The sequence below is a fragment of the Pseudophryne corroboree genome, chromosome 1 (assembly GCF_028390025.1).
Source record: "Pseudophryne corroboree isolate aPseCor3 chromosome 1, aPseCor3.hap2, whole genome shotgun sequence".
NCBI lineage: Eukaryota > Metazoa > Chordata > Amphibia > Anura > Myobatrachidae > Pseudophryne > Pseudophryne corroboree.
The window spans coordinates 451,966,835-452,543,550 of NC_086444.1; the positions used below are offsets into that span (position 1 = coordinate 451,966,835).

General features: G+C 47.4%; 1 protein-coding gene, 2 long non-coding RNA genes and 5 pseudogenes across 6 annotated transcripts; 3 read left to right on the forward strand and 5 right to left on the reverse strand.

Annotated features, from left to right (window-relative positions):
* The first annotated feature begins 601 nt into the window (after positions 1–601).
* Positions 602–23,054, forward strand: LOC134901091 (uncharacterized). Its single transcript, XR_010174636.1, has 3 exons — positions 602–684; positions 17,146–17,269; positions 22,245–23,054. It is a non-coding gene; the product is annotated as an uncharacterized LOC134901091 (long non-coding RNA).
* LOC134932752 (5S ribosomal RNA) lies at positions 19,317–19,435 on the reverse strand (annotated as a pseudogene).
* A 68,914-nt stretch (positions 23,055–91,968) lies between the features above and the next one.
* RNF212B (ring finger protein 212B) lies at positions 91,969–460,557 on the reverse strand. Of its 3 annotated transcripts, XM_063913629.1 has the most exons (16): positions 460,472–460,557; positions 434,150–434,251; positions 375,772–375,824; positions 364,451–364,525; positions 256,666–256,781; positions 256,467–256,527; positions 244,185–244,216; positions 243,930–243,976; positions 242,514–242,556; positions 239,974–240,025; positions 177,867–177,924; positions 175,107–175,140; positions 143,699–143,814; positions 124,857–124,918; positions 99,857–99,904; positions 91,969–92,258 (listed from the first exon to the last, which is right to left on the reverse strand). In XM_063913629.1, exons 2-15 carry the CDS (start codon positions 434,247–434,249, stop codon positions 99,857–99,859), a joined length of 897 nt encoding a protein of 298 aa, XP_063769699.1. In that variant the 5' UTR covers positions 434,250–434,251; positions 460,472–460,557; the 3' UTR covers positions 91,969–92,258. The 3 variants fall into 3 exon arrangements, 2 of the variants coding, with proteins under 2 accessions (XP_063769699.1, XP_063769700.1); XR_010171594.1 differs by lacking the exon at positions 143,699–143,814; XM_063913630.1 differs by lacking the exon at positions 364,451–364,525.
* On the reverse strand, positions 277,055–277,173 carry LOC134950455 (5S ribosomal RNA; annotated as a pseudogene).
* On the forward strand, positions 285,317–285,435 carry LOC134950466 (5S ribosomal RNA; annotated as a pseudogene).
* LOC134938260 (5S ribosomal RNA) lies at positions 313,292–313,409 on the reverse strand (annotated as a pseudogene).
* On the reverse strand, positions 313,557–313,674 carry LOC134936098 (5S ribosomal RNA; annotated as a pseudogene).
* Positions 460,558–460,562: 5 nt separating the features above from the next.
* Positions 460,563–478,850, forward strand: LOC134892706 (uncharacterized). 2 transcript variants are annotated; one of them, XR_010171596.1, is made up of 4 exons: positions 460,563–460,745; positions 469,846–469,913; positions 474,344–474,697; positions 478,602–478,850. It is a non-coding gene; the product is annotated as an uncharacterized LOC134892706 (long non-coding RNA). The 2 variants fall into 2 exon arrangements; XR_010171597.1 differs by having other exon boundaries at positions 474,475–474,697.
* Positions 478,851–576,716: the final 97,866 nt, after the last annotated feature.

Consider the following 576,716-nt stretch of genomic DNA (forward strand, 5'->3'; position numbering starts at 1 on the left):
TGTTTTGCCGCTACTGAGGCCTTGGAATGATCAATATTGGTAGGTTTAGTGGTTGCAGAGCCAGTTCTAATTTTGGGCCCGGGCATTGTTGGGCTCTTCTGGCTTTCTCAGATGTGGCTCAGGTGCAGGGCCAGCAACAAAAATCTTGGGGCCCAGTACACTGATCTCTGGGGCCCCCTCAACCCCCCTTAACTTGGCAGAGGGGAGCTTTAAAACAAAATAGTATATTTCTCTCACTCTCTGTCATCCTTAGTTTCAGTTATATGGTAGGGCAAAGCCGGCGCTACCCGCTCAGCAGAGTCTGCAAAGCAGGGAGTTGCTGGGCAAGAGAGGCGCTCTCCCTGATCTGCGACCCTGTTGCTGTGAGCTGCTGCTGGCTCCGCTGCACCTGTCAGACTCTGTGACAGGTAGCGCTTCAGCGGCACCAGCAGAATGAAGCTCCAGTCCAGACCACCCACTGATCTCCTCTCCGTTCCTTCCTCCCAGTAGAGTAGAGCACGCAGTGGCAGGAGTTACATAACAGTCTGAAACTCCTTCTGTCCACAGGGGCTGTCTAGTTTCAGTTTCTGTTCCTGCTGCTGGTGATTTAAGCAAGGATCAGTTCTCCCTGCACTCGGCTTTTTGAGCCGTTCCCCCTCTACATGCTGATGCACTTGTCTGCGTTTAGGGCAGCCCAACAAAACAGTGAGTTTAACTCCTTGAAAACCTTGTTCTCTACAGAAATTTTATGAATCCTTCTGTTGCAAGTGTGTGCTTCCAATTTTGTCTAAATATTTTTTTAAGCGGCATTGCTACCGTGGGCATGTATATAAGTGGCATTGCTACCGTGGGTATGTGTATAAGTGGCACTGCTACCGTGGGCATATGTATAAGTGGCACTGCTACCGTGGGCATGTATATAAGCAGTACAGATACCGTGGGTATGTGTATAAGTGGCACTGCTGCCGTGGGAATGTGTATAAGTGGCACTGCTACCGTGGGCATGTACATAAGCGGCACAGATACCGTGGGTATGAGTATGAGTGGCATTGCTACTGTGGGCATGTGTATAAGTGGCACTGCTACCGTGGGCATGTACATAAGTGGCACTATTACCATGGGTATGTGTATAAGTGGCACTGCTACCGTGGGCATGTATATAAGTGGCACAGTTACCGTGGGTATGAGTATAAGTGGCACTGCTACCATGAGCATGTATATAAGCAGCACTGCTATCATGGGCATGTATATAAGTCGCACTGCTATCATGGGCATGTATATAAGCAGCACAGATAAAGTGACACTGCTACCGTGGGCATGTGTATAAGTGGCACTGCTACAGTGGGCATGTGTGTAAGTGGCACTGCTACCGTGAGCATATGTGTAAGGAGCACTTCTACCGTGGGCATGTGTATAAGCGGCACTGCTACTGTGGGCATGTATATAAGCGACACTGCTACCGTGGCATGTGTATAAGTGGCACTGCTACCATAGGCATGTGTATAAGTGGCACTGCTACCATGGGCATGTGTATAAGTGGCACTGCTACCGTGGACATGTATATAAGCGGCACTGCTACTGTTGGCATTATTATGTGTGTAAGCGGCACTGATATGGTGGGCATGTGTATAAAGGGTACATCTACTGTGAGCATTATTATTATTACTACATGCGGTGTAATGAGAATAAGATTGTGCTTCTGTGTGGCGTACTTTGAATTGGGTTTCTATTGTGTGGCCATGCCCCTTCCTTGTGATACCACACCTTCTTTTTGAAGACGCGCGCTGTCCCTTTATTAAGTATTGGAGAGAGGGCACAAATGTATAGTTTGCAGGGAGGCGCAAAACACCCTAGCACTGGCACTATGGTAGGGGATAGGATTTGCTTCTGTTTGTGTACATATGTTATGATTGCCAGCCACCAGCACTGGTTTTGCCTATAACACTATAAATATTTTGAATTGGTCCTGGACCACCAATCCAAGGCACCCCTGCAAGTGTTCTGAGGCACTCCAGGGTACAGTTTGAGAACCACTGGACTAGTGTGTACCCAGCATAATTATTGCAGCTGGTCTGTGGGTTACAGCTCCAAGCTCCACTTCTGGAAAAAATGTAACAATGTCATTTGTGTGACAAACTGCAGAGATTAACCCTTTCTGTGACTGCTGCACAGGGATCAGACAACATCTATTCATAGGGCTTAATTCACTTAGGGGAGATGTTCTCGCTCCACAAAGAAGTGCAAGTATATACCGCACTTACGGTACCATTGGATTTGCAGATCATTTTTGCAATACACTATATACATAGAAACATCGATTTTTACTGCAGCCATTAGGGTTAGTTTAGGGGTATGGCTTAGGGTCAGGGCCAGCAAAATAAATCTTGGGGCCCAGTACACTGATATCTCTGGGGCCCCCTAAACCTCCCTTAACTTGGCAGAGGGGATCTTTAAAAAAAAAAATAGAGCCTTTGACTGTCAGTGAGCCCAGCAGGTGGTTTTCAAACTGGGCTACCCGGCTCTTCGGTGGTGGTGGCAAGGACATACAGAAAAGCCCAAGCGCAGCGACATGCATAATGATGGCAATACAGTATGGACCACAGGGACTGGACAAAGGGATGGGGTAAAAGGAGTGGGGAGGGTTTAGGTGGCCTGTTAACTGTTTTCCTGCTTAAACTGAGCAGCTGGAGCATACACTTTAAAAAGCAATATTGGCACTGTGGCCCCCTTTATTTCTGTCCTTAATACTTGGGGCCCCCCTGAACCTCACGGCCCTGCACAAGTGCCCCCTTTGTCCCTCCCTGTTGCCATACCTGTTCAGACATTACCTATGGAGAAGCTGCGACATAACATCCTAGGACACGCACCTGCACCATGCATCACCATTATATTTGAGTGTGCCTTTGCAATATTTAAATCTTGTTCAGTGCACTGCAAGTTGTAAAAGGTTGAAAATCTCTGTGCTACAGTGTCATCACCATGTTGTTAGAAAAACACCCCAAAAACTCAGAAAGATGTGCATTGGGGGAGGGGCCCAGTAGGGGCCCCAGTTTGCTACCCCTCCCCAGTATGCCCTTGCTGTAGCCAATGGAAGGGGTGCCATCTTCCCAGTGATCTCTTTGGGAAGATGGCACCGCACATACAAAGCAAAGACTCTTGCACAGCTCCTGATTGGCTGCCGGTCCACGATCTCTGATTGGCTCAAGAACTGGCGCCTGATTTAAGATATCCGCGCCTCCGCTGGAGACCGGACTGAGGAGCAGGATAAGCGTGTGCTGCACTCTCCTGCTTTTGCTGCAAGCAAGGTGGTCGGGCCGCTAAACGACTCCTGCCCGATCCCTGCCCGTGGGCCGCATAAGAATGCGGTAGGGGAGTCATGCGGGCCGCGTGTGTGACACCCCTGCACTAGAGTATCAGAATTAGCTTCACGGCACCCCTAGGCCAAAGTTTCTTATTGAGAAATTCAGAAAAAAATATAAAATGAAGTCAGTTGTGTTTATGATTAGAGATGTGCACCGTAAATTTTTCGGGTTTTGTGTTTTGGTTTTGGATTCGGTTCCGCGTCCGTGTTTTGGATTCGGACGCGTTTTTGGCAAAACCTCTCTGATATTTTTTTGTTGGATTCCGGTGTGTTTTGGATTTGGGTGTCTTTTTTTAAAACCCCCTCAAAAACAGCTTAAATCATAGAATTTGGGGGTCATTTTGATCCTATAGTATTATTAACCTCAATAACCATAATTACCACTCATTTCCAGTCTATTCTGAACACCTCACAATACTATTTTTAGTCCTAAAATTTGCACCAAGGTCGCTGGATGACTAAACTAAGCGACCCAAGAGGGCGGCACAAACACCTGGCCCATCTAGGAGTGGCACTGCAGTGTCAGACAGGATGGCACTTAATAAATTGGCCCCAAACAGCACATGATGCAAAGAAAAGAGAAAAAGAGGTGCACTGTGGTCGCTGGACGGCTTAGCTAAGCGACACAAACACCTCAATATCACAGGAATTATTGTTCTAATCAATGGTATTATTGGTCCAAATCACTGGAAGAAAATGACAAAATCACAGGAATTATTCGTTCTAATCAATGGTATTATTGGTCCATATCACTGGAAGAAAATGACAAAATCACAGGAATTATTCGTTCTAATCAATGGTATTATTGGTCCAAATCACTGGAAGAAAATGACAAAATCACTGGAAACATTTGTCAAGATAACTGTAATTAATAATTAAATATAAAATAAGAATTTACTTACCGATAATTCTATTTCTCATAGTCCGTAGTGGATGCTGGGACTCCGTAAGGACCATGGGGAATAGCGGCTCCGCAGGAGACTGGGCACAAAAGTAAAAGCTTGAACTAGCTGGTGTGCACTGGCTCCTCCCCCTATGACCCTCCTCCAAGCCTCAGTTAGGATACTGTGCCCGGACGAGCGTACATAATAAGGAAGGATATTGAATCCCGGGTAAGACTCATACCAGCCACACCAATCACACCGTACAACCTGTGATCTGAACCCAGTTAACAGTATGATAAACGAAGGAGCCTCTGAAAAGATGGCTCACAACAATAATAACCCGAATTTTGTAACAATAACTATATACAAGTATTGCAGACAATCCGCACTTGGGATGGGCGCCCAGCATCCACTACGGACTATGAGAAATAGAATTATCGGTAAGTAAATTCTTATTTTCTCTAACGTCCTAAGTGGATGCTGGGACTCCGTAAGGACCATGGGGATTATACCAAAGCTCCCAAACGGGCGGGAGAGTGCGGATGACTCTGCAGCACCGAATGAGAGAACTCCAGGTCCTCCTCAGCCAGGGTATCAAATTTGTAGAATTTAGCAAACGTGTTTGCCCCTGACCAAGTAGCTGCTCGGCAAAGTTGTAAAGCCGAGACCCCTCGGGCAGCCGCCCAAGATGAGCCCACCTTCCTTGTGGAATGGGCTTTTACAGATTTTGGCTGTGGCAGGCCTGCCACAGAATGCGCAAGCTGAATTGTACTACAAATCCAACGAGCAATCGTCTGCTTAGAAGCAGGAGCACCCAGCTTGTTGGGTGCATACAGGATAAACAGCGAGTCAGATTTCCTGACTCCAGCCGTCCTGGAAATATATATTTTGAGGGCCCTGACTACGTCCAGTAACTTGGAGTCCTGCAAGTCCCTAGTAGCCGCAGGCACCACAATAGGCTGGTTCACGTGAAACGCTGAAACCACCTTTGGGAGAAATTGAGGACGAGTCCTCAATTCTGCCCTATCCGTGTGAAAAATCAGGTAAGGGCTTTTATAAGATAAAGCCGCCAATTCTGAGACACGCCTGGCTGAAGCCAGGGCTAACAGCATTACCACCTTCCATGTGAGATATTTTAATTCCACAGTGGTGAGTGGTTCAAACCAATGTGATTTTAGGAACCCCAAAACCACATTGAGATCCCAAGGTGCCACCGGGGGCACAAAAGGAGGCTGTATATGCAGTACCCCTTTGACAAACGTCTGGACTTCAGGCACTGAAGCCAGTTCTTTTTGGAAGAAAATCGACAGGGCCGAAATTTGAACTTTAATGGACCCTAATTTTAGGCCCATAGACAGTCATGTTTGCAGGAAATGTAGGAAGCGACCCAGTTGAAATTCCTCTGTAGGGGCCTCATTGGCCTCACACCACGCAACATATTTTCGCCAAATGCGGTGATAATGTTTTGCGGTTACATCCTTCCTGGCCTTTATCAGGGTAGGGATGACTTCTTCTGGAATGCCTTTTTCCTTCAGGATCCGGCGTTCAACCGCCATGCCGTCAAACGCAGCGGCGGTAAGTCTTGGAACAGACAAGGTCCCTGCTGGAGCAGGTCCTTTCTTAGAGGTAGAGGCCACGGGTCCTCCGTGAGCATCTCTTGAAGTTCCGGGTACCAAGTCCTTCTTGGCCAATCCGGAACCACGAGTATAGTTCTTACTCCTCTCCTTTTTATGATTCTCAGTACTTTTGGTATGAGAGGCAGAGGAGGGAACACATACACTGACTGGTACACCCATGGTGTTACCAGAGCGTCCACCGCTATTGCCTGAGGGTCCCTTGACCTGGCGCAATATCTGTCCAGTTTTTTGTTGAGACGGGACGCCATCATGTCCACCTTTGGTTTTTCCCAACGGTTTACCAGCTCTTGGAAGACTTCTGGATGAAGTCCCCACTCCCCCGGGTGAAGGTCGTGTCTGCTGAGGAAGTCCGCTTCCCAGTTGTCCACTCCCGGAATGAACACTGCTGACAGTGCTATCACATGATTCTCCGCCCAGCGAAGAATCCTTGCAGCTTCTGCCATCGCCCTCCTGCTTCTCGTGCCGCCCTGTCTGTTTACGTGGGCGACTGACGTGATGTTGTCCGATTGGATCAATACCGCCTGACCCTGAAGCAGGGGTTTTGCTTGACTTAGGGCATTGTAAATGGCCCTTAGTTCCAGAATGTTTATATGAAGAGATGTTTCCATGCTTGACCACAAGCCCTGGAAATTTTGTCCCTGTGTGACTGCTCCCCAGCCTCTCAGGCTGGCATCTGTGGTCACCAGGATCCAATCCTGAATGCCGAATCTGCGGCCCTCTAGTAGATGAGCACTCTGCAGCCACCACAGAAGAGACACCCTTGTCCTTGGCGACAGGGTTATCCGCTGATGCATCTGAAGATGCGATCCGGACCATTTGTCCAGAAGATCCCACTGAAACGTTCTTGCATGGAATCTTTCAAATGGAATCGCTTCGTAAGAAGCCACCATTTTTCCCAGGACCCTCGTGCACTGATGCACTGACACCTGACCTGGTTTTAGGAGATTCCTGACTAGCTCGGATAACTCCCTGGCCTTCTCCTCTGGGAGAAACACCTTTTTCTGGACTGTGTCCAGAATCATTCCTAGGAACAGGAGACGTGTCGTTGGAATCAGCTGCGATTTTGAAATATTTAGGATCCACCCGTGCTGACGTAACACTAACTGAGATAGTGCTACTCCGACTTCTAACTGTTTCCTGGACCTTGCCCTTATCAGGAGATCGTCCAAGTAAGGGATAATTAAAACGCCATTTCTTCGAAGAAGAATCATCATTTCGGCCATTACCTTGGTAAAGATCCGAGGTGCCGTGGACAACCCAAACGGCAGCGTCTGAAACTGATAATGACAGTTTTGTACTACAAACCTGAGGTACCCTTGGTGAGAAGGGTAGATTGGGACGTGGCGATAAGCATCTTTGATGTCCAGAGACACCATATAGTCCCCTTCTTCCAGGTTTGCTATCACTGCTCTGAGTGACTCCATCTTGAATTTGAACCTCTTTATGTAAGTGTTCAAGGATTTTAGATTTAAAATTGGTCTCACCGAGCCGTCCGGCTTCGGTACCACAAACAGCGTGGAATAATACCCCTTTCCCTGTTGTAGGAGAGGTACCTTGATTATCACCTGCTGGGAATACAGCTTGTGAATGGCTTCCAAAACTGCCTCCCTGTCGGAGGGAGACTTTGGTAGAGCAGACTTCAGGAACCGGCGAGGGGGAGACGTCTCGAATTCCAGTTTGTACCCCTGTGATACTACCTGCAGAATCCAGGGGTCCACTTGCGAGTGAGCCCACTGCGCGTTGAAATTTTTGAGACGGGCCCCCACCGTGTCCGAGTCCGCTTGTAAAGCCCCAGCGTCATGCTGAAGACTTGGCAGAAGCAGAGGAGGGCTTCTGCTCCTGGGAAGAGGCTGCCTGGTGCAGTCTTTTTCCTCTTCCTCTGCCCCGGGGCAGAAATGAGTGGCCTTTTGCCCGCCTGTACTTATGGGAACGAAAGGACTGAGTTTGAAAAGACGGTGTCTTTTTCTGCTGAGAGGTGACCTGGGGTAAAAAGGTGGACTTTCCGGCCGTTGCCGTGGCCACCAGGTCCGATAGACCGGCCCCAAATAACTCCTCTCCTTTAAACGGCAATACTTCCATATGTCGTTTGGAATCCGCATCCCCTGACCACTGTCGCGTCCATAACGCTCTTCTGGCAGAAATGGACATAGCACTCACTCTTGATGCCAGGGTGCAAATATCCCTCTGTGCATCACGCATATATAGTAATGCATCCTTCAAATGCTCTATAGTTAGTAATATACTGTCCCTATCCAGGGTATCAATATTTTCAGTCAGGGAATCCGACCACGCCACTCCAGCACTGCACATCCAGGCTGATGCGATTGCTGGTCGCAGTATAACACCAGTATGTGTGTATATACCCTTCAGGATATTTTCCAGCCTTCTATCCGCTGGTTCTTTGAGGGCGGCCGTATCAGGAGACGGTAACGCTACTTGTTTAGATAAACGTGTGAGCGCTTTATCTACTTTAGGGGGTGTTTCCCAACGCGCCCTAACCTCTGGCGGGAAAGGGTATAGTGCCAATAATTTATTAGAGATTAGCACTTTTTTATCGGGGGAAACCCACGCTTTATCACACACCTCATTTAATTCATCTGACTCAGGAAAAGCTACTGGTAGTTTTTTCACTCCCCACATAATACCCTTCTTTGTGGTACTTGTAGTGTCAGAAATGTTCAATGCCTCCTTCATTGCCGTGATCATGTAACGTGTGGCCCTACTGGACATTACGTTTGTCTCCTCACCGTCGACACTGGACTCAGTATCCGTGTCTGGGTCTGTGTCGACCCACTGAGGTAACGGGCGTTTTATCGCCCCTGACGGTGTCTGAGACGCCTGGACAGGCACTAATTGATTTGTCGGCTGTCTCATGTCGTCAACAGTTTTTTGTAAAGTGCTGACATTGTCACGTAGTTCTTTAAATACAACCATCCAGTCAGGTGTCGACTCCCTAGGGGGTGACATCACTAATACAGGCAATTGCTCTGCTTCCACATCATTTTCCTCCTCATACATGTCGACACAATCGTACCGACACCCAGCACACACACAGGGAATGCTCTGATAGAGGACAGGACTCCACTAGCCCTTTGGGGAGACAGAGGGAGAGTTTGCCAGCACACACCAGAGCGCTATATATATATATATATATATAGGGATAACCTTATATAAGTGTTACTCCCTTTTATAGCTGCTGTTTATAATTTAGCTGCCAATAGTGCCCCCCCTCTCTCGTTTTTACCCTGATTCTGTAGGGACTGCAGGGGAGAGTCAGGGAGCCGTCCTTCCAGCGGAACTGTGAGGGAAAATGGCGCTTGTGTGCTGAGGAGATAGGCTCCGCCCCTTCACGACGGCCTTATCTCCCGCTTTTTTCTGGAAAACTGGCAGGGGTTAAATACATCCATATAGCCCAGGAGCTATATGTGATGTATTTCTTTTGCCATCCTAAGGTATTTCTGTTTTTTATTGCGTCTCAGGGCGCTCCCCCCCAGCGCCCTGCACCCTCAGTGACCGGAGTGTGAAGTGTGCTGAGAGCAATGGCGCACAGCTGCAGTGCTGTGCGCTACCTTAGTTGAAGACAGGAACGTCTTCTGCCGCCAATTTCACCGGACCTCTTCGTTCTTCTGGCTCTGTAAGGGGGCCGGCGGCGCGGCTCCGGGACCCATCCAGGCTGAACCTGTGATCGTCCCTCTGGAGCTAATGTCCAGTAGCCTAAGAAACCCAATCCACTCTGCACGCAGGTGAGTTCGTTTCTTCTCCCCTTAGTCCCACGATGCAGTGAGCCTGTTGCCAGCAGGACTCACTGAAAATAAAAAACCTAAAATAAACTTTTACTCTAAGCAGCTCAGGAGAGCCACCTAGCATGCACCCTTCTCGTTCGGGCACAAAAATCTAACTGAGGCTTGGAGGAGGGTCATAGGGGGAGGAGCCAGTGCACACCAGCTAGTTCAAGCTTTTACTTTTGTGCCCAGTCTCCTGCAGAGCCGCTATTCCCCATGGTCCTTACGGAGTCCCAGCATCCACTTAGGACGTTAGAGAAATCACTGATATTAATTGGTAAAATCTCGCTATCGCCTGCCTAGTGAAGTGGAATCTAGATGGGATTTTGTACCGGGGACACATTAACTTCATCAATTATCTAAATCCCAATGCACTAATGGCAGAAAACGGGCGCACGTCTAACAGCGCACTGATTATACTGAGAACTTATTATACTGATCAATCACTGATTATACTGAGCACTGATTTTACTGAGCACTGATGATACTACGGAGAACTGACACTGAGCAGCGAGAACAGCACTGGACTATTGTACTGTAGTATACTGGTCACCACAATGCTGCACTGTACTACTATATAGTGCTCACAACAATGCAGCACAGATATATATACTTGGAGTGACACCGCGGATCTGCAAGATACAGCAATGGCCTACTGTACTGTACAACTATATACTGTTAGTCACCAAAATGCTGCACTGTACTACTATATATACTGCTCACAAAAATGCAGCACAGATATGGAATGGATACTTGCAGTGACACTGAGCTGCAAGATACAGCAATGGCGTACTGTACTGTACAACTATATATTGTTGGTCACCAAAATGCTGCACTGTACTACTATATATACTGCTCACAAAAATGCAGCACAGATATGGAATGGATACTTGCAGTGACACGGAGCTGCAAGATACAGCAATGGCGTACTGTACTGTACAACTATATACTGTTGGTCACCAAAATGCTGCACTGTACTACTATATATACTGCTCACAAAAATGCAGCACAGATATGGAATGGATACTTGCAGTGACACGGAGCTGCAAGATACAGCAATGGCCTATTGTACTGTACAACTATATACTGTTGGTCAGAGCCGGCCCTAGCCAATTTGATGCCCTAGGCAAAATTTTGTCTGGTGCCCCCTAGCACCGCCGCTGCTTCTGCATCTGACCCGCCACACTTAGGCAGTGGGGCCCACTGGGGGGGGGGGTGTACACTGTGGGCCAGATCAACCCTACATAATGGCACACAGTGATGCCCATAATACACATAATGCCACACAGTAATGCACCTTACACATATGCCACACATTAGTAGCACTAGTAGCTTTTTTATATAACTTACTTTTGCTTGCTGGTGTGCTTGCAGTCAGTGTGTGCGCCCATGCAGCTCCCTGGATCCATGACTGCATTTATATAACTTACTTTTGCTTGCTGGTGTGCTTGCAGTCAGTGTGTGCGCCCATGCAGCTCCCTGGATCCATGACTGCATTTTGTGAGATGGGGGTGGCAGGATGGGTGAGTGCTTGCGCTCACACCCGTTAAAGGGGCACACATACAAGGGATGTGACCTCACAGGGTATGCCATAATGGAAGGGAAATTTTACAGCATGGACTGACTAGGAAATAAAGTGTGGGGAGAACACTGCCCATGTTATGTCTCTGCAGACACCTGGGGTTTGCACAGGGATAAGGGACACACAGGATGGCAGGGTCCCCCTCCCCCATGTGCACAAGCAGTATAGGTGATGTCAGGTTTCTGTGAAGCATTCTTCCAAAATACACATGTGTTATCATAAGGAGCCATTTAGTAATAACCTTATATAGTCAGTGAAAATGTCACAGGTCCAGGAATTGCAGTTACTGGGCTTCTGCTGTCTGTCTGAGGTCTCACAAGTCAGGGGCATTCAAGCATGTCGGAGGGAGTTTTAAGAACTTTAAGGGAGAGTGTGCATTTTTTTTGACAAATGTAAACAGCAGTGTATACAAGTACTGATTGAATACATTTGGAAAGTAACAGTTAGTTTGCGGACTGTCCCTCCAAGCATGAGATATTGCAGGGACATGCTTGGATGCCCCTAGACATGCTTGGATGCCCTAGGCAAATGCCTAGCCTGCCTATAGCTAAGGCCGGCTCTGCTGTTGGTCACCAAAATGCAGCACTATACTACTATATATACTGGTCACAAAAATGCAGCACAGATATGGAATGGATACTTGCAGTGACACGGAGCTGCAAGATACAGCAATGGCGTACTGTACTGTACAACTATATACTGTTGGTCACCAAAATACTGCACTGTACTACTATATATACTGCTCACAAAAATGCAGCACAGGTATGGAATGGATACTTGCAGTGACACGGAGCTGCAAAATACAGCAATGGCCTACTGTACTGTACAACTATATACTGTTGGTCACCAAAATGCTGCACTGTACTACTATATATACTGCTCACAAAAATGCAGCACAGATATGGAATGGATACTTGCAGTGACACGGAGCTGCAAGATACAGCAATGGCCTACTGTACTGTACAACTATATACTGTTGGTCACCAAAATGCAGCACTGTACTACTATATATACTGTTCACAAAAATGCAGCACAGATATGGAATGGATACTTGCAGTGACACGGAGCTGCAAGATACAGCAATGGCCTACTGTACTGTACAACTATATACTGTTGGTCACCAAAATGCTGCACTGTACTACTATATATACTGCTCACAAAAATGCAGCACAGATATGGAATGGATACTTGCAGTGACACGGAGCTGCAAGATACAGCAATGGCCTACTGTACTGTACAACTATATACTGTTGGTCACCAAAATGCTGCACTGTACTACTATATATACTGCTCACAAAAATGCAGCACAGGTATTGAATGGATACTTGCAGTGACACGGAGCTGCAAGATACAGCAATGGCCTACTGTACTGTACAACTATATACTGTTGGTCACCAAAATGCTGCACTGTACTACTATATATATGCTCACAAAAATGCAGCACAGATATGGAATGGATACTTGCAGTGACACAGAGCTGCAAGAAACAGCAATGGCCTACTGTACTGTACAACTATATACTGTTGGTCACCAAAATGCTGCACTGTACTACTATATATACTGCTCACAAAAATTCAGCACAGGTATGGAATGGATACTTGCAGTGACACGGAGCTGCAAGACACAGCAATGGCCTACTGTACTGTACAACTATATACTGTTGGTCACCAAAATGCTGCACTGTACTACTACGGTATATATAATATATATAGTATATACTGGTCACATAACAATGCAGCAGATATTGAGCACTGATAATCAGGATGCTGTTTAGAACTGAGTCTGACACGGAGCTGCAATATACAGCAATGGCCTCCTGTACTGTACTACTATAATTATATACTGGTGGTCCCCACAATGCAGCACACTGAGCACAGATATGGAGCTTTTCAGGCATTGAATGTAGATATTTGCAGCACACTGAGCACAGATATGGATCTTTTCAGGCAGAGAAAGTAGATATTTGCAGCACACTGAGCACAGATATTTGCAGCACACTGAGCACAGATATTTGCAGCACACTAAGCACAGATATGGAGCTTTTCAGGCAGAGAACGAAGCCACGTCCTCTACGTTCAATCTCCAATGCATGAGTGAAAATGGCGACGACGCACGGCTCTTTATATAGAATACGAATCTTGCGAGAATCCGACAGCGGGATGATGACGTTCGGCCTCGTTCGGGTTAACCGAGAAAGGCGGGAAGATCCGAGGCTGCCTCAGAACCGTGTACAATAGGTGAAGTTCGGGGGGGTTCGGATCTCGACGAACCGAACCCGCTCATCTCTATTTATGATATGTCATCCTTAGGTTTAGTTATGTAGTTAGATACTGGTTTTGCCAATTTAATTAAGTATAAATAATTTGAATTGATCCTGGACCACCAAACTATGGCTAGGGTGTCACGGCCCCCAGTTTGGAAACTACTGCCATAAAATAAACTTTTTTTTTTTTAACTACATGTAATACACCTTAAATCTCAGTTCCTATAAGGTTTTAATCCTTGCATACAGTATGCAGTACACATATTTGAAAATCCTACACCAGGCACAAGTAGTCATTCATGTGCGTTGGGTATGGTTGACCGGCAGCCGGGATCCTGGTGGTCAGCATACCAATGTCGGGATCCCTGGCTGCCAGAATGTCAGCAGGGGGGCGAGCGAAACGAAGCTCCTTGCGAGCTCGCAGCGTTCTCCACATTGTGGGCTCGATGGCTTGCTGTGCTCGCCACAGGTTCTATTCACACTCAATGGGTGTTATGGACACCCACGAGTGAGAATAGTCCTCGGTCCCCTGCCAGCATTCTGGTGGCCAGGATCCCAGCGGCAGTATGCTGACCTCCGGGATGGGGACTACATTCCATTTAGAAGACTATGTGGGAGTTTTATCATTATTATCCTATTTGTATGTAAAAAGTATTGAAAGGGGAGAGCACTACTGTGCATATTCCATACTGTTCCTTCAGGGAGGCTTCACTCCCTGTACCAAGATGGCTGCTGACCAGGGCCGGTGCTAGGGTGTCCGGCGCCTCCCTGCAAACAATAAATTTGCGCCCTCCCTCCCATATGTAAAAAAGGGACAGGGCTCGTCAAAGGGGCGTGGTCTCACATGGAAGGGGCGTGGCCACATAATAGTATCCCCAATTAAAATTACGCCACACAGTATCACAATCGCATTCACATTATACCACATGTAGTGCCCCTGATTCATATTGCACCAGTTAGTTGTGTACCTAATTCACATTACGATACACAGTAGTGCTCCTTATACACAATACCCACAGCAGTAGTGCCACACAAAATGCCCACAATGATAGCGTGCCTAATACATAATGCTCACAGTAGTCGTGCCACACAGAGCGTCCACAGTAGTCGTGCCACACAGCGCCCACAGTAGTCGTGCCACACAGAACGCACACAGTAGTCATGCCACACAGAGCGCCCACAGTAGTCGTGCCACACAGAACGCCCACAGTAGTCGTGCCACACAGAACACGCACAGTAGTCGTGCCACACAGAACACGCACAGTAGTCGTGCCACACAGAGCGTCCACAGTAGTCATGCCACACAGAACGCCCACAGTGGTCATGCCACACAGAGCGCCCACAGTAGTCGTGCCACACAGAACGCCCACAGTAGTCGTGCCACACAGAGCGTCCACAGTAGTCATGCCACACAGAACGCCCACAGTGGTCGTGCCACACAGAGCGCCCACAGTAGTCGTGCCACACAGAACGCCCACAGTAGTCGTGCCACACAGAGCGCCCACAGTAGTCGTGCCACACAGAGCGCCCACAGCAGTAGTGATCCACAGAGCGCCCACAGTACTAGTGCCACACAGTATATATACATACACACACACACACACACACACACACACACACACATATATATACACACAGACACAACACACAGATAGATATATATATATATAGATATATATATATATATATATATATACACATATATATATATATATATATATATATATATATATAAATGTAATTGGCGGCACTCCTGGGACTAATTCAAATGAATAAACGAGACCACCCCCGTCTATTCCAGCTTAACGTTTCGGTCTTTATTGACCGTCTTCAGAAGCAACAATAATCGAAATACAAAACTTCTTACCTTAAATAACAGTTACAGATCACCACATGTGCAAACGCTCACGGAGCCCCGTGTAGCTACATCCGGTTACGTCATCAACCGCGGACCAAAAAGTCCCGTCTCTGGCGCATACCGGTGTGTGTGCTCCCATCACCATGGAAACTTCAACATAAACAGAATAGGCAGCCCATTAATGAATGACATACATAGTCATAATGGTAAACAATGTCCAGTAATGATCTGAACGCAACAGTACTTGATAAAACCATATTCACACATAGCCTACATATAAAAAGAGACTTAAACACCGAAAGTGCATAAAATTGGTTAAAAAAGTTAATAAAACATTCATTATACAAAACATCATGTCATGCAACCACATCTAGCGCAGACTCCAATGGAGCCCTAAACGAGTCTTGCTCGAGATCGTGCTCTCTGTTAATAATCCAACATAACACCTTTTAAAGTGCATAATTAAGTGTACATATAGAAAAACATCTGCAATAATTTATACAACAGAACACATGTAAACTCCACACCATTGTAAGCAGCAACTCTTTCATGACCAACATATCACCCTATATATTGCTTTTTCAACTTCTTGGCTTAACCCACATCTCACTCGCCGGGTTAAAGGCCTACATCACTTAAAACAATACTCTGACCTCATGTACACAGATTCCTATCTTCTTGAGTCAGTTGATCAAAGGAAATTACTCAACCCTGATGACTCGTTTAACCCTTTTGGTCTAATGGTGTCCAATCTGAAAATCCACCGGGATTCCAACTGGAGCAGTTTTAATGCTCTGTTGCCCCCCCTGATGGATTCTGGTACCTGGTCAATAATCCGGTACTTCAAGGTCGCCATACCATGTTTAAATTTTGCGAAGTGACGTGCCACCGGCTGGTCACTATTCCCAGAGACCATTGTAAGTTGCTGCTTACAATGGTGTGGAGTTTACATGTGTTCTGTTGTATAAATTATTGCAGATGTTTTTCTATATGTACACTTAATTATGCACTTTAAAAGGGGTGGTCTTCTGTTTGCCGGCGGTCGGGCTCCCGGCGCTCAGTATACCGGCGCCGGGAGCCCGACAGCCGGCATACCGACACTTATTTTCCCTCGTGGGGGTCCACGACCCCCATAGAGGGAGAATAAAATAGTGTGGCGCGCGTAGCGCGCCACCGTGCCCGTAGCGTGGCGAGCGCAGCGAGCCCGCAAGGGGCTCATTTGCGCTCGCCAAGCTGTCGGTAAGCCGGCGGTCGGGCTCCCGGCGCCGGGATGCTGGTCGCCGGGAGCCCGACCGCCGGCCAGCCGTAGTGAACCCCTTTAAAAGGTGTTATGTTGGATTATTAACAGAGAGCACGATCTCGAGCAAGACCCGTTTAGGGCTCCATTGGAGTCTGCGCTAGATGTGGTTGCATGACATGATGTTTTGTATAATGAATGTTTTATTAACTTTTTTAACCAATTTTATGCACTTTAGGTAGTCTTTTATTGCAGTGTATATGTGGACACGAGAGATAAGCATGTACATTTTTTACACGTTTTTGCATACCATTTTGCACATGGGCACTGTTAACACAGTATTTATATACAAAGGAGGATGTCACTTATAAGGATTTGACACTGCGGGCGACGGGGTTTCCCGGCCAGCATGGTTAGTTGTTTACCAATAATCACCATTTGCATTCAGCACTTTATGTATATAAGAGAGAACAGTCATGCTATCCGGCGTAGCTTTAGTGAAGCAGATACGGGCTGTGACAGATCGGAGCGCTCATATGTATGGTATGTTATGGTTTCTTAGGTTGCCGCGGCAACGTGACCGGGACCCGCTACGTCACTTCCGGCGGAAGTGCTCTGCTCGTGGGGACGGACGCTGGGCCTGGGACACGATGACGGCGGCAGCCAGTGGGGGACAGCAATGAGGGGTGAGTGCACCTATAAATGTTCGTTTATTTGCAGTGTGGGGTTATCCTGATGAAGGGGCTACACGCCCCGAAACGTTGATGTTGTAACTTTGCAGTGTTTTCACTAAAGAACCTGGTGTGATTTACAAAGTCTCTGAGTGCCGCCTTTCTTTTGGGATATGGATGGAGGTGATTCCTCATAGGATGGCACCTGAGCCAGATAGCCCTTGGAGGCCTTCTGAGTGCCGGCTACTACATGGACTTTTATATATATATATGTATATATATTTGGCTGAGATCATAAAATTCGTACTTAATTGATAACAGTAGAAAATAAAAGTTTCAATACAGCCTATCTTACTTTTGCAGACAGACAGGCTGTAACACACTCCACAGCTCTCTTGCACATTTCACTCTACTGCATGTGTCTCTCTCTCTCTCCCCGAGTCCCCCGTGGCCCCATCCTTAATCCGGCTCTGAGTGGGGGGGAAGAAGGGGGTGGGGAAAGGCTTTGGTAACTTGTCCCCTGCCTCTGCCCCCTCAATCTTGTTAAACGGATTACTGTAAAAATGAAACTGAAAGTAAATTACAGCTCCCGGCAGCAAGGGCTGCTCGGAGATGTAGTTTATGTTCAGTTTCATCTCGACGGCTGCTGCACAGGGAGGGGAGCATTAGGGGGGATCGGCGCCCAGGTGACATGCCTTCCTAGCCACGACCATGAGGAGGTCAGAGGTGGTGGAAACAGGAGGGAGGGAGCCGGAGCCACGCTTCACGTTGCCTGCGTCTGTCATACAGTGTGACAGACGCAGCGGCAACCATTAGCCATCAGCAACAGCAGAGCAGGGAGAGCGCCTCTTCCGACCAGCGCCTCCCTGCTTTGCAGGAGCTGCTGAGCGGGTAGCGCCGGCTCTGCTGCTGACCCAAAATACTGCACATAAGTGCGGCGCCATCTTGTCAATGTCTTAGAGCATCACAGTGGGAGACAGTAGTTTTTCACTTAAATCCTCAGAGACCTGAGATTATCAGAGATCCACAACACTTCCAGTGATCCTGCACTGTTATCTGTTGCATACATTCATCAGCTGGGGAGCCGAATGATACCCCTCTCGTCTCAACCTCCGCTCAGTGAGAACCAGTTTGTAACAGTGATTATGTGGGATTCATATAAATATTTTATGCAATTCACAATATGAGCTTACCATCTTCGGAGTGTTGGAGAATTATTATACATTTTTATTTTTTGGTCAGATATAGTTTTTTTTTATTATTATTATTTCAAAATGTGACTGGACTGTCATTTTCACCTCAGCGCACTTTAAAATTTTTATAAAAGAGAAAATTATCTAAAAGCAATTATAGAGTAAGACCATTTTCCTTACTGTGTAAGCTGCAGAACTAGGTGTCCTGTTAGTTGCTTTTTATTTTACCCTTGTATGCCTTACTGCCATGTTTTGCTTATCACACAGTGTAACCTAAGTAGTGCACCTAACATGGCTGCCTCGCCTGGTACTCTCTTGTGTAGAATAAACAATCTTGTGGGGGTTTTTTTGCGTAGAGGCAAAAAAAGGGACTGTTTTGGTGTCTCTCTGGGGCACACTTTTGATAAATTAACTTGTAAATGAAGATAGAATGGTGTGAAGTATGATCATAGAGATAAAACGTAACTTTTATTTCATATCAGACGATAAAAAAGGGGGAGACTAACAAAATAGACAAATAATGCTGTATATATCAGCAAGGTGAATAAAAAAGTATTAAATCACAATGTGACGATATGTGACTCACTTGGTGTAAAGTAGGTGGCAGATGGTTTGTCCGCACACCCACTGGGAATAAGCAAGTATTGATGTTTGAATTTAATCAGAGCGAAAATTTGGTAAATCCTGTATTCTCTATAGATTTATGAATTTTTATACCTAAGTATATTCATGTGAGAGAAACAGGAAAAACCGGCTTTGACGACTCCGAACTCCTTCTAGTAAGTAACACAGATAATAGTGCTGCAAAGACTCATAGTGGTAAAATTACTGGTGAGTAAAGGATATATACACGGAAGGTGTATTCCTTGATACTACAGTACCCAGTATTCCCAGAGGGTCACCCTTTCTGGTACTGACCAGGCCCAATGCTGCTTGGCTTCCAAGATCAGACGAGATCGGGCATGTCCAGCATGGTATGACTGTAGATAGTCAAGTACATACCTATCTGCGTATGGAGAAACCAATTGCTTAATAGGTTTGGGCTGGTCTGGAAAAGTATGGGGAAAATTTAACCCAGTTACTTCAAAGTATCTGGGTACTGTGTCCCAGTGATTTGGGTGAAAGAATGATGAAGCCGGGAGCAAAGGGATTTATTCACATATATACAATATCGGAATTATGCATAGGGCAGCCCGTATTCTGATATTAACACTGGTGCCAGGTGTATTGTCGTTGTCAGATACCCAATTGTTTGCCCAAAGTGTAGCGTTTAAATACAGCTATATTAGTAATGTGAGTTTTATAAGGAACCATGAGAGAAACATGAAAAAAGAATCCTCAAGAAGGGCAAAACAATTTATACATACTCACTGTCTCCCACAACTTAGTTGTGGTGATATCTGTGAATATATGACAGTTTCCCTACTGGCAGAGTGAAGTGTGCCACTAGAGCAAAAAGGTATATATATGTATATATGCGCATCCAGGTAATTCAAACAATATATCAGTCTGCATTAGACAATTACAAGGTAGATATAAATATCTGCATAATCCAAGCAAAATGCTTGGTGGATTAATATTCTGGTAATTGAAATAATAGGTCAGTCTGAATTTAGATAAATTCAAGGTTTAGGTAGATAAATGAATTACTAAATAATTTGCAGGAATACCATATGTTGTCACATGAAAAGCATAATGTTTAACTAAATTCAGCACAAAAACACAAAACCACAGTGTGATCATTGGTCTATCTGTTGCAGAGAAAAATTATTTTACACATATAAGACCTTATTTGTCAAAATTTGTTCACAACAGACTAAATGTATAGATCCTCTATAGATTTGTTCAGATTCTCCTGAACAATGTCCTGACTTGGCTATTTAATCAGAGGGTTATAAGAATGGTGCACAAATTGCCATCTGATTAGATTAATGGTTTCTCTGTCTAGGTTAAATACCTGGTCTATATAAGGAAAACTAGAGACAGCCAACAATTGCTGTTAGGTCAGGGCTTGTTGCTATGGCAACCTCTCCTGTCCGTGCCGTATGCACGGAGTGGAGAATGCTCATCCCCTGTGATTTGGAAGGCACAGAGGGATGATGTGCCTGTCGGAGAGCCGGCCACAAACTACAGGGGGTGGTGTGTGGTACTTGCGGTGTGCTGTGGAGGAGTCCGCCCGCCGGAGCTCCGTGGCGGAGATCCCGGAAGTCGAGCGCCGGACCGGAAGTGTCTTTAACATTTTTATAAAAGAGAAAATTATCTAAAAGCAATTATAGAGTAAGACCATTTTCCTTACTGTGTAAGCTGCAGAACTAGGTGTCCTGTTAGTTGCTTTTTATTTTACCTTTGTATGCCTTACTGCCATGTTTTGCTTATCGCACAGTGTAACCTAAGTAGTGCACCTAACATGGCTGCCTCGCCTGGTACTCTCTTGTGTAGAATAAACAATGCATGGTTCTGAACTCTCCTAATATATTTGTCTCCCCAAATATGTGTCATTTCTTCACCTTTTGAGAGAATTTATTAATAAAGACAACTTCAAGCAAAATATATTTAAAAAATAAATGTCTATTTTTATTTGAAGTAAAATTTAGCCACTTCTTCTTCTTCTTATGATGGTTATTATTATTTTGTAATTATTGATATTATTATTTACTCTGCATTCTAAAATAGGTAATTTTGGACTAAGATTGGTCCAGTAATCTTACAAACTTGTCCTATAAGAGGAACAAGATGGCGGGAGCCTCATGATTCATGAAGAGTCACCCTTCAGCACTCAGGAGAGGAAAAAACCCCTTGTGGAGGAAACCTCTGGGGACCCATGGCTGAAGGACTGTCCATCCCTCTAGGCATTAAGAGACTATGCAGAGTTTGGCCAGACCACCCGCCCACCCACTAACCTTGCCTAACCCAGTCATCCCTTCTGTCACTCCAAATCTGCTTATTTGACCTATTTAACCCGCCGGAGAAAAACGCATCTACATGTCAATGGTGAGAGAGTGAAGAAAAAGAGCAAGAGATGAATGGGAGTGAGGGGGTACACAGTCATAACCACCATAGCATTTATTTCTGATGCTAACAGGGATTACAACTGTAAAAATGTAGCCATTCTCGTTGTGTCTACATCATACCGCAATTGCGCCTTGTTAGGCGTGACCGCACCGCGGATGTCTGGATGTTTAAGATGAGTGTGCCCCATTCACATGGATGGTAGCGGCAAATGCCGCAGCTCGGCATAGCTAGGCACAGGTGCGCATAGCTGTGCCGAGGGTGCACGTTTACCTCAGATGTAGCCATGATCAGCATGGCTACACCTCTGTGGCATGCGGTGAGGTCAGTGGCTGGTGAAGCACTACAGCCATAATGTCCGCCGAATCCTGCCGATGACCCCTACCGCCGCTGAGCCAATGCCCGCTACTGCCCCTGAGCCGATGCCCGCTGCCACTGCCAATGAATGCAATTTAGCCATAAGTATTTCAAACAAATGAATATTGTTTTTTGTTGTGGAACTACAAGGCCCAGCAAGCCTCCCCTGCTTGCTGGTACTTGGAGAACCTCAAGTACCAGCATGCGGGGAAATAACGGGCTCGCTGGTACCTGTAGCTCTACAACAAAAATAATAGCCAAATAAAAACACAACACACATCGTGAAAGTAAAAATTTATTAAAACACACTTACACACTCAGACATACTTACCTACATCCCACGCCGATCACGTCCACTTGTCCATGTAGAATCCAATAGGGGTACCTGTTAAAATGAAAAATATATTTACAAACTTCGTTCTAATCCACAGGAGGGGAAAACGAGAGAGAGAGAGACCTGGTTATGCTGCTGCCTGGGAGGAAGGAGCCGGCAGGAGTCCCCGACCTGGTTATGCTGCTGCCTAGGAGGAAGGAGCCGGCGGAACACGAAGGAGAGGGGAGAGCCACAGAGAGTTAAGCTGCTGCCTGGGAGAAAGGAGCTGGCAGAACACGAAGGAGAGGGGAGAGCTGCAGAGAGAGAGAGAGAGAGAGAGAGAGAGAGAGAGAGAGAGAGAGAGAGAGTGTCCCTGACCTGGTTATGCTGCTGCTTGGGAGGACGGAGCCGGCGGAAGACGAAGGAGAGGGGAGAGCCGCATTCAGATGCTGCCACTGCTATGCACGTCCTTTGCCCCGTACAGCACTGCCAATGACAGCCAGATGCAGTCACTGTCAGTGCTGCAGCTGCTACCCAGTGACCAATCACAGTGACAGGGGCGTGCTTTCAGATAAGCTGAAAGCACTTCCCTGCTGTTCTGCGGCACTTGGGCAGGTGCCGCTTCTATTACTTGTTTCAATGGGCTTTTACAGCCCTTTGCTTGGCCCCGCCCCCTTTCTTCCGTCCGATTACAATGCACAGCGGGAAGCACCATTCTCGGTGCCGCACAAATGTATTTTAACAGCCATTTACAATCTTAAAAAATTAACATAATATAAAAATATACTTATGACACAGAATATATGTCATAAGTATCTTCTTTGTATTATTTTAATTAGGAATGACAGGGGAGGCACTGCCTCCCCTGACTGCACGTCCCTGCTACACCTGTATATAGTATTGGATTAAAACAAAAGTAATGATTAAAGCACAATATAATTCTTTTACATCGCTTTACATTAATAGAAATGGATCAGCCTGCAATACTGGCACACTGGGATTTAAGCAGGCAGAGAGAGAATAAAGGATTTAATTTGCAACATTATAGGCTCACCAAACAACTCCAAGGAGATGTCATGGGTGCAGCGCACATAAAGGATTTAATTAGGAACATTATAGACCCATCTAGACAGCGCTCTTCAAATATCTCCAATGGCCCATTTGCAGCAGCTTGTGGTTAAGTAACGGTACTGTCCCAGCAGGTGTGAGATTTTGTTTATATCCAATACTATGCTATCCCCAAGGCCATAAGTCATATAATAAGAATTTACTTACCGATAATTCTATTTCTCATAGTCCGTAGTGGATGCTGGGACTCCGTAAGGACCATGGGGAATAGCGGCTCCGCAGGAGACTGGGCACAAAAGTAAAAGCTTGAACTAGCTGGTGTGCACTGGCTCCTCCCCCTATGACCCTCCTCCAAGCCTCAGTTAGGATACTGTGCCCGGACGAGCGTACATAATAAGGAAGGATATTGAATCCCGGGTAAGACTCATACCAGCCACACCAATCACACCGTACAACCTGTGATCTGAACCCAGTTAACAGTATGATAAACGAAGGAGCCTCTGAAAAGATGGCTCACAACAATAATAACCCGAATTTTGTAACAATAACTATATACAAGTATTGCAGACAATCCGCACTTGGGATGGGCGCCCAGCATCCACTACGGACTATGAGAAATAGAATTATCGGTAAGTAAATTCTTATTTTCTCTAACGTCCTAAGTGGATGCTGGGACTCCGTAAAAACCATGGGGATTATACCAAAGCTCCCAAACGGGCGGGAGAGTGCGGATGACTCTGCAGCACCGAATGAGAGAACTCCAGGTCCTCCTCAGCCAGGGTATCAAATTTGTAGAATTTAGCAAACGTGTTTGCCCCTGACCAAGTAGCTGCTCGGCAAAGTTGTAAAGCCGAGACCCCTCGGGCAGCCGCCCAAGATGAGCCCACCTTCCTTGTGGAATGGGCTTTTACAGATTTTGGCTGTGGCAGGCCTGCCACAGAATGCGCAAGCTGAATTGTTCTACAAATCCAACGAGCAATCGTCTGCTTAGAAGCAGGAGCACCCAGCTTGTTGGGTGCATACAGGATAAACAGCGAGTCAGATTTCCTGACTCCAGCCGTCCTGGAAATATATATTTTGAGGGCCCTGACTACGTCCAGTAACTTGGAGTCCTCCAAGTCCCTAGTAGCCGCAGGCACCACAATAGGCTGGTTCACGTGAAACGCTGAAACCACCTTTGGGAGAAATTGAGGACGAGTCCTCAATTCTGCCCTATCCGTGTGAAAAATCAGGTAAGGGCTTTTATAAGATAAAGCCGCCAATTCTGAGACACGCCTGGCTGAAGCCAGGGCTAACAGCATTACCACCTTCCATGTGAGATATTTTAATTCCACAGTGGTGAGTGGTTCAAACCAATGTGATTTTAGGAACCCCAAAACCACATTGAGATCCCAAGGTGCCACCGGGGGCACAAAAGGAGGCTGTATATGCAGTACCCCTTTGACAAACGTCTGGACTTCAGGCACTGAAGCCAGTTCTTTTTGGAAGAAAATCGACAGGGCCGAAATTTGAACTTTAATGGACCCTAATTTTAGGCCCATAGACAGTCCTGTTTGCAGGAAATGTAGGAAGCGACCCAGTTGAAATTCCTCTGTAGGGGCCTCTTTGGCCTCACACCACGCAACATATTTTCGCCAAATGCGGTGATAATGTTTTGCGGTTACATCCTTCCTGGCCTTTATCAGGGTAGGGATGACTTCTTCTGGAATGCCTTTTTCCTTCAGGATCCGGCGTTCAACCGCCATGCCGTCAAACGCAGCCGCGGTAAGTCTTGGAACAGACAAGGTCCCTGCTGGAGCAGGTCCTTTCTTAGAGGTAGAGGCCACGGGTCCTCCGTGAGCATATCTTGAAGTTCCGGGTACCAAGTCCTTCTTGGCCAATCCGGAACCACGAGTATAGTTCTTACTCCTCTCCTTTTTATGATTCTCAGTACTTTTGGTATGAGAGGCAGAGGAGGGAACACATACACTGACTGGTACACCCATGGTGTTACCAGAGCGTCCACCGCTATTGCCTGAGGGTCCCTTGACCTGGCGCAATATCTGTCCAGTTTTTTGTTGAGACGGGACGCCATCATGTCCACCTTTGGTTTTCCCAACGGTTTACCATCTCTTGGAAGACTTCTGGATGAAGTCCCCACTCCCCCGGGTGAAGGTCGTGTCTGCTGAGGAAGTCCGCTTCCCAGTTGTCCACTCCCGGAATGAACACTGCTGACAGTGCTATCACATGATTCTCCGCCCAGCAATGAATCCTTGCAGCTTCTGCCATCGCCCTCCTGCTTCTCGTGCCGCCCTGTCTGTTTACGTGGGCGACTGACGTGATGTTGTCCGATTGGATCAATACCGCCTGACCCTGAAGCAGGGGTTTTGCTTGACTTAGGGCATTGTAAATGGCCCTTAGTTCCAGAATGTTTATATGAAGAGATGTTTCCATGCTTGACCACAAGCCCTGGAAATTTTGTCCCTGTGTGACTGCTCCCCAGCCTCTCAGGCTGGCATCTGTGGTCACCAGGATCCAATCCTGAATGCCGAATCTGCGGCCCTCTAGTAGATGAGCACTCTGCAGCCACCACAGAAGAGACACCCTTGTCCTTGGCGACAGGGTTATCCGCTGATGCATCTGAAGATGCGATCCGGACCATTTGTCCAGAAGATCCCACTGAAACGTTCTTGCATGAATTCTTCCAAATGGAATCGCTTCGTAAGAAGCCACCATTTTTCCCAGGACCCTCGTGCACTGATGCACTGACACCTGGCCTGGTTTTAGGAGATTCCTGACTAGCTCGGATAACTCCCTGGCCTTCTCCTCTGGGAGAAACACCTTTTTCTGGACTGTGTCCAGAATCAATCCTAGGAACAGGAGACTGTTGGAATCAGCTGCGATTTTGGAATATTTAGGATCCACCCGTGCTGACGTAACACTAACTGAGATAGTGCTACTCCGACTTCTAACTGTTCCCTGGACCTTGCCCTTATCAGGAGATCGTCCAAGTAAGGGATAATTAAAACGCCTTTTCTTCGAAGAAGAATCATCATTTCGGCCATTACCTTGGTAAAGACCCGAGGTGCCGTGGACAACCCAAACGGCAGCGTCTGAAACTGATAATGACAGTTTTGTACTACAAACCTGAGGTACCCTTGGTGAGAAGGGTAGATTGGGACGTGGAGATAAGCATCTTTGATGTCCAGAGACACCATATAGTCCCCTTCTTCCAGTTTGCTATCACTGCTCTAAGTGACTCCATCTTGAATTTGAACCTCTTTATGTAAGTGTTCAAGGATTTTAGATTTAAAATTGGTCTCACCGAGTCGTCCGGCTTCGGTACCACAAACAGCGTGGAATAATACCCCTTTCCCTGTTGTAGGAGAGGTACCTTGATTATCACCTGCTGGGAATACAGCTTGTGAATGGCTTCCAAAACTGCCTCCCTGTCGGAGGGAGACTTTGGTAGAGCAGACTTCAGGAACCGGCGAGGGGGAGACGTCTCGAATTCCAGTTTGTACCCCTGTGATACTACCTGCAGAATCCAGGGGTCCACTTGCGAGTGAGCCCACTGCGCGTTGAAATTTTTGAGACGGGCCCCCACCGTGTCCGAGTCCGCTTGTAAAGCCCCAGCGTCATGCTGAAGACTTGGCAGAAGCAGAGGAGGGCTTCTGCTCCTGGGAAGAGGCTGCCTGGTGCAGTCTTTTTCCTCTTCTTCTGCCCCGGGGCAGAAATGAGTGGCCTTTTACCCGCCTGTACTTATGGGAACGAAAGGACTGAGTTTGAAAAGACGGTGTCTTTTTCTGCTGAGAGGTGACCTGGGGTAAAAAGGTGGACTTTCCGGCCGTTGCCGTGGCCACCAGGTCCGATAGACCGGCCCCAAATAACTCCTCTCCTTTAAACGGCAATACTTCCATATGTCGTTTGGAATCCGCATCCCCTGACCACTGTCGCGTCCATAACGCTCTTCTGGCAGAAATGGACATAGCACTCACTCTTGATGCCAGGGTGCAAATATCCCTCTGTGCATCACGCATATATAGTAATGCATCCTTCAAATGCTCTATAGTTAGTAATATACTGTCCCTATCCAGGGTATCAATATTTTCAGTCAGGGAATCCGACCACGCCACTCCAGCACTGCACATCCAGGCTGATGCGATTGCTGGTCGCAGTATAACACCAGTATGTGTGTATATACCCTTCAGGATATTTTCCAGCCTTCTATCCGCTGGCTCTTTGAGGGCGGCCGTATCAGGAGACGGTAACGCTACTTGTTTAGATAAACGTGTGAGCGCTTTATCTACTTTAGGGGGTGTTTCCCAACGCGCCCTAACCTCTGGCGGGAAAGGGTATAGTGCCAATAATTTATTAGAGATTAGCACTTTTTTATCGGGGGAAACCCACGCTTTATCACACACCTCATTTAATTCATCTGACTCAGGAAAAGCTACTGGTAGTTTTTTCACTCCCCACATAATACCCTTCTTTGTGGTACTTGTAGTGTCAGAAATGTTCAATGCCTCCTTCATTGCCGTGATCATGTAACGTGTGGCCCTACTGGACATTACGTTTGTCTCCTCACCGTCGACACTGGACTCAGTATCAGTGTCTGGGTCTGTGTCGACCCACTGAGGTAACGGGCGTTTTATCGCCCCTGACGGTGTCTGAGACGCCTGGACAGGCACTAATTATTTTGTCGGCTGTCTCATGTCGTCAACAGTTTTTTGTAAAGTGCTGACATTGTCACGTAGTTCTTTAAATACAACCATCCAGTCAGGTGTCGACTCCCTAGGGGGTGACATCACTAATACAGGCAATTGCTCTGCTTCCACATCATTTTCCTCCTCATACATGTCGACACAATCGTACCGACACCCAGCACACACACAGGGAATGCTCTGATAGAGGACAGGACCCCACTAGCCCTTTGGGGAGACAGAGGGAGAGTTTGCCAGCACACACCAGAGCGCTATATATATATAGGGATAACCTTATATAAGTGTTACTCCCTTTTATAGCTGCTGTTTATAATTTAGCTGCCAATAGTGCCCCCCCTCTCTCGTATTTACCCTGATTCTGTAGGGACTGCAGGGGAGAGTCAGGGAGCCGTCCTTCCAGCGGAACTGTGAGGGAAAATGGCGCTTGTGTGCTGAGGAGATAGGCTCCGCCCCTTCACGACGGCCTTATCTCCCGCTTTTTTCTGGAAAACTGGCAGGGGTTAAATACATCCATATAGCCCAGGAGCTATATGTGATGTATTTCTTTTGCCATCCTAAGGTATTTCTGTTTTTTTTATTGCGTCTCAGGGCGCTCCCCCCCAGCGCCCTGCACCCTCAGTGACCGGAGTGTGAAGTGTGCTGAGAGCAATGGCGCACAGCTGCAGTGCTGTGCGCTACCTTAGTTGAAGACAGGAACGTCTTCTGCCGCCGATTTCACCGGACCTCTTCGTTCTTCTGGCTCTGTAAGGGGGCCGGCGGCGCGGCTCCGGGACCCATCCAGGCTGAACCTGTGATCGTCCCTCTGGAGCTAATGTCCAGTAGCCTAAGAAACCCAATCCACTCTGCACGCAGGTGAGTTCGTTTCTTCTCCCCTTAGTCCCACGATGCAGTGAGCCTGTTGCCAGCAGGACTCACTGAAAATAAAAAACCTAAAATAAACTTTTACTCTAAGCAGCTCAGGAGAGCCACCTAGCATGCACCCTTCTCATTCGGGCACAAAAATCTAACTGAGGCTTGGAGGAGGGTCATAGGGGGAGGAGCCAGTGCACACCAGCTAGTTCAAGCTTTTACTTTTGTGCCCAGTCTCCTGCGGAGCCGCTATTCCCCATGGTCCTTACGGAGTCCCAGCATCCACTTAGGACGTTAGAGAAATTATAATAGTCATGCTAAAAGTCTGCCGACAATTCGAGTTAAGCTGCTCTTATCTTTGTCCAGTCACTAACCTTCTACCAGTGTGCTATGCCGTGCCAGGCCTCTGAGGCATATGCAAGAGACAGCAACAGCAGAGCCCTGTATAGGCAGTTGCCATTATGACATCACAGCATGACCTCACACACCCCACCAGACCGGCTAAGACTGGTTATTTCTGGTTTAGGCCCTTGTTGTCTATTATGGAAAAAAGTTTACAGGAAAAAGCGCATAATTCTGTTCCAATCAAAATGAGGGAATACTTTAGTCCATTAAATACAAGGCTGTAACCCAATTTTCTTTTTATCGATTTCTCATTCATATATGGAATCCATCGTCCGTCAAAACGAAGATCCTCAAAAGTAAAACCAGAAAATATAGTATACAGGTTGAGTATCCATTATCCAAAATGCTTGGGACCAGAGGTATTTTGGATATCGGATTTTTCCGTATTTTGGAATAATTGCATACCATAATGAGATATCATGGCAATGGGACCTAAATTTAAGCACAGAATGCATTTTTGTTTTATATGCACCTTATACACACAGCCTGAAGGTCATTTTAGCCAATATTTTTTATAACTTTGTGCATTAAACAAAGTGTGTCTACGTTCACACAATTCATTTATGTTTCATATACACCTTATATACAGTCTGAAGGTCATTTAATACAATATTTTTAATAACTGTGTGTATTAAACAAAGTTTGTGTACATTGAGCCATCAGAAAACAAAAGTTTCACTATCTAAGTCTCGCTCAAAAAAGTCCGTATTTCGGAATATTCCGTATTTCGGATATTTGGATATGGGATACTCAACCTGTAGTATATTTGATATTTCTGGAGACACCCTCCACCAAAGAGTATAGCGATGATTATGCTGAATCCATATAACAGGTATAGCGTACCTAAACTCACATAGTGATGAGGTCACTTAGGCTCAAGGTATCTTTAGCTTTAACACCCAGTGTGAACCGACAAAATCAGATACTTCAACTTCGTCTTTCCCAAACTTCAACTTCGTCTTTCCCATTCACACAGGATGAAGTGGTTCAAAACATGTAGCAGTTTCTTTAGTCTTTGATACTTGTATAAGTTCCCACTTTATGATGCGGTTAAACTCAGAAAAAAAAGATAAAAGATATATGGTGTAGTACGTTTACAAAACAGCGAGATTACACTCAAAAGGAGCACAGGATATCAATATGCATAGGTACAGACTTATGCATAAGTTAGACTTATCAAGGTATCTTTAAAACAAAGCCACCATATGTAAAAGCTAGAGATGAGCGGGTTCGGTTCGACGAGATCCGTACCCCCCCCCCCCCCCCCCCCCCCCGAACTTCACGTGGTTTTCACGGGTCCGAGACAGCCTCTGTACTTTCCGCCTTGCTCGGTTAACCCGAACGAGGCCGAACCTCATAATCCTGCTGTCGGATTCTTGCGAGATTCGTATTCCATATAAAGAACCACGCGTTGCCGCCATTTTCACTTGTGCATTGTAGATTGAGCGGAGAAGACGTGGCTACGTTCTCTGCCTGAAAAGCTCAATATCTTTGCTCAGTGTGCTGCATTGTGGTGACCACCAGTATATAGTAGTACAGTGCTGCATTGTGGTGACCACCAGTATATAGTAGTACAGTACAGTAGGCAATTGCTGTATCTTGCAGCTCCGTGTCAGACTCAGTTCTAGTATCCTGATCAGTGCTCAATATCTGTGCTGCATTGTTGTGACCAGTATATAGTAGTACAGTGCTGCATTGTGGTGACCACCAGTATACAGTAGTACAGTACAGTAGGCCATTGCTGTATCTTGCTGCTCTGTGTCACTTCTAGTATCCTGATCAGTGCTCAATATCTGTGCTGCATTGTGGTGACCACCACTATATAGTAGTACAGTGCTGCATTGTGGTGACCACCAGTATATAGTAGTACAATACAGTAGTCCATTGCTGTATCTTGCAGCTCCGTGTCAGACTCAGTTCTAGTATCCTGATCAGTGCTCAATATCTGTGCTGCATTGTGGTGACCAGTATATAGTAGTACAGTGCTGCATTGTGGTGACCACCAGTATATAGTAGTACAGTACAGTAGGCCATAGCGTTATCTTGCTGCACCGTGTCACTTCTAGTATGCTGATCAGTGCTTAATATCTGTGCTCAGTGTCAGTGCTGCATTGTGGTGACCAGTATACTACAGTGCAACAGTCCAGTGCTGTTCTCGCTGCTCAGTGTCAGTTCTCCGTAGTATCATCAGTGATCAGCATAATTAGTGCTCAGTAAAATCAATGATCAGTATAATCAGTGCTCAGTAAAATCAGTGCTCAGTATAATCAGTGCTCAGTAAAATCAGTGCTCAGTATAATCAGTGCTCAGTATAATCAGTGATCAGTATAATCAATTCTCAGTATAATCAGTGCGCTGTTAGACGTGCACCCGTTTTCCGCCATTAGTGCATTGGGATTTAGACAATTGATGAAGTTATTGTATCCCCGGTACAAACTCCCATCTAGATTCCACTTCACTAGGAAGTCTATAGCGAGATTTTACCAATTAATATCAGTGATTTATAATTATTAATTACAGTGATCTTGCCAAATAATTCCAGTGATTTTGTCATTTTCTTCCAGTGATTTGGACCAATAATACCATTGATTAAAACGAATAATTCCTGTGATTTTGTCATATTCTTCCAGTGATTTGGACCAATAATACCATTGATTAGAACAAATAATTCCTGTGATATTGAGGTGTTTGTGTCGCTTAGCTTAGCCATCCAGCAAACACAGTGCACCTCTTTTTCTCTTTTCTTTGCATCATGTGCTGTTTGGGGACTATTTTTTTAAGTGCCATCCTGTCTGACACTGCAGTGCCACTCCTAGATGGGCCAGGTGTTTGTGCCGTCCACTTGGGTCGCTTAGCTTAGTCATCCAGCGACCTCGGTGCAAATTTTAGGTCAAAAAATAATATTGTGAGGTGTTCAGAATAGACTGGAAATGAGTGGAAATTATGGTTATTAAGGTTAATAATACTATAGGATCAAAATGATCCCCAAATTCTATGATTTAAGCTGTTTTTTAGGTTTTGTTTTTTTTAAAACACCCGAATCCATCAAAAAAATTTAAGGGAGGTTTTGCCAAAATGCGTCCGAATCCAAGACTCGAGCGCGGAACCGAATCCAAAACCAAAACACAAAACCCGAAAAATGTCCAGTGCACATCTCTAGTAAAAACCAGCAGTGGTGAATGGACATACATAAAAAATAGAAAAAGCTCTCTGCCTTTATTTTTTATGTATGTCCATTCACTGCTGCTGGTTTTTACATATAATGCCTTTGTTTTGTATGTAATCGGACGATATTCCATCACACAGGCCATTAATACATTAATTCCGGAATTTTGGTGAATTTTTCATTTTTTAATAAAACATCCGTTTTAGAGTAAGCAAGTCCATTCCCTTCCTTACAATATACGGAAATAGGGATCTGTAAGGAACACAGAAACTGCTACGGGATTACAGCTACATATTGTTATGTTAGTAAGGTACGTCTGTGCATCATGATGTTTTAAATGAAGGCCATCCGTGTATTTATGCGGTGACTTATCTTAAAGATACATATTGGCATGCATGTATAAACGAGCCAGTACCAACGATGAACGAGCGCGGGGGTCGCGCATCGTTCATCATTGGTGCCTACACACTGAAAGATATGAACTATATCTCATTAACGAGATCGTTCATATCTTTCAGTGTTATCGCGTAGTGTGTAGGGCCTATTACCGTTTTGTTATACGTATAGATTTTTATTGTAGGGTTTCCCTATTTATCTTTGCCTATGTAAGGCTTGGTATGAACCCAATTTCCACTGTAGTTATGTTGTTTATTACTGTTACAGTGTTTTAGTGATAACCTCATTTAAGGACAAAACGATGAAAAAATCGGAGTAAATCTGTGAAAAGCACAAACATAATCCAATTGGTATGATTCTGCATATGCTACAGCAGTGTTTTTTAACCACTGTGCCGTGGAGCAGTCTCCAGGTGTGCCGTCATAGAAGCAGAGCCAGGCCCGTCAGTGTTTTGCCGCTACTGAGTCCATGGAATGATCAGTACTGGTGGGTTTAGTGGTTGCAGAGCCAGTTCTAATTTTGACCCCGGGCATTGTTGGGCTCTTCTGGCTTTCTCAGATGTGGCTCAGGTGCAGGGCCAGCAACAGAAATCTTGGGGCCCAGTACACTGATATCTCTGGGGCCCCCTCAACCCCCTTAACTTGGCAGAGGGGAGCTTTTAAACCAAAATAGTATATTTATCTCTCTCTGTCAGTTATATGGTAGGGCAAAGCTGGCGCTAACCGCTCAGCAGAGTCTGCAAAGCAGGGAGGCGCTGGGCAAGAGAGCCGCTCTCCCTGATCTGCGACCCTGTTGCTGTGAGCTGCTGCTGGCTCCGCTGCACCTCTCAGACTCTGTGACAGGCAGCACTTCAGCGGCGCCAGCAGAATGAAGCTCCAGTCAAGACCACCCACTGATCTCCTCTCCGTTCCTCCCTCCCAGTAAAGTAGAGCACGCAGTGGCAGGAGGAGTTACATAACAGTCTGAAACTCCTTCTGTCCGCAGGGGCTGTCTAGTTTCAGTTTCTGTTCCTGCTGCTGGTGATTTAAGCAAGGAACAGTTCTCCCTGCACTCGGGTTTCTGAGCCGTTCCCCCTCTACATGCTGATGCACTTGTTTAGGTTTAGGGCAGCCCAACAAAACAGTGAGTTTAACTCCTTGAAAACCTTGTTCTCTACAGAAATTTTATGAATCCTTCTGTTGCAAGTGTGTGCTTCCAATTTTGTCTGAATATTTTTTTAAGCGGCACTGCTACCGTTGGCATGTATACAAGTGGCATTGCTACCGTGGGTACGTGTATAAGTGACACTGCTACCGTGGGCATGTGTATAAGTGGCACTGCTACCGTGAGCATGTACATAAGCGGCACAGATACCGTGGGTATGAGTATGAGTGGCATTGCTACTGTGAGCATGTGTATAAGTGGCACTGCTACCGTGGGCATGTACATAAGTGGCACTATTACCATGGGTATGTGTATAAGTGGCACTGCTACCGTGGGCTTGTATATAAGCGGCAGTTACTGTGGGTTTGCGTATAAGTGGCACTGCTACCATGAGCATGTATATAAGCAGCACTGCTATCGTGAGCATGTATATAAGTCGCACTGCTATCATAGGCATGTATATAAGAAGCACAGATAAAGTGACACTGCTACCGTGGGCATGTGTATTAGCGGCACTGCTACCGCGGGCATGTGTGTAAGTGGCACTGCTACCATGAGCATATGTGTAAGGAGCACTTCTACCATGGGCATGTGTGACAGGACGGTCTCGTACGAAAGCACTCACCGCTTTCGCGTCCCATCTCCTGTGCACAGAATGGAGGGTTAGGTCACACGGGACCTGAACACATAGGGGATTCCCGCTTACCATCAGTAACCGCCTGTTACTGACTCCACCCACTGCGCAGTGGGCGGGTTTATGCTGCCACCACCAAACTCCTAACCTGCCGTGGCGTTTGGAACCACGGTTCTGCTCTGTATGTGCCGACACACCGCGTGGTGTTGACGAATCCTTGCTAGGCCTCTACCGGTAGCTGGCGGAAGGCGGAACTTGGAGACGTTAGGTGCTTCCCTGAACAGCCGGAGGACGGGGCTATGTTTGGCATAACCCTGTAGGTCACAAGATGAAGCAATCTTCTTGAGGCAGATATTTATTTGCTCAATAATAGCCTTAAAAAAGACTCATCCCTATTGCTAGGGGCCACAGCTTAACAACAAGATGTTCCAGCAGAATAAAGATGGTACAATACAATACAAATTCATGGGGCAACTGCCCTCCTTTTATCCTACTCCAATACACATTACCACAGGGGGTAAGCCCGCCTTGTGGTGTACAACCAATCAATGTTTACCCATGGGCTGTGCATGCCTTGGTCACATGCACAGCTAACATTGTTCTCTATGGACAGTGGGGAGTGGTCGTTCTCCTTTGACTGTCCCATCCTGGAGGATCAGGATACGCCCCGGTGCCATTCAGTCTAGGCTGGGGGAAGTTTTCCAGCCTAAACTGACTTCCAGAAACCTGCCCGGGACCTAGCCCACTGCCTGCAGCCTGGATTTGGGCTCCAGAGCTGGGCAGCCTAGCTCCCCGGTCCAGGTTTCCTGGCCACTACGGGTGATCCCTATGGAGCTCCAGAAAACCACTCAGCTTGTTTTAAAGCTGAGCTTCTTCTCTCTCTACCAATGCCCCTTTCAAGTGTGAGGCTGGAAGGGAAAGTATTCCGTTTTTGGGGAAAAGGTCTGGGAGAATCCATCAGCCTGCACAGTCATGGATTCCCCCCTCCTGGGACACACAACCAAGTAAGTGCAATTTACCCTTAAATACACCTCAGTTAAATACATGTGTTTCCCTTTAAATATAGACAAACAATTTGGAAGCTGCTCAATCATACCTGGAGATAATTATATATCAGGTGCTGGAAGGGGGAGGGGTCACAGACAAACAAACAAGGAGGAAGGGGGGTGCAAATCCCCACCCCCAAATTCCCTTCCGCACACTGAAAATTACCTGTAACCATCCCTGAATCTATCTGGTAATAAAATTCAGAGAATTCGTCACAAATGTTTGCAAACACATGTTTAGCTGCTGGCCACTTCACGGCTTCTCTGATACAGCAGTCCTAACTACTTGATAGCAGTGCCCACATTGGGCCATGTAATTTGTCACAGTATGCCTCATAATAAAGGCCATTACTAAAACAGTTCCAGACTGAGAGCTAACTTACCAGGGAACCACCCCCAGGATCTCCCATTGGCACTACAAGGAACAGCATGCCTTCCAAATGCTGCTCCCATTCAATGCCTCATGCACACAAGCAGACAAACAATTTGGAAGCTGCTCAATCATACCTGGAGATAATTATATATCAGGTGCTGGAAGGGGGAGGGGTCACAGACAAACAAACAAGGAGGAAGGGGGGTGCAAATCCCCACCCCCAAATTCCCTTCCGCACACTGAAAATTACCTGTAACCATCCCTGAATCTATCTGGTAATAAAATTCAGAGAATTCGTCACAAATGTTTGCAAACACATGTTTACCTGCTGGCCACTTCACGGCTTCTCTGATACAGCAGTCCTAACTACTTGATAGCAGTGCCCACATTGGGCCATGTAATTTGTCACAGTATGCCTCATAATAAAGGCCATTACTAAAACAGTTCCAGACTGAGAGCTAACTTACCAGGGAACCACCCCCAGGATCTCCCATTGGCACTACAAGGAACAGCATGCCTTCCAAATGCTGCTCCCATTCAATGCCTCATGCACACAAGCAGACAAACAATTTGGAAGCTGCTCAATCATACCTGGAGATAATTATATATCAGGTGCTGGAAGGGGGAGGGGTCACAGACAAACAAACAAGGAGGAAGGGGGGTGCAAATCCCCACCCCCAAATTCCCTTCCGCACACTGAAAATTACCTGTAACCATCCCTGAATCTATCTGGTAATAAAATTCAGAGAATTCGTCACAAATGTTTGCAAACACATGTTTAGCTGCTGGCCACTTCACGGCTTCTCTGATACAGCAGTCCTAACTACTTGATAGCAGTGCCCACATTGGGCCATGTAATTTGTCACAGTATGCCTCATAATAAAGGCCATTACTAAAACAGTTCCAGACTGAGAGCTAACTTACCAGGGAACCACCCCCAGGATCTCCCATTGGCACTACAAGGAACAGCATGCCTTCCAAATGCTGCTCCCATTCAATGCCTCATGCACACAAGCAGACAAACAATTTGGAAGCTGCTCAATCATACCTGGAGATAATTATATATCAGGTGCTGGAAGGGGGAGGGGTCACAGACAAACAAACAAGGAGGAAGGGGGGTGCAAATCCCCACCCCCAAATTCCCTTCCGCACACTGAAAATTACCTGTAACCATCCCTGAATCTATCTGGTAATAAAATTCAGAGAATTCGTCACAAATGTTTGCAAACACATGTTTAGCTGCTGGCCACTTCACGGCTTCTCTGATACAGCAGTCCTAACTACTTGATAGCAGTGCCCACATTGGGCCATGTAATTTGTCACAGTATGCCTCATAATAAAGGCCATTACTAAAACAGTTCCAGACTGAGAGCTAACTTACCAGGGAACCACCCCCAGGATCTCCCATTGGCACTACAAGGAACAGCATGCCTTCCAAATGCTGCTCCCATTCAATGCCTCATGCACACAAGCAGACAAACAATTTGGAAGCTGCTCAATCATACCTGGAGATAATTATATATCAGGTGCTGGAAGGGGGAGGGGTCACAGACAAACAAACAAGGAGGAAGGGGGGTGCAAATCCCCACCCCCAAATTCCCTTCCGCACACTGAAAATTACCTGTAACCATCCCTGAATCTATCTGGTAATAAAATTCAGAGAATTCGTCACAAATGTTTGCAAACACATGTTTAGCTGCTGGCCACTTCACGGCTTCTCTGATACAGCAGTCCTAACTACTTGATAGCAGTGCCCACATTGGGCCATGTAATTTGTCACAGTATGCCTCATAATAAAGGCCATTACTAAAACAGTTCCAGACTGAGAGCTAACTTACCAGGGAACCACCCCCAGGATCTCCCATTGGCACTACAAGGAACAGCATGCCTTCCAAATGCTGCTCCCATTCAATGCCTCATGCACACAAGCAGACAAACAATTTGGAAGCTGCTCAATCATACCTGGAGATAATTATATATCAGGTGCTGGAAGGGGGAGGGGTCACAGACAAACAAACAAGGAGGAAGGGGGGTGCAAATCCCCACCCCCAAATTCCCTTCCGCACACTGAAAATTACCTGTAACCATCCCTGAATCTATCTGGTAATAAAATTCAGAGAATTCGTCACAAATGTTTGCAAACACATGTTTACCTGCTGGCCACTTCACGGCTTCTCTGATACAGCAGTCCTAACTACTTGATAGCAGTGCCCACATTGGGCCATGTAATTTGTCACAGTATGCCTCATAATAAAGGCCATTACTAAAACAGTTCCAGACTGAGAGCTAACTTACCAGGGAACCACCCCCAGGATCTCCCATTGGCACTACAAGGAACAGCATGCCTTCCAAATGCTGCTCCCATTCAATGCCTCATGCACACAAGCAGACAAACAATTTGGAAGCTGCTCAATCATACCTGGAGATAATTATATATCAGGTGCTGGAAGGGGGAGGGGTCACAGACAAACAAACAAGGAGGAAGGGGGGTGCAAATCCCCACCCCCAAATTCCCTTCCGCACACTGAAAATTACCTGTAACCATCCCTGAATCTATCTGGTAATAAAATTCAGAGAATTCGTCACAAATGTTTGCAAACACATGTTTAGCTGCTGGCCACTTCACGGCTTCTCTGATACAGCAGTCCTAACTACTTGATAGCAGTGCCCACATTGGGCCATGTAATTTGTCACAGTATGCCTCATAATAAAGGCCATTACTAAAACAGTTCCAGACTGAGAGCTAACTTACCAGGGAACCACCCCCAGGATCTCCCATTGGCACTACAAGGAACAGCATGCCTTCCAAATGCTGCTCCCATTCAATGCCTCATGCACACAAGCAGACAAACAATTTGGAAGCTGCTCAATCATACCTGGAGATAATTATATATCAGGTGCTGGAAGGGGGAGGGGTCACAGACAAACAAACAAGGAGGAAGGGGGGTGCAAATCCCCACCCCCAAATTCCCTTCCGCACACTGAAAATTACCTGTAACCATCCCTGAATCTATCTGGTAATAAAATTCAGAGAATTCGTCACAAATGTTTGCAAACACATGTTTAGCTGCTGGCCACTTCACGGCTTCTCTGATACAGCAGTCCTAACTACTTGATAGCAGTGCCCACATTGGGCCATGTAATTTGTCACAGTATGCCTCATAATAAAGGCCATTACTAAAACAGTTCCAGACTGAGAGCTAACTTACCAGGGAACCACCCCCAGGATCTCCCATTGGCACTACAAGGAACAGCATGCCTTCCAAATGCTGCTCCCATTCAATGCCTCATGCACACAAGCAGACAAACAATTTGGAAGCTGCTCAATCATACCTGGAGATAATTATATATGAGGTGCTGGAAGGGGGAGGGGTCACAGACAAACAAGGAGGAAGGGGGGTGCAAATCCCCACCCCCAAATTCCCTTCCGCACACTGAAAATTACCTGTAACCATCCCTGAATCTATCTGGTAATAAAATTCAGAGAATTCGTCACAAATGTTTGCAAACACATGTTTAGCTGCTGGCCACTTCACGGCTTCTCTGATACAGCAGTCCTAACTACTTGATAGCAGTGCCCACATTGGGCCATGTAATTTGTCACAGTATGCCTCATAATAAAGGCCATTACTAAAACAGTTCCAGACTGAGAGCTAACTTACCAGGGAACCACCCCCAGGATCTCCCATTGGCACTACAAGGAACAGCATGCCTTCCAAATGCTGCTCCCATTCAATGCCTCATGCACACAAGCAGACAAACAATTTGGAAGCTGCTCAATCATACCTGGAGATAATTATATATCAGGTGCTGGAAGGGGGAGGGGTCACAGACAAACAAACAAGGAGGAAGGGGGGTGCAAATCCCCACCCCCAAATTCCCTTCCGCACACTGAAAATTACCTGTAACCATCCCTGAATCTATCTGGTAATAAAATTCAGAGAATTTGTCACAAATGTTTGCAAACACATGTTTAGCTGCTGGCCACTTCACGGCTTCTCTGATACAGCAGTCCTAACTACTTGATAGCAGTGCCCACATTGGGCCATGTAATTTGTCACAGTATGCCTCATAATAAAGGCCATTACTAAAACAGTTCCAGACTGAGAGCTAACTTACCAGGGAACCACCCCCAGGATCTCCCATTGGCACTACAAGGAACAGCATGCCTTCCAAATGCTGCTCCCATTCAATGCCTCATGCACACAAGCAGACAAACAATTTGGAAGCTGCTCAATCATACCTGGAGATAATTATATATCAGGTGCTGGAAGGGGGAGGGGTCACAGACAAACAAACAAGGAGGAAGGGGGGTGCAAATCCCCACCCCCAAATTCCCTTCCGCACACTGAAAATTACCTGTAACCATCCCTGAATCTATCTGGTAATAAAATTCAGAGAATTCGTCACAAATGTTTGCAAACACATGTTTAGCTGCTGGCCACTTCACGGCTTCTCTGATACAGCAGTCCTAACTACTTGATAGCAGTGCCCACATTGGGCCATGTAATTTGTCACAGTATGCCTCATAATAAAGGCCATTACTAAAACAGTTCCAGACTGAGAGCTAACTTACCAGGGAACCACCCCCAGGATCTCCCATTGGCACTACAAGGAACAGCATGCCTTCCAAATGCTGCTCCCATTCAATGCCTCATGCACACAAGCAGACAAACAATTTGGAAGCTGCTCAATCATACCTGGAGATAATTATATATCAGGTGCTGGAAGGGGGAGGGGTCACAGACAAACAAACAAGGAGGAAGGGGGGTGCAAATCCCCACCCCCAAATTCCCTTCCGCACACTGAAAATTACCTGTAACCATCCCTGAATCTATCTGGTAATAAAATTCAGAGAATTCGTCACAAATGTTTGCAAACACATGTTTAGCTGCTGGCCACTTCACGGCTTCTCTGATACAGCAGTCCTAACTACTTGATAGCAGTGCCCACATTGGGCCATGTAATTTGTCACAGTATGCCTCATAATAAAGGCCATTACTAAAACAGTTCCAGACTGAGAGCTAACTTACCAGGGAACCACCCCCAGGATCTCCCATTGGCACTACAAGGAACAGCATGCCTTCCAAATGCTGCTCCCATTCAATGCCTCATGCACACAAGCAGACAAACAATTTGGAAGCTGCTCAATCATACCTGGAGATAATTATATATCAGGTGCTGGAAGGGGGAGGGGTCACAGACAAACAAACAAGGAGGAAGGGGGGTGCAAATCCCCACCCCCAAATTCCCTTCCGCACACTGAAAATTACCTGTAACCATCCCTGAATCTATCTGGTAATAAAATTCAGAGAATTCGTCACAAATGTTTGCAAACACATGTTTAGCTGCTGGCCACTTCACGGCTTCTCTGATACAGCAGTCCTAACTACTTGATAGCAGTGCCCACATTGGGCCATGTAATTTGTCACAGTATGCCTCATAATAAAGGCCATTACTAAAACAGTTCCAGACTGAGAGCTAACTTACCAGGGAACCACCCCCAGGATCTCCCATTGGCACTACAAGGAACAGCATGCCTTCCAAATGCAGCTCCCATTCAATGCCTCATGCACACAAGCAGACAAACAATTTGGAAGCTGCTCAATCATACCTGGAGATAATTATATATCAGGTGCTGGAAGGGGGAGGGGTCACAGACAAACAAACAAGGAGGAAGGGGGGTGCAAATCCCCACCCCCAAATTCCCTTCCGCACACTGAAAATTACCTGTAACCATCCCTGAATCTATCTGGTAATAAAATTCAGAGAATTCGTCACAAATGTTTGCAAACACATGTTTAGCTGCTGGCCACTTCACGGCTTCTCTGATACAGCAGTCCTAACTACTTGATAGCAGTGCCCACATTGGGCCATGTAATTTGTCACAGTATGCCTCATAATAAAGGCCATTACTAAAACAGTTCCAGACTGAGAGCTAACTTACCAGGGAACCACCCCCAGGATCTCCCATTGGCACTACAAGGAACAGAATGCCTTCCAAATGCTGCTCCCATTCAATGCCTCATGCACACAAGCAGACAAACAATTTGGAAGCTGCTCAATCATACCTGGAGATAATTATATATCAGGTGCTGGAAGGGGGAGGGGTCACAGACAAACAAACAAGGAGGAAGGGGGGTGCAAATCCCCACCCCCAAATTCCCTTCCGCACACTGAAAATTACCTGTAACCATCCCTGAATCTATCTGGTAATAAAATTCAGAGAATTCGTCACAAATGTTTGCAAACACATGTTTAGCTGCTGGCCACTTCACGGCTTCTCTGATACAGCAGTCCTAACTACTTGATAGCAGTGCCCACATTGGGCCATGTAATTTGTCACAGTATGCCTCATAATAAAGGCCATTACTAAAACAGTTCCAGACTGAGAGCTAACTTACCAGGGAACCACCCCCAGGATCTCCCATTGGCACTACAAGGAACAGCATGCCTTCCAAATGCTGCTCCCATTCAATGCCTCATGCACACAAGCAGACAAACAATTTGGAAGCTGCTCAATCATACCTGGAGATAATTATATATCAGGTGCTGGAAGGGGGAGGGGTCACAGACAAACAAACAAGGAGGAAGGGGGGTGCAAATCCCCACCCCCAAATTCCCTTCCGCACACTGAAAATTACCTGTAACCATCCCTGAATCTATCTGGTAATAAAATTCAGAGAATTCGTCACAAATGTTTGCAAACACATGTTTAGCTGCTGGCCACTTCACGGCTTCTCTGATACAGCAGTCCTAACTACTTGATAGCAGTGCCCACATTGGGCCATGTAATTTGTCACAGTATGCCTCATAATAAAGGCCATTACTAAAACAGTTCCAGACTGAGAGCTAACTTACCAGGGAACCACCCCCAGGATCTCCCATTGGCACTACAAGGAACAGCATGCCTTCCAAATGCTGCTCCCATTCAATGCCTCATGCACACAAGCAGACAAACAATTTGGAAGCTGCTCAATCATACCTGGAGATAATTATATATCAGGTGCTGGAAGGGGGAGGGGTCACAGACAAACAAACAAGGAGGAAGGGGGGTGCAAATCCCCACCCCCAAATTCCCTTCCGCACACTGAAAATTACCTGTAACCATCCCTGAATCTATCTGGTAATAAAATTCAGAGAATTCGTCACAAATGTTTGCAAACACATGTTTAGCTGCTGGCCACTTCACGGCTTCTCTGATACAGCAGTCCTAACTACTTGATAGCAGTGCCCACATTGGGCCATGTAATTTGTCACAGTATGCCTCATAATAAAGGCCATTACTAAAACAGTTCCAGACTGAGAGCTAACTTACCAGGGAACCACCCCCAGGATCTCCCATTGGCACTACAAGGAACAGCATGCCTTCCAAATGCTGCTCCCATTCAATGCCTCATGCACACAAGCAGACAAACAATTTGGAAGCTGCTCAATCATACCTGGAGATAATTATATATCAGGTGCTGGAAGGGGGAGGGGTCATAGACAAACAAACAAGGAGGAAGGGGGGTGCAAATCCCCACCCCCAAATTCCCTTCCGCACACTGAAAATTACCTGTAACCATCCCTGAATCTATCTGGTAATAAAATTCAGGGAATTCGTCACAAATGTTTGCAAACACATGTTTAGCTGCTGGCCACTTCACGGCTTCTCTGATACAGCAGTCCTAACTACTTGATAGCAGTGCCCACATTGGGCCATGTAATTTGTCACAGTATGCCTCATAATAAAGGCCATTACTAAAACAGTTCCAGACTGAGAGCTAACTTACCAGGGAACCACCCCCAGGATCTCCCATTGGCACTACAAGGAACAGCATGCCTTCCAAATGCTGCTCCCATTCAATGCCTCATGCACACAAGCAGACAAACAATTTGGAAGCTGCTCAATCATACCTGGAGATAATTATATATCAGGTGCTGGAAGGGGGAGGGGTCACAGACAAACAAACAAGGAGGAAGGGGGGTGCAAATCCCCACCCCCAAATTCCCTTCCGCACACTGAAAATTACCTGTAACCATCCCTGAATCTATCTGGTAATAAAATTCAGAGAATTCGTCACAAATGTTTGCAAACACATGTTTAGCTGCTGGCCACTTCACGGCTTCTCTGATACAGCAGTCCTAACTACTTGATAGCAGTGCCCACATTGGGCCATGTAATTTGTCACAGTATGCCTCATAATAAAGGCCATTACTAAAACAGTTCCAGACTGAGAGCTAACTTACCAGGGAACCACCCCCAGGATCTCCCATTGGCACTACAAGGAACAGCATGCCTTCCAAATGCTGCTCCCATTCAATGCCTCATGCACACAAGCAGACAAATAATTTGGAAGCTGCTCAATCATACCTGGAGATAATTATATATCAGGTGCTGGAAGGGGGAGGGGTCACAGACAAACAAACAAGGAGGAAGGGGGGTGCAAATCCCCACCCCCAAATTCCCTTCCGCACACTGAAAATTACCTGTAACCATCCCTGAATCTATCTGGTAATAAAATTCAGAGAATTCGTCACAAATGTTTGCAAACACATGTTTAGCTGCTGGCCACTTCACGGCTTCTCTGATACAGCAGTCCTAACTACTTGATAGCAGTGCCCACATTGGGCCATGTAATTTGTCACAGTATGCCTCATAATAAAGGCCATTACTAAAACAGTTCCAGACTGAGAGCTAACTTACCAGGGAACCACCCCCAGGATCTCCCATTGGCACTACAAGGAACAGCATGCCTTCCAAATGCTGCTCCCATTCAATGCCTCATGCACACAAGCAGACAAACAATTTGGAAGCTGCTCAATCATACCTGGAGATAATTATATATCAGGTGCTGGAAGGGGGAGGGGTCACAGACAAACAAACAAGGAGGAAGGGGGGTGCAAATCCCCACCCCCAAATTCCCTTCCGCACACTGAAAATTACCTGTAACCATCCCTGAATCTATCTGGTAATAAAATTCAGAGAATTCGTCACAAATGTTTGCAAACACATGTTTAGCTGCTGGCCACTTCACGGCTTCTCTGATACAGCAGTCCTAACTACTTGATAGCAGTGCCCACATTGGGCCATGTAATTTGTCACAGTATGCCTCATAATAAAGGCCATTACTAAAACAGTTCCAGACTGAGAGCTAACTTACCAGGGAACCACCCCCAGGATCTCCCATTGGCACTACAAGGAACAGCATGCCTTCCAAATGCTGCTCCCATTCAATGCCTCATGCACACAAGCAGACAAACAATTTGGAAGCTGCTCAATCATACCTGGAGATAATTATATATCAGGTGCTGGAAGGGGGAGGGGTCACAGACAAACAAACAAGGAGGAAGGGGGGTGCAAATCCCCCCTTCCTCCTTGTTTTAGTAATGGCCTTTATTATGAGGCATACTGTGACAAATTACATGGCCCAATGTGGGCACTGCTATCAAGTAGTTAGGACTGCTGTATCAGAGAAGCCGTGAAGTGGCCAGCAGCTAAACATGTGTTTGCAAACATTTGTGACGAATTCTCTGAATTTTATTACCAGATAGATTCAGGGATGGTTACAGGTAATTTTCAGTGTGCGGAAGGGAATTTGGGGGTGGGGATTTGCACCCCCCTTCCTCCTTGTTTGTTTGTCTGTGACCCCTCCCCCTTCCAGCACCTGATATATAATTATCTCCAGGTATGATTGAGCAGCTTCCAAATTGTTTGTCTGCTTGTGTGCATGAGGCATTGAATGGGAGCAGCATTTGGAAGGCATGCTGTTCCTTGTAGTGCCAATGGGAGATCCTGGGGGTGGTTCCCTGGTAAGTTAGCTCTCAGTCTGGAACTGTTTTAGTAATGGCCTTTATTATGAGGCATACTGTGACAAATTACATGGCCCAATGTGGGCACTGCTATCAAGTAGTTAGGACTGCTGTATCAGAGAAGCCGTGAAGTGGCCAGCAGCTAAACATGTGTTTGCAAACATTTGTGACGAATTCTCTGAATTTTATTACCAGATAGATTCAGGGATGGTTACAGGTAATTTTCAGTGTGCGGAAGGGAATTTGGGGGTGGGGATTTGCACCCCCCTTCCTCCTTGTTTGTTTGTCTGTGACCCCTCCCCCTTCCAGCACCTGATATATAATTATCTCCAGGTATGATTGAGCAGCTTCCAAATTGTTTGTCTGCTTGTGTGCATGAGGCATTGAATGGGAGCAGCATTTGGAAGGCATGCTGTTCCTTGTAGTGCCAATGGGAGATCCTGGGGGTGGTTCCCTGGTAAGTTAGCTCTCAGTCTGGAACTGTTTTAGTAATGGCCTTTATTATGAGGCATACTGTGACAAATTACATGGCCCAATGTGGGCACTGCTATCAAGTAGTTAGGACTGCTGTATCAGAGAAGCCGTGAAGTGGCCAGCAGCTAAACATGTGTTTGCAAACATTTGTGACGAATTCTCTGAATTTTATTACCAGATAGATTCAGGGATGGTTACAGGTAATTTTCAGTGTGCGGAAGGGAATTTGGGGGTGGGGATTTGCACCCCCCTTCCTCCTTGTTTGTTTGTCTGTGACCCCTCCCCCTTCCAGCACCTGATATATAATTATCTCCAGGTATGATTGAGCAGCTTCCAAATTGTTTGTCTGCTTGTGTGCATGAGGCATTGAATGGGAGCAGCATTTGGAAGGCATGCTGTTCCTTGTAGTGCCAATGGGAGATCCTGGGGGTGGTTCCCTGGTAAGTTAGCTCTCAGTCTGGAACTGTTTTAGTAATGGCCTTTATTATGAGGCATACTGTGACAAATTACATGGCCCAATGTGGGCACTGCTATCAAGTAGTTAGGACTGCTGTATCAGAGAAGCCGTGAAGTGGCCAGCAGCTAAACATGTGTTTGCAAACATTTGTGACGAATTCTCTGAATTTTATTACCAGATAGATTCAGGGATGGTTACAGGTAATTTTCAGTGTGCGGAAGGGAATTTGGGGGTGGGGATTTGCACCCCCCTTCCTCCTTGTTTGTTTGTCTGTGACCCCTCCCCCTTCCAGCACCTGATATATAATTATCTCCAGGTATGATTGAGCAGCTTCCAAATTGTTTGTCTGCTTGTGTGCATGAGGCATTGAATGGGAGCAGCATTTGGAAGGCATGCTGTTCCTTGTAGTGCCAATGGGAGATCCTGGGGGTGGTTCCCTGGTAAGTTAGCTCTCAGTCTGGAACTGTTTTAGTAATGGCCTTTATTATGAGGCATACTGTGACAAATTACATGGCCCAATGTGGGCACTGCTATCAAGTAGTTAGGACTGCTGTATCAGAGAAGCCGTGAAGTGGCCAGCAGCTAAACATGTGTTTGCAAACATTTGTGACGAATTCTCTGAATTTTATTACCAGATAGATTCAGGGATGGTTACAGGTAATTTTCAGTGTGCGGAAGGGAATTTGGGGGTGGGGATTTGCACCCCCCTTCCTCCTTGTTTGTTTGTCTGTGACCCCTCCCCCTTCCAGCACCTGATATATAATTATCTCCAGGTATGATTGAGCAGCTTCCAAATTGTTTGTCTGCTTGTGTGCATGAGGCATTGAATGGGAGCAGCATTTGGAAGGCATGCTGTTCCTTGTAGTGCCAATGGGAGATCCTGGGGGTGGTTCCCTGGTAAGTTAGCTCTCAGTCTGGAACTGTTTTAGTAATGGCCTTTATTATGAGGCATACTGTGACAAATTACATGGCCCAATGTGGGCACTGCTATCAAGTAGTTAGGACTGCTGTATCAGAGAAGCCGTGGTGGCCAGCAGCTAAACATGTGTTTGCAAACATTTGTGACGAATTCTCTGAATTTTATTACCAGATAGATTCAGGGATGGTTACAGGTAATTTTCAGTGTGCAGAAGGGAATTTGGGGGTGGGGATTTGCACCCCCCTTCCTCCTTGTTTGTTTGTCTGTGACCCCTCCCCCTTCCAGCACCTGATATATAATTATCTCCAGGTATGATTGAGCAGCTTCCAAATTGTTTGTCTGCTTGTGTGCATGAGGCATTGAATGGGAGCAGCATTTGGAAGGCATGCTGTTCCTTGTAGTGCCAATGGGAGATCCTGGGGGTGGTTCCCTGGTAAGTTAGCTCTCAGTCTGGAACTGTTTTAGTAATGGCCTTTATTATGAGGCATACTGTGACAAATTACATGGCCCAATGTGGGCACTGCTATCAAGTAGTTAGGACTGCTGTATCAGAGAAGCCGTGAAGTGGCCAGCAGCTAAACATGTGTTTGCAAACATTTGTGACGAATTCTCTGAATTTTATTACCAGATAGATTCAGGGATGGTTACAGGTAATTTTCAGTGTGCGGAAGGGAATTTGGGGGTGGGGATTTGCACCCCCCTTCCTCCTTGTTTGTTTGTCTGTGACCCCTCCCCCTTCCAGCACCTGATATATAATTATCTCCAGGTATGATTGAGCAGCTTCCAAATTGTTTGTCTGCTTGTGTGCATGAGGCATTGAATGGGAGCAGCATTTGGAAGGCATGCTGTTCCTTGTAGTGCCAATGGGAGATCCTGGGGGTGGTTCCCTGGTAAGTTAGCTCTCAGTCTGGAACTGTTTTAGTAATGGCCTTTATTATGAGGCATACTGTGACAAATTACATGGCCCAATGTGGGCACTGCTATCAAGTAGTTAGGACTGCTGTATCAGAGAAGCCGTGAAGTGGCCAGCAGCTAAACATGTGTTTGCAAACATTTGTGACGAATTCTCTGAATTTTATTACCAGATAGATTCAGGGATGGTTACAGGTAATTTTCAGTGTGCGGAAGGGAATTTGGGGGTGGGGATTTGCACCCCCCTTCCTCCTTGTTTGTTTCCCTTTAAATATACTCTGAGCCTGTGCCCTGCACAGGCTCCACATACCTAGGCACTGCAATGCCTTACAACACACTATATATGTGATTACATTTAAAACAATGTTTTTGTTTCTCTAAATCCTGTCCCCTAGCCCTGCAGCCTGGCTGCTAGGACTCTGTGTGTGCTGGAGGTATGGGGCTGGCTTCCCCCATCCTCCAGCCTGCCTGTAATGCCCGCCACTGGGGTCCAGGGAGTTGGCTCTCCCTGTCCCCCCAGTGTGGCACTCACTCAGTGGCCTCCTCTCCCCCGGCGTGCACACACAGATCAGCGCGCCGGGGAGCTCCCTCACTGCCGCGGTCGCCGGAGAGTCCGGGACCGCGGCACACAATTTAAAAATACATTTTTAAATCACTCTCTACACACAGCGCCTAGCGCCCACAATATTTTAAACCTGGCGCCATTGTCCTTATAATGGCGCCGGGCACTAGGGGTTAACCCCTTCAGTGCCGCGGCGGCCATTGTCCACGTGGGTGGGGGTCTCTCCGGCCACACTCCTCCCCAACCCATTCAAGCGGGTCAACCAGGGACCCATGTCCCAACGATTTGGTCCCTGGTCCCGCAGTCTGTTGGGTTGAAGGTGACGCTACCTGGGGGGCGTAGGCTCCGGCCTAGACAGTTCATCCATAGTGTAGTGGGCCTCTCTTCGTGGGAGCACAATGTTCAAATAGTCCACCTGATGTCCAAGTTCAAGGCTCCACCACAAATGTTTGTCCAATTTCCCCAAGGTAGGTTGCAGCCACCTAACAGGTGGGTGGTAAGTCACCACGGTGGGGGGCCAGTTACACACAAGTGCCACCCACAGTGTCCCAATTGTGGCATACCCCACCTCCCACAATAGCAGTATACTGCTCAAGCAGGCCACAGGGTGCTCCTGCCCATATGGCTCTTTCTGGCTCGGTACTGCTCCCAGTCCGTGCAGTGGCGCAGTAGTTCGTAACACACAGTCCTGGTCAAGAATGTGCGCCATCAGCACTGGAGCGGGTACCAGAGCCTCCTTCAATGACTGGAATGCCAACTCGCAAGCGGGTGCAAAGTCCACTGACTTGGGAATGCCCTTCCTAGCCATCTCGGTAAGGGGGTTCACTACAGGACTAAAGTCAATGACAACGTGTCCGTAGGGTCTTACAGGTTCTAAGGTCAGTACCGGTCTTGGTGATGTGGGCCGGGGACAGCCTCTGGTTGCCTCCACCCCCTCTGGTTTGGGCCTACCCCTGTCTCCTCCCACATGGTACCCCAGGCACTGCACCTCCGTCATACCTATCTGGCAACTGTCTGCCCTAACTGTCAGACCTGCCCTCCAATCCTCCTCCGTCGACCTATGACTCGGGAAACCTACCCTGTCACCTAGGTCTACCCCTTCCTCCTCATCCGCTACCTGTGCCACAGTGATGGCGGCCAGACCACCAACCTCTGGATCCTGTGTGGCATCCACTACAGGGAGGCTGCGTGTCTTCCCCGATCTACTGCGCACAGGCAGGGGACCTGCTATGTCTACAGCAACTTGCTGCAAGGGTTCCCCTATGGGCAGAGGCCCAGAGACAACACAACCGCTGGAGTGCCCCAGCTGCCAATGCATGGCACCAGCCTTACAGTTGGTCTGGGCGTCATCCGACATTCCAGACCAGGGTAAGCACTGTGTATGGCACTTCAGGGTACGGTCTATCTCAGGGTTACTGTCCAAAGGGGTTTCGCTGGCAACCGACACCGGTTGCGCAGGAAAGTTCCCTGGGGGGACCAGTTGGACACATTCCCTATCTGGTCTATCCCCTCCCACTTTCCTGTCTACCCTGTACCTTAACCCTTCCAGCCAGGTCAAACTTCCTGCCCCAACCCTGTCAAGGCCGCTGCCAGAGTGGTGCCTCATGCCTTTCGGGGATGGGTCAGAGAGTTGAGCCTCCCTAAACTCCTGCCTGTGGCCCTCAATCTCTCCTAAATTGGGACACTCTACAGGGGGATTTAGGTGGGGACTACTAGGGTCAGTCTGGTAGGGGTCAGTCATGGAAAAGTCAGTGTGGTTTCTCATACTCACCGCCGGAGTTGGCAAACCACTTGGGTCAGGAGCATCATTGGGTACCCCCACAGGATCAAACGAGTTGGAACCAACATCCTCTGCGTTGCTAGGGGACGTAGGCATACCAAAGGCAAAAGGCATGCGGGGTCGATGGGCCGATCTAGCCGCTGTAATCTCTTCCTCTGGGCTGGTTGATGCTGTGGTTGGCTGTGCTGGCAATTGTCTAGCAGCTGTAGTCTTTTCCTCTCGGCTGGGCTGTGCTGGAGTAGCTGATGTCAACGGTGGTTGTGGAACTTGACTCCGGGGAATGGCGCCAGCAAACGTGGTGACGATCCCACCACCCAGATCATTTCCTAGGACCACATCAGTTGGGAGACCATCCATGACGGCAACTTCTCGCAACTCTGGTCCAGCTCCCCAGTCCAGGTAGACTCTTGCCATGGGAACCTCTTTCTCTATTCCATCTGCCAGGGTGACCTTGGCAGTGCGACCCTGCAATACTGCAGCAGGATCTATAAGGTGGGGGCTCACCACAGTGATTGAGGCCCCAGAGTCTCTTAGGCCTTCCCCCTGCGGGGGTCCCACGTGGACCGGCTGCAGGTGCCTCCACATGTTGTGTAGGGGCTGTTTGGCCATGCAGGTGACTCTCTCCGCAGAGTGCACCTGTCTCTCGCCACACTCCATCGGACTGACTGGAGGGGGAACAGTCTCTGTAGGCTCATCTCCTCTCGTCAAACAAGCGATCCGGGCTCCAGCACTCGGATTTGGGGCACGAGGTGCTTGGGATGCAGGACAGTTCATCCTCAGATGTCCGATTTTCCCACAGCCATAGCACTTCTTCTCCAGTCGTGGCACCGATGATCTCTGATCAGTTGCAAGGACACTGCGGTGCGGTTGCTGGCCAAGAAAACCCGGGTTGGAAGATGCTTGTCTTTGGGGGTGATGAGCTGAAGAGGGGGGTTCCCTTGGTGGTACAGTCTTTTGGAGCTGGCTGCTGGCTGGGCGCTTCTGGCCCTGTGGCCGAATTGCCACATACTTGTCTGCTAACTGGGCAGCCATCTTTAAGCTGGGTGGCTCCCGGTCTAGCACCCACTCCTTCACTTCTGGGGCGCACCTGCAGTAGAACTGCTCCCTGCAGATCAGGTCAATCAGTGCGTCCCATGTAGTGGCTTCAGAATCCTTCACCCACTTCACCACGTACTGCCGCAGCTGGGTGGCAAACTGCCCATGGGTGCTGCTAGGATTCTTGGGCAAGTCTCTGAACTTCTTCCGGTAAGACTCTGGAGTGATGAAGAGTCGCTGTAGGAGGGCCTTCGCGACTTCGTCGTAATCCCCACAGTCCTCCGTGGCCACTCCTCGATAGGCCTCCAATGCCTCTCCATGCAGAGTGGGCACAAGGTGTCTCACCCACTCCGACTTGAGTAAATCGTGTAGTTTACAAGTCCTTTCAAAAACTTGTAAATGTCCATCAATGTCCCCATTACTGTCTGCAAACTTGGCAAACTGAATGCGTCCAGATCTGTGTACAGCAGCTGACAACGGCTCCCGGTGTACCACGGCCTGTGGTGCCCGCTCATCACGCCACATCTGGATGATGATCAAGCGCTCTTGCTCCGTTGCCCTTTCCCCCAATTCCGCTAGCCGATCTGCTAGGGTATCCGGGCTGCCCCCCCTGGGACGTTGGGATCCTGGCCCTGCTAGGGATTGCTGGGAAACATTGCTGCTGTGAGAGAGGGCGGGGCTTGTGGGTCTCACCGGTTCCTTACGAAGGTCCACTGTTGGGCCGTCCTCTGCGATGCTGACGCCGTCAGTGCTTTCCACCAACGCCCGAGGGGACTCCTCCACGCTCAGGAGCGCCGCCCTCATGATGCTCTTGGACGCGTTGGAAGGGATATCCACACCCTTCTCCTGGCACACGATCTCCAGATCGCCCTTAGATGTTCCACTGAAGTCTGCCATCTTGTGCGTTCTCCTGCGCTGCAGTTACTCCTCTCCTGAGTAACTCGGCTTCTCCAATCGGGTGACCGAAAAGCCGCCTGGGATTATCCCACCGCTATGCCACCAATTTCTGTGACAGGACGGTCTCGTACGAAAGCACTCACCGCTTTCGCGTCCCGTCTCCTGTGCACAGAATGGAGGGTTAGGTCACACGGGACCTGAACACATAGGGGATTCCCGCTTATCGTCAGTAACCGCCTGTTACTGACTCCACCCACTGCTCTGTGGGCGGGTTTATGCTGCCACCACCAAACTCCTAACCTGCCGTGGCGTTTGGAACCACGGTTCTGCTCTGTATGTGCCGACACACCGCGTTACCACACCTGTGTGGTGTTGACGAATCCTTGCTAGGCCTCTACCGGTAGCTGGCGGAAGGCGGAACTTGGAGACGTTAGGTGCTTCCCTGGACAGCCGGAGGACGGGGCTATGTTTGGCATAACCCTGTAGGTCACAATATGAAGCAATCTTCTTGAGGCAGATGTTTATTTGCTCAATAATAGCCTTAAAAAAGATTCATCCCTATTGCTAGGGGCAACAGCATACAACACAATGTTCCAGCAGAATAAAGATGGTACAATACAATACAAATTCATGGGGCAACTGCCCTCCTTTTATCCTACTCCAATACACATTACCACAGGGGGTAAGCCCGCCCTGTGGTGTACAACCAATCACTGTTTACCCATGGGCTGTGCATGCCTTGGTCACATGCACAGCTAACATTGTTCTCTATGGACAGTGGGGAGTGGTCGTTCTCCTTTGACTGTCCCATCCTGGAGGATCAGGATACGCCCCGGTGCCGTTCAGTCTAGGCTGGGGGAAGTTTTCCAGCCTAAACTGACTTCCAGAAACCTGCCCGGGACCTAGCCCACTGCCTGCAGCCTGGATTTGGGCTCCAGAGCTGGGCAGCCTAGCTCCCCGGTCCAGGTTTCCTGGCCACTATGGGTGATCCCTATGGAGCTCCAGAAAACCACTCAGCTTGTTTCAAAGCTGAGCTTCTTCTCTCTCTACCAATGCCCCTTTCAAGTGTGAGGCTGGAAGGGAAAGTATTCCGTTTTTGGGGGAAAGGTCTGGGAGAATCCATCAGCCTGCACAGCCATGGATTCCCCCCTCCTGGGACACACAACCAAGTAAGTGCAATTTACCCTTAAATACACCTCAGTTAAATACATGTGTTTCCCTTTAAATATACTCTGAGCCTGTGCCCTGCACAGGCTCCACATACCTAGGCACTGCAGTGCCTTACAACACACTATATATGTGATTACTTTTTTTTTTTTTTTGAAATACTTTATTTATGCGTGGTCAGGTAGGTACAGAGAACATACTGAAAATACATGGGACAGGCGGCCAACATAGCCAGTGTCCGGGGTAGACCACATTTTCAAGTATATAACAAGATTAATCAATGAGGGAGAGACAATCAACTTCAAACATGGGGTTTGGGGGGGGAGGGGGAAGGACCACATTTGTGTCTATATATGATGTATACCATGAGAACAAGTAAAGTCAGATTAAGAGGGGGGAGGAGATTCAGAAGGGAGTGTGGACGAAGAGAGCAGCAGGGAGGAAGGGAAGTTAGAGCGGGGGGGGGGGTGGGTGGGTTAGAGAGAATTGTCGGAGGGGGAGAGCAGTAGGGGCCCATGGGTCCCTGGGGGGGAGGGGGGTGTTCTAAAGGAGGGGAGGCTAGTTTCTGCGTTCGGCGGCGAGCCAAGGAGCCCAAACCTGCTCGAAGACGTGGCCCCGGTCGTGGAGATAGTATGTGATCTTTTCCATTGAGGCGATGTGCCAAATTTTAGCTTTAAGGGAGAGTAGGGAAGGTGGGGAGGGGTTCTTCCAGTTGAGGGCAATCAATGATTTTGCTGCTGCTAAGATATGTGAGGTTAGCTTTTGGGAGAATTTATTGAGGAGTGGGGGGGGATAACATAGCAGGGAGGTCCAGGGGTCTTTCCGGACAGGAGGGTCTAGAAGTGAGTTAAGGAGGGAGTAGACCAAGTCCCAGAAGGGCACAATTACTGGGCAGGTCCACCATGTGTGGAGCATAGTGCCTCTAGCTCCGCAGTTTCTCCAACAGGACGGGGAGGAGGATGGGAAAATTTTGTTAAGTCGGTCGGGGGTGTAGTACCAGCGGTAGTAGATTTTGTAGGCCGTTTCCTTAAAGGCAGTGGCAATGGAGCTTTTAGCGATCCCCAGCCTCATATCCTCCCAGTCCTCTGTTTCTGGAGGAGGTCCGAGGTCTTGTTCCCACGCGAGTTCATGGGGCCGGGAAGAAGGGAGGGAGGAGTCTAGTAGGAGAGAGTAGAGTTGGGAGATTATACCTTTGGAGGAATGGGAGTTGACGCATAGGGATTCAAAGGGAGTAAGGGCGCGGAGTAAGGCGGAAGAGGGGAAGGAGGCCAGAAAATGGCGTATTTGTAGGTATTGGAAGGGGTTAAGTGGTTGTGAGGGAGTTTTCCGCTGGAGGTCGGGCAGGGACAACCATTGGCCTCGATCGGCAAAGTCCGTTGGAAATTTAAGGCCCAGTGTTGTCCACATTCGGGATCTCGTAACAGAGAGTCCGGAGGAAAACTTGGGGTTTTGCCAGATGGGGGTCAAGGGTGAGGGTATGGTAGTGAGACCCCAGTTCAAAGAGAGAGCGTCCCAAGTTTTGAGATTGAATTTGATGGTAGGGAGATGCTTAGAGGCTGGGGATCGAGAGGTGGGGGAGAGGCCCCATAGGGGGGACAGGTCTGGAATGCCCATGAAGGCTGCTTCGATGTCCAGCCAGGACACCGATCCTGGAGGAGCGTATGAGGCGACAATGTGGGATAGGTGGGAAGCAAGGTAGTATAGTTTGACGTCGGGAAGGCCTCTACCACCCGCGAAGGTTGGTCTTTTCAGAGTATTGGCGGCTATGCGGGGAGGTCTGTGGTTCCAAATAAAGCGTGTGAGGGCTCGTTGAATAGTGCGGAGGAAGGTGGTCGGGACTGTCACGGGAAGGGTCTGGAAAAGATAGAGCCATTTGGGGAGAATGGTCATTTTAACCGCTATGATCCTGCCCAGCCACGAGATGAAAAGACTATTCCAAGAGGTCAAGTCAGCTAGTGTTTTGGTAAGGAGGGGTGGAAAGTTTTCTCGGAAGAGGCAGTCGTATCGAGGGGTTAGGTATATCCCTAAGTATTTGATCTTCGTGGGTTGCCATTTAAAATTGAAGTTGGTACGGAGGGACTCGGCCTCACGCTGGGGGGTATGAAGCATCATGGCCTCAGATTTGGAATAGTTGATTTTATATCCTGATATAAGACTGTAGGCTTGTAGTAGCGAGAATAGATTTGGGAGTGAGATGAGGGGTTGGGACAGGGAGAGTAGGATGTCGTCTGCAAAGAGAGAAATTTTGGGATTTGTGGGGCCCACCTGTATACCGTGTATGTCCGGGTGTGCTCTAATTTGAGAAGCAAGTGGTTCTATAATGAGGGCAAATATTAGAGGGGAGAGAGGGCAGCCCTGACGTGTGCCGTTGGCAATACTAAGTGGGGCGGATGGGATACCATTGATAAGGACGGTGGCAGTGGGAGTGGAGTATAATGCTAGGATGATATGTGATTACTTTTAAAACAACGTTTTTGTTTCTCTAAATACTGTCCCCTAGCCCTGCAGCCTGGCTGCTAGGACTCTGTCTGTGCTGGAGGTATGGGGCTGGCTTCCCCCATCCTCCAGCCTGCCTGTAATGCCCGCCACTGGGGTCCAGGGAGCTGGCTCTCCCTGTCCCCCCAGTGTGGCGCTCACTCAGTGGCCTCCTCTCCCCCGGCGCGCACACACAGATCAGCGCGCCGGGGAGCTCCCTCACTGCCGCGGTCGCCGGAGAGGTCCGGGACCGCGGCACACAATTTAAAAATAAGATTTTACTCACCGGTAAATCTATTTCTCGTAGTCCGTAGTGGATGCTGGGAACTCCGAAAGGACCATGGGGAATAGCGGCTCCACAGGAGACTGGGCACAACTAAAGAAAGCTTTTAGGTCACCTGGTGTGCACTGGCTCCTCCCACTATGACCCTCCTCCAAGCCTCAGTTAGGACACTGTGCCCGGACGAGCTGACATAATAAGGAAGGATTTTGAATCCCGGGTAAGACTCCTACCAGCCACACCAATCACACCGTATAACTCGTGATACTATACCCAGTTTAACAGTATGAAAACAACTGAGCCTCTCAACAGATGGCTCAACAATAACCCTTTAGTTAACAATAACTATGTACAAGTATTGCAGACAATCCGCACTTGGGATGGGCGCCCAGCATCCACTACGGACTACGAGAAATAGATTTACCGGTGAGTAAAATCTTATTTTCTCTGACGTCCTAGTGGATGCTGGGAACTCCGAAAGGACCATGGGGATTATACCAAAGCTCCCAAACGGGCGGGAGAGTGCGGATGACTCTGCAGCACCGAATGAAAGAACTCAAGGTCCTCCTCAGCCAGGGTATCAAATTTGTAGAATTTTGCAAACGTGTTTGCCCCTGACCAAGTAGCAGCTCGGCAAAGTTGTAAAGCCGAGACCCCTCGGGCAGCCGCCCAAGATGAGCCCACCTTCCTTGTGGAATGGGCTTTTACTGATTTAGGATGCGGCAGTCCAGCCGCAGAATGCGCCAGCTGAATTGTGCTACAAATCCAGCGAGCAATAGTCTGCTTAGAAACAGGAGCACCCAGTTTGTTGGGTGCATACAGGATAAATAGCGAGTCAGTTTTCCTGACTCTAGCCGTCCTGGAAACATAAATTTTCAAGGCCCTGACTACGTCCAGTAACTTGGAATCCTCCAAGTCCCTAGTAGCCGCAGGCACCACAACAGGTTGGTTCAAGTGAAAAGCTGATACCACCTTAGGGAGAAACTGGGGACGAGTCCTCAATTCCGCCCTATCCATATGGAAAATCAGATAAGGGCTTTTACATGACAAATCTGCCAATTCTGACACACGCCTAGCTGAAGCCAAGGCCAATAACATGACCACTTTCCACGTGAGATATTTTAGATCCACGGTTTTAAGTGGCTCAAACCAATGTGATTTTAAGAAACTCAACACCACGTTGAGATCCCAAGGTGCCACTGGAGGCACAAACGGGGGCTGAATATGCAGCACTCCTTTCACAAACGTCTGAACTTCAGGTTTTGAAGCTAGTTCTTTCTGGAAGAAAATCGACAGAGCCGAGATCTGTACCTTAATGGAGCCTAATTTCAGACCCATAGTCACTCCTGCTTGTAGGAAATGCAGAAATCGACCTAGTTGAAATTCCTCTGTTGGGGCCTTTTTGGCCTCACACCAAGCAACATATTTCCGCCATATGCAGTGATAATGCTTTGCAGTTACATCTTTCCTGGCTTTAATCAGCGTAGGAATGACTTCCTCCAGAATGCCAATCCGGCGTTCAACCGCCATGCCGTCAAACGCAGCCGCGGTAAGTCTTGGAACAGACAGGGCCCCTGCTGCAGCAGGTCCTGTCTGAGCGGCAGAGGCCATGGGTCCTCTGAGATCATTTCTTGAAGTTCCGGGTACCACGCTCGTCTTGGTCAATCCGGAACCACGAGTATTGTTCTTACTCCTCGTTTTCTTATTATTCTCAGTACCCTTGGTATGAGAGGCAGAGGAGGGAACACATAAACTGACTGGTACACCCACGGTGTCACTAGAGCGTCCACAGCTATCGCCTGAGGGTCCCTTGACCTGGCGCAATATCTCTCTAGTTTTTTGTTTAGGCGGGACGCCATCATGTCCACCTGTGGCCGTTCCCATCGATTTACAGTCAGCGTGAAGACTTCTGGATGAAGTCCCCACTCTCCCGGGTGGAGGTCGTGCCTGCTGAGAAAGTCTGCTTCCCAGTTGTCCACTCCCGGAATGAACACTGCTGACAGTGCTAGTACGTGATTTTCCGCCCATCGGAGAATCCTTGTGGCTTCTGCCATTGCCATCCTGCTTCTTGTGCCGCCCTGTCGATTTACATGGGCGACTGCCGTGATGTTGTCTGACTGGATCAGTACCGGCTGGTGTAGAAGCAGGGATTTTGTAGGGAAGTCTCCTGACTCGACCATAGTCCTTGGAAGTTTCTTCCCTGTGTGACTGCCCCCCAGCCTCGAAGGCTGGCATCCGTGGTCACCAGGACCCAGTCCTGAATGCCGAATCTGCGGCCCTCTAGAAGATGAGCACTCTGCAGCCACCACAGCAGAGACACCCTGGTTCTTGGAGACAGGGTTATTAGGCGATGCATCTGAAGATGCGATCCGGACCATTGGTCCAACAGGTCCCACTGAAAGATTCTGGCATGGAACCTGCCGAAAGGAATTGCTTCGTAAGAAGCCACCATCTTTCCCAGGACCCGCGTGCAGTGATGCACCGATACCTGTTTTGGTTTCAGGAGGTCTCTGACTAGAGATGACAGCTCCTTGGCTTTCTCCTCCGGGAGAAACACTTTTTTCTGGACTGTATCCAGAATCATACCCAGGAACAGTAGACGTGTCGTCGGAACCAGCTGTGATTTTGGAATATTCAGAATCCAACCGTGCTGGTGTAGCACCTCCTGAGATAGTGCTACTCCCACCAACCACTGCTCCTTGGACCTCGCCTTTATTAGGAGATCGTCCAAGTACGGGATAATTAAAACTCCCTTTCTTCGAAGGAGTATCATCATTTCCGCCATTACCTTGGTAAACACCCTCGGTGCCGTGGAGAGTCCAAACGGCAGCGTCTGGAATTGGTAATGGCAATCCTGTACCACAAATCTGAGGTACTCCTGGTGAGGATAGTAAATGGGGACATGCAGGTAAGCATCCTTGATGTCCAGGAATACCATGTAATCCCCCTCGTCCAGGCTTGCAATAACCGCCCTGAGCGATTCCATCTTGAACTTGAATTTTTTTATGTATGTGTTCAAGGATTTCAAATTTAAAATGGGTCTCACCGAACCGTCCGGTTTCGGTACCACAAACAGTGTGGAATAGTAACCCCGTCGTTGTTGAAGTAGGGGCACCTTGATTATCACCTGCTGGGAATACAGCTTGTGAATTGCCGCTAGCACAGCCTCCCTGTCTGAAGGAGTAATCGGCAAGGCAGATTTTAGGAACTGGTGGGGTGGAGACGCCTCGAATTCCAGTTTGTACCCTTGAGATACTATTTGCAGGATCCAGGGATCCACCTGTGAGCGAGCCCACTGATCGCTGAAATTTTTGAGGCGGCCCCCTCACCGTACCTGGCTCCGCCTGTGGAGCCCCACCGTCATGCGGCGGACTTGGAAGAAGCTGGGGAGGACTTTTGCTCCTGGGAACCTGCTGTTTGTTGCAGCCTTTTTCCCCTACCTCTGCCTCTGGACAGAAAGGACCCGCCTTTTCCACGCCTGTTTTTCTGAGTCCGAAAGGACTGTACCTGATAAAACGGCGCCTTTTTAGGCTGTGAGGGAACATGGGGTAAAAATGCTGACTTCCCAGCAGTTGCTGTGGAAACTAGGTCCGAGAGACCATCCCCAAATAACTCCTCACCCTTATAAGGCAAAACTTCCATGTGCCTTTTTGAATCTGCATCCCCTGTCCACTGGCGAGTCCATAAGCCTCTCCTAGCAGAAATGGACAATGCACTTATTTTAGATGCCAGCCGGCAGATCTCCCTCTGTGCATCTCTCATGTATAAGACTGAGTCTTTTATATGCTCTATGGTTAGCAGAATAGTGTCCCTGTCTAGGGTGTCAGTATTTTCTGACAGGGAATCTGACCACGCAGCGGCAGCACTGCACATCCATGCTGACGCAATAGCTGGTCTAAGTATAATGCCTGAGTGTGTATATACAGACTTCAGGATCGCCTCCTGCTTTCTATCAGCAGGTTCCTTGAGGGCGGCCCTATCCGGAGACGGTAGTGCCACCTTTTTAGACAAACGTGTGAGCGCTTTATCCACCCTAGGGGGTGTCTCCCAACGTGACCTATCCTCTGGCGGGAAAGGGAACGCCATTAGTAACTTCTTAGAGATGACCAATCTTTTATCAGGGAAAGCCCACGCTTCTTCACACACTTCATTTAATTCTTCTGATGGGGGAAAAACTACGGGTAGTTTTTTCTCCCCAAACATAATACCCTTTTTAGTGGTACCTGGGTTTATATCAGAAATTTGTAACACCTCTTTCATTGCTTCAATCATGCAACGAATGGCCTTAGTGGACATTAGACTAGACTCATCGTCGTCGACACTGGTGTCAGTATCCGTGTCGACATCCGCGTCTGCCATCTGAGGTAGCGGGCGTTTTAGAGCCCCCGATGGCCTTTGAGACGCCTGGACAGGCACGAGCTGAGAAGCCGGCTGTCCCGCATTTGGCATGTCGTCAAATTTTTTGTGTAAGGAGTCGACACGTGCACGCAATTCCTTCCATAAGTCCATCCACTCAGGTGTCTGCCCCGCAGGGGGTGACATCCCTTCTATAGGCATCTGCTCCGCCTCCACATCATTATCCTCATCAAACATGTCGACACAGCTGTACCGACACACCGCACACACACAGGGAATGCTCTAACAGAGGACAGGACCCACAAAAGCACTTTGGGGAGACAGAGTGAGAGTATGCCAGCATACACCAGAGCGCTATATAATGCAGGGACTAACTGAATTATGTCCCCTATAGCTGCTGTTATATATACTGCGCCTAAATTTAGTGCCCCCCCTCTCTTTTTTACCCTTTTCTGTAGTGTAGACTGCAGGGGAGAGCCAGGGAGCTTCCTTCCAGCGGAGCTGTGAGGGAGAAATGGCGCCAGTGTGCTGAAGGAGATAGCTCCGCCCCTTTTTCGCAGACTATTCTCCCGCTTTTTTATGGATTCTGGCAGGGGTAATTATCACATATATAGCCTCTGGGGCTATATATTGTGGTATTTTTGCCAGCCAAGGTGTTTTTATTGCTGCTCAGGGCGCCCCCCCCCCTAGCGCCCTGCACCCTCAGTGACCGGAGTGTGAAGTGTGTATGAGGAGCAATGGCGCACAGCTGCAGTGCTGTGCGCTACCTTGGTGTAGACTGATGTCTTCTGCCGCCGATTTTCCGGACCTCTTCTTGCTTCTGGCTCTGTAAGGGGGATGGCGGCGCGGCTCCGGGACCGAACACCAAGGCCAGTTCCATGCGGTCGATCCCTCTGGAGCTAATGGTGTCCAGTAGCCTAAGAAGCCCAAGCTAGCTGCAAGCAGGTAGGTGCGCTTCTTCTCCCCTTAGTCCCTCGCTGCAGTGAGCCTGTTGCCAGCAGGTCTCACTGTAAAATAAAAAACCTAATTATATACTTTCTTTTTAGAAGCTCAGGAGAGCCCCTAGTGTGCATCCAACCTCGGCCGGGCACAAAATCTAACTGAGGCTTGGAGGAGGGTCATAGTGGGAGGAGCCAGTGCACACCAGGTGACCTAAAAGCTTTCTTTAGTTGTGCCCAGTCTCCTGCGGAGCCGCTATTCCCCATGGTCCTTTCGGAGTTCCCAGCATCCACTAGGACGTCAGAGAAAATACATTTTTAAATCACTCTCTACACACGGCGCCTAGCGCCCACAATATTTTAAACCTGGCGCCTAGCGCCCATTGTCCTTATAATGGCGCCGGGCACTAGGGGTTAACCCCTTCATGTTTATAAGCGGCACTGCTACTGTGGGCATGTATATAAGCGACACTGCTACCGTGGCATGTGTATAAGTGGCACTGCTACCATGGGCATGTGTATAAGTAGCACTGCTACTGTGGGCATGTGTATAAGTGGCACTGCTAACGTGGGCATGTATTGATAAAGCTAATTATTTATCTTATAACATTCACTATATATTGGTAAGAGACTCAGTACGCAATGGGCGTACGGGGTACCGTAATGGTACGCACTTAGCGTAGCAGACGCTAGGCCGTGGTCGAGACGCACGAGCGGCACGTTCGCTCACGGCTTACGCTGGGTATCAAGCACGCTATAGGCGGCCCGAGCACCGTAATGCTACGCTACTAGCGTAGCGGACGCTGTGCCCACGAGAGGAACAAGAGCGGCGCAGACGCTCACAGGATGACACAGTAAACCTTGTATGCAACACACTGAAAGGCTAAGCTTATACTGTAAACCTTGGTCTTGTAATGTTAACACAATGTAACGCTGATTAACCTCTATTACATAAAAGCTGCTTGAGCGATTGAGATGCTCAGAAACCCTCTATACTAGCTAGTGAAACACAGACACCTTGCTGAGGTTCCAACACCTTTACTAACGAGATTTAGCTATGTAAAAAGGGGAAAACAGTTAACAGCTTATACACTACAGCACTAACATAAAACACCTAAACAGAATAACTGAAAATATACAACAGCGTCTTAATCCTAAACAATAACAGTGAGAGAGAGAGAGAGTATGGCAAATACAAACAGAGATTAAGTTGGTCACAGAGAACTTACACACGTGGGGAATGATCGCTAGTGCAGTCCTGGAACCAGCTCTCTAGTTAGTCAATGATGAAAACCGTTGTGGAGAGTAGACTGAGCTGGCCCTGGCTGGCTGTTCTTATATACACTACATACAGTACACTACAAAGGGCCCTACAATCTCATTGTTCATTGGACACAGGAATCTGTCTTCACATTATAACAAAAGGTCATAGGTTGATTCGAACAGGTGGGCTGTGACTATTTCAAACTGCTCAGGTGGGAGGAAATATCAGATTTCCCGCCGTATGGATAATGAACTGCAAATACAGTAAATGTCCATAAACTTCTTATGAACATAACTATACGCAGGAGCGATTAATCTCTTTTAAACCAACACCGGAATGTTACTAATAATATACTCTTCCGTTGCATACTAAACACCACTGCTCAAAACCTGTCTGACCCTTCGTATCATGTAAAGAGGGATCTCTCTGTCCATGAACCAGTTACACTAAACAAACTCACTGATATTATTAAGGGGACCATAACCTATAAAATACACTATTTAGATTAACTATGTAACGATCGAGTCGCCCGCCAGACGCACACAAACTCTACCGTCACGCAACTGCGAATATGCGCACGCACGGGAGAGAATGTGCACGTGCAGCGGGCAAGCGCATGGGGTTAGTACAAGGCATCATAGGTCGCTATATTTTTCGACTTTGACAGTATATAAGCAGCACTGCTACTGTTGGCATTATTATGTGTATAAGCGGCACTGATATGGTGGGCATGTGTATAAAGGGTACTTCTACTGTGGGCATTATTATTATTACTGCATGCGGTGTAATGACAATAAGATTGTGCTACTGTGTGGCGTACTTTGAATTGGGTTTCTATTGTGTGGACATGCCCCTTCCTTGTGATACCACACCTTCTGTTTGAAGGTGCGCGCTGAAACTTTATTAAGCATTGGAGATAGGGCGCAAATTTATAGTTTGCAGGGAGGTGTCAAACACCCTAGCACTGGCACTATGGTAGGGGATAGGATTTGCTTCTGTTTGTGTACATATGTTATGATTGCCAGCCACCAGCACTGGTTTTGCCTATAACACTAACTATAAATATTTTGAATTGGTCCTGGACCACCAATCCAAGGCAACCCTGCAAGTGTCCTGAGGCACCCCAGGGTACAGTTTGAGAACCACTGGTCTAGTGTGTACCCAGCATAATTATTGCAACTGGTCTGTGGTTACAGCTCCGAGCTCCACTTCTGGAAAATATGCAACAATGTAATTTGTGTGAAAAACTACAGAGATTAACCATTTCTGTGACTACTGCACAGGGATCAGACAACCTCTATTCATAGGGCTGAATTCACTTAGGGGAGATGTTCTCGCCCCACAAAGAAGTGCAAGTATATACCGCACTTACGGTACCATTGGATTCGCAGATCATTTTTGCAATACACTATATACATAGAAACATTGATTTTTACTGCAGCCATTAGGGTTAGTTTAGGAGTATGGGTTAGTGTCAGGGCCAGCAAAAGAAATCTTGGGGCCCAGTACACTGATATCTCTGGGGCCCCCTCAACCTCCCTTAACTTGACAAAGGGGATCTTTTAAAAAAAATAGAGCCTTTGACTCAGCCTGTCAGTGAGCCCGGCAGGTGGTTTTCATACTGGGCTACCCGGCTCTTCGTTGGTGGTGGTGGCAAGGACATACAGAAAAACCCGAGCGCAGCGACATGCATAATGATGGCAATACAGTATGGACCACAGGGACTGGACAAAGGGATGGGGTAAAAGGAGTGGGGAGGGTTTAGGTGGCCTGTTAATTGTTTCCCTGGTTAAACTGAGCAGCTGGAGCATACACTTTAAAAAGCAATATTGGCACTGTGGCCCCCTTTATTTCTGTCCTTAATACTTGGGGTCCCCCTGAACCTTGGGACCCTGCACAAGTGTCCCCTTTGTCCCTCCCTGTCGCCATGCCTGTTCAGACATTACCTATGGAGAAGCTGCGACATAACATCCTAGGACACGCAACTGCACCATGCATCACCATTATATTTGAGTGTGCCTTGGCAATATTTAAAACTTGTTCAGTGTACTGCGAGTTGTAAAAGGTTGAAAATCTCTGTGCTACAGTGTCATCACCATGTTGTTATAAAAACACCCCAAAAACTCAGAAAGACGTGCATTTGGGGGAGGGGCCCAGTAGGGGCCCCAGTTTGCTACCCCTCCCCAGTATGCCCTTGCTGTAGCCAGTGGAAGGGGCGCCATCTTCCCAGTGATCTCTTCGGGAAGATGGCGCCGCACATACAAAGCAAAGACTCTTGCACAGCTCCTGATTGGCTGCTAGTCCACGATCTCTGATTGGCTCAAGAGCTGGCGCCTGATTTAAGATACCTGCGCCTCCGCTGGAGACTGGACTGAGGAGCAGGATAAGGGCGTGCTGCACTCTCCTGCCCTCGCTGCAAGCAAGGTGGTCGGGCCGCTAAAGAACCCCTGCCCGATCCCTGCCCGTGAGCCGCAAAAGGATGCGGTAGGGGAGTCATGCGGGCCGCGGGTGTGACACCCCTGCACTAGAGTATCAGAATTAGCTTCACGGCACCCCTAGGCCAAAGTTTCTTATTGAGAAATTCAGAAAAAAATATAAAATGAAGTCAATTGTGTTTATGGTATATCATCCTTAGGTTTAGTTATGTGGTGAGTTACTGGTTTTGCTAATTTAATTAAGTATAAATAATTTGAATTGGTCCTGGACCACCAAACTATGGCTAGGATGTCACGGCCCCCAGTTTGCAAACTACTGCCATAAAATAAACTTTTTTTTTAACTACATGTAATACACCTTAAATCTCAGTTCCTATAAGGTTTTAAATCCTTGCATACAGTAAAGTAAACTACACATATTTGAAAATCCTACACCAGGCACAAGTAGTCATTCAGGTGCGTTGGGTATGGTTGACCGGCAGCCTGGATCCTGGTGGTCAGCATACCAACGTCGGGATCCCTGGCTGCCAGAATGACGGCAGGGGGGCGAGCGAAACGAAGCTCCTTGTGAGCTCGCAGCGTTCTCCACATTGTGGGCTCAATGGCTTGCTGCGCTCGCCACAGGTTCTATTCCCACTCAATGGGTGTTATGGACTCCCACGAGTGGGAATAGTCCTCGGTCCCCTGCCAGCATTTTGGTGGCCGGGATTCTGGCGGCAGTATGCTGACCTCCGGGATGGTGACTACATTCCATTTAGATGACTATGTGGGAGTTTTATCATTATTATCCTATTTGTATGTAAAAAGTGTTGAAAGGGGAGAGCACTACTGTGCATATTCCATACTGTTCCTTCAGGGAGGCTTCACTCCCTGTACCAAGATGGCTGCTGACCCAAAATACTGCACATAATTGCGGCGCCATCTTGTCAATGTCTTAGAGCATCACAGTGGGAGACCGTACTTTTTCACTTAACTCCTCAGAGACCTGAGATTATCAGAGATCCACAACACTTCCAGTGATCCTGCACTGCTATCTGTTGCATACATTCATCAGCTGGGGAGCCGAATGACACCGCTCTCGTCTCAACCTCCGCTCAGTGAGAACCAGTGTGTAACAGTGATTATGTGGGATTCATATAAATATTTTACGCAATTCACAATATGAGCTTACCATCTTCGGAGTGTTGGAGAATTATTATTCATTTTTATTTTTTGGTCAGATATAGTTTTTATTATTATTATTATTTCAAAATGTGACAGGACCCTCTTTTGTCATTTTCACCTCAGCACACTTTAACATTTTTATAAAAGAGAAAATTATCTAAAAGCAATTATAGAGTAAGACCATTTTCCTTACTGTGTAAGCTGCAGAACTAGGGGTCCTGTTAGTTGCTTTTTATTTTACCTTTGTATGCCTTACTGCCATGTTTTGCTTATCACACAGTGTAACCTATGTAGTGCACCCAACATGGCTGCCTCGCCTGGTACTCTCTTGTGTAGAATAAACAATGCATGGTTTTGAACTCTCCTAATATATTTGTCTCCCCAAATATGTGTCATTTCTTCACCTTTTGAGAGAAGTTTTTAAAGACAACTTCAAGCAAAATATATTTAAAAAATAAATGTCTATTTTTATTTTAAGTAAAATTTAGCCACTTCTTCTTCTTCTTCGTGTTATGATGATGATTATTATTATTTTGTAATTATTCATATTATTATTTACTCTGCATTCTAAAATTGGTAATTTTAGATTAAGATTGGTCCAGTAATCTTACAAACTTGTCCTATAAGAGGAACAAGATGGCGGGAGCCTCATGACTCATGAAGAGTCATCCTTCAGCACTCAGGAGAGGAAAAAACCCCTTGTGGAGGAAACCTCTGGGGACCCATGGCTGAAGGACTGCCCGTCCCTCTAGGTATTAAGAGACTATGAAGAGTTTGCCCAGACCACCCGCCCACCCACTAACCTTGCCTAACCCAGTCATCCCTTCTGTCGCCTCAAATCTGGTATTTTGACCTATTTACCCAGCCGGAGAAAAACGCATCTACACATCAATGATGAGAGAAAGAAGAAAAAGAGCAAGAGTTAAATGCGAGTGAGGTGGGGGGTGGGTGGGGAAAGACAGGACAGTCATAACCACCATAGCATTCATTTCTGATGCTAACAGGGACTACAACTGTATAAATGTAGCCATTCTCGTCGTGGCTAAATCTTACCGCAATTGCGCCTTGTTAGGCATGACCGCACCGCGTATGCCTGGATGTCTAAGACGTGTGTGCCCCATTCACATGGATGGGAGCGGCATAGCTGTGCCGAGGGTGCAAGTTTACCTCAGATGTAGCCATGATCAGCATGGCTACACCTCCGTGGCATGCGGTGAGGTCAGTGGCTGGTGAGGCACTACAGCCATAATGTCAGTTGAATCCTGCCGATGACCCCTACCGCTGCTGTGCCAATGCCCGCTACTGCCCCTGAACCGATGCCCGCTGCCACTGCCAATGAATGCAATTTAGCCATAAGTGTGTCAAACAAATGAAGTTTTTTGTTATGTAACTACAAGGCCCAGCAAAGCCTCCCCTGCTTGCTGGTACTTGGAGAACCTCAAGTACCAGCATGCGGGGAAATAATGGGCTCGCTGGTACCTGTAGTTCTACAACAAAAATAATACCCAACTAAAAACACAACACACACACCGTGAAAGTAAAAATGTATTAAAACACACTTACACACTCACACATACTTACCTACACTCCACTCCGATCACGCCTACTTGTCCATGTAGAATCCAATAGGGGTACCTGTAAAATGAAAATTATATTTACAAACTTCGTTCTAATCCACAGTAGGGGAAAAGGAGAGAGAGAGAGAGACCTAGTTATGCTGCTGCCTGGGAGGAAGGAGCCGGCGGGAGTCCCCGACCTGGTTATACTGCTGCCTGGGAGGAAGGAGCCTGCAGAACACGAAGGAGAGGGGAGAGCCGCAGAGAGTTATGCTGCTGCCTGGGAGGAAGGAGCCGGCGGTACGAGAAGTAGAGGGGAGAGCTGCAGAGAGAGAGAGAGAGAGAGAGAGAGTGTCCCTGACCTGGTTATGCTGCTGCCTGGGAGGACGGAGCCGGCGGAAGATGGAGGGGGAGAGCCGCATTCAGACGCTGCCACTGCTACGTCCTTTGCCCCGTACAGCACTGCCAATGACAGCCAGATGCAGTCAATGTCAGTGCTGCAGCTGCTACCCAGTGACCAATCACAGTGACAGGGGCGTGCTTTCAGATGGGCAGATGCCGCTTCTATTACTTGTTTCAATGGGCTTTTACAGCCCTTTGCTTGGCCCTGCCCCCTGCTTCCGGCCGATTACAATGCACAGTGGGAAGCACCGTTCTCGGTGCCACACAAATGTATTTAAACAGCCATTTACAATCTAAAAAAATTAACATAATATAAAAAATATACTTATGACACAGAATATATGTCATAAGTATCTTCTTTGTATTAATTTAATCAGGAATGACAGGGGAGGCACTGCCTCCCCTGACTGCACATCCCTGCTAGTACACCTGTATATAGTATTGGATAAAAGCAAAAGTAATGATTAAAGCACAATATAATTCTTTTACATCTCTTTACATGAATAGAAATGGATCAGCCTGCAATACTGGCACACTGGGATTTAAGCAGGCAGAGAGAGAGTAAAGGATTTAATATGCAACATTATAGGCTCACCAAACAACTCCAAGGAGATGTCATGGGTGCAGCCGCCCATAAAGGATTTAATTAGGAACATTATAGGCCCATCTAGACAGCGCTCTTCAAATATCTCCAATGGCCCATTTGCAGCCGCTTGTGGTTGTTAGGTAACGGTACTGTTCCAGCAGGTGTGAGATTTTGTTTATATCCAATACTATGCTATCCCCAAGGTCATAAGTCATATATTATAATAGTCATGCTAAAAGTCTGACGACGATTCGGATTAAGCTGCTCTTACCTTTGTCCAGTCACTAACCTTCTACCAGTGTGCTATGCCGTGCCAGGCCTCTGAGGCATATGCAAGAGACAGCAACAGCAGAGCCCTGTATAGGCAGTTGCCATTATAACATCACAGCATGACCTCACACACCCCACCAGACCGGCTAAGACTGGTTATTTCTGGTTTGAGGCCCTTGTTGTCTATTATGGAAAAAAGTTTACAGGAAATAGCGCATAATTCTGTTCCAATCAAAATGAGGGAATACTTAGTCCTTTAGTCCATTAAATACAAGGATGTAACCCAATTTACTTTTAATCGGTTTCTCATTCATATATAGAATCCATCGTCTGTGAAAACGAAGATCCTCAAAAGTAAAACCAGAAAACAGAAAATATAGTATAGTATATTTGATATTTCTGGAGACACCCTCCACCAAAGAGTATAGTGATGGTTATGCTGAATCCATATAACAGGTATAGCGTACCTAAACTCACATAGTGATGAGGTCACTTAGGCTCATAAAGGTATCTTTAGCTTTAACACCCAGTGTGAACCGTCAACTTCATCTTTCCCAAAACGAAAGACGTACCGTACTCACACAGGATGAAGTGGTTCAAAACACGTAGCAGTTTCTTTAGTCTTTGATACTTGTATAAGTTCCCACTTTATGATGCGGTTAAACTCAGAAAAAAAAAGAGAAAAGATATATGGTGTAGTACGTTTACAATACAGCAAGATTACACTCAAAAGGTGCACAGGATATCAATATGCATAGGTACAGCGTACCGAAACTCACAGTGCAGTGGGGTACTTTAGACGTATCAAGGTATCTTTAAAACAAAGCCACCATATGTAAAAACCAGCAGTGGTGAATGGACATACATAAAAAATAGAAAAAGCTCTCTGCCCTTATTTTTTTTTTTTTATTCATTAATTTTTTTATTGATAGTGTTATACATATATAAACAAAAAAACATACAGCAGCTAAACCTAGCTCAACAAACAGGTCAAGTACAAAATAGTATATCAAAAACATCAATGACATTGGATTTACAATATATCTGTTAAACAAGATATGACATGTAACAGGCAGCATATCGCATACATATATAGTCAATACAACAATGAGTCATTTCTAAAACCTCCATGCTTCCTGCACCGCCCCAGAGCAAACAGGCATAATATCACATTCCGTATTAGCTACAATATACATTACACAGGATACCTTCCCCTTTCCATCACGTCCCACCCACTCCAAGGGCTGACGTATTCCATCTATCCCATTTATTAGAGTATTTAACCAGCATGTCACTAGATCTAAACATTGCTCGTTCATGGCTAGAAACCTCGTTGACCAGAGCCCGCCAATGAGATATATTTGGTAATTCAGGGGAGAACCATTTTCTGGCTATTAAGACTTTTGCCAGAGTGGTTAAGCATAGTACATAACGATATATGACCAGAGAATGCGTCTATTCAAGGTCTATCCCGAATAGACACAATCTAGAGTTCATTACTGGCAATGATGGCTCTGTAAGGACAATATAATTCCAAACTGCAGCCCAAAATGGTGCCAACCTTGGGCATGACCCTAATAGGTGCCAGAAGTCAGCACCCTCCCCATTGCACTTCGGACAGCAGGTATCAGAGCGGAGATGTGCACTATACAACATTACTGGGGTACGATATGTTCTATGTAAGGTATAAAAATATACCTGCTGATACCGAACACACGGGGTAGTATAACAAATGGATCCCAAAATCTGTATCCATTGTTCATTGGAGAGATCGCCAATATTACCTTCCCATTTAAGTTTCAAGGGGTCAAACAGATGAGAATTAACCTGCACATTCAATGCGGCATAAATCAGAGATATATGTCCCCTGGACCCCAACGAAAGGAGCAGTTTCCTGACTGGAGACACCGATATAGTTAAGGGGGCCGTACCCAGCTGTGCCTGCAGTGCATGACGCAGCTGGAGGTAGTGAAAAAAAGCAGTATTAGCAACAGCATAGTCGCCACGTAGCTGATCAAATGATTTAAGAATACCATTATCATAAAGCTGAGCAAATGTTGTAACTCCCATCCGCCGCCATAAAGTATTCAAAGATAGGGCAGTAGCTCCCTATAAGAGGCATTAAACCACAGGGGTGTATCAGTACCAATGTCTTGCCAGTCAAAAAAGGTGTGCGCCAATCGCCAGACCAGAAGAGCCTGTCTAAGAATAGGGGGAAGACCAGAGAGAGTAGAGCCAGTATAGCCAGATAGAACCCCAACAATGTTTCCCCACCTGCATCCAGGAGCCAACAAGAAAGGTAAACCAGCTGAGAGGCCAAGTAGTATAGTCTCAAATTAGAGAGGCCAAGACCTCCATCTAACTTGGACTTAACCAGGGCCTTCATAGCCACCCCGCCTCCCCAAACAAAAGAGTTCAATAAGCTGTCAATAGAGGAAAAAACTTTTTTTAGGTATGTACACAGGAGAATGTTGCAGCACATACAGATACCTGGGTTGGATAGACATTTTAAATACATTAATACGGTCCATCACAGTGAGAGGAAGCTTCTTCCACAGGTGAGTCTTCTTTTTAAAATTACGTGTCACAGGCTCCACATTTAACGCTACATAGTCCTGCGGACAAGGAGAGATCCAAATCCCCAAATATTTAAACTGGAGGGTCCACTGCAGCGGGCAAGAGGAGTCCGTCATATCAGGGAGAAGACCAGATATGGGGTAGATATTGGACTTGTTCCAATTTATCTGTAAACCAGAATAAGTTCCAAAATGATTAACTAACTGCAACATAGTGAGTAACGAATTCTCAGAATCATTAAATAAAAGCATATCGTCAGCATATAGGCCCTTATTCCGAGTTGTTCGCTCGCTAGCTGCTTTTAGCAGCATTGCACACGCTAGGCCGCCGCCCTCTGGGAGTGTATCTTAGCTTAGCAGAAATGCGAACTAAAGATTAGCAGAACTGCTACTAACTAATTCTTTGCAGTTTCTGAGTAACTCCGGACCTACTCACAGATTGCGATCAGCTCAGTCCGTTTAGTTCCTGGTTTGACGTCACAAACACGCCCTGCGTTCGGCCAGCCACTCCCCCGTTTCTCCAGACACTCCCGCGTTTTTCCCTGACACGCCTGCGTTTTTTTGCAAACACCGGGAAAACGCTGAGTTACCACCCAGAAACGCCCCTTTCCTGTCAATCATTTACCGAACAGCAGTGCGACTGAAAAGCGCCGCAGAATCCACAGCAAATCTGCTACGTTTTTAGGTAAATAACTAAGCGCATGCGCCCTGTGTGCCTTGCGCATGCGCAGTTTGCAAAAAATCGCAGCATAGCGAAAAACGGCAACGAGCGAACAACTCGGAATGACCACCATAGTGCGATAGTATCAACATGGCTCCCAACCTTAATGCCTACAATGTCCGGGGACATACGTATGCAACTAGCTAGCGGTTCAATGGCAAGGGCAAATAGGGCCGGAGAGAGTGGGCAGCCCTGCCTCGTACCACTCTCCAGTGAAAAGGGTCGTGACACATGACCATTGACTGAAACACGAGGAGCCGGGGAAGAATAGAGCAACTGGACCCACCGAACAAATTTAGGACCGAACGCAAATTTATGAAGCATTTCCCACAGGTACCCCCATTCTACCGAGTCAAAGGCCTTGGCAGCATCCAGGGACACCACAACTGCCCCCGACTCGGACCGGTGCCCTCTCTGCAGATGGCAAAAGAGTCTTTGGAGGTTCTCTACCGTAGACTTCCCTGGCATAAAACCCGTTTGGTCACAGTGGACAATAGATGAAACAACTTTATTTAAACAAACAGCTAAAATTTTAGCCAAAATTTTTACATCTGTAGATAATAGGGAGATAGGGCAATAGGAGCCCGGGGAGGTGGGGTCCTTACCTGGCTTAAGAATTACTATTATTATAGCCTCAGCCATCGAGGGGGGCAAAGAACCGTATTCAAACAAAGTGTTAAATAGCTCAACCAAATAAGGGGTATAGAATTCTTTAAAGCGTTTGTACAATTCAATGGGTATTCCGTCACACCCGGGAGCCTTATTATTGGGGAACGATACTATAGCAGCATCTAATTCCTCAGTGGTGAACGGGGAATCCCAATATTCAACAGATTCCGGAGACAGGGGCAATTGTATATGGGAGAGATAGTCTCTCAGTTGATCCATTGTATAAGACACTTTAGACCCGTTCAGCGAAGAGTGGTAATCAAAAAATACTTCAGTAATATCAGGTCACGAGTACTTCATAACACCCTGGGGATCACACACCTGTTGGACAGAAATACTACCCCTCTCTTCCCTAGATAGGAAGGTGAGATAACTACCCCCAATCTCCGCCTGTGAGTATAGAGAACAATAACCGACGCTTGGATTTATCTAAAAGAAACGTTGTCCACTCCCGTCTGGCCGTCTCCCAGCTAGCATGCAAGGAGGGGGACTGATGCAAAATATAGTCGGCTTCTAATTGACAACAGATTTTTTCAAGGCGGGATTCCTCTTCCCTACTAGACCTTTTAATAACAGCCACACTTTTAATAAGGGAGCCACGGATAGAGGCTTTAAATGCATCATGCTTAACAGTAGGGGTAGGGCAGGAGGCGTTAAAATCCTGGAAGTCTCACCAGTCAGCAAGCAAATCAGCTCCATCACCCATTAAGGACAGCCAGAATGGGTTAAGTTTCCAAAACAAGACCCCCTGGGGAGACAAAGGATCTAAGACCAACAAGACAGGTGAACGGTCGGAAATCCCTCTGGGTAATTATTTAATCTGAGTTACCTTAGGGGTCAAATCCGGTGATATGAGGGCCAGATCAATACGGGAGAATGTATTCAAAGTAGCCGAATAGCAAGAGTATTGGCTCTCATGGGGAAACCGGACCCTCCAAATTTCAATTAATCCCAATTCAGTAGTTAAATTAGAGAAGGGGGTAGGAGAAGGAGATGATAGATCAGTATGGGGCTCTCTCTCCACCTATCTAAAGATAAGTCCATTACAATATTATAGTCACCAATACAGATGGTGGGAGTAGACGGTGACAATGCAACAAACGACATAGCTTGTCGCAAAACATCATTATTGTAAGGGGGAGAACATATACTGCAAGAATATGTAGAAGGGTGGAGTTAAGGAAGGCTCTAAGAAAAACAAAGCGACCATACTGATCCACCTGACTATGATCTAAATGAAAATTTACAGATTTTCTGATAAGTACAGACACCCCCCTGGCATTTTGTGAAAAGGTAGAATGAAACAGCCATCCCACCCACGTTTTTTTCAGGGCCATCGTCTTACCACCAACCAAATGAGTCTCCGAAAAGCAAATAATATCCGCCTTATATTTTTTAGCTTGCGACAGGACCAATGCTCTCTTTATTTTATTGTTAAGGACCCTCACATTCCAGCCGAGTAGGTGAAGCCCCTCAGATGCTACCAACATTGAAAGACGTTAGACTGGAAAACAGGAGAAAAGAAAAGAAAAGGAGAAAAAGGTGATATGACACAATAACAGAGAATACCTCATCAGAGCACATGTAGATCAGAGCAGCAGTCGTACAAATACGCAAAAGAGAGGAAGAGAAAAAGTTTGGAGCAGTCGAGAAACAAGGTCGCCAGAACACATCCACCATGACTTTGAAGATACATTGCAGCCTTAAATCACCAGCAGTACTTGACCATAACAAAAAATACCAATAATTAAGCAAAAAAAAAACCAATAAAACAGCAACAACCCAACCCCCCCCCCCCCCACCCTGTACATCCATCAGGAACCTAGATATACCTATATCCCCAACCAAACTTCCCGTGACCTAAACTAAAAAAAAAAAAAAACTAAATAGTAAAGGTCGTAAAAAGGGAACAGTTAGGAGTAGACACCCCCAACTACTATATCACAGCAAGGACTCCCTGTAAAGGAGAGTGGCCCCCGTTAAAAAGACATACAAATAAACCTTCACATACAATAGTCAACCATATGAACTCTCACATAATTAAAAAAATAAAAACATGAGAGAGAAAAAACCACAGAATAAACTGGCGGTGCAATAGGAGCTCCATTCAGCAATGTGCACGGGGGCTCCAGCCATGCCTCAGCCTCTCTCGGAGAGTTGAAGAAATGGGCAGAGCCCTCATATATCACCCGCAGTCTGGCAGGGAACAGCACTGAATACTGAATCTGCCTGTCCCTTAGCTTTCGTTTGACCTGAAGAAATTGGGACCTGGATTTCTGTACGTCCATAGCAAAGTCAGGGAAAACAGACACAGAGTGGTTATCGAACTGCAACGGACCGTGCAACCTGGCCAGGCGGAGAATGGCATCCCGATCCTTGAAGTGGAGCATGCGGGCAATAAAGGTGCACGCTGGGGCACCAGGAGGGGGGGCCTGAAAGGGTAAACGATGTGCGCGCACCACCGCGAATTGCGCACTAAAATAATTTTTTTTAAACACACTGAGTAGCCAGTCCTCCAGTGATTTTTCTGGATGTGTACCCTCAGCTCGCTCAGGCAGCCCCACAAAGCGTACGTTATTTCTTCGTAAGCGGCCCTCCATATCCGACAACTTGGTTTTAATAGCAGCCATCTGGGATGAAAGGTCAGCGACACTATCCTTGAGTGGTGCAGTCACATCTTCAATGTCAGAGACACATTGCTCTACACCCCCCACACGCTCATGCAGCCTTTGCATGTCATGACGAATAATTGAGATATCAGCCTGAACCTGGCCAGTCTTGTCCATCACCCTCATCTCAGACGTATTGATGGCTTGCCGAATTTGCTGTGAGGATTGCATAACATCAGTAACAGAGGGTTCCTCCAAAGCGTGCTGCGGTGAGGGAGGCGGTGTAGCCTGGGTACGCGGGGGTGTCGGCCTGCGTGGATTTCTAGCAAATCTTTCCAAGCGCGCAGCAGTGGCAGCAGCATTGCTGGTTTTTCCCATAGCACTGCAGGAGGAATAATCGCTTCAGGAAAAAAAGAGAGTAAATAAGCACTAAGAGAGTGGCAAAGTCTTATATAGTGAAGCTTGGAGTACAGCAGCTGCTTCAGGGAATTAAGAAACACAAAATGCACCTCTGAGTGTGATCAAACAGGATCCAAGATAAAACAGGGCACAGTCAGTATTCATAGAAGGCAGTGCAGCACATCAGAATTGTAATCCAAATATGTTGAGAGAGACTCAGGCAACCAGCCCAATGCAGGGCCCAGGCATAAACATATATACTGCAGCACACTGGGTGGGAAGCAGCGGGCCTCTGTAATTGCCAGCAGCAGTTAATAATGGAGCATGTGTCCCAGCACCACAGAGAGGGGAGAGGAGAGTACCTTGTGCAAGGAGAGGTCACAAGCAGGGCAGAAGGCGCTGCTGCGGGCCAGGCAGGTCCCTCCACAATGTCCAAATCTCCGCAAGTACAAGGTGCACAGCGACGCCAAATGTCTCAGGGGGTGCAGGAGAGGTTCACACAGCAGCAGATGAGTGTGAATTCCAAAAACACCGGGGTTAAGGATGGGTTCTAGGATGAATAGGGAGCTACAGCAGCCTGCTGCCTACTCCATGCTGTGCCAAACCACGCCCTCCCTGCCTTTATTTTTTATGTATGTCCATTCACCGCTGCTGGTTTTTACATATAGTGGCTTTGTTTTGTATGTAATCGGACGATATTCCATCACACAGGCCATTAATGCATTCATTCCGGCATTTTGGTGGATTTTTCATGTTTTAATAAAACATCCATTTTAGAGTAAGCAAGTCCATTCCCTTCCTTACAATGGGGGTCATTCCGAGTTGTTCGCTCGCAAGCCGTTTTTAGCCGCTTTGCACACGCTAAGCCTACGCCTACTGGGAGTGAATCTTAGCATAGTAAAATTGCGAACGAAAGATTCGCAATATTGCGATAAGACATCTCTGTGCAGTTTCTGAGTAGCTCGAGACTTACTCTGCCAGTGCGATCAGTTCAGTGCTTGTCGTTCCTGGTTTGACGTCACAAACACACCCAGCGTTCGCCCAGCCACTCCTCCGTTTCTCCAGCCACTCCCGCGTTTATCCCAGAAATGGTAGCGGTTTTTCCCACACGCCCATAAAACGGCCAGTTTCCGCCCAGAAACACCCACTTCCTGTCAATCACATTACGATCGCCTGAACGAAGAAAAAGCCGTGAGTAAAATACCTAACTTCATAGCAAATTTACTTGGCGCAGTCGCAATGCGAACATTGCGCATGCGCACTAAGCGGAAAATCGCTGCGATGCGATGAAATTTACCAAGCGAACAACTCGGAATGACCCCCCAATATACGGAAATAGGGATCTGTAAGGAACAAAGAAACTGCTACGTGATTACAGCTACATATTGTTATGTAAGTAAGGTACGTATGTGCATCATGATGTTTTAAATGAAGGCCATCCGTGTATTTATGCGGTGACTTATTTTAAAGATACATATTGGCATGCATACATAAACGAGCCAACACCAACGATGAACGAGCGCGGGGGTCGCGCATCGTTCATCATTGGTGCCTACACACTGAAAGATATGAACGATATCTCGTTCATTAATGAATGAGATCATTCATATCTTTCAGTGTTATCGCGTAGTGTGTAGTGCTTATTACCAGCACTGGTTTTGCCTATGACACTAACTGTAAATATTTTGAATTGGTCCTGGACCACCAATCCAAGACACCCCTGCAAGTGTTCTGTGGCACCCCAGGGTACAGTTTGAGAACCACTGGTCTAGTGTGTACACAGCATAATTATTGCAACTGGTCTGTGGTTACAGCTCCGAGCTCCACTTCTGGAAAATATGCAACAATGTAATTTGTGTGACAAACTACAGAGATTAACCCTTACTGTGACTGCTGCACAGGGATCAAACAACATCTATTCATAGGGCTGAATTTACTTAGGGGAGACGTTATCGCCCCACAAAGAAGTGCAAGTATATACCGCACTTACGGTACCATTGGATTCGCAGATAATTTTTGCAATACACTATATACATAGAAACATGGATTTTTACTGCAGCCATTAGGGTTAGTTTAGGGGTATGGGTTAGGGTCAGAGCCAGCAAAAGAAATCTTGGGGCCCAGTACACTGATATCTCTGGGGCCCCCTCAACCTCCCTTAACTTGGCAGAGGGGTTCTTTTAAAAAAAAATAGAGCCTTTGACTCAGCCTGTCAGGGAGCCCGGCAGGTGGTTTTCATACTGGGCTACCCGGCTACTGGTGGCAAGGACATACAGAAAAGCCCAAGCGCAACGACATGCATAATGATGGCAATACAGTATGGACCACAGGGACTGGACAAAGGGATGGGGTAAAAGGAGTGGGGAGGGTTTAGGTGGCCTGTTAATTGTTTTCCGGTTTAAATTGAGCAGCTGGAGCATACACTTTAAAAATCAATATTGGCACTGTGGCCCCCTTTATTTCTGTCCTTAATATTTGGGGCCCCCCTGATCCTCAGGGCCCTGCACAAGTGTCCCCTTTGTCCCTCCCTGTCGCCATGTCTGTTCAGGCATTACCTATGGAGAAGCTGCGACATAACATCCTAGGACGCGCAACTGCACCATGCATCACCATTATATTTGAGTGTGCCTTGGCAATATTTAAATCTTGTTCAGTGCACTGCGAGTTGTAAAAGGTTGAAAATCTCTGTGCTACAGTGTCATCACCATGTTGTTATAAAAACACCCCCAAAACTCAGAAAGATGTGCATTGGGGGAGGGGCTGCTGGAGGGGCCCAGAAGGGGCCCCAGTTTGCTACCCCTCCCCAGTATGCCCTTGATGTAGTCAGTGGAAGGGGCGCCATCTTCCCAGTGATCTCTTCGGGAAGATGGCGCCGCACATACAAAGCAAAGACTCTGGCACAGCACCTGATTGGCTGCCGGTCCACGATCTCTGATTGGCTCTCAAACTGGTGCCTGATTTAAGATACCCGCGCCTCCGCTGGAGACTAGACTGAGGAGCAGGATAAGCACGTGCTGCACTCTCCTGCCCTCGCTGCAAGCAAGGTGGTCGGGCCGCTAAAGGACCCCTGCCCATGGGCCGCAAAAGGATGCGGTAGGGGAGTCATGCGGGCCGCGGGTGTGACACCCCTGCACTAGAGTATCAGAATTAGCTTCACGGCACCCCTAGGCCAAAGTTTCTTATTGAGAAATTCAGAAAAAAATATAAAATGAAGTCAATTGTGTTTATGATATGTCATCCTTAGGTTTAGTTATGTGGTGAGATACTGGTTTTGCCAATTTAATTAAGTATAAATAATTTGAATTGGTCCTGGACCACCAAACTATGGCTAGGTTGTCACGGCCCCCAGTTTGGAAACTACTGCCATAAAATAAACTTCTTTTTTTTAACTACATGTAATACACCTTAAATCTCAGTTCCTATATGGTTTTAAATCCTTGCATACAGTAAACTACACATATTTGAAAATCCTACACCAGGCACAAGTAGTCATTCAGGTGCGTTGGGTATGGTTGACCGGCAGCCGGGATCCTGGTGGTCAGCATACCAATGTCGGGATCCCTGGCTGCCAGAATGTCAGCAGGGGGGCGAGCGAAACAAAGCTCCGTGCGAGCTCGCAGCGTTCTATACATTGTGGGCTCGATGGCTTGCTGCGCTCGCCACTGGTTCTATTCCCACTCAATGGGGTAAATTTAGTAAAGCTTCTAAAAATGAGAAGTAGTGATATTGCCCATAGCAACCAATCAGATTCTGTCTATCATTTCTCTATTGCATCCTAGAAAATGATAGACAGAATCTGATTGGTTGCTAAGGGCAACACCACCACTTTTCATTTTTAAAAGCTTTAGTAAATTTACCCCAATGGGTGTTATGGACACCCACGAGTGGGAATAGTCCTCGGTCCCCTGCCAGCATTCTGGTGGCCGGGATCCTGGGGGCAGTATGCTGACCTCCGGGATGGTGTCTACATTCCATTTAGATGATTATGTGGGAGTTTTATCATTATTATCCTATTTGTATGTAAAAAGTGTTGAAAGGGGAGAGTGCTACTGTGCATATTCCATATTGTTCCTTCAGGGAGGCTTCACTCCCTGTACCAAGATGGCTGCTGACCCTAAATACTGCACATAAGTGCTGAGCCATCTTGTCAATGTCTTAGAGCATCACAGTGGGAGACAGTAGTTTTTCACTTGATTCCTCAGAGACCTGAGATTATCAGAGCTCCACAAAGCTTCCAGTGATCCTGCACTGCTATCTGTTCCATACATTCATCAGCTGGGGAGCTGAATGACACCCCTCTCGTCTCAATCTCCGCTCAGTGAGAACCAGTGTGTAACAGTGATTATGTGGGATTCATATAAATATTTTACGCAATTCACAATATGAGCTTACCATCTTCGGAGTGTTGGAGAATTATTATACATTTTTATTTTTTGGTCAGATATAGTTTTTTTTTATTATTATTATTTCAAAATGTGACTGGACCCTCTTTTGTCATTTTCACCTCAGCACACTTTAACATTTTTATAAAAGAGAAAATTATCTAAAAGCAATTATAGCGTAAGACCATTTTCCTTACTGTGTAAGCTGCAGAACTAGGTGTCCTGTTAGTTGCTTTTTATTTTACCCTTGTATGCCTTACTGCCATGTTTTGCTTATCACACATGTTTTGCTTATCGCACAGTGTAACCTAAGTAGTGCACCTAACATGGCTGCCTCGCCTGGTACTCTCTTGTGTAGAATAAACAATACATGGGGGGTAATTCCAAGTTCATCGCAGCAGGAAATTTTTTAGCAGTTGGGCAAAACCATGTGCACTGCAGGGGGGGCAGATATAACATGTGCAGAGAGAGATAGATTTGGGTGTGAAAACCTACATCCCACGCCGATCACGTCCACTTGTCCATGTAGAATCCAATAGTAAAAATGAAAATTATATAAACAAACTTCGTCCTAATCCACAGGAAAGTAAAAGGAGAGAGAGAGAGACCTGGTTATGCTGCTGCCTGTGAGGAAGGAGCCGGCGGGAGTCCCCGACCTGGTTATGCTGCTGCCTGGGAGGAAGGAGCCGGCGGAACACGAAGGAGAGGGGAGAGCCGCAGAGAGAGAGAGTGTCCCTGACCTGGTAATGCTGCAGCCTGGGAGGACCGAGCAGGCAGAAGACGAAAGAGAGTGGAGAGGCGCACTCAGACGCTGCCACTGCTACGCATGTCCTTTGCCCCGTACAGAACTACCAGTGACAGCCAGATGCAGTCAATGTCAGTGCTGCAGCTGCTGCCCAGTGACCAATCACAGTAACAGGGGCGTGCTTTCAGATAGGCTGAAAGCACATCTCTGCTGTTCTGCGGCACGTGGGCAGGTGCCGCTTCCATTACTTCAATGGGTTTTTACAGCCCTTTGCTTGGCCCCGCCCCGTGCCCGCCCATTACAATGCACAGCGGGAGGCACCGTTCTCGGTGCCGCACAAATGTATTTAAACAGCCATTTACAATCTAAAAAAATTAACATAATATAAAAAATATACTTATGACACAGAATATGTGTCATAAGTATATTCTTTGTATTATTTTAATCAGAAATGACAGGGGAGGCACTGCCTCACCTGCCTCCCCTGACTGCACGCCCTGGTACACAGTACCCAAACTGGCAAACACAGCTTTAAAATGGTTCTGCTCCATTTTAAGAACAGAAATGACTTCACCTAGCATAAAAAAAGCGAGAAGACCGCGCGCCATTAAAGGGGTGGGGCTTCACTGTGAGAGGATCCAGCAGCTCACCAGCGCTATTTTCCCTCTGCAGTGGACACAGATGCTGACTGACAGGGGCACACAGCTCCTCCGGTGTGACCCCACACTACCTCAGCGGTACCAGGGGGTCATAGCAGGGGGGGAGCGACTATTAGTGTACTAGGTCCCTTACCAGGGTACTTGGTCTGCGACCCAGCTAAGCTTGGCATTAGGAGTAAGGGCGCCGTGGGGGTGGCTCCAAAAAACTCTGTGTCTTCCTGAAGGGCTCTGTGTGGGTTCCTTGCGCTTAACCTTTTCCTGTGTGTGTGTGTGTGTGTGTGTGTGTTGTCACATTTACATTATGTCAGGCAAAGAGTGTGTTTCTTTTACAGCGCAGTTTTCCTCTTCACCAGGGGGCTCACTACTGGGTACTCAGGGTTCACAGAATAGCGGGGCTGAACCGGAGTGGGTTAATTCTCTTAAAGGAATGATCTCCACTCTTTCTACAAAATTGTCCCGCATTGAGAAATAGACGCAATACTTAAAACAGACTGTGGATGAGTTTATGGACTCAGTCCCCAAAACAGCGTCTCAATCCCCTCCCATTTGTCCGCAAAAGTGATCTATGGCCCATATCCTGCAATCTGCCTCTGACGCTGATGGGTCAGACTTGGAGGAGGGTGAGGTAAACTTGGAGGGGGATGCGGCTCTGTCACAGGGAATAAAGGCTCTTATAGATGCTATCAGAGATGTTTTGCATATTCCTGATTAGGTGTCAGGAGTGTAAGGAATCTTATTTTAATGTTAAAAAAAAAGTCCTCAGTCACTTTTCCTGTGTCAAAGGAATTGAATACCCTGTTTGAAGAACCATGGGTTAATCCTGATAAGAAATTTCAGATCCCTAAAAGGTAACATCTCACTTTTGTCTGGCTGATAGAAAAAAATGGGAAAATCCACCGATAGTGGACGCATCAGTCTCTAGGCTGTCCTGAAAAATTGTGTTGCCTGTTCCTGGTGCAGCCTCCCTAAAAGACACGGCTGATCGTAAAATTGAGACTACACTCAAATTATTGTACACAGCTGCTGGGATGGCCCAAAGACCAACTATTGCATGTGTGTGGATCACAAAAGCCATTGCAAAATGGTCAGGTGACTTAACTAAGGGATTAGATTCCTTGTCTAGGGGGGGATGTTGTTTCACTCCTGCAGCATATACAGGACTCGGCGAACTTTATGGTGGAAGCCATAAAAGAGATAGGCTTGCTTAACGCACACACCACCGCTATGGCAGTGTCAGCACGCAGGGGCTTGTGGCTACGCCAGTGGACTGCTGACGCGGACTCCAGGAAAGGGGTGGAAGGCCTACCATTTACAGGAGAGGTCTTGTTTGGAGATGAACTAGACAAATGGATCTCCACAGCTACTGCGGGTAAGTCTGCGTATCTTCCTTCCACAGCCCCCCCCTACCAAGAAGACTTATTCAGCTTCGGACGGTCAAGTTCAAGGGCAAATCGAGAGATGCTTCTACATCCTCCAGTGGCGCAAGAGGTAAATCATGCAAACCACCAACTGCAGGTGCTCAGGGACAGAGCTCAGGCTCTGCTTCCTCAAAAACTTCAGCATGACGGTGGACCGCAATGCCTGGAACGCTGTCAGGTGGGAGCCAGGAAGGGGGTAACGTCTAAGCATTAGCATCGTATTTGGAAGAAAGTCGTCTCTTGGTGTGAGAGCAAAAATTATTCTACGGAGGAATTTCATCTGGGACGTTTCCTGCTTTTTCTGCAGGTGTGGATGTGGGCCTGCATCTTGGCTCCATTAAAGTCCAAATTTTGGCCTTGTCCATTTTCTTTCAGAAACAATTGGCTTCTCTCCCTGAGGTCCAGACGTTCTTGAAAGGTGTTCTGCACATCCAACCTCCCTTTGTGCCTCCCACAGCACCTTGGGATCTCAGGGGCAGATGTAGTAACCTGGAGAAGGCTTAAGGAAGTGATAAACCAGTGTTAAGTGCAAGGTGATAAACGCACCAGCCAATCAGCTCCTAACTGTTAATTTACATATTGGAGCTGAATGGCTGGTGCGTTTATCACCTTGCACTTAACACTGGTTTATCACTTCCTTATGCCTTCTCCAGGTTAATACATCTGCCCCTCAATGTGGTGCTGCAGTTCCTCCAATCGGACTGGTTTGAACCCTTACAGGAGGTGGACGTAAAATATCTTACGTGAAAGACCGTCACACTGTTGGCTTGGCTTCAGCAAGACGTGTGTCGGAGCTGGGGGCTTTGTCTCAGGAAAGTCCCTATTTAATTTTCCATGAGGACAGAGCTGAACTCGGAACTCGTCAGCAATTTCTTCCGAAAGTGGTGTCCGCATTTCACATCAACCAACCTATTGCGGTTCCGGTGGTCACCGCCACATCTGCTACTTCAAAATCTTTGGATGTTGTGAGGGCTTTGAGGGTGTATGTAAAGCGAACAACTCGTCACAGAAAATCTGACTCGCTGTTTGTTCTTTAAGATCCCAATAAAATTGAATGTCCTGCTTCAAAGCAGTTCATTGCACACTGGATCAGGCTTACTATTCAGCATGCTTATTCCATGGCAGGTTTGCGGTGTCCAAAATATGTACAGGCCCACTCTACTAGGTCGGTGGGTTCTTCCTGGGAGGCTGCCCGGGGTGTCTCGGCTTTACAGCTCTGCCGAGCAGCTACTTGGTCAGGTTCGAACACGTTTGCTAAATTCTACAAGTTCGATACTTTGGCCTCTGAGGACCTTCAGTTTGGTCAGTCAGTTCTGTGGGATCCTCAGCACTCTCCCACCCGGTTTGGGAGCTTTGGTTCATCCCCATGGAACTAAATGGACCCCAGTATCCTCTAGGACGTAAGATAAAATAGGATTTTAATTACCTACCGGTAAATCCTTTTCTCTTAGTCCGTAGAGGATACTGGGCGCCCGCCCGGTGCTTCGTTCTTCCTGCACTGTTACTTGGTTAAGTAATGTTGGTACAGCCGTTGCTGTTCCTGATTAAAGTTTGGTTAGCTTGGCTTTCCTCTTGTTGTGTGTGCTGGTTCAGAATCTCACCACTTTCCTTATCTATCCTTCTCTCAAAGTATGTCCATCTCCACGGGCACATTTTCTAAACTGAGTCTGGTAGGATTGGAGGGGTATAGAGGGAGGAGCCAGCCCACACTATCAAATTCTTAAAGTGCCCATGGCTCCTAGTGGACTCGTCTATACCCCATGGTACCAAATGGACCCCAAAATCCTCTACGGACTACGAGAAAAGGATTTACTGGTTAAAATCCTTTTTTTTCCAAAATAATTTTTTTTGAATCCCTCTATAATACAGCAAGTATAATCTTTCTTCTCATGTATGAATGAAAGTACCAATAAAGTAATTTTAAATACAAAATCAGAAAATAATAGGCTTTTAATACCTACCGGTAAATCCTTTTCTCTTGGTCCGTAGAGGATGCTGGGGACTCCAAAAGGATCATGGGGTATAGACGGGATCCGCAGGAGACATGGGCACTTTAAGACTTTAAATGGGTGTGAACTGGCTCCTCCCTCTATGCCCCTCCTCCAGACCTCAGTTATAGGAACTGTGCCCAGGGAGACGGACATTTCGAGGAAAAGGATTTTTGTTAACCAAGGGTGAGATACATACCATAACACACCATACAACATGGCATTTAACTAAAACCAGTTAACAGCATGAACCAAAAAATCAGCAACAGGCTGATCGAAACCAAAAACACAATCTTTGTGTAACAAAAGCAATAACTATGAACAAGTACTGCAGATAGAGTCCGCTTTGGGACGGGCGCCCAGCATCCTCTACGGACTAAGAGAAAAGGATTTACCGGTAGGTATTAAAATCCTATTTTCTCCTTCGTCCTAGAGGATGCTGGGGACTCCAAAAGGACCATGGGGTTTATACCAAAGCTGCAGACCGGGCGGGAGAGTGCGGATGACTCTGCAGCACCGATTGAGCAAACATGAGGTCCTCATCAGCCAGGGTATCAAACTTGTAGAATTTTGCAAAAGTGTTTGAACCCGACCAAGCAGCTGCTTGGCAAAGACTCCTCGGGCAGCCGCCCAAGATGAGCCCCCACCTTCCTGGTAGAATGGGCCTTCACTGATTTCGGTAACGGCAATCCAGCCGTAGAATGAGCATGCTGAATCGCATTACAGATCCAGCGTGTAATAGTCTGCTTAGAAGCAGGAGCCCCAATCTTGTTGGAAGCATACAGGACAAACAGAGCCTCAGTTTTCCTAATACGAGCCGTTCTGGCTACATAAATTTTCAAAGCTCTGACCACATCGAGAGACTTTGAATCAGCCAAGGCTTCAGTAGCCACAGGAACCACAATAGGTTGGTTCATGTGAAACGAAGAAACCACCTTTGGTAGAAATTGTTGATGAGTTCTCAACTCCGCTCTATCCTCGTGGAAAATCAAATAGGGGCTTTTGTGAGACAAAGCCGCCAATTCCGACACCCGCCTTGCGGACGCCAAGGCCAATAGCATGACCACTTTCCAAGTGAGAAATTTCAACTGTAACACCACGTTAAGGTCCCATGGTGCCACTGGGGGCACAAATGGAGGTTGGATGTGCAGCACGCCTTTCACAAAAGTCTGTACCTCTGGAAGCGAGGCCAATTCCCTTTGAAAAAAAAATTGATAAGGCCGAAATCTGCACCTTAATGGCGCCTAACCCGCATCCACATCTGCTTGTAAAAAATGGAGAAACCGACCCAGCTGAAAATCTTCCATAGGAGGCTTCTTGGATTCACACCAAGACACATATTTTCTCCAAATACGGTGGTAATGCTTCGCCGTTACCTCCTTTCTAGCTTTTAGTAGAGTGGGGATGACCTCATCGGGAATACCCTTTCGCACTAGGATTTTGCGTTCAACCGCCACGCCATCAAACGCAACCGCGGTAAGTCTTGGAACACGCACGCACGGCCCCTGCTGTAACAGATCCTCTCTTAGAGGAAGAGGCAAGGGATCTCCTATGAGTAATTCCTGAAGATCCGGATACCAGGCCCTCCGTGGCCAATCTGGAACAACGAGTATCGCCTGAACCCTTGTTCTTCTTATGATCCGTATCACCTTTGGGATGAGTGGAAGCGGAGGGAACACATAGACCGACTGAAAACACCCACAGTGTCACAAGGGCGTCCACTGCTACTGCTTGAGGGTCCCTCGACCTGGAACAATATGTCTGAAGTTTCTTGTTGAGGCGAGACGCCATCATGTCTATTTGAGGAATTCCCCAACGACTTGTCACTTCTGCAAAGACCTCTTGATGAAGACCCCACTCTCCTGGATGGAGATCGTGTCTGCTGAGGAAGTCTGCTTCCCAGTTGTCCACGCCTGGAATGAAGGCCGCCGACAGAGCGCTTGCATGTTTTTCCGCCCCGCGAATAACTTTTGTGGCCTCCGCCATCGCCGCTCTGCTTCTTGTTCTGCCCTGGCGGTTTATGTGCGCCACTGCTGTTATGTTGTCCGACTGAATCAGGACAGGCAGGCCGCGAAGAAGATGTTCTGCTTGTAGAAGGCCGTTGTAGATGGCCCTTAATTCCAGAATGTTTACGTGCAGACAAGCTTCCTGGCTTGACCATTTTCCCTGGAAATTTTGTCCCTGTGTGACTGCTCTCCAACCTCGGAGACTCGCATCCGTGGTTACTAGGATCCAATCTTGGATCCCGAACCTGCGTCCCTCTGGAAGGTGAGAACTTTAGAGCCACCACAGGAGAGAAATCCTGGCCCTGGGAGATAGGCTTATCTTCCGGTGCATGTGTAGGTGAGACCCGGACCACTGAAAAACCCTGGCATGGAACCTGCCAAACGGGATGGCCTCGTAGGCCGCCACCATCTTCCCCAGCACCCGAGTGCATTGATGAAACGACACTCTTGCCGGTTTCAGAATCCCCTTGACCATGTTCTGTATTTCCAGAGCTTTTTCCATTGGGAGAATAATTCTCTGCAGTTCCGTGTCCAGAATCATGCCCAAGAACAACAGCCGTGTTGTCTGAAATTGGTAATGACAATCCTGAACCGCAAACCTCAGGTAAGCTGTGATGTGGAGGATATATGGGGACATGTAGGTAAGCATCCTTTATGTCGACTGACACCATAAAATCCCCCCCTTCCAGACTGGAGATCACTGCTCAGAGAGATTCCATCTTGAATTTGAATCTTTTCAAATATAGATTGAGGGATTTTAAGTTCAGATTCGGTCTGATCGAGCCATCCGGCTTCGGCACCACGAACAGGCTTGAATGAAACCCTTCTCCCTGTTGTGACGGAGGTACCATGACAATGACTTGCTGTTGACATAATTTTTGTATTGCAGCGCACACTACTTCGCTTTCCGGAAGAGAAGCTGGCAAGGCCGATTTGAAAAATCGGTGGGGGGGCACGTCTTGAAACTCCAGTTTGTATCCTTGGGCCACAATTTCCAGCACCCAAGGATCCAAGTCTGAGTGAGCCCAGACCCGACTGAAGAGCTGAAGACGTGCCCCCACCGCTGCGGACTCCCGCAGCGGAGCCCCAGCGTCATGCGGTGGACTTGGTAGAAGCCGGGGAGGACTTCTGCTCCTGCGAGCTTGCCACAGCCGGCGATCTTTTTTCCCTTCCCTTACCTCTAGCAGCAAGGAAGGAGGACCCTCGTCCTTTTTTGAATTTATTAGACCGAAAGGACTGCATCTGATACTGAGGCGTTTTCTTTTGCTGTGGAGGGACAAAAGGTAGAAAAGATGACTTACCCGTGGTAGCTGTAGATACCAGGTCCGCGAGGCCTTCACCAAACAAAACGCCACCTTTGTAGGGCAGAGCCTCCATAGCCTTCTTAGAGTCAGCATCACCATTCCATTGATGAGTCCACAACGCTCTACTAGCCGAGATTGCCATGGCATTGGCCCTTGATCCCAAGAGGTCAATATCTCTCGCAGCCTCCTTTAGATAGAATGCAGCGTCCCTGATATGACCCAGCGTCAAAAGCACGCTATCTTTATCCAGGGTGTCAATTTCAGATGACAAGTTATCTGCCCACTTTTTAATAGCGCTACTCACCCATGCCGCTGCCACGGCAGGTCTGAGCAGCGTACCTGTAGTGACATAAATAGATATCAAGGTAGTTTCCTGCTTACGATCCGCAGGATCCTTTAGGGCTGCCTAGTCAGGGGACGGAAGTGCCACCTTCTTTGACAACCGCGCTAAAGCTTTGTCCACCGTGGGCGTCGACTCCCACTTTACCCTATCCTCAGAGGGAAACGGATATGCCATAGAAATTCTCTTGGGAATCAGCAACCTCTTGTCAGGAGTATCCCAAGCCTTTTCAAAAAGAGTATTCAGTTCATGAGAGGGAGGAAACGTTACCATAGGTTTCTTTCCCTTATACATACAGACCCTTGTCTCAGGAACAGCAGGGTCTGCCGTGATATGTAACACGTCCTTAATTGCCACAATCATGTACTGAATGCTCTTAGCCAGTTTAGGATTCAATTTGGCATCACTATAGTCGACACTGGAGTCCGAATCCGTGTCGGTATCTGTGTCTGCTATCTGGGTAAACGAAAGTTTCTGTGACAAAACATCTTCCATGGATTGTCTCCATGCTTGGTTCTGACTCAGATTTGTCTAATCTCTTATGCAACGCAGCCACACTTGCATTTAAGACACTCCACATATCTACCCATTCAGCAGTCGGCGGTGCCGACAGAGTCACTCCCACAGTCTGTTCTGCCCCCACACCAGGCTCCTCCTGGGGAGAACATTCAGCCTCAGTCGACACACGCATACCGACACCCACTATCACACTGGGCTATAGGGAACAGACCCACAGTAAGGCCCGACAGAGAGGGAGTTTGCCAGCTCACACCCAGCGCCTCAGACCAGACCTTGCAGCGCTTTTATATATATATATATATATATATATATATATATTCAACACCAAATATGCTGTGCCCCCCCTGTTTTTGCACCCTGTTACTTGTGACAGAAGTGAAGGGCCAGGACCAGCGTCTCTGCAGCTTGCTGCGAAGAGAAAAGATGGCGCTGATAAAAGCTGGAAGGACGAAGCCCCGCCCCCATAAATGGCACGCTTGTGTCCCGCTTATTTTTTATACTGGCGGGGGTCTGTATACAGTGCCTGCGCACTGTATACCTCTGTGCCAGATCTTAAAAGAGGTTTTATTGCTGCCCAGGGCACCCCCCCTGCGCCCTGCACCCATGTAGTGCCGTTTGTGAGCGGGAGCAATGGCGCGCAGCGCGACCGCTGCGCGGTACCTCTGAGACTGATGTCTTCTGCCGCCTTCACTAAAGTCTTCTTTGCTTCGGTTACTCACCCGGCTTCTCTCTTCTGGCTCTGTGAGGGAGACGGCGGCGCGGTTCCGGGAACGAGCAGCTAGGCTATACCAAGTGATCAGACCCTCTGGAGCTAATGGTGTCCAGTAGCCTAAGAAGCAGAGCCTTTAACTCACAGAAGTAGGTCTGCTTCTCTCCCCTCAGTCCCACGAAGCAGGGAGCCTGTTGCCAGCAGTGCTCCCTGAAAACAATAAACCTAACAGAAAGTGTTTTCTAGAGAAACTCAGTAGAGCTCCCCTAGTGTGTGTCCAGTCTCTCTGGGCACAGAGTCTAACTGAGGTCTGTAGGAGGGGCATAGAGGGAGGAGCCAGTTCACACCCATTCAAAGTCTTATAATGTGCCCATGTCTCCTGCGGATCCCGTCTATACCCCATGGTCCTTACGGAGTCCCCAGTATCCTCTAGGACGTAGGAGAAATACAGTATGCATGGCAAGCAAAGAAAGCACTATCAGTCAGGGCTGTAAGAAGGGTTGTGCGGCCGATGCCATCACACAGGGTGGTGTGCACTGGGCGCTGCATTGTCGTTGCCCCTCAGTCCCAGCATCTTGCTAGCATGGTGACTAAAACGGAACACTGCAGTGCCGGCAAGGGCGACTTTCAGCCTGTACAGGCAATCTGAGTGTCCTTAATACGCCCTGAGTGGTGCAGTAGTGTGCTGGTGACCGCGATTCCGCCCGTCCACCCCGACGGAAGCAGCTTTGTGCTCATAGGACTGCACATGGCACACTACCACCCTGTTACCGGGCTGCTATTAGTGTCAGAAGTGATCAGAAATGGTTAGCTACTGCTGACCACTGGCATTATCATCCGTGTGTACTTGTACTAGCCACCTGACACACACAAGTGATACAGTTAATCTCTATTCAGATCTGCTCTATTTACAATTACCCAAAAATGCTCTAACTGTACTAGGTTTGCAGTTGCACTCCCCAACGCTCCACCACTGAACCTCTACAAGTGTAAGGATGCCCAAGTACCAAATCTCTATCAGAACTAAAGGCTAACCCTTTTTTTTGTCTGGGAATAAGCAATACAAAATTTCCATATTTTTCAACTGCCCAACTTTGCAGAAAACCCTTTGCTACAACATTTTTGAGAGGGGAAATATCTAGTAAAAGGTGAGACTATTTGTGTGCTTTTTATAAAACCATATTTTACTATTTAAAAAAAATAAAAAAATTTTTAAAATAAATCTGTACAGGTTGCTATACAGCTGCACATGTTTACTTAACTCTATTCACCATGCAGTCGTAAAAAAACATGCTGTTTAATATTTATTTTATAAATGTAACATAAACATACAATTTACACTTCCAAAACAATATATAAGAATAAATAAAATAGCTGTAAAAACTTCAGAAACAACATATGAACCTACTGTATTTTTAACTTCCGAAACCATATATAAAAAACAGTTACACGTAACACTGCATAAATCCACCTGTTTCTTTAGATGCAAGTCACTGTGTACTGGAATTTCTCTGAGCAATGACGATTATTGCTGGGGTTTCTAGTAGATGGAAAGGGGCAGTCTGATGCAAGAACATTCAGCTGGAACAAATAATAAGATTTTAAACCTACCGGTAAATCTATTTCTCCTAGTCCGTAGAGGATGCTGGTGACTCCGTAAGGACCATGGGGTATAGACGGGCTCCGCAGGAGATAGGGCACCTAAAAAGAACTTTGACTATGGGTGTGCACTGGCTCCTCCCTCTATGCCCCTCCTCCAGACCTCAGTTAGAGAACTGTGCCCAGAGGAGATGGACAATACAAGGCAGGATTTAGCAATCCAAGGGCAAGATTCATACCAGCCCACACCAATCATACCATGTAACCTGGAACATACATAACCAGTTAACAGTATGAACAAAACAACAGTAACGGTCCAAGACCGATGTCAACTGTAACATAACCCTTATGTAAGCAACAACTATATACAAGTCTTGCAGAGTTTCCGCACTGGGACGGGCGCCCAGCATCCTCTACGGACTAGGAGAAATAGATTTACCGGTAGGTTTAAAATCTTATTTTCTCTTACGTCCTAGAGGATGCTGGGGACTCCGTAAGGACCATGGGGTTTATACCAAAGCAACCAATCGGGCGGGAGAGTGCGTATGACTCTGCAGCACCGACTGAGCAAACGCTAGGTCCTCATCAGCCAGGGTATCAAACTTGTAGAATTTAGCAAAAGTGTTTGACCCCGACCAAGTCGCCGCTCGGCAAAGCTGTAATGCCGAGACGCCTCGGGCAGCCGCCCAAGAAGAGCCCACCTTCCTAGTGGAATGGGCCTTAACCTGAATTTGGTACCGGCAATCCAGCCGTAGAGTGAGCCTGGTGAATCGTATTACAGATCCAGCGAGCAATAGTCTGCTTCGAAGCAGGAGCGCCAATCTTATCGGCCGCATACAGGACAAACAGAGCCTCTGTTTTCCTAATTCTAGCCGTCCTGGCTACATAAATTCTTAAAGCCCTGACTACGTCCAGGGATCTGGAATCCTCCAGGTCACTTGTAGCCACAGGCACCACAATAGGTTGATTCATATGGAACGAAGAAACCACTTTAGGCAAAAATTGCGGACATGTCCTCAATTCAGCTCGATCCACATGAAAAATCAAGTAGGGGCTCTTGTGTGACAAAGCCGCCAACTCTGACACTCGCCTTGGTGATGCTAAGGCCAACAACATGACCACCTTCCAGGTAAGAAATTTCAACTCAACCTTGTTAAGCGGTTCAAACCAGTGCGATTTTAGGAACTGCAACACCACGTTCAGATCCCATGGTGCCACTGGAGGCACAAAAGGGGGCTGGATGTGCAGCACTCCCTTTACAAACGTCTGGACTTCTGGAAGAGAAGCCAATTCCTTCTGAAAGAAAATCGAGAGGGCCGAAATCTGTACCTTAACAGAGCCTAATTTCAGGCCCATATCCACTCCTGTCTGTAGGAAGTGGAGAAGACGACCCAGATGAAAATCTTCCGTAGGTGCATTCTTGGTCTCACACCAAGACACATACTTTCGCCAGATACGGTGATAATGTTTTATCGTCACCTCCTTCCTAGCCTTTATTAACGTAGGGATGACCTCTTCCAGAATCCCCTTTTTTGCTAGGATTCGGCGTTCAACCGCCATGCCGTCAAACGTAACCGCGTTAAGTCTTGAAATACACAGGGCCCCTGTTGCAACAGGTCTTCCCTCAGAGGAAGAGGCCAGGGGTCTCCTGTGAGCATCTCTTGTAGATCCGAGTACCAAGCCCTTCGAGGCCAGTCTGGGACAACGAGTATCGTCTGTACTCTTCTTCGTCTTATGATCCTCAACACCTTCGTGATGAGAGGAAGAGGAGGAAACACATAGACCGATTTGAACACCCACGGTGTTACCAGAGCGTCCACTGCTATTGCCTGAGGGTCCCGAGACCTGGCGCAGTACCTCTGAAGTTTTTTGTTGAGACGTGACGCCATCATGTCTATTTGAGGAGTTCCCCAGAGACGTGTTACGTCTGCAAAGACTACTTGATGAAGTCCCCACTCTCCTGGATGGAGATCGTGTCTGCTGAGGAAGTCTGCTTCCCAGTTGTCCACTCCCGGAATGAAGACAGCTGACAGAGCGCTTACATGATTTTCCACCCAGCGAAGAATCCTTGTGGCTTCCGCCATCGCGACTTTGCTTTTTGTCCCGCCTTGGCGGTTCACATGAGCCACTGCTGTGACATTGTCTGATTGAATCAGAACCGGTAGGTTTCGAAGAAAATTCTCCGCTTGTCGAAGGCCGTTGTAAATGGCCCTGAGTTCCAACACATTGATGTGTAGACAGGACTCCTGGTCTGACCACAGGCCCTCCTCGGAGGCTCGCGTCCGTGGTAACCAGGATCCAATCCTGAATTCCGAACCTGCGACCCTCCAGGAGGTGAGCACTTTGCAACCAGCACAGGAGGGACACTCTGGTCCCTGAGGACAGAGTTATTTTCCGATGTAAGTGCAGATGGGACCCGGACCACTTGTCAAGAAGGTCCCATTGAAGAGTCCTTGCATGGAACCTGTCGAAGGGAATGGCCTCGTAGGCCGCCACCATTTCCCCCAGAACTCGAGTGCATTGGTGAACTGACATCCTTTTCGGTTTTAGCAGTTCTCTGACCATGTTCTGGATGTCTTGGGCTTTCTCTATTGGGAGGAAGACCTTCATTTGTTCCGTATCCAATATCATACCTAGGAACGGCAGTCGAGTTGTCGGAATCAACTGTGACTTTGGTAGATTTAGAATCCAACCGTGTTGCTGGAGCACTCTCAGAGAGAGCGCCACACTGCAATTTCTCTCTTGATCTTGCTTTTATCAGGAGATCGTCCAAGTATGGGATAATTGTGACCCCATGCTTGCAGGACCACCATCATTTCCGCCATTATCTTGGTGAAAATCCTCGGGGCCGTGGAAAGTCCAAACGGCAACGTCTGAAATTGGTAATGACAATCCTGTACGGGGAATCACAGGTATTCCTGATGGGGGGCATATATGGGGACATGAAGGTACGCATCCTTTATGTCCAGAGATACCATAAACTCCCCCTCCTCCATGTTGGCTATTATCGCTCTGAGTGATTCCATTTTGAATTTGAATCTTTTTATGTACAGGTTTAGGGATTTCAGATTCAAAATCGGTCTGACCGAACCATCCGGTTTCGGGGACCACAAATAGGGTTGAGTAGTAACCTCTTCCCTGCTGGTGCAGGGGAACCTTGATTATCACTTGCTGTATACACAGCGTTTGAATTGCAGCTAACACTACATCCCTTTCCGATGTGGAAGCTGGTAGGGCCGATTTGAAAAATCGGCGCAGGGGCACCTCCTCGAATTCCAGTTTGTAACCCTGGGAAACTATTTCCAGCACCCAGGGATTCAGGTCCGAACTGACCCAGGCCTGACTGAAAAGTCGAAGACGTGCCCCCACCGGTGCGGACTCCCTCAGGGGTGCCCCAGCGTCATGCTGTGGGTTTTGAAGCAGCCGTGGGAGGACTTTTGTTCCTGGGCACCTGCCGCAGCAGGTGCTCTCTTGCCTCTGCCCTTACCTCTGGCGAGGAAAGAGGATCCCCGACCTCTTTTAGACTTATGCGACCGAAAGGACTGCATCTGATAGGGTGTTACTTTCTTTTGCTGTTGGGGAATATATGGTAAAAAAATTTGATTTACCTGCTGTAGCTGTGGAAACCAGGTCCGTCAGCCCATCCTCAAACAATACATCCCCCTTAAAGGGTAGTACTTCCATATGTTTCTTGGAATCCGCATCACCCGTCCATTGGCGAGTCCATAAGGATCTTCTCGCTGAGATAGCCATGGCATTGGCCCTAGAAGCTAGCAATCACATGTCCCTTTGAGCATCCCTCATAAATAAGACTGCATCTTTTATATGGGCTAGAGTTAGGAATATAGTGTCCTTATCCATAGTCTCAAATTGATCTGTCAGCTCATCTGTGCAAGCTGCAATTGCGCTATACACCCATGCCGACGCAATCGTCGGTCTTAGCACAGAACCCGTATGAGAATAAATACCCTTTAAGGTAGTTTCTTGCCTGCGATCTGCTGGGTCTTTAAGGGCTGCTGTGTCAGGAGACGGTAGCGCCACTTTCTTGGATAAGCGCGACAGGGCCTTGTCCACAGTGGGGGGTAATTCCCAAATCTCCCTGTCCTGCTTAGGGAAAGGGTATGCCATAAAAATTCTTTTGGGGATCTGCGGTCTCTTATCCGGAGTCTCCCAAGCTTTTCCAAAGAACTCATTTAATTCATGAGATGTGGGAAAATTTATAATCTGTTTCTTTTCCTTAAACATGTGTACCCTTGTGTCGGGGACCGAGGGTTCATCCACAATATGCAAGACATCCCTTATTGCCACAATCATACCCTGAATAGTTTTAGTCACCCTAGGGTGCAATTTTACTTCGTCATAGTCGACACTGGAATCAGAATCCGTGTCGGTAGTAGTGGCTTGTGTTAAGGGACGCTTTTGAGACCCCGACGGGCCCTGTGAGTCGGTCCAATCTGAGGATTGACCGCCTGATGTCCCCCCTAAACCAGCCTTATCAAGCCTCTTATGTAAAGATGCCACACTTGCATGCAATGTATGCCACATGTCCATCCAATCAGGAGTCGGCACAACTGACGGGGACACACCACTCATTTGCTCCACCTCCTCCTTGGAGAAGCCTTCCGCCTCAGACATGTACGACACACACGTACCGACACCCCACACACACAGGGATTTACCTATAAGGGGACAAAACCCCAACCAGGCCCTTAGGAGAGACAGAGAGATTAGAGTATGCCAGCACACACCCAGCGCTTAAAACACTGGAATATACAACCAGATAGCGCTTTTATATGTTTATAATCGTAATCTCCACTCACTGCATCGCCAAAGTGCCCCCCTCCTTCTTTTTCCAACCTGTGAAGCTCAGCAGGGGAGAGAACAGGGAGCCAGCGTTTTCCTCATGCAGCCTCTGTGGAGAAAATGGCGCTGGTTAGTGCTGAGGATCAAGCCCCGCCCACCCGACGGCGGGCTTCGGTCCCTTCATCAAATATTAATAAAATGGCGGGGGTCCGCGGATTTACTGTCCCCCAGCCTAATCGACCTTATATATGGCCAAAACGAGGTTTATTGCTGCCTAGGGCGCCCCCCCCCCCCTGCGCCCTGCACCCTTCAGTGCCTGCATTGTGTGTGTGACAGGGAGCAATGGCGCGCAGCTTACCGCTGCGCGCTTACCTCATGAAGATCTGATGTCTTCTGCCGCCTGAAGTCTTTTCCTCAATACTCACCCGGCTTCTATCTTCGGCATCTGTGAGGAGGACGGTGGCGGCGTGGCTCCGGGACGAACCCCAGGTGAGACCTGTGTTCCGACTCCCTCTGGAGCTAATGGTGTCCAGTAGCCTAGAAGCAGTGCCCAACTTCACAAGCCAGCCCTGCTTCTCTCTCCTCAGTCCCACGATGCAGGGAGCCTGTTGCCAACAGGACTCCCTGAAAATAAAAAACCTAACAAAATTCTTTTTCCACAGAAAACTCTGGAGAGCTCTCTGCAGTGCATCCATTCTCCTCTGGGCACAGAATCTAACTGAGGTCTGGAGGAGGGGCATAGAGGGAGGAGCCAGTGCACACCCATAGTCAAAGTTCTTTTTAGGTGCCCTATCTCCTGCGGAGCCCGTCTATACCCCATGGTCCTTACGGAGTCCCCAGCATCCTCTAGGACGTAAGAGAGAACATGTTTACAGTATTTGTATATACTCTGCCTTCAACATCACTCCACTCATCCAGTCCCTTGCATGTTTTTTCCTCCTTTAAAACATTGACTGAATTCACCCTTTTCTTACTCCGCATGTTAACAAAACCCCTAACCATTCTCACAACTAAAACCTCCAATTTGGCCTTCACCATACCTATATATCCTGATTACAAGCCACCCTAATGACTGATCATCTTTTTGCAGTTTCACATCTGCTGGTTAATTCTAAAGATCCCCACACACACACAGGCTCCTCATAAACTCCAGAATCCACTTCAAGCTACTCACTCTCACCTTCAGTGCCCTCGCTAACACCACCTCCTACTACATCTCTGACAGTGGTCATATTCACCCTCTCATACTCTGCCTCTGATTTGAACCTTATCTCCTATCTCTTTATCTACTGCCTCCAGGACTTCTCATGGATTTCTTCCATCTTATGAAACTAAGTACCTCTTGCCAACCTTCTTTCTTTCAAGCTCTCTTGTCAAACCACATCTTCACTATAGACTATTCTGCCCCTCCTGTGTACTACCAGCTACCAACTTGTCCCTCTAGTTTCTCATCTCATTATAACAAGAGCCACCAAGGGGTTTTCATGATCCATTGTGCAGCTGCATTTCATGGGCCCACCTTCTGCACCAGCTATGTGTGCATCAAATAGTGCCCCACCCCCTAATATGTGTAGGTAACTTTGGTAAAAGTAGTTGTTGCGTGTGTAGTATTTACTCATAGAACAATAAAAAGCTATTGCTTTGCACAGTCACTCTCCACTGCACATAACAATCTGCCACCTTTCACAGCCGGCCAGCAGGAGGTTCAGTTCCTATGTACCTGGCTCTCTTTGTCTTATTTCTGTACCGTCTCTGTAACCTTTTATACCCTTGTCCTGTTTTAATGTATAATTAGCTGTTTGTATGATTTGTTACACTAACTGCCCAGCCAGGGGTGCCTCAGACATTGTGGAGCCCAGTAAAAATTCAGCTAGCAGTGTAACAAATCATAAAAAAAAAAAAAAAAGAAAAAAAAGAAATTCATAAATAACACAGAACAATGACCTATAATTGTTAATGGTTGCATTTTATATAAATGTAGGGCTATAGGGACCAATCCCTTTCTTGAATGACACCAAGCACAGGGATGTGGTTTTCTAGATTTAAAGCCCTACCCAAGTTCTGTTAAAGTGAGTTTCTGCCTAACCCATTTGGTTGTATACCTGGTAGAATGAAAGGAAGAATAGTGGCTAGCAAGTGAATATGATGCTTATTTAACTATGCCACTGTAGGCTTAATACAGTTGGGTGAGAGGTGTTACTCAGGCCATCAGCTCACCAGAGGTCATCCAGAATTTGGTTTAGTTACCCCTCATTTGGTTGTGTCCTAAGTATACGTATTACTTCTCAGAGGGATCGGCATGTGATCCCGCAGCACAGGATGCCAAATGTCAGTATACCAACATGGGCATCCCGGGCGCTAGAATGCCGGCAAGGGGGGGGGGGGGGGGGGGGCAGTGTAACAAAGCCACCATGGATGTTGTGGACACACATAGAGGGGGAATCCCCTACCTCGCCGGTATACCAGCGGCAGTATAAAGCCCCTGTCGGGATCCCCATGTCAGTATTGAGACAGCCGGGATCGTGACGGTCGGTATGTTAACCACATACCTTCTGCAACATCTACCATTGTTTGCACATTCCTGTATTTGAACAAGTGACATCTGCAAGTTTACCCAATCAGTTAAGTGTCAGCAACCCTAAACAAATCTCTAGTAAATAGAACACAGGAACCCAGAGTTGGGAGGAGAATGGTTTATAGGCCCCTGAACATAAACTTGATACATACAATATGGAATAACATGAAGTTACTATACACAGTAATGGAAAAACACTTACTTATGTTCTTGATCTTTGTGATCCTGGCATTTTAGGGGTAAATGTTAGCTGTAGAAACAACCATCCTTACTCTTGGTGCAATTATTACAATTTTACATTTATTATACAAATACATTACACCACATTTAGGCCATGATTCTGAGTCAGATGCAATGCTGATATTCACAAAAATGGTCAATATTTTCAACTGTGCATGTATCTAAAGTAGCTATCATTGGAGGCCATTCTTATGTAGATTCTGCACCTAGCATGGGGCAGGAGCAAGTTTCGATGGTAAGTGAAATGGTAGCACCTAAAGGTGCACCAGGTGGGATTGTTGCATCTAATGATGCACTAGGCAAGATTGTTGCCTCTAAAGATTCAGAAAGTGGGTGTCCAGCTCCTGGCATATTCAGACATAGTACACTTATACGCTAGAGGAAGGGCATGTTCTAGCATTAGCATAATGGCACAGACGTAACTATGGCAAAAGACACTGAAGTGGCTGTAGCAGCATGTGACTCAGAATCAGCTCCTTTATGCATAGGCTAAAAAAAATGGGAAAATATTTATGTAAAACATATCATACTTGGAAAGCTACAGAATTGTTATGTATATTATGTTAATTTATTTTATACTTCTATTTGTCAAATATGGCAAAAACATTTTTTTTTTATTTAACATAATACAGGTTGAGTATCCCATATCCAAATTTTCCGAAATACGGAATATTCCGAAATATGGAATTTTTTGAGCGAGAGTGAGATAGTGAAACCTTTGTTTTCTGATTACTCAATGTACACAAACTTTGTTTAATACACAAAGTTATTAAAAATATTGGCTAAAATGACCTTAAGGCTGTGTGTATAAGGAGTATATGAAACATAAATGTATTCTGTGTTTAGACTTAGGTCCCATTGCCATGATATCTCATTATGCTATGCAATTATTCCAAAATACAGAAAAATCCGGTATCCAAAATACTTCTGGTCCCAAGCATTTTGGATAAGGGATACTCAACCTGAATATGCTTTTTCTTTCTGGATAATTAGAGCATGATGCTGAATATCCTCCTCCAGCAAATAGCAGTGTGGTGTCTATACAATACTTCCTCCTAGTCATACTAGCATATGTACAGCACAAGAGAGGAAAATAAAAGACAACATAATAGGAGTCTAAAGGTCAAGTCATCTGAGGAAACAAAGACAACATATGGTACCGGTATGACGAAGACAATCCTATATTTATGTGTCCCACAGCTTCCATTCCTTAACTGATTTTAGCTGTTCTTTTTGATTAAAATATACTTAATATAAATCAATCCTTTGTGAGGATGACATTAATGTACACTTTGATTAATACCTTACTCTATTTTTATTAATTTTATACATTACAAAATGTTGTTATCAATATATAACCGTTAATGTGGTACATTTTTGGTGATATTTGAAAACAAACAAAAAAAAATGTGTATGTTGATGTACGTTTGGTGGGCGAGCGCAACGAAGTCCCTTGCGGGTTTGCTGCACTCGCCACGCAGCGGGCTCGGTGACTCACCACAGGTTTTGTTCCCACTCTATGGGTGTCGTGGACACCCAGGAGTGGGAATAGTCCCTGTTGGTTGGCATGCTGACTGGCGGCCTTGTGATTGTTCGGGATTCCGGCGCCTTTATTTTAACTGTCACATAACCCTAATCCTCCCTGGTGGTTCCTAACCCTAAACTACCCACTTCTACCAGCCTAAACCTAACTTTCCCTCCCCCCTTCCCCTACAGCCTAACCCCCCCCCCCCCCCCTCCGCAGTCTAACCCTGACCTTCCTCCCACAGTCTACATCTAACGCGTGGTTTACCAGTGTGTAGTCCCTGCAGTTCTTCGTTCGGGATTCTGGCATATGGGGTCCCGGCGTCGGTATTCCGAGCAATGAGCCTTATTCAGTATCAGTTGTAAAACTTTTCGCCCATTTATGATCACACTTTATGATCACATCCCAGAAGTATGCGTCAGGCGTTCGGGGGCGGCGATGCTGCATTGACGAGGGTGGTCCAGGACACGCAGGTGTATCATGGCCATTTTTAGGGCGGGCAGATGACGTCACCTGCGTTTCCTGCAACAGAAAACATGACAGTGCGCCTGCATACGCACCTGGGCTACCACTAATTGCCAATTACTGCGATGTGACCACAATTGAAATGTAAATTGCATCGCTTGTCCTGTGCTAGGCGGCCCCCAGCATGCGATTGTTAGCAGTAGCAGTTTCGCTTTTTCAGCACACCTGCTACTGAATCTGAATGAGGTCTTGTGCCGGGATTCCGGCGTTGGTATTCTGACTGCCAGGATCCCGTTAAAATGTAATCATATATTGTTTTGGTGTTTTAAACATTTTCTATTGAAGTAATAAAAACTGTAAATACTTTTAACAATGTAATTTCCTTTAAAAGATAAATAGCAGTATTATTAGAGTATTATTTACATCGTTATTTCATTATTTCCGACAAAACGTTTATGAACACACTTCTGGAAGACCACCTATTTTACGTTTCATTAACATGAATAGGAATAATTTCCAGGTATTGGCTCCCATAGGGACGTGGATATGCCTCTCTACATGATTTAAAGGGCCAGGTGCGCCACAAACGGAACTTCACTTTGGCGCTCAAATTCAACTCCATTAGATTTTGCTAAAGCCTTTGACACAGTGCCTCACATAAGGTTGATTTTTAAATTAAGAGAGCTTGGCCTAGGAAGCAACGTTTGTAATTGGGTCAAAAATTGGTTGGAAAATAGGGAACAGAGTGGTGGTCAATGGAACAAAGTTGGACTAAAGTATTAAGTGGTATACCTCACAGTGTCTGTACTAAGCCCACTTCTGTTTAACATATTTATAAATGACATAGGAGACAGTCTTGAGAGCAAAGTGTCCATATTTGCAGATGACACTAAACTGTGTAAGATAATTAAATCAGATCAGGATTTAGACTATCTACAAAACTACTTAATTAAACTGGAGGTTTGAGCTGCAAAGTGGAGTATGAGGTTTAATATAGAGGAAAGTTACGCATTTTGGGACCAAAAACAAACATACAATCTATACATTAAATGGGGTAAATCGATAATGGTATAGGATTTGGGGGTGCTGATTGGCAGTAGACTTAGCAGCAGCAAAGGCCAATAAGGTATTAGCATGCATAAAACGGGGAATAGAGACAAGGGAACACAGGGGGTCATTCCGAGTTGTTCGCTCGCTGCCATTTTTCACAGCGCAGCGAACAGGTTACCATTCCGCATGCGTATACACCGCAATGCACAGGCGCATTGTACGGGTACAAAATGGATCGTTGCTGGGCGATGGATTTAACGAAGAATCCATTCGCACAGCTGATCGCAAGGAGATTGACAGGAAGAGGGCGTTTGTGGGTGGCAACTGACCGTTTTCAGGAAGTGTTTGGAAAAACGCAGGCGTGTCCAAGCGTTTGCAGGGCGGGTGTCTGACGTCAATTTTGGGACTGGACAGGCTGAAGTGATTGCAAGGGCTGAGTAAGTCCAGAGCTACTCAGAAACTGCAAAAATCTTTTTCGCCCCGCTCGGCTGCACATGCGTTTGCACACTTGCAAAGCGAAAATACACTCCCCCATGGGTGGCGACTATGCGTTTGCACGGCTGCTAAAAGTAGCTAGCGAGCGATCAACTCGGAATGATCCCCACAGTGTTATCCTGTATAAATGATTGGTATGGCCGCATCTAGAATACAGTGTACAGTTCTGGCGCCACATTACAAAAAAGACATCCTGGAACTTGAAAAAGTTCAGAGAAGAGCTACAAAATTGATTAAGGGCTTATGGGTAAATTTACTAAGATGGAAGTTCTATTTAAGATGGGATGTTGCCCTTAGCAACCAATAAGATTTAAGGTTAGACAATAGAAAAAGAAGAAGAGGAGTGATCGGGCGCCAAGACAGATAGGCAGTAACCTTCTGGTCAAAAGGTATTCCCAATACCAAAATGAAATAGAAATATCTGCGAGTAAGACCAGATGGGGTGCGCCAATCTTTTATCGTAAAAGTGGTACTTCCCTTAAAATTATTCTGTCATAGAACTTATGTAGGCTTCAAATGATAGGCTCCATATAAGGAAGAAAAAGATTTTTCGAAAATGGTGCAATACGTTCATAACAATTTATTACGTCACATTATGATAAAAACATAAAATAAATTCTTTAGAGAGATAAAATCTCATTATATCCATATAGAACACAAGCAATGGTAAGGGTGGAGGTTTACCAGATTTTCGTATGGTAAGGGCCTTTAAGATGTAAAAAGAGGAGTAGCTGGCTCCGGAACCTGTCTCCACAGTCCAAACTCTACGTCCGTCTGGTCAGACTTCCACCAAGAGATAGCACTCCTGTCATACAATTCTGACGCGTTTCGGGACCTCTCCCTTCCCCAAGCCAGTATAAGGTATTTAAGGTATTATTTTCTAGAAGGCGCTAGATAAATGAGAAGTAGAATCTGATTGGTTGCTATGGGCAACATCCCATCTTAAATAGAACTCCCATCTTAGTAAACGTACCCATTAGAGTCAACGGATTATGAGGAAAGGCTAACTTGGTTAGATATGTTTACAGTAGAAAAGAGGCGTCTAAGAAGAGACATGATCATATTTACAAATACATTACGGGTCAATATATGGAACTAGCAGGCGACTTGCTTATCAAGAGATCTGTACACGGGACACGCGATCACCCCCTTGGGTTAGAGGGGAGGAGGTTTCATATGCAGCTAAGAAAGGGTTTCTTCACATTAAGGGCAGTAAAGATATGGAATTCTCTGCCAGAGCAAGCTGTAATGACTGACTCAATTGATTATACTGTAGGTTGAACTCGATGGTCAATAGTCTTTTTTTAACCTCAGCAGATGTTACTATCTATAAAAAGGAAGTCCCTGGGAGTCCTCCTGTGCTAGAGTATAGGCACCCAAACCTTGCTCCAGCGTCAGCCTTATGCTGGTGTGTTTCCTTGTGAAAACTACGTTCCTGTTTCCCTGTGGTCATTGGCATTTCTATAATGGGTGCAGGGTGGGCCCATACCGCACCCATATTTTAATACCTTTCCGGAAGTCCCATGTTGGGCGCTGCAGCTGATGTGAAAACACCCAAAATGGCTGCTGCACATGCGCAGTAGTGAAATGCACCATACAGAGGAGGGGGCCCACTCGGAGTCTACACAGGGGCCCCTCCTCTGTTAAAATGCCCCTGCATGTGGTGTTCCAGGTTCCAGCCTACTGTACTGCATTACAGTTCCTGCTCCATTCCTGACATCCGCGTTTCTGTGTTCCATGTTCCAGATGACCAGCTTGCTGCTCCAGTGCCAGCACACCTTTCTGCGTACTCTTTTGTTCACTCCTCCTCAGGAGCGCTTGTACCTGGGAACCCAGATTGAAGGCACAGCTAAGTCCAAACCTTACTGCTGATGAATACCACCGGCACTTTAAGACTCCACGCGTCAGTTCTAGGTCTCCGCCAATCCCACAGTACGGGTTCACATCCACAATCCATCCGTGACTTTGTGACACCCAGTTCCACTTGCCGCATCTTATTTATTTTCTACAACCAGGATTGGCTAAAGATCTCCGTCTCTCTTCCTTGCGAGGTCACGTTTCAACCTTGTCTGTACGTTTTCAGAGGCACTTTGAGTCTCTTCCATATGATAAATCATCTATGCACCATATGATAAATCATCTATGCAAGGGGTGTTGCATGTCCAGTCACCATATGTTCCTCCTATTACACTTTGGGACCTCAATCTGGTCTTGGTGGCCCTTCAATGGGCTCCAATTGGTGGAGATACGCTGGCTTTCTTGGAAGGTAGTATTTCTCAGATCTGATTGTAGATGTACTAAAATTAGCACATCTACGATCAGTTTCACAGACATGCGGGGAGACACCCAGCACAGGGCTAGTCTGCCTCGCATGTCAGCCCCCCCCCCCCCCCCTGCAAGGGAGTAAAAGCACCGGCGATGCTTTTGCACCCCGAGTAGCTCCTTGCCAGCGCAGCTCCTGGGGGCTAACTTCCATGTCCCTGCTTGTGACATCACGCAGCTGCAGCCCGCCCCTCAATGGTCCGGACATCTGCGTTGTCCGGACCGCGACCCCTCCCGCCTCTGCCTGTCAATCAGGCAGAGGTGATCACAGCCCTGAGATGCTTTCAGCATCTCACTGGGCTCCTAGGATGTACACGCGCACAAAGGAATTCAGACTGCGATCGCTGCCGCAGTCCAGTACCTATAGTACTTTCTTTTTCATTTGGCTTTGTTACACACACAACTAAGGAGCTGGAGGAGGTTGAGGGTTTTAAGGAAGTGGGGAGGGTCAGCTTCTTTAGTTAATTATTTAATGCCTACTCCTCAGCATCTCCCTCAAACACTAGTGTCAGTGTTCCCCAGATGGACTCAGAGGAATTGATTTTACAGTGAGTACAAAAATCCTCTTTTTTTCTTCTTCTTATAGTTGCCCCCATTATAACTTAGCAGTACCTACTGCACATTCTGTAGAATTGTGGTATTTTGATTTACTTACTTTTTCTTGAGTCAATGTAATCCATGGGTAAAATTAAACCACTGTACTGACATGGACCACTCAATAGAGCTCCCATACAAGAAATGTTTCTAAAAATCCAGAATCAAATTAAAGGGTCTATGTACATAATTCTGTATACTTTTTAAATACTAGCCAGAGACTTTGACAAAGCAGACCACTTCCACTCTCACTACCAGTACATTTCCATATCCGAGCAAGTGGGCAGTGACCTGTGAAACATGTTATATTGATGGAAACCATTATTTATACTAATTTATGAACTATTATATGCTCACAAACTTCTTAATAAAATCAGATGTTTGTAAAAATTGTCCCAGGTGTGGTATGATTTGTCTTAGCATGTCAACAGGGACCATGTCAAAATTCATTGTGATACATGGATGATATGTTAACCTAGTGAACTGTCAACAAACCATCCCTGGTGTTCTAGTGGTCTCTTATCTTCTCTTCGTGGCTGCAACTGCTCTAGCGTCATCTTCTGTGTCCTGGTGGTCTCATGCGGTTCAGTTCCAGTTCAGCATTCCAGTGAGTATTAAACTCTTTTCCCCTAATTGTAATACCTCCCACATCCTAATCATAACCTCTCCTCCACAGCTTAACCCTAACCCTCCAGGCAACACCTAACCGTAACCATCGGTATCCTGAGAATGTCAACATTTGAGATGTTAACGCTAACATACCAACATTCAAAAGTTGACATTGTTACTGTTGACCATCTGACCGGATACCATTGTCCCATGTTGGAGCAATCTTTTTCATATTTTTGACATACAAGTCTTACCAAAAAACAATATGACACAACTTGGAGGCCTCCAAATCAATATAATCTGGGACTACTAATATTTGAACATCCCAGTTGTCTACTAAACGTTAACCCTTCATCTCTACATATTCAAGAGAGGTTCTAGTTTTCCTTTCATCTCTAAGTATCTTCAACACTCACTAAAACCTTCTATCCAGTGGAGTGATACGGACATTGCACCCTATTAAAAGTAACTACAACAGAGTTTTGACTACTTTTGTGCAAATGCAACTATTTTTATAGTGAAGCAAATTGCTATTTCAAGAGTTGGCAGGTGTGATTTACACTGCCACCCTTTCGCCAAGTTATCTTTGTTTTTTCCAGTTGTCATTTAGTCCTTTTAACCATCAGTAACTTGCTGTTATAATCCACTGTTACTGGTGGCACTCAGCCATCAGAACCCGACTGCAAGTGCCGACTGTGTGCTACTTGTAGAAGAGCAGTTGCTGTTGCCACCATCACCAGGCTTCTCACCACCAGGAACTGCTTACTTCTTGATAGTAGTATGTAGATGCTGCAGCACCTCTTTGCCAGTGATTTGCAGCTGGTCCCTTCTGACAGCTTACTTCTGATCAGTACTCCTGTGTATCAGGAACATTGTTGACATTGGATACTGGTTTCAACACAGGGCAGCAGGGGAATGGATAAATGTAGCACTTCAGGAATATTTCAGATAATTTACTTCTCACAGGATCTTATAAACAGAATGGTGTTTATTGCTCATGAATAGTTTTGACAAGGCATTACAGTCTGTGGTACTGATGAGCATCCAGAAGCACAAAACTGTACATGGGGGGTAATTCAGACCTGATTGCTAGGCTGTGTTTTTGCACAGCGGGCGATCAGGTCTAAACTGCGCATGCGTATGCACTGCAATGCGCAGATGAGTCGCACGAGTACGAAGAATCCATTCGCACAGGCGATCGCAAGGAGATTGACAGGAAGAGGACGTTTGTGGGTGTCAACTGACCGTTTTCTGGGAGTGTTTGGAAAAATGCAGGCGTGTCCAAGCGTTTGCAGGGCGGGTGTCTGACATCAATTCTGGTCCTGGACAGGCTGATGTTATCGCAGCGGCTGAGTAAGTCCTGGGCCGCGCAGACACTGCACAAAATCTGTTTGTACAGCTCTGCTGCACATGCGATCGCACACTTACACAGCTAAAATACACTCCCCCTGTAGGCGGCGACTATCTGTTTGCAGCAAAGCAAAGCAAAAATCGTCAGCTAACGATCAGGTCTGAATTAGCCCCATAATTCACATGGATTTCTACAACACATTGGTAGGTGGTAATCTAGCCCCCTCTCCATCCTGGCATCTCTGTGTATGGGCTAGAATATTATATTTAATGTTCAGCATAAGGGTAGTTCGAGCAACAATAAGCAAAAAAAATAATGGTAGAGTATTTGGCTGCTGACAAAACGGAGTGCATGCATGTGTGTTAAGAGAATGTAGCATTTAAGCTCCATGCCAACAGGATTGATGTGAATATTTAGTTAGTTAGTTATGCGTGTGCACCAAAAATAGGATTTTAATTACCTGCCAGTAAATCCTTTTCTCGTAGTCCATAAGGGATATTGGGGAGACTTAGTACGATGGGTATATACGGGGTCCAAAGGAGTTAAATTTCTTCAACTGTGTGTACTGGCTCCTCCCCTCTATGCCCCCTCCCCCAGGCAGTTATAGGTAAAACAGTGCCCAAAGGAGAAAGGACATACTTGAGAGAAGGAACATAATAACAATGAGTGGTGAGATTTACACACCAGCACACCACAAACATAAAACGACAAGCAATGGCTGGCAACAAAACAGCAACAGCTGAACAGGTAACTATATAAAGAGAATCTGCAGAAAAGTCGAGGCACTGAGGCGGGCGCCCAATATCTGTTATGGACTACGAGAAAAGGATTTACCAGTAGGTAATTAAAATCCTATTTTCTCTAGCATCCATAAGGGATATTGGGGAGATCTGTACGATGGGGACTTCCAAAAGCTTCCAGGACGTGCGGGAACATGCAGAGACTTCTGCAGCACCGCCTGCCCAAACTGGGTATCCTCTTTGGCCAGGGTATAAAACCTGTAGAACTTCACAAAGATATTCTTCCCCGACCAGGTAGCAGCTCAGCATAGTTGCAAGACCGAGACTCCATGGGCAGCCGCCCAGGAAGACCCCACCGATCTTGTAGAGTGGGCCTTCAGAGACTGTGGAACTGCCAACATAGGCCTGTTGGATAGTAAACCTAATCCAATGAGCAATGGACTACTTTGAAGCAGGACAACCCTTTTTCTGCGCATCATAGAGCACGGACAGGGAATCCATCTTTCTGATCCAAGCCGTTCGCTTGACATAAATCTTCAAGGATCGCACAGCATCCAATGCCTCCGGAGAAGCAGAAGTGCCAGAACTTGACGGAACCATACTAGGTTGATTCAAGGAGAACATAGAGAGAACCTTCGGCAGGAACTGTTGCCTAGTCCTGAGCTCCACTATATCCTCATAAAAAGACCAAGTAAGGGCTTTTACACGATAAGGCCCCCAAATCTGAGACACACTTGGCAGAACACTATATTCAAATTCCAGGGTGCCGTGGGCGGCACAAAAGGAGTTTGAATGTGAAGGTCTGAACTTCTGGCAATACAGCCACTTTCTCCTGGAAGAAAATTGAGAGGGCTGAAACTGGACCTTAATGGAACCCATACGTAATCCCTTATCCACACCAGCCTCGAGAACATGGAGGAAACGTCCTAAGTGGAACTCTGCAGGCGGATACGTGCGACAAGAGACATATCTCCTCCAGAAATTATGATAGTGTTTTGACGTGACAGGTTTTCTGGCCTGAACCATGGTTGCAATAACCTTTTTGGAAAGGCTCTTGTGAGCTAGGATGTTCCGCTCAACCTCCAGGCTGTCATACGAAGCTGCCGAAAGTCCGGGTAGACGAACGGTCCTTGTTGAAGAAGATCTCTTCTCAGTGGCAGAGGCCAAGGGTCTTCGACGGACATGTCCAGAAGATTTGTGTACCATGCCCTCCGAGTCCAATCCAGGGCAATCAGAATTGCCTGGCCTCTTTGATTCCTGATTCGCTTGAGCACAAATGGGAGCAACAGAATCGGAGGAAACAGGTAGACCAGCCGACTGCACCGTGGAGTTGTCCGACTGTACTTGGATCACGTGATCCCTGAACCAGAGCATTATAGATCGCCCGAAGTTCCAGAATGTTGATCGGAAAGAGGGCTTCGTGGACTGACCACCTGCCCTGGAACTGAGCCCCCTGGGTGACAGCTCCCCATTCTCACAGACTCGCATCCGTTGTGAGAAGTATCCAATCCTGAATCCCAAAACTTCGGCCTTCCAATAGGTTGGAGGACTGCAGCCACCACAGAAGAGAAATCCTGGCCTGAGGTGACAGACAAATTACCTGGTGCATCTGAAGATGTGATCCGGACCACTTGCTCAGGAGGTCCAGCTGAAAAGTCCTGGCATGAAACCTTCCACACTAGATTGCCTCGTACGAGGCAACCCTTTTCCCCAACAATCTTATGCAAAGATAGATGGATACCCGAGTAGGCCTGAGAACCATGCGGACCATCTCCTGAAGTGATCTCACCTTGTCCTCTGGGAGAAACATCCGTTGGGCCACAGTATCCAGCAACATTCCCAGGAACAGGAGCCTCTGAGTTGGCTCCAGGTGGGACTTTTGTAAATTGAGGATCCACCCATGGTGTGACAGAAGTTGGATAGTGTGGTCTATATGAAGCAATAAAAGCTCCCTGGATCTTGCTTTTATCAGAAGATCGTCCAGGTAAGGGACCACATTGACCCCCTGGACTCGGAGCTAGAACAACATCTCTGCCATCACCTTTGTGAACACCCTCAGAGCCGTTGACAGGCCAAAGGGTAGCGCCTGGAACTGGTAGTGATGATTCAGCAGGGCAAACCTCAGGTAGGCCTGATGAGGCGGCCAAATTGGGATATGGAGATAGGCGTCTTTTATATCCAGGGAAACCATGAACTCCCATTTTTCCAGGCCCGCAATCACCGCTCACAAGGATTCCATCTTGAACTTGAAAACCTTTATGTAAGGGTTCAAGGATTTTAGATTCAAAATGGGCTGTACCAAACCGTCCGGTTTCGGTACCACGAACAGGTTGGAGTAGGAATCCTTTCCCTGTTGCCTTTCCCTGTTGTTGCAGTGGCACTGGAACAATGACTCGGGAATGGACCAATTTTAGGATGGCCTGTTGCAGCGTAACACGCGTATTCTCCAAAGCCGGTAAGCTTGATTTGAAAAATCGTTTGGGAGGAGCACTGTCGAACTCCAGCTTGTTGTCCTGAGAAATTAGGTCCTTGACCCAGGTATCCTGGCAAGAACTTTCCCAGATGCGACTGAAGTGAGGCAGCCGAGCTCCCACCTCGAGATTCTCTCGGGGTGGGTGGGCACCATCATGCTGAGACCTTAGTGGAAGCTGTACCGGTGCTCTCCTGAGAACTGGCGATCATTGGTTTTCTTGTCTTACCTCTGGTGCCTTTAGCCGCGTTGGAGGCACCGCTGGCCCTAGATCTAAACCTGTTAGACTGAAAAGACTGGGTAGATGGCCCTGGGTAGGAACGCCTAGCCGGCGGGGCCCCAGAGGGGAGAAACATGGATTTCCCTGCAGTAACTTTAAAGATCCACATATCCAATTCCACCCCGAAGAGCCATTCCCCCAAAAAGGGGAGTGACTCGACACTGCACTTGGATTTTGTGTCCGCTATCCATTGACGCAACCTCAAAGCCCTGCATGCCGACACTGCCATAGCAGTGGTCCTAGCATTAATATTGCCTATCTCCTTAAGAGAGTCACACAGGACACGTGCAGTGTCTGGAATGTGCTTCAGGAGAGTCACTGTAGTGACCAGTGACATATACCCCGAGAGGCCCTCCTGAATCTGAGTAGCCCAGGAATGAATAGCATGAGTCATCCAGCAACCTGCTATGACCGGCTTTTGAGACAGACCCGCTGCTGTGTAGATAGATTTTAGTGTAGTCTATCTTTCTATCCCCAGGGTCCTTCATAGTGAAGGAGCCCGGGGCCAGCAGTACCGCCTTCTTGGATAGGCACGAGACTGATATGTCCACAGCCAGTGGTTGTTCCCAGAATTTTCTGCCTTCAGGAGCAAATGGGAAAGTGTGCAAAAACCGTTTTGACACTTGGTATTTTTTATCTGGATTTTTCCAGGTTAACTTAAATCATCTAACTGCAGAATCAGGGAAAGTGACACTGGGTTTGTTCTGTGTGAAGAAAAATGACTGCTGTGATGCAGCGTCCTCTATAGGGAGTTTTAACACATCCCAATAGCCAAAATGAGGGGTTCAATATCCTGTGTAGAAGGGGAATCCCCAGTAATAGGTTCCAATTTCTCCCCCTCCTCCAGTATTTCCTCATCTGAATAAGAGAGTAATGCAGGTAACCTACGTTATTGTGGTCCTGAATTAGAGAGGAGGTGCTGCTCTGCCCCTGCAGCCAGATCTGCAACAGCTTGCTGCAATTGTTGCATTTTTTGAGCATTTGCAGTGAGCTGAGATGACATATCAGACATCATGTTTTTTATGGCACCTAGCCCTGACTCTACCACCCTGTCCCCTCACTGAGCTGTGAGGACTGACTACATTGTTCACATGATAATGAACCAGACGCAGAAAGAGAATCTGGTGTGACATACACTGCATAATTGGTGTTGTACCATGTTCACAGTAATAACACTTACATACACATACACACAGACAAGTAATATGTGTCACAGGGCGGGTACTCACCGCCGCGGGTCCCGGGATTTAACCCCTGCCGGTGCGGCTAGCGGTGGTGCTCAGTGGCCGCATGGGGGTGCGGCGCGGTCAGCAGCGGGAGTGGCAGCTTCCTGGAGACTAGAGGGATGACCTAGTGGCCGCAGCCTCCCTGTGTGTCTGCAGTACAGGGGGCGGCCATGTTGGAGACCAAGTGCAGCACCAATGAGCATATGGGTGTGTGTCAGCCAATCCTGGTTTTCTGTTGCCTATAAATAGGATGGGATTTTTGCATTCTGTGCCAGTGCTTTGTTGCCTTCCTGAGGAGCCGCCGATGATCGCAGACAGGTGGAGAAACGCGTTTTATTACCCTGCGGACATCAGGAGAGACCTGTACACATCCAATATTCCTTACACGCTGTGGAACCGGATTCGGACCTCCAGATATGACCCAATGAAGGAATTTTCTACCAGGGTCGGGAGTGAACGGACCAGTGTTCCTTATAAGTTCAGGAAGGACGGATGTGGTAATATTGACTTTCTAAATCACTAAACATGGCCATGTTTTAATCACAATGAGTGGTGCTTGCCACTTTAAGAGTTATATTCCTAATTGACTGCCGGCACACAAAAGCGATCGAAGAAACACTTTGAGCACAACTGTGTTTAATAGATTGCTGTCTATGGATTAAGACTCTCAGTGGCTTAGCAAACAAGACTTTTATGGTATGGTGTTTTAAATCTACGGCCGTGGTTAATTTCCCCTGAAGTGTATCAGGGACACAACATATCTTTTTATGAAGTGGGTAACAGTATCTCTTTTAGATGTGGATGTTTGGTTAGGACATAAGTTGCATTATGTGTCATTATTTGTCCAGGCTCAGCAGTGGCTGTTAGTATAACTGAATTCATCTGATCTAAATTGATCTCTGGAGCTTGGAGGAATAAAATAAGAGTGCATGTTTTATATAACAACTACTGCATATGATGTGCTAAAATCTTATTGGAGTTTATGTGTGAAATTATAGAAATCCTTATTTTAGGATGTTATAGAAAGAAATATTAACTAAAAAAAGCCTTTTTAAGACACGGTTTGCCAGTGCTTTCTATTGCTTTTTTGTTTTGTTGTGGTTACTCTGTATCCTAGCTCTGTGCTCCCGCAGATTACTCTGTGCGTCTCTAGGTAATTTGGTCCCATCTTGCTCTCCGAGTTGTCAGCCGGCTCTCGTTGCACTACGTCCACCAGCTTCCCCGTGCGCGGTCATGGTCGACCACTCTCCCGCCGGTGTCTTCGAGTTCTCCAGGTTTCCTGTGGTGGTTTGTCAGCCTCAGTCTGTGTCCTTCGGTCACGTCTCCGCATCATCCAGTGGATGATCCTCGCCGCTTCAGCTAGATAACCCGTCTTCACAGTTCTCCTTCCACGTCTTCGCATCATCCTGCAACCGGTCTCCACGGTTCTTCAGCCATGTCTTCGCATCATACAGTAACTTAACTTCACAGTTCTTCAGCCATGTCTTCGCATCATACAGGAACTTAACTTCACAGGTCTTCAGCCACGTCTTCACATCATACAACTTAACTACACAGTTCTTCAGCCACATCTTCCCATCATACAGCAACTTAACTACACAGTTCGTCAGCCACGTCTTCGTATCATCTAAAGCAAACTCTTATCAGTTCTTCAGTCTCGACTTTGTATCATTCATCGGAAATTCTTACAATTTTCACTCACGTTATCATCCCATCCAGAAACCTACTCTCCGCAGTTCATCTCACGCCCCACGTCACCCTGCAAACCTCGTCATAGTTCCACAGTCACGCCCCTTCTTCAAACCATCTCTCTCTGCAAGCACCAGCCTCTTCCTTCAGGAGTTCAGAGACTTCATTCTCTACAGTTTATCAGTCCCGAGCCAGTTTGACTTCCTACCGCTTTTCTCTGTTTGTGCCGTTAATAAATATATGAAAAGGAATTATCTTCGTCCTCCTTGTTTCCTGCACTCCGGAGCATCTGCTCCTTCGGTTGGTCTGAGTCCAACGGATTCACAAAAACAGCCTGCCCTGATAATATGATAACAAGCCTGCCCTTACTGTATGTGAGAGGGAGACAGAGAAAGAAAGGAGACCAGCACACCCAAGCTAAACAGCCCCAGTGAGGCTGCAAGCTGATATATCACAGTATAACACTGGTATTTTGTCCTGTTTAGGACACAGATTGTGTACAATAGCTGATCTCCCTCTTTGCTACACCCCTGTACCAGTTTTCCAGCGTTATCCTGAGTGTCTGGAGGAGCTGTGTGCGCCTGCTGCTGCAGCTGTAAGCAGAAGGCGCCAAAATGCCGCTAGTCCTGCTCTGAGGAAGCTCCGCCCCCCTTAATGGCGCCGGAGCTTCAGCTATATTTATACTGCCAAAATCTCCCAAACAGCTTAAAAACATCACACAAGTGTTAGTTTAAGCCAGTGGTTCTCAACCGCGGTCCTCAAGTACCCCCAACAGTTCATGTTTTCCAGGTCTCCTCACATGATTGCAAGTGAAATAATTTGCTCTACCCGTGGGTCTTTTAAAATGTGTCAGTGATTAATGAATACACCTGTGCACCTGCTAGATGACCTGGAAAACATGAACTGTTGGAGGTACTTGAGTACCGAGGTTGAGAACCACTGGTTTAAGCCACCGCTTGCCAGTGTACACAGGTGGCTATAGCGGGTCCCCCCCAGGAGGGTCCCGTATGCCTCCCCTGTGTGTCAGCCGCACCTTGAACCGGGGGACCCCCCTAGCGGGGCCCCCATTTTATACTCACCACTGTCATCACCTTCAGGCTATTGTTAGAGGTATGCGATGTGCTGCGATTGTGACCGCAAAGGCGCGGTCCCCGCGGTGCAACAACCTTTCAGGATGGTGGTCCTGCAGCGGGGAAGCGGCTCTGACACCTTGCAAGGCCGGTGACCGCCCCCCCTCCCCTAACTCCCACGGTGCAGGTATGCTGTTGACCAAACAGCAAAGTAAAAATAATAAAAGTTTTAAAAGAAACTCTCTGGAGCTCCCAGAGTGTGCATCCTCTCCTGAGGGCACTTTTTTCTAAACTGCATGTGGGAGGGGGCATAGAGGGGAGGAGCCAACACACCAAGCTGAAGAAATTTAAAGTGCACCGGCTCCTTTGGACCCCGTCTATACCCATCGTACTAAGGCCCTCATTCCGAGTTGTTCGCTCGCTAGCTGCTTTTAGCAGCATTGCACACGCTAGGCCACCGCCCTCTGGGAGTGTATCTTAGCTTAGCAAAAGTGCGAACGACAGATTAGCAGAACTGCTACTAAATATTTTCCTGCAGTTTCTGAGTAGCTCCAGACCTACTCACAGATTGCGATCAGCTCAGTCCGTTCAGTTACTGGTTTGACGTCACAAACACGCCCTGCGTTCGGCCAGCCACTCCCCCGTTTCTCCAGACACTCCCGCGTTTTTCCCTGACACGCCTGCGTTTTTTAGCACACTCCCGGAAAATGCTCAGTTACCTCCCAGAAACGGCCCTTTCCTGTCAATCATTTACCAATCAGCAGTGCGACTGAAAAGCGTCGTATGAACACCAGCAAAACTACTAAATTTTTAGTTAAATAAATTAGCGCATGCGCGCTGCGTACCATGCGCATGCGCATTTAGCAGTAAATCGCAGCATAGCGAAAATCGGCAACGAGCGAACAACTCGGAATGACCACCTAAGTCTCCCCAATATCCCTTATGGATGATAGAGAACTATATTCTATATTAGGGAGCAAAAACCTTAATTATGTGCTGTAATTACTACATCAAAGCTCAGGGCCTTATTCAGGTTTGTGAGCAAACCAAAAAAGTAAGAAATTGGGCAAAACCATGTGCACTGCAGGTGGGGCAGATATAACATGTGCAGAGAGAATTAGATTTGGGTGGGGTGTGTTCAAACTGAAACCTAAATTGCAGTGTAAAAATAAAGCAGCCAGTACTTACCCTGCACAGAAACAATATAACCCACAAATCTAAATCTAAAATTCTCTGCACGTTACATATGGTCCACCTGCAGTGCACATGGTTTTGCCCAATTGCTTACTTTTTAGGGTTGCTAACAAACATGAATAACCCCCTCAATACCGCACTCAACAAAACAGTAGCATAATAAAACACAAACTGTAATTTGGGGTGGACTACAGCTGTTTTGCTTCCTTTTGTTGTATTGTACAAGTTGTGTATCCCATATCCAAATATTTCGAAATACAGAATTTTTTGAGTGAGACTAATGGGCCCTACACACTGGCAGATAACAGTGAACGCGCTTGTTCATCGTTGGTGCCGGGTCGCTTATGCATGCAGGCCAATATGGACAATCCTGTCCATATTAGCATGCACTGCAATGGAGCCGGGTGACGGGGGGAGTGTCCCCCGCCTGCTGGGTCGCCTGCCGCCATAAAATAGTGAAACCTTTGTTTTCTGATGGCTCAATGTACACAAACTTTGTTTAAATCAAAAAGTTATTACAAATATTGTATTAAATGACCTTCAGGCTGTGTGTATAAGGTGTATATGAAACATATGCAGAGTTTAAATGATTGCTAAATTTAAAGGTCACTTTTATATTCCAATCCCCCTTGTTTTCTCTGGTCCTTTGGATACCGTTGACCAGTTGTTGCTGTTTTTTCTTCAAGTCTACACCCTACAGGCATTCAAGATACAGCAGCTGCATGGAATTCTTATTTATCAGGCTGCTCATTTTCTGGGCCTGATAACTGATGATCATCTTTCCCTTAGGCCCTGGCTCTGCTTGTAAACTTTCTCTATGTGACCTAATTTATTCACTATAATCTGCTTACAGAAGTTACTGTATATTTCCTACACTACAAATGACTAAATGGCAGCAGATAAATATATCAAACTATCTTATAGCAACTTCAAATGGATAGCCCAGAATTTTATATTTTAGCATAAGTGTGTCCAATCACAAAATCATATGATCACTGTTAACAGAAGAGAGATAATACCTATAACAGGCATTCCCAACCTCAGTCCTCAATGCACACTAACAGTCCAGGTTTTAGTAATATCCATGCTTGAGCACAGGTGACTTAGAGCCCTAATTCATGTTTGTACTCTAAAGCATACGTAGCAGCATTTTTCTAGGTCAAGGAACTGCTATCGCAAGTGAAGCTGCTGCCCAGGAAAGATAATAAACGCTCACCGGAGCTATCGCAAAGTCCTCCACAATTCTAAACTCATACGTATGCAGCACCAACGCAATAGCAAGGAACATCGGGGCAGATGTATTAACCTGGAGAAGGCATAAGGAAGTGATAAACCAGTGATACGTGCAAGGTGATAAAGGCAGCAGCCAATCAGATCCTAACTGTTAATTAACATATTGGAGCTGATTGGCTGGTGCCTTTATCACCTTGCACATATCACTGATTTATCACTTCCTTATGCCTTCTCCAGGTTAATACATTTTCCCCATCAAGTCCTAGGGCAGACCTATGGCTAAGCAAACTGGCCGTGGCGGTAGCGATGCTGGCACCATGTTTCTCTCCGTACATGATCGCAGCTGAAGGCAGAGAAACGCCTTGGAAACACCTGTGTTTTTGAAGCCACTCCCATGTTAACTCCCCCAAAAGGTTCCTTCCTGTCAATCACTCTGCATATGAAAAGTCAGTGAAAATAGGATTTTGGTACTTACCAGGTAAATCCTTTTCTTTGAATCCATAGGGGGCACTGGAGTACTCTTGGGATATGAACGGCTTAGCAGAAACAAAGGCACTGAATATTTAAATTTAGAACTCTCCACCCCTCCATATCCCCGAGTACCTCAGTGTTTTTCACTGAGCCGAACAGGAACTATAGAGAGGTTGACAATGGAGAATTACCTATAACATAACGGACAACAACAAAGTTGACACATAGCGTTACTGACAACGAAACAGTTGACACCATAACCAATAGAACCTTATAATTTGAACCAGTCGGTGAAAATGTGTTACCATAAGATCCCCTGAGCTTAATACAACCCAGGTAAAACTGCTCTGGGTGGGCGTCCAGTGCCCCCTATGGATTCAAAGAAAAGGATTTACCTGGTAAGTACCAAAATCCTATTTTCTTTTTCATCCACTAGGGGTCACTGGAGTACTCTTGGGACGTACCAAAGCTTCCCCTGTCGGCGGGAGAGCTGTTTGACACCTGTAACACTAGGCAGCCAAAGCTAGATGCTGATGCCGCAAACGTATCAAACTTCTAAAAGCGCACAAACATGTGCACTGAAGACCATGTAGCCGCACGGTCAAGCTGCGTCGTAGAAGCTCCACGACCAGCTGCCCATGACGTTCCCACAGAACCTGTGGCATGAGCTATTACTGATGTAGGCGACTGTAACCTAGCCTTAAGGTAAGCCTGACGTATAGTCAGTTTTATCCATCTGAATAAGGTCTGCTGAGAAGCTGGCCTCCACTTGGCAGCATCATAGAGAACAAACAACGTATCCGTATTACGAACTGTAGACGTTCGGGACACAAACGCGTAATGCGCTTACCACATTCAGAGTTCCAGAATGTGCTGTCAACACAGGAACTACTATTGGTCGATTGATGTGAAAAAGATGACACTAGCTTTGGTAAGAAATCGGGTTTCGTCCGAAGTTCCTCTCTGTCATCATGAAACACCAAATACGGTGGCTTGCATGACAAGGCACCCAAATCTGAAACACGCCTTGCCGAAGCTAAGGCTACAAGAAAAATTGTTTTCCAAGTGAGAAACTTTATATCCACTTGCTGTAAGTGTTCAAAATATGAAGACTGTAAGAAATCTAAAACCAGATTCAAGTCCTATGGCGCTGTAGGTGGAATGAATGGAGGCTGAACTCTTAGGACACCTTGGAGAAAGGTGTGTATAGACGGCAATAGAGCCAATCGTCTTTGAAAGTAAATTGACAAAGCAGATACCTGCACCTTTAGTGTAGATAAACGCAGTCCTCCATTTAAACCCGTCTGTAGAAATAACAGAAGACGGAATAACTGGAAAGATGATGTCGGAAACTTCCGAGCTTCACACCAACCTATATAGGCACGCCAAATTCTGTAATAATGAGCTGCCGTAAACGGCTTCCTAGCTCGTAACATGGTTGGTATAACCGATACTGTAATGCCCTCTCTTCTTAAGAGGGCGGTCTCAACAACCACCCCGTCAAATGTAGCCGCGCTAAATAGGGGTGGACACAGGTGGACATGATGGCGTCCCGCCTAAACAAAAAGCTAGAAAAATATTGCGCCAGGTCGAGAGACCCGCAGGCGATAGCTGTGGACGCTCTAGTAACACCGTGGGTGTACCGATCGGTTTATGTGTTCCCTCCTCTGCCTCTCATACCAAAGGTACTGAGGATAATAAGGAGAAGAGGAGTAAGAACTATACTCATTGTTCCGGATTGGCCAAGAAGAGCGTGGTACCCGGAACTTCAAGAAATGATGTCAGAGGACCCATGGCCTCTACCGCTCAGACAAGACCTGCTGCAGCAGGGGCCCTGTCTGTTCCAAGACTTACCGCGGCTGCGTTTGACGGCATGGCGGTTGAACACCGGATCCTGAAGGAAAAGGGCATTCCGGAGGAAGTCATTCCTACGCTGATTAAAGCTAGGAAAGAAGTAACCGCAAACCATTATCACCGCATATGGCGAAAATATGTTGCGTGGTGTGAGGCCAGGAAGGCCCCAACGGAAGAATTTCAGCTGGGCCGTTTCCTGCACTTCCTACAGTCAGGGGTGACTATGGGCCTTAAATTGGGTTCCATTAAGGTCCAGATTTCAGCTCTTTCGATTTTCTTCCAGAGAGAACTGGCTTCACTACCTGAAGTTCAGACTTTTGTTAAGGGAGTGCTGCATATTCAGCCCCCTTTTGTGCCTCCAGTGGCACCTTGGGATCTCAACGTGGTGTTGGATTTCCTAACGTCACATTGGTTTGAGCCACTGAAAACCGTGGATTTGAAATATCTCACGTGGAAAGTGGTCATGTTGTTGGCCTTGGCTTCGGCCAGGCGTGTATCAGAATTGGCGGCTTTGTCATGTAAAAGCCCTTATCTGATTTTCCATATGGATAGGGCAGAATTGAGGACTCGTCCCCAGTTTCTCCCTAAAGTGGTATCAGCTTTTCATCTGAACCAACCTATCGTGGTGCCTGCGGCTACAAATGACTTGGAGGCTTCCAAGTTGTTGGATGTAGTCAGGGCCCTAAAAATCTATGTTTCCAGGACAGCTGGAGTCAGAAAGACTGACTCGCTCTTTATCCTGTATGCGCCCAACAAGTTGGGTGCACCTGCTTCAAAGCAGACTATTGCTCGCTGGATCTGTAGTACGATTCAGCTTGCACATTCTGCGGCTGGACTGCCACATCCTAAATCAGTAAAAGCCCATTCCACGAGGAAAGGTGGGCTCTTCTTTGGCGGCTGCCCGAGGGGTCTCGGCTCTTCAACTTTGCCGAGCAGCTACTTGGTCGGGGTCAAACACGTTTGCTAAATTCTACAAGTTTGACACCCTGGCTGAGGAGGACCTTGAGTTTGCTCATTCGGTGCTGCAGAGTCATCCGCACTCTCCCGCCCGTTTGGGAGCTTTGGTATAATCCCCATGGTCCTTACGGAGTCCCCAGCATCCACTTAGGACGTTAGAGAAAATAAGAATTTACTCACCGGTAATTCTATTTCTCATAGTCCGTAGTGGATGCTGGGCGCTTATCCCAAGTGCGGATTGTCTGCAATACTTGTATATAGTTATTGCTTAACTAAAGGGTTATTGTTGAGCCATCTGTTGAGAGGCTCAGTTGTTATCATGCTGTTAACTGGGTATTGTATCACGAGTTATACGGTGTGATTGGTGTGGCTGGTATGAGTCTTACCCGGGATTCAAAATCCTTCCTTATTGTGTCAGCTCTTCCGGGCACAGTATCCTAACTGAAGTCTGGAGGAGGGTCTTAGTGGGAGGAGCCAGTGCACACCAGTAGTCTAAAAGCTTTCTTTATAGTTGTGCCCAGTCTCCTGCGGAGCCGCTAATCCCCATGGTCCTTACGGAGTCCCCAGCATCCACTACGGACTATGAGAAATAGAATTACCGGTGAGTAAATTCTTATTTTAAGTTATGTCCACAAAAGCTTATCCCTGAGCAGCATACATCAGATACACCAAACCACCACGTCATCAAGACTTGATGAAGTCTGTTAGCCGAAATGCATTGGCCAATCTGTACTGACCTCTAATCCAGATAAGATACTTACCTCTATTTAAAAATATCCTGCACTTTACTTGTATATTTATTTATTTATTGTGTATGTGCTTTTTATCCCATTTTTTTTTTTAAGAGAATTGTATATCAATGTGATATTTTATAATATTGTAATACATTGTTATTTTATACTTTTACACTGGGTATATCATTTTATTAGAGACACCATTGGTTGCTTGTACCCCCCATCCTTTCTTCGGTAGACCCCTTTATAATAATTTGCTAAGATCTGTCGCTTTTCCAACATGCGTGTATACTAACAGCTCCCACTGCTAGGGAGATGTGACAGACCTTAGCCTATCAGGACAGGAAGGAGGTACACGCCGCAACCAACAAGGTAAGTATACAGAGGTGAGAGCAAGCTGGAAGATGTGTCCCTTTGTTATGAGCCACGGGAGTGGCTCATTCCTGTTTTAATTTTGCTCATGTATTTTATGTTTGCATGCCAGGGTTCTTATATACTTGTTTAGAGTACTGTTGCAGCCCGCCCTTGTGAGTCTGTGTAACTACAGCTTGTTTCCTGTGCTGGCTCACCTGTCAGTAATTAGGCCATTACCTTGTGCCTGGCTTCCAGCATCCTGATTGGGGCATGTTTCCTATATTACCCAGGTTGCCGGTCACCTGGGTGCTGGTGATAGCTTCATGTCCAGTATTGTACCTGTATGTTCCTGGTTAGCTTCCTGCAAACCTGTTCCTGGTCCTTGTCTGTAATTCCTGGTTCCATTCTGAACTCCTGGTGCCCTGGTCCTGGTTTCTGTTTGGATCGTGTCCAGTCAAGAGTCCTGTTCGGTTTCCAGGTCTGTCTGCCGGTCCTTGGAACTCCCCCGTGTCGTTCCCTTGTGGTATCGTGAGTCTGCAGCTCTGCCGCATTCTGTGTCAGAGGCCGCATCGTTATTACCTTTCTATTGTGTTGCTTTTGCGGTAGTTTCTACACAGTCCTTCGTCAAGTTGCGACGGAGTCGCTTTAGGCGGCTAGTCCGCTATACTTTGTTTTACTGGTCTGGTAACGACGGTGTCGTATTTGTGGGTCTTCCCGCTAGCCCTAGTTCTTGTGTTTTGGTACTGGCGGCAGCGCCGCATATACTCATTTATTTATTTCCCGTTGGTAGTCTTGCAGGGTTTAGCTAGTTTCTCCCCTTACTCACTCGCAGTCTCGGGTGGTGCCTTGTCACCTTATAAGACCGAGACGCATCGGAGTTTGGGCGGACCTAATTCGCCCATTCAAATGTGAACTCTAGCACCGCAGGCACCATCCGACCACTAAGAGGAGTAACGGAGTTAGGGTTAGAATAGGTCTTGCTGCGGTCATCCATACTGGCCGCAGCTTCACTCATGAGTACTGGAACAACCCAGTTGTCACACATTCCGCAGAGTTCCAGGTACTCAATTTGTAACATTATACTCAGTTCGTAACACCCTTTACTAATATTTTATAATACAGCAGGTATATTGTCCCTTCTTGTGCACAAATGACAATAGTGGAGAATTAATTCTAGAATGTGTCCCAAAATCATCAGAATGCACCTGTCATTTCCAGAGGTGTACTCACAATCAGCCAATCACAACCAATCAGAAGCAATAAACAAATGTTGGCATCCATCATAATTATCAGGATGTAGTTGCACCAGTCCTCAGGTAGAAATTGGCACAGTTTATGCTAAACAAACAGCATATTCCTCACACAGCATATGTCCCAAATTGTACAATTTATGAAAGGAACATCATTTTTCATAGCACCATTTCTTTATCAGCTACATATCCTATCACTGTGGCACTGTTGCCCCTTTACCTTGTACAAAGTTTTCCCTTGCGCTTCATTTAGGTGTGGATGGTGTGGGCTTAGCTAAGTGGACAATGGCAATTATTTCTGTAACTGGAATTACATGCTTCTGCAACGGGTGTAGCATGGTATGCCGGCGGCCGGGCTCCCAGCGGCCAGCATACTGGCGCCAGGATCCCGACCGCCGGCATACCGACAGCTGGGTGTGCGCAAATGTGCCCCTTGCGGGCGTGCTGCGCTCGCCCTCCAGTGAGGTCGTGGACTCCCAAGAGGGAGAAAAGTTGTCGGTATACTGTGCGCCGGGATCCCAACAGCCGGCAAACTTTATTACCAGTGGACTGAATGGTCTCATATAGACATGAACATAACAAGATTTCAAACTCTGGTGATCCATAGTCACTCTCTCATTTATAGGTTGTGTAGATCATACATTTTGCTTTGGAGGATAGGGAAAATACCAGCGCCTGAAAAAGGAATTTATCAGCCACTTCTGTATTATATTGTATGTGATATGAAACCGCAAAACCAGGGCCCATTCTTTTAGTGCCTACACTTAACCACAATATTTCTTTACATGCATGAATTGTATCATAATGGCAAACATCAGACCTAGTGTAAATGGATATGCTTTGTAAACTCTTAGGTCATGTTTTCCTGCAGTCCTTGTTTGGACATACGATGGACTGAGGACGGTATTAATTGTATTATTTATTTAACAGTTTCTTATATAGTGCAGCATATTTCGTTGTGCTTTACAAATGTAGGCATGATATGAATTCACAAGCTACATGCAAGCATTTGCTGTAAAATATACAGACCTGGATAGCCCTGAGGCGGTCAATGTTGGTACTTGGGGTAATGCAGGTTTCCCTGGTTACAGCTGAAAAAAAGAAATAAAAATGTGACACGTTTGCTATTGTTGCAAATTACAATGGGCTGATACAAAGCAGGATGCAACTGCGCCTCATTTGCATCCATATAATGCACTCACTAATAAAGCTGCAATTGCAGGCATATGCACAAGGTGTGCGCCGGTCTGTACTATTAGCACAGCTGCCCAGTTTACTTCAGGCATTACGTTTCATATACTTATAATAATAATAATAATAATAATAATAATAATAATTTTATTTATATAGCGCTCTTTCTCCAATAGGACTCAAGGCGCTGAACAGATACACAGCATAATATAGTACAGAAAATAAATGAAGTACATTTTCATAAAATACAGAAGCATGAAGATACTAAAGCAACACTATGGAAATGCTTGAGTAAACAGGAAAGTCTTGAGTGTACTTTTGAAGGATTCTATAGTTGGGGCCTCTCGCACTGTGCGGGGAAGCGAGTTCCATAGAGTCGGAGCCGCATGACTAAAAGCTCGACCCCCAGATGAATTACGGTAGATTCTAGGTACTGCTAAAAGTCCTTCATCTATAGATCGCAGTAATCGAGTGGGGCAGTATAGGGTCAGAAGCTGTTTCAGGTACCTTGGGCCCTGGTCATGTAATGCTTTGAAACTCAGTAAGCCAATCTTGAAGGTGATTCGCCATCTTACAGGCAGCCAGTGAAGGGAGTAGAGGATGGGTGTTACGTGGCTAGAACAGGGCTGGTTGGTTAACAGCCTGGCAGCTGTGTTTTGTACCATTTTTAACCCATATTTTTAACCATTTGTTCTGTTTGTGTACTACACACTGGCTATTAGTCTTCAGTAATACTTCAAAAACCTCTATAATACATCAGGTATAACTCATGTTATGTTTGGAGAAACCATTATAAGCTCTAGCGGTGAAGAAAGCACCTGTCGATGTGAAGACTGTCATTGTCATCATCTTCCCTGGCTCACCTACCTGGCACATATGTGTTTCTGATTGTGCAGACATGTCCTTACTACGTTCTCCCTATGCTAGAACACTCCCTTCCTTACCCGATCTGTCCATGTGCAAGCATACACAAATGCCAGGTTCAGGCAAATCTGCATAGCTGTACATGCCTGTGGCTGCTGTTACAGAATGATTTTACAATGTCATGCTATGAGGATTGATGTAGGGCTTGCGGGCTCGCTGCACTCCCCACATGTTCTATTCCCACTCTATGGGTGTCGTGGACACCCACGAGTGGGAATAGCCCCTGTGACCCAGGATTCTGGCTGGCAGCATTGTCAGCAGTCGGTATCCTGAGTGCCGGGATCCAGACTGCCGGCAATGTAACTGCATCCCCAGCAATCATATCACCTCCAAACTTATTATAATTTTCTTTTCTCTTACGTCCTAGAGCAGGGGTTCTCAAACTCGGTCCTCAGGACCCCACACAGTGCATGTTTTGCATGTAACCCAGCAGGTGCACAGGTGTATTAATTACTCACTGACACATTTTAAAAGGTCCACAGCTGGAGCAAATTATTTCACTTGTGATTCTGTGAGACCTGCAAAACATGCACTGTGTAGGGTCCTGAGGACCGAGTTTGAGAACCTGTGTCCTAGAGGATGCTGGGGTCCACATTAGTACCATGGGGTATAGACGGGTCCACTAGGAGCCATTGGCACTTTAAGAGTTTGAGAGTGTGGGCTGGCTCCTCCCTCTATGCCCCTCCTACCAGACTCAGTTTAGAAAATGTGCCCGGAGGAGCCGGTCACAGCTAGGGGAGCTATCCAGAGTTTCTCTAGTAAAGTTTTTTTTTTTAGAGTTTATTATTTTACAGGGAGGCTGCTGGCAACAGCCTCCCTGCTTCGTGGGACTAAGTGGGGGAGTAGTCTCCGCCCTGCGGGGTCTGAGCCACTATCTTTGCTGACAGGACACTGAGTTCCTGAGGGGATCGAACGTTCCCCGCCACAGGGGATCGCTCACCCCGGCAGCATGCCGCCACCCCCTTACAGAGCCAGAAGATCAGTGGCGAGTTAGTCACTGGCCCCCCTAACAAGCAGGGAGCCGGTGTGAAGATGGCGGCAACAGGGTATGGGCTCCTGGGCTCAGCGGTACATAGTGCGGCGCTGTGAGGGGCGCCCTGAGCCAGTGCCTACACCCTATACTGACCTCCAAGCCTGTCAGGGTCCCAGGATCGCTGCCAGCAAAATTCCTCAGGCCAGTATAATCTTCAGAAGAGCGGGAAGACAGCACCATGTAAGGGGGCGGAGCTTCTCCTCAGAGCTGATCCAGCAGCGTTCAGCGCCATTTTCCTGCCTGCAGAAGCGCTGTCAGTGAGAGCTGTCCCTCCAATTCAACTCCAGCTATCTCTTACGGTACCAGGGGGTTGTAGAAACTGTGTCCAGGGACTCTGTGTCATATGCTGCAGAGGATATGTCCTCTCAGGATGATCCCATTCCATGTAATCAGGATTGCACTGTCTTAGCGCAGATACCAGCAAGGGAGCCTGAATGGTTATCCTCTATTAAAAATATGATTTCTCAGATTTCTACTAGGGTTGCACAGAATGAATCTGCAACTCAGGTTTTACAGAACTCTATGGCAGTTTGGTCCGGTTCTGTTACCTCAGGACCCCCTACTGTATGTTCCCACAAACGTGCTCTTGCCCAAATTATGCAAGATGACACGGATACAGATTCTGACATAGCAGACGGTGAGGGGGATGTGCTGCGGGGGGCGGCATCTCTTGCAAAAGGGGTGCAGTTGATGATTGAGGCCATTAGAGATGTGTTGAACATTGCTGACACAACACCTGAGCAGGTTGAGGAGGCTTACTTTACTGACAATAAGAAAGCCTCGCTAACCTTCCCTGCATCTAAAGAATTAAATGCTATATTTGAGAAAGCATGGGAAAACTCGGAGAAAAAATTCCAGATCCCTAGAAGGGTTCTGGTTGCTTTCCCCTTCCCTGAGGAGGATAGGAAAAAATGGGAAAACCCACCCATAGTTGACACGTCTGTATCCAGACTCTCAAAAAAGGTGGTTTTACCTGTTCCAGGATCTACCGCCTTAAAAGAGCCTTCTCATCGCAAAATTGACACTACGCTCCAATCCATATACACGGCTTCAGGGGCGATACTACGTCCTACTATTGCCTGTGCATGGATTTCCAAAGCTATAGTAAGGTGATCAGGCACTTTACTTGAGGATTTGGATACAATGGATAAAAGTGATGTTGAATTGTTTTTACGTAACATTCAGGATTCCGCAGGATTTATGATGGAATCCATGAAAGACCTGGGTTCCATGACTGCAGGGATATCTTCCATGTCTGTCTCAACTCGTAGGGGACTTTGGCTGCGCAAGTGGTCTGCCGACGCAGAATCCAGGAGAGGTGTGGAGACCCTACCCTACACAGGTCAGGCTCTCTTTGGGGAAGCGTTGGATGCGTGGATTTCCACGGCTACAGCGGGCAAGTCTCCTTTTCTTCCCTCAGCTGCACCTGCTATGAAGAAACCCTTTTTTTCAGCTGCATCTCAGTCCTTTCAGACTGCCAAAGCAAGAAAGGCCAAGCTGTCCAACACCTTCTTTAGAGGAGGTCGGCCAAAATCCAAGAAACCTGCTGCGGCGGGTTCCCAGGAACAGAAACCTACTTCAGGTACGCCAAAGTCCTCAGCATGACGGTGGACCATGCGGCCTGGAGGTGGGGACAGTGGGGGCGAGACTCAGGCATTTCAGTTATGTCTGGGTGTCGTCTGGCCTGGATCCCTGGGTGCAAGATATTGTGTCCCAGGGGTACAGGCTGGAATTTCAAGATCTCCCTTCTCACCGGTTCTTCAAATCAGGCTTGCCAGCTTTGCTGGAAGACAGGGCTATCCTACAGGAAGCCATCCAGAAGTTGGTGGAGGCACAGATTATTGTACCAGTTCCACCTCATATGCAAAACAAAGGTTACTATTCAAACCTTTTCGTGGTACCGAAACCGGATGGTTCGGTCAGGTCCATTCTGAACTTAAAATCGCTAAACCCCTTCCTGAGGGTGTTCAGGTTCAAAATGGAGTCTCTAAGGGCTGTGATATCAGGTCTGGAGGAGGGGGAATTCCTGGTATCCCTGGATATCAAGGATGCGTACCTCCACATTCCGATTTGGCCACCGCATCAAACTTATCTCCTATTCGGAAATATGGAAAATAAGGTGTAAAAGAATCCCACTGAGCGACTGTCACCACAATTGTATGATAAACAGAATATATACAATACGCTCCTTAATCGTTATTTCCTCCTCAGACGGTATCACATCAGTGTCAATCAGCACATGAGGAAAAAGAGCAGAGCAAATCATGTGCAGAAACATACATTTAATTCCACACAAAACACATAGAACAAATTAAAAAAAAACTCCAATTGATCTGTGAGTGCTGAAGTACAGAACAATTACCAGACGTAGTGTGAACCGGCCTAAGTCAGTTCAAACAAAGATTTTAAATATCACCAGTTTTCCTCCCGGGTAGGTAATCTGGGAATGTCTCACTCCGGCAAGATGTCAGCTCCAACAGTCCACAGACTCAGTAGATGTCCAGAGATAGGTCAACAGTAGCCAAGTATTGGCGGTGATCCCCCATCTCTTTCTTAGTGAAGAAGAATCCAGCGCCGGGTGGAGAGGTGGAAGGTGGATGAAACCCTTTCCAGGTTTTCTGCTGCCAGACACAGCAATGGCTTCTCTCTGCTCCTGCTGCCCTGCTGGATTCTGCTTCACTAAGAAAGAGATGGGGGATCACCACCAATACTTGGCTACTATTGACCTATCTCTGGACCTCTACTGAATCTGTGGACTGTTGGAGCCGACCAGGGGTGTTTGTAGGGGTCCGAGCGCCCCTGGCAAAGTCAGGGGCAGTCGCCACCCCATCCCCTACACACATTTGAAGTAAGGTGTGAGTACTGGACATGGGACAAGCTTATCTCCTATTCGCACTGTTGGACTGTCATTTTCAATTCCAGGCCCTGCCATTCGGCCTCTCCACAGCACCGAGGGTATTCACCAAGGTGATGGCGGAAATTATGGTTCTCCTCCGCAGACAGGGGCTGAACATAATTCCATATCTGGACGATCTGCTGATAAAGGCATCGTCCAAGGAGAAGCTGTTACAGTCCATAGCTCTCACAACCCATCTACTCAGGGAACACAGTTGGATCCTGAATCTTCCAAAATCACATTTGGAACCAACCAGGAGGTTGTCCTTTCTGGGAATGATCCTCGACACGGAAGTGCAGAGGGTGCTTCTTCCCGAGGAAAAAGCGTTGGTGAAACAAACAATGGTCCGGGATGTCCTGAAGCCAGCCTGGGTGTCGATTCATCAGTGCATTCGCCAGGGGCAGATCCAGAAGAAAATGATAGGGGGGGGGCACCATGGAAGGGGCAAGTACATTTGCGTGCGGCTTCGGTGCATGTGAGGTGGCGCTTCTTATACAATGCCCACAGTTGTAGCGCTCATTATGCAATGTCCACTGTACTGGTAGTGCCCCTCATATAGACCCCATAGTAGTGGTGCCCCTTTTGCAATGCCCGTACTGCCCCCAGTAGTAATGTTGCCTGTAGTAATGCCCCCAGTCATTATGCCCCCAGTGGTAATTCCCCTGCAGTTATGACACCAGTAATTTACCCCCCCCCCCCCCTTTAGTTTAGCCTCCCAGTGGTAATGCCCCCAGTAGTTTAGCCACCAGTAGTAATGCCCTACTGTAGTTTGCCCCATGGTAGTTTAGCCCCTGTAGTTATGCCCCCTTGTAGCTTAGCCTTCAGTAGTAATGCTCCCAGTAGTTTGGCCCCTGTAGTTACCCCCCAGTAGTTTGGCCCCTGTAGTTAAGCCCCCAGTAGTTTGGCCCCCCTGTAGTTTAGCCCCCAAGTAGTAATGCCCCTGTAGTTAAGCCGCCAGTAGTAATGCCCCTGTAGTTACGCCGCCAGTAGTTAGCACCTTTGTAGTTGGCCCCCAGTAATAGTCCCCCAGTAGTTTGCCCCCAGTAGATGCCACCCAGTAATAATGTCCCCCAGCAGTTTGCCCCCAATAGATGTCCCCCAGTAGTTTGCCCCAGTAGATGCCCCCCAGTAATAATGTCCCCCAGCAGTTTGCCCCCCAGTAATAATGTCCCCCAGCAGTTTGCCCCCTGTAGGTGCCCCCCAGTAATAATGTCCTCCAGTAGTTTGCCCCCAGTAGTAATGCCCCCTAGGAGTTTGCCCCCAATAGATGACCCCCCAGTAGTAATGCCCCCAGTAGATGCCCCCCAGTAATAATGCCCCCAGTAGATGGCCCCCAGTAAAAATGTCCCCCAGTAGCTGCCCCAATAGATGACCCCCCAGTAGTAACACCCCCAGTAGATGCCCCCCAGTAATAATGCCCCCAATAGATGACCCCCCAGTAATAATGCCCCCTACGAGTTTGCCCCAATAGATGACCCCCCTGTAGTAATGCCCCCAGTAGATGGCCCCCAGTAAAAATGTCCCCCAGTAGCTGCCCCCAATAGATGACCCCTCAGTAGTGATGCCCCCCAGTTATAATGCCCCCCCCAGTAGTAATGCCCCTTGTTGATGTCCCCCGTAGTTTGCCCCCAGTAGATGCCCCCGCTGCATTAAGGAAGAAAAAAACATACTTACCGAGCCCCGTTCCCGCTTCCAGGCCGCTGCAGTCCTCCTCCTCCCTGGGCGTCCGCTCCTCAGTCAGCACTATGAGAGAGACGTCATGACTGACGTCTCTCCCATAGCGCACGGCGCACAGTGACAGCGCCGGAAGGTGGCCTCTTACGAGGCTCTGCAGTATGGGAGGTTTTATGCTCAGTCCTTCCAACTGGATCTCCTGGACAAGTGGTCGGGATATCATCTACACATGCCTGTCGCCAAGGGCCAGGATTTCACTCCTCTGGTGGCTACAATTACCTCACTTTCTGGAGGGCCGCAGGTTTGGGATTCAGGACTGGATCCTTCTAAACACGGATGCAAGTCTCCGGCGCTGGGGCGCAGTCACTCAAGGGGAAACCTTCCAAGGAAGGTGGGCAAGTCTGGAAGCTGGCCTACCGATAAACATTCTGGAACTAAGAGCCGTCTACAACGGTCTTCTCCAAGCGGCCCATCTTCTGAGAAATCAGGCCATTCAAGTGCAGTCGGACAATGTAACGACAGTGGCTTACATAAACCGATAGGCCAGAACGAAGAGCAGAGCTGCAATGTCAGAGGTAACAAGAATCATCCTCTGGGCAGAAAAACATGCGTTGGCGCTGTTAGCAATCTTCATTCCGGCAGTAGACAACTGGGAAGCAGACTTCCTCAGTAGACACGATCTCCATCCAGGGGAGTGGGGTCTCCATCCGGAGGTGTTCAAGGAGGTAAAAGATCTTTGGGGTGTACCCCAAAAAGACATGATGGCCTCTTTTCTCAACAAGAAGCTTCGGTGATATTGTTCCAGGTCGAGGGACTCGCAAGCAGTGGCGGTGGATGCCCTAGTTACTCCGTGGGTATTCCAGTCGGTGTACATGTTTCCACCACTCCCACTCATTCCAAGAGTGCTAAAGCTCATAAGGAGAACAAGGGTTCAAGCGATCTTCATTGCTCCAGACTGGCCAAGAAGGTCTTGGTACGCAGATCTTCTGGATCTACTGCTAGAAAAGCCGAGGCCTCTTCCTCTTCGGGAGGACCTGCTGCAGCAGGGGCCGTCCGCCTATCAAGACTTACCACGGCTACGTTTGACGGCATGGAGGTTGAACGCCAAATACTAGCTCGGAAGGGCATTCCGAACAATGTTATTCCTACCCTGATACAGGCTAGGAAAGGAGTAACGTCTAAACATTACCATCGTATTTGGAAAAAATAGGTATCTTGGTGTGAGTCCAAGAAGTTTTCTACGGTGGAGTGTCAACTGGGACGATTTCTCCTCTTCCTGCAAGCAGGTGTGGAATGGGCCTGTAAGGGCCTGGATATAGGATCCGTAAAGGTCCAGATTTCGGCCCTATCCATTTTCTTCCAGAAACAGTTAGCTGCCCTGAGGTTCAGACTTTTTTGAAGGGAGTTCTGCACATACAACCTCCCTTTGTACCGCCTACGGCACCCTGGGATCTTAACGTGGTGTTGCAGTTCTAACTGTCAGACTGGTTTGAGCCTTTACAGGAGGTTGAGGTCAAGTTTCTCACGTGGAAGGCTGTCACTTTGTTGGCCTTAGCTTCTGCTAGACGTGTGTCGGAGTTGGGGGCTTTGTCATGTAAAAGCCCATACTTGATCTATCATGTTATAGAGCCGAGCTTCGGACACGTCAGCAGTTTCTTCTGAAGGTTGTGTCGGCTTTTCATATCAACCAACCTATTGTGGTGCCAGTTGCGAATGACTCCTCAATTTCATCAAAGTCCTTAGATGTTGCAAGGGCTCTAAGAAAATTGAACTCTCTGTTTGTCCTGAATGATCCCAAGAAAATTGGGTGTCCTGCTTCTAAGCAAAGGATCTCTCGCTGGATCAGGTTCACTATCCAGCATGCGTATTCTACGGCAGGCTTGCCGTGTCCTACGTCTGTCAAGGCCCACCCTACTCGTAAGGTGGGTTCTTCCTGGGCGGCTGCCCGGGGTGTCTCGGCTTTACAACTCTGCTAAGTGGCTACTTGGTCGGGGTCGAACACGTTCGCAAAGTTCTTCAAGTTCAATACTTTGGCCTAAAGTTTGGTCAATCAGTTCTGCAGGAGCCTCCGTGCTCTCCCTCCCATTCTGGGAGCTTTGGTATATCCCCATGGTACTAATGTGGACCCCAGCATCCTCTAGGATGTAAGAGAAAATAGTATTTTAATTGCCTACCGGTAAATCCTTTTCTCGTAGTCCGTACAGGATGCTGGGCGCCCGCCCAGCTCTTTGTTTTCCTGCAGTGGTTATCTGGTTCAGTACAACTTTGGTTTTTAGTTAAGTACTGCATTGTTACTTGGTAAGTAATGTTTCAGCAGTTGCTGACCTTCAAGCTGGTTAGCTTGTTTTACCTTGAATGTGTGAGCTGATATGAATCTCGCCACTATCTGTGTATAATCCTTCTCTCTCCTCGGGCACAGTTTCTAGACTGAGTCTGGTAGGAGGGGCATAGAGGGAGGAGCCAGCCCACACGCTCACACTCTTAAAGTGCCAATGGCTCCTGGTGGACCCGTCTATACCCCATGGTACTAATGTGGACCCCAGCATTTTTCACAAAACCTCTTTTGGCCTGTTACAGTAGAAAGTAGAAAGAGGTAAATTACAAATATGCAATAAATGTGCTACTATAGCGGATATGCTGGTTTGTGATGCCCAGGGCCGGAGCTTCCACTAGGCAGCTTTAGGCAGCTGCCTAGGGGCGCCGGGACCTGAGGGGGCAGCCTGCTACAGCTACCTGAAAAAATTTGCGTGGTCCTACCTCTCACAGCCGTGGCAATCCCCCCAGCATGCTTATCTTACAGTAGCTGCGACTGCCAAGCTCCCGTATTGCAGCCTCCAGCTCCGCCTCCACTCGCCACAGGCAGTAACTTTGACAGCTCCTGGAGTCTTGGCCAGGGGTGACATGCGGTCCTGCTCTTCAGTCCAGGCTCTTTCAAAGACTACTCAGTCCCTACTCTGCAACACCGCCTGCTGGTAAGGTGGCTGCATAGTGCACTCTCTGCATTTGAAAGGAAGGAGGGGAAGAGCAGCAGTCTGGAGGGGTAGATGAGCAGAAGCATGCACACAGATGGTGGGGGAGGATAGAACAGCAGACATTTAACAGAGTGGGGAGGGTGTGAGAGCAGCAGGCACCCACAGAGACTGGGAAGATGGGGAAAAGAGAGCAGCTATGCAACAGACTGGGGGTGGGGGAGAGCAGCAACATGCCTTTCACTTGAAGGGCGTGTAGGGGGAAGGGGCTGTAGGCAGAAGTTTTGCCTAGGGTGCTGAAAAACCTTGCACCGGCCCTGGTGATGCCATGTGTACAGTTTTGCCCCTTCTTAAACAGGAAGTGCACGGATCTGCATTTCAAAATGGTGCAAAACGTTTCCGCTTTTTAGTGGAATAGTTCAGTGGATTGTAATTTTTCTAGCCACAAAATGTGGTACAAGTAAACTCATTTGTCTTGTCTCACACAATGATGCAAATTTTATTTGTGGGGGCAGGATATGTAAATTACATTCAAGGTAAGGAAACAGTGCATTTAGGATGATCCAGTAATCGCTGCCCATACTTGGGGACGGATTAAGGCTAGTGGGGGCCCCCGGGCAACAAAAGGTGTGGGGGCCACCACCAATAAAATTGACTCTGCACCCCTGCCGCTGTCACTACTTTGCCCTTTAGCGGAGTAGGAGAGAGAGTGAGGGGAGTGAGTGTTATGCACACCAGTGCCAGCAGGAATGTACTGGTGTCTGAACGGTGAGGGATGCAAAACAAATGAACTCACAGACAGACTGGGGAATATGACATTACATACACAGAAGGTGATAGGGTAACAAAATAAACACAAAGTGAACAGAGAAGCCCAAAGGCTAAGAAACTGGGTGTCTCCCTAGTATTAGAAATGCTCAGATGGAAAGAAGCGAGATGTAGTTATTTAATACGTAGAGAACCCGAAATGCTGTTGCTAAGGGCAACAGCAAAACCCTAAAGGGTTATCAACGGGTGTGGCAGTAAACTCCTTGGTCAGAGATGGAATAATAGACACAAGGAGAGTCTCCACAATCCTAGTCCTCACTTGCAGTGCACAGGTTCAGCTTACTGCCACTAAACTGACACCTGAACACCTTGCACAGTGAGAAAAGGATTTTGGCAGGCAAGTCTGAGAATACAGCCGCAAACTTGCTAGGTTCACAGAGTAGCAAAAGAACCCCAGCAGGTTAAACGACTGACTCCAGTCTTACTGCTAGGTCTGGATTGGCAGAGTGTAATACCAAATCCCCAAGGCCTATTTGCAGTAAGCAACAAACAAATACAAAGTTTACACAGTACTAGCTAGCTTTCAGGAACTGACTAACCAACAAAGATTCAGCAGCATCTGCCTAACCTGAGAAGAGGGTTTATATAGCAGGTGCTGTCCACGCCTCACTCAGACCTCACAGACTGTGAGCACAAAAACCAGCACCGGATCCCCTGCCGTGCACAGAGCCTGTAACCACTGCACAGCAAAAGACCCGAACCGGAGTATCAGCTACGCTCAGGTTACTCCGCTAGCACTTGTCTCCCGATTGCCATGACGACGTGGCAGCACAGAGCAGGAGACCCTAACAGTACCCCCCCTCTGACGAGGGGTCAAAGAACCCCTACCACCGGGTTTATCGGGGAACTGCGAGAAGAAAGAGCGTAACAGTCTGGGGGCATGAAGATCACAACTGCGCACCCACGATCGCTCCTCCGGGCCATACCCCTTCCAGTGCACCAAAAATGACAGCCGACCCCGAACCATCTTGGAGTCAAGAATCCTTTCAACAACAAACTCCCTCTGGCCACGTATCAGAAGAGGGGAAGGTCTTCCACTGGAAGAAGGATTACTAATCGCCCGTTTTAAAAGGGAACAATGAAATGTTTTATTGATACCCAAAGAACGGGGTAGACCTAACTGAAATGCCACCGGATTGATAACCCTAGTGATCTTATAAGGACCGATGAACCGGGGGCCTAACTTATGAGATGGCTGTCTCAACTTCAAATTCTTGGTAGACAACCAGACGAAGTCTCCTAATTTGAAGCTGTCAAAAACCCTTTTGGTCACTAATGACACAGACACAAGGGCTTTCTTCACTTTCCTCCAAATACCTCTAAGGACCGAAACCACAGAGGAACCACCAGGCGTGGAGTCCAGGGGGTCAAAAGAATTGGCCTTAGGATGATGCCCATACACACAAAGGAAGGGAGAGATCCCTGTAGCAGAGTGAGCCGCGTTGTTATAGGCAAACTCCGCCATGGACAGATGAGCCACCTAGTCAGTCTGACACTTGGAGACATAACACCTGAGGAACTGCTCCAAGGACTGGTTCACCCTTTCAGTCTGCCCATTAGACTGCGGATGGTAGCCTGACAACAAGCTGACAGAAATCTGGAGATCGGAACAAAATGCCCTCCAGAATTTGGCCACAAACTGGGATCCGCGGTCAGAGACCACATCAAGTGGCAACCCGTGGAGGCGCACAACATGCAGCATAAATAATTCAGACAGGCATCTGGCCGATGGCAGCCCAACCAACGGAACGAAGTGCGCCATCTTCGAAAACCTGTCAACGACAACCCAGATGGCTGTCATCCCCGAGGATTTGGGCAAGTCCACCACAAAATCCATTGAAATGTGGGTCCATGGCTTAGATGGAATAGAGAGTGGATGTAATGGGCCAACAGGAACCCCTCTAGGAGTCTTAATTCGGGCACAGGTGTCACATGCCCGAACCCACTGATCCACATCCCTATCCACCGAGGGCCACCACACCGCCCTAGATAGCAACTCCCGAGTTCTGGCAATACCCGGGTGACCTGCCGACTTCTTGGCATGGAATTCCAGGAACACTCGCTGTCTTAACCTAGGAGGCACAAACAAAAGACCTACCGGAAGGTCTGGAGGAGCCTGCTCCTGTGCTCTAAGGACTAAAGACAAGAGGTCCTGGGTAATGCCCACTTTAATACATGATGGGGACACAATGGGCAATGGCTCCTCGGTGGTCTCCTGGATTGGAGCAAAACTCCGCGAGAGCGCATCAGCCTTGATGTTTTTTGACCCAGGGCGATATGTTATCAAAAAATTAAAGCGAGCAAAAAACAAAGCCCATCGTGCCTGCCTGGCATTGAGGCGCTTCGCTGACTCTAAATATGCCAAATTCTTATGGTCGGTGAGAATTGAGACCACAAACTTAGCCCCCTCAAGCCAGTGTCTCCACTCCTCGAGTGCATCCTTAATAGCCAACAATTCCCGGTTACCCACATCATAATTCATCTCGGCAGGCGAAAATTTACGGGAAAAGTAAGCACAGGGATGAAGGCGATTATCAGACACCCCCATCTGAGAGAGCACTGCCCCAATATCCATCTCCGAGGCATCCACCTCCACCACAAAAGGACGCTCTGGATCTGGGTGTCGCAGCACCTTGGCCGAGACAAATGCCCTTTTGAGACGGGCAAAAGCCGCTTTGGCCTCACAAGACCAGTGAGCAACATCCGCCCCTTTCTTACTGAGTGCCACCAAGGGCGCCACTATAGACGAAAATCCAGCGATAAATCGTCTATAAAAATTCGCAAAGCCCAGAAAACGCTGAAGCGCCTTCAAACTAGTGGGCTGCACCCAATCCAGGACTGCCTGTACCTTGGAACCCTCCATTTGGAAACCTTCTGGGGAGATGATATATCCTAGAAATGCGATTTGCTGAACTTCAAATTCGCACTTCTCCAGCTTCGCCCCAAGCCGGTGGTCTCTGAGTTTCTGGAGGACTAAGCGTACATGCTTCCGATGTTCCTCCAGGGAATGGGAGAAGATTAGGATGTCATCTAAGTATACAACTAAGAATCTATCCAAATATTCCCTGAGCACATCGTTCATGAAGTCCTGGAAGACTGCCGGGGCATTACAGAGCCTAAAAGGCATCACCAAATATTCATAATGCCCTGAGTGAGTATTAAAGGCAGTCTTCCATTCATCCCCCTCTTATTCGGATTAGATTGTACGCACCGCGTAGGTCAATCTTAGAAAAAATGGTGGCAGTACGAAGCTGGTCAAACAAGACCGAAATGAGAGGCAGTGGGTATGAGTTTTTAATCGTGATACGGTTCAATTCCCTGAAGTCGATGCAGGGTCGCAACGAACCGTCCTTTTTACCCACGAAGAAGAACCCCGACCCAACTGGAGACTGTGAAGGTCTGATAAATCCCTTAGCCTAGTTCTCCTGAATGTACTCTGCCATAGCCTGAGTCTCAGGACGTGACAGGGAGTACAACCTGCTCTTGGGAAGCTTAGCATTCGGCAACAAATCAATGGCACAGTCATAGGGGCGATGGGGAGGTAGTACCTCTGCAACTCTTTTGGAGAACACGTCCGCAAAATCTGCATAACATCCTGGCAATCCTGGCAAACTTAGCTGCGAAAGCCTGACTGGAAGGCTCAAGCAACTCCTGAAACAATCAGTACCCCAACTAAGAATCTCCCCAGAGACCCAGTCAAATTGAGGATTGTGGGCCCTTAACCAGGGTAACCCCAACACCAATGGGGCAAAAGTACAGACAGTCACATAAAAGGACAATTTTTCAGAGTGTGTGGCTCCAATAAACAAAGAAATCTGGCTAGTGCAAGAGGTAATTTTACCCTGGGATAATGGTTCCCCGTTTAACCCACAAATCTCAATTTCCGATGCCAAGGGTACTAAGGGAACAGAGTGTTTCAGGGCGAATTGGCGGTCCATAAAAACCCCGTCGGCCGCACTGTCCACAAAGGCCTCAGTCTTGACAGTTTGACCGAGGATCTTCAAGGTCACCGGAATGATAAAAGTCTTCTTGGGAAATTCCGACTTCTGACCTGACAGGATATTTCCCATCACCCTCAGGCCCTGAAGTTTTCCGGCTTTTCTGGGCATGATACTACCACATGACCTTTATTCCCACAGTACAAACACAACCCCTGCTGTCTCCTCCGCGTCTTCTCACGCGAGGAGAGGCGGGTAGCCCCAATCTGCATAGGCTCCTCGGAAAATTCCTCAGAGTCTGAGGTTCCCTTGGGAAAGAAGGAAACCTCGGTCTCCCTTTCAAGCCTGCGCTCTCTCAGCCGTCTATCCACCCGAATGGATAACTGCATGAGCTGATCCAAGCTATCAGGCAAGGGATATTGTACCAGTTGGTCTTTTAACTGGTTATAAAGACCTCTTCGGTACTGGTGTCTCAGGGCTGGGTCATTCCACTGGGTATCATGGGCCAACCTCCGAAACTCCGTACAATAAACCTAAACTGGCCTTCGCCCTTGCTTAAGGATCGAAATCTGAGCCTCGGCTGAGGCCGTCTTGTCAGGGTCATCATACAACATGCCCAGTGCCGTAAAAAAAGCATCAACACTTTTAAGCGATGGACAGTCAGGCTGCAACCCATATGCCCAGACCTGTCGGTCTCCTTGTAGCAAGGAAATCACTATGCCCACCCGCTGAATCTCCGACCCAGAAGACTGAGGCCTAAGGTGGAAATATAGCTTGCAGCTCTCCTTGAAACAAAAGAACTGCGAGCGATCTCCAGAAAAACGATCCGGAAGATTTACTTTCGGCTCCTTAATCCCTGAAGGTACTGCTGCTGCGGGAGCTCCGCCAGCGGCCTGCGAGGTGTGCATTTTAATGGACAAATCATTAAATTGTCGAGTCAGGACCTGCACCTGATCGACCACCTGTTGCAAAGTATTTTGAGGGGTATGCTCCATATTCCCACAAAATTTCAACAGGAGTATTAGGCTGCTGAATATGTTATGCACACCAGTGCCAGCAGGAATGTACTGGTGTCTGAACGGTGAGGGATGCAAAACAAATGAACTCACAGACAGACTGGGGAATATGACATTACATACACAGAAGGTGATAGGGTAACAAAATAAACACAAAGTGAACAGAGAAGCCCAAAGGCTAAGAAACTGGGTGTCTCCCTAGTATTAGAAATGCTCAGATGGAAAGAAGCGAGATGTAGTGATTTAATACGTAGAGAACCCGAAATGCTGTTGCTAAGGGCAACAGCAAAACCCTAAAGGGTTACCAACGGGTGTGGCAGTAAACTCCTTGGTCAGAGATGGAATAATAGACACAAGGAGAGTCTCCACAATCCTAGTCCTCACTTGCAGTGCACAGGTTCAGCTTACTGCCACTAAACTGACACCTGAACACCTTGCACAGTGAGAAAAGGATTTTGGCAGGCAAGTCTGAGAATACAGCCGCAAACTTGCTAGGTTCACAGAGTAGCAAAAGAACCCCAGCAGGTTAAACGACTGACTCCAGTCTTACTGCTAGGTCTGGATTGGCAGAGTGTAATACCAAATCCCCAAGGCCTATTTGCAGTAAGCAACAAACAAATACAAAGTTTACACAGTACTAGCTAGCTTTCAGGAACTGACTAACCAACAAAGATTCAGCAGCATCTGCCTAACCTGAGAAGAGGGTTTATATAGCAGGTGCTGTCCACGCCTCACTCAGACCTCACAGACTGTGAGCACAAAAACCAGCACCGGATCCCCTGCCGTGCACAGAGCCTGTAACCACTGCACAGCAAAAGACCCGAACCGGAGTATCAGCTACGCTCAGGTTACTCCGCTAGCACTTGTCTCCCGATTGCCATGACGACGTGGCAGCACAGAGCAGGAGACCCTAACAGTGAGAGACAAAGAGGGTGTCAGGGAGAGAGATAGAGAGAGGAGGGAGTGAGGAAGACGAGGGGCAGAATGAGAGGGGGTAGTGAGAGAGAGAGGGTGTCAAGGAAAGAGAAGGAATGAGAGAATAAGAGGGTGTCAGGGAAAAAGAGGGTTGGAGAGGGCGAGAGATAAAAAGGCGTCAGGGAGAGCGAGAGAGAGAAGAACAAGAGGGAGGAGTAGAGAGAAAGACAGAGATAGAAAGTGGGAGCAAGAGAGAGGGAAAGAGTCAGGAAGACAGAGGGGAGAGAGAGAGGGATGGGGAGCGAGCAGGAGAGAGTCAGGGAGGGAGAGAGACAGAGCGAGAGGGGGAAACAAGAGTAGAGAGGGAAATATAAAGAAGGATGTCGGGGAGGGAGAGAGACCGAGAGGAGCAAGAGAGAGAGAGGGAGAGATTCTGGAAGACAGAGAGGGTAAGAGAGAGAGAGGCAGAGAGTCAGGAAGATGGGGGGACCAAGCATGAGAGAGAGAGGGTGTCAGTGAAGGGGAGAGACAGAGGGAGAGGGAAGAATGAAGCAGGAGAAATGCTACAGCAGCATCAGGTCACTGAGGGGGGCAGATACTTCACAATGTTAGGCCCCGGCTTACTGCAGAGATGGAGACAAACCTTCTGTGCTGCCAGGACTCGGAGCCGGACAGGAAGAGTGCAGGGGGGCTGGACTGGGATCAGTGGTTGCCGGAGTGTGGGGGCCCTTGGATGACCGCGCCATCCGCCCCGCCTATAATCCGGCTCTGCCCATACTCTTAGTGGTACTTCTTTTTTGTACCAAGAAGAAACATTTCATGCTGGTGTATTCAACTGTTCACGTACAGTGATTAAATAAAACAGTTAAAGTGTTGTAAATGTACTCTTATGATTAACATATACAGCAATATTTTAAGGGACAATAAAAATGACTTTTCAGTGATTTTTTTTTTTTTACACTTTTTACTATGTACTTTTACTTCAGCACCAGCGATCCTATAAGTGCATCTCCATTATATGGGTCAATTCTCAGAATCAGACTTTTGCACTCTGCAATAATGTAGCCGGTTGACAAGGTTATGCATATTTTGTGGCTTGTACATTACCTTTTGCAAATAAATGTATGTTAAATTGCATTTGTTTGTAAATCACATTCTGCATATAGGGCCTGATTCCTGTTTGTACAAAAACGCAATGATTTTGGATCTGTGCATGCATAAGATGCCTGCAATCAGTTCTGTGCATGTGCAGAACAGGTCCTGTGAGATCGCTTGCAGCCCCCTCTTAGCCGTAGCATGATCGACATGCTACGTTATTTGGTGGCAGAGTGGGGGCAAGTCGCCCCCGTTTTATAGGTGTGCCAGACCCAGGGCCTGCATCATTGGATGCAGACATCCCGGACCCGGCAGAGGGGTTCCAACAGCCAGTCTGAGTAACCTTCGGCTTATGCAAACTGACCAAGAGCTGCTACCATTGTGAGTCGCGACCGACAGTCACGATGGTGATTCTATGATGCATACTCGGAAGCAGCATTCGGATCTCACAGATGCAGGAGGTGTCTATCTCCTACAGATTCCTCCTGCTGCATTTGCATTTTATTTGTATGTTATTGCTAAGCCGCTTTCCTGCCCATAGTCTACAGCAGGGGTGGCCAACTAGTCCGAGTCAAAGAGCCCAGAATTGTCTCCAAGAAAGCTGAAGAGCCGGTATCATGCGCGCGCTGTAGGCGGGCGTGCAAAAATGGGTGTGGCCTAGTAAAAATGGGTGTGATCTAGCTGACACAAGGTCACGCCCCATCCCCAGCTCTCAGAAAACTCCTCTCTCCTCTCCTTCCCCCCAGTTCTCATATAGCACCTCTCTCTTCCCCCCCATCCCCAGCTCTCAGGCAGCACCTCTCTCCTCTCCCCCCAGCTCTCAGGCAGCATCTCTCTCTTCTCCCCCTAGCTCTGACAGCACCTCTCTCCCCTTCCCCTCCCGGCTCTCAGACAGTACCTCTCCTCTCCCCCCCCCCCCCACTCTTAATCAGCTCCCCTGTACTCCCCCCGCTCTTAGACAGCGCCTCTGACCTCTCCCCCCCCCAACAGCTCTTAGACAGCGCCCCTCCAGATCAAAACAACGAGACCCCCCTCCACCTCTTGTTGGTCACATAATAGGGCAGAGCACCACAGACTCAATTACCATGCCTTGTTGATCGTTCTCCCTTCTCTGGGCGCCCGCTGTCTGCAGTATTCCCGCTCCTGGGATCCGTCCACCTTGCGGCTCCGCCTCTCAAGCACTGTGCGGCTGTGACATCATGAAGTCACTTTGCACGCACAGAGCGGAGATGAGCTGAGATACACATGAAGCCTCCTCTGAACTGCTGAACGTCAGTCATGTGTGTAATGGTGAGCAGTGGCAGCCAGGGAGCCGCATTAACACAAAGAAAGAGCCGCATGCGGCTCGAGAGCCACGGGTTTGCCACCCCTGGTCTTCAGCTTTCCTTTTACCTGAGCTTCCTCTTAAAGTGTTGCTATCAGTACGAGCTTGTGTCTGGCTTCCAGAAATGGTAGACCTTACGCCAGCGTAAGAAAAATTTTGGTTGGATGTTGGTTGTGATGGTAGGCTGTGAAAAGAATACAATAAGATTGTACACTGCTAAATGCTCAGAAAACTACATTTCATTGAGCTAAATAAATAAATTACAAAATAAATAAAACGTGCCTACGTAGCACTATCAGTCATTGCTTAAAGACTATCAATGTAGCCATCAGCTGCATTATTACAACTTCCAACTGTATAGTAACTACCCACTTGGTAAGTGAAGACTAGCTAGTTTTTGTTTTTTACAATATACAATAATAATTGCATTGCCTACTTTGTATCCAAGGTTATCTTTTATCTAATATGGTCATCTAGCTAAAGCTTTAGACCCCCTTTTTTTACAGTATACCTATATTCACTGTCCCACGTCCAAATTCCAGATCCTGTCCATAAAGACAATTTACAATAATTTTACAGGAGTGAGAGTCTGACTGGAAATGCACAGAATAGAGAAAGTTCACTTCCATATCCTGTTTGCTATGTGTAAGTGTGTTTGCAAAGCAAAGAAGCATCCCTTTGGAAGTAGGACTGCTCATGAGTTCCCGTAAAATGTATTATATGGAGAGAGAAAAAAATGAGGGAATGCTCTAAGCTTTGCAGTGAGATAAAGTACAAGCCAATCAGCTTCTAACTGCCATGTTACGGGCTGTGTTTGAAAAATGGCAGCTAGTAGCTGATAGGTTGCTACCTTATCCCTCTCCACTTTATCACTCTCCAAGGCTTAGTACATCTGCCCCTTAATCTCTTAACCTTGTTTTGAGAGTATAAGTATGTGTATTTATGCTGACTGCACACACTCGTCAAGTAATGCCCCCAATCTGCAAGTTCATTAACTTCAATAAAATACAGTAAGTGCATTTGTGAAAAAACTGTAATGTGATGTCACAAAATAACACACAACAAAAGCATACACAACATGACAATAGTTGACTATTCAGAAAGAGTTACACATATACAGCTGGCGTTAGGAGGCGCTTTGGTCCTATTTTCACAGAAATAGAGAAATCTTTGGTGCCCCCGCACCTGTTCTGCAGCTCTGCATTGCCTCCCAGCACATTTGATCCCAGAACCAACTTCTATGATCAGCTGAGCTGCTCTGAACTTTCTATCATAGTCCTGCTGCTCTAATTTCCCCGACCTCCCAGCACAACTGATCCAGGAGCCGATGTCTATCTATAATAGGATGAGCTGTACTGAACTTTCTGTATGAAAGACATACAGAAAGTTCAGTGCAGCTCAGCTGATCCTAAACGTTGACTCCGAGATAATTTGTGCTGGGAGGACAGGCAGAGCGGCAGAACGGGGTACAGGTTAAAATTATTTTACTTCCCTTACAGTGCATGCATGGAGTCAAAGTAACGCATGTGCAGACTGACCCCAAATGAAGACATTAAAGATATGGTAAGCCATCCGCTTCTTGCTTACTGGGACAGAGGTAACTCGCAAGCTTTCTCCTGGCACATCACAATCACATTTCAAATGTGAACTGTGACAAATAGGGGCTACTAGACCTGATTCAGAGATTGACGCTATTTGCAAGACGCAGCAGCAATGCAAACATATGCTAATGTCGCAGGAGGCGTCTGAAGAAAAACGGCGCCTTCTGCCAGTATCGCCTCCAAAACGGAGATGACACAACCTCATTTTGAAAAATGATCCATATTGCCATCTCTGCTCTGGCCCCCAAATAGCTGATTTGGGACACTGCACTGATCAGTACACATTGGAGTTGTGTGTAAACCATCAGCTTTATGTACAACTCTGAATCAGGCCTTATGTGAAAGCATTTATGTCTCTGTTACTTGCCTGCACTGTGTGAAGGTATAACACTTCCACCGTGTGGTATAAATTTCTACATTCTCACTTTTCCTAATGTATGTATATGTGCCTTGTTAGTTTTAGGTAGTGGGTAACATATTGTTTTTGTTGGTTCTTGCCACCTGCTCTTTTGGTATGTGATTGCTGTAACATTCATGGGCGCATTCATACTCTCGCTTTTCTTTACCATGTTTATACTTATGTTGTCTCTTTGCTGATATTTATATAATATTAATCTTCTTCTGAGCTTTGGGATATTAATTATTGTTTCTCCGCATCATTGTTTGTAATATGTGCAATAGCACTTTAGCGCCATTCACTTCTCTACGGGCATATGAGCTTTTCTCAATACTGCAGGCTACACTCCCTATCTAACTGTCCTAAAGCACTGAGGTGTAAGTGCCTCTTTTCTGGTTTTTAGTCCTTGATATGGACTTCCCGTCATTCAACACTAGAATGGGTACACAATACCCATCTACTCAGAAAGGATAATAACAGAAACCTGGATGTGTTCAGAAGTCTGGAGAAGGGAGTGGCTGAAATCAATGTGGTGAACAGACCTTCATACAGTACCTCCCAACTGTACCAATTGTCGTGGGACAGTCCCATTTTTTTGGGACTGTCCCTCTGTTCCACCCGCAGGCTGCAGTGTCCCGCAGTGGGGGAAGTAGTTGGGAGGCTCCTGTGACTCGCTGCTCAGCGGTGAATAGACGCTATGTGAATGCGCACAGCATCTATTCAGGGAAGACAGAGGGCTGGAGGCATGCCAGTAGCTCACAGAGTGCTGGACATGCCCCCTCAGTGCCGAAAAATGGGGGAGTGGCCCTCAAACAGCACTCCTGTGAAGACACGCCCATTTCTATAGGTTACACCACCTTACGGCAGCGGCGCCAGGGAGTCCCGCTTCCCCGTCTCCCAATGTTGGGAAGTATGCACTTTGAATGTGGAACTAAACCCAAGAAGCAATGAGAGTTCAGTGAAACAGCACCATTCTTGAACACAGGTGAATACAGATAGGCAGGGTTTATTGCAGGTCAGCATATCAGGATGGCAAAGAGAAGGATCAGCAGATAACTATCCACAATAGCAGAACTTGTAGTAATGGCATGTAATACTTTTACATACAATTAGTATAAGGCTATGAACTGATGCAGGGTAGTTTCTTGCATTAGCAGGAGAAGAGCAGAGATGGTATTTACCGAGTAGCAAGACACATATATACTGTAGCTTGTGGCTGGTAATTGCCATTTGTAAATATACTGTGTAGATGATAGTACTTGCAGTTTAGTAGAATAATAACAAAGTCCAAAATGACACACACAAACTGGAAGCAGGAACAATTAAGATAGTCCAGAACTGGAGACAGAGCTAAGGTTCACAGATACAGACAAGGCTGCTGTCCTCAAAAGTTGAGACTCAGGGAATGGATCATCCAGGTAGTTCAGGAAGGAAGTAATCCAGATAATGTAGGTAATGTTCTCCAGACAAGTTAACACAAGGCATCTGAGTTATATAACCGGCATAGAGAGCAGGGCTGGCTGGCTTATAACAGAAACACTGACCAATAAAGGAAGCCAGCCTGGGAGTGTTTAAACTAATTGCAAAACTTTGTGCAGCTGCAGCCCTGCACGTACACACAGAACCAATGGAAACAAGGAAGCATGAGAGACTCTGATACATTGTTCAGCTGACACCAGGTGCATTCTGAATAGAGGGAATGCATCAGCTGACATGCACTAACAGCATCATAACAATCAGTTTGGAAGCCAGGAACAAGGACTGAACCAGATAACTGGAGCGGAAGAGCTGGATATTGGAAGCGGGATAAAACTGGATCGTCTGGAAGCTGAAAAACGGGATTTAACTGGAGAACTGGACTGGAACCGACAATGCAGCTTAGCTGATAACTGCACTGGTATTCATAAGATATTGAGTGTAGTGCTGTGGAAAACAGGTGTTACCGGACACAGAGGGTGCACCGTGGGGACTGAAAGATTGAATTACTTTCAAGTGGAAGCCTCATTGAGACTGAATTTGAATATAGCCTCTTTTTATGTGCAAATAAGCATTAAGTGCATGAGCATTTTTATTTTTTATTTTTAGTTTAATAATATTTTGGTTGCTTATTGCTATTAGCTCATTTTTAATATGATGTTTGTGCATATTTCTCTGACGTCCTAGTGGATGCTGGGTACTCCGTAAGGACCATGGGGAATAGACGGGCTCCGCAGGAGACTGGGCACTCTAAAAGAAAGATTAGGTACTATCTGGTGTGCACTGGCTCCTCCCTCTATGCCCCTCCTCCAGACCTCAGTTAGAATCTGTGCCCGGCCCGAGCTGGTTGCACACTAGGGGCTCTCCTGAGCTTCTAGAAAAAGAAAGTATTTGTTAGGTTTTTTATTTTCAGTGAGATCTGCTGGCAACAGACTCACTGCTACGAGGGACTGAGGGGAGAGAAGCGAACCTACCTGCTTGCAGCTAGCTTGGGCTTCTAAGGCTACTGGACACCATTAGCTCCAGAGGGATCGAACACAGGGCCCGACCTCGATCGTCCGGTCCCGGAGCCGCGCCTCCGTCCCCCTTGCAGAGCCAGAAGACAGAAGAGAATCTTGAAAATCGGCGGCTGAAGACTTCGGTCTTCATTAAGGTAGCGCACAGCACTGCAGCTGTGCGCCATTGCTCCCTATGCACACCACACACTCCGGTCACTGATGGGTGCAGGGCGCAGGGGGGGGGGGGGGGCGCCCTGGGCAGCAATTAGAGTACCTTACATGGCTAATTGACACATAATACAGCTTTTAAGCTGTATATGTGCATAATCCCCCGCCATTATACAGATAAAAAAGCGGGAGAAGTCCGCCGAGAAGGGGGCGGGGCTATCTTCCTCAGCACACCGGCGCCATTTTCTCTTCACAGCTCCGCTGGAAGACAGCTCCCCAGGCTCTCCCCTGCAGTTTCCAGGCATCAAGGGTAAAAAAGAGAGGGGGGGCACTAAATTTAGGAGCAAACTATATATAAAAGCAGCTATAGGGAAAATCGCTTTTGTTAGTGTAAATCCCTGATTATAAAGCGCTGTGGTGTGTGCTGGCATACTCTCTCTCTGTCTCCCCAAAGGACTTTGTGGGGTCCTGTCCTCAGTCAGAGCATTCCCTGTGTGTGTGCGGTGTGTCGGTACGGCTGTGTCGACATGTTTGATGAGGAGGGTTACGTGGAGGTGGAGCAGGAGCCGATAAGTGTGATGTCGCTCCCTGCGGGGCCGACACCGGAGTTGATGGATATGTGGAAGGTTTTAACCGACAGTGTCAACTCCTTACATAAAAGGTTTGACGACGTGACAGCCATGGGACAGTCGGCATCTCAGCCCGCACCTGCCCAGGCGTCTCAGAGGCCATCAGGGGCTCAAAAACGCCCGCTGACTCAGATGGCAGACACAGATGTCGACACGGAGTCTGACTCCAGTGTCGACGAGGATGAGATAAATGTACAGTCCACAAGGGCCATCCGATGTATGATTACGGCTATGAAAGATGTTTTGCACATTGCTGACATAAACCCGGTTACCACAAAAAAGGGTATTATGTTTGGGGAGAAAAAGCAGCCAGTGACTTTTCCCCCATCTGATGAGTTAGATGAATTGTGTGAAGAAGCGTGGGGTTCCCCAGATAAGAAACTAGTAATTTCTAAGCGGTTACTAATGGCGTACCCTTTCCCGCCAACGGATAGGTTACGCTGGGAGACATCCCCTAAGGTGGACAAGGCGCTCACACGCTTATCAAAAAAGGTGGCACTGCCGTCTCAGTATACGGCCGCCTTAAAGGAGCCTGCAGATAGAAAGCAGGAGGCTATCCTGAAGTCTGTGTATAGTATACACACTCAGGTACTATACTGAGACCTGCTATTGCTTCAGCATGGATGTGTAGTGCTGCAGCAGCGTGGTCTGATTCCCTGTCTGATAACATTGATTCCCTTGACAGGGACACTATATTGCTAACCATAGAGCATATTAAAGACGTAGTCTTATATATGAGAGATGCACAGAGGGACATTTGCCGGCTGGCATCTAGAATTAATGCGATGTCCATTTCTGCCAGGAGAGTATTATGGACTCGGCAGTGGACAGGTGATGCTGATTCTAAAAGGCACATGGAAATTTTGCCTTATAAGGGTGAGGAATTGTTTGGGGACGGTCTTTCGGACCTCGTATCCACAGCAACAGCTGGGAAGTCGACCTTTTTACCTCAGGTTCCCTCACAGCCTAAGAAAGCACCGTATTATCAAGTACAGTCCTTTTGGCCTCAGAAAGGCAAGCGGGTTAGAGGCGCGTCCTTTCTGCCCAGAGGCAGGGGTAGAGGGAAAAAGCTGCACCATACAGCCAGTTCCCAAGAACAAAAATCCTCCCCTGCTTCCACTAAATCCACCGCATGACGCTGGGGCTCCACATGTGGAGCCAGGTGCGGTGGGGGCCCGTCTCCGGAACTTCAGCGACCAGTGGGTTCGCTCACAGGTGGATCTCTGGGTTCTACAAGTGGTATCTCAGGGATACAAGGTGGAATTCGAAACGTCTCCCCCTCGCCGTTACCTCAAATCAGCCTTGCCAGCTACTCCCCAGGACAGGGAGGTAGTACTGGCGGCAATTCACAAGCTGTACCTCCAGCAGGTGATAATTAAAGTTCCCCTCCTTCAACAGGGACGGGGTTACTATTCCACAATGTTTGTGGTACCGAAACCAGACGGTTCGGTGATACCCATTCTAAATTTGAAATCCTTGAACACTTATATAAGGAAGTTCAAGTTCAAAATGGAATCGCTCAGGGCGGTTATTGCAAGCCTGGAAGAGGGGGATTACATGGTATCACTGGACATCAAGGATGCTTACCTACATGTCCCCATTTACCCACCTCACCAGGTGTACCTCCGTTTTGTGGTACAGGACTGCCATTACCAATTCCAGACGTTGCCGTTTGGTCTGTCCACGGCACCGAGGGTATTTACCAAAGTAATGGCCGAAATGATGATACTCCTTCGAAAGAAGGGAGTTATAATTATCCCGTACTTGGACGATCTCCTTAAAAAGGCGAGGTCCAGGGAGCAGTTGTTGGTCGGAGTAGCACTATCTCAGGAAGTGCTACAACAGCACGGCTGGATTCTGAATATCCCGAAGTCGCAGCTGGTTCCTACGATGCGTCTGCTGTTCCTGGGTATGATTCTGGACACAGAACAGAAGAAGGTGTTTCTCCCGGAGGAGAAGGCCAAGGAGTTGTCATCTCTGGTCAGAGACCTCCTAAAACCAAAACAGGTGTCGGTGCATCACTGCACGCGAGTCCTGGGAAAGATGGTAGCTTCTTACGAGGCAATTCTATTCGGCAGATTCCATGCACGGATCTTTCAGTGGGATCTGTTAGACAAGTGGTCCGGATCGCATCTTCAGATGCATCGGCTGATCACCCTGTCCCCGGGGCCAGGGTGTCTCTGCTGTGGTGGCTGCAGAGTGCTCATCTACTCGAGGGCCGCAGATTCGGCATACAGGACTGGGTCCTGGTGACCACGGATGCAAGCCTCCGAGGTTGGGGGGCAGTCACTCAGGGAAGAAACTTCCAAGGACAATGGTCGAGTCAGGAAGCTTCCCTACACATAAATATTCTGGAATAAGGGCCATTTACAATGCCCTAAGTCAAGCAAAACCCCTGCTTCAAAACCAGCCGGTGCTGATTCAGTCAGACAACATCATGGCGGTCGCCCATGTAAACCGACAGGGCGGCACAAGAAGCAGGATGGCGATGGCAGAAGCCACAAGGATTCTCCGATGGGCGGAAAATCACGTGATAGCACTGTCAGCAGTGTTCATTCCGGGAGTGGACAACTGGGAAGCAGACTTCCTCAGCAGGCACGACCTCCACCCGGGAGAGTGGGGACTTCATCCAGAAGTCTTCCAGCTGATTGTAAATCGTTGGGAAAGGCCACAGGTGGACATGATGGCGTCCCGCCTCAACAAAAAGCTAAAAAGATATTGCGCCAGGTCAAGGGACCCTCAGGCGATAGCTGTGGACGCTCTAGTGACACCGTGGGTGTACCAGTCGGTTTATGTGTTCCCTCCTCTTCCTCTCATACCAAAGGTACTGAGGATAATAAGAAAGAGAGGAGTAAGAACTATACTCATCGTTCCGGATTGGCCAAGAAGGACTTGGTACCCGGAACTACAAGAAATGATCTCAGAGGACCCTTGGCCTCTGCCGCTCCGACAGGACCTGCTAGAGCAGGGGCCCTGTCTGTTCCAAGACTTACCGTGGCTGCGTTTGACGGCATGGCGGTTGAACGCCGGATCCTGATGGAGAAGGGCATTCCGGTTGAAGTCATTCCTACGCTGATAAAAGCTAGGAAGGATGTGACAGCAAAACATTATCACTGCATATGGCGAAAATATGTTGCTTGGTGTGAGGCTATGAAGGCCCTAACAGAAGAATTTCAGCTGGGTCGATTTCTGCACTTCCTACAGTCAGGAGTGACTATGGGCCTAAAATTGGGATCCATTAAAGTCCAGATTTCGGCCCTGTCTATTTTCTTTCAAAAAGAACTGGCTTCACTGCCCTAAGTTCAGACGTTTGTTAAGGGAGTGCTGCATATTCAGCCCCCTTTTGTGCCTCCAGCATAGGCGTGCGCAGGGGGGGTGCCTGGTGCGCACAGGCACCCCCTAATGTCTGTCACCCCCTCAAACACACCTGCTGTGGCTACAGTATCGGCAATCGCAGAGTGTGCTCATTTATGTCCTCCCGCCCATTGCTCCCGCCACCCCCTCCGCTCAGTCTGGCTATCATTCATTTGTATGGTGCAGCATCACTGACGTAATCCTACTCCCAGTTCTTCTAACCTGTGGGATGTGTCGTGATGATGTCATGCCGCGTGCATGCCCACTCATGCTCCCACCCACGCTCTCTCTCTCCTCATCATGTGCCAACGCCACAGAATACAGCGTTCCTCTTGGAGGAGGACAAGTTCAAATTCAATATCAATATATATTTCGACAGATTAGGATATAATCTATGGTAATAAAATATACAAATTTAACATATATTAAACAGATTTTATATATATATATATATATATATCTGTGCATCAATTCTCTATATTATTTAGTTTGCATTGAGTGCCAATATGTGGTGGTAGACACGCCTGATAGGTGGTGCTAGACATGCCCATTTGGTGGTGTTAGACATGCCCAATAGGCGGTGCTAAACACGCCCTTCTAATCGTGCACCCCCTAATAAAATGTCCTGCGCACGCCTATGGCCTCCAGTGGCACCTTGGGATCTCAACGTTGTGTTGGATTTCCTAAAATCACATTGGTTTGAGCCACTTCAGACCGTGGAGTTGTATGTATCTCACTTGGAAAGTGGTCATGCTTTTGGCCTTGGCTTCGGCTAGGCGTGTGTCAGAATTGGCGGCTTTGTCATGTAAAAGCCCTTATCTGATCTTCCATATGGACAGGGCAGAATTGAGGATTCGTCCCCAATTTCTCCCTAAGGTGGTATCAGCGTTTCATTTGAACCAACCTATTGTGGTGCCTGCGGCTACTCGGGACTTGGAGGCCTCCAAGTTGCTGGATGTAGTCCGGGCCCTAAAAATCTATGTTTCCAGGACGGCTAGAGTCAGAAATACTGACTCGCTGTTTATCCTGCATGGACCCAACAAGCTGGGTGCTCCTGCTTCTAAGCAGACTATTGCTCGCTGGATCTGTAGCACGATTCAACTTGCACATTCTGCGGCTGGACTGCCGCATCCTAAATCAGTAAAAGCCCATTCCACGAGGAAGGGGTCTCTTCTTGGGCGGCTGCCCAAGGGGTCTCGGCATTACAACTTTGCCGAGCTGCTACCTGGTCGGGGTCAAACACGTTTGCAAAATTCTACAAGTTTGATACCCTGGCTGAGGAGGACCTTGAGTTTGCTCATGCGGTGCTGCAGAGTCATCCGCACTCTCCCGCCCGTTTGGGAGCTTAGGTATAATCCCCATGGTCCTTACGGAGTACCCAGCATCCACTAGGACGTCAGAGAAAATAAGAATTTACTCACCGGTAATTCTATTTCTCGTAGTCCGTAGTGGATGCTGGGAGCCCGTCCCAAGTGCGGATTTTCTGCAATACTTGTATATAGTTATTGCTTAACAAAAGGGTTATTGTTATGAGCCATCTGTTCAGTGAGGCTCAGTTGTTATTCATACTGTTAACTGGGTATAGTTATCACGAGTTGTACGGTGTGATTGGTGTGGCTGGTATGAGTCTTACCCTGGATTCCAAATCCTTTCCTTGTAGTGTCAGCTCTTCCGGACACAGTTTCCCTAACTGAGGTCTGGAGGAGGGGCATAGAGGGAGGAGCCAGTGCACACCAGATAGTACCTAATCTTTCTTTTAGAGTGCCCAGTCTCCTGCGGAGCCCGTCTATTCCCCATGGTCCTTACGGAGTACCCAGCATCCACTACGGACTACGAGAAATAGAATTACCGGTGAGTAAATTCTTATTTTGTCTTTAATTGTGTGATACTGGCCAGTATCTATATTTTTGTATATTAATTAATGTTATATAAAAATATATCAAAGTGAGAAGCGTAGTCTCATTGTGTTTATTTGGTTTTATTTTGAGGAGATTGGGATCAGTTCCTTGAGGTTAGCTGCTCTCACTTTGATGAATGACAGCGCCAGGTGTATCTTTGTGGTATAGTCTATCGGGGGTGTAGAGTGGATCTTGATCCAGAGGCACCAACAGGCTAAAGCTTTAGGCTGTCCCAGGATGCATTGGGGTGTCCTCTATAACCCCGCCTCCAGGCACTGAGAGCTCAGTTTCATTTACCAGTCCAATGCAGGAGCAGGCAAGAGAGAAGGCAGATTGTCACGGACCCCGGCTGCCTCACTCTCCGGATACACCAATCCGAGAGTTGCGCCAGCGCCGTGCAAATCTCCGCTGCCACCAGCAAATACTTTTCAACGTATTGCGGAAGTTGCAGATGTCTTTAGCTTCACCTGTGATCACCAATCTCAATATCTCATGAAAACCATAGGTAACGTACTTCACTTGGCTTGACTTGGGTTCAAGAACACAGCAGTCAGATCTAATTATATGTTTATTATAATCAAGAAATATCTTCGGGTTTACAATGGTAAAAAGATTACAAAGAATATAAGGAGTTTAGAAAAGATATACAGGTTACTAGCAGTCTCAATAAACAAAAAGAGAATAATTTAAGAAGCCTTACTTACTCAACCTGTTAGCCTTCTGTGTGGAGGGATCTCACAATGTAAGATATATGGTGCATTCCCAGCTCCTGGCTGCTTCCCTCAGAGAATGAACAAAACAGTGTGTGTGTGTGTGAGGGGCAGGTATAGCCCCCTCATAGCTGCAGGCCCCCCACCCTTTCTTTAACTCTCTCAATGCTGTGTACCTGGGCAGTAACAACCAGACTTCATTTGGTTTCACTTTCAACAACTGTCTTTCTTTTAAGTTTCAAGAGGTCAGGTTTCTTGGCCTGGCCTGGCTTTTGTAATGTCGTTTTATAGCTTGTTAGATAAGGTAAGAGCCATAAACTAACCTCTGACTCCCCCACTATACACATCAGTGTCCTCTACTCCCATATCTATGTAACTATGGGTTCATTTAAAGGACAGGTTGGAAACCATTTTGTGTCACAGACGTAGACATTACATACAATTCTAATATCGCTGGATACAAATTAATGTCCCATTTGCCACACAGATGTTAGTCACATAGAACCACATTCTCACGACAGGAGAAGGGACCAGCGGCTAATGCCATACAAACCCATAGAAGCTAGGTGCGTCAGGGTGGGCGCCCTTTGGAACCCAATGTACCTCGCAGAAAGAGTGTTAACCACAGTAAGTCTACCACTCCTTTTCTGCATCAGGGCACATTGGTTTCCACAGGGAAAACATTGGGGATCTCTTAAAGCAGTTCCCTAAGGAAGGGGACGCGCCTTGGCAGATACAGTATGAGAATCCAGAGTCCAAAGGAAGCATCCTGGGAGGCGAAAGTATCAAAGGCATATAACCTAAGAAACGTGTTCACTGGGAAACCACGCAGCCGCCTTGCACAATAGTTCTGCGGACGCGCTACGGCGAGCCGCCCAAAAAGGTCCAACAGACTGAGTAGAATGGGCTTTAATAGCAGCAGGAGTTGGTAGTCCAGCCTGTGCATAAGCTTGTGCATCACCATTCTAATCCATCTGGCCATGGTTTGCTTATTCGCAGGCCAGCCACGTTTGTGGAAACCAAACAGGACAAAAAGGGCATCTGACCTCCTGATAGAGGCAATCCTCTCCACATAGATATGGAGAGCCCTTACCACATTCAAAGACCGCTCTTTGGAAGACAAGTCCGAAGCGATAAAGGCCAGAATCACAATCTCTTGGTTAAGATGAAAAGATGACACCACCTTAGGTAAATAACCCAGACGAGTTCTTAGAACTACCCGGTCACGGTGAAATATCAGAAAGGGTGAACGACAGGACAAAGCGCCTAAGCCCGACACCCGTCTTGAAGAGGCATTGGCCCGCAAGAACAGGACCTTGGCCGTTAGCCATTTAAGGTCCACCGACTCAAGAGGTACAAATGGAGACTCTTGCAGGGCGTTCAGTACAATAGACAGAGTCCATGCAATCACAGGAGGGACAAAGGGAGGCTGAATCCGAAGGACACCCTGAGTGAAAGTATGAACGTCAGGTATAGACGCAATTTTCCTATGAAACCATACCGACAAGGTAGATAAGTGAACCTTGAGGGAGGCCAGACGAAGAGGGTGAGAGATAATGCATTGAACCCCGCCCTCAACTCCAGAATGTTTATTGGGAGGAGTGATTGCTCCTTGGTCCAGTAACCCTGAAAAGAGTGTTGCTCCAACACTGTGCCCCATCCCCTCAGACAGGCGTCCGTTGTCAGCAGGACCCAGTCGGGGATCCAGAAGGTACAACCCCTGTTCAATTGCTGGGTCTGGAGCTACCAGGTCAGCGACAGACGAACCTCCGGAGTCAAAGAAATCATGTGAGATCTGAGCCGATGAGGTAGGCCATCCCACTTGGAAATGTTTAACCTCTGTAGTGGACGGGAATGAAATGGAGTGTACTCTACCATGTCGAAGGCCAACACCATCATGCCAAGCACTTGCATCACCGAGTGTATCTAAAAAGGGTCTTAAAATTCCAAACCAATGTGGATTAATAAAAAGATTAAGGATGTGGCGATGGAGGAAGCATTGTATCCTGTCCTGAAGCTTCAGGACTTTTTCTGGAGACAGAACCAGTCTCTGACTGTGAATGTCCAGGAGTGCCCCCAGGTGCACCATGCTCTGAGCTGGGACCAGCGAGGACTTCCAATTGATAAGCCACCCGTGGGCTTGCAGGAAAGTTACCGTCAGTTGCAGATTACTGAGGAGGACTTGGTGGGAATTTGCCGAAATCAGCAGGTCGTCCAAATATGACAGGATTCTGACTCCCTGGCGACGGAGGTGGGCCATCATCATGGCCATGACCCTGGTGAAGATCCGAGGAGCCGAAGCCAGTCCAAATAGAAGAGCCTAAAATTGGTTGTGAAGGTTGCCAATAGCAAACTTCAGAAACTGCTGATGCGACACGGCAATAGGAATATGCAGGTATGCATACTGTATATCCAGGGATACCATATAGTCTCTGGGCTCCATAGCCAGTACACTTGAGCACAGTGTTTCCATATGGAACCTGGGTACTCTCACAAACTTGTCCAAAGATTTGAGATTTAGTATAGGCCGGAAGGACCCATTGAGTTTTGGGGCCAGAAACAGGGTCAGGTAATAACCTCTGCCTCTCTGGGACTGAGGTACTGGCACAATCACTCCTGTACTCAGGAGGGAACTCACCACAGTTTGTAGAGTTTGCATTTTCAAAGGATCCGAAAGGAGGACCATAGTGCAAAACTGGCGAGGAGGACGTCTTTTGACCGAGACAGCGTACCCGTGAGAGACAACTTCCAGCACCCATGCGTCTGAAGTGGTCTTTAACCAGATCTGGGCAATTGTAGAAGTCGGCCTCCCACCCTGGGGTCCCCCAGGGGGAGGCCTGCCCTGTCATGCAACAGGCATGTCAAGTTTTGAAGCAGGCTGAGGGGCCACCTAGAATTGTTTTGCCTTGGGCTTTGTGGTTTTGGAAGCACGATATTGTCTCGGGTATGCCTGATCTTTTCCTTTCCCTTGAGGCCGAAAGGAACGAAAAGTGGTACCTTTTGCCTTACTTATTTATTATTTTTTTTAATTAGCAGTTTTTTATATAGCGCAGCATATTCCGTTGCGCTTTACAATTAGAACAACAGTTATAGAACAAAACAGGGCAAAGACAGACAGACATAGAGGTAGGAGGGCCCTGCTCGCAAGCTTACAATCTATAGGGAAATAGGCATTGATACACAAGGATAGATGCTACCTGTTGCATAATGGTCCACCAGATTGCTAGGTTCTTAATGGGTTGTATGATATGATCACCCAGCAATGTTGGAAGACAAAATATGTGAGGTTATGTGGACTGTACAGAGAGGATTTAATTGGATAGGGAAGCATTGAAGGTTATGTGGGTAGGTCTGGAATTTGGTAGGCTTGTCTGAAGAGATGAGTTTTCAGGGAACGTTAAAAGGTTTGGAGACTAAAGGAGAGTCTTATTGTTCGTGGGAGGGCATTCCACAGAGTGCCTTCTGTTCAAAAGGACTACTAGTGGGGATAAAAGCTGTCGTAGCAGCTGCAATTCAGACACTATTTTATTTAGGTCTTCCCCAAACAAATCTCCCCAGTGAAGGGGAGTACCTCCAAGGTTTATTTGGAGTCCAGGTCCACTTTCCATGACCCCAGCCACAGTATTTGGCGAGCCAGGACAGGCGTGGCCGACACCTTGGCTGCCATTACACCCATTTCAGGCAACGCCTCCCGAACGTAATAGGAGGTGGTGGTAATGTGAGACAGGTACTGTCTGGCAATGACAAATATATCCTCAGGCAGCTCTTCCTCTAGTGCCTGAACCCACGCTCTATTTACAGCCCAGGAGGCAATTATAGTGGGTCTATGATTAGCCCCCTGTAAGGGGGTGTATATATATATATTTCAGGTATTCCTTCACACACTTATCTGTCGGTTCTTTCAGTGAACCGACAGTGGTGACGAGAAGAGTGAACGACCACCAGGTGGGTGACTTAAGAATCCACCGGTGGTGGATTCCACCATTTGTTACACAACTCTGCAGGGAGAGGATAGTGAGCCAAGGCTCATTTATGCAGAGGAAATATCTTTCCTGGATAAGACCAGGGTTCCCACCTGATGTCCGTGGTCAGATTTGGGTATTACAGTTTTAACCACCTTCTGCTGTTTAAACTTAATCAGTTTTCTTTGCCACAGTAGTGGAATCCACATCATAAGTGATTTGTAGTATATGCTTAAGAGCAAGCAATAAGGCAGGGAAATCAATCTGCAAGGGAGAATCCTCATCAGTAACACAGGATTCAGTGTCTGACAGGACCGTGTGCTTCCCCCCCCCCCCTTCTGATGAAACATCAGAGAGGATTGTGTACTGTGAGGAGGAAGCAACCCACTTAAAGGACCCAGGAACACAGGAATAACCTGGGGCCAATTTTTGTTTTACCAATGACTGATTTTTCTGCCGCTGGTTAGTAGATTTTCCGCTCAAAGCGGATTAACCATGGGGACAATTTGTGACTGTAGTTACACAGGTGGTCCTATAGGGGGCGCTAAGCGTTCCACCAGAGTACCCAGTAGGTAGGTGAACGCAGCCCAGGTAGGCTCCAGTGTAAATGCCGGAGCTGCGGACTAACTGGGAGATGTATGACAAATAGTACACAGACCATTGTACACACTTCCTCCTCTGGTAAATCCTTGGAGCATGCTCTGTATGATGCTGGAGCTTCCACTGATTTACTGCCCTTTCTGTTAGACATTATGGGGGTAATTCCAAGTTGATCGCAGCAGGACATTTTTTAGCAGTTGGGCAAAACCATGTGCACTGCAGGGGAGGCAGATATAACATGTGCAGAGAGAGAGAGATTTGGGTGTGGTGTGTTCAATCTGCAATCTAAATTGCAGTGTAAAAATAAAGCAGCCAGTATTTACCCTGCACAGAAACAAAATAACCCACCCAAATCTAACTCTCTCTGCACATGTTATATCTGCCCCCCCCCCCCTGCAGTGCACATGGTTTTGCCCAACTGCTAAAAAATTTCCTGCTGTGATCAACTTGGAATTACCCCCTATGTGAGAATGCAACAACAGAGCGACTTAGTACAATAAAGCCAGACAGAGTACAATACCTGCGAATAAATCCGGTATTATGTGACTGAGTACATAGTAGATTATACGTATTGGATAAATACTGTGTCACACTATACTGTATAATCGGACCCAGACGCACCTAACCCTTAAGGTACAGAATATAGTGACAGTTATATCTGGGAAACACTGAGAGTGAAACCACACAGCAGATACAGGTACACAGTCATAGGCAATGCAGAAATAATTATCACAATAAAGCTGCACTGCCTTTATTATATATATATATATATATATATATATATATATCACAGTGCAGTCCATGACCAGAGGCTATATCAGAATACGCGTACATTATATTCTGTTAAAAGCACACTTTTTCTCAACTAACGCTGTCTGTGTCAAGACATGTAGGATACTCAAGTGAATGTAAAGTCACGGCTCTGTATACAGGCAGCTTTACATGGGAGACTTTGCCCTGCAATCCCAGAGACCAGCTAATGCTGCTATGCTGTAAGATGGCGCCCAGTGTCTCTGTGAGGGAATGAGGGAGAGTGTGAGGCAGCTCCAGGGCGGGAAATCTGTGAGGGTATGGCGCTCTGGGCCGGGGGAGTGGCTACCGGTCAGGTGTCGACTCCCCTACGCTGGACTTCCACCACAGGTACTAGCGACCTATCCTCAGACGCCCCGGTGGTCTAGTGGGGTCCCTGCTCGGTGACAGTGTCCACGCCAGAGCCGCGACCCGTATCCCTAGGTCCCGGTCAGAACGCAACATAATGGAGGATTCCACCTAAGGGGCACATTTTACCTCCTCTTCGTAGCAGCCACGCGAACCAGGAGAGCAGTCTGCGACTCTTTGCCTAAGCCGGGACGTCTCCGCCGGAAGTACCCGGGAACTGAGCCGCAGGAGTATGCAACGCCACTTGGGAGGTGATGAAGCTGCAGCGCTGAAGTGTCACCCTGACATACAGCGCTGACAGCCCAGAGAAGAAATCTTTTTAGAAAAGCTTTTTCAGGGCTGACCAGTGCAGCCCTCCTTTAAGGTGACCTGCTGCTGCAGGCACCAACTCGAAACTGAGCTCTCAGTGCGTGGAGGCGGGGTTATAGAGGAGGCCCCAATGCATCCTGGGACAGCCTAATGCTTTAGCCTGTTGGTGCCTCTGGATCAAGATCCACTCTACACCCCCTGATGTTTTCCCTGTGGAAACCAATGTACCCTGCAGCAGAAATAGAGGTATGAGCACACAGAAACATATGCTTGCTGGATTATGAATCAGGGGTTAATAGCACCTCAGAATTTCAGAATCTCTTCAGCAGTTTGGAGAAAGCACTGTAACAGCACTTGCTAGTAGATCTGTGATAACACTGCAACGAGGAACCTACATTCTGCAAACACAGATGAACACTCTGGTAGATAAGTAACCTGCAATTGGTAACAGTCTATTGCTCAAACTGAAGGTGCTGCAGCTTGAACACTTTGTATGCTCAGCAGGTTACTGGAGTCAGATAACAATGGCAAACGTCTGTATAGCAATGCTGAAACCAAAGTGGAGTGGAACTCAACAATGCAGGATTCTATTGTAACCAGGAAACTGAAGTACTACACTCTGGAGACAGGAATAGTCGAATAGCTTGCTGCAAGCAAGAGCTTAGCAAGCAGGATATCACACAGGGATGAGACTTGTTGCTCTTGCCCTGAACTAATGGCCAGAAAAGTTGCAGGTCTGCGATTGGTTGCCAGTGTGAGCTGCGGTAAGAAGTACTCTAACAGGAGGAATGCAGTCAGCTGACATGCTTTAAGATGGTGACAATTGTGCATCTGTTCTCGAACAAGGACAAGCAGAAAACCTGACCTGCCGGACAGGTGGCAAAGGTAAGTCACATGGTAAATACTCAGAATATGAGGGCTGGAAGTCAGACTACAACTAGGATAGTGACTTTGGAACAGCATGCTAGCGACACTGAAGACTCAGTACATGCTTTCCAAGGACCTATCACTAGCCAATCCATGTCAGCCAAAATGGATGATCTAAAAAATAGACAAAGAAGCATTAATCTACTATTTACAGGCATCCCTGAGTCTGTGAAGGGTCCTCAGTTAATTGAATTCATAAGTTTGCAAATCCACCATGCCTTGGGTATCCATGATGAAGGATGCTTAGAGTAGGTCATGACTGTCCAGACAGGGATGTTAGACAGTGGCCTGCTATTGTAAAATTCCAAGATTTCAGGGCTAAAGGAAAGGTATTGACTGCTAATCTCTAATGATTAATGGTCAGAGAATTGCAGTATTTCAGGATTTCTTTGTGACTGTATCTCAAAAGAGAAGGGAATTTTGTGAAGTCAGAAGGATGCGGATTGTATCAGAAGTAGTACAGCTGAGTGGCAGGTAATATACCTGAATTGTCAGAAGCACCGGAGATAATACAGCTGAATCTTAGGTAACGTACCCGATTGATCTGAGACACTATACATCGTAGATAATACTGTTCAATGGCGTAGTGTCAGAGAATCCCTATATGAAAACACAGGTATCCAAAGAAACCAAGAAGGATCTGACTGCAAGCAGCAAAGACAAAGTTACGCCATTGAGGAGGAAACCAGACCAGTTTTAAATAGGAGAATTAATTAGAACCGGACAGACCAAAATCAAACATCACCTGACTGTGGTTTTAAAAAACAGCTGCATACATGCAGGTTGCACTACAATGAGCCCATTTTCCAGAAGAAGAAACTGGGCGAAGGGTGGAGCCAGCGACCCCTTGGAGGATGCCACGGTCAAAAAGGAACTCCCTGGAGCACAGAGTCTGTGACCACCAGGAACAAGACAGCACACCAGACGTCGGATTTGATGACACCTGACATTTGATTCTGCCGTGTGACAGTAACATGCAATAAAATTCTATGTCTACCTCTACCACCTGTTTGCCTATAGACTAGAATTGACTGATGATAAAACAACTTTGACCTTAAAGTCATCCGCTTTAATCTTTAAATTGAGGCCATTCTATAATAGGTCTCTTAACCACTTAACTGGCATGGTCGCTTGTGATGCAACCAAAGCGAGGAGTTTGTTACCTGGCATGGTCACATCACCTGCAACCAGCTGTCCACCAGCGTCTACAGCCCCTGGCGGTCCCCAGTCCCCTTTAATTACCTACGGTAAATCCTTTCTCTGACGTCCTAGTGGATGCTGGGACTTCCGTAAGGACCATGGGGAATAGCGGCTCCGCAGGAGACTGGGCACAAAAAGTAAAAGCTTTAGACTAGCTGGTGTGCACTGGCTTCTCCCCCTATGACCCTCCTCCAAGCCTCAGTTAGATTTTTGTGCCCGAACGAGAAGGGTGCATGCTAGGTGGCTCTCCTGAGCTACTTAGAAGTAAAAGTTTAAATAGGTTTTTTATTTTCAGTGAGTCCTGCTGGCAACAGGCTCACTGCATCGTGGGACTAAGGGGAGAAGAAGCGAACTCACCTGCGTGCAGAGTGGATTGGGCTTCTTGGCTACTGGACATTGGCTCCAGAGGGACGATCACAGGTTCAGCCTGGATGGGTCCCGGAGCCGCGCCGCCGGCCCCCTTACAGAGCCAGAAGAGCGAAGAGGTCCGGAGAAATCGGCGGCAGAAGACGTTCCTGTCTTCAGATAAGGTAGCGCACAGCACTGCAGCTGTGCGCCATTGCTCTCAGCACACTTCACACTCCGGTCACTGAGGGTGCAGGGCGCTGGGGGGGAGCGCCCTGAGACGCAATAAAACATGTTTAAACCTTATATGGCTAAAGAAATACATCACATATAGCTCCTGGGCTATATGGATGCATTTCACCCCTGCCAGTTTTCCTAAAAAAAGCGGGAGAAAAGGCCGCCGTGAAGGGGGCGGAGCCTATCTCCTCAGCACACAAGCGCCATTTTCCCTCACAGTTCCGCTGGAAGGAAGGCTCCCAGACTCTCCCCTGCAGTCCTGCTACAGAATCAGGGTAAAACAAGAGAGGGGGGGCACTATTGGCAGCTAATATAAAACAGCAGCTATAAAGGGAGTAACACTTACATAAGGTTATCCCTGTATATATATAGCGCTCTGGTGTGTGCTGGCAAACTCTCCCTCTGTCTCCCCAAAGGGCTCGTGGGGTCCTGTCCTCTTTCAGAGCATTCCCTGTGTGTGTGCTGGGTGTCGGTACGATTGTGTCGACAGGTATGAGGAGGAAAATGATGTGGAAGCAGAGCAATTGCCTGTGTTAGTGATGTCACCCCCTAGGGAGTCGACACCTGACTGGATGGTCGTATTTAAAGAATTACGTGACAGTGTCAGCACTTTGCAAAAAACTGTTGACGACATGAGACAGCCGACAAATCAATTAGTGCCTGTTCAGGCGTCTCAGACACCGTCGGGGGCGCTAAAACGCCCGTTACCTCAGATGGTCGACACAGACCCAGACACGGATGCTGAATCCAGTGTCGACGGTGAGGAGACAAACGTAATGTCCAGTAGGGCCACACGTTACATGATCACGGCAATGAAGGAGGCATTGAATATTTCTGACACTACAAGTACCACAAAAAAGGGTATTATGTGGGGTGTGAAAAAACTACCAGTAGTTTTTCCTGAATCAGATGAATTAAATGAGGTGTGTGATAAAGCGTGGTTTTCCCCCCGATAAAAAACTGCTGATTTCTAATAAATTATTGGCACTATACCCTTTCCCGCCAGAGGTTAGGGCGCGTTGGGAAACACCCCCTAGGGTAGATAAGGCGCTCACACGCTTATCAAAACAAGTGGCGTTACCGTCTCCCGATACGGCCGCCCTTAAGGAACCAGCTGATAGAAGGCTGGAAAATATCCTAAAAGGTATATACACACATACTGGTGTTATACTGCGACCAGCAATCGCATCAGCCTGGATGTGCAGTGCTGGGGTGGCTTGGTCGGATTCCCTGACTGAAAATATTGATACCCTGGATAGGGACAGTATATTATTAACTATAGAGCATTTAAAGGATGCATTACTATATATGCGAGATGCACAGAGGGATATTTGCACCCTGGCATCTAGAGTGAGTGCGATGTCCATTTCTGCCAGAAGAGCGTTATGGACGCGACAGTGGTCAGGTGATGCGGATTCCAAACGACATATGGAAGTATTGCCGTATAAAGGGGAGGAGTTATTTGGGGTCGGTCTATCGGACCTGGTGGCCACAGCAACGGCTGGAAAATCCACCTTTTTACCCCAGGTCACCTCTCAGCAGAAAAAGACACCGTCTTTTCAAACTCAGTCCTTTCGTTCCCATAAGGGCAAGCGGGCAAAAGGCCACTCATTTCTGCCCCGGGGCAGAGGAAGAGGAAGAAGACTGCACCAGGCAGCCTCTTCCCAGGAGCAGAAGCCCTCCCCCGCTTCTGCCAAGTCTTCAGCATGACGCTGGGGCCTTACAAGCGGACTCAGGCACGGTGGGGGGCCGTCTCAAGAATTTCAGCGCGCAGTGGGCTCACTCGCAAGTGGACCCCTGGATCCTGCAGGTAGTATCACAGGGGTACAAATTGGAATTCGAGACGTCTCCCCCTCGCCGGTTCCTGAAGTCTGCTCTACCAACGTCTCCCTCCGACAGGGAGGCGGTAGTGGAAGCTATTCACAAGCTGTATTCCCAGCAGGTGATAATCAAGGTACCCCTCCTACAACAGGGAAAGGGGTATTATTCCACGCTGTTTGTGGTATTGAAGCCGGACGGCTCGGTGAGACCAATTTTAAATCTAAAATCCTTGAACACTTACATAAAAAGGTTCAAATTCAAGATGGAGTCACTCAGAGCAGTGATAGCGAACCTGGAAGAAGGGGACTATATGGTGTCTCTGGACATCAAAGATGCTTATCTCCATGTCCCAATCTACCCTTCTCACCAAGGGTACCTCAGGTTTGTGGTACAAAACTGTCATTATCAGTTTCAGACGCTGCCGTTTGGATTGTCCACGGCACCACGGGTCTTTACCAAGGTAATGGCCGAAATGATGATTCTTCTTCGAAGAAAAGGCGTCTTAATTATCCCTTACTTGGACGATCTCCTGATAAGGGCAAGGTCCAGGGAACAGTTAGAGGTCGGAGTAGCACTATCTCAGGTAGTGCTACGTCAGCACGGGTGGATCCTAAATATCCCAAAATCACAGCTGATTCCAACAACACGTCTACTGTTCCTGGGGATGATTCTGGACACAGTCCAGAAAAAGGTGTTTCTCCCGGAGGAGAAGGCCAGGGAGTTATCCGAGCTAGTCAGGAAACTCCTAAAACCAGGCCAAGTGTCAGTGCATCAATGCACGAGAGTCCTGAGAAAAATGGTGGCTTCTTACGAAGCGATTCCATTCGGAAGATTCCATGCAAGAACTTTTCAGTGGGATCTGCTGGACAAATGGTCCGGATCGCATCTTCAGATGCATCAGCGGATAACCCTATCTCCAAGGACAAGGGTGTCTCTCCTGTGGTGGTTACAGAGTGCTCATCTTCTAGAGGGCCGCAGATTCGGCATTCAGGATTGGATGCTGGTGACCACCGATGCCAGCCTGAGAGGCTGGGGAGCAGTCACACAGGGAAGAAATTTCCAGGGCTTGTGGTCAAGCATGGAAACGTCTCTTCACATAAATATCCTGGAACTAAGGGCCATTTACAATGCCCTAAGTCAAGCAAGGCCTCTGCTTCAGGGTCAGTCGGTATTGATCCAATCGGACAACATCACGGCAGTCGCCCACGTCAACAGACAGGGCGGCACAAGAAGCAGGAGGGCAATGGCAGAAGCTGCAAGGATTCTTCGCTGGGCGGAAAATCATGTGGTGGCACTGTCAGCAGTGTTCATTCCGGGAGTGGACAACTGGGAAGCAGGCTTCCTCAGCAGACACGACCTCCACCCGGGGGAGTGGGGACTTCACCCAGAAGTCTTTCAAGTGATTGTAAACCGTTGGGAAAAACCAAAGGTGGACATGATGGCGTCCCGTCTCAACAAAAAACTGGACAGATATTGCGCCAGGTCAAGGGACCCTCAGGCAATAGCGGTGGACGCTCTGGTAACACCGTGGGTGTACCAGTCGGTGTATGTGTTCCCTCCTCTGCCTCTCATTCCAAAAGTACTGAGAATCATAAGAAGGAGAGGAGTGAAGACTATACTCGTGGCTCCGGATTGGCCAAGAAGAACTTGGTACCCGGAACTGCAAGAGATGCTCACGGAGGACCCGTGGCCTCTACCTCTAAGAAAGGACCTGCTCCAGCAGGGACCTTGTCTGTTCCAAGACTTACCGCGGCTGCGTTTGACGGCATGGCGGTTGAACGCCGGATCCTGATGGAAAAAGGCATTCCAGATGAAGTCATCCCTACCCTGATCAAAGCCAGGAAAGATGTAACTGCGAAACATTATCACCGCATTTGGCGAAAATATGTTTCCTGGTGTGAGGCTAAGAAGGCCCCCACAGAGGAATTTCAACTGGGTCGTTTCCTGCATTTCCTGCAAGCAGGACTGTCTATGGGCCTAAAATTAGGATCCATTAAGGTTCAAATTTCGGCCCTGTCGATCTTCTTCCAGAAAGAACTGGCTTCATTGCCTGAAGTTCAGACGTTTGTCAAGGGGGTACTGCATATACAACCTCCTTTTGTGCCACCAGTGGCACCTTGGGATCTCAATGTAGTTTTAGGGTTCCTAAAATCACATTGGTTTGAACCACTCACCACTGTGGAATTAAAATATCTCACATGGAAGGTGGTCATGCTGTTAGCTCTGGCGTCAGCCAGGCGTGTCTCAGAAATGGCGGCTTTGTCATATAAAAGCCCTTACCTAATTTTTCATTCAGACAGGGCAGAATTGAGGACTCGTCCTCAATTTCTCCCTAAGGTGGTTTCAGCGTTTCACATGATCCAACCTATTGTGGTGCCTGCGGCTACTAGGGACTTGGAGGACTCCAAGTTGTTGGACGTAGTCAGGGCCCTGAAAATATATGTTTCCAGGACGGCTGGAGTCAAAAAATCTGACTCGCTGTTTATCCTGTATGCACCCAACAAGCTGGGTGCTCCTGCTTCTAAGCAGACGATTGCTCGTTGGATTTGTAGTACAATTCAGCTTGCACATTCTGTGGCAGGACTGCCACAGCCAAAATCTGTTAAAGCCCATTCCACAAGAAAAGTGGGCTCATCTTGGGCGGCTGCCCGAGGGGTCTCGGCTTTACAACTTTGCCGAGCAGCTACTTGGTCAGGGGCAAACACGTTTGCAAAATTTTACAAATTCGATACCCTGGCTGAGGAGGACCTGGAGTTCTCTCATTCGGTGCTGCAGAGTCATCCGCACTCTCCCGCCCGTTTGGGAGCTTTGGTATAATCCCCATGGTCCTTACGGAAGTCCCAGCATCCACTAGGACGTCAGAGAAAATAAGAATTTACTTACCGATAATTCTATTTCTCATAGTCCGTAGTGGATGCTGGGCGCCCATCCCAAGTGCGGATTGTCTGCAATACTTGTATATAGTTATTGTTACAAAAAAATCGGGTTGTTTATTGTTGTGAGCCATCTTTTCAGAGGCTCCTACGTTTATCATACTGTTAACTGGGTTTAGATCACAGGTTGTACAGTGTGATTGGTGTGGCTGGTATGAGTCTTACCCGGGATTCAAAATCCTTCCTTATTATGTACGCTCGTCCGGGCACAGTATCCTAACTGAGGCTTGGAGGAGGGTCATAGGGGGAGGAGCCAGTGCGCACCAGCTAGTCTAAAGCTTTTACTTTTTGTGCCCAGTCTCCTGCGGAGCCGCTATTCCCCATGGTCCTTACGGAAGTCCCAGCATCCACTACGGACTATGAGAAATAGAATTATCGGTAAGTAAATTCTTATTTTTCTCATAGTCCGTAGAGGATGCTGGGGTCCACATTAGTACCATGGGTATAGATGTGGGTCCCTTGGGAGCCATGGGCACTTTAGGAGTTTAATAGTGTGGGTTGGCTCCTCCCTCTATGCCCCTCCTACCAGACTCAGTCTAGAAACTGTGCCCGAAGAGACGGACATACTTTTGAGAAAGGAAATACACAGATAGTGGTGAGATTCACACCAGCTCACACATACAAGGCAAATCAAGCGAAACAGTACTTAAACAATTAACAATGTAGTACGTAACCAAGGAACAAGGCAATACTGAACCAAGTAACTACTGCAGGAGAACTAAGCGCTGGGCGGGTACCCAGCATCCTCTACGGACTACGAGAAAAGGATTTACCGGAAGGTAATTAAAATCCTATTTTCGGATGCTGGGGTCCACATTAGTTCCATGGGGATGTACCAAAGCTCCCAGTACGGGAGGGAGAGCGTGGAGACTCCAGCAGAACTGATTGACCAAACTTTAGGTCCTCAGAGGCCAAAGTATTGAACTTGTAGAACTTAGCAAACGTGCTTGACCCTGACCAAGTAGACGCTCGGCAAAGTTGTAAAGCCGAGACACCCCGGGCAGCCGCCTAGGAAGACCCCACTTTACGAGTAGAGTGGGCCTTAACAGATTTTGTACACAGCAATCCTGCCGTAGAATAAGATTGCTGCATAGTGAACCTGATCCAGCGAGAAATCGTCTGCTTAGAAGCAGGACACCCAATCTTGTTGGGATCATAACTGACAGAGAGTCCGACTTTCTGTGACGAGCAGACCTCTTCACAGGTATCTTCAAAGCCCTTACAACATTCAAGGACTCTGAGGTAATTGAGGAGTCAGTAGCCACTGGCACCACAATAGGTTGGTTGATATGAAAAGCCGACACAAACTTTGGAAGAAATTGCTGACGCGTCCTGAGCTCAGCTCTATCTTCATGGAAAATTAAGTAAGGCCTCTTGCAGGACAAAGCCCCCAATTCAGACATACGTCTAGCAGATGCTAACGCCAACAGTGTGACCGCCTTCCAAGTGAGAAACTTGACCTCAACCTCCTGCAAAGGCTCAAACCAATCCGATTGCAGGAACCACGTAAAGATCCCAAGGTGCCATAGGAGGCACAAAGGGAGGCAGGATGTGCAGGACCCATGAACCTCAGGGAGGGAAGCCAATAGTTTCTGGAAGAAAATGGACAAGGCCGAGATCTGGACTTTTATGGAAACCCAAGCACAGGCCCACATCCACACCTGCTTGCAGAAAGAGGAGAAAACGCCCCAGTTGAAACTCCACCGTAGGAAACTTCTTGGATTCACACCAAGACACGTAATTTTTCCAAATACAATGGTAATGTTTTGACGTTACTCCTTTCCTAGCTTGTATCAGGGTAGGATTAACCTTGTTCGGAATGCCCTTGCGAGCTAAGATCTGGCGTTCAACCGCCATGCCGTCAAACGTAGCAATGTTAAGTCTTGATAGGCAAACGGCCCCTGTTGAAGAAGGTCCTTTCGAAGAGGAAGAGGCCTCGGATCTTCCAGCAGTAACTCCAGAAGATCCACGTACAAAGCCCTTCTTGGCCAGTCAGGAGCAATGAGGATCGCCTGAACTCTTGTTCTCTTTATGAGTTTTAGAATTCTTGGAATGAATGGAAGTGGAGGGAACACATACACTGACTTGAACACCCACGGAGTTACCAGAGCGTTCACCGCCACTGCTTGTGGGTCTCTCGACCTGGAACAGTGCCTCCGAAGCTTCTTGTTGAGACAAGAAGCCATCATGTCTATTTGAGGTACGCCTCAAAGACTTGTCACCTCTTTGAACACCTCTGGATGGAGGCCCCACTCTCCCGGATGGAGATCGTGTCTGCTGAGGAAGTCCGCTTCCCAGTTGTCCACTCCCGGAATGAAGATCGCTGACAGCGCCACCGTGTGCTTTTCTGCCCGGAGGAGGATTCTTGTTACCTCTGACATTGCCGCTCTGCTCTTCGTTCCACCCTGTCGGTTTATGTAGGCCACCTTCGTTACATTGTCCGACTGCACCTGAATGGCTTGATCATGCAAAAGACGTGCCGCTTGTAGAAGGCCGTTGTACACGGCTCTTAGTTCCAGAATGTTTATCGGAAGGATGGATTCCAGACTTGACCACCTTCCTTGGAAGTTTTCCCCTTGGGTGACCACGCCCCAACCACTGAGACTTGCATCCGTGGTTAGAAGGATCCAGTTCTGAATCCCGAACCTGTGGCCGTTGAGAAGGTGAGGCATTTGTAGCCACTATAGGAGCGAAATCCTGGCTTTCGGTGACAGGCGTACCCTCTGGTGCATGTGCAGGTGAGATTCTGACCACTTGTCCAGGAGATCCAGTTGGAAGGACCGTGCATGAAATCTTCCATACTGTAGAGCCTTGTAGGAGGCAACCATCTTCCCCAGAAGGTGAATGCACTGATGAACCGATACCCGGGTAGGCTTCAAGACATCCTGGACCATTGATTGTATCACCAATGCTTTCTCCACCGGTAGAAACACTCTCTGCACTTCCATGTCTAGGATCATCCCCAGGAAAGACAATCTCCTTGTCGGCTCCAAATGTGACTTTGGAAGATTCAGGATCCACCCATGATCCCTGAGCAGTCGAGTCGTGAGAGCAATGCTCTGCAACAACCTCTCCCTGGAGGACGCTTTTATCAGCATGTCGTCCAGATACGGAATTATGTTCACTCCCTGCTTGCGGAGGAGTAGCATCACCTCTGCCATTACCTTGGTGAACTCCCTCGGTGCCGTGGATAGGCCGAATGGCAGTGCCAGGAACTGATAGTGACAGTCCAACAGTGCAAATCTGAGATAAGCCTGGTGTGGCGGCCAAATCAGAATGTGGAGGTACGCATCCTTGATATCTAGGGATACCAGGAATTCCCTCTCCTCCAGACCTGAGATCACCGCTCTCAGAGACTCCATTTTGAATTTGAATTCCCTCAAATAAGGGTTTAACGATTTCAGGTTCAAAATTGGTCTGACTGAACCGTCCGGTTTTGGCACCACAAATAGGTTTGAATAGAAACCCTTGTTTTCCAGATGAGGTGGAACTGGAACAATTACATTTGCCCTTTCCAAATTTTGAATGGCTTCCTGTAGGATAGCCCTTTCTGTCAGCAAAGCTGGTAAGCCTGATTTGAAAAATCTGTGAGGTGGGAGTTCTTGAAACTCCAGTCTGTACCCCTGGGACACTATATCCTGTACCCAGGGATCCAGGCCAGATGGACGCCCAGACGTGACTAAAATTTCTGAGTCTCGCTCCCACCTGCCCGATCTCCAGGCTGGGAGGTCCACCGTCATGCTGAGGATTTGGAGGAAACAGAACCAGGCTTCTGTTCCTGGGAACCTGCAGGTGCAGGTTTTTGGGATTTTCCCCGACCACCTCTGAAGAAAGTGGTAGGGGACCTGGACTTTTTAACCTTCGCGAAAGGACTGCATTGTAGACGTAGAAAAGGATTTTTTTTGGTGTCTGAGTGGCTGAGGGAAGAAACGTTGACTTACCCGCAGTTGCCGTGGAGATCCACGCATCCAATGCTTCCCCAAATAGAGCCTGACTTGTGAAGGGTATGTTCTCCACACTTTTCTTGGATTCCGCATCTGCTGACCATTGGCGCAGCCAGAGTCCCCTGCGTGCCGAGACAGCCATGGAAAATGTCCTCGCGTTCAGATGACCCAGGTCCTTCATGGCCTCCACCATGAAGCCTGCAGAATCCTGTATGTGACGTAAAAACATTTCAATGTCACTTCTATCCATGGAATCTAAATCCTCTAGTAATGTGCTTGACCACTTTACTATGGCTTTAGAAATCCATGCACAGGCAATAGTGGATCTTAGCGCCACGCCTGAAGCAGTGTATATGGATTTAAGTGTAGTCTCAATCTTGCGGTCTGCCGGCTCTTTCAAAGCGGTAGACCCAGGACAGGTAAAACCACCTTTTTTTCGACAATCTAGGTACAGAAGCGTCTACTATGGGGGGGGGGGGGTTCCCACTTTTGCCTATCCTCTGCAGGGAAAGGAAAAGAAATGAGAACCCTTTTTGGGATCTGGAATTTTTTCTCTGGGTTTTCCAGAGATTTTTCAAACAATGCATTTAATTCTTTAGACGCAGGGAAGGTAAGGGTGGGTTTCTTATTGTCTGTAAACTAAGCCTCCTCAACCGGGTGTGGTATGGTATGCCGGCGACCGGGCTCCCAGCGACCAGCATACCGGCGCTGGAAGCCCGACCGCCGGCATACCGACAGCGTGGCGAGCGCAAATGAGCCCCTTGCGGGCTCGCTGCGCTCACCACGCTGCGGGCACGGTTATTTATTCTCCCTCCAGGGGGGTCGTGGACCCCCACGAGGGAGAAAAACTGTTGGTATGCCAGCTGTCGGGATTCCGGCGCCGGTATACTGTGTGCCGGGATCCCGACAGTCGGCAATCTGAAGACCACCCTCCTCAACCTGCTCAGGTACTTTGTCAGTAATGTGTAAAACATCCCTAATGGCTTTAATCATGAGCTGCACCCCCTTAGCAAGGGATGCCTCACCCCCCGTATATCCCCATCACCGTCCCTCGTATCAGAGTCGGTATCAATGTCGACTTGCATTATCTGGGCAAGAGCACGTTTTTGCGGGCATATACCAGGGGATTTTGAGGAGGTATTGGGAACAGAACACAACAAAACCTCTACAGATTTTCTCAAAACCTGTGTTTCAGTCTCATTATGAGCTATCCTTGATGAAATCTGGGCTATCATTCCCTTAATTGAAGCCACCCACAATGGTTCGGATTCAACAGGCTGAGACAGTATATTACATTCCTAAGTACACAGAACGGATTCCTCTGGAGAAGATACATACTCTGCAGCACAAGACACCGAGTCCCTGGACATGGCAATGATATATAACAACACACACACACACACACACACACACACACACACACACACACACACACACACACACACACGAAAATGTCAGACAGTTTTCCCCAAGTACCTTTAGAGAGACACAGAGTTAAGGAGCCTGCACACACAGCGCCCAGTAGGCAGTTATAATAATAAAAGCCTGGTGCTGACTGAGAAACCTTAATGGACCTCCCAGTTGATAATGTGACTAAAACACTCTACCCCCCCCCCCCCTTCTATAACCCCCTGGTACCACACAGGATAGCTGGAGCTATGTGGAGGGTCAGCGCTCCCTGTCAGCGTCTCTGTATGTGATCTGCAGGGTGAAAATGGCGCTCCGCCCCCTGTAATGGCGCGTCTTCCCACACTTTGAGATATTATACTGGCCTGAGGTATTACATTGCTGGCAGTAGACAGAGTCTGACCAGTTTGTAGGGTTTGCGCTGGCCCAGGGCGCCCCTCACAGCCTGCCTCTGAGCCCTCCGGAGCGCAGTGTCAGCACTGCGCTCCTACCCTGATGCCGCCATTCTCACCGGTTCCCTGCTTGTCGGGTTGCCGGTGGCCAACTCCCTACCGACGTCTTCTGGCTCTGTTAGGGGGTGGCGGCAGTGCTGCGGGAGCGAGCGGTCACGTGGGGGCTTGTGATCATCGCCCTCAGGAGCTCAGTGTCCTGTCAGCAGAGACAGTGACCATTAATCCTAGGGTTGGACACTACTCCCCCCCTAAGTCCCACGAAGCAGGGTGGCTGTTGCCAGCAGCCTCCCTGTGCCTAAACTCTTTTAAAAAAAACAAGAAAACTAAAAGAACTCTAGGAGCTCCCCTAGCTGTGACCGGCTCCTCCAGGCACATTTTTGAAACTGAGTCTGGTAGGAGGGGCATAGAGGGAGGAGCCAGCCCACACTATTATACTCTTAATGTGCCCATGGCTCCCAAGGGACCCGTCTATACCCCATGGTGCTAATGTGGACCCTAGCATCCTCTAGGACGTAAGAGAAAAGGGATAACAATAAAAAAAATACCCTGGTCACAAGGTATTGTGGTGGTAGGGACTTTTAAAGAGTGTGTGTGTGTGGGGGGGGGGGGGTCGGGTTAATAAAACATGTTGTTTGTTTGTTTGTTTGTTTTTTTTGCTACTAATGGGCTGTGGGGGGAATTTATGACCATTGGGCTGTCTATTGAAAATGGGGGGTGGGAATTTATTTTACAATGGGGGCCTATGGACGTGGGAGAGAGGGGACTGAGGGAGGATGCAAAACACCACCTAGATATATATTTTTTCAATAAAATATTTAAATATTTTATTAAAAATATTTTCTAAACTTTAATAAGTAATCCAAAAACCCGACAATTTCGGAGTGGTTTTCTTGAGAAAAAAATTGTCCGTTAAGTGGTTAATATGGTATGTTGAATAAGTAGTCACTTACCGATAGGATACGCTTTGTCCAGATAAGGGCGAACCTGAAAATACATTCCAGTAAAAAAGAATATAAATACTTTCAAGATATTGACTGCTAGGGGGTTTATCCTGCATCTAAGTGCCGGCAAAAATCTCTGCGGCGTGGGGAAAGGCTATATAATTAAATAGCCCTTTACCCACACATAAAAATTGTGATTTAGGCACAAAAAAAAACCACTGATTCCGCGTAAACTGTGGAATCAATGGGGTCTTTTCCGCAGCCGATTTTGCTGGTATTACGCGGACTTCAGGGATTCACCACTAATTGGATTGGCAATTAGCCACAGGGTTACTGTTTAACCCCGTAAATGTTTAAATGTGTCAATTCAAGATGATACTATGTTTTTCACTTAACTTTGTTTAAAGGTCCTTAGAGCTATAACAGGGGGGATATAACTCGTTTCCAATACATGTTACCTATTCTTTAATGGCCTGTAGTCTTATCTAATAGTAAGAAAATCATTGTTCTTCACTATTTGCCTAGCATTGTCACGTGATGCGACCGGAGCCAGGTGTACATTACCTGGCCAAGTTGCATCACATGTGACGCGCAGACTGCCGTGTCCCCTGTTGCTTCGATAAGGAGATCCGTTCTGCACAAGTGTAGAATGGATCTCCTCCTCTGGCTCCCTGGATGCCCGGAGTGATAAGGCAGTCTCTGACCACCGACATCACTTCTGGAATCGCGCCTCTGAATGCCATGCATCCGTCATTCTGGAGCGCATGCTCCAGGAAGTACAGTGTGGGGAGGGGAACTTGTCGCCACTGCCAGCACACTTTGACTGTTTTCTTTGTGTGTGCAGAGATCAGCTGCAGCAAGGGGAATTCATAATCCGTTTCCCCTGACACATGCTTTGCTGCGCTCTGCCTGGGGGCGGGGTAGTCTCCATGGGGGATCTATAACCAGTGGGGGTGGAAGAGGAGAAAAAAAAGTTAAATAATGCTGGAGGATGGTTAACATAATAGAAAAAACAATACATTGACCACAGGGTAGGCACAAAAATGTTTAATAGGGGAGGGGGTGGTTTATAAAACATGTTTTGTTTTTACTATTAAAGGGGTATGGGGGGTACTATTATATATTATTTTATGATGGGGGCCTATGGACACGGGGGAATGGGGTGCAAAAAAAACATATATATATATTTTATTTTATTTTATAAAATATTTTATTATATAATTAAAAATACGTTTTAAACTTAGATAAGTGTAAAAAAACAAAACAATTTCTGAGCAGTTTTGTGGGGGAAAAAAATCAGTTAAGTGGTTAATTGGTTGTTTCAATGTGTACAATTGCATCATGTACTTTATTCACTCATTTTCCAATACTATTGTATGGCTGTTTAAACGGGATGAAGTTAATATCCTAGCGGTCAGAATACAGACGCCAGATCCCAATCGCAGAGAATGCTGACAGCTGCACCAGGGCTATTGCCGACAGCTGCACCAGGGCTATTCCCACTCGTGGGTGTCCACAACACCCATAGGGGTATATTCAATTAGCAGCGATAACGGACTTTTCCTGCGAAACGCAATTACAGCCTATTCATTTTTCCTGGAAAATTTATCGGTGATCATTTTTTCACTAATTTCACTTCACTTACTCTGAAGCAGGTGAAAAGTTGGGAAAAGTCACTATTTTAAGGTAAAAATGTTTGGATATGGTACAGAACTCCTGGGACACCCCCCTTAATGACTAATGAGGCACGTTGAGGTTTTTAATTTTTTTTAATTGGGGTGAAAAAGTACAAAGTGATGGAAATTGGGGTTCAAGGTATGGGACAGGTATATTGAGGTGCTTTATGAGTGGGACAGGTGTTTTTTAGGCTTGCAGATGGGAGTAATCGGTCTGTTTCCACTTTTTTTTTTAAAGTACCCTAAAATGACCCAAATATATACTTATACCCATTTTCATGTACCCCAAATTTAATGAGAGCATTTATTTTGCTCAAAAAAACTTGCTTTCTATCATTTTTTTGCATTTTTTAAAAAAATGCATATAACAGCCATTTCACACAATTTAAGTCCCCAAAAACGCTCTAATGTGATCTCTAACACACTTCTCTTCTGTTTTCCTATGTTAGTTTAGCATTTTTTGGGGTACAGGCTGATTTCCCCATTTTCACCTGCACTTTTCACTGCAAGAATTTTCACGTGAAACCAGTTTGGAATTAAATAGGTCGAAAAACAGAGCATTTTCGCGGCAATTTTCGCCCGATTGCCGCGAAAAATTGCCGCGAATTTGCGGATAATTGAATACCCTAGATAGAGTGGGAACAGAACCTGTGGCGAGCACAGCGAGCCACCGAGTCTACAGCGTGGTGAGCGCAGCGGGGCCGCAAGGGGCTTTCTAGCGATCGCCCCGCTGCCGGCATTCTGACCTCCAGGATTCCAGGCCGCTGGGATTCCATCCCTAACCTGTTTAAACACTTTTTCTTGATTTCCCATCAAAACTCCATTTTATCATGTTCTCAGCCTCTCAGTTTGTATCTGAAGGGACTCCTTAGCTGTGCATGAAACATTGCCATTGTCTTATCAAAGTACAGAAAATGCCATCTTCTTTAAAGTTGATGTTATTTTGTGTTAGCAGTTCACAGTATACACAAGCATAATATGTGATGCCAAAATATTTATGCCCTACTATGTTCAACAAACTTAATATATCCGAAAAATACTTTGATGTATTTTTCTAAGGACCATCCCACACCAAAATCTGTGATATTCCTACCTTGGCTGGAACTTAGTGGAGTGTTCCTATCCTGTAGTCGGTTTACTGATGTTGGTTGCTACAGATAAGTAAATTCCATGAATTAGCATTTAAAAGCAAGAAACTATTTAATGTCCAACATTATGCTTAAAATGATCAAATACTGTTAGCAGTATTCTGCTTATAGAGGGTGCAAACTGTTTTCTAAACCAGGAAACAATTGGGATTTAAAATGGATGTGTCAACTCCAAATACTATTCATACTTGTCCAATCTACTGGAATGGGCGGGGCCGCGGGGGCACTCCTGAAAATTAGGTGGCGCTCCCAGCTGGCCAGAAGTCTCCCAGAGCCGGCTGCCACCTGCCTGCTGCCACCTACTTACAGGGTGAAAGTGGGCGGTCCAAAAGGCTGATGACCCGATCATGTCATCACGTACACCGGGAGCCTACTTTCCCGTGAGTCCGGAATTGGTAAGTATGATACACGTATGCGCAATTCCAGTGATATAACTGATAGATTTAAAGCAGTAATTTATTTTATGCCAAAACAAGGTTGTTTTTACCTTAAAAATTATTGCTGTTTTAAATCTAGCAGCTATATCACCAGATTTATACCAGGACCAGCAAATTGGACCCTATAACATTTTGGCTCTTGTCTTTATAATATTAGGGAATTGTATAGCTAACAGTGAACTTAAAATCTACAAAGAATGTTTCTAATTAATACATTAAATTTTTTCTGTCAAGGGCAAGACTGGTGAATCTAGCTCTTATTTATACCCCTTTTACACTGCACGAATAACCTGGTATATTGCCAGGTCGACGCAGGTCGATGTGTGAAAGGGGTAAGTCCCGAATTCCCGAGTCACCTGACCCCGTATTTCAACCTGGGGATAAAGCAGGGTTATCCCCAAGTCAGGTGCAGTGTGAACGGGTTGCCGGGTAGATGTGACCCGGGACCTGTTCACAGTATAGAGAGAGGGAAAGTTAGAGGGACAGGCAGCACTTGGAGATTATCTGATCTCAAGGCACCGCCTCCGCACAAGTCACCGCTGACGTCACCACCCGGCAATTTGCCGGGTTGATGCCACCAGTCTGAAAGGGGTCTCAACCAGGTTGCGTTATAAGGGGTGACGATGTGAAAGTGGTATTACTTTCCATAGAATACAAATGGTGTTAAAGACCAACTGTCACAGAAAAGGGTTGGGTATGAGTGACTGGCGGTCAGGAGACCACTGGTCACCATACCAAAGACGGGATACTGGCTTTTAGATGCCCAATGGGGGAGACAAACGCAATTGCGAGCTAGGTGGCGAGCTGCACTTGCCACAGGTTATATTCCCACTCTATGGGTGTCGTGGACACCCATGAGTGGGAATAGTCCCTGTTAGTCGGCATGCCGACTGTTAGGGGGCGGGATACCGGCGTTGGTATTGTGACTGTTGGTCTCCTGACTGCCGGTCACATAACTACCTCACATAGAAAAACAGGACATCAGTCGTGATAAGGGGCTAGATGCATCATCGCTTGGAAAGTGATAAAATGGAGAGTGAAAAAGTACCAGCCAATCAGCTCCTAACTGACATTTTTCAAACACATCCTGTGACATGGCAGTTAAGACCTGATTGGCTGGTACTTTTTCACTCTCCATTTTATCACTTTCCAAGCAATGATGCATCTAGCCCAAAAGCTCATTGGACAGTTTTTTAGGCACAAGGAGTCAAAATCCTCTTACAGTCCATAGAAATATAAATACTGAATTTTCCAGACAAGCTCTACCACTACCAAAAATTTCAAACTGGGGTTTGTTTTTCAATAAGAGAAAACAGATGAGAACATTTCCTTGTTTGGTGGGAAGAGGGTGCAATTTTTAAATGTCTCCAACAATGGGCCTAATTCAGACCTGGTCGCTGCAGGCTGAAGCCCAGTGAGGTGTGCACACGCGCTGCAGCCGCACTGCGTGTGCGCACACGGTGATATGCGAAGGCATCTCACTGGTGCGATCGCCTCTTCCTGACTGACAGGCACAGGCGATCACAGGGCATGTCGACGGGGTTACGGCTGCGTTTTCAGGGTGCGGTCCGGTCAACGCAGGCCTGTCCGGACCGTTTGCGGGGTGGGCCGTGGCGGCTACGTGACGTCACATGCAGCCGCTACAGCCAATTACGTGGCAGGTAGCCACCTGCCTTCACAGCTAGACTGGCAGGGAGCTACTCTTCAGGTCTGGGGAAGAGGGGGGGGGGGCTGGCATGCAGGGCTGACTAGCCCTGTGCTGGGCGTCCCCCCGCATGGCAGAGATTTTGATCATAGATCTACGATCAGGTCTGAATTAGGCCCTATGTTTGGTGGTTTCTCTAATGGGCAAAACCATATGCACTGCAGGTGGGGCAGATATAACATGTACAGAGAGAGTTAAGGTCCATACACACGGAGCGATATAGCTGAGAGATTTTGACTATATAGTCAAAATCGCTCATAAAGTTAGTGCATATCGCTCTGTGTGTACACAGCCAGCGATAGCGATGCGCGTCCCCGCCAGGTCGCTATTGCTGCTAAAAATAGACTGTGCAGGCAAGTCAATTTTGGCTAGGTCGCTGGAAAAGAAAAAGTATCCCCTTGCTTAAATGAGTTAGCCAAAATCGCCCATAGCCAAAATCGCTGGTAAAGTTAGTCAAAATCGCTGGAAAAGTTAGTCAAAATCGCTGGAAAAGTTAGTCAAAATCTCCTACTGCCAGTTCAAGGGAAATCGCTCAGTCAAAATCTCTCATAGTCAAAATCTCTCCGTCTGTATGCACCTTTAGATTTGGGTTGGGTGTGTTCAAACTGAAATCTAAATTGCAGTGTAAAAATAAAGCAGGCAGTATTTACCCTGCACAGAAACAAAATAACCCACCAAAATCTAACTGTCTCTGCACATGTTATACAGTATCTGCCCCCCTGCAATGCACATGGTTTTGCCCATTAGAGAAAGATTATGCTGCTGCGATTAGGTCTGCATTAGTCTCTCCATCTCCTTCAATATGCAGATGTGTCCTTTGTCATCTTACCAGGGGCAGCTGAGGGGGGCTAAAAACTAAAACTGTCACTGTGCCAGAAATTTCAAACTGGGGTTTGTTTTTCAACAGGACAATAATTTAACGCACACTGCAAATGCAAAACCGGGGAGACTTAAATAATAAAAATCGGTGGGAAAATGTCCTTATTGGGGGGGATGCAGGGGGTTTTGAAATATTCCCAACCAAAGGCTTATTCAAGTTTGTTAGAAAACTAAAAAAGCAAGCAACTGGGCAAAACCATGATGCACTGTATGTAGGGCAGATGTAGCATGTCCAGAGAGATTTAGGGGGTAATTCAGACCTGACCGCACCTCTGCAAATTTGTAGAGGTTTGTGATCAGATAGTTGCCACCCAGAAAGAGTGAAAATCCACTCTGTGCAAGTCTGTATAATGCCGGTCAGCTGCAAATCCTACTTACTCCTACACTGTGAAGAATCAGGCTGATCGGGGCCGGAGCTGACGTCACACACCCTCCCTGAAAACAATTGGGCATGCCTGCATTTTTCCTCACACTCCCAGAAAATGGCCAGTTACCACCCCCAAACGCCGGTTTCCTGTCAATCAACTTGCGTACGCCTAGCGATAAAAAAAGACTGTATTGTTTTTGCAGTTTGGCCTCATGCATGCGCATTACAATATGTATGCATGTGCAGTCGATCGATAATCATCAGCCTTGCGAAATCGCACAACAGCGATCAGGTCTGAATCGGACCCTTAGATTTGGGTGGGTTATATTGTTTCTGTGCATGGTAGATTTCTGTACAATTTAAATTTCAGTTTGAATACACCGCACCCAAATCTAACTCTCTCTGCACACCTGTAGTGCAACATGGTTTGCCCAGTTGCTTGCTTTTTTTAGTTTGTTAACAAACCTGAATAACCCCCCCATGCTTGGTGGTTTCAAAATCCGTAAACAATGCCGTATAGGCAGAGCCGGATTAAGGGGGGGTCACAGTGGGTGAGTACCCCACGCCCTCCTCCCTAAAGGGGCCCCCCAGCTGGAGCTGCTTAGATCCATTTGCCCCTGCTGCCTGCACAGCGTAAACAGTCACGGCCACGCTGCACGAAGGGTTACACTGACAGCTAGCTACAGTAGTAGCAGCTGTCTGGATTGAGGGACCACGCCTCTTCCCAGCGAGGAGAGAGGGACCCGGGACCTGGACAGGAGACTGAACAGACCTCTGCACTGATAAGGAGTGCGGTCGAGCAAGCAAGGTAGTCCAGAGGTGAACGCCCACCCCACACAGTAGCGAGTTCATTGTTACAATCTGCAGCAGTGCAGAAAATAACATCCCCCCCCCATTGGCAATAGACCCCACAGTGGACTTAAACCCGTTACAATAGTAACCCCATACCCCCTTAGAAGCAATAAAAAAAGTTTAATGAACCACCCAATCCCCCCCAGTAAAAAAACCAACACTTTTTTTGTGCACATACCCCACCCTGCAACCAATGTATTTTTTTTTTATTATTACTTTAACTGTACATTATTCCTCCCCCACCCCCAATTGTTATTGTATTGACCCCCCCCCCCCCTCCCCCCCAGAAGTCACCCCCATAGGCATACATGACCCTCCCACACATGCAGGGGCCCCCCTTTTTTAAGTTCCCCGGGCCTCCCAAAGGCTTAATCCGGCCCTGCGTATAGGGAAAATAGCAATTAACACTGTAAATATCAAGAAACTCCCTCCTCTTCAATATATTGGGGGTCCTCTGAAGGGAGCTTGAGTTTGTTCAAGTCCCATACCAAGAGATGACCTATTCAATGCTAAGTAGCATTGGGTCCCTTCTGGTACATGCCAGGGAAATAAAATAAACCTTGTGCCCCATTTATATTATTTAATAACTTGTTGTGCCTCCTTTATAATATATAATAACCAGGGCTGTGGAGTCAGTACACCAAACCTTCAACTCTGACTCCTCTATTTTACTACTGTCCAACTCATATATTGCAATATATTTTAATGTACCTTATTTAGAGTTAACAAATGTACTGTAGTAAAATGGTAGCATAAGGCATATTTATCACAACCTAAATTAGATTTAATTATCCAGAGGTTAATTGGACAAATGATTCATGTGATACTAGGCTAATAATAAGAATTTACTTACCGATAATTCTATTTCTCGGAGTCCGTAGTGGATGCTGGGGTTCCTGAAAGGACCATGGGGAATAGCGGCTCCGCAGGAGACAGGGCACAAAAGTAAAGCTTTCCGATCAGGTGGTGTGCACTGGCTCCTCCCCCTATGACCCTCCTCCAAGCCAGTTAGGTACTGTGCCCGGACGAGCGTACACAATAAGGGAGGAATTTTGAATCCCGGGTAAGACTCATACCAGCCACACCAATCACACCGTACAACTTGTGATCTAAACCCAGTTAACAGTATGATAACAGCGGAGCCTCTGAAAAGATGGCTCACAACAATAATAACCCGATTTTTGTAACTATGTACAAGTATTGCAGATAATCCGCACTTGGGATGGGCGCCCAGCATCCACTACGGACTCCGAGAAATAGAATTATCGGTAAGTAAATTCTTATTTTCTCTATCGTCCTAGTGGATGCTGGGGTTCCTGAAAGGACCATGGGGATTATACCAAAGCTCCCAAACGGGCGGGAGAGTGCGGATGACTCTGCAGCACCGAATGAGAGAACTCCAGGTCCTCCTTAGCCAGGGTATCAAATTTGTAGAATTTAGCAAACGTGTTTGCCCCTGACCAAGTAGCTGCTCGGCAAAGTTGTAAAGCCGAGACCCCTCGGGCAGCCGCCCAAGATGAGCCCACCTTCCTTGTGGAATGGGCATTTACATATTTTGGCTGTGGCAGGCCTGCCACAGAATGTGCAAGCTGAATTGTATTACACATCCAACTAGCAATAGTCTGCTTAGAAGCAAGAGCACCCAGTTTGTTGGGTGCATACAGGATAACAGCAAGTCAGTTTTCCTGACTCCAGCCGTCCTGGAACATATTTTCAGGGCCCTGACAACATCTAGCAACTTGGAGTCCTCCAAGTCCCTAGTAGGTGCAAGGCACCACAATAAGCTGGTTCAGGTAAAACACTGACACCACCTTAGGGAGAGAACTGGGGACGAGTCCGCAGCTCTGCCCTGTCCGAATGGACAAACAGATATGGGCTTTTTTGAGAAAAAACCACCAATTTGACACTCGCCTGGTCCAGGCCAGGGCCAAGAGCATGGTCACTTTTCCTGTGAGATGCTTCAAATCCACAGATTTGACTGGTTTTAAACCAATGTGATTTGAGGAATCCCAGAACTACGTTGAGATCCCACAGTGCCACTGGAGGCACAAAAGGGGGTTGTATATGCAATACTCCCTTGACAACTTCTGGACTTCAGGAACTGAAGCCAATTCTTTCTGGAAGAAAATCGACAGGGCCGAAATTTGAACCTTAATGGACCCCAATTTGAGGCCCATAGACACTCCTGTTTGCAGGAAATGCAGGAAACGACCGAGTTGAAATTTCTTTGTGGGGCCTTCCTGGCCTCACACCACGCAACATATTTTCGCCACATGTGGTGATAATGTTGTGCGGTCACCTCCTTTCTGGCTTTGACCAGGGTAGGAATGACCTCTTCCGGAATGCCTTTTTCTCTTAGGATCCGGCTTTCCACCGCCATGCCGACAAACGCAGCTGCGGTAAGTCTTGGAACAGACATGGTACTTGCTGAAGCAAGTCCCTTCTTAGCGGCAGAGGCCATAAGACCTCTGTAAGCATCTCTTGAAGTTCCGGGTACCAAGTCCTTCTTGGCCAATCCGGAGCCATGAGTATAGTTCTTACTCCTCTACGTCTTATAATTCTCAGCACCTTAGGTATGAGAAGCAGAGGAGGGAACACATACACCGACTGGTACACCCACGGTGTTACCAGAACGTCCACAGCTATTGCCTGAGGGTCTCTTGACCTGGCGCAATACCTGTCCCGTTTTTTGTTCAGACGGGACGCCATCATGTCCACCTTTGGTATTTCCCAACGGTTTACAATCATGTGGAAAAAACTTCCCGATGAAGTTTCCACTCTCCCGGGTGGAGGTCGTGCCTGCTGAGGAAGTCTGCTTCCCAGTTTCCATTCCCGGGATGAAACACTGCTGACAGTGCTATCACATGATTTTCCGCCCAGCGAAAAGTCCTTGCAGTTTTTGCCATTGCCCTCCTGCTTCTTGTGTCGCCCTGTCTGTTTACGTGGGCGACTGCCGTGATGTTTTTCCCACTGGATAAATACCGGCTGACCCTGAAGCAGAGGTCTTGCTAAGCTTAGAGCATTATAAATTTACCCTTAGCTCCAGTATATTTATGTGGAGAAAAGTCTCCAGACTTGATCACACTCCCTGGAAATTTTTTCCCTGTGTGACTGCTCCCCAGCCTCTCGGGCTGGGCTCCGTGGTCACCAGCATCCAATCCTGAATGCCGAATCTGCGGCCCTCTAGAAGATGAGCACTCTATAACCACCACAGGAGAGACACCCTTGTCCTTGGATATAGGGTTATCCGCTGATGCATCTGAAGATGCGATCCGGGCCATTTGTCCAGCAGATCCCACTGAAAAGTTCTTGCGTGAAATCTGCCGAATGGAATTGCTTCGTAGGAAGCCACCATTTTTACCAGGACCCTTGTGCAATGATGCACTGTTTTTAGGAGGTTCCTGACTAACTCGGATAACTCCCTGGCTTTCTCTTCCGGGAGAAACACCTTTTTCTGGACTGTGTCCAGAATCATCCCTAGGCACAGCAGACGTGTCGTCGGATCAGCTGCGATTTTGGAATATTTAGAATCCACCCGTGCTGTTGTAGCAGTATCCGAGATAGTGCTACTCCGACCTCCAACTGTTCCCTGGACTATGCCCTTATCAGGAAATCGTCCAAGTAAGGGATACTTAAGACGCCTTTTCTTCGAAGAAGAATCATCATTTCGGCCATTACCTTGGTAAAGACCCGGGGTGCCGTGGACAATCCAAACGGCAGCGTCTGAAACTGATAGTGACAGTTCTGCACCACGAACCTGAGGTACCCTTAGTGAGAAGGGCAAATTTGGGACATAGAGGTAAGCATCCCTGATGTCCCGGGACACTATATAGTCCTCTTCTTCCTGGTTCGTTATCACTGCTCTGAGTGACTCCATCTTGATTTGAACCTTTGTAAGTGTTCAAAAAAATTTTTAGAATAAGTCTCACCTAGCCTTCTGGCTTCAGTACCACAATATAGTGTGGAATAATACCCCTTTTCTTGTAGTAGGAGGGGTAATTTAGTTATCACCTGCTGGGAATACAGCTTGTGAATTTTTTTCCATACTGCCTCCTTGTCGGAGGGAGACCTTGGTAAAGCAGACTTCAGGAGCCTGCGAAGGGGAAACGTCTCGACCTTCCAATCTGTACCCCTGGGATACTACTTGTAGGATCCAGGGGTCCTGTACGGTCTCAGCGCCATGCTGAGAACTTGTCAGAAACGGAAATGGGCTGCCTGCTGCAGTCTTCTTCCCTTTCCTCTATCCCTGGGCAGATATGATCTTATAGGGACGAGAGGACTGAGGCTGAAAAGACGGTGTCTTTTTCTGCAGAGATGTGACTTAGGGTAAAAAACGGTGGATTTTCCAGCAGTTGCCGTGGCCACCAGGTCCGATGGACCGACCCCAAATAACTCCTCTTCCTTTATACGGCAATACACCTTTGTGCCGTTTGGAATCTGCATCACCTGACCACTGTCGCGTCCATAACATCTTTTGGCAGTTATGGACATCGCATTTACTCATGATGCCAGAGTGCAAATATCCCTCTGTGCATCTCGCATATATAGAAATGCATCCTTTAAATGCTCTATAGTCAATAAAATACTGTCCCTGTCAAGGGTATCAATATTTTTAGTCAGGGAATCCGACCAAGCCACCCCAGCTCTGCACATCCAGGCTGAGGCGATCGCTGGTCGCAGTATAACACCAGTATGTGTGTATATACTTTTTATGATATTTTTCCAGCCTCCTGTCAGCTGGTCCTTGAGGACGGCCCTATCTATAGACGGTACCGCCACTTGTTTTGATAAGCGTGTGAGCGCCTTATCCACCTTAAGGGGTGTTTCCCAACGCGCCCTAACTTCTGGCGGGAAAGGGTATACCGCCCATAATTTTCTATCGGGGGGAACCCACGCATCATCACACACTTTATTTAATTTATCTGATTCAGGAAAAACTATGGTAGTTTTTTCACATCCCACATAATACCCTCTTTTGTGGTACTTGTAGTATCAGAAATATGTAACACCTCCTTCATTGCCTTTAACGTGTGGCCCTAATAAGGAATACGTTTGTTTATTCACCGTCGACACTGGATTCAGTGTCCCTGTCTGTGTCTGTGTCGACCGACTAAAGTAAACGGGCGTTTTAAAACCCCTGACGGTGTTTTTGAGACGTCTGGACCGGTACTAATTGTTTGTCGGCCGTCTCATGTCGTCAACCGACCTTGCAGCGTGTTGACATTATCACGTAATTTCCTAAATAAGCCATCCATTCCGGTGTCGACTCCCTAGAGAGTGACATCACCATTACAGGCAATTGCTCCGCCTCCTCACCAACATCGTCCTCCTACATGTCGACACACACGTACCGACACACAGCACACACACAGGGAATGCTCTGATAGAGGACAGGACCCACTAGCCCTTTGGAGAGACAGAGGGAGAGTTTGCCAGCACACACCAAAAACGCTATAATTATATAGGGACAACCTTATATAAGTGTTTTCCCTTATAGCATCTTAATATATAAGCATATCGCCAAATTAGTGCCCCCCCTCTCTGTTTTAACCCTGTTTCTGTAGTGCAGTGCAGGGGAGAGCCTGGGAGCCTTCCCTCCAGCCTTTCTGTGAGGGAAAATGGCGCTGTGTGCTGAGGAGATAGGCCCCGCCCCTTTTTCGGCGGCCTCGTCTCCCGCTCTTAACGGATTCTGGCAGGGGTTAAATATCTCCATATAGCCTCCGGAGGCTATATGTGAGGTATTTTTAGCCAAAATAGGTATTCATTTGCCTCCCAGGGCGCCCCCCTCCCAGCGCCCTGCACCCTCAGTGACTGCCGTGTGAAGTGTGCTGAGAGGAAAATGGCGCACAGCTGCAGTGCTGTGCGCTACCTTTAGAAGACTGAGGAGTCTTCTGCCGCCGATTCTGGACCTCTTCTTACTTCAGCATCTGCAAGGGGGCCGGCGGCAAGGCTCCGGTGACCATCCAGGCTGTACCTGTGATCGTCCCTCTGGAGCTGATGTCCAGTAGCCAAGAAGCCAATCCATCCTGCACGCAGGTGAGTTCACTTCTTCTCCCCTAAGTCCCTCGATGCAGTGATCCTGTTGCCAGCAGGACTCACTGTAAAGTAAAAAACCTAAGCTAAACTTTCTCTAAGCAGCTCTTTAGGAGAGCCACCTAGAATTGCACCCTTCTCGGCCGGGCACAAAAATCTAACTGGCTTGGAGGAGGGTCATAGGGGGAGGAGCCAGTGCACACCACCTGATCGGAAAGCTTTACTTTTGTGCCCTGTCTCCTGCGGAGCCGCTATTCCCCATGGTCCTTTCAGGAACCCCAGCATCCACTAGGACGATAGAGAAAGGTTTTTAAACACACTAAATGATCACTACTTACTTCAACTAATCGAGGAACCAACTAGGTACATTGCAATCTTAGACCTCTTACTAACAAAAAATGTGGAATTGATATCAAATATTACAGTAGGGGAGCCCATGGGAAACAGCGACCACAGTTTTCACAAACAGCCCTAAAAAGGCTCAACTAAGACTCTAAACTTTAGCAAAGCCAACTTTGCCATGATGAGGGAAGCTTTAAAGGGACATTGGGGTATATTTACTAAAATTCGTATTTTTCCGAATGAGGTTAAAGTTCAATCACGAATGACATCGAAAGTGTAAAATTGCAACTTTTTGAATTTATTACGACTAATTTACTAAGCTGTCGTATTCTGCATTTTCGTATTTACCGATGTCGATGTCATTCGTATTTTTTGGCAGTGTTTTACGGGAGTGAATTGTAAAACACTGCCGACTTTAACACAATGAATCTCGGCCGGATCTGTGAGATCCGTGCTGGCCTTCATTGTGCACCTTTCGTAAAAAATAAAACATTGTAAAAAATTTTTTTTCAAAATGCGTGGGGTCCCCCCTCCTAAGCAAAACCAGCCCCGTGCTCATTGAGCCGGTCCTGGTTGAAAAAAATAAGAATTTACTTACCGATAATTCTATTTCTCGTAGTCCGTAGTGGATGCTGGAGACTCCGTCAGGACCATGGGGAATAGCGGCTCCGCAGGAGACAGGGCACAAAAATAAAGCTTTAGGATTAGGTGGTGTGTACTGGCTCCTCCCCCTATGACCCTCCTCCAAGCCTCAGTTAGGATACTGTGCCCGGACGAGCGTACACAATAAGGAAGGATATTGAATCCCGGGTAAGACTCATACCAGCCACACCAATCACACCGTATAACTTGTGATCTGAACCCAGTTAACAGTATGACAAACGTAGGAGCCTCTGAACAGACGGCTCACAACAATAACAACCCGAATTTGTTTGTAACAATAACTATGTACAAGTATTGCAGACAATCCGCACTTGGGATGGGCGCCCAGCATCCACTACGGACTACGAGAAATAGAATTATCGGTAAGTAAATTCTTATTTTCTCTAACGTCCTAAGTGGATGCTGGGGACTCCGTCAGGACCATGGGGATTATACCAAAGCTCCCAAACGGGCGGGAGAGTGCGGATGACTCTGCAGCACCGAATGAGAGAACTCAAGGTCCTCCTCAGCCAGGGTATCAAATTTGTAGAATTTTGCAAACGTGTTTGCCCCTGACCAAGTAGCAGCTCGGCAGAGTTGTAATGCCGAGACCCCCCGGGCAGCCGCCCAGGATGAGCCCACTTTCCTTGTGGAATGGGCCTTGACAGATTTAGGTTGTGGCAAGCCTGCCACAGAATGTGCAAGTTGAATTGTGCTACAAATCCAACGAGCAATCGTCTGCTTAGAAGCAGGAGCACCCATCTTGTTGGGTGCATACAATATAAACAGTGAGTCAGACTTTCTGAATCCCGCCGTTCTTGAAATATATATTTTCAATGCCCGGACCACGTCCAACAACTTGGAATCCTCCAAATCGTTAGTAGCCGCAGGCACCACAATAGGCTGGTTCAGGTGAAACGCTGACACCACCTTAGGCAGAAAATGAGGACGCGTCCGCAGTTCTGCCCTGTCCGTATGGAAAATCAGATATGGGCTCTTATATGATAAAGCCGCCAATTCTGATACTCTCCTGGCTGAAGCCAGGGCCAGTAGCATGGTTACTTTCCATGTAAGATACTTCAACTCCACCGATTTGAGCGGCTCAAACCAATGGGATTTGAGAAAATCCAAGATTACATTAAGATCCCACGGTGCCACTGGGGGCACAACCGGGGGCTGTATATGTAGTACTCCTTTTACAAAAGTCTGGACTTCAGGAACTGAAGCCAATTCTTTCAGGAAGAAAATCGACAGGGCCGAAATTTGAACCTTAATGGACCCCAATTTGAGGCCCATAGACAATCCTGTTTGCAGGAAATGTAGGAATCGACCCAGTTGAAATTCCTCCGTGGGGGCCTTCCTGGCCTCACACCACGCAACATATTTCCTCCAAATGCGGTGATAATGTTGTGCAGTCACCTCCTTCCTGGCTTTTACCAGTGTAGGAATGACCTCTTCCGGAATGCCTTTTTCCCTTAGAATTCGGCGTTCAACCGCCATGCCGTCAAACGCAGCCGCGGTAAGTCTTGGAATAGACACGGTCCCTGCTGAAGCAGGTCCCGTCTTAGAGGTAGAGGCCACGGATCCTCCGTGAGCATCTCTTGAAGTTCCGGGTACCAAGTTCTTCTTGGCCAATCCGGAGCCACTAGTATCGTTCTTACTCCCTTTTGCCGTATAATTCTCAGTACTTTTGGTATGAGAGGCAGAGGAGGGAACACATACACTGACTGGAACACCCACGGTGTTACCAGAGCGTCCACAGCTATTGCCTGAGGGTCTCTTGACCTGGCGCAATACCTGTCCAGTTTCTTGTTGAGGCGGGACGCCATCATATCCACCATTGGTTTTTCCCAACGGTTCACAATCATGTGGAAGACTTCTGGATGAAGTCCCCACTCTCCCGGGTGTAGATCGTGTCTGCTGAGGAAGTCTGCTTCCCAGTTGTCCACTCCCGGAATGAATACTGCTGACAGTGCTATCACATGATCTTCCGCCCAGCGAAGAATCCTTGCAGCTTCTGCCATTGCTGTCCTGCTTCTTGTGCCGCCCTGTCTGTTTACGTGGGCGACTGCCGTGATGTTGTCCGACTGGATCAACACCGGCTGACCCTGAAGCAGGGGTTTTGCCAGACTTAGAGCATTGTAAATCGCTCTTAGCTCCAGTATATTTATGTGAAGAGACATCTCCAGGCTTGACCATACTCCCTGGAAGTTTCTTCCCTGTGTGACCGCTCCCCAGCCTCTCAGACTGGCATCCGTGGTTACCAGGACCCAGTCCTGTATGCCGAATCTGCGGCCCTCTAACAGATGAGCACTCTGCAACCACCACAGAAGAGACACCCTTGTCCGTGGCGATAAGGTTATCCGCTGATGCATCTGCAGATGTGATCCGGACCATTTGTCCAGCAGATCCCACTGAAAAGTTCGTGCGTGGAATCTGCCGAATGGAATCGCTTCGTAAGAAGCCACCATCTTTCCCAGGACTCTTGTGCATTGATGCACAGACACTTTCCCTGGTTTTAGGAGGTTCCTGACAAGTTCGGATAACTCCCTGGCTTTCTCCTCCGGAAGAAACACCTTTTTCTGAACCGTGTCCAGAATCATTCCCAGGAACAGCAGTCGTGTCGTCGGGGTCAACTGAGATTTTGGAAAATTCAGAATCCACCCGTGTTGTTGCAGCACTAGTCGGGTTAGTGCTACTCCGTCCTCCAGCTGTTCTCTGGACCTTGCCCTTATCAGGAGATCGTCCAAGTAAGGGATAATTAATACGCCTCTTCTTCGCAGAAGAATCATCATTTCGGCCATTACCTTGGTAAAGACCCGAGGTGCCGTGGACAATCCAAACGGCAGCGTCTGAAACTGATAATGACAGTTTTGCACCACGAACCTGAGGTACCCTTGATGTGAAGGGCAAATTGGGACATGCAGGTAAGCATCCTTTATGTCCAGGGACACCATAAAGTCCCCTTCTTCCAGATTCGCTATCACTGCTCTGAGTGACTCCATCTTGAACTTGAATTTTTGTATGTACAGGTTCAAAGATTTCAGATTTAGAATAGGTCTTACCGAGCCGCCCGGCTTCGGTACCACAAATAGCGTGGAGTAATACCCCTTTCCCTGTTGTAGGAGGGGTACCTTGACTATCACCTGCTGAGAAAACAGCTTGTGAATGGCTTCCAATACCGTCGCCCTGTCTGAGGGAGACGTTGGCAAAGCAGACTTTAGGAACCTGCGAGGGGGAGACTTCTCGAATTCCAACCTGTAACCCTGAGATGCTACCTGCAGGATCCAGGGGTCCACCTGTGAGCAAGCCCACTGTGCGCTGAAATTCTTGAGTCGACCCCCCACCGCTCCTGAGTCCGCTTGTAAGGCCCCAGCGTCATGCTGAGGGCTTTGCAGAACCCTGAGAGGGCTTCTGTTCCTGGGCAGGGGCTGCTTGCTGCCCTCTCTTACCCCTTCCTCTGCCCCGAGGCAGATATGACTGTCCTTTTGTCCGCTTGTTCTTATAGGACCGAAAGGACTGCGGCTGAAAAGACGGTGTCTTTTTCTGTTGGGAGGGGGTCTGAGGTAAAAAGGTGGATTTTCCGGCAGTTGCCGTGGCCACCAGATCCGATAGACCGATGCCAAATAATTCCTCCCCTTTATACGGCAATACTTCCATATGTCGTTTGGAATCCGCATCACCTGACCACTGTCGCGTCCATAAACTCCTTCTGGCAGATATGGACATCGCATTTACTCTCGATGCCAGAGTGCAAATATCTCTCTGAGCATCTCGCATATAAAGGAAAGCATCCTTTAATTGCTCTATAGTCAATAAAATACTGTCCCTATCCAGGGTATCAATATTTTCAGTCAGGGAATCCAACCAGACGACCCCAGCACTGCACATCCAGGCTGAGGCGATGGCTGGTCGCAGTATAACACCAGTATGTGTGTATATACTTTTTAGGGTAGTTTCCAGTCTCCTATCAGCTGGATCCCTGAGGGCGGCCGTATCAGGAGACGGTAACGCCACTTGTTTTGATAAGCGTGTGAGCGCCTTATCCACCCTAGGGGGTGTTTCCCAGCGCGCCCTAACCTCTGGCGGGAAAGGGTATAATGCTAATAACTTTTTTGAAATTAGCACTTTTCTATCTGGGTTAACCCACGCTTCATCACATACATCATTTAATTCCTCTGATTCAGGAAAAACTACAGGTAGTTTTTTCACCCCCACATAATACCCCTTTTTGTGGTACTTGCAGTATCAGAGATATGCAAAGCCTCCTTCATTGCCGTGATCATATAACGTGTGGCCCTACTTGAAAATACGTTTGTTTCATCACCGTCGACACTAGATTCAGTGTCTGTGTCTGGGTCTGTGTCGACCGACTGAGGTAAAGGGCGCTTTACAGCCCCTGACGGTGTCTGAGACGCCTGGGCAGGTACTAACTGGTTTGCCGGCCGTCTCATGTCGTCAACTGATTTTTGTAATGTGCTGACATTATCACGTAATTCCATAAACAAAGCCATCCATTCCGGTGTCGACTCCCTGGGGGGTGACATCACCATTATCGGCAATTGCTCTGCCTCCACACCAACATCGTCCTCATACATGTCGACACACACGTACCGACACACAGCAGACACACAGGGAATGCTCTTATCGAAGACAGGACCCCACTAGCCCTTTGGGGAGACAGAGGGAGAGTTTGCCAGCACACACCCAAGCGCTATAATATATATGGGAACAACCTTATATAAGTGTTGTTCCTTATAGCAGCTTAAATATATCAAAATATCGCCAAAAAATGCCCCCCCTCTCTGTTTTACCCTGTTTCTGTAGTGCAGTGCAGGGGAGAGTCCTGGGAGCCTTCCTCACAGCGGAGCTGAGCAGGAAAATGGCGCTGTGTGCTGAGGAGAATAAGCCCCGCCCCCTATTTCGGCGGGCTTTTCTCCCGGAGTTTTAGATATCTGGCATGGGTTAAATACATACATATAGCCTCAATGGCTATATGTGATGTATTCTTTTGCCATAAAGGTATTAAATATTGCTGCCCAGGGCGCCCCCAGCAGCGCCCTGCACCCTCCGTGACCGCTTGGTGTGAAGTGTGTGACAACAATGGCGCACAGCTGCAGTGCTGTGCGCTACCTTCATGAAGACTGAAGAGCCTTCTGCCGCCTGTTTCCGGACCTTCAATCTTCAGCATCTGTAAGGGGGGTCGGCGGCGCGGCTCCGGGACGAACCCCAGGGTGAGACCTGTGTTCCGACTCCCTCTGGAGCTAATGGTGTCCAGTAGCCTAAGAATCCAATCCATCCTGCACGCAAGTGAGTTGAAATTCTCTCCCCTAAGTCCCTCGATGCAGTGAGCCTGTTGCCAGCAGGACTCACTGAAAATAAAAAACCTAAAAACTTTTTCTAAGCAGCTCTTTAGGAGAGCCACCTAGATTGCACCCTGCTCGGACGGGCACAAAAACCTAACTGAGGCTTGGAGGAGGGTCATAGGGGGAGGAGCCAGTACACACCACCTAATCCTAAAGCTTTATTTTTGTGCCCTGTCTCCTGCGGAGCCGCTCTTCCCCATGGTCCTGACGGAGTCCCCAGCATCCACTTAGGACGTTAGAGAAATATGGGAAAAAAATTGATCGGGGTTCCCCCACATTTAATCAACCAGCACCGGGCTCTGCGCCTGGTCCTGGTTCCAAAAATACGGGGGACAAAAAGCGTAGGGGTCCCCCGTATTTCTGAAACCAGCACCGGGCTCCACTAGCCAGATACATAATGCCACAGCCGGGGGACACTTTTATATTGGTCCCTGCGGCCCTGGCATTACATACCCAACTAGTCAACCCTGGCCGGGGTACCGTGGAGGAGTGGGGGCCCCTTCAATCAAGGGCCCCCCCCTCCAGCCACCCAAGGGCCAGGGGTGAAGCCCGAGGCTGTCCCCCCATCAGAGGGCGGCGGATGGGGGGCTGATAGCCTTTTTGACAAAATTTGAATATTGTTTTTAGTAGCAGTACTACAAGTCCCAGCAAGCCTCCCCCGCAAGCTGGTACTTGGAGAACCACAAGTACCAGCATGCGGTTGAAAACCGGGCCCGCTGGTACCTGTAGTACTACTACTAAAAAAATACACCAATAAAAACAGAAGACACACACCTTGAAAGTAAAAGTTTAATTCATACATCCACACCTCCAAACATACATACTTACCTATGTTCACACGAGGGTCAGTCCTCTTCTCCATGTAGAATCCATGGGGTACCTGTTGGAAAAATTATACTCACATAATCCAGTGTAGCTCGGTCCTCTTCTGTTCTATTTGTAATCCACGTACTTTGCAAAATAAAAAAACGGACACCCGACCACGCACTGAAAGGGGCCCCATGTTTTCACATGGGACCCCTTTCCCCGACTGCCAGGAACCCCCCCTGACTTCTGTCTAAGAGGGTTCCTTCAGCCAATCAGGGAGCGCCACGTCGTGGCACCCTCCTGATTGGATGTGTGCTCCTGTAGTGTCTGTCAGGCAGCACACGGCAGTGATACAATGTAGCGCCTATGCGCTCCATTGTAACCAATGGTGGGAACTTGGTGGTCAGCGGTGAGGTTACTTTCGGTCAACCGCTGACCACAAAGTTCCCACCATTGGTTACAATGGAGCACATAGGCGCTACATTGTATCACTGCCGTGTGCTGCCTGACATACACTACAGGAGCACACAGCCAATCAGGAGGGTGCCACGACGTGGCGCTCCCTGATTGGCTGAAGGAACCCTCTTAGACAGAAGTCAGGGGGGGTTCCTGGCAGTCGGGGAAAGGGGTCCCATGTGAAAACATGGGGCCCCTTTCAGTGCGTGGTCGGGTGTCCGTTTTTTTATTTTGCAAAGTACGTGGATTACAAATAGAACAGAAGAGGACCGATCTACACTGGATTATGTGAGTATAATTTTCCAACAGGTACCCCATGGATTCTACATGGAGAAGAGGACCGACCCTCGTGTGAACATAGGTAAGTATGTATGTTTGGAGGTGTGGATGTATGAATTAAACTTTTACTTTCAAGGTGTGTGTCTTCTGTTTTTATTGGTATTTTTTCAGTAGTAGTACTACAGGTACCAGCGGGCCCGGTTTTCAACCGCATGCTGGTACTTGTGGTTCTCCAAGTACCAGCTTGCGGGGGAGGCTTGCTGCGACTTGTAGTACTGCTACTAAAAACAATATTCAAATTTTGTCAAAAAGGCTATCAGCCCCCCATCCGCCGCCCTTGGATGGGGGGGACAGCCTCGGGCTTCACCCCTGGCCCTTGGGTGGCTGGAGGGGGGGGGACCCCTTGATTGAAGGGGCCCCCACTCCTCCAGGGTACCCCGGCCAGGGGTGACTAGTTGGGTATGTAATGCCAGGGCCGCAGGGACCAATATAAAAGTGTCCCCCGGCTGTGGCATTATGTATCTGGCTAGTGGAGCCCGATGCTGGTTTCAGAAATACGGGGGACCCCTACGCTTTTTGTCCCCCGTATTTTTGGAACCAGGACCAGGCGCAGAGCCCGGTGCTGGTTGATTAAATATGGGGGAACCCCTGTCACTTTTTCCCCCATATTTTTACAACCAGGACCGGCTCAATGAGCCCGAGGCTGGTTTTGCTTAGGAGGGGGGACCCTACGCATTTTTTTTTTTAAATTAACACTTTCCCACCCCTTCCCACTGATAAACATGCACGGATCTCATGGATCCGTGCATGCCTATCAGAACACGGTAAAAAAAAACAGGTCTGTTTTTTTTTAGCACTTTTTTACGATTTGTATTTTTTCATGGCAGTGTTTGGCTATTGCCGGCAGTGTTTGTGAATTACACTTTTTAGTAAATGACCGAGTTCTACCAAATTTCAGGCGTATTTGACCGATGGTGTATTCATTCGTATTTCTTTTCTTGGACTTCCAAAAAAATACGAATGCCCTCATCACTGCCGTGATTTGAGTTTAGTAAATTCCCGAGATGACACTTTGAAGAAAAAACACCATCTCGGTCAAAATCGGGACCTTAGTAAATATACCCCATTGACTGGGATATTTTGTTTCAAGGCAAGAATACCACAGAGAAATGGGATGTATTAAAAATGTTGCTCGCTAGTTATACTGGTAAGTTCATTCCAATGGGCAGCAAATGAAGGAGTAATAATTCCAAACCAATGTGGCTTAACAAAAAGATTAAGGAACTAATGGGCAAAAAGAGGCGAGCATTCAAAAAGTACAAATCGGACGGGAAGGCGGAGTTTTTCCAGTACTATAAGGATTGTAACAAAATATGCAAAAAAAGAAATTAGAGCATCTAAAATAGAAACGGAAAAGCTAATAGCAAAGTAAAGTAAATCAAACCCCAAAAAGTTTTTTAAATACATCAACAGCAAAAGACTAAAGAGAGTATAGGACCTTTAAAAGGCAAGTTGGGCGTCCTAATCAAATACAACAATGACATAGCAGAAAAATTAAACAAGTTTTTATCGTCCGTATTCACAAGAGAGGACCTGATGGTGGGACTGATGTATAATTTTATCAATGAGAATATTCCACTGCCAAGTGCTTATTTACGTAGTCTGTGACCGATTAAAAAAACTTAAGATTAATACGTCACCTGGGCCCGACGGAATTCACCCAAGGGTTCACTCCGAATTAGCAAGACCCCTATATTTGATTTTCATTGACTTACTTACATCAGGCATGGTTCCCAAAGACTGGCATATAGCGGAAGTAGTGCCAATATTTAAAAAGGGAAGTAAATCTGAACCGGGTAATTATAGACCAGTAAGTCTTACATCTATAGTGGGGAAAGGACTGGAAGGTATTTTAAGGGATAGAATACAGGAGTTCTGTGAAACCAGTAAGGTTATTGATAGGAACCAACATGGATTTGTGAAAGACAGATCATGTCATACTAACTTAATAGGATTTTATGAAAGTTATTGCAAACCTAGATCAGGGTAAAGAGGTGGATGTAATCTTTTTAGACTTTGCTAAAGCTTTCAATACAGTACCTCACATGAGACGTATCTACAAGTTAAGACTTGGGCTAGGGAGCACATTAGGCACTTGGGTGAGTAATTGGTTGAATAAAATGGAGCAGCGAGTGGTGGTAAATGGAACTTTTTCTAAATGGACTGAGGTACTCAGTGGTGTGCCACAGGGGTCTGTACTTGGACCACTATTGTTCAACATTTTCATAAATGATCTAGAAGTAGGTCTAGAGAGCAGTGTCAATTTTTGCAGACGATACCAAACTGTGTAAGGTTGTAAATTCAGTGGAGGATGCTGAGTCTCTTCAGAACGACTTATTTAAACTGGAAGCATGGGCTTCAAAATGGAGAATGAGGTTCAATATAGACAAATGTAAGGTAATGCACTTCGGTAGCAAGAACAAGAACACTACCTACGTACTAAATGGGGAGAAACTAGGGAACTCTGTGCTGGAAAAAGATTTAGGTGTTCACATAGATAACACACTTAACAGTAGTACCCAAAGCAGGAATGCAGCAAAAATAAGAATTTACTTACCGATAATTCTATTTCTCGGAGTCCGTAGTGGATGCTGGGGTTCCTGAAAGGACCATGGGGAATAGCGGCTCCGCAGGAGACAGGGCACAAAAAAGTAAAGCTTTACTAGGTCAGGTGGTGTGCACTGGCTCCTCCCCCTATGACCCTCCTCCAGACTCCAGTTAGGTACTGTGCCCGGACGAGCATACACAATAAGGGAGGCATTTTGAATCCCGGGTAAGACTCATACCAGCCACACCAATCACACCGTACAACTTGTGATCTAAACCCAGTTAACAGTATGACAACAGAAAGGGCCTCTTAAAGATGGCTCCTTAACAATAACCCGAATTAGTTAACAATAACTATGTACAAGTATTGCAGATAATCCGCACTTGGGATGGGCGCCCAGCATCCACTACGGACTCCGAGAAATAGAATTATCGGTAAGTAAATTCTTATTTTCTCTATCGTCCTAAGTGGATGCTGGGGTTCCTGAAAGGACCATGGGGATTATACCAAAGCTCCCAAACGGGCGGGAGAGTGCGGATGACTCTGCAGCACCGAATGAGAGAACTCCAGGTCCTCCTTTGCCAGGGTATCAAATTTGTAAAATTTTACAAACGTGTTCTCCCCCGACCACGTAGCTGCTCGGCAGAGTTGTAATGCCGAGACCCCTCGGGCAGCCGCCCAAGATGAGCCCACCTTCCTTGTGGAGTGGGCTTTTACAGTTTTAGGCTGTGGCAGGCCTGCCACAGAATGTGCAAGTTGAATTGTGTTACAAATCCAACGAGCAATCGACTGCTTAGAAGCAGGTGCGCCCAACTTGTTGGGTGCATACAATATAAACAGCGAGTCAGATTTTCTGACTCCAGCCGTCCTTGCAATGTATATTTTTAAGGCTCTGACAACGTCCAACAACTTGGAGTCCTCCAAGTCGCTAGTGGCCGCAGGCACCACAATAGGTTGGTTCAGAGGAAATGCTGATACCACTTTAGGGAGAAAATGCGGACGAGTCCGCAGTTCTGCCCTATCCGAATGGAAGATTAGATAAGGACTTTTATAAGATAAAGCCGCCAATTCAGATACTCTCCTGGCAGAGGCCAGGGCTAGTAACATAGTCACTTTCAATGTGAGATATTTCAAATCCACCTTTTTCAATGGTTCAAACCAATGGGATTTGAGGAAATCTAAAACTACATTTAGATCCCACGGTGCCACCGGAGGCACCACAGGAGGCTGTATATGCAGTACTCCCTTGACAAAAGTCTGGACCTCAGGGACAGAGGCCAATTCTTTTTGGAAGAATATTGACAGGGCCGAAATTTGAACCTTAATGGATCCCAATTTGAGACCCATAGATAATCCTGATTGCAGGAAATGTAGGAAACGACCCAGTTGGAATTCCTCCGTCGGAACCCTCCGATCCTCGCACCACGCTACATATTTTCGCCAAATGCGGTGATAATGTTTCACGGTGACTTCCTTCCGTGCCTTAATCAAGGTAGGAATGACTTCTTCTGGAATGCCTTTCCCTTTTAGGATCTGGCGTTCAACCGCCATGCCGTCAAACGCAGCCGCGGTAAGTCTTGAAAAAGACAGGGACCCTGCTGTAGCAGGTCCCTTCTCAGAGGTAGAGGCCACGGTTCGTCCGTGAGCATCTCTTGAAGTTCCGGATACCAAGTCCTTCTCGGCCAATCCGGAACCACTAGTATTGTTCTTACTCTTCTTTGCCGTATGATCTTCAATACCTTTGGTATGAGCGGCAGAGGAGGAAACACATACACTGACTGGTACACCCAAGGAGTTACCAGTGCGTCCACAGCTATTGCCTGTGGATCTCTTGACCTGGCGCAATATTTGTCCAGTTTCTTGTTGAGGCGAGACGCCATCATGTCTACAATTGGTCTTTCCCAACGGTCTATTAACATGTTGAAGACTTCTGGATGTAGACCCCACTCTCCCGGATGAAGATCGTGTCTGCTGAGGAAGTCTGCTTCCCAGTTGTCCACGCCCGGGATGAACACTGCTGACAGTGCTATCACGTGATTCTCCGCCCAGCGAAGAATCTTGGCAGCTTCTGCCATTGCACTCCTGCTTCTTGTGCCGCCCTGCCTGTTTACATGGGCGACCGCCGTGATGTTGTCCGACTGAATCAACACCGGCTTTCCTTGCAGGAGAAGTTCCGCCTGGCTTAGAGCATTGTAGATTGCTCTTAGTTCCAGAATGTTTATGTGAAGAGACTTTTCCAGACTCGTCCATACTCCCTGGAAGTTTCTTCCTTGTGTGACTGCTCCCCAGCCTCTCAGGCTGGCGTCCGTGGTCACCAGGATCCAATCCTGAATGCCGAATCTGCGGCCTTCTAATAGGTGAGCCTTCTGCAACCACCACAGAAGTGACACCCTTGTCTTTGGTGACAGGGTTATTCGCAGGTGCATCTGCAGATGCGACCCTGACCATTTGTCCAACAGATCCCTTTGGAATATTCTTGCATGGAATCTGCCGAATGGAATTGCTTCGTAAGAAGCCACCATTTTTCCCAGGACTCTTGTGCATTGATGTACTGACACTTTTCCTGGTTTTAGGAGGTTCCTGACCAGATCGGATAACTCCTTGGCTTTTTCCTCTGGAAGGAAAACCTTTTTCTGAACCGTGTCCAGAATCATTCCTAGGAACAGCAGACGAGTTGTCGGGATTAAATGGGATTTTGGAATATTCAGAATCCACTCGTGTTGTCTTAGCACCTCTTGAGATAGTGCTAAAGCTGTCTCCAGCTGTTCTCTGGACCTTGCCCTTATTAGGAGATCGTCCAAGTATGGGATAACTAATACGCCTTTTCTTCGAAGAAGAATCATCATCTCGGCCATTACCTTGGTAAAGACCCGAGGCGCCGTGGACAATCCGAACGGCAGCGTCTGAAACTGATAGTGACAGTTTTGAACAATGAACCTGAGGTACCCCTGGTGTGCGGGGTAAATCGGAACGTGTAGATACGCATCCTTGATGTCCAAGGATACCATAAAGTCCCCTTCTTCCAGGTTCGCTATCACTGCTCTGAGTGACTCCATCTTGAACTTGAACTTTTTTATGTAGAGGTTCAAGGACTTCAGATTTAGAATAGGCCTTACCGAGCCATCCGGCTTCGGTACCACAAATAGAGTGGAATAATACCCCTTTCCTTGTTGTAATAGGGGTACTTTGACTATCACCTGCTGAGCGTACAGCTTGTGAATGGCTTCCAACACCCTCTCCCTTTCGGAAGAGACGGTTGGTAAGGCAGACTTCAGGAAACGATGAGGAGGATCCGTCTCTAATTCCAACCTGTACCCCTGAGATATTATCTGCAGGATCCAGGGGTCTACCTGCGAGTGAGCCCACTGCGCGCTGTAATTTTTGAGACGGCCCCCCACTGTCCCCGAGTCCGCTTGAGAGGCCCCAGCGTCATGCTGAGGTTTTTGCAGGAGCCGGGGAGGGCTTCTGTTCCTGGGAAGGAGCTGCCTGTTGGTGTCTCTTCCCTCTTCCTCTGCCTCGTGGCAGGTACGACAAGCCCTTTGCTCTCTTATTTTTGTAGGAGCGAAAAGGCTGCGGTTGAAAGGTCGGTGCCTTTCTCTGTTGGGGAGTGACTTGAGGTAAAAAAGTGGATTTCCCGGCAGTAGCCGTGGCCACCAAGTCTGATAGACCAACTCCAAATAACTCCTCCCCTTTATACGGCAAAACCTCCATGTGACGTTTTGAATCCGCATCGCCTGTCCACTGTCGTGTCCATAAGGCTCTTCTGGCTGAAATGGACATAGCACTCACCCGAGATGCCAGTGTGCAAATATCCCTCTGTGCATCACGCATATAGATAAATGCATCCTTTATTTGTTCTAACGACAGTAAAACATTGTCCCTATCTAGGGTATCAATATTTTCAATCAGGGATTCTGACCAAACTACTCCAGCACTGCACATCCAGGCAGTTGCTATAGCTGGTCGTAGTATAACACCTGCATGTGTGTATATATTCTTTTGAATAACTTCCATCTTTCTATCTGATGGATCCTTAAGTGCGGCCGTCTCAGGAGAGGGTAACGCCACTTGTTTGGATAAGCGTGTGAGCGCCTTGTCCACCTTAGGGGGTGTTTCCCAGCGCGCCCTAACCTCTGGCGGGAAAGGGTATAATGCCAATAACTTTTTTGAAATTATCAACTTTTTATCAGGAGCAACCCACGCTTCATCACACACGTCATTTAATTCTTCTGATTCAGGAAAAACTGTTTGTAGTTTTTTCACACCATACATAATACCCTGTTTTACGGTATCTGTAGTATCAGCTAAATGTAACGTCTCCTTCATTGCCAAAATCATATAACGTGTGGCCCTACTGGAAAATACGTTTGAATTTCTACCGTCGTCACTGGAATCAGTGCCCGTGTCTGGGTCTGTGTCGACCGACTGAGGCAAAGGGCGTTTTACAGCCCCTGACGGTGTTTGAGGCGCCTGGACAGGCATTAATTGATTGTCCGGCCGCCTCATGTCCTCAACTGACTGTTTAAGGGAAGATAAACCATCACGTAATTCCACAAATAAAGGCATCCATTCTGGTGTCGACCCCCTGGGGGGTGACATCTGCATATTTGGCAATTGCTCCGCCTCCACACCAATATCGTCCTCATACATGTCGACACCACGTACCGACACACACCGCAAACTCACAGGGAATGCTCTAATGAAGACAGGACCCACTAGCCCTTTTGGGGAGACAGAGGGAGAGTCTGCCAGCACACACCACAAAGCGCTATATATACAAGGGATATCCTTATATTAAGTGCTCCCTTATAGCTGCTTTAATATATATATATATATAGCCATTAATGTGCCCCCCCTCTCTGTTTTACCCTGTTTCTGTAGTGCAGTGCAGGGGAGAGACCTGGGAGCCGTTCTGACCAGCGGAGCTGTGACAGAAAATGGCGCCGTGTGCTGAGGAGATAGGCCCCGCCCCTTTTTCGGCGGGTTCTTCTCCCGCTATTTTTCCAGTCAGGCAGGGGTTAAATATCTCCATATAGCCCCTATGGGCTATATGTGAGGTATTTTTAGCCTTGTATAAGGTTTATATTTGCCTCTCAGAGCGCCCCCCCCCAGCGCTCTGCACCCTCAGTGACTGCCCAGTGAAGTGTGCTGAGAGGAAAATGGCGCACAGCTGCAGTGCTGTGCGCTACCTTATGAAGACTGAGGAGTCTTCAGCCGCCGGTTTCCGGACCTCTTCACGCTTCAGCATCTGCAAGGGGGTCGGCGGCGCGGCTCCGGGACCGGACTCCACGGCTGGGCCTGTGTTCGATCCCTCTGGAGCTAATGGTGTCCAGTAGCCAAGCAGCAAATCCACTCTGCATGCAGGTGAGTTTACTACTTTCCCCCTAAGTCCCACGTTGCAGTGATCCTGTTGCCAGCAGGACTCACTGTAAAGAAAAAAACCTAAACTAAACTTTCTCTAAGCAGCTCTTTAGGAGAGCCACCTAGATTGCACCCTTCTCGTTCGGGCACAAAATCTAACTGGAGTCTGGAGGAGGGTCATAGGGGGAGGAGCCAGTGCACACCACCTGACCTAGTAAAGCTTTACTTTTTTGTGCCCTGTCTCCTGCGGAGCCGCTATTCCCCATGGTCCTTTCAGGAACCCCAGCATCCACTTAGGACGATAGAGAAAAAGGCATGCATTAAGCGGGGAATTGATGCAAGGGATGAGAGTGTTATACTCCCATTATATAAATCACTAGTGAGGCCACATCTCAATTACTGTGCACAATTATGGGCACCATACTACAAAAAGGATATCCTGGAACTAGAAAAGGTTCAGAGATGGGCGATCAAATTGATTAAGGGAATGGAGAAGCTAAAATATGAGGAAAGGCTTGCTATGCTAGGCATGTTTACACTGAAAAAAACGAGATTAAGAGGGGACATGATTAACATTTACAAATATATAAGGGGTCAATACACAGAGCTAGCGGGCAATTTGTTTCTGGTAAGATCATCAAAAAGGACACGTGGACACCCGCTTAGGTTAGAAGAGAGATTTCGCACACAGAGATGGAAAGGTTTCTTCACAGTAAGGACAATATGTATTTGGAATTCCCTGCCAGAGAGAGTAGAAATGGCGGACTCGGTCCTTACTTTTAAGAATGGGCTAGATAAATTCCTAATGGATAAGGATAAACAGGGTTATGGTGAGTAAATCATGTACTATAGTAATAAAAAAAACAAAAAAATAAAAAAACAAAGGAGTTTTTTAATTTGTGGCTAAACATTTACCACAGTTAAAATTAGTCTTAGAAATATTTCAGTGTAGGAGATCACTAACAGGTTGAACTCAATGGACAAATTGTCTTTTTCAACCACAGAAACTATGTTACTCTGTACAGTAAATCATCAGGCTACTTTAATTGACTGAACATAAAATATATTTATTTTATAAAAGTCTCTGAACAAGAAAACTATGAAGTAAAAAAATATGTAGCAAATGATGTATAAGTCAGTCATTATGCTTCCCTGCTCCAACCCATCCCGCCACCACCCTCTGTCCCACTCCAAGCCTTCCCTCCCAACTGTGACTCCACTTCATCTCATTCCCAGCATCCAGCTGGTTCTCCTCCTCTCCTAGACCTGTCCCAACTCCCTAGCAGAGGGTCAGCAAGCATCCTGGATCTCACTGCGCATACATGTTGGAGATGAGGCAGACTGTACAGAATTATTATTTTGATATCCAGTAAGCCTGGCTTATTAATAAACGGGCCGCCAATCAGGAGTGGTTTCTCAATCTGATGCATGTTTAGTAGCACAGCATGTTACTAAAGGGATTGAGATTTGTTTTTTCTACTTTTGCATTTGTTAATTTTTTATGAATTATAGAGATGCAAGATGGCTCAAACCACATGCTATCTCTCCTCTTACAACCATATCTTTCTACACCAGTTGGACAAACTGCAAATTGAAAAATGAAGCAGAGATTTTGAAACTGGTACTTTGTAAACTATTTTTTTTTTTTTCAATGGACATATTCTGCAAACTACAATTTGGTAAACTGCCCCCTAGATATCATTGAGTAACATAGTAAAAGTCCTGACTCTAACTCATTCTGAAACAAAATAAGAACACTGATTAAGTGACATGATGTTTCCAATTGACAGCTGTCTCTCCGTGTCTTTTTCTGCTGAGGCGCCCGGTGTCGGCTGATCCCAGCTGAGACTCCCCTGGCTTGCCTCTGCACAGCACATAACTGATTGCTAGGAGCTACTACTGTCCATGTAGCTGCAATAGTGGTGAGTTCCTGGGGCCGGAGAGTGTAGTTATAATGTGCCCTTAGCTTCTCGACTCTGGTCCCCATTTACCTACCCACACTTAGCAGGCTGTTGTGTGCTCCGCGCACTAAATTGCTGACTTGCTTTTGGTGGAAAAAAGATTATTGTAGGCCGCTTTACTATTATTTCATGTTATTGTCATTTATCGTTACCCTGTAGAGGGCTCTTGGTATTGTCTCATATACTGCCTCACTCAGGTGGGATTATAAATTTACAGGCTTTGTGCCCATATTTGTGAGGCTACAGCTTCCTCTTGTGGCCAGACTAAATACCTGCAGCCTTTGTAATTTGTCAGCCTTCATCATTTTTCACCTTTTAACTCACCTCATTTCTGTTTATTTCACATTTACTGAATGCTGTTGCTAACATGCCCTGAGTTGACGGGGCCCATAATCTCCTCCACAATGAGCTTGGCTTCATTGAGGCCCATGGCTGACTAGGCCTTTTTATCCGAGGTATGTGACCAGCGACAGTACAAGATGTCATGTATGCACTTACAGTCTATGCTCTCATATGATTACTCAGGACTCTCTCACTATTGGTGATGCTCTACCATCACTGAACCTAAGGGTAAGTACAGGAAGAGCTCCTCAAAGGCAAATACCCTCAAACCATCAGGATTCTCACTCCATCCTGACCTACACCAATTTTTGAGGATGCGGGTTCATCTCTACTAGTCCCAGAAGCCACCTCTCAACCTTCTTCACCGGTAAGTCCTCTTCATCAGGTTCATCTCAGATTGGCGATACAGTAGACAAGGCCCCAGCAGGATCTTCTGACCTTGCTGCCATAATGCTACTGCTTAAATCTTTACCAACTAAACTGGAGCGTCCATCTCCTTGAGGTCCACCTCCAAGACACAGTTTTTACGGCAGTGTCGGCTCTTCAGACTGACATATCCCAGCTGACAACCAGATTGGTGTTTATGGAAGAAAGTGGGTAATCTATGAGAATCTACAGAAGTTGAGGGATACTGTGCATATACAGGCCAAAGGTATGCTCCTTCTACAACAGGGGTGTCAAACTCATGGCCCTCCAGCTTTTGTGGAACTACACATCCCAGCATGCCCCTGCCACAGTTGCAGCAGTCCCTTATACAAAATTTATGGCAAGGCATGTGTAGTTCCACAACAGCTGGAGGGCTGCAAGTTTGACACCCTTGTTCTCCCAACAACTGGATGACCTGGACAACAGAACAACTTGCGGGTCCGAGGTATCCCCGAAGATACACCCACACAGGGTTTGATAGATGTGCTGACCAAAATTTTTAATGAACTCTTGCGAAAATTACTCTAGTGCACTCATACCTTTGAAAGGGCGCATAGAGCTCTGAAACCTCGTGGGGGCCCTGCCGATAAGCCAAGGGATATTATCTGCAGATTGCATTATTACACATATAAGGAGGACATTCTGTGGAAACTGCGCAACACAGATGGTGTGGACTTTAAGGGCAATCGGGTCCAGATCTTTCTTGGCATATGCTCCAGCAATGATGCTAACTAAGGACCTTAACTGAAGCACTATGATCTAATGAAGAGAGATACAAGAGGCTCTTACCATTTGGCCTACAATCATCACATAATGGCAAGACTGCTACATTTTGAGCTCTCTCTGACCTAGATACCTTCTGCTTGGGAATACCTGCCTCCACGTTACCAGCTTGGAAAGACACCTATATTGTTCCTCAGCCTTCAGAAGGATGAGTCACGGGAAGGGGCCTTCTAATCAGTGAGAGGCTCCAGACGTCAGTATAGGAAGAAACAACTAGTAGTCCTACCTAATGTTACCTGACTGTCCTAGTGGTATTCTACTTCTCTAAACTTCCCCTCCAGTGAGGTTGATATTCTAGGTACTTAGTTAACATACCTCCCTGCTCCTCTGTGGTGATTGTACTTTGTCCTGCTGAATCACCTTCTAGGTGGTATTAGTTTCTTATATTTGAGCAAATATTTTGCATGTCTTATATTGCTACAATGTAGACTGTTTACACCTGCTGCACACTGCACTTAATGATCCTTGTTTCATGCTTCATGATATATGTATGTGTAGGCAAACCAGAAAACCATTTTTTTCTGTTTATTTCTTGTTGCTGGCACTGATTCTTTCATGTTTCTTAGGGGCATTATGTATTTTGTTGGTCATACTATTTTGACAGATGTCTTTGCACATGTTTTTTCCTGAATTTTTGTTGTCTCTCTCTTTTCTTCCCATTTGTCTTCTTACCCTCCCCTTCCTCTCCATCCACAGGGGCCTAGATTCATGGTCTGGACTTTTTGACTAATGTTACATCTGTTTTCCACCTCAGCATCCTGGGTTGTATCATGTGTTCGCCTCTGTCATCCATGATGACCCTTCAACTTAAAATAATTTTGATTAACTCTCAGGAATTGACTATTCCAGGAAAGAGAACCAGAGAACACAGGGCGAACAGAGCGGATGTGGCCTTCATCCAGGAAACTCACTTTCAGGAGTGTAAAGTCCCGTCTCTCCGCAACCGTCATTATCCTCAGGCTTACTTTAGCAACAAGAATATGGGTAAGACATTGGGCGAGGTGATCCTTTTCCATCGCTGTCTCCCCTTGTCTAACATTGAAACTCATGTCCTTGCTGAAGATAAAGGACTGCTGCTCAATGTGTGATTCACAGCCAGACTTTTAAATTTGCTAGCATTCATGCCCCGAATCATAAACCAACATTTTTATGCAATGTATGTCACTTGCTACACGAGCATCAGTTAGTGGACACTTGGAGACTGCAGAATCCTGTGGTTTTGGATTATACCTTTTTATCCCAACCCCATGTTTATTCCAGGATTGACTATCTGATTTTAGAACAAAAGCACCTTAACATGATTAAGGATGCAGGAATAGGGCACCTAACTTGGTCCCTCCATACGCCTATATCTCTCACACTTAACCCTTGCCTACTGTCCGTTTATGGAGTCTCTATGAGCTCCTGATTCAGGATTCGTACTGTAGGGATCAGCTGAAACAGTGTATTGATTATGTGTCTCTTAATGAGAGCCCAGATGTATCAGCCATTATGCTATGGGAGGCGCACAAATGTGTCTTGAAAGGGAAACTGATTCAGCTTGGTTCCTATATGAAGAGACGGAAGGAGGGGCAAAAGTTGAAGCTCTTACAGAGGATTCAGGGTCTAGAGACTCTTCATAAATTGGCCCTGTTTCGGTATGCTCTTGCAGAGCTCACTGAGGCTAGGCATTTTATGAACAAGCTCATGTCAGATAAGATTAAACTGGACTATCATACGTGCAAAAGTCGTTTTTTTCAATGGGGCAATAAGCCTACTAAGATGTTGGCGAGAGTGTTGTGTGCACGACAAACTTCCATGCATATTCAATCCATAGTGGATGATACTGGCTGGAAAATCCCACTTGACCTCTGATATTGTGAAGGCTTTCCAGTCTTATTATTCTGGGCTATACAACTTGGCAGAGGGTTTTCGTGGAACACTAATCGAGGAGATTCCGAGGTGATCAAGGCTTATCTTAACAATAATAAGAATTTACTTACCGATAATTCTATTTCTCGGAGTCCGTAGTGGATGCTGGGGTTCCTGAAAGGACCATGGGGAATAGCGGCTCCGCAGGAGACAGGGCACAAAAAGTAAAGCTTTAGGATCAGGTGGTGTGCACTGGCTCCTCCCCCTATGACCCTCCTCCAAGCCTCAGTTAGGATACTGTGCCCGGACGAGCGTACACAATAAGGAAGGATTTATGAATCCCGGGTAAGACTCATACCAGCCACACCAATCACACTGTACAACCTGTGATCTGAACCCAGTTAACAGTATGATAACAGCGGAGCCTCTGAAAGATGGCTCACAACAATAATAACCCGATTTTTGTAACTATGTACAAGTATTGCAGATAATCCGCACTTGGGATGGGCGCCCAGCATCCACTACGGACTCCGAGAAATAGAATTATCGGTAAGTAAATTCTTATTTTCTCTATCGTCCTAGTGGATGCTGGGGTTCCTGAAAGGACCATGGGGATTATACCAAAGCTCCCAAACGGGCGGGAGAGTGCGGATGACTCTGCAGCACCGAATGAGAGAACTCCAGGTCCTCCTTAGCCAGGTTATCAAATTTGTAGGATTTTACAAACGTGTTTGCCCCTGACTAAATAGCCGCTCGGCAAAGTTGTAAAGCCGAGACCCCTCGGGCAGCCGCCCAAGATGAGCCCACCTTCCTTGTGGAATGGGCATTTACATATTTTGGCTGTGGCAGGCCTGCCACAGAATGTGCAAGCTGAATTGTATTACACATCCAACTAGCAAAAGTCTGCTTAGAAGCAAGAGCACCCAGTTTGTTGGGTGCATACAGGATAACAGCAAGTCAGTTTTCCTGACTCCAGCCGTCCTGGAACCTATATTTTCAGGGCCCTGACCACATCTAGCAACTTGGAGTCCTCCAAGTCCCTAGTAGGCGCAAGACACCACAATAAGCTGGTTCAGGTGAAACACTGACACCACCTTAGGGAGAGAACTGGGGACGAGTCCGCAGCTCTGCCCTGTCCGAATGGACAAACAGATATGGGCTTTTTTGAGAAAAAAACCACCAATTTGACACTCGCCTGGTCCAGGCCAGGTCCAAGAGCATGTTCACTTTTCATGTGAGATGCTTCAAATCCACAGATTTGACTGGTTTTAAACCAATGTGTTTTGAGGAATCCCAGAACTACGTTGAGATCCCACAGTGCCACTGGAGGCACAAAAGGGGGTTGTATATGCAATACTCCCTTGACAAACTTCTGGACTTCAGGAACTGAAGCCAATTCTTTCTGGAAGAAAAATCGACAGGGCCGAAATTTGAACCTTAATGGACCCCAATTTGAGGCCCATAGACACTCCTGTTTGCAGGAAATGCAGGAATCGACCGAGTTGAAATTTCTTCGTGGGGCCTTCCTGGCCTCACACCACGCAACATATTTTCGCCACATGTGGTGATAATGTTGTGCGGTCACCTCCTTTCTGGCTTTGACCAGGGTAGGAATGACCTCTTCCTGAATGCCTTTTCCCTTAGGATCCGGCGTTCCACCGCCATGCCGTCAAACGCAGCTGCGGTAAGTCTTGGAACAGACATGGTACTTGCTGAAACAAGTCCCTTCTTAGCGGCAGAGGCCATAAGTCCTCTGTGAGCATCTCTTGAAGTTCCGGGTACCAAGTCCTTCTTGGCCAATCCGGAGCCATGAGTATAGTTCTTACTCCTCTACGTCTTATAATTCTCAGTACCTTAGGTATGAAAAGCAGAGGATGGAACACATACACCGACTGGTACACCCACGGTGTTACCAGAACGTCCACAGCTATTGCCTGAGGGTCTCTTAACCTGGCGCAATACCTGTCCCGTTTTTTGTTCAGACGGGACGCCATCATGTCCACCTTTGGTAATTCCCAACGGTTTACAATCATGTGGAAAACTTCCCCATGAAGTTCCCACTCTGCCGGGTGGAGGTCGTGCCTACTGAGGAAGTCTGCTTCCCAGTTTCCATTCCCGGAAAGAAACACCGCTGACAGTGCTATCACATGATTTTCCGCCCAGCGAAAAGTCCTTGCAGTTTTTGCCACTGCCCTCCTGCTTCTTGTGCCGCCCTGTCTATTTACGTGGGCGACTGCCGTGATGTTTTATCCCACTGGATCAATACCGGCTGACCTTGAAGCAGAGGTCTTGCTAAGCTTAGAGCATTATAAATTTACCCTTAGCTATATTTATGTGGAGAAAAGTCTCCAGACTTGATCACACTCCCTGGAAATTTTTTCCTTGTGTGACTGCTCCCCAGCCTCTCGGGCTGGCCTCCGTGGTCACCAACATCCAAAACTGAATGCCGAATCTGCGGCCCTCTAGAAGATGAGCACTCTGTAACCACCACAGGAGAGACACCCTTGTCCTTGGATATAGGGTTATCCGCTGATGCATCTGAAGATGCGATCCGGACCATTTGTCCAGCAGATCCCACTGAAAAGTTCTTGCATGAAATCTGCCGACTGGAATTGCTTCGAAGGAAGTCACCATTTTTTTACCATGGCCCTTGTGCAATGATGCACTGATTTTAGGAGGTTCCTGACTAGCTCGGATAACTCCCTGGCTTTCTCTTCCGGGAGAAACACCTTTTTCTGGACTGTGTCCAGAATCATCCCTAAGCACAGGAGACTTGTTGTCGGGATCAGCTGCGATTTTGGAATATTTAGAATCCACCCCTGCTGTTGTAACAGTATCCGAGATAGTGCTACTCCGACCTCCAACTGTTCCCTGGACTTTGCCCTTATCAGGAGATCGTCCAAGTAAGGGATAATTAAGACGCCTTTTCTTCGAAGAAGAACCATCATTTCGGCCATTACCTTGGTAAAGACCCGGGGTGCCGTGGACAATCCAAACGGCAGCGTCTGAAACTGATAGTGACAGTTCTGTACCACGAACCTGAGGTACCCTTAGTGATAAGGGCAAATTTGGGACATGGAGGTAAGCATCCCTGATGTCTCGGGACACCATATAGTCCCTTTCTTCCCGGTTCGTTATCACTGCTCTGAGTGACTCCATCTTGATTTGAACCTTTGTAAGTGTTCAAATTTTTTTAGATTTAGAATAGGTCTCACCTAGCCTTCTGGCTTCAGTACCACAATATAGTGTGGAATAATACCCCTTTTCTTGTTGTAGGAGGGGTAATTTAATTATCACCTGCTGGGAATACAGCTCGTGAATTGTTTCCCATACTGCCTCCTTGTCGGAGGGAGACCTTGGTAAAGCAGACTTCAGGAGCCTGCGCAGGGGAAACGTCTCGACATTCCAATCTGTACCCCTGGGATACTACTTGTAGGATCCAGGGGTCCTGTACGGTCTCAGCGTCATGCTGAGAGCTTGTCAGAAGCGGTGGAACGCTTCTGTTCCTGGGAATGGGCTGCCTGCTGCAGTTTTCTTCCCTTTCCTCTATCCCTGGGCAGATATGACTCTTATAGGGACGAAAGGACTGAAGCTGAAAAGACGGTGTCTTTTTCTGCAGAGATGTGACTTAGGGTAAAAACGGTGGATTTTCCAGCAGTTGCCGTGGCCACCAGGTCCGATGGACCGACCCCAAATAACTCCTCTTCCTTTATACGGCAATACACCTTTGTGCCGTTTGGAATCTGCATCACCTGACCACTGTCGTGTCCATAAACATCTTCTGGCAGATATGGACATCGCACTTACTCTTGATGCCAGAGTGCAAATATCCCTCTGTGCATCTCGCATATATAGAAATGCATCCCTTAAATGCTCTATAGTCAATAAAATACTGTCCCTGTCAAGGGTATCAATATTTTTAGTCAGGGAATCCGACCAAGCCACCCCAGCTCTGCACATCCAGGCTGAGGCGATCGCTGGTCGCAGTATAACACCAGTATGTGTGTATATACTTTTTATGATATTTTCCAGCCTCCTGTCAGCTGGCTCCTTGAGGACGGCCCTATCTATAGACGGTACCGCCACTTGTTCTGATAAGCGTGTGAGCGCCTTATCCACCCTAAGGGGTGTTTCCCAACGCGCCCTAACTTCTGGCGGGAAAGGGTACACCGCCCATATTTTCTATCGGGGGGAACCCACGCATCATCACACACTTCATTTAATTTATCTGATTCAGGAAAAACTACGGTAGTTTTTTCACATCCCACATAATACCCTCTTTTGTGGTACTTGTAGTATCAGAAATATGTAACACCTCCTTCATTGCCCTTAACGTGTGGCCCTAATAAGGAATACGTTTGTTTATTCACCGTCGACACTGGATTCAGTGTCCCTGTCTGTGTCTGTGTCGACCGACTAAAGTAAACGGGCGTTTTAAAACCCCTGACGGTGTTTTTGAGACGTCTGGACCGGTACTAATTGTTTGTCGGCCGTCTCATGTCGTCAACCGACCTTGCCGCGTGTTGACATTATCACGTAATTCCCTAAATAAGCCATCCATTCCGGTGTCGACTCCCTAGAGAGTGACATCACCATTACAGGCAATTGCTCCGCCTCCTCACCAACATCGTCCTCATACATGTCGACACACACGTACCGACACACAGCACACACACAGGGAATGCTCTGATAGAGGACAGGACCTACTAGCCCTTTGGAGAGACAGAGGGAGAGTTTGCCAGCACACACCAAAAACGCTATAATTATATAGGGACAACCTTATATAAGTGTTTTCCCTTATAGCATCTTTTTTATATATTTTTAACGCCAAATTAGTGCCCACCCTCTCTGTTTTAACCCTGTTTCTGTAGTGCAGTGCAGGGGAGAGCCTGGGAGCCTTCCCTCCAGCCTTTCTGTGAGGGAAAATGGCGCTGTGTGCTGAGGAGATAGGCCCCGCCCCTTTTTCGGCGGCCTCGTCTCCCGCTCTTAACGGATTCTGGCAGGGGTTAAATATCTCCATATAGCCCCCGGAGGCTATATGTGAGGTATTTTTAGCCAAAAATAGGTTTTCATTGCCTCCCAGGGCGCCCCCCTCCCAGCGCCCTGCACCCTCAGTGACTGCCGTGTGAAGTGTGCTGAGAGGAAATGGCGCACAGCTGCAGTGCTGTGCGCTACCTTAAGAAGACTGAGGAGTCTTCATGCCGCCGATTCTGGACCTTCTTCTTGTTTCAGCATCTGCAAGGGGGCCGGCGGCGAGGCTCCGGTGACCATCCAGGCTGTACCTGTGATCGTCCCTCTGGAGCTAATGTCCAGTAGCCAAAGAAGCCAATCCATCCTGCACGCAGGTGAGTTCACTTCTTCTCCCCTAAGTCCCTCGTTGCAGTGATCCTGTTGCCAGCAGGACTCACTGTAAAATAAAAAACCTAAGCTAAACTTTTCTAAGCAGCTCTTTAGGAGAGCCACCTAGATTGCACCCTTCTCGGCCGGGCACAAAAATCTAACTGAGGCTTGGAGGAGGGTCATAGGGGGAGGAGCCAGTGCACACCACCTGATCCTAAAGCTTTACTTTTTGTGCCCTGTCTCCTGCGGAGCCGCTATTCCCCATGGTCCTTTCAGGAACCCCAGCATCCACTAGGACGATAGAGAAATTGACTTTCCTAAACTAAATAAGGAGGCAGTGTCTGAGCTAGACAAGCCTTTCACTCAGGAAGAATTAACTAAATCAATCAAGGCTTCTCTATCTGTGAAAATCACTGGGCTGGATGGCTTTCCTATTTCCTATTATAAAGTGTTTAGTGATTCCCTGTTGTCTTTCTTTAAAATAAATTACTCTAAATCAGTGGCTCTCAATCTTACTGTTCCTCCTGACACCACTGGATTACGACAGACGTTTACCTACAAAGCCACAACATACATCTAAAATACCTCGGAGTGTACCTTCCTAGAGATCACTCTACGGTGCACCCGCTCAACTTTACTCCTGTTCTTGCAACTATCCGACATGAGCTTACCTCTTGGTCAAGCAGGGGCATATCCTGGGTTGGGAGGGTAAATGTATTAAAAATAATATCCTTCCTCGCATAATCTACCTATTGCAAGCATTGCCGACGCTGAATCCCCACGGTTGGTTTGTGGAACTGCATCATACGGTTAGGAATTATGTGTTGAGTGGGAAAAATTCCCCAATTTAAATATATTTGTTTAGGAGATGACGACTCCCTCCCTACAACTCCCTCATTTTGGTATCTATTATTATGCTGTTATGGTTACCAGAATTTATAAGTGGCCTAGGCCTAGTTCCATGAAACAATGGGTGACTATTGAGGGGTCCTTTCCTTTGACTCCACCTCCTCTTCACTACCTCTATCAGTTGGAGTACCATAAGGCTCAGTCTTAGGTCCTCTGCTTTTCTCAATCTATACCACATCTCTTGGTAAACTAATCAGTTCCTTCGGCTTTTAGTATCATCTGTATGCAGATGATACTCAAATCTACCTATCATCCCCTGATTTGTCACCATCTGCCTTTCTGCCATTTCATCTTGGATGACATCTCGCCACCCCAAACTTAATATTTCCAAAACAGAATAATATTTCTACCGGCTAAGAATAGTTACCAACCTGATATCTCTATCACTGTTGACAACTCAACAAGCAACCCTACACCACAAGCTCGCTGCCTAGATGTCATTCTTGACTCTGAACTGTCCTTTGTTCCTCACATTCAATCTGTCTCAAAAATCATGTTACATACATCTAAGAAAAATATCCAAAATACGACCATATCTTACACAAGTCACAGCAAAAACTGTAATCCATGCACTTATTATCTCCCACATTGATTACTGCAATAGTCTTCTGACTGGTCTTCCCAAAAATAGAGTCTCACCACTACAATCCATTTTGAATGTAGCTGCAAGGCTGATTTTCCTCGCTAGATGTTCATTGTCTGTGGATCCACTTTGTCAGTCCCTTCATTGGTTACCAGTATTCCACCATATTCAATATAAAATAATTTTGTTTACATACAAGGCTATTAACCAAACTACACCAACATACATCTCTTCACTCATCTCAAAATATTTCCCTTCCCAACGTCTCCACTCTGCACAAGATCTGCGTCTCTCATACACACGCATCACTTGCTCTCACTCAAAATTACAGGATTTTATCCGGGCTTCACCCACTCTGTGGAATACCCTCCCACGCACAATAAGACTCACCTCTAGTCTCCAAACCTTTAAATGTTTCCTGAAAACTCAACTCTTCAGGCAAGCTTGTCAAATTCCGGACCCACACACATAACCTTCAATGCCTCCCTATCTAATTACATCCCCTCTGTACAGTCCACACATAAATTCACATATTTTATCTTTCTTCACTTTCCTGACCCTTGGCCAACATTGCTGGGTGACCATATAATACAGCCCATTAAGATCCTTTGCAATCTTGTGGACCATTATCCTGGTGTATCAATGCCTATTTCCCTATACATTGTATGCTTGTGAGCAGGGCCTTCCTACCTCTATGTCTGTCTGTTTTTACCCAGTTTTGTTCTATTACTGTTGTTCCAATTGTAAAGCGCAACAGAATATGCTGCACTATATAAGAAACTGTTAATAAATAAATAATGCTTTACCTTGGCTCTCGCATTTACCTGGTCTTTTGCATCCAACCAAAGGTCCATCTTAGGGACAAGAAATATATTTCCTCACCTTTTTCCTCTTTAACTCCGTTACTCAATATTTCTGCATTCCCTCTTGGGGTCGGTCTCGAAACAGGCCTTTAAACTGTAGTTCCAGATGGGACAGTTATAGAAACAGAGAATTTGACGGTAGATAAGAACCACTTGGCCTATCTAGTCTACCCCTTTTTTTTTTTACCAATTTTTGACCTCAAACCTTATTTGATCCTTATTTCTTTGTAAGGATATCCTTATGTCTATCCCATGCATGTTTAAACTGCTCTACTGTCTTAGCCTCTACCACCTCTGAAGGGAGGCTATTCCACTTGTCTACTACCCTTTCTGTGAAATAATTTTTCCTCAGATGTCCTCCTCTGTCCAGTATCAGCGCATGTCCTCATGTTCTAATACTTCTCTTCATTTGAAGAATGTTTCCCTTCTGAACTTTGTTAAAAAACCCTTGATATATTTGAAAGTTTCTATCATGTCCCCCCTTTCCCTTATCTGCTCCAAACTATACATATTGAGATTTATTTAGTCTTTCTGGGTATGTTTTGTGATGTAGGCCATGCACTCATCCGTTATATGACTCATCCGGAGTGCTCCCTTTTCCTGATATCCATGACAACTGAGCCCTCCTGACAACACTTACTTTCGTCCAGAGATCTTCGCAATGCGGGAACCTGACATCTTTTGAGTGACTAGTGATGTCTCAGAATTCATCTTCCTATTTATTATGGACTTTATACAGATTTCGAAATTGAGAACCATTTCTCTACACTGCCAAATTTCACTCAAAGCTGGGAGAGGGACCTTGGTATGGATATCAGTATCCCTAAATGGAGGTCTAGATTTGAAAACTCCTGGAGTAGCTCCACCAGTGTACTTACTCGAGTCTTATTTTAAGGTCATATCTCGATGATACCGATGTCCGTCCACTTTATCTAAGATGTACCCTGGTGTACCTGCGGGTAGCTGGGGGTGTGGTACATATTTGGGGTCCTTTCTTCATATATGGTGGTCTTGTGGACTTTCTGGGACAAGGTGATTTTGGTTGCATGCAAAATATTAGGCTCTGAGGTGCCAGACGACCCTGAATTCTGGCTGTTAAATCTCCATACTTCACATTTATCCATATACGAAAACTAACTGTTGAAATACTTAAACAGTGCAGCTAAGGCCATTATATACCTGTACCCTGATAATCTGCCTCCCCCAGACCCTTATTGACTGGTTTAAAAAAACAGAATTATATAGATCTATGGATGATATCATAATGTTTTCTCTGGATAAGTATCTCACTTATTTGGCGTTATAGTTCCCATGAATGGAATTCAGTGATTCTGTCAGATTCAAGTCTCTTATTGGTGTACCTTAGTTATTCCCTTATCGCCAGTTGCCAGGAAATAGCCTGGATTGTTTATTTTTTATTTTTTTTGTACCCCAATGGTGATCTTCTTCCCTTTCCTTATCTAAATCCCCTCCCTCTTATTCTAGTTGTTCTTGTTTCTTCATTTCCCTCTCTCTTTTCTCTACTCTGTTATTTTACAACATATGTTCTTCCGTGCTTTGTTCTTGTTGCTACACTATGGTCATTTATATGCTCTACAATATTTTTTTTGTTGCATTTTGGTACTTACCATAGTATTACATGTGTATTACTATATAATTTGTATTCTACATACATGCCATGATTCATATTGCAGTTATTTTCTTTTGCCCAACAATACAAAATTCTTCAATAAATATTATTTGCATTAAGAAAATGTAAAAAAAATGAAATCAGGGCCCAATTTAGATTGTAAGTAAATCTAATGGTTTATGCACACATCCAATATCTAGAGGTCTACGCAGGCACAAGACCCATTTTGTGCATGTGCAGAATGGAATATATGGGGGAGAGGGGGGGGGCAGATTGCACACCCTAACGTGTACATAATGTGAGTTGTTACCATACTGAGACTTGTAGTGCCACACATGTCCATGTCCAACAGACGCCTCCCGCTGCATTTGCATTTTATTTGTACGGAAATACACACCCGCTTCCACTCAAGTGAAATACACACCCGCTTCCACTCAAGTGGCCATGTGTATAATTTCTTAAGTTTTATAGTTTAAAACACACTAAAACATTTTGTGAAGACTAATAAATATGTATTTAAAAAAAAATCTTGCATTAGATTATCATAAATTATACATGAAAGTGTTAATGTTATTTGTATTTTTTTCCAGTTGGGAAAGTTATCCTCATTTATTTTTAAAATACTGGAAATGAAACCACTAGATGGTGCAAGTGAGACATTGACAGTTTCCTCAACAGAAGAATGCCAAATAAATCACATGCACAGTATAATGTTGAAGTATGCTGAAGTAAAAGCATTGCAGTAATGTAGTAGAAATCCCCCGTCGTACAGTAGTAGTTCAAATCTTTCTGCTGCATCTTCAGTTTTTTCAACAGAGATTTTATTATAGGGTTATGCATACAAAATTACACTACATACTGGCAGGAGTGCAAAGGGTAGAGGACCAGAAAAAAAAAACACCTCTCTCCTCTGAATGAGAGAAACAGTGGAGCTCGCGGTCACAATTTACGTCAGTTTAGGGCTGCCAGCATTGGCATGCTGAGCACAATTCATTAGGGTGCACTCAGGGAAATATAGGGGGTAATTCCAAGTTGATCGCAGCAGGAATTTTTTTAGCAGTTGGGCAAAACCATGTGCACTGCAGGGAAGGCAGATGTGCAGAGAGAGTAATAGGCCCTACACACTGGCCGATTTTCTGAAAGATATGAACGATCTCGTTCATAAATGAACGAGAACTCGTTCATATCTTTCAGTGTGGAGACTCCAGCGATGAACGATGCGCGTCCCCGCGCTCGTTCATCGCTGGTCTCCCGTCGGCTGTGCATGCAGGCCAATATGGACGATCTCGTCCATATTTGCCTGCACTTCAATGCAGCCGCGTGACGGGGGGAGTGAAGAAACTTCACTCCCCCCGTCACTGCCCCCCCGCCGCCGGGTCGCTTGTCGGCCGTATCGGCCGCCGGGCACCTCGGCGGCGCATCGAGATATGTGTAGGGCCCTTTAGATTTGGGTGTGGTGTGTTCAATCTGCAATCTAATTTGCAGTGTAAAAATAAAGCAGCCAGTATTTACCCTGCACAGAAACAATATAACCCACCCAAATCTAACTCTCTCTGCACATGTTATATCTGCCTCCCCTGCAGTGCACATGGTTTTGCCCAATTGCTAAAAAAAATCCTGCTGCGATCAACTTGACATTACCCACCATGTGCACTGCAGGGGAGGCAGATATAACATGTGCAGAGAGAGAGAGATTTGGGTGTGGTGAGTTCAATCTGCAATCTAAATTGCAGTGTAAAAATAAAGCAGCCAGTATTTACCCTGCACAGAAACAAAATAACCCACCCAAATCTAACTCTCTCTGCAAATGTTATATCTGCCCCCCCCTGCAGTGCATATGGTTTTGCCCAACTGCTATAAAATCTCCTGCTGCGATCAACTTGGAATTACTCCCATAGAGAGGTACATTTTGTCCAGATGGACATGTCTAGCACCATCCAGAAGAATGGCTACCACTCTTCATGTCACCAATCCACCTGTCATCATCATGTCCCCCTAATCTCAACTCCCCACAATGTTGGCTAAAGGCACACTAGGGACTGCAGTGGTATGGCCTATGCTTAGGGGCAGTGTCGGACTGGGACATGAAGGGCCCACCGGGGGAATGCAGTGGTAGGGCCCCATCTGGCCAGCCACCATTAGAGAGTGCATTGCTCGGGAGCCTTTATTAATATAGATAGATAGATAGATAGATAAATAGATATTAGGATTTAATTACCTACCGGTAAATCCTTTTCTCGTAGTCTGTAGAGGATACTGGGGTCCACATTAGTACCATGGGGTATAGACGGGTCCACTAGGAGCCTTGGGCACTTTAAGAATCTCCTGGCTCCTCCCTCTATGCCCTTCCTACCAGACTTAGTCTAGAATCTGTGCCCGAGGAGAAGGACATACTTCGAGAAAAGGAATTACACAGATAGTGGTGGTGAGAATCACACCAGCTCACACATAACAAAAAGGAAAGACAAACTAACCAACTTGGAACGAATCAGCAACGGCTAAACCAATAAACTGAACCAAGTAACAATGCAGGAATAGGAATCACTGGACGGGCGCCCAGAATTCTCTACGGACTACGAGAAAAGGATTTAAAGGACAGTGGTGAGATTTGAACCAGCACACACAACCAAAAGGTTGGTTGGTTGATATGAAATGCAGACACCACCTTTGGAAGAAATTGCTGACGAGTTCTGAGTTCAACTCGATCCTCATGAAAAATCAAATAGGGGCTCTTGTGAGACAATGCCCCCAGTTCCGACATCCGCCTGGCTGAAGCTAGGGCCAACAGTGTAACAGTCTTCCACGTAAGAAACTTTACGTCCACCTCCTGTAAGGGCTCAAACCATTCCGATTGGAGGACCTGCAACACCATGTTGAGATCCCAAGGTGCCGTGGGAGGCCCAAAGGGCGGTTGAATGTGCAGAACACCCTTCAAGAAAGTCTGAACCTCAGGGAGGGAAGCCAGTTGTTTCTGGAAGAAAATGGACAAGGCCGAAATCTGAACTTTTATGGAGCCAAGGCGTAGGCCCACATCCACACCAGTAGAAAATGTCCCAGTTGAAATTCCACCATAGGAAATTTCCTGTTCTCACACCAAGAGACGTATGTCTTCCAAATACGGTGGTAATGCTTAGACGTTGCCCCTTTCCTGGCTTGGATCAAAGTCGGAATAACCTTAGCCGGAATTTCTTTCCAAGCTAGAATTTGACGCTCAACTTCCATGCCGTGAAACGTAGCCGTGGTAAGTCTTGGTAGATGAACGGCCCCTGCTGCAGGAGATCCTCTCGAAGAGGAAGAGGCCGCATGTCCAGTAGATCCTCGTACCAAGCCCGTCTTGGCCAGTCCGGAGCAATGAGAAATGCTTGAACCCTTTCCCTTTTTATTCTTTTGAGAATCTTTGGGATCAGTGGCAGTGGCGGAAACACATACACCATCTGGTAGATCCATGAGGACGCCAGAGCATCCACCGCCACTGTCTGTCGGTCCCTCGACCTGGAACAATACAGCTGGAGCTTCTTATTTAAACCAGAGGCCATCATGTTGATTTGTGGAATGCCCCACCGACGTGTCAAGCATCCGAACACCTTCCGGGCGGAGGCCCCACTCTCCTGGGTGGAGGTTGTGTCTGCTGAGGAAGTCTGCTTCCCAGTTGTCTACTCCTAGAACAAAGATGCCGACAACGCCATCGCATGTCTTTCTGCCCAGAGGAGAATTCTTGTCACCTCTGACATTGCTGCTCTGCTCTTCGTTCCGCCTTGTCGGTTTATGTACATTACTGCCGTCACATTGTCCGACTGAGCTTGAATGGTTTGATCTTGAAGAAGATGTGATGCCTGTATAAGGGCGTTGTATATGGCCCTTAGTTCCAGAATGTTGCTCGGAAGAATGGCTTCCTGACTTTACCATTTTCCTTGGAACTGTTCCCCCTGGGTGACTGCTCCCCAACCTCTGAGGCTTGAGTCTGTGGTTAGCAGAATCCAATTTTGAATCCCGAACCTTTGGCCCTCGGTCAGGTGAGAAGTCTGAAGCCACCATAGAAGAGAAACCCTGGCTATTGGCGACAGACGTATCCTCTGGTGCATGTGGAGATGCGATCTGGACCATTTGTCCAGCAGATCCAGCTGGAAGGGCCTTGCGTGAAACCTTCCATACTGTAGCCCCTCATAGGCGGCTACCATCTTCTCCAGAAGCCGAATGCAGAGATGCACCGACATCCGGGTTGGTTTCAAGACATCCTGCACCATCGATTGGATTACCAATGCCTTTTCCAATGGAAGGAATACCTTCTGTGCCTCTGTATCCAGTATCATCCCCAGAAATGGAAACCTCCGTGTTAGTTTCAGGTGAGATTTTGGTAGGTTCAGAATCCACCTGTGATGCCGTAGTAGTCGAGTTGAGAGGGCAATGCTGTCCAACAACCTCTCCCTGGATGGTGCCTTGATCAGCAGGTCATCCAGGTATGAAATTATGTTCACTCTCTGTTTGCGGAGAAGAAACATCATCTCTGCCATTACCTTGGTGAACACCCTCGGTGCTGTGGAGAGGCCAAATGGCAATGCCTGGAACTGGTAGTGACAGTCCTGTAATGCAAACCTTAGATAATCCTGATGAGGCGGCCAGATTGGAATATGAAGGTACGCATCCTTGATATCCAGAGGCACCAAGAATTCCCCTTCCTCCAGACCTGAGATCACCGCTCTCAGAGATTCCATCTTGAATTCGAACACCCGTAAATACGGGTTCAATGATTTCAGGTTTAAAATGTGTCTCACCAAACCGTCCGGCTTCGGTACCACAAACAGGTTGGAATAATAACCATTTTTCTGCAGCTGAGATGGAACTGGAACAATGTACCAGTTTTTGGATTGCATCCTGTAAAATAATACCTGCCTCTGGAGAAGCTGGTAAATCTGATTTGAAGAATCTGTGAATTGGGAGTCCCTGAAACTCTAGTCTGTAAACCTGGGTGATAAACTCCATGACCCAGGGGGATCCTGGCATGATGTCGCCCAGACGTGACTGAAATCTCTTAAACGGGCTCCCACCTGCCTGTCTTCCAAGCAGTGCGGTCCACCGTCATGCTGAAGGCTTACAGGAAGCAGAATCTGAGTGTTGTTCCTGTGAACCTGCAGTCGCTGGTTTCTTGGGTTTACTTCTATAACCTTTGAAGGTTGTAGAAGAACCTTTGGTCTTATTTTTAAATTTTGCTGTCTGAAAGGACTGCAGAGTAGGAGCTGAGCAGGTCTTCCTAGGTGGAGGAGCTGCGGAAGAAAGGTATGTAGACTTACCTGCTGTAGCCTTGGATATCCACGTATCCAGTTCATCTCCAAACAGGGCCTCACCTGTGAATGGTAGGCTTTCCACACCTTTTCTGGAATCCGCATCCGCAGTCCACTGACGTAGCCATAAGCCCCTGTGTGCTGACATTGCCATGGCCGTGGTGCGTGCATTTAGCAAGCCTATCTCTTTTATGGCCTCAACCATAAAACTTGCAGAGTCATGTATATAGTGTAAGAGTAAAAGAATCTCCCCTTTGGGTAAGGAATTTAAACCCTCCAGTAATTTACCTGACCATTTTGCAATGGCTCTTGTGATCCAAGCACAAGCTATAGTAGGTCTCTGGGCTACTCCCGCAGCTGTGTACATAGATTTGAGAGTGGTCTCAATCTTGCGGTCAGTCACATCTTTTAAGGAGGCTGCCCCTGGGACACGCAAGACTATCTTGCGTGACAATCTAGATACCGATGCATCAACAATCGGTGGGTTTTCCCATTTTTTCCTATCATCCTGAGAAAAAGGAAAGGATGTAATTAACCTTTTAGGGATCTGAAACTTCTTGTCAGGATTAACCCAAGTTTCTTCAAATAGGGAATTTAATTCCTGAGATGCAGGGAAAGTAACAGAGGATTTCTTTTTCACATTAAAATAAGATTCCTCATCCTCTCCTGTCACTGTGTCATCCTTGATGTGCAGGACCTCCCTAATAGCTTCTATCAGGGCCTGTATTCCCTGTGACAGGCTGCATCCCCCCCACCTAAATCCACCTAACCCTCCTCTGGGTCTGATACATCATCATCATCAGTGTCAGCCTGCAGGATTTGGGCCAGAGTACGCTTTTGTGGACCAATGGCAGGGGTATGAGATGCTGGCATGGGACTTGAATCCCTATTCATCAGGTCATCCATAGACTGTCTTATCTGTTGCGTCTCTTTCTCAGTATGGGACAATTTATTAGAACTAACGGAGAACATCCCTTTTAGAGAATTCAACCATGCTGGTTCGGATCCACTAGTCAGAGAATGTGTACTACCCTGAGTACATTGTAGTGATCCCCCTGAAGAAGAAAAACACTCTGCAGTGCATGAAACACACTCCCTGCCATTGTAATGTGAAAGTACACACACACACACACACACACACACACACACACACACACACACACACACACACACACACACACGAAAAGTTAAGCCCAGTTAACCAAAACAGAGCCCTTCTAGGGGGACACATAGTATGATGGAGCCAGCCACACAGCGCCCCTTCTTGCTAAAGATGAGATTAGCTGGTTCACAGACTAAATACCCATAATAGGGTATTAGTATTCCTATACTGCTCCACCCCCTTGCTATGACCCCCCTGGTACCGCTGATGTAATTCTGGAGTCCTTGTGGAGGAGCTGCGTGTCCCCGTCAGGCTGTTTATTGAGAGCTGCAGAGAGAAAATAGCGCTGGTGAACCGCTGGATCCGCTCAAAGTGAAGCCCCACCCCCGTTATTGCGCGCGGTCTTCCCGTTTTTTTTATATTGGCTGAGGTTATATGTGTGCTTTACAGTGGGTTAGAACCCCTGTAAACTTAGTGCCAGTGTGGGTATAGTTGTGGCTTCAGCGCGCCCCTCACAGCGGAACATGTTATGTCTCTGTCAGCGCTGCGCTTCTACCCTCATGCCGCCATTACCGACGGCGACCCGCTAACCAGGACGCCTACCATCTACTCGCCACTCTTCTTACTTCTGGCTCTGTTAGGGGTGGCAGCGTGCTGCGGGACTGTACGGTTGCCGCACCCAGAGTAAGGTGGGTTAGGGTAGGGGTAAAATAATTACCCCGTCCCCTGTCTGCATTATCAATGTCTGTGTCGGACATGTGACTGCCGGCATCCCGACAGCCGGGATGCAATACCAAACCCGTCCTGTGCAGTATAATGTAACATATGTACAATGTATAATTCAAGTGCACAGTCTCTAACCTGATTCCTAGAGGAAGGGGTTGGGCCCTCAGGCAGTGGGACCCACCGGGGTTTTCCCCTGTAGCCCTGTGGGCCAGTCCGACCCTGTTAGAGGGTGTGGCCAGCCACAACAGAGGCTTGACTAACCATTAGAGTGTGTGGTCTTATAAAAATAAATAAATAAATACATGATAATGTACCAGACTGATAACTGCAACGCAATATAGTGAACACACCATAGTAATGGGAAGGATTGGGTACAAAATCCTGGCAGTCAGAAGACTGACAGCAGAATCCCGACGGATCCCAGTAATTATATTAACTCTTAACCCTACCCCTAATCCAACACTCCCTCAGCCTAATCCTAAACTCCCCCTCTCGCAGCCAAACCCTAACCGCCCACTCCCACAGTCTATTTATGCCCCCCTCCCTACCTAACTCTAATCTCCCCCACCGCAGTCTAATCCAAAACCCTCTCGCTAATGCCTAACCCATACCCCGGTATTTATCTCAGGATTCTGACCGTCGGACTGCCGCGTTTGCACTTCTGACTGTCGGAATCCCTGCTGCCGGGATTTTGACTGTGGGAATGCAGTATAACGTAACATGTATAATTAAGCACATGATGATTATCCTATATAGCACTCAACCTACTTTTTGCAGTGCAAGTGGTATGTGGCCACACCATTTAAGAAAAAACATATGATACAGATATGCGGTTAACATACCGCCTGTCAGGATCCCGGCTGTCTCAATACCGACGCTGGGATCCCAACGGGGGTACTATACCGCCGCCATACAGGGAGAATAGAACCTGTGGCGAGAGAAGCTTTGTTGCGCTAGCCCACCTGCTGGCATTCTGCTTAACGGGATACTGATGTCGGTATCCTGACATTCGGCATCCCATGCAGCAGTATCCCAACGCTCTGTTTCCTAGGTGGAGACGGAGCGTTGCAAAGACGTGGCTTGGAAACGGAGGGCATGCCGACGTAAATGGGGGCGTGATTGCAGCTGTTGCATGATGTCACACGCAGCCGCTGCGATCGGAAAGATGGCGGCGGGTCTCCTGCAAGCGCCGGCAGGAGGCAACCTTAATTTCTGCTAACAAGCAGAAATTGCGATGCGAACGCATTTCTGCTTGTTGAAGGGGGGGAAGCTGCGGTCAGCAGAATTAGCAATCCTTACTGAATTAGGCCCATATATCGTAGTATAGAAGTATTTTTGAAAAAATAAAACGTAAAAAGATAGGCACAAAATCTACTAAGACCAAGTGTCCAATATTCAGCCAGAATACCTTCAGTTTCTGTTATTACAGTTTGAGTAACCCATATCCAAATATTCCGAAATACGGACTTGTTTGAGTGAAAGTGAGATAGTGAAACCTTTGTTTTCTGATGGCTCAATGTACACAAACTTTGTTTAATACACAAGTTATTAAAAAAATTGTATTAAATGACCTTCAGGCTGTGTGTATAAGGTGTATATGAAACATAAATGATTTGTGTGAATGTACACACACTTTGTTTAATGCACAGTTATTAAAAATATTGGCTAAAATTACCTTCAGGTTGTGTGTATAAGGTGTATATGAAACACAAATGCATTCTGTGCTTAGACTTGGGTCCCATCACCATGATCTCTCATTATGGTATGCAAATATTCCAAATTATTGAAAAATCTGATATCCAAAATACTTCTGGCCCCAAGCATTTTGGATAAGGGATACTCAATCTGTACTTGAATTACTGAATCAGCCAGTGACTCACTATTTTCTCAGCGTTACAACCATAGACATGAATGCATATGCAGGTATCTTATTTTAAAAACGATTATATATTTATTTTAAAACATAGAAAGAGTAGAGCTGGGTAAACACTAGGCAATATGTAGTCCGGTCCAGCAGACTGGACCAACATATATCAGGCACATCGTTTAGTGCATGGGTCTTCAACCTAGGGCCCTCTAGCTGATGTGGAACTACACATTCCAGCATGCCCTGCCACAGTCTTGCCATTAAGGTATGCTAAAACTGAGTCAGGGAATGCTGGGATGTGTAGTTCCACAGCAGCTGGAGGGCCGCAGGTTGAAGATCCATGGCCTAGTGTGTACCCATGATTGCTCGCTCCTGCCGGTCATTTACCAGGTTTTCCTGTCGGGCAATGACCAGATGCCGAGGAATGTGGCCGTGAACAATATATTGCGCATGTGGAACTGTGTCACTGCCATTGGTGCGCCTTCTGGCCACCAGAGGCATCCCTGAGCTTCATGCTTGCCAACCAGCTGGATGGTTAGCATCCATCCGGAAGTCATCTCCTGCGCTGTCTGAGTATGGACAACGCCATCTCAACCAATATCACCTACACACATGGTCTGCTCAGCCTATCTGGGACAAGAGTACCCTATTTAAACCAGCTCTGGCAGTGAACTTATTGTCAGAACTACTTCTTGATTGAGTTGATAGGTTTCACTGGGACATGAAGGGAAAGTAACAGTGGGGGGAGACAGGCAGAAAAAAAAAGCGAGCTAAGGAAAAACAATACTAGTGGAACAATTTGGTAAGGATAGAAGATGAATTATGTCAGGGTAGAGAAAATAAATTGAAGGGAGGTAGGAAGAGAGAGAAAGATGAAGAAAGGAGAGAGGTGTAGGGGAAGGGAGTGAGAGAGAGAGAGAGGGCGGAGGGAGAGAAGGAGGGGAAGGGGAAGAGAGAGGGGGAGACGGAGGGAGAAAGAAATAGGGGAGAGGAGAGAGAGCGGAGATGGAGGAAGAGAGGTGGATACAGAGAGAGGGGAGACGGGGAGAGAGAGAGACTGAGAGACGGAAAGAGAGAAAGGGGGGGGGGGGCATGGAGAGAGAGATGGAAGACGGAGGGTGGGGATATGGAAAGAGAGAGAAAGGGGAAGACGGAGAGTGAGAGAGGAGGGGGGAGATTGAAAGAGAGAGGGGTGAGACAGAGAACGAGTGGGGTAGACAGAGAGAGAGAGGGGGGGAAGAATGAGAAAGGGAGATGGGAGAAATTGAAAGAGGGGAGACAGGGAGAGACAGAGGGATAGAAGGGTGATATGGAGAGAGAAAGACAAAAGGGGGAGATGGATAGAGGGGGAGATAGGGAGAGAAAGGTGGGCGATGGAGGGGGGGGAGATGGAGAGAGAAGGGGGCAGAGGGAGGGAGAGAGAGAGAGAGAGAAGAGGCAGAGAGAGATAAAGAGGCTGATCATCACTTGCAACTTGTACTAATGTCGTTTTGATTTTTCCTACCTGGCCTGGTGTCAGTGGTGTTTACAATCAGGGGCTGCTACTGTGATGAAGATGGCTGCCAGTGCCTCTGCGCAATCAGTGACATGCGGTGGGGTGAGGCAGAGCCTTTCCTGTCATACTAACGTTTGCAGCAGAGTTTTGACTTTATAAAGTATATGAAAAATACAAAGAATATGTTTGAAATATCTTCTTTGCATTATTCTAATTAGTTTTATAGCCAAAACTCTGGAGTAAAAAGTCTATGGCAGGTAGTGCCTCACCTGAATATCTTTTCAGCACATTTCTGATCAAACCTCACCAAATTTCCAGGAGTTTATACTGCTGCACCTGTGTATGAATGCCCACATGTACCCTTTGGTTTATATATTGCATGTAAATCTGGATCTGGTGCTAGACAGTGCCTCCTGAGCCATTTAGCTCACCGCACATCCCTGCTGAGCATCCCTCCCATGGGCTTTTGGTGCCAGGGACGGCCAGGAGAGGGGTGTAATAGAAGCAGCAAAGGGGAGGGCCCTGAGAGTGCGGCCCCTCCTCCCCCTCCAGCCTGGCATCCGTGTCAGCAGCAATAGAAGGGGAGCTTAGAATAGAAAAAAATGTTGGGCACAGGCAGCATTTGAATCTGGGGGGGAGGAGTTGAGAGGAGAGCGACCCCTCCTCCCCGTCCGGCCGGGAGTCGGGACCCGACCACTCACTGTGCACTGGCCGTCTTAATGTAGAGGCTCTGGGGAACTGGTGGCAGGCAGGCGTACGGGTGCATCGCTGGTGGTAGCATTTAATGAGTCAGTGAGACTCATTGTAATGCCGGCGGCTTGGCCTCTTTCACTGTGCTGGGCCCCGGGGCAAAGCACTGGCTGCCCTGGCACTAGTTCCGCCTCTGGTTCTTAGTGCTTAAGAGTGTGCACTAGCATTTTTTTTATGTGGCACTACAAGTCTCAGCAAGGTAACAGCTCTTATGTTTAAAATTAGGGTGTGCAGTCCAGCCCTCCCCTCCTATTTACTTTTTAATTGTGTATGTATGTACACTTGAAGGTAGAGATGCCTTCTGCTTGGACTAGCACACCAAACACTTAGGTGTTTTTAATTAGCATGGGTCCTTGCATTTGCTGTCTACATATTAGAAGGGGTGCTATGATAGGTAAGACCTGGATAAATGCATATAATATTTCAGTATTACTGATGTTAGGGACCTACTGTCACGATCCGGGTATCTGGACGCCATTTCTTACCCATCAGATGCCTCCTAAGGCTGGCTCAGCGCTCCAGGACCGGATCCCATCTGTTATCCTGATGTGTACATTCCTGTATCCTCTCCTGTCACTCTGGGACGCTGTCACAGTAAACGCCATATTACACCTGGCATGGCGTCTCCCGCGGCCTCCGCCGCCGTCCCTGAACTTCTGCATGCAGAGTGTCTGAGTGGCGATTACGTCAGCCGCGGCCTCCGCTGTGTCCGCGTGGTTGGATGTGCATCTGTCAGCCTGGCGCCTCCTGTCTCCGGTGGCCGGCGCCGCCATTACTGTTTTCATTACCACATGGATTACAAACCAAACTTCCCTCCAAGTGTCTGCATGGGCGCAGCCATCTTGGATTCTGTCAGCTGATCATTTCCACCAATCTGTTCTCAGTATTGATAATCTGCATAATTGCCTAGCCAATCCCTTCCTTGCTGCAGGTATAAATACACTGTGCCTGAGCAAGGAAGGCGTCAGTGCTTTGGTTGTCAAACCTAGTTCCTGTTTGTCTCTCTCCTGTGATTGTCTTCCAGGTTCCAGCTCCTGTCTCAAGACTTCCACCATAGAGACCCGCACCAGCATTCCACCTGCGGTGTAGCCTGACTCTCCAATCCATTGTGGATTCATCTGTTTCCAGCTACAACATTACCTGCTTCCAGCTCAGCTTCCAGCAGAGTACAGCTTCCCTTAAAGGGCCGGTGTCCTTTCTACACTTTACCACTCTCCACCGGTATTATTATTTCTCCGCTCTCAAGTTCTACATTTCAGTTCATATTTCATCGCTCCCAAGTTCATTTATTATTTAACTGGTTCCAGCCAGTATCCACTCCGTGCTAACAACAGTCTGGTTCCAGCCAGTATCCACAGCAGCTGTTTTATCTTCAGCAACCCAGCTTTTCCTGGAACACCAGCTGGCACAATCCTGGGTTATCTCCATTGCTACAGTCGGGCCTGGTAAGGACTTTCCATCTAGAAGATCATAAGAACTATCTCACACTACCAGTGCCCTGTGGCTCCTGCCATCCTGTAGTACCCAGGAACTGTATTTATTCTTTGCTGACTTTTACGTTTTCTTTTACTGCTGCTGTGTTGCGGAGTTGTCATAATAAACATCATTGACTTTTATCCAAGTTGTCGTGGTCACGCCTTCGGGCAGTTATTATTCATGTTACTTACATGTCCAGGGGTCTGATACAATCTCCCAGGTTCCGGTACATCTCAGCCCCTACAACTGAGGCTGCCTCCCGTCAGCTCAGGCCCTCAGTTGTGACAGTAAGCACTGACCTAATGAATCCAGCCGGAGACCAGGATCAAGCGGCCAGGCCGATGCAAGAACTGGCAGCCCGACTAGAACATCAGGAGGCTGCACAGGGCCACATCATCCGCTGTCTCCAGGATCTCTCTACTCGGCTGGATGGGATTCAGACAACTCTCCGTGGATCAGGCGCGTCTGGTGCGTCAACCACAGTGACTCCAGCTATAACCCCACCCACCTTACCCATTTCTGCTCCACGTCTTCATCTTCCAACGCCAGCAAAATTTGACGGATCTCCAAGATTCTGCAGGGGATTTCTCAACCAGTGTGAGATTCAGTTTGAGCTACAACCTGGCAATTTTCCCAGTGACCGTACAAAAATTGCCTACATTATTTCTCTTCTCAGTGGCTCAGCCCTTGATTGGGCATCACCGTTATGGGAGAGGTCCGACACCCTGCTATCTTCCTACACTGCCTTCGTGTCAACATTCAGGCGCATCTTCGACGAGCCAGGCCGGGTAACCTCAGCTTCATCCGAGATTCTCCGTTTACGCCAGGGGTCACGTACTGTAGGACAATATCGGATACAGTTCCAGATCCTGGCATCCGAACTGGCATGGAACGACGAGGCCCTGTATGCTGCATTCTGGCATGGCTTATCTGAGCGTATTAAAGATGAGTTAGCTACCAGAGACTTACCTTCTAAGTTAGATGAGCTAATCTCACTCTGCACGAAAGTTGATTTACGTTTCAGAGAGAGAGCAACTGAGCGTGGAAGATCATCTGCTCCAAAATCTTCTGCTCCTCCTCCTCGTCAACTGTCACCATCTAAAGATGAGCCCATGCAACTTGGCCGTTCCCGTTTAACTCCTGCTGAGCGCCGAAGACGTCTCTCTGAGTCTCTTTGCCTTTACTGTGCAGCTCCGTCTCACACCATCAATGCCTGTCCCGAACGTCCGGGAAAACTCCAAACCCTAGCTCGCCCAGGAGAGGGCCGGCTAGGAATAATGATCTCCTCTCCATCTCCTCATGATTGTAATCTCCCAGTGTCGCTCCAAATTGCTCAACGTTATCGGAACGTCATTGCCCTCCTTGATTCCGGAGCAGCTGGGAACTTTATTACCGAAGCCTATGTTAAACGGTGGTCCCTACCCACCGAGAGACTTCCTTCGTCCATCTCCTTAACTGCCGTGGATGGCAGTAAAATTTTTGATACAGTTATTGCTCTAAGGACTCTACCAGTTCGTCTGAGAGTGGGAGTTCTTCATTCCGAACTTATTTCACTTTTAGTGATTCCAAGAGCCACACATCCTGTGGTCCTGGGCCTTCCATGGCTCCGTCTTCACAATCCTACAATTGATTGGACGACTACGCAAATCCTGGCATGGGGTCCCTCCTGTGCTGAGACATGTTTGTTTAAAGTATTGCCTGTCTGTTCTTCCTCCCCCAGGTCGTCTGATGTTCCACCTCCTCCATATCAAGATTTCACGGATGTGTTCAGTAAAGCTTCTGCTGATATGCTTCCTCCTCATAGAGAATGGGACTGTCCGATTGATCTCGTTCCAGGGAAGGTTCCACCTCGAGGCCGAACTTATCCGTTGTCTCTGCCTGAGACGCATTCTATGGAGGAATATATTAAAGAGAACCTAGCAAAGGGGTTCATTCGACCTTCTTCTTCTCCAGCCGGCGCAGGCTTCTTTTTTGTAAAAAAGAAAGATGGTGGTCTGCGGCCGTGCATCGACTACAGAGGTTTGAACGACATTACCATCAAGAACCGTTATCCTTTACCCCTGATTACTGAGCTCTTTGACAGAGTTAGCGGAGCTACCATCTTTACAAAGCTGGACTTGCGAGGTGCATACAATCTCATCCGGATCCGTGAGGGTGACGAGTGGAAGACCGCCTTTAACACCCGTGACGGACATTATGAGTACCTCGTCATGCCCTTCGGATTGAGCAATGCTCCAGCTGTCTTCCAGCATTTTGTCAATGAGATCTTCAGAGACATTCTATACCGTCATGTCGTGGTCTATCTAGACGATATCCTCATTTTTGCCAACGATTTAGAGGAACATCGTTTTTGGGTTAAAGAGGTTCTGTCCCGTCTCCGTGTCAATCATCTCTATTGCAAATTAGAAAAATGCGTCTTTGAAGTCAAGTCCATTCCGTTTCTAGGGTACATTGTGTCCGGTTCCGGACTAGAGATGGATCCTGAGAAACTACAAGCAATCCAAAATTGGCCGGTACCCTTAACCCTCAAAGGGGTCCAGAGGTTCTTAGGGTTCGCCAACTATTACCGAAAGTTTATACGAGACTTTTCCACCATTGTGGCGCCTATTACTGCTTTCACTAAGAAGGGTGCTAACCCGTCCAAGTGGTCTGAAGAAGCCATGCAAGCATTTCATCTTTTAAAACAAAGGTTCATCTCTGCGCCTGTTCTGAAACAGCCTGACATCGACTCTCCTTTCATCTTAGAGGTGGATGCCTCCTCCGTTGGAGTAGGAGCGGTGTTATCTCAGAGGGCTAAAGATGGCCATTTACACCCTTGCAGTTTCTTCTCCCGGAAGTTCTCCCCAGCTGAGCGCAACTATGCCATTGGCGACCAGGAGTTGCTAGCCATCAAGCTCGCTCTAGAAGAGTGGAGGTATCTGTTGGAGGGAGCTTCTCATTCAATCACCATACTTACAGACCACAAGAACCTTTTATACCTGAAGGGCGCACAATGTCTCAACCCTCGTCAGGCCAGATGGGCACTTTTCTTTTCCAGGTTCGACTTTAAACTCCAGTTCTGTCCGGGCTCTCAGAATCGCAAGGCCGATGCCCTTTCCCGCTCATGGGAGCAAGAAAATGAGTCAGAGTCTTCAGACAAGCATCCTATTGTAAATCCGTTGGCATTCTCCACGGTAGGGATGGACTCTACGCCCCCATCAGGGAAAAGTTTTGTGAAGCCGATGCTAAGGAAGAAGCTCATGCATTGGGCCCATGCTTCCCGTTTTGCCAGACATACAGGTATCCAAAAAACCCTGGAGTTTATCTCTAGGTCCTATTGGTGGCCAACTCTGAAAAAGGACGTCTTGGAGTTTATTGCATCTTGCCCAAAGTGTGCCCAACATAAAGTATCCCGCCAGTCGCCTGCGGGGCAACTGGTTCCACTATCCGTTCCCCGTCGACCATGGACCCACTTGTCGATGGATTTCATTACAGACTTACCCATGTGCAACAAGTTCAATACCATCTGGGTGGTAGTTGACCGGTTCACCAAGATGGCACACTTCATTCCTCTCACCGGTCTTCCGTCAGCTTCCAAGTTGGCTCAAGTATTCATACAAGAGATCTTCCGACTCCACGGTCTTCCTGAAGAAATTATCTCAGATCGAGGAGTTCAATTCACAGCCAAATTCTGGCGAAGTTTATGTCAAGTCCTCCAAGTCAAGCTAAAGTTTTCCACGGCTTACCATCCTCAGACCAATGGTCAAACCGAGAGGGTGAATCAGGACTTGGAGTCCTTCCTCCGCATCTATGTGTCCTCCTCTCAAGATGACTGGGTTCAATTACTTCCCTGGGCCGAGTTCTGTCATAACAACCAGTATCATTCTTCATCTGCTTCAACACCATTCTTCACTAACTTTGGATTCCACCCTAAAGTCCCTGAGTTCCAACCGCTTCCAGCAACTTCTGTTCCCGCAGTGGATATCACCTTGCATCAGTTTGCCAATATCTGGAAGAGCGTACGATCAGCTCTGCTCAAGGCATCGTTCAGGTACAAGAAGTTTGCGGATAAGAAGCGTCGAGCAGTTCCTGCTCTCAAGGTGGGTGATCGGGTATGGTTATCCACGAAGAATTTGAGGTTAAGAGTTCCCAGTATGAAGTTTGCACCTCGCTATATCGGTCCTTTCAAGATTGAACAAGTCATCAATCCTGTTGCTTACAGACTCCAGTTGCCTCCCTTCTTAAAAATACCCAGGACATTCCATGTTTCCCTGTTGAAACCGCTGATCTTGAATCGGTTTCATTCCTCACTTCCTCCAACTCCGAAAGTCCAAACTCAACAAGGCGTTGAGTATGAAGTGGCCAAGATCCTGGACTCACGTCACCGTTACGGTCAACTACAATATCTTATTGACTGGAAGGGTTATGGTCCTGAGGAACGTTCATGGACCAATGCTTCTGATGTCCATGCTCCTGCCTTGGTCCGGAGATTCCATTCCAAGTTTCCTCAAAAGCCAAAGAAGTGTCCTGGGGCCACTCCTAAAGGGGGGGGGGGTGCTGTCACGATCCGGGTATCTGGACGCCATTTCTTACCCATCAGATGCCTCCTAAGGCTGGCTCAGCGCTCCAGGACCGGATCCCATCTGTTATCCTGATGTGTACATTCCTGTATCCTCTCCTGTCACTCTGGGACGCTGTCACAGTAAACGCCATATTACACCTGGCATGGCGTCTCCCGCGGCCTCCGCCGCCGTCCCTGAACTTCTGCATGCAGAGTGTCTGAGTGGCGATTACGTCAGCCGCGGCCTCCGCTGTGTCCGCGTGGTTGGATGTGCATCTGTCAGCCTGGCGCCTCCTGTCTCCGGTGGCCGGCGCCGCCATTACTGTTTTCATTACCACATGGATTACAAACCAAACTTCCCTCCAAGTGTCTGCATGGGCGCAGCCATCTTGGATTCTGTCAGCTGATCATTTCCACCAATCTGTTCTCAGTATTGATAATCTGCATAATTGCCTAGCCAATCCCTTCCTTGCTGCAGGTATAAATACACTGTGCCTGAGCAAGGAAGGCGTCAGTGCTTTGGTTGTCAAACCTAGTTCCTGTTTGTCTCTCTCCTGTGATTGTCTTCCAGGTTCCAGCTCCTGTCTCAAGACTTTCACCATAGAGACCCGCACCAGCATTCCACCTGCGGTGTAGCCTGACTCTCCAATCCATTGTGGATTCATCTGTTTCCAGCTACAACATTACCTGCTTCCAGCTCAGCTTCCAGCAGAGTACAGCTTCCCTTAAAGGGCCGGTGTCCTTTCTACACTTTACCACTCTCCACCGGTATTATTATTTCTCCGCTCTCAAGTTCTACATTTCAGTTCATATTTCATCGCTCCCAAGTTCATTTATTATTTAACTGGTTCCAGCCAGTATCCACTCCGTGCTAACAACAGTCTGGTTCCAGCCAGTATCCACAGCAGCTGTTTTATCTTCAGCAACCCAGCTTTTCCTGGAACACCAGCTGGCACAATCCTGGGTTATCTCCATTGCTACAGTCGGGCCTGGTAAGGACTTTCCATCTAGAAGATCATAAGAACTATCTCACACTACCAGTGCCCTGTGGCTCCTGCCATCCTGTAGTACCCAGGAACTGTATTTATTCTTTGCTGACTTTTACGTTTTCTTTTACTGCTGCTGTGTTGCGGAGTTGTCATAATAAACATCATTGACTTTTATCCAAGTTGTCGTGGTCACGCCTTCGGGCAGTTATTATTCATGTTACTTACATGTCCAGGGGTCTGATACAACCTCCCAGGTTCCGGTACATCTCAGCCCCTACAACTGAGGCTGCCTCCCGTCAGCTCAGGCCCTCAGTTGTGACACCTACCTGATGAGGTCACCTGGCTGTGGTAGGTGGGCCCACATTTTTGGCTGAAAATTGATTTCACTACATGTTAAATTGTACAGTTTATTATAACTGTTCTGATTACCAGTGTTCTTAATACTTAGAGTGTGCACCTACATTTTCTTTTTTCTGTGTACCAGACACAGCAAGCTCCACCATCAAACCCAGGTTGTGCGCCACACACAGCAAGCACACACGCTCTAGGCTGTGCACCACACAAAGCAAGCTCAACCAACATCTCTTTGCATGTTCTTTGCATTTACAATTAAAAAATGTTGTTTCTTTAAAATTGGTTGCTGAATTGTTTTGCATGTCTGGTCTCATACATGGGTAGGGTTCAACTATGCAATGTTCTGCAATTTTTTCACTGTAGCAATGCACTGTTGCTTACGAGTTCTGGTGGGATATAATGGATTATATGGCGCATGCCAGACAGCCGACGGCCATCTCAGCCCAGGCAGAGGCGGTCGCTGAGCGGGAGGGGGTGGGACGGCGGCGTTTGGCCGCCCTTTTAGGGGCACGGGCCAGGCGTGCCCGGACCATGCGGGGGGCGGGCCGCGGCGGCTGCGTGATGTCACACGCAGCCGCTGCGACCCTCACAGCGATGAGTAGCTCCCTGCTAGCGTGCAGGAGCTGTACTGGTAGGGAGCTACTCTTCAAGTACAAAAGCATCACCGCTGTGCGATGCTTTTGTACTTATATGGCGGGGTAAGGCCTGACATGCAGGACGGACTAGCCCTGTGCTGGGCGTCCCCCCCGCATGTCTGGGAAGCTGATCGTAGATGTGCTAAATTTAGCACATCTACGATCAGGTCTGAATTAGGCCCATAAATCCTTAGTATCATGGGATAGTAGTGGGAAGTGGTTTCTGCACACACAACCTGTCAGGAACATAACACTGGGAAACCACATGCAACACACAGTACCACACACAATATAATGTGATAGGGGAGCTTGCCACAATTCCCTCACTTACACACATCCTCTCAGGGACATAACACCAGGATACCACAAGTTTTACACAGTACCTGACACACTATAATGTGATAGGGTCTGTAACATTTCCCCTCATACAAACACATCCTCTTAGGGACATAACAGAATACCACAAATAACACATACTGTAGTACCTCACACACAATAATGCAAAAGAGGGCTGTGACCCTTCCCCTCATACGCACAAATCCGCTCAGGGGCATGACACCTGGACACCACAAGTAACACACAGTGCCTCGCACCCTAAAATGTACTAGGAATGCTGTGACACTTCCCCTCATACACACACACACACACACACACACACACACACACACACACACACACCCTCTTAGCTGTATAACACAGGGACAACACAAGTAACACACATTACCTCACACACTATAATGTCATAGAGCTGTGACATTTTCCCTTATTCACACACATTGTCTCAAGGACATAAAACCGGACACTGCAAATAACACACTAGTATCTCACACACTATAATATGATAGGGAGGCTGTGACACTTCCCCTCAGGGCTGCCATCAAGGCGGACTGCTGTATTGGGTTTTTTGTGTGTTATTTGCTCCATACAGTGACCGGAAACCCCAATTAGTGCACCGTGTCCACCTTGCTTTGGGCAAGGTTACTATTCCCAATTATAGTCTGCGTGGATCGTTAAGTATGAAAAAGTAAAAAAAAAAGAAAAAAATTTGTGAAAAACTCATGTCGACCTTTTGACCTGTCGACCTAGAGACCCTGTCGACCAATAGTGGTCGACCTAATTACTGTTGACCAGATCCCCTTCATTCAGGTCCGGTTGTTATTGCTATATAAGCTTCCCGATTATCGTTACTTTGCACACGTGCACCACCCATTCTGCGCATGTGTGAATGGGTCCAGTGATGAGGGAAGCAGGATGGCCGCAGACTGTAATTGACTGACATTCTGCTGCCGTTTGGGGCCCGGGAGCGGGCGGCGGAATCCTCTGTTTCCCAAAACGGAGGCGTGTCGCCGCCGTCACTTAGGAAAAGAAACCAGGGATGTCTGTGATTGCACAGACATTTCCTGACCTCTGCGACGGGTAGACGTGCCTCCATGGGTGCCGCAAGCCACCCGTTGGTGAGTGGGTGATCCGAAGCCTACGTCCTAGGATCACTACTTCAGCAGGAGGCAGCTACTTGTAATATACGCCTCCTTCTGCATTTCCATACAGAGATATCACCTCCATTACCATACAGAGCTGCTTCCAAGAAAGCAGCAATGATAGCAACTCCAACCACATCTGAATTAGCCCTACTGTGCCACCCAATAAGACCAGTCATGACATTACAAAATGTTCCCTTCTTATTAAGGGGTTAAATAAATGTAGGTTATTTGAAATTATCATCTGTTTGCATATATTACCCACAGTGAATGTACTTGGCAGAGAACCAGTCTTATCAAAGAAGATGGGTAGCATAAAGGCATGTGCCCAATGAGTATTGCCAAAATACTGCTCCAAACACTGCATTGAAATATACGCACAAAAAGGATATGAAGATACCAGCGGAATTTGCAATACCCCTTTCTGCAAAGTAGCAGCTATTTGCCCATATAAATAAAATCTAAGCAAGCATAGTATCTGCATACTGCACTATAATACCAAGGATTTCCAGTGTAATAATCCTTTCTGTGCTACTTACACTGCCTGTTCCTGAATGAGACCGCACGTATGACTCCCCAGAGGATGGAAGGCTGGGTAAAGAAAACATACAAATTTATGCATGTATATAGCTAAGCTGGATCATCATGACAAGAATAGAAATACTGTAGATTTGTAAAGGAAGGATTCCAGAATGTAATTAACTAGTCCTAACAAATATGGCAAAATGTTTTGCTCATACTTCCACTGATAGATCAGGTTATCTGCAAGTATTAGTTGAGGAGACAAATTTATTTATATGAGTTTTATGAAGTGGAAAGAGAAGAGGGGGTCACACAGAGGTGAATGACTAAATCCACTGCTGGACATCATTTTATCAAGTGTATTAATTGAAAGATTAAACATTTTATATACTGTATATATAATATATACAGTAAATACACGATAAGGACAAAAGTATAACCAAACTTCTACTGGCACTAATGTAAGAAAAAAAACTGTGCGTTGGAAGCTTAATGGAATGGGTTTCCATGGCCGAGCAGCTGCATGCAAGCCTCACATCACCAAGTCCAATGCCAAGTGTCGAACGGAGTGGTCTAAAGCAAACTGGCACTAGACTGTGGAGCAGTGGAAACGTGTTCTGTATAAGGACAAATCACGCTTCTCTGTTTGGCAGTCAGATGGGTGAGTCCGGGTGATGCTGGGAAAATGTTACCTGTCTGACTACATTGCGCCAACTGTGAAGTTTGGCCGAGCAGAGATAATGTTATGCGGCTATTTTTCAAGGTTTGGGCTAGGCCCCTTATCTCCAGTGAAGGGCATTCTTAATGCTTCAGCATACCAGGACATTTTGGACAATGCTATACTTCCAACTTTGTGGCAACAGTTTGGGGAAGGCCATTTTCTATTCCAACATGACTGTGCCCCAGTGCACAAAGCAAGGACTATAAAGACATTGGGGATAATTCAGATCTGATCGCTGGCCTGCGATCAGATAGTTGCTGCCTGCAGGGGGAGGGGAAAATCGCTGTGCAAGTGTGCGTTCGCTTCGGTAGCAGAGCTGCCAAATATCAGTTTGCGCAGTCTCTGCGCATCCCAGGACTTATTCAGCTGCTGCGATGGAATCCTGCTGATCAGGGCCGTGGCTGATGTCAGACACCCTCCCTTTAAACGCTCGGTCCTGCGTTTTTCCGGACACTCCTGGAAAACGGTCAGTTGCCACCCACAAACGGCCTCTTCCTGTCAATTTCCTTGCGAACGCCCGTGCGTTCAGATTTTTCGCACCTTCCCGTTGCTAGGCACCGATGCCTGTTTCTAGTGTGTGATGCACCGGTGCAGTGCGGCTCTGACGCATGCGCAGTTCAGATCTGATCGCCCACTGTGCGAAAACGCACAGCTGCGATCAGATCTGAATTACCCCCATGGTATGATGGGTTCGGTGTGGAAGAACTTGACTGGCCCACACAGAGCCCTGACCTCAGCCCCATCGAGCACTTTGGGATGAACTGGAACGGAGATTGTGAACCAGGCCTTCTCATCACACATCAGTGGCTGACCTCATAAATGCTCTACAGAATGAATGGGCACAAATTCCCATAGAAACACTACAAAATCTTATTAAACGAATAGCTATACATTTAACCAGTATTTTAACATCAGTGGACAACAAGGAAATAAGACAATAAGAATCCAGATAAACCTAATCCTTAAAAGGCTTGGAAAGCACAACTATCAAGGCGTCTGAAAAAGAACAAGGCAAAGAGCCAGCAGCAGACAAATCATTAACAGATGATTTTTTTTTTTTCATCCTTTACAAAACTATGGGGGTAATTCCAAGTTGATCGCAGCAGGAATTTTTTTAGCAGTTGGGCAAAACCATGTGCACTGCAGGGGAGGCAAATATAAAATGTGCAGAGAGAGTTAGATTTGGGTGGGGTGTGTTCAATCTGCAATCTAATTTGCAGTGTAAAAATAAAGCAGCCAGTATTTACCCTGCACAGAAACAAAATAACCCACCCAAATCTAACTGTCTCTGCAAATGTTGTATCTGTCCCCCCTGCAGTGCACATGGTTTTGCCCAATTGCTAAAAAAATTCCTGCTGCGATCAACTTGTAATTACCCCCTATGTCAAAAACCATCTGTTAGTAAATGTGGGATTTAGGGGTATATTCACTAAAAGTCGATCTGGGTTGATTTTTGGTCGACTTTGTATTTCAGGGTCCAAATTCCACATTACTAACAGATTTTTTTTTTTTTAAATGATGTAGAAAATCATCTGTTTGTTAATGTGTGATTTAGACCCTTAAACACCAATTAGTTCACAAATCAATCAAAATTTACTTTCAGTAAATATACCCCCAGGAGCCTTACCACCAGGGAAAGATTTAATGGTACCCAAAATCTCTTCTAAAGAGACAGGGGGAGTCCAAAAATTCACAACTGACAGTCGATAAAGACAGAGGCGTGTTCTGGTATAAATAAAAGGCCAATTCCCCTTAAGAGTATTAGTACAGTATTCATTTTTAAATAATTCTCTTTCCCTTAGAGAAAGGTATTTATTGGTCCTCCACTTAACTTACCTAACAACCTGTCCGCAGAAATGAGAGTTGGGCCAAGGAGTAACTGGACAAAAGAACAATGATGGTGCAAATAGGTCAGTATTCAATAACTACAGTTATCATATACTATTATTTCTACCCAAAACATGTATAATGCATTGCAATAAACCAGACTTTTCCCCATTTGTCTAACTGCCCTCACTACTGCGAACGGGACCGGTCATGTGACCGGCACTCAGGATACCGGCGGTCACCATGCCAACGCTGGGATCCCGTCCGCTTATCAGCCCGACAGTCGGCATGTTGACTGACAGGGACTATTTCCACTTGTGGGTGTCCATGACACCCTTTGAGTGGGAACTGAACTTGTGACAAGCCCGCAAGGGGCTTTGTTGCACTCAAACCCCCCCTCGGCATTCTACTGCTGGGATCCCGTGGTCGCTATGCTTTCCGCCGGTCTCCCAGCCCCAACCCCAGTGAACATATGATACAACTTTCTACCTATACACGCTCTATGTATAACCAACTGTGAAACACTTTTCTTTTACCTCTGCAGAGAGAGACGCTTAAGGCCAGTACTCACCCGCAGATCAGGGGAGAGATGTGTGCTGAGCGAACCGCTCAGGACCGCTCAGCACAGCGCGGGCCAATCTAGCAGCAGAGATAGCAACGCGCGGGGCTGCGCATCGCTACCACTGTGGGGGGTACACACGGAGAGATCTTGCTGAAAATCTAAGCAATCTAGTCAGATTGCTTAGATTATTGCTCCGTGAGTACTCCCTTTAGGCATACCTCCCAACTGTCCCGATTTTCGCGGGAAAGTCCCGTTTTTTGGGGACTGTCCCGCTGTCCCACCTGCGGGCCGCAGTGTCCCGCGGTGGGGGGTGCAGTTGGGAGTCTCTGTCTCTCGCTGCCCTGCTTAGCAGAGCAGCAGTGAATAGACGCTGTGCGCACAGCGTCTATTCACTGGAGTCCGAGGGAGAGGGGGCATGCCAGCGGCTCACAGAGAGGGGGCATGCCAGCGGCCCCCTTTTCATTGACCACACCCTTTTTCGGGAGCGCGCGGCGAAGCCGCGCGTGTGTCCCGCTTGGACCAAGTTCAAAGTTGGGAGGTATGCTTTAGGATCAGTTTTATGATCTGAGAACTACAAGTGACAATGTAATGACAGCTCATCCCTCAATCACTACACCTCTTGAAGCCTCACTGAAGTGTCTGGATATCATATACTGTGCTTAATCTCAATGGTTAGAGAGCAAAAGAAAATAAAACATTGGGAAAGGAATGTGCAAGACTAATGTAAACATGTATAGAATAATATAATAAAAACTGCACATTTTCAATGCCAAATAATTGTATTCAAAATACTGGAATATTTCTCTGTATTTTCTTATGATAGTTCATTACCCATGTACTCAACAAGAAGAAGCACTTTTTACCTGTCTGAGATGGAGACGTGATGGCAACTGGTCGAGGTGTGCACGACCTAACAAGAGACAAGTACTGAATTAACAATGGGTCTTTAACTGGTCAGTACATTAAATTCAATTATGTAAAAACTAGGATATGCAGCCCACTGATTAGGTGTCCCACCAGATGTAGCTTTGGTTGTCTCACAAAGGAACACTCTGGCACTATTAAAGGTCACTTCCCCAGGATGCAGGAAATATAATAGACACTAATAAGGATCTCACCTGCTGCTACTTTGTGACCTGCTCAGAGAACCCTGAAGAGAAACAAAGCAACTATTTTGAGACAACGGAGAGACAGTGACAAATATAGAATATCAGCTGAAACATTCATACTCTAGACCAGAGCACCAGGAGGAAATCCACAGAAACGAGGAGAACATACATACAAACCGAGAGAACATACAAACTTTCCACAGATAGCTCCCTTATTAGAATGGAACCCATGGCCTAATGTTATAATACAGCAATATGTAATGCCCTAGGATGGGGCAAAAATAAGAATTTACACACCGGTAATTCTATTTCTCGTAGTCCGTAGTGGATGCTGGGGACTCCGTAAGGACCATGGGGAATAGCGGGCTCCGCAGGAGACTGGGCACTCTAAAGAAAGATTTAGTACTATCTGGTGTGCACTGGCTCCTCCCTCTATGCCCCTCCTCCAGACCTCAGTTAAGGAAACTGTGCCCGGAAGAGCTGACATTACAAGGAAAGGATTTCGGAATCCAGGGTAAGACTCATACCAGCCACACCAATCACACTGTATAACTTGTGATAAACTTACCCAGTTAACAGTATGAACAGTAGTTAACAGAGCATCAACCAATGGATGCCAACATAACATAACCCTTTATTAAGCAATAACTATATACACGTATTGCAGAAAGTCCGCACTAGGGACGGGCGCCCAACATCCACTACGGACTACGAGAAAATAAGAATTTACTTACCGATAATTCTATTTCTCGTAGTCCGTAGTGGATGCTGGGACTCCGTCAGGACCATGGGGATTAGCGGCTCCGCAGGAGACAGGGCACAAAAGTAAAAGCTTTAGGATCAGGTGGTGTGCACTGGCTCCTCCCCCTATGACCCTCCTCCAAGCCTCAGTTAGGATACTGTGCCCGGACGAGCGTACACAATAAGGAAGGATTTTGAATCCCGGGTAAGACTCATACCAGCCACACCAATCACACTGTACAACCTGTGATCTGAACCCAGTTAACAGTATGATAACAGCGGAGCCTCTGAAAGGATGGCTCACAACAATAATAACCCGATTTTTGTAACAATAACTATGTACAAGTATTGCAGACAATCCGCACTTGGGATGGGCGCCCAGCATCCACTACGGACTACGAGAAATAGAATTATCGGTAAGTAAATTCTTATTTTCTCTGACGTCCTAGTGGATGCTGGGACTCCGTCAGGACCATGGGGATTATACCAAAGCTCCCAAACGGGCGGGAGAGTGCGGATGACTCTGCAGCACCGAATGAGAGAACTCCAGGTCCTCCTCAGCCAGGGTATCAAATTTGTAGAATTTTGCAAACGTGTTTGCCCCTGACCAAGTAGCAGCTCGGCAAAGTTGTAAAGCCGAGACCCCTCGGGCAGCCGCCCAAGATGAGCCCACCTTCCTTGTGAAATGGGCATTTACATATTATGGCTGTGGCAGGCCTGCCACAGAATGTGCAAGCTGAATTGTACTACACATCCAACTAGCAATCGTCTGCTTAGAAGCAAGAGCACCCAGTTTTTTGGGTGCATACAGGATAACAGCAAGTCAGTTTTTCTGACTCCAGCCGTCCTGGAAACTATATTTTCAGGGCCCTGACAACATCTAGCAACTTGGAGTCCTCCAAGTCCCTAGTAGTCGCAGGTACCACAATAAGCTGGTTCAGGTGAAACGCTGACACCACATTAGGGAGAAACTGGGGACGAGTCCGCAGCTCTGCCCTGTCCGAATGGACAATCAGATATGGGCTTTTGTGAGACAAAACCGCCAATTCTGACACTCGCCTGGCCGAGGCCAGGGCCAACAGCATGGTCACTTTTCATGTGAAATATTTCAAATCCACAGATTTGAGCGGTTTAAAATGTGATTTGAGGAATCCCAGAACTACGTTGAGATCCCACAGTGCCACTGGAGGCACAAAAGGGGTTTGTATATGCAGTACTCCCTTGACAAACTTCTGGACTTCAGGAAGTGAAGCCAATTCTTTCTGGAAGAAAATTGACAGGGCCGAAATTTGAACCTTAATGGACCCCAATTTGAGGTCCATAGACACTCCTGTTTGCAGGAAATGCAGGAATCGACCGAGTTGAAATTTCTTCGTGGGGCCTTCCTGGCCTCACACCACGCAACATATTTTCGCCACATGTGGTGATAATGTTGTGCGGTCACCTCCTTCCTGGCTTTGACCAGGGTAGGAATGACCTCTTCCGGAATGCCTTTTTCCCTTAGGATCCGGCGTTCCACCGCCATGCCGTCAAACGCAGCCGCGGTAAGTCTTGGAACAGACATGGTACTTGCTGAAACAAGTCCCTTCTTAGCGGCAGAGGCCATGAGTCCTCTGTGAGCATTTCTTGAAGTTCCGGGTACCAAGTCCTTCTTGGCCAATCCGGAGCCACGAATATAGTTCTTACTCCTCTACGTCTTATAATTCTCAGTACCTTGGGTATGAGAAGCAGAGGAGGGAACACATACACCGACTGGTACACCCACGGTGTTACCAGAACGTCCACAGCTATTGCCTGAGGGTCTCTTGACCTGGCGCAATACCTGTCCAATTTTTTGTTCAGGCGGGACGCCATCATGTCCACCTTTGGTCTTACCCAACGGTTCACAATCATGTGGAAGACTTCCCGATGAAGTCCCCACTCTCCCGGGTGGAGGTCGTGCCTGCTGAGGAAGTCTGCTTCCCAGTTGTCCACTCCCGGAATGAACACTGCTGACAGTGCTATCACATGATTTTCCGCCCAGCGAAGAATCCTTGCAGTTTCTTGCCCTCCTGCTTCCTGTGCCGCCCTGTCTGTTTACGTGGGCGACTGCCGTGATGTTGTCCCACTGGATCAATACCGGCTGACCTTGAAGCAGAGGTCTTGCTAAGCTTAGAGCATTGTAAATTGCCCATAGCTCCAGTATATTTATGTGGAGAGAAGTCTCCAGACTTGATCACACTCCCTGGAAATTTTTTCCCTGTGTGACTGCTCCCCAGCCTCTCAGGCTGGCATCCGTGGTCACCAGGACCCAGTCCTGAATGCCGAAACTGCGGCCCTTTAGTAGATGAGCACTCTGCAGCCACCGCAGAAGAAACACCCTTGTCCTTGGAGACAGGGTTATCCGCTGATGCATCTGAAGATGCGATCCGGACCATTTTTCCAGCAGATCCCACTGAAAAGTTCTTACGTGAAATCTGCCGAATGGAATCGCTTCGTAAGAAGCCACCATTTTTCCCAGGACCCTTGTGCAATGATGCACTGACACTTTTCCTGGTTTTAGGAGGTTCCTGACTAGCTCGGATAACTCCCTGGCTTTCTTCTCCGGGAGAAACACCCTTTTCTGGACTGTGTCCAGAATCATCCCTAGGAACAGCCGATGTGTCGTCGGAAACAGCTGCGGTTTTGGAATATTTAGAATCCACCCGTGCTGTCGTAGAACTACTTGAGATAGTGCTACTCCGACCTCCAACTGTTCTCTGGACCTTGCTCTTATCCATTTTCTTTGAAGAAGAATCATCATTTCGGCCATTACCTTGGTAAAGACCCGGGGTGCCGTGGTCAATCCAAACGGCAGCGTCTGAAACTGATAGTGACAGTTCTGTACCACGAACCTGAGGTACCCTTGGTGAGAAGGGCAAATTGGGACATGGAAGTAAGTATCCCTGATGTCCAGGGACACCCTATAGTCCCCTTCTTCCTGGTTCGCTATCACTGCTCTGAGTGACTCCATCTTGATTTGAACCTTTGTAAGTGTTCAAATATTTCAGATTTAGAATAGGTCTCACCGAGCCTTCTGGCTTCAGTACCACAACATAGTGTGGAATAATACCCCTTTCCTTGTTGTAGGAGGGGTACTTTGATTATCACCTGCTGGGAATACAGCTTGTGAATTGTTTCCAATACTGCCTCCCTGTCGGAGGGAGACGTTGGTAAAGCAGACTTCAGGAACCTGCGAGGGGGAAACGTCTCGACTTTCCAATCTGTACCCCTGGGATACTACTTGTAGGATCCAAGGGTCCTGTACGGCCCCAGCGTCATGCTGAGAAACTCGGCAGAAGCGGTGGAGGGCTTCTGTTCCTGGGAATGGGCTGCCTGCTGCAGTCTTCTTCCCTTTCCTCTATCCCTGGGCAGATATGACTCTTATGGGGACGAAAGGACTGAGGCTGAAAAGACGGTGTCTTTTTCTGCAGAGATGTGACTTAGGGTAAAAACGGTGGATTTTCCAGCAGTTGCCGTGGCCACCAGGTCCGATGGACCGACCCCAAATAACTCCTCCCCTTTATACGGCAATACTTCTTTGTGCCGTTTGGAATCTGCATCACCTGACCACTGTCGTGTCCATAAACATCTTCTGGCAGATATGGACATCGCACTTACTCTTGATGCCAGAGTGCAAATATCCCTCTGTGCATCTCGCATATATAGAAATGCATCCTTTAAATGCTCTATAGTCAATAAAATACTGTCCCTGTCAAGGGTATCAATATTTTTAGTCAGGGAATCCGACCAAGCCACCCCAGCTCTGCACATCCAGGCTGAGGCGATCGCTGGTCGCAGTATAACACCAGTATGTGTGTATATACTTCTTAGGATATTTTCCAGCCTCCTATCAGTTGGCTCCTTGAGGACGGCCCTATCTGGAGACGGTACCGCCACTTGTTTTGATAAGCGTGTGAGCGCCTTATCCACCCTAAGGGTTGTTTCCCAACGCGCCCTAACTTCTGGCGGGAAAGGGTATACCGCCAATAATTTTCTATCGGGGGAAACCCACGCATCATCACACACTTCATTTAATTTATCTGATTCAGGAAAAACTACAGGTAGTTTTTTCACACCCCACATAATACCCTTTTTTGTGGTACTTGTAGTATCAGAAATATGTAACACCTCCTTCATTGCCCTTAACAAGTAACGTGTGGCCCTAAAGGAAAATACGTTTGTTTCTTCACCGTCGACACTGAAATCAGTGTCCGTGTCTGTGTCTGTGTCGACCGACTGAGGTAAATGGGCGTTTTAAAGCCCCTGACGGTGTTTGAGACGCCTGGACAGGTACTATTTTGTTTGCCGGCCGTCTCTGTTGTCACGTAATTCCTTGAATAAGCCATCCATTCCGGTGTCGACTCCCTAGAGAGTGACATCACCATTACAGGCAATTGCTCCGCCTCCTCACCAACATCGTCCTCATACATGTCGACACACGCGTACCGACACACAGCACACACACAGGGAATGCTCTGATAGAGGACAGGACCCCACTAGCCCTTTGGGGAGACAGAGGGAGAGTTTGCCAGCACACACCAAAAACGCTATAATTATACAGGGACAACCTTTATATAAGTGTTTTTCCCTTATAGCATTTTAATATATATAGTCATATCGCCAAATAAGTGCCCCCCCTCTCTGTTTTAACCCTGTTTCTGTAGTGCAGTGCAGGGGAGAGCCTGGGAGCCTTCCCACCAGCATTTCTGTGAGGGAAAATGGCGCTGTGTGCTGAGGAGAATAGGCCCCGCCCCCTTTTCGGCGGGCTTCTTCTCCCGTTTTTCTGAGACCTGGCAGGGGTTAAATACATCCATATAGCCCCCAGGGGCTATATGTGATGTATTTTTAGCCAGAATAAGGTACTATCATTGCTGCCCAGGGCGCCCCCCCCAGCGCCCTGCACCCTCAGTGACCGCTGCTATGAAGTGTGCTGACAACAATGGCGCACAGCTGCAGTGCTGTGCGCTACCTTATGAAGACTGAAAAGTCTTCTGCCGCCGGTTTCTGGTCCTCTTCACTTTTCGGCATCTGCAAGGGGGTCGGCGGCGCGGCTCCGGGACGAACCCCAGGGTGAGACCTGTGTTCCGACTCCCTCTGGAGCTAATGGTGTCCAGTAGCCTAAGAAGCCAATCCATCCTGCACGCAGGTGAGTTCACTTCTCTCCCCTAAGTCCCTCGATGCAGTGAGCCTGTTGCCAGCAGGACTCACTGAAAATAAAAAACCTAACAAAACTTTTACTCTAAGCAGCTCTTTAGGAGAGCCACCTAGATTGCACCCTTCTCGGCCGGGCACAAAAATCTAACTGAGGCTTGGAGGAGGGTCATAGGGGGAGGAGCCAGTGCACACCACCTGATCCTAAAGCTTTTACTTTTGTGCCCTGTCTCCTGCGGAGCCGCTAATCCCCATGGTCCTGACGGAGTCCCAGCATCCACTAGGACGTCAGAGAAATAGAATTACCGGTGAGTAAATTCTTATTTTCTCTAACGTCCTAGTGGATGCTGGGGACTCCGTAAGGACCATGGGGATTATACCAAAGCTCCCAAACGGGCGGGAGAGTGCGGATGACTCTGCAGCACCGAATGGGCAAACACCAGGTCCTCCTCAGCCAGGGTATCAAACTTGTAGAACTTTGCAAATGTGTTTGAACCCGACCAAGTAGCAGCTCGGCAAAGCTGTAATGCCGAGACCCCTCGGGCAGCCGCCCAAGAAGAGCCCACCTTCCTTGTGGAATGGGCTTTTACTGATTTTGGATGCGGCAATCCAGCCGCAGAATGAGCCTGCTGAATCGTGTTACAGATCCAGCGAGCAATGCTTTGCTTTGAAGCAGGAGCACCCAGCTTGTTGGATGCATACAGGATAAACAGCGAGTCAGTCTTCCTGACTCCAGCCGTCCTGGCAACATAGATCTTCAAAGCCCTGACTATATCAAGCAACTTGGAATCCTCCAAGTCACGAGTAGCCGCAGGCACCACAATGGGTTGGTTCAGATGAAAAGATGACACCACCTTTGACAGAAACTGCGGTCGAGTTCGCAATTCTGCCCTGTCCATATGGAAAACCAGATAGGGGCTTTTACATGACAAAGCCGCCAATTCTGACACACGCCTAGCTGAGGCTAGGGCCAACAGCATGACCACTTTCCACATGAGATACTTTAGCTCCACCGTCTTAAGTGGCTCAAACCAGTGGGATTTCAGGAAAGCCAATACCACGTTAAGATCCCAAGGTGCCACTGGTGGCACAAAAGGAGGCTGAATATGCAGCACTCCCTTAACAAACGTCTGAACCTCAGGCAGTGAAGCCAGTTCTTTTTGAAAGAAAATGGATAGGGCCGAAATCTGGACCTTTATGGACCCTAATTTCAGGCCCATAGTCACACCCGACTGTAGGAAGTGCAGGAATCGACCCAGTTGGAATTCCTCTGTAGGGGCCTTCCTGGCCTCACACCAAGCAACATATTTTCGCCATATACGGTGATAATGTTTTGCTGTCACGTCCTTCCTAGCCTTTATCAGCGTAGGAATAACTGCTTCCGGAATGCCCTTTTCTGCTAGGATCCCGTGTTCAACCGCCATGCCGTCAAACGCAGCCGCGGTAAGTCTTGGAACAGACAGGGCCCTTGTTGTAACAGGTCCTGTCTGAGAGGCAGAGGCCATGGGTCCTCTGTGAGCATTTCTTGCAATTCCGGGTACCAAGTCCTTCTTGGCCAATCCGGAACAATGAGTATTGTTCTCACTCCTCTTTTTCTTACAATTCTCAGCACCTTTGGTATGAGAGGAAGAGGAGGAAACACATAGACCGACTGGAACACCCACGGTGTTACTTGTGCGTCCACAGCTATCGCCTGAGGGTCCCTTGACCTGGCGCAATATCTTTTTAGCTTTTTGTTGAGACAGGACGCCATCATGTCCACCTGTGGCAGTTCCCATCGATTTGCAATCTGCGTGAAGACTTCTTGATGAAGTCCCCACTCTCCCGGGAGGAGGTCGTGTCTGCTGAGGAAGTCTGCTTCCCCGTTGTCCCCTCCCGGAATGAACACTGCTGACAGTGCTAGTACGTGATTCTCCGCCCACCGAAGAATCCTGGTGGCTTCTGCCATTGCCACCCTGCTTCTTGTGCCGCCCTGGCGGTTTACATGGGCCACTGCCATGATGTTGTCTGACTGAATCAGCACTGGTTGGTTTCGAAGCAGAGGCTCCGCTTGACTTAGGGCGTTGTATATGGCCCTTAGTTCCAGGATATTGATGTGCAGACAAGTCTCCTGACTTGACTACAACCCTTGGAAGTTTCTTCCTTGAGTGACTGCCCCCCACCCTCGGAGGCTTGCATCCGTGGTCACCAGGACCCAGTCCTGTATGCCGAATCTGCGGCCCTCGAGGAGGTGAGCACCTTGTAGCCACCACAGAAGAGACACCCTGGCCCTGGGGGACAGGGTGATAATCCGATGCATCTGAAGATGCGATCCGGACCACTTGTCCAGCAGATCCCACTGAAAGATCCTCGCACGGAACCTGCAGAAGGGAATGGCTTCGTATGACGCCACCATCTTTCCCAGGACTCGCGTGCAGCGATGCACCGACACCTGTTTTGGCTTTAGGAGGTCTCTGACCAGAGTCACGAGCTCCTGAGCCTTCTCCTCCGGGAGAAACACCTTCTTCTGGACGGTGTCCAGAATCATGCCCAGGAAGGGCAGACGCGTCGCAGGAATCAGCTGCGACTTTGGAATGTTCAGAATCCAGCCGTGCTGACGCAACACTTCCTGAGAGTGTGCTACACTGATCAGCAACTGCTCCCTGGACCTCGCCTTTATGAGGAGATCGTCAAAGTATGGGATAATTGTAACCCCTTGCTTCCGAAGGAGCACCATCATCTCCGCCATCACCTTGGTAAAAACTCTCGGTGCCGTGGACAGGCCAAACTGCAACGTCTGGAATTGGTAATGACAGTCCCGTACCACAAACCTGAGGTACTCCTGATGAGGCGGATAAATGGGGACATGCAAGTAAGCATCCTTGATGTCCAGAGACACGATAAAATCCCCTTCCTCCAGGCTTGCAATGACCGCTCTGAGCGATTCCATTTTGAACTTGAATTTCTTCAGATAAATGTTCAGGGATTTTAAATTTAAAATGGGTCTGACCGAACCGTCCGGTTTCGGTACCACAAACATAGTGGAATAGTAGCCCCTTCCCCGTTGAAGGGGGGGGACCTCTACCACCACTTTCTGGAGAAAAAGTTTGTGAATTGCCTCCACCACTATCTCCCTTTCCATGGGGGAAGTTGGTAAGGCCGATTTTAGGTAACGGTGAGGGGGCATCACCTCGAATTCCAGCTTGTATCCCTGAGATACAATTTGTATAGCCCAAGGATCCACCTGTGAGCGAACCCACTGGTGACTGAAATGTCGGAGACGCGCCCCCACAGCTCCTGGCTCCGCCTGTGGAGCCCCAGCGTCATGCGGTGGATTTAGTGGAAGCCGGGGAAGACTTTTGTTTCTGGGAACTAGCTGCGTGGTGCAGCTTTTTTCTCTACCCCTGCCTCTGGCAAGAAAGGACGCACCTCTGACCTTCTTGCTCCTCTGAGAACGAAAGGACTGCATTTGGTAATACGGTGCTTTCTTAGGTTGTGGAGGGACATAAGGCAAGAAATTTGACTTCCCAGCCATAGCTGTGGAAACTAGGTCCGAGAGACCGTCCCCAAACAATTCCTCACCCTTATAAGGTAAAACCTCCATGTGTTTTTTAGAGTCGGTATCCCCTGTCCATTGCCGAGTCCATAAGACCCTTCTGGCAGAAATGGACATTGCGTTAACTCTAGAGCCCAGCAGGCAAATGTCCCTCTGGGCATCCCGCATATATAGGACCGCGTCCTTAATATGTGCCAGGGTCAGTAGAACAGTGTCCCTGTCCAGGGTATCTAACTCCTCAGACAGAGAATCCGTCCATGCAGCTACCGCACTACACATCCAGGCCGAAGCAATTGCTGGCCTCAGCAGTGTGCCAGAATGTGTATAAACTGACTTCAGGATAGCTTCCTGCTTTCTATCCGCAGGATCCTTTAGGGCGGCCGTATCCGGAGACGGCAGGGCCACCTTCTTAGACAAGCGTGTCAACGCCTTGTCTACCCTAGGGGAGGATTCCCAGCGTAACCTGTCCGTTGGCGGGAAAGGATACGCCATAAGTAATCTCTTGGAAACTATCACCTTCCTGTCAGGGGAATCCCACGCTTTTTCACATAATTCATTTAATTCATGTGAAGGGGGAAAAGTCACTTCATGCTTTTTCTCCCCATACATATAAATCCTCTTGTCAGGGACAGGATTTTCCTCAGAAATGTGTAATACATCCTTCATAGCTACAATCATGTAGCGGATGGCTTTAGTCATTTTAGGCTGCAACTTTGCCTCATCGTCATCGACACTGGAGTCAGATTCCGTGTCGACATCTGTGTCAACTATCTGGGATAGTGTGCGCTTTTGGGACCCTGACGGCCTCTGCGCTGTAGGATCAGGCATGGGTTGAGACCCTGCCTGCCCCCCAGTTACAGTTTTATCCAATCTGTTATGCAAGGAGTTTACATTATCATTTAACACCTTCCACATATCCATCCAATCAGGTGTGGGCACCATCGGCGGCGACACCACACTCAGCTGCACTTGTTCTGCCTCCACGTATCCTACCTCATCAAACATGTCGACACAGGCGTACCGACACACAGCACACACACAGGGAATGCTCTGACTGAGGACAGGACCCCACAAAGGCTTTTGGGGAGACAGAGAGAGAGTATGCCAGCACACACCCCAGCGCTATATAACCCAGGGATTACACTGTACCTTTATGTTTACCCTGTAGCTGCTGTTAATATATATATATATATATATATATATATATATACTGCGCCTACATTTATGTGCCCCCCCTCTCTTTTTTACCCTTTAATGCACCTGTATACTGCAGGGGAGAGCCTGGGGAGCGTCCTTCCAGCGGAGCTGTGAAGAGAAAATGGCGCTGGTGTGCTGAAGAAGGCCTCGCCCCCTCAGCGGCGGGCTTCTGTCCCGCTTTAATGTGTAAAAAATGTCGGGGGCTCGGGCATATATACAGTCCCAGACTGTATATATGTCTCTTTTTGCAAAAAGGTACTTAATTGCTGCCCAGGGCGCCCCCCCCTGCGCCCTGCACCCTACAGTGACCGGAGTGTGCGGTGTGTTGTGGGAGCAATGGCGCACAGCTGCAGTGCTGTGCGCTACCTTAAGTGAAGACAGGAGTCTTCAGCCGCCGATTTCGATGTCTTCATGCTTCTGCTGCTTCTGTTCTTCTGGCTCTGCGAGGGGGACGGCGGCGCGGCTCCGGGAACGGACGATCAAGGTTAGGTACCTGTGTTCGATCCCTCTGGAGCTAATGGTGTCCAGTAGCCTAAGAAGCGCTACCAAGCTGCCGTGAGTAGGTTTGCTTCTCTCCCCTCAGTCCCTCGTAGCAGAGAGTTTGTTGCCAGCAGAAGCTCTCTGAAAATAAAAAACCTAACAAAATACTTTCTTTTCTAGCAAGCTCAGGAGAGCCCACTAGGAGCACCCAGCTCGGCCGGGCACAGATTCTAACTGAGGTCTGGAGAGGGGGCATAGAGGGAGGAGCCAGTGCACACCAGATAGTACTAAATCTTTCTTTAGAGTGCCCAGTCTCCTGCGGAGCCCGCTATTCCCCATGGTCCTTACGGAGTCCCCAGCATCCACTAGGACGTTAGAGAAAATGCTATTGAAAATATAGCCCAACTCTCAAATACTGGCACTTCTTTATACAAGAAGCAGGCCATTTTTTTGGAAGGAAAGAGGCTCTGCGCTACCTGTTTTCCTTAGATCATGACCAAGATATGTAGTCTTCCTATATTCAAGTTCAATGTTTAGCACAACAAGAAATCTCATTTTTGCAAGACTCATTTCTATCAACCACCCTTTACTTAGGCAGAAAAGCAACTGGATCTATAAGATATCATCAATCTAATGAGCATCCAGGCACAATCTAGCACATCGCTCATTGAAATTGAGCTCCCCCCTCGCTCAGCACACATCACGCTGTGCTGAGCGCGGGGAGAGATGTGTGCTGAGTGGTCTGTGACAGATCGCTCAGCACACATCTCTGGGGAAATAAGAAAGTGTGTACTAGCCTTAACTGTTACTTGGATTCTTAAAAAATAAAGATAAACTTATAACTAAGTTCTCATTACTCTCCTAAAACTGCACTAGGAGAAATTATAATTGTTCAAAAACTATTACTCCAAGTTATTTCTTCCCTGTTCTTGGTATAAAATTCCATTGGTATTGGGCGAGAGCTATCAGAAAAGGGACATGGAGAAAGACAGATAAAGTGTAGGATTTTCAACCACAAATTTTAGGAAACAATTATGTTTTTACGTTTAATATATTACCATATCATAAGAAATAATAATTTCATGATTAGACTGTCACTTGTTTTTAAACTACTGAAATGCTGTAAAAAGGAAGAATTATAAATCAACACCTTGTTTCTTTCTCACCTTCAGATGAGAGACCAAAGATCTAAGCTCAGCATTTTCCTTCTTTAGAGTTTTCAGTTCACTGTGGGGCAAGGAATATTTGTGAATAATGGCATGTAAGAGATATATTTACAGAAATATATTACAGAAGAAAAGCTGGTGCAGTGCAGCACTGATAGGACAAAAACGTAACAATGACAACAGACAAAGTATATAATACTTCTCCTGGCTGTCAGTCTTCTGCAGAGCCACTTGCAAAGACTTTTGGCTCCTAGAAATGTATTGTTTGTAGAACATCAGATGAATTTCATGCTGCTGCTTTTGGAAAGTCCATGCCTAATGTACAGAGGACAGAGATCAGCATCACTGCACTGTTTGTGAAGAACACACCTGAGATTTTATCCAGAGATGTGTGCTGAGCGATCTGTCACAGACCACTCAGCATACATCTCTCCCCCTGCTCAGCACAGCGTGATGTGTGCTGAGCGTAGGGGGCGCTCATTTCACCCAGCGGTGAAAGAGCGATGTGCTAGATTGAGCCTGCATGCAGGCCAATCTAGCACTGGCAATACACATGGGGCATACACATGGAGAGATCCGTGCTTAACTTCTAAGCAATCTAGTCAGATTGCTTAGAATTTAAACACAGATCTCTCCGTGTGTACCCCCCTTAACAGTTCTCTACAATATGTAAATTATGTAAATTGTTAGCTAATAAATAGACTTCATAATTTAGTCAAAATGCAATTTTAAAACTTTGAATGAAAGTGTAATTTATGGTAATATCTCAATGTGCTCAGTTGGTAAAAGCTCTACTCCCTTTTTGGTACTAATTTGCATAATTACTTACACTTCATTTAAGGAAAAAAACATAAACCTAAAGTACAACTGGCAAATATATAAGAGAGCTGGTAATAAAAGCCATATAGAATGCACATGGGACCTCTCCTCTCTTAAACTGCCCCTCTCCACGTGTGTACGAGCCAGTATGGATGAAAAATATATTTTTTTTCATATTGCTTGGCGATACTATCTGACTATAACTGCTTAGTTGGGTCACATAATTTGGAAAAGGGAAGTCCCCTCCTTCATATTTGAGGGTGCCTCCTAATTTACAGCTGTAATTATGGGTGTGATAGGGCACTAAGTGCCCTTTCACCCATACACGGAAGACGTCTATTTTCTGTAGCACAAGGTAAAATTGTCTGGTGATCACAAATGATCACCAGACAAAGGCTACTAGTTGGTAATATAATGTGAAAGAGTGGACGTCCCTCTTTCAAATATAGGTCCCCACAAAGTAGCTGGTGTTATTATGGGGATGAGGGCGCATGTTACCCTCCCCCATATAAGGAAAACATACATTTTCAGTAACACAGGTAACAAAGTCTGGTGATCATAGGTGATCACCAGACAATAAGTACTCGGGGTACCTATTATTTCACAGAGGGTACTTTCTCTTTCTAAAATGGGTGGCCCTGATTTTATGTATGCCATGTTGGGGGGTACTTCCCATCTCTGGACTCCATGATCTTTCGGTAATGCAGGTGGTTTTACCTAGTGAACAAACTGATCACTAGGCAATAATCTCTAGTGGTGGCACATATTTTGAAATAGGGGACTCCCATCTTTCTAATCCTTCTAGGTGCAGAGGTTGGGAGATACAGGGACTTCGGCCATGCATTTTGCATTCAATATCTTTTTTGACAAAGAATACGTGTATAGTTTTGTTCCAGGACTGGGTCCCTTAGTGAAAATCTGTGTGTCCCAAAAAAAAGTGTACACCAGACTTCCTACAATAATTTCAAAACTAATAACTGAGTTGAAGAGAGGAAGGTCCAAAAATAGAGTTGAAGGTCAGATGACACAACAGTAGACGGCGTCCGCGTCTTCCATTCTGTGTTGTAATCGGCGCTCAGCTGATAGTATAACTCGGGAGCGCCGCGTAATAGCACGTACCACTAGGTGTCATTCATTTCGTCTACGCGAGCTCTATCAATATCTGTAATAGTATTTGTGAGAAAACTTGATTAGGTGTGTGAAAAATAGTGAAATAGTTGAGAACTTTGCGAAAATGTCCAAAACATCTTTATTTAAGGAAAGTTCAAGCCTACCGCAAATGCAAACAAGAAGAAATAATGAGTCAAACGGAATCGAACATGCCCAAAATGTCCGAGGCTGAGCGTAAGAGAGCCTATAGACAATGAAAGAAAGCCAGGCGGGTGAGCAAGCGATGCGAGCCGCAACCAAGTATCTCTACTGCTCCCGTCAAGCCTAAGGATAATAGGATTTTAATACCTACTGGTAAATCCTTTTCTCTTAGTCCGTAGAGGATGCTGGGGATGCTTCAAGAACCATGCTGGGGATGCTTCAAGAACCATGGGGGGGTATAGACTGGATCCGCAGGAGACATGGGCGCTTTAAGACTTTAGAAGGGGTGTGAACTGGCTCCTCCCTCTATGCCCCTCCTCCAGACTCCAGTTATAGGAACTGTGCCCAGGGAGACAGACATTTAGAGGAAGAGGATTTATTTAATTTTTAAAACTAAGGTGAGATACATACCAGCTCACACCTCAGACACGCCATACAACATGGCATTCAACAACAACTATTGCAACGGCATGACCAACATCAGCCACAGACTGACTGTACTTAACTCAACATGAGAGTAACCAAAACCAGACTGCAGATACAGCCCGCACTGGGACGGGAGCCCAGCATCCTCTACGGACTAAGAGAAAAGGATTTACCGGTAGGTATTAAAATCCTATTTTCTCATACGTCCTAGAGGATGCTGGGGATGCTTCAAGAACCATGGGGTTTATACCAAAGGTCTAGAATGGGCGGGAGAGTGTGGATGACTCTGCAGCACCGATTGACCAAACAAGAGGTTCTCCTTAGCCAGGGTATCAAACTTGTAAAACTTCGCAAAGGTGTTTGAACCCGACCAAGTAGCAGCTCGGCAAAGCTGTAATGCCGAAACCCCTCGGGCAGCCGCCCAGGATGAGCCCACCTTTCTGGTAGAATGGGCTTTTACCGATTTCGGTAACGGCAATCCTGCCGTAGATGAGCCTGCTGAATCGTATTACAGATCCAGCGCGCATTAGTCTGCTTAGAAGCAGGAGCCCCAATCTTGTTGGGAGCCCACAGGACAAACAGAGCCTCTGTTTTCCTAAGCTGCGCCGTCCTGGCGACATAGATCTTCAAAGCTCTGACCACATCGAGAGACTTAGACTCCGCCAAGGCGTCAGTAGCCACTGGCACCACAATTGGCTGGTTTACATGAAATGATGAAACCACTTTTGGCAGAAATTGCTGACAAGTTCTCAACTCCGCTCTATCAGCATGGAAGATTAAATAGGGACTTTTGTGAGACAAAGCCGCCAATTCAGATACCCGCCTTGCAGATGCCAAGGCCAACAAAATGACTACTTTCCAAGTAAGGAATTTTAACTCAACCTTATGTAAAGGTTCAAACCAATGAGATTGCAGGAACTGCAATACCACATTAAGATCCCACGGTACCACTGGGGGCACAAATGGGGGTTGGATGTGTGGCACACCTTTCACGAAGGTCTGAACTTCTGGAAGGGAAGCCAATTCTTTTTGAAAGAAAATTGATAAGGCCGAAATTTGTACTTTAATAGAGCCCAACTTTAGGCCCGCATCCATACCTGCTTGCAAAAAGGGAGCAAACGCCCCAGCTGAAATTCTTCCATAGGAGCCTTCTTGGATTCACACCAAGACACATATTTTCTCCAAATACGGTGGTAATGCTTTGCCGTGATTTCCTTTCTAGCCTGAAGCAGAGTGGGAATGACTTCACTTGAAATACCCTTTCTGGCTAGGATCTGGCGTTCAACCGCCATGTCGTCAAACGCAGCCGCGGTAAGTCCTGATACAGGCACGGACCTTGTTGTAACAGGTCCTCCCGTAGAGGAAGCGGCCAGGGATCTTCTATGGGCAACTCCTGAAGATCTGGATACCAGGCCCTCCTTGGCCAGTCTGGAACAATGAGTACCGCCTGAACCCTTGTTCTTCTTATAATCTTTATCACCTTTAGAATGAATGGAAGTGGAGGGAACACATAGACCGACGGAAACACCCACGGTGTCACTAGGGCGTCCACCGCTATTGCTTGACGGTCCCTCGACCTGGAACAATATCTCTGAAGTTTCTTGTTGAGGCGGGACGCCATCATGTCTATTTGAGGAATTCCCCAACGACTTGTCAGTTCTGCAAAAACCTCGTCATGAAGACCCCGCTCTCCTGGATGGAGATCGTGTCTGCTGAGGAAGTCTGCTTCCCAGTTGTCCACTCCTGGAATGAAGACTGCTGACAGCGCGCTTGAATGTCTTTCCGCCCAGCGAAGAACTTTCGTGGCCTCGGCCATCGCCGTTCTGCTCTTTGTTCCGCCCTGGCAGTTTATGTACGCCACTGCTGTTGTGCTGTCTGACTAAATCAAGACTAGCAGACCGCGAAGAAGATGTTCCGCTTGCAGAATGCCGTTGTAAATGGCCCTTAATTCCAGAATGTTTACGTGCAGACAAGCTTCCTGGCTTGAGCATTGTCCCTGTAAGTTCCTCCCTTGTGTGACTGCTCCCCAGCCTCGGAGACTTGCATCTGTGGTCACCAGGATCCAATCCTGAATCCCGAACCTGTGTCCCTCCAGAAGGTGAGAACTGTGCAGCCACCACAGAAGGGAGATCCTGGTCCTGGAAGATAGGATTATTTTCTGGTGCATGTCCAGGTGAGATTCGGACCACTTGTCCAACAGGTCCCACTGAAAGACCATGGCATGGAACCTGCCATACGGAATGGCCTCGTGGGCCGCCACCATCTTCCCCAGCAGCCGAGTGCATTGAAGAACTGACACTTTTGCTGGTTTCAGAATCTGTTTTACCATGTTCTGTATTTCCAGAGCTTTTCCACTGGAAGAAAAACTCTCTGTAATTCTGTATCCAGAATTATACCCAGGAACGACAGGCGTGTCGTCGGAACCAACTGTGATTTTGGCAAGTTTAGGAGCCAACCATGTTGTTGCAGAATCGTCAGTGAGAGCGCAACATTCTTCAGCAATTGCTCCTTGGATCTTGCCTTTATGAGGTGTCAAAGTCAGAAAAATATCACGCTGCACGTTGCCATATATGCACTTCATGTGTGTGTGCACGCGGCATATTTAAATCAAAATAATGTATTTTATAAGTTAATATTCCCCTGAGTTCAGCAAAGTATGGTATATTAAAGATGGCTCTTTGACCTTAGAGATTCCCCAAACAATAGCTTGCATGTTGGGAGGGCTTCACATGTTCATATGCATAGTTAAGCACAGGAATAGTAATTGAAGATTAATTGTATTCCAAATCAGTATCTTTCCCGCAGACGGAGTACAATAGCCTTTAATTACACTGAGCTTTGAGACTCAATAAGGAGGGCCAACACCTGTGTTTACGAAATGGGGCTGGATTTGTCGCCAGAAGAATGATTGCTGAGATGTCATTGTCTCAACTGAAAGTGGACATCATGAATATCGAACAAAACCCAGAGACAGGGTTTTGTTTTGTATTCGCCAAACAATAGCTTCCCACAAGACAGGAATGTGTTAGTCATCACCCATCGTTTTGCATAACCAAGGCCACTGATACAGCTAGCTCACATACTGTGAAAGACACACTTCCTGTGGTTGACACACCCCCACAGCTGGAATGCAGGTATGATATTATCCACTGGAAATCACAGGGCTCACTCACTCACACAGCTACCTGGCACCCAGCAGCATGGCTGCTTCATCCCTAGGACTGACCTCCAAGCGGAAGGCTAAGTATAGAATTCACATGGCTAGATAAGGAAATATAGACAGATTGCTTTAAGGTCAATGGTGCTGGTTTAAATAGGATATTGTAACTTGTTTGTGTGATAGATCTGGGAATCTGTGATGGTAGCTGGGACATTAGACAACCTGTAGCATAGCATTTGTGGTATTTGTTTGCCTATGGTGATTTAAAATAGATTGTGCTGGTTTGTTATAATATATCTTGTCAATCATGAATACCGCCATGCAGTTACTTGTGAATATGGGTTCTGTAGCAATGGCATGCTGGGATGTGTGGTTACATTGTGATCTGGTGATTCATGTAACATGGACTGTATGCAATAAGATGGTTCTAGGAAGTTGGATTGGAATGTGGAATAAGATTAGTTGGTTTGAGTAAAATGGCTGCTGCTGGGTGTTTTCCCCTCCCCCTTTCAGCCATGTGGTGCAGTCTTTGGAATCATGGGAGGTTATTCCCAAAATGGAGTCTAGCTTCTGCCCCATGCGGCATTGTAGGGACAATTGTGTTGCTGGGTGTTGTGTATATAGGGACAGGCAGCCTGGGTAAGCTCAAGTATTTTCTCCACAAAGATTCTCAGCATTGACTAACTGCGCAGCGATTGTTCCTCACATGTGTAAGTTCCTCTGCAGCCATATAACCATATTGTCTTATTGTTATTGTTAGCCATTCTCTCTCCCCCTCTCTCTCCCCTCCCCCTTAAACGTACTTGTGTCTTTATTGTATTATATGTTAGTTACTTGGTTAGATATTCTATGTTATTTTGGTAGTGTATAGCTTGTATTGTATTATTCTTTTTGAACGTTCATTCTCTCACTAAAGGCGTTAGAACCTTAGACCGGTATTTGATTGTTTATTATAAATGCATAAAGGTTCTCAGAGCGTCATAGTCGCTCATACAGCTTTTAAGCTAACAAGGTTACACTGCATTACATCTACACATTGTCACTGCACAAATGTTTACAGTATAAGTACATTCCTTAAGGTATAGTTAAGGGAGTACCCTTGCGGTACTTTTTGCGCCAATTGCGTACTGTGTTCTTTAACCTTTAACGTGTTTTTAATAGGACAAATATTATAGACATTGTCAATTGAGGGCTAATCCGGTCTTCACATATCTGCACTAGGTAACTTTAGCAGACATTATCGATCAGCAAAAGGCGGGAAGGTGCTATCCCTCGCAGTGCTGACCAGATAAGCGCCTGCTTCACTTGGTAAGGAGTGCTGAGGGAATTCGGGAACTGGAAGGTAAGAACAGTACGTTATTGTCTTTGTAAATCTGGTTTTTATTTCTATTTGGTGCCAACTGCACACGCAGATTGGATGGTTTGTCTGTTTAAATAGGTTTAAAATTATTTTTAATCGCTCTGCATAGCGTGATAACTAAAAGGGGCTGGCATGATGATTTTTCTTTGTGACAAAAGGTCTGTCCCCCATTTTGTGTAAACCTCATGGATGGGGGAGGAGCAGCGGCCATTTTGGGAAGGTCAATTTTTTTTGAACGGCTGATTTTCAGTTGACTCAGGAAATAATCAGCCATCCACTGTCAAAAAGAAATCATCATTTAATGAGGTTTTTTTTTTTAATGCATTTATTTAATCTATATCATGGTCAATCATGAGTGGTTCAGATAGAGGTTGATATAAGTTAATAGTGGAATGAGTATTTGATTTAAGAACGATACACAGATAAAACAAAGTTTTTTGTTTTTTTTTCTTTTGGTTTCCTTACCACCCTACTCTGCTTGGTGCAGGATGGCCATTGAAATGCAAATGAACCTGTGTGACTGGTTTTGTTCCCTAGCAGTGTTGAAAGAAATCACCTTTACAGAGTTACTGTAGTTAAAAAGCAATTCATATGCAAATTAGAAGCACTGAATAAGGTCTAAATATCTATATGCATGTGCTTACATCAATGTATGTTATTAGATTAAATTTAGAATTGCATTTTCACTCGTATATTTTCACATCTCATTCTCCTGATTGCCACATACCATTGATAACGCGCTGAGACATTTGTTGTTATTAATAGTTAAAAGATAAAAAGTAATACTTAAGGGAGTAATTGTAAAAAAAAAAAAAAAACAAGCACACAGCATAGAAGATACTGTGTGGTGTTTGGTAAGCGTTTATATAGTGAAATATCGCTTACATTTATAGTAAGGCGATACAGAAGCCACAAGACAATAGCACACATTTGTTCAGTTTCCAAAACTTAGTTTAAATACCTTACTTTACTGTAGTGCCTCTGGGGAGAGCTATCAGATTACGGGAAATGATTTTTCTGATCAGAAAACTATAGAATGTTAGTGTGGGTTGAAAACGGTATGAGTGTATTGAACTCCTCTTGGTGAAATCTTGGTGAAATCTTGGAGAAGTAAATCTTGGTGAATCACGGTCTAGGTGAATACGTGATGAGCACGGTCTAGGTGAAAACGTGCTTGCACGGTCTTGGTGAAAACGTGCGACGGAGTGTGATAAAGTTTTCGTGGTATTACGCTCCGGCTGTTTTGGAGCACAGTAGGGAGACTCCAATGATCCTACCATTTATGGGCAACAAGTGTCTATAAGTGGTACGATTGGACCGCACGGTTGTAGGTGTGACCAATAACGCAACGTGATACGAGGTAAATTGCCCTCATACGTGTTGTAGGGAGCACATGCAAGCGTGATTTGTGTAAAGTAAGAAATTTTCGCTGGTAGGGCCTGCAACGATTACGTGGGTCTGCTAAAAAGGGGCGGATTCGTTGTACTCGGAGTAGAAGAAGCTGGTGGAAGAGCTTGGGTAACTTTCACCGTAGACTTCTGTGTTTGGTGCATTTTAGGAAGTTTTTCTGTGTTAAAAAGGTCCACAATGGAAGCCAAGTGCACAACACAGGGACGTTTAGCAGTCAGAGTTCAGGCTGCAGAGGCTTGCAGACCCCGAGGGTCTGCTCGGTTAGTAATGTGGGGAAGATATGGTCCCCACACTGAGACCTTTTGTGATGAATGGACACGAATGACTGTGGGGGATAAAGCACCATTTCCTGGGATAGGTAGTTTTGACTCAGAGGTACTGCATAATTTAAGGCGAAGGATCTGTCTCATAAAATCCTGGAAGCAACGAATTAGACATTATGATTGTTTACAGTTATGGCAACAGGAAAGTGAAATGCAAAGAAATTTAACTTACATATCTGACCCTCATCTTGGGAAGAGAGACATGGCAATGGAGAGGATTATGGTTGCAGAGAAATGGCACAATGTTGTACGATAAAAATGCACTTAGTAACTGTATTAAGAATGAAAGTAACAAATGTAATAATGTTTATAAAAATGAAAGTGTAAAAATCACAAATGTTAACCTGTGCAAGTCGCACCCCATGTTAAACTTCCCTCAGGAATACAAGCAAGAAAGTGAGCCCAGCCCGATGTCGGCACCCCTTCCAGCAGCCATCACACAAGACATCCAGGTGGACGCGACCAAATCGGTAAAGGCAATAATCAAACCCCCTAACGGAGGGTCAGGTGAGGTCGTGTCCACAGGTACGTACAATGTTTTATATCACGCACAAACAAATGTACCCCATATTGTAAGACCAACACAAGGTGATGTAATTGAATTTAGTCCTGTCAGGGTGATCACAGTCCCCAATGGGAAGACTGACGATCAGGGAATCATTCCCGTCAAGGACAGTGCAATGCGCCATCCCTGGTCCCGGACAGAATTGAGATCAATCATGTCTGATTTCCCAGATCCTAGGAAAGATCTAAGTGTATGATCAAAGATTCACAGAAGGTATATCAACTCCCTAGACAACGACATAATCATGGTATCCAAGGAATCAGGGAGGTACAGGGAAAGCGGTTGATGGCGATGAGCATCCAAGCGTTTGAGGAGGCATCAAATCAACCAAGACCCCATTTCACTGACACTTGGAGGAAGCCCAGGGTTTGTGATCTTTGTAAAAGAGAAGGGCATTATGCCAGCAACTGTAACAGCCCACATAAAGTCAGACCCCCTAGACATGAATATGAGCATGAATATGACACACCAAATTATAAAAGGTGATCATTAGGACTGATGGTAAGCCTGAGGTAACAGTTAATAAATTGGGAGATCATTCCCTGAAGACACAGGAATGACCGGGTGAAACGTTGTAAATGTATCTGTGAAATGTTTCTTTTCTCTCCCCATCTCTGACGATTATTGATAGGACTCAAACATTGCATATCTGCTTGGTCTTTGCAGAAGTCTACCAAACCCCAGCATGACCTATCCGCATCAATGTATCCTGGCCAGATACAGAGGGTGGAGTATGGAGGTGCTGGTGGGAGGGACTGCGCAAGGAAACCATTGGACATGTAGATATGACAGCCTGATGATCTGACAATGTTTTAAAATGTTTGAAAAATGTTTTTTTTCCTGTTGTTGTTTATTGATGTGTTATGTTATATATATATATATATATATATATATATATGAATTGTTCTCTCTCTCTTTTGTTTTTTTTTGTTTTCTCTCTTCTCACTCATGTTTTCATGTTTTAAAGATGGTATGTCACACTTCAGTTAGACAAATGGTAATGCAAGATTTTTTGCTCCTTACAGAAAGTTCGCTGGTTTGGAAGGAATATTGCATCACCGGAATGTTCGTTTGGAAGACTGAGAGACAGCACCTTAAGAACAACAAGACTAGAGAACTAATTATCGTAACAAGTTTCTCTCCCCCTCAAACTGTTTTCCTATACCCCCATTACAAATTTCTCCTTTTCTCCTCCTGTAAGATGGACTCGCCTCAAGAGACTGTGATATGGATTTTCATGTTGACCCTGATGTTGACCAGAGCAGTCTGTTTCGGTGAGAGTACCAGTGAGGTCGAGAAAGGATCCAGAATGGGTTTCTGATGACTGAGACGGAGGTGTAAATTTCCAATAGCAACACAATCACCAAGCAAAGGCGAGTACCGGAAACGATCTAGCAGCCATGTTATTTGTAAACATTGTGAAGGATTGTTAGCTGAAAAGAGAACTGTATCTGTAGACTCTGTGACAGTGTAGTAGAGGATGGGTGCATTAAGAAATGTCAGTCCAGTTTTAACATTAACATGGACCGGCACCCATTGAGTGACTATCACTCCTTAGTGGGTAAAGTGTTAAATCAGACAGATTGTTGGGTATGCTCTCAAGTGTCTCAAGGCCACAGCAAGCCAGGACTAGTACCATTTCCTTTTAACGATAGGGGAGGTACTTGAGCTAAGTGGTGGGAGGCCGGTGGACAGGAGGTTTAATATCTCTAGTCCTCCTAGTTTGAAGCTCCACCAATATCATGTGGATAGACCCCTAGTATGTTTTAACATTTCCAATCCCCGAAAGCCGGGAAATTGGGAAGTGTCATGGAATAACAAAACCATGACCTTTTCACATAGAGCCGATAGAATGCCAACAGATACAGAACTTATACGCCACATAGCCGGTAGTGGAAAATCATTCCGATATAGGTATACCCTAGGAAGTAGGATTACGAGAGTTGGAGAGGTATCACCAGGATACTGTGCACATATCGTACAAACAGATACGTGTACTAGACAGATGGGAGAATTAGGGTTAGGAGATTTCACATGGAAGATGTTTAATATGGTTATGTCCTACTCCGTCCCATATGTTCTCCCCGATGATGCATATTTCACATGCGGGAGAAAGGCGTATGAGCGGCTTGCCCCAAACTCAGAAGGATTGTGTTATATTGGAAAAGTACTGCCTGAAGTAATGACTGTATCACATGCCAAAATGAAAGATATACACCATGGTGCCCAAGCTCCTTATACTCACACTCATTACGAGCACGTCGTTAAAAGGCAACTGACAGAAAGGACAGAGCATCCGGCCTCTGACATGATCCACGAATCCACCGGGATTCAGGTTCTACTCGCGTTAGATTTCACTCGCACCGCTAGAGGAGTGCTGAATTATAAATATATATCCGCGCTTGCTAATTTGTTAGATAATATCACAGAAATGTATGATGACACTTTTAGATACACCGGAAGGGAGTTTCAAGCTTATAAAACAGAACTGGTTCAGCATAGAATGGTTCTTAATTATCTCACAGCAGTGACAGGTGGATATTGTGTCACACTGGCAACGCAGTACGGCGTGAAATGCTGCACATATATTACGAATAGCACTGAGGACCCGGTCGAGGTCATAGACCAAAAGATGGACGATATTCTCCAATTAAAGTGGGAATTTCGCAGGAGACACAATCTCACCCTTGCTGCTGTGGGTAATGAGCTGACTGGTTGGGTGTCATGGTTGAACCCGCGAAATTGGTTCTCTGGTTTAGGAGAATGGGCTCAAGGAGTCATAATGGATGTAGGGAAGTTTCTTCTATGTATCTTAGGTGTTGTCATATCGATTGGCTTGATATTTAGATGCGGTCAGGCTTTAATGAAGTGCAAACGTAGTACCAGGGTAATGAGTCTAAGGAGTGAGGAAATTGTAATTCCAATGGATTTGATTTATGACCCAACGGTAGAGACAATGATGTGATGAAAATGCGATTATACGGTCCGTTTCTTTCACCTGTTTTTCCGTTTTCTCCAAGGAAAAAAGACCCACTTGGACGAGGAATTTGACGAGCCTGTATACAGACAACTGATGGATTAAAGAAGAAGTTTTGACAACCTTGTACACAGATAATTGATGAACTATGCCATAGACCCCCAGTTTCCCTAGAAATTTTAAATTTACGCTAGCCCAACACTTTTGTAAGTCTATGGACATTGACAAAGCTTTTGCTCGCACTCGTTGGCAAAAGCCCAAAGAAGACTGCATTCAACAGATACCAGACAAGACTTCAGCCGACAAATGTTCATTAACCTGACATAGAATACCACTGCATTTACCATAATTGTTCTTTATCTTCATTTCTACAACCTTCAGGTAATGCCACACATAGTCGATAGGGAATACAGGCACAGATATCAGCAATCACATATCCCCCCATTCATGTATCATCAACTAAGATGTGCTCCCCCATTTTGTTACAACCAAAAGCCAAAAAGAGCTCGGTAAAGTTTGACAGCCCATCCACAGACCCTTAATACGGGATAAGAAGGAATTCAAATGTATACTTCGCAATACCTCGAAGCTTGATTTAAAACACGTACGGCACGATGATACATGACCCCCCAAACATGGATTCATACACGCATGCTTCTGCTATCTCACTAGGTCATACCCTTTTCCTACCTTCTTCTCTCCTCCCTTACCCAATCATAGAAATGTATTTACATATGACATATATTTTTCTCTTTTTGAAATGTTTTAGGAAGTGGCAGTTATTGGTGACTGCCAAAGGGTGGACTGTCAAAGTCAGAAAAATATCACGCTGCACGTTGCCATATATGCACTTCATGTGTGTGTGCACGCGGCATATTTAAATCAAAATAATGTATTTTATAAGTTAATATTCCCCTGAGTTCAGCAAAGTATGGTATATTAAAGATGGCTCTTTGACCTTAGAGATTCCCCAAACAATAGCTTGCATGTTGGGAGGGCTTCACATGTTCATATGCATAGTTAAGCACAGGAATAGTAATTGAAGATTAATTGTATTCCAAATCAGTATCTTTCCCGCAGACGGAGTACAATAGCCTTTAATTACACTGAGCTTTGAGACTCAATGAGGAGGGCCAACACCTGTGTTTATGAAATGGGGCTGGATTTGTCTCCAGAAGAATGATTGCTGAGATGTCATTGTCTCAACTGAAAGTGGACATCATGAATATCGAACAAAACCCAGAGACAGGGTTTTGTTTTGTATTCGCCAAACAATAGCTTCCCACAAGACAGGAATGTGTTAGTCATCACCCATCGTTTTGCATAACCAAGGCCACTGATACAGCTAGCTCACATACTGTGAAAGACACACTTCCTGTGGTTGACACACCCCCACAGCTGGAATGCAGGTATGATATTATCCACTGGAAATCACAGGGCTCACTCACTCACACAGCTACCTGGCACCCAGCAGCATGGCTGCTTCATCCCTAGGACTGACCTCCAAGCGGAAGGCTAAGTATAGAATTCACATGGCTAGATAAGGAAATATAGACAGATTGCTTTAAGGTCAATGGTGCTGGTTTAAATAGGATATTGTAACTTGTTTGTGTGATAGATCTGGGAATCTGTGATGGTAGCTGGGACATTAGACAACCTGTAGCATAGCATTTGTGGTATTTGTTTGCCTATGGTGATTTAAAATAGATTGTGCTGGTTTGTTATAATATATCTTGTCAATCATGAATACCGCCATGCAGTTACTTGTGAATATGGGTTCTGTAGCAATGGCATGCTGGGATGTGTGGTTACATTGTGATCTGGTGATTCATGTAACATGGACTGTATGCAATAAGATGGTTCTAGGAAGTTGGATTGGAATGTGGAATAAGATTAGTTGGTTTGAGTAAAATGGCTGCTGCTGGGTGTTTTCCCCTCCCCCTTTCAGCCATGTGGTGCAGTCTTTGGAATCATGGGAGGTTATTCCCAAAATGGAGTCTAGCTTCTGCCCCATGCGGCATTGTAGGGACAATTGTGTTGCTGGGTGTTGTGTATATAGGGACAGGCAGCCTGGGTAAGCTCAAGTATTTTCTCCACAAAGATTCTCAGCATTGACTAACTGCGCAGCGATTGTTCCTCACATGTGTAAGTTCCTCTGCAGCCATATAACCATACTGTCTTATTGTTATTGTTAGCCATTCTCTCTCCCCTCCCCCTTAAACGTACTTGTGTCTTTATTGTATTATATGTTAGTTACTTGGTTAGATATTCTATGTTATTTTGGTAGTGTATAGCTTGTATTGTATTATTCTTTTTGAACGTTCATTCTCTCACTAAAGGCGTTAGAACCTTAGACCGGTATTTGATTGATTATTATAAATGCATAAAGGTTCTCAGAGCGTCATAGTCGCTCATACAGCTTTTAAGCTAACAAGGTTACACTGCATTACATCTACACATTGTCACTGCACAAATGTTTACAGTATAAGTACATTCCTTAAGGTATAGTTAAGGGAGTACCCTTGCGGTACTTTTTGCGCCAATTGCGTACTGTGTTCTTTAACCTTTAACGTGTTTTTAATAGGACAAATATTATAGACATTGTCAGAGGAGATTGTCCAAGTACGGGATAATTGTTATTCCCTGCTTGCGCAGGAGAACCATCATTTCCGCCATAACCTTGGTGAAAATCTGTGGTGCCGTGGACAGACCAAACGCCAACGTCTGAAATTGGTAATGACAATCCTGAGCCGTAAACCTCAGGTATGCCAGATGTGGAGGATATATGGGAACGTGTAAGTAAGCATCCTTTATGTTGACCGACACCATAAAATCCCCCTCCTCCAGACTGGAGATAACTGCTCGGAGAGATTCCATCTTGAATTTGAACCTTTTCAGAAAGAATTTAGGGATTTTAGGTTCAGAATCGGTCTGACTGAGCCATCCGGCTTCGGGATCACAAACAGACTCGAATAAAAACCTTCCCCCCGTTGTGACGGGGGTACCGTGACAATGACCTGAGCTTTAGTATCGCTGCGCATACCATTTCCCTTTCTAGATGAGAAGCTGGTAAGGCCGATTTGAAAAATCGGTGAGGGGCCAGGTCCTGAAACTCTAATTTGTACCCTTGGGTTACTATTTCTAATATCCAAGGATCTAGGTCCGAGCGCACCCAGACCTGGCTGAAGAGTTTGAGATGTGCCCCCACCGGTGCGGACTCCCGCAGAGCAGCCCCAGCGTCATGCGGTGGATTTGGTAGAAGCCGGAGAGGACTTCTGCTCTTGGGAACTTGCCACAGCCTGTGACCTCTTTCCCCGTCCTCTACCTATTGCAGCAAGGAAGGAGGACCCTTGTCCTTTTTTTTTATTTATTGGGCCGAAAGGACTGCATCTGATAATGGGGCGTTTTCTTTTGTTGTGCAGGAACATAAGGTAAAAATGACGACTTACCCGCGGTAGTCGTAGATACCAGGTCAGTGAGGCCTTCACCAAACAAGACACTACCGTTAAACGGTAGAGACTCCATAGTCTTCTTCGAGCATTCCATTGATGAATCCACAAAGCCCTTCTAGCAGAGACAGCCATGGCATTGGCCCTTGATCCCAAGAGGCCAATATCCCTTGCAGCTTCTTTTAAATATGCTGCAGCGTCCCTGATATGACCCAGAGTCAAAAGCACGCTATCCCTGTCTAGGGTATCTATCTCAGATGACAAGTTATCTGCCCATTTTTCAATAGCGCTACTCACCCATGCCGAAGCAACGGCAGGCCTGAGTAGCGAACCTGTAGTGACATAAATGGATTTTAGTGTATTTTCCTGCTTACGATCCGCAGGATCCTTTAAGGCAGCCGTGTCCGTAGACAGAAGCGCCACCTTCTCGGACAGACGAAATAGCGCTTTGTCCACCGAGTGGGTTGACTCCCACTTTTCCCTGTCCCCAGAGGGGAACAGATATGCCACTGGAATTCTTTTGGGAACCTGTACCTTCCTTTCAGGATTTTCTCAAGCCTGTTCAAAAAGAGCGTTCAGTTCATGAGAGGGAGGAAACTTAACCTCAGGTTTCTTTCCTTTAAACATACAGACCCTAGTATCAGGAACAGTAGGGTCCTCCGTGATATGTAATACGTCTTTTATCGCCACAATCATGTACTGAATACTTTTGGCCAGTTTAAGATTTAATCTGGCATCACTATAGTCGACACCGGAATCGGAGTCCGTGTCGGCATCTGTCTCTGCTATCTGGGTAAATGTACGTTTCTGTGACCCCGAAGAGGTTTGAGCTTGTGACAATGCATCTTCCATGGATTTCCTCCATGTCTGGTTCTTAGACTCTGATTTATCTAATCTCTTAGTCAACCGAGCCACATTTGCATTCAAAACACTCAACATATTTACCCACTCAGCAGTCGGCGGTGCCGACACGGTCACTCCCACAGTCTTTTCTGTCCCCACTCCGGCCTCCTCCTGGGAAGAGCACTCAGCCTCAGACATGTCGACACATACATATACCGACACCACACACTGGGCTATAGGGGACAGACCCCACAGCAAAGCCTGTTAGAAAGACACAGAAGGTGTTTGCCAGCTCACAACCCAGCGCCTATCCCGGTACTGAAACTTTATATACAATGCCTCAGACTTGTTATTAGCGCTTTTATAATAAAGATAATAGCACCAAATCTACTGTGCCCCCCCCCCCTTTTTGCACCCTGTTACTTGTACAGCAGTGTGGAGGTTAGGGCCAGCATCTCTGCAGCTTCTGTGAAGAGAAAATGGCGCTGGTTAGAGCTGTGAGGGCTAAGTCACGCCCCCTCACCGGCACGCTTCAGTCCCGCTCAAATCCATATATTTATACTGGCGGGGGATCTATATTTAGTGCCTAGGCACTTTTAATATATGTATTTGCCAGTTTTAAGACTTCGGTATTCATGCTGCCCAGGGCGCCCCCCCCCCCTGTGCCCTGCAAGTGCAGCTGTGTGTGTGTGGGAGCATGGCGCGCAGCGCGACCGCTGCGCAGTACCTCAACACTGAAGTCTTCTGCCGTCACTGAAGTCTTCGTTTCTTCTTTTACTCACCCGGCTTCTTTCTTCTGGCTCTGCAAGGAGGGTGACGGCGCGGCTCCGGGAACGAGCAGCTAGGCGGACCAAGTGATCGGACCCTCTGGAGCTAATGGTGTCCAGTAGCCTAAGAAGCAAAGCCTTTGAACTCCTAGAAGTAGGTCTGACTTCTCTCCCCTCAGTACCACGATGCAGGGAACCTGTTGCCAGCAGTGCTCCCTGAACATAAAAAAACCTAACATAAAGTTTTTTTCAGAGAAACTCAGTAGAGCTCCCCTGTGTGTGACCAGTCCCTCTGGGCACAGAATCTAACTGGAGTCTGGAGGAGGGGCATAGAGGGAGGAGCCAGTTCACACCCATTTTAAAGTCTTAAAGTGCCCATGTCTCCTGTGGATCCCGTCTATACCCCCCATGGTTCTTGAAGCATCACCAGCATGGTTCTTGAAGCATCCCCAGCATCCTCTAGGATGTATGGGAAATAGGGGGTAATTCTGAGTTGATCACAGCAGGTACTTTGTTAGCAGTTGGGCAAAACCATGTGCACTGCAGGGGAGGCAGATATAACATTTGCAGAGAGAGTTAGATTTGGGTGGGTTATTTTGTTTCTGTGCAGGGTAAATACTGGCTGCTTTATTTTTACACTGCAATTTAGATTGCAGATTGAACACACCACACCCAAATCTAACTCTCTCTGCACATGTTATAACTGCCTCCCCTGCAGTGCACATTGTTTTGCCCAACTGCTAACAAAGTTCCTGCTGCGATCAACTCAGAATTACCCCCATAGATACAGAAAAGAATGAAGTATAAACACATACATCGACTTGACTTTCGTTAGAAACATCAGCGTTGATCTCATGCCACACATCAACTACTTCTCGTACCATCGACTCATCGTCAACAAGACCATTCTCAGCCTAGAATAAGTAAGCCATTCTCTCAAAACACATTACTCTCTGCACAAGATTTCTGTAAACAGCCCCCCCCCCAAAAAAAAAAAATCTCTCTAAACCTAAACTTTGCACATTCACTCATTTCTAACACCCACCCACAACACCCAACAGCCATGCAACGTATTCCACGGCCAAAAGACCTGTGGCCGTGGTTCCGTCATAGAACCCGCTTGTTCTTTTTTTTTCAGAAGTGAAGTTGGAGCGGACGCTCGTGCTAGCTGCACTTCATGATTCAGTCCTGCAGCAAACAGAAGTGTCCATCGGTCAGAGGTAAAAACTATAATAGGATTTTAATTACTTGAAATGGTAAATCCTTTTCTCGAAGTCTGTAGAGGATGCTGGGGTCCATATTAGTGCCATGGGGTATAGACGGGTCCACCAGGAAACATTGGCACTTTAAGAGTTTAATAGTGTGGGCTGGCTCCTCCCTCTATGCCCCTCCTACCAGACTCAGTCTAGAAAACTGTGCCCGTGGAGACGACATACTTCGAGAGAAGGAAATACACAGATAGTGGCGAGATTCATACCAGCTCACACAACAGACAAACTCGGCTAACAAGCCGGAAAAACACAGCAACAGCTGAAACAGTACTGAAACAGTAAACAATGCAGAACTTACCTAGGAACCAGGTAGAACTGAACTATACAACCAAAGCAGGAAAACGAAGCGCTGGGCGGGCGCCCAGCATCCTCTACGGACTACGAGAAAAGGATTTACCGTTTCAGGTAATTAAAATCCTATTTTCTCTTACGTCCCAGAGGATGCTGGGGTCCATATTAGTACCATGGGGATGTACCAAAGCTCCCAGAATGGGAGGGAAAGCGCGGAGGCTCCTGCAAGACCGCTTGACCAAACCTGAGGTCATCAGAGGCCAAAGTGTCGAACTTGTAAAACTTGTTCGAACCAGACCAAGTAGCAGCTCGGTAAAGCTGTAGTGCAGAGACACCCCGGGCAGCCGCCCAGGAAGAACCCACTTTACGAGTAGAGTGGGCCTTAACCGATTTCGGACACGGCAATCCTGCCGTAGAATAGGCATGCTGGATAGTGAACCTGATCCAGTGTGAAATCGACTGCTTCGAAGCAGGACACACAATTTTCTTGGGATCATTGAGGACAAACAGAGAGTCAGTTTTCCTATGACGAGCTGTCCTGTGCACATATATCTTCAAAGCCCTCACAACATCCAAGGCCTTTGAAGCAATTGAGGAGTCAGTAGGCACTGGCACCACAATAGGCTAGTTGATATGAAAAGCCGATACAACTTTAGGCAGGAACTGCGGACGAGTCCTAAGTTCCGCCCTGTCTTCATGAAAGATCAGATAAGGGCTTTTACAAGATAAAGCACCCAATTCCGACACGCGTCGAGCAGAAGCCAAGGCCAACAAAGTGACTGCATTCCACGTGAGAAACTTGATGTCAGCCTCCAGTAGAGGCTCAAACCAAGTTGATTGTAGGAACTGCAACACCACATCTAGATCCCAGGGTGCCGTTGGCGCCACAAAAGGAGGTTGGACGTGCAGAACCCCTTTCAAAAAGGTCTGAACCTCAGGAAGGACAGCCAATTGCTTTTGAAAAAAGATGGACAAGGCAGAGATTTGGACCTTGATGGAGCCCAATCTCAGGCCCATATCCAATCCTGCTTGCAGGAAAAGGAGAAAACGTCCGAGTTGAAAATCCACCGCAGGAAATTTTCTGGATTCACAACAGGAAACATATTTTTTCCAAATACGGTGGTAATGTTTAGACGTTACCCCCTTCCTATGTACATGTATAGAAGAAAAAGTATGACTCTTGTTTGGGCGCACTCTTGTGTTAACTATCTATTAATTGATAAGTAAAATATTAGAGGAGTAATACCAGTACAATATTTATTTCTACTCTTTAAAGTACATGGGGGTTAAACACGACAGGTTGGAGATGGAGTAGGTGTTGATAGGTCAACTGGAGACAGCGGTCTCATAAATGGATGTTCAGATCTTAATTATTCCTAGATAATTGCATGTCGGAAGTTGGCTATAAATTAAGCTACTTCCCTCTGCCCAAGATCTGTACAAACTGTGTTTGTATTAATGCAGCCCTGATTGGGTTACAATCGTGAAGTGGGAGAGCCCATACACTTGGTAACACTTCTAAACAATTGCCTACGTAATGAGTAAAAAGAAGAAGTAAGAAAATAAAGTATAAGTGGTGATACTGCTGTTGGTATCTTTTCTACAGGAAGGGGAGTTTCCTACTTCACTGGGTATTCCCTAGTGGTCGCCCGTCTAGGTACTGACCCAGCCCACCTGCGTTTAGCTTCCAAGATAGGACGAGATTGGGCGTGAACGTAGGGGTATGGTCGTAGGAGAGTTCAAACCTATAGTACCAATGAGAGTGCACCGAAATAGGAGGATTGAATCCGCCTTGAAAAGATGAATGCTGGAAATACGTACTGAGAAAGGAGAGAAGTGACAGGAAAGTGAAAAAAGTGTGAATCTGCTGTCCACGTTAGACAGAGGAAGCGTATCTCCTGAGGGGACACGCTCCTCTGAATCGTGGATGAGAGTTCACAGAAGAAAGAACAGTTGGAGGAGAGATGTGTGTGTGATTCTGGGATGGGAAGAGAAAAAGGCAAAAAAGAAGGTTGTTTACACATTAACTGTAGGTCCCCAGGGGGTTACCTCAGGTGTATGATTACTGCCAGATCCTGGTCCAAAGATACAACACAATGACAGGTGTTAGAAAGCAAATAACCACCAGAGATGGAGAAACATATCTCATGAATGGTGTCAAGATAAAATATATATGTATCTTGTTAGTAGTGCACTTTAGATTCATATGACAGTCAACAGTTCGATAGACAAATTTATGACGTGCCCCAGAACCTTAGATTTCACAGTTGATATGAGCAGAATGTCCCATATCAGGACAGAACTCAATTATTGGCACAGGGCTAAACCTGAGGCAAAGGAGAGAGATACCCCTGTACACTTCTCTCAGAGGTGAGAAACCTTCACGAGAGCATGCGATGCACAATTTGAGATTACCAAGGGCAGAATACTTGCAGGATCACACCACACCTATCCTTTTTTCACTTGGGTGTGAGAGATGAGTGTGGCACATTGTATTAGGGCTAGAAGCACCAGCAATATATCTCATAGCAATTTCTGTACTGTGGCAAGGGTGCTAAATCTTAGCAATAGACATGGTACAACAATGATCAACATCCCCACTCCAAGTGTCAGACAGGTCGGGTGCTTGCAGGAAAAATATGTGTATCTCGTTGGTAGTGCACTTTAGATTTATATAACAATCAACAGTGTCACATATCAGGACAGATCTTAATTTGTGACACAGGGCTATACCTGAGGCACAGGAAAGAAATACCCCTGTACGCTTCTCTCAATGGTGAGAAAGCTTCACGAGAGTATGCTATACACAATTTGAGATTACCAAGGGCAGAGTACATGCAGAGTCACACCGCACCTAACCTATTTATACTTGGGTGTGAGAGATGAGTTGTGGCACATTATACTAGGGCTGGAAGCACCAGCAATATAGCTTAGAGCAATTTCTGCACTGTAGCAAAGGTGCTTAATCTTAGCAATAAATATGGTACAACAATGATCAACATCACCACTCCAAGTGTCAGACAGGTCGGGTGCTTGTAGGAATGCAGGAAAACGCGTTTCACCCGGTCTCGGGCTTGTTCACTTCCATCCTGAACAGCTCCTTAGTGTCTCCATAACTGGGTGTTTAAAAACCCTGAGTGATTGTTGTCAGCCAATACCTGATCGTGTGGGCGGATGTGTATTAGGCATATGGTCCAATCCAGGGCCTTACAAGTAGGTCATACGGGCGGGTTATACTGGGGAAGGTAAAATGAACTGAGAGGGGCGGAAGTAGCACTTCTCACTTCCGCCCTAAGTATGTTGTCGCATTAGGGACATACATGACACTGTGATCCGAAGACGACGGGGTATAGTAGACTGAGTGTCGTTAGGGTTGCGGGATATGCTCCCGTCCTATTTGGGTAATCGCGTCTGAACGGTCGCGTAGCGCTGGTGAGTGTGGGCGGAAGCTGTCATCCGAACTTCCGCCCACTCTCAGTTTGTCCGGTTGCTAGGATACCCGCGTCTGTGTGACAGAAGCGGAAGACTTAGGGAGGCTGGCATAAGATTACTGACGTGTCCTAGTAATTGCTAAGGGGCATTAGGGGAGGGGTCAGAATGCCCCGCCCACCCTCCGTACATGAGAATGTGGGTAAAAACAAACAATATATAAGTGAAAAAAAAGGGTATGAATGATGGAATGGGTAATAACATTGGAGTATATGATTGTGAATGTACAAAATGTGTAGGAAGGATAATAAACATAACTGTGGTTGTGAAACTGGAAATAAATGATAGAGATAAATGACGATGAAAAAGGGAGCAAAGGTAGGTAATGAACAAACTAGATGAATAAGAATATTGATAGATAAAAATATGAGCTAAGAGATATGTGTAAGTGAAGAAAATATATATGTAAATATTATATGAATACAATTATCTATATTTGGGTGAAAGAATATATATGTGGGTGAATATATATGTAAATGTGTGTGTAAGTGAATGAAGTAACTATAAAGTGAATGGGGTGCTAGATACTGAGAGCGACCATTGGGTGAATCACAGGTGAGTGATATGCAATGTAAGAGTATAAGCCAATAGGGGACAGGTGTTAGTCTAAGTGACAAAAAGTGTTAAACTAGGGCATGAATAACTATAGTGCCACGGGCTGGCAAATAATAGTATATATTAATATTAAAGGGTGAGGAATAGGCGGAAAAAGTGAGTGCACCCTGGGGGAGAAGGGTGATGCTGTGATTGGGAATCTATATACATGAGTGAAGGGAGTGAGTGTGGTGAGATAATTGGTGTCAAGCCAGTGTCAAGATGATGTGTAGGTAGAGTGAAAGTGCTGGTTACTGTTGGACATGAGTATAACGTGGAAGATATGGCTAAATAAAAAATGCCAAAATATACATATTAAAGCATGGGATAAATGTTGGATGAAAAAAGTTGGATGAAAAAAAGTTGAGGGGCCCAAGGAGTAATGAGGTTGTCTGAGGTGCACACCTCAGATATTGTGAGAACCAAAAGGGGAACCGGAGGAATTGGATAGGTCATGAGGATTGATTGTGATCATAGTTATAAGAATACGTTGTAATTAATATTCTCATTAAGGCCATTCGGTCGAAGTCCACCCAGCCTGAAAGTCCACTCGCTTTCTTTTTTCAAAAGTTCCTTGGTGACATCGCCACCCCTGATTCCCAGATGGATTTGCTCCAGACCAAAAATCTTAAGGTCCTTCTGGTGAGCCTTATGACGGGTATGAAAATGTCTGGCAACTGTAGTTATCTGCTTCATCCGGGCAAGGTCCATGGCGGCATTACGGCAGTTGCCAAGATGTTCCAAAGCTCTTTCTTTGAGTTTACGAGTTGTCATTCCTATATATCTGATGTTGCAACTGCATGTGATGCAATAAATGAGTGCTTGCGTGTCGCAGTTGAAAAATTGTTTGATCCTTATGGTCTTGCCATATCTGTCCACCACTGAATTGGTTTTCAGAATATGGGGGCAAGCTTTGCACTTGCCACAAGGGAAAGAGCCCGTCACTGTTGTGTGTGCTGGTATCCCGCTGGCCATGAAGTCCGTAATCTGACTTTGCGTGGGTGTCTTTTTAATGAAGTGGCTTCTGACCAAATGGTCTTTAATATTTTGCGACCTGCGCCAACTCATGTTGACTTTTGAGTCTATATAAGGTGATAGGTCCGCATCTGTCTGTAATATGGGAAGATGTTTTTCAATCGCCTGTTTTAGGAGTTTCCATTCAGGACAGAAAGTTCAGATAAACCTGATTTTGTTCTCATCCTTCTTACTCTTAGACTGGCGTTGTAAGATTAGAGTGTCTCTGCTGGTATAAAGTGCTTCTTTGCGGGCCCGCTTCAGCGAGCGCTTGCTGTATCCCCTCTCTGTGTTAATAGGTCAACTGGAGACAGCGGTCTCATAAATGGATGTTCAGATCTTAAGCTGGAGCAACCAAGCCGCTTCCTGGACTTGCATCTTCGGGAGTTTGTATTACAACTGCCATCCTATTTACAGGACACATCGGATTTGCTCCGCAAGATTCAAGATATCAACTTTGAAGAGCATTTCCTATTAGCTACACTGGACGTGGAAGCCCTATACACCAGTATCGATCACCAGATGGGCTTAGAGGCAGCCAAATACTTCTTGGACTCCAGCGGGAATGATGATTTCAATTTATTACTTTACAATCTGTTGAAATTTGTACTGGAGAAAAACCATTTCACCTTCCAGGATCGGTTCTACCTACAAGTTAGGGGCACCGCCATGGGCGCAGCTTGCGCACCGACTTATGCCAATCTATTTTTGGGGAGATGGGAGCAAACTCATGTCTTTAACGAACAGAATGACAAGTATACAGAACATGTGCTAATCTGGCTTAGATACATAGACGATATCTTTATTATCTGGGATGGCACAGAGGAACTCCTGCTATCATTTTTTCATCTTCTCAACAGTAACAACTTGAACATTAAATTAACACACACAATTAGCAAAGACATGGTTGCCTTCCTGGACCTACGGATTTACAAGTCTCCAAACGGCACGGTAGCAACGGAACTCTATAGAAAAGAAACAGCTACAAACAGTATTCTCCTTCAAACCAGCGCACACTTTCCCCCTACCATAGAGAACATTCCCAAAGGGGAATTTTTGAGACTGAGGCGAAACTGCTCGGAGCTAGAGATCTATAAGGTGAAGAGCCTTGAACTGATCAATCGGCTCCGAGAGAGGGGATACAGCAAGCGCTCGCTGAAGCGGGCCCGCAAAGAAGCACTTTATACCAGCAGAGACACTCTAATCTTACAACGCCAGTCTAAGAGTAAGAAGGATGAGAACAAAATCAGGTTTATCTGAACTTTCTGTCCTGAATGGAAACTCCTAAAACAGGCGATTGAAAAACATCTTCCCATATTACAGACAGATGCGGACCTATCACCTTATATAGACTCAAAAGTCAACATGAGTTGGCGCAGGTCGCAAAATATTAAAGACCATTTGGTCAGAAGCCACTTCATTAAAAAGACACCCACGCAAAGTCAGATTACGGACTTCATGGCCAGCGGGATACCAGCACACACAACAGTGACGGGCTCTTTCCCTTGTGGCAAGTGCAAAGCTTGCCCCCATATTCTGAAAACCAATTCAGTGGTGGACAGATATGGCAAGACCATAAGGATCAAACAATTTTTCAACTGCGACACGCAAGCACTCATTTATTGCATCACATGCAGTTGCAACATCAGATATATAGGAATGACAACTCGTAAACTCAAAGAAAGAGCTTTGGAACATCTTGGCAACTGCCGTAATGCCGCCATGGACCTTGCCCGGATGAAGCAGATAACTACAGTTGCCAGACATTTTCATACCCGTCATAAGGCTCACCAGAAGGACCTTAAGATTTTTGGTCTGGAGCAAATCCATCTGGGAATCAGGGGTGGCGATGTCACCAAGGAACTTTTGAAAAAAGAAAGCGAGTGGACTTTCAGGCTGGGTGGACTTCGACCGAATGGCCTTAATGAGAATATTAATTACAACGTATTCTTATAACTATGATCACAATCAATCCTCATGACCTATCCAATTCCTCCGGTTCCCCTTTTGGTTCTCACAATATCTGAGGTGTGCACCTCAGACAACCTCATTACTCCTTGGGCCCCTCAACTTTTTTTCATCCAACTTTTTTCATCCAACATTTATCCCATGCTTTAATATGTATATTTTGGCATTTTTTATTTAGCCATATCTTCCACGTTATACTCATGTCCAACAGTAACCAGCACTTTCACTCTACCTACACATCATCTTGACACTGGCTTGACACCAATTATCTCACCACACTCACTCCCTTCACTCATGTATATAGATTCCCAATCACAGCATCACCCTTCTCCCCCAGGGTGCACTCACTTTTTCCGCCTATTCCTCACCCTTTAATATTAATATATACTATTATTTGCCAGCCCGTGGCACTATAGTTATTCATGCCCTAGTTTAACACTTTTTGTCACTTAGACTAACACCTGTCCCCTATTGGCTTATACTCTTACATTGCATATCACTCACCTGTGATTCACCCAATGGTCGCTCTCAGTATCTAGCACCCCATTCACTTTATAGTTACTTCATTCACTTACACACACATTTACATATATATTCACCCACATATATATTCTTTCACCCAAATATAGATAATTGTATTCATATAATATTTACATATATATTTTCTTCACTTACACATATCTCTTAGCTCATATTTTTATCTATCAATATTCTTATTCATCTAGTTTGTTCATTACCTACCTTTGCTCCCTTTTTCATCGTCATTTATCTCTATCATTTATTTCCAGTTTCACAACCACAGTTATGTTTATTATCCTTCCTACACATTTTGTACATTCACAATCATATACTCCAATGTTATTACCCATTCCATCATTCATACCCTTTTTTTTCACTTATATATTGTTTGTTTTTACCCACATTCTCATGTACGGAGGGTGGGCGGGGCATTCTGACCCCTCCCCTAATGCCCCTTAGCAATTACTAGGACACGTCAGTAATCTTATGCCAGCCTCCCTAAGTCTTCCGCTTCTGTCACACAGACGCGGGTATCCTAGCAACCGGACAAACTGAGAGTGGGCGGAAGTTCGGATGACAGCTTCCGCCCACACTCACCAGCGCTACGCGACCGTTCAGACGCGATTACCCAAATAGGACGGGAGCATATCCCGCAACCCTAACGACACTCAGTCTACTATACCCCGTCGTCTTCGGATCACAGTGTCATGTATGTCCCTAATGCGACAACATACTTAGGGCGGAAGTGAGAAGTGCTACTTCCGCCCCTCTCAGTTCATTTTACCTTCCCCAGTATAACCCGCCCGTATGACCTACTTGTAAGGCCCTGGATTGGACCATATGCCTAATACACATCCGCCCACACGATCAGGTATTGGCTGACAACAATCACTCAGGGTTTTTAAACACCCAGTTATGGAGACACTAAGGAGCTGTTCAGGATGGAAGTGAACAAGCCCGAGACCGGGTGAAACGCGTTTTCCTGCATTCCTACAAGCACCCGACCTGTCTGACACTTGGAGTGGTGATGTTGATCATTGTTGTACCATATTTATTGCTAAGATTAAGCACCTTTGCTACAGTGCAGAAATTGCTCTAAGCTATATTGCTGGTGCTTCCAGCCCTAGTATAATGTGCCACAACTCATCTCTCACACCCAAGTATAAATAGGTTAGGTGCGGTGTGACTCTGCATGTACTCTGCCCTTGGTAATCTCAAATTGTGTATAGCATACTCTCGTGAAGCTTTCTCACCATTGAGAGAAGCGTACAGGGGTATTTCTTTCCTGTGCCTCAGGTATAGCCCTGTGTCACAAATTAAGATCTGTCCTGATATGTGACACTGTTGATTGTTATATAAATCTAAAGTGCACTACCAACGAGATACACATATTTTTCCTGCAAGCACCCGACCTGTCTGACACTTGGAGTGGGGATGTTGATCATTGTTGTACCATGTCTATTGCTAAGATTTAGCACCCTTGCCACAGTACAGAAATTGCTATGAGATATATTGCTGGTGCTTCTAGCCCTAATACAATGTGCCACACTCATCTCTCACACCCAAGTGAAAAAAGGATAGGTGTGGTGTGATCCTGCAAGTATTCTGCCCTTGGTAATCTCAAATTGTGCATCGCATGCTCTCGTGAAGGTTTCTCACCTCTGAGAGAAGTGTACAGGGGTATCTCTCTCCTTTGCCTCAGGTTTAGCCCTGTGCCAATAATTGAGTTCTGTCCTGATATGGGACATTCTGCTCATATCACCTGTGAAATCTAAGGTTCTGGGGCACGTCATAAATTTGTCTATCGAACTGTTGACTGTCATATGAATCTAAAGTGCACTACTAACAAGATACATATATATTTTATCTTGACACCATTCATGAGATATGTTTCTCCATCTCTGGTGGTTATTTGCTTTCTAACACCTGTCATTGTGTTGTATCTTTGGACCAGGATCTGGCAGTAATCATACACCTGAGGTAACCCCCTGGGGACCTACAGTTAATGTGTAAACAACCTTCTTTTTTGCCTTTTTCTCTTCCCATCCCAGAATCACACACACATCTCTCCTCCAACTGTTCTTTCTTCTGTGAACTCTCATCCACGATTCAGAGGAGCGTGTCCCCTCAGGAGATACGCTTCCTCTGTCTAACGTGGACAGCAGATTCACACTTTTTTCACTTTCCTGTCACTTCTCTCCTTTCTCAGTACGTATTTCCAGCATTCATCTTTTCAAGGCGGATTCAATCCTCCTATTTCGGTGCACTCTCATTGGTACTATAGGTTTGAACTCTCCTACGACCATACCCCTACGTTCACGCCCAATCTCGTCCTATCTTGGAAGCTAAACGCAGGTGGGCTGGGTCAGTACCTAGACGGGCGACCACTAGGGAATACCCAGTGAAGTAGGAAACTCCCCTTCCTGTAGAAAAGATACCAACAGCAGTATCACCACTTATACTTTATTTTCTTACTTCTTCTTTTTACTCATTACGTAGGCAATTGTTTAGAAGTGTTACCAAGTGTATGGGCTCTCCCACTTCACGATTGTAACCCAATCAGGGCTGCATTAATACAAACACAGTTTGTACAGATCTTGGGCAGAGGGAAGTAGCTTAATTTATAGCCAACTTCCGACATGCAATTATCTAGGAATAATTAAGATCTGAACATCCATTTATGAGACCGCTGTCTCCAGTTGACCTATCAACACCTACTCCATCTCCAACCTGTCGTGTTTAACCCCCATGTACTTTAAAGAGTAGAAATAAATATTGTACTGGTATTACTCCTCTAATATTTAGATCAATTAATAGATAGTTAACACAAGAGTGCGCCCAAACAAGAGTCATACTTTTTCTTCTATACATGTACATTTCCCCCTTTCTTTGACTCCGGGCTCACCGCCACACGGACAGATATTATTGCTACTATTTAGCACCATTGTCCACTTTGTGGCATCCATATTTATACGTATTTTGAATCCAGGTCGGTGCAGGATCAAAAACCTTCCCTTTTTTTTGTGTTACCCCCTTCCTAGCCTGAACCAGGGTAGGCATAACCTCGCTCGGGATACCTTTCCGAGCTAAGATCTGGCGTTCAACCGCCAAGCCGTCAAACGTAACCGTGGTAAGTCTTGATAGGCGAACGGCCCCTGCAGCAGCAGATCCTCCCGAAGAGGTAAGGGCCTTGGAACTTCCAGAAGAAGATCCAGCAGATCATACCAAGCCCTTCATGGCCATTCCGGAGCAATGGGGATTGCCAGAACCCTTGTTCTTCTTACCAGCTGAAGAACCCTTGGGATCAGAGGAAGTGGAGGGAACACATACACTGACGGGAACACCCACGGTGCTGCCAGTGCATCCACAGCCACTGCCTGAGGGTCTCTCGACCTGGAACAGTACCTCCCCAGCTTCTTGTTGAGGCGGGAGGCCATCATGTCTATGTGAGGAACCCCCCACAAAGCGGTTACTTCCTCAGACACCTCCGGATGGAGGCCCCACTCCCCTGGATGGAGATAATGTCTGCTGAGGAAGTCTGCTTCCCAGTTGTCTACTCCCGGAATGAAGATTGCTGACATCGCTACAGCGTGCCTTTCTGCCCAGAGAAGGATTTTTGACACCTCTGACATTGCAGCCCTGCTCTTCGTTCCGCCTTGTCGGTTTATGTAGGCCACAGTGGTCACGTTGTTCGACTGTACCTGAACAGCCCGATCTTGTAGCAGATGTGCTGCTTGCAGGAGGGCGTTGTACACGGCCCTTAGCTCCAGGATGTTTATTGGGAGAAGGGTTTCTTGAAACGACCACTTTCCTTGAAAGGTTTCCCCCAGAACGACTGCTCCCCAACCTCTTAGACTTCTGTGGTTAAGAGGATCCAGTTCTGAATTCCGAACTTTCGGCCTTCCAGAAGGTGTGGAAGTTGTAGCCACCAGAGGAGTGAAATCCTGGCTTTCGGAGACAGGCGTATCCTCTTGTGCATGTGTAGGTGAGAGCCCGACCACTGGTCCAAGAGGTCCAGTTGAAATGGACGAGCATGAAACCTGCCGTACTGCAGAGCCTCGTAGGCGGCAACCATCTTCCCCAGAAGGCGGATGCATTGATGAACCAACACCCCGGGTAGGCCGTAATACCTCCCGGACCATTGTTTGAATCAACAATGCCTTCTCCTCCGGGAGAAACACGCTCTGCACCTCCGTGTCGAGGATCATTCCCAGGAAAGACAGCCTCCACGTCGGCTCCAGCTGCTCAGGTAGCACAGTTGGATCCTGAACCTTCCAAAGTCTCTTGGAAGGTTAAGGATCCAACCGTGCTTCCTGAGCAGCTGTGTCGTGAGCGCGATGGATCGCAATAACCTCTCCCTGGACGATGACTTGATCAGGAGATCATCCAGATAAGGAATTATGTTCACCCCCTGCTTGCGGAGAAGAACCATAATCTCCGCCATCACCTTGGTGAAAATCCTTGGTGCTGTGGAGAGGCCTAACGGCAGCGCCTGAAACTGATAGTGGTCGTCCAACAGCGCAAACCTGAGGTATGCCTGATGCGGTGATCAAATGGGGATGTGGAGGTAAGCATCCTTGATGTCCATAGACACCAGGAACTCCCCCTCCGTTAGCCCTGAGATGACAGCTCTCAGAGATTCCATCTTGAATTTGAACTCCCTGAGATAAGGGTTCAAAGACTCTAAATTCAGAATAGGCCGTACCGAACCATCCGATTTCGGTACCACGAAAAGGTTTGAATAATAACCCTTGTTCCACTGTTGAGGCGGAACCGGAACGACGACTTCCGACACCACCAATTTTCTGATGGCCTCCAGAAGAATCGCTTTGTCCGCCAGCAGAGCTGGTAAGCCTGACTTAAAGAAACGGTGAGGCGGGGGATCTTGAAACTCCAGTCTGTACCCCCTAGACACTATATCCAGGACCCAGGGGTCCAGACCAGATGACACCCATACGTGGCTGAACTGTCGGAGTCTCGCCCCCACCTGACCGTCCTCCAGGTTCAGCCGTCCACCGTCATGCGGAGGGCTTAGTGGCATCAGAAGCGGGCTTCTGGGCCTCGGAACCTGCGGGAGCAGGTTTCTTTCCTTTTGCACGACCACCTCTAAAGAAGGTGTTCGAAGGCTTGTTTTTTCTTTGCCTCGCGGGCCGAAAGGACTGTGACGCGGCTGGTGTAAAAGGCTTCTTCGTAGCCGGTGCAGCTGAGGGGAGAAAAGTAGACTTACCCGCGGTAGCTGTGGCAATCCACGCATCCAGCGCCTCCCCAAAGAGAGCCTGACCCATGTAGGGTAGGCCCTCCACGCTCTTCCTGGATTCCGCACCCGCAGACCATTGGCGCAGCCAGAGACCCCTGCGAGCCGAGACGGACATGGAGGAGATCCCCGAAGCCATGGAGCCCAGGTCCTTCATGGAATCCACTAGGAACCCTGCAGAATCCTGAAGATGGCGTAAAAACATATCATCTTTATCCAGCGTAGCCGATTCTTCCTGCATAGTGATAGACCACCTGGCAATAGCTTTTGCAATCCAAGCACAGGCTATAGTAGGCCTTAATATAGCCCCAGAAACCGTGTACATGGATTTTAACGTAGCATCCACCTTGCGATCCACCGGGTCTTTCAACGCGGTAGATCCTGGTACCGGCAGCACCACCTGTTTGGACAGCCTAGATACAGAGGCATCGACCAACGGCGGGGACTCCCATTTTTTCCTATCTTCCTCTGGGAAGGGAAAAGCAACCAAAACCCTCTTAGGGATCTGAAAATAAGAATTTACTTACCGATAATTCTATTTCTCGGAGTCCGTAGTGGATGCTGGGGTTCCTGAAAGGACCATGGGGAATAGCGGCTCCGCAGGAGACAGGGCACAAAAAAGTAAAGCTTTACTAGGTCAGGTGGTGTGCACTGGCTCCTCCCCCTATGACCCTCCTCCAGACTCCAGTTAGGTACTGTGCCCGGACGAGCATACACAATAAGGGAGGCATTTTGAATCCCGGGTAAGACTCATACCAGCCACACCAATCACACCGTACAACTTGTGATCTAAACCCAGTTAACAGTATGACAACAGAAAGGGCCTCTTAAAGATGGCTCCTTAACAATAACCCGAATTAGTTAACAATAACTATGTACAAGTATTGCAGATAATCCGCACTTGGGATGGGCGCCCAGCATCCACTACGGACTCCGAGAAATAGAATTATCGGTAAGTAAATTCTTATTTTCTCTATCGTCCTAAGTGGATGCTGGGGTTCCTGAAAGGACCATGGGGATTATACCAAAGCTCCCAAACGGGCGGGAGAGTGCGGATGACTCTGCAGCACCGAATGAGAGAACTCCAGGTCCTCCTTTGCCAGGGTATCAAATTTGTAAAATTTTACAAACGTGTTCTCCCCCGACCACGTAGCTGCTCGGCAGAGTTGTAATGCCGAGACCCCTCGGGCAGCCGCCCAAGATGAGCCCACCTTCCTTGTGGAGTGGGCTTTTACAGTTTTAGGCTGTGGCAGGCCTGCCACAGAATGTGCAAGTTGAATTGTGTTACAAATCCAACGAGCAATCGACTGCTTAGAAGCAGGTGCGCCCAACTTGTTGGGTGCATACAATATAAACAGCGAGTCAGATTTTCTGACTCCAGCCGTCCTTGCAATGTATATTTTTAAGGCTCTGACAACGTCCAACAACTTGGAGTCCTCCAAGTCGCTAGTGGCCGCAGGCACCACAATAGGTTGGTTCAGATGAAATGCTGATACCACTTTAGGGAGAAAATGCGGACGAGTCCGCAGTTCTGCCCTATCCGAATGGAAGATTAGATAAGGACTTTTATAAGATAAAGCCGCCAATTCAGATACTCTCCTGGCAGAGGCCAGGGCTAGTAACATAGTCACTTTCAATGTGAGATATTTCAAATCCACCTTTTTCAATGGTTCAAACCAATAGGATTTGAGGAAATCTAAAACTACATTTAGATCCCACGGTGCCACCGGAGGCACCACAGGAGGCTGTATATGCAGTACTCCCTTGACAAAAGTCTGGACCTCAGGGACAGAGGCCAATTCTTTTTGGAAGAATATTGACAGGGCCGAAATTTGAACCTTAATGGATCCCAATTTGAGACCCATAGATAATCCTGATTGCAGGAAATGTAGGAAACGACCCAGTTGGAATTCCTCCGTCGGAACCCTCCGATCCTCGCACCACGCTACATATTTTCGCCAAATGCGGTGATAATGTTTCACGGTGACTTCCTTCCGTGCCTTAATCAAGGTAGGAATGACTTCTTCTGGAATGCCTTTCCCTTTTAGGATCTGGCGTTCAACCGCCATGCCGTCAAACGCAGCCGCGGTAAGTCTTGAAAAAGACAGGGACCCTGCTGTAGCAGGCCCCTTCTCAGAGGTAGAGGCCACGGTTCGTCCGTGAGCATCTCTTGAAGTTCCGGATACCAAGTCCTTCTCGGCCAATCCGGAACCACTAGTATTGTTCTTACTCTTCTTTGCCGTATGATCTTCAATACCTTTGGTATGAGCGGCAGAGGAGGAAACACATACACTGACTGGTACACCCAAGGAGTTACCAGTGCGTCCACAGCTATTGCCTGTGGATCTCTTGACCTGGCGCAATATTTGTCCAGTTTCTTGTTGAGGCGAGACGCCATCATGTCTACAATTGGTCTTTCCCAACGGTCTATTAACATGTTGAAGACTTCTGGATGTAGACCCCACTCTCCCGGATGAAGATCGTGTCTGCTGAGGAAGTCTGCTTCCCAGTTGTCCACGCCCGGGATGAACACTGCTGACAGTGCTATCACGTGATTCTCCGCCCAGCGAAGAATCTTGGCAGCTTCTGCCATTGCACTCCTGCTTCTTGTGCCGCCCTTCCTGTTTACATGGGCGACCGCCGTGATGTTGTCCGACTGAATCAACACCGGCTTTCCTTGCAGGAGAAGTTCCGCCTGGCTTAGAGCATTGTAGATTGCTCTTAGTTCCAGAATGTTTATGTGAAGAGACTTTTCCAGACTCGTCCATACTCCCTGGAAGTTTCTTCCTTGTGTGACTGCTCCCCAGCCTCTCAGGCTGGCGTCCGTGGTCACCAGGATCCAATCCTGAATGCCGAATCTGCGGCCTTCTAATAGGTGAGCCTTCTGCAACCACCACAGAAGTGACACCCTTGTCTTTGGTGACAGGGTTATTCGCAGGTGCATCTGCAGATGCGACCCTGACCATTTGTCCAACAGATCCCTTTGGAATATTCTTGCATGGAATCTGCCGAATGGAATTGCTTCGTAAGAAGCCACCATTTTTCCCAGGACTCTTGTGCATTGATGTACTGACACTTTTCCTGGTTTTAGGAGGTTCCTGACCAGATCGGATAACTCCTTGGCTTTTTCCTCTGGAAGGAAAACCTTTTTCTGAACCGTGTCCAGAATCATTCCTAGGAACAGCAGACGAGTTGTCGGGATTAAATGGGATTTTGGAATATTCAGAATCCACCCGTGTTGTCTTAGCACCTCTTGAGATAGTGCTAAAGCTGTCTCCAGCTGTTCTCTGGACCTTGCCCTTATTAGGAGATCGTCCAAGTATGGGATAACTAATACGCCTTTTCTTCGAAGAAGAATCATCATCTCGGCCATTACCTTGGTAAAGACCCGAGGCGCCGTGGACAATCCGAACGGCAGCGTCTGAAACTGATAGTGACAGTTTTGAACAATGAACCTGAGGTACCCCTGGTGTGCGGGGTAAATCGGAACGTGTAGATACGCATCCTTGATGTCCAAGGATACCATAAAGTCCCCTTCTTCCAGGTTCGCTATCACTGCTCTGAGTGACTCCATCTTGAACTTGAACTTTTTTATGTAGAGGTTCAAGGACTTCAGATTTAGAATAGGCCTTACCGAGCCATCCGGCTTCGGTACCACAAATAGAGTGGAATAATACCCCTTTCCTTGTTGTAATAGGGGTACTTTGACTATCACCTGCTGAGCGTACAGCTTGTGAATGGCTTCCAACACCCTCTCCCTTTCGGAAGAGACGGTTGGTAAGGCAGACTTCAGGAAACGATGAGGAGGATCCGTCTCTAATTCCAACCTGTACCCCTGAGATATTATCTGCAGGATCCAGGGGTCTACCTGCGAGTGAGCCCACTGCGCGCTGTAATTTTTGAGACGGCCCCCCACTGTCCCCGAGTCCGCTTGAGAGGCCCCAGCGTCATGCTGAGGTTTTTGCAGGAGCCGGGGAGGGCTTCTGTTCCTGGGAAGGAGCTGCCTGTTGGTGTCTCTTCCCTCTTCCTCTGCCTCGTGGCAGGTACGACAAGCCCTTTGCTCTCTTATTTTTGTAGGAGCGAAAAGGCTGCGGTTGAAAGGTCGGTGCCTTTCTCTGTTGGGGAGTGACTTGAGGTAAAAAAGTGGATTTCCCGGCAGTAGCCGTGGCCACCAAGTCTGATAGACCAACTCCAAATAACTCCTCCCCTTTATACGGCAAAACCTCCATGTGACGTTTTGAATCCGCATCGCCTGTCCACTGTCGTGTCCATAAGGCTCTTCTGGCTGAAATGGACATAGCACTCACCCGAGATGCCAGTGTGCAAATATCCCTCTGTGCATCACGCATATAGATAAATGCATCCTTTATTTGTTCTAACGACAGTAAAACATTGTCCCTATCTAGGGTATCAATATTTTCAATCAGGGATTCTGACCAAACTACTCCAGCACTGCACATCCAGGCAGTTGCTATAGCTGGTCGTAGTATAACACCTGCATGTGTGTATATATTCTTTTGAATAACTTCCATCTTTCTATCTGATGGATCCTTAAGTGCGGCCGTCTCAGGAGAGGGTAACGCCCTTGTTTGGATAAGCGTGTGAGCGCCTTGTCCACCTTAGGGGGTGTTTCCCAGCGCGCCCTAACCTCTGGCGGGAAAGGGTATAATGCCAATAACTTTTTTGAAATTATCAACTTTTTATCAGGAGCAACCCACGCTTCATCACACACGTCATTTAATTCTTCTGATTCAGGAAAAACTGTTTGTAGTTTTTTCACACCATACATAATACCCTGTTTTACGGTATCTGTAGTATCAGCTAAATGTAACGTCTCCTTCATTGCCAAAATCATATAACGTGTGGCCCTACTGGAAAATACGTTTGAATTTCTACCGTCGTCACTGGAATCAGTGCCCGTGTCTGGGTCTGTGTCGACCGACTGAGGCAAAGGGCGTTTTACAGCCCCTGACGGTGTTTGAGGCGCCTGGACAGGCATTAATTGATTGTCCGGCCGCCTCATGTCACGTAATTCCACAAATAAAGGCATCCATTCTGGTGTCGACCCCCTGGGGGGTGACATCTGCATATTTGGCAATTGCTCCGCCTCCACACCAATATCGTCCTCATACATGTCGACACCACGTACCGACACACACCGCAAACTCACAGGGAATGCTCTAATGAAGACAGGACCCACTAGCCCTTTTGGGGAGACAGAGGGAGAGTCTGCCAGCACACACCACAAAGCGCTATATATACAAGGGATATCCTTATATTAAGTGCTCCCTTATAGCTGCTTTAATATATATATATATATATAGCCATTAATGTGCCCCCCCTCTCTGTTTTACCCTGTTTCTGTAGTGCAGTGCAGGGGAGAGACCTGGGAGCCGTTCTGACCAGCGGAGCTGTGACAGAAAATGGCGCCGTGTGCTGAGGAGATAGGCCCCGCCCCTTTTTCGGCGGGTTCTTCTCCCGCTATTTTTCCAGTCAGGCAGGGGTTAAATATCTCCATATAGCCCCTATGGGCTATATGTGAGGTATTTTTAGCCTTGTATAAGGTTTATATTTGCCTCTCAGAGCGCCCCCCCCCAGCGCTCTGCACCCTCAGTGACTGCCCAGTGAAGTGTGCTGAGAGGAAAATGGCGCACAGCTGCAGTGCTGTGCGCTACCTTATGAAGACTGAGGAGTCTTCAGCCGCCGGTTTCCGGACCTCTTCACGCTTCAGCATCTGCAAGGGGGTCGGCGGCGCGGCTCCGGGACCGGACTCCACGGCTGGGCCTGTGTTCGATCCCTCTGGAGCTAATGGTGTCCAGTAGCCAAGCAGCAAATCCACTCTGCATGCAGGTGAGTTTACTACTTTCCCCCTAAGTCCCACGTTGCAGTGATCCTGTTGCCAGCAGGACTCACTGTAAAGAAAAAAACCTAAACTAAACTTTCTCTAAGCAGCTCTTTAGGAGAGCCACCTAGATTGCACCCTTCTCGTTCGGGCACAAAATCTAACTGGAGTCTGGAGGAGGGTCATAGGGGGAGGAGCCAGTGCACACCACCTGACCTAGTAAAGCTTTACTTTTTTGTGCCCTGTCTCCTGCGGAGCCGCTATTCCCCATGGTCCTTTCAGGAACCCCAGCATCCACTTAGGACGATAGAGAAATGTATTTTCTGGAGTTTCCCAGGCCTTTTCAAAGATAGCGTTTAATTCTTTGGATGCTGGGAAGGTGAGGGGGGGCTTCTTGTTTTCTGTAAAGAAGGACTCCTCCACCTGTTCCGGAGCTGTGTCCGAAATGTGCAAAACATCTCTAACAGTCGCAATCATCAACTGTACCCCCTTGGCAAGTGATGTCGTTCCCCTCAACACATCCCCGTCACCCAGAGGCGGAACTAGCGCCAGTGCAGGCAGTGCCTTGCACTGGGGCCCGCAACTGTCAAGGGGCCCGTAGCCAGAACGGCATGTAATGAGTCAAACTGTGTTCCGCCGCCGCCGAGGAGATGATGCGCGCACCGTCTACAGGGGGGAGGAGGAGGAGGGGGGATGGAGGAGGGAGCCGCAGCAGCGCTGTGTAATTGGTAGATTCTATCTATCTATCTATCCTGTTTGCCGTAATGTGCAAAACATGGGACGCTGTCTGCCGTAATGTATAATAAATGGGACGCTGTCTGCCATAATATGCAAAAAATGGGACGCTGTCTGCCGTAATGTGTAATAAATGGGACGCTGTCTGCCTTAATGTGCAAAACATGGGACGCTGTCTGCCGTAATGTGTAATAAATGGGACGCTGTCTGCCGTAATGTGCAAAAAATGGGACGCTGTCTGCCGTAATGTGTAAAAATGGGACGCTGTCTGTTGTAATGTGTAAAAATAAGAATTTACTTACCGATAATTCTATTTCTCGTAGTCCGTAGTGGATGCTGGGGACTCCGTCAGGACCATGGGGATTAGCGGCTCCGCAGGAGACAGGGCACAAAAGTAAAAGCTTTTAGGATCAGGTGGTGTGCACTGGCTCCTCCCCCTATGACCCTCCTCCAAGCCTCAGTTAGGATACTGTGCCCGGACGAGCGTACACAATAAGGAAGGATTTTGAATCCCGGGTAAGACTCATACCAGCCACACCAATCACACTGTACAACCTGTGATCTGAACCCAGTTAACAGCATGATAACAGCGGAGCCTCTGAAAAGATGGCTCGCAACAATAATAACCCGATTTTTGTAACAATAACTATGTACAAGTATTGCAGACAATCCGCACTTGGGATGGGCGCCCAGCATCCACTACGGACTACGAGAAATAGAATTATCGGTAAGTAAATTCTTATTTTCTCTGACGTCCTAAGTGGATGCTGGGGACTCCGTCAGGACCATGGGGATTATACCAAAGCTCCCAAACGGGCGGGAGAGTGCGGATGACTCTGCAGCACCGAACGAGAGAACTCCAGGTCCTCCTCAGCCAGGGTATCAAATTTGTAGAATTTTGCAAACGTGTTTGCCCCTGACCAAGTAGCAGCTCGGCAAAGTTGTAAAGCCGAGACCCCTCGGGCAGCCGCCCAAGATGAGCCCACCTTCCTTGTGGATTGGGCATTTACAGATTTTGGCTGTGGCAGGCCTGCCACAGAATGTGCGAGCTGAATTGTACAACAAATTCAACGAGCAATCGTCTGCTTAGAAGCAGGAGCACCCAGCTTGTTGGGTGCATAAAGTATAAACAGCGAGTCAGACTTTCTGACTCCAGCCGTCCTGGAACATATATTTTCAGGGCCCTGACAACGTCTAGCAACTTGGAGTCCTCCAAGTCCCTAGTATCCGCAGGTACCACAATAGGTTGGTTCAGGTGAAACGCTGACACCACCTTAGGAAGAAACTGGGGACGAGTCCGCAGTTCTGCCCTGTCCGAATGGAAAATCAGATATGGGCTTTTGTAAGACAAAGCCACCAATTCTGACACTCGCCTGGCCGAGGCCAGGGCCAACCGCATGGTCACTTTCCATGTGAGATATTTAAAATCCACAGATTTGAGCGGTTCAAACCAATGTGATTTGAGGAATCCCAACACTACGTTGAGATCCCACGGTGCCACTGGAGGCACAAAAGGGGCTGTATATGCAATACTCCCTTAACAAACGTCTGGACTTCAGGAACTGAAGCCAATTCTTTCTGGAAGAAAATCGACAGGGCCGAAATCTGAACCTTAATGGACCCCAATTTGAGGCCCATAGACACTCCTGTCTTCAGGAAATGCAGGAATCGACCGAGTTAAAATTCCTCCGTGGGGGCCCTCCTGGCCTCACACCACGCAACAATTTTTCGCCAAATACGGTGATAATGTTGTGCGGTCCCCTCCTTCCTGGCTTTGATCAGGATAGGAATGACTTCCTCCGGAATGCCTTTTTCCTTCAGGATCCGGCGTTCAACCGCCATGCCGTCAAACGCAGCCGCGGTAAGTCTTGGAACAGACAGGGTCCCTGCTGAAGCAGGTCCCTTCTTAGCGGCAGAGGCCATGAGTCCTCTGTGAGCATCTCTTGAAGTTCCGGGTACCAAGTCCTTCTTGGCCAATCCAGAGCCACGAGTATAGTTCTTACTCCTCTCCGTCTTATAATTCTCAGTACCTTGTGTATGAGAGGCAGAGGAGGGAACACATACACTGACTGGTACACCCACGGTGTTACCAGAGCGTCCACAGCTATTGCCTGAGGGTCTCTTGACCTGGCGCAATACCTGTCCAGTTTTTTGTTCAGGCGGGACGCCATCATGTCCACCTTTGGTCTTTCCCAATGGTTCACAATCATGTGGAAGACTTCCCGATGAAGTCCCCACTCTCCCGGGCGTCGGAATGAACACTGCTGACAGTGCTATCACCTGATTTTCCGCCCAGCGAAGAATCCTTGCAGTTTCTGCTATTGCCCTTCTGCTTCTTGTGCCGCCCTGTCTGTTTACGTGGGCGACTGCCGTGATGTTGTCCCACTGGATCAATACCGGCTGACCTTGAAGCAGAGGTCTTGCTAAGCTTAGAGCATTGTAACTTGCCCTTAGCTCCAGTATATTTATGTGGAGATAATTCTCCAGACTTGATCACACTCCCTGGAAATTTTTTCCCTGTGTGACTGCTCCCCAGCCTCTCAGGCAGGCATCCCTGGTCACCAGGACCCTTCCTGAATGCCGAATCTGCGGCCCATTAGTAGATGAGTACTTTGCAGCCACCGCAGAAGAAACACCCTTGTCCTTGGAGACAGGGTTATCCGCTGATGCATCTGAAGATGCGATCCGGACCATTTTTCCAGCAGATCCCACAGAAAAGTTCTTGCGTGAAAACTGCAGAATGGAATCGCTTCGTAAGAAGCCACCATTTTTCCCAGGACCCTTGTGCAATGATGCACTGACACTTTTCCTGGTTTTAGGAGGTTCCTGACTAGCTCGGATAACTCCCTGGCTTTCTTCTCCGGGAGAAACACTCTTTTCTGGACTGTGTCCAGAATCATCCCTAGGAACAGCCGATGTGTCGTCGGAAACAACTGCGGTTTTGGAATATTTAGAATCCACCCGTGCTGTCGTAGAACTACTTGAGATAGTGCTACTCCGACCTCCAACTGTTCTCTGGACCTTGCTCTTATCAGGAGGTCGTCCATTTTCTTTGAAGAAGAATCATCATTTCGGCCATTACCTTGGTAAAGACCCGGGGTGCCGTGGACAATCCAAACGGCAGCGTCTGAAACTGATAGTGACAGTTCTGTACCACGAACCTGAGGTACCCTTGGTGAGAAGGGCAAATTGGGACATGGAGGTAAGTATCCCTGATGTCCCGGGACACCCTATAGTCCCCTTCTTCCTGGTTCGCTATCACTGCTCTGAGTGACTCCATCTTGATTTGAACCTTTGTAAGTGTTCAAATATTTCAGATTTAGAATAGGTCTCACCGAGCCTTCTGGCTTCAGTACCACAACATAGTGTGGAATAATACCCCTTTCCTTGTTGTAGGAGGGGTACTTTGATTATCACCTGCTGGGAATACAGCTTGTGAATTGTTTCCAATACTGCCTCCCTGTCGGAGGGAGACGTTGGTAAAGCAGACTTCAGGAACCTGCGAGGGGGAAACGTCTCGACTTTCCAATCTGTACCCCTGGGATACTACTTGTAGGATCCAGGGGTCCTGTACGGCCCCCGCGTCATGCTGAGAAACTTGGCAGAAGCGGTGGAGGGCTTCTGTTCCTGGGAATGGGCTGCCTGCTGCAGTCTTCTTCCCTTTCCTCTATCCCTGGGCAGATATGACTCTTATGGGGACGAAAGGACTGAGGCTGAAAAGACGGTGTCTTTTTCTGCAGAGATGTGACTTAGGGTAAAAACGGTGGATTTTCCAGCAGTTGCCGTGGCCACCAGGTCCGATGGACCGACCCCAAATAACTCCTCCCCTTTATACGGCAATACTTCTTTGTGCCGTTTGGAATCTGCATCACCTGACCACTGTCGTGTCCATAAACATCTTCTGGCAGATATGGACATCGCACTTACTCTTGATGCCAGAGTGCAAATATCCCTCTGTGCATCTCGCATATATAGAAATGCATCCTTTAAATGCTCTATAGTCAATAAAATACTGTCCCTGTCAAGGGTATCAATATTTTTAGTCAGGGAATCCGACCAAGCCACCCCAGCTCTGCACATCCAGGCTGAGGCGATCGCTGGTCGCAGTATAACACCAGTATGTGTGTATATACTTCTTAGGATATTTTCCTTGAGGACGGCCCTATCTGGAGACGGTACCGCCACTTGTTTTGATAAGCGTGTGAGCGCCTTATCCATCCTAAGGGGTGTTTCCCAACGCGCCCTAACTTCTGGCGGGAAAGGGTATACCGCCAATAATTTTCTATCGGGGGAAACCCACGCATCATCACACACTTCATTTAATTTATCTGATTCAGGAAAAACTACAGGTAGTTTTTTCACACCCCAGATAATACCCTTTTTTGTGGTACTTGTAGTATCAGAAATATGTAACACCTCCTTCATTGCCCTTAACAAGTAACGTGTGGCCCTAAAGGAAAATACGTTTGTTTCTTCACCGTCGACACTGAAATCAGTGTCCGTGTCTGTGTCTGTGTCGACCGACTGAGGTAAATGGGCGTTTTAAAGCCCCTGACGGTGTTTGAGACGCCTGGACAGGTACTATTTTGTTTGCCGGCCGTCTCTGTTGACATTATCACGTAATTCCTTGAATAAGCCATCCATTCCGGTGTCGACTCCCTAGAGAGTGACATCACCATTACAGGCAATTGCTCCGCCTCCTCACCAACATCGTCCTCATACATGTCGACACACACGTACCGACACACAGCACACACACAGGGAATGCTCTGATAGAGGACAGGACCCCACTAGCCCTTTGGGGAGACAGAGGGAGAGTTTGCCAGCACACACCAAAAACGCTATAATTATACAGGGACAACCTTTATATAAGTGTTTTTCCCTTATAGCATTTTAATATATATAGTCATATCGCCAAATAAGTGCCCCCCCTCTCTGTTTTAACCCTGTTTCTGTAGTGCAGTGCAGGGGAGAGCCTGGGAGCCTTCCCACCAGCATTTCTGTGAGGGAAAATGGCGCTGTGTGCTGAGGAGAATAGGCCCCGCCCCCTTTTCGGCGGGCTTCTTCTCCCGTTTTTCTGAGACCTGGCAGGGGTTAAATACATCCATATAGCCCCCAGGGGCTATATGTGATGTATTTTTAGCCAGAATAAGGTACTATCATTGCTGCCCAGGGCGCCCCCCCCAGCGCCCTGCACCCTCAGTGACCGCTGCTATGAAGTGTGCTGACAACAATGGCGCACAGCTGCAGTGCTGTGCGCTACCTTATGAAGACTGAAAAGTCTTCTGCCGCCGGTTTCTGGACCTCTTCATTTTTCGGCATCTGCAAGGGGGTCGGCGGCGCGGCTCCGGGACGAACCCCAGGGTGAGACTTGTGTTCCGACTCCCTCTGGAGCTAATGGTGTCCAGTAGCCTAAGAAGCCAATCCATCCTGCACGCAGGTGAGTTCACTTCTCTCCCCTAAGTCCCTCGATGCAGTGAGCCTGTTGCCAGCAGGACTCACTGAAAATAAAAAACCTAACAAAACTTTTACTCTAAGCAGCTCTTTAGGAGAGCCACCTAGATTGCACCCTTCTCGGCCGGGCACAAAAATCTAACTGAGGCTTGGAGGAGGGTCATAGGAGGAGGAGCCAGTGCACACCACCTGATCCTAAAAGCTTTTACTTTTGTGCCCTGTCTCCTGCGGAGCCGCTAATCCCCATGGTCCTGACGGAGTCCCCAGCATCCACTTAGGACGTCAGAGAAAAAGGGACGCTGTGTGCCGAAATGTGTAAAAAGGGGACGCTGTCTGCCGTAATGTGTAAAAAATGGGACGCTGTCTGCCGTAATGTGTAATAAATAGGACGCTGTCTGCCGTAATGTGTAAAAAAGGGGACGCTGTCTGTCGTAATGTGTAAAAAGGGCACACTGTCGTAATGTGTAAAAAGGGGACGCTGTCTGCCGTAATGTGTAAAAAGGGGGACGCTGTCTGCCGTAATGTGTAAAAAAGGGGAAGCTGTCCGCCATAATGTGTAAAAGGGTCTCTACATGGTGTAGTGGTACTGCCGTGCGGCGTAATTTGAATAATGAAGACTACTGTGCACCGTTATATGAATTGGTATTATTTTGTGGCCACCCTCCCTTCCCCACGAAGCCATGCCCCTATTTTTTTGTTTTACATAGAGGGGCGGGGCTCCGATGCCATTTCTTGCACACAGCACTAAAATGACTAATTACGGCACTGTTGCTAGGTATCCATTTCTCTGGCCCTTAGCAGGTCCCCCTCACCAGATCCTCTACAGGGGTGAGGCGGTGGACTTAGATGGGGGATGGGCCCAAAGCATTTTGTCACACATGGACCCACCGCTCGCTAGTTCCGCCACTGCCGTCACCGTCTGCAGTGTCAGAGTCGGTGTCTGTGTCATCCTGCAATATTGCAAGTGCACGTTTCTGAGAATGAATCGCAGGGGACCCCGAGGAGGCAGTATCAGACCAAACAACCATAGAGGACTGGAGGACCTGAGTGGCGTGCTCAGTCCTAGCAACTCTATCAGAAATCTGGGAAATAGTCCACCTCAGAGAGACTAACCATTCTGGCTCTCTAGCAGGGATCTGCGCTAAAACTGTGCAATCCTGATTACATGGAATGGAGTCCTCTTGTGAGGATAAATCCTCTGCAGCATATGATACATTGTCCCTAGACATGTTACCCCCCCCCCCCCCCACACACACACACACAACACCCCACAAACACACAGGCTATTATGAAGGCAGAGTTTCCCCCCAAAGAATGGCAGAGAGACACAGAGCGCTATTAAAGGTATAGGGAGTCCCTAACCAGCGCTGACTGTGTCCCTTAATAGGTGACATAGTCTGTATACAGCTCCCCCCTTCTACAACCCCCTTGGTACAGTACAGATAGCTGGAGATTGCTTTGGAGGAACTTAGATCCACTTGGCAGTGAGAGCAGGCAGGAAAAATGGCGCTGAACGCTGCTGGGTCCGCTCTGAGGAGAAGCTCCGCCCCCTTCAATGGCGCCGGCTTCCCTGTAAAGAGATTATACTGGCCTGGAGGAACAGTGGCTGACCGGGATCCGCAGACCCCATCAAGAGATGACCAGTGTGGGATCTGGAGCAGGCCCAGGACGCTCCCCCCAGCGCCGCACCAAGGTACACTGAGCCGCCAAGGAGCGCAGTCAAGGCCGCGCTCCCACCCTAATAGCCGCCCTCTTCACACTGTGCCCCCAGCTTGCAAGGGAAAAAAAGTAACTAACTCGCCATGTTCAGCATCTGGGGGGGTGGCGGCCGGCTGCTGGGGCGAGCGTTCCCCTGTGGTGGGGCGCGATCGGACCCCCCGGAGCTAACGTCCAGTCAGCGGAAGCAGTGGCTCAGGACCCTGCGGGGCGGACACTGCTCCCCCCCCCCCCAGTCCCACGCTGCAGGGGGGCTGTCGCCAACAGCCTCCCTGTTATACAAAAAATCCTGAAAGAATGAAATAAAACTCTTTCACCAGAGAACTCAGTAGAGCTCCCCTAGCTGTGACCGGCTCCTCCGGGCACATTTTCTAAACTGAGTCTGGTAGGAGGGACATAGAGGGAGGAGCCAGCCCACACTATTAAACTCTTAAAGTGCCAATGGCTCCTGGTGGACCCGTCTATACCCCATGGTGCTAATATGGACCCCAGCATCCTCTAGGACTTAAGAGAAATATTTATTTTAATATTATTACCAGTTATTTATATAGCGCAAACATATTCCGCAGTGCCTTATAGAGTATATTTTGGCCATTCACATCAGTCCCTGCCCCAGTGGAGCTTACAATCTATATTCCCTACCACATATACATGCAAAAACATTCACGCTAGGGTCAATTTTGTTTTTGGAGCCAATTAACCTATCAGTATATTTTTGGATTGTGGGAGAAAACTGGAGTACATTGAGGAAACCCGCGTAAGCACAGGGAAAATAGGATTTTGGTACCTACCGGTAAATCCTTTTCTCGTAGTCCGTAGAGGATGCTGGGGTCCACATTAGTACCATGGGGTATAGAAGGGTCCACCAGGAGCGACTGGCACTTTAAGAGTTAAGAGTGTGGGCTGGCTCCTCCCTCTATGCCCCTCCTACCAGACTCAGTCTAGAAACTGTGTCCGAGGAGACGACATACTTCGAGAGAAGGACTTAACACAGAAATAGGACAAACAGAGTCCGACTTCCTGTGACGAGAGGTTCTCTTCACATAAATCTTCAGAGCCCTCACAACATCCAAGGACTTTGAAGTAATCGAGGAGTCAGTAGCCACTGGCACTACAATAGGTTGGTTGATATGAAATGCTGACACAACCTTTGGAAGGAACTGCTGACGAGTCCGGAGCTCAGCTCTATCCTCATGGAAGATCAAGTAAGGGCTTTTGCATGACAAAGCCCCCAGCTCAGAGACACGTCTAGCAGAAGCTAAGGCCAACAAAGTGACCGCCTTCCATGTAAGAAATTTGACCTCAACCTCCTGTAGAGGCTCAAACCAATCAGACTGGAGGAACTGCAACACCACGTTAAAGTCCCAAAGCGCCGTAGGCGGTACAAAGAGAGGTTGGATGTGCAGAACTCCCTTCAAAAAGGTCTGAACCTCAGGGAGGACAACCAATTGCTTCTGAAAGAAAATGGATAGGGCTGAAATCTGGACCTTCACAGATCCCAACCTCAGCCCCATATCCACTCCTGACTGCAGGAAGAGGAGGAAACGTCCCAGTTGAAATTCCACCGCAGGAAACTTCTTGGACTCACACCAAGAAACATATTTCTTCCAAATACGATGGTAATGTTTTAACGTTACCCCTTTCCTAGCCTGTATGAGGGTAGGAATAACATCTTTCGGAATACACTTCTGAGCAAGAATCAGGCGCTCAACTTCCATGCCGTCAAACATAGCCGCGGTAAGTCTTGATAGGCGAACGGCCCCTGCTGTAGCAGGTCCTCCCGAAGAGGAAGAGGCCTTGGCTCTTCTTGCAATTGATTCAGAAGGTCCGCGTACCAAGCCCTTCTTGGCCAGTCTGGGGCAATGAGAATCGCTTGAACCCTTATACTCCTTATGAGCTTTAGGATTATTGGGATTAGTGGGAGAGGTGGAAACACGTACACTGACTGGAACACCCACGGAGACACCAGGGCGTCCACTGCCACTGCCTGTGGGTCCCTCGACCTGGAACAATAACGCCGAAGCTTCTTGTTGAGATGAGAGGCCATCATGTCTATTTGGGGTAGACCCCAAAGATCTGTTACCTCCTTAAACACCTCCGGATGGAGACCCCACTCTCCCGGATGGAGATCGTGACTGCTGAGGAAGTCTGCTTCCCAGTTGTCTACTTCCGGAATGAAGATGGCTAACAGCGCCAGCGCGTGCTTTTCCATCCAGAGGAGTATTCTTGTGGCCTCTGACATTGCCGCTCTGCTCTTTGTTCCGCCCTGTCAGTTTATGTAAGCCACCGTTGTTACGTTGTCCGACTGCACTTGAATGGCCCGGCTTCTTAGAAGAGGGGCCGCCTGAAGAAGACCGTTGTAGACGGCTCTAAGTTCCAGAATGTTGATGGGCAGGCCGGCTTCCAGGTTTGGCCACCATCCTTGGAAGGTCACCCCTTGAGTGACTGCTCCCCAGCCCCGGAGGCTCACATCCGTTGTTAGCAGGACCCGGTCCTGAATCCCGAACCTGTGGCCTTCCAGGAGGTGAGGCAATTGGAGCCACCAGAGGAGTGAAATCCTTGACCTTCGTGACAGACGAATTCCCTGATGCATGTGGAGGTGAGATCCCGACCACTTGTCCAGGAGGTCCAGTTGGAAGGTCCGAGCATGAAACCTCCCGTACTGGAGAGCCTCGTAGGAGGCCACCATCTTTCCCAATAGGCGAATGCATTGATGCACCGACACCCGGGGTGGCTTCAAGACATCCCGGACCATGGATTGGATCACCAATGCCTTGTCCCGCGGAAGAAACACCCACTACACTTCCGTATCCAGGATCATTCCCAGAAATGACAATTTCTGGGTTGGTTCCAAATGTGACTTTGGAAAATTCAGAATCCACCCGTGACTCTGGAGCAGTCGCATTGTGAGAACAATGGACTGCAGCAGCTTCTCTCTGGATGATGCCTTTATCAGGAGATCGTCCAGATAAGGAATGATGTTCACACCTTGCTTGCGGAGTAGCATCATCATTTCCGCCATTACCTTGGTAAACACACTCGGTGCTGTTGAGAGGCCGAATGGCAGGGCCTGGAACTGAAAATGACAGTCCAGCAATGCGAAGCGGAGATAAGCCTGATGCGGCAGCCAGATCGGAATGTGAAGGTACGCATCCTTGATATCCAGTGACACCAGGAATTCCCCCTCTTCCAGACATCACCGCCCTGAGAGACTCCATCTTGAACTTGAACTCCTTTAGAAAGGGGTTCAATGATTTTAGGTTCAGAATGGGCCTGACCGAACCATCCGGTTTCGGTACCACGAAAAGGTTCGAATAGTAACCCTTTGTCAGCATGTGCGGTGGTACCGGCACAATGACCTGTGCCTCCACCAGCTTTTGGACAGCGTCTTGAAGCACTGTGCTGTCCTCCAACAGAGTTGGTAAGCCCGACCTGAAAAAACGATGAGGAGGGAGACTTTGAAATTCCAGCCTGTATCCCTGAGACACAATATCTACTACTCAGGGATCCAGGCCGGACGATACCCAGACATGACTGAACTGTCTGAGTCTCGCTCCCACAGGCCCCACCTCCGGGCCTTCCCGTCTACCGTCATGCGGAGGACTTTGGGGTACCTGAAGCAGGCTTTTGTTCCTGTGAACCTGCAGTGACAGGCTTCTTGGATTTAACCTTACCTCCCTTGAAGAAGGTATTAGTGGGACGTAATATGGTACCCGAAGCAGTGTACATTGATTTCAGAGTATTATCAATTTTCCTATCTGCCGGCTCCTTTAAGGCGGTAGATCCCGGTACAGGTAAAACCACCTTTTTTGAGAGTCTGGATACAGATGCGTCAACAATTGGCAGGTTTTCCCACTTTTTCCTATCCTCCTCAGGGAAAGGAAAAGCTACCAGAATCCTCTTAGGGATCTGAAAATAAGAATTTACTTACCGATAATTCTATTTCTCGGAGTCCGTAGTGGATGCTGGGGTTCCTGAAAGGACCATGGGGAATAGCGGCTCCGCAGGAGACAGGGCACAAAAAGTAAAGCTTTCCGATCAGGTGGTGTGCACTGGCTCCTCCCCCTATGACCCTCCTCCAGACTCCAGTTAGGTACTGTGCCCGGACGAGCGTACACAATAAGGGAGGAATTTTGAATCCCGGGTAAGACTCATACCAGCCACACCAATCACACTGTACAACCTGTGATCTGAACCCAGTTAACAGTATGATAACAGCGGAGCCTCTGAAAAGATGGCTCACAACAACAATAACCCGATTTAGTTAGCAATAACTATGTACAAGTATTGCAGATAATCCGCACTTGGGATGGGCGCCCAGCATCCACTACGGACTCCGAGAAATAGAATTATCGGTAAGTAAATTCTTATTTTCTCTATCGTCCTTGTGGATGCTGGGGTTCCTGAAAGGACCATGGGGATTATACCAAAGCTCCCAAACGGGCGGGAGAGTGCGGATGACTCTGCAGCACCGAATGAGAGAACTCCAGGTCCTCTTTTGCCAGGGTATCAAATTTGTAGAATTTTACAAACGTGTTCTCCCCCGACCACGTAGCTGCTCGGCAAAGTTGTAATGCCGAGACCCCTCGGGCAGCCGCCCAAGATGAGCCCACCTTCCTTGTGGAATGGGCCTTAACAGATTTAGACTGTGGCAGGCCTGCCACAGAATGTGCAAGTTGAATTGTGCTACCAATCCCACGAGCAATCGACTGCTTAGAAGCAGAAGCACCCAGCATTGTTGGGTGCATACAGGATAAACGGCAAGTCAGATTTCCTGACTCCAGCCAACCTGGAAACTATATTTTCAGGGCCCTGATAACATCCAGCAACTTGGAGTCCTCCAAGTCCCTAGTAGCCGCAGGTACCACAATAAGCTGGTTCAGGTGAAACGCTGACACCACCTTAAGGAGAAACTGGGGACGAGTCCGCAGCTTTGCTCTGTCCGAATGGACAATCAGATATGGCTTTGTGAGATAAAGCCGCCAATTCTGACACTCGCCTGGCCGAGGCCAGGACCAACAGCATGGTCAATTTCCATGTGAGATATATCAAATCCACAGATTTGAGTTGTTTAAACCAATGTGATTTTTTTAGGAATCCCAAAACTACGTTGAGATCGCCCAGTGCCACTGGAGACATCAAAGGGGCTGTATATGCAGTACTCCCTTAACAACTTCTGGACTTCAGGAACTGAAGCCAATTTCTTTCTGGAAGAAAATCAACAGGCCGAAATTTGAACCTTAATGGACCCAATTTGAGACCCATAGACACTCCTGTTTGCAGGAAATGTAGAAATTAACCTAGTTGAAATTCTTCCGTGGAGCCTTTCTGGACTCACACCCTGGCACATATTTTCACCTAAGTGGTGATAATGTTGTGCGGTCACCTCCTTCCTGGCTCTGACCAGGGTAGGGATGACCTCTTCCGGAATGCCTCTTTCCCTTAGGATCCGGCGTTCACCCGCCTTGGCGTCAACGCAGCTACGGTAAGTCCCGGAACAGACACGGTTCTTGCCGAATCAAGACCCTTCTTAGTATCTCTTGAAGTTCCGGGAACCAAGTCCTTCTTGGCCAAACCGGAGCCACGAGTATAGTTCTTACTCCTCTCCTTCCTATCATTTTCAATACATTGGGTATGAAAAGCAGAGGATGGAACACATACACCGACTGGTACACCGACGGTGTTACCAGAGCGTCCCAGCTATTGCCTGAGTGTCTCTTGACCTGGCGCTTCAGGTGGGACGCCATCATAACCACCTTTGGTCTTTCCCAACGGTTTACAATCATGTGGAAACTTCCAGATTAAGTTTCCACTTTTCCGGGTGGAATTCATTTATGCTGAGGAAATCTTCCCAGTTGCCCACTCCCGGAATGAACACTGCTGACAGTGTTATCACATGATTTTCCGCCCAGCGAAGAATCCTTGCTGTCATTGCCCTCCTGCTTCTTGTGTCGCCCCGTCTGATAACGTGGGCGACCGCCATGATGATGACCTACTGGATCAGCACCGGTTGACTTTGAAGCAGGAGTCTTCCTAGGCTCAGAGCATTGTAAATTGCCCTTAGCTCCAGTATATTCATGTGGAGAGAAGTCTCCAGACTTGACCACACTTCCTTGGAAATTTTTTCCCTGTGTGACTACTCCCCAGCCTCTCAGGCTGGTATCCGTGGTCCCCAGAACACAGTCCTGAATGCTGAGTGTGCTGCCCTCTAAAAGATGAGCACTCTGCAGCCCCCACAGAAGAGACACCCTTGTCCTTGGAGACAGGATTATCCGCTGATGCATCTGAAAATGCGATCCGGACCATTCGTCCAGCAAATCCCCTGAGATCTGCCGAATGGAATCGCTTCGTAAGAAGCCACCATTTTTCCCAGGACTCCTGTGCATTGATGCACTGATACTTGGCCTGGTTTTAGGAGGTTTCTGACTAGGTCGAATAACTCCTTGGCTTTTTCCTCCCGGAGGAACACCTTTTTCTGGACTATGCCCAGAATCATTCCTAGGAACAGCAGACGTATCGTCGGAAAACAGCTGCGATTCTTGGAATATTTAGAATCCAGTCGTGCTGTCGTAGAACTACTTTAGATAGTGCTCTTCCGACCTCCAACTGTTCTCTGGAACTTGCCCTTTTCAGGATATCGTCCAAGTAAGGGATAATTTAGATGCCTTTTTTCTTTGAAGAAACATCTTTTCGGCCATTACCTTGGTAAAAGGCCCGGGGTGCCGTGGATAATTCAAACGGCATCGTCTGAAACTGATATTGACAGTTCTGTACCACGAACCAGAGGTACCCTTGTTGAGAAGGGCAAATTTGGACATGGAGGTAATCCTTGATGTCCAGGGACACCATATAGTCCCCTTTTTTCCGGTTCGCTATCACTGCTCTGAGTGACTCCATCTCGATTTGAACCTTTTATGTAAGTGTTCAAAGATTTCAGTTTAGACTATGTCTCACCAAGCCGTCTGGCGTCAGTACCACAATATAGTGTGGAAAAATAATACCCTTTTCCTTGTTGTAGGAGGGGTACTTTGATTATCACCTGCTGGATATACAGCTTGTGAATTGTTTCCAATGCTGCCTCCCTGTCGGAGGGAGCCGTTGGTAAAGCAGACTTCAGAAACCTGCGAGGAGAAGATGTCTCGACTCTCCAATCTGTACCCCTGGGATAATACTTGTACTATCTAGGGGTCAACCTGCGAGTGATCCCACTGCGCGCTGAGACTCTTGAGACTACCCCCCCACCTTGAGTCCGCTTGCATGGCCCCAGCGTCATGCTGAGGACTTGGCAGACGCGGTGGAGGGCTTCTTTTCCTGGGAAGGGGCTGCCTGCTGCAGTCTACTTCCCTTACCTCTATGTCTGGGCAGATATGACTGGCCTTTTGCCTGCATGCCCTCATGGGAAAGGAAGGATTGAGGCTGAAAAGACGGTGTCTTTTTCAGCTGAGATGTAACTTGGGGTAAAAAGGTTGGATTTCCCAGCTGTTGCCGTGGTCCCCAGGTCCGATGGACCGACCCCAACTAACTCCTTCCCTTTATACGGCAATACTTCCATGTGCCGTATGGGATCTGTATCACCTGACCACTGTCGTGTCCATGACATCTTCTGGGTGATATGGACAACGTACTTATCTTGATGCCAGAGAGCAAATATCCCTCTGTGCATCTCACGTACATATATATAGAATGCATCCTATTAAATGCTCTATATGAATAAAATATTTTCAGTCAGGGAATCCGACCAAGCCAACCCAGCACTGCATCTCCAGGCTGATGGCGATCGCTGGTCGCAGTATAACCACCGTATGTGTGTATATACTTTTTTGGGATATCTTTCCAGCTTCCTATCAGCTGGCTCCTTGAGGGCGGCCGTATCTGGAGACGGTAACGCCACTTGATAAGCGTGTGAGCGCCTTATCACCCTAAGGGGTGTTTCCCAACGCGCCCTAATTTCTGGCGGGAAAGGGTATAACGCCAATATTTGCTATCGGGGTAACCCCACGCATCATCACACACTTCATTTTATTTTATCTGATTCAGGAAAAACTACAGGTAGTTTTTTCACTCCCACATAATACCCTTTTTTGTGGTACTTGTAGTATCAGAAATATGCAACACCTCCTTCATTGCCCTTAACGTGTGGCCCTAATGAGAAATACGTTTGTTTATTCACCGTCGACACTGGATTCAGTGTCCGTGTCTGTGTCTGTGTCGACCGACTGAGGTAAATGGGCGTTTTTAACGCCCCTGACGGTGTTTCTGAGACGCCTGGACCGGTACTAATAGTTTGTCGGCCGTCTCACGTCGTCAACCGACCTTGCAGCGTGTTGACATTCTCACGTAATTCCCTAAATAAGCCATCCATTCCGGTGTCGACTCCCTAGAGAGTGACATCACCATTACAGGCAATTTCTCCGCCTCCTCACCAACATCGTCCTCATACATGTCGACACACACGTACCGACACACAGCACACACACCGGGAATGCTCTGACAGAGGACAGGACCCACACTAGCCCTTTGGGGAGACAGAGGGAGAGTTTGCCAGCACACACCAAAACGCTATAATTATATAGGGACAACCTTATATAAGTGTTTTCCCTTATAGCATCTTTATATATATCTCAATATCGCCAAAATCAGTGCCCCCCCTCTCTGTTTTAACCCTGTTTCTGTAGTGCAGTGCAGGGGAGAGCCTGGGAGCCTTCTCTCCAGGCTTTCTGTGAGAGAAAATGGCGCTGTGTGCTGAGGAGATAGGCCCCGCCCCTTTTTCGGCGGGCTCGTCTCCCGCTATTTAGTGAATCTTGGCAGGGGTTAAATATCTCCATATAGCCTCTGGGGGCTATATGTGAGGTATTTTTCGCCAAAAAAGGTTTTCATTTGCCTCCCAGGGCGCCCCCCTCCCAGCGCCCTGCACCCTCAGTGACTGCCGTGTGAAGTGTGCTGAGAGGAAAATGGCGCACAGCTGCAGTGCTGTGCGCTACCTTTAGAAGACTGCAGGAGTCTTCAGCCGCCGATTCTGGACCTCTTCTTACTTCAGCATCTGCAAGGGGGCCGGCGGCGCGGCTCCGGTGACCATCCAGGCTGTACCTGTGATCGTCCCTCTGGAGCTGATGTCCAGTAGCCAAGAAGCCAATCCATCCTGCACGCAGGTGAGTTCACTCCTTCTCCCCTAAGTCCCTCGTTGCAGTGATCCTGTTGCCAGCAGGACTCACTGTAAAATAAAAAAACCTAAGCTAAACTTTCTCTAAGCAGCTCTTTAGGAGAGCCACCTAGATTGCACCCTTCTCGGCCGGGCACAAAAATCTAACTGGAGTCTGGAGGAGGGTCATAGGGGGAGGAGCCAGTGCACACCACCTGATCGGAAAGCTTTACTTTTTGTGCCCTGTCTCCTGCGGAGCCGCTATTCCCCATGGTCCTTTCAGGAACCCCAGCATCCACAAGGACGATAGAGAAACTTCTTTTCAGGATCCACCCAGGCCTTTTCAAATATAGCATTCAGCACTTTTGATGCAGGGAAGGTTAGTGAGGCTTTCCTGTTTTCAGTGAAAAAACGAGTTTTATGGTAAGAACTTACCTTTGTTAAAACTCTTTTTTTTGCGAGGTACACTGGGCTCCACAAGGAAAGACATAGGGGTGTAGAGTAGGATCTTGACCTGAGGCACCAACAGGCTCAAAAGCTTTGACTGTTCCCAAAATGCATAGCGCCGCCTCCTCTATAACCCCGCCTCCCTGCACAGGAGCTCAGTTTTTAGTTAACCAGCCCAATGCAGTAGCAGGAAAAGAGACGACAACGGTTAGTAGCCACATACACCACACTCTCACGACAGGAGAAGTGTTAGCGGCTAATGCCATACCAACCCAAAGAAGCTAAGTGCGTCAGGGTGGGCGCCTTGTGGAGCCCAGTGTACCTCGCAGAAAGAGTTTTAACAAAGGTAAGTTCTTACCATAAAACTCGTTTTCTGCTGCAGGGTACACTGGGCTCCACAAGGAAAGACATAGGGGATGTCCTAAAGCAGTTCCTTATGGGAGGGGAAGCACTGTAGCGGGCACAAGAACCCGGCGTACAAAGGAAGCATCCTGGGAAGCGGCCGCATCGAAAGCATAGAACCTTATAAACGTGTTCACAGAGGACCACGTAGCCGCCTTGCACAATTGTTCAAGGGTCGCACCATGGCGGGCCGCCCAAGAAGGTCCAACAGACCGAGTAGAATGGGCCGTAATGTGAGCAGGAGCTGACATACCAGCCCTCACATAAGCATGTGCAATCACCATTCTAATCCATCTGGCCAAAGTCTGCTTGTGAGCAGGCCAGCCCCGTTTGTGAGACCCAAACAGAATAAAGAAAGAATCAGATTTCCTAATAGAAGCAGTTCTCTTCACATAGATACGGAGAGCCCGTACCACATCCAAAGACCGCTCTTTGGGAGACAGATCAGGAGAGACAAAGGCCGGTACCACAATTTCCTGATTAAGGTGGAACGAAGAAACCACCTTAGGCAAATAACCAGGACGAGTCCTAAGAACTGCCTGGTCACGGTGAAATATCAGATATGGGGAACTACAAGACAAGGCACCCAAATCCGACACTCTTCTAGCTGAAGCAATAGCCAGCAGAAACACCACCTTAAGGGAAAGCCACTTAAGATCGGCTGAACCAAGAGGTTCAAACGGAGACTCTTGTAACGCCACCAAAACCACCGACAAGTCCCAAGGAGCCACAGGCGGGACATAGGGAGGTTGGATACGCAACACACACTGAGTGAAGGTATGCACATCAGGTAAGGTCGCAATCTTTAATTGGAAAAGGCAAGAGAAAAAGACAAAAAAACCTTGTTTGGGAGCACTCATTTGTAATGATAAGAATAGTATGTATAGTGAAAAATATTAAGACATAACCTTTATTTAATCCTTAAATAAAAGAACTTTTGGACAGAAAATTGGGACTCGTGTGTGGTATTAGCTGTTTATAAAAATCTTGTTTAACCTTTTTAGCAAATGAGGTACAAGATAATTGAAATGGTGAAAATATCAATGGGGTGGTGGGGTATACCAAATGGTCTCTTAGAATACAGGGTATCCAGAAGATCACTGTGCTTGCCTGAATTAAGGATATCAATGATAGGACAATATAGGCAACAATCTGAGTTTGGTCAAGGTAGATCTCAAGGGGAATGTGAAAAGGGTGGAGCAAGGAGTGTAATGGGGCTTCCCTTAGTGGAAGAGAGGGGGGGGGGGTTATGTGTGGGTTTGGGGCCTGGGGGGTACAGGGGCCCACTGCACCTGGTATTCTCAGGAGGTTTCCCGTCCTAGTACTGGCCAGGCCATGCCTGCTTAGCTTCCGAAATCAGACAAGATCGGGCATATTCAGGGTAGTATGGCAGTGGGCCGTTATTGGAAGCAAAGGAGAGGAAGAGACACTTCTATTTTCTGTACTTTAATGAATCAATACCATGATGGTCTGAGATGGTTTTTCCAGATGAGAGAGTGTGTATGGGGTTTTATGGGATATAGGGCAGGTTTATCCTTTAAAAATGGCCCACTGCACCTGGTATTCTCAGGAGGTTCCCCTTCCTAATACTGACCAGGCCATACCTGCTTAGCTTCCGAGATCGGACAAGATCGGGCGTATTCAGGGTAGTATGGCCGTGGGCCGTTAATAAAGGGGAAGGGAAGGTCACACTCTCCTTACTGTACTTTACATAAATCAGGACCAAAAAATGGTATGAAATGGTAATTCCTGATTTAAAAACCACATCGACAAGGCAGATATTTGAACCTAAGCAAGGCCTAAGTCCAGGCCTTGCTGAAGAAAAAACTTGGCTGTACTAAACTTGGAAGCGTCATAATTGTTAGATGCGCACCAAACAAAGTAAGAATGCCAAACCCTATGGTAAATACGAGCAGAAGCCGGTTTCCGGGCCTGCAACATAGTTTGAATGACCGCCTCAGAAAACCCTTTAGCCCTCAAGACGGAAGCTTCAAGAGCCACGCCGTCAAAGACAGCCGGGCCAGGTCCTGGTAGACACAGGGGCCCTGAACGAGGAGGTCTGGGCGTTGTGGAAGTAGAATTGGACGCTCTGACGATAGGCCCTGCAGGTCTGAGAACCAGTGCCGTCTGGGCCACGCTGGAGCTATAAGAAGCAGAATTCCTCTTTCTTGCTTGAATTTCCGAAATGCCCTGGGCAGGAGTGACACCGGAGGGAACACGTACGGCAGTCGAAACCTCCACGGCACCGCCAGCGCATCCACGAATGCTGCTTGAGGATCCCTCATCCTTGCTCCGAAGCCCGGAACCTTGTGATTGTGTCGAGACGCCATCAGATCTACGTCTGGAAGGCCCCACTTTTCCACTAGGAGTTGAAACACTTCTGGATGGAGGCCCCACTCTCCGGCGTGTACGTCCTGACGACTGAGAAAGTCCGCTTCCCAATTCAGGACTCCCGGAATTAATATTGCCGACATAGCCGGTAGATGGCATTCCGCCCAATGTAGAATCCATGAGACTTCCTTCATTGCCAAACGACTTCGAGTGCCGCCTTGCTGATTTATGTAAGCCACTGTGGTGGCATTGTCCGACTGTACTTGAACAGGACGGTTCTGAATTAAATGCTGGGCCAGGTTCAACGCATTGAAGACCGCCCGCAATTCCAGAATGTTGATCGAGAGGAGAGATTCCTCCTTGGTCCACCGACCCTGAAGGGAGTGTTGCTCCAGCACCGCTCCCCAACCTCTTAGACTGGCATCTGTCGTCAACAGGACCCAGTCGGATATCCAGAAGGGACGGCCCCTAGCACAATCGTTGGTCCTGGAGCCACCAGTGCAGCGACAGACGGACCTCCGGAGTCAATGAGATCATGTGAGACCTGATCCGGTGAGGCAGGCCGTCCAACTTGGCTAGAATCAGCCTCTGGAGGGGGCGAGAATGGAATTGAGCATACTCCACCATGCCGAATGCTGATACCATAAGGCCCAGCACCTGCATTGCCGAATGTATCAACAGTTGCGGACGAGAAAGGAAGCAACGAATCCTGTCCTGAAGCTTCAGGACTTTCTCCTGAGACAAGAACAACCGCTGGTTGTGAGTGTCCAATAGCGCTGCCAGGTGCACCATGCTCTGAGCAGGGACCAGGTAGGATTTCTTCCAGTTGATGAGCCACCCGTGGGCTTGTAGAAACTGGACAGTCATATCCAGATGACGTAGGAGAAGTTCTGGGGAATTTGCCAGGATTAACAAATCATCCAGAGACGGCAGTATCCTGACCCCTTGACGGCGGAGTACCACCGCCACACCGCCATAACTTTGGTGAAGACTCGCGGAGCCGTAGTTAAACCAAAAGGTAACGCCCAAAACTGGTAATGGAGGTTGCCAATCGCAAACCTCAGGTATTGCTGATGTGACACTGCTATAGGAATATGCAGGTAAGCATTCTGTATGTCCAGGGAGACCATGTAGTCCCCAGGTTCCAAGGCCAGAACTATAGAGCGAAGGGTTTCCATATGGAACTTGGAAACTTTCACAAACCTGTTCAATGCCTTGAGGTTGAGAATGGGCCGGGAGGACCAATTCGGTTTCGGGACCAGAAACAGCGGAGAATAGTACCCCCGGCCCCTCTGAGCAAGAGGCACCTGTAATACGACTCCTGTATCCAGGAGGGTCTGTACCACCGAATGTAGAGTGTTTGCCTTTGTCTGGGCCAACGGGACGTCTGTCCGGCAAAATTGATGAGGGGGTCGGTTTTTGAAGGCTAAGGCGTAACCTCGAGTGACGACTTCCCGTTCCCAGGCATCTGAAGTGGTCTTCAACCATTCCTGGGTATACCCTAGAAGCCGGCCCCCCACCCTGGGATCCCCCAGGGGGAGGCCCGCCCCGTCATGCGGCAGGCTTATCGGTCTTGGAAGCTGGCTGACGGGCGGCCCAGGCTCTTTTGGGCTTCGGCTTACCAGGTTTGGAAGTGCGGGCCTGCTTGTTGTACGCCTGACCTTTTGCTTTACCTGAAGGACGAATATAATGAGAAGCTGTGACAATATATGACAAGCATTGTCTAACATGGTCAGAAGAGATTTCAGTTTCTAACTCTAGGGCCCATGCTTCAATAGCCTCTGCAGCCCATGTTGCTGCAATAGTGGGCCTTTGTGCAGCACCCGTGAGGGTGTAAATCGCTTTCAGACAACCCTCCACACGTTTATCCATAGGCTCTTTTAGAGACGTGACGGTAGTGACAGGTAGAGCTGACGAAACCACCATCCTAGCCACATGTGAGTCTACTGGAGGAGGCGTTTCCCAATTTTTAGACAGCTCTGGTGCAAGGGGATAGCGAGCCAGCATCTTCTTTTGAGGCACAAACTTCTTTCCCGGGTTTCCTGACGTATATCCAATAGGTGGTCAGAGTGAGGTAAAACTTGTTTAACCACCTTCTGACGCTTGAATCTATCTGGTTTCTTAGGAGGGGCGGATGGCTCGGGATCATCCGTAATCTGTAAAATTAACTTAATAGCCTCCAAAAGATCAGGAACATCCACATGTGAACTACCCTCCCCATCAGCAGTATCTGTGTCAGAATCTGTGGGGTCAGTGTAAGCGCCATCTTCATCAGACGAGGTGTCAGTGAAAGCAGTGGATTGTGAGGAGATAAGAGCTCGCTTAGAGGACCCCTTGGTCTTAGGCGAGCGATGGTCAGACTTTTTAGTAGTCAAGGACTGGACCAACTTCTTAAATTGAGCAGATCAAATTATCCGCCCACGGCGGGTTAGCTGCGGGGACCACATACGGTTGCACCGGCATAGGAGGTCCCAAAGAAGGTGTTAGTTTAGTAACTAGCCTATGTAGAAGCGTGGAGAAAGTAGCCCATGGTGGGTGATTATGTGCCCCCATTGCCACAGTACCACTGGGGGGCAAGGAGCTCCCAGAACCAGAGCCCACAGCTGCTGTAGTCTCCTCATAGGGATCTGTGGCTTCAGCAACACCGGCAGTGTGTTCAGCCCCAGAACCGTTACCCTCAGAAGCAGACATGATATAACTTGCAGTATCAGGTAACATAGTACAATTGTAAGCAGCACAATACCTCTTGCCCAAACCCCTGCACAGTGTAGTCAGCACAAGCAGAGATACAGGAGAGATATAGTGACTAAAATCACAAAGAAAAAATAAGATTCTACTTACCGGTAAATCTATTTCTCGTAGTCCGTAGTGGATGCTGGGGACTCCGTAAGGACCATGGGGAATAGACGGGCTCCGCAGGAGACAGGGCACTTTAAGAAAGAATCTGGATACTGGTGTGCTCTGGCTCCTCCCTCTATGTCCCTCCTCCAGACCTCAGTTAGAGAAACTGTGCCCGGAAGAGCTGACAGTACAAGGAAAGGATTTTGGAATCCAGGGCAAGACTCATACCAGTCACACCAATCACACCGTATAACTTGTGATAAACTTACCCAGTTAACAGTATGAACAACAACGAAGCATCAGATCAACCCTGATGCAACCAAACATAACACTTATGTAAGCAATAACTATATACAAGTATTGCAGAAGAAGTCCGCACTTGGGACGGGCGCCCAGCATCCACTACGGACTACGAGAAATAGATTTACCGGTAAGTAAAATCTTATTTTCTCTAATATCCTAGTGGATGCTGGGGACTCCGTAAGGACCATGGGGATTATACCAAAGCTCCCAAACGGGCGGGAGTGTGCGGATGACTCTGCAGCACCGAATGAGCAAACACAAGGTCCTCCTCAGCCAGGGTATCAAACTTGTAGAACTTTGCAAAAGTGTTTGAACCTGACCAAGTAGCCACTCGGCAAAGCTGTAATGCCGAGACCCCTCGGGCAGCCGCCCAAGAAGAGCCCACCTTCCTTGTGGAGTGGGCTTTTACTGATTTTGGAAATGGCAATCCAGCCGTAGAATGAGCCAGCTGAATCGTGTTACAGATCAAGCGAGCAATAGTTTGCTTTGCAGCAGGAGCACCCAGCTTGTTGGGTGCATACAGGATAAACAACGACTCAGTCTTCCTGACTCTAGCCGTTCTGGCCACATAAACCTTCAAAGCCCTGACCACATCTAGTAACTCGGAATCCTCCAAGTCACGAGTAGCCACAGGCACCACAATAGGTTGGTTCATATGAAAAGATGACACCACTTTTGGCAGAAATTGTGGACGGGTCTGCAATTCTGCCCTGTCCATATGGAAACCCAGATAGGGGCTTTTATGTGACAAAGCCGCTAATTCTGACACACGCCTAGCTGAAGCCAAGACTAACAGCATGACCACCTTCCAGGTGAGAAATTTTAACTCCACGGTTTTGAGAGGCTCAAACCAGTGTGACTTCAGGAAACTCAACACCACGTTAAGATCCCAAGGTGCCACTGGAGGAACAAAAGGATATGCAGCACTCCCTTTACAAACGTCTGGACTTCAGGAAGAGAAGCCAGTTCCTTTTGAAAGAAAATGGATAGGGCCGAAATCTGGACCTTAATGGAACCCAATTTTAGGCCCAAGGTCACTCCCGACTGTAGGAAGTGAAGGAAACTGCCCAGCTGGAATTCCTCCGTAGGGGCATTCCTGGCCTCACACCAAGCAACATATTTTCGCCATATACGGTGATAATGTTTAGCCGTCACGTCTTTCCTAGCCTTTATCAGCGTAGGAATAACTTCATCCGGAATGCCTTTTTCTGCTAGGATCCGGCGTTCACCACGCCATGCCGTCAAACGCAGCCGCGGTAAGTCTTGGAACAGACAGGGTCCCTGTTGCAACAGGTCCTGTCTGAGAGGCAGAGGCCACGGGTCCTCTGTGAGCATTTCTTGCAACTCTGGATACCAAGTCCTTCTTGGCCAATCCGGAACAATGAGTATTGTTCTCACTCCTCTTTTTCTTATGATTCTCAGCACCTTGGGTATGAGAGGAAGAGGAGGAAATACATAAACCGACTGGAACACCCACGGTGTCACTAGTGCGTCTACAGCTATCGCCTGAGGGTCTCTTGACCTGGCGCAATATCTCTGTAGCTTTTTGTTGAGGCGGGATGCCATCATGTCCACTTGTGGCAGTTCCCACCGACTTGCAATCTGCGCGAAGACTTCTTGATGAAGTCCCCACTCTCCAGCGTGGAGGTCGTGCCTGCTGAGGAAGTCTGCTTCCCAGTTGTCCACTCCCGGAATGAACACTGCTGACAGTGCTCTTACGTGATTCTCCGCCCAGCGAAGAATTCTGGTGGCTTCCGCCATCGCCACCCTGATCCTTGTGCCGCCTTGGCGGTTTACATGAGCCACTGCGGTGATGTTGTCTGACTGAATCAGCACCGATTGGTCGCGAAGCAGGGTCTCTGCTTGACTTAGGGCGTTGTATATGGCCCTTAGTTCCAGGATATTGATGTGAAGGCAAGTCTCCTGACTTGACCACAGACCTTGGAAATTTTTTCCCTGTGTGACTGCCCCCCACCCTCGGAGGCTTGCATCCGTGGTCACCAGGACCCAGTCCTGAATGCCGAATCTGCGGCCCTCGAGAAGGTGAGCACTCTGCAGCCACCACAGAAGAGACACCCTGGCCCTGGGGGATAGGGTGATCATCCGATGCATCTGTAGATGTGATCCGGACCACTTGTCCAACAGATCCCATTGAAAGGTCCTCGCATCGAACCTGCCGAAGGGAATGGCCTCGTACGATGCCACCATCTTTCCCAGGACTCGCGTGCAGTGATGCACCGACACCGGTTTTGGTTTTAAGAGGTCTCTGACCAGTGTCATGAGTTCCTGCGCCTTCTCCGTCGGGAGAAAAACCTTCTTCTGGTCTGTGTCCAGAATCATGCCCAGGAAGGGCAGATGCGTCGTAGGAATGAGCTGCGACTTTGGAATGTTTAGAATCCAGCCGTGCTGTTGTAACACTTCCTGAGAGTGTGCTACGCTGACCAGCAACTGCTCTCTGGACCTCGCCTTTATGAGGAGATCGTCCAAGTATGGGATAATTGTGACCCCCTGCTTTCGCAGGAGCACCATCATTTCCGCCATTACCTTGGTAAATATTCTTGGTGCCGTGGAGAGACCAAACGGCAACGTCTGGAATTGGTAATGACAATTCTGTACCACAAATCTGAGGTACGTCTGATGAGGTGGATAAATGGGGACATGAAGGTATGCATCCTTTACACCATAAAATCCCCCCCTTCCAGGCTTGCGATGACCGCTCTGAGCGATTCCATCTTGAACTTGAACCTTTTCAGGTATATGTTCAGGGATTTTAAATTCAATATGGGTCTGACCGAACCGTCTGGTTTCGGTACCACAAACATGGTCGAATAATAACCCTTTCCATGTTGAAGGAGGGGAACCTTGACCACCACCTGCTGAAGATACAATTTGTGAATTGCAGCTAACACTATTTCGCTCTCTAAGGGGGAAGCTGGCAGGGCCGATTTGAGGTATCGGTGAGGGGGCATCTCCTCGAATTCCAGCTTGTATCCCTGAGACACAATCTCTATTGCCCAGGGATCCACCTGGGAGTGAACCCACTTGTGGCTGAAATTTCGGAGACGCGCCCCCACCGGGCCTAGCTCCGCCTGTGGAGCCCCAGCGTCATGCGGTGGATTTAGTGGAAGCCGGGGAGGACTTCTGTTCCTGGGAACTAGCTGTGTTGTGCAGCTTCTTTCCTCTACCCTTGCCTCTGGCAAGAAAGGACGCACCTCGGACTTTCTTGCCTCTTTGTGAACGAAAGGACTGCATTTGGTAATACGGTGCTTTCTTAGGTTGTGAGGGAACGTATGGCAAAAAATTTGACTTTCCAGCAGTAGCTGTGGAGACCAGGTCCGAGATACCCTCCCCAAACAATTCCTCACCCTTGTAAGGTAAAACCTCCATGTGCCTTTTTGAGTCGGCATCGCCTGTCCATTGCCGAGTCCACAGGACCCTTCTGGCAGAAATTGACATTGCATTTATTCTAGAGCCCAGTAGGCTAATGTTTTTTTTGAGCATCTCTCATATACAGGGCAGCATCTTTTATATGCCCCAGGGTCATTAATATAGTATCCTTGTCTAAGGTATCCAGATCCTCCGACAAGGAATCCGTCCGTGCTGCTACAGCACTACACACCCAGGCCAACGCAATTGCCGGCCTTAGTAAGGTACCTGAATGTGTGTAAATGGACTTAAGGGTACCCTCTTGCTTTCTATCCGCAGCATCTTTTAGGGTGGCCGTATCCTGTGACGGCAGGGCTACCCTCTTGGATAAGCGTGTTAGAGCTTTGTCCACCCTAGGGGAGGATTCCCAGCGTAACCTGTCCGTTGGCGGGAAAGGATACGCCATAAGCATCCGTTTGGAAATCTGCAGTTTTTTATCTGGAGATTCCCAAGCCTTTTCACATAACTCATTTAGCTCATGTGAAGGGGGAAAGGTCACCTCCTGCCTTTTTTCCCCATACATATGAACCCTCTTGTCAGGGACTGGGGTTTCCTCTGTGATGTGCAACACATCCTTCATTGCTATAATCATATAACGGATGGCTTTTGCCAATTTAGGCTGTAACTTTGCATCATTGTCATCGACACTGGAGTCAGAATCCATGTCGGTATCTGTGTCAACAATTTGGGATAGTGGGCGCTTCTGAGACCCTGACGGCCTCTGCGACATAGGATCAGGCATGGGCTGTGACCCCGACTGTCCTAAGGTTTCAACTTTATCCAACCTTTTATGCAAGGAATTAACATTATCATTTAAAACCTTCCACATATCCATCCACTCAGGTGTCGGCGCCGTTGGCGGCGACCCCACATTCATTTGCTCTGCTTCCACATAGCCTTCCTCGTCAAACATGTCGACACAAGCGTACCGACACACCACACACATACAGGGGATGCTCTTTTTAGAAGACAGTTCCCCCACAAGGCCCTTTGGAGAGACAGAGAGAGAGTATGCCAGCACACACCCCAGCGCTATATGTCCCAGGAATCACACAGTAACTTAGTGTTAACCCAGTAGCTGCTGTATATAAAGCTTTTTTGCGCCTAATTTATGTGCTCCCCCTCTCTTTTTACCCTCTTCTACCGTGTTTCTGCAGGGGAGAGCCTGGGGAGCTTCCTCTCAGCGGAGCTGTGGAGAGAAAATGGCGCTGGTTAGTGCTGAGGAAGAAGCCCCGCCCCCTCAGCGGCGGCCTTCTGTCCCGCGTTTGTGTGTATAAAAATGGCGGGGGCTCATGCATATATACAGTGCCCAACTGTATATATGCTGCTTTTTGCCAAGAGGTTCCTAAATTGCTGCCCAGGGCGCCCCCCCCTGCGCCGTGCACCCTACAGTGACAGGAGTGTGTGGGTTTAATGTGGGAGCAATGGCGCACAGCTGCAGTGCTGTGCGCTACCTCAGTTTGAAGACTGGAGTCTTCTGCCACCGCTTTTGAAGTCATCTTGCTTCCGTCACCGGCTTCTGTCTTCCATCTCTGCGAGGGGGACGGCGGCGCGGCTCCGGGATCGGACGACAAAGGGTGAGATCCTGTGTACGATCCCTCTGGAGCTAATGGTGTCCAGTAGCCTAAGAAGCAGCACCTATCTTCAGTGAGTAGGGCTGCTTCTCTCCCCTCAGTCCCACGCTGCAGAGAGTCTGTTGCCAGCAGATCTCTCTGAAATTAAAAAACCTAACAAAATACTTTCTAATAGTAAGCTCAGGAGAGCTTACTAAGTAGCACCCAGCTCGTCCGGGCACAGATTCAAACTGAGGTCTGGAGGAGGGACATAGAGGGAGGAGCCAGAGCACACCAGTATCCAAATTCTTTCTTAAAGTGCCCTGTCTCCTGCGGAGCCCGTCTATTCCCCATGGTCCTTACGGAGTCCCCAGCATCCACTAGGACGTTAGAGAAATACGTATTAAAGTATATCTTGTGAAAATCCTATATAATTCTAAAACCTGACGCACCAAACCCCCTCAGGTTATAGAATATAGGGATAACAAGTTGAGTGAGAGACACGAAATGGAAACCACTCAGCAAGCTAATGCACACACATATAGTCACAGTTAAACAATGCAGAGGTTATTACTAACAATAATACTGCACAGGACCAGCTTATATATAGCTATGTAGTCAATAGATATAACACTGCACAGTAAGAACTGGATGTATATCACAGGGTACTTGTACCAGAGAACCCTGACTAAATGCACTCTTTCTTAACTAACACTGTCTAATTGACATGTAGAATACTTAAGTGTCATGTAAAGTCACAGCGCTGACAACCAGGCGGCTTTACACAGGAGGATTTGCCCAAGCAGTCCCAGGAACAGTGTAGCTGAGAGAAATGGCGCCCAGACACTGACAGGGAGTGAGGGAGAGACAGATATGAAGCTCCAGGGCGGGAACATTTGCTGGAAATGGCGCCCTGGGGCTGGGGGAGGGGCTCCAGGTCTAAGCCTTATCCCCTCTGCTGGCAAAACCTCCAGGTACTGCGGGCTACTCATAAAAAGGTTTTAAGGGAAAACCTGACCTGCACCCATGCCCTGGTGATCTAGTGGGATCGCCTGTACTGCCACAGTGTCCACCGCCAGCGCGCGCGGCCCGCCTCCCACCGACCGCGGCGGATCGCGATAAAGCACGGGTCCCGCGAGCGGGACCCACTCACCACCTCCCGAAGCGCCGCCACGCGATCCCGGTGAGCCCCCGTCATGTGTGCCTGACCATAGAAGAAAACCGGAGCCTCCTGCTGTAGTTATCCGGCAACCAGGGCTCGGTAGTGTACAGCGCCGCTGGGGAGAGATGGAGCTGCAGCAGTGAATGTCACTAGACATGTACACACTGCTACAGCCCTTGAAGTCTTCACTTTTCTTCTCAAAAAAGCTCTTCTTAGGGCTACCCAGAGCAGCCCCTCTGTTATGTGCCTGCTATCTGCAGCACCAACTACAAAACTGAGCTCCTGTGCAGGGAGGCAGGGTTATAGAGGAGGCGGCGCTATGCATTCTGGGAACAGTCAAAGCTTTTGAGCCTGTTGGTGCCTCGGATCAAGATCCTACTCTACACCCCTATGTCTTTCCTTGTGGAGCCCAGTGTACCCCGCAGCAGAAAAGCCTCCTCAACCTGCTCAGGTGTGGTATCATTAACATTTAACACATTCCTGATAGCCTCTATCAACAACTGCACCCCCCTTGCAAGAGATGCGGACCCCCGCAAAACATCCCCATCACCACCTGTAGTGTCAGAATCGGTATCCGTGTCGTCTTGTGTTACCTGCACAAGCGCACGTTTGTGGGGGTATGTAGTGGGGTGACCCGAGGTACCTGACAAGGGCCATAAAGCCATAGAGGACTGCAATACCTAGGTTGCAGATTCATTACTGGCAACCCTGTCAGAAATTTGAGAAATCCAAGTCTTGATAGAGGAAAACCACTCTGGTTCCCTTGCTGGAATCTGTGCTAAACCAGTGCTAACCTGATTACATGGAATGGGATCATCCTGAGAGGATAAATCCTCTGCAGCATATGACACTGTATTTCTGGAAATTGCTGCAGGTGACCACCAAACACACCACACACACACAGGTTGGGGTAAGACAGTGTTTCCCCCCCAAGAATGGCAAGAGAGAGACAGAGATTGGAGCCAACCTACACCAGCGCTTTTTTACAAGGAGAAAACCCTTATCTGCGCTGACTTGTGCTCCTTAATAGGACACACAGTCAATCTATCAGCCTCCCCTCCCTTCTACAACCCCCTGGTACCGTTATACAGTAAGCTGGTGCTGCTGTGGAGGGACCAGAATCTTCCTTCAGCTACTGCATGCAGGAAAATGGCGCCGGAACGCTGCAGGGTCCGCTCTGAGAAGCTCCGCCCCCTTCATGGCACTGTCTTCCCGCTCTTCTGAAGTTTAAACTGGCCTGAGGAGTTGTGCTGGCTGGGATCCCTGGACCCCGACAGGCTTGCTGACCAGTGTGAGGGGTAAGCGCTGGCCCAGGGCGCCCCTCACCGCGTCGCACAGTGTGCCTCTGGTACCGTCCAGGAGCGCGGTTAATACTGCGCACCATCCCCTGTAGCCGCCATCTTCACACCGGCCCCCCGCTTGCTAGGGGGGTCGGTGACTAACTCACCACTTGCTTCAGCTCTGTAAGGGGTCGGCGGCATGCTGCTGGGGCGAGCAGTTCCCATGTGACGGAGACCGATCAGACCCCTCTAGAGCTCAGTGTCCAGTCAGTGGCTCAGACCTCGCAGGGCGGACACTGCTCCCCCCCTTAGTCCCAAGCTGCAGGGAGGGTGTTGCCAGCTGCCTCCCTGTAAAAAAAAAATAAGATTTTACTTACCGATAAATCTATTTCTCGTAGTCCGTAGTGGATGCTGGGACTCCGTAAGGACCATGGGGATAGCGGCTCCGCAGGAGACAGGGCACAAAATAAAAGCTTAAGGATCAGGTGGTGTGCACTGGCTCCTCCCCCTATGACCCTCCTCCAAGCCTCAGTTAGGATACTGTGCCCGGACGAGCGTACATAATAAGGAAGGATATTGAATCCCGGGTAAGACTCATACCAGCCACACCAATCACACCGTACAACTTGTGATCTGAACCCAGTTAACAGTATGATAAACGCAAAGGAGCCTCTGAAAAGATGGCTCACAACAATAATAACCCGAATCTTTGTAACAATAACTATATACAAGTATTGCAGACAATCCGCACTAGGGATGGGCGCCCAGCATCCACTACGGACTACGAGAAATAGATTTATCGGTAAGTAAAATCTTATTTTCTCTGACGTCCTAGTGGATGCTGGGACTCCGTAAGGACCATGGGGATTATACCAAAGCTCCCAAACGGGCGGGAGAGTGCGGATGACTCTGCAGCACCGAATGAGAGAACACCAGGTCCTCCTCAGCCAGGGTATCAAATTTGTAGAATTTAGCAAACGTGTTTGCCCCTGACCAAGTAGCTGCTCGGCAAAGTTGTAAAGCCGAGACCCCTCGGGCAGCCGCCCAAGATGAGCCCACTTTCCTTGTGGAATGGGCTTTTACTGATTTTGGCTGTGGCAATCCTGCCACAGAATGTGCAAGCTGAATTGTACTACAAATCCAACGAGCAATCGTCTGCTTAGAAGCATGAGCACCCAGCTTGTTGGGTGCATACAGGATAAACAGCGAGTCAGATTTTCTGACTCCAGCCGTCCTGGAAACATATATTTTCAAGGCCCTGACAACGTCAAGCAACTTAGAGTCCTCTAAGTCCCTGGTAGCCGCAGGTACCACAATAGGTTGGTTCATGTGAAATGCAGAAACCACCTTAGGTAGAAATTGAGGACGAGTCCTCAATTCCGCCCTGTCAGAATGAAAAATTAAGTAAGGGCTTTTATAGGATAAAGCCGCCAATTCTGACACACGCCTGGCTGAAGCCAAGGCTAACAGCATCGACACCTTCCATGTGAGATATTTTAAGTCCACAGTGGAAAGTGGTTCAAACCAATGTGACTTTAGAAAACTCAACACCACATTGAGATCCCAAGGTGCCACTGGAGGCACAAAAGGAGGCTGTATGTGCAGCACCCCTTTTACAAATGTCTGAACTTCAGGTACTGAAACCAGTTCTTTCTGGAAGAAAATCGACAGGGCCGAAATTTGAACCTTAATGGACCCTAATTTTAGGCCCATAGACAGTCCTGTTTGCAGGAAATGAAAGAAACGACCCAGTTGAAATTCCTCTGTAGGGGCCTTCTTGGCCTCACACCACGCAACATATTTACGCCAAATGCAGTGATAATGTTTTGCGGTTACGTCCTTCCTGGCTTTGACCAGAGTAGGGATGACTTCTTCTGGAATGCCTTTTTCCCTCAGGATCCGGCGTTCAACCGCCATGCCGTCAAACGCAGCCGCGGTAAGTCCTGGAACAGACAAGGCCCCTGCAGTAGCAGGTCCTTTCTTAGAGGTAGAGGCCACGGTTCGTCCGTGAGCATCTCTTGAAGTTCCGGGTACCAAGTCCGTCTTGGCCAATCCGGAACCACGAGTATAGTTCTTACTCCTCTCCTTCTTATGATTCTCAGTACTTTTGGTATGAGAGGCAGAGGAGGGAACACATACACTGACTGGTACACCCACGGCGTTACCAGAGCGTCCACTGCTATTGCCTGAGGGTCCCTTGACCTGGCGCAATATCTGTCCAGTTTTTTGTTTAGACGTGACGCCATCATGTCCACCTTTGGTTTTTCCCAACGGTTTACAATCAGGTGGAAGACTTCTGGGTGAAGTCCCCACTCTCCCGGGTGAAGGTCGTGTCTGCTGAGGAAGTCTGCTTCCCAGTTGTCCACTCCCGGAATGAATACTGCTGACAGTGCTATCACATGATTTTCCGCCCAGCGAAGAATCCTTGCAGCTTCTGCCATTGCCCTCCTGCTTCTCGTGCCGCCCTGTCTGTTTACGTGGGCGACTGACGTGATGTTGTCCGATTGGATCAACACCGCCTGACCCTGAAGCAGAGGTTTTGCTTGACTTAGGGCATTGTAAATGGCCCTTAGTTCCAGAATGTTTATATGAAGAGACGTTTCCAAGCTTGACCACAGGCCCTGGAAATTCCTTCCCTGTGTGACTGCTCCCCAGCCTCTCAGGCTGGCATCCGTGGTTACCAGGATCCAATCCTGAATGCCAAATCTGCGGCCCTCTAGTAGATGAGCACTCTGCAGCCACCACAGGAGAGACACCCTTGTCCTTGGCGACAGGGTTATCCGCTGATGCATCTGCAGATGCGATCCGGACCATTTGTCCAGTAGATCCCACTGAAATGTTCTTGCATGGAATCTTCCGAATGGAATCGCTTCGTAAGAAGCCACCATTTTCCCCAGGACCCTCGTGCACTGATGCACTGAGACCTGTCCTGGTTTTAGGAGGTTCCTGACTAGCTCGGATAACTCCCTGGCCTTCTCCTCCGGGAGAAACACCTTCTTCTGGACTGTGTCCAGAATCATTCCTAGGAACAGTAGACGTGTCGTTGGAATCAGCTGCGATTTTGGAATATTTAGAATCCACCCGTGCTGACGTAACACTACCTGAGATAGTGCTACTCCGACTTCTAACTGTTCCCTGGATCTTGCCCTTATCAGGAGATCGTCCAAGTAAGGGATAATTAAAATGCCTTTTCTTCGTAGAAGAATCATCATTTCGGCCATTACCTTGGTAAAGACCCGAGGTGCCGTGGACAATCCAAACGGCAGCGTCTGAAACTGATAATGACAGTTTTGTACTACAAACCTGAGGTACCCTTGGTGAGAAGGGTATATCGGGACGTGGAGATAAGCATCTTTGATGTCCAGAGACACCATATAGTCCCCTTCTTCCAGGTTTGCTATCACTGCTCTGAGTGACTCCATCTTGAATTTGAACCTTTTTATGTAAGTGTTCAAGGATTTCAGATTTAAAATTGGTCTCACCGAGCCGTCCGGCTTCGGTACCACAAACAGCGTGGAATAATACCCCTTTCCTTGTTGCAGGAGGGGTACCTTGATTATCACCTGCTGGGAATACAGCTTGTGAATGGCTTCCAAAACTGCCTCCCTGTCGGAGGGAGACTTTGGTAAAGCAGACTTCAGGAAACGACGAGGGGGAAACGCCTCGAATTCCAGTTTGTACCCCTGCGATACTACCTGTAGAATCCAGGGATCCATTTGCGAGTGAGCCCACTGCGCGTTGAAATTCTTGAGACGGGCCCCCACCATATCTGAGTCTGCTTGTAAAGCCCCAGCGTCATGCTGAAGACTTGGCAGAAGCAGGGGAGGGCTACTGCTCCTGTGAAGCGGCTGCATGGTGCAGTCTTTTTCCTCTTCCTCTGCCCCGGGGCAGAAAAGAATGGCCTTTTGCTCGCTTGTACTTATGGGAACGAAAGGACTGAGTTTGAAAAGACGGTGTCTTTTTCTGCTGATGTGGAGTGACCTGGGGTAAAAAGGTGGATTTTCCAGCCGTTGCCGTGGCCACCAGGTCCGATAGACCAGCCCCAAATACCTCCTCCCCTTTATACGGCAATACTTCCATGTGCCGTTTGGAATCCGCATCCCCTGACCACTGTCGCGTCCATAACGCTCTTCTGGCAGAGATGGACATAGCACTTACTCTTGATGCCAGGGTGCAAATATCCCTCTGTGCATCACGCATATATAGTAATGCATCCTTTAAATGTTCTATAGTTAACAAAATATTGTCCCTATCCAGGGTATCAATAGTCTCGGTCAGGGAATCCGACCATGCGACTCCAGCACTGCACATCCAGGCTGAGGCGATTGCTGGTCGCAGTATAACACCAGTATGTGTGTATATACTTTTTAGGATATTTTCCAGCCTTCTATCAGCTGGTTCTTTGAGGGTAGCCGTATCAGGAGACGGTAACGCTACTTGTTTTGATAAACGTGTGAGCGCCTTATCTACCCTAGGGGGTGTTTCCCAACGCGCCCTAACCTCTGGCGGGAAAGGATATAATGCTAATAATTTTTTAGAAATTAGCTGTTTTTTATCGGGGGAAACCCACGCTTTTTCACACACCTCATTTATTTCCTCTGACTCAGGAAAAAATATTGGTAGTTTTTTCTCACCCCACATAATACCCTTCTTTGTGGTACTTGTAGTGTCAGAAAGGTTCAATGCCTCTTTCATTGCCGTGATCATGTAACGTGTGGCCCTACTGGACATTACGTTTGTCTCGTCACCGTCGACACTAGACTCAGTATCTGTGTCAGGGTCTGTGTCGACCCACTGAGGTAACGGGCGTTTTAGCGCCCCTGACGGTGTCTGAGACGCCTGGACAGGCACTAATTGATTTGCCGGCTGTCTCATGTCGTCAACAGTTTTTTGCAAATTGCTGACATTATCACTTAATTGTTTAAATACAATCATCCAGTCAGGTGTCGACTCCCTAGGGGGTGACATCACCAACACAGGCAACTGCTCCGCCTCCACATAATTTTCCTCCTCATACATGTCGACACACGCGTACCGACACACAGCACACACACCGGGAATGCTCTGATAGAGGACAGGACCCCACTTAGCCCTTTGGAGAGACAGAGGGAGAGTCTGCCAGCACACACCCAGCGCTATATATATATACAGGGATAACCTTACATAAGTGTTACTCCCTTATAGCTGCTGTTAATATATTTATTTGCTGCCAAACGTGCCCCCCCTTCTCTTTTTTACCCTGATTCTGAAGCAGGACTGCAGGGGAGAGTCAGGGAGCCGTCCTTCCAGCGGAGCTGTGAGGGAAAATGGCGCTTGTGTGCTGAGGAGATAGGCTCCGCCCCTTCACGACGTCCTTATCTCCCGCTTTTTTGTGTAAAATGGCAGGGGATTAAAATACATCCATATAGCCCAGGAGCTATATGTGATGTATTCTGTTTTGCCACCTAAGGTATTCTGTTATATTGCGTCTCAGGGCGCTCCCCCCCCAGCGCCCTGCACCCTCAGTGACCGGAGTGTGAAGTGTGCTGAGAGCAATGGCGCACAGCTGCGGTGCTGTGCGCTACCTTAGTCTGAAGACAGGATGTCTTCTGCCGCCGATTTCACCGGACCTCTTCGTCTCTTCTGGCTCTGTAAGGGGGACGGCGGCGCGGCTCCGGTGACCCATCCAGGCTGAACCTGTGATCGTCCCTCTGGAGCTAGTGTCCAGTAGCCTAAGAAACCCGATCCACTCTGCACTCAGGTGAGTCCGTTTCTTCTCCCCTTAGTCCCACGATGCAGTGAGCCTGTTGCCAGCAGGACTCACTGAAAATAAAAAACCTAACTAAACTTTTATTCTAAGCAGCTCAGGAGAGCCACCTAGATTGCACCCTTCTCGGCCGGGCACAAAAATCTAACTGAGGCTTGGAGGAGGGTCATAGGGGGAGGAGCCAGTGCACACCACCTGATCCTTAAGCTTTTATTTTGTGCCCTGTCTCCTGCGGAGCCGCTATCCCCATGGTCCTTACGGAGTCCCAGCATCCACTAGGACGTCAGAGAAATAGGATTTTAATACCTACCGGTAAATCCTTTTCTCTTAGTCCATAGAGGATACTGGGGACACCATAAGAACCATGGGGTATAGACGGGATCCGCAGGAGACATGGGCACTTTAAGACTTTGAATGGGTGTGAACTGGCTCCTCCCTCTATGCCCCTCCTCCAGACTCCAGTTATAGGAATTTTGCCCAGGGAGACGGACATTTCGAGGAAAGGAATTATTGTTAAACTAAGGTGAGATACATACCAGCTCACACCTCAACACGCCGTACAACATGGCATTTAACAGAACTCCAGACAACGGCATGAACAACGTCAGCAACAGGCTAACTATAACATAACACAACCCGCGTGTAAACATAACTAATAACTGCAGCTAGAGTCCGCAGGATGTCGGGGACACCATAAGAACCATGGGGTTTATACCAAAGCTCTAGAACGGGCGGGAGAGTGCGGATGACTCTGCAGCACCGATTGACCAAACATGAGGTCCTCATCAGCCAGGGTATCAAACTTGTAAAATTTCGCAAAAGTGTTTGAACTCGACCAAGTAGCTGCTCGGCAGAGTTGTAATGCCGAGACCCCGCGGCAGCCGCCCAGGATGAGCCCACCTTTCTGGTAGAGTGGGCCTTCACTGATTTCGGTAACGGCAATCCAGCCGTAGAATGAGCATGCTGAATCATATTACAGATCCAGTGTGCAATAGTCTGCTTGGAAGCAGGCGTTTCAATCTTGTTGGCAGCATACAGGACAAACAGAGCTTCCGTTTTCCTAAGTTGAGCTGTTCTGGCAACATAAATCTTCAAGGCCCTGACAACATCGAGAGATTTTGACTCCGCGAAGGCGTCAGTAGCCACTGGTACCACAATCGGCTGGTTCATGTGGAACGATGAAACCACCTTCGGCAGAAATTTTTGACGAGTCCTCAACTCCGCTCTATCTTCATGGAAGATTAAATAAGGACTCTTGTGAGACAAAGCGCTAACTCAGACATCCGCCTTGCGGATGCTAAGGCCAATAGTATGACCACTTTCCAAGTGAGAAATTTCAACTCAACCTTCTGTAAAGGTTCAAACCAATGTGACTGAAGGAAATGCAACACCACGTTAAGATCCCATGGTGCCACAGGGGGCACAAATGGAGGTTGGATGTGCAAAACTCCTTTCACGAAAGTCTGAACTTCTGGAAGGGAGGCCAATTGTTTTTGAAAGAAAACCGATAAGGCCGAAATTTGTACTTTAATCGAGCCTAACTTTAGGCCCGCATCCACACCTGCTTGCAGGAAATGGAGAAAACGCCCTAGCTGAAATGCTTCCATAGGAGCCTTCTTGGATTCACACCAAGACACATAGGGGTATATGCAATTGCGGTCGAATTGACGCAAATGTCGAAAAACTGAGCATTTTCGACACAAAAAAAATATTCGACAATGCAATACAGTACTTTCTGCGAGGTACACTGGGTTCCACAGGGATAACAACGGGGTGTAGAGTTGGATCTTGATCCGAGGCACCAACAGGCTAAAAGCTTTGACTGTTCCCAGGATGCTTAGCGCCGCCTCCTCTGTAACCCCGTATCCGTGCACAGGAGCTCAGTTTTGTTAACTAGTCCAATGCAGTAGCCGGTAAAATAGACGACAACCGTTAGTAGCCACATACACCACATTCTCACGACAGGAGAAGGTGTCAGCGGCTAATGCCATACAAACCCAAAAAAGCAAAGTGCGTAAGGGTGGGCGCCCTGTGGAAGCCAGTGTACCTCGCAGAAAGAGATTTAACAAAGGTAAGTTCTTACCATAAATCTCCTTATCTGCAGCGAGGTACACTGGAGTTCCACTGTGATGACATTGGGGATGTCCGAAAGCAGTTCCTCATGGGAGGGGACGCACTGTAGCGGGCACAAGAACCCAGCGTCCAAAGGAGGTATCCTGGGAGGCGGAAGTATCGAAGGAATAGTACCTTATGAACGTGTTCACTGAGGACCACTTAGCCGCCTTTCACAATTGTTCAAGGGTCGCACCACCCAAGAAGGTCCAACAGACTGAGCAGAATGGGCTTTGATGGTAGCAGGCGCTGGAAGGCCAGCCTGTACATAAGCATGTACAATCACCATTCTAATACATCTGGCCAGGGTCTGCTTGTTAGCAGGCCAGCCACGTTTGTGAAAACCAAAAAGGACAAAGAGGGAATCAGATCTCCTAAGAGAAGCTGTCCTCTTCACATAAATACGGCGAACCCGTACCACATCCAAAAGACCGCTCTTTGGAGGATAAACCTGGAGATGCAAAGGGCGGAACCACAATCTCTTGGTTAAGGTGGAAAGATGACACCACCTTAGGAAGATAACCAGGGCGAGTTCGAAGAACAGCACGGTCACGATGAAAAGCAGAAAGGGTAACCGACAGGACAAGGTACCCAAGTCTGAAACCCGTCTAGCAGAGGCAATAGCCAGCAGAAACAAGACCTTAAGAGTAAGCCATTTAAGGTCCACAGACTCAAGAGGTTCAAACGGAGACTCTTGTAAGGCCTCCAGAACAACCGACAAATCACAAGGAGCCACAGGCGGGACATTTTTCTCTGAAACCATATCGACAAGGCAGAAATATGAACCTTGAGGGAGGCCAGACGAAGGCCTAAGTCCAGGCCCTGTTCCATAAAAGCCAAGAGTTTGGCAGTACTGAACTTGTATGCATCATAATTGTTAGTTGCACACCAAGCAAAATAAGAATTCCAGACCCTATGATAAATCCGAGCAGAAGCCGGTTTACGGGCCTTCAACATAGTCTGAATGACCGCCTCCGAAAAACCTTTGGCCCTCAAGACGGAAGCTTCAAGAGCCACTCCGTCAAAGCCAGCCTTGCCAAATCCTAGTAGACACCAGGGCCCTGAACGAGGAGGCCTGGGCGCTGCGGAAGCAGAAGAGGACACTCTATTGAGAGACCCTGAAGATCTGAGAACCAATGCCGTCTGGGCCACGCTGGAGCAATTAGAAGTAGTATTCCTCCTTCTTGCTTGAACTTCCTTATCACCCTGGGCAGAAGTGACACCGGAGGGAACATGTACGGCAGCCGAAAGTTCCATGGAATTGCCAGTGCGTCCACGAACGTTGCTTGAGGATCCCTTGTCCTTGCTCCGAAGACCGGAACCTTGTGATTGTGTCGAGATGCCATCTGGTAGCCCCCACCGGTCCACTAGGAGTTGAAAGACCTCCGGATGCAGGCTCCATTCTCCGCTTCCCAGTTTAGGACCCCCCGGAATGAACACTGCTGATATGGCTGGCAGATGGCGTTCCGCCCAACGAAGAATCTTTGACACTTCCAACAGTGCTTTGCTGCTTCAGGTGCCGCCCTGATGATTTATGTACGCCACCGTGGTGGCGTTGTCTGACTGTACTTGAACAGGCCTGTTCTGTACTAGAGGCAGGGCTAGTGTCAACGCATTGAACACTGACCGCAATTCCAGAATGTTTATCGGGAGGAGAGATTCTTCCCTGGTCCACCGACCCTGAAGACAGCGTTGCTCCAACACCGCGCCCCAATCCCGCAGACTGGCATCCATCGTCAGAAGGACCCAGTTGGAGATCCAGAATGGACTACCCCTGCTCAGTTGTTGATCCTGCAGCCACCAGGTCAATGACAGACGGACCTCCGGAGTCAAGGATATCATGTAAGACCTGATCCGGTGAGGCAGGCCATCCCACTCGGAGAGAATTAACCTCTGCAGAGGGTGGGAATTAAATTGAGTGTATTCCACCATGTTGAAACCCGACACCATTAGGCCTAGTACTTTCATCGCCGAGTGTATTGACACACGTGGGCGAAAGAGGAAGCATCTTATCTTGTCCTGAAGCTTCAAGACCTTCTCCGGAGACAAAAACAACCGCTGTTTGAGGGTGTCCAATAGTACTCCCAGGTACACCATGCTCTGAGCAGGAACCAGGGAAGACTTCTTCCAGTTGATGAGCCACCCGTGGGCTTGCAGGAATTAGACCGTCAGTTCCAGGTGACGAAGGAGAACCTCTGGAGAGTTCACCAGGATCAACAAGTCGTTGAGATACGGCAGGATCCTGATACCTTGACGGCGGAGTAGGGCCGTCATGACCGCCATGACCTTGGTGAAAACTCGAGGAGGCGAGGTCAGACCAAAAGGCAAGGCCTGGAATTGAAAAATAAGAATTTACTTACCGATAATTCTATTTCTCATAGTCCGTAGTGGATGCTGGGGACTCCGTAAGGACCATGGGGAATAGCGGCTCCGCAGGAGACTGGGCACATCTAAAGAAAGCTCTAGGACTATCTGGTGTGCACTGGCTCCTCCCCCTATGACCCTCCTCCAAGCCTCAGTTAGGATACTGTGCCCGGACGAGCGTACACAATAAGGAAGGATTTTGAATCCCGGGTAAGACTCATACCAGCCAATCCAATCACACCGTATAAACTGTGATCTGAACCCAGTTAACAGCATGATAACAGAGGAGCCTCTGAAAGATGGCTCACAACAATAATAACCCGATTTTTGTAACAATAACTATGTACAAGTATTGCAGACAATCCGCACTTGGGATGGGCGCCCAGCATCCACTACGGACTATGAGAAATAGAATTATCGGTAAGTAAATTCTTATTTTCTCTAACGTCCTAAGTGGATGCTGGGGACTCCGTAAGGACCATGGGGATTATACCAAAGCTCCCAAACGGGCGGGAGAGTGCGGATGACTCTGCAGCACCAAATGAGAGAACTCCAGGTCCTCCTCAGCCAGGATATCAATTTTGTAGAATTTTACAAACGTATTTGCTCCTGACCAAGTAGCTGCTCTGCAAAGTTGTAAAGCCGAGACCCCTCGGGCAGCCGCCCAAGATGAGCCCACCTTCCTTGTGGAGTGGGCATTTACAGATTTTTGGCTGTGGCAGGCCTGCCACAGAATGTGCAAGCTGAATTGTACTACAAATCCAACGAGCAATAGTCTGCTTAGAAGCAGGAGCACCCAGCTTGTTGGGTGCACACAGGATAAACAGCGAGTCAGATTTCCTGACTCCAGCCGTCCTGGAAACATATATTTTCAGGGCACTGACAACGTCTAGCAACTTGGAGGCCTCCAAGTCCCTAGTAGCCGCAGGCACCACCAATAGGTTGGTTCAGGTGAGACGCTGAAACCACCTTAGGGAGAAACTGAGGACGAGTCCTCAATTCCGCCCTGTCCGAATGGAAAATCAGATAAGGGCTTTTTCAGGATAAAGCCGCCAATTCTGACACGCGCCTGGCCCAGGCCAGGGCCAACAGCATGACCACTTTCCATGTGAGATATTTTAACTCCACAGATTTAAGTGGTTCAAACCAATGTGACTTTTGGAACCCAAAACTACATTGAGATCCCAAAGTGCCACTGGAGGCACAAAAGGAGGCTGTATATGCAGTACCCCTTTTACAAACGTCTGAACTTCAGGGACTGAAGCTAGTTCTTTTTGGAAGAAAATTGACAGGGCCGAAATTTGAACCTTAATGGACCCCAATTTCAGGCCCATAGACACTCCTGTTTGCAGGAAATGTAGGAATCGACCCAGTTGAATTTCCTCCGTCGGGCCTTACTGGCCTCGCACCACACAACATATTTTCGCCAATTGCGGTGATAATGTTTTTGCGGTTACATCCTTCCTGGCTTTGATCAGGATAGGGATGACTTCATCCGGAATGCCTTTTTTCCTTCAGGATCCGGCGTTCAACCGCCATGCCGTCAAACGCAGCTGCGGTAAGTCTTGGAACAGACAGGGTCCTTGCTGGAGCAGGTCCCTTCTTAGAGGTAGAGGCCACGGATCCTCCGTGAGCATCTCTTGAAGTTCCGGTTACCAAGTCCTTCTTGGCCAATCCGGAACCACGAATATAGTGCTTACTCCTCTCCATCTTATCAATCTCAGTACCTTGGGTATGAGAGGCAGAGGAGGGAACACATACCCTGACTGGTACACCCACGGTGTTACCAGAGCGTCTACAGCTTATTGCCTGAGGGTCCCTGGACCTGGCGCAATACCTGTCGAGTTTTTAATCATGTGGAAGACTTCTGGGTGAAGTCCCCACTCTCCCGGGTGGAGGTCGTGCTGAGGAAGTCTGCTTCCCAGTTGTCCACTCCCGGAATGAATACTGCTGACAGTGCTATCACATGATTTTCCGCCCAGCGAAGAATCCTTGCAGCTTCTGCCATTGCCCTCCTGCTTCTTGTGCCACCCTGTCTGTTTACGTGGGTGACTGCCGTGATGTTGTCCGACTGGATCAACACCGGCTGACCTTGAAGCAGAGGTCTTGCTAAGCTTAGAGCATTGTAAATGTCCCTTAGCTTCAGGATATTTATGTGAAGTGATGTCTCCAGGCTTGACCATAAGCCCTGGATATTCCTTCCCTGTGTGACTGCTCCCCAGCCTCGTAGGCTGGCATCAGTGGTCACCAGGACCCAGTCCTGAATGCCTAATCTGCGGCCCTCTAGAAGATGAGCACTCTGCAACCACCACAGGAGGGACACCCTTGTCCTTGGTGACAGGGTTATCCGCTGATGCATCTGAAGATGCGATCCGGACCATTTGTCCAGCAGGTCCCACTGGAAAGTTCTTGCGTGGAATCTGCCGAATGAGATTGCTTCGTAGGAAGCCACCATTTTACCCAGAACCCTTGTGCATTGATGCACTGAGACTTGGCTCGGTTTTAGGAGGTTCCTGACTAGCTCGGATAACTCCCTGGCTTTCTCCTCCGGGAGAAACACCTTTTTCTGGACTGTGTCCAGGATCATCCCTAGGAACAGAAGACACGTCGTCGGAACCAGGTGCGATTTTGGAATATTGAGAATCCAATCGTGCTGCCGCAACACTACCTGAGATAGTGCTACACCGACCTCCAACTGTTCCCTGGATCTTACCCTTATCAGGGAATTGTCCAAGGAAGGGATAACTAAAATTCACTTCCTTCGAAGGAATATCATCATTTCGGCCATTAACTTGGTAAAGACCCGGGGTGCCGTGTACCATCCATACGGCAGCGTCTGAACTGATAGTGACAGTTCTGTACCATAAACCTGAGGTACCCTTGGTGAGAAGGGTAAATTTTGACATGAAGGTAAGCATCCTTGATGTCCCGAGACATCATGTAGTCCCCTTCTTCCAGGTTCGCAATCACTGCTCTGAGTGACTCAATCTTGAATTTGAACCTCTGTACGTAAGTGTTCAAAGATTTTAGATTTAGAATCGGTCTCACCGAGCCGTCCGGCTTCGGTACCACAACAGTGTGGAATAATACCCCGTTCCCTGTTGCAGGAGGGGTATCTTGATTATCACCTGCTGGGAATACAGCTTGTGAATGGCTTCCAAAACTGTCTCCCTGTCAGAAGGAGACATCGGTAAAGCAGACTTTAGGAAACGGCTAGGAGGAGACGTCTCGAATTCTAATTTGTACCCCTGAGATATCACCTGAAGGATCCAGGGGTCTACTTGCGAGTGAGCCCACTGCGCGCTGAAATTCATTGAGACGGGCCCCCCACCGTGCCTGATTCTGCTTGTAAAGCCCCAGCGTATACTGAGGGCTTGGCAGAGGCGGGAGAGGGTTTCTGTTCCTGGGAACTGGCTGATTTCTGCAGCCTTTTTCCTCTCCCTCTGTCACGGGGCAGAAATGAGGAACCTTTTGCCCGCTTGTCCACGAAAAGACTGCGCCTGATAATACGGCGTCTTCTCATGTTGAGAGGCGACCTGGGGTACAAACGTGGAATTCCCAGCTGTTGCCGTGGCCACCAGGTCTGAAAGACCGACCCCAAATAACTCCTCCCTTAATAAAGCAATACTTCCAAATGCCGTTTGGAATACGCATCACCTGACCACTGACGTGTCCATAACCCTCTACTGGTAGAAATGGACAACGCGCTTAGACTTGATGCCAGTCGGCAAATATTCCGCTGTGCATCACGCATATATAAAAATGCATCTTTTAAATGCTCTATAGGCAAAAATATACTGTCCCTATCTAGGGTATCAATATTTTCAGTCAGGGAATCCGACCACGCCAACCCAGCACTGCACATCCAGGCTGAGGCGATTGCTGGTCGCAGTATAACACCAGTATGTGTGTAAATACCTTTTAGGATACCCTCCTGCTTTCTATCAGCAGGATCCTTAAGGGCGGCCATCTCAGGCGAAGGTAGAGCCCTTACAAGCGTGTGAGCGCTTTATCCCCCCTAGGGGGTGTTTCCCAACGCACCCTAACCTCTGGCGGGAAAGGATATAATGCCAATAACATTTTAGAAATTATCCGTTGTTATCAGGGGAAACCCACGCATCATCACACACCTCATTTAATTTCTCAGATTCAGGAAAACTACAGGTAGTTTTTCCTCACCGAACATAATACCCCTTTTTTGGTGGTACTCGTATTATCAGAAATGTGTAAAACATTTTTCATTGCCTCAATCATGTAACGTGTGGCCCTACTGGAAGTCACATTCGTCTCTTCACCGTCGACACTGGAGTCAGTATCCGTGTCGGCGTCTATATCTGCCATCTGAGGTAACGGGCGCTTTAGAGCCCCTGACGGCCTATGAGACGTCTGGACAGGCACAAGCTGAGTAGCCGGCTGTCTCATGTCAACCACTGTCTTTTATACAGAGCTGACACTGTCACGTAATTCCTTCCAACAGTTCATCCACTCAGGTGTCGACCCCCTAGGGGGTGACATCACTATTACAGGCAATCTGCTCCGTCTCCACATCATTTTTCTCCTCATACATGTCGACACAAAAGTACCGACATACAGCACACACACAGGGAATGCTCTGATATAGGACAGGACCCCACTAGCCCTTTGGGGAGACAGAGGGAGAGTTTGCCAGCACACACCAGAGCGCTATATATATACAGGGATAACCTTATATAAGTGTTTTTCCCCTTATAGCTGCTGTATAGTTAATACTGCGCCTAATTAGTGCCCCCCTCTCTTTTTTTAACCCTTTCTGTAGTGTAGTGACTGCAGGGGAGAGACAGGGAGCTTCCCTCCAACGGAGCTGTGAGGGAAAATGGCGCCAGTGTGCTGAGGAGATAGGCTCCGCCCCTTTTTCGCGGACTTTTCTCCTGCTTTTTTATGGATTCTGGCAGGGGTTAAATGCATCCATATAGCCCAGGAGCTATATGTGATGCATTTTTTTGCCATCCAAGGTGTTTTTATTGCGTCTCAGGGCGCCCCCCCCCAGCGCCCTGCACCCTCAGTGACCGAAGTGTGAAGTGTGCTGAGAGCAATGGCGCACAGCTGCAGTGCTGTGCGCTACCTTGTTGAAGACAGGACGTCTTCTGCCGCCGATTTTCCGGACCTCTTCTGCCTTCTGGCTCTGTAAGGGGGCCGGCGGCGCGGCTCTGGGACCCATCCAAGCTGGGCCTGTGATCGTCCCTCTGGAGCTAATGTCCAGTAGCCTAAGAAGCCCAATCCACTCTGCACGCAGGTGAGTTCGCTTCTTCTCCCCTTAGTCCCTCGATGCAGTGAGCCTGTTGCCAGCAGGTCTCACTGAAAATAAAAAACCTAATCTAAAACTTTCACTAAGAAGCTCAGGAGAGCCCCTAGTGTGCACCCTTCTCGTTCGGGCACAGAGATCTAACTGAGGCTTGGAGGAGGGTCATAGGGGGAGGAGCCAGTGCACACCAGATAGTCCTAGAGCTTTCTTTAGATGTGCCCAGTCTCCTGCGGAGCCGCTATTCCCCATGGTCCTTACGGAGTCCCCAGCATCCACTTAGGACGTTAGAGAAATGTAGATTACCAATAACAAACCGCAGGTATTGTTGATGCGACACTGCAATAGGTATATGCAGGTAAGCATCCTGTATGTCCAGGGATACCATATAGTCCTTGGGCTCCAAGGCCAGAACAATAGAGGGAAGAGTTTCCATACGGAATTTGAAGACTTTCACAAATTTGTTCAAAGACTTGAGGTTGAGAATGGGCCGGGAAGATCCATTTGGTTTCGGAACTAGGAACAGAGTTGAATAGCACCCCCTGCCTCTCTGAGCCAGAGGCAACGGCACTATCACTCCCGTGTCCAGGAGGGATTGTACCACCAGATGGAGAGTTTTTGCTTTTACCGGATCCGAAGGGACGTTTGTTGAGCAAAACTGGCGAGGGGGACGTGATCTTGAAAGAGATGGCGTATACGTGAGTGATGACTTTCCTTACCCAGGCGTCCGAAGTGGTCTGTGACCATACCTGAGCAAACCGTAGAAGTCGGCCTCCCACCCTGGGATCGCCAGGGGGGAGGCCCGCCCCGTCATGCAGCAGGCTTGTCTGGTTTGGAAGCAGGCTTGTCTGGTTTGGAAGCAGGCTGAAGGGCAGCCCAGGTGTTACGCACACCAGTGCTAACAGGAGTATACCGGTGTATGAACAGAGAGGGAAGCGAAGCAAACGAACTCACAGACAGTATAACATAACATACACAGGAGGTGATGGAATAACTAATAAACACAAAGTGAACGGAGAAGCCCAAAGGCTCAGGAATTGGGTGTCTCCCTAGTGTCAGGAATGCTCAGATGGAATAGAGCGGACAATGAAGCGATGTGTAGTGATTTAACATGTGGAGCACCTGAAATGATGTTGCTAAGGGCAACAGAAAAAACCCCAAAGGGTTACCAACGGGTGTGGGAATAAACTCCTTGGTCAGAGATAGAAATATAGACACAAGGAGAGTATCCACAATCCTAACCCCCACTTGCAGGGCACAGGTTCAGCTTAATGCCACTAAACTGACACCTGGACGCCCTGCACAGTGAGGGAGAATTAAGCAAGCAGGTCTGAGAGTACAGCCGCAAACCTGCTGGGTTCACAGAATAGCAAAAGAACCCCAGCAGGTCAAACAACTGACTCCAGTCTTACTGCTAGGTCCGGATTGGCAGAATGAAGTACCGAATCTCAAGGCCTATTCGCAGTAAGCAACAAGTAAATACAAAGTCACACAGTACTAGCTAACTCTCTGGAACTGACTAACAAACAAAGATTCAGCAGCATTTGCCTAGCCTGAGAGGATGGTTTATATAGCAGGTGCTGTCCACGCCCCACTCAGACCTCACAGACTGTGAGCACAAAACCAGCGCCGGATTCCCTGCCGTGCACAGAGCCTGTAACCACTACACAGTAAAAACCCGGACCGGAGTATCAGCTGCGCTCAGGTTACTTCGCTAACACTTGCCTCCCGGTTGCCATGGCGACGTGGCAGCACAGAGCAGGAGATCCTAACAGTACCCCCCCTCTGACGAGGGGTCAAAGAACCCCTACCACCGGGTTTATCGGGGGAACTGCGAGAAGAAAGAGCGTATCAGTCTGGGGGCATGAAGATCACAACTGCGCACCCACGACCGCTCCTCCGGGCCATACCCCTTCCAGTGCACCAAAAATGACAGCCGAACCATCTTGGAGTCAAGAACCCTTTGAACCACAAACTCCCTCTGACCCCGTATCAGAAGAGGAGAAGGTCTTCCACTGGAAGAAGGATTACTAACCGCCAGTTTTAAAAGGGAACAATGAAATGTTTTATTGATACCCAATGAACGGGGCAGATCTAACTGAAATGCCACCGGATTGATAACCCTGGTGATCTTATAAGGGCCGATGAACCGGGGGCCTAACTTATGAGATGGCTGTCTCAACTTCAAATTCTTGGTGGACAACCAGACGAAGTCTCCTAATTTGAAGCTGCAGGGTCTTCTCCGCTTATCAAAAACCCTTTTGGTCACTAATGACACAGACACAAGGGCTTTCTTCACTTTCCTCCAAATACCCCTAAGGACCGAAACAACAGAGGAACCACCAGGCGTGGAATCCAGGGGGTCAAAAGAATTGGCCTTAGGATGATGCCCATACACACAAAGGAAGGGAGAGATCCCTGTAGCAGAGTGAGCCGCGTTGTTATAGGCAAACTCCGCCATGGACAGATGAGCAACCCAGTCAGTATGACACTTGGAGACATTACACCTGAGGAACTGCTCCAAGGACTGGTTCACCCTCTCAGTCTGCCCATTAGACTGTGGATGGTAGCCTGACAAGCTCACAGAAATCTGGAGATCAGAACAAAATGCCCTCCAGAATTTGGCCACAAACTGGGATCCACGGTCAGAGACCACATCAAGTGGCAAACCGTGGAGGCGCACAACATGCTGCATAAATAACTCAGACAGGCGCCTGGCCGATGGCAACCCAACCAGTGGAACGAAATGCGCCATCTTCGAAAACCTGTCAACGACAACCCAAATGGCTGTCATCCCCGAGGATTTGGGCAAGTCCACCACAAAATCCATGGAAATGTGGGTCCATGGCTTAGACGAAATAGAGAGTGGATGTAATGGGCCGACAGGAACCCCTCTAGGAGTTTTATTTCGGGCACAAACGTCACATGCCCGAACCCACTGTTCCACATCCCTAGCCACCGAGGGCCACCACACCGCCCTAGACAGCAACTCCCGAGTTCTGGCAATACCCGGATACCCTGCTGACCTCTTGGCATGGAATTCCAGGAACACTCGCTGTCTTAACCTAGGAGGCACAAACAAGAGTCCTACCGGAAGGTCTGGAGGAGCCTGCTCCTGTGCTCTAAGGACTAATGACAAGAGTTCCTGGGTAATGCCCACTTTAATACATGATGGGGACACAATGGGCAATGGCTCCTCGGTGGTCTCTTGAACTGGAGCAAAACTCCGCGAGAGCGCATCAGCCTTGATGTTTTTTGACCCAGGGCGATATGTTATCAAAAAATTAAAGCGAGCAAAAAACAAAGCCCATCGTGCCTGCCTGGCATTGAGCCGCTTCGCTGACTCTAAATATGCCAGATTCTTATGGTCGGTGAGAATTGAGACCACAAACTTAGCCCCCTCAAGCCAGTGTCTCCACTCCCCGAGTGCATCCTTTAGAGCCAACAATTCCCGGTTACCCACATCATAATTCATCTCGGCAGACGAAAATTTACGGGAAAAGTAAGCACAGGGATGAAGGCGATTATCAGACACCCCCATCTGAGAGAGCACTGCCCCAATACCTATCTCAGAGGCATCCACTTCTACCACAAAAGGACGCTCTGGATCTGGGTGTCGCAGCACCTTGGCCGAGACAAATGCCCTTTTGAGACGGGCAAAGGCCGCTTTGGCCTCACAAGACCAGTGAGCAACATCCGCCCCTTTCTTAGTGAGTGCCACCAAGGGGGCCACTATAGACGAAAATCCAGCGATAAACCGTCTATAAAAATTCGCAAAGCCCAGAAAACGCTAAAGCGCCTTCAAACTAGTGGGCTGCACCCAATCCAGGACTGCCTGTACCTTAGAACCCTCCATTTGGAAACCTTCTGAGGAGATAATATACCCTAGAAATGCGATTTGATTGACTTCAAACTCGCACTTCTCCAGCTTCGCCCAAGCTGGTGGTCTCTGAGTTTCTGGAGGACTAAGCGTACATGCTTCCGATGTTCCTCCAGGGAATGAGAGAAGATTAGAATGTCATCTAGATAAACAACTAAGAATCTATCCAAATATTCCCTAAGCACATCGTTCATGAATTCCTGGAAGACTGCCGGGGCATTAGAGAGCCCAAAAGGCATCACCAAATATTCATAATGCCCTGAGTGGGTATTAAAGGCAGTCTTCCATTCATCCCCCTCTCTTATTCGGATTAGATTGTAAGCACCGCGTAGGTCAATCTTAGAAAAAATGGTGGCAGTACGAAGCTGGTCAAACAAAACCGAAATGAGAGGCAGTGGGTACGAGTTTTTAATCGTGATACGGTTCAATTCCCTGAAGTCGATGCAGGGTCGCAACGAACCGTCCTTTTTACCCACGAAAAAGAACCCCGACCCAACTGGGGACTGTGAGGGTCTGATAAATCCCTTAGCCAAGTTCTCCTGAATGTACTCTGCCATAGCCTGAGTCTCAGGAAGTGACAGGGAGTACAACCTACTCTTGGGAAGCTTAGCATCCGGCAACAAATCAATGGCACAGTCATAGGGGCGATGGGGAGGTAGTACCTCCGCAACTTTTTTGGAGAACACATCCGCAAAATCTGCATAACATCCTGGCAATCCTGGCAAACTTAGCTGCGAGAGCCTGACTGGAAGGCTCAAGCAACTCCTGAAACAATCACTACCCCAACTAAGAATCTCCCCAGAGACCCAGTCAAATTGAGGGTTATGGGCCCTTAACCAGGGTAACCCCAAAACCAATGGGGCAAAAGAACAGACAGTCACATAAAAAGACAATTTTTCAGAGTGTGTGGCTCCAATAAACAAAGGAATTTGGCTGGTGCAGGAGGTAATTTTACCCTGGGACAATGGTTCCCCGTTTAACCCACAGATCTCAATCTCTGATGCCAAAGGTACTGAGGGAACAGAGTGTTCCAGGGCGAATTGACGGTCCATGAAAACCCCATCGGCCCCACTGTCAACAAAGGCCTCAGTCTTGACAGTTTGACCGAGGATCTCCAAAGTCACCGGAATGAGAAAAGTCTTTTTCGGAAATTCTGACTTCTGGCCTGACAGGATATTTCCATCACCCTCAGGCCCTGAAGTTTTCCGGTTTTTCTGGGCATGATACTACAACATGACCTTTATTCCCACAGTACAAACACAAACCCTGCTGTCTCCTCCGCGTCTTCTCACGCGAGGAGAGGCGGGTAGCCCCAATCTGCATAGGCTCCTCGGAATATTCCTCAGAGTCTGAGGTTCCCTTGGGAAAAAAGGAAACTGCGGTCTCCCTTTCAAGCCTACGCTCTCTCAGCCGTCTATCCACCCGGATGGATAACTGCATGAGCTGATCTAAGCTATCAGGCGAGGGATATTGTACCAGTTGGTCCTTTATCTGGTCAGAAAGGCCCCTTCGGTACTGGTTTCTCAGGGCTGGGTCATTCCACTGGGTATCATGAGCCAACCTCCGAAACTCCGTACTATAAACCTCAGCTGGCCGTCGCCCTTGCTTAAGAGCCGTAATCTGAGCCTCGGCTGAAGCCATCTTGTCAGGGTCATCATACAAAATGCCCAGTGCGTAAAAAAAGCATCAACACTTTTAAGCGACGGACAGTCAGGCTGTAACCCATATGCCCAGACCTGTGGGTCTCCTTGTAGCAAGGAAATCACCATGCCCACCCGCTGAATCTCCGACCCAGAAGACTGGGGCCTAAGCCTGAAATATAGCTTACAGCTCTCCTTGAAACAAAAGAACTGCGAGCAATCTCCAGAAAAACGATCCGGGAGATTTACTTTCGGCTCCTTAACCCCTGAACTTGCCACTGCTGCTGCGGGAGCTCCGCTAGCAGCCTGCGGGGTGTTCATTTTAATGGACATCTCATTAAATTGTCGAGTCAGGACCTGCACCTGATCGACCACCTGTTGCAAAGTATTTTAAGGGGTATGCTCCATATTCCCACAAAATTTCAACAGGAGTAAGGCTGCTGAATATGTTACGCACACCAGTGCTAACAGGAGTATACCGGTGTATGAACAGAGAGGGAAGCGAAGCAAACGAACTCACAGACAGTATAACATAACATACACAGGAGGTGATGGAATAACTAATAAACACAAAGTGAACGGAGAAGCCCAAAGGCTCAGGAATTGGGTGTCTCCCTAGTGTCAGGAATGCTCAGATGGAATAGAGCGGACAATGAAGCGATGTGTAGTGATTTAACATGTGGAGCACCTGAAATGATGTTGCTAAGGGCAACAGAAAAAACCCCAAAGGGTTACCAACGGGTGTGGGAATAAACTCCTTGGTCAGAGATAGAAATATAGACACAAGGAGAGTATCCACAATCCTAACCCCCACTTGCAGGGCACAGGTTCAGCTTACTGCCACTAAACTGACACCTGGACGCCCTGCACAGTGAGGAAGGATTAAGCAAGCAGGTCTGAGAGTACAGCCGCAAACCTGCTGGGTTCACAGAATAGCAAAAGAACCCCAGCAGGTCAAACAACTGACTCCAGTCTTACTGCTAGGTCCGGATTGGCAGAATGAAGTACTGAATCCCAAGGCCTATTCGCAGTAAGCAACAAGTAAATACAAAGTCACACAGTACTAGCTAACTCTCTGGAACTGACTAACAAACAAAGATTCAGCAGCATTTGCCTAGCCTGAGAGGATGGTTTATATAGCAGGTGCTGTCCACGCCCCACTCAGACCTCACAGACTGTGAGCACAAAACCAGCGCCGGATTCCCTGCCGTGCACAGAGCCTGTAACCACTACACAGTAAAAACCCGGACCGGAGTATCAGCTGCGCTCAGGTTACTTCGCTAACACTTGCCTCCCGGTTGCCATGGCGACGTGGCAGCACAGAGCAGGAGATCCTAACACCAGGACTGTTTAGGTTTGGGCTTAGAGATTTTGGAAGTGCGAACCTGTTTCGGGTATGCCTGACCCTTTGCTTTACCTGGAGGTCGAAAGGAACGAAAGGAAGTACTCTTAGCCTTCTGAACAAAAGGATTAGCACTAGGCAGACATGCAGTCTTAGCAGACGCTAAGTCAGCGACAATCTTGTTGAGATATTTCCCCAAAAGAATGTTTCCCTTAAAGGGGATAACCTCCAAGGTTTTTAGAGTCCAGACCCACAGACACGGACCGCAACCACAGAATCCGGCAGGCCAAAATGGACATAGTAGACGCTTTGACCGCCAGGGCACCGGCATCAGAGGCCACCTCTTGTATATAATGAGAGGCTGTGATATTATATGAAAGACACTGTCTGGCATTATCAGAAAAATTAAAAGGTAGCTCTGCTTTAAATTCTTGAACCCAGGCTTCAATAGCCTTCACAGCTCAAGAGGCTGCTATAGTGGGTCTATGCACAGCACCTGCAAGGGTGTAAATATACTTCAAGCAACCCTCCACACGCTTATCCGTCAGTTCCTTCAGAGAAGTGACGGTAGTGACAGGTAGAGTAGAGGACACCACCAGACGTGCAACATGTGAGTACACCGCCGGCGGTGTTTCCCAATTTTAACTTAACTCTGCAGCGAGGGGATAACGAGCTAGCATCTTCTTAGACAGGGAGAATTTCCTTCCTGGATACTCCCAGGATTCCCGACGTGTGTCAACTAAATGGTCAGAATGGGGCAAAACTAATTTAGTGACCTTCTGACGTTTGAACTTATCGGGTTTCTTAGACGTATCTGGAGGTTCAGATTCATCGTCAATCTGAAGAATCAGTTTGATAGCCTCCAAGAGGTCATCCACCTGTGAAATAAGCATCTGCATCAGTGTCTGAGGGATCAGTGTATACGCCATCTTCATCGGATGAAGTATCTGTAACATGCGTGGATTGTGAGGAAGTAATGGCCTGCTTAGATGACCATTTGGTCCTAGGAGGGCGAGGGTTAGGTTTTCGTTTAACCAAAGACTGATTTAATTGCTGTAACTGAGTTGACAGATTATCTGCCCATGGCGGATGAACTGCAGGGACAATATGTGGCTGTATTGGCACAGGAGGTCCTACAGGGGGCATAAGTCTCATTACTAGCATAGTCAGCAAATTAGAAAAAGCAGCCCAGGGTGGGCTTGGTGTGCCACCGGCTCTGCAGTATGAGTGAGGGGTACTGAACCTCCGGTACCTGGACCCTCAGCTGGAATATTTTCCTCAGATGCATCCGCGGTGTCAGCACTGCATGACGCAGGATCAGTCATGGATCTCCCGCCCTGTGTAGCAGACATTATGTGTGAATGTAGCCATAGGGCGTAACAGTACAATATAGCCAGACACAGTACCTGAAAAAAACCTCCTATGTAGTGTGACTGCAAATGCAGAGCACAAACAGAGGATTTAAGTGGTATATGGTGACTGAAATACACAGAGAAAAATACCAAGGTAGTATATATCCTGTGAAACACTCTATATATATATATATATATATATAGGACCCTGATGCACTTAGCCCCCCTCAGGGTACAGAATATAGGGATAGCAATATGTGTGAGATACACGGAATAGGAACCACACAGCAGCTACTGGCACACACATGTACAATGTGCAGAAATTATTACAACAACAATAAAACTACACTGGACTAACAATACACAGTAAAGCTATATATGAATACAGGTATAAATGCACAGTAAATACTGGATGTATATCACAGGGTACTTGTACTGAAATATCCCTGTTATAATGCACTTTTTCTTAACTAACACTGTCTAAACTACATGTAGAATACTTAAGTATCCTGTAAATGCACAGTGCTGATGAGACAGGCAGCTTTACAGAGGAGACAATGCCCAGCAGTCCCAGATCGGCGCAGCTCTGTGTAATGGCGCCCAAACGCTGACAGGGAGTGAGGGAGAGAGAGAGATGCAGCTCCAGAGCGGGAACATTTGCAGTAAATGGCGCCTGGGGCTGGGGGAGGGGATACAGGTCAGAGCCTTATCCCCTCTGCTGGACTTCACCACCGGGTACTGTGGGGCCTATATCAAACAGAATTTAGTAAATCCGACCTGTGCCCCTTGCCCTGGTGGATATAGTGTTGTCCCTGCACAGACACAGTGTCCACGCCAGCGGTGCGGTTCATCTCCAGAGACCGTGCCGGATCGCGATTTCAGCGAGTCCCGCCTGGAGGACCCTCTTACCTCCTCCCTGAACTTGCAGCCACGCGATCCCCGAGAGCAGCGGCGGGTGTGTGCCTGATGAAGTCGGAGCGCCTCCACTGTAAGTACCCAGCAACCAGGGCGCGGGAGTATACAGCGCCTTTGGGAGGTGAGGGAGCCGCAGCACGATATGTCAGACTGACATATAGCACTTCTAAGTGCCTGTGCTGAAGCCCTTGAAGTCTTCTTTCATCAGAAAAGCTCTTTCCAGGGCTGCCTAGCGCAACCCTGCCTGTTAGCTGCCTGCACTGCAGGCACCAACTTACAAACTGAGCTCCAGTGCCTGGAGGCGGGGTTATAGAGTTGGCGGTGCAAGGCATCCTGGGAACACTCAAAGCTTTAGCCTGTAGGTGCCTCGGATCAAGATCCAACTCTACACCCTGATGTTATTGTGGAATACCAGCGTACCCCTCTGCAGAAAGACAATATTCTTTATTTACACATTTTTGGCTATCAGTCCAGCATCCACCACCCAGGGACTCCTCCTTTCTTAAAACGCCCCTGCACACATCCGTACACTGCCGCACTCATACATCCACACATCTGTACACTGCCGCACCCATACATCCACACATCCGTACACTGCTGCACTCATGCATCCGTACACCGCCGCACTCATGCATGCGTACACCGCCGCACTCATGCATCCGTACACAGCCGCACTCATGCATCCGTACACCGCCGCACTCATAGATCCGTGACCCCAGGCAGCCACTACTCCAGCCATCATCTTGTGACACCAAAATGCATCTTACCTATGGCATGAGTGGCGCTGCTGCTGTGGGTGGGTTGTTGCCTCAGTCTCCCGGTTGGTGCTGCGATTGGAGGGGGGTACTGCTTCCCGGTGCTGACACTGTTTCCCTGATCATGGTGCCGCTGGCCGAGTTGCGGCTTGGCGCTACTACTGCCGGGGGTAACTGCTTCCCGACTGTTGCTGCTGGCGGCTGCATGCTGCTTATTGCTGCCGCCGGCACGCTGGCCGGCTCGGCACTGATGCTGGTGGAGGAGGAGAGGAGAAGGGGGGGAGAGCTGGCTGAGGAGGAGAGGAGAGGAAGGGTGTTGGCGGAGGAGGAGAGGAGGGGGGGGTGCTGGCGGAGGAGGAGAGGGGGGGGGGGTTGGCGGAGGAGGAGAGGAGGGGGGGTGCTGGCGGAGGAGGAGAGGAGAGGGGGGGGGGGGGAGGCAGTGCCTGCTCCCTTCCCATCGAGCACGCAGCAGTGTACAAAATAAATAATAAATAGAGAGGATCCCAGGTAGGGTGAGGGTCTGTATGGATCACGGTGATTACACAGGGCACAGCATAAGGCCACCTTGCTGTGAGGGGTGCTGGCCACATAGCTTGCTGCACCCTCTCTCTTGTCAGCCGCTGTCCTCTTGTTCTCAGGGGGGACAGTCTCAGTGTTATAGGTAGGAGAGGAAGAGAACACCCAGGCGAGGCCCTGATATTTAACGGGAGTTCTAGCGGCAGCAGAGACAGAGATCAGCCAGCCAGTCAGTCTCCCGATGACCTGATCACTACACGCCGCCAGCACAGCATTACAGGAGGGTCCCTTATAGCGCTGTCCTGAGCTAACAGATGTATGTGCCAAGTGCACCCAGCCCCCCCTTCTCTCGGAGCAGTAACTCTCCCCCCCCCCCTTTCTCCCGGAGCAGTAACTCCCCACTCCAGAGGAGAGCAGCGGTATTTGGGCAGGCACCCGCCGCCGACGCTCCCTCCTCCCTCCATCTCACTCCGTGGTAGCAGCCATCAGTGCGGACCTCATTCCCCACGCAACAACCCCCAGAAGCAGGTATCAGTGACAGCGGAGGCTGTGCATGGTTAGACCCACAGCCGCCTCTGATAGGAGTGGCTAGAATTAATCAGATCGCTATCGCTGGGAAAAATCGCTGGGGACAAAAGAAATGAGCGATTTTAACTAACTTTTCCAGCGACCTAGTCAAAATTGACTTGCCTGCACAGTCTATTTTTCCCAGCGATAGTGACCTGACGGGGACGCGCATAGCTATCGCTCACTGTGTACACACAGAGCGATATGCACTAACTTTCTGAGTGATTTTGACTATATAGTCAAAATCGCTCAATCATATCGCTCCGTGTGTACACACCTTTAGCTTGCAATACCGATTCGATCCCGATGCGCTCTCTCGTGGGGTTGGTATCGTAAGGCTAGATAGACTGTGCAGACAAGTCAATCTTGACTATCTAGTGTACTACAGTATCTAGTAGAAAGTGTAGTCAAAATTGGCACTTAGTCAAAATCGTACATAGACAAAATTGAAAGTACAGATAGTCAAAATCTGTGCTATCTGGGCAAGTTATTATTACCAGTTATTTATATACCGCACATATATTCTGCTTTACAGAGAATATTTGCCCATTCACATCAGTCCCTGCTCCAGTGGAGCTTACAATCTATATTCCCTACAATATGTACACACAGACACATTCACGATAGGGTTAATTTTGTTGGGAGCCAATTACCCTACCAATATATTTTTGGATTGTAGGAGGAAACCAGAGTACCCGGACGAAACCCACGCATGTACGTAGAGAATATACAAACTCTGCACAGTTAGGGCCATGGTGGGAATCGAACCCATGACCTCAGTGCTGTAAGGCAGTAATGCTAACCATTACACCATCCGTACTGCCCCTACTGTAGTTCAAGGGAAATCGCATAGTCAAAATCGGGCATAGCAAGGATCTCACTGTGTGTATGCACTTTAACAGTACAGATGATGTCTCATACTGGATCACCAATTTTAATAATTTGCATATTTAAACCTGTACTGTTAGGCAGAAAAAAATGCAAGACCTTAAAATGTTACAATTCTGGTATTGCTTTCAAGGGATCCATGAACTAGCCACTTTGGATAGTAGTGGTGATCTTTCCCTTATTATCACTGCACCAGGGCCCTCATTCCGAGTTGTTCGCTCGCAAGATTTTAGCAGATTTGCTCATGCTAAGCCGCCGCCTACTGGGAGTGAATCTTAGCATCTTAAAATTGCGACCGAAGTATTCGCAATATTGCGATTACACACCTCGTAGCAGTTTCTGAGTAGCTCCAGACTTACTCGGCATCTGCGATCATTTCACTGCTTGTCGTTCCTGGTTTGACGTCACAAACACACCCAGCGTTCGCCCAGCCACTCCCCCGTTTCTCCAGCCACTCCTGCGTTTTTTCCGGAAACGGTAGCGTTTTTTCCCACACGCCCATAAAACGGCCTGTTTCCGCCCAGTAACACCCATTTCCTGTCAATCACATTACGATCGCCTGAACGATGAGAAAGCCGTGAGTAAAATTACTAAGTGCATAGCAAATTTACTTGGCGCAGTCGCAGTGCGGACATTGCGCATGCGCATTAAGCGGAAAATCGCTGCGATGCGAAGATTTTTACCGAGCGAACAACTCGGAATGAGGGCCCATAGTCATTCATCTCTTCTCTGAGAGAGGTGCACTGCAATTCTTTTGTCTTTCTATTCCATTGTGAAATACTTCTGTCTTTGTAACACAATAGAAGAAAAAGCTGATGCAGCTGGTTTCTACAAAAACACACTACTGACTGACTGAGACTCCCATGGGCAACTCAGCCTTTCACACGCATTTCCTCATTCTGGCCACTTGTGTTTAGCTAGCAGCTAAAAGAAGTCCCAGTCAATTCAGGTCATCGTCATTCAGAAGTGGAGAGCAACCACTGTTATATGTCAAGCAAGTTACAGATTGGATAAACATCACAAAAATCATTTAAAGGGGGAATTCAATTGCGGGTAAGCTTCTCACACCCGGGAGTTAGTGCGGCAGCTTAAACTCGCAGTTTTGTTCACAGCCCCATAAAGGTACATCCAAAATTGTGCAAATTTGGGATGAGAAAGGGCTGCGAGATGTGGTGCCATTACGGCATTTAAACACCACTGCAATGACAACTCGCACCCTTCATCCGCAATTTACTGTACTTGAAAAAGTTGTTTCATAGTGCTCTCAATCAAATTAATACCACATTTTGTTTCTATCACTGGGGGTCATTCCGAGTTGTTCGCTCACAAGCTGCTTTTAGCAGCTTTGCACACGCTAAGCCGCCGCCTACTGGGAGTGAATCTTAGCTTATCAAAATTGCGAACTAAAGATTAGCAAAATAGCGAATAGACACTTCTTAGCAGTTTCTGAGTAGCTCCAGACTTACTCGGCATCTGCGATCAGTTCAGTGCTTGTCGTTCCTGGTTTGACGTCACAAACACACCCAGCGTTCGCCCAGACACTCCTCCGTTTCTCCTGCCACTCCCGCGTTTTTCCCAGAAACGGTAGCGTTTTTTCACACGCACCCATAAAACGGCCAGTTTCTGCCCAGAAACACCCACTTCCTGTCAATCACATTACGATCACCAGAACGAAGAAAAAACCTCGTAATGCCGTGAGTAAAAAACCTAACTGCATAGCAAATTTACTTGGCGCAGTCGCACTGCGGACATTGCGCATGCGCATTAGCGACTGTTCGCTCCGTTGCGAGAAAAAAATAACGAGCGAACAACTCTGAATGACCCCCACTGTCTGGAGATTCACTTTGAAACACCAAGTTTATAGCAGTCTGCACACATATCTATCCGAATGGATTGGACCAGATGAATATGTAAATCAGTGTCCTAGTTGTTTTTAGAGATTGCAGAAAGGTATGAACCTTCTATTATATAGGATGGAGTTGTACACTGATCACATCAGTGGAAATACCTGATTACCTGCTTAATGAGGTTGTAGACTTTATTCCAAATAACATTACTAGGAGGAAGCTGCATCATAAAGTGGAAGGTTTAGTATATTCTCACAGCATCCTCTGCTGAAGGAGTATCTGTACTGTAGTGTCTATAAAATGAAGAAGCATGCAGCACTCTTGATACACCCAAGAGAGGTTTAACAAATGTTTGGACTCCGTAGCGCCGACACTTAGTTGGCACTAACTTATTACTTACCCAATTTGAGCGTCTATTTCATGATGTGACTGATGGTCTGAAGTGTTCATTCGGTAGTTTTGTAATTGAAGATACTGTACAATAAAGCTTATGTCATGCTACACATTCTTGTAATCTTTTCTATTATATATTCGGGGGAATCCAATTAGCCGCGGTAATTTACGGCAGATGATTGTTTCGCCGGGGGGCTATCCAAATAGCCCCGATGCGGCACGCTCCTCCCCCGGTGCCGGCACTTATTGGGGAATATGATTCACCATAATCCATGAGAAGTGCCCCCTAGACCCGCAAAAAGTGGCACAATAATACATAGGTCTGCGTATTTTCGTGCAAAAAAATTGGTGTTTTTCGCAGGACCTAATTGGATAAAAAATGTGAAAAACACCCGTTTTTTGCACCAGTGGCACTATTGCAGGTAATTGGATACCCCCCATTGTGGGATCAATAATTATTTATTTACATACTGTATTAAGGAGGCGATGTTAATGTATTATTTTAGTGAGGAGGCAATTGTAATCTATTATTTTAGGAAATATTACAGAATCAGTAATTATTTCTTTTTTTTTATAGTTTATTTATAGTTTTGAATGAAACAAAGTTACAGCAAAGGAAAAAAAACCCAGTACAATAATCATTGTAACAGAGTAATAAACAAGTAAGGGTAAGCAGAGACAACTGCAACAATGGCACACAGTAACAAATTACAGACCAGTTACTATAGCAATATTATTTTTTATTATAGAAACAATTGGCCTGATTCGGAAGTGCACGCAATGTTGATGTTGGGCGCAAGGGCCTGGTGTCTTAGGTGACACACTCAGTCTGAGATAGCACAGACTTGCCCTGATGTGCAACCAATGTTTTCGATGCTTTTGGCTAAGTATGTGAGTGGCAGATGTAAGCAGTACAAGGTGGGCATCTAGGACAGCAGCATATTTTCACACTCACCCTGCTTGAGCGATCGCAGGTGCCCTTGCAATTGCGTGCATTTCTCAATCAGGCCCAATATGATATGATTTATAGTGGAGAGTATTTATTTATGACTGGGGCAACACAATTTTATGATGGGCACCATTTAGTGCACACATGGGTGCAAGTACAGGTACTTCTAGTGTCACAAATCTCAGATTTCTGGTGTTTACCTGTTAGACATCCTCCACATAAATAAACTGGTGATTTTCATTGATCAAAGTGCAAAATGTATTGGGGTACACTGGGCTCCACAAGTCTGGACAATGGGGTGTAGAGTAGGATCTTGATCCGAGGCACCAACAGGCTCAAAGCTTTGACTGTTCCCAGAATGCACAGCGCCGCCTCCTATATCACCCCGCCTCCCAGCACAGGAGCTCAGTTTAGTTAACCAGCCCAATGCAGTAGCAGGAAAAGAGACGACAACGGTTAGTAGCCACATACACCACACTCTCACGACAAGAGAAGTGTCAGCGGCTAATGCCATATCAACCCAAAGAAGCTAAGTGCGTCAGGGTAGGCGCCTTGTGGAGCTCAGTGTACCTCGCAGAAAGAGTTTTAACAAGGGTAAGTTCTTACCATAAAACTCGTTTTCTGCTGCGGGGTACACTGGGCTCCACAAGTCTGGACAATGGGGATGTCCTAAAGCAGTTCCTTATGGGAGGGGACGCACTGTAGCGGGCACAAGAACCCGGCGTCCAAAGGAAGCATCCTGGGAAGCGGCAGTATCGAAGGCATAGAACCTTATGAACGTGTTCCCGGAGGACCACGTAGCCGCCTTGCACAATTGATCAAGGGTCGCACCACGTTGGGCCGCCCAAGAAGGTCCAACAGACCGAGTAGAATGGGCCGTAATATGAACAGGAGCTGACAGACCAGCCTTAACATAAGCATGCGCAATCACCATTCTAATCCACCTGGCCCAGGGTCTGCTTGTGAGCAGGCCAGCCATGTTTGTGAAATCCAAACAAAACAAAGAGAGAATCAGACTTTCGAATAGAAGCAGTTCTCTTCACATAGATACGGAGAGCCCGTACCACATCCGAAGACCGCTCTTTGGGAGACAAATCAGGAGAGACAAAAGCTGGAACCACAATCTCCTGATTAAGGTGAAACGAAGAAACCACCTTAGGTCAATATCTGGGACGAGTCCTAAGAACCGCCCGATCACAGTGAAAAATCAGATATGGGGAACTGCAAGACAAGGCACCCAGATCTGACACTCTTCTAGCAGAGGCAATAGCCAGCAAGAACACCACCTTAAGGGAAAGCCACTTAAGGTCAGCTGAACCAAGAGGTTCAAATGGAGGCTCCTGCAACACCTCCAAAACCACCGACAAGTCCCAAGGAGCCACAGGCAGGACATAGGGAGGTTGGATACGCAACACACCCTGAGTGAAAGTATAAACATCAGGTAAAGTCGCAATTTTTCTCTGAAACCACACCGACAAGGCAGAAATATGAACCTTGAGGGAGGCCAAACGAAGGCCTAAATCTAGGCCCTGCTGTAGAAAAGCCAAAAGTTTGGCTGTACTAAACTTGGAAGCATCATAATGGTTAGATGCGCACCAAACATAGTAGGAATGCCAGACCCGATGGTAAATCCGAGCAGAGGCCGGTTTCCAGGCCCGCAACATAGTTTTAATGACCGCTTCAGAAAAACCCTTAGCTATTAAGACGGAAGCTTCAAGAGCCACGCTGTCAAAGACAGCCGGGCTAGGTCCTGGTAGACACAGGGGCCCTGAACGAGGAGGTCTGGGCGTTGTGGAAGTAGAAGTGGACACTGACGATAGGACTTGCAGGTCTGAGAACCAGTGCCGTCTGGGCCACGCTGGAGCTATGAGAAGCAGTTTTCCTTTTTCTTCCGAATTACCCTGGGCAGGAGTGACACCGGAGGGAACACGTACGGCAGCCGAAACCTCCACGGCACTGCCAGCGCATCCACGAATGCTGCTTGAGGATCCCTTGTCCTTGCTCCGAAGACCGGAACCTTGTGATTGTGTTGAGACGCCATCAGATCCACATCTGGAAGACCCCACCTTCCCACGATGAGTTGAAACACTTCTGGATGGAGGCCCCACTCGCCGGCATGCACGTCCTGACGACTAAGAAAGTCCGCTTCCCAATTCAGGACTCCCGGAATTAATATTGCCGATATTGCCCGTAGATGGCATTCTGCCCAACGTAGAATCCGTGAGGCTTCCTTCATTGCCAAACGGCTTCGAGTACCGCCTTGATGATTTATGTAAGCCACTGTGGTGGCGTTGTCCGACTGTACTTGAACAGGACGGTTGTGAATCAAATGCTGGGCTAGGTTCAACGCATTGAAGACCGCCCGCAATTCCAGAATGTTGATCGAGAGGAGAGATTCCTCCTTGGTCCACCGACCCTACAAGGAGTGCTGCTCCAGCACCGTGCCCCAACCTCTTAGACTGGCATCTGTCGTCAACAGGACCCAGTTGGATATCCAGAAGGGACGGCCTCTGCACAATTGTCGGTCCTGCAGTCACCAGAGCAGCGACAGACGGACCTCCGGAGTCAAAGAGATCATTTGAGACCTGATCCGGTGAGGCAGGCCATCCCACTTGGCTAGAATCAGCTTCTGGAGGGGGCGAGAATGGAATTGAGCATACTTCACCATGTCGAATGCTGATACCATGAGGCCCAGCACCTGCATCGCTGAATGTATCGACACTTGCGGACGAGAAAGGAAGCAACGAATCCTGTCCTGAAGTTTCAGGACTTTCTCCTGAGACAAGAAAAACCTCTGGTTGTGAGTGTCCAACAGCGCTCTCAGATGCACCATGCTCTGAGCAGGGACCAGGGAGGATTTCTTCCAGTTGATGAGCCACCCGTGGGCTTGTAGAAACCGGACCGTCCTATCCAGATGACGCAGGAGAAGATCTGGGGAATTTGCCAGGATTAACAAGTCATCCAGATACGGCAGTATCCTGACCCCTTGACGGCGGAGTACCACCGTCACCACCGCCATAACTTTGGTGAAGACTCGCGGAGCCGTTGTTAAACCAAAAGGTAACGCCCGAAACTGGTAATGGAGGTTGCCAATAGCGAACCTCAGGTATTGTTGATGTGACACTGCTATAGGAATATGCAGGTAAGCATCCTGTATGTCCAGGGAGACCATGTAGTCCCCAGGTTCCAAGGCCAGAACTATAGAGCGAAGGGTTTCCATACGGAACTTGGAAACCTTCACAAACTTGTTCAGTGCCTTGAGGTTGAGAATGGGCCGGGAGGACCCATTTGGTTTCGGGACTAGAAACAGCGGAGAATAGTACCCCCGGCCCCTCTGAGCAAGAGGCACCTGTACTACGACTCCTGTATCCAGGAGGGTCTGTACCACCGAATGCAGAGTGTTTGCCTTTGTCTGGTCCGACGGGACGTCTGTCTGGCAAAATCGATGAGGGGGTCGGTTTTTGAAGGCTATGGCGTAACCTCGAGTGACGACTTCCCGTACCCAGGCATCTGAAGCGGTCTTCAACCATTCCTGGGTATACCCTAGAAGCCAGCCCCCCACCCTGGGATCCCCCAGAGGGAGGCCCGCCTCGTCATGCGGCAGGCTTATCGGTCTTGGCTGCTGGCTGACGGGCAGCCCAGGCTCTTTTGGGCTTCGGCTTACCAGGTTTGGAAGTGCGGGCCTGCTTATGGTACGCCTGACCTTTTGCTTTACCTGAAGGACGAAAGGGGCGAAAGGACGTACCTTTGGCCTTTGACACAGAAGGAGCTGTATTAGGCAGACAGGCAGTTTTGGCAGTAGCCAAGTCAGCCACTATCTTATTTAAGTCCTCCCCAAACAGAATATCTCCCTTGAAAGGGAGTACCTCCAGGGTTTTTCTAGAGTCCAGATCCACAGACCAGGATCTCAGCCACAATATCCTGCGAGCCAGGACTGACGTAGTAGAGGCCTTGGCTGCTAGGATACCGGCATCAGAAGCCGCCTCTTTATTATAGCGAGAAGCTGTGACAATATATGACAAGCATTGTCTAGCATGGTCAGAGGAGATTTCAGCTTCTAACTCGAAGGCCCATGCTTCAATAGCCTCTGCCGCCCATGTAGCTGTAATAGTAGGCCTTTGTGCAGCACCCGTGAGGGTGTAAATCGCTTTTAGACAACCCTCAACACATTTATCCGTAGGCTCTTTTAGAGACGTGACGGTAGTGACAGGTAAAGCTGAGGAAACCACCATCCTAGCCACATGTGAGTCTACTGGAGGAGGCATTTCCCAATTCTTAGACAGCTCTGGTGCGAGGATTAGCGAGCCAGCAGCTTCTTTTGAGGCACAAACTTCGTACCCGGGCTTTGCCAGGGTTCCTGACGTATATCCACTAGGTGGTCAGAGTGAGGTAAAACTTGTTTAATCACCTTCTGACGCTTGAACCTATCTGGTTTCTTAGGAGGAACAGATGGCTCGGGATCATCCGTAATCTGCAGAATTAACTGAATAGCCTCCAAAAGATCAGGAACATCCACATGTGAACTACACTCCCCATCAGCCGTATCTGAGTCAGAGCCTGTGGGGTCAGTGTATGTGCTGTCTTCATCAGACGAGGTGTCAGTGACAGCAGTGGATTGTGAGGAGACGAGCGCTCGCTTAGAGGACCTCTTAGACTTAGGCGAGCGATGGTCAGACTTTTTAGTAGTCAGGGACTGGTTCAACTTCTTTAATTGAGCAGATAAATCGTCCGCCCACGGCGGGTTAGCTGCAGGGACCACATACAGTTGTACCGGCATTGGGGGTCCCATAGGGGGTGTTAGTTTATGAACTAGCGTATGCAGAAGCGTGGAAAAAGCGGCCCACGGAGGGTCAGTATGTGCCTCCGTTGCCACAGTCCCACTGGGGGGCAAGGAGGCCCCAGAACCAGAGCCCACAGCTGCTATATTCTCCCCATATGCGCCTGTGGCTTCAGCAACACCAGCAGTATGTTCCACCCCAGAACCGTTACCCTCAGAAGCAGACATGATATAACTTGCAGTATGAGGTAACAGTACAATTATTAGCAGCACTATATCCCTAAACCCAAACCCCTGCGCAGTGTAGTCAGCACCAGCAGAGATAAAGGAGAGATATGGTGACTAAATCAGAGAAAAATACGTAATACAGTATATCTCTGTGAAAATCCTATATTAAATAACACCTGACGCACCAAGCCCCCTCAGGTTATAGAATATAGGGATAGCAAGTTGAGTGAAAGACACGAGATGGACACCACTCAGCTATCAATGCACACACAAATAGTCACAGTTTGTACAATGCAGAGGTTATTACAGACAATAATACTGCACTGTACTAGCTTACACAGCTATATAGTCAATAGATATAACACTACACAGTAAGAAACTGGGGCCCTCATTCCGAGTTGTTCGCTCGGTAAAAATCTTCGCATCGCAGCGATTTTCCGCTTAATGCGCATGCGCAATGTCCGCACTGCGACTGCGCCAAGTAAATTTGCTAAGCAGTTAGGTATTTTACTCACGGCTTTTTCATCGTTCTGGCGATCGTAATGTGATTGACAGGAAATGGGTGTTACTGGGCGGAAACAGGCCGTTTTATGGGCGTGTGGGAAAAAACGCTACAGTTTCCGGAAAAAACGCGGGAGTGGCCGGAGAAACGGAGGAGTGTCTGGCCGAACGCTGGGTGTGTTTGTGACGTCAAACCAGGAACGACAAGCAGTGAAATGATCGCAGATGCCGAGTAAGTCTGGAGCTACTCAGAAACTGCTACGAGGTGTGTAATCGCAATATTGCGAATACATCGTTCGCAATTTTAAGATGCTAAGATTCACTCCCAGTAGGCGGCGGCTTAGCATGAGCAAATCTGATAAAATCCGCTTGCGAGCGAACAACTCGGAATGACCCCCTGGATGTATATCACAGGGTACTATAAACCCCTGACTAAATGCACTCTTTCTTACTAACACTGACTAAAAAGGCAGGTAGAATACTTAAGTGTCATGTAAAGGCACAGCGCTGACAACCAGGCGGCTTTACATAGGAGGATTTGCCCAAGCAGTCCCAGGAACAGTGAGCTGAGGAGTAATGGCGCCGCAGACACTGACAGGGAGTGAGGAAAAGACAGAGATGCAGCTCCAGGGCGGGAACACTTGCTGGAAATGGCGCCCTGGGGCTGGGGGAGGGGCTTCAGGTCTAAGCCTTATCCCCCTTGCTGGCAAAGCCACCGGGTCCTGTGGGCGATATTAAAATCGGTTTTAAGAGAAAACCTGACCTGCGCCCATGCCCTGGTGATCTAGTGGGATCGCCTGTATCCACAGTGTCCACCACCAGCGCGCGCGGCCCGCCTCCCACTGACCGCACCGGATCGCGATAAAGACCGGGTCCCGCGAGCGGGACCCACTTACCACCTCCCGAAGCGCTGCCACGCGATCCTGGAGAGCCCCAGCCGTGTGTGTCTAACATGAAGAAAACCGGAGCCTCCGCTGTAGGTACCCGGCAACCAGGGCTCGGGAGTGTACAGCGCCGCTGGGGAGAGCTGGAGCTGCAGCAGTGAATGTCATAAGACATTTACCACCGCTGCTGCCCTTGAAGTCTTCACTTTTTACCTCATAAAAAGCTTTTCTCAGGGCTGCTTGGAGCAGCCCCTCTGTTAAGTGCCTGCTACTGCAGCACAAACTACAAAACTGAGATCCTGTGCAGGGAGGCGGGGTGATATAGGAGGCGGCGCTGTGCACTCTGGGAACAGTCAAAGCTTTGAGCCTGTTGGTGCCTCGGATCAAGATCCTACTCTACACCCCATTGTCCAGACTTGTGGAGCCCAGTGTACCCCACAGCAGAAATGCAGAATAACCCCCGAAAACAGGGGTTTTACCGCATTTTCCATTCAGTACATCCCGCCCTCACTCCCTTTTTCTTTTGTCTCTCTCTCCCCTCCTCTCCCTCCCCCTCTCTCCGCTCCCTCCCTCATTCCCTCTCTCTCTTCGTCCCCAATCTCTGTCCCCTACCCTTCCTCTCTCTCTCTTCCCTCACTCACTCCCTCCCTCTCCCCCTTCTTTCTCTACCCTCTCTCCTATCTCTCTCCCTGTCTTTCCTCTCTCTTATACTCTCTCGCTCTCTCTCAACACTCTCTGTCCCCTCACCTTCTCTCTCTCTTCCCTCTTTCCTCTCTCACTCACTCTCTTTCCCCCTCTTTCTGTACTCTTCCACCTTTTTCCTCCCTCACTCACTCCCTCTCTCCCACTTCTTTGTCTACCCTCTCTCCTCTCTCTTACCCTGTCTTTCCTCTCTCTCATACTCTCTCACTCTCTCTTTCTCCCTCCCCACTCTCTGTCCCCTCACCTTCTCTCTTTCCTCTCTCACTCACTCTCTTTCCCCCTCTTTCTGTACTCTCCCGCCTTTCTCCTCCCTCACTCACTCCCTCTCTCCCGCTTCTTTGTCTACCCTCTCTCCTCTCTCTCGCCCTTTCTTTATCCAGTAGGAAGAGAAGGCTGCTGCTCCGTGTTCAGTGGTACAGCCCTAGGGATATGTTCAATAGAGCGTCAGATTCTATTCGCAATGGGACTTAATGCGTGGCTGCAGCTCTGCTGTGAGCTATTCAGTTACTGATGCTGCCCCATGTAGTGAGCCCAAGACACAGGGTAATTCCATAGCTCTGGGGACTTTAACAAGAAGCTATGAGTTCACATGCGTTAACTATGGGCTTACAGCACGTGGAAATTGTCAAGTAATTGAACAGCTTCAGGCGTTAAATCCGGGAGCTGCAGCCATGCTACACCCATGGTTAATTGAATCTTCCCCAAAGTGTAAGTGAATGCCTCATGGCTCGTGAGTTTACACCTGTTATTTGTCCTACTATTACCCGGTCTGTGGTGTAATATTAACGTTTGGTACTTAGGTGTTACTTGTATTGGCACACACAGGGGAAGGACGTGTGGATATGGGGGTCGAGGGTAGTGGGCTTGGGGAGGGGGCCCAAAATAAATCAGTGTACCGGGCCCCAAGGTTTCTGTTGCCGGCCCTGGCTGTCAGCAATCTGCGACTGAGATGGGCTGTAAGTGATCTGCTTTGACAGCAGATCACCTCCCCAAAAATGCCTGGCCACGCCTGCATTTCTTTTGACACACAAAAACGGCAGGTTTCTGGCCAGTCAAACAGCGGCTACATTGCAATTAGGATCTGTACACAATTTCTGCCGCTATTACCCCTCGCACGTTCACAATGCAAACGCTACAGTAATTCAATAATTGTTCAATTTACAATTTCTCAGATCAGCGATCCATGCAGAATAAGTACTGTATATTAATAGGAATCTAACCGTGCTGGAAAACACAGGATTTTCATGGTGGTATTCCAGACTTATTTTTTTTATCAAATGCCACAATGCATAACTATAGTGATAATAGGTCTATATATTTTACATAAAATATATAAATGCATAGAAGGGAATACAATAGAAATGCACCAAATTCATGAGAAAAAAAAAAGTTTAATTTGGATATTTAAGCTAAGCAGGTTCAAATCATATTTCACAATTTTAGCACCTGGATATTTTGCTCACTAAAAGAATAGGAATAATAGTAAATATCTTAGGGGCGAATATAGCACTGAACACAACTCGGATTTGCCAATGTGTCTAGTGTGTTTAGACCTGTGTTTAGATATAACTTTTGCACCAACTATACAGTATGGCTAGTGCAAGTGTGCACTGATAATGATGCCTGCTATGAAACCAAGTGTGTGGATGAGGATGGTTCAGCCACATAGATTCCAGGTTCCAATAAAGTAACTGTACACAGCCCTGTATGCTTAATACGTAACTATCTTTCCTATTTGGTTCCAATCATACTGTACATGATGCAAGGATATATTTATAAGCAATCAATAACATGGCAAACTCATGTTTACAAAACATTATTCCTCGTTGGTATTATTTGGTAACAAATCCTATTTTTTACACTGCAGGAATGATAGTGAACACATGAGCCATGTGTAGAAGTCTCACCTGAGATATATTATTAAAGTATATCTGTACTGCATCTTTAAGGCTTCTAAAATATATCTTCTCTTGAGGCTTGAGCTACAAGAGAGAATACAGTTACATTAAGGCAAGAATAACTGATTGATTATATATATAAGATAATCATTGTCAGGCTTTTGGCTTTTTGTATTCCCAGGGATGATGTTGGGACTGGTTCTAGAATGAGTGCTGTATACAGGAAGGTGGGCGGGCGTATATAACTCCTTTGCATGATGTGTGGACTAGAGCAGGTACTAGTAGAAGACTGGGTTATGGTGATATGTAGGATTGGGAGAGGCTACTACTGGCAGGTCGGGTAAAAACGGAGTGCACTGGAATACTAGACTGGAAGTGAGTGTGCTGATATGCTGGGCTGAGATTGGTAACTTTAGACACCGGGCTAGAACTGGTAATGCTGGTAGGCCGGGTTGGGACGGTTAACTTGGACAGCGGGCTGGAACTGGTAAAGCTGGTATGCAGGGGTCGGACTGGTTAACTTGGACGCGGGGTTGGGACTGGTTAACTAGGACACAGGGCTGGAACGAGTAATGCTGGTATGCCGTGCTCGGACCGGCTAACTTGTACATCGTGCTGGAACCAATAATGCTGGTGCTGGTACCACTGGAACTGCAGCAGACAGAAAATATACAGAGTTACAGCAGACTGAGAAGTCACAAGCCCAATGGAACAAGAAGGAGCTGAGTATATCAGGAACAGAACTAAAAGGGAGAATTTAGAGATCACAGGATGTAGGATATGTCCAACGTTGCTCTGGCAACTTGTGAGTGCACCAGGAAGGCCTTTTATACCACTTGCTGCATTGGGATTGGTAGCCTGGATCACATGACTGGGTTCTGTTGCACAATGGGGGTTTGATGGTCAGCTGACCTAATCCAAGATGGCTGCGCTCAGTGCACAGAGCTGGAGGGAAAAGTTCTGGAGACAGAGCAGGCCTGAATTCTGGAACATTGTGCAGCTGACATAGAGCTGCAGGAACGCTATGACTCCTGCTGGAGGACAGTCACCCACCTTGCAGGTATGTGACGGGAAGCCAGCTGCCGAGTCCTGACAATCATGACACGTGTGTCAAGTGGCTATCATTTGCTGCTGTCACATATAATATTCCTGACCTTCAGACCATATCTGTCTCTGAAACAATAGTTCAAAGCAGCAGAGTGAGTACTATGCAAGTTGGCGTAGTATATCTCGCATGACCTTGCAATGCGTATGTCCAGTACATTTACATATGCCTGCACTTGAATGCACATATACCTGTAAAAGTCATATTATTTTTTTGTTGGTCAGGGACAGATGCAAATAACAAATAATGATGATGACATGTCGCCATCACTAGCAAACCACATGAAAATAAAATAAGCACAAGGCTATTCTTTTCAGTATGCGGAGTAGAGATATCAGTAATACACTTTTAATCCTAGAATCCTGAAGGACATCCAGATCTTTTAGTCATATTTGCCTACTTTTCCTTACTCTGTGGGAGATGTGGAAAAGCGGAGGTGGACAGGGCTTGCTGACCCAATTCACATCAAGTGGCTCGGGCATCATGTCATCAATGCCCAATCATCTCAGTAAACACAGTTCCCCTCATGCCTCTCACACTCTGTGTTTACTGTGGTGTGCGTGTTTTGACAATTTCGCTGTACTTCATGTTCTAGCAGTTAAGTACTCCAGGATAATTGTTAGCTCTTTTGGGAGTCCAGCAGGTCTAATGATAATTTAGGAATCTCACATGTATTCTGGGAGAGATAGCCAACTATGCTCTGAATAGTATGCTGGCGTTGGGTATGGTATGCCGGCGGTCATCATATCTGCGCCGAGATCCCGGGCCCCAAGAATGCTGGCACGGGGACGAGAGCAATGAAGCCCCTTGCGGGCACGGTGGCTCGCCACATGTTCTATTCCCACTCTATGGATGCCGTGGACACCCACGAGTGGGAATAGTCCGTTAGCCGGGATTCAAGCTGTAGGCATTGTCAGTGGTCAGGATTCTGGCGTCAGTATCCTCCTGACAGCCGGGACCCCAACTGCCGGCAATGTAACAACATCCCGTATGCTGAAATGCATTCCAACTGCAGTGCTCATTATTTACATTACTCAGTGTTTTTCAAGCACTATTTACTTCTCAAGTGGTTCCCAAACTTGTTTGAATCCTGGTGCCCTAGAGTATCCAAATCCCCCCCACCCAAAGAAAAAGTAAAAAAAATGTAATTAAGCAAATTGTGTTTATATATAGGATTTGTTTCTGTTTACCCACATGACTTACGACTGGCAGCCACAAACACTGGTTCTGCCTATTACACTGACCACAAATAATTTGAATTGTACTGGGCCACCAACCCAGGGCAAGTGTCCTGAGGGCACACAGATTGGGAATCACTGCATCATACTGTTTCTGTGGTAGCAGAAGTTAAACGGAGGAAGACACTACTGCTTCCCCAGAGAAATGGAAAAACTTCTGTTCTGAATTGTTTGAACACAATAGGTATTGAATGTAATAGAGGCGTCTGCATTGTGTGTATGCAAATAATAGGATTTTGATAACCTACCGGTAAATCCTTTTCTCCTAGTCCATAGAGGATGCTGGGGATGATATCAAGACCATGGGGTATAGACGGGATCCGCAGGAGACATGGGCACTCCAAAGACTTTTCATTGGGTGTGAACTGGCTCCTCCCTCTATGCCCCTCTTCCAGACCTCAGTTGTAGGAACTGTGCCCAGGAAGACTGACATTTCGAGGAAAGGAAGTACTTAACTAGTGGTGAGATATCTACCAACTCACACCCTCAACCATGCCGCACACATGGCATTCAACATAAGACACACCAACAGGCATGAACTAATTGCAGCAACATGCTGAAACCAAGATAACACAACTTGTGTAACTGTAATAACTAGACTTGCAGGTAAAGTACGCACTGGGACAGGCGCCCAGCATCCTCTACGGACTAGGAGAAAAGGATTTACAGGTAGGTTATCAAAATCCTATTTTCTCATACGTCCTAGAGGATGCTGGGGACGACATCAAGACCATGGGGTCTATACCAAAGCTCCAGTACGGGTGGGAGAGTGCGGATGACCCTGCAGCACCGATTGACCAAACTGTAGGTCCTCATCGGCCAAGGTGTCAAACTTGTAGAACTTAGCAAATGTGTTTGACCCCGACCAAGTAGCTGCTCGGCAAAGTTGTAATGCCGAGACCCCCCGGGCAGTCGCCGAGGATGAGCCCACCTTCCTAGTGGAGTGGGCCTTTACCGACATCGGTAACGGCAATCCAGCCGTAGTATGAGCTTGCTGAATCGTATTTCTTATCCAACGTGCAATAGTCTGCTTGGAAGCAGGACAGCCAATCTTGTTGTGATCATACAGGACAAACAGAGCCTCTATTTTCCGTATACGAGATGTTCTAGTAACATAGATTTTCAAAGCTCTAACCACATCTAGAGACTTTGAATCAGTGAATGTGTCAGTAACTACTGGCACCACAATAGTTTGGTTTATGTGAAAAGCAGAAACCACCTTTGGAAGAAAATGTTGGCGACTCTACCCTATCTTCATGGAAAATCAGGTAAGGGCTCTTGTGAGACAAGGCCACCAATTCAGACACCCGCCTTGCGGATGTCAATGCCAAAAGCATCACCACTTTCCAAGTGAGAAAGTTCAACTCTATCTTTTGTAGAGGCTCAAACCAATCCGATTGAAGGAACTGCTATACCACGTTAAGGTCCCATGGTGCCACTGGAGGCACAAATGGAGGCTGGATGTGCAGAACCCCTTTCACCAAGGTCTGAACCTCTGGAAGGGAGGCCAATTGTTTTTGGAAGAACACTGATAAGGCCGAAATCTGGACCTTGATTGATCCCAATCGTAGACCCATCTCCACACCATCCTGCAAAAAATGGAGAAAACGCCCTAAGTGAAACTCTTCCGTAGGAGCTTTCTTGGATTCACACCGACACATATTTTCTCCAAATACGGTGATAATGTTTCGACGTTACTTCCTTTATGGCATGAATAAGGGTGGGGATGACCTCCTTAGGAATACCCTTCCTGGCTAGGATACGGCGCTCAACAGCCATGCCGTCAAACGTAGCTGCGGTAAGTCTTGGTACACACACGGCCCCTGCTGCAGCAGGTCCTCCCGAGGAGGAAGAGGCCGAGGATCTCCTATGAGTAACTGCTGAAGATCTGGGTACCAAGCCCTCCTTGGCCAGTCTGGGGCAATGAAGATTGCTCAAACCCTTGTCTTTCTTATGATCCTGAGTACTTTTGGGATCAGCGGAAGTGGAGGGAAACATACACTGACTGAAACACCCACTGGGTCACCAGTGCATCCACTGCTACTGCTTGAGGGTCTCTCGACCTGGAACAGTATCTCTGAAGCTTCTTGTTGAGACGAGACGCCATCATGTCTATTTGAGGAACTCCCCAAAGACTTGTCACCTCTGCGAAGACTTCTTGGTGGAGGCCCCACTCTCCTGGATGGAATGCGTGTCTGCTGAGGAAGTCTGCTTCCCAGTTGTCTACTCCCGGAATGAGTATTGCCGACAGAGCTTGTAGATGTTTTTCTGCCCAGAGGAGGATTTTTGTCGCCTCTGCCATTGCCGCTCTGCTTTTCGTTCCGCCCTGCATGTTTATGTATGCGACTGCTGTTACATTGTCCGCCTGGATCTGCACGGGACGGTCTTGAAGAAGATGTACCGCTTGTTGAAGGCCATTGTAAATGGCTCTTAGCTCCAGAACGTTTATGTGAAGGCAGGCTTCCTGTTGTGACCAACATCCCTGGAAGTTTTCTCCCTGAGAGACTGCTCCCCAGCCTAGGAGACTTGCATCCGTGGTTACCAGGACCCAGTCCTGAATTCCAAACCTGCGTCCCTCTAGTAGGTGAGAGCTGTGCAACCACCACAGGAGTGAAATCCTGGTTTTTGACGACAGGATTATCTTTCTGTGCATGTGTAGGTGTGACCCCGACCACTTGTCCAACAGGTCCCACTGGAATACTCTGGCATGGAACCTGCCAAACTGTATGGCCTCGTAGGCCGCCACCATCTTCCCCAACAACCGAATGCACTGATGGATCGACACACTTGATGGTTTCAATATCTGTTTTACCATTTTCTGGATTTCCAGAGCCTTTTCCAGCGGGAGAAATACTCTCTGAACTTCTGTGTCCAGAATCATCCCGAGGAAAGACAACCTTGTCGTCGGTTCCAACTGTGACTTTGGGTAATTTATGATCAACCCGTGTTGTTGGAGTATTGACAGGGAGAGAGATATGTTTTGTAATAACTGCTCCCTGGATCTCGCCTTTATCAGGAGGTCGCCCAGATAAGGGATTATATTGACTCCTTTCTGATGAAGGAGGACCATCATCTCCGCCATCACCTTGGTGAATACCCTCGGCGCCGTGGAGAGACCGAAAGGTAACGTCTGGAATTGGTAATGGCAATCCTGAATCGCGAATCTCAGATAAGCCTGGGGAGGAGGATAAATGGGAACATGCAGGTCAGCATTCTTTATGTCCACCGACACTAAGTCGTCCCCCTCCTCCAGACTGGCAATCACCGCCCGAAGTGATTCCATCTTGAACTTGAACCTTTTCAGGAAGAAATTCAGATTTTTTTAGATTTAGGATCGGTCTGACCGAGCCGTCCGGCTTCGGAACAACAAAGAGGCTTTAATAAAAACCCCGCCCTTGTTGTGACAACGGTACCAGGACTATGACCTGATCTTGACATAATTTTTGGATTGCCGCTTTTACTGCTTCTCTCTCTGGCGGAGAAGCTGACACGGTTGATTTGAAAAATCGGCATGGGGGAACGTCTTGAAACTCTAGTTTGTATCCCTGGGAAACTATTTGCAACACCCAGGGATCCAGGCCAGACAGAATCCAATCCTGGCTGAAGAGTTTGAGACGTGCCCCCAGCCGAGCAGCCTCCCGCAAGGGAGTTCCAGCGTCATGCTGGGGATTTGGCAGAATTAGGGGTAGACTTCTGCTCTTGGGAACCTGGAGCCGATGTGGGCTTCTTTCCCCTTCCCCTTCCCCTACCTGCAAAGAAGGGGGAACCTCTCGCCTTTTTGTATTTATTGGGCCGAAAGGACTGCATTTGCGGGTGATAGGTCTTTTTTGCCGGTACAGGCGCAGAGGGCAAAAATGTTGGCTTAGCTGCGGTAGCCGTCGAGGCTAACGCATCCAGGCCATCGCCAAATAAGGCCTCACCTTTATATGGGAGAGCCTCCATGTTTCTTTTGGAATCTGCATCCGCGTTCCACTGGCGAATCCACAATGCCCGCCTAGCCAATACTGCCATGGTAGCGGCTTGTGAACTCAAGAGTCCAATATCCTTCATTGCTTCCAGCATGTAGGCGGCAGCGTCCTTGATATTCCCTAACTTAAGGAGTATCTTATCTTTATCAATCGTGTCAATTTCTGATGACACGCTTTCTGACCATTTTTCAATAGCGCGACTCACCCATGCGCAGGCAATAGTGGGCCTGAGCAGTGTACCATTGGTAACAAAAATGAATTTCAATGTCGTTTCCATTTTGCGGTCTGCCGGCTCTTTAATAGAAGCCGTGCCAGGAGCAGGGAGAATTACCTTCTTTGACAACCTGGAAAGTGCACTGTCTAACACAGGGGGTGACTCCCATTTTTTCCTGTCTTCAACCGGGAAAGGAGAAGCTATGTGAATCCTTTTGGGAATATGACATTTTTTATCAGGATTCACCCACATCCCTTCAAACAGAGCATTTAGTTCGTGTGAAGGAGGGAATGTGACTTTGGATTTCTTTTCCTTACATAAATAAGCTTTCTCTTGAGGTACAGGAGTGCTTTCTGTAACCTCCAACACGTCCCTTATGGCCACAATCATATATTGTATACTTTTTGCCTATTTATAATCTATGTCTCTGGATTCACTATCGTCGACACAAGAATCAGAATCCGTGTCGGTATCAGTGTTTACAACATTTGCAAATGGTCTGTTATGTGACCCAGATGGGCCGCCCGCATAAGGAATAACAGCATCCTGAAAAATCACATCTTCCACAGATTTTCTCCAGCATGCAGCCTTAGATTCAGACTTATCCAATCTACGGTTAATCAGATGCATACTGTCACGTAGCTCTTTCACACATGCAGGCTCTTGGTGTGTCGGTAGCGCCACCACATTACAATTCTGTGTCCCTAAAATGGCTTCCTCCGGGGAGGAACTCCCTGCCTCAGACATGCCTCACACGTGTACACCACACTCACAGACACACTGGGACTTATTTTGGGGACAGACCCACAGTAAAATCTGTCAGAGGGACACAGGAGAGGAGCAGCCAGTTCACAAACCCAGCGCCAGTATTGCCTGTGAACACAGTATGTCCACAGCCCAAACGCGCTTTTAATAGTAATATACACTATCAAATGCACCACAATCGCTTTGTGCCCCCCCCCCCCTTTATAGCACACTGTACTTGTCAGAAGTGGAGGAGATGACCAGCGTATTCTCTGCAGCCTGAGGAGAGAGAAAATGGCGCTGAGTAGTGTGCTGACTGTCTGAGGAAGAAGCTCCGCCCCCACAATGGCGCATCCTTACCCTCAGTATATGACCTATTATTTATACTGGCAGGGGGTAGGCCTGTGCCAGCGGCATCTTATGCCCCCTTTTAGCCAGTTTGAGGCTTTTTCTTGCTGCCCAGGGCGCCCCCCCCCCCTGCACCATGCAGTGCCTGTGTGTGTGGGCAGCAATGGCGCGCTGCGCTCCCGCCAGCCTCGCCGCACCTCAGCCGTCACTTACTTGATTGAAGATCATTCTTCTCATACTCACCTGTCTTCTGACTACTGGCTCTGCGAGGGTGGTGACGGCGTGCTGTGGGAGTGAGCATCTAGACACGGCTAGCGTTCAGTTCCCTTCAGGAGCTAATGGTGTCCTGTCAGCCAGAAGCAGAGCCATGAAACTCTGAGGAAGTTGGTTCTGCTTCTGCCCCCTCAGTCCCACGAAGCAGGGAGTCTGATGCCAGCAGATCTCCCTGAAAATAAAAAACCTAACATAAGTCTTTTCAGAGAAACTCAGTAGAGCTCCTCAGAGTGCATCCAGTCGACCTGGGCACATTTCTAAAACTGAGGTCTGGAGGAGGGGCATAGAGGGAGGAGCCAGTTCACACCCAATGAAAAGTCTTTGGAGTGCCCATGTCTCCTGCGGATCCCGTCTATACCCCATGGTCTTGATGTCGTCCCCAGCATCCTCTAGGACGTATGAGAAAAATATGTTTACTTGTATACACTCACGTGACACTAAAATGCCGGCTCCTCCTCAGTGACAGAGAGCAGGGTGCTCAACTGTGATATTATCGTGCAGCACCTGGCTCCTGCCACTGAGGAGGTGCTGGAAGTGCAGGCAGACTGTGGAGTGATGAAAACAGGATGGCCGCAAAGCTACACCAACTCCTTTTGAGGCCATGCCTTTTTTTGGACACACGCATTTATGAGACGCATTGGGTGTCACCAACACCAGCGGCGCCATTGATTGTATACATGTTCAAACGTACCTATTTATAGGTATGGTTTCTTACACATCATGATCATCTGTGCAGATCTGCAATAGGCTATACCTAATATTAACACTTCTGTCTAACCCTGCATAGTATAACAATGCATCAGCTTACTGAACATTCCTCAGATGCAGCACTGGATCACACATTCATGCAGGAGGCATCTACTTATACCAGACGCCCCCTGCTGCATTAACATATCTAAGCATCGCTGCAGCTTCAAAGTAAGCAGCAGCAATACTCACTCCAACCACATCTGAATCAGGCCCATGATGTCGAGCAGATGCCATCTTGAGGAAATTTGTAGGCGATCAAAGTCTTAACGTGCACCTGTATTCTACCACAGTAGAGGTGGCCATTCTGCTGGATGAACCCAGATTGATTGGAATATATTGTGAGCAGATCGGAATAAGGATGGCGTCTCCTGGAGTAGACGGGTGCACTTTCTTACAGCAGACCAAATATGAATACGACAGTCCAGGGTATTTGGTACAAACAGCCTCAGCTATTTTTATTTGCAGCAAATGTAAAACCAAAACATAAACATAAAATTCTAGCCTGTCCGGCTTGGACTACACATCCAAGTTGTTCGCTCGCTAGCTGCTTTTAGCAGCATTGCACACGCTAGGCTGCCGCCCTCTGGGAGTGTATCTTTGCTTAGCAGAATAGCGAACGAAAGATTAGCAGAATTGCTACTAAATATTTTCTTGCAGTTTCTGAGTAGCTCCAGACCTACTCCTGGATTGCGATCAGCTCGGTCCGTTTAGTTCCTGGTTTGACGTCACAAACACGCCCTGCGTTCTGCCAGCCACTCCCCCGTTTCTCCAGACACTCCCGCGTTTTTCCCTGGCACGCCTGCGTTTTTTAGCACACTCCAGAAAAAACGCTCAGTTACCACCCAGAAACACCCCTTTCCTGTCAATCACTCACCGATCAGCAGAACGACTGAAAAGCGCAGCAGCATCCACAGCAAGTCTACTAAGTTTTTAGTTAAATAACTAAGCGCATGCGCCCTGCGTGCCTTGCGCATGCGCATTTTGCAACAAATCGCAGCATAGCGAAAAACGGCAACGAGCGAACAACTCGGAATGACCCCCAAAGTTCCTTCTCTATGTATGAAAAGGACCTACTGTCCAATTAACAAAAATAGCGGTTCAGGCAGTAATGCCTCTCTTAAGAGTCATTACTGATAACCTCTCTTTAAGACATCAGCTTTCTCCCCAGGCCATGAGCGACTTCCTGTAAAGTGTTTTAACATACTTGTAAAAAAAATTAACACACCCATGCAGGTGTTAGTACTGATTAGCCTTTTCTGAGACTAAGGCCCTAAAGACCCAGACGGCACCTAATTGATGGATCACTCCCTTACTCTCCATCCATAACCCCAGGAACCCTTATCCGGCTTTTTAAAAAATGAAACATATCTTACCAAGCCATTTAACAACACATTCCTGGGATTTTAAACTCACACAGAAATTTTGGATATATATACCTGCCCTCAAACACAATTCCACTGCTTTTTTTAAAACATACATATTAAAAATGAATAAAACAGATGTTTCTGTATTGGTAAGACAAAAAAAGCTAATTTAAGAAAGTGCAACCCCGCTCTTTTATGTATACTTTTGCGCGAATGCACCCAATATATAGGTAAGCACATGGATTTGCTGGACAAGAAAGCAAATCCATGGACAAGAAGCTTGGGTAATTAGGGTTGTTCTGGGATGACTGCTGATCAGTAGCATCTAACAATGAGATGTTGTTTTGTGGAATAACATTTTTAAAAGTAGTAGAGATTGGACCCTATTCAGTACGGAATGCAGTAGCAGATTCTGCTATTTAGCAGCATCTGCTACCGAACCTGAATAGGATCCATTGTGTATAGGAAAAAGTTCTTTGCTTTGCCAGAAGGCAGATTTTTTTTCTCAAGAAAAATAACTTGATTTATCTGTCTTGTCCTATACTTTTCATGGAAATTCAGTAACATCTTCTAAACATTTATGACAAACTGTATTTCTAGGTACACATAGGGGGGGATTCAGTTCGGCATGATGTACCATGATGCCCAGCTGGGCACATATTGGGCAATTAATGCTTGCAGGATGCGATGTGCTGGAATTTTCTCCTTAAACCAATGAAGATACTACAGTATCCCTCACACAGACACAAGCGTGATATGTAAGACAGTCCCAATGTCCCCTTACTCTCATGATTTAGGACATAAATGAGGCTACAACATGTAGTAGTTTAGTATAAATGTTGAAAGTTAAAAAGAACAAAGTTGTTAGTCCTGAATTGTAATATGTGGGGCTATAAAAATGAGGCTTTACTTTTTCAACCATGTGCATCTTTAGATGGATCGGTAAAGATGTAAAGCTAAGTACATATTGATTTTCCAAGAGCAATTCCAAGCACCGGGAAATATTGTGTGCCTACGTGAAATGCACTACTGTAGATGGACAAGTGAGCATTTGCACCAATAAATAAACTAGTGCAGATCTGAACTTTTTGTAGGTCAGTTATCAGGTAATAAAGAGCTTTAAGTATTACAAAGCCCATAGATTGTGTGCTGTTTTTTTAGTTTCCTAAGTCATGTAAGTATAGACAATATAGGTGATTCATCTATTTTCCACAATGCAGGTCAGCAATACAGGTTTACCGTGTGTAGTAAATAATCTGTTTAACTGTAATTGAAATAGAATCCAAAGAAACAACCTTAAACAGGGTCATTGGCATTCATACTCACATTCTCTGAAATAGGCAGATATTTGCTGGCAGTTCTGCATACGCTGCAATAGTCTGCAAGGGAGGGAAAAAAGACCATGTTAGATATTAACTGAACAAACTGTACATGCTAGCTCAGAATGATGGGGACAGGGGTCAAATACAATTCAGCAACATCCTTAGCTGCAGGTGTGACAGGGTGCGGCACTACTCTATCTAGCAATATTTCTTATGTAACCCATAAAGCACAATCATTTATCCCTTATAGACCACTAGGTGATCATTGCGCCCCACGGGCGCTCTTCACACTGTCGCAAGGGGCTATGCCCCCTTAACCCTTGCACGCCCTTGAGTGCATCGGCACTTGCCATGGCGTGAACAGCGCATGCAGGGCACAATGAATCACCTAGTAGGTGTGGTTGGGGGAGTGGCGGGTGCGAGGGAGAAGCAGAGAGGCGGGTACGGGGGTACAGAGTGTGGGGGAGGGGCGGTTGCACATGAGCTGCGGTTGTTGGGTTGGTTGAGTTGGTGTTGCGTCCGGGGTAGGGGTTGAGGAGGCGTTGTGGGTGGGTGTTTGCTGGGGATGGGGCGGGGGATTTGGGTGGGCTGGGGTTTGGGTAGGGAGCATGACTGTTTGTGTTGTGGAAGGGGTGGCAGGAGTGGTGCTGCGGACGGGGGTGAAGAGGGTGTAGGAGTGCTGTTTGGTGGAGGGGCAGGTGTGAGGTTGTTGCCGCGGTGTGAGGTGCAAGAGCTGTGGGTGAGGTAGGGGTGTGTGGGTGGGTGCCTCAGGTGGATGAGTGATGTGTGGGTCAGTGTTGAGGGTGGTGGAGGAGATGGGTAATAGGCGCAGCAGGGTGTGGACAGTCAAATAGTGTGCTTAGAGGTTCATAGTCATTGTTTCAGATTCTGGCAACAGTGACTTGATGAGTCTGGCATCCGTAGGGCGGGACGCACTAACCTTTTTATGCTGTTGAAAACGAGTTTTATGGTAAGAACTTACCGTTGTTAAATCTCTTTCTGCGAGGTACACTGGGCTCCACAGACATAGGGTTGTAGAGTAGGATCTTGATCAGAGGCACCAACTGGCTCAAAAGCTTTGACTGTTCCCAGAATGCATAGCGCCACCTCCTCTATAACTCTATAACCCCGCCTCCCTGCACAGGAGCTCAGTTTTTAGTTAACCAGCCCAATGCAGTAGCAGGAAAATAAACGACAACGGTTAGTAGCCACATACACCACACTCTCACGACAGGAGAAGTGTCAGCGGCTAATGCCATACCAACCCAAAGAAGCTAAGTGCGTCAGGGTGGGCGCTTTGTGGAGCCCAGTGTACCTCGCAGAAAGAGTTTTAACAAAGGTAAGTTATTACCATAAAACTCGTTTTCTGCTGCGGGGTTCACTGGGCTCCACAAGGAAAGACATAGGGGATGTCCTAAAGCAGTTCCTTATGGGAGGGGACGTACTGTAGCGGACACAAGACCCCGTCGTCCAAAGGAAGCATCCTGGGAAGCGGCAGTATCGAAGGCATAGAACCTTATGAACGTGTTCACAGTGGACCACGTAGCCGCCTTGCACAATTGTTCAAGGGTCGCACCACGGCGGGCCGCCCAAGAAGGTCCAACAGACCGAGTAGAATGGGCCGTAATGTGAGCAGGAGCTGATAGACCAGCCCTCACATAAGCATATGCAATCACCATTCTAATCCATCTGGCCAAAGTTTGCTTGTGAGCAGGCCAGCCCCGTTTGGGAAATCCAAACAGCACAAAGAGAGAATCAGATTTCCTAATAGAAGCAGTTCTCTTCACATAGATACGGAGAGCCCGTACCACATCCAAAGACCGCTCTTTGGGAGACAGATCAGGAGAAACAAGTGCCGGAACCACAATCTCCTGGTTAAGGTGGAACGAAGAAACCACCTTAGGTAAATATCCGGGACGAGTCCTAAGAACCGCCCGGTGACGGTGAAATATCAGATATGGGGAACTACAAGACAAGGCACCCAAATCCGACACTCTTCTAGCTGAAGCAAAAGCCAGCAGAAACACCACCTTAAGGGAAAGCCACTTAAGATCAGCTGAACCAAGAGGTTCAAATGGAGACTCTTCTAACACCTCCAAAACCACCGACAAGTCCCAAGGAGCCACAGGCGGGACATAGGGAGGTTGGATACGCAACACGCCCTGAGTAAAGGTATGCACATCAGGTAAGGTCGCAATCTTTCTCTGAAACCACACCGACAAGGCAGATATTTGAACCTTGAGGGAGGCCATACGCAGGCCTAAGTCCAGGCCGTGCTGAAGAAAGGCCAATAGCTTGGCTATACTAAACTTGGAAGCGTCATAATGGTTAGATGCGCACTAAACAAAGTAAGAATGCCAGACCCCATAGTAAATCCGAGCAGAAGCCGGTTTCCGGGCCCGCAACATAGTTTGAATGACCGCCTCAGAGAACCCTTTAGCCCTCAAGACGGAAGTATCAAGAGCCACGCCGTCAAAGACAGGCTAGGTCCTGGTAGACACAGGGGCCCTGAACGAGGAGGTCTGGACGTTGTGGAAGTAGAATTGGACGCTCTGACGATAGGCCATGCAGGTCTGAGAATCAGTGCCGTCTGGGCCACGCTGGAGCTATGAGAAGCAGAATTCCTCTTTCTTGCTTGAACTTCCGAATTACCCTGGGCAGGAGTGACACCGGAGGGAACACGTACGGCAGCCGAAACCTCCACGGCACCACCAGCGCATCCACGAATGCTGCTTGAGGATCCCTTGTCCTTGCTCCGAAGACCGGAACCTTGTGATTGTGTCGAGACGCCATCAGATCTACGTCTGGAAGGCCCCACTTTTCCACTAGGAGTTGAAACACTTCTGGATGGAGGCCTCACTCTCTGGCGTGTACGTCCTGATGACTGAGAAAGTCCGCTTCCCAATTCAGGACTTCCGGAATGAATATTGCCGATATGGCCGGTAGATGGCATTCCGCCCAATGTAGAATCCGTGAGACTTCCTTCATTGCCAAACGACTTCGAGTGCCGTCTTGATGATTTATGTAAGCCACTGTGGTGGCGTTGTCCGACTGTACTTGAACAGGACGGTTCTGAATCAAATGCTGGGCCAGGTTCAACGCATTGAAAACCGCCCACAATTCCAGAATGTTGATCGAGAGGAGAGATTCCTCCTTGGTCCACGACCCTGAAGGGAGTGTTGCTCCAGCACCGCGCCCCAACCTCTTAGACTGGCATCTGTCGTCAACAGGACCCAGTCGGATATCCAGAAGGGACGGCCCCTGCACAATCGTTGGTCCTGGAGCCACCAGTGCAGCGACAGACGGACCTCTGGAGTCAATGAGATCATGTGAGACCTGATCCGGTGAGGCAGGCCGTCCCACTTGGCTAGAATCAGCCTCTGGAGGGGGCGAGAATGGAATTGAGCATACTCCACCATGTCGAATGCTGACACCATGAGGCCCAGCACCTGCATCGCCGAATGTATCGACACTTGCGGACGAGAAAGGAAGCAACGAATCCTGTCCTGAAGCTTCAGGACTTTCTCCTGAGACAAGAACAACTGCTGGTTGTGAGTGTCCAATAGCGCTCCCAGGTGCACCATGCTCTGAGCAGGGACCAGGGAGGATTTCTTCCAGTTGATGTGCCACCCGTGGGCTTGTAGAAACCGGACAGTCATAGCCAGATGACGTAGGAGAAGTTCTGGGGAATTTGCCAGGATTAACAAGTCGTCCAGATACGCCAGTATCCTGACACCTTGACGGCGGAGTACCACCGTCATCACAGCCATAACTTTGGTGAAGACTCGCGGAGCTGTAGTTAAACCAAAAGGTAACGCCCGAAACTGGTAATGGAGGTTGCCAATCGCAAACCTCAGGTATTGCTGATGTGACACTGCTAGAGGAATATGCAGGTAAACATCCTGTATGTCCAGGGAGACCATGTAGTCCCCATGTTCCAAGGCCAGAACTATAGAGCGAAGGGTTTCCATACCGAACTTGGAAACTTTCACAAACCTGTTCAATGCCTTGAGGTTGAGAATGGGCCGGGAGGACCCATTCGGTTTTGGGACCAGAAACAGCGGAGAATAGTATCCCCGGCCCCTCTGAGCAAGAGGGACCTGTACTACGACTCCTGTATCCAGGAGGGTCTGTACCACCGAATGTAGAGTGTTTGCCTTTGTCTGGTCCATGAGGGGGTCGGTTTTTGAAGGCTATGGCGTAACCTCGAGTGACGACTTCCCGTACCCAGGCATCTGAAGTGGTCTTCAACCATTCCTGGGTATACCCTAGAAGCCGGCCCCCCACCCTGGGATCCCCCAGGGGGAGGCCCGCCCCGTCATGCGGCAGGCTTATCCGTCTTGGAAGCTGGCTGACGGGCAGCCCAGGCTCTTTTGGGCTTCGGCTTACCAGGTTTGGAAGTGCGGGCCTGCTTGTTGTACGCCTGACCTTTTGCTTTACCTGAAGGACGAAAGGGGCGAAAGGAAGTACCTTTAGCCTTCGACACAGAAGGAGCGGTACTTGGCAGACAGGCAGTTTTGGCAGTAGCCAAGTCAGCCACTATCTTATTTAAGTACTCCCCAAACAGAATATCTCCCTTGAAAGGGAGTACCTTCAGGGTTTTTCTAGAGTCCAGATCCACAGACCAGGATCTCAGCCACAATATCCGGCGAGCCAGGACTGACGTAGTAGAGGCCTTGGCTGCTAGGATACCGGCATCAGAAGCCGCCTCTTTAATATAGTGAGAAGCTGTGACAATATATGACAAGCATTGTCTAGCATGGTCAGAAGAGATTTCAGCTTCTAACTCTAGGGCCCATGCTTCAATAGCCTCTGCAGCCCATGTAGCTGCAATAGTGGGCCATTGTGCAGCACCCGTGAGGGTGTAAATCGCTTTCAGACAACCCTCCACACGTTTATCCGTAGGCTCTTTTAGAGACGTGACGGTAGTGACAGGTAGAGCTGAGGAAACCACCATCCTAGCCACATGTGAGTCTACTGGAGGAGGCGTTTCCCAATTTTTAGACAGCTCTGGCGCGAGGGAATAGCGAGCCAGCATCTTCTTTTGAGGCACAAACTTCTTACCCGGGTTTCCCCATGGTTCCTGACGTATATCCACTAGGTGGTCAGAGTGAGGTAAAACTTGTTTAACCACCTTCTGACGCTTGAACCTACCTGGTTTCTTAGAAGGGGCGGATGGCTCGGGATCATCCGTAATCTGTAAAATTAACTTAATAGCCTCCAAAAGATCAGGAACATCCACATGTGAACTACCCTCCCCATCAGCAGTATCTGTGTCAGAATCTGTGGGGTCAGTGTAAGCGCCATCTTCATCAGACGAGGTGTCAGTGACAGCAGTGGATTGTGAGGAGATAAGAGCTCGCTTAGAGGACCCCTTGGTCTTAGGCGAGCGAGGGTCAGACTTTTTAGTAGTCAAGGACTGGTTCAACTTTTTCAATTGAGCAGACAAATTATCCGCCCACGGCGGGTTAGCTGCGGGGATCACATACGGTTGCACCGGCATAGGAGGTCCCATAGGGGGTGTTAGTTTAGTAACTAGCGTATGTAGAAGCGTGGAGAAAGTAGCCCACGGTGGGTCATTATGTACCCCCGTTGCCACAGTCCCACTGGGGGGCAAGGAGCCCCCAGAACCAGTGCCCACAGCTGCTATAGTCTCCTCATAGGGATCTGTGGCTTCAGCAACACCGGCAAGTGTGTTCAGCCCCAGAACCGTTACCCTCAGAAGCAGACATGATATGACTTGCAGTATCAGGTAACACAGTACAATTGTCAGCAGCACAATACCTCTTACCCAAACCCCTGCGCAGTGTAGTCAGCACAAGCAGAGATACAGGAGAGATATAGTGACTAAAATCTCAGAGAAAAATACGTATTAAAGTATATCTTGTGAAAATCCTATATAAATATAAAACCTGACGCACCAAGCCTCCCCAGGTTATAGAATATAGGGATAACAAGTTGAGTAAGAGACACGAAATGGAAACCACTCAGCAAGCTAATGCACACACATATAGTCACAGTTAAACAATGCAGAGGTTATTACTAACAATAATACTGCACTGAACCAACTTATATATATAGCTATGTAGTCAATAGATATAACACTGCACAGTAAGAACTGGATGTATATCACAGGGTACTTGTACCAGAGAACCCTGACTAAATGCACTCTTCTTAACTAACACTGTCTAATTGACATGTAGAATACTTAAGTGTCATGTAAAGTCACAGCGCTGACAACCAGGCGGCTTTACACAGGAGGATTTGCCCAAGCAGTCCCAGGAACAGTGTAGCTGAGAGAAATGGCGCCCACACATTGACAGGGAGTGAGGGAGAGACAGATATGCAGCTCCAAGGCGGGAACATTTGCTGGAAATGGCACCCTGGGGCTGGGGAAGGGGCTCCAGGTCTAAGCCTTATCCCCTCTGCTGGCAAAACCACCAGGTACTGCGGGCTACACATAAAAAGGTTTTAAGGGAAAACCTGACCTGCACCCATGCCCTGGTGATCTAGTGGGATTGCCTGTACTGCCACAGTATCCACCGCCAGCGCACGCGGCCCGCCTCCCGCCGACCGCGCCGGATCACGATAAAGTACGGGTCCCGCGAGCGGGACCCACTCATCACCTCCCGAAGCGCGGCCACGCGATCCCGGAGAGCCCCCGTCGTGTGTGCCTGACCAGAAGAAAACCGGAGCCTCCTGCTGTAGTTACCCGGCAACCAGGGCTCGGGAGTGTAGAGCGCCGCTGGGGAGAGATGGAGCTGCAGCAGTGAATGTCACTAAACATGTATACACTGCTACAGCCCTTGAAGTCTTCACTTTTCTTCTCAAAAAGCTCTTCTTAGGGCTGCCCAGAGCAGCCCCTCTGTTATGTGCCTGCTATCTGCGGCACCAACTACAAAACTGAGCTCCTATGCAGGGAGGCGGGGTTATAGAGGAGGCGGCGTTAAGCATTCTGGGAACAGTCAAAGCTTTTGAGCCTGTTGGTGCCTCGGATCAAGATCCTACTCTACACCCCTATGTCTTTCCTTGTGGAGCCCAGTGTACCCCGAAGCAGAAAATATTTTTTTTCATGAATGAAAGGTTTTTGAGGAGTTATTTATTTCATTTACGGCAAGTTTAAATTTGGTTCAGAAAAACACACCACTAGGAAAGCTAGATGAACCTATACACTTTTCAGCACTGGACAAAGGTGGTCATTCCGAGTTGTTCGTTCGCTAGCTGTTTTTAGCAGCCATGCAAACACTATGCCGCCGTACATTGGGAGTTCAGTTTAGCTCAGCCGCAGTGTGAACGAAAGGATCGCAGTGCGGCGGCAAAAAAAATTTGTGCAGTTTTAGAGTAGCTCAATACCTACTCAGCGCTTGCGATGACTTTAGACTGTTCAGTTCCTGTTTTGACGTCATAAACACGCCCTGCGTTTTTTCGAACACTCTCTGAAAACGGTCAGTTGACACCCAGAAATGCCAACTTCTTGTCAATCACTCTGCGGTCAGCAGTGCAACTGAAAAGCTTCGCTAGACCCTGTGTGAAACTACATCGGCCGTTGTAATAGTAAGTAGCGCGTGCGCAATGCGCCGCATGCGCAGAAGTGCCGTTTTTTTGCCTCATAGCTACACAGCGAACGAATGCAGCTAGCGATCAACTCGGAATGACCACCAAAGATGGCTTAAAAGAGAAAAGCCATCCTGTTTAGTTTTTGCCCTCTCAGAAGACTGTAATACAGCCTTGTACTGTTGTTAGACATTTGAGTGCAACTGCTTTGGCCAAATTCGGTTTATAATCAAAAGCAGAGTTTCGCAAACTTTGCAATAACAGTCCAGGTTTTAAGGATATCCATAATTGAGTCCAGATTATTAAAACAAATTGACTGAGGTACCAATTAAGTCACTTGTGCTCAAGCTTTTATAGCCTTAAAACCTGGTCTGTAATGGTGGAGTTTTGAAAACTACAGTAACTAAGACCTCTTAAGCTGAGTACACACTAGACAATAATGTGCACCCAGTGATATTGGTGGTCATTCCGAGTTGTTCACTCGCTAGCAGTTTTTAGCAGCTGTGTAAACGCTATGCCGCCTCCCACTGGGAGTGTATTTTAGCTTAGCAGAAGTGCGAACGAAAGGATCGCAGAGCGGCTACAAAGTTTTTTGTGCAGTTTCAGAGTAGCTTCAGACCTACTCAGCGCTTGCGATCATTTCAGACTGTTCAGTTCCTGTTTTGACGTCACAAACATGCCCTGCGATCGCCCAGCCACGCCTGCGTTTTTACGAACACTCCCTGAAAACGGTCAGTTGACACCCAGAAACGCCCACTTCATGTCAATCACTCTGCGGTCAGCAGTGCGACTGAAAAGCTTCGCTAGACCCTGTGTGAAACTACATCGGCCATTGTAATAGTACGTCGCGCGTGCGCATTGCGCCACATACGCATGCGCAGAAGTTCCATTTTTTGCCTCATCGCTGCACAGCGAACGAATGCAGCTAGCGATCAACTCGGAATGACCCCCTTTGTGTGTGGTGAATCCTGGGGGGCTGGCAGCATCGGCAAGTGCATACACACTTGTCGATACCATGAACAATGACCGATGGCGGGGGGCAGTTGTTGGAGTGAACACAGGCCACGCTGCATTCAACAGCATTGCCCTCGCTGGCTATATCGCTTGTCGGGCATGCATGTACGGGTGACGGACAATGCAGCTGACAATGCGCGGGAGCTTGCATCGTCAGCGACATAGTGCGTACACACTGGACGATATCGTGATCGATGTGTCGGTATCAGCCACATCCACTTTATAGTCTAGTCTGTACCCAGAATTAGGAAACAGAAAAAATTTCAACGAACACTGGCCCTCATTCCGAGTTGACCGCTCGCTAGCTGCTTTTAGCAGCAGTGCACACGCTAAGCCGCCGTCCTCTGGGAGTGTATCTTAGCTTAGCAGAAGTGCGAACGAAAGAGTAGCAGAATTGCTACTAAAAAATGTCATGCCGTTTCTGAGTAGCTCCAGACCTACTCCTATATTGCGATCACTGCAGTCAGTTTAGTTCCTGGTTTGACATCACAAACACACCCTGCATTCGGCCAGCCACTCCCCCGTTTCTCCAGCCACGCCTGCGTTTTTGCCTGTCACGCCTGCGTTTTTTAGCACACTCCCAAAACGCTGAGTTGCCGCCCAGAAACACCCACTTCCTGTCAATCATACTACGAACACTCGAGTGACTGAAAATCGTCGCTCGAACTTGGGTAAAACTAAAAACTTTTGTGTAAAAGTACTTAGCGCATGCGCGCTGCGTACCATGCACATGCGCATAAATGCCATTTTTTCACCTGATCGGTGCGCTGCGAAAAACGGCAACGAGCGAACAACTCGGAATGAGGGCCATTGATCGCTAGCTGCCGTTGTATTCGCAGCGCAGCGATCAGGCAAAAAATCGCCACTTCTGCGCATGCGTATGGTGCGCAGTGCGCACGCGCGACGTACTTTCACAAAAGCCGATGCAGTTTCACACAAGGTCTAGCTACGCTTTTCAGTCGCACTGCTGATCGGTGAGTGATTGACAGGAATGGGGCGTTTCTGGGAGTTAACTGACCGTTTTCCGAGAGTGTGCTGAAAAACGCAGGCGTGTCAGATAAAAATGCAGGCGTGCTTGGGGAAACGGGGGAGTGGCTGGGCGAACGCAGGGCGTGTTTGTGACGTCAAAGCAGGAATTAAACAGACTGAAGTGATCGCAAGGTAGGAGTAGGTCTGCAGCTACTCAGAAACTGCATGAAAAAATTTTGCCGCCGTCCTGCGATCCTTTCGGTCGCACTTCTGCTAAGCTAAGATACACTCCCAGAGGGCGGCGGCTTAGCGTTTGCACTGCTGCTAAAAGCAGCTAGCGAGCGAACAACTCGGAATGAGGGCCATTATCTGTTACTTCTGCTTAGGTGTCATTTATATTGCTGAGCAGAAGCTCCTAATTGTATCCAGACAGATGTAAATATTAGAGATGAGCGGGTTCGGTTTCTTTGAATCCGAACCCGCACGAACTTCACTTTTTTTTCCACGGGTCCGAGCGACTCGGATCTTCCCGCCTTGCTCGGTTAACCCGAGCGCGCCCGAACGTCATCATGACGCTGTCGGATTCTCGCGAGGCTCGGATTCTATCGCGAGACTCGGATTCTATATAAGGAGCCGCGCGTCGCCGCCATTTTCACTCGTGCATTGAGATTGATAGGGAGAGGACGTGTCTGGCGTCCTCTCCATTAGAATAGAGATAGATAGATTAGATAGAGAGAGATTGTGCAGAGTCGCAGACAGAGTTAGTTTACCACAGTCAGTGACCAGTGCAGTTGCTAGTTAACTTTTATTTAATATAATATATCCGTTCACTTCTCTCTGCTATATCCGTTCTCTGCCTGAAAAAAAAAACGATACACAGCACAGTCAGTCACACAGTGTGACTCAGTCTGTGTGCACTCAGCTCAGCCCAGTGTGCTGCACAGTCATCAATGTATAAATTAAAAGCTTATAATTAATTGTGGGGGAGACTGGGGAGCACTGCAGGTTGTTAGCAGGAGCCAGGAGTACAATTATATTAATTAACAGTGCACACTTTTGCTGCAGGAGTGGTGACCAGTGCCTGACCACCAGTATAGTATTGTTGTATACTACTAATATCTCTTTAAATATCAACCAGTCTATATTAGCAGCAGACACAGTACAGTGCGGTAGTTCACGGCTGTGGCTACCTCTGTGTCGGCACACGGCAGGCAGTCCGTCCGACCAGAATTGTATTATTTATTATTATATACCTACCACCTAACCGTGGTTTTTTTTTCATTCTTTATACCGTCATAGTGTCATCCTAATTGTTACGAGTATACTACTATCTCTTTATCAACCAGTGTACAGTGCGGTAGTTCACGGCTGTGGCTACCTCTGTGTCGGCACACGGCAGGCAGTCCGTCCGACCAGAATTGTATTATTTATTATTATATACCTACCACCTAACCGTGGTTTTTTTTTCATTCTTTATACCGTCATAGTGTCATCCTAATTGTTACGAGTATACTACTATCTCTTTATCAACCAGTGTACAGTGCGGTAGTTCACGGCTGTGGCTACCTCTGTGTCGGCACACGGCAGGCAGTCCGTCCGACCAGAATTGTATTATTTATTATTATATACCTACCACCTAACCGTGGTTTTTTTTTCATTCTTTATACCGTCATAGTGTCATCCTAATTGTTACGAGTATACTACTATCTCTTTATCAACCAGTGTACAGTGCGGTAGTTCACGGCTGTGGCTACCTCTGTGTCGGCACACGGCAGGCAGTCCGTCCGACCAGAATTGTATTATTTATTATTATATACCTACCACCTAACCGTGGTTTTTTTTTCATTCTTTATACCGTCATAGTGTCATCCTAATTGTTACGAGTATACTACTATCTCTTTATCAACCAGTGTACAGTGCGGTAGTTCGCGGCTGTGGCTACCTCTGTGTCGGCAGTCGGCAGGCAGTCCGTCCATCCATAATTGTATTATTATTATAATATATACCACCTAACCGTGGTTTTTTTTTTCATTCTTTATACCGTCATAGTGTCATACTAGTTGTTACGAGTATACTACTATCTCTTTATCAACCAGTGTACAGTGCGGTAGTTCACGGCTGTGGCTACCTCTGTGTCGGCAGTCGGCAGGCAGTCCGTCCATCCATAATTGTATTATTATTATAATATATACCACCTAACTGTGGTTTTTTTTGCATTCTTTATACCGTCGTCATAGTGTCATACTAGTTGTTACGAGTATACTACTATCTCTTTATCAACCAGTGTACAGTGCGGTAGTTCACGGCTGTGGCTACCTCTGTGTCGGCAGTCGGCAGGCAGTCCGTCCATCCATAATTGTATTATTATTATAATATATACCACCTAACCGTGGTTTTTTTTTCATTCTTTATACCGTCGTCATAGTGTCATACTAGTTGTTACGAGTATACTACTATCTCTTTATCAACCAGTGTACAGTGCGGTAGTTCACGGCTGTGGCTACCTCTGTGTCGGCAGTCGGCAGGCAGTCCGTCCATCCATAATTGTATTATTATTATAATATATACCACCTAACCGTGGTTTTTTTTTCATTCTTTATACCGTCGTCATAGTGTCATACTAGTTGTTACGAGTATACTACTATCTCTTTATCAACCAGTGTACAGTGCGGTAGTTCACGGCTGTGGCTACCTCTGTGTCGGCACACGGCAGGCAGTCCGTCCGACCAGAATTGTATTATTTATTATTATATACCTACCACCTAACCGTGGTTTTTTTTTCATTCTTTATACCGTCATAGTGTCATCCTAATTGTTACGAGTATACTACTATCTCTTTATCAACCAGTGTACAGTGCGGTAGTTCACGGCTGTGGCTACCTCTGTGTCGGCACACGGCAGGCAGTCCGTCCGACCAGAATTGTATTATTTATTATTATATACCTACCACCTAACCGTGGTTTTTTTTTCATTCTTTATACCGTCATAGTGTCATCCTAATTGTTACGAGTATACTACTATCTCTTTATCAACCAGTGTACAGTGCGGTAGTTCACGGCTGTGGCTACCTCTGTGTCGGCAGTCGGCAGGCAGTCCGTCCATCCATAATTGTATTATTATTATAATATATACCACCTAACCGTGGTTTTTTTTTCATTCTTTATACCGTCATAGTGTCATACTAGTTGTTACGAGTATACTACTATCTCTTTATCAACCAGTGTACAGTGCGGTAGTTCACGGCTGTGGCTACCTCTGTGTCGGCAGTCGGCAGGCAGTCCGTCCATCCATAATTGTATTATTATTATAATATATACCACCTAACTGTGGTTTTTTTTGCATTCTTTATACCGTCGTCATAGTGTCATACTAGTTGTTACGAGTATACTACTATCTCTTTATCAACCAGTGTACAGTGCGGTAGTTCACGGCTGTGGCTACCTCTGTGTCGGCAGTCGGCAGGCAGTCCGTCCATCCATAATTGTATTATTATTATAATATATACCACCTAACCGTGGTTTTTTTTTTCATTCTTTATACCGTCGTCATAGTGTCATACTAGTTGTTACGAGTATACTACTATCTCTTTATCAACCAGTGTACAGTGCGGTAGTTCACGGCTGTGGCTACCTCTGTGTCGGCAGTCGGCAGGCAGTCCGTCCATCCATAATTGTATTATTATTATAATATATACCACCTAACCGTGGTTTTTTTTTCATTCTTTATACCGTCGTCATAGTGTCATACTAGTTGTTACGAGTATACTACTATCTCTTTATCAACCAGTGTACAGTGCGGTAGTTCACGGCTGTGGCTACCTCTGTGTCGGCAGTCGGCAGGCAGTCCGTCCATCCATAATTGTATTATTATTATAATATATACCACCTAACCGTGGTTTTTTTTTCATTCTTTATACCGTCGTCATAGTGTCATACTAGTTGTTACGAGTATACTACTATCTCTTTATCAACCAGTGTACAGTGCGGTAGTTCACGGCTGTGGCTACCTCTGTGTCGGCAGTCGGCAGGCAGTCCGTCCATCCATAATTGTATTATTATTATAATATATACCACCTAACCGTGGTTTTTTTTTCATTCTTTATACCGTCGTCATAGTGTCATACTAGTTGTTACGAGTATACTACTATCTCTTTATCAACCAGTGTACAGTGCGGTAGTTCACGGCTGTGGCTACCTCTGTGTCGGCAGTCGGCAGGCAGTCCGTCCATCCATAATTGTATTATTATTATAATATATACCACCTAACCGTGGTTTTTTTATACCACCTAACCGTGGCAGTCCGTCCATAATTGTATACTAGTATCCAATCCATCCATCTCCATTGTTTACCTGAGGTGCCTTTTAGTTCTGCCTATAAAATATGGAGAACAAAAAAGTTGAGGTTCCAAAATTAGGGAAAGATCAAGATCCACTTCCACCTCGTGCTGAAGCTGCTGCCACTAGTCATGGCCGAGACGATGAAATGCCAGCAACGTCGTCTGCCAAGGCCGATGCCCAATGTCATAGTACAGAGCATGTCAAATCCAAAACACCAAATATCAGAAAAAAAAGGACTCCAAAACCTAAAATAAAATTGTCGGAGGAGAAGCGTAAACTTGCCAATATGCCATTTACCACACGGAGTGGCAAGGAACGGCTGAGGCCCTGGCCTATGTTCATGGCTAGTGGTTCAGCTTCACATGAGGATGGAAGCACTCAGCCTCTCGCTAGAAAACTGAAAAGACTCAAGCTGGCAAAAGCACCGCAAAGAACTGTGCGTTCTTTGAAATCCCAAATCCACAAGGAGAGTCCAATTGTGTCGTTTGCGATGCCTGACCTTCCCAACACTGGACGTGAAGAGCATGCGCCTTCCACTATTTGCATGCCCCCTGCAAGTGCTGGAAGGAGCACCCGCAGTCCAGTTCCTGATAGTCAGATTGAAGATGTCAGTGTTGAAGTACACCAGGATGAGGAGGATATGGGTGTTGCTGGCGCTGGGGAGGAAATTGACCAGGAGGATTCTGATGGTGAGGTGGTTTGTTTAAGTCAGGCACCCGGGGAGACACCTGTTGTCCGTGGGAGGAATATGGCCGTTGACATGCCAGGTGAAAATACCAAAAAAATCAGCTCTTCGGTGTGGAGGTATTTCACCACAAATGCGGACAACAGGTGTCAAGCCGTGTGTTCCCTTTGTCAAGCTGTAATAAGTAGGGGTAAGGACGTTAACCACCTCGGAACATCCTCCCTTATACGTCACCTGCAGCGCATTCATAATAAGTCAGTGACAAGTTCAAAAACTTTGGGTGACAGCGGAAGCAGTCCACTGACCAGTAAATCCCTTCCTCTTGTAACCAAGCTCACGCAAACCACCCCACCAACTCCCTCAGTGTCAATTTCCTCCTTCCCCAGGAATGCCAATAGTCCTGCAGGCCATGTCACTGGCAAGTCTGACGAGTCCTTTCCTGCCTGGGATTCCTCCGATGCATCCTTGCGTGTAACGCCTACTGCTGCTGGCGCTGCTGTTGTTGCCGCTGGGAGTCGATGGTCATCCCAGAGGGGAAGTCGTAAGCCCACTTGTACTACTTCCAGTAAGCAATTGACTGTTCAACAGTCCTTTGCGAGGAAGATGAAATATCACAGCAGTCATCCTACTGCAAAGCGGATAACTGAGTCCTTGACAACTATGTTGGTGTTAGACGTGCGTCCGGTATCCGCCGTTAGTTCACAGGGAACTAGACAATTTATTGAGGCAGTGTGCCCCCGTTACCAAATACCATCTAGGTTCCACTTCTCTAGGCAGGCGATACCGAGAATGTACACGGACGTCAGAAAAAGACTCACCAGTGTCCTAAAAAATGCAGTTGTACCCAATGTCCACTTAACCACGGACATGTGGACAAGTGGAGCAGGGCAGGGTCAGGACTATATGACTGTGACAGCCCACTGGGTAGATGTATGGACTCCCGCCGCAAGAACAGCAGCGGCGGCACCAGTAGCAGCATCTCGCAAACGCCAACTCTTTCCTAGGCAGGCTACGCTTTGTATCACCGCTTTCCAGAATACGCACACAGCTGAAAACCTCTTACGGCAACTGAGGAAGATCATCGCGGAATGGCTTACCCCAATTGGACTCTCCTGTGGATTTGTGGCATCGGACAACGCCAGCAATATTGTGTGTGCATTAAATATGGGCAAATTCCAGCACGTCCCATGTTTTGCACATACCTTGAATTTGGTGGTGCAGAATTTTTTAAAAAACGACAGGGGCGTGCAAGAGATGCTGTCGGTGGCCAGAAAAATTGCGGGACACTTTCGGCGTACAGGCACCACGTACAGAAGACTGGAGCACCACCAAAAACTACTGAACCTGCCCTGCCATCATCTGAAGCAAGAAGTGGTAACGAGGTGGAATTCAACCCTCTATATGCTTCAGAGGTTGGAGGAGCAGCAAAAGGCCATTCAAGCCTATACAATTGAGCACGATATAGGAGATGGAATGCACCTGTCTCAAGTGCAGTGGAGAATGATTTCAACGTTGTGCAAGGTTCTGATGCCCTTTGAACTTGCCACACGTGAAGTCAGTTCAGACACTGCCAGCCTGAGTCAGGTCATTCCCCTCATCAGGCTTTTGCAGAAGAAGCTGGAGGCATTGAAGAAGGAGCTAACACGGAGCGATTCCGCTAGGCATGTGGGACTTGTGGATGCAGCCCTTAATTCGCTTAACAAGGATTCACGGGTGGTCAATCTGTTGAAATCAGAGCACTACATTTTGGCCACCGTGCTCGATCCTAGATTTAAAGCCTACCTTGGATCTCTCTTTCCGGCAGACACAGGTCTGCTGGGGTTGAAAGACCTGCTGGTGACAAAATTGTCAAGTCAAGCGGAACGCGACCTGTCAACATCTCCTCCTTCACATTCTCCCGCAACTGGGGGTGCGAGGAAAAGGCTCAGAATTCCGAGCCCACCCGCTGGCGGTGATGCAGGGCAGTCTGGAGCGACTGCTGATGCTGACATCTGGTCCGGACTGAAGGACCTGACAACGATTACGGACATGTCGTCTACTGTCACTGCATATGATTCTCTCAACATTGATAGAATGGTGGAGGATTATATGAGTGACCGCATCCAAGTAGGCACGTCACACAGTCCGTACTTATACTGGCAGGAAAAAGAGGCAATTTGGAGGCCCTTGCACAAACTGGCTTTATTCTACCTAAGTTGCCCTCCCACAAGTGTGTACTCCGAAAGAGTGTTTAGTGCCGCCGCTCACCTTGTCAGCAATCGGCGTACGAGGTTACATCCAGAAAATGTGGAGAAGATGATGTTCATTAAAATGAATTATAATCAATTCCTCCGCGGAGACATTGACCAGCAGCAATTGCCTCCACAAAGTACACAGGGAGCTGAGATGGTGGATTCCAGTGGGGACGAATTGATAATCTGTGAGGAGGGGGATGTACACGGTGATATATCGGAGGGTGAAGATGAGGTGGACATCTTGCCTCTGTAGAGCCAGTTTGTGCAAGGAGAGATTAATTGCTTCTTTTTTGGGGGGGGTCCAAACCAACCCGTCATATCAGTCACAGTCGTGTGGCAGACCCTGTCACTGAAATGATGGGTTGGTTAAAGTGTGCATGTCCTGTTTTGTTTATACAACATAAGGGTGGGTGGGAGGGCCCAAGGATAATTCCATCTTGCACCTCTTTTTTCTTTTCTTTTTCTTTGCATCATGTGCTGATTGGGGAGGGTTTTTTGGAAGGGACATCCTGCGTGACACTGCAGTGCCACTCCTAGATGGGCCCGGTGTTTGTGTCGGCCACTAGGGTCGCTAATCTTACTCACACAGCTACCTCATTGCGCCTCTTTTTTTCTTTGCGTCATGTGCTGTTTGGGGAGGGTTTTTTGGAAGGGACATCCTGCGTGACACTGCAGTGCCACTCCTAGATGTGCCCGGTGTTTGTGTCGGCCACTAGGGTCGCTAATCTTACTCACACAGTCAGCTACCTCATTGCGCCTCTTTTTTTCTTTGCGTCATGTGCTGTTTGGGGAGGGTTTTTTGGAAGGGCCATCCTGCGTGACACTGCAGTGCCACTCCTAGATGGGCCCGGTGTTTGTGTCGGCCACTAGGGTCGCTTATCTTACTCACACAGCGACCTCGGTGCAAATTTTAGGACTAAAAATAATATTGTGAGGTGTGATGTGTTCAGAATAGGCTGAAAATGAGTGTAAATTATGTTTTTTGAGGTTAATAATACTTTGGGATCAAAATTACCCCCAAATTCTATGATTTAAGCTGTTTTTTAGGGTTTTTTTAAAAAAACACCCGAATCCAAAACACACCCGAATCCGACAAAAAAAATTCGGTGAGGTTTTGCCAAAACGCGGTCGAACCCAAAACACGGCCGCGGAACCGAACCCAAAACCAAAACACAAAACCCGAAAAATTTCCGGCGCTCATCTCTAGTAAATATACTAATCATTGTTCCACTTTATTTTGAGAATTATTGCCATTAGGTTAGCAACTTTTGCATTAAAACAGCTATGTAAGTAAAGAGAACTGGGGCACAGGATAATATAGGTCAGCTTTGAGTCACTGCAGACATAACTGCAGTCTCCAGCAGTTGTTAATCAACCCAGTTCTATCTCTCATCAGCAATTACTCAGACCCCTTTTAGCCTTCACCCTACAGAAAGCAGAAGTGAAAAAAAACAAAAAACAAATTGAAGATGTGCAGCCAGAAAAGAACCAAAACAGTGATTTTAGACTTTGTGCTTTATTATAATATTGTCTCTGCTAATACCTTTAGGAAAACAACCAACCCCCCTATAACTGCAAAAACTTTAACAAAAGCTTGTTTGAGCAGCTTTGAAGTGTAGTACAGGCTAATAGTCAGCTGATCAAGGGATTAGCAGAAACATACTGAAATGGGTCAAGGAAGAGGAATATAATACCATCCAGTTAGTCTACATAGATCTCACTGAATATGGACTGATCAGCTTTCTATATATCTTTTCATCTCACAGGTATGTTGATTTCTGCCTGCTGATCCCTACACCTCTGCAATAACCCACAGACATCTCCATGCTATATTTTCAAAAGTATGTTGATTTTTGCCTGCTGATCCCTACACCTCTGCAATAACCCACAGACATCTCCATGCTATATTTTCAAAAGTATGTTGATTTCAGCCTGCTGATCCCTGCGAACTATAACTCTTGATCTCTATTCACACCAATGTATATTTTAGCAGTGTATGTAATTGTATTTGTAGAATATTAGTACTTGCTTATAGCTGATATTCTCTCTTGTATTGATGTTGGTCAGTGGAGTGGAGTTTATTAGCATACATGGCCTGGTGTTTACTTAACACAGGGTAATATAATTCCTTTGATTAGATGTCCAATTAGCTTCAGCTGAAGCCTTTGTAAATTAGAACTAGTATATGTTTGCATTCAGTTATGGGGCAGTTGTCTGAAGTTTGGAAATTACAAAGTTAGGAAATTTTAAAAAGAACAGTTAAACCAACAGTTGAACAAACATTGAAAAACATTGGAAAGCAGGTAAATCTACCATTTAACTAACAATTTCCATAAGCATTTTCCTATCTATACTTTTCTCTTTATAAACTCCATGCTCCACAAACTGATTTTCCTCATAGCACTTCATGGTATCCTCTATAAAATGGCATCGTCCTTCACTATTCCAGTTATTTATCGCTCTGTACACATTGCAGCCTCATTAATCCACTCCCCTCTTATTAACACTCATGAGCTTTAAACCTATCTATGTAAACTAACTGTCACATCCTCTACCTGTCACCATAAACTATCACACACCTCCCCCAACTATACCTATCTCTCTCTTCTTCTGCTTCTACTAGCTGGTGACATATCCCCAAATCCAGGTCCCATCCACATACCACGCTCACATTCAGCTGATTCACAACAGAATATAAAATCAACAAACCTTATCAACATCACTTGTCTCCCATCTACCTCCAAGTCACTAAAATGTGCTTTATGGAATGCACGCTCTGTTTGCAACAAATTAACAGCTATTCATGACCTTTTCATAGCAAAAAAATTCAATATGCTGGCTATAACAGAAACCTGGCTCACACAATCAGACACTGCCTCCCCTGCAGCACTGTCACATGGTGGCCTCCACTTCACACACACCCCCAGGCCTGGTAACCTCAAAGGAGGGGGTGTTGGAATATTACTATCCAAATGTTACACGCACATTGTTTTACCACCTGTTCCCTCACTCACATTTACATCCTTTGAGGTACACTCTATTAGGATTTTCACCCCTTTCTCTCTGCGTGTTGCAGCTATCTATCGCCCACCTGGGCAACCCAAAAAGTTTCTGGAAGATTTTTCTGCATGGCTCCCTCACTTTCTTTCCTCTGACATCTCCACCATCATTATGGGTGATTTCAATCTCTCTATTGACAGTCCACAATCTCCCCATGCCTCTAAACTACTCTCTCTAACCTCCTCTCTTGGCCTCTCGCAATGGACTGACTCCCCTACTCATCAGGAGGGCCACTGCCTTGATCTTGTATTCACCAGACTATGCTCTGTTTCTGAACTCACTAACACTCCTTTCTCTCTCTCAGATCACAACCTTATCACATGCATGCTCTCCTCCATTACTTCAAACTCAATGTCCATAAAGTCTACAAGGACACCTCTTACCCGCAGAAATATTAACGCTATTAATTTTCAACAACTATCTACCTCTCTGCGACCACTGCTTTCACCAATTTCTACATTCATCTCTCCAGAGACCGCTGTGTCACACCTTAACCAAACTCTAGTAACAGCACTTGATGAAGTGGCTCCAGCTACCCATCACACTCCACGTAGACTTAGATGTCAACCGTGGCACTCTAAATACACTAGACACTTACAAAAACTCTCACGAAAAGTTGAACGCCAGTGGCGTAAATCTCGTAGTTCAAGTGACTTTCTCACATATAAGACCACCTACCACTCATATCGTACTGCTCTGGACACTGCCAAACAAACATATTTTCAATCTCTCATCTCTGCTCAAGCCTCTAACCCCAAGCGACTTTTTAATACATTTAAATCACTTCTTGTCCCTCCCTCACCTAACCCACCAGCCACTGTCAGTGCGCAAGATCTTGCTTCCTATTTCAAGGACAAGATTGACAAGATCCGAAATGAAATGGTATGCTCTTCCACAGCAAGTGACCTGCTCAATTCCCTGCCTGAACCCTCTAACACCTTCTCTTCCTTTGATCCTATAAATGAAGATGAAGTATCTGCACTCTTATCATCTGCCTACTCTAATACCTCTCCCCTTGACTCTATACCCTCACAAATTAGTAAAGCTCTGTCTACTGTGCTCATCCCAACCTTAACAAAAATCTGTAATCTCTCCCTGTCTACTGGTATCTTTCCTTCTCTATACAAGCATGCAGTGATTACTCCCATTCTGAAAAAACACAACTCTGACCCGAACGCTCTCTCTAACTACCGTCCCATCTCTCAGCTCCCATGCCCCTCCAAGCTACTGGAGAGACTTGCCTACACTCGCCTCACACACTTTCTTAACTCACACAGCCTACTGGACCCACTTCAGTCAGGATTTCGTGCCCAACACTCCACAGAGACAGCACTGACTAAGGTAGTGAATGATTTGGTCACTGCTAAATCTAAAGGACATTTCTCTCTACTTATTCTCCTTGATCTCTCTGCTGCTTTTGACACTGTTGACCACTCTCTTCTCATACAAACACTACAATCCCTAGGTATTCAGGACACAGCCCTTTCTTGGTTCTCATCCTACCTATCTAATCGCTCCTTCAGTGTTCGTTTCTCTGATTCCACCTCTCCTTCGCTACCTCTCTCAGTTGGAGTACCGCAAGGCTCAGTCCTAGGTCCTCTGCTTTTCTCGATCTATACCACATCTCTTGGCAAACTAATCAACTCTTTCGGATTTCAGTACCATCTGTATGCGGATGATACTCAAATCTACCTATCCTCCCCTGATTTGTCACCATCTGTATTGGGCCGTGTCACTGCATGCCTTTCTGCCATTTCATCTTGGATGACATCTCGCCACCTCAAACTTAATTTCTCTAACGTCCTAAGTGGATGCTGGGGACTCCGTAAGGACCATGGGAATAGCGGCTCCGCAGGAGACTGGGCACATCTAAAGAAAGCTTTAGGACTATCTGGTGTGCACTGGCTCCTCCCCCTATGACCCTCCTCCAAGCCTCAGTTAGATCTCTGTGCCCGAACGAGAAGGGTGCACACTAGGGGCTCTCCTGAGCTTCTTAGTGAAAGTTTTAGATTAGGTTTTTTATTTTCAGTGAGACCTGCTGGCAACAGGCTCACTGCATCGAGGGACTAAGGGGAGAAGAAGCGAACTCACCTGCGTGCAGAGTGGATTGGGCTTCTTAGGCTACTGGACATTAGCTCCAGAGGGACGATCACAGGCCCAGCTTGGATGGGTCCCAGAGCCGCGCCGCCGGCCCCCTTACAGAGCCAGAAGGCAGAAGAGGTCCGGAAAATCGGCGGCAGAAGACGTCCTGTCTTCAACAAGGTAGCGCACAGCACTGCAGCTGTGCGCCATTGCTCTCAGCACACTTCACACTTCGGTCACTGAGGGTGCAGGGCGTTGGGGGGGGGGGCGCCCTGAGACGCAATAAAAACACCTTGGATGGCAAAAAAAATGCATCACATATAGCTCCTGGGCTATATGGATGCATTTAACCCCTGCCAGAATCCATAAAAAAGCAGGAGAAAAGTCCGCGAAAAAGGGGCGGAGCCTATCTCCTCAGCACACTGGCGCCATTTTCCCTCACAGCTCCGTTGGAGGGAAGCTCCCTGTCTCTCCCCTGCAGTCACTACACTACAGAAAGGGTTAAAAAAAGAGAGGGGGGCACTAATTAGGTGCAGTATTAACTATACAGCAGCTATAAGGGGAAAAACACTTATATAAGGTTATCCCTGTATATATATAGCGCTCTGGTGTGTGCTGGCAAACTCTCCCTCTGTCTCCCCAAAGGGCTAGTGGGGTCCTGTCCTCTATCAGAGCATTCCCTGTGTGTGTGCTGTATGTCGGTGCTTTGTGTCGACATGTATGAGGAGAAAAATGATGTGGAGACGGAGCAGATTGCCTGTAATAGTGATGTCACCCCCTAGGGGGTCGACACCTGAGTGGATGAACTGTTGGAAGGAATTACGTGACAGTGTCAGCTCTGTATAAAAGACAGTGGTTGACATGAGACAGCCGGCTACTCAGCTTGTGCCTGTCCAGACGTCTCATAGGCCGTCAGGGGCTCTAAAGCGCCCGTTACCTCAGATGGCAGATATAGACGCCGACACGGATACTGACTCCAGTGTCGACGGTGAAGAGACGAATGTGACTTCCAGTAGGGCCACACGTTACATGATTGAGGCAATGAAAAATGTTTTACACATTTCTGATAATACGAGTACCACCAAAAAAAGGGGTATTATGTTCGGTGAGGAAAAACTACCTGTAGTTTTCCTGAATCTGAGAAATTAAATGAGGTGTGTGATGATGCGTGGGTTTCCCCCGATAACAACGGATAATTTCTAAAATGTTATTGGCATTATATCCTTTCCCGCCAGAGGTTAGGGTGCGTTGGGAAACACCCCCTAGGGGGGATAAAGCGCTCACATGCTTGTAAGGGCTCTACCTTCGCCTGAGATGGCCGCCCTTAAGGATCCTGCTGATAGAAAGCAGGAGGGTATCCTAAAAGGTATTTACACACATACTGGTGTTATACTGCGACCAGCAATCGCCTCAGCCTGAATGTGCAGTGCTGGGTTGGCGTGGTCGGATTCCCTGACTGAAAAATAAGAATTTACTTACCGATAATTCTATTTCTCGGAGTCCGTAGTGGATGCTGGGGTTCCTGAAAGGACCATGGGGAATAGCGGCTCCGCAGGAGACAGGGCACAAAAGTAAAGCTTTTACAGGTCAGGTGGTGTGTACTGGCTCCTCCCCCTATGACCCTCCTCCAGACTCCAGTTAGGTACTGTGCCCGGACGAGCGTACACAATAAGGGAGGATTTTGAATCCCGGGTAAGACTCATACCAGCCACACCAATCACACCGTACAACTTGTGATCTAAACCCAGTTAACAGTATGATAACAGAGGAGCCTCTGAAAGATGGCTTCCTAAACAATAACCCGAATTAGTTAACAATAACTATGTACAAGTATTGCAGATAATCCGCACTTGGGATGGGCGCCCAGCATCCACTACGGACTCCGAGAAATAGAATTATCGGTAAGTAAATTCTTATTTTCTCTATCGTCCTAAGTGGATGCTGGGGTTCCTGAAAGGACCATGGGGATTATACCAAAGCTCCCAAACGGGCGGGAGAGTGCGGATGACTCTGCAGCACCGAATGAGAGAACTCCAGGTCCTCCTTTGCCAGGGTATCAAATTTGTAAAAATTTACAAACGTGTTCTCCCCTGACCACGTAGCTGCTCGGCAGAGTTGTAATGCCGAGACCCCTCGGGCAGCCGCCCAAGATGAGCCCACCTTCCTTGCGGAATGGGCCTTAACAGATTTAGGCTGTGGCAGGCCTGCCACAGAATGTACAAGTTGAATTTTGTTACAAATCCAACGAGCAATCGACTGCTTAGAAGCAGGTGCACCCAACTTGTTGGGTGCATACAGTATAAACAGCGAGTCAGATTTTCTGACTCCAGCCGTCCTTTAAATGTATATTTTTAAGGCTCTGACAACGTCCAACAACTTGGAGTCCTTCAAGTCGTCTGTAGCCGCAGGCACTACAATAGGCTGGTTCAGGTGAAACGCTGATACCACCTTAGGGAGAAAATGCGGACGCGTCCGCAGCTCTGCCCTATGTCGAATGGAAAATTAAATAAGGGCTTTTATAAAACAAAGCCGCCAGTTCAGATACTCTCCCGGCCGAAGCCAGGGCCAGTAACATAGTCACTTTCCATGTGAGATATTTCAAATCCACATTCTTTAGTGGTTCAAACCAATTGGATTTGAGGAAATCTAAAACTACATTTAGATCCCACGGTGCCACCTTAGGCACCACAGGAGGCTGTATATGCAGTACTCCTTTGATAAAAATCTGGACCTCAGGGACTGAGGCCAATTCTTTTTGGAAGAATATTGATAGGGCCGAAATTTGAACCTTAATAGATCCCAATTTGAGACCCATAGACAATCCTGATTGCAGGAAATGTAGGAAAACGACCCAGTTGAAATTCCTCCATCGGAGCACTCCGCTGCTCGCACCACGCAACATATTTTCGCCAAATACGGCGATAATGCTTCGCGGTGACTTCCTTCCTTGCCTTTATCAAGGTAGGAATGACTTCTTCTGGAATGCCTTTTCCTTTTAGGATCTGGCATTCAAACGCCATGCCGTCAAACGTAGCCGCGGTAAGTCTTGAAAAAGACAAGGACCCTGCTGAAGCAGGTCCCTTCTCAGAAGTAGAGGCCACGGATCGTCCGTGACCATCTCTTGAAGTTCCGGGTACCAAGTCCTTCTTGGCCAATCCGGAGCCACTAGTCTTACTCCTCTTTGCCGTATAATCCTCAATACCTTTGGTATGAGAGGCAGAGGAGGAAACACATATACGGACTGGTACACCCAAAGTGTTACCAACGCGTCCACAGCTATTGCCTGCGGATCTCTTGACCTGGCGCAATAACTGTCCAGTATCTTGTTGAGGCAAGACGCCATCATGTCCACCATTGGTTTTACCCAACGGTTTAATAGCATGTGGAAAACTTCTGGATGAAGTACCCACTCTCCCGGGTGAAGGTCGTGTCTGCTGAGGAAGTCTGCTTCCCAGTTGTCCACGCCCGGGATGAATACTGCTGACAGTGCTATCACGTGATTCTCCGCCCAGCGAAGGATCCTGGCAGCCTCTGCCATTCTGTTTCTTGTGCCGCCCTGTCTGTTTACATGGGCGACTGCCGTGATGTTGTCCGACTGGATCAACACCGGTCTTCCTTGAAGCAGAGGTTCCGCCTGGCTTAGAGCATTGTAGATTGCTCTTAGTTCCAGAATGCTTATGTGAAGAGACTTTTTCAGGCTCGACCACACTCCCTGGAAATTTCTTCCCTGTGTGACTGCTCCCCAGCCTCTCAGGCTGGCATCCGTGGTCACCAGGATCCAATCCTGCATGCCGAATCTGCGGCCCTCCAATAGATGAGCCTCCTGCAACCACCACAGAAGGGATACCCTTGTCCTCGGCGACAGGGTTATCCGCAGGTGCATCTGAAGATGCGACCCTGACCATTTGTCCAACAGATCCCTTTGCATGGAATCTGCCGAAAGGGATTGCTTCGTAAGAAGCTATCATTTTTTCCCAGGACTCTTGTGCATTGATGTACAGACACCTTTCCTGGTTTTAGGAGGTTCCTGACCAGGTCAGATAACTCCTTGGCTTTTTCTTCGGGAAGAAAAACCTTTTTCTGAACTGTGTCCAGAATCATCCCCAGGAACATCAGACGAGTTGTCGGCATTAATTGGGATTTTGGAATATTCAGAATCCATCCGTGCTGCTTTAGCACCTCTTGAGATAGTGCTAAACCCATCTCTAGCTGTTCTCTGGACCTTGTCCTTATTAGGAGATCGTCCAAGTATGGGATAATTAATACGCCTTTTCTTCGAAGAAGAAATATTATCTCGGCCATTACCTTTGTAAAGACCCGAGGTGCCGTGGACAAACCAAACGGCAGCGTCTGAAACTGATAGTGACAGTTTTGTACAACGAACCTGAGGTACCCCTGGTGTGAGGGGTAATTGGAACGTGGAGATACGCATCCTTGATGTCCAAGGATACCATAAAGTCCCCTTCTTCCAGGTTCGCTATCACTGCTCTGAGTGACTCCATCTTGAACTTGAACTTCTTTATGTACAGGTTCAAGGACTTCAGATTTAGAATAGGCCGTACCGAGCCATCCGGCTTCGGTACCACAAAAAGAGTGGAATAATACCCCTTCCCTTGTTGTAGAAGAGGTACCTTGACTATCACCTGCTGAGAATACAGCTTGTGAATGGCTTCCAAAACCGTCTCCCTTTCTGAGGGGGACGTTGGTAAAGCCGACTTCAGGAAACGGCGAGGTGGCTCTGTCTCTAATTTCAACCTGTACCACTGAGATATTATCTGCAGGATCCAGGGATTTACCTGCGAGTGAGCCCACTGCGCGCTGTAATTTTTGAGACGACCGCCTACCGCCCCCAAGTCCGCTTGCGAAGCCCCAGCGTCATGCTGAGGCTTTTGTAGAAGCCGGGGAGGGCTTCTGTTCCTGGGAAGGAGCTGCCTGTTGCTGTCTCTTCCCTCGTCCTCTGCCTCGTGGCAGATATGAATAGCCCTTTGCTCTCTTATTTTTAAAGGAACGAAAAGGCTGCGGTTGAAAAGTCGGTGCCTTTTTCTGTTGGGGAGTGACTTGAGGTAGAAAGGTGGATTTCCCGGCCGTAGCCGTGGCCACCAAATCCGATAGACCGACCCCAAATAACTCCTCTACGCATCGCCTGTCCACTGTCGTGTCCATAAAGCTCTTCTGGCCGAAATGGACATAGCACTTACCCGTGATGCCAGTGTGCAGATATCTCTCTGTGCATCACGCATATAAAGAAATGCATCCTTTATTTGTTCTAACGACAGTAAAATATTGTCCCCGTCCAGGGTATCAATATTTTCGATCAGGGACTCTGACCAAACTACCCCAGCACTGCACATCCAGGCAGTCGCAATAGCTGGTCGTAGTATAACACCTGCATGTGTGTATATACCTTTTTGGATATTTTCCATCCTCCTATCTGATGGATCTTTAAGTGCGGCCGTCTCAGGAGAGGGTAACGCCACTTGTTTTGATAAGCGTGTTAGCGCTTTGTCCACCCTAGGAGGTGTTTCCCAGCGCTCCCTAACCTCTGGCGGGAAAGGGTATAAAGCCAATAACTTCTTTGAAATTAGCAGTTTTTTATCGGGGCACCCCACACTTCATCACACACGTCATTTAATTCTTCTGATTCGGTAAAAACTACTGGTAGTTTTTTCACACCCCACATAATACCCTGTTTAGTGGTACCTGTAGTATCAGCTAAATGTAACATCTCCTTTATTGCCAAAATCATATAACGTGTGGCCCTACTGGAAAATACGGTTGATTCGTCACCTTCACCACCGGAATCAGTGCCTGTGTCTGGGTCTGTGTCGACCGACTGAGGCAAGGGGCGTTTTACAGCCCCTGACGGTGTTTGAGGCGCCTGGACAGGCACTAATTGAGTGTCCGGCCGCCTCATGTCGGCAAACGACTGCTTAAGCGAGTTGACGCTATCCCGTAATTCCACAAATAAAGGCATCCATTCTGGTGTCGACCCCCTAGGAGGTGACATCCTCATATTTGGCAATTGCTCCGCCTCCACACCAATAACGTCCTCATACATGTCGACACACACGTACCGACACACAGCAGACACACAGGGAATGCTCTATACGAAGACAGGACCCACTAGCCCTTTGGGGAGACAGAGGGAGAGTCTGCCAGCACACACCAAAAAGCGCTATATATGACAGGGATAGCCTTATGATTAAGTGCTCCCTTATAGCTGCTTTTATATTGATATATTGCCATTTATTTTGCCCCCCCTCTCTGTTATACCCTGTTTCTGTAGTGCAGTGCAGGGGAGAGACCTGGGAGCCTTCCTGACCAGCGGATCTGTGACAGAAAATGGCGCCGTGTGCTGAGGAGATAGGCCCCGCCCCTTTTCCGGCGGGCTCGTCTCCCGCTATTTAGTACATTTAGGCAGGGGTAAATATCTCCATATAGCCTCTGGGGCTATATGTGAGGTATTTTTAGCCTTTTTAAAGGTTTTCATTTGCCTCCCAGGGCGCCCCCCTCCCAGCGCCCTGCACCCTCAGTGACTGCCGTGTGAAGTGTGCTGAGAGGAAAATGGCGCACAGCTGCAGTGCTGTGCGCTACCTTAAGAAGACTGCAGGAGTCTTCAGCCGCCGATTCTGGACCTCTTCTTGCTTCAGCATCTGTGAGGGGGCCGGCGGCGTGGCTCCGGTGACCATCCAGGCTGTACCTGTGATCGTCCCTCTGGAGCTTCATGTCCAGTAGCCAAGAAGCCAATCCATCCTGCACGCAGGTGAGTTCACTTCTTCTCCCCTCTGTCCCTCGTTGCAGTGATCCTGTTGCCAGCAGGAATCACTGTAAAATAAAAAAACCTAAGCTAAACTCTCTAAGCAGCTCTTTATGAGAGCCACCTAGAATTGCACCCTTCTCGGCCGGGCACAAAAATCTAACTGGAGTCTGGAGGAGGGTCATAGGGGGAGGAGCCAGTACACACCACCTGACCTGTAAAAGCTTTACTTTTGTGCCCTGTCTCCTGCGGAGCCGCTATTCCCCATGGTCCTTTCAGGAACCCCAGCATCCACTTAGGACGATAGAGAAATATTGATACCCTAGATAGGGACAGTATATTTTTGCCTATAGAGCATTTAAAAGATGCATTTTTATATATGCGTGATGCACAGCGGAATATTTGCCGACTGGCATCAAGTCTAAGCGCGTTGTCCATTTCTACCAGTAGAGGGTTATGGACACGTCAGTGGTCAGGTGATGCGTATTCCAAACGGCATTTGGAAGTATTGCTTTATTAAGGGAGGAGTTATTTGGGGTCGGTCTTTCAGACCTGGTGGCCACGGCAACAGCTGGGAATTCCACGTTTGTACCCCAGGTCGCCTCTCAACATGAGAAGACGCCGTATTATCAGGCGCAGTCTTTTCGTGGACAAGCGGGCAAAAGGTTCCTCATTTCTGCCCCGTGACAGAGGGAGAGGAAAAAGGCTGCAGAAATCAGCCAGTTCCCAGGAACAGAAACCCTCTCCCGCCTCTGCCAAGCCCTCAGTATACGCTGGGGCTTTACAAGCAGAATCAGGCACGGTGGGGGGCCCGTCTCAATGAATTTCAGCGCGCAGTGGGCTCACTCGCAAGTAGACCCCTGGATCCTTCAGGTGATATCTCAGGGGTACAAATTAGAATTCGAGACGTCTCCCCCTCGCCGTTTCCTAAAGTCGGCTTTACCGATGTCTCCTTCTGACAGGGAGACAGTTTTGGAAGCCATTCACAAGCTGTATTCCCAGCAGGTGATAATCAAGATACCCCTCCTGCAACAGGGAACGGGGTATTATTCCACACTGTTGTGGTACCGAAGCCGGACGGCTCGGTGAGACCGATTCTAAATCTAAAATCTTTGAACACTTACGTACAGAGGTTCAAATTCAAGATTGAGTCACTCAGAGCAGTGATTGCGAACCTGGAAGAAGGGGACTACATGATGTCTCGGGACATCAAGGATGCTTACCTTCATGTCAAAATTTACCCTTCTCACCAAGGGTACCTCAGGTTTATGGTACAGAACTGTCACTATCAGTTCAGACGCTGCCGTATGGATGGTCCACGGCACCCCGGGTCTTTACCAAGGTAATGGCCGAAATGATGATATTCCTTCGAAGGAAGTGAATTTTAGTTATCCCTTACTTGGACAATTCCCTGATAAGGGTAAGATCCAGGGAACAGTTGGAGGTCGGTGTAGCACTATCTCAGGTAGTGTTGCGGCAGCACGATTGGATTCTCAATATTCCAAAATCGCACCTGGTTCCGACGACGTGTCTTCTGTTCCTAGGGATGATCGTGGACACAGTCCAGAAAAAGGTGTTTCTCCCGGAGGAGAAAGCCAGGGAGTTATCCGAGCTAGTCAGGAACCTCCTAAAACCAGAGTGCTCATCTTCTAGAGGGCCGCAGATTAGGCATTCAGGACTGGGTCCTGGTGACCACGGATGCCAGCCTGCGAGGCTGGGGAGCAGTCACACAGGGAAGGAATATCCAGGGCTTATGGTCAAGCCTGGATACATCACTTCACATAAATATCCTGAAGCTAAGGGACATTTACAATGCTCTAAGCTTAGCAAGACCTCTGCTTCAAGGTCAGCCGGTGTTGATCCAGTCGGACAACATCACGGCAGTCACCCACGTAAACAGACAGGGTGGCACAAGAAGCAGGAGGGCAATGGCAGAAGCTGCAAGGATTCTTCGCTGGGCGGAAAATCATGTGATAGCACTGTCAGCAGTATTCATTCCGGGAGTGGACAACTGGGAAGCAGACTTCCTCAGCACGACCTCCACCCGGGAGAGTGGGGACTTCACCCAGAAGTCTTCCACATGATTAAAAACTCGACAGGTATTGCGCCAGGTCCAGGGACACTCAGGCAATAAGCTGTAGACGCTCTGGTAACACCGTGGGTGTACCAGTCAGGGTATGTGTTCCCTCCTCTGCCTCTCATACCCAAGGTACTGAGATTGATAAGATGGAGAGGAGTAAGCTCTATATTCGTGGTTCCGGATTGGCCAAGAAGAACTTGGTAACCGGAACTTCAAGAGATGCTTACGGAAGATCCGTGGCCTCTACCTCTAAGAAGGGACCTGCTCCAGCAAGGACCCTGTCTGTTCCAAGACTTACCGCGGCTGCGTATGACGGCATGGCGGTTGAACGCCGGATCCTGAAGGAAAAAAGGCATTCCAGATGAAGTCATCCCTATCCTGATCAAAGCCAGGAAGGATGTAACAGCAAAAACATTATCACCGCAATTGGCGAAAATATGTTGCGTGGTGCGAGGCCAGTAAGGCCCGACGGAGGAAATTCAACTGGGTCGATTCCTACATTTCCTGCAAACAGGAGTGTCTATGGGCCTGAAATTGGGGTCCATTAAGGTTCAAATTTCGGCCCTGTCAATTTTCTTCCAAAAAAGAACTAGCTTCAGTCCCTGAAGTTCAGACGTTTGTAAAAGGGGTACTGCATATACCGCCTCCTTTTGTGCCTCCAGTGGCACTTTGGGATCTCAATGTAGTTTTGGGTTCCAAAAGTCACATTGGTTTGAACCACTTAAATCTGTGGAGTTAAAATATCTCACATGAAAAGTGGTCATGCTGTTGGCCCTGGCCTGGGCCAGGCGCGTGTCAGAATGGGCGGCTTTATCCTGAAAAAGCCCTTATCTGATTTTCCATTCGGACAGGGCGGAATTGAGGACTCGTCCTCAGTTTCTCCCCAAGGTGGTTTCAGCGTTTCACCTGAACCAACCTATTGGTGGTGCCTGCGGCTACTAGGGACTTGGAGGCCTCCAAGTTGCTAGACGTTGTCAGTGCCCTGAAAATATGTTTCCAGGACGGCTGGAGTCAGGAAATCTGACTCGCTGTTTATCCTGTATGCACCCAACAAGCTGGGTGCTCCTGCTTCTAAGCAGACTATTGCTCGTTGGATTTGTAGTACAATTCAGCTTGCACATTCTGTGGCAGGCCTGCCACAGCCAAAAATCTGTAAATGCCCACTCCACAAGGAAGGTGGGCTCATCTTGGGCGGCTGCCCGAGGGGTCTCGGCTTTACAACTTTGCCGAGCAGCTACTTGGTCAGGAGCAAATACGTTTGTAAAATTCTACAAAATTGATATCCTGGCTGAGGAGGACCTGGAGTTCTCTCATTTGGTGCTGCAGAGTCATCCGCACTCTCCCGCCCGTTTGGGAGCTTTGGTATAATCCCCATGGTCCTTACGGAGTCCCCAGCATCCACTTAGGACGTTAGAGAAAATAAGAATTTACTTACCGATAATTCTATTTCTCATAGTCCGTAGTGGATGCTGGGCGCCCATCCCAAGTGCGGATTGTCTGCAATACTTGTACATAGTTATTGTTACAAAAATCGGGTTATTATTGTTGTGAGCCATCTTTCAGAGGCTCCTCTGTTATCATGCTGTTAACTGGGTTCAGATCACAGGTTATACGGTGTGATTGGTGTGGCTGGTATGAGTCTTACCCGGGATTCAAAATCCTTCCTTATTGTGTACGCTCGTCCGGGCACAGTATCCTAACTGAGGCTTGGAGGAGGGTCATAGGGGGAGGAGCCAGTGCACACCAGATAGTCCTAAAGCTTTCTTTAGATGTGCCCAGTCTCCTGCGGAGCCGCTATTCCCATGGTCCTTACGGAGTCCCCAGCATCCACTACGGACTATGAGAAATAGAATTATCGGTAAGTAAATTCTTATTATTTCCAAAACAGAATTAATTATATTTCCACCGGCCAATAGTAGTTTCCAACCTGATATCTCTATCACTGTTGAGAACTCTGCAATCACCCCTACCCCACAAGCTCGCTGCCTAGGTGTCATTCTTGACTCTGAACTGTCCTTTGTTACCCACATTCAATCTGTCTCAAGATCATGTTACATACATCTAAGAAACATATCCAAAATACGCCCTTATCTTACACAAGACACAGCAAAAACTCTAATCCATGCTCTCATTATCTCCCGCATTGATTATTGTAATAGTCTCCTGACCGGTCTTCCCAAACATAGGCTCTCACCACTACAATCCATTTTGAATGCAGCTGCGAGACTAATCTTCCTTGCCAGACGTTCATCGTCTGCAGATCCGCTCTGTCAGTCCCTCCATTGGTTACCGGTATTCTACCGTATTAAATATAAAATACTTTTACTCACATACAAGGCTATTAACCAAACTGCACCAACATACATCTCTTCACTCATCTCAAAATATCTCCCTACCCGACCTCTCCGCTCTGCACAAGATCTACGTCTCTCATCCACACGCATTACTTGTTCACACTCAAAATTACAGGACTTTATCCGGGCTTCACCCACTCTGTGGAATGCCCTCCCACGCACAGTAAGACTCGCCTCTAGTCTCCAAACCTTTAAATGTTCCCTGAAAACTCACCTCTTCAGACAAGCCTATCAAATTCCAGACCCACCCACATAACCTTCAGTGCTTCCCTATCTAATTACATCCTCTGTAGAATATTCATAACATCACATATCTTGTCTTTCTTTAGTCTCACACCCTCCTGACACTTGGATAACTTTGTGGGGTATCATCATACAACCCATTAAGAACCTAGCAATCTGGTGGACCATTATGCAATAGGTAGCATCTATCCTTGTGTATCTATGCCTATTTCCCTATAGATTGTAAGCTTGCGAGCAGGGCCTTCCTACCTCTGTCTGTCTGTTTTTACCCAGTTTTGTTCTATTACTGTTGTTCTAATTGTAAAGCGCAACGGAATATGCTGCGCTATATAAGAAACTGTTAATAAAATAAAATAATAAAATAATCCACATGGAACTGTAACCACAGGAAGTATAAACTTCAATCCAGATCTGTCATAAAGCTATCCTTACATGCACCGCTGCCTTGGAGCAGCAATCACAGAGAAATCATCAGTGGTTGCGGATATGGGGGGTAATTCCAAGTTGATCGCAGCAGGATTTTTGATAGCAATTGGGAAAAGCCATGTGCACTGCAGGGGAAGCAGATATAACATGTGCAGAAAGAGTTAGATTTGGGTGTGGTGTGTTCAATCTGCAATCTAATTTGCAGTGTAAAAATAAAGCAGCCAGTATTTACCCTGCACAGAAATAAAATAACCCACCCAAATCTAACTCTTTCTGCACATGTTATATCTGCCTCCCCTGCAGTGCACATGGTTTTGCCCAATTGCGATCAAAAATCCTGCTGCGATCAACTTGGAATTACCCCCATGGATGGGGGAATATGAGTTCTCTGCAATTTTATTGTGATGGAAAGGTTGAACATGGAAATGTACTGTACAAGGTTTGGGGGTGACTATATTCAGGGCAGTTCCGGTATGAATGGTCGACCACTATTGGTCGACATTGGCATGATCGACATGGACAAATGGTCGACACGTGAAAATGGTCTACACATGAAAAGGTCGACATTAATTTTTTTTTTACTTTTTTTGGTGTCATTTTCTGCGTAAAGTGACGGGGAATCCCAATTAGTGCACCGTGTCCCACTTAGATTACCTTTCCCAATCGTAGTCCACGTGGATTGTAAAGTATGGAAAAGTTACCTAAAATATTTTTTTTTTTTAAACTCATGTCGACCTTTTCATGTGTTGATCTGTCATGTGTCGACCATTTTCATGTGTCGACCATGTGTCCATGTCGAACATGTCAATGTTGACCAATGGTGGTCGACCTAATGAATGTCGACCATAACATGGTCGACCATCCAAACGGATACCATTCAGGGCCGCCATCATGGCAGACTGCAGTATAAAGCCTAAACAGAGATGGGGTCTGCCTCTGCAGCTGTGAACGAGGATATAAGTATAGAAGTGTCCTCAACAAAATGGCAACTACCATGGAGACCAAAAAAACAAAATAAAAACAACACTGTATTAACAAATACACAAGAACACAAGGAAGCATCACGTTTAATTAAGTCAGAGAGAAGGCATAGGATCATGGCAGACCAAGTATCACACTGACTGTGAAACTCTTACCATACTATCCCTTTAAACCAGGATGCTTATAGATTACACAGGTTTCGTGGCTGATTAAAACCAGGCGAAATGTAGGCTTGAAGTCAGCCAGGCACAAAACCTCTGTAATTCATTAGTGTCCTGATTTAAAGGGATAGTATAGTTAGCCTATATATATATGTGAGGAAGGTGGCTGGGACAGGAGCATATATGTGTGAAAGGTAGGTGGCTAGGGTATGTATGCATACCCTCCAACATGACCCGCCCCACTAGGTACAAAATGCTCTTCTCCTGGACTTCCCTCTTAATTTATGATTGCCATCACCTGTGAACAAACAGCTTTCTTATCAAATAACTAGTTCAAAACAGGTGATGGAAATCATAAATTAAGAGGGAAGTCCAGAAACAGAGCATTTTGTACCTAGTGGGGCGGGTCATGTTGGAGGGTCTGTGTATGCATGAGAGGGAGGTGGCTGAGGCAGGGTTGGGTATATATAAACTTACCAAACTATCCATTTAAACTGGGACTGGGGAATTGGACACTCCTGAATTACACAGGTTCTGTGGCTAGCTGACTTCAAACCTGATTTTCACTTGGTTTTAATCAGTTACAGAACCTGTGTAATACATGAGCGTCCAAGTTTAAAAAGATAGTGTGGTAAGCCTAGGTATATATGTGTGAGTGGTAGTTGGTTGGGGTATAGGCGTGAGAGGGAGGTAGCTGAGGCAGGGCTGGGTATATGTGTGTGCGAGGGATGTTTCTGGGGCAGGATATATACTGTATGTGTGATAGGAAGGTGGTTGGTGTATATGTGCGAGAGGGAGTTGTATGAGGCAGGTCTGAGGTATATGTAGATCAAACTTGCCTACCTGACCCTCTCCATGAGGGAGAAAATGCTCTGTTCCTGGACTTTCCTGGTAATGTATGATTGCCATCACCTGTGGTGAGCTAGTTAATTGATAAGAAAGGTGTTTCACCACAGGTGATGGCAATCATACATTACCAGGAAAGTCCAGGAACAGAGCATTTTCTCCCTCATGGAGAGGGTCAGGTAGGCAAGTATGAGGTAGATGCTAGATTCAAGTGAAATAAAGAACCTCTGATGTCACAACCATGTGATCCACAATGGCACAGGGAGAAGAAAGGTTGATGGGCTAGCAGTTTTACTAGATCTATTGGGAATAGTAAACTGTGGTGAGTGAAGTGAGCCACCATGCCAGAAACGTGGCACACGAGGGTACACATAGGGTCCCATGTTCCTCACTTGAGCCAACCTTGCTCCTCCCACTGAAGTTAGACTCAACCTTGGGTATATGTATGAGAGGGAGGTGGCTGGCCAGGGCTGGGGAATATGTGTGAGCGGCAGGTGGCTGGGGAAGGGCTGGGTATATAATGTGTGAGAAGGAGGTGGCTCGGGCAGGGCTTGGTATATGTGTGTGAGACAGAGGTGGCTGCGCAGGGCAAGGGTATATGTGTGAGAGGATGGTGGCTGGAGTATATGTGTGTGAGAGGGAGGTGGCTGGGACAGGGCTGAGTATATGTGTGAGAGAGGGAGGTGGCTGGGGCAGGGGTATATGTGTGAGAGGTAGGTAGCTGGGGTATATGTGTGTGAGAGGGAGGTGGCTTGGGCAGGGTATATGTGTGTGAGAGGGAGGTGGCTGGGTCAGGGCTGAGTATATATGTGTGAGAGGGCGGTGGCTCGGGCAGGGCTTGGTATATGTGTGTGAAAGGTAGGTAGCTGGGGCAGGCCTGTGGTATATGTGTGAGAGGTAGGTGGCTGGAGTATATGTGTGTGAGAGGGAGGCAGCTGGGGCAGGGCTGGGTATATGTGCATGAGAGGGACGTGGTTTTGTGTGTGTGTGTGCACGCGCGCTCGCCATGAGGGTATTTATTTATCATACTGAGGTGGATGAGGCAGACTAGGGTATCGTATAATTTATTTGATAGATATAATAACACCCAGACCAATCAAATTTTTTTTATAAACTGGTTTGCGCACCAATTGATGCAACACCCCCACTGTAGCTCCACCCACATTATCCACAGATCCATTTTGGCAGTCCCAGACCCCACAATTTCTGATTTCAGCTCTGACTATATTAAAGTACATGTAGAGCGATAAAACTGTGCGCTCGGTGGGTGGTGGTGTATGTGATTGTCAGCAGCGACTTGGAGAGGGAATGCCAATCCCTCAAAGAAACACTCAATACAAACAGAAACCAAGTTGCGCTCAACAATCAAAAAAGAAACATTTATTGTAAAAATTAGCAGCAATTCTCCCGGGAGTACAATTAATATAAATAAATTATCATAAATCTACACGGTACAGAATCACTATGCCCAAATGACTTATAATAATGCAGATAATAAGAATTTACTTACCGATAATTCTATTTCTCGTAGTCCGTAGTGGATGCTGGGAACTCCGTAAGGATCATGGGGAATAGCGGATCCGCAGGAGACTGGGCACAAAAGTAAAAGCTTTAGGACTACCTGGTGTGCACTGGCTCCTCCCCCTATGACCCTCCTCCAAGCCTCAGTTAGGATACTGTGCCCGGACGAGCGTACACAATAAGGAAGGATTTTGAATCCCGGGTAAGACTCATACCAGTCACACCAATCACACCGTACAACCTGTGATCTGAACCCAGTTAACAGCATGATAACAGAGGAGCCTCTGAAAAGATGGCTCACAACAATAATAACCCGATTTTTGTAACAATAACTATGTACAAGTATTGCAGACAATCCGCACTTGGGATGGGCGCCCAGCATCCACTACGGACTACGAGAAATAGAATTATCGGTAAGTAAATTCTTATTTTCTCTGACGTCCTAGTGGATGCTGGGAACTCCGTAAGGACCATGGGGATTATACCAAAGCTCCCAAACGGGCGGGAGAGTGCGGATGACTCTGCAGCACCGAATGAGAGAACTCCAGGTCCTCCTCAGCCAGGGTATCAAATTTGTAGAATTTAGCAAACGTGTTTGCCCCTGACCAAGTAGCTGCTCGGCAAAGTTGTAAAGCCGAGACCCCTCGGGCAGCCGCCCAAGATGAGCCCACTTTCCTTGTGGAATGGGCTTTTACAGATTTTGGCTGTGGCAGGACTGCCACAGAATGTGCAAGCTGAATTGTACTACAAATCCAACGAGCAATAGTCTGCTTAGAAGCAGGAGCACCCAGCTTGTTGGGTGCATACAGGATAAACAGCAAGTCAGATTTTCTGACTCCAGCCGTCCTGGAAACATATATTTTCAGGGCCCTGACTACGTCCAGCAACTTGGAGTCCTCCAAGTCCCTAGTAGCCGCAGGCACCACAATAGGCTGGTTCAAGTGAAATGCTGAAACCACCTTAGGGAGAAATTGAGGACGAGTCCTCAATTCTGCCCTGTCCGTATGAAAAATTAGGTAAGGGCTTTTATAGGATAAAGCCGCCAATTCTGAGACACGCCTGGCTGAAGCCAGGGCTAACAGCATTACCACCTTCCATGTGAGATATTTTAAGTCCACAGTGGAAAGTGGTTCAAACCAATGTGATTTTAGGAATCCTAAAACTACATTGAGATCCCAAGGTGCCACTGGAGGCACAAAAGGAGGTTGTATATGCAGTACCCCCTTGACAAACGTCTGTACTTCAGGAACTGAAGCCAGTTCTTTTTGGAAGAAAATCGACAGGGCCGAAATTTGAACCTTAATGGACCCTAATTTTAGGCCCATAGACAGTCCTGTTTGCAGGAAATGCAGGAAACGACCCAGTTGAAATTCCTCTGTAGGGGCCTTCCTGGCCTCGCACCACGCAACATATTTACGCCAAATACGGTGATAATGTTGTACAGTTACATCCTTCCTGGCTTTGATCAGGGTAGGGATGACTACATCCGGAATGCCTTTTTCCTTCAGGATCCGGCGTTCAACCGCCATGCCGTCAAACGCAGCCGCGGTAAGTCTTGGAACAGACAGGGTCCCTGCTGGAGCAGGTCCTTTCTTAGAGGTAGAGGCCACGGGTCCTCTGTGAGCATCTCTTGAAGTTCCGGGTACCAAGTACTTCTTGGCCAATCCGGAGCCACGAGTATAGTCCTTACTCCTCTCCTTCTTATGATCCTCAGTACCTTGGGTATGAGAGGCAGAGGAGGGAACACATACACTGACTGGTACACCCACGGTGTTACCAGAGCGTCCACAGCTATTGCCTGAGGGTCCCTTGACCTGGCGCAATACCTGTCTAGTTTTTTGTTGAGGCGGGACGCCATCATGTCCACCTTTGGTTTTTCCCAACGGTTCACAATCATGTGGAAGACTTCTGGGTGAAGTCCCTGCTCCCCCGGGTGGAGGTCGTGTCTGCTGAGGAAGTCTGCTTCCCAGTTGTCCACTCCCGGAATGAACACTGCTGACAGTGCTATCACATGATTTTCTGCCCAGCGAAGAATCCTTGCAACTTCTGTCATTGCCCTCCTGCTTCTTGTGCCGCCCTGTCTGTTTACGTGGGCGACTGCCGTGATGTTGTCCGACTGGATCAGCACCGGCTGACCTTGAAGCAGAGGTCTTGCTAGGCTCAGAGCATTGTAGATGGCTCTTAGCTCCAGGATATTTATGTGAAGTGATGTCTCCAGGCTTGACCACAAGCCCTGGAAATTTCTTCCCTGTGTGACTGCTCCCCAGCCACTCAGGCTGGCATCCGTGGTCACCAGGACCCAGTCCTGAATGCCGAATCTGCGGCCCTCTAGAAGATGAGCACTCTGTAACCACCACAGGAGAGACACCCTTGTCCTTGGAGACAAGATTATCCGCTGATGCATCTGAAGATGCGACCCGGACCATTTGTCTAGCAGATCCCACTGGAAGGTTCTTGCGTGGAATCTGCCGAATGGGATTGCTTCGTAAGAAGCCACCATTTTTCCCAGAACCCTTGTGCATTGATGCACCGAGACTTGGCCTGGTTTTAGGAGCTTTCTGACTAGTTCGGATAACTCCCTGGCTTTCTCCTCCGGGAGAAACACCTTTTTCTGGACTGTGTCCAGGATCATCCCTAGGAATAGAAGTCGTGTCGTCGGGATCAGCTGCGATTTTGGAATATTGAGAATCCAACCGTGCTGGCGCAGCACTATCTGAGATAGTGCTACCCCGACTTCCAACTGTTCCCTGGATCTTGCCCTTATCAGGAGATCGTCCAAGTACGGGATAACTAAAACTCCCTTCCTTCGAAGGAGTATCATCATTTCGGCCATTACCTTGGTAAAGACCCGGGGTGCCGTGGACAATCCAAACGGCAGCGTCTGAAACTGATAGTGACAGTTCTGTACCACAAACCTGAGGTACCCTTGGTGAGAAGGGTAAATTGGGACGTGTAGGTAAGCATCTTTGATGTCCAGAGACACCATATAGTCCCCTTCTTCCAGGTTTGCAATCACTGCTCTGAGTGACTCCATCTTGAATTTGAACCTTTGTATGTAAGTGTTCAAGGATTTTAGGTTTAAAATTGGTCTCACCGAGCCGTCCGGCTTCGGTACCACAAATAGTGTGGAATAGTACCCCTTTCCCTGTTGTAGGAGGGGTACCTTGATTATCACCTGGTGGGAATACAGCTTGTGAATGGCTTCCAATACTGCCTCCCTGTCTGAGGGAGACGTCGGTAGAGCAGACTTTAGAAAACGGCGAGGGGGAGACGTCTCGAATTCCAATTTGTGCCCCTGAGATACCACCTGAAGGATCCAGGGGTCCACTTGCGAGTGGGCCCACTGCGCACTGAACTTCTTGAGACAGGCCCCCACCGTGCCTGAGTCCGCTTGTAAAGCCCCAGCGTCATGCTGAGGACTTTGCGGAGGCGGGAGAGGGCTTTTGTTCCTGGGAACTGGCTGTCTGTTGCAGCCTTTTTCCTCTCCCTCTGCCACGGGGCAGAAATGAGGCGCCTTTTGCCCGCTTGCCCTTATGGGGCCGAAAGGACTGCGCCTGATAGTATGGCGTCTTCTTAGGTTGAGAAGCTACCTGGGGTAAAAATGTGGATTTTCCAGCAGTTGCTGTGGCTACCAGGTCTGATAGACCTACCCCAAATAACTCCTCCCCCTTATAAGGCAATACTTCCATGTGCCTTTTAGAATCCGCATCACCTGACCACTGCCGCGTCCATAAACCTCTTCTTGCAGAAATGGACAGCGCGCTAACTCTTGATGCCAGTCGGCAAATATCCCTCTGTGCATCACGCATATATAGAAATGCATCCTTCAAATGCTCTACAGTCAATAATATACTGTCCCTATCAAGGGTATCAATATTTTCAGTCAGGGAATCCGACCACGCCAGGCCCGCACTGCACATCCAGGCATGAGGCTATTGCTGGTCGCAGTATAACACCCATGTGAGAGTATATACATTTTAGGATATTCTCCAGCTTTCTATCGGCAGGTTCCTTAAGGGCGGCCGTATCAGGAGAGGGTAGTGCTACCTGTTTAGACAAGCGTGTGAGCGCTTTATCCACCCTTGGGGGTGTTTCCCAACGTGCCCTATCCTCTGGCGGGAAAGGGTACGATGCCAATAACCTTTTAGGAATTATCAGTTTTTTATCGGGGGAAACCCACGCCTCATCACACACTTCATTTAATTCCTCGGATACAGGAAAAACTACAGGCAGTTTTTTCTCACCAAACATAATACCCTTCTTAGTGGTACTTGTATTATCAGATATATGCAATACATTTTTCATTGCTTCAATCATGTAACGTGTGGCCCTAGTGGAAGTCACGTTTGTCTCCTCATCATCGACACTGGAGTCAGTATCCGTGTCTGTGTCTGCCATTTGAGGTAACGGGCGTTTTAAAGCCCCTGATGGCGTTTGAGACCCCTGGACAGGCACAAGCTGATTTGCCGGCTGTCTCATGTCGTCAACTGTCTGTCGTAAGGAGCTGACACTGTCACGCAGTTCCTTCCACAAGCTCATCCACTCAGGTGTCGACTCCCTAGGGGGTGACATCTGTATAATAGGCAATTGCTCCGCTTCCATCTCATTTTCCTCCTCAAACATGTCGACACAATCGTACCGACACACCGCACACACACAGGGAATGCTCTGATAGAGGACAGGACCCCACTAGCCCTTTGGGGAGACAGAGGGAGAGTATGCCAGCACACACCAGAGCGCTATATATATATAGGAATACCACTATCAAGTGTGCTTTTCCTTATATAGCTGTTGTTTATATAAAACTGCGCCAAATTAGTGCCCCCCCTCTCTTTTTTACCCTTTTCTGTAGTGCAGGACTGCAGGGGAGAGTCAGGGAGACGTCCTTCCAGCGGAGCTGAGATGGAAAATGGCGCCCGTGTGCGGAGGAGATAGGCTCCGCCCCCTTCTCGGCGGCCTTTTCTCCCGCTTTTTTGGTAATTCTGGCAGGGGTTAAAATACACCCATATAGCCCTGGGGGTTATATGTGGTGTATTTATGCCAGCCAAGGTGTTTTACATTGCTGCTCAGGGCGCCCCCCCCTAGCGCCCTGCACCCTCAGTGACCGGAGTGTGAAGTGTGCCTGAGTAACAATGGCGCACAGCTGCAGTGCTGTGCGCTACCTTGTTGAAGACTGATGTCTTCTGCCGCCGATTTTTCCAGACCTTTTCTTGCTTCTGGCTCTGTAAGGGGGCCGGCGGCGCGGCTCCGGGACCGAGCTCCGAGGCTGGGCCTGTGTTCGGTCCCTCTGGAGCCAATGGTGTCCAGTAGCCTAAGAAGCCCAATCCACTCTGCACGCAGGTGAGTTTGCTTCTTCTCCCCTTAGTCCCTCGATGCAGTGAGCCTGTTGCCAGCAGGTCTCACTGAAAATAAAAAACCTAAACTTAAACTTTTTACTAAGAAGCTCAGGAGAGCCCCTAGTGTGCACCCTTCTCGGCCGGGCACAAAAATCTAACTGAGGCTTGGAGGAGGGTCATAGGGGGAGGAGCCAGTGCACACCAGGTAGTCCTAAAGCTTTTACTTTTGTGCCCAGTCTCCTGCGGAGCCGCTATTCCCCATGGTCCTTACGGAGTTCCCAGCATCCACTAGGACGTCAGAGAAATTATTTAATAATTATGACATATGGCCCCAAAAGATATTGTGATGAATTCAACAATAGTGGTAATAATTATTACGCTCTTTTAACCAACATATGGGTCTGTGTGCCAATAATAACTCACTTATTATGTAGAAGTCCCAAACAGTCCTTGTTCCATACGGACATATATCAGTTCCAATGTTCCTGTAAATGGAAAGTGTCCTTATGATGGGTTTTAAGCACTCAAATAAATGCAGGGATAGACAGATGAGCTATGTCCACCAAAACCAAGCTGCTGTGGTGGTGTTAGCAGGGAGAGCCCGGAGTGATGTTAGTGCAGCCAGCCGTTTACCCCCGCACGGGGGAGGGAGAGCGGGGTCTGTGGTAGCCGCCGGGTTAGAGTGGAAAGTAGCCGTGCACAGGCTGTCGGACCCAGACCACTAGATGTTACCTCTGTGACACGATGTAAGTGCGCTCTCACCTGAAACGGCTGGGCTTACCTCCCACGGGCAGCTCCGATTGAGCCTCCCTGCACTTCACCTGATGTAGAAGAGGAACTGTTGGAGCCACGGATATATTGCGCTGGCTGTGTGTGAAAGCCAGCCACGCTCTGAGTGGCGATGTTAGAGTTGCGTCTCCTTGCCGGGCTCCAAATCAGCCTCACTTGAATATGCCGCCGACGAGATCAGAAGGCACCGGAGCCCCGGCACCTGAGCGTCAGCTGGGCGGTAGAAAGCTGTACGGTACAGCGGCCGTCAAGGACTGATCTCCTGTGTTGGCTCAAAGTGAGCTGGACCTGCAGGTGTACCCTCTCATCATCTGAAGTCCAGCTCACTTTGAGCCAACACAGGAGATCAGTCCTTGACGGCCGCTGTACCGCACAGCTTTCTACCGCCCAGCTGACGCTCAGGTGCCGGGGCTCCGGTGCCTTCTGATCTCGTCGGCGGCATATTCAAGTGAGGCTGATTTGGAGCCCGGCAAGGAGACGCAACTCTAACATCGCCACTCAGAGCGTGGCTGGCTTTCACACACAGCCAGCGCAATATATCCGTGGCTCCAACAGTTCCTCTTCTACATCAGGTGAAGTGCAGGGAGGCTCAATCGGAGCTGCCCGTGGGAGGTAAGCCCAGACGTTTCAGGTGAGAGCGCACTAACATCGTGTCACAGAGGTAACATCTAGCGGTCTGGGTCCGACAGCCTGTGCACGGCTACTTTCCATTCTAACCCGGCGGCTACCACAGACCCCGCTCTCCCTCCCCCGTGCGGGGGTAAACGGCTGGCTGCACTAACATCACTCCGGGCTCTCCCTGCTAACACCACCACAGCAGCTTGGTTTTGGTGGACATAGCTCATCTGTCTATCCCTGCATTTATTTGAGTGCTTAAAACCCATCATAAGGACACTTTCCACTTACAGGAACATTGGAACTGATATATGTCCGTATGGAACAAGGACTGTTTGGGACTTCTACATAATAAGTGAGTTATTATTGGCACACAGACCCATATGTTGGTTAAAAGAGCGTAATAATTATTACCACTATTGTTGAATTCATCACAATATCTTTTGGGGCCATATGTCATAATTATTAAAATAAGAATTTACTCACCGGTAATTCTATTTCTCGTAGTCCGTAGTGAAAGCTGGGGACTCCGTAAGGACCATGGGGAATAGCGGCTCCGCAGGAGACTGGGCACAACTAAGAAAGATTTAGGACTACCTGGTGTGCACTGGCTCCTCCCTCTATGCCCCTCCTCAAGACCTCAGTTAGGAAACTGTGCCCGGAAGAGCTGACACAATAAGGAAAGGATTTGGAATCTCGGGTAAGACTCATACCAGCCACACCAATCACACCGTACAACTCGTGATACTATACCCAGTGAACAGTATAAATAACAACTGAGCCTCTCAAACAGATGGCTCCAAACAATAACCCTTTAGTTAGGCAATAACTATATACAAGTATTGCAGACAATCCGCACTTGGGATGGGCGCCCAGCATCCACTACGGACTACGAGAAATAGAATTACCGGTGAGTAAATTCTTATTTTTTCTGACGTCCTAGTGGATGCTGGGGACTCCGTAAGGACCATGGGGATTATACCAAAGCTCCCAAACGGGCGGGAGAGTGCGGATGACTCTGCAGCACCGAATGAGCAAACTCAAGGTCCTCCTCAGCCAGGGTATCAAACTTGTAGAATTTAGCAAATGTGTTTGAACCCGACCAAGTAGCAGCTCGGCAAAGTTGTAAAGCCGAGACCCCTCGGGCAGCCGCCCAAGAAGAGCCCACTTTCCTCGTGGAATGGGCTATTACATATTTAGGATGCGGCAGTCCAGTCGCAGAATGTGCAAGTTGAATCGTACTACAGATCCAGCGAGCAATAGACTGCTTTGAAGCAGGAGCACCCAGCTTGTTGGGCGCATACAGGATAAATAGCGAATCAGTTTTCCTGACTCCAGCCGTCCTGGAAACATAGATTTTCAGGGCCCTGACTACGTCCAGCAACTTGGAATCCTCCAAGTCCTTAGTAGCCGCAGGCACCACAATAGGTTGGTTCAAATGAAAAAGCTGATACCACCTTAGGAAGAAATTGGGGACGAGTCCTCAATTCCGCCCTATCCATATGGAAAATCAGATAAAGGCTTTTACATGACAAAGCCGCCAATTCTGACACACGCCTGGCCGAAGCCAAGGCCAACAGCATGACCACTTTACACGTGAGATATTTTAGTTCCACGGTTTTAAGTGGCTCAAACCAATGTGACTTATGGAAATCCAACACCACGTTGAGATCCCAAGGTGCCACTGGAGGCACAAAAGGGGGCTGAATATGCAGCACTCCTTTAACAAAAGTCTGAACTTCAGGCAGTGAAGCCAGTTCTTTTTGGAAGAAAATCGACAGCCGAAATCTGGACCTTAATGGAACCTAATTTGAGGCCCATAGTCACCCCTGACTGTAGGAAGTGCAGAAATCAACCCAGCTGAAATTCCTCCGTTGGGGCCCTTCTGGCCTCACACCACGCAACATATTTTCGCCATATGCGGTGATAATGGTTTGCGGTCACCTCCTTCCTAGCTTTAATTAGCGTAGGGATGACTTCCTCCGGAATGCCCTTTTCCTTCAGGATCCGGCGTTCAACCGCCATGCCGTCAAACGCAGCCGCGGTAAGTCTTGGAACAGACAAGGTCCCTGCTGCAGCAGGTCCTGTCTGAGCGGCAGAGGCCATGGTTCCTCTGATATCATTTCTTGAAGTTCTGGGTACCAAGCTCTTCTTGGCCAATCCGGAACAACGATTATAGTTCTTACTCTTCTCCTTCTTATTATCCTCAGTACCTTGGGTATGAGAGTAAGAGGAGGGAACACATAAACCGACTGGTACACCCACGGTGTCACTAAAGCGTCCACAGCTATCGCCTGAGGGTCCCTTGACCTGGCGCAATATCTTTTTAGCTTTTTGTTGAGGCGGGACGCCATCATGTCCACCTGTGGCCTTTCCCACCGGTGTACAACCATTTGGAAGACTTATGGATGAAGTCCCCACTCTCCCGGATGGAGGTCGTGTCTGCTGAGAAAGTCTGCTTCCCAGTTGTCCACTCCGGGAATGAACACTGCTGACAGTGCTAACACATGATTTTCCGCCCATCGGAGAATCCTTGTGGCTTCTGCCATCGCCATCCTGCTTCTTGTGCCGCCCTGTCGGTTTACATGGGCGACCGCCGTGCTGTTGTCTGACTGGATCAGCACCGGCTGGTGTTGAAGCAGGGGTCTTGCCTGACTTAGGGCATTGTAAATGGCCCTTAGTTCCAGAATATTTATGTGTAGGGAAGTCTCCTGACTCGACCATTGTCCCTGGAAGTTTCTTCCCTGTGTGACTGCCCCCCAACCTCGAAGGCTGGCATCCGTGGTCACCAGGATCCAGTCCTGTATGCCGAATCTGCGGCCCTCTGCAGTGGTGCACCGACACCTGTTTTGGTTTTAGGAGGTCTCTGACTAGAGATGACAACTCCTTGGCCTTCTCCTCCGGGAGAAACACTTTTTTCTGTTCTGTGTCCAGAACCATCCCCAGGAACAGTAGACGCGTTGTAGGAACCAGCTGCGACTTTGGAATATTCAGGATCCAGCCGTGCTGTTGTAGCACTTCCCGAGCTAGTGCTACTCCGACCAACAACTGTTCCCTGGACCTCGCCTTTATAAGGAGATCGTCCAAGTACGGGATAATTAAAACTCCCTTTTTCCGAAGGAGCATCATCATTTCGGCCATTACCTTGGTAAATACCCTCGGTGCCGTGGACAGACCAAACGGCAACGTCTGGAATTGGTAATGACAGTCCTGTACCACAAATCTGAGGTACTCCTGGTGAGGTGGGTAAATGGGAACATGCAGGTAAGCATCCTTGATGTCCAGTGATACCATGTAATCCCCCTCGTCCAGGCTTGCAATCACCGCCCTGAGCGATTCCATCTTGAACTTGAACCTTCTTATATAAGTGTTCAAGGATTTTAAATTTAAAATGGGTCTCACCGAACCGTCCGGTTTCGGTACCACAAACATTGTGGAATAGTAACCCCGTCCTTGTTGAAGGAGGGGTACCTTGATTATCACCTGCTGAGAATACAGCTTGTGAATCGCCTCCAGCACTGCCTCCCTGCCCCGGGGAGCAGTCGGCAAGGCAGATTTGAGGAAACGGCGAGGGGGAGACGTCTCGAATTCCAGCTTGTACCCCTGAGATACTACTTGTAGAATCCAGGGATCCACCCGTGAGCGAGCCCACTGGTCGCTGAAGTTCTTGAGACGGGTCCCCACCGTACCTGGCTCCGCCTGTGGAGCCCCAGCGTCATGCGGTGGACTTAGAGGAAGCAGGGGAGGACTTTTGTTCCTGGGAACTGGCTGTATGTTGCAGCTTTTTCCCTCTACCTCTGCCTCTGGGCAGAAAGGACGCGCCTCTAACCCGCTTGCATTTCTGGGGCCGAAAGGACTGTACCTGATAATACGGTGCTTTCTTTGGCTGTGAGGGAACATGGGGTAAAAATGCTGACTTCCCAGCTGTCACTGTGGAAACGAGGTCCGAGAGACCATCCCCAAACAACTCCTCACCCTTTTAAGGCAAAACTTCCATGTGCCTTTTAGAATCTGTATCTACTGTCCACTGCCGAGTCCACAATCCTCTCCTGGCAGAAATGGACATTGCGTTTATTTTAGATGCCAGCCGGCAAATATCCCTCTGTGCATCTCTCATGTATAAGACAGCGTCTTTAATATGCTCTACGGTTAGCAATATAGTGTCCCTGTCTAGGGTATCAATGTTTTCCGACAGGGAATCTGACCACGCAGCTGCAGCACTGCACATCCATGCTGAAGCAATAGCCGGTCTCAGTATAATTCCTGAGTGTGTATTGTAACGCTGTAAGGGTACAAGGTGCCGTTTCCTGGGATAAATGGCAGCCTGCAGCAGCTGAGGAACCACACAAGTCCAGTTTCCGGTACAACTGGCCCCAGCCAGTTGTTTATTAGTCAGAAAATAAAACAAACAGCAAAAGAAAATACCTTGCCTGTCCGGCACTAACTAAACACAAGATGTTCCTAACTATCACTAAACAAAACACAGAGTTCTCCAGTACCCTGTATGGCTCACTTGTATCAGGAAGCGTTTCTCTCTCACAGAGATCCTGCAGTCTTCCCAGGCAGTCTGCACCCCCTAATCAGGCCAGCAGCTCTATAACACTCTTACACAGCTGAAAGCCTGATTAGCCTTCTGTGAGGCCAAAGACCCGAACTGGGCCCAATGTCTGGAACTTGCCCCATCTCTCTTTCAGGGTCCTTACCCAGCTTTTCCAACAAACTGAAAAGGTTCTGACAAAACAAAACAAAACATTTTCCTAGAAGTTTTCATTTTTCTAATACATGTAAGACAAGAACCTGGGACAAACATACCTGCCCTCAAACACTATCCCAGTGTTCTTGTCACAGTATATACAGACTTCAGGATAGCCTCCTGCTTTCTATCCGCAGGTTCCTTTAGGGCGGCCGTGTCCGGAGACGGTAGTGCCACCTTTTTTGACAGACGTGTGAGCGCTTTATCCACCCTAGGGGATGTCTCCCAACGTGACCTGTCCTCTGGCGGGAAAGGGTACGCCATCAGTAACTTTTTAGAAATTACCAGTTTCTTATCTGGGGAAGCCCACGCTTCTTCACACACTTCATTTAATTCATCAGATGGGGGAAAAACCACTGGTAGCTTTTTCTCCCCAAACATAATACCCTTTTTTGTGGTACCTGGGGTAATATCAGAAATGTGCAACACATTTTTCATTGCCGTAATCATATAACGAGTGGCTCTATTGGAATGTACACTAGTCTCATCGTCGTCGACACTGGAGTCAGTATCCGTGTCGACATCTGTGTCTGCCATCTGAGGTAGTGGGCGTTTTAGAGCCCCTGATGGCTTTTGAGACGCCTGGGCAGGCACGGGCTGAGCAGCCGGCTGTCCCACATCTGCTATGTCGACAAACCTTTTATGTAAGGAGCTGACACTGTCGCGTAATTCCTTCCACATGTCCATCCATTCAGGTGTCGACCCCGCAGGGGGTGACATCACATTTATCGGCACCTGCTCCGCCTCCACATAAGCCTCCTCATCAAACATGTCGACACAGCCGTACCGACACACCGCACACACACAGGGAATGCTCTGACTGAGGACAGGACCCCACAAAGTCCTTTGGGGAGACAGAGAGAGAGTATGCCAGCACACACCAGAGCGCTATATAATGCAGGGATACACACTACACACAGTGATTTTTCCCCTATAGCTGCTATAATACACAATTTGCGCCTAAATTTAGTGCCCCCCCTCTCTTTTTTACCCTATTGAGCCTGGAAACTGCAGGGGAGAGCCTGGGGAGCATCCTTCCAGCGGAGCTGTGAGAGGAAATGGCGCCAGTGTGCTGAGGGAGATAGCCCCGCCCCCTTCACGGCGGACTTCTCCCGCTTTTTTCAGGATATTTTTGGCAGGGGATTTTACACATATATAGTCTTACTGACTATATTATGTGTTTTTTTGCCAAGCTAAGGTATTTTTATTGTAGCCCAGGGCGCCCCCCCCAGCGCCCTGCACCCATCAGTGAACGGAGTGTGTGGTGTGCATGGGGAGCAATGGCGCACAGCTGCAGTGCTGTGCGCTACCTTAATGAAGACCGGAGTCTTCTGCCGCCGATTTTCTGGACGTTCTTCTTGCTTCTGGCTCTGCAAGGGGGACGGCGGCGCGGCTCCGGGACCGAACGACCGAGGCTGGGCCTGTGTTCGATCCCTCTGGAGCTAATGGTGTCCAGTAGCCTAAGAAGCCCAAGCTAGCTGCAAGCAGGTAGGTTCGCTTCTTCTCCCCTCAGTCCCTCGAAGCAGTGAGTCTGTTGCCAGCAGATCTCACTGAAAATAAAAAACCTAAATATACTTTCTCTTCTAAGAACTCAGGAGAGCCCCTAGTGTGCAACCAGCTCGGCCGGGCACAAAATTCTAACTGAGGTCTGGAGGAGGGTCATAGAGGGAGGAGCCAGTGCACACCAGGTAGTCCTAAATCTTTCTTAGTTGTGCCCAGTCTCCTGCGGAGCCGCTATTCCCCATGGTCCTTACGGAGTCCCCAGCATCCACTAGGACGTCAGATAAATAATATCTGCATTATTATAAGTCATTTGGGCATAGTGATTCTGTACCGTGTAGATTTATGATAATTTATTTATATTAATTGTACTCCCGGGAGAATTGCTGCTAATTTGTACAATAAATGTTTATTTTTTGATTGTTGAGTGCAACTTGGTTTCTGTTTGTATTAAAGTACATGTGACTGCTTGCACTCCATTGTCCATGATCAGCTACTTAATGCATTTGTGTCAACATGACCCATTTCGTTTGTGAGATATTTGCCTGCTTCTGCATATAGCAGTGACAATCTGTTAGAAGGGACAGTACAGATGTGTCCTCCTGTGTTCACACCCACGGGTCCCCCCTGTATAGTGAATGGATAGCGGGTGTTACCGTACGAACACTCCCGCAATCCCGAGACACGCATGCCACGATGCACAACTACACAGAAGGACACATCTGTATGTGTCGCCTCTGTAGCAGCTGGTGTGTATAACATTATTCTCTCTGACTCCAGCCCTTGACCTTTTCATGTACCACTGGATTTGTCTATTATCAGTTTGTACTTGGAAAAATAAGAATTTACTCACCGGTAATTCTATTTCTCGTAGTTCGTAGTGGATGCTGGGTACTCCGTAAGGACCACGGGGAATAGACGGGCTCCGCAGGAGACTGGGCACTCTAAAAGAAAGATTAGGTACTATCTGGTGTGCACTGGTCCTCCCTCTATGTCCCTCCTCCAGACCTCAGTTAGGATACTGTGCCCGGAAGAGCTGACACTACAAGGAAAGGATTTGGAATCCAGGGTAAGACTCATACCAGCCACACCAATCACACCGTACAACTTGTGATAACTATACCCAGTTAACAGTATGAATAACAACTGAGCCTCACTGAACAGATGGCTCATAACAATAACCCTTTAGTTAAGCAATAACTATATACAAGTATTGCAGACAATCCGCACTTGGGATGGGCTCCCAGCATCCACTACGGACTACGAGAAATAGAATTACCGGTGAGTAAATTCTTATTTTCTCTGACGTCCTAGTGGATGCTGGGTACTCCGGAAGGACCATGTGGATTATACCAAAGCTGCCAAACGGGCGGGAGAGTGCGGATGACTCTGCAGCACCGAATGAGCAAACTCAAGGTCCTCCTCAGCCAGGGTATCAAACTTGTAGAATTTTGCAAACGTGTTTGATCCCGACCAGGTAGCAGCTCGGCAAAGTTGTAAAGCCGAGACCCCTCGGGCAGCCGCCCAAGAAGAGCCCACCATCCTCGTGGAATGGGCTTTGACTGATTTAGGATGCGGCAGTCCAGCCGCAAAATGTGCAAGTTGAATCGTGCAACAGATCCAGTGAGCAATAGTCTGCTTAGAAGCAGGAGCACCCAGCTTGTTGGGTGCATGCAGGATAAACAGCGAGTCAGTTTTTCTGACTCTAGCCGTCCTGGAAACATAGATTTTCAGGGCCCGGACTACGTCCAGCAACTTGGAAGCCTCCAAGTCCCGAGTAGCCGCAGGCACCACAATAGGTTGGTTCAAATGAAACGCTGATACCACCTTAGGGAGAAATTGGGGACGAGTCCTCAATTCTGCCCTGTCCATATGGAAGATCAGATAGGGGCTTTTACATGACAAAGTCGCCAATTCTGACACACGCCTAGCCGAAGCCAAGGCCAAAAGCATGACCACTTTCCACGTGAGATACTGCAACTCCACGGTCTGAAGTGGCTCAAACCAATGTGATTTTAGGAAATCCAACACAACTTCGAGATCCCAAGGTGCCACTGGGGGCACAAAAGGGGGCTGAATATGCAGCACTCCCTTACCAAACTGTCACTGTCTGAACTTCAGGCAGTGAAGCCAGTTCTTTTTGAAAGAAAATAGATAGGGCCGAAATCTGGACTTTAATGGATCCCAATTTTAGGCCCATAGTCACTCCTGACTGTAGGAAGTGCAGAAATCGACCCAGCTGAAATTCTTCTGTTGGGGCCTTCATAGCCTCACACCAAGCAACATATTTTCGCCATATGCGGTGATAATGTTTTGCTGTCACATCCTTCCTAGCTTTTATCAGCGTAGGAATGACTTCAACCGGAATGCCCTTTTCCATCAGGATCCGGTGTTCAACCACCATGCCGTCAAACGCAGCCGTGGTAAGTCTTGGAACAGACAGGGCCCCTGCTGTAGCAGGTCCTGTCTGAGAAGCAGAGGCCAAGGGTCCTCTGAGATCATTTCTTGTAGTTCCAGGTACCAAGTCCTTCTTGGCCAATCCGGAACGACGAGTATAGTTCTTACTCCTCTCTTTCTTATTATCCTCAGTACCTTGGTATGAGAGGAAGAGGAGGGAACACATAAACCGACTGGTACACCCACGGTGTCACTAGAGCGTCCACAGCTATCGCCTGAGGGTCCCTTGACCTGGCGCAATATCTTTTTAGCTTTTTGTTGAGGCGGGACGCCATCATGTCCACCTGTGGCCTTTCCCAATGATTTACAATCAGCTGGAAGACTTCTGGATGAAGTCCCCACTCTCCCGGGTGGAGGTCGTGCCTGCTGAGGAAGTCTGCTTCCCAGTTGTCCACTCCCGGAATGAACACTGCTGACAGTGCTATCACGTGATTTTCCGCCCATCGGAGAATCCATGTGGCTTCTGCCATCGCCATCCTGCTTCTTGTGCCGCCCTGTCGGTTACATGGGCGACCGCCGTGATGTTGTCTGACTGAATCAGCACCGGCTGGTTTTGAAGCAGGGTCTTGCCTGACTTAGGGCATTGTAAATGGCCCTTAGTTCCAGAATATTTATGTGTAGGGAAGCTTCCTGACTCGACCATTGTCCTTGGAAGTTTCTTCCCTGAGTGACTGCCCCCCAACCTCGGAGGCTTGCATCCGTGGTCACCAGGACCCAGTCCTGTATGCCGAATCTGCGGCCCTCGAGTAGATGAGCACTCTGCAGCCACCACAGCAGAGACACCCTGGCCCTCGGGGACAGGGTGATCAGCCGATGCATCTGAAGATGCGATCCGGACCACTTGTCTAACAGATCCCACTGAAAGATCCGTGCATGGAATCTGCCGAATGGAATTGCCTCGTAAGAAGCTACCATCTTTCCCAGGACTCGCGTGTAGTGATGCACCGACACCTGTTTTGGTTTTAGGAGGTCTCTGACCAGAGATGACAACTCCTTGGCCTTCTCCTCCGGGAGAAACACCTTCTTCTGTTCTGTGTCCAGAATCATACCCAGGAACAGCAGACGCGTCGTAGGAACCAGCTGCGACTTCGGGATATTCAGAATCCAGCCGTGCTGTTGTAGCACTTCCTGAGATAGTACTACTCCTACCAACAACTGCTCCCTGGACCTCGCCTTTATAAGGAGATCTTCCAAGTACGGGATAATTATAACTCCCTTCTTTCGAAGGAGTATCATCATTTCGGCCATTACTTTGGTAAATACCCTCGGTGCCGTGGACAGACCAAACGGCAACGTCTGGAATTGGTAATGGCAGTCCTGTACCACAAAACGGAGGTACACCTGTTGAGGTGGGTAAACATGTAGGTAAGCATCCTTGATGTCCAGTGATACCATGTAATCCCCCTCTTCCAGGCTTGCAATAACCGCCCTGAGCGATTCCATTTTGAACTTGAACTTCCTTATATAAGTGTTCAAGGATTTCAAATTTAGAATGGGTCTCACCGAACCGTCTGGTTTCGGTACCACAAATATTGTGGAATAGTAACCCCGTCCCTGTTGAAGGAGGGGTACTTTTATTATCACCTGCTGGAGGTACAGCTTGTGAATTGCCGCCAGTACTACCTCCCTGTCCTGGGGAGTAGCTGGCAAGGCTGATTTGAGGTAACGGCGAGGGGGAGACGTCTCGAATTCCAGCTTGTGTCCCTGAGATACCACTTGTAGAACCCAGAGATCCACCTGTGAGCGAACCCACTGGTCGCTGAAGTTCTTGAGACGGCCCCCCACCGCACCTGGCTCCATCAGTGGAGCCCCAGCGTCATGCGGTGGACTTAGTGGAAGCAGGGGAGGATTTTTGTTCTTGGGAACTGGCTGTATGGTGCAGCTTTTTCCCTCTACCCCTGCCTCTGGGCAGAAAGGACGCGCCTTTAACCCGCTTGCCTTACTGGGGCCGAAAGGACTGTACCTGATAATACGGTGCTTTCTTAGGCTGTGAGGGAACCTGAGGTAAAAATGTCGACTTCCCAGCTGTTGCTGTGGAAACGAGGTCCGAGAGACCATCCCCAAACAATTCTTCACCCTTGTAAGGCAAAACCTCCATGTGCCTTTTAGAATCCGCATCACCTGTCCACTGCCGAGTCCATAATACTCTCCTGGCAGAAATGGACATTGCATTAATTCTAGATGCCAGCCGGCAAATATCCCTCTGTGCATCTCTCATATATAAGACGACGTCTTTAATATGCTCTATGGTTAGCAAAATCGTATCCCTGTCGAGGGTATCAATATTTTCTGACAGGGTATCGGACCAAGCTGCTGCAGCACTACACATCCAAGCTGAAGCAATTGCAGGTCTCGGTATAGTACCTGAGTGTGTATATACAGACTTCAGGATAGCCTCCTGCTTTCTAGCCGCAGGCTCCTTTAAGGCGGCCGTATCCTGAGACGGCAGTGCCACCTTTTTTGACAAGCGTGTGAGCGCCTTATCCACCCTCGGGGATGTCTCCCAACGTAACCTGTCCTCTGGCGGGAAAGGGTACGCCATCAGTAACTTTTTAGAAATCACTAGTTTCTTATCGGGGGAAGCCCACGCTTCTTCACACACTTCATTCAACTCATCTGATGGGGGAAAAACCACTGGTTGCTTTTTCTCCCCAAACATAATACCCTTTTTAGTGGTACCTGGGTTAATGTCAGAAATGTGCAACACATTTTTCATTGCCGTAATCATGCAACGGATGGCCCTAGTGGAATGTACATTAGTCTCGTCCTCGTCGACACTGGAGTCAGACTCTGTGTCGACATCTGTGTCTGCCATCTGAGGTAGCGGGCGTTTTTGAGCCCCTGATGGCCTTTGAGACGCCTGGGCAGGCACTGGCTGAGAAGCCGGCTGTCCCACAGCTGTTATGTCATCGAACCTTTTATGCAAGGAGTTGACACTGTCGTGAAAAACCTTCCATATATCCATCCACTCTGGTGTCGACCCCGCAGGGGGTGACATCACACTTATCGGCACCTGCTCCGCCTCCACATAAGCCTCCTCATCAAACATGTCGACACAGCCGTACCGACACACCGCACACACACAGGGAATGCTCTGACTGAGGACAGGACCCCACAAAGTCCTTTGGGGAGACAGAGAGAGAGTATGCCAGCACACACCACAGCGCTATATAATCAGGGATTTACACTAACACAAAGTGATTTTTCCCTATAGCTGCTTTACATATACAGTTTGCGCCTAAATTTAGTGCCCCCCCTCTCTTTTTTACCCTTTGAGCCTGGAAACTGCAGGGGAGAGCCTGGGGAGCTGTCTTCCAGCGGAGCTGTGAAGAGGAAATGGCGCCAGTGTGCTGAGGGAGATAGCCCCGCCCCCTTCTCGGCGGACTTCTCCCGCTCTTATGTTTATACTATGGCGGGGGATTTTTGCACATATATAGTTTTTTAGACTATATTATGTGCTGTTTGCCAATGTAAGGTACTCTAATTGCAGCCCAGGGCGCCCCCCCCCCCAGCGCCCTGCACCCATCAGTGACCGGAGTATGTGGTGTGCATAGGGAGCAATGGCGCACAGCTGCAGTGCTGTGCGCTACCTTAATGAAGACCGGAGTCTTCAGCCGCCGATTTCCAGGATGTTCTTCTTGCTTCTGGCTCTGCAAGGGGCACGGCACGGCGGCGCGGCTCCGGGACCGGACGACCGAGGCTGGGCCTGTGTTCGATCTCTCTGGAGCTAATGGTGTCCAGTAGCCTAGAAGCCCAAGCTAGCTGCATGCAGGTAGGTTCGCTTCTCTCCCCTAAGTCCCTCGTAGCAGTGAGTCTGTTGTCAGCAGATCTCACTGAAAATAAAAAACCTAACAAATACTTTCTTTACTAGAAGCTCAGGAGAGCCCCTAGTGTGCAACCAGCTCGAGCCGGGCACAGATTCTAACTGAGGTCTGGAGGAGGGGCATAGAGGGAGGAGCCAGTGCACACCAGATAGTACCTAATCTTTCTTTTAGAGTGCCCAGTCTCCTGCGGAGCCCGTCTATTCCCCATGGTCCTTCCGGAGTACCCAGCATCCACTAGGACGTCAGAGAAATGATGTGAGCACTCTATTTGCACATTATTATTGGTGTATACATAAGTGTTATCCTTTATATGAGGCCAGATTTCACAATCAGCAAGTTTTCTCTTACAGCTGACAGAACTCAGTGGGGCTGTTTCAGAAGTCACAAAGCACATGCATCCCGCGGTAGAGGCGTACAGTGATACACACGGACTCAGAAATGTATTGGGTGTTCCTGGGCGGTGACTGTGAGGTGGCTATTCAGACGCACGGAGATGGTCTGTCTTATGGGTATATTACAGACACCACTGCATTCAACTTCGAATTAGCCCCAGTATGTGATTCCGGCCTACATAGTTGTTATCCACCTGCAGCATAATACTGCCTGCTGCATAACCATTTCCCATTTTACACTGATATAGATTGCTAAACTAGCTAAGGACAAGTGTTTTTATCATATTCTCCACTCTCGTTTACAAATGTGTCCTCATACACTGTGGCTTCACTTGTGCCAAACAGCCCCACAGATCCCGGCAACTGGTCAGCACAAAGCGTCTTTTTCACTTAATATGTGCATCTTATTAACACAAATAAAACAAGTGGAAGCAACAAAACTACTTAGCTACGTTGCACTGTTAAATTTGTTGTGCAACATCTGTACATCTGTGTGTCTCCATATGTATACAAAGTGCTACAATGCAGCGGCTGCAGCTTTTTTTCATGCCAAGTTCTGTTGTGCTTCATCTGCAACTTTGTACGTGTTAAAAGTTCCTGTGTGGTTAAAATCACAGCCCAGAGTCTGTGATGCAAATTAGAGGCAAGATTTAAAGAACAAGATGGTACACAACACCTCTCGGAGCAGCTCAGTCGTGCTGGCATCTCGTGCAGTGAACTGCATTGAGGCTAGGTGTATGAGGACACTTTTGCATATTGGACAGATCCATCTGGTAACATCTAAGTGTCTTGTCTACTTATAAACCACAATAAATTCCATCTTAATCTTCAATAAATGATTCACGAAGATACACAAACAAGTGGGGTAAAATGTGAATGACATTTAAAGCCAAAGCTTTGCAGCCATGATCAAAGGCATTGGCTGTTGGGGATAAAGTCACATGGTCAACAAGGGCCATACGGACATCCACAATGTCGACTTGAGAATGTTGACATGGTTCAATGAGCATCTAAATTGATATAATGACTCATCAGCACCACAAAACTTGTCTAACAGTTTCTCTGTCGATGTTTACCATTTCTGCTATCAATCGGATGCTGAGTCAACGGTCAACTTGTGCAATTTTCACAATTTTTTTTTTTTGGAATGCCTTCAGGGACATTCACCATCTTTCATATCCTCACGACCATCACTAAATATTTTGTGCCACGGAAGCACACGTGCACGTGACATACAATCTGCCCCATAAGCCTCGGTTAGCATACAGAAAGATTCGAAGGGCCTTTTGTTCAATTTAACTTAACATTGGTAACAAAGTAATAGTTTAGTAGTTCAAATGATGATAACATTTCAAAAGTTACTCTTGAATTTACTGTCCCACAGGCTATAACACACTTTATAGAGAAATAACCTTGGGTTATGCACGCTTGGCAAAGGATGTGTCCACAGCTAGTGATGTAGTAAGTGGATTTCCCCTGCAGAAGACAGGCATTGCAGTGCATCCAGTCCATACCTGTAAGAGACAGATTTATTTATAAATACTGCAAACAGTATAGTGTGACTGGGTCTCTAAAAAGCCACATGTAATACTAACGCACAGTATTTGTACCCATATGCTAGGATCTGTGACAGGTTTACTTCAGACATAAAGATGTGTTCTTGTTCAGCTTGCTTGCGATGCATACGCACGCATCGCAGCTGTTTGTGGGCACACGTCTTTAGCTGCTCGTGCGTGTGCACCATGCATTCGCTATGGGAAGTGGGTGCATACGCAACACATCGCCTATTCACATGCACTATTTACGCGATCACATTACTCATCTGTACTTGTCTTACACCCAGAAGCACTTACACCCAACCAAGTCTTTCAGTATGCACAAGAAAATAGTTTTATAACATTTAGATTTACTAGGTTGATCTACAGTGCCTTGCTAAATGTTTTTGTTTTGTTGCCTCACAACCTGGAATTAAAATGGATTGTTTTATTATTATTATTATTATCCTTTATTTATATGGCGCCACAAGGGATCCGCAGCGCCCATTACACAGTACATAATAAAATGAGCAAACAAGAAAACCGCACTTACAGTACAGGACAAAATAGGACAGGTATAGAAAACCCAGGGTTAGGTGCCATCAAAGGGAGTATGGAGTATAAGATAGTGTAAGTAAGAAAAGGAAACGCACATGAGGAAAGAAGTCCCTGCTCTTGCGAGCTTACAATCTAAAAGGTGAGGCGCTCACAGACCGGGGTGACACAGACTGGGTAGACAGTGAGCAATGTTGACAGTGACAGTTGTTTGAAGGTTTGCATCATTTCATTCACAGACCATGCCTACAACTTTGAAGATGTTGGGGTTTTTTTTTTTTTTTTTACTCTGAAGCAAACAACAAATAGGACAAAATAACAGAAAACTTCAGCGTGCATAACTATTCACCACCTAAAGTCAGTACTTTGTAGAGCCACCTTTTGCGGCAATTACAGCTGCAAGTCGCTTTGGATAAGTCTTTATGAGCTTGCCACATTATGCCACTGGAATTTTTGCCCATTCCTCAAGCAAAACTTCTTCAGCTCCTTCATGTTGGATGGTTTCCACTTGTGAACAGCAATGTTCAAGTCTGACCACAGATTCTCAATTGGATTGAGATCTGGGCTTTGACTAGGCAATTCCAACACATTTAAATGTTTCCCCTTAAACCACTCGAGTGTTGCTTTAGCAGTATGCTTTGGGTCATTGTCCTGCTGGAAGGTGAACCTCCGTCCCAGTCTCAAATCACAGGCAGACTGAAACAGGTTTTGCTCCAGAATATGCCTGTATTTAGCACCATCCATCTTTCCCTCGACTCAAAACCGTTTCCCAGTCCCTGCTGCTGAAAAACATCCCCACAGCATGATGCTGCCACCACCATGTTTCACTGTGGGGATGGTGTTCTTTAGGTGATGGAATGTGTTGGGTTTGCACCAGACATAGCGTTTTCCTTGGTGGCCGAAAAGTTAAATTTTAGTCTCATCTGACCAGAGAACCTTCCTCCATACATTTGGGGAGTCGTCCACATGCCTTTTGGCAAACTCAAAACATGAATTCTTAATTTTAACACTAAGTAATGGCTTTTTTCTGGCCACTCTTCCATAAATCCCAGCTCTATGGAGTGTACAGCTTGTTGTGGTCACACCCGCAGATACACCAGTCTCTGCTGTGGAACTCTGCAGCTCCTTCAGGGTTACCTTTGGTCTCTGTGCTGCCTCTCTAATTAATGCCCTCCTTGCCCGGTCTGTGAGTTTTGGTGGCCGGCCCTCTCTTGGCAGGTTTGTTGTGGTACCATGGCCCTCATTCCGAGTCGTTCGCTCTGTATTTTTCATCGCATCGCAGTGAAATTCCGCTTAGTGCGCATGCGCAATATTCGCACTGCGACTGCGCCAAGTATCTTTGCTATGAAGATAGTATTTTTACTCACGGCTTTTTCATCGCTCCAGCGATCGTAATGTGATTGACAGGAAATGGGTGTTACTGGGCGGAAACAGGCCGTTTTATGGGAGTGTGGCTGAAAACGCTACCGTTTCCGGAAAAAACGCAGGAGTGGCCGGAGAAACGGGGGAGTGGTTGGGCGAACGCTGGGTGTGTTTGTGACGTCAAACCAGGAACGACAAGCACTGAACTGATCGCACAGGCAGAGTAAGTCTGGAGCTACTCTAAAACTGCTAAGTAGTTTGTGAGCGCAATATTGCGAATACATCGGTCGCAATTTTAAGATGCTAAGATACACTCCCAGTAGGCGGCGGCTTAGCGTGTGTAACTCTGCTAAATTCGCCTTGCGACCGATCAACTCGGAATGAGGGCCCATGTTCTTTCCATTTGAAGATGATGGATTTTATAGTGCTCCGTAGGATCATCAAAGATTTGGATTTTTTTTTATAACCTAACCCTGACTTGTACTTCTCAACAACTTTGTCCCTGACTTGTTTGGAGAGCTCCTTGGTTTTCATGATGTGATGCCTCTTGCTTAGTGGTTTCACAGCCTTTGGGGCCTTTCAGAAAATGTGTGTTTATACAGACAGATCATGTGACACTTAGATTGCACACAGGTGGACTTAATTTCACTAATTATGTGACATCTGAAGGTAATTTGTTGCACCAGAACTTTTGAGGGGCTTCATAGCGAAGGGGGTGAATACATATGCACATGCCAATTTTCAATTTTTTATTTATAAAAAATCTTTTTTATATAAATTTTTCTCATTTCACTTTACTAACTTAGACTATTTTGTGCAGATCCGTCACATAAATTTCAGATAAAAAAAAAATAGATTTGTACTGCACATGCCCACAACAATAACATACTGTAAGCAGATACTGTTGTGTATGTAGTTTTAGCACTTATGCCTCCTTAAGACAGATGGCATGGGAGAGGGAATACAATAAGTGTGTGTTCATGTAATTGTGAACTGAGGTAGACCAGCACAAAGATGCTCACATGCCTGTCAGTAGCCATATCAATTGCGGTTGCCTGACAGCTGGTGCAAACATTCTCTGATGATGTTGATTGGTGCCAGTGCTAGTTAAGCACTTCTCATTGTGAATTCACCTCCGGAGAGAGGTACTTCTTCATTGGTCATGCCTATATTATATGATTTTAAGAGTGTATTTTGATACAAATATTATGCTACCTTTATTTCTAGAAAATATGTAATATTATTATAGAGGGGTTTTTTTAAGATACAGTGCCTTGCTAAAGTATTCACCCGCCTTGGGTTTTTACCCATTTTGTTACATTACAACCTGTAATTTAATTTTTTGCTCTAAGCTACTGGGTGTACTCCCATCTCAGCAAGAGTTCCACTTTGTGTATATCCATTCACAGCCATATCGCATTCATACTCCTATTTAAAACCAGCATTACTACCTCAGATTGGAATAATTGTGGGGACAAATACAAGGTGACCTCTGAAATTTCTATTATCAGTAGTGATGGGCTAGTTATATTATAGCAGTAGCGCACACACAGCATGGTGACCCACCCATCAATCACTTGCAGCCATAGAGCCAACACCATGGCACCGTATTCATGGGGAAATCAAGCTCACAGAAATAAATACAGAAGACACGTAGGGAAACCAACCTCATGCTCAGAGCATTAGTGATCATTCTAACAACCCCAGGATTTGGGTATTGGGAGTAATATTAATAGTTAATATAAAAAATAATAATAGTTTACTGTGCACTACAGGTCCCATCAAGCCCTAGAATTCACAATTTTAATAGATGACAGGGCAAGCTAGCACTAACGGCACTAAAAACTGACAGTGGAAGAAACATATGGTCAGGCGGGGTAGAGTTCAGTGGGGGGTAGTCCAGGAGAAGTCTTGGAGGTGATAGTGAAAAGTAGTATTCAAAGAGAAAATAAGTGCAGATAAGATGCAGATCTAGGTGTGAAAAAAGAAGAGTGTTGCTTGCAAGGCCAGAGATGAAAGAAGGGGAGAAGTGAGGAATTTGAAGTTAAGGGCAACTAGCTTTAAATGGGCTACCAGTATACAGACTTGTACATCAGATGTACAAGTCCCCTCCCCTTTAGAATGTAAGCTTTCACGAGCAGGGCCCTCTTCCCTCATGTGCTTTTTCTGACCTATCTTCTTTTCAGTACTCCCTTCAACAGCACCAAATCCTCCAGTTTTTGCCAGTTATTTCAGTGTTATCTGCTGACGCAGCCATGTTTATATACCCTGTACTTGTCCTATATTGTCTTGAACTGTAAGTCACTGTTTTCTTGTTTTGACTATTTGTTTATGTACTCTGTAATTGGGCGCTGCGGATCCCATGTGGCGCCATATAAATAAAGGATAATAACAATAATAATAATAATAAAAATAATAAGATGTGAGTAGCAAGTGAAGAAGGTCAGTTTCACCCCGGTATTTTGAACAAATTCTAGAGGGGACAAACATCTGTGGGTAGTCAGAGAGAAGTCAAGAGATAAAAGAGTAGCTAAGTCAAGAGATAATAAGAGAATAGATGAGCGTTTTAGTAACATATCCTAGAAATGTTTCGAAGGAGGTCATAAAACAGCAAAAGGGCAGTGATGTGAAAGCCAGGCATGACTCCAAGACAATGCAATTGGGGAACTGGGGAGAGTGTGTGGTGAAAGAGTACAGAAGAAATTGAAGACATGCTTGAATAGGTTGAGTTTTAAGTAGTGTCCGGATATCTAAATAGAGATGGCAGAAAGCCAGTTGGATACATAGCCTAAAAGAGAAGGAAATGAAAGGAGAGGTCGATTTGTGTGTCTTCTGAATAGAGGCAGTGGTGGAGGCAATGGAAATGTATTTGTTCTCTGAGAGAAAGGTATAAGGTATAAGGAGGGCCAAGAACAAAGCCTCGACGGACCCTAACCAATAGTGGGAATGGAGGGGATGATGGGACAGTGGTAGAGACGCTAAGCAAAGTTGATCTTATCAAAAGTGACAGAGAGGTTAAGGAAGATAACTAAAAACTATACTTTGTTGTTAGTAGATCAATGTTGACTTTAGTGAGGTTACTGATGGTGAAGTGTAAGTGTTTAAGTGTAAGTGGCAGGAGCAAACTTGGAGGGTGTTGAATAAATGAGATAGTGGGCCTGGTGCTGATACATAAGTTCAAAAGTGGAGGAGAGAAATGGGATGGTAGCTGTATATAAAGGTAGGGTCGAGAGACGAGCGCTTGTTTGAAGACAGATGTGATAGACCGAGTAGAGGGGCTGGGGCTATAGAGGAGTGTGATTTTATCTTTGACATAGTGCCAAAGTCATGAGCAGAGAGGGAAGGAGGAGAGTTTGGTGGAGGTGAGCAGAGAAGCAAGTTTAAGGTGGCAAATAGTTGACAGATTAGTCGATCGTGTAAGTATAAGAGACTTAAAGTATATTTGTTTTTGCAAGGAAGAGGGTGGTAATATAAGAAGACAGCACATTTGCAGACATAGATCTTTTTGGAGTGCCAGGGCTTAGGTTTGGATCTACAGAAAGATGTGTGATGATGCCTCGTCTGGTGCTATTTCCAGTATAGTTTTGTAGAAAGATAATGCACTTAAGGACAGGGTACAATTAGGAGTGGTTCAAGGAATGTTGAGAAGAGGATTGGCGCAAGAACACTTAGATATCATTGGGCCAGCATGGTTTTGGATGCAGAAGGCAAAATGAGATACAAGGAAAGCAAAATGTGGTCAGAGAGGGTAAGTCAAGTTGGAAAAGCTGGAGATGGCACAGAGATAGGAGAACATGAATTGTTCATTTCAATTGTATTCTTGTCTGACTACATCTGATATTGACTTAGAAAATATTTATGGCTCTTTTTAATTACTACTATCACCTCTTTAACATTTTTTATTTAATTCAATTAACTTTATACCTGGTAATGTTCATTAAAATTACATTAAGCTTGTGTCTTTTAGGCACAGAAAGACTATTATCTTAGCCTATCTCTACAAAAGATATTGTTTAATGTCATATTTACTTGGTTATAATAGGATTTTAATTACCTACCGGTAAATCCTTTTTTCGTAGTCCGTAAAGGATGCTGGGGTTCCATTTAGTACCATGGGTTATAGACGGGTACCTTGGGAGCCACTGGCACTTTAAGAGTTTAATAGTGTGGGCTTGCCCCTCCCTCTATGCCCCTCCTACCAGACTCAGTCTAGAAACTGTGCCCGAGGAGACGGACATACTTCGAGAGAAGAAAATACACAGATAGTGGTGAGATTCACACCAGCTCACACATAACAAAAGGAAAGCCAAGCTAACCAACTTGAAATGATTCAGCAACGACTGAACCAACAATACTTAACCAAGTAACAATGCATGAAAACGAGGCACCACAATAGGTTGGTTCATATGAAATGAAGAAACCACCTTAGACAAAAATGGAGGACGTGTCCTCAACTCTGCTCTATCCACATGGAAAATCAAATATGGGCTCTTGTGGGACAAGGCCGCCAATTCGGACACCCGCCTTGCAGATGCCAAGGCCAATAACATGACCACCTTCCACGTGAGAAATTTTAATTCCACTGTTGGAAGAGGTTCAACCCAGTGAGATTTCAGGAAACTTAACACCACGTTAAAGTCCCACGGTGCCACTGGGGGCACAAAAGGGGGCTGGATGTGCAGCACTCCCTTCACAAACGTCTGGACTTCTGGGAGAGAAGCCAATACCCTCTGAAAGAATATAGATAGGGCCGAAATCTGTACCTTAATGGAGCCTAACTTCAGGCCCATATCCACTCCTGTCGGTAGAAAGTGGAGAAACCGGCCCAGATGGAAATCTTCCATAGGAGCATTCTTGGCTTCACACCAAGATACATACTTCCTCCAGATACGGTGATAATGCTTTGCCGTCACCTCCTTCCTAGCCTTTATCAGAGTAGGGATAACTTCCTCCGGAATACCTTTCCCAGCTAGGATTTGGTGTTCAACCGCCATGCCGTCAAACGTAACCGCGGTAAGTCTTGGAACACACATGGCCCCTGCTGTAACAGGTCCTCCCTGAGAGGAAGAGGCCATGGATCTTCTGTAAGCATTTCCTAAAGATCTGAGTACCAGGCCCTTCAAGGCCAATCTGGGAAAATGAGTATTGTCTGCACTCTTCTTTGTCCTATGATTCTCAATATTTTTGAGATGAGAGGAAGAGGAGGAAATACATAGACCGACTGAAACACCCATGGTGTCACCAGGGCGTCTACTGCTACTGCCTGAGGGTCCCGAGACCTGGTACAATACCTCCGAAGCTTTTTGTTGACGCGTGACGCCATCATGTCTATTTGAGGAAGTCCCCAAAGACTTGTTATCTCTGCAAAAACTTCTTGATGAAGTCCCCACTCTTCCGGATGTAGATCATGTCTGCTGAGGAAGTCTGCTTCCCAGTTGTCCACTCCCGGAATGAAGACAGCTGAAAGAGTGCTTATGTGATTTTCCGCCCAGCGAAGAATCCTGGCGGCTTCTGCCATCGCCACTCTGCTCCTTGTCCCTACTTGGCGGTTTACATGAGCCACGGCTGTGACGTTGTCTGATTGAATCAGAACCGGTAGGTCGCGAAGAAGATTTTCCGCTAGTCGTAGGCCTTTGTATATGGCCCTCAATTCCAGTATGTTGATGTGTAGACAAGCCTCCTGGCTTGACCATAGTCCCTGAAAATTTCTTCCTTGTGTGACTGCTCCCCATCCTCGGAGGCTCGCGTCCGTGGTCACCAGAACCCAGTCTTGAATGCCGATTCTGCGACCCTCTAGAAGGTGAGCACTCTGCAGCCACCACAGGAGAGACACCCTGGCCCTGGGGGACAGAGTTATTTTCTGATGTATTTGTAGATGGGACTCGGACCACTTGTCCAGAAGGTCCCACTAAAAAGTCCTCGCATGAAATCTGCCGAAGGGGATGGCCTCGTAGGCTGCCACCATTTTCCCCAGAACTCTAGTGCATTGATAAACAGACACTCTTTTTGGTTTTAGCAGGTCTCTGACCATGTTCTGGAGATCCTGGGCTTTTTCCAATGGGAGAAAAACCCTCTTTTGTTCCGTGTCCAGAATCATGCCTAGGAATGATAGCCGAGTCGTTGGAACCAATAGTGACTTTGGCAGATTCAGAATCCAACCGTGCTGTTGCAGCACTTTTAGGGAGAGCGACACGCTCTTCAGCAACTGGTCTCTCGATCTCTCCTTTATCAGGAGATCGTCCAAGTATGGGATAATTGTGACTCACTGCCTGCGCAGGAGCACCATCATCTCTGCCAAAACCTTGGTGAAAATCCTCGGGGCCGTGGAAAGCCCAAACGGCGACGTCTGAAACTAGTAATGACAGTCCTGTACAGCGAATCTCAGGTACTCCTGATGAGGGGGGTATATGGGGACATGAAGGTATGCATCCTTTATGTCCAGTGACACCATCAAAACCCCCCCTCCCCAAACAGCACTTCACCCTTGTAAGGTAAAACCTCCATATGCTTCTTCGAGTCTGCATCACCCGTCCATTGGCGGGTCCATAGAGCTCGTCTCGCAGAAATAGCCATGGTATTGGCTCTGGAACCCAGCAACCCAACGTCTCTTTGTGCGTCCCTCATATATAAGACTGTGTCTTTAATGTGGGCTAAGGTTAATAAAATGGTGTCTAGGGTATCAAGGTCAGCTGACAAGGTATCTGTCCATGCTGCAACTGCGCTACATACCCATGCCGATGCTATTGCCGGTCTGAGCAAAGCACCCGTATGCGCATAAATAGACTTTAAAGTAGTCTCCTGTCTGCGATCAGCAGGATCCTTGAGGGCTGCCGTGTCCGGAGACGGCAGCGCCACCTTCTTGGACAGGCGCGTTAAAGCCTTGTCCACCCTGGGAGAGGATTTCCAACGTACCCTGTCCTGTGCAGGGAAAGGATACGCCATAAGAACCCTTTTGGGAATCTGCAGTTTTTTATCTGGAGTTTCCCAAGCTTTTTCAAATAACTCGTTAAGCTCATGAGATGGGGGAAAGGTTACCTCAGGTTTCTTTTCCTTATACATGCGCACCCTCGTATCAGGGACAGAGGGGTCATCAGTGATATGCAAAACATCTTTTATTGCAATAATCATACACTGAATACTTTTTGCCACCCTTGGGTGTAATTTTGCATCATCGTAGTCGACACTGGAGTCAGAATCCGTGTCGGTACCAGTGTCCACTATTTGGGATAGGGGACGTTTTTGAGACCCAGAAGGGCCCTGTGACTCAGTCCAATCCGTGGATTGACTCCCTGCTTTCTCCCTGGACTCTGCTTTGTCCAGTTTTTTATGTAATGAGGCCACACTCGCATTTAACATATGCCACATGTCCATCCAATCATGAGTCGGCGTTGCCGACGGAGACACACCACACAACTCCACCTCCTCCTTGGACGAGCCTTCCGCTTCAGACATGCCGACATGCATGTACCGACACCCCCACACACACAGGGATATATCTATAAGGGGACAATTCCCCAACAAGGCCCTTTGGGGAGACAGAGAGAGAGTATGCCAGCACACACCCAGCGCCAAACTGACACTGGAATAAACCAGATAGCGCTTTTTATATATATAATCAATGTCATACACTCACTGCGCCTTAAACATGCCCCCCCCCCCTCTTTTCAGCCCCCCCCTGCGCCCTGCACCCATCAGTGCCCGTTCTGTGTGTGTAGCGTGTGGAAGCAATGGCGCGCAGCGTTACCGCTGCGCGTTTACCTCAGTGAAGATCTGAAGTCTTCTGCCATCTTGAAGTCTTCTTTTCTTCTTATACTCACCCGGCTTCTATCTTCTGGTTCTGCGAGGAGGACGGCGGCGCGGCTCTGGGACGAACGGCGGGGTGAGACCTGCGTTCCGACTCCCTCTGGAGCTAATGGTGTCCAGTAGCCTAAGAAGCAGAGCCTATCATTTAAGTAGGTCTGCTTCTCTCTCCTCAGTCCCACGATGCAGGGAGCCTGTTGCCAGCAGTGCTCCCTGAAAATAAAAAACCTAACAAAATTCTTTTTCAGAGAAACTCTGGAGAGCTCCTCTGTAATGCACCCAGTCTCCTCTGGGCACAAAATCTAACTGAGGTCTGGAGGAGGGGCATAGAGGGAGGAGCCAGTGCACACCCATACTAAAAGTTCTTTATAGTGCCCATGTCTCCTGCGGAGCCCGTCTATACCCCATGGTCCTTACGGAGTCCCCAGCATCCTCTAGGACGTAAGAGAAATACGCATAAATTAATTTGACTAACTTTCATGATGCCTCGCTGTAAGAGTCCAGACCTTCCTTCACTCCCCTCTAATTTATACATAACCTGCCAGTTATGCACAGGGGCCCATGCACAGGAGGTACATCCACACCCTCAAGATGGCGTGAACGTGATCCCTTTTGCAGGCAGTTCAGCATTAGAAAAGGACCTTTGTATTCTCATTGGGCACGTCCGTGCCCCCACACACTTGGCCATGCCCCCTAATTCTGGAAGTCTATATATCTTCCGGTGGCATCACACTCCAGATAAAGATTTAGTAGTTTAGACACCAATGGTTTTCTTTTTTTTGTCTTTCCTTGACCCTCAACTCAAATCAATATAGTTTATAGCATTGTATTCTATACCATGCTATTGACAGGGTGACTCCCATAACCTCATGTCCATAATATCTGGTTAATACCATGTTGCTGGTTTCCCTTCTATAAGGCCACCAGCGCTGGCAGGTTTAACCTAGAGCTGGTAACAGCAATTTTGGAGAAAGCCCCGCGTCTTTTCGGCCATCTAATTTTGCACACCAGCCTAGGCTATGAGCCATAGAACTGGTTACACTTTTGGAATGGGTGGGTGTAGAATGTTTTAAAGAGCCAGAGATGGAGGTTGATCTTTTCCATTGTAGTTTAGTTTCATCAGAGGAAGAAACAACCAGTGGTTAGGTCGAGAAACGCGTTAGGTGCTGTTCCTCTGAGTGGCCCACTGACCCCGACTGCCTACTGAGTTGCCTCTATAATCTAATGCTACCACGAGCTGTTTCCAGCTGACATTTATTCAGCCGCAAGCAGCCATTGTATTTACGGACTCTGCCACACAAGGATTCATCCAGCTGAACCGTCTGGGAAGCACCCAGACAGTGCAGCATACGGCGAGTCCTGGAATCCTAGCCGTATACCAGCATCCCAGCCGCACAGTCATCTGATCTTGCGGCTACACTAATTACCGCAGCCACACGGCAGAACGGGACTTTACAGCTGTGTACCTAACGGTTGGCTGCAATACACGTCCCAGCCTCAATGAGACATTGGAAATACGGCTGCTTGGCCTCTTGGAATTGGCGGCGGTTCGGATAATCTTAGCTGCATGGCTAAACAAGCCTCTTCAGCCATACAGGTACTGTTATTGACGGCTAATTTGTATAACCATATGGTTATATTGGATCACCCAGTTTTGGAGAAACTAGTTTTTAGTATATGTGAGCTCCTTTATATAGATAATTTTCAGGCTGGCCAGCCACAAGGGTGTTTTTACATATCCATGATCTATATTCATCAATTTTATTTCATGGATTTGTGAGGCACTACATATTTTTACAATTAAGTAAAGGCTATCTTACTTGGACTAATCGCTATTTCAAAGAGACTGCCTTATTCAAATAAACCATTTATTAGACCTCTTTGGTCTCTGGATACTAGGTTATTCCGACTCCAGACGGTGACAGAAGGTTTATAGCATATGTGAATTTTATAAATAGCAAAAGTCAATTGTGATAATTTGTCAAATGTGGTCACTCTGAGATATACTGTATTAAATGAATTAAATTATTTTTATGTTTAATGTTATCAATGAGGCCGTTTTTAATTATAATTACATTTTCAATTGAATTAATTCTTCCTTTTGCGCACGAATGGTATCTTGTATTTTTGTGATGTATTCTATTTGAGGGGTAGGCAGTTCCCCTCTTTCCAGTTTGTGCAGCAATAGGAAGTTCCCCAGAGTCTGAGGATATGGGAGCCTCTCTTTCCCTTCTTTTTTCAATTCAATTGTTGCTCCATTTGGGCGCCCATTAGTACTGACGGCTAAACCTGTCTAAGGGCCACAAACAATTGAATCGTCCCCTTTATGTATTTCACTCCAAACTGTGCAAGGAGTCTTTTTTTTCAAGGGCATATTTTATTATGAAAATATATGTTTAGAATCCAGCTTTTTGCTATTTTAGAAAAACAAGAACCATAGTATTTCTTGCTGAACTGTAGGTAAAAATAAATGAGTGAAAAAGGTATAATGTGTGTATAAACATATTACTGATATTGATGCTGAAATCTGACCAGCCCAGAAAGTGCCAATATAGTCCCAGCACATAAGTGAGAAAAGTGGTTAAACATTTTAACCCATGAAGACATGTATTATTATTATAATTATCATCTTATTCATTTCTTTATCTATAGGGTACCACAAAAGTTCCTTACTGATGTACATAGTTGATAACACATACAACAAACTTACATAGTACAGGGAAATATAAAGGTAAGTTCACAACTTTACGCATATACATAATAACATGCAAATTACATAGAGTCAACAGAAGGAGACAGGACCCTGCTTGCAAAATCTAACATTCTGACGGAGATATGGATGGACACATATAGGAAGCGGGCAGCAGAGTTGCGGTTATAGAGTCAAAGGAGTGCTGGCGGCTTTGATAAAGGAACGGACGTAGGAAAAAGGACTACTGGTGACGAGCATGGGAAAAAGTGATCAAGGAGGAGGAAAAGGCTGCACCCCTTGGAACAGTGGGTGGAAGGAGTTTTTGTGGGGATGAGTCTGGAGATTGAAAGCCAATGAATTAATTGCCAAAGCGAGGGGGGCGTAGGGGGGTCTTAGCAGTAGGGAAGGAGTAATGAGAGAGGAAAATGAGGTAGGAAACAAAGTTAAGGATAAGCTGAAAGAGGCGAGACGGAAGATGGGATAGTAAAGAATGGATTACAGTAATCAAGGCTAGATAATAATAGGATTTTAATACTTACCGGTAAATCCTTTTCTCTTAGTCCGTAGAGGATGCTGGGGATGCTTCAAGAACCATGGGGTATAGACGGGATCCGCAGGCGACATGGGCACTTTAAGACTTTAAAAGGAGTGTGAACTGGCTCCTCCCTCTATGCCCCTCCTCCAGACCCCAGTTATAGGAACTTTGCCCAGGGAAACGGACATTTTGAGAAAAAGGATTTAATTTTTAAAACTAAGGTGAGATACATACCAGCTCACACCTCAAACATGCTGTACAACATGGCATTCAACAACAACGCATGCAACGGCATGACCAACAACAGTCACAGACTGACTGAACTTAACTCAACATGAGTGTAACCATAACCAAACTGCAGGTACAGCCTGCACTGGGACGGGCGCCCAGCATCCTCTATGGACTAAGAGAAAGGACTAATAGAAAAGGATTTATTTATTTATTTATTTATTAACAGTTTCTTATATAGCGCAGCATATTCCGTTGCGCTTTACAATTAGAACAACAGTAATAGAACAAAACTGGGTAAAAACAGACAGACAGAGGTAGGAAGGCCCTGCTCGCAAGCTTACAATCTATAGGGAAATAGGCATAGATACACAAGGATAGATGCTACCTATTGCATAATGGTCCACCAGATTGCTAGGTTCTTAATGGGTTGTATGATGATACCCCACAAAGTTATCCAAGTGTCAGGAGGGTGTGAGACTAAAGAAAGACAAGATATGTGATGTTATGAATATTCTGCAGAGGATGTAATTAGATAGGGAAGCACTGAAGGTTATGTGGGTGGGTCTGGAATTTGATAGGCTTGTCTGAAGAGGTGAGTTTTCAGGGAACATTTAAAGGTTTGGAGACTAGAGGCGAGTCTTACTGTGCGTGGGAGGGCATTCCACAGAGTGGGTGAAGCCCGGATAAAGTTTTGTAATTTTGAGTGTGAACAAGTAATGCGTGTGGATGAGAGACGTAGATCTTGTGCAGAGCGGAGAGGTCGGGTAGGGAGATATTTTGAGATGAGTGAAGAGATGTATGTTGGTGCAGTTTGGTTAATAGCCTTGTATGTGAGTAAAAGTATTTTATATTTAATACGGTAGAATACCGGTAACCAATGGAGGGACTGACAGAGCGGATCTGCAGACGATGAACGTCTGGCAAGGAAGATTAGTCTCGCAGCTGCATTCAGAATGGATTGTAGTGGTGAGAGCCTATGTTTGGGAAGACCGGTCAGGAGACTATTACAATAATCAATGCGGGAGATAATGAGAGCATGGATTAGAGTTTTTGCTGTGTCTTGTGTAAGATAAGGGCGTATTTTGGATATGTTTCTTAGATGTATGTAACATGATCTTGAGACAGATTGTATGTGGGTAACAAAGGACAGTTCAGAGTCAAGAATGACACCTAGGCAGCGAGCTTGTGGGGTAGGGGTGATTGCAGAGTTCTCAACAGTGATAGAGATATCAGGTTGGAAACTACTATTGGCTGGTGGAAATATAATTAATTCTGTTTTGGAAATATTAAGTTTGAGGTGGCGAGATGTCATCCAAGATGAAATGGCAGAAAGGCATGCAGTGACACGGCCCAATACAGATGGTGACAAATCAGGGGAGGATAGGTAGATTTGAGTATCATCCGCATACAGATGGTACTGAAATCCGAAAGAGTTGATTAGTTTGCCAAGAGATGTGGTATAGATAGAGAAAAGCAGAGGACCTAGGACTGAGCCTTGCGGTACTCCAACTGAGAGAGGTAGCGAAGGAGAGGTGGAATCAGAGAAACGAACGATTTACCGGTAGGTATTAAAATCCTATTTTCTCATACATCCTAGAGGATGCTGGGGATGCTTCAAGAACCATGGGGTTTATACCAAAGCTCTAGAACGGGCGGGAGAGTGCGGATGATTCTGCAGCACAAACTTCGCAAAGGTGTTTGAACCTGACCAAGTAGCAGCTCGGCAAAGCCGTAATGCCGAGACCCCTCGGGCAGCCGCCCAGGATGAGCCCACCTTTCTGGTAGAATGGGCTTTCATCGATTTCGGTAACGGCAATCCTGCCGTAGAATGAGCTTGCTGAATCGTATTACAGATCCAGCGCGCAATAGTCTGCTTGGAAGCAGGAGCCCCAATCTTGTTGGGAGCCCACAGAACAAACAGAGCCTCCGTTTTCCTAATCTGTGCCGTTCTGTCGACATAGATTTTCAAAGCTCTGACCACATCGAGAGACTTTGATTCCGCCAAGGCGTCAGTAGCCACTGGCACCACAATAGGCTGGTTTACGTGAAATGATGAAACCACTTTTGGCAGAAATTGCTGACGAGTTCTCAACTCCGCTCTATCAGCATGGAAGATTAAATAGGGGCTTTAGTGAGACAAAGCCGCCAACTCAGATACCTGCCTTGCGGATGCCAACTTTAACTCAACCTTACGTAAAGGTTCAAACCAATGAGACTGCAGGAACTGCAATACCACATTAAGATCCCACGGTGCCACAGGGAGCACAAATGGAGGTTGGATGCACAGCACGCCTTTCACGAAGGTCTGAACTTCTGGAAGGGAGGCCAATTCCTTCTGAAAGAAGGTTGATAAGGCCAAAATTTGTACTTTAATGGAGCCTAACTTTAGGCCCGCATCCACACCTGCTTGCAAAAAATGGAGCAAACACCCCATCTGAAAATCCTCCGTAGGAGCCTTCTTGGATTCCCACCAAGACACATATTTCCTCCAAATACGGTAGTAATGCTTTGCCGTTACTTCTTTTCTAGCCTGAAGAAGTGTGGGAATGACTTCACTGGGAATACCCTTTCGGGCTAGGATTTGGCGTTCAACCGCCATGCCGTCAAACGCAGCTGCGGTAAGTCTTGATACACGCACGGTCCTTGTTGTAACAGGTCCTACCATAGAGGAAGGGGCCAGGGATCTTCTATGAGCAACTCCTGAAGATCTGGATACCAGGCCCTCTTTGGCCAGTCTGGAACAATGAGTATCGCTTGAACCCTTGTTCTTCTTATAATCTTTATCATCTTTGGAATGAGTGGAAGTGGAGGGAACACATAGACCGACGGAAACACCCACGGTGTCACTAGGGCGTCCACCGCTATTGCTTGAGGGTCCCTCGACCTGGAACAATATCTCTGAAGTTTCTTGTTGAGGCGAGACGCCATCATGTCTATTTGAGGAATCCCCCAACGACTTGTCACTTCTGCAAAGACCTCTTGATGAAGACCCCACTCTCCTGGATGGAGATCGTGTCTGCTGTGGAAGTCTGCTTCCCAGTTGTCCACTCCTGGAATGAAGACTGCTGACAGAGCGCTTGCATGTCTCTCCGCCCAGCAAAGAACTTTCGTGGCCTCGCCCATCACCGCTCTGCTCTTTGTTCCGCCCTGGTGGTTTATGTATGCCACTGCAGTTATGTTGTCTGACTGAATCAAGACGGGCAGACCGCGAAGAAGATGTTCCGCTTGCAAAATGCCGTTGTAAATGGCCCTTAATTCCAGAATGCTTATGTGCAGACAAGCTTCCTGGCTTGACCATTTTCCCTGAAAATATCTCCCCTGTGTGACTGCTCCCCAGCCTCGAAGACTTGCATCTGTGGTCACCAGGATCCAATCCTGAATCCCGAACCTGCGTCCCCCCAGAAGGTGAGAACTGTGCAGCCACCACAGAAGGGAGACCCTGGTCCTGGTAGATAGGATTATTTTCCGGTGCATGTCCAGGTGAGACCCGGACCACTTGTCCAACAGGTCCCACTGAAACACCCTGGCATGGAACCTGCCATACGGAATGGCCTCGTAGGCCGCCACCATCTTCCCCAGCAACCGAGTGCATTGAAGAATCGACACTCTTGCCGGTTTCAGAATCTGTTTTACCATGTTCTGTATTTTCAGAGCCTTTTCCACTGGAAGAAAAACTCTCTGTAATTCTATATCCAGAATCATACCCAGGAACGACAGCCGAGTTGTCGGAACCAACTGTGATTTCGGCAAGTTTAGGAGTCAACCATGTTGTTGCAGATTCGTCAGTGAGAGCGCAACGTTTTTCAGCAATTGCTCCTTGGATCTCGCCTTTATGAGGAGATCGTCCAAGTACGGGATAATTGTGATTCCCTGCTTGCGCAGGAGAACCATCATTTCACCATAACCTTGGTGAAAATCCTCGGAGCCGTGGACAGCCAAACGGCAACGTCTGAAATTGGTAATGACAATCCTGAACAGCAAACCTCAGGTAAGCCTGATGTGGAGGATATATGGGGACGTGTAAGTAGGCATCCTTTATGTCGACCGACACCATAAAATCCCCCTCCTCCAGACTGGTGACCACTGCTCGGAGAGATTCCATCTTGAATTTGAATTTTTTTAGAAAGAAATTGAGGGATTTTAGGTTCAGAATCGGTCTGACTGAGCCATCCGGCTTCGGGACCACGAACAGGCTCGAATAACAGCCTTTCCCCTGTTGTGACGGGGGTACCTTGACAATGACTTGATTTTGACACAGCTTTAGTATTGCAGCGCATACTACCTCCCTTTCTGGAAGAGAAGCCGGCAAGGCCGATTTGAAAAATCGGTGAGGGGGCACGTCTTGAAACTCTAATTTGTACCCTTGGGTTACTATTTTTCAAATATCCAAGGATCCAGGGCCGAGTGAACCCAGACCTAACTGAAGAGTTTGAGACGTGCCCCCATCGGTGCGTACTCCCACAGAGGAGCCCCAGCGTCATGCGGTGGATTTGGTAGAAGCCGGAGAGGACTTCTGTTCTTGGGAACTTGCCACAGCCTGTGACCTTTTTCCCCTTCCTCTTCCTCTCGCAGCAAGGAAGGAGGACCCTCGTCCTTTTTTGTATTTATTGGGCCGAAAGGACTGCATCTGATCGTGGAGCGTTTTCTTTTGTTGTGCAGGAACATAAGGTAAAAATGATGACTTACCCGCGGTAGCCGTAGATACCAGGTCAGTGAGGCCGTCACCAAACAAGACACTACCGTTAAACGGTAGAGAATCCATAGTCTTCTTAGAGTCAGCATCAGCATTCCATTGATGAATCCACAATGCCCTCCTAGCCGAGACTGCCATGGCATTGGCCCTTGATCTGAAAAAGGCCAATATCCCTTGCAGCTTCTTTTAAATATGCTGCAGTGTCCCTGATATGACCCAGAGTCAAAAGCACGCTATCCCTGTCTAGGGTATCTATCTCAGATGACAAGTTATCTGCCCACTTTTCAATAGCGCTACTCACCCATGCCGAAGCAACGGCAGGCCTGAGTAGCGAACCTGTAGTGACATAAATGGATTTTAGTGTATTTTCCTGCTTACGATCCGCAGGATCCTTTAGGGCTGCCGTGTCAGGAGACGGAAGCGCTACCTTTTTGGACAGACGCGATAGAGCTTTGTCCACCGTGGGGGTTGACTCCCACTTTTCCCTATCCCCAGAGGGGAACGGATATGCCACCGGAATTCTTTTGGGAACCTGCACCTTCTTGTCAGGATTTTCCCAAGACTTTTCAAAAAGAGCGTTCAGTTCATGAGAGGGAGGAAACGTTACCTCAGGTTTCTTTCCTTTAAACATACAGACCCTTGTATCAGGAACAGCAGGGTCCTCCGTGATATGTAATACGTCTTTTATCGCCACAATCATGTACTGAATGCTCTTAGCCAGTTTAGGATTCAATCTGGCATCACTATAGTCGACACTGGAATCAGAGTCCGTGTCGGTATCTGTATCTGCTATCTGGGTAAATGCACGTTTCTGTGACCCCGAAGGGGCCTGAGCTTGCGACAATGCATCCTCCATGGATTTTCTCCATGTCTGGTTCTTAGACTCAGATTTATCTAATCTCTTAGTCAACCGAGCCACATTTGCATTCAAAACACTCAACACGGTCACTCCCACAGCCTTTTCTGTCCCCACTCCAGCCTCCACCTGGGAAGAGCACTCACATGTCGACACATGCGTACCGACACCCACAACCACACTGGGGCTATAGGAGACAGATCCACATCAAAGCCTGTTAGAGAAACACAGAGGGAGTTCTGCCAGCTCACAATCCAGCGCCTATCCCGGTTCTGAAGCGTGTAATATACTGCCCATACCTGTTAGAGCTTTTAAATTCAATAAAATAGCACCAAATCACTTATGCCCCCCCCCCCCCCGTTTTGCACCCTGTTACTTGTACAGTAGTGTGGGAGGCCAGGCTCAGCATCTCTGCAGCTGTGAAGAGAAAATGGCGCTGGTCAGAGCTGTGAGGGCTAAGCCACGCCCACGTAATGGCGCGCTTCACTCCCGCTTATTTTATATCTTTATACTGGCGGGGGTCTGTATTTAGTGCCCAGCCACTGTAGCGCCCCCCCCCTGCGCCCTGCAGTGCCGTTTTGTATGTGGGAGCATGGCGCGCAGCGCGGTACCTCATAAGCAGTCACTGAAATCTTCTGCTGTCACTGAAGTCTTCTGATCTTCTTCTACTCACCTACTTCTTCTACTTCTGACTTCTGGCTCTGCAAGGGGGTTGATGGCGCGGCTCGGCGTACCTAGCGATCAGACGCTCTGGAGCTAACGGTGTCCAGTAGCCTAAGAAGCAGAGCCCTGAAACTCACAGAAGTAGGTCTGCTTCTCTCCCCTCAGTCCCACGATGCAGGGAGCCTGTTGCCAGCAGGTCTCCCTGAAAATAATAAGATTTTACTTACCGATAAATCTATTTCTCGTAGTCCGTAGTGGATGCTGGGGACTCCGTCAGGACCATGGGGAATAGCGGCTCCGCAGGAGACAGGGCACAAAAGTAAAAGTTTAGGATCAGGTGGTGTGCACTGGCTCCTCCCCCTATGACCCTCCTCCAAGCCTCAGTTAGGATACTGTGCCCGGACGAGCGTACACAATAAGGAAGGATTTTGAATCCCGGGTAAGACTCATACCAGCCACACCAATCACACTGTACAACCTGTGATCTGAACCCAGTTAACAGCATGATAACAGCGGAGCCTCTGAAAAGATGGCTCACAACAATAATAACCCGATTTTTGTAACAATAACTATGTACAAGTATTGCAGACAATCCGCACTTGGGATGGGCGCCCAGCATCCACTACGGACTACGAGAAATAGATTTATCGGTAAGTAAAATCTTATTTTCTCTGACGTCCTAGTGGATGCTGGGGACTCCGTCAGGACCATGGGGATTATACCAAAGCTACCAAACGGGCGGGAGAGTGCGGATGACTCTGCAGCACCGAATGAGAGAACTCCAGGTCCTCTTTAGCCAGGGTATCAAATTTGTAGAATTTTACAAACGTGTTCTCCCCCGACCACGTAGCTGCTCGGCAGAGTTGTAATGCCGAGACCCCTCGGGCAGCCGCCCAGGATGAGCCCACCTTCCTTGTGGAATGGGCCTTGACAGATTTAGGCTGTGGCAGGCCTGCCACAGAATGTGCAAGTTGAAATGTGCTACAAATCCAACGAGCAATCGTCTGCTTAGAAGCAAGAGCACCCAGTTTGTTGGGTGCATACAGGATAACAGCGAGTCAGTTTTCCTGACTCCAGCCGTCCTGGAAACCTATATTTTCAGGGCCCTGACAACATCTAGCAACTTGGAGTCCTCCAAGTCCCTAGTAGCCGCAGGTACCACAATAAGCTGGTTCAGGTGAAACGCTGACACCACCTTAGGAAGAAACTGGGGACGAGTCCGCAGCTCTGCCCTGTCCGAATGGACAATCAGATATGGCTTTTGTGAGACAAAGCCGCCAATTCTGACACTCGCCTGGCCGAGGCCAGGGCCAACAGCATGGTCACTTTTCATGTGAGATATTTCAAATCCACAGATTTGAGCGGTTTAAAATGTGATTTGAGGAATCCCAGAACTACGTTGAGATCCCACAGTGCCACTGGAGGCACAAAAAGGGGGTTGTATATGCAATACTCCCTTGACAAACTTCTGGACTTCAGGAACTGAAGCCAATTCTTTCTGGAAGAAAATTGACAGGGCCGAAATTTGAACCTTAATGGACCCCAATTTGAGGCCCATAGACACTCCTGTTTGCAGGAAATGCAGGAATCGACCGAGTTGAAATTTCTTCGTGGGGCCTTCCTGGCCTCACACCACGCAACATATTTTCGCCACATGTGGTGATAATGTTTTGCGGTCACCTCCTTCCTGGCTTTGACCAGGGTAGGAATGACCTCTTCCGGAATGCCTTTTTCCCTTAGGATCTGGCGTTCCACCGCCATGCCGTCAACGCAGCCGCGGTAAGTCTTGGAACAGACCTGGTACTTGCTGAAGCAAGTCCCTTCTTAGCGGCAGAGGCCATGAGTCCTCTGTGAGCATTTCTTGAAGTTCCGGGTGCCACGTCCTTCTTGGCCAATCCGGAGCCACGAGTATAGTTCTTACTCCTCTACGTCTTATAATTCTCAGTACCTTGGTTATGAGAAGCAGAGGAGGGAACACATACACCGACTGGTACACCCACGGTGTTACCAGAACGTCCACAGATATTGCTTGAGCGTCTCTTGACCTGGCGCAATACCTGTCCAGTTTTTTGTTCAGGCGGGACGCCATCATGTCCACCTTTGGTCTTTCCCAACGGTTCACAATCATGTGGAATACTTCCCGATGAAGTCCCCACTCTCCCGGGTGGAGGTCGTGCCTGCTGAGGAAGTCTGCTTCCCAGTTGTCCACTCCCGGAATGAACACTGCTGACAGTGCTATCACATGATTTTTCGCCCAGCGAAGAATCCTTGCAGTTTCTGCCATTGCCCTCCTGCTTCTTGTGCCGCCCTGTCTGTTTACGTGGGCGACTGCCGTGATGTTGTCCCACTGGATCAATACCGGCTGACCTTGAAGCAGAGGTCTTGCTAAGCTTAGAACATTGTAAATTGCCCTTAGCTCCAGTATATTTATGTGGAGAGAAGTCTCCAGACTTGATCACACTCCCTGGAAATTTTTTCCCTGTGTGACTGCTCCCCAGCCTCTCAGGCTGGCATCCGTGGTCACCAGGACCCAGTCCTGAATGCCGAATCTGCGGCCCTTTAGTAGATGAGCACTCTGCAGCCACCGCAGAAGAAACACCCTTGTCCTTGGAGACAGGGTTATCCGCTGATGCATCTGAAGATGCGATCCGGACCATTTTTTCAGCAGATCCCACTGAAAAGTTCTTGCGTGAAATCTACCGAATGGAATCGCTTCGTAAGAAGCCACCATTTTTCCCAGGACCCTTGTGCAATGATGCACTGACACTTTTCCTGGTTTTAGGAGGTTCCTGACTAGCTCGGATAACTCCCTGGCTTTCTTCTCCGGGAGAAACACCTTTTTCTGGACTGTGTCCAGAATCATCCCTAGGAACAGCAGACGTGTCGTCGGAAACAGCTGCGGTTTTGGAATATTTAGAATCCACCCGTGCTGTCGTAGAACTACTTGAGATAGTGCTACTCCGACCTCCAACTGTTCTCTGGACCTTGCCCCTATCAGGAGATCGTCCATTTTCTTTGAAGAAGAATCATCATTTCGGCCATTACCTTGGTAAGGACCCGGGGTGCCGTGGACAATCCAACCGGCAGCGTCTGAAACTGATAGTGACAGTTCTGTACCACGAACCTGAGGTACCCTTGGTGAGAAGGGCAAATTGGGACATGGAGGTAAGCATCCCTGATGTCCCGGGACACCATATAGTCCCCTTCTTCCTGGTTCGCTATCACTGCTCTGAGTGACTCCATCTTGATTTGAACCTTTGTATGTAAGTGTTCAACTATTTCAGATTTAGAATAGGTCTCACCGAGCCGTCTGGCTTCAGTACCACAATATAGTGTGGAATAATACCCCTTTCCTTGTTGTAGGAGGGGTACTTTGATTATCACCTGCTGGGAATACAGCTTGTGAATTGTTTCCACTACTGCCTCCCTGTCGGAGGGAGACGTTGGTAAAGCAGACTTCAGGAACCTGCGAGGGGGAGACGTCTCGAATTTCCAATCTGTACCCCTGGGATACTACTTGTAGGATCCAGGGGTCCACTTGCGAGTGAGCCCACTGCGTGCTGAAACTCTTGAGACGACCCCCCCCACCGCACCCGAGTCCGCTTGTACGGCCCCAGCGTCATGCTGAGGACTTGGCAGAAGCGGTGGAGGGCTTCTGTTTCTGGGAATGGGCTGCCTGCTGCAGTCTTCTTCCCTTTCCTCTATCCCATGGCAGATATGACTGGCCTTTTGCCCGCTTGCCCTTATGGGGACGAAAGGACTGAGGCTGAAAAGACGTTGTCTTTTTCTCCTTTATACGGCAATACTTCCATGTGCCGTTTGGAATCTGCATCACCTGACCACTGTCGTGTCCATAAACAACTTCTGGCAGATATGGACATCGCACTTACTCTTGATGCCAGAGTGAAAATATCCCTCTGTGCATCTCGCATATATAGAAATGCATCCTTTAAATGCTCTATAGTCAATAAAATACTGTCCCTGTCAAGGGTATCAATATTTTCAGTCAGGGAATCCGACCAAGCCACCCCAGCGCTGCACATCCAGGCTGAGGCGATCGCTGGTCGCAGTATAACACCAGTATGTGTGTATATACTTTTTAGGATATTTTCCAGCCTCCTATCAGCTGGCTCCTTGAGGGTGGCCCTATCTGGAGACGGTACCGCCACTTGTTTTGATAAGCGTGTGAGCGCCTTATCCACCCTAAGGGGTGTTTCCCAACGCGCCCTAACTTCTGGCGGGAAAGGGTATACCGCCAATAATTTTCTATCGGGGGAAACCCACGCATCATCACACACTTCATTTAATTTATCTGATTCAGGAAAAACTACAGGTAGTTTTTTCACACTCCACATAATACCCTTTTTTGTGGTACTTGTAGTATCAGAAATATGTAACACCTCCTTCATTGCCCTTAACAAGTAACGTGTGGCCCTAAAGGAAAATACGTTTGTTTCTTCACCGTCGACACTGGAGTCAGTGTCAGTGTCCGTGTCGACCGACTGAGGTAAAAGGACGTTTTAACGCCCCTGACGGTGTTTGAGACGCCTGGACAGGTACTAATTGGTTTGCCGGCCGTCTCATGTCGTCAACCGACCTTGCAGCGTGTTGACATTATCACGTAATTCCTTAAATAAGCCATCCATTCCGGTGTCGACTCCCTAGAGAGTGACATCACCATTACAGGCAATTGCTCCGCCTCCTCACCAACATCGTCCTCATACATGTCGACACACACGTACCGACACACAGCACACACACAGGGAATGCTCTGATAGAGGACAGGACCCCACTAGCCCTTTGGGGAGACAGAGGGAGAGTTTGCCAGCACACACCAAAAACGCTATAATTATACAGGGACAACCTTTATATAAGTGTTTTTCCCTTATAGCATTTTAATATATATAGTCATATCGCCAAATAAGTGCCCCCCCTCTCTGTTTTAACCCTGTTTCTGTAGTGCAGTGCAGGGGAGAGCCTGGGAGCCTTCCCACCAGCATTTCTGTGAGGGAAAATGGCGCTGTGTGCTGAGGAGAATAGGCCCCGCCCCCTTTTCGGCGGGCTTCTTCTCCCGTTTTTCTGAGACCTGGCAGGGGTTAAATACATCCATATAGCCCCCAGGGGCTATATGTGATGTATTTTTAGCCAGAATAAGGTACTATCATTGCTGCCCAGGGCGCCCCCCCCAGCGCCCTGCACCCTCAGTGACCGCTGCTATGAAGTGTGTTGACAACAATGGCGCACAGCTGCAGTGCTGTGCGCTACCTTATGAAGACTGAAAAGTCCGCCGGTTTCTGGACCTCTTCACTTTTCGGCATCTGCAAGGGGGTCGGCGGCGCGGCTCCGGGACGAACCCCAGGGTGAGACCTGTGTTCCGACTCCCTCTGGAGCTAATGGTGTCCAGTAGCCTAAGAAGCCAATCCATCCTGCACGCAGGTGAGTTCACTTCTCTCCCCTAAGTCCCTCGATGCAGTGAGCCTGTTGCCAGCAGGACTCACTGAAAATAAAAAACCTAACAAAACTTTTACTCTAAGCAGCTCTTTAGGAGAGCCACCTAGATTGCACCCTTCTCGGCCGGGCACAAAAATCTCACTGGGGCTTGGAGGAGGGTCATAGGGGGAGGAGCCAGTGCACACCACCTGATCCTAAAGCTTTTACTTTTGTGCCCTGTCTCCTGCGGAGCCGCTATTCCCCATGGTCCTGACGGAGTCCCCAGCATCCACTAGGACGTCAGAGAAAATAAACCTAACAAAAAGTATTTTTTTTTTAGAAACTCTGGAGAGCTCCTCAGTGTGCATCCAGTCTCACTGGGCACATAATCTAACTGGGGTCTGGAGGAGGGGCATAGAGGGAGGAGCCAGTTCACACCCCTTTTAAAGTCTTAAAGTGCCGATGTCTCCTGCGGATCCCGTCTATACCCCATGGTTCTTGAAGCATCCCCAGCATCCTCTAGGACGTATGAGAAAAGGGAATGTAAACATTGCTGGAATATACATAGTACTGTATTCCATCTAAATTACATAAAATGTACCCTTGTTTATCCAATATTATATCAGCTGAATAAATGTAAATTATTTCCTCTGTTGACTATGCCTGTCAAGATCAGATGCTGATTAAATTCTCTGTCTGTATTGCAAAGTGGGGCAGTTGGGGGAACAGATTTATGGGTGCTGAAACTAAATATCCTGACCCACAAGAGCCATAACTATGGATATGCGAGTGGTGCATCGCACAGGGCTCTGGGGGCAGGACCATCAATGTCACACGGCCCTTGTCTCTGGCTTGCATGGTCTCTTGGACGCTGTAAGCAGTGCTGTACTTGCGCACACGGGGCGGTGCTCGCACAGGGCACACTGCTGCACCTGGTACGCTGCTGTGGCCCACACGTCACCACACTGACAAAGACATATTAGGCTAATAATTTAAGTCTTACATTAGTAAAATACCCTGAGGTAAAGAGATAAGGGAGGCTATGTGCTGTCTATCCCGAGGCACCCTCCTCTGCGGCTGGCAGCAGAGCAGCACATTAATAGACTGAGCAAAACGCCAGGAACATGGCAGTAGTACCATTTCCACAGAGATTTGTGCAGTGCTGCTGCTACTGATGCGGGACTCCGGAGAGGTAAATATTGAGGAAATGGGTGCAGGATGTACCGTCTGGGGTCCCCTGGACCAAGTGTGCACCACACATCCTACACCCATTATGGCTACACCACTGCCTGCTGTCCTGCCAGCAGATAAGGACTGCCACAGTCTAGATCAAGGCTTGGAGATCATTATACAACACGCGCAGCCTCGCGAGTCACTGTTACCTCTCCCGCAGCGGGGGGTGGCTGTTCCGCATCCATCTGATTACTGTGCTGTAGGCCCTGCCCCTTCACTTACGTATGCTTCCGGCGCCTCCCTTCCCACACGCCAACAGACACCAGGCAGTTCCCTTGCGCTAGTTATCAGCACGCTGATTGGTTGAAATGTAATTTCGTGATTCAGAGTCCGAACCAGGAAGGGAAGGAAGGAACAACATATGCGGGACAAAACAGACAGGTGCGGGCCGCGCAGGGGGAGGAGGAGGTGTATGATTTCTGGGTAAGCACATTCCTTTGGTTGAATATATGCAAAAATGCTTGCAATTACGTATTTTTCTCCCATACTAATACCGTTTACATTTTACACAAGGCAGGTAGGCTTAGGGGCTATTCAGTTGTTGGAGAGATTGTTTTCACTAGTGGGCATCTACTAGAGCTATTCAAACGTTGCTCCGATCAGACACCCAGTCACATTTCAGCTCGTACCTCTGGAGGCTATGAGCTGAAATGTGTGAAAAGTCAGCTGTTTGGGCGACCAAACAGGACTTTCTCCGTCGCGCCCATTAATGTAGTCGGATTTTGCTGCTTTATGCGTCTAACTGGGTAGCGGGATAATTAAAGGGCACCCAGAACAATTGAATAGCAACAATGGGCGCCCTTTAATTACCGCTAATAAAACAACTCTTTAATAGCCACCTTATGGCAACATGAGGTTTGCAATTAGCCCAATGCTTTTAGTTAACACCACAAAATTCCTGCCCTTCTACTTTCTCTTTATACATAGAAATCCTTCTAAAGAATCCTATGGCCTGTCATGCATTTTGTGCTGCACAATTTGTATTTTAAGATTTTTTTGACCAGGATTCAAGATTTCTGGGCCCATGTATTGATAATAATTACAGTATGTACTTAATGTATCTCTCAGGGACAGTGGTTGTGAAACACTGCTGTCCTTGCGTGTTACATTCCAGTTACATCAGAGATGTCTTTCACATTTTCGAAACACTATTAAGAATCTGAGTCAGTTTCGAGAGCTGGAACAGAAGTGGCAAGAGAAATGCATCTTAATATTGGTGTAAACCAACATGCCAAACTCTGAAAAGCATAAGTCAGACCTTAGCCCCTATTGATAATAATGGGAACTTTGGTCTGCAGCGCTTATTAGCCTTTTTTTCTGGAGTTTTATGTGAAATCTCCAGCAATAGAGTGTACATAGTAGAGATAAATAAAATTATGCAGAAACTGCAGTTTCTACATCATTTTCTTAAAAAAGCTTAATAAATAGACTTACACAGTGAGGCATTCCATGTGGTTGAGTTCTGGGATCCGCTCTAGAGCTTCACTGGGTGAAGCTACCCACACTGAGCAGTATTTTATTATGAACAGTGCATGCTATCTGATCCAGCCTGTAGGTATCCATGTGTGGGATGGGTGGTCTGAGAATCATTGAAGGGGAATATGAGGTGGTCTTTTGAGCATTGAAGGGGCATATGGGGTGGAATGATGGCATTGGGGCGGCTGAGTGTCATTGAATGTGGCATATTGAATGGTTTAATGACATTTGGAGGGAATGAAAGGTTCCCCAATTCAAAATAATATTTTACAATGCTGTAGTGAAATGTTGCATCCAAAATTTTCTGTAAAAATTAAAATGTGCCTTCCTCACTGATCAGCACCCTGCCAGAAAAAATCCCAAGGGGAAATTCAGTTATTTTATGGGTGCCCATAATTGCATATCACCCGTCACTTTAGACGGGTCAATATGCAATTATTGTTCTGAAACTAACTGTGCTCGCCCCCTTTTGCCTCCAAACTCCCCTCCCTGTTGTCTCTAAACGCCTTGAGCGTATTGTCTACAACTGCCTTAATGTTCTTTCTTTCCTTCCATTCCCTGAGTGACCCATTTCAGTTTGGCTTTTCTTCACTCCACTGAAACAGCCCCCACGAAAGTCTGCAATGACCTCCATGCTGCCAAATCCAAGGGACACTACTGTATTCTCCTTGACCTCTGCTACTTTTGACACTGTGGACCCCCTTCTTCTCCTGCAAATCCTTCACTCCATTGGTCTGCACAGTACTGCCCTCTCCTAGTTGTCATCCTACATCTCTGGCCGCTCCTTCTCTGTCTCTTATGACTTCACCTCCCCCTCACTTCTAACAGTAGGTGTTCCCCAAGGTTCTTTTCTCGGACCTCTCCTTTTCTCTCTCTATACTTCCTCTTTAGATGAGCTCATTAGTTCTTTTGACTTATAATATCATCTATGCTGATGATACTCAAATCTACCTTTCCTCCCCCTGATCTCTTCCCCTCTCTCCTCACTTGTATCTCCAACTGTCTCTTTGCTATCTCTTCTTGGATGTCCCAGCACTATCTTAAACTTAACATGTCTAAGACTGATCTGGTCAACTTCCCACCCTCCCACATAAGCTTACCTCACACAACTTTAATAACTATTGACGGCATAACTCTAGCCCCCATGTACGCTTTCTTGGAGTTATCTGGAGTTGGCTGCCAGTACACATTATGCAACACTTTACCCCCAATTCACATTATACCATACAGTGTCCCAAGTTCATATTAGGGCAGATTGCAGTGCTCCACTTCATATTACATCATATTACAGTGCCCCGGTTCATATTATGTAACATTATAATGCCCTCCAGTTCTTCTTACACCACATTATAATGTGCAGGTGCAGGGTTGTAAATAGATGTATTGTAGACCCCAAGTCAAAAGTTTGTAAGTGTCCTAATGTACTACCCAATCGTGAAAAATGTTTATAACACATGTAACTGTGACAGAAGGTGGACTCCTCTCAGCTTTGGGCCCCATAGCAGCTGCACTCAGTGCACTTATGGTAGCTACGCCATTTGGACCAGAATCAGGTCAAAGGAATAGCTAAAGTCAGAACCAGGAAATCACTAGAAGCAGTACTAGGGAATAAAGCAAGTAGAATCATGAGACGGACCAGATCAGAACACAGATAACTTGTTCTAGGAGTTTACTGGGAACAAACTCTGAAGCATATGTATGTAGCCTACTACTTTGGCATTTGAACAGTTTTCTGAGACTTCCTTTTATAGGGAGGTAATTTCAAGCAGAGCAGCGTGCTTGCCCCTATATGAGCTGCGTCCACCTGATACCTAAGCCGCACAGCAGCAGCCAGAAGAAGTAGGGGAGAGGTGCCAGCAGCCAGGAAGTGGTCTGTCGTCCGTGAGGACATTACTACGGTGGGTTCAGGCTGGCACCTGACCATAAACGGGCCACCGCGGCCCCTGGGAGACTTGTGCCACTGGACCCAATAAGAAGGAACTGGCCAACAGTGCGCTGTGATGTTAAACCCTTCATTGTCTAGGAGTGGCCACCAAACACCCTGCAGAAAACTTAAGCAGAAACTTCTTGTGGAACTTGCGAAGAGGCAGGGGAGCATGAACATCTAAAAACCTTACTGAACACCTTTCTTTAGGGGCAAACCCTTTCAGTCCATCAGGCACTGAACAGCTCATCGAGTGATCCTGGAATTTAGAATCTGCTTCACCTCATATTCCTCCTGATGGTCGACATAGATGGCAGGGGGACTTCTGGATGACAATACATTAAAGTTTTCTGAAGAAAAGATGTCACGATTTAAACACGGACAATAATGGTGAAAGTGTAACATAACTTTTCATCTAAGATAATGACTGAACTGTTCATGATGTACTGTGTTTCTCTTTATTGAATAAAAGCAGATTGAATAAAAAATCTAAACTATTGAACTGGCACCAGGATTTATCTAACTGGATCCTGAATTCTGCATACATTTTCCTAGTAGCTTTCTTTTAAATTATCTCAAAGGGCTTAATTGAATTACCTGCAAGGGAGCGAGTTGCCTTTGCAATATCGTAGAAACGGTGTCAACTGCAGAAACTTGCCCTCCTTACGACAAAATGTTGCTCTAGTCTCATGTTTTTTTGTTTGCTGACTGACAGTACAGTAAGCGCGGCATATAGCCGCATATGCTCACACCGTGAGCGGGCTAGCAGGTAATTGAGCTTTAAGTATTTACAAAGTTAAGAAACAGATAACACATCCTTACTCATATGTTTGTTTATGTTTAGTATTGAGAAGGCTGTTTTCATAGAGTTCCATGAGTATTGCCTTTTAGGTGTCAGGTTTGTGCCTGCTTTCACAGAACATGGAAACTCAGTTCCCCAGAGAAAACTCTTACATTGGTTATCTGCCAGCTCCAGAAGGTTGGAAAAGAACATCAATTAATTCCATGGGCATGGAACTGGAATAGATGAGTTTTTGGTACCTATTGGACTGGATTAGAAAAAAGCCTCCCATGAACTTACATGACCTCTTGAATGTTTCCAAGAATTATTAAGAACGCATGGCCTGAGGCTCTCTAATGTAGTATGCATATTGTATTCTCTAGCTATCCACGTAATGTCTACGATTGCTTAATCAAATATAATAGTCTAACAGTCAGGCTACAGTCATGTTAAATACTTATTTCTGCCAAGGAAAGAAGGATATGGTCTTTTTGCCATAAGATCTACTATTGCAAAATGTCATACCAAATATCTTTTCTTTACATCTACTAATCATGTTTCACATTTTCTGTGCTCTTCCTCCCATTGCGGTGTCAAAGGTTATTAGAGGTCTTTGCTGTGAGTGCTAAATGCAGCAAATTTTGTGGACATCAGTGCAGGGATCCGTACCACCAGAAGGAAAACAAGCCTAGGCTTGTAGTGGCAAAATCTGGAGTGGTAGGCAAACTGTGGAGTCCTCCCACAAAAAAGCTTCATCCAGATCTAGTAAGGCTAGTGGCCCTAGATCAGGAGAATTCACAACATGTAATTTACTTACAATGGTATCTTCAGCCCTTGTTCTTTCAGCATAATGTAACCATACCTGGAAAACATGCAGGCCACCCCTATTGAAAACAAGCTATGCAGAAACAAGAATGTGCTGGAAACACTGTATCTGTGAAGGTTACGCAGCCCTTGAGGCTTGAGATCTACCTTATTATTCTCTATATGTGCTTGTAAGATCTGTGTTTTATATTTTCTATTGGTATAACTTTTGCTATGTTTTATAAATAAATGTGTGAATCTTGTATACAATAGTAACCTGTGGCGAGCGTAGCGGAGCGAGACAAAGAGTCCTAAGCGCGGCGAGCGAAGCGTGCCCGTGAGGGTACAATGGTGCATATACAAAACTAAATGCCCTAAAAAAAACAGAGAATGGATAAAACAACATGCTGTAAGGGCAATAGATAATTTCCGCCCTCTTCTGCTGTCACTTCCTGGTCCTTGCCACAAAGAGAAAATAGACACAACTGGTAGCGTCTAGATCCACGACACAACAATACTTCCATTAGAAACTTGACAAAGGATAAGCAGTGAAGGAAAGGATTTCTAAACTAATGTCATATTGCTCCAGCTCTTTGAATAAACGCAATACTGTACCTAAAGGAATATATGGGATCCAGTTAGGATACCTGCGTTTGGGATCCCAGCAGTCAAAATACAGACTCCGGAATCCTGATACTGACAAAATACCAGCGCTGTCATCCCGACATGGAGCAGAATCCCAGTGCCGGGATCCCAAACGAGGGTTTGCCGGGGCTGCAGAGAGTTAAGCCACGGAAGGGGGGGGGGGGGGGGTTAGGCTGGGGGGGGGGATGGTTAGGCTGCAGGGGGGAGGGTTAGGGTTAGGCTGCGGAAAAGGGAATTTACGGTTAGGCACCCCCGGGGAGGATTAAGATTAGGCTGCAGGGGAGGGAGGGTTATGGTTAGACTGCGCGGGAAGGAGTGGTTATGGTTAGGCACCACCGGGGAGGGTTGGGGTTAGGCTGGGGGAAGGACGGGGGTAGGTTCAGGCTGTGGAAAAGGAGGGTTTGGGGATTAGGGATAGAATACTTACCTACTAGGTGTCGGGATCCTGAGCGTCAGGATGCCGCTGTCGGTATTGATCCCAAGCGCCGGGATCCTGATACCATCCCAGGGATATATACCCCAAATCTTCTTTTTACTATTTCTTTTCATATATTGTGGAAGGCACTTCATCTTTATCCTATGCACAAGAGTGGTGTATTTGTTTTATATACTTCATGCACTGCAAGAGCCATTTGCGTGTTGGAGCTATACTGCTATTAAAAGAGCTGAGAAGGGGCGTGGCTTGACAGCAGACTTGAGCATATGTGCTGACTTGGAGCTCCTGCTTTGAGCACATATATTAAACATTTCTACAGCCCCCTGGAGATTCTGTGGACACATTTCTGCCTCCTGGAGCCCCCCTGCATTGGATTAGGAGGTGCACGGAGCCGGCAGATGCGCCCTGCGTCTGTGCAGGTTGCGGCCTACCTATCCACTGGGAGCCGGGACCTTGATTTGTCTGCTGATCTGGGGGAGCGGACCACCTTTGGACCACTCTCTGCTGTGCCATCTGGCTCCCCTCACCGTCTCTGGATCTGCCCACGGCTGTGAGAGAGACCACACTAAGCTGGGCACCATCTCTCATCCCACAACGATTGCGGTCTGCACGGGGCCTGAAGTTTGGGGCCTGCCCGGAGGTGAGCTCCGAGACCGCTGTTCGGCCGCAACGGAGGCTTCCAGCGGCCTGAAGACGCCCACCCCGCCTTCCTTAACCCTCCCTGCTCCCTTTGTACCTCTCTGGGCCCCTCCTGGTGTCCTGCTGGCCACTGCCTCTGCGCCGCTCTGAGAGCTGTGTGCTCCGGCGGACCGTGGCCTACGCATCCTCCGGAGACCGGGACCTTGAGTTTGGCGCATCCCCGCTGCGGACTTCCGGGGCATGCGGGCATTAATCGGCGGGTGTCTGGACACCTCCTCAGTCTCCTGCTGCATTCACCCTGATCCCAGCTAGCCTCCGCACCTCCCGCTGACCCTCCCACAGCTCCGACCAAGCCCTTACTTGTGCTAGTATCCCCAGGAGGTTCCTTTCTCCCTGGGACCTGCGCTCTGGTAGCCATCACTCCCCCTCCACTGCTGCACTGTTACCTGGCCTTGGGGGACTCCTGGTCACTGGCTGGACTGTGGCCGGGCCCCATCCCATAGGTGTACTCCTTATATTGGCACTAGTGTGGGGGCGGCAGATCTTGATCCTGGAAAGGTATCATCCTGCAGCTGCCTGATCTCCATTCTCCCCGGCCTGCAGAAACACCAACTCCGGAGCCGCGCTGTAGCTACCAGTTCTTGGAGCCACTCATTGGATGCCAGCTATATTGGAGCCTGCAGGGAGTTGTGCTCCTGGGCCGTACTGCAGCCACCTGCTTTTGGTGCCCCGCATTGGCTGTCTGCCGCACTGTTGGGACAGCTGTGACTCCACCGGCTTTTGCTTCTCCCTCCAGTCACACCACCGTGTATTTATATTTTACGGGCATACACTCTCTGCAGCAGTTGTTATCGATAGAGTGCCCATAGTGCCCCCTCTGCGATTTTGGCTCAGCCTTAGGACACTAGCCGTCCTCTACATATTGCCCAGGATGTTGGCCTAGCGCCGCAATTTATCCTACCTGGACCGCGATAGTTTTCTTTATACCTCCCCATTTTCTACTTTTATCAAGCAACGTCTGTGTCTCCTTTTACGTTTGTGACGCCCCGCCTATTCTATTGATCCCCCACAATGGTGCAAAGAAATAAGAAAAATACACAGGCCCCCACAAAAAAAATTTGGCCGAAATCTAAGGGCCCTCCCACTCCTGCATTGCTCACAGACTCTCCTTCCTCCCCCTGTTCTTCGGAGACGGGTATAGACCCACAGATCCAAGCAGTCATGACGAGTTTACTTGAGGGGGTCCAGTCTGCCTTTAAGCAAGAACTTTCCACAGCGATAGCCGACTTCAAATCTGATCTCACAGCTCTAGGTAATCGTACAGACGCTCTTGAATCTAAGACAGACGATCTTTGCCGCTCCCAGCAACGTCTGAATTCGGAACTCTCTAGACTCTATGATGAGATGGAGGATCTCAAAGAACGACAAGAAGATCAGGAGAATCACTCCCGTCGCAATAATTTGCGTATTCGCAATGTAACGGAATCAATTCTAAGCTCCGCCCTACCGTCCTTTTTGAAAGACTTTTTTCAACATGTACTGCCTGATCTCTCTGATGGGGACTGTCTTTGTGATAGAGCTCATAGGGCGCTCCGAGCAAAACCTGCTCCGTCACAACCACCCAGAGATATCATAGTCCGTCTGCACTATTATCGCTCAAAAGAACGGATCCTGATGTCGGTTCGAGATTCCCCAGTAATCGACTACCGGGATATGCAACTGCAGGTTTCCAGGATCTGGCCCCATCTACTATTCAGAAGCGCCGGGATCTGCAGCCCGTTACTAGGATACTACGCCAGCATCAAATACGTTACAGATGGGGATTTCCTTTTATGCTACAGGTTACAGCGAACAACTCCACCCACTCCATTAAAACTTTAGCTCAGGGTCAGGACTTTTTGACTAAACTAGATCTCCTCCCAGTACTGTTGCCTGATGATGAGACTGCTTCTTCCTCTGGATCACGACGCCCTCAGATTCCATTGCCTGAATGGACAAGGGTGACCCGTCATCGCAATGACACCAATGACCCTCCCTGATCCTGGCAGACACTCTTAGCTACAATACGATAGTTCCCACTGTTCTAGGGATGTGTCTCCTTATCATATATTCTTTGTTACCAGATGGGGGCTATGGCCTCCATCTTACCTCCTTTATATGAATGTTGTTGGTTTTGATATCGATTTCCAAGCCTTAATGTTTGTTATATGCTGTGCCTAGTTTTATGTTATTATGTTGGGCTCGCCTTGCTTACCCTGATTTCCCTTTGTCTCCTTTTTCACCCCCTGTCACTCCTTCCCCCCCTTGCCCTTGTCTCCCTCCCTTTTACCTCTTCGTCCTCCCCACCCCACCCTTTTTTTATTTTTTATTATTCTCTTGTCATGACACAGTACGTTTTGTTTGGTTTATTTTGTATGTTTTGAGCTATACAATTGATTCTTCGACTATTGCCGCCTTAATTATTGCGGTCCAGGAGGATCTGCTCCTCCTACATTGGTTCTCTGCTCCCACTACCCCCGTGCTCCCTTTATTTGTGATTTAGTATATGATGTCTATTATTGGTATAGCGGTCCTTGATTGGGACCCTATGTTTCAGGATGTTCTCTCGTATGGGTTTCCTATCACTTTCTCTTCTTCTACATATCTGCTTCTTGTTTCTTGCAGTTTCTTTTCTTAATTTTTTTCTCCTCCTTCCTGGGATGGGTCTCCGTTGATCCTTTTCCATTCTTTGGTATCACATGGCACTTAAGTTGTTCTCTGTAAATGTTAACGGGCTTAATTCTGCCAAGAAACGTACAGTAATGTTATCTCCCTGTAGGAGAGAAAAGGCTGACATAGTTTTCCTTCAGGAGACCCACCTCACTGGTACACACTCTCGACTCCAAGGTAAGCAGTTTACCCAAACATTTTTTGCTTCTGCTGTTTGTAAGAAAAGGGGGGTGGCTATATTGATCCATCGTAACATCCCGTTTGTACATACCACAACCATAGCTGACCCTGAAGGCCGATACATTGTAGTGATTGGTACGCTTCGCACAGAAATTTTGACATTTGTGTCTGTATACGCCCCGAACCAAGACCAATCACGGTTCTTCCGCACACTATTTCTGCGTCTTAATAGAGTAGCACAGGGCCACATCATTGTAGGTGGGGACTTTAATACTGTGATCGATCCCCTCCTAGATAAATCTAATTCTCCAAAAAATAAGAAGGAAGCATCCCCGACTGAGGCATCTCTCACGTTAATATCCTCTCTCACCCAGCTTAATCTGAGAGACACCTGACGTCTTAAACACTCTACCGCTAGGGATTATACCCACTTCTCTGCCCCTCACCAACATTACTCTCGGATCGATATGATCCAAGTGTCTCAGTCACTCACGACATTGATTTCTGATGCAGGCATCACTCCTTGTTCATGGACGGACCATGCGGGGGTTTATATTCTGATAGAACTCTACAGAACCCTTAATAAGACACGTAAATGGCATATGGATGACACCCTGTTTCCCCAGAAGTCTCTCCTATTATTGTTTGGGAAGCGCACAAAGACACTATCCGTGGTCATCTTATGTCTAAGGCCTCGGCCACACGTAAGAAAGCAGCACTGGAAGCTTCCTCACTGGAATCTCAAATCTCTGCGCTCTTAGCACAACACAAAAATTCCCAACGTGACTCCTTACTTTTGCAGATCAACAACCTTAGAGGCCAGTTAAACACTCTTTTATCGCGACGTGCGGCAGCCATTCTACTGAAGGTCCGTCAAAAATTCTATGATAAAGCGGACAAAATAGATAGTCTTTTGGCCAATAAATTGAGAAGCAAGCGGGCAATGGGAATGATAGAAAGATTGTATTCCAATCCATTGAATACGTTCACTTATGACCCTAAATTGATGGTAGAGGAATTTCAGGGGTTTTATAATTCCTTATATAATCTTCCTGATCCTCCTCTCTCTTCTGATGGCCCGGAGGGCATATGTTCGTACTTGTTGGACACCCCCTTGCCATGTATGACGGAGCGACAGATCTCTCTTCTTAATGAGTCTATCTCGTTGGAAGAGACGGTTGCCACTGTCAAATCTATGCGATCGTCAGCCGCACCTGGCCCAGATGACTTCACCGCACAATATTACAAAACATTCCTCACAGAATTAGCCCCACACCTTACCTCACTTTTTAATAACGATGTCCTATTATCCCTTGGATCCCCGACTCTGTCGTTGCAGCTGCTCCTCTCTGAAATTGACCTCTACTCTAAGCATTCAGGATATAAAATCAATGCGAGTAAAACTGAAGTGCTGAATTTTTACATTCCTGGCCCGATTAAGCTGTCTTTGGAAAGTTCCTTTCCATTTCAATGGCACAAACAAAAGATTAAATATCTAGGTATTTTACTAACACATAGTCACCACCAGCTATATCAAGCTAATTTCCCTAGACTTTTAGACCGAATTAAATCGGACTTGTCTTCTTGGTTTAGCCTCTTTATCTCCTGGATGGGCAGGGTAACTTCAGTGAAAATGAACGTGCTCCCTCGGGTACTGTACCTATTCTAAACTCTTCCAATATTTATCCCTCCATCTGCCTTCAAATTCTTACAGTTTCACACGTCACAAAGTATATGTGCAAACAGGCGTCCCCCAGTCCGACTAAAATAATTACAACGCTCCACCTGTAGTGGTGGTCTGAGCATCCCAGACTTTAGAAGATATTATTTAGCCATGCAGCTTTCACAGTGTGTACAATGGTGTAACCCCGAGTCTCGGAGGGTCTGGGTATCTATGGAAGCTGCCAAACTGGGTCTCTCTACTCTTTCTTCTCTTCTCTGGCTCCCGAAATCCTGCCGCCCTAGAAATGTGGCCTTTCACCCCATAGTGTCCCGCTCACTGACGGTCTGGGACTTTGCCAATAGGAAATACAGCCTGGCCCCTACACCTCCCCCATCATTCCAATATTACACAACCCAGCATTTTCCCCTGGCACACATAAGTTATTATTTGCCCCCTGGCAGGATAAAGGTATCTTATATCTGAATGATATCACCAGAGACACTAGTTTTCCTCAGTTTTCCCAGATTCAAGAAGATATTGCTATCCCATCCAAATATTTTTATCAATTTTTACAACTTAGACACTTTCATTCTGCAATGAGCCACGTTCTCTCTAGCAGACCTCTGACTACGTTCGAGGCAGTCTGTTTCAGACGTCACTCAACCAAAGGTTTAATCTCCCTCTTATATGCTACTCTTAATGGGGATCACCCTCTCAAAGGGCTCCTCACGAGAGAGCATGGGAACTAGACCTAGGCTTGGCTTTAGAGGATGAGGAATGGTCTGAAGCCTGGGGTAACGCAGCATCTAGCTCTATATAGATGGTATTATGTACCATCTCGCTTAAGCAGAATGTACCCGGATACATCGGACAGATGTTGGAGAGGATGTACACAAATTTCATGCGGCATTTGAGATAATACATCCGCTGGAGTCTATGGAGACATTGGAAGAGAAATATCACAGGATCACCCCCCATATGAGACACCTGACACTATAAGTGAGAGGTGATATCATAGTACACTTAATACCGGATATCTGCACTTAAAAACTAAGCTACTGATCATATGGAGATGAGAACATATCAATATACTTGATACCATATATAAGAAGTGTACCATACGGATACCATATGTACAATAATTGGGAATTATTCTGGGATCCTGTGACATAAGTCAGACACCTGGCACTATAAGTGAGAGGTGGACTGACACTGTATCTTGACACTATAAACAAGAGGTCGAATATTTGATACTATGTATAAAGGGGCACCATACTTTCATATTATGAACTTTGTCAGCGAAAATTCATATATGGATTTGACACTATAAATGTTAGGTAAATTGTAAATACATATCCATATATAGATCTGACATTACAAATGAGAGGTGAATCATACAAACAACATACTAGATATTAAATGTGAGAGGCATCTAGGAAATCTGAGTGGATTACAGTATATTGAGAGACACAGAGTATTTTTGTTACATTGTATAAGACTGCAACATATAATTTATATTCAAACTCTAGAGCAGTGATTTTCAACCTTTTTTTACTCTCGGCACACCAAAAAATATTTTAAAATTGCCAAGGCACACCATCAGTTCCCCACAGAAAAAAAAACAAAAAACACACATTGGCACTCATAGTAAAAAATATCCACACATACATTGGCCTACACAGGAAAAACAATCATATTGCTCCCTACATAAATCCTATTGCTCCCCACATGAATTATTCACATTGTTCCCCCCATAAATCCATAAATCCTTATTCTCCCCACATAAATCCTATTGTCCCCCACAGGAGAAATAAAATAACAAATATTAGCCCCTACCGGTCAGCTGTCCTCCTCCCTGTCCCTCAGTGGTGGGGGTTATTCATAGTGGAGTGCTGCGAATACTGAGCAGCGGGCGGTCGGGCAGGTGTGGATGTGGATGGGCAAGGAAAGCTGTGTATGCAGGCAGGAACTGGAAGATGTGTATGCAGGCGGGTGAGCTGGCTGGGTGGTGAGACACGGCCGCTGTGACCTATGATATCACACCGCCGCGCCTTCAAGGCATAGCCGGAGCACGGAGCACGACTGATCCTCTAAAAAGAGCCTGGGCCAACAGTTCACTCTGAAGGCGCAGGAAGCTGCTCTGGCTCCACGGCACACCTTGCAACTGCTCGCGGCACACTAGTGTGCCACGGCACACTGGTTGAAAAAGCCTGCTCTAGAGAGTCTGGACAGTGGGCCGAAGACATTCTTTCAAGCACTAAAGTAACAGTCTGAATACAATTGTGTCAATACAGAACACATATAGAAAATAATGACAGACTAGTAGTGACACATGTTGTTAAGACAGTGATTTAATAGGACAGACACCGAACAGACGCTTACCCTGTTTTAGCAAATTTATGTTTATTTGATCTTTTTTCTCTTCTATAATTTACAGTGTTGTCACACTTTCACATGTTTGTTATTTGTGTTTTTAATATTTTGCATACTAGCTAATCAGTAAAATATGCTATAACATAACATTTATCCGTTTTTAACAAAATAATGAAAAGTTTTATTTTAAATCTGTGTGCACCGAAGACAGATCCTTTTCTTTCCCTTTTTTTACTTCATCCTATATTATGATATGATCTGTGGTAGCACCCCCTTGGAAATATGAACAATTGAAGGTATATTTAAATTAGGGGTATTCTTTTCATTAACTTTTCCGGTGCAACTAACCTCCCCCTTCCTATTCCCCTTTTGTGGCAAATTGCTGCAAAAGCAATGCTGAAGAGCACAGATTTGCCACACTGCTTCAGTGTGAGCAGAGACGTTGCACCGACACCTGCACAGCCAAAACTGACCAGTTTAATACCTGCTGATTGATACTGAGTGACCTGAGACCATCCACAGCCTCCAGAGCAGCAAATTGGCCTCCTCAGTCACATGACCAAAATCCAAGATGGCGGCGCCCATGTACTGATGCCACAGTACTCCCACAGTTCCTGCGAGTTCCTAACAGCCTGCCGGCACCCGCCGACAGCAGCCCGCCCCGCTCTCAGAAGGACCCCGCCATAAGGACTGGACGGGTAAGTTCCGACGCCCCCGGAGCACTGGTCCCTGGAGCGTGACACAGGTAAGTCACCGTTGGGCTACCAGGAACGATATGTCAACATTGTAACATATACACCTCAAGTCCTGTAGGTGAAGAGTGCTATAGAATAATAAATGATTGTTACAAATATGCACAGTACATCTTAAACTGTATTCTCCAATAAGAAGACAAAACTGTATTCTCCAATAAGAAGACACTTGTTATGTATTAGGAAACAAATAAGGCACGTCTTTATTATTATTATCCTTTATTTATATGGCGCCACAAGGGATACGCAGCGCCCATTACACAGTACATAATCAAATGAGCAAACAAGAAAACAGCACTTACAGTTCAAGACAATATAGGACAGGTAAAGAAAACCAGGGTTTAGGTGCCATCAAAGGGAATATGAAGTATAAGAGTGTAAGTAAGAGAAGGAAAGGCACACGAGGAAAGAACAAATAGTACACACAAAAAAAAATTATGCAATTTTCACAAGACGGCGCTCTATGAATAAATTCTTTATACAAAAAGGACTAGGACAATATCTTTCAATAGTAGATGATATCGTAAATCTTATTTACGTTCCTGTAGTTAGTGTATTATCCAACGTGTAGTTCCATCTTTTAGATGCCTTTTCTCCTCACTGTCTTCCCTGTCCTCATTATATCAGTCCAGATAGTCATAAAAAATATAAAGGTGTCAAAATCTCGTGTATTTTTTAATTAACAAACACAGATAACAAAGATAACAGATACCATAAAAACAATATACATGGATTAAAAAAAATGGGATAGTCCTCAGATTAGAACCCATTCGGAAAAAACAGCACACTCAGCATAAGGTGAGATCTTTAAATGGTGAAGAGGGAATAATTACCGGATGGTTTGAGAACCAAGATTAGTTCTCAAACAGATGTAAATAAAATACTCCATATAGGCTCCCAGGAAGCAAGACTCTGGGTCACGGTATTCGGTCCCTCTAAATGCCACTGCAGATATCACCTGTGCTCCACCAACGTGTTTCAAACCCTTCTGGGTTCTTTTTCACGGTAAGTGTGCTGTACCTCACTACCTGTGATCCTTTTATTTGATACTCCTCCAATCAGATCCTAAATTACAGACAGATGACACCTGTACAAATATGGCTGTCCCCATATGTTTATCATAGTTGGCATAGAAACAGTATAAAAGTGTCTGACTTCGTGCACAACCATAATATCCATACAAAATCTGTTTAGTCTAAGATATGATTCCAATCATTCTTATTCCATTATCAGGGCCCCGGACACCACAGTCGCTTGGTGTGATCCGGAGACCTTAATACACTAGTGCCCGTCACTAAGCCCAGAGCGTAACGTCACTTCCGGGTTGTGGTTGCTAAGCAACCACACCGCTGCTACGAAGCCGTGACTTGCTACTAGAGCCCTCATAAAAAGTTACCAACAAACATACAAGGACATATAAGAAAGTTTCTAAAAGGCCCATTTACATAAAAAGTATTTCTTCCCATAGCTTGATAATTCCAATCCTCACATAACGGGATGTCACTTCCGGAAACCTGTTGCTTAGGCGATCATCAGTCCGTGTTTTTTTCATAAAAGGGAGATCTCAGAAATGTCTCACTGTTCTCAAATAAGAAACACTTAGGGGTATATTCAATTGAAGTCTGATCCATTTCGACATTCATTTGTCGGAATGGATCCGACCTGAGCTATTCAATGCATTATCAATTCGACTTTAAAAAAAGCGGCGGAGGACCTGTCAGCGGCAGCAGGGGACCTGTCAGCAGCGGCGGAGGAGGACCTGTCAGTGGCAGCAGGGGACCTGTCAGCGGCGGCAGGGGACCTGTCAGCAGCGACAGGGGACCTGTCAGCAGTGGCGGAGGACCTGTCAGCGGCCACGGGGGGCCTGTCAGTGGCGGCGGAGGACCTGTCAGTGGCAGTGGAGGACCTGTCAGCGGCAGCGGGGGACCTGTCAGCAGCGGCGGGGGACACAGCAGCGGCAGAGGACCTGTCAGCGGTGGCAGAGGAACTGTCAGCGGCAGCGGGGGGCCTGTCAGTGGCGGCGGAGGACCTGACAGCGGAGGACCTGGCAGCGGCAGCGGGGGGCCTGGCAGCGGCGGCGGGGGACCTGTCAGCGGCGGGCGGGAACCTGTCAGTGGCGTCGGGGGACCTGGCAGCGGCGGCAGAGGACCTGGCAGCGGGGGGCCTGTCAGTGGCGGCGGACGACCTGGCAGCGGCAGCGGAGGACCTGGCAGCGGCGGCCGTGGTGCGCTGCCGGGAGCCTAGCCTGGGGGCGCCCATCAGAGGTAGTGCTCTGCAGCCCGCAGCCCTGTTCCCCCGTCTCATGTCTCCGCGTCCCTCCGCTCCCCGTCCCCGCATCACAGCAGCGTCCACCCGGCTCCAGCAAATGAGGTCTCACTTGCTGGAGCCAGGTGGACGCTGCTGTGAGCGGCGGCTGTGACATCCTCCAGCACTGCTCTCCCCCCGTCTGGCTGCCTGCGGCTCTCCCCGTCTGGCTGCCCACGGCTCCCCTCGTCTCCCCGCGACTCTCCCCCTCTCCTCCACTAAGGTCCCTCATCTCAGTCCGACATTTTTTTATGTCGGACTGAGATGGTCGGAAACGGGGCCAAATCCTGTCGAATTTGGCCCTGTTTCCCTCAAAAGTACGTGAATCGGCGGGAATTCCCTGACTTGTCAAATAAAATTAGCTGGGATTGAATAGGTCGAATCATGATTCGACCTTAAAAAGTCAAAAACTGCCGTCTTTTCGACAGACGGCAGCTTTCGACCCTAATTGAATATACCCCTTAGTCTTCAGAATTAAAGTCAGTCTTTTTCTTCCAACGGTTAGGTCTATAATTTAGATGAAGTCAGATTTCACTCTCAATGCAAATCAATGTCCATTTTCGATATAAAATAACATCACTCTAAAGTGATCAAAGCACCCTTTTAAAAAAATAGATATATAAAATTCATAAATATCATATACATAGAAACCATTCAATGCAGTATAAACTTTAAAAAAAAAAAAAAAGCTAAATTAAAATTATGATTAAAAAAATCATAAGAACCACTTTAATTTGAAATCTGCACTAATGACGCCTGGTGTTAGGGTGTTGTATTTGTATATTAACTCCATCACCGTTTTCGCCAGAAGTTTAGACAGATTTCTCTGGCGATGGCTACATTCGACATGTTTAATACCAACAAAATGTATTTGCTTTGGGTCACAATCGTGGTACTTTTTAAAATGATTGGACAATGCGTGAGTCTCCAAGCCCTTCCTCACATTCCTAATGTGTTCCCCCACCTGAATCTTTAGGAGTCGTGAGGTACGCCCAATATAAAATAAATGACAGGGGCACTCTATTAGGTACACCACATTTTTAACATAACAAGTTATAAAATCTCGTATCTCGTGCGTGTGGCCATTTATTTCTATGCTTTCCAGTTTCTTTCCTTTATCTGTTTTAATCTCTTTACAGCCAACACAACAACCACATCTATGGAAGCCTTTTGTATTGATTCCCCCTTCCTTTTGTATTGTGAATGCCAAATTGTTTCCTTACAAATATTTAAAATGCCCGCTCTAATATATATTGTAGACGCCTGCACATCTTATTACCATTTGCCATGAATGTGCGCTGTACATCGCAAAAGACTGCATCCCATAAGAGAAAACAGTACACCCACATATTATCTGAGTTCCAAAGCTCATTGATGTATATATTTGTTATTAAAAGGATATGGATTCAATATATTACAATGTACAGTATACCTATAGTTATATGGTTACAACTCACACAGTAAGCAGTTAAAACATACAGTTACAGTTACAGGCCAGCATACAATACCATTATCCTTAAGTTATATAAATTCGTCTCTCCATATCACTCACTCTCTCTCTCTCTCTCTCTCTCTCTCTGTAAAATCATGCAGGAACTGGTGTAGAAGCAACTCCATCATCCTCTGAGATAAAACAGCAACTGACTCCTGTGTGATCAGCAATGTGTTATCTAGTTTTTTGGGGAGGGGACTTTCTCATTCATGATGAGTCACTGGTTTGTTCATGTGCTGAAGAGGTTAAGCCTTGGGGATGTCTGAGGGGCTGGCCTGAGCTTCCTGTCCACTACCTGTTTGGAATATCTATTGTTCTAATAAAAGTGATTTTAGCTTTTATACATTTAATCATAACTATTTGTTGCAATGTCCTACAACTTAATAACAAGTATATGAATCTACACATTAATGTGGTTGCTTAAATACCAATATGACAGGTGTATCTGGCTTCGTTCAAATAATATACATACATGACATTACTTCATTATATAATTTTAAATCATCATGATGTCTGGCGCTTGATATTATTATAATTATGTACTGCATGAAATAAGTGTCGAATCCATCTCTGTGGCATGTCCGTGTAAATGCGTGTGTTACCATATATTGCTGTGCTCGCTGCGTGTATTTGCAAGTATAGCGACTCATAATGTGTGTAGTTTGTATGTTCTTTTTATGTAATTTTTTTTTCCTTCAACAGTATCATCGGGAGATGACTTCTAACCAATATGTTCCTCAAGTTGGGGGCCTTTTTAAAAATAAATACAGGTTGTTTTGGCAGAACTTCTTTTAATATGGGATCTTTCTTCAACACGACCCAATGTTTTCTAAAGGATCGTTCTACCGCCTTACATTGGGAATTATAGCCTGTTATAAAAGCAAATTTGAATTTATTAGATTCCCTTTATTGGTCCATCTTTTAGTAATTCCTTCCTATCTAGATCTGTAACTTCTTTCTTTACAGCTTCTAGAGAAGACTTCTCATAACCACACCTGTGGAACCTTTCTTTGGTTGACTTGTTGTCTGTAAATTTGTTCCTCTGAACAATTATGTCTTATTCTATTAAATTTACTATTGGGTATAGAGTCAAGCAAATTCTTATGGTGACAACTGTTCCTATCTATATACGTTTGGGAATCTGTTGGTTTGGGAATCTGTTGGTTTGGTATATGTTTTAGTACAGAGCACTCCTTCCTTTATGTATATAGTACTATCCAGAAAGTCCACACTTTCTGTACTGATATGGAAACTAAATTCAATGTTCAGGGTGTTGTTATACAGAAATTCTCTAAAGATTCCCTTTCCCCTCTCCATATAAACACTACATCATCGATGTAGCATTTCCATGACACCAGGTTCACGCCAAATTGATTGGGTCCCCAGATGACATAATTCTCCCATTTTCCCATAAAGATGTTAGCATAACTTGGGCCGAACCTGGTGCCCATCACTGTTCCGTTTTTTTTAAAGAAAGAAATCTCCATTGAATTTAGAATAGTTATTAGTGAGAATAAATTGTATTCCCTTTATAATGAAATCCTATGTTTTTACACCGATATCACTTTTAGGTAAAAAATCCACTACTGCTAATTTACCTGCCTCATGATTAATAATAGTTTAGAGGGACTTTACGTCCGCCGTAACCATATACATCCCTTCCTCCCGTGGGACTGTGGGTAGGAATTTAAGGAGGTCTTTTGTGTCCCTCAGGTATGATTTATTGTAACTACTAGAGGCTGTCAATCATTTCCAATACATTTCTTTGTGTACTATTTGTGGTTTCGGGTGAGGAAGTCACCCCCTTTTTGTGCAATCATCGTAAGGGCAGCTCTTCTCTGCGCACTAGAGAAGATTCCATTTCTTATTTTAACATGAGGAAAGAAGTCCTTGCTCTTGTGAGCTTACAATCTAAAAGGTGAAGGGCTAACAGACCAGGGTGACACAGAAGGGGTAGACAGTGAGCATAGACAAGAGGGTTAGGAGGAGAGTTGGCTGGTTTTGGTGAAGAAGTAGGTCTTGAGAGCCAGTTTTGTAGAGAGGTAGAGAGTCGGATGGGGAGAGGTAGAGAAATCCAGAGATAGGGAGCAGCACATGCAAAATCTTGTAGGTGGGAGTGGGAGGAGGTAATCAGTTGGAGGGAGATACAGCGTGCATTAGCAGAGCGAAGCGGACAGGTGGGAATGTAAAGAGAGATAAGGTCAGAGATGTAAGAGGGAGAAGAGTGGGTGAGGGCTTTGTAGGTGAGTGTGAGAAGCTTAAATTGGTTTCTGAATGGGAAGGGTAGCCAGTGAAGGTCCTGCAAGAGAGGGGATGTGGAGGTAGTACGTTTGGTGAGGAAGATGAGATGGTCAGCAGCACTGAGGATAGATTGGAGTGGAGAGAGGCATTTTTGAAGGAGGCCAGATAGGAGACAGTGATCGCAAAAACACGCTATAGTGCGTATTTTATCCGAAACTGAGGACCAGTGACTCAGTTTAAAAAAAAGAGTGGGCCCCGGGGACGCGCTCCAGTGGGATTGGCTATAAGTTTAATGAATGATGTCTCCCTTGCCCGGCTGCAGAGATGATTATAAAAGTGAAGGAGGAGCCAATCGGGCAAGGGAGGCATCATTCATTAAACCTGTGGCTGTCAGCTGGCTGAGGAGGACGTGGTGACCCCTCCCCTCCTACGTCTAGTGGCAGTGAGGAGTGCTGTACCGGGGGGGCCTACTATCCTGCCATACGCTGGGATCTGAAGTATGCAGGGTCCTGGCGGAGTCTATCCCGCTGCAGTGAGCTGGGGACCGGAGACTTCCTACATCTGCTGGGGGACCTGGACTTGCTGTTGACGGGACTCCCACGCGGGTGACGTACTGCTGTGCTGGCCGGGAGTACAGACTGCTGCTGCTGGGCTCTGGTGATGAGGTGCGGCTGCATCTCCCCTGCCTATCCGAGGTGGTGGTGACTTCCGGGGGTCAGATAGTGTGGACACGTAGTGCCGATCATACGCACTCTCCACAACATGTTCACAGTGCCCATTATACACACACCCATCTGACACCCCCTCCACTGACACCCGCAATCACTGTGTCTGGGGACGACAACTGGGGGTCCGAGATGGTGGCTACAATGTGCCTTAAGTGGGCACCTGGTGCAATGTGTATAATGCGCTCTACATGGTGCAATGTGTATAATTCGCTTTACCTGGTGCAATGTGTCTAAGTGTTCTTCCTGGTGCAATGTTTATATGTGCTCTACCTGGTGCAATGTGTATAACGTGCTCTACCGGGCGCATTGTGTATAACGTGCTTTACCTGGCGCATTGTGTATAACGTGCTCTACCTGGTGCAATGTTTATATGTGCTCTTCCTGGTGCACTGTGTCTAAGTGTTCTACCTGGTGCAATGTTTATGTGTTCTACCTGGTGCAATGTTTATATGTGCTCTACATGGTGCGATGTGTATAACGTGCTCTACCTGGTGCAATGTGTATAACGTGCTCTACCTGGTGCAGTGTGTATAACGTGCTCTACCGGGCGCATTGTGTATAACGTGCTCTACCTGGTGCAATTTGTATAAGTCCTCTACCTGGAGCAAAGTGTATAACGTGCTGTATCTGGAGCAAAGTATATAACTTGATGTACCTGGAGCAAAGTGTATAACGTGCTGTACCTGGAGCAAAGTGTATAACGTGCTGTACCTGGAGCAAAGGGGGTCATTCCGAGTTGTTCGCTCGTTGCCGATTTTCGCTATGCTGCGATTTGTTGCTAATTGTGCATGCGCAAGGCACGCAGGGCGCATGCGCTTAGTTATTTAACTAACAACGTAGCAGATTTGCTGTGGATTCTGCTGCGCTTTTCAGTCGCTCTGCTGATCGGTAAATGATTGACAGGAAAGGGGCGTTTCTGGGTGGTAACTGAGCGTTTTCCGGGAGTGTGCTAAAAAACGCAGGCGTGTCAGGGAAAAACGCGGGAGTGCCTGGAGAAATGGGGGAGTGGCTGGCCGAACGCAGGGCGTGTTTGTGACGTCAAACCAGGAACTAAACGGACTGAGCTGATCGCAATCTGTGAGTAGGTCTGGAGCTACTCAGAAACTGCAAATAATTATTTAGTAGCAATTCTGCTAATCTTTCGTTCGCTATTCTGCTAAGCTAAGATACACTCCCAGAGGGCGGCGGCCTAGCGTGTGCAATGCTGCTAAAAGCAGCTAGCGAGCGAACAACTCGGAATGAGGGCAAATGTGTATAAAGTGCTCTACCTGGCGCAGTGTGCATAGGAGGTTCTACCTGGTGCAATGTGTATAAGCGGCACTACTGTGTGGTGTAATGTGAATTGGCACTATTGTGTGGTCACGCCCCTTCTCCATGTAGCCATGCCCCTAAAATTTTGCGGCGCTCCTTAGGCACGCACTGCCTATACTTTGCACTCTGGGAGGTGGAACAGCAATTCACTTTCTGCCTAAGGGCACCAAAATGTCTAGTTACACCTCTGGTGCAGGGTGTTCTGCATGCTACACAGCCCAGCAGCATTGTCACCCCATCCCCCTACCTGCAACACTTTTGTAGTGTCCAAACAAGATTAATATTAATAAGAACCTTCATTCCGATGGGACCCAGAAAAAGACCAGTAAGACCCCAATTTTTAAAAGTGAGGGGTCCATGGGACCCACTTTTTTGGGGGCTCAGCGCGATCACTGGGAGATTGCAGTACTCCAATCTGGAGTGGATGAGGTTCTTAGTAGCGTCGTGGGTGAGAAAGGGTCTGATCCTGGAGATGTTTTTGAGATGGAAACGGCAGGTTTGTGAGAGGTATTGAATGTGTGGTTTGATGGAAAGGGAGGATTAAAGGATTACTCAAAGACATTGCACTTGGAGGCTAGAGGAGATAGTTGTGCCATCAATGGATAATGAAATTGTGGGAGGTGAGGTTATGCGGGAGGGTGGGAAGATGATCAGCTCTTAGACATGTTAAGTTTAAGAAAGTGCTGGGACATCCAGGAGGAGATAGCAGAGAGACAGTTGGAGATACGAGTGAGGAGAGCAAGGGAGAGGTCAGGGAAGGAAAGGTAGATTTGAGTATCGTCAGCGTAGAGATGATATTGTAAGTCAAAAGAGCTAATGAGCTCACCTAATGAGGATGTGTAGAGAGAGAAAAGGAGAGGCCCAAGAACAGAACCTTGGGGGACACCTACTGGTAGAGGAAGTGAAAGGGAGGTGGAGTTATGAGAGGAGACAGAGAAGGAATGGTCAGAAAGGTAGGAGGACTGCCAGGAGAGAGCATTATCATGCAAAGCAAGAGAGTAAAGGATTTGCAAGTGGAGAGGGTGGTCTACAGTGTCAAAAGCAGCAGAGAGGTCAAGGAGAATAAGCAGAGAGTAGTGGCCCCTGGATTTAGCAGCAAGGAGGTCATTGCAGACTTTCGTGAGGGCAGTTTCAGTGGAGTGCAGAGGATGGAAACCAGACTGGAAAGAGTCAAGCAATGAGTGGGAAGAAAGAAAGACAGTGAGGTGGTTATAGACAATACGCTCAAGGAGTTTGGAGACAAAAGGGAGGCGAGAGATGGGTCAGTAGTTGGAGAGATTGGTTGGCTTAAGGGTAGATTTTTTAAGAGTAGGGGAGACAAGTGCATGCTTGAAGGCAGAAGGGACATTGTCTGATGAGAGTGAGAGATTGAGTAAATGGGCAAGATGGGAATAGGCAGAAGAAGAGAGGAAGCTGAGAAGGTGGGAGGGAATAGGGTCAAGTGGGGAGGTGGAGGGGGTGAGGACCGGATGAGGACCATGACTTCCTCCCCAGATATAGGGAAGAAAGATGTTGGTAGGAGGGAAGGAGAGTGGGGTCGGGAAATGGAGGAGGTGGGTTGCTCAGCTTCTGGTGGGATGTTATGTCCTGACGAATGGAGTCAATATTGGATGTGAAGTAGGTGGCAAAGTCAAGAGCAGAAAGTGAAGAGGGGAGTTGAGAGAGGGGGTGGGCAGAGGAGTGAGTTGACAGTGGCAAAGAGGCGCTGGGGGTTAGAGGATTGGGAGGAGATGAGGCTTTTGAAGTAAGATTGTTTAGAGATGGCAGCAAAGTAGGACGAGGGCATACATTTGTAGTGGAGGAAGTTGGCTTTAGAGTGTGAACATTCGTCTGGAACATTCAATATCACATGTCAAGGTCTACCAGTTGATATTAATTGAAAGTGAGTTCAAAGCAATTTTCTAGATTAAATAACATATCTCTTAAAGATACAGGTGTAGATGTAGGAAGGGTCAGTATAGAGGGGAAGTGGTATCAGTGCACGTTATGTGCATTGATACCGCTTCTCTCCCATGTATGACTGCAGTGGTGTGTGCTATATAACAGGACCCTCTCTATATCAGAACTATCTAAAGATGTGCACTGATGTGCAGGGTAATGCAGATGTGTCCACTTACATCTAGCCTCCTTGCATGTTAAACAGCCCTTCTAGTCACGCCATGCCACGGTGTGATTTTGTTGTGCCTAACGGCTTTTTGTGTGACTTTTTCCATAAAAATGCATCTTATTTGCAAAATGATGCAAATAGTATGCATAAGCAGCTTTTGCTGATTAAAATGATATGCGGCATGCCTACAGTATATACTGTGCTCTACTGCGGCTGTATCTGTATACAAATTGCTGTGCTACGTAGCATTTCATATGCATATATAGTGATAATGTCAATTATTATCTTTAAACATAAAGCTATACACTATTACCGTGGAGCCGCTATGGCCGCTAGACCACGTGCACGTGCTACGCACTTTGTACGCTATTTGCGTACAGAGTCCCGCACGTGGTACGCACTTGGCGTACACACGCTGCGCTGAGTGTACGGATTACACACAGCGGGCGCACACACAGTTAATAACCTTTACCTTGCTAATAAAACACAGTGAGAATATACTTATACTCTAAACCTTAATAACCAAGTACTGTAATGATGTAACGTTTAAAAACCTTAACAATGTGTATGCTGTTTGAGCGATTGAGACGCTAAGAAATGCCCTTTACAGTAAACAGTGAAAACACAAGACCTGGTTTGGATTTAAAAACCACAGCAGCTCTAACACCGCTGTGGATGGTTTAGAGAAAAAGGGAAACACAATACAAGTTATACACTACAAACTAACATAGAAATCTAACATAATAACAGAGAATAATGTGAACAATGGCGAATAATTGCAAACAAGAGCGAACAAATGAGAACATAAATGGCGAACAAAATGGCTACAGAGAATAATACATTCGTGGGGATGATTCGCATGCGCGACCTGGATCCAGTCCTCAACATTCAGGGAGAAAGCTTTCAGAGAGAGTGAGGCTGGCCAGGCAATGGTGGTCTTTATATAGCACAACATACATTCACAATACAATGGTACCTTGTAATCTCATTGGACACAGGAATGTGTCTCCACATTATAGCAAAGGTCGTAGGTGGATTTGAACAGGTGGGCTGTGTCTTTCCCCAACTGCTCTGGTGGGAGGTATCCTCAGGATTCCCGCCGCATGTGTAATTTACAGCAAATACAGTTAATGTTCATAAACTACATTTGTACATAACTATACGCAGGAGCGAGCGATCCTTTCCTAACTAGCACCGGAATGTTACTCTTAAAATACCCTACAGCTGGATACTAGACACCACCTTTCAACCTTTGTCTGACCCTTCCTATCATGTAAAGAGGAATCTCTCTGTCCAGGAACAGTTTAAACTAAACATACTTGCTGACATTGTCTAGGGGAATATTTACTACAAAACACACTATTTGGGTTAAATATGCTACAATCGAGTCGCACGCTAGACGCTTACAAACTCTACCGTAAATGCGCATACCACGCGCGTGATCGCCGGAGTGATCTTTACGCAAATTGCGGATATGTGCACGCACGGCAGAGTGTGCGAACGTGCAGCGGGCATGTGCATGAGGGGTTAGTACAAGGCATATGCATCATGATATTTTTCGACTTTGACAATAGGTATGGTCAGACACAGAATATAGGCATGCCAGATTTAATTTTAATCAGCAGTGTTTGCTTGTGCGTTTTTCTCCTTCATCCACTAGGGGACACTGGAGCACAGTTACAAAGGGGAAATAGTAGGCAGTAACAGGGAGCTGGCACTTTAAAACTCAAACACTGTGGCTAGCTCCTCCCCTACTATGTCCCCCCTCCAAGCCAGTCTTTGTTTTGTGCCCAAGGGAGCTGGTCACTCTTGGGTTTTCTCTCTTAAAATGTTTTTTTTTTCCTTTTCTCTTCTTTCTTCACAGACTGGCAGCTCTGCCTCTGCCAGTCTGCACCGCGAGAAGCTGCCGGCGGGGTCCCATCGCAGCTGCGTGCGACTCGGGATGGGCCCCGGCTGAAGGAGACACTGGCTGGACACCGCTGCGTGCGACGCGTGTCGGGGCCGCTCCGTCAGCGGAAGATTCCGGCATCGTGGCAGCGGTAAGTATAGTGGCCGGACACCGCTGCGTGCGGCGCGTGTCGGGGCCACTCAATCAGTCAGATCAGCAGCGGTGAGTATGAAAGTGTACTATTAAATAGTCAGACTCATATTTAGGTCTGGGGAAGCTCACTGCTTAAATTACTTTTTATGCAGAGTTGTTGAAGAGACACGGCTTCTCCCCGCTCCCCGCGCTAGTCTTAGTCGGCTCACATTCCCTAATCTCCGGTGGCTCCCTTGCTCCCCGCTGGTCTCCTGCCGCTGCTCACTTTCACTTAAACCCCGCCCGCCGCTTGCATCTCCCCGCTCGGTGCGGCTCACAGAGCCGGCACGGGGATACCGCTGGAGGCACGCTGCAAGTTCAAATCTGGTGGCATTACGGGAGGGGGTGGAGCTTAACCCCGCTCTGTACCGTCGGGCTCAGCGTGCGCTGGCAGACATTTTACATAGCTGCAGCGCGGAGAAGCGGACAATCGGAGGCACAGTAAGCTGTTTCAGTGGGGACAGGGGGCAAACTAGAGAGGCACCTGTAGTTTGTGTATAGTGACCTTACTCGGCACAGTAACGTACAGGATTAATAGGGCTGCTTTGGCTGCGTTTCTCCCTGCTCCCCCCCTCCCTTTCTGCCTATTGCTCTGTGTGTGTGGGGGAGTGTGACAGGTGCTGCCATGGCTGGTAAAGGCTCAAAGGCAGCACAGAAGATTTTACAGTGCCAGAAGTGTTCTGTAAAATTCACCCAGGGCCAGGCTGATAATTCCCTTTTATATGAGGATTGTGGGTCAGAGCCATCTGCTCAGCCCTCATCAAAACCCCAGAACACCCCGGCATGGACAACCCAACTCACAGAGGTTATGTCCCTGTTGACTGGGGAACTGAAGGCCTCTCGGGAAGATAGAGAGGCGGCCCTGTTCTGACAGCTTGTCCCGGTACCGGAGCCTGGACCAGCATGGGCTATTTCCCTGGCGAAATCAGTTGAAGGGCTCTCTAGGGCTGTAATCCCTTCCCAAGCCCCGTCCTTTAGTCCCCCCCACAGGCTTCAAAAAAGAGATTGCTAGACTCTGTGTTGCAGGAATCTGACGATGATATGCCTCAATTAGATGAGGCGGTGGTAGATATACAGGATACTGATGACGATCAGGTGTACAAGGACACCGAACCAGTAGCTCAGGGTATTGAGGCTCTTATTACTGCAATTCGCTCAGTATTACAGGTGGAGGAGACGGAGCAGGACGCCTTACGCTCTTCAGGGTTTGGCACCAACCAATGCCAGTGACCTTTCCAGTTTCGGAGGAGCTGGATGCGCTCATAACCATAGCCTGGAAACATCCAGATGCGAAGTTTCAGGTATCAAGGAAAATTTTGTCTTCCTATTCTTTTCCCGCAGATAGCCAGAAACGCTATGAGACCTCTCCGATTATGGATCTTTCGGTGTCTCATCTGTCCAAGAATACGGTTCTGCCGATTCCTGGAGCGACTTCGCTGAAGGAAGCGTCAGATAGGAAGTTGGAATCCACCTTGAAGACTATTTACTCGGCGGCGGGGGTGTTGCATCGCCCGGCGCAGGTAGGTTGTTGGGACAACAAGGCGATGGAAGCTTGGGCGGAGCAATTGTCCTCTGGAATTCGTGATGATTTGCCGGCGGATCAGCTGATACAGCTGGCGGAACACATCTGTGAATCAGCCCTTTATCTTTGCGAGGCTTCCAAGGACATCTGTATTCTCGGGGCTAGGATTTCCGCTTTAGCAATTTTGGCCCGCAGAGCTCTTTGGCTGCGGCAGTGGCAGGTGGATACTGAGTCCAAAAGGGCATCAGAAGCATTGCCCTTTTCGGGAGAGGTCATGTTCGGTAAGGATCTGGATGCCTGGATTTCTCAGGCCACTGGAGGTAAGTCGACTTATCTTCCTTCTGCTGCTCCAGCCCCTCGCAGGCCATATAGGGGTCCCTCCTTTCGATCCTTTTGTGCCCCTTCCAGGTTTCGAGGCCAGACCAGGGGAGTAGCTTCCGCCTCCCGTGGCCATAGGGGTAGAGGCAAAGGTTCCACAGCCTCAACCCAGTCAGAGGTTAAGTCCTCCGCCACTACCACCGCATGACGGGCTTCCCTCCCACCTGGGAGATCACAGGGTGGGAGCTCGTCTGTGGGATTTCAGGGAGGTCTGGGTACAGTCCTGTCCAGATGCTTGGGTCAGGGATCTCATCATTTGCGGTTAGAAGCTCGATTTTCAGGCCCGACCGTCGCAGCGTTTTTTTACCATGGGTTTACCAGTTTCCGAAAACAGATCAGTTGCCTTACAGGCATCGGTCCAGAAGCTTCTATCCGCAAAGGTACTGATCCCTGTTCCCTCTCATCATCGGAAACAGGGCTATTACTCAAGCCTGTTTCTTGTACCAAAGCCGGACGGCTCGGTCAGGCCAATCCTGAACTTGAAGGATCTCAATCCGTATTTGAGGGTATTCAAGTTCAAGATGGAGTCCCTCCAGTCGGTTATTGTGGGGTTGGAGCAAAACGAGTTTCTGGCATCCTTAGACATCAAGGATGCATACTTACATGTTCCCATTTGGCCTCCTCATCAGGCTTTTCTTCGGTTCGCGATACAGTACGCTCATTTCCAGTTCCAGGCCCTTCCGTTCGGTCTCTCTTCTGCTCCCAGAGTGTTCACAAAGGTCATGGCAGTCATGATGGCCCTACTTCGGAAGCAGGGTGTAACGATTGTTCCCTATCTGGACTATCTGCTAATAAAGGCACTCTCGGCAGACCTGTTACTTCAGAATATCCGGATAACGCAGGACCTTCTGATTCGGCACGGGTGGATCCTGAACTTCTCGAAGTCTCACTTATGCCCCTCACAACGGTTGCTGTTTTTGGGGATGATTCTCGACACGGTCCGTCAGAAGGTTTTCCTTCCTCAGGACAAGATCCTGTCTCTGCAGACGCTGGTAAGGTCGTTACTTCGACACCATCGGGTGTCAGTGTATCTGTGCATTCGTCGTCTGGGAAAGATGGTAGCGGCGTTCGAAGCTCTTCCGTATGGTCGCTTCCACTCTCGACCTTTTCAGCTGTGTCTTCTACATCAGTGGTCAGGATCTCATCTGTTCCTTCATCAGCGGGTGATACTATCTCCAAAGGCACGGTCGTCGCTTCTCTGGTGGCTCTAGTCAGCACATCTGTTGGAAGGAAGGCGGTTCGGCATGTGGGATTGGACTCTCCTCACCACGGACGCAAGTCTATGAGGCTGGGGGGCAGTGACCCTCGAACATCGGTTTCAGGGGCGCTGGTCGATTCACGAATCCGCTCTCCCCATAAAAATTCTCGAACTACGGGCGGTATCCAATGCCCTACTTTAGCCACATCACCTGCTGCGCGGTCGAGCGGTCAGAGTTCAGTCCAACAATGCCACGACGGTAGCGTACATCAACCGTCAGGGCGGCACTCGCAGCCGTGCGGCAATGAGGGAGGTCACCAACATCCTTCTCTGGGCGGAGGAGTATGCTCTGTCCTTCTCGGCGATATGGACAATTGGGAAGCCGATTATCTCAGCCGGCAGGACATGCACCCGGGAGAGTGGTCACTCCATCCCCAGGTGTTTTGTCAGCTGGTCCGCCGGTGGAGAAAACCACAGATCGACCTCATTGTGTCCCGCCTGAACCATCAGATGCCTCTTTATTTACTCTCGAACGAGGGACCCGGCGGCGGCGGGCGTGGATGCCCCCACGGCTCCTTGGAATTTTCGGTTCGTTTACCTCTTTTCTCCTTTCCCGCTGTTGCCTCGGGTTCTGCAACGCATCAAGAGAGAAAACACTCTGGTCCTCCTGGTCGCTCCAGATTGGCCACGCAGGGCTTGGTACTCCACCCTACACCTGTTGTCAGTAGCCGAGCCTTGGTCCCTGCCACTACGGGATGATCTACTACAACAGGGTCCTTTTCTTTATCCAGACTTACGCAGGCTACGTTTGATGGCGTGGCTGTTGAGAAGCCCATCTTGAAAAGGAAGGAGATTCCTCGTACGGTTATACCTACTATGCTTCGGGCTAGAAAGTCAGTCACATCGTCTCACTACTACGGCATTTGAAAGGCTTATGTAGCCTGGTGTGAACGTCGAGAGTTTTCTCCTTCAGTTTTTCGCTTGGCCCGCCTTCTCAGTTTTTTGCAGGCGGTTTTCTCGGCAGGCTTAAGACTGGGTTCACTAAAGGTGCAGGTCTCTGCTCTTTCGGTTTTCTTCCAGAAAAAGTTAGCCTTGCTGCCAGAAGTTCAGATTTTCTTTCAGGGGGTTCTACGAATACAGCCTCTCTTTCGCCCTCCGACAGCACCATGGAACCTCAATCTGGTCCTCTCTTTTCTGCAGTCTTCGTTGTTTGAGCCTCTGGAGTCAGTGGAGATGAAATATCTCACCTGGAAGGTGGTCCTTCTCCTGGCTCTGGCTTCGGCCAGACGGGTGTCGGAACTTGGGGCTCTCTCTTGTCGACCTACTTACCTGGTGATTCATGCGTAGAGGGCCGAGCTCCGTACTCGCATGTCTTTTCTACCTAAGGTGGTGTCCAATTTTCACATCAATCAGCCACGTGTGTTTCCGGCCCTCTCGTGGACTCTCCGGATTCAAGATCATTGGACGTTGTCAGGGCGCTCAAGATCTATGTGGATAGGACTTCGGCTATTCGGAAGTCCGACTCTTTATTTGTTCTATACGATGCTGCCCGCCGTGGTTGGCCGGCTTCTAAGCAGACTTTGTCACGATGGATTCGGCAGACCATCAGACAAACTTATTTGGCAGCTTCTCAGGAACCTCCGTCTTCAATTCCAGCGCACTCTACGTGCTCTGTGGGGCCTTCGTGGGCAGCTGCCCGCGGGGTTTCCATGACTACTTTATGTCGGGCGGCTACTTGGTCGGGCCGACATACGTTTGTCAAATTCTACAGGTTTGACACTTTTGCGGCCTCTGCATCACAGTTTGGCCGAGCGGTTTTACAGGACTCTCATCGCTCTCCCTCCCGTCTTGGGAGCTCTGGGACGTCCCCTTTGTAACTGCGCTCCAGTGCCCCCTAGTGGATGAAGGAGAAATCAGGATTTTGGTATTTACCGATAAATCCCTTTCTCCGATTCCACAGGGGACACTGGACGCCCACCCAGCGCTGTTTCCTCCTTTTTCGCTTAACGGTTTGCAGATCACTATGTGACTGCTTGTTTGGTTCAGGTTAACCTTTTGTTAGGTTAGGTTTCCAGGTTTGTTTCGTGTTATCCTGGTTTACATGGAGGCGTTAACTTCCTCTACTTTAACGTTTGTTTATTCTAGCTCTCCTCGGGCACAGTTTTACGTAGACTGGCTTGGAGGGGTATCATAGTAGGGGAGGAGCTAGCCACAGTGTTTGAGTTTTAAAGTGCCAGCTCCCAGTTACTGCCTACTATTTCCCCTTTGTAACTGTGCTCCAGTGTCCCCTGTGGAATCGGAGAAAGGGATTTATCGGTAAGTATCAAAATCCTGATTATTCACGTAGCGATGCGAATAAGATGCATTTTCAGTAATAAAAGACACCCACCGTTAACAGAGTTGCCGGGACCTGTCAGCTCAGCTCACTCATCTCTTGCTGCGTGGCGTATTAAGGCAAGATGTATAAGGACACATCTGCATAAACGGTCAGTAGCACTGTTCTGACAGCTGTAGCTATCGATTTCGACAGCTGCAGGTGATGTTGCCCCATCACCACAGCAGAGACAGCTCTGTCCCTGACTGATACGGCTGCCGTGCCCTGGCTGCATGGGAGATCTTGCGATAGTAGCGAGATCTCACGCATGCCCAGTGAGCTGGCCGGGACGAGACACAGCGCATCAGCACCAGGCTTGGAGAACTAACCACAGATCGTCTGTGGATGTTGGCTTGCTCAGACCCTTCTGCCTCTTCATGTAATCCCAGACAGACTCAATGATATTGAGATCAGGCTTTGTGGGGGCCATAGCATCACTTCTAGGACTCCTATCTTCTTTACACTGAAGATAGTGCTTAATGACGTTTGGCTGTATATTTGGAGCCGATGTCCTGCTGCAGAATAAATTTGGATCCAAACAGATGGCTACCTGATGGTATTGTATGATGATCCAGAAGTACCTACCTCTATTTCTAAGCATTGAGGACACCATTAATCCTGGCCAAATCCCCAACTTCATTTGTTGAAATGCAGCCCCAAAATTGCAAGGAACCTCCACCATGCTTCACTGTTGCCTGCAGACACTCATTATTGTACCGCTCTCCAGCCTTTTGGCGAACAAACTGCCTTCTGTTGCAGCCAAATATTCAAATTTTTGACTCATCATTCCAGAGCACATGCTGCCAGTTCCTATGTTTTCGTGCACATTTGAGTCACTTGGCCTTGTTTACACAACGAAGGTGTATCTGCAATTCTATCATGAAGACCACTTCTGGCCAGTCTTCTCTGAACAGTAGATGGACGTACCTTGGTCTCACTGGTTTCTGCCAGTTCTGAGCTGATGACACTGCTGGACATCTTCCGATTTCGAAGGGAAGTAAGCATGATGTGTTTTTCATCTGATGCACTAAGTTTCCTTGGCTGATCACTCTTTCTGTCGTCCTCAACGTTGTCCGTTTCTTTGAGCTTCAGAAATCAGGCAAGTACTTATCCATCATGCAGATTTCTCTTCTGTCCATTCACTTTGCATTTTGTGACTTGATCAAAATAAACTGTTAACACATCTATTTTTGAAAGCATGTTTACTTTGCAGCATTTTTCCGTAACTGTCTAAAACTTTTGTACAGGGGCTCCCATTCCCCTACAGAATCCTCTTCAAACTCCTCACCCTCACATACAAGGCCATCTCTAATTCCACTGCTCCCTACATCTCCAACCTCCTCTCCCTTCATACTCCCTCCCGCCCCCTACGGTTGGCCAATGACCGTCGCCTCTCCACTGCCCTGGTCAGTGCTTCCCATGTTCGAGTTCAAGACTATGCCCGTTCTGCACCCCTTCAGTGGAATTCTCTCCCCCGCTCCATTAGAGTCTCCTCGACCTTGCAAATCTTCAAACGGGCACTAAAAACCCACCTATTCATCAAAGCATACTCTCCCGATGTATAACCTAGTCCTGAGGCTGCTCCTCCATCCCCCTGCCTCATGCCTTGAACATCTCAGCTTTGCTTACATACTGCCATCAAGCTACCTCCTGCTTGCTTGCACCTCATCTGCCTGTCGCCCCTTCCCACTAGATTGTTAGCTCTTCAGAGCAGGGCCCTCTTTCCTCTTGTTGTCAAAGCCCTCTTCTCGACACATTCCACTCGCAGCTCTCTCCTACTCAGCGACAATCTTTACCTGCTTTTTCTCCTGCTGGTTAAGGCTCATCTCCATCTATGGCCACCAGCACCAAGTAGTATGATGGTTACTCCCTCGCTACTTACATCTTAGCTGCATTATGTTTTGAGAATTGTGGTGCTCTTTGTTACCTATACTCTATTACTCTTACGTCCTAGAGGATGCTGGGGTCCACATTAGTACCATGGGGTATAGACGGGTCCACCAGGAGCCATTGGTACTTTAGAGGTTTGAGAGTGTGGGCTGGCTCCTCCCTCTATGCCCCTCCTACCAGACTCAGTTTAGAAAATGTGCCCGGAGGAGCAAGTCACAGCTAGGGGAGCTCTCCAGAGTTTCCCTAGAAAAGTTTTATTTAGAGTTTATTATTTTACAGGGAGGCTGCTGGCAACAGCCTCCCTGCTTCGTGGGACTAAGGGGAGGAGTAGTGTCCGCCCTGCGGGGTCTGAGCCACTTACTCCGCTGACGGGACACTGACCTACTGAGGGGTCAGATCGATCAACCCCGCAGGGGATCGCTCGCCCCAGCACCATGCCGCTGCCCCCTTACAGAGCTGAAGAATCGGTGGCGAGTGAGACACCAACCCCCCTAGCAAGCGGGGGTCGACGTGAAGATGGCGGCAGCAGGGTAGAAGCGCAGTATTAACTGCGCTACGGGAGGCTCAGAGGTACATGGTATGAAGATGTGAAGGGCGCCCTGAGCCAGCGCTACACCCTACACTGGTCCCAAAGCCTGTCGGGGTCCTCAGATCGCAGCCAGCACTCAATCCTCAGGCCAGTATAATCAGTGGAAGAGCGGGAAGACAGCGCCATTTTGGGGGTGGAGCTTCTCCTCAGAGCGGACCCAGCAGCGTTCAGCGCCATTTTCCTGCCTGCACAGCGCTGATCAGGAGAAACAGGTCCCTCCACAGCAACTCCAGCTATCTGTAAATGGTACCAGGGGGTTGTAGATTGGGGGGGGGAGGTTGCAATACGACTGTATCCTATTAAGGTGCACAGTCAGCGCTGACAAGGGGTCTCCCTTTGGTTAGAAGCGCTGTTTGTGGGTTGGGTCCAATCTCTGTGACTCTCTTGCCATTCTTGGGGGGGAAACTCTGTCTGCCCTCCCCTGTGTGTGTGTGTGTGTGTGTGTGTGTGTGTGTGTGTGTGTGTGTGTGTGTGTGTGTGTGTGTGTGTGTGTGTGTGTGTGTGTGTGTGTGGAGTGTTTGGTGGTCTCCTTTAGCTATGTCCAGGGACACTGTATCATATGCTGAGGAGGATATGTCCTCCCAGGATAATCCCATTCCATGTAATCAGGATAGCACTGGTTTAGCACAGATTCCATCAAGGGAACCTGAGTGGTTTTCCTCTATCAAATCTTGGATTTCTCAGATTTCAGACAGGGTTGCAAGTAATGAATCTGCAACCCAGGTATTATAGAATTCTATGGCAGTATGGCCCGATTCTGGTACCTCAGGACGCTCTGCCATATACCCCCACAAGTGTGCGCTTGTTCATGTCATGCAAGATGACACGGATACCGATTCTGACACCACAGACGGTACTGGGGATGTGTTGCGGGGGTCTGCCTCTCTTGCAAAGGGGGTGCAATTGATGATAGAGGCTATCAGGGATGTGTTGAATATTAATGATACCACACCTGAGCAGGTTGAGGAGGCTTTTTTCACTGAAAATAAGAAAGTCGTGCTAACCTTCCCTGCGTCAAAGAAATTAAATGCTATATTTGAGAAAGCATGGGAAAACCCTGAGAAAAAATTTCAGATCACTAAAAGGGTCCAGGTGGCGTTCCCTTTCCCTGAGGAGGATAGAAAAAAATGGGAAAACACGCCAATTGTTGACACATCTGTGTCCAGACTCTCAAAAAAGTTGATTTTACCTGTTCCGGGATCTTCCGCCTTAAAGGAGCCGGCTGATCGTAAAATTGATAATACACTTAAATCAATATACACCGCTTCGGGGGCCATATTGCGTCCCACTATTGCTAGTGCATGGATTGCAAAAGCTATAGTAAAGTGGTCAGGCACCTTACTTGAGGATTTGGATACGATGGATAAGGGTAATGTTGAATTGTTTTTGCGTAACATTCACGATTCATTAGGTTTTATGGTAGAATCCATGAAAGACCTGGGTTCCATGGCTGCGGGAATCTCTTCCATGTCTGTTTCAGCTCGTCGGGGACTGTGGCTGCGAAAGTGTGGAGTCCCTACCCTACACAGGTCAGGCTCTCTTTGGGGAAGCTTTGGATGCGTGGATATCCATGGCTACAGCGGCTAAGTCTCCGTTTCTTCCCTCAGCTGCACCTGATCCGAAGATATCCTTCTCTTCATCAGCATCACAGACCTTTCGGCCTAACAAGCTTAGAAAGGCCAAACCGTCCAATACCTTCTTTAGGGGAGGTCGAGTTAAATCCAAGAAACCTGCTGCAGCAGGTTCCCAGGAACAAAAGCCTGTTTCAAGTACGCCAAAGTCCTCCGCATGACGGTGGACTGCGCGGCCTGGAAGTGGGGCCGGTGGGAGCGAGACTCAGACAGTTCAGTCACGTCTGGGTACCGTCCGGCCTGGATCCCTGGGTGATAGATAGTGTGTCCCAGGGATACAGGCTGGAATTTCAGAATCTCCCTCCTCACCGATTTTTCTAATCAGGCTTGCCAGTTCTACTGGGAGACAGAACTGTCCTACCAGAGGATGTCCAGAAGTTGGTGGAGGCACCGGTCATTGTACCAGTTCCTTCTCATTTGCAAACCACAGGTTACTATTCAAACCTTTTTCGTGGTACCGAAACTGGATGGTTCGGTCAGGCCCATTCTGAACCTAAAATCACGGAGTTCAAAATGGAGTCTCTCAGGGCGGTGTTAATAGGTTTGGAAGAGGGGGAATTCCTGGTATTCCTGGATATCAAGGATACGTACCTCCACATTCCGATTTGGCTGCCGCATCAGGCTTATCTCCGTTTCGCATTACTGGACTGTCATTTCCAGTTCCAGGCCCTGCCATTCAGCCTCTCAACAGCACCGAGGGTGTTTACCAAGGTGATGGCTGAGATGATGATTCTCCTCCGCAAACAAGGGGTGAACATCATTCCATATCTGGACGATCTGCTGATAAAGGCATCGTCCAAGGAGAAGCTGTTGTAGTCCATTGTTCGGGATTCAGGACTGGGTCCTTCTAACCATGGATGCGGGCTGCAGCAGGGGCCGTTCGCCTATCAAGACTTACCGCAGCTGCGTTTAACGGCATGGAAGTTGAGCGCCTGATACTTACTCGGAAGGGCATTTCGAAGAAGGTTATTCCTACCCTGATACAGGCTAGGAAAGGAGTAACGTCTAAACATTACCATCGTATTTGGCAAAAATATGTATCTTGGTGTGAGTCCAAGAAGTTTCCTATGGTGGAGTTTCAACTGGGACGGTTTCTCCTCTTCCTGCAAGCAGGTGTGGATATGGGCCTGAGGTTGGGGTCCGTAAAGGTCCAGATTTCAGCCCTATCCATTTTCTTCCAGAAACAGTTGGCTTCCCTTCCTGAGGTTCAGGCTTTTCTGAAAGGGGTTCTGCACATCCAGCCGCCCTTTGTGCCGCCTACGGTGCCCTGGGATCTTAACGTGGTGTTGCAGTTTCTCCAATTCTCCAAAAGATTGGTTTGAGCCTCTGCCGGAGGTTGAGGTCAAGTTTCTCATGTGGAAGGCTGTCACTTTGTTGGCCTTAGCTTCTGCTAGACGTGTGTCGGAGTTGGGGGCTTTGTCTTGTAAGTGCCCCTACTTGATCTTCCATGAAGATAGAGCTGAGCTCCGGACACGTCAGCAGTTCCATCCGAAGGTTGTGTCGGCATTTCATATCAACCAACCTATTGTGGTGCCAGTTGCTACTGACTCCTCAATTTCATCAAAGTCCTTGGATGTTGTAAGGGCTCTGAAAATCTATGTGAAGAGGACTGCTCGTCACAGAAAATCGGACTCTTTGTCCTGTATGATCCCAAGAAACTTGGGTGTCCTGCTTCTAAGCAGACTATCTCTCGCTGGATCAAGTTCACTATCCAGCATGCGTATTCTACGGCAGGATTGCCGTGTCCTACGTCTGTTAATGCCCACTCTACTCGTAAGGTGGGTTCTTCCTGGGCGGCTGGCCGGGGTGTCTCGGCTTTACAGCTTTGCTGAGCGGCTACTTGGTCTGGGTCGAACAAGTTCGATACTTTGGCCTCTGAGGACCTAAAGTTCAGTCAATCAGTTCTGCAGGAGCCTCCGCGCTCTCCCTCCCGTTCTGGGACCTTTGGTACATCCCCATGGTACTAATGTGGACCCCAGCATCCTCTAGGATGTAAGAGAAAATAGGATTTTAATTACCTACCGGCAAATCCTTTTCTCGTAGTCCGTAGAGGATGCTGGGCTCCCGCCCAACGCTTCGTTATCCTACAGTGGTTACCTAGTTCAGTACTGCTTAGTTCATAGTTACGTCGTGTTTTGTTGCTTGGTAAGTAAATTTGTTCAGCCGTTGCTGTTGTTACAAGCTAGTTAGCTTTGTTTCCTTGTGTGTGAGCTGGTGTGAATCTCGCCACTATCTGTGTAAAATCCTTCTCTCAGAGTTGTCCGTCTCCTCGGGCACAGTTTCTAGACTGATTCTGGTAGGAGGGGCATAGAAGGAGGAGCCAGCCCACACACTCAAACTCTCAAAGTGCCACTCTCAAACTCTTAAAGTGCCAACAGTCTCATCCCTTGCATCAATTACCCGCTTAATGTAGGCTAATACCTTGTTTGCCTTCTTTGTTATGTTAATCAATTCCACCCATATGATATCAACCATTATACCTTGATTCCTAATGAACCAGCAAAAGCAGTGGAGTCGCTGTAGGAATGGTCAACTATGAACCACACTGTAGGATTAATCAAACAATGATACTGTGGGCCCGATTTAGAGATGACCGATGTAGCACAGCCTTTATATGTAGCAGCTGTGCTGAAATATCTTTTTGCATAGTGGTATCGCCGATGGTTACCATGCCCGTGAGCTAGGGTTCGAATACCAAGAAGGACACACTTCTATTGTATATCTGTGTAAAAAGTAGCATATACAGTTTTCTCTTACATCCTAGAGGATACCGCGGTCCATTTAGTACCATGGGGTATAGACAGGTCCACCAGGAGCCATGGGTACTTTAAGAATTTGATAGTGTTGGCTGGCTCCTCCCTCCTACCAGACTCAATTTAGAAAATGTGCCCAGAGGAGGTGGTCACGCTGAAGGAAGCTCCTGAAGAGTTTTCTGCATTTATTTTATATGTTTGTTATTTTCAGGCAGGGCTGGATGGCACCAGCCTGCCTGTTTCGTGGGACTTAGGGGGGAAACGTCCCAACCTCTTGAAGGGTTAATGGTCCCGTTCCCCGCTGACAGGACACTGAGCTCCTGAGGGACCTATTCGCAAGGCCACCACGGCGAGCGTACAGTCCCGCAGCACGCCGCCACCCCTAACAGAGCCAGAAGAATGAAGAGTGGTGAGTACTGAGCCGGCGTCCCAGCTAGCCGGGGCGCTGGCCATTATGGCGGCATGAGGGTACGGAGATGCACGGCTTCTAAATGGGGCGGAATGCGTCTCCGGAAACAGTGCACAACTGCGTCTCAGTACACTGTACACAGTACCCATACTGGCATAACAGCCTTAAAACAGTTCTCTCCATTTTAAGCACAAAAATGACCTCAACCAGTATAATAAAAGCGGGAAGACCGAGCGCCATTAAAGGAGCGGGGCTTCACTATGAGAGGATCCAGCGGCTCACCAGCGCCATTTTCCCTCTGCAGTGGACACAGACGCTGACAGGACAGGGACGCGCAGCGCATCCATTGTGATTCCAGATTACCTCAGAGGTACCAGGGGGTCACAGCAGGGGGGAGCGATTATTAGTGTACTAAGTCCCCTACCAGGGTACTTAGTTGGTGACCCGGCTAAGCTTGGCATTAGCGATAAGGGCGCAGTGGGGGGCTGGCTCCAAACATCTCTGTGTCTCCCTGAAGGGCTCTTTGTGGGTTAGTAGAGCTTAATCTTTCCTCTGTGTGTGTGTGTGCTATCACATTACATTATGACTGGCAAAGAGTGTGTGTCTTGTACCGCAGAGTGTTCCTCTTCACCAGGGGGCTCACTACTGGGTACTCAGGGTTCACAAACTAGCAGGGCTGAACCGGAATGGATTCATTCTCTTAAGGGAATGATCTCGACTCTTTCTACATAATTGTCCCGCAATGAGAAAGAGACGCAATACTTAAAACAGACGGTGGATGAGTTTATGAACAGAGACTCAGTCCCCAAGACAGCGTTTCAATCCTCTCCCATTTGTCCGCAAAAGCTATCTCTGGCCCATATCCTGCAGTCTGACTCTGACGCTGACAGGTCAGACATGGAGATGGGGGAGGTGGACTCAGAGGGGGTGGGGGATGTCGATATCGTCCCTTCCTCAGACCGAAACGCGTTGCCAACGGAGGGGACCCCAGTTGAACTGCACTACTCCATTTAAGCCTGAGAATTGAGGATCACCATTGGAGTTTAACCGGTTCTTAAATCATGCGTTGGTCTGATTTATTACTCAGACATTTATCCATCTGGCAGTTCCATAGGGTCTCAGCGAGACCGGCAGTCAGCATGCAGGGTCCGTAATTGTGTGTGGGAGCGGCGGTATTCAGTTCGATTAGCAGGGATGGAGGGCGCATCTCTCGGCTAATCATCTGTGGCAGGTACCGCTGGTGCAAGGGTAGAGCTGTGGTAATGTGCTGGTGAGGACCCAAAGGGTGATTCGGGCAGCGTGGCAAATCCTTGACGCGTTTCTCCGTTAGAACAAGACCACGGTTTCATCAGAAGGTGACATCCCCCTTGCCAGTTCCGAACGATGGTTATCCCTTCGGACCCGTTGAAGGCGCAAGCTCTACACCTGGTTGTACGTTCCCTCCTGGATACAGGAGTTGTAGTGCCGGTCCCTCTGTCCCAGAGAGGTGGAGGATACTACTCGACCCTGTTTCTAGTCCCGAAACCCAATGGGTCTTTCCGGCCTATACTCAACCTCAAATCACTGAACAAATTTGTGAGAGTATCCAAGTTCCGTATGGAAACGCTGCGCTCGATTGTACTGGCCATGGAACCCAGAGATTATATGATATCCCTGGATATACAAGATGCTTATCTGCATATACCTATTGCCATATCGCATCAGCAATTTCTGCGGTTTGGACTGACCACAGCTTCTCGGATCTTCACCAAGGTTATGGCCATGATGACGGCTTATCTCCGTCGTCAGGGAATCAGGACGACTTGCTGATCCTGGCAAACTCACAAGATGTTCTCCTCAGTCATCTGCAATTGACGGTAAACTTCCTACAAGCCCATGGTTGGCTCATCAACTGGAAGAAGTCCTCGCTGGCCCCTGCTCGGAGCATGGTGCACTTGGGGGCACTGCTGGACACGCACAGCTAAAGACTGTTTCTGTCTCCAGAGAAAGTCCTGAAACTCCAGGACAGGATAAGATACTTCCTCTCTCACCGCAGAGAGAGGAAGTATCTTATCTGTCCTGGAGTACACTCGGCATTGCACAGTGATCGCGCCAAGTGACAATATTTGTGGGTCCCGGGGACCCATTACTTAAAAAAATTGGGGTCCTACTCCACTGTTTCTGGGTTCCATCACAAAATATGGGGGGAGAGGCATGAAGAAGATGGGGTAGAGCTGGGGGTAAGGGCAGGCAGTACTGGGGGTAGGGAAGTGGTAACAGACAGAGAGTGGATGACAGAGAGATTGTGGGTGACTAGGGAGATAGTGACAACTGCACAATGATACCTGATAGAGGGAACTGAATGAGATCAGACAGGAAGGGTGATACCCTCTGTGGGCACCATGTTCTAAAAGCTATTCAATTCTGCACATCATCCAGCAGTTGTTCCCAGCACCTCTCTGACCCTGCAATGCTTTCACATTTATTTTTTAGGTCCGTGGTGGATCTGAGCAGGTGCACTGATTAGTCCCTGACATCAGTTCATCAGCAGGACTCTGCTCCTCTCCTGTGGAGGTTTGATACAGGGCTAGTGGTGCTAACTCCTTGTCGGGACTTGTGTATGCAGCAGTGCTGCAACCCATTCCCTTCACCACCAGAATCTACTAGACTCTTGCGATAGTTCCCCCCCCCCTCTCGTTGCTGTTGCACTCAGTGAAGTCTGCCGGATATTGGAGGTGGCGTGGACTCCTTGCCGGGGCCTGTGTGTGAGGTAGTGCGGCAGTCTTTTGCATATACTGCCGGTGGACCCGTGGTTGGGGACCCATGCGTGTGTCAACGGAGTATCTAGACTTTTTTATTTTATGGGGGGTGATTTAATGACTTATCCTGACCCCTCCCTTTTCTGGTCCCAACTCCTCCACTTTACCAATGTTTTTAAAAAAAATATTTGGGTGTGCACATGGATTATTCTAATTTCTATGTTTATGTAGCTACTGTGGGTCCCTTATCGTATGCATACCAGCATTTATTAATGATGTATGCATGCTTTCTTACGTACGGGACAACTCTTCTGATATCAGTCCCTTGCTAAGTTATGACTTCTGGATTTATGACCATGAGCCAGCGCATGCGGGGGGGGGGGGGGGGAGATAGATCAGAAATCCGGGGATTTCTGCTTAAAGAAGCCCATAGACTTCTATAGGCAACTCCATTTATAGATGGTGTTGCCTATCAGGCACCTTTCCAGAGTTTAAGCATTTGGGAAATGCAGTCAACATCAAAGAGTGCAGTTTGCAAAGTATTGATTACATTTTGGTGTTTAAATCTAAAGGAGCACATCAGCCGATCAAAACTGCAGCAGCGCCAGCACTGAACAGGCTGGTAGCTGCTGTGTTATGAATGCACAGACGGTCACTGTCGCTGCCAGAGCGCCCTGAAAGCACGGATGCGTCATATACACTTTTTTTCAATGGGTGGGTCCCTGGGTACGCGCTTCACTCCAATTGGCTAGAAGTTTAATGATTGATGTCTCCCTTGCCCAAGAGGCCCCGTCTCCACATTTTGAGTCCTCTCTGCAGCTGGGCAACGGAAACATCAATCATTTCACCTCTAACCAATCCCAGTGGAGCGCATCCCAGGGGACACACCTATTCAGAAAAGGTGAGTCCCCAGGCCTGAATATTGGGTAAAATACGTGCTATGGCGCGTTTTTGCGATCACTGATGCAAGTACTAGGCCTCATGGTGTCGGCGTTCGACATGGTAGAATGCCCTCAATTTCACTCCCGCCCTCTACAGAGGTTAATCCTTTCCAAGTGGGATGGCCTGCCTTATCGGATCAGGTCTCAAATGATCTCCTTGACTCCAGAGGTTCGTCTGTCACTGAGCTGGTGTCTACAGGACCAGCAATTGAGCAGGGGCCGTCCATTCTTGGTCCTCCTGACTACGGATGCCGGTCTGCGGGGTTGGGGTGCGGTGTTGGCGCAACACTCTCTCCAGGGTCGGTGGACCAAGGAGGAATCTCTCCTCCCGATAAACATTCTGGAATTGCGGGCAGTGTTCAGTACTTTGACTCTTGCCCTGCCTCTCATATAGAAAAGGCCTGTTCAAGTACAAACAGACAACGCCACCACGGTAGCTTACATAAATCATCAAGGCGGCACTTGAAGCCGCATGGCAATGATGGAAGTGTCAAACATCCTTCGTTGGGCGGAATGCTATCTGCCAGCAATGTTGGCAGTGTTCATTCCGGGAGTACTCAACTGGGAAGTGGATTTCCTCAGTCGCCAGGACGTGCACGCTGGAGAGTGGAGTCTTCAATAGGAAGTCTTTCAACTCCTAGTGGACAAGTGGGGCCTACCAGATGTAGACCTGATGGCGTCTTGACACAATCACAAAGTTCTGGTCTTCGGATCAAGGACAAGGGATCCTCAAGCAGCGTTCGTGGACGCACTGGCAATTCCATGGAACTTTCGGCTGCCCTACATGTTCCCTCCAGTGTCATTCCTGCCCAGGGTACTAATGAAAATCAAGCAAGAAGGAGGAATACTACTTCTAGTCACTCCAGCGTAGCCCAGACGGCATTGGTTCTCAGACCAGCAGGGTCTATCGATAGAGCATCCTCTTCTACTTCCTCTACGCCCAGACCTCCTCGTTCAGGGCCCTTGTGTCTACCCGGACCTGGCCAGACTGGCTTTGATGGCGTGGCTCTTGAAGCTTCAGTACTGAGGGCCAAACGGTTTTCTGAGGCGGTCATTCAAACTATGTTGAAGGCCCGTAAACCGGCTTCTGCTCTGATTTATTATAGGGTCTGGAATTCTTACTTCACCTGGTGTGCTGCTAAGAATTACAATGCTTACAAGATTAGTACTTCCAGGCCTCTGGCTTTTTTGCAACAAGGCCTGGATTTAGGACTTCGTTCACATATCTGCCTTGTCGGTATGGTTTCAGAGTAAAATTACGTCTATACCTGACGTGCATACATTCACTCAGGGCGTACTGAGGATTCCGCCTCCCTATGTCCCTCCTGTGGCTCCATGGGATCTGGCTGTTGTCCTGAATGCCCTGCAAGAGTCCCCATTTGAACCTCTTGAGACAGTGGACCTTAAATGGCTCACAACCAAGGTCCTGTTTTTGCTGGCTATTGCCTCTGCTAGAAGGGTGTCGGACATAGGTGCATTGTCCTGTCGTCCACCCTTTCTGATATTTCATCGTGACCGGGCAGTTCTTAGAACTTGCCCAGGTTATTTGACTAAGGTGGTGTCATCTTTTCACCTTAACCAAGAGATTGTGGTTCCGGCCTTCATCTCTTATGATTTGTCCGCCAAAGAACGGTCTTTGGATGTGGTTAGGGCTCTCCGTATATATGTGGAGAGGACTGCCTCTATTGGAAGGTCAGATACCCTTTTTGTACTATTTGGTTTCCGCACACGTGGTTGGCCTGCGAATAAGCAAACCTTGGCCAGGTGGATTAGAATGGTGATTGCACAAGCTTAAAGAATTTGTGTCCTGCACTGCAGAGTGCTTCTCGTCCCCAGTGGGATCTATACAGTGTACACAAGATAGTACACCTTCTCAGGCTAGTGGGTCGGAACCAGTGTGGGTAGGTTCACTGAAAAGGATGATCTCAAACATTTCTCATAAATTGTCCCAAACTGAGAAAGAGACGCAATACTTAAGACAGTCTATGAATGACCTGATGAATAGAGATTCAGTGCCCATACCAGCGTCTCAGACCCCTGCCATTTGTCCACAAAAACGTATGCTGGCACAAGTCATGCATACTGACACCGATGATGATGATGACACTGATGCAGATGACGGTGATGTGGATTTAGGTGGGGGGGATGCAGCCCTTTCACAGGGAATACAGGCCCTAATAGAGGCTATTAGGGAGGTCCTGCACATTCCTGATACAGTGATAGAGGACACTGAGGAATCTCATTTCAATATAAAAAAAGAAATCCTCTGCTACCTTCCCTGCATCTAAAGAGTTAAATTCTCTATTTGAAGAAACTTTGCTCACTCCTGACATGAAGATTCAGATCCCTAAACAGTTAATAGCATCTTTCCCTTTTCCTCAGGATGATAGGAAAAAGTCCCGCCAATTGTTGATGCCTCAATTTCTAGATTGTCCTGTAAAATAATCTTAACGGTCCCAGGTGCAGCCTCCTTAAAGGACACGGCTGACCGTAAGATTGAGACCACTCTCAAATCTCTGTACACGGCTGTAGGGGTGGCCCAGAGACCCACTATAGCTTGCGCTTGGATCTCTAGGGCCATTTACAAAAGGTCAGGTACTCTAATTGAGGACTTAGATTCCTTACATAGGTTAGAGATAGTTCTACTCCTACAACATTTACAGGACTCGACTAATTGTATGGTCGAAGCCCTAAAAGAAATTGGCTTACTCCATGCACGCTTCACAGCCATGGCTGTGTTGGCGTTTCGGGGCTTATGGCTACGTCTTTGGAGATGAACTGGATGCGTGTATACCCAAGTCTATGGCGGGTAAGTCTACGTACCTCCCGTCTACAGCACCCCCAGCTAGGAAAATCTACTCTGCTCCAACTCTGCAGTCCTTTCGGATAGCAAAGTTCAAAGATAAATCCAAGGGTGGTTCTGCTTTCTTCAAAGGTAATAAAGGTAAACCCAGAAAACCTGCTCCTGAATGTTCACAGGAACAGACCTCCGGCTCTGCTTCCTCAAAGCCTTCGGCATGACGGTGGACCGCACTGCCTGGAAGACAGGCAGGTGGGTGCCCGCTTGAGATATTTCAATCACATATGGGCAACATCAGGCCTAGATCCCTGGGTCAAAGATCTTATCACCCAGGGCTACAGACTGGAGTTTCAGGAACTCCCCTTTCACAGATTCTTCAAATCAGGCTTACCAGCTTCTCCAGAGGCAAGTCTAACTCTACAGGCAGCCATACAAAAACTGGTACAGACTCAGGTCATTGTTCCAGTTACTCCTCACAAACAGAACAAAGGTTTCTATTCCAACCTGTTTGTGGTTCCGAAACCGAACGGTTTGGTAAGGCCCAATTTAAATCTCAAATCCCTGAACCCGTACTTACGGGTATTCAGATTCAAGATGGACTCTCTGAGAGCGGTGATCTCAGATCTGGAGGAAGGGGAATTCTTGGTGTCTCTGGATATCAAGTATGCGTATCTTCACATCCCGATCTGGCCACCTCACCAGGCTTATCTAAGGTTTGCATTACAGGACTGTCACTGCCAGTTCCAGGCCCTGCCATTTGGCCTCTCAGCGGCACCACGGGGATTCACCAAGGTCATGGCAGAGATGATGTTCCTCCTACGCAAACAGGGAGTGAACATAATTCCGTACCTGGACAACCTGCTGGTAAAAGCATCATTCAGGGAGAAGATGCTGGACAGTATTGCAATTTCGACTCAACTGCTCCAGGATTACGGGTGGATTCTGAACCTACCAAAATCTCACCTGGAACCGACGAGGAAACAGAAGCAATGAGAGTTTTCCTTCCTTTGGAAAAGGCATTGGTAATTCAGTTAATGGTGCAGGAGGTCCTACAACCTCCCTGGATATCGGTGCACCTGTGCATTCATCTTTTGGGGAAGATGGTAGCGGCTTACGAGACGCTGCGGTACGGAAGGTTTCACGCAAGGCCCTTCCAACTGGATCTGTTGGACAAATGGTCTGGATCGCATCTACACATGCACCAGAGGATACGTCTATTGCCAAGAGCCAGGATTTCTATGTTGTGGTGGCTTCACACTCCTCACCTCACAGAAGGCCGAAGGTTCGGGATTCAAGATTGGATTCTTCTAACCACAGACACAAGCCTCCGAGATTGGGGAGCAGTCACCAGGGGGCAACACTTCCAAGGAAGATGGACAAGTCAGGAAGCCACTCTTCCAATCAAATTCTAGCCCGGAAAGGCATTCCGGACAAGGTTCTTCCTACCGTGATGCAATCCAGGAAGGGGGTAACATCTAAACATTACCACTGGATTTGGAGAAAAGATTTTTTTTTATTTTTTTTTAAAGAAAATTTTATTAAGTTATGCAGAAAAAAGTTACACCAAAAAGATCAGACATCATAGATATCATAGTAAAAGAGAGAACCTCATCCAAAATATTAACAGCAAGTGTAAACTGGAGCCGAGGCCTCGTAGATATCAACAAAGATCAGTAGCGGCGTAACATATAATATTGAAACATAACATAACATTTTGTCTTTATGAAGAAAAGTAAACTGGTTAACTACCTAAAAGGTATATAACAAAGTCCAAAAGAAAAACACATTGAACATTTAGGAATGCACGCAGAAAGAAATAAGAGAAGATAGAGGATACGAAGAGGGAGAGAGAGAGAAAGAGGGGAAGGGGGAAGGGAGAGAATCGGGAGCAGAAGAATCGGAGAGACAGAGGTAGAGAAAAAGGGAGGGGGTAGCCAGTCGAGGTGTATGTGCTACAGCAGAGTAAGTTGGTGATCTGCAAAGTGAGATCAAATGGTTCTCAGGGGGGGTTCGGCCTCATTGTAGGCGGTCCAAGGTGACCATACTCGAACAAACTGAGTTGGAGTATCATGGATAACTGAGGAGATTCGCTTCAGTCTATAAGTTGACCATATGGCATTGATAGTAGCAGGGATGGGAGGAGGGGTGTTGGATTTCCAGTGTGTCGCAATTTGACATTCAGCGGTATTAAGTATATGGTTGATCAATTTGTGTGTGGGTCGTGGAAGGTTTGCAATCGGTCTAGAAGAAGAGGGCATATCAAAGTTGGTGATATTTTTGATTAATCTATGAATTTCCTTCCAATATTGACTAATACTAGGGCATGTCCACCAGATGTGCAGTAAGGTCCCTTTCTGGCCACATTGATGCCAACAGAGATCCGAGGTGTTAGGGTAAATAATAAGGAGTCTGGTCAGGACTAGGTACCAGCGAGCGTAGAGCTTATAGGCGTTTTCTTTAATACGTACCGATATTGAGCATTTCAAAATTGCTAGCTTAATTTGAGACCATTCGTCATTAGTGAGAACCTCCCCAGTGTCATTTTCCCATGCCAGTTCATGAGTTTCTTTAGGAGGTTGATTGTGGGATAATAGAATTTGATAAATCGAGGAGATGAGTCCTTTAGAGGATTGGTGGGAACGACAGAGGGATTCAGTAGCTGAAGTGGGTATAATGGGTGTGCCCGTGGTGGTATGATCAAGTGAGTGGTAGAAATGTCGGATCTGCAAGAACTGGTAGCAGACTCTGTGAGGAAGAATAAAGCGAGATTGTACGCTAGCAAGGTCTGGAAAGGTGTGTAGGGGGGCTATGTCCAGAGGAAATAAGATATTATGGGGAGTCCACAGAGGGAATTGACAATGGGGGTCATTCCGAGTTGTTCGCTATTTTTTTCTTGCAACGGAGCGATTAGTCGCTAATGCGCATGCGCAATGCCCGCAGTCCGACTGCGCCAAGTAAATTTGCTATGCAGTTAGGTATTTTACTCACGGCATTACAAGGTTTTTTCTTCGTTCTGGTGATCGTAATGTGATTGACAGGAAGTGGGTGTTTCTGGGCGGAAACTGGCCGTTTTATGGGTGTGTGCGAAAAAACGCTACCGTTTCTGGGAAAAACGCGGGAGTGTCTGGGCGAACGCTGGGTGTGTTTGTGATGTCAAACCAGGAACGACAAGCACTGAACTGATCGCAGATGCCGAGTAAGTGTGGAGCTACTAGGAAACTGCTAAGAAGTGTCTATTCGCAATTTTGCTAATCTTTCGTTCGCAATTTTGATAAGCTAAGATTCACTCCCAGAGGGCGGCGGCCTAGCGTGTGCAATGCTGCTAAAAGCAGCTTGCGAGCGAACAACTCGGAATGAGGGCCAATGTTCCATACCAGGAATGAAAGCGGGATTATTCCATAGTGAGACCAGAAGGGGATGATGTGAATGAAGTTTATAGGAATGGGTACAGAAATCCCAGGTGGTTAATGTGAACCGTATCGTAGGGAGAAGGGAGGCAGTTGCTGGGCGATGTGCGCGGGAGCACCATAAAAGGGTAGAAGAGGAATAAACTGATAGTGTGTGGGCTTCAATATGTGTCCACACTTTCTGATTCGGAGGGGCATGCCAGTGAACACAGTAGGATAATTGGACCGCTCGATAATATTTAATAAGATCAGGAATGCCCACTCCCCCAGAAGTCTGATTGTGGAATATTGATATCCAAAATTTCCGTTTTGTCTGTATTGATGTTATAGTTTGAGTAGTAACCGTAAGCGCGAGCTTCATCGAATAGGGTCGGAAGGGAGACAATAGGATTGGTCATTGTCAATATTACATCGTCCGCATATAGTGCTATCTTATGGTCCGAGTGTCCCACTTTGATACCCGTAATATCGTTATTAAGTCTAATTCTCGCGGCTAGGGGTTCCATGATAAGAGCAAACAAGAGCGGGTAAAGGGGACAACCTTGCCGGGTACCATTCTTAATGTGGAAGGGTTTGCAGGAGAGACCATTCACCAGTACGGAAGCCGAGGGGTTATGGTAGAGGGAGGAAATCCCATTGAGGAAGGCACCTTGAAATCCCATATTACACAGGGTTTGTGTCAAAAATGGCCAGGCAACCCTGTCAAAGGCATTCTCAGCATCAAGCGCCACCACCAGGGTCGACAGCGAGCGGGTCATTGCTATATGAATGAGATTGATCAGTCGCCTCGTATTATCGGAGGCTTGCCTATTGGGGATGAAGCCCACCTGATCCGGATGGATCAAGGATGTCAGTATAGGGGTTAATCGCATGGCAAGAATTTTAGCGAAGAGTTTCAGATCAACGTTTAGAAGAGAGATAGGCCTGTAATTACCCAGCTCCAGAGGGTCTCTCTGTGGTTTTGGGATAACTATAATGTTGGCCCTGGTGGTGGTGTCATCAAGCGAACCACCCTCCAGTAACAAGTTGAAAAGGGGGCGAAGCATAGGAAGTAATGAGTCAGTAAATTTTTTATAGTAAAGCGCAGTGAAGCCATCAGGGCCTGGTGCTGCAGAGCGGCGTAGTGATTTGATAGCTGTTCTAATTTCCTCATCAGTGATCGCTGAATTGAGGGTTTGAAGCCGTCGTGGATAACTTAGGCAAAGAGCAGGAATCTAGATATTGGGTAAGAGAGGAAAATTGTGGGTCGGGGTATCGGTTTCATGAGAGAGATTATATAGTGATTTGAAAAACTGGCGGAACTGACTAGTCATCGTTTGAGGATCGTGAGTGGTGTTACCGTTGAGGCATTTCAATGTAATAATACGGCTGCGTGTGCGTCTAGCGCGGAGCTTACAGGCTAATATGGTGTCGGCTTTGTCAGATTTTTTTGTAGAAAGTTTGTCGAACCCACAGTAAAGTCTGTGCAGCCTTTTTAGACAAAATTTGTTATAATTGTCCCTTGACAGCGAGAATTTTTAAATAAGTACGCCTTTTGGGGTAGTTGTGGTGGAGATCCGTCAAGGAGGCTAGAGACCGTTCAAGCTCCAATATTCGAGCCATTTTTGCTTTTTTAGATGCAGCTGCTAGACTGATAAGGGTACCCCGAAGAGTAGCCTTATGAGCTTCCCATAGGGTGGGTGGGGGCATACCGGGGGTGGCATTGAGGGTAAAGAAGTCTGTGAGAGCCGTGCTAAGAGCCTCAATATTGGTTTGTTTTAAGAGGAGGGATTCGTTAAGTCGCCAGTGGCGAGTGGGACGTGGACCTATGTGAGTAGAGATTTCCATTTCTACGGCCAGATGATCCGACCATGGGATAGGGAGGATTTGCGTGCCGAGAAGGGTTTGGGAAGTAGCACGATCAATAAAAAAAATAATCTATGTGAGTGTGCAGGTCATGGGGAGGAGAGTAATGCGTAAATCCTCTAGCAGCGGAGTATTGTACTCCATGCATCATATAGATCGTGGAAAGCTAGTCGTGATAGAAGTGTCTTAGACGTTTAGGCGTGTCTGGGGGGGTATTAGGGGAGCGAGATCTATCGAGATCGGAGTCAAGGATAGTGTTAAAATCCCCTCCTACAATAGTGAGTCCCCGAAAAAGGTAGCGTAGAGAGATCCCTGTTGGCCTTTAGGGGCATAAACTGAGGCTAGTATGATTGGGGCTTGTTTGTATGTTCCCGTGAGGATAAGAAAGCGGCTGTCACGATCCGGGTATCTGGACGCCATTACTTACCCTTCAGATGCCTCCTAAGGCTGGCTCAGCGTTCCAGGACCGGATTCCGCTGTTCCTGAGTTTCCACATGCAGAATGTCAGAGTGGTGATTTCATCAGCCGCGGCCTCCGCTGTGCCCGCGTGGTTAAATGTGCGCTTGTCAGTCTGGTGTCTCCTGTCTCCTGTGGCCGGCGTCGCCATTACTGTTTCAATTCTCACATGGATTACAAACCAAACTTCCCTCCAAGTGTCTGCATGGGCGCAGCCATCTTGGATTTTGTCATCTGATTATTTCCACCAATCTGCTGTCTGTATTGTTGATTTGCATAATTGCCTAGCCAACCCCTTCCTTGCTGCAGGTATAAGTATGCTGTGCCTGAGCAAGGAAGGCGTCAGTGCTTTGGTTGTCTAACCTAGTTCCAGTTTGTCTCTCTCCTGTGGTTGTCTTCCAGGTTCCAGCTCCTGTCTCCAGACTTCTGCTATAGAGACCCGCACCAGCATTTCATCTGCGGTGTAGCCTGACTCCCCGATCCATTCTGGACTCACCTGTTTCCAGCTACAACAATCACCTGCTTCCAGCCCAGCTTCCAGCAGTGTACAGCTTCTCTTAAAGGGCCGGTGTCCTTTCTGCAGTTTACCACTCTCCACCGGTATTATTATTTCACCGCTCTCAAACAATCACCTGCTTCCAGCCCAGCTTCCAGCAGTGTATAGCTTCTCTTAAAGGGCCGGTGTCCTTTTCTGCAGTTTACCACTCTCCACCGGTATTATTATTTCACCGCTCTCAAACTCCAAACTTCATTATTATTTCACCGCTCTCAAACAATCACCTGCTTCCAGCCCTGCTTCCAGCAGTGTATAGCTTCTCTTAAAGGGCCGGTGTCCTTTTCTGCAGTTTACCACTCTCCACCGGTATTATTATTTCACCGCTCTCAAACTCCAAACTTCATTATTATTTCATCGCTCTCAAGTTCGTTTATTATTTAACTGGTTCCAGCCAGTATCCACTCCGTACCAACAACAGTCTGGTTCCAGCCAGTATCCACAGCAGCCGTTTTACCTTCAGCAGCCCAGCCTTTCCTGGAACATCAGCTGGTACGATCCTGGGTTCTCTCCATTGCTACAGTCAGGCCTGGTAAGGACTTTCCAACTAGAAGATTATAAGAACTGTCTCACACTACCAGTGCCTGTGGCCCTTGCCACCCTGTAGTACCCAGGAATTGTATTTATCCTCTGTTGACTTTTATGTTTCCTTTACTGCTGCTGTGTTACGGAATTTGTCATAATAAACATCATTGACTTTTATTCTGGTTGTCGTGGTCACGCCTTCGGGCAGTTATTCTACATGTTACTTACATGTCTAGGGGTCTGATACAACCTCCCAGGTTCCGTTACATCTCAGCCCCTACAACTGAGGCTGCCTCCTGTCAGCTCAGGCCCTCAGTTGTGACAGTAAGCACTGACCTAATGAATCCAGCCGGAGACCAGGATCAAGCGGCCAGGCCGATGCAAGAACTGGCAGCCCGACTTGAACATCAGGAGGCTGCACAGGGCCACATCATCCGCTGTCTCCAGGATCTCTCTACACGGCTGGATGGGATTCAAACGACCCTCCGTGGACCTGGCTCGTCCGGTGCGTCCACTACAGTGACACCAGCTGTAACCCCACCCACCTTACCCATTTCCAGTCCACATCTTCATCTTCCAACGCCAGCAAAATTTGATGGATCTCCAAGGTTCTGCAGGGGATTTCTCAATCAATGTGAAATCCACTTTGAGCTTCTACCTGGCAATTTCTTCAGTGACCGTACCAAAATTGCCTATATCATCTCCCTTCTCGGTGGCTCAGCCCTTGACTGGGCATCACCTTTATGGGAGAAGTCTGATCCCCTGCTATCCTCCTATACTGACTTTGTAGCTACATTCAGGCGCATCTTCGACGAGCCAGGCCGGATAACATCTGCTTCATCTGAGATTCTCCGTTTACGCCAGGGAACACGTACTGTGGGACAGTATCTTATACAGTTTAAAATCCTGGCATCCGAACTGGCATGGAACGACGAGGCCCTATATGCTGCATTCTGGCATGGCTTATCAGAACGCATCAAGGATGAGTTAGCTACCAGAGACTTGCCCGCTAAGTTGGATGAGCTAATTTCTCTTTGCACGAAGGTTGATCTACGTTTCAGAGAGAGAGCAACCGAGCGAGGAAGATCATCTACTCCTAAATCTTCTGCTCCTCCTCCTCATCAACCATCTCCATCCAAGGATGAGCCTATGCAAATTAGTCGTTCCCGTCTATTTCCCGCTGAGCGCCGAAGACGTCTCTCTGAGTCTCTCTGTCTCTACTGTGCAGCTCCGTCGCACACTATCAATGCCTGTCCCAAACGTCCGGGAAACTCCAGATCCTAGCTCGCCAAGGAGAGGGCCGGCTAGGAGTAATGATCTCCTCTCCATCTCCTCATGACTGTAACCTCCCAGTGTCGCTCCAAATTGCTCAACGTTACAGGAACGTCATTGCCTTTCTTGATTCCGGAGCAGCTGGGAATTTCATAACCGAAGCTTATGTTAAACGGTGGTCCCTACCCACCGAGAGACTGTCCTCGTCCATCTCTTTGACTGCCGTGGATGGCAGCAAGATTTTTGACGCAGTCATTTCCTTAAGGACTCTTCCAGTTCGTCTGAGAGTGGGAGTTCTTCATTCTGAGTATATTTCTTTTTTAGTGATTCCAAGAGCCACACATCCAGTGGTTTTAGGCCTTCCATGGCTCCGTCTCCACAACCCATCAATTGACTGGACGACTACGCAAATACTGGCATGGGGTCCCTCCTGTGCTGAGACTTGTTTAGCCAAAGTTCTTCCTGTTTGTTCTTCCTTCCCCAGGTCATCTGATGTTCCGCCTCCTCCATATCAAGACTTCACGGACGTGTTCAGTAAAGCCTCTGCTGATATCCTTCCTCCTCATAGAGAATGGGACTGCCCAATCAACCTCATTCCAGGGAAGGTTCCACCGCGAGGCCGAACTTATCCGTTGTCTCTGCCTGAGACACACTCCATGGAAGAGTACATCAAAGAGAACCTGGCGAAGGGTTTCATCCGACCATCTTCTTCTCCAGCCGGCGCAGGCTTCTTCTTCGTTAAGAAGAAAGACGGTGGTCTGCGTCCGTGCATCGACTACAGAGGTCTGAACGACATTACCGTCAAGAACCGATACCCTGTACCCCTGATTACCGAGCTCTTTGATAGAGTTAGTGGTGCAACTATTTTCACAAAGCTGGACTTGAGGGGTGCCTACAATCTCATCCGAATCCGTGAGGGTGACGAGTGGAAGACCGCCTTTAACACCCGTGACGGACATTATGAGTACCTCGTCATGCCCTTCGGATTGAGCAACGCTCCAGCAGTCTTCCAGCACTTCGTGAATGAGATTTTCAGGGACATCTTGTACCGCCATGTCGTGGTTTATCTAGACGACATCCTCATCTTTGCTAATAATCTCGAAGATCATCGTTTCTGGGTAAAAGAGGTTCTTTCCCGTCTCCGTGTCAATCACCTCTATTGTAAATTGGAGAAGTGTGTGTTTGAAGTTAAAACCATTCCGTTTCTAGGTTACATTGTGTCCGGTTCCGGACTAGAGATGGATCCTGAGAAACTCCAAGCAATCCAGAATTGGCCTATACCTTTAAGCCTCAAAGGGGTCCAGAGGTTCTTAGGGTTCGCCAATTATTATAGAAAATTTATACGAGACTTTTCCACCATTGTGGCGCCTATCACTGCATTAACCAAGAAAGGTGCTAATCCGTCCAAGTGGTCCGAGGAAGCTACACAGGCCTTTCACCTTCTGAAGCAACGGTTCATCTCTGCACCAGTTCTGAAACAGCCCGACACCGACTCTCCTTTTATCTTAGAGGTAGATGCCTCCTCCGTTGGAGTAGGAGCAGTGTTATCCCAGAGGGCCAAAGATGGACATCTACATCCTTGCAGTTTCTTCTCCCGGAAGTTCTCCCCAGCTGAGCGCAACTATGCCATTGGCGATCAGGAGTTGCTAGCCATCAAGCTCGCTCTGGAGGAGTGGAGATACCTGTTGGAGGGAGCTTCCCACTCAATCACCATACTTACCGACCACAAAAATCTTTTATATCTCAAAGGCGCACAATGTCTGAATCCTCGTCAGGCCAGATGGGCACTTTTCTTCTCTAGGTTTGACTTTAAACTCCAGTTCTGTCCGGGTTCTCAGAATCGTAAGGCCGATGCCCTTTCCCGCTCATGGGAGCAAGAAAATGAGTCCGAGTCTGCAGACAAGCATCCTATTATTAATCCGTTGGCATTCTCCACGGTAGGGATGGACTCTACGCCTCCACCAGGGAAAAGTTTTGTTAAGCCAGTTCTAAGGAAGAAGCTCATGCATTGGGCCCATGCTTCCCGTTTTGCTGGACATACAGGCATTCAGAAAACCCTTGAATTTATTTCTAGGTCCTACTGGTGGCCAACTCTGAAGAAGGACGTTATGGAATTTATTGCCTCCTGCCCAAAGTGTGCCCAACACAAAGTCTCCCGCCAGTCGCCTGCGGGGCAACTGGTTCCATTATCTGTTCCCCGTCGACCTTGGACCCATTTGTCGATGGACTTTGTTTCCAATCTACCTATCTGCAACAAGTTTAATACCATCTGGGTGGTAGTTGACCGGTTCACCAAGATGGCACATTTCATCCCTCTCACCGGTCTTCCGTCAGCTTCCAAGTTGGCTCAAGTGTTTATACAAGAGATCTTCCGTCTTCACGGTCTTCCTGAAGAGATCATCTCGGATCGTGGAGTACAATTTGTAGCCAAATTTTGGCGAAGTTTGTGTCAAGCCCTCCAAGTCAAGTTAAAGTTTTCCACGGCTTACCATCCTCAGACCAATGGTCAAACCGAGAGGGTGAATCAGGACTTGGAGGCCTTCCTCCGTATATATGTGTCTTCCTCTCAAGATGACTGGGTTCAACTCCTTCCTTGGGCCGAGTTCAGCCACAACAATCAATACCATTCCTCATCTTCTTCTACACCATTCTTCATTAATTATGGATTCCACCCTAAAGTCCCAGAATTCCAACCGCTTCCCGCAACTTCTGTTCCAGCAGTGGATGTCACCTTGCGTCAGTTTTCAAATAACTGGAGGAACGTCCGCGCAGCCCTGCTTAAAGCCTCATTCAGGTATAAGAAGTTTGCCGATAGGAAGCGTAGAGCGGTTCCTGCTCTCAAGGTGGGTGATCGTGTGTGGCTGTCCACAAAGAATTTGAGGTTGAGAGTTCCCAGCATGAAATTTGCACCTCGCTACATCGGACCCTTCAAGATTGAACAAGTCATCAATCCTGTTGCCTACAGGTTACAGTTACCATCCTTCTTGAAAATACCCAGGACATTTCATGTTTCTTTGTTGAAACCGCTGATCCTGAATCGGTTTCATTCCGCACTTCCTCCAGCTCCCAAAGTTCAGACTCAACGGGGAGTCAAGTACGAGGTGGCCAAGATTTTGGACTCACGTTTCCGTTACGGTCAGTTACAATACCTCATTGACTGGAAGGGCTATGGTCCTGAAGAACGCTCTTGGACCAATGCCTCAGACGTCAATGCTCCTGCCTTGGTCCGAAATTTCCACGCAAAGTTTCCTTTAAAGCCTAAGAAGTGTCCTGGGGCCACTCCTAAAGGGGGGGGGGGTGCTGTCACGATCCGGGTATCTGGACGCCATTACTTACCCTTCAGATGCCTCCTAAGGCTGGCTCAGCGTTCCAGGACCGGATTCCGCTGTTCCTGAGTTTCCACATGCAGAATGTCAGAGTGGTGATTTCATCAGCCGCGGCCTCCGCTGTGCCCGCGTGGTTAAATGTGCGCTTGTCAGTCTGGCGTCTCCTGTCTCCTGTGGCCGGCGTCGCCATTACTGTTTCAATTCTCACATGGATTACAAACCAAACTTCCCTCCAAGTGTCTGCATGGGCGCAGCCATCTTGGATTTTGTCATCTGATTATTTCCACCAATCTGCTGTCTGTATTGTTGATTTGCATAATTGCCTAGCCAACCCCTTCCTTGCTGCAGGTATAAGTATGCTGTGCCTGAGCAAGGAAGGCGTCAGTGCTTTGGTTGTCTAACCTAGTTCCAGTTTGTCTCTCTCCTGTGGTTGTCTTCCAGGTTCCAGCTCCTGTCTCCAGACTTCTGCTATAGAGACCCGCACCAGCATTTCATCTGCGGTGTAGCCTGACTCCCCGATCCATTCTGGACTCACCTGTTTCCAGCTACAACAATCACCTGCTTCCAGCCCAGCTTCCAGCAGTGTACAGCTTCTCTTAAAGGGCCGGTGTCCTTTCTGCAGTTTACCACTCTCCACCGGTATTATTATTTCACCGCTCTCAAACAATCACCTGCTTCCAGCCCAGCTTCCAGCAGTGTATAGCTTCTCTTAAAGGGCCGGTGTCCTTTTCTGCAGTTTACCACTCTCCACCGGTATTATTATTTCACCGCTCTCAAACTCCAAACTTCATTATTATTTCACCGCTCTCAAACAATCACCTGCTTCCAGCCCAGCTTCCAGCAGTGTATAGCTTCTCTTAAAGGGCCGGTGTCCTTTTCTGCAGTTTACCACTCTCCACCGGTATTATTATTTCACCGCTCTCAAATTCCAAACTTCATTATTATTTCATCGCTCTCAAGTTCGTTTATTATTTAACTGGTTCCAGCCAGTATCCACTCCGTACCAACAACAGTCTGGTTCCAGCCAGTATCCACAGCAGCCGTTTTACCTTCAGCAGCCCAGCCTTTCCTGGAACATCAGCTGGTACGATCCTGGGTTCTCTCCATTGCTACAGTCAGGCCTGGTAAGGACTTTCCAACTAGAAGATTATAAGAACTGTCTCACACTACTAGTGCCTGTGGCCCTTGCCACCCTGTAGTACCCAGGAATTGTATTTATCCTCTGTTGACTTTTATGTTTCCTTTACTGCTGCTGTGTTACGGAATTTGTCAATAAACATCATTGACTTTTATTCTGGTTGTCGTGGTCACGCCTTCGGGCAGTTATTCTACATGTTACTTACATGTCTAGGGGTCTGATACAACCTCCCAGGTTCCGTTACATCTCAGCCCCTACAACTGAGGCTGCCTCCTGTCAGCTCAGGCCCTCAGTTGTGACAGCGGCCCAGTGGATCAGAAACAGTATCGCTGATAGTGATAGGTGTATTACGATGGATCATTATCGCCGTGCCTCGACGTTTAGCATTCATTGATGAGTGAAAACTGTGGGATATTGTTTAGATGAGAGGGATGGATGGGGAGTTTTAAGATGGGTCTCTTGAAGCATAATAATATCAGATTTACGTCTATGGAAATATTGAATAGCCATAGCTCTTTTGGTGGGGGAGTTGAGGCCGTTTACATTAAGAGTCAGAACAGTCAACTTCATGATGGATCATCATAAGAAGAGCTTAGCAGGAAATAAGATCTACACCTCGACTGGCGGAAAGAGAAGGGAAAGAGGCCTCTAGGGGGGCCAAAGAGAGGGAGAGAGGAAATAAGGACTAGAAAAAAAAGAAGGTGACCTACTCTTATAGTGGGGACAGGTCTGGGGGGGGGGGGGGGGGAAGAAAGAATGTCACTAAGACACATCCATCTTCTGGAGACGTGGGTGAGTAAGAGCAACATAATTCAAATGAGGTGAAATATAAGAAACATACTATTATAAGTGCAAAAACGAGATGACCTAAGGGAGAAAGAGGGCGTGTATAAAGTTAATAATGCTTGAATTATGAAAAGATGAAAACATTGAAATTGTGAATCTAATGTAAAGACCGACAGCTAGAAAAAAACAGGGCTGAAAGAGAGAATAGACAACAATGAGAGAGAGAAGAACAGGTGTGACAGATGTTTTAAGTTAGACGCTTCCCTATGGTAGATAGCAAGTAGATAAGAGGCAAGAAGAGGGAGCCGGTTCAGCAAGATTCAATAAAAGAAGAGTCATCAATCATTATGCGGGTAACATAGTATCTAAGGTTGAAAAAAGACAATTGTCCATCGAGTTCAACCTATTTGTGGTCTCCTATGCACGATTATTTTGTATAAAATTTTGACTGAAGTTGATGACTGCCGTTACGTTTTACCCCTCTTTTTTATAATAACCATAGTGCGTGACTATGCCCCGTAACTCTGGATATCCTTATCCATTAGGAATTTATCTAACCCATTCTTAAAGGTGTTGACTGAGTCGGCCATTACAACTCCCTCAGGCAGGGAATTCCAAACACGTATCGTCCTTACCGTAAAAAAACCTTTACGCCGTATTGTGCGGAATCTCCTCTCCTCTAACCTGAGCGAGTGTCCACGAGTTCCCTGTGTTGATCTAACCAAAAACAGGTCCTGCGCAAGATCTGTATATTGTAAATGTTGATCATGTCCCCTCTTAATCTCCTCTTTTCCAGTGTAAACATGCCTAGTCTTGCCAGCCTTTCCTCATATTCCAGCGTCTCCATACCCTTAATTAGTTTGGTCGCCCGCCTCTGAACCTTTTCTAGCTCCAGGATATCCTTTTTGTAGTATGGTGCCCAGAATTGTACACCGTATTCAAGGTGTGGCCTCACAAGTGATTTATATAACGGGAGTATAATACTCTCGTCCCTAGCATCAATTCCCCGTTTTATGCATGCTAATATCTTATAGCCTTCTTTGCTGCAGTCCTACTTTGGGTACTACTGCTTAGTTTGCTATCTATGAGGACACCTAAGTCCTTTTCCAGTACAGAATCCCCTAATTTTACCCCATTTAGTAGGTAGGTGTTATTTTTGTTCTTGTTACCACAGTGCATTACCTTACACTTGTCTGTATTGAAGCGCATTCTCCATTTCGCTGCCCAAGCTTCTAATTTAACTAAGTCGTTCAGAAGCGACTCAGCATCCCCCTTCGCATTTATAACTTTACACAATTTGGTATCATCTGCAAAAATTGACACCATGCTCTCTAGACCTTCTGATAGGTCGTTAATGAAAATATTGAACAATAGCGGTCCTAATACTGAGCGTTGCGGCACACCACTTAGCACTTCAGTCCAATTTGAAAAAGATAGTGCTCCAATAGGGGAGCCAAACATGCGCTAAAAGAGCGTCAATGCTGTCTAAAAAGCTAATATTAAGAAAAAAGCAAAATATAGCTTTTCATAACAACAATTACAGTTATGCCGTGGACCAGTCACGAGACGGTGCCACGGGTTTGTGCGTTGGAGCAGTCTGTTGTCGGCATAGTTCTGGAACGTCGTCTAAAAGACCAAATAATTTCAGGAGGTCATAGCCTTGGGCTGGAGTCTTGACAACGTGAGTCGTACCATTCCTAGTGACTAGGAGCTGGAAAGGGAAGCCCCATTTATATTTTATAGAGTGGGTTCTCAAAGTTTTGGTGACATTCAGTAGATCTCTCCGCTTTTTAAGCGTCGATGGGGCCAAATCCTGGAACAGCTGGAGTTGAGATCCAGAGTAGGAAACAGTTGAAAGTCCTCTAGCGACCGCCATGATCTGCTCTTTTGCTCTAAAGTAATGAAAACGGAGGATGACATCCCGAGGAGGTTGAGTCGAGGGTGGTTTGGGGCGGAGAGCTCTATGAGCTCGGTCCAGATGTAGAAGATCAACAGGAATATCAGGAGCCAGTTGAAGGAAAAGGCCTTCTAAGTAGGTATGCAGAGAGTCGGATGTTTCCGGAATGTTGCGTATGTGGATATTGTTCCGCATATTCCGATTTTCAATGTCCTCAAGATGGTCCTTGTATGACTCCAAGTCAGCTCGGAGATCCGTGAATTCTTGGTCCATCACACTCTGATACTGGCAGATTTCGTCTACTTTCTGTTCAAGAGAATCTGTCCTGGAACCAAGCTCAGATTTAAAGTCTGCAAGGGCTGACCTCATCTCTGATTGGATCGTTTTGGTGACTATAGAGATCACATCATTAGCCGATAGAGGGGAGTCGGCAGGTGACACGCCGGCCATGATTGGAGTACTTTCTGCTGGGGGTAGTTGTTTAGGAAGTGAACCGGCTTTTTCCCACGCTGTAATGATACTCGGTTTGGATAGAGCAGGGGCCTTTCGGCGCTTCTGTGGCATACGGTGTTGAGGAAAATACACCAGAGCAACGGGTCAAAAGTAACAGGGCTAATCAGATAATATGGACCTTCCCTCAGTAGTAGGGTAAAGTAGTCACTGGCACACGAATACAATCGTAATAATGGCAATAGACATCCACTATAAAGACATGCAGATAGGCCCTTGATCGGGTGTGGTGATCTCATGAATTAAAGGAAATATATCTTCATCATGCGGGCTGAAGAGAGCACATAAGGCAAGGGAATATCATCTGAAGCATAGGTAAGGAGACCTTAGGTGATCAGAGCTAGATGGAGACCGAGAAAAGGGTGTGACGATAACCCTAATTAGTAGTGACCAATATCAATCGGTGAGGTAGCCAGAGTCCTGAGAGTCGTAGCTAACACTGGCTGAATTAGGGGCAAGATAGGGCCTGTGGCTGCACCGTCTGGGGGTGGTAGTATGGCCAGACAGCAATGCCTTTCTACTGAGCCGGTCCGAGTTCCCCAGGTCACAGAACGACCCTTAGCTGGCGATAAACAGGAAGTCCTGGGTAGGTTGGCAAGGGGGTGTAGGTGAGACACTGGGTATAGGAAGAGTCAGTGAGGGAGAGGAAGAATGGGAGCTGATCTCACCATGTGTTCACTCACCAGTTCAGCAGTGCTGCAGCGACCCGGAGATGCACCCTCTGGGGTCCTCAGCAAGGGTGAGCCGGCCTGGACGTATAGATAGCTGGGGCCTGTCGCGTTGGAAGGGAGCCTGTTCCGCTGTCCCTCCTGCGTAGGCAGCCGGGCGCTGTAAGATGTGAGCGTTGGGCTCCTTTAAAGATGGCCGCCGGGTGTCTCCCACCGCGGGTGCAGATCTCCCTTGTCGTCGGAGCGGGTGTGCGGGGGTAGCAGTGGAGGCTGTAGCGGCGGGTCCGGCTGGTCTGGAGGGTGTCAGAGCGTCCGGGGTCGGCCAGGTCAGCGGACTGCAGTGTGTAGGGCGCCAGAGGCGCGCGCCGGGCCAGGCTGGAAATCGAGGTCCCGGGCTGAAGGATCCGGATAGGCCGCAGCCCGCGGGAGCACTAACAATCGCTCCCCAACTCCGTGGCAGCGAGAAAATATTTTTCTTGGTCTGATCTTTGCCTGGAACGTTTTCTGCTCTTTCTACAGTCAGGTGTAGATGCGGGCCTACGCCTGGGCTCCTTAAAAGTCCAGATTTCGGCCTTGTCCATTTTCTTCCAGAATCAATTGGCTTCTCTCCCTGAGGTTCAGACGTTATTAAAAGGGGTTCTGCACATTCAACCGCCCTTTGTGCCTCCCACGGCACCTTGGGATCTCAATGTGGTGTTGCAGTTCCTGCAATCTGAATGGTTTGAGCCTTTACAGGACGTTGACGTCAAGTTTCATACGTGGAAGACAGTCACACTGTTGGCTTTGGCTTCTGCAAGACGTGTGTCGGAATTGGGGGCGTTGTCTCGCAAGAGCCCCTATTTGGTTTTTCATGAGAATCAAGCTGAACTCAGGACTCGTCAGCAATTTCTTCCTAAGGTGGTGTCTGCGTTTCATGTCAACCAACCTATTGTGGTTCCGGTGGTTACCGACACCTCTGCTACTTCAAAGTCCTTGGATGTTGTGAGGGCTTTGAAGATCTATGTGAAGCGGACAGCTAATCACAGAAAATCGGACTCGCTGTTTGTTCTCTATGATCCCAATAAAATTGGGTGTCCTGCTTCAAAGCAGACAATTGCATGCTGGATCAGGCTTACTTTCCAGCCTGCTTACTTTACGGCAGGTTTGCCTGTTCCTAACTCTGTTCATGCCCACTCTACTAGGTCGGTGGGTTCTTTCTGGGTGGCTTTCCGGAGGAAGTCTTGGCTTTACAGCTCTGCCGAGCAGCTACATGGTCAGGTTCGAAAACGTTTGCTAAGTTCTACAAGTTTGATACTTTGGCCTCTGAGGACCTTCCGTTTGGTCAATCTGTTCTGCAGGATCCTCAGCACTCTCCCACCCGGTTTGGGAGCTTTGGTACATCCCCATGGTACTAATGTGGACCCCAGTATCCTCTAGGACATGGGTGGCCAACCAGTCAGAGGCAAAGAGCCGCAAAAAATCTGTAGTCAATCCAAAGAGCCGGTATCATGCGCGCGCCCAAAACTGGGGCGTGGCCTAACTTGGCACAAGGCCGCGCCCAGTTTTTGTGCCATGTGTCACACACCCATTTTTAGTTACACAGGGGGGGCGAGAAACACAAACATTTTACACATTACGGCAGGCAGAGTCCCCATTTTACACATTACGGCAGGCAAAAATCCCCATTTTACACATTTCAGCAGGCAAGAGTCCCCATTTTACACATTACGGCAGGCAAGAGTTCCCATTTTACACATTACGGCAGGCAAGAGTCCCCATTTTACACATTACGGCAGGCAAGAGTCCCTATTTTATACATTACGGCAGGCAAGAGTCCCTATTTTACACATTACGGCAGGCAAGTGTCCCCATTTTACTCATTACGGCAGGCAAGAGTCCCCATTTTACACATAACGGCAGGCAAGAGTCCCCATTTTACACATTCCGGCAGGCAAGAATCCCCATTTTACACATAACGGCAGGCTCCGGTCTCCACAGGCAGGCTCCAGGCTCGCCAGCCCCCCCCCCCCCCCGCCCGGCATATTCTCTGTGGGCTATTAGGCCTAGGTATAAATACATACCGCGGCATCCACGAGTCCCGCGACCGCGTCTCTCCTCTCCTTGTGGCAGCGACTCGGCCTCTCTTTACGAGATGTGACGTCATGATGTCACATCGCGCACAAAGCGGAGCAGTGCCGGCCCATCCCAAGCCTCCTGTGAAGGAGGCAGATCTGGGACCAGTGACAAGTGCGGGAGCGGGAGCCTCATCAAATGGAGGGGAGAGCCGCATGCGGCTTGAGAGCCGCGGGTTGGCCACCCCTGCTCTAGGATGTAAGAGAAAATAGGATTTTAATTACCTACCGGTAAATCCTTTTCTCGTAGTCCGTAGAGTACACTGGGCGCCCGCCCAGTGCTTCGTGTTTCCTGCACTGTTACTTACATTTAGTATTGTTATTGGTTCAGCCGTTGCTGCTCCTGTTTAAGTTTGGTTAGCATGGCTTTCCTATTGTTCGGTTTGTGCTGGTTCGAATCTCACCACCGTTCTGTTAAATCCGTCTCTCAAGGTATGTCTGTCTCCTCATGCACAGTTTCTAGACTGAGTCGTAGGGGCATAGAGGGAGGAGCCAGCCCACACTATTAATTTCTTAAAGTGCCCAAGCCTCCTAACGGATCCGTCTATACCCATGGTACTAATGTGGACCCCAATATCTTAGGGGGACATTTACTAAGCAGTGATAAGAGTGGAGAATTGAGCCGGTGGAGAAGTTGCCCATGGCAACCAATCAGCACTGAAGTAACATCTATAAATTGCATACTATAAAATTATACATAGCTGCTGATTGGTTGATGGGGCACCTTCTCCACTGGCTCACTTCTCCGCTCTTATCACTGCTTAGTAAATGTCCCCCTTAGTACATACATAGAACCCAAAGTACCAACCAACCAGCTCCCAACTGTCATTTTTCAAACACAGGCCTAGATTAATGAAGCCTTGGAGAGTGATAAATTGCACTGTGATAAAGTACCAGCCAACCTGCTCCTTACTGCCATGTTACAGGCTGTGTTTCAAAAATGACAGGAGTTCATTGGTTGGTACTATCACTGCAATTTATCACTCTACAAGGCTTAGTACATAGACCTCTTAGAGGTCTATTTACTAAGCCTTGGATGGAGATATAGGGGTTCATTTAGACCTGATCGCACGCTGGATTTTTTTTGGTTGTGCTGCGATCAGGTCAGAACTGCGCAAACGTATGCACCGCAATGCGCAGGCGCGTCGTACAGGTACAAAGCGGACCATTGCCTAGTGATAGATTGTACAAAGAATCCGTTCGCACAGCCGATCGTAAGGAGATTGACAGGAAGAAGGCATTTGTAGATGTCAACTCGGAGTGTTTTCTGGGAGTGTTTGGAAAAACGCAGGCATGTCCAAGCGTTTGCAGGGCGGGTGTCTGATGTCAATTCCGGCCTCGGACAGGCTGAAGTGATCGCAGAGGCTGAGCAAGTTCTGGGCTGCTCATAAACTGCACAAAACTTTTTGGGACCGCCTGGCTGCACTTGCGATCACACACTTGCAAAGCGAAAATACACTCCCCTATGGGCAGTAACTATCTGCTCGCAGCAGTGCAAAAAAACCCTAGCGAGTGATCAGGTCTGAATTAGGCCCAAATCCCAACCAATCAGCTCCTAACTGTCATATTTCAAACACAGCCTTTGGCATAGCTGATTGGCTGGTACTTTTTCTCCGTCCACTTTATCTACATCCAAGACTTAGTAAATGGATGTAATAGATGTAATCTATTTGGGCTGGTCATTTACAGTACATGAGGGGTCATAGGTCGGTTTGAATAGGTGGGCGATGCCTGGTCCAGGTGCACTTGCAGATGTCCTCCACTGGGTTCCCTCCGAATATCAAGAGTACAGCAAATACAGTGTAATAATAATATTCTGTTCCTGCGCATATCTATGCGCAGGAGCGTGCTATCTACTGCAAACTGCTATCGGAATATTGCTCTTAAAATACTGTACAGCTGGATACCAAACACCACATCCTAACCTAATTCTGTCCCCTCATATCCTGTAAAGTCGAATCCCTCATTTGTTATACCTTGGAAGTAAATGTAACTGCTGGTGTGGTGCATGTAGACTGTGTAAATTATGTGCTATGTGGATTAAATATGAAATATGTCTTTGTGGCTTTTCCATGCGAATGCATATGCCACCATAATTACTCATACCACGCGCTGATACGCAGGACCTCGTGAGCCAATATACGCAACGTGCGAGCAGGCACATGCATGACGGAACAAGCACGCGCACGGAGGCCACTTGTGTGGAGTTTGTATCTGATGCGTGTGACCATAATATATTCGACTTTGACAGTCCACCCTTTGGCAGTCAACAATAACTGCCACATATTACTAATAAAACTGAAAATATTACATGCACATTATATACAAAGTTCAAATATCTGGGGAAGATTTGTAGGTGGGAAATGTATAGCCTAGTGGGATAGGAAAAAGCATGTATGTATGAATTAATGTCTGAGGGGCATGTATCGTCGTGCCGTATATGTTCTAAGTAAGCTTCGAGGTATTGCGAAGTATACATTAACTCCTTCTCATCCCGTATTAAGGATCTGAAAATGGGCAAACAAACACTACCGAGGTCTTTCTAGGCAAAAGCCCTTAGCCCTCACCTTTCCAGCTTCTTATACCAACAAATGGGGAGCACATTTATCTGATGATACATGGAGGGGAAACGTATGTGTATGCTACTATATGTGGGTAACATTTATCGACTATGTGTGCCATTAACTGAAGACTGCAGAGATGAAGGTAAGACACATAAAAATACATTCACATAAATTTTAGTTATGGTTGAAGTCTTTTCCGGTTGGATGTTTCTGGTTATAGAGGGAAACAGAAAGAAAAATGGTGAAAGAAACAGGCATTGAAATTCATTTGCAATCCTTATCATAACACTGTTTCTACAGATGGGTCATAAATCAAATCTGCTGCTGTAACAACGCCCTCGCTCCTTAGACTCATCAAATTTGTGCTGTGTTTGCGCCGCGTCAAAATTTGAACACATCTGAATATCATACCAATAATTATGACGACACCCAGGATACAAAGGAGAAACTTTCCTATACTCGCAATTACATTTTGCGCCCACTATCCTAATCCAGAAAACCATTTGAGTGGGTTCAACCATGAGGCCAAGCTGGTCAATTCATTACCCACAGCCGTCAAGATAAGGTTGTGTTTCCGTCGGAACTCCCACTTTGGGGTATATGCAATTGCGGTCGAATTCCCGAAATTGTCGAATTTCGGGTAATTTTCGCCAAAAAAAAAAAAATCGTCAATGCAATTCAGTGCTTTCCGTCAAAAAAACGGACTTTCAAAATTCGACTTTTTGAAATTCGACTTTTTGCAAATTTGACTTTTCTGCAATGATACAAGTGCTGCAATTCGACAAAAGCATATTCAATTCAAGTTTGGAAATTCGACAGCAGTGCTTTTAGACAGTAAATTCGTCATTTTCAATCCGCCACACTTTGGAGGGTGAAAACAATAAAAAAAAATTTAAACATGTTTTTTTTGGTGTTTTTTTTTTTTGGGAATAGCATACCTATTTATATTAGAAGGGATTAGGTACTTTTTTTTTTTTTTTGGAGGCACAAGTATTATTTATATATTTTTTAAAATATTATTTTTTTATTTTATTTTTTTTAGTGCTGGAACGGTAAAATTTAAAAAAAAATGGCGTGGGGTCCCCCCTCCAAAGCATAACCAGCCTCGGGCTCTTCGAGCTGGTCCTGGTTCTAAAAATGCGGGGAAAAATTGGGCAGGGATCCCCCGTATTTTTAAAACCAGCACCGGGCTCTGCGCCTGGTGCTGGTGCAAAAAATACGGGGGACAAAACGAGCAGGGGTCCCCCGTATTTTTCACACCAGCATCGGGCTCCACTAGCTGGACAGATAATGCCACAGCCGGGGGTCACTTTTATACAGTGCCCTGCGGCCGTGTCATTAAATATCCAACTAGTCACCCCTGGCCGGGGTACCCTGGGGGAGTGGGGACCCCTTCAATCAAGGGGTCCCCAGCCACCCAAGGGCCAGGGGTGAAACCCGAGGCTGTCCCCCCATCCAAGGGCTGCGGATGGGAGGCTGATAGCCTTGAGTAAAATGACAAGAATATTGTTTTTTCCAGTAGTACTACAAGTCCCAGCAAGCCTCCCCCGCAAGCTGGTACTTGGAGAACCACAAGTACCAGCATGCGGGAGAAAAACGGGCCCGCTGGTACCTGTAGTACTACTGGGGAAAAAATACCCAAATAAAAACAGGACACAGACACCGTGACAGTAAAACTTTATTACACACTGCCAACACACACATACTTACCTATGTTCACACGCCGACATCGGTCCTCTTCTCCATGTAGAATCCACGGATACCTGAAAAGAAAAGATCAATATACTCACCTCAGCCAGGGTCCAGAGATAAATCCACGTACTTGGCAAAAAAAGAAAACGGACACACGGACCACCGGACTGAAAGGGGTCCCATGCTGACACATGAGACCCCTTACCCCGAATGCCGGGACACCACGTGACTCCTGTCACTGAAGTCCCTTCAGCCAATCAGGAAGCGCTACTTCCGTGGCGCTCACCTGCTTGGCTGTGCGCTGTCTGTGCTGTGACAGCGCATCGCACAGCTCCGTCCATTAGTTTCAATGGTGGGAACTTTGCCGTCAGCGGTAGGGTTACCCGCGGTCAGCCGCTGACCGGCGGGTGACCTCACCGCTAGCCGCAAAGTTCCCACCATTGAATATAATGGACGGAGCTGTGCGATGCGCTGTCACAGCACAGACAGCGCACAGCCAATCAGGTGAGCGCCACGGAAGTAGCGCTTCCTGATTGGCTGAAGGGACTTCAGTGACAGGAGTCACGTGGTGTCCCGGCATTCGGGGTAAGGGGTCTCATGTGTCAGCATGGGACCCCTTTCAGTCCGGTGGTCCGTGTGTCCGTTTTCTTTTTTTGCCAAGTACGTGGATTTATCTCTGGACCCTGGCTGAGGTGAGTATATTGATCTTTTCTTTTCAGGTATCCGTGGATTCTACATGGAGAAGAGGACCGATGTCGGCGTGTGAACATAGGTAAGTATGTGTGTGTCGGCAGTGTGTAATAAAGTTTTACTGTCACGGTGTCTGTGTCCTGTTTTTATTTGGGTATTTTTTTTTCAGTAGAACTACAGGTACCAGCGGGCCCGTTTTTCTCCCGCATGCTGGTACTTGTGGTTCTCCAAGTACCAGCTTGCGGGGGAGGCTTGCTGGGACTTGTAGTTCTTCTGGAAAAAAACAATATTCTTGTCATTTTACTCTAGGCTATCAGCCTCCCATCCGCAGCCATTGGATGGGGGGGACAGCCTCGGGCTTCACCCCTGGCCCTTGGGTGGCTGGGGGGGGGGACCCCTTGATTGAAGGGGTCCCCACTCCCCCAGGGTACCCCGGCCAGGGGTGACTAGTTGGATATTTAATGCCACGGCTGCAGGGCACTGCATAAAAGTGACCCCCGGCTGTGGCATTATCTGTCCAGCTAGTGAAGCCCGATGCTGGTGTAAAAAATACGGGGGACCCCTACTCTTTTTGTCCCCCGTATTTTTTGCACCAGCACCAGGCGCTGAGCCCGGTGCTGGTTTTAAAAATACGGGGGATCCCTGCCCAATTTTTCCCCCGCATTTTTGGAACCAGGACCAGCTCGAAGAGCCCGAGGCTGGTTATGCTTTGGAGGGGGGACCCCACGCCATTTTTTTTTTCGTGTTTTTTCCCGTTTTTTTAAATCGCTGCAAAATCCGGCAAATCGTCCGTTTTTCGCCCGCGGGACTGTCGAATCCGTTTTTCATTGAATATGGTGAATTCCGGCAGCCACCTGCCGGAATTCACCTGTCGAATTGTGTCGAATTTAAAAACGGCGATAATTTGCCGCGATTCGCCGTGAATTGCATATACCCCTTTAACTGCAAGATCTTGTCCATCTTTTGATCGATGATCTCCGTGGGGTCGTCAGTGCTATTCGTGATATACGTACAGCACTTCACACCATATTGAGTTGCCAAAGTAACACAGTACCCACCTGTCACAGCCGTGACATAATTCAGGACCATCCTGTGCTGGACCAGCTCCTTCTTGTAGACTTGTAACTCCCTGCCCGTGTACCTGAAGGTGTCATCATACATCTCGTGATATTATCTATCAAGTTTGCCAGCGCATGGATGTACTTATAATTTATAGTTCCTCTGGCAGTACGGGTGATATCTAATGCGAGAAGGAACTGAATCCCGGTGGATTCATGGATCAAATCAGAGGCTGCGTGCTCTGTCCTATCTATGAGGTTTCTCTTGATGATGTGTTCATAATGGGTATGAGTATAAGGAGTCTGAGCGTTGCGGTCAATGTCTTTCATTTTGTCGTGTGCTATGGTCATAACCTCTGGTAGTACACTCCCAATATAACACAACCCTTCAGAGCTCGGAGTAAGCCACTTGTATGCTTTCCTCCCACATATGAAATAGGCATCATCTGGAAGAACATAAGGGACAAAATGCAACAAAACCATATCACATATCTTCCTGATAAAGAAACCGGTTCCTAGTTTTCTCATTTGCTCAGTACAAGTATCGGGCTGGATGATGTGGGCACAATACCTCTGCGATACTTTTCCAGCCCACATGGTTTTGATCCCACGTGTATACCTATACCGAAAGTACCTCCCACTTGTGGCTATCTTACGTACAAGTTCGGAGTCGATAGGTATCTTATCAGCTCTGTGTGAAAAGGTCATTGGTTATTGGTTATTCCATGTCACTTCCCAATTTCCTGGTTTTCGGAAATTGGACACATTAAAACAAAATAGTGACCTATCTACGTAGTACTGGTGGAGCTTCAAGCTAGGGTGCCTAGATATATTGAATTTCTTGTCCACTGGTCTCCCACCCTGTAATTCGAGTACCTCATCTATCTATCGTTAAGGAGTATGGCACTAATCCTGACTTACTCTGTCCTTGAGGTACCTGTGAGCACACCCAGCATTCTGTTTGGTTTAAGACCGTACCCACTAATGAGTGGTAATCACTCAAAGGATGTCGGCCAATGTCGAAGTTATTGTTTGACTGACATCTCTGGATGCACCCATCTTCGACTATGTTTTCGCAATGTTTACATATACAATATTCATCAGACATTAACCCTTCACATTGCCTCATGACTACCAGATCTCTTACTGATACCAGCCTTTACTACAGTGATATGCTGCTCCTGTGGTCCTATGAATCCGTGCTCTCCATCAGAACCCATTCCAGATCCTTGCTCAACGTCTCTGGGGCCCTCACAAAAACAGATTGTCCTGATCAAAAACAGTCACAAGAAAAAGCCGGAACACAGTCTCTTGGTGTGGATCCATTTCGTTACGGAACGATAATAGGAAGAGAACAAATTCTCTAGTGATACGAGGTTCTCTTCACCTTTCTCTTTGTCATGAGTTTTCTCCGGGTCAGCAACCTTCTTGCAGTGGGACGAGAGGACCCAAGTCTCTCTTTCGGCAACCTTTAGTGCTGTGGTGCTGGTCAACAAAACTTGATACGGTCCTTCCCACCTGTCTATGAGGCAACCTGAGCGTAACATTTTTTGAATCATCACATAATCCCCAGGCTCAATGTCATGACAATTACTGTTTGGTAGGTCAGGAATCGCCAGTTTTAGATTCCTTTGCTGGTTTCTCAGTTGCTGGCTCATCCTAACCAAGTATTGCACAGTTATTTCGTTAATGCACTTCAAATCATCCTGGGCGTCTATCATTACATGGGGTTGTCGTCCAAAAAGAACTTCGAAGGGTGATAAGTTAAGCGGTGACCTGGGAGTGGTTCTGATGCTGTACAACACTAGTGGCAGTGCTTCTGGCCACAACAACCCAGTTTCAGCCATCACTTTGCTCAGCTTGTTCTTAATAGTGCTGTTCATTCTCTCCACATTCGCACTTGCTTGTGGACAGTATGGAGTATGCAGCTTACTATTAATACCCATCATTTTGCACAGGACCTGAAAAACTTCACCTGTAAAATGGGTACCCCTATCACTTTCAATCATTCTAGGGATACCATACCTGTACACAAATTCCTGCATGATTTTCTTTTCAGTGAACACAGTAGTATTTGTGGCAGCGGGGAATGCTTCTATCCAGTTTGAAAAGACATCAGTACATACTAACATGTACTTTAAATTCCTACAGGGTGGTAACTGTATGAAGTCGATTTGTATTATCTGAAAAGGTCCGTCTGTAGGAGGGATATGGGATGGCTCCGTTGGTATTTCCTTACCAATATTCTTCCTCAAGCAAGTAAGACATGTCATTGCTTTCCTACCTGCATGAGAAGAGAATCCTGGTGCACTCCAGTAGGCTCTTACCAGTTTGCACATACCTTCCTTACCCAGATGAGTCAGACTGTGTGCCGCCTCAGCTAGGCTTGGGAGATATGCCCTGGGGGCCACTGGCTTACCGTGTCCATCTGTCCAAAGTCCTGAGGACTCCTGACCATATCCCTTCGCCTTCCAGACCGCCTTCTCCTGTAGGGAACACAAATTTTGCATTTCAATTAACCGTTGTGTATTTGTCGTGTGGAGTAAAAAAAAACATCTTTAGAAAAGAGAAGAGAGACTAAAAAAAAAAAATGTCAGGTTTGCGTTCACCATCAGGCTGTCACACCATCATGCATATCAGTGTCCGTACACAATCTCCCTTTACCAGTATTCCCACTCTCCACCCTTTGTGCAGGACAAGGCACACTGCAGTAATACTGGTGCCATTGTGCTGGTGAGATATACTGGATTCGGGCAGCACTCTGATTCTCCGATAAGGCATGTGGTGTATGAACTGTAATCGAGTCCATGTATTGTACTCTCCTGTAGGTAAACGAAAGATATGAAGAGGAAACTTGTGAAGAAAAACCACATAGAGGTTGGTAACAGATAAGTTTTCAGAGGTAAAGTAGAGATGAGCGCCTGAAATTTTTCGGGTTTTGTGTTTTGGTTTTGGGTTCGGTTCCGCGGCCGTGTTTTGGGTTCGAACGCGTTTTGGCAAAACCTCACCGAATTATTTTTGTCGGATTCGGGTGTGTTTTGGATTCGGGTGTTTTTTTCCAAAAACACTAAAAAACAGCTTAAATCATAGAATTTGGGGGTCATTTTGATCCCAAAGTATTATTAACCTCAAAAACCATAATTTACACTCATTTTCAGTCTATTCTGAATACCTCACACCTCACAATATTATTTTTAGTCCTAAAATTTGCACCGAGGTCGCTGTGTGAGTAAGATAAGCGACCCTAGTGGCCGACACAAACACCGGGCCCATCTAGGAGTGGCACTGCAGTGTCACGCAGGATGTCCCTTCCAAAAAACCCTCCCCAAACAGCACATGACGCAAAGAAAAAAAGAGGCGCAATGAGGTAGCTGTGTGAGTAAGATTAGCGACCCTAGTGGCCGACACAAACACCGGGCCCATCTAGGAGTGGCACTGCAGTGTCACGCAGGATGTCCCTTCCAAAAAACCCTCCCCAAACAGCACATGACGCAAAGAAAAAAAGAGGCTTTTTACTGATATTTGGTGTTTTGGATTTGACATGCTCTGTACTATGACATTGGGCATCGGCCTTGGCAGACGACGTTGCTGGCATTTCATCGTCTCGGCCATGACTAGTGGCAGCAGCTTCAGCACGAGGTGGAAGTGGATCTTGATCTTTCCCTAATTTTGGAACCTCAACATTTTTGTTCTCCATATTTTAATACGCACAACTAAAAGGCACCTCAGGTAAACAATGGAGATGGATGGATTGGATACTAGTATACAATTATGGACGGGCTGCCGAGTGCCGACACAGAGGTAGCCACAGCCGTGAACTACCGCACTGTACTGTGTCTGCTGCTAATATATAGACTGGTTGATAAAGAGATAGTATACTCGTAACTAGTATGTATGTATAAAGAAAGAAAAAAAAACCACGGTTAGGTGGTATATACAATTATGGACGGGCTGCCGAGTGCCGACACAGAGGTAGCCACAGCCGTGAACTACCGCACTGTACTGTGTCTGCTGCTAATATATAGACTGGTTGATAAAGAGATAGTATACTCGTAACTAGTATGTATGTATAAAGAAAGAAAAAAAAACCACGGTTAGGTGGTATATACAATTATGGACGGGCTGCCGAGTGCCGACACAGAGGTAGCCACAGCCGTGAACTACCGCACTGTACTGTGTCTGCTGCTAATATATAGACTGGTTGATAAAGAGATAGTATACTCGTAACTAGTATGTATGTATAAAGAAAGAAAAAAAAACCACGGTTAGGTGGTATATACAATTATGGACGGGCTGCCGAGTGCCGACACAGAGGTAGCCACAGCCGTGAACTACCGCACTGTACTGTGTCTGCTGCTAATATATAGACTGGTTGATAAAGAGATAGTATACTCGTAACTAGTATGTATGTATAAAGAAAGAAAAAAAAACCACGGTTAGGTGGTATATACAATTATGGACGGGCTGCCGAGTGCCGACACAGAGGTAGCCACAGCCGTGAACTACCGCACTGTACTGTGTCTGCTGCTAATATATAGACTGGTTGATAAAGAGATAGTATACTCGTAACTAGTATGTATGTATAAAGAAAGAAAAAAAAACCACGGTTAGGTCACTGGTATATACAATTATGGACGGGCTGCCGAGTGCCGACACAGAGGTAGCCACAGCCGTGAACTACCGCACTGTACTGTGTCTGCTGCTAATATAGACTGGTTGATAAAGAGATAGTATACTACTAATATTATATACTGGTGGTCAGGTCACTGGTCACTAGTCACACTGGCAGTGGCACTCCTGCAGCAAAAGTGTGCACTGTTTAATTTTAATATAATATTATGTACTCCTGGCTCCTGCTATAACCTATAACTGGCACTGCAGTAGTGCTCCCCAGTCTCCCCCACAATTATAAGCTGTGTGAGCTGAGCAGTCAGACAGATATATAATATATATAGATGATGCAGCACACTGGCCTGAGCCTGAGCAGTGCACACAGATATGGTATGTATGTGACTGAGTCACTGTGTGCTGTGTATCGCTTTTTTCAGGCAGAGAACGGATTATAAATAAAAGTGGTGGTCACTGGTCACTATCAGCAAAACTCTGCACTGTACACTACTGAGTACTCCTAATGCTCCCCAAAATTAGTAAATCAAGTGTCTAAACGGAGAGGACGCCAGCCACGTCCTCTCCCTATCAATCTCAATGCACGTGTGAAAATGGCGGCGACGCGCGGCTCCTTATATAGAATCCGAGTCTCGCGAGAATCCGACAGCGTCATGATGACGTTCGGGCGCGCTCGGGTTAACCGAGCAAGGCGGGAAGATCCGAGTCGCTCGGACCCGTGAAAAAAAACATGAAGTTCTGGCGGGTTCGGATTCAGAGAAACCGAACCTGCTCATCTCTAAGGTAAAGAGGATTTTATAAATTGATTCCCTACTTTGTCTACTCCCCATTAAAGTTTGTGCTTGTTGTATCGCTATTGGGACTATCCCAGCCATCAATCCAGTGTCCTGTCCATCCTAAGTTCATAGGGAACCCGGTATTTTTGCGAGACAATTTCCTCTATCTGTGATGGACATGAATCTAGAACAGTGAAATGCAACATTAGTCTTTGTGGGTGTCTAACATACTTTGTACTTTCTGAGCGGGAGCACACTATGGCCCTCATTCCGAGTTGTTCGCTCGTTATTTTCCTTCGCATCGGTGCGATTTTCCGCTAACTGCGCATGCGCAATGTTCGCACTGCGGCTGCGCCAAGTAAATTTGCTAAGAAGTTTGGTATTTTACTCACGGCATTACGAGGTTTTTTCTTCGTTTTGCTGATCGTAGTGTGATTGACAGGAAGTGGGTGTTTCTGGGCGGAAACTGGACGTTTTATGGGAGTGTATGAAAAAACGCTGCCGTTTTTGGGAAAAACGCGGGAGTGGCTGGAGAAACGGGGGAGTGTCTGGCCGAACGCTGTGTGTTTGTGACGTCAAACCAGGAACGACAAGCACTGAACTGATTGCACTGGAAGAGTAAGTCTCGAGCTACTCAGAAACTGCAAAGAAAAAACTTTTCGCTATATTGCGAATACTTCGTTCGCAATTCTGCTAAGCTAAGATTCACTCCCAGAGGGTGGCGGCTTAGCGTGTGCACTGCTGCGAAAAGCGGCTAGCGAGCGAACAACTCGGAATGAGGGCCAATATGTATATCATATTTAACAAAGTCTCTGTTGATTAAGTTAGTCAGGGGTCACCGTTGCTAGGAGAAAAAAGAAAAAGTTTAGCATCATAGTAACATAGTATCTGAGGTTGAAAAAAGACAATTGTCCATCGAGTTCAACCTATTTGTGGTCTCCTATGCATGATGATTTGACTAAAATTTCTGACTGATGCTGCTGTCAGCCGTTGCATTTTATCCCTATTTATAGTAACTATAGTGCATGAAGGCCCATCTTAACTTCAGAAGGTTTTGTCAAAGGGTAATGTTGCACTTATCTCGTTCTTCCCATTTGCCGAATTTGTGTTTTCTATGTGGTTTTGAATCCTTACTATATGTCCCGTGGTCCCGTCTATGTGTTTGATAACGTGGCTCGTGTTCTTTGTCTAAGGGGTCTATATTTACTATGTGTCCCATTACTTCTACAATCCCTTGCAAAATGCCCTTCTCTCTTGCAAAAGAAACATGTTATTGACCGTTTCTTACCATGGGGGTCTGGGGTTTTGGTTGATTGGACATCCCTGTAAGAGCCTGTATACTTACCGTCCTCAACCCCTCCTGTAGCTGTTCTTTACGTTTGGAGATACTCTTGTGATGCTCAATAGCGCACTCTCTGAGAGTATCTACTGTGACCCCTCTCCAGTTAGGCAAAGAAGTCTGCACCCTGACCCTCAATGCCTTATTGAGCCCGTCCATTAGCACAGAGACAGCCACCTCCCTGTAATTTGCATCGTTCCTTATATCCGATATCCCAGTGTATCTAGCCATTATTTGTAAGGCCCTATGGAAATACTCGGATGTCTGTTCATTTTCTCTCTGTTTTATGGAGAAAATTTTGTTCCACTTAACAACAGTAGGGAAATACAATTCTAATTGTATGTTAATTTGCCTTACATTCTCCTGGCTGTACTCATCAGTGAGAGGCACTTCTACATCTAATTTACAATCAGTTATGAATTTTGGGATGTCAATATTAGGGGGTAGGCACGCTTTCAAAAGTGTCCGCCAATCTTTGTAGGTTCATGGGCATTACCCAGATCCTTAATATACTTCTGACATCTGACTAAATGTCTCCGGGGATCGGGGAATTCTGAAATGATTGATCGCAGTTCTGATCTGGTCCACGGGCAATACATTGCAGTATTCCTGATGAGGGTTACTCCCTGGCTATCTGTTCTCCCATTGGGAGTTGCTATTACCCAGACAGGATGTAACACAACCCTTCCATTCTCACTGTGAGGTGTTACTGTCTCTGCGTAATGAACAGTCTCACACTTACCGGTGGATGTGATCTCATCCGTCCCTTCAGTGGGAGACACCGTCACTGCTCTTATTGGTTGGGCCGTGCCCACCTGAGTTTCCTGCAAGGTGACTGCCTGGATGAGCGCTGAGATTAGGCTGGATCCATCATCTTCCTCTGAACTATAACCTTGGAGAGAATTCAAAACGGGATACAACTTGCAAGGGTTAGGGTTAACACATTGATTCTGCATTTTACTATCATTTACAGATGTACCATTGGTTGTAGCCAATTTCTCCCCATCGACATGTGTCGGTGATGGTGTGCTTGCAATCACATTCCTGTTAGATTTGGAACCTGCTGTGCGAGCTAGTTCCCTTTGCACATCTCCCTCTTGTTGCCACATATTTAAACAGTCGTTATGTCTGATCCTTTGTTCCTTAGACTCGATCAGACATATTCTATTACCTACATTCTGCAGTACCTCTGATTCAAAACTACCCACCCTAGGGAATGATGCCCTATCTTCAGCAGTCATACGTACCCATTCATCGCAAAAAGTCTCCAAGTGTGGACCATATTTCCCACACATAATAAACCTTGCAGACCCTTTTGGCCCTATATCTCCTCCAGCCTGAACCCTGGCTGCAGAACGTCTCTCACTTGAGCACTTGGCTCCCATTGTGGGCCTTTTACCACAAACACTAAATACACAATGCAAGCAGATGGTGAAAGTTCTCTGAGCGCCTTCACCTGCTCTTGCCCACGCTGGCCAGTACTACGATACACTGGTAATAGTGGATCGTGATGTACCCAACTTCGGACTCCTATCAGACCCTTCAGCACCGTAATTTCTTTCGGTGGAGGTTCTGTTGGAATATTTTCCTTAGAGAGGCAGCGAAAAATTCCTTTTCGGTATCTTTCCACTGGAATTTTTGTAGGGTGAAAAACAGAAAACTTCAATAACTATTGATCACCCTTTCCAATGGACTTCCACCAGGGAGATTTTCTGACGTAATCAGCGTAAAACCCCTTGTTACACAATCACGTCTGCGTATGCTTTCCACAGCGCATATGACACACCTAGTATCACGTTGTGCTGTGTAGAACACACGGACGTGCGGTTCAATCGCACGGCCTATAGATACTTGTTATCTATATGCCCTACGATTGCGAGAGTCAATTTCACACGCTGCGCTCCTCAGCCGGAGCATAATACAAAACCTTAACTTCAGTACACAATTCTATACTCACCAATTCACAATTCTATATCACGCTCCTGTTGAAGTCTCCTCACGACTTGCGTATTTCTCTATGTATTAACGTAAGGTAGCTTACCTTACGCCACCAAGCCTCTGCTTACTCAGTGTTTCCATGGGAACCCGATTTCCCCGGGGTTCAATACATCCACTCATACTTTCACTCACTCAAATACAGAGTGTTTTTCTGTACAGAAAAATATCACTCCCTTTGATTGATGGTCTTACCCCAGAGGTAGTACAGTTTAAACAAAATATTACAATAATCTGCTTTTGAAATCGGATAGTTGTGTGCTATAGTATTAAATGTATACTATCCCGCCTTAAATTGAACAGCTATCTACGCCACGTGCGCGCTTACAAACGTGCGTTCGTAATTCAATAAACCACACTATCTCGATAAATGTGAGCAATAAAACTACTATCGCTCACTAACACAACACACAATTGTGTTTTACAATTACTCCCTTAACACACTATCAAATATATACATAGCAAACAAATGTATCCGATTTCACACAGATCTATAATGACTGTTAACCTATGGCAACAATATGTGAGAAAGCATGCAAAGTATCGGTATGCTTTTCGCGCCAAAAATTACACAGAGATTTAAACGGCTTTTTTCCTGTTTGTCCCTGGGTTACAGCAGCACCTCTAAGACTAGACAGAACAGACTGTGATCTAACAACACCAGCTGGTTTCAAACACAATGCAAGATTATTTAACATGCGTCTCCACCCTTTATTGTAGATCAAAGTCTGTTTATGGCCTGCAAGTCTGTGAGTGTGTGATGAACCGGAGGAGCCCCAAATTATTAAGTCTGATTAATTTTCAGGAAAAGAGCAATACCTTAAATACACAAATGTTCATGCTGCTGCAACCTCTAATCGTGTGTCAGGTAAACCTTTATGAAATGCGTACACATTGCGTAAGCACGCCGTCACGCTGTAAGCACAAAATAGCTACACGTGCGGCCTATACACTTTAACCCCTAACAGGAAAGGAAATGCGACACCAATTGTATATGTAATGTTGAGGTCCAACCCAGCAACAATTATTTACTTAAAAGGGGGTTACAACAGAAATACAATAATGCAAGAGAAGAAGCTACAACCAATGGATACATACGTTTGTTCGCCTGCGCAACCCGGTTCCGGTCCCCAGTCAATCTGAATAGATGACCTTCAGAGATAATGGCTGAGGCCAGCCAGGAGGCTTGGTTTTATACAATGGTCCAAAGCAAGGAAACTGTAATCTCTTCATCCATAGGTTAAAGGGCTGGTCATTTACAGTACATGAGGGGTCATAGGTCGGTTTGAATAGGTGGGCGATGCCTGGTCCAGGTGCACTTGCAGATGTCCTCCACTGGGTTCCCTCCGAATATCAAGAGTACAGCAAATACAGTGTAATATTAATATTCTGTTCCTGCGCATAGCTATGCGCAGGAGCTTGCTATCTTCTGCAAACTGCGCCCGGAATATTGCTCTTAAAATACTGTACAGCTGGATACCAAACACCACATCCTAACCTAATTCTGTCCCCTCATATCCTGTAAAGTCGAATCCCTCTGTTGTTATACCTTGGAAGTAAATGTAACTCGCTGGTGTGGTGCATGTAGACTGTGTAAATTACGTGCTATGTGGATTAAATATGAAATATGTCTTTGTGGCTTTTCCATGCGAATGCATATGCCACCGTAATTACTCATACCACGCGCTGATAGGCAGGACCTCGTGAGCCAATATACGCAACGCGCGAGCATGTGCACGCACGGCGGAACAAGCACGCACACGGAGGCCACTTGTGTGGAGTTTGTATGTGATGCGTGTGACCATAATATTTTCGACTTCGACAAGTGTCACATATTGTACACTTAAGAGGCGTTATGCTGTCATCGATGGGGTCATATTCTTATAAAAAAATAAAATAAACAAAAGGTACTTGAAGTCTTTTTCAAGTGGATATAGACACAATTGCTCTGGTACATGTACTGTATACTGCTTTGGAACATCATTATGCATTATATGGGATTTTCTGCTATATTTCTGTATACTTGTACCTGTTTGATAACCTGTAAACAAAGCTTTATTTATCTCTTCAATCATTTCCTCCCTATCTGTTATCATTCTCTGTGTAGTGTTTTATGATGGTGCAGCGAAACCTAGTTTTAATTTATAACAAAACATTAACTTCAAAAAGCAAGTTTCATATTCGATCTTGGTAGTGCAATTGTTGTGATATGGGGGGTAATTCAGACCTGATCGCAGCAGCAAATTTGTTAGCTAATGGGCAAAACCATGGGGGTCATTCCGACCTGGTCGCACGCAGGCTATTTTTAGCACTGGCAACAGGTAATCGCCTGCAGGGGACGGGGTTAGAGCTGTGCAGGGCTGCGATCGGCTGTGCAGAAAGCTGCACAAGCAAGAAGTTTGTGCAGTCTCTGCACAGCTCCAGACTTACTCATCCGCTGCGATGACGATGATCCTTCCTGGAGCTGACGTTAGGATCTCTCCCTGCAAACGGCCGGACAAGCCTGCGTTTTCCTCGACACTCCCAGAAAACAGTGAGTTGACACCCCCAGCCGGCCTCTTCCTGTCAATCTTCTTGCGTTCGCCGCTGCAAACGCTTTCTTTGTTCTTCTCGACGCTGCCCGGCGACAGCCATCGCCGGGCAACAACGCAGGCGCACTTCAGTCCTGATCGCACCGCTGCGAAAAACGGCAGCGTGCGATTAGGTTGGAATGACTCCCTATATGCACTGCAGGGGGGTCTAGATATAACATGTGCAGAGAGAGTTAGATTTAGGTGGGGTGTGTTCAAACTGAAATCTAAATTGCAGTGAAAAATAAAGCAGCCAGTATTTACCCTGCACAGAAACAATATAACCGACCCTCATCTAACTCTCTCTGCAAATGTTATATCTGCCTCCCATGCAGTGCACATGGGGGCTAATTCAGACCTGTTCGCTCTCTAGTGGTTTTTTGCAGTCCTGCGTTCGCATAGTCTCCGCCCATAGCGGAGTGTATTTTCGCTTTGCAAGTGTGCGAACGCGTGTGTAGCAGAGCTGTATAAACAGATTTTGTGCAGTCTCTGAGTAGCCCAGGACTTACTCACCCACTGCGATCACATCAGCCTGTCCGGGACCGGAATTGACGTCAGGAACCCTCCCTGCAAACGCTTGGACACGCCTGTGTTTTTCCAAACACTCCTAGAAAATGGTCAGTTGACACCCACAAACACCTTCTTCCTGTCAATCTCCTTGTGAACGCCGTGCGAACGGATCCTTCACACAAACCCATCGCTGAGCGTCAATCCGCTTTGTACCCGTGCGACACGCCTGCGCATTGCAATGCATGCGCAGTTTAGACCTGATCGCCTGCTGTACGAAAACGCAGCCTAGCGATCAGGTCTGAATTAGCCCCATAATTAGATTTTTTTAAAGTAAACAATACTGTTTTAGTTCCCTTGATGAAAAGGATGAAGCATTGGTTGAAGGATATCTATATTTTCAGTGATGTACGGGTAATTGTATGAAGTAGTGAGTGGACATGTCACATCTATATTGGATCGATACGTGATCCTGCCGACATCGGCATCCCGGGTGCTAGAATGCTGGCATGGGACGAGCGCAACAAAGCACCTTGTGGGCTTGGTGGCAAGCTTCGCTCGCCCCAGGTTCTATTCTCCCTCTATGGGTGTTGTGGACACCCATAGGGGTGCAATATGGTATGCCGGTGGCCGAGCTCCCGGCGGCCAGCATACCGGCGCCGGAATCCCGACCGCCGGCATACCGACAGCTGGGCGAGCACAAATGAGCCGCGCCACGCTATTTATTCTCCCTCCAGGGGCGTCGTGGACCCCCAAGAGGGAGAAAAGATGTTGGTATGCCGGGCGTCGGGATTCAGGCGCCGGTATACTGTGCGCCGGGATCCCGACAGCCAGCAAACTGAAGACCACCCCACCCATAGAGCCGGAATCACTGGGTGGTCTTCAGTATGCCGGCTGTCGGGATCCCGGCGCACAGTATACCGGCGGCAGAATCCCGACAGCCGGCATACCGACACTTATTCTCCCTCGTGGGGGTCCACGACCCCCCTGGAGGGAGAATAAAATAGCGTAGCGCGCCACCGTGCCCCCAGCGTGGCGAGGGCAGCGAGCCCGCAAGGGGCTCATTTGCGCTCGCCACACTGTCGGTAAGCCGGCGGTCGGGCTCCCAGCACCGGTATGCTGGTCGCCGGGAGCCCGACCACCGGCATACCATACCACACCCGAATCACCTACCTCGCCGGTATTCCTGCGGCGGTATATTTCCCCGTCGGGATTGAGACAGCCGGGATCCTGACGGGCGGTATGTTAACCACATACCATCTATATATATAAATGGAAAAGCTCTCACTCACTGACTGACTGACTCATCACTAATTCTCTTCCCAATATGTTAGGAAGATGAAATTTAATATAGGTATTCTGCAGGTGGGAAATAGCAAAACTACGTAACTAGAATTTTAATAAACCTCCCCTAAGGGGATGAAAAAGGGGGTTAACAAAATAACTTCATGACGATGCGTGGCTTGAGTTGCGTGAACGATAATGCCCAAACAGACCATCGGATCAAAAGTTGGTTTGCACCACCAGTGTGTAAAATGTAATAAACTACAAAAATGGTCCTGTCACTTTTTACCGTATCTGCTATGGGTGCTACTCAGGTAACACCAAGAACCTTTGATTAATATTTACTTACATTAAGACTTTTAAAATTTACATCTCTATAGATTTACCAAATTTTTAACACATTTATTTTACAACCGTAAAAATCAGATACTCCCGTGTGAAGAACAAGTAGAAGAGCTAGTATATTCATAAATAGATCATTTTTATAGAAGGAGACAGATAGACCTAGGCACTGAGAGGAGGTTGACTTTATGGTGTGGAGATGTGGGAGTCTGGGATACAAATGACATCACATCCAAAATGGATAAATATCTAAACCAGCTTGACACCAAAAGGGTGAGGAAGTTCTTGTGCTCCTATCACTATTATAAACTGGTGAGCTGGTTATAGTAAGGGTTATACCGCTGAAATGATTTGTCCATGGGTTTCACATTTTTATGGAAGATCTTGTTGTGTCACAAAGTATACTAGTTAGATATTCCATAGTATGTAATGTTCTCTTGATGACCAAGATAAACATAATGGGGTTGTACTCATCTGAAGGAGCTTCAGTTAGACTGATTAACTTGTTTGGTATGGACGGCACAGTCCTTCACTATTTCAAATAGTTTCTCACCAGCAATTCACAGAGAGTGTCTTCAGGACTATACTAATCCTTACCAGTACCACTGTCATGCTGTGTTCTTTAGAGTTCTGTCTCATCGCTCATGCTAAATGCAGTAAATATGCTACACTGGGTGAATTAATAAAATGTCACAGCCTAGTCTATGACTGCTAAACAATAATACTCAGTTGTACTCCTATCTTGTGTTCTGGGTACTAAGAACCCAATCCTAATTTTTCTATGGCTGTCTATCTGAACTCCAGTAGTGGATAGCTGACAGTAGGCACTGGTAGAATTTTGATAAAACAGATTCTAATGATAGGAGCTTCAGATTAGACTGCTGCTTTGCCAACCAATGAGACTTAAGACCTCCATACCCTAGTCCCGGTTCCCGAACCACCGATTGGCAGCCATCGATGATCAAGCCATCAAGGAAATTCCTAATTTTAAAAATCCCAGATTTGTTGATCCCAACTATTTTTTTAAATTAGTTTAATATTCCAGATTGCCCAACCTGGCCATCGGGGGATCGGAAAATTGGGACAATATGTTGTTAATGTATTGGGGGCCATTATACTGATAGATTCGGAGTTGCAAAACACTGACCATGTGCAGTATATCAGTGTTGTCACTGATTGTGGATTCTTTATTCGTTAAAAATTATTTTTAAAATCTTTGTTCTTTAATCTGGTAAACATAGCACTTGACTGCCTCAAAAGTTCTTTCTACACTCATAAAGTGCATCCGGAAAGTATTCACAGCGGAAACTATTCTGCAACAATCCACCAATCTGACATGTATGGTAGAGTGGCCAAACGGAAGCCACTCCTTAGTAAAAATCACGTGGCAGTCCGCCTGGAGTTTGCTAAAATGCACCTGAAGGACTCAGACCGTGAGAAACAAAATACTCTGGTCTGATGAGACAAAGATTTAACTCTGTGGCGTGAATTCCAGGCGTCATGTTTGGAGTAAACCAGGCACCGCTCTACACCAGGCCAATACCGTCCCTACAGTGAAGCTTTATGGTGGCAGCATCATGCTGTGGGGATGTTTTTCAGCTGCAGGAACTGGGAGACTAGTCAGGATAGAGGGAAAGATGAATGCAGCAATGTACAGAGACATCCTGGATGAAAACCTGCTCCATAGCGCTCTTGACCTCAGACTGGGGCGACGGTTCATCTTTCAGCAGGACAACGACCCTAAGCACACAGCCAAGATATCAAAGGAGTGGATTCAGGACAACACTGTGAATGTCCTTGTGTGGCCCAACCAGAGGCCAGACTTAAATCCGATTGAACATCTCTGGAGAGATCTGAAAATGTGCACTGACGCTTATCATCCAACATGATGGAGCTTGAGAGGTGGTTCAAAGAGGAATGAGCAAAACTGCCCAAAGATAGGTGTGCCAAGCTTGTGGCATTATATTCAAAAAGATTTGAAGCCGTATTTGGTGCCAAAGGTGCATCAACAAAGTATTAAGCAAAGGCTGTGAATACTTATGAACATGCGATTTCTTAGTTTTTTATTTTTAAGAAATTTGCAAAAATCTATAAAAAAAAAACTTTTTTCACGTTGTCATTGTGTGTAGAACTTTGAGGGGAAAAAATTATTTATTCCAGTTTGGAATAAGGCTGTGAGATAACAAAATGTGGAAAAGTGAAGCGCTGTGAATACTTTCCGGATGCACTGTATATGGATTTGCATCAGCACACTTGGACTTTTGCAATGCATTCTAATTGGGTTTCCCAGCAAAAGAATTGTTCCAATTGCAGCCTGTACAAGATGCAACAGTCAGGCTGTTAACTAATCAACCTCTTTCCGTCACATAACAACCATTTTCTACTCACTTCACTGTAAGGGGTTGGGTTCAGGAGACCAGCAGTAGAATGCCGGCGGACAGAATACCAACACGGGCATCCCGACTGCCCAAATGGTGACAAACTAAACTAACCCTAACAATAACCCTCCCTGGCATATTTGCATTGAGGATTCCAGTGCTGGTATTCTGACAGGTGTCAGGATTCTGGCACGGTCTCCTGACCGCTGGCATTCCATATGTTGGGATGCCAACTACATGTTTCTGTAAGATGGCAAGTCTATTTCAAGATGGGCTTACTGACTTTCAAAGTCCAAGTTACTTGAAGCAGCTTCTTCCTTACATCCCCACTCTCTTACTTCAATCCACATCAAGACCTAGGGCCAGTTGTAATAGGTGGTGATTTTTGGAATTTTGCGATTTTATGCACAAAATCGCACGTTTTCCGCCAATTGCAAATGTAATAGAGTGCGGGAATGGGCAAAATCGAAAGTTTTCAGCCTCTACCAAAAATGGCAAGGAAAAAATTGCATACAGACGTTTTCCCATTGAAAACAATCAAAACCGCAAATGTAATAAGGTGCAAAACATTACCAAAAATCGCCAGAATAATAGACCATGTTCAGACTGGCGATTTAGCCAGAAGTATGCACAGATCAGTGAGATCCGTGCATGCTTCTGACTGTAAAAGTAAAGATATAGTTAAAAATAAAACGACTTGCAGGTCCCCCCCCAAAAGCATAACTAGCCCCGGGCTCTTTGAGCCGGTCCTGGTTGCACAAATACGGGAATAAAATTGACTAGGCGTTCCCCATATTTAAGCAACCAGCAACGGGCTCTTGGGCTGGTCCTGGTTCCAAAAATACAGAGGACAAAAGACGTAGGGGTCCCCCGTATTTGTAAAACCAGCAACGGGTTCTGCTAGCCAGGGAGATAATGGCGCAGCTGGGGGAACTTTTATATAGGCCCCTGGGCTGCAGCATCACACACCCCAACTAGTCACCCCTGGAGTGGTTCCCTGGGGGAGTGGGGACCCCTAAAATAAACATTTCAAACATGCGATTTGATGCGATTATAAGTAAACCACAAAAATCACTACCTATTACATTTGGCCCCTAGTGTGAAAAATCCCAAGAAGCTTCCACAAGGTGGACTTGCATGTAATTCTTAATTAGGCCTATATATTGTAAAGATTAGAAGAGGTTGAATAGAAGGAGTGCACCCTGAAGGGACATAATAACACATATTATAGAGTGTATATGCTAGTGGTTCCCAAACTGGTTGCCATGGCACCCTGAGGTGCTGCAAGGCACTTGCAGGGGTGCATTGGGCAGGTGGTCTAGGACCAAATTAAATTATTTATGGTCAATGTGCTGGGTTGGGTACGGGATCCCGGCGCTCGGAAGACTGACCCCGAGATCCCGACAGTTCTAGGGTAAGTATTCTAACTGCCCCTCCCTCCTCCTAACTCTCCATTCCTGCAGCTTAACCCCCCCCCCCCCGCAGCCTAAACCTATCCCTCCCTCACCTCTGCTTAACCCTAACATCCCTCCCACAGCCTAACCCTTCTTCCCCACAGCCTAACCCTTCCCCCACAGCCTAACCCTAACCTACCCCTGATACTTACGTTTGGGATGTTGGCTGTTGGGATTCCAGCGTTGGGATTCTGACAGGTGTTGGTATTCTGATAGGCGCCGGTCTTCTGTCCATCGGCATCTTCAGCGCTGGGATGTCAGCTACATCCAAATGTGATAGGCAAAATCAGAGCTGTAGGCTTCCAATCATAAAGTATGTGGACAAACAGAATCACAACCCTGTCCACGACCACATAACTGGCCTAAGGCAGGTCAGCACAATTTAATTCATTGACTATTTTTTCTGACTTTATCAATAAGAAACTTTTGGCTTAAGGGTGTCATGAAAACAATATTGATGCTCTGATATCACTGGTATATGCATTTTCTTTAATGCAGACAAAAACTGAGATCATGGAAAAGTTAAATCTAATTGTGGCCCAACCATCAGTCTATGATGACCCTATTATCCTGTTTTCATTTGGATTTGTGGTGTTCTTTATCCAGTGTCTGAACCTTTTAGACATTTATACATGCGCAGGCTCTGCCCTACCCACCGCAGGGACATAGACTATCTGCCCTACTCACCCCAGGGACATAGACTATCTGCCTAACCAACCCACTGGGACATAGTATAGACTGTTCATTTGGACTGAGAAAATGTTTGAAAATATTTATAAGTGCTTGTTAGATAGCTGGAGGCAAAAGTGAATTCAGACAGCGTGCCCAATATCATTAAGCAATATTATGTTTCTAACATGAATGTGTTATTCTAAAAGGGGAGTGAAAAAAAATCTATAGCAATTTCACATGTATTTATTTTTTTTAGAGGGATTTGTCAGGTCATATTTTGTAGCCGAAGAGGGAACTGTAAAAATGGATTTTTGAAGGTAAATTAGGAATCGGACTTCTACTTGTGACCCCGACTATTCTGTTTGCTGCCTAGTATGAACCTTTGTCTGTGACTCTGATTATTCTGTCTGCTGCCTAGACTGGACTTTAGCTTGTGGTTACAATGATCTGTTTACAGCCTGGATTGGTGTGTATTATGTTTGTGACCTGAATTTTGCTGCACAATCGTTTGTTCCAGTTACCTGATTCTGCTGTTCACTGTTCCTCACACCTTTACAACAAACTACTGTGTACCAATCTCCATGCTAGCTGCTCCATTAACAGGTCATATTGGTAAACAGCTAACTCCTACTTTGCTGGACACTGCTTTAACTGCGATTCTGCTTTTCCAACTAGTTTTGGTTTTCCATCTGCTTCCAAGTACTCAGCCATCTCCAGTACTATCTATGCTACTACTGTACATCATTCTATTGCTTGTATCCTAGCCACAGACCATTAGAGATGGCTTAAAGATAAGGGTCCTTGGTTTTGCCTTGTACTTTGATGGCCGTTTTAAAAAAAGTATGAGTTTGGCCGGTTTCTCGGAGCACCGTCCGTCTCGCACTGCATTACAGCCGGCCCTTACTACTATTGGGCGGACTAGCAATAATAGCCATAACCCTTGTTGTAGACCACTGCATTATTGGTCTCCATTGAACTACGTAACTGCAGCTTGTAAAGGGTGAGAGGGCTATATGCTCATTAACATTTATCAGTTTTTCAGAACAATCTAAGGTGGGTTAAGTTGTACAGTTCAGTTATTGGTGGATATTTAAAGAGTTGGGAGTTAAACCAAGTTGGATCCTGTTTTATTAACTAATTGCACTTTACATTGTTGGCATAATAGCCTCACTAACATCAATTAGATGGAGACCACACTAACCTCATTAACATCTATTGGATGGTAATTATGCAGTTGATAGTAAATTTAATTTACTAACCACACTGGATTGACTTATGAAGTTGTTTAATACAGTTGTCATATTAAGTTGTGTGTCTTTTAAAATTGTTCAACATGGCTGCCTCATGTAGTGCTCTATGTAAAGTGAACAATTCATGATTCAGAGGAACTTGCAAGGACTTTGCAGAGTGTCATTATCTCTTCCATTATGTGCCATCAGATCCAGACATTACCTGTTCTGCCCTGTGTGATCCACTGTGGATGGAATGAACAATTCTTTACAACTGGTGACCCAAAATGGCTGCCATACCCTTTGTTTTACTACCATGGTCTCTGTATTTCATTAAATCTAACCTCACATTGTGTTCATAGTTTCTGTACTGTTTTTGTTTTATCTAAATCACTGTATTTTGTTCGCACTGTCTTAAGCGCCTTGAATCCTGTTGGAGAAAGAGCGACATATAAATTAAATGATTATTATTACAGTTGTAGCTCATGCTTTATATTATATTTATACTACTTACCAGACCATCAAAATAACAGAATTGTCAGCACTGGTGGCTGTGCTCGCCTGAGTGGAGCAACAATTGAATTCCTCCATCGGGCGCCATCTAGTGGAGCAACACTTTCATTCCTGTCCTCAGGAGTGTGTCCTTGAATCAATAATGTGTAATCTAGAAGCCAACTAGTGTGAGTGGAGGGGGTGCAGGGGCTGATGCCATCAACACGTCAGTCCTCTCCAACAGTGCCGCTTCCGAGCATTTGTACCAGATAATGATACCAAACCCACGCACTGGAAAGGAAAACAGAAAACAGACGATATAATCTCTGTAAGACCCCTTTTACACCACCAATATATTACAAAGGTTATTGCACATGAACATGCATAACCCATATTTCTGCTCGGTGTAAAAGGGCAGAGTTAGAATAATCCGGATCGAGTGAACCCGGTATTCCAACTCGGGTAGTATGCAAACTCTGCTGTTCCCGGCTGCGATCCGCAAAATTTGGTCTAAAAGAGGTATTGATTACAACAAATGTAATTCACCCCTTTTCTTGATAATTTCTGCATGTGAGCACCAGAGAATACCCTCTCAGCGACCAAATAAATTAAAAGACGGGATTATCATTTTCAAATTCTGATTTTATTATAAAAACCTGTATGTGTAGAATTCTTCTTTTGCTGCTTTAGTTAAAAAAAAAGGGGCTAACTGAATTGATGCCTATGATTTTCTTTGCTGTGTCAGGGGGTATAAGTAGACTAATATTTTTATGAAAACGCAAAGTTTCTGAAAACAGCAAGGTATTGTGTGGGTACTGGCACTGCATAACCAAGTGACTGATATTGACTGATACTGATATTGTCAGAATGTGACCAAAAATGCCGAAATAGGCTAAGCACAAGGGTGGAAAAGAATCATCTTAGACAATTGCCAACCAGTGCTGCTCCAAGACGTATATTTGTTTCCAGAGCCCTTTGGGGGGATGGTATTGAGATCCCGGCTGCTGGGATGCCGGCAGGTAGAATACTGACATCAACAACCAGACGCACTGAATCCAGACCTAACCCTCCCTTCTCGCAGCCTGACCCTAACCCCCCTTTTTTCAGCCTAATCCTAGCCCACTCCTCCTGCAGCCTAACTCTAGCCCTCCCTGGTGGTGCTTAACTCTAACCTCTCCCCCCCCCTGCAGTCTAACCCTCCCACCTTAGTGCCTAACCCCCCTTCGACGGGTTAGGCTGCTGGAAGAGACAGTTATTTGTGCCAATGAAAGTTATCTGGAGACAGAGACTCAGTCTTAATTACCCAAGAAATCCTTTTTACAGAGTAAGCTACATTTGTCCAGAAGCACTGCCGTCCCTTCGCTGGCTACATCTTCTTTTGAAATAAGACTGAGACACAGTGACATTATTACAACCCAGGATTACTTGTGAATCTGTGTGCCATTTCCCCCATTGCTACGCTGTGGCATCACAGGATTCTAAAAGAGCTCCAACGTTATTTGGCATTGACGATTATCATGCCTTGGTTAGGGAAAACTAGAAATTTAATAACTATTATTGAAAAAGTGTGTTTTTCATTACTTTTCTCATCACCACATTATAAATTGTGATTATAATATGCCAATATCTGTGATTCAATTGATTGTCTTTTGCATTTTTGAAGTATCCAATGTGATATGAACTGTAGTTAATTGCCTGCCCTTTATCTTCTTTTTATGCCCTTTTCTTCTTCTTTTTATGCCCTATTCTTCTTGTGTTCATATTTTGTGCCAAATTACCAATCAGCATCCTTAATCCAGAGTTCATTGCGGCTCAAAAAAAGACAACCTGTTGGAATTGGTGACTCACTCCTGTTTCGTATCAATCTATCCTACCTCTCTGAGCAAGGTACTAAAAAACAAGGTTAAGGTACGGTGAGAAACATTTCAGGGGAAAGGTCTGTCACATAGCCACCCAACACCCGTGATACCTCTCTCAATCACTTAGATATACCCGTCAACCCTATCTATACCAGCATATCAAAATCTTGTATTGTATTTCCTTTACTGTTACACAAATTGAGCTAGAATGAGCCAAAAGGAAAATGATTTTCCAATCCATTTTAGCTAGGGGTAAACCTACATCTCTCTCCCAAGTCAGGATATAAGTCAGGATGGAGGTAGAAAGGCTCTCTTGCAATAAAATTTAAAAAGTTATAATACAGTGCATACATCTATATTCCCTACCACATTTACACACACAAATGTACACTAGGGTTAATATTTGTCAGGAGCCGCTTAACCTACCAGAATGTTTTTGGAGTGTGGGAGTACACCGGATCACCAGGAGGAAACCCACGCAAGCATGGGAGCAATTCTAACCTTTACACCAAAAGTTAGGTATGCACTATTCTGGGTGGGAAGTAGGCTGTGCGGGCTGCATGGTACCATGAAACACATTATCATAGCCCCGTCCCCTACTGTTCATGCAGCAGTGTGCGGATGCATGGTTTGCGGTACGTAAGTATAGGTTTGTGTACTTATCCCATATTCAGTTTCACTTAGGTAGCTGACACGAATTGGCCAGCCTATTTTCCCCGATAAATCAATCTGAAAATTGCCGCCAGTGACATAGGGTTGCTTCGATACGTGTGATTAATCAGACACAGTGCTGCCACCGGCAAAAAGAATGATTAAGTGATAGGACACTAGGTAGCTCTTTGCTTCTACCTACATACACAGTTATTAATATTTCACAAATCAGTTACATGACCACACAGGGCCATATGTCTACGAACACAGAATATCAGAACTAGAAATTAGGTTTTAATTTCAAGAATAACTTCAGACTTACAGTTACACAAAAGAGAGTTACAAAGTATATATGATTATTCTAAAAGTACACACAGATTATAGTCAATTTCAGAGAAATTAAAAAGAATAGTTCAAGCATCACCTTTCAATGAACAATGGGGGTCATTCCGAGTTGTTCGCTCGCAAGCTGCTTTTAGCAGCTTTGCACACGCTAAGCCGCCGCCTACTGGGAGTGAATCTTAGAATATCAAAATTGCGAACGAAAGATTAGCAGAATTGCGAATAGACACTTCTTAGCAGTTTCTGAGTAGCTTCAAACTTACTCGGCATCTGCGATCAGTTCAGTGCTTGTCGTTCCTGGTTTGACGTCACAAACACACCCAGCGTTCGCCCAGACACTCCCCCGTTTCTCCAGCCACTCCCGCGTTTTTCCCGGAAACGGTAGCGTTTTTTCGCACACTCCCATAAAACGGCCTGTTTCCGCCCAGAAACACCCACTTCCTGTCAATCACACTCCGATCACCAGAACGAAGAAAAAACCACGTAATGCCGTGAGTAAAATTCCTAACTGCATAGCAAATTTACTTGGCGCAGTCGCACTGCGGACATTGCGCATGCGCATTAGCGACTAATCGCTCCGTTGCGAGAAAAAAATACAGAGCGAACAACTAGGAATGACCCCCAATGTTCTGTGGTAAGATCTCCTCTGATAGCAATTGGACATTTTCGCCATGTGTGGCTACCTTAAGTGAGTGACACAGGCTGTAGAGTTTGCCTGATTACTGTCGCCAAAAATGGAAGCTTCCTGTTCATAGGGCACGGGAAGAAGAGAGAACAATCTGGGATTTCATTACTTTCCTGGTACCAGGTGTAATTGTCTGACCCTTTCCTCGGAATAGTGTTTCCTTCCCAGCAAATGGAGATTGACACCTTGGGAATTTTGAAATCTGAAATTATCACAGTATCTTCTCTTCTCCATACTGAGCAGACAGGCTTAGATTTCAAATCACCTACAAGTGTGAATTTATATTTCCCATTTAGCCCCCTGCTAGTCACACCACTTACACAGTACACTGGCAAGTTTCTTTGGCATGCACATTGGACACAGCACGTCAGTTCTGCCTATACTGGAAATAAGTCTATCAGCCACAGGATCCGGTCTCTAGGTTGACAAGACTTAGGTCGACAGTGTCTAGGTCGACCACCATTGGTCGACATGGTTTCTAGGTCGACAGGGACAGGGACTCTAGGTCGACATGTACTAGGAAATCACATTGTATGATTTTTAAACAATTTATTTGTATATTCTTGTGGAAAATAAATATTTGGACAATCAAAAAGTTTAACTCAATACTTTGTAATATAACCTTGGTTGGCAATTACAGAGGTCAAACGTTTCCTGTAGTTCTTGACCAGGTTTGCACACACTGTAGCAGGTATTTTGGCCCACTCTTCCATGCAGATCTTCTCTAGATCTGTCATGTTTTGGGGCTGTCGCTGGGCAACATGGACTTTCAACTCCCTCCACAGATATTCTATTGGGTTGAGGTCTGGAGACTGTCTAGGCCACTCCAGGACCTTGAAATGCTTCTTACTGAGCCACTCCTTAGTTACCCGGGCGGTGTGTTTAGGGTCATTGTCATGCTGGAAGACCCAGCCACATTCCATCTTCAATGCTCTTACTGAGGGAAGGAGGTTTTTACCCAAAATCTCACGATACATGGCCCCATTCATCCTCTCCTTAATACGGATCAGTCGTCCTGTCCCCTTTGCAGAAAAGCAGCCCCAAAGCATGATGTTTCCACCCCCATGCTTCACAGTGGGTATGGTATTCTTGGGATGCCATTCATCATTCTTCTCCCTCCAAACACGGCTAGTGGAGTTTATACCAAAAAGTTTGATTTTGCTCTCATCTGACCACATTACATTCTCCCAATCCTCCTCTGGATCATCCAGATTGTCACTAGCAAACTTTAGGTGGGCCTGGACATGTGCTGGCTTAAGCCGGGGGACCTTTCGGGCGCTGCAGGATTTCAATCCATGACGACGTAGTGTGTTACTAATGGTAACCTTTGTGACTGTGGTCCCAGCTCTCTTGAGGTCATTGACCAGGTCCTCCCATGTAGTTCTGGGCTGATTCCTCACCGTTCTCAAGATCATTGATACCCCACGAGGTGAGATCTTGCATGGAGCCCCAGGTCGAAGGAGATTGTCAGTGATCATGTATTTCTTCCATTTTTTAATAATTGCACCAACAGTTATTATTATTATTATTATTATTACCAGTTATTTATATAGCGCATACATATTCCGCAGCGCTTTTACAGAGAATATTTCCCCATTCACATCAGTCCCTGCCCCAGTGGAGCTTACAATCTATTTTTCCCTACCACATGTACACGCACACACATACAGGCTAGGGTTAATTTTTGTTGGGTCCAATTAACCTACCAGTATATTTTTGGATTGTGGGAGGAAACCGGAGTCCCCGGAGGAAACCCACGCAAGCACAGGGAGAATATACAAACTCCACACAGTTAGGCCCATGGTGGGAATCAACCCATGACCTCAGTGCTGTGAGGCAGTAATGCTAACCATTACACCATCCGTACTGCCCCAACAGTTGATCTCTTCTCACCAAGCTGCTTGCCTATTGTCGAGTAGCTCATCCCAGCCTTGTGCAGCTCTACAATTTTGTCCCTGGTGTCCTTAGACAGCTGTCTGGTCTTGGACATGGTGGAGAGGTAGCAGTCTGACTGTTTGAGGGTGTGGACAGGTGTCTTTTATACAGATAACCAGTTCAAACAGGTGCCATTAATACAGGTATCGAGTGGAGGATAGAAGAGCTTCTTAAAGAAGAAGTAACAGGTCTGAGAGCCAGAAATCTTGCTGCTTGGTAGGTGTCCAAATATTTATTTCTCATACGTCCTAGGGGATGCTGGGGTCCACTTCAGTACCATGGGGTATAGACGGTTCCGCAGGAGCCATGGGCACTTTAAGACTTTTCAAGGGTGTGAACTGGCTCCTCCCTCTATGCCCCTCCTCCAGACCTCAGCTTAGAAAATGTGCCCAGGCAGACTGGATGCACTCCAGGGAAGCTCTCCTGAGTTTCTCTGAAAGACTTATGTTAGGTTTTTTCAGGGAGGACTGCTGACAAGAGTCTCCCTGCTTCGTGGGACTTAGAGGGCAGAAGTAGGAACCAACTTCCTGAATAGTTTCATGGCTCTGCTTCTGGCTGACAAGACACCATTAGCTCCTGAAGGGTACTGAACGCTAGCTGCGGCTATGTGCTCACTCCCACAGCCCGCCGTCACCCCCCTTACAGAGCCAGAAGACAGGTGAGCGTGAGAGGAAATCTTCAGTCATCGTGATGGCTAAAAGGTACCACGCAGCGGGCAGGAACGCTGCGCGCCATGCTACCCACACACACAAAGGCACTGCAGGGCGCAGGGGGGGTGCCCTGGGCAGCATGAAACCTACTAAACTGGCACTAATAAAGGGCATAAGATGCTGAGGCACAGTCCTACACCCGCCAGTATAAATAACAGTATCTGAAATATCTGAAGGGAAATGCGCCATTACGGGGGTGGGGGCTTCCTCCTCAGTCAGCCAGCACACTGCTCAGCGCCATTTTCTCTCCCTCCAGGCTGCAGAGAAGAACGCTGGTCCTCCTCCACTGTTGAACCAAATATCAGGGTGAAAAACGGGGGGCACAGTGAATTTTGGTGCTATATATTGTGTAATAATATCATTATAAAAGCGCTGCAGGTCTGTGGGCATTTTGTGTTCACAGACATTTTATTACTGGCGCTGGGTTGTGAACTGCCAAATCCTGTCTGTGTCCTTCTGACAGATTTTACTGTGGTCTGTCCCCTATAAGTCCCGGAGTGTCTGTGGTGTGGTTGTGCACGTGTGTGACATGTCTGAGGCAGGGAGATCTTCCCCTGAGGGAGCCATTTTAGGGACACAGAGTTGTAATGTGGTGGCGCTGCCAGCACACCACGAGCCTGAATGGGTGAAAGAATTACGTGATAGTGTGAATCATATCAGTAAGAGATTAGATAAGTCTGAGTCTCATGCAGAAAGCTGGAGAAAATCAGTAGAGGATGTGATTTTTCATAGTTCTGCCTTATCCACAGGCACCCCTCTGGGTCTCACAAGAGACCTTTAGCTCAAATTGTACAAACTGATACCGACACAGACTCGGATCCCTGTGTCGACGATAGTGATTCCAGGGGAATAGATCCTAAATTGGCGAAAAGCATTCAGTACATGATAGTTGCTATAAAGGAGGTCTTGGAAGTTACGGAAGCCCCTCCTGTACCTCAGGAGAAGGCTTATTTTTATAAGGAAAAGAAAATGAATGTAACTTTTCCCCCTTCTCACGAGCTAAATACTATATTTGAGAGAGTTTGGGCAAACCCTGAAAAGAAATTTCAGATTCCCAAAAGGATTCAGGTTGCTTATCCTTTCCCGGCAGAGGACAGGAAAAGATGGGAGTCACCCCCCATTAGTGCTATCGAAAAATGGTCAGATAAGTTGTCATCTGAAATTGACACGTTAGATAGAGACAAGGTACTCCTAACGTTAGGTCATATAAAAGATGCTGCTACAACATACTAGAAGCCATGAAAGATATTGGACTCTTGGGTTCAGAAGCCGCTACCATGGCAGTCTCGGCTCGGAGGGCGTTGTGGATTCGCCAGTGGAATGCTGATGCAGATTCCAAAAGAAATATGGAGGCTCTCCCGTATAAAGGTGAGGCCTTGTTTGGAGATGGGCTGGATGCGTTGGTTTCTGCGGCTACCGCAGGTAAGTTGACATTCTTGCCTTATGCTCCTGCACCGGTGAAAAAGACACAGCACTCTCACATGCAGTCCTTTCGGCGCAACAAATACAAAAAGGCCAAAGGCTCCCGTTTCTTTGCAGGAAGAGGAAAGAAATCCGCAGCGTCTCCAGGATCGCAGGAACAGAAATTAACCTCTGTTTCTGCCAAATCTGCAGCATGACGCTGGGGCTCTCTCGCAGGAGTCCCCTCGGGTGCGAGCACGTCTGAAACTTTTCAGTCATATCTGGCTTCAATCTGGTCTGGACCCATGGGTCTTACAAATAGTGTCCCTGGGTTACAAACTGGTGTTTCAAGATGTTCCCCCATGCCGATTTTTCAAATCACCCTTGCCAGCTTCTCTTCGAGACAGAGAACTAGTAACAGCTGCAATTCAAAAATTATGTCAGAATCAAGTCATCGTCCTGGTACCCTTGTCACAGCAAGGAGAAGGATTTTATTCAAGCCTCTTCGTAGTTCCGAAGCTAGACGGCTCGGTCAGACCAATTTTAAACCTGAAGAATTGAATCTCTACCTGAAAAAGTTCAAGTTCAAGATGGAATCTCTGAGAGCAGTGATTTCCAGTCTGGAGGAAGGGGACGTCATGGTGTCGGTAGACATAAAAGATGCTTACTTGCATGTTCCTATTTATCCTCCTCACCAAGCTTATCTGAGATTCACAGTACAGGATTGCCATTACCAGTTACAGGCGTTGCCGTTCGGACTCTCCACGGCACCGAGGGTATTCACCAAGGTGATGGCAGAAATGATGGTCCTACTTCGACAACAAGGAGTCAATATAATTCCTTACCAGGACAATCTCCTGATAAAAGCGAGATCCAGGGAAAAGTTTGTGCAGAACATTGCACTCTCCCTGTCAGTACTCCAACAACATGGTTGGATCGTAAATTTTCCAAAGTCGCAGTTGGAATCGACGACAAGATTGTCTTTTCTGGGGATGATACTGGATACAGAAGTACAGAGGGTATTTCTTCCGGTGGAAAAGTCTCTGGAAATCCAGAGAATGGTCAAACAAATTTTGAAACCAACAAGAGTGTCGATACATCAATGCATTCGGTTGTTGGGAAAAATGGTAGCGGCCTACGAGGCCATACAGTTTGACCGATTCCATGCCAGAGTATTCCAGTGGGACCTGTTGGACAAGTGGTCCGGATCCCACCTACACATGCACCAGATGATAATCCTGTCCTCCAAAGCCAGAATTTTGCTCCTGTGGTGGCTACACAGTTCTCACCTCCTAGAGGGACGCAGGTTCGGGATTCAGGACTGGGTCCTAGTAACCACAGATGCAAGTCTCCGAGGCTGGGAGCAGTCACGCAGGCAAAAAGCTTCCAAGGAAAATGGTCAAGTCAGGAAACCTGTCTTCACATAAATGTTGTGGAATTGAGAGACATTCACAACAGCCTTCTACAAGCGGGACATCTTCTTCAAGATCAACCCGTGCTGATCCAGTCGGACAGTGTAACAGCAGTCGCGTACATAAACTGCCAAGGCGAAACGAAAAGCAGAGAGGCAATGGCAGAGGTAACAAAGATCCTCCTCTGGGCAGAAAGACATGCAAGAGCTCTGTCGGCAATTTTCATTCTGGGAGTGGACAACTGGGAAGCAGACTTCCTCAGCAGACACGATCTCCATCCAGGGGGTTTATTTACTAATATTCGTGTTTTGTCCGTTTTGAAGGGTGTTTGAACTCGAATGGTATCGGGTGCAGTTTACTGCAACTTTTTGAATCCTGATACGGTCATTCACTAAGCTGCCGAGTTTTGCAAAATCGTTTTTTCCGATGTCGATGTGATTCGTAATATCAGGCAGTGTTTTACGGGAGTGATGAGTAAAACACTGCCTGAAAAAACACAAGGAAACCCAGCCGGATCTGTGAGATCCGTGCAGGGCTTCATTGTGTACCTTAAAAAGTTCATTAAAGTCTTTAAAATGCTGGGGAAAATTGCGTGGGGTCCCCCCTCCTAATCATAACCAGCCTCGGGCTCTTTGAGCCGATCCTGGTTGAAAAAATATGGGGGGGAAAATTACAGGGGTTCCCCCATATTTAATCAACCAGCAACGGGCTCTGCGCTTGGTCCTGGTTCCAAAAATACGGGGGACAAAAAGCGTAGGGGTCCCCCGTATTTCTGAAACCAGCACCGGGCTCCACTAGCTGGGGAGATAATGCCACAGCCGGGGGACACTTTGATATCGGTCCCTGCGGCCGTGCCATTAAAACCCCAACTAGTCACCCCTGGCCGGGGTACCCTGGAGGAGTGGGGACCCCTTCAATCAAGGGGTCCCCCCCCTCCAGCCACCCAAGGGCCAGGGGTGTAGCCCGAGGCTGTCCCCCCCATCCAAGGGCGGCGGATGGGGGGCTGATAGCCTTTTGGAAAAAATGTGAATATTGTTTTTAGTAGCAGTACTACGGGCTCTGCGCTTGGTCCTGGTTCCAAAAATACGGGGGACAAAAAGAGTAGGGGTCCCCCGTATTTTTAACACCAGCATCGGGCTCCACTAGCTGGACAGATAATGCCACAGCCGGGGGTCACTTTTATGCCGTGCCCTGCGGCCGTGGCATTAACTACCCAACTAGTCACCCCTGGCCGGGGTACCCTGGGGGAGTGGGGACCCCTACAATCAAGGGGTCCCCCCCCCCAGCCACCCAAGGGCCAGGGGTGAAGCCCGAGGCTGTCCCCCCCCATCCAATGGGCTGCGGATGGGGGGGCTGATAGCCTTTTGTGATAATAAAAAGATATTGTTTTTTCCATTAGTACTACAAGTCCCAGCAAGCCTCCCCCGCAAGCTGGTACTTGGAGAACCACAAGTACCAGCATGCGATGGAAAACCGGGCCCGCTGGCACCTGTAGTACTACTACTAAAAAAATACCCCAATAAAAACAGGAGACACACACCTTGAAAGTATAAGTTTATTACATACATGCACACCTCCAAACATACATACTTACCTATGTTCACACGAGGGTCGGTCCTCTTCTCCATGTAGAATCCATGGGGTACCTGTGGAAAAAATTATACTCACATAATCCAGTGTAGATCGGTCCTCTTCTGTTCTCTGTATAATCCACGTACTTGTCAAAAAAATAAAACGCAAACCCGACCACGCACTGAAAGGGGCCCCATGTTTTCACATGGGACCCCTTTCCCCGACTGCCAAGATGGCGATTCCCTCGGGGGAAAACGTGGTGGCCGGGGGTTAGTACATGTGAAAATGCGGTAAAACCCCTGAAAATGGGGTTTTTACAGCATTTTCCCTTTAGTACATCCCGCCCTCTCTCCCTTGTTCTTTCGTCCCTCTCTCCCTCCCCGTCTCTCCGCTTCCTCCCTTTCCTCTCCCTCTCTCTTCCTCCCCAATCTCTGTCCCCTACCCTTCCTCTCTCTTTCCTCTCTCACTCACGCCCTCTCTCTCCCTTCTTTCTCTACCCTCTCTCCTCTCGCTCTCTCCGTCTTTCCTCTCTCATACTCTCTCGCTCTCTCTCCATCCCCACTCTCTGTCCCCTCACCTTCTCACTTTCTTTCCTCTCTCACTCTCTTTCCCCCTCTTTCTGTACTCTCCCGCCTTTCTCACTCTCTCCCGCTTCTTTGTCTACCCTCTCTCCTCTCTCTCTTTCCCTCTCTCTCGCCCTTTCTTTATCCAGTAGGAAGAGAAGGCTGCTGCCCCGTATTATGTGGTACAGCCCTAGGGATATGTTCAATAGAGCGTCAGATTCTATTCGCAATGGGACTTAATGCGTGGCTACAGCTCTGCTGTGAGCTATTCAGTTACTGAAGCTGCCCCATGTAGTGAGCCCAAGACACAGGGTAATTCCATAGCTCTGGGGACTTTAACAAGGAGCTATGAGTTCACATGCGTTAACTATGGGCTTACAGCACGTGGAAATTGTCAAGTAATTGAACAGCTTCAGGCGTTAAATCCGGGAGCTGCAGCCATGCTACACCCATGGTTAATTGAATCTTCCCCAAAATGTAAGTGAATGCCTCATGGCTCGTGAGTTTACACCTGTTATTTGTCCTACTATTACCCGGTCTGTGGTGTAATATTAACGTTTGGTACTTAGGTGTTACATGTATTGGCACACACAGGGGAAGGACATGTGGATGTGGGGGTCGAGGGTAGTGGGCTTGGGGAGGGGGCCCAAAATAAATCAGTGTACCGGGCCCCAAGGTTTTTGTTGCCGGCCCTGAGTATGGATGGTGTAATGGTTAGCATTACTGCCTCACAGCACTGAGGTCATGGGTTGATTCCCACCATGGCCCTAACTGTGTGGAGTTTGTATATTTTCCACGTAATTGCGTGGGTTTCCTCCAGGTGTTCTGGTTTCCTCACACAATCCAAATATATACTGGCAGGTTAATTGGCCCCCAACAAAATTAACCCTTGTGCAAATGTGTGTGTGTGTACATGTGGTAGGGAATATACAGCAGGGACGTGCAGGCAGGGGAGGCAGAGCCTCCCCTGTCATTAATGATTACATTAATATAAAGATACTTAATACACATTCTGTGTCATAAGTATATGTTTTATATTATTATAATCATTTTTACAATTTCAAAACATGCTTAAATAACTTTTGGAGGCACCCAGAGTGGTGCCTCCCACGGACAATAATAAAGGGTAGGAAGCGGGGGGCGGGGCCAAGGAACGGGCAGTAAAAAGCCTATTTAAAAAAGCGGGGTAAGCGGCACTAGTATATGTGCCTCAGTGACAGGGGTGTGCTCTCAGCCCATATGAAAGCACGCCCCTGTCACCGATGCATATTTGATTGGGCACCAGAATCACAGCTATCCCTGGGGTCCAGCCCACTCTCCTCCCCGAGAGAGGCCCCTGGCCTGCACCAGTGCACCTGTTCCCCTGCTCACCTCTCACTGATTGCCGGTAACGGGGGTAGCTGCTCTCACTGACATTACTCCAGGTACGGGGGGCGCCGCAGCCCGACATACTCGAGCCTCCACCATCCTCGTCTTGTGAACTATGCGCTCCGCCCCTCCACAGGTCAGTGACTGTTCCTGCTGTCAGCAGCGCTGCCAGCCGGATGGTGTGTATAACCCGCCATCTCCCAGAGTCTGTGCTGAGTGCTGCCGTGTACTGACCATGGGCTGCCGTGCGCTCTGTGTTTCAGATAGCAGAGCAGCCCATGGTCAGTACACAGCAGCGCTCAGCACGGAGATTTGCGCACTGTGACGGGATATAAGGGGTTAAGGGAGGGGGGGGGGTGATTACTGTGTGTCTGCAGGGGGGTGGTGACTACTGCAGTGCATATGTGCCGAGGTATATCGGGAAGGGGGGGGGGGGGCGCTGCTGAGTACTGCATATGTGCCAGGGTATAAGGGGAGGGGGTGATTAGGTGATTACTGTAGGTCTGCCGGGGGTAGGGGAGATTACTGCAGTGCATATGTGCCGGGGTATAAGGGGGGGGGGGATTACTGTAGGTCTGCCGGAGGAAGGGGGGTGATTACTGCACTTGTGTGCTGGGGTATGAGGGGAGGGGTGGGGGATTACTGCATATTTGCTGGGGTGTAAGGGGAGGGGATGATTACTGTGTGTCTGCCGGGGGGGGGGGGGGGGGGGGGGAGTGAATACTGCATATGTGCTGGGGTTTAAGGGGTGGGGGTGATTACTGTGTGTCTGCCGGGGTACAAGGGGAGGGAGGGTGATTGCTGCATACGTGTTGGGGTATAAGGAGAGGGGGGGTGATATTGCGTGTGTGCCTGGGTATAAGAGCAGGGGACGATTACTACCGCTGTCTCAATCAACCGACCTGAAGCTGTAATCCTGCTTCCAGGCAGACCCTCCACTGCTCTCTTTAACTTCGGGCACCTCTGCTGCCCAGGCCCTGGCTGCTGTTACTCCCCAGACTTCTCAGGCATTGGCGACAGTATCAGATGGGGAATTAGCTGTGGGGGCGGTGACTTTAGCAGGCACTGGCAGCTGGCATGGGCAGCAGTACAGTAGCGGGCACTGGCGGCGGCCATAGTGGTGGTGGTAATGGGCATGCCTCACCAGCCACTGACCTCACCGCACGCCACTGATATACAGTAGAGTGTAAGATCCACTGGGGCAGGGACTAATGTGAATGGCTGAATAATCTCTGTAAAGCCCTGCGGAATATGTGTTCACTATATAAATAACTGGTAATAATAATAACCTATCGACCTGGTTTATTCATCCCTTCCCATAACCCATTCTAATAAATTGTTATTTCATCTTCATTGTGATAACACGCTGTCTGTCTGCACATTCCATTGTAGTATTTGCAATTTTATATCCCTTATGCTTTCTGTCAATAAAGTGAGTTAAAAAGAAAACAATATACACTGCCCTGAAGCCTTTTACTTGTAATGTGAGGGCACTGGGTCATTTACTTTATTGCTTTGCCGGCTTGTGCCTCACTGACCTTCAGAGAAGTGAGAATGGGGTATGTTTTTATGTGTGCTGTTGCCAATAGAGAGACATTCCTCTGCTCGTAGCAGCCTGTTTACCATCTCAAGTTTCAAATGAGTCTTATGGGCTTGTTTATCTTCTAGGAACACTGTCCAGACTGTGCCTTCTGAAATAGCAAGTTTGGTCTGACAACATACGTATGCTCTACTTTCCTGACACTTAAAACTGCTGACTGTACCAATGCTTAGACTCATGAACCACCTCTGGGTTGCAATATCATGGTAAATGTTAGTAAATGGGATGCAGTCACCATGTTGACAGTCACAATGTCATCACGAGAATGTTGACAGGATGTCAACATTGATGAAGTGTTGACATCTGCAGAATGCCAACATTAGGGTTAGGTTGCAGGGGGAGAGATAGGAAAAGAGATACGTTTTTAGTGATAGGTGTTAGTGTAGTGAATCTCCGCATCACCTAACATCCGGAAAACTACTGCACTGGTGAATGGAGATAAGTGATCACCACACTGCCGGGACCACTGTTTTGTTGACATTCTGAGCATGTCCACATTTCTTCAGTGCTGAATAATGTTGACATGGTCCCATTGTCGAAATGTAGCATATCAACACATTTAGAACGTCAACATTGACCATGCTAACATGCTAGATGTGTCAACATGGTGCATTTCGACATTAGGACCATATCGCCATTAAGAATGTCAGCAAATCATATCAAACCCTTAGTAAACACGCAGCTGTTGTATGAATTGTGTCCATCTCTGAATCAGGCCCAGTACACCTTGTGAAACCATGTTGCACTACAGGAGGGCCAGATGTACTAACGTGTTAAGGGGCATACACACGGAGAGATCCGTGCTCCATGTGTATGACCATAGCGATGCATGGCCATCATGTGACTTGATGATGTCACAGCCTGGCCCCGCCCCCGAAGTCTCCTGCAGCGTCTCCTCTCCGGGCTTCTCCTGGAGAGGAGAAATTTAAGGTAGGCAAGCATGTATTTAATACATGTTTTAGATGTATTTGGTTTTTCATTGTGATCTGAAAAATATACACTTCTGTATATTCTGCACCTGAAGTTCCAAAAGGCATCACCCACCTGCTAATTGGAAAAAATCCACTAAACCAGGGTTTCCCAGACTCTGTCCTCAATGTACCCTAACAGTCCAGGTTTTAAGGGGTATCCGTTTGGATGGTCGACCATGTTAAGGTCGACAGTCATTAGGTCGACCGCTATTGGTTGACATTGACATGGTCGACATGGACATATGGTTGACCCATGAAAATGGTCAGCACAGGGCAGGTCGACACATGAAAATGTCGACATGGCTTTTTAATAAAAAATTAGGTTTTTAACTTTTTCATACTTTACCATCCACGTGGGCTACGATTGGGAATGGTAACCTGTGCCGAATGCAGCGGTAGCGGAGCGAGGCACCTTGCCCACAGCATGGCAAACGAAGCAAGCCATGCAAGGGGACACGGTGCACTAATTGGGGTTGCTGGTCATGTTACGGAAAAAATTACACCAAAATAGTTAAAAAACCCATGTCGACCTTTTCATGTGTCAACCTGTACCATGTCGACCATTTTCATGTGGTGACTATTAGTCCATGTCGATCACATCTGTGTCAACCAATAATGGTCGACCTAATGAATTCATTAGGTCGACCAGTCATACCAGAACCGTTTTAAGGATATCCATGCTTGTGCACAAATGGTACAATCGAACTGACTGAGGTACTAATTAATGGGTGTATTTACTAAGCCTTGGATGGAGTTAAAGTGGATGGAGATAAAGTACCAGCCAATCAGCTCCTAACTGCCATGTTACAGGCTGTGTTTGAAAAATGACAGTTTGGAGCTCATTGGCTGGTACTTTATCTCCCTGTCCTCCACCATATAACTGAACCTAAGGGTGACATGTAGGCACAATTTACGTATTTTAATATTTTTCTCCAAATTTATCAATAAAAAATATTTTCTTGCAGGGGATCTGTAAAAAAAAATGCTAATACTCTAGGTGATGTAAGAAAATTTGGGAAACACTGACCTAGACTGTTGCCTTGAAGACCTATTGAATGCCATTTAAATTGAAAAAAATCTTTGCTTTTGTACGTTTAGGTGTATAACTATGGGGGTCATTCCGAGTTGATCGCTCGCTAGCAGTTTTTAGCAGCCGTGCAAACGCTATGCCGCCGCCCACTGGGAGTGTATTTTAGCTTAGCAGAAGTACGAACGTTTTTATCGCAGAGCGCCTGAAACATTTTTCTGTGTAGTTTCAGAGTAGCTCAAAACCTACTCAGCGCTTGTGATCGCTTCAGACTATTCAGTTTCGGATTTGACGTCACACACCCGCCCAGCGTTCGCCCAGCCACGCCAGCGTTTTCCCTGGCACGCCTGCGTTTTTCCGAACACTCCCTGAAAACTGTCAGTTGCCACCCAGAAACGCCCACTTCATGTCAATCACTCTGCGGCAACCAGTGCGATTGAAATGCATTGCTAAACCCTGTGCAAAACTGCATCGTTCATTGTGCCCGTACGTCGCGCGTGTGCACCGCGCCGCATACGCATGCGCAGAACTGCCATTTTTTAGCTGATCGCTGCGCTGCGAACAAATGCAGCTAGTGATCAACTCAGAATGACCACCTATGTACGCTTATGAACCTTGCCTGCACCCAGGAAGGAATACCCAGCACCAGGGCCATATGAGCAATGGGGCAGATGGTGCTGCAGGCCCCAAAAGAAAATAGGCTCACAGGAACCACTGCAATTTGCCACCAGTGCAGCGCGATTAGCTAACTACAGTAGCATCACAAATCTTTCAGTACGCGCTGAGACCCACCCACCCTGCTGCTCACCTCTCACCCGCCCTGCTGCCCATCTCCGTCGGTGCACAGGTGGAGTCCAACAGGTAGCGCAATACTGTGGTGTGGGGAGGTAGCGCAGTAATGTGGTGTGGGAATGTAATGCAGAACAGTGGCGTGGGGAGGTAGATGTAGTGTGGGAATGTAGTCTGGGGAGGTAGTGCAGTAAAATAGTTTGGGGAGGTATTCAGGACACAGCCCTTTCTTGGTTCTCATCCTACCTATCTATTCGCTCCTTTGGTGTTCGTCTCTCTGATTCCACCTCCTCTTCGCTACCTCTCTCAGTTGGAGTACCGCAAGGCTCAGTCTTAGGTCCTCAGCTTTTCTCTATCTATACCACATCTCTTGGCAAACTAATCAACTCTTTCGGATTTCAGTATCTGTATGCGGATGATACTCAAATCTACCTATCCTCCGCACATTTGTCACCATCTGTATTGGGCCGTGTCACTGAATGCCTTTCTGTCATTTCATCCTGGATGACCTCTTGCCACCTCAAACTTAATATTTCCAAAACAGAGTTAATTATATTTCTCTGACGTCCTAGTGGATGCTGGGAACTCCGTAAGGACCATGGGGAATAGCGGCTCCGCAGGAGACAGGGCACATCTAAAGAAAGCTTTAGGATCACCTGGTGTGCACTGGCTCCTCCCCCTATGACCCTCCTCCAAGCCTCAGTTAGATTTTCTGTGCCCGACGAGAAGGGTGCACACTAGGGGCTCTCCTGAGCTCTTTGTGAAAGTTTTAGTTTAGGTTTATTATTTTCAGTGAGACCTGCTGGCAACAGGCTCACTGCATCGAGGGACTAAGGGGAGAAGAAGCGAACTCACCTGCGTGCAGAGTGCATTGGGCTTCTTAGGCTACTGGACATTAGCTCCAGAGGGACGATCACAGGTTCAGCCTGGATGGGTCACCGGAGCCGCGCCGCCGGCCCCCTTACAGAGCCAGAAGAGCGAAGAGGTCCGGAAAAATCGGCGGCAGAAGACTTTCCTGTCATCAGATAAAGGTAGGCGCACAGCACCGCAGCTGTGCGCCATTGCTCTCAGCACACTTCACACTCCGGTCACTGAGGGTGCAGGGCGCTGGGGGGGCAGCGCCCTGAGACGCAATAAATCGTTAGAAAACCTTTTATGGCTAAAATAAATGCATCACATATAACTCCTGGGCTATATGGATGCATTTAACCCCTGCCAAAACATACAAGAAAACGGATGATAAGGACGCCGAGAAAGGGGCGGAGCCTATCTCCTCAGCACACTGGCGCCATTTTCCCTCACAGCTCAGTTGGAGGGAAGCTCCCTGGCTCTCCCCTGCAGTCACTACACTACAGAAAGGGGTTAAAAAAGAGAGGGGGGCACAAATTAGGCGCAGTATAAACAATACAGCAGCTATAAAGGGAAAAACACTTATATAAGGTTATCCCTGTATATATATAGCGCTCTGGTGTGTGCTGGCAAACTCTCCCTCTGTCTCCCCAAAGGGCTAGTGGGGTCCTGTCCTCTATCAGAGCATTCCCTGTGTGTGTGCTGTGTGTCGGTACGTTTGTGTCGACATGTATGAGGAGAAAAATGATGAGGAGACGGAGTAGAGTGTCTGTAATAGTGTTGTCACCCCCTGGGGGGTCGACACCTGAGTGGATGTACTGTGGAAATTGCGTGACAGTGTCAGCTTTGTATAAAAGACAGTGGTTGACATGAGACAGCCGGCTACTCAGCTTGTGCATGTCCAGACGTCTCATATAGGGGCTCTAAAGCGCCCGTTACCTCAGATACAGACGCCGACACGGATACTGACTCCTGTGTCGACGGTGAAGAGACAACCGTGATTTCCAAATAGGGCCACACATTGCATGATTGAGGCAATGAAAAAAGTTTACACTTTTCTGATAAGAATACCACCAAAAAAAAGGGGTATTATGTTGGGAGGAAAAACTTCCTGTAGTTTTCCTGAATCTGAGAAATAAAATGCGTGGGTTTCCCCCCGATAACAATTGATAATTTCTAAAAAGTTATTGGCAGTATACCTTTTCCCGCCAGAGGTTAGGGTGCGTTGGGAAACACCCCCTAGGGGGGATAAGGCGCTCACACGCTTGTAAGAACATGGGCTCTACCCTCTCTTGAGATGGCCGCCCTCAAGGATCCTGCTGATAGAAAGCAGGAGGGTATCCTAAAATGTATTTACACACATACTGGTGTTATACTGCGACCAGCAATCGCCTCAGCCTGGATGTGCAGTGCTGGGTTGGCGTGGTCGGATTCCCTGACTGGAAATATGATATCCTAGATAAGGACAGTATATTATTGCCTATAGAGCAATTAAAAGATGCATTTCTATATATGCATGATGCACAGCGGAATATTTGCCGACTGGCATCAAGTATAAGTGCGTTGTCCAATTATACCAGTAAAGTGGTCAGGTGATGCGGATTCCAAACGGCATTTGGAAGTATTGCCTTAAAAGAGGGGATGTACCCCAGGTCGCCTCTCAAAATAAGACGCCGTATTATCAGGCGCAGGCCTGGTTGGCAAGCGGACAAAAGGGTTCCTCTTTTCTGCTCGTGACAGAGGGAGAGGAAAATGGCTGCAGAGATCAGCCAGTTCCAAGGAACAGAAACTCTTTTCCGCCTCTGCCAAGCCCTCAGTATGACGCTAGGGCTTTACAAGTTCAGGCACGGTGGGGTCCCGTTCTCAATGAATTTCAGTGCGCAGTGGGCTCACTCGCAAGTAGACCCCTGGATCCTTCAGGTAATATTTCAGGGGTACAAATTGGAATTCGAGACGTATCCCCCTCGCCGTTTCCAAAGGTCTGTTTTACCGACGTCTCCCGCTGACAGGGAGGCAGTTTTGGAAACCATTCACAAGCTGTATTCCCAGCAGGTGATAATCAAGGTACCCCTCCTGCAACAGGGAACGGGGTATTATTCCACACTATTGTGGTACCGAAGCCAGACGGCTCGGTGAGACCGATTTTAAAATCTAAAATCTTTGAACACTTGCATACAGAGGTTCAAATTCAAAATTGAGTCACTCAGAGCAGTGATTGCAAACCTGGAAGAAGGGGACTACATGATGTCTCGGGACATCAAGGATGCTTACCTTCATGTCAAAATTTACCCTTCTCACCAAGGGTATTTCAGGTTATGGTACAGAACTGTCACTATCAGTTCGGACGCTGCCGTAGGGATGGTCCACGGCACCCCGGGTCTTTACTGAAGTAATGACCGTAATGATGATATTCCTTCGAAGGAAGGGAATTTTAGTTATCCGTTACTTGGACGATTCCCTGATAAGGGTAAGATCCAGGGAACAGTTGGAGATCGGTGTAGCACTATATCAGGTAGTGTTGCGGCAGCACGATTGGATTCTCAATATTCCAAAATCGCAGCTGGTTCCGACGACTTGTCTTCTGTTCCTAGGGATGATCCTGGACACAGTCCAGAAAGAAGGTGTTTCTCCCGGAGGAGAAAGCCAGGGAGTTATCCGACAGGAACCTCCTAAAACCGAACCAAGTCTCAGTGCATCAATGCACAAGGGTTCTGGGTAAAAATGGTGGCTTCCTACGAAGCAATCCCATTCGGCAGATTCCACGCAAGACTTTCCAGTGGAACCTACTGGACAAATGGTCCGGGTCGCATCTTCAGATGCTTCAGCGGATAACCCTGTCACCGGGGACAAGGGTATCCCTCCTGTGGTGGTTGCAGAGTGCTCATCTTCTAGAGGGCCGCAGATTCGGCATTCGGGACTGGGTCCTGGTGGCCAGGGATGCCAGCCTGCGAGGCTGGGGAGCAGTCACACAGGGAAGGAATTTCCAGGGCTTATGGTCAAGCCTGGAGACATCTCTTCATATAAACATTCTGGAACTAAGGGCCATTTACAATGCCCTAAGTCAAGCGAAACCCCTGCTTCAGGGTCAGGCGGTATTGATCCAATCGGACAACATCACGTCAGTCGCCCACGTAAACAGACAGGGCGGCACGGGAAGCAGGGGGGCAATGGCAGAAGCTGCAAGGATTCTTCGCTGGGCGGAAAATCATGTGATAGCACTGTCAGCAGTGTTCATTCCGGGAGTGGACAACTGGGAAGCAGACTTCCTCAGCAGACACGACCTTCACCCGGGAGAGTGGGGACTTCACCCAGAAGTCTTCCACCTGATTGTAAACCGTTGGGAAAAACCAAAGGTGGACATAATGGCGTCCCGTCTAAACAAAAAACTAGACAGATATTGCGCCAGGTCAGGGGACCCTCAGGCAATAGCGGTGGACGCTCTGGTAACACCGTGGGTGTACCAGTCAGTGTATGTGTTCCCTCCTCTGCCTCTCATACCAAAAGTACTGAGAATCATAAGAAGGAGAGGAGTAAGAACTATACTTGTGGTTCCGGATTGGCCAAGAAGGACTTGGTATCCGGAACTTCAAGAGATGCTCACGGACGAACCGTGGCCTCTACCTCTAAGAAAGGACCTGCTCCAGCAGGGGCCTTGTCTGTTCCAAGACTTACCGCGGCTGCGTTTGACGGCTTGGCGGTTGAACGCCGGATCCTGAAGGAAAAAGGCATTCCAGATGAAGTCATCCCTACCCTGGTCAAGGCCAGGAAGGACGTAACCGCAAAACATTATCACCGCATTTGGCGAAAATATGTTGCGTGGTGGGAGGCCAAGAAGGCCCCTACAGAGGAATTTCAACTGGGTCGTTTCCTCCATTTCCTGCAAACAGGACTGTCTATGGGCCTAAAATTAGGGTCCATTAAGGTTCAAATTTCGGCCCTGTCGATTTTCTTCCAAAAGGAACTGGCTTCAGTGCCTGAAGTTCAGACATTTGTAAAAGGGGTACTGCATATACAGCCTCCTTTTGTGCCTCCAGTGGCACCTTGGGATCTCAATGTTGTGTTGAGTTTTCCTAAAGTCACATTGGTTTGAACCACTCACCACTGTGGACTTAAAATATCTCACATGGAAGGTGACGATGCTGTTAGCCCTGGCTTCAGCCAGGCGTGTGTCAGAATTGGCGGCTTTATCATATAAAAGCCCTTATTTAATATTTCATTCTGACAGGGCAGAATTGAGGACTTGTCCTCAATTTCTACCTAAGGTGGTTTCTGCATTTCACATGAAGCAACCTATTGTGGTACCTGCGGCTACTAAGGACTTGGAGGATTCCAAGTTGCTTGACGTGGTCAGGGCCCTGAAAATATATGTTTCCAGGACGGCTGGAGTCAGAAAATCTGACTCGCTGTTTATCCTGTATGCACCCAACAAACTGGGTGCTCCTGCTTCTAAGCAGACGATTGCTCGTTGGATTTGTAGTACAATTCAGCTTGCACATTCTGTGGCAGGCCTGCCACAGCCAAAAATCTTAAAATGCCCACTCCACAAGGAAGGTGGGCTCATCTTGGGCAGCTGCCCGAGGGGTCTCGGCTTTACAACTTTGCCGAGCAGTTACTTGGTCAGGAGCAAATACGTTTGTAAAATTCTACAAATTTGATACCCTGGCTGAGGAGGACCTGGAGTTCTCTCATTCGGTGCTGCAGAGTCATCCGCACTCTCCCGCCCGTTTGGGAGCTTTGGTATAATCCCCATGGTCCTTACGGAGTTCCCAGCATCCACTAGGACGTCAGAGAAAATAAGAATTTACTTACCGATAATTCTATTTCTCGTAGTCCGTAGTGGATGCTGGGCGCCCATCCCAAGTGCGGATTGTCTGCAATACTGGTACATAATTATTGTTACCAAAAAATTCGGGTTATTGTTGTAGTGAGCCATCTTTTATAGAGGCTTCTCTATTATCATGCTGTTAACTGGGTTCAGATCACAAGTTGTACAGTGTGATTGGTGTGGCTGGTATGAGTCTTACCCGGGATTCAAAATCCTTCCTTATTGTGTACGCTCGTCCGGGCACAGTATCCTAACTGAGGCTTGGAGGAGGGTCATAGGGGGAGGAGCCAGTGCACACCAGGTGATCCTAAAGCTTTCTTTAGATGTGCCCTGTCTCCTGCGGAGCCGCTATTCCCCATGGTCCTTACGGAGTTCCCAGCATCCACTACGGACTACGAGAAATAGAATTATCGGTAAGTAAATTCTTATTTTCCACCGGCCAATAGTAGTTACCAACCTGATATCTCTATCACTGTTGATAACTCAGCAATCATCCCTACTCCACAAGCTCGCTGCCTAGGTGCAGTGCCGTAACTAGGCATTTTAGCGCTGTGTGCAAGAAACAATAGTGGCGCCCCCCCCCCCCTGCGCAAAAAAATTATAGGGGCGTGGCTTCATGGGGAAGGGACGTGGCCACAAAATAATAGCAATTCATACTACGGTGCACAGTAGTCTACATTATTCAAATTATGCTGCACAGTAGCGCCACTACACCAGGTAGAGCCCCTTTTATACATTACAGCAGACAGCGTCCCCCTTTTTACACATTACGGCAGCCAGTCCCCCTTTTTACACATTGCGGCAGCCAGTCCCCCTTTTTACACATTGCGGCAGCCAGGCCCCCTCTTTACACATTGCGGCAGCCAGTCCCCCTTTTTACACATTGCGGCAGCCAGTCCCCCTTTTTACACATTACGGCAGCCAGGCCCCCTCTTTACACATTGCGGCAGCCAGTCCCCCTCTTTACACATTGCGGCAGCCAGTCCCCCTTTTTACACATTACGGCAGCCAGTCCCCCTTTTTACACATTGCGGCAGCCTGGACCCCTTTTTACACATTGCGGCAGCCAGTCCCCCTTTTTACACATTGCGGCAGCCAGGACCCCTTTTTACACATTGCGGCAGCCAGTCCCCCTTTTTACACATTACGGCAGCCAGGCCCCCTCTTTACACATTGCGGCAGCCAGTCCCCCTCTTTACACATTGCGGCAGCCAGTCCCCCTTTTTACACATTACGGCAGCCAGTCCCCCTTTTTACACATTGCGGCAGCCAGGACCCCTTTTTACACATTGCGGCAGCCAGGCCCCATCTTTACACATTGCGGCAGCCAGGCCCCCTTTTTACACATTGCGGCAGCCAGGACCTCATTTTACACATTGCGGCAGCCAGGAACCCTTTTTACACATTGCGGCAGCCAGGCCCCCTTTTTACACATTGCGGCAGACGGTGTCCCCCTGAGAGAGAGAGAGAGAGGGATATACTTACCTTCTCCCCGCTGACAGGCTCCTCGTGCTGGCATCTCCCTCTCGGTGCAGGCAGTGAGGTGAGAAGGAGGCGGAGGGAGGGGGATTGGAGCCGCAGCAGCGCTATTTGATTGGTAGTAAGCGCCGCTGCAGCATCCCCCTCTCCTTCCGTATTGGTTGCCTGGCGCTGCTGTGGATGCTGGGATGAAGGAACCGCATCCCAGCATCCATAGCAGCGCCGGGCAGCCAATACAGAAGGAGAGGGGGATGCTGCAGCGACGCTTACTACCAATCAAATAGCACTGCTGCGGCTCCCTGCTCCCCCTCCCTCCTCCTCCTTGAACGCTGCCCGGCGCTGGTCTCTTCTCCCTCCAGCGCCGGCGCACGGCGCAGAGCAGAGGCGGCATGTAATGATTCAATTTGACTCATTACATGCCGCTGGCCGTTGCGCCCTCAGGGCAACTGCGCTGTGTGCCAAGACCACTTGGCACACACGTAGTTACGGCCCTGGGTGTAGATAGCAGTGAGGGAGAGTGTAGGGAGCAGTGAGTGAGGGTTGTTATAGAGAGCAGTAAGGGAGGGTGGGAGCAGAGCTGTTTCTTGCAATTATTGCTCCCAGTGTGACAGGAGGGTGGGTTGGGTCCAAGCAATAGGTATCTAACGGTGGCATGACATCAGCAGATGCCAGCAAGGGTTGGGGGCTGGCAGGCCCTGGGTGGGAGTAAGAAGCAGTGAGGGTGAGTGTAGGGTCCAGTGAAGGTGAATGTAGGGTGCAGTGAGGTTGAGTGTAGGGAACAGTGAGGGACAATTAGTGTGGAGCTGCTGAGCCCATGTGTGTGTAAGCTGGCTGCTGTATGTAAATCCCCCCCTCACCCACATATCATGCTGGCCACTGATTTCAAAAACCCTACCGCCATATTATGCTGACAGCTGTGTTTATTATCTAAATCCCCCCCCCCCCCCCCTGTGCCTCACCAGTCTGCTCCTCTGCCTCAGCCCGCTACTGCTCAGAACTCTCCTTCCTACACTCACGTATATGTGGAGGTGGAGCTCCGGAGATCTGCTTCAGTCTAACACAGCCGCTGCTGACTGCTCCTTCAAGGGAGACAGGCAAGCCGCAGCAGCGCTGAAGCGTCCGGCGGCGGCGGATTGATGTGATCGCGGGTGCTGGCAGGCCGCGGTGGACGCGGGTGGGCGGCCGCGGGGAGGGGTTGCTGACAGCCTGTAAAGGACTCCCTTCAAGGGAGGCAGGAGAGCGGCGGCGGCAGATTGTGATCGCGGGTGGGAGGCCGCGGGGTGGGGTTGCTGACAGCCTGGAAAGGACTCCCTTCAAGGGAGACAGGCAAGCGGCAGCGCTGAAGCTGCGGGCGGGCAGCGGTAGCAGATTGATGCTATCGCGCGTGCTGGCCGGCTGTGTCATGTGGTGGATGGGGATTGCTGCGGAGGGGAAGATGTGCCAGTTCTCCGCCCTCAGTGCATATGCGCTGTGGGCGGAGCACACTCTGCACACACCTAGTTACGGCTCTGCCTAGGTGTCATTCTTGACTCTGAACTGTCCTTTGTTACCCACATTCAGTCTGTCTTAAGATCATGTTACATAAATCTAAAGGGCCCTATACATTAGAACGATAATGTCCGATTTCACCCGATTTCGGGCATTCGGGACGATATATTGGGTGAAATCGGGCATTTTGGAGGTGTTTCCGATCCGATCCGTGAGCATCGGATCGGATCTCCTAGATTGAATGTGCTGCACTAACGATCATGTCCGACCCCGCAGGCATGGCTGGGATCGCGTACGATACATCGTATGCAAAAGGACCGCATACGATGTATCATATGCGATCCTGCCGCCCAGGAAGCTGCCGGGCAGTTCAAGGAAAATCGCCTCCGACTTCAGCCTCAGACATATCGTTGTAGTGTATGGGGCCCTTAAGAAACATCCAAAATACGACCATATCTTACACAAGACACAGCAAAAACTCCAATCCATGCTCTCATTGGCCCTCATTCCGAGTTGTTAGCTTGCTAGCTGCATTTAGCAGCATTGCACACGCTAGGCCGCCGCCCTCTGGGAGTGTATCTTAGCTTAGCAGAATAGCGAACGAAAGATTAGCAGAACTGCTACTAAATAAATGCTTGCAGTTTCTGAGTAGCTCCAGGCCTACTCCTAGATTGCGATCACCTCAGTCCGTTTAGTTCCTGGTTTGACGTCACAAACACGCCCTGCGTTCTGCCAGCCACTCCACCGTTTCTCCAGCCACTCCTGCGTTTTTACCTGTCACGCCTGCTTTTTTTAGCACACTCCCTGAAAACGGACAGTTTTCACCCAGAAACACCCA

Excerpts from the sequence above, each read along its gene's own strand:
- RNF212B (XM_063913629.1), bottom strand. The coding sequence starts at position 434,249 with ATGGACTGGATGCACTGCAATGCCTGTCTTCTGCAGGGGAAATCCACT. Across the intron at positions 175,141-177,866 it reads TCCACTAAGTTCCAGCCAAG|GTTCGCCCTTATCTGGACAA; the intron begins GTAGGAATATCA and ends ATGTATTTTCAG. Across the intron at positions 143,815-175,106 it reads GGACAAAGCGTATCCTATCG|CCTACCATCACAACCAACAT; the intron begins GTAAGTGACTAC and ends TTCTTTTCACAG.